The following is a 550761-nucleotide window of genomic DNA, read 5'->3' as shown; positions in this document are numbered from 1 at the left end:
TTATGTTTGAAGTTATAGTTTATAATTACAGGGTTCGATCTAAACGAAGATCAGCGAAACTTTGCGTCATTTGCTATTTTAAAGCAAAATTATAACAATTTTTATGTCACTCGAGGTTCTGCAAGATTGCACGATAGCAATTAAGCGTTAAATTGAAAATGCTTCTTACACAACTCCATTTGTATTTTATATGAGTCCATCGGGGGATAAACAATTCGCATAATAGAAGTTTACCGATTCTCTTCGCTAGCTATGGTTTTTTAGTGTTATAATAGAGGTTCGGATATATTCGGTAGGAGTTTATTTGATCGGGCACTAACTAAGATTTCTTTACACCAAATGGAAATTTATTGTGCTTCTATCGCAACACTAGAATGTTCTTTCAATTATTACGATGTTACGATTTCGTTTGATAGACGAACGTTATTTTCGTTCTATTTTTACTATCGTTGAGTAATCTCGGTTTATTTAGCCTCAGTTAGAAGTCTATGATATGGCTGCTTTGGAATATCGATGAACTGTTGTTGCGATACATAAAATACGAATCTCGTTTATTAATACGTAGAATGTAAATTTCAGTAATAGCGTATTAATAATTTTAATAACAGAATATTAATGGTATAGTTCCAATACTGGATAACATTTTACATTGTTTGACCTCGTCGATCTCTTATATCATCCACTGCTTTGTTTTCAAAAGAAGAATTATATATCTAATCAAACTAGTACATCAATTATTTTATCAGTTCAATGCCAAAGAATAAATTAAATTTACAAAAAGGAATAACGAGGCTGAAGCAAGTTGAAAGAACAAGAATTTCTTTTAACTATTCCTCTTTCCATTACATTAATTACTTACTATTTTATCAATTTGACAGCAAAGCACAAATTAAATTTGGAAAAATAAAGAACGAATGAATATTAAAGAAGCTACAGAAATAAAATAGCTTCGACTTACAAAGTAAATCGCATCCAATTACCCAGACATCTTGCAACCGAGATAACTGGAGAGAAAAAGAGAATTGCCCTATTGTAGGCACGTAGCACGACAGAAGGCTTGATACAAGCTTCTTCTATCTGTTTTATCTGTCGCTATTATTTCCGAAGGTCTTAGAGGAGCTGCTGAAGAAGCTGAAAATGGAACACGTTGTTTGGTGTAGGAACAAGAAAAACATGTATTACGAGGTAAGAGAATAATGCTAATTATTTCCATTTCCTACTCTGGCTTTATCTCTCTGGAAAGGTGATATTTCCTGTACCAGCTGGGGAACCATGCGAGAATTGCCTCCACTGGCTCACGGAAATGAGGATCGGCGTGAAAATGAACTCCATAGTAAGGTGAATTAATGTCTTCGGTATTTCCCCTCCAGGAAGCTTTTCCAAACGTCTTCGTTCACCTTCCAACAATTTCCAGCGTAATTCCAACTCAGTGCACGTATAGCGGTATGTATGGCGTTGGTGCTACACCCATCAAGGATGATTTAGCCAGAAGATTGTCGGATGTATCTTCTTAACGCTAAACTTACCGACACTTCGTGTATATCTGTTCCTACCGTGTGCGGTTAAAATGACCAATGATTAAAGAAGTAATAGTTTTTATGATTTAATTTAGATAACGGTTAATTCATAACTAAATGTATATAAAACGATGAACTTACATAAAATTTCGTCCAAATTTACTTTTGTTTAACCTTTTCGTTTCGGCAGTCCAGTCCGCCGAAGTACTGTCACTGAACGGAAGCGTGCGACAGAAATGCGCACAGTGTGCGTGGTTGCTGTATATACGTTTTCCTGAGTCTTAAATAACAATAATTCGTGTAAGAACTATATATGAAATATCGTTTCACTGTCAATGGATTTAACAGATGTTTTAGCACGAAACAGTATACGATCGTTTGGATGTTTGAAATATATTGCGTAAAACGTTTTGATGTTGTTTCAACAATGAGTAACTTTTAAGAAGTGATTAATCCAATATGTCAATAAAATCAACAGAAAATGTTCTGCCGATAACGAAAAAATATATTATTGACTACAGATGGCATTGGTGTATGCCCGATATTTAGGGCGGCGAACCCAGGATTCGTCGCGTGGTCGTCGCCTATATACGGCGCTCGTACCCACAGGTCACCCAAAGCGAAAAGGTTAATTTTAATTATAGTCTTAAATAGAATTATACTTTTATTTATGTAGAGATATATCTTATTCAACTTCGCTGCATTTTTTACAAACTATCTTATTATCAAATATACATTTGCCGCATAAATATTTCTCGCGTTTTGAACAAATTTTCATAATTTTATAACCTTTACAATTTTTTACTTGACAAGTTTTTTGTAGTAGTGAATCTGAACTTGTTGATAGTTTCATCGCATGGTTTTTTCCCCGCGATTCTTTATACAAAAGTAATGTATGCACCAAGTTTATAACAATTTTGTGAATTCTCTGTAAATTGGTCCATACTGTAGATTCTTAATGCATACCAAATGCAACAATAGTTAATAGTAATATTCTTCGTTAGACGAAAGGAATCTGAAGAGAGGAAGAATGCTTGGGAGGCGTTCGTGGAATCCATACGTTCGAAATTGACGTTAAAGCAAGTGGTCGATGGTGTTCGTAGAGACGGTGACCTTACGTTCGATTACGTGCTGCTGGTACTAACTGCATAGTAAGAATTATCGACATTCAATTATTTGGCTTGCGGATTTTTACACATTTCGTGAGAAACTCGACGATGCAGAAATACACAGAATGTACATAATATGCAAAAGTGATTACCATAACATGCAATGATGATTACCGCGCAAACAATTAAATAATAGGCAATTCTGAAGTTCAATAATCAATTTCATCTTATCAAATAGTTGATTTGTAATGTAACAATTGTTCGTTGTGTTATCGATTCTAATTGTTTCTACGTTAATTTCATAATTATACGCAGTTGCCTGGCAGCACTGCGAGCTGCCATGTGTAGCTGCCATGTCGTAGCTGCCATGTTAGTATCTCCCTTGATGGTAAGACTCGATCTCTCGATTTAACTATTAGACTGCGGATTTTTATGCGTTCGTGGGAAATTTAAAAGCGCAAAAATCCAAAAATATTGTATTGCTTCGTACAAATAAATATCCGCAGTTTTCTAATGATATATTTCCTAGATAAATACACCCATTGAATTTCTTATTAAGGAACCGGTGATTTTTCTTTCTTTTCTTTTTTATTTGGAAGAATTTTACGATCAATTCTCATTGAGAATTATAAGTCAATTATTCTAGTGTGGTACTATAACATGAATAATAAGTATTCATCGTATGTTTGATTCTAGCTGAATCTAATATTTAAATCTAGAGGGTAATATCTTTTTAGCCTGCGGATCTGATCCGTCATGTCAAGTAATTGAGTAACTAGCAGGTTTTGGCGGTTGTTAATTCTTATGTTATATCTATTACTGAATTTTGTATATTTCTTCTTTAACTGTAGATATCTTAAGGACACGATGTATCGTTTCGTTGGTAACATACCAATGTGCATCTATTAAGGATCTTAGAGTTTTTGATTGGAATCGTTCAAGAATTTCTATGTTGGAATTATTCGCTGTTCCCCATAAAGAGGACCGGTAATATCGTTAACTTTCGGAACCATTATTACCATTATTACTTGGTATATTTCTCCCCATATTTTTCGGCTTCATTTTCGGTCTCATTTTGGCTACCACTGAAATGCCTTGGGGTTACAATGATTGGCAAGTACATATGTGTTCAGACTAAAGAAAAAATATAAAGACTAAATACAGAGAAAAATAAGGAAAAAAAAGATTCACGAAAAGTAATACGCGTCTTCTTTTAGAGGAAATTACAGGTCCCTCTGGGTGGGTGCGTTATAGGCTTTACCATCAGACATAGGTGTAGCCGTGGCTTTATTACAAGGAAGCAACGGTCCCCTAATCGCAGTTGCCATATCAGCTTCGTTGCTACCACCAGTGGTAAACTGTATAAGTAACGAACGATAAACCCAGCGTAGATACCATAAATATAGGGTGGAATAAATATGTGTACGAGGACCACGCGAACAGAATATGATAAATCCATTTTTGTTGAGTTTCTCACTCTTATATTGCTTGGTGATTAATATGAAATTGCTATTTTAATGTAAGTCTACGATACTAGCCTATAATATTAATCATAATTATTAATAATAATTAATTCTAGATAGCTTCTAAATGTGTGAGAAGATAGTAAAAGACATATTTAATCCGAAAATCAAGTGGAAGGATAATTTTAACACTTTGACTGCCACAACGAAATCACATGTTTCTCTCAAGACGCCACAGTGTTTTAACACAGTATACCGTTAGATGCAGGATTTGTTCTGATTTTTTTTTTTTATTGATGTTCTACTAAAAATGTTTAATCGTTCAATGGGACACTTTTTATTACAAAGTATCTTCTATTTATCGGTTATATTCAAAATGCCCCAACTATCAATTTTCATTCAATTTTTACAATTGTAAGAAATTCAATAGCTCCGGTCACCAATGACCAGCGTGACGTCACAGGAGAGATATGACCAACGTGACAGTCAAAGTGTTAACGTAGAATTAGTGTCCATGATAATAAATTAAAAATTTCTCGTTTGTAAAAGAGATTCATTGTCTCGTATATCACCAGCTTTTTTCTATAAATAATTTAAAAAGCTTCTTAACGATCGAATCGAGAATTCACGTGTTTTTTCCGCTTATTTATTCACGATCCCGTAAATCGAAATACATATATCTCTATATCCGCGAAAGAGACATTGAAATTGGCTAGCTATCGACACGGACAGACGGAATAATTCGCGAGGGAAGATAGATACGGAAAGAGGTATCGGCAATCGTGCGGCGTTCTCATTCCATCAGGAGTGATTAATGAATGGCGGTTAATCTGACCGTGGCAATCGATGAAATTTATTCCCGCAGGGTTTATTCTAGGCTCTCGGATGTATATGGCTAATCTATCGAGCGATTAAAATGGCGCACATGAAAGGAGAATAGTACACAACACAGACTACAACACCTCGTACATTAATGTGTACACCGATTACCTGCCGGTCGAATTCTTCTGCAACGGGATAATCAGCGCGTGCTTGACCTTTGTTAACGTCATGTGCATCTTTATCACGGCCATCATCGTGTTGAAGGTGAGCAAGGTCACGAAACAGCTGATTTCTCAAAGATAAACCACGAGAAATCGCCTCTCGCACGTGATGTCATTTTCCTAATAATTTCTCGTATCACGATATCACTGTCACGTGATTACGTAACCAAATATAATGACGCTAGAGTGATATCTACAGAGTAGATCTGCCGATTAATTCGCTAAAAAAAAAATTTTGAGGGAATTAAGAAAAATTTGTTCCTATTATGGATAAGTTGTAAGGTAGAAAATATATATATTTTAAATACTAAAGTCTAAATACAACATTACCCTCTGACTGAAAACCCTCAAGCCATCGTCGCCTATCTACTGTTTATGGTTTGCCTTCGACGCAGTCTTTTATTGAATGTAAATAACTGCGGTTTGTGTATTTACATACTCGGATTGTTTATTTACATTTTCAATGTTTATTTACATACTTGGATTGTTTATTTACATTTTCAATGTTTACTTGCATACTCGGATTGTTTGTTTATATTTCTATGCTTGTTTATATTCTCGATTTGTTTGTTTACATTCTCGCGTTTGTTTGTTTACATTTTCAATGTTTATTTACATTCTGGGTTTGTTTGTTTACATTCTCGGTTTGTTTATTTACGTTTTCAATGTTTATTTACATTCTGGGTTTGTTTGTTTACATTCTCGGTTTGGTTGTTTACATTCTCGGTTTGTTTGTTTTCATTCTCGGTTTGTTTGTTTACATTCTCGGTTTGTTTGTTGTCATTCTCCGTTTGTGTGTTTACATTCTCGGTTTGTTTGTTTTCATTCTCGGTTTGTTTGTTTACATTCTCGGTTTGTTTGTTTTCATTCTCCGTTTGTTTGTTTACATTCTCGGTTTGTTTGTTTTCATTCTCGGTTTGTTTGTTTACATTCTCGGTTTGTTTGTTTTCATTCTCGGTATGTTTATTTACGTTTTCAATGTTTATTTACATTCTGGGTTTGTATGTTTACATTCTCGGTTTGTTTGTTTACATTCTCGGCTTGTTTGTTTTCATTCTCGGTTTGTTTGTTTACATTTTCAATGTTTATTTATATTTTAGGTTTGTTTGTTTACATTCTCGGTTTGTTTATTTACGTTTTCAATGTTTATTTACATTCTCGGTTTGTTTGTTTTCATTCTCGGTTTGATTGTTTACATTCTTGGTTTGTTTGTTGTCATTCTCCGTTTGTGTGTTTACATTCTCGGTTTGTTTGTTTACATTCTCGGTTTGTTTGTTTACATTCTCGGTTTGTTTGTTTACATTCTGGGTTTGTTTGTTTACATTCTCGGTTTGTTTGTTTACATTCTCGGTTTGTTTGTTGTCATTCTCCGTTTGTGTGTTTACATTCTCGGTTTGTTTGTTTACATTCTCGGTTTGTTTGTTTACATTCTGGGTTTGTTTGTTTACATTCTCGGTTTGTTTGTTTACATTCTCGGTTTGTTTGTTTACATTCTCGGTATGTTTATTTACATTCTCGGTTTGTTTGTTTACATTTTCAATGTTTATTTATATTTTTAGGTTTGTTTGTTTACGTTTTCAATGTTTATTTACATTCTGGGTTTGTATGTTTTCATTCTCGGTTTGTTTGTTTACATTCTCGGTTTGTTTGTTTTCATTCTCCGTTTGTTTGTTTACATTCTCGGTTTGTTTGTTTACATTCTCGGTTTGTTTGTTTTCATTCTCGGTATGTTTATTTACGTTTTCAATGTTTATTTACATTCTGGGTTTGTATGTTTACATTCTCGGTTTGTTTGTTTACATTCTCGGTTTGTTTGTTTTCATTCTCGGTTTGTTTGTTTACATTTTCAATGTTTATTTATATTTTAGGTTTGTTTGTTTACATTCTCGGTTTGTTTGTTTACGTTTTTAATGTTTATTTACATTCTGGGTTTGTTTGTTTTCATTCTCGGTTTGTTTGTTTACATTCTCGGTTTGTTTGTTGTCATTCTGGGTTTGTTTGTTTACATTCTCGGTTTGCTTGTTTACATTCTCGGTTTGTTTGTTTACATTCTGGGTTTGTTTGTTTACATTCTCGGTTTGTTTGTTTACATTCTCGGTTTGTTTGTTTACATTCTCGGTATGTTTATTTACATTCTGGGTTTGTATGTTTTCATTCTCGGTTTGTTTGTTTACATTCTCGGTTTGTTTGTTTTCATTCTCCGTTTGTTTGTTTACATTCTCGGTTTGTTTATTTACGTTTTCAATGTTTATTTACATTCTGGGTTTGTATGTTTACATTCTCGGTTTGTTTGTTTACATTCTCGGTTTGTTTGTTTTCATTCTCGGTTTGTTTGTTTACATTTTCAATGTTTATTTATATTTTAGGTTTGTTTGTTTACATTCTCGGTTTGTTTGTTTACGTTTTCAATGTTTATTTACATTCTGGGTTTGTTTGTTTACATTCTCGGTTTGTTTGTTTACGTTCTCGGTTTGTTTGTTTTCATTCTCGGTTTGTTTGTTTTCATTCTCGGTATGTTTATTTACGTTTTCAATGTTTATTTACATTCTGGGTTTGTATGTTTACATTCTCGGTTTGTTTGTTTACATTCTCGGTTTGTTTGTTTTCATTCTCGGTTTGTTTGTTTACATTTTCAATGTTTATTTATATTTTAGGTTTGTTTGTTTACATTCTCGGTATGTTTATTTACGTTTTCAATGTTTATTTACATTCTGGGTTTGTATGTTTACATTCTCGGTTTGTTTGTTTACATTCTCGGTTTGTTTGTTTTCATTCTCGGTTTGTTTGTTTACATTTTCAATGTTTATTTATATTTTAGGTTTGTTTGTTTACATTCTCGGTTTGTTTATTTACGTTTTCAATGTTTATTTACATTCTGGGTTTGTATGTTTACATTCTCGGTTTGTTTGTTTACATTCTCGGTTTGTTTGTTGTCATTCTCCGTTTGTGTGTTTACATTCTCGGTTTGTTTGTTTTCATTCTCGGTTTGTTTGTTTACATTCTCGGTTTGTTTGTTTACATTCTGGGTTTGTTTGTTTACATTCTCGGTTTGTTTGTTTACATTCTCGGTTTGTTTGTTTACATTCTGGGTTTGTTTGTTTACATTCTCGGTTTGTTTGTTTACATTCTCGGTTTGTTTGTTTACATTCTCGGTATGTTTATTTACATTCTCGGTTTGTTTGTTTACATTCTCGGTTTGTTTGTTGTCATTCTCCGTTTGTTTGTTTACATTCTCAGTTTGTTTGTTTTCATTCTCCGTTTGTTTGTTTACATTCTCGGTTTGTTTGTTTACATTCTCGGTTTGTTTGTTTACATTCTGGGTTTGTTTGTTTACATTCTCGGTTTGTTTGTTTACATTCTCGGTTTGTTTGTTTACATTCTCGGTATGTTTATTTACGTTTTCAATGTTTATTTACATTCTGGGTTTGTATGTTTACATTCTCGGTTTGTTTGTTTACATTCTCGGTTTGTTTGTTTTCATTCTCGGTTTGTTTGTTTACATTCTCGGTTTGTTTGTTTTCATTCTCGGTATGTTTATTTACGTTTTCAATGTTTATTTACATTCTGGGTTTGTATGTTTACATTCTCGGTTTGTTTGTTTACATTCTCGGTTTGTTTGTTTTCATTCTCGGTTTGTTTGTTTACATTTTCAATGTTTATTTATATTTTAGGTTTGTTTGTTTACATTCTCGGTTTGTTTATTTACGTTTTCAATGTTTATTTACATTCTGGGTTTGTTTGTTTTCATTCTCGGTTTGTTTGTTTACATTCTCGGTTTGTTTGTTGTCATTCTCCGTTTGTGTGTTTACATTCTCGGTTTGTTTGTTTACATTTTCAATGTTTATTTATATTTTAGGTTTGTTTGTTTACGATTTCAATGTTTGTTTACATTCTGGGTTTGTATGTTTTCATTCTCGGTTTGTTTGTTTACATTCTCGGTTTGTTTGTTTTCATTCTCCGTTTGTTTGTTTACATTCTCGGTTTGTTTGTTTTCAATCTCGGTTTGTTTGTTTACATTCTCGGTTTGTTTGTTTTCATTCTCGGTATGTTTATTTACGTTTTCAATGTTTATTTACATTCTGGGTTTGTATGTTTACATTCTCGGTTTGTTTGTTTACATTCTCGGTTTGTTTGTTTTCATTCTCGGTTTGTTTGTTTACATTTTCAATGTTTATTTATATTTTAGGTTTGTTTGTTTACATTCTCGGTTTGTTTATTTACGTTTTCAATGTTTATTTACATTCTGGGTTTGTTTGTTTTCATTCTCGGTTTGTTTGTTTACATTCTCGGTTTGTTTGTTGTCATTCTCCGTTTGTGTGTTTACATTCTCGGTTTGTTTGTTTACATTCTGGGTTTGTTTGTTTACATTCTCGGTTTGTTTGTTTACATTCTGGGTTTGTTTGTTTACATTCTCGGTTTGTTTGTTTACATTCTCGGTTTGTTTGTTTACATTCTCGGTTTGTTTGTTTACATTCTCGGTTTGTTTGTTTACATTCTCGGTATGTTTATTTACATTCTCGGTTTGTTTGTTTACATTTTCAATGTTTATTTATATTTTAGGTTTGTTTGTTTACGATTTCAATGTTTATTTACATTCTGGGTTTGTATGTTTTCATTCTCGGTTTGTTTGTTTACATTCTCGGTTTGTTTGTTTTCATTCTCGGTTTGTTTGTTTTCATTCTCGGTTTGTTTGTTTTCATTCTCGGTATGTTTATTTACGTTTTCAATGTTTATTTACATTCTGGGTTTGTATGTTTACATTCTCTTTGTTTGTTTACATTCTCGGTTTGTTTGTTTTCATTCTCGGTTTGTTTGTTTACATTTTCAATGTTTATTTATATTTTAGGTTTGTTTGTTTACATTCTCGGTTTGTTTATTTACGTTTTCAATGTTTATTTACATTCTGGGTTTGTTTGTTTTCATTCTCGGTTTGTTTGTTTACATTCTCGGTTTGTTTGTTGTCATTCTCCGTTTGTGTGTTTACATTCTCGGTTTGTTTGTTTACATTCTGGGTTTGTTTGTTTACATTCTCGGTTTGTTTGTTTACATTCTCGGTTTGTTTGTTTACATTCTCGGTATGTTTATTTACGTTTTCAATGTTTATTTACATTCTGGGTTTGTATGTTTACATTCTCGGTTTGTTTGTTTACATTCTCGGTTTGTTTGTTTACATTCTGGGTTTGTTTATTTCCTTCTTCAATGTTTATTTACATTCTCGGTTTGTTTGTTTATATTTTCAATGTTTATTTATATTTTAAGTTTGTTTGTTTACATTCTCGGTTTGTTTATTTACGTTTTCAATGTTTATTTACATTCTTAAATACAGGTAAATAAATAAACCGACGCAGTTTATTTACATTATCAATGCGCTGTCGATGGCTTCGGTGCTTGAGAAAACTAAAAACCAGATCTAGAGTTTTCTTAGAAGTGATGACCATCTCAACAAAATAATATCTTAATTGTGCATTGTTTCTTAAAATTTCCACCATTTAAAATTTTATTCAGTGCTCTCTTTCGTTATTCTAATTCTACGAGAATTATGAGTTTTAAAATTCGAAAATTCGTAAAACCATCATTATACAATCGATGCCACGAAATGACCGATCCCCTAATTCGTTTAGGATAATAGAGGTGGTTGAATTGATTATAACACTGATTTAACAGGTTACAATTTACCCTATATTCCAACAACTTGTAGATATAGACACGTTCGTTCGATGCGTATAGATATAGGTTAAACAAACGAGTGATCCAAAGTAAATATTGACAGTGAAGAGATGTTGACTGATGTGAAGATGATGAACCAATCCAGAGATGTTGACTGATCTGAAAATATTGAACCAGTCTAGAGATGATGACTGATCTGACGATGGTAAACCAGTGAAATTCAGTAACCATCCTGTCGCAGAGGAAAACTATTGCTGGGTGTTGGTTGCCCCACCACTGGTGGATGGAAATGACCGTTGAACATGGAAAAAACCCGACCTCCCGATCTTTTACCTAATTTAGCAATAACCATAAGGAACGTCTCGACTTGAATATATTTTATAACGACCTAACGCTAAAATACAAATGCTTAATTTTATTACAGTTCCCGACTAAGGCCCTAACAGTAAAATACAAATGCTTAGTTTTATTACAGTTCCTTAGGAGTATTGCGGTCCGACTAATTATATTTGCACAGCTAATGGCCGCCTCGAGGGATGGATTCTAGGTTACGTACAGAGTCACCGGACGTAACACGTGGAAAATGCAAAATTTTGGTCATGCTTTTGTTTAATAAAGAACACATTCGGTATTGTTTAATTAAATGGTAAAAAAGACTATAATATCTCTTCTAAAAATAGATTTGTGGTTTCCGGTTAGATTAAGGTAGCAGCCGCGCCGTACACATCGACGTCAGAACTACGTCGCTTCTGGGAACACGATATCCGCTTGGTCCATGATAAGAACATCTAATAAGATAACAGCTCCCTGGACTCGTAGTAACTACAATGTTTCTGTTATAAAATTTTTTGCTTCTGCTAGTTAAGTAGAAATAAGAAGAAAAGGTAACTGAGAAGAAAATTAAAAGTTTCTAAAATCCTTTCATTGACTTAAGAACATGATATATTTTATATTTAATGTCTTATGATATTTAACGCAAAATTAAAAAAAGAAATATTACCAGCTTTTACGATGGATTGAGCAAGACGAAACAGCGCGTGACGATATATAGATGACGAAACATTCCGTAAGGTGCAGAAATCGAGTTATTGTCAACACGATCCAGAAGAGATAATTAAAATAATAATAATAAGAGATAATTAAAAATAAATTTAAAAGCTATCCACCGTTTACGCAGTTTACACCAAAACTTGGACTCCCCGCTAGCAATGGAATACGTGGAATTAGAAATATTGAACAGAAGCCAAAGGCACCGCCCAGTGGCTTTATCCACCAGAAGGTTTGGGTAATTCTGGCAGCACAAGTGAAGATTTGGCCGCACTCGATCACGTATCTTTTAGAACAATCGAGTAACGTCAGCTCTGGCCATTTGGATTCTTGGACCCGTTCCCATAGGACAAATGCAATAGGAGATCACAAACAATTACATAGCGCGGGCATCACTGCGGAAGGAGGCGTCGTTGGCTCTAACATCGATACAACGTCTCTTTAACCGCGCAGTTACATAGATTGGTGTTGAAATTTGTATATTGTAGATAGAATGAATATAAACGATACATACATTCCCCAGCGTAACACAAATTTTATTAAAGATATATGAGATTACTGCATTTTCATTATAACAGATTAAATAGTTTCGACAATTGAAGTATGAGATCTTAAGTTGTATTAATCTTCGATGGTTGATGGCTCGGTTCCAAAGTATCGATCGCCAAAGTTACCGATACCAGGCAATACGTAGAACTTCTCATTTATCACAGGATCTAAGGCAGACGTCACAATTTTTACGCGTGGAAATGCGTAAGCTATCGAGTGTACTCCTGATTCTGCCATAAGTAGAGATACGAGCAACACGTTCTCCTCAGCAACATCATGATCCAATAAAACTCTGATAGCCATAATGGCTGCTGCACCCGTTGCTACTGTTGCATCCATTAATATCACTTTGTAGTCTTTGATATCTTTTGGTAATCGAAGGTAATAAAGCTGAGGAAAATATCGATAATTTTTATGTCAATATTTAAATGATCGTGGCAAATTAGAAAAGTAAATTACATCATTTACCTCTGGTTCTCCAGTCTGTTGGTTGGTTTGTATAAGTATCTTTCCTATTCTAATATCTTTGCATACGTCCCTAACAGCTTGTTCCATAGTTTCACCGGCACGCAAAATGGAAACACCGCATATTTTATCCGTAGCTGCGCGTTTTCCGTGATATAATACTCCTTGTGGTGTTTCTACTCTTACATCCTATAAACACGTGTTTGTAAGTGGCGATCAAAAGTCACGTTTGTCACATCTCACTAGCGCTGTGTATTAATATTTACCTCGAAAGGTAGAAGAGACAACGCGTACTCGATAACCAAACGTATTAGACGTTTGGAATAAAATATAAATTCATCTCTGTATGTTTCTTTGTTTCTTATAAATGTGTGGAGACCCTTTATCTGTGGTGTATCTGGAAGCAGGTAGAGAGAAGATGGCAATGGCTGACCAATATAAGAATGAGCTAATTTTTCTCTGAGTTTGAAACCCCTCTAGAACAAGAAATGAACTAAAGTAAACATAATAAGAGAGAGCAAGATTTACGAAACCGATAATTTTACCAGTTGAAGCTGAGTATGTACGTGCTGTACAATGAGTTCTATCGCGACTTCGTTATCTCCGCCACGAGGTACGATAATATCCGCGTGAACCATGAATGGAGCTATATAATAATAAAAAGCGGGTTGCACCATAGTACTATATTGCTTTAGCACACCCTCCAAGTCCCTGCCTCTTTGCGATATATCTCTACGTAATCTTCGAGCAAGCCTCACATCAGCATCAGTATCAACAAACACCTTCATGTCGCACATCTTGACCAATCGAATGAAGGAGATCAGTGGTAATTTGATTTCTACTTTCGTACCTTACTACTGTTATTCAAACCCACTCATTCTGTTTTCCTGACAATACATTGACTTACCTTCAGAACGTCGACATTGTAGAACGTCAATATTCCCTCAAATATAATCACATTGGCACCATACATTGTTTTCTTTAAAATAAAAGGCAAACATTATATGTACAAAGTATGTTTAACATTTATACGCTTATTAGTATCTACATACAGTTCTACTTTCTCTGCGATGTGTTACAAAATTATAGATAGGAACTTCCACCATTCTACCTTCCTTTAAACGCTGTAGCGTTGTTTTAAGTAACTCAAAATCGAACGCGTCGGGATGATCGAAATTGTACTCGTTCCGCGCAGCCATGTCGTGTTGTTTTTCATTTAAAACCTATAAGAAAAGTTGGATATACTATCTGCATTCTTCTCTATGCGATAATATTTATAAATTTCTCGTACTTTGTAAAATGAATCCATGCTAAGAAGTGTTACCCAAGGTACATCTAGAGATTCTATAATTTTTGTCGCAACTGTGGTTTTTCCAGACGCACTGCCCCCACAAATACCTAAAACAAGACTATTAATAGCATTGTACATTCATTCCCTTTAAAGTAATAAATATATTTTACGTTTCTATTACTAACCAATTACAAAAGGTTCTACTTGCTGCCCAGCTGAATTGTACCATGGTGGTCTACCAGCTGTGTATATTGTTCTTGTTTTACTTCTAAGGATAGACTCTGCAGAAGTTTTTTTGCTAGACTGAGATAGACTAGTAGTACGCTGCCTTCTTGATCTTGGTGATCTCTGAGAACCTGTCATATAAACATAAATAGTTTCTATTAATTCATTTGAAAAATTATGCGAGGTTGCATCGTACTATTAATTACATTTCCAAAAAAAAAATACATAAAAGTAAATAAAAATCAAAGAGAAAGGTTTTCTTTCAACTATTATGTAGGATAAAGGATAAAGGATAAAGGTACTTTTGTAGGCTTTAACTGTTTTCTTCAAATGACAAAAAGATTCTACTTCGGTAAACCAAGTACATCCTGTTTGCCAAACGCAAGTACTCCATATCAATGACTCTGTAAATAATTGGTACATCGCTTGTTTACTTCAAGAAATAAGTAAGAAGCAAGAAGTAAGAATACTCCGAAAAGTGATACATTGAGGAGAAAATGTATGAAATCTCACCCGTGGAAGGTGGCCTTGGAGATTGTGGAGTAGGTGTCCCAATATCAGAACGTCTACAACGCTCAGCATCCTCGCACAACTCGTCAGCAATTAAAATTTCCTTCTCGTCCAAACACACTTCGGTATCGTCGCTAAAGCACAGTAAATTCAATGCATATTCGACTGAACAGAAGAAACAGATGGTAAAATATTGTTGTTTACCTTTCAGAACTCGCTGAGCTGGGTGGATCAAAGTGTTGCATTTTAGCTGCCATATTCTTGATCACGCAGAAGAGAAATTACGTATTGTTACAATACGTTTTACCAAGCTTCTCTTCCACATGCATCTGAATTTGTACTGACAGAAACTACAAACTACAAGGCAAGTAACGATAATGAAATCGTAGATATATTGCCACCTATCGGTCATGTTCCGAAGCAATTTTTCTACACTTATTACCTAATAATGGGTATTTGAATATGGGTATTTTTATATGTACATATCCTTCTTAAATAATTTAATACAATAGTCTTTAAAATTTATAATTATATTTCTAATCCATCAATTAATTAAAGTAGTATTTATGAAGTTTTGGATGAATTTTAAATAACGTTTAATAAAGAAATAGAAACTCTTGTATGTATGTATATAGTAATATTGGTCCTGTTGAACCCATTACTACCCTTCATATACACAGCATTCATCAACATATTTTCCCGCCTGATCCAAATGTTGAAAACCACGCGATAAAATATCTTAGTCATTAACCATATACTTTGTTATTAACAATATTCATCGATTTTTCAAGCAAAAATCGCTTGAAAGTAACTGTAAAGCATGTTCATTAGATAAAAAATTATATCGCATCGCAGAATATTCATAATGTATGATGCGCATCGATACGAAACGAACAAAGTACAGATGTATAAGCGTTAATGTGAAATCGATAAAAGAAGTAATAACTAAACTGCAGATATTTATATAAAAATAGAAATTGTGAAAAACGCGCAGAATATTTATGATATGTAAAAATATACAAACTATCAAAAGTAAGCCAGTGTACTTAGAAAAAAGAGTGATATTTAGAAATCGAAATAAATTTCTAAGTTCCACTTCTCTGATTGCGTTCAGAGAAACGTGAATTTACATAAACATCCGCAGTCTAGTAATAACTTTGTGCGTATGTGTCCCGTTAGTATCCAGGTGATTTAAAATTATTCTTGCAGTGGTGGTGACCTCCCGTGGTAGATGAAATATTCGCAATTGAACCCGGCAGAGTTTCGCGATTACCGCTAATTACTATAAAGACACAGTTGTACATATTACGGATTGTTGGTCGGTTAATAAATCAGTAAGTTCTGTTCAGACTTGTGACTGAAAGCAAAGTGCAAAGTTACCCCGATGCTTCTGCGTGCTGGTCTGTTGTGTGACGTCGTACTGTCTTTTAATAGTCAGCCCCTGTGACCGGTTTTTCCGTCGTTAACAAGACACCGTTGTACGTTGAGACGCGCCCTCGTCCGACCTTGAAACCTATAATCGTTCATAACGTTCGATGTTCGAAACATTGTCTACAAAACTATTAATCGTGCTCCACAGGTTCGAATCTTTTTTGTTTTCTTCGGCGCCTCGTTAACAAGAAGCAACAGTGAAATGGCAAAAAAGACGTACGATCTGTTGTTCAAGTTGCTGCTGATCGGTGATTCCGGAGTTGGCAAAACTTGTATATTGTTTAGATTTTCGGACGATGCATTTTCGACGACATTTATTTCCACAATAGGTAAGGGAAATTGTCCAAATAATTATCATTCGTGGATTTCCTCGATCAAATTATCCATTATCGTGAATTTTTTTTCGGTATAGTAGGTTATGCTACTAAAATAATAATATTGTAAACTGAAGTTAATGAACAATAAATAATTGAATATTGAAGTGTGATTGTTTTATTACATTAAGTGCATAGAGAAATTTGCGTTTCTGAATTAATATTTTGACAACATTCTCATCAAAGTTGATTGTTTTATGTAAATAAATGCTATTATACTGTGGAGTATGTTAGATATATGAACAATATGCTTTTTGTCACTTAGGTATCGATTTTAAAATCAAGACAGTGGAATTAAGAGGAAAGAAAATCAAGTTACAGATATGGTAAGTTGTGAAATATCAAATTTTTCTAAACAGTCCTTAACCTGTATATTTACAGGGATACAGCCGGTCAAGAAAGATTTCATACTATTACTACATCATATTACAGAGGTGCAATGGGTATTATGCTTGTTTATGACATTACTAATGAAAAGACATTTGAAAATATTGTTAAATGGCTGAGAAATATCGACGAAGTAAGTATGATTGCAAACTTTTTTATCTATACATAAATATAGTCATTTACAATCATTATTTATCTTTCCTTTTTAATTAATTTTAGCACGCGAATGAAGATGTGGAGAAGATGATACTGGGAAACAAAAGCGATATGGAAGACAAACGTGTTGTTAGCACAGGAAGAGGGGAAGCGGTAAAGCAGTTACAATTTAAATTGTATGTAAGTAACGAAAATGTCACAAACTAATAAGTTAATATCCTCCTTTAGATAGCGCGAGAACATGGAATCAGATTTATGGAAACATCTGCGAAAGCAGATATTAATATTGACCGTGCATTTAATGAATTAACCGAAGCAATATTGGAGAAAACTCATGGAAAGGAACCGCAAGATGCTCCTGATAGAGTAACGGTTGATCGAAGGGTGGAAAGAAATTCTAATCGGTGCTGCTAATCTTATATTATTTATTTTAACAGCGCATAATATACTATATATCAGCTCGTGCCACTCAAAATAGATCTGTGGATAGATTTAGAGCATAATTTAAAAAAGCATAATAGTATAATTAAACTCTTCACAACACTGCCTAATCAAATTCAATTGAACTTATTTAATGAGATTTCTGATAAAGATATATCTAAATTTACTTCAAAAAATATAAAAGGAAATAACTCCAATTTGGAAGTGAAGTTTTTTAATTATACCTGGATTTCAAAGGGTGGGTTATAAATGCTATTTGTCACATATATGACTGTATACTTATAAATGTACTTATAAATGTGTCTATTGCATGTATACAAGCATTAAGCTCCATCACAGCTTTTATAAAGAACACTACAAATCAATAATATATACTGCTGATGGAGCTTTGTTTTCCATGTGAAACTTCATGCGTTGTTGCACGAACAAAGTCAACTAGGAACAATTTGTTTGTTATGAGGCTGCAATTTGTTACCATAATGAGACGAGTGAGAATGAATGAGGGCTTTTGATCTTAAAAAAATCTATGTGAACATTGAATGCTTTTTCATACAGACATTGCACTACATTGCTTATTTACATCTTAAGTTAAAATCTAAAAGCTTAAGTCCAAGAGCTTTTATCCTACTTGTGTAAGACTAATTTACTACAAATATAAATATTCACGATTTCGAAGTAATTGTTTCTGTTTCCCTTTGCAATATATTTAACTTATAATAATGGATACTTGATAAAAACTGGCTTTATACATAATATATCAATAGTAGTCTTACGAGTAATTATCACAATACATAAAGTTTCGATTTTATAATGTATTAGTAAAATGATTAATACTTGTGTTATTGATGTTAATACTGGTATCGGAATATGCATCGAATACATATATATATATATATAGAGGAACGAATATACGTGGATCGGAAGTGTTTTAATATGGCCAAGAGGGACAATCTATGACAGAAACGCACGCATATTACGGGGAAATTTAATCAAATACTTTACAGATAATATGCGATAGTGTTTACAATACCATTTAAGGAAAATAATCGAAATAAGTAGACCATACGTTGTCGAAGATACGTTTCCCCCAAATTATTTGTTCAAAGAAAAAGCAAAGAATTAAAAACGTTGTTTCTACTATCGATTAATACCAAACGGAGGGGAGGTACAGAAATTTAAATATTTTCGTATTACGTTCAAAACTTCACTGTAAGAAATATACAAAAACTTTGATATAGAGCGACGATGCTATAAACAAAACAAATAATATATAGATATGTATGTGATATATAATATCCTATAATCTATATTTGTATATATAGTAATCGTTGTATCATTATTTTTTAAAATTCGGAACTAGTATCAGTTTACTGGTACTTCTATCTATGATGAAAACGTATGAATGGTTCAATGTTTGTTAGGTTTGGATTATTCAGTTCTCACGTGCGTTTCCAAGGATTAGGATTCGAGTTATCTCGTCTGGAGGCCAAAAATTCCAAACGTAAACCAGCAGAATTTAGAAGCCGAAAAATCCAAACATAACCCATAAAAAAGCGTTTGGAAGGATTAGGATTGAATTTTTCCCAAAAGGGGAGTATGGAAATCGCCGATGCAGTGTTAAAAATGTCAGCCATAAAATGCACAATAAAACGAAGGCCCCCTAGCGACCAAAAACTGGACTATACGCACATTTCTTCTCAGATGCTGAGAAATAAGCATATTCGCGGCGGAACGGAAAATGTGCTTTCGTACCAGCAGAGGGTAAGTACAAAATGCTTGGAAGTTTCGTTAAATATTGGAAATAAATTGCTTTTTAAGTTTTGTTATGCATTTGAAAGTTGAAAACCTCAAAGATGGTCTCTTGAAAACGCACTTGATCTATAGAAGCAGACAGTAAATTATTAACTAATGGTTTAAAATGCTGAAGAAACAATAATTATTATAAATAGGAGAAAGTTCACAATTGACTAATACGTATAAATATGAGAATAAACGACATCGCGATGTGTACGCAGCTTGTAAATACATGGTTTCGATAAGGAAAACGATAGAAATACGAAAACGAAGTTTCTTTCGCTAAAGTACATATTTTTGAGCTGCCATTTAAAATCTGACCCTACATGAATAATTTACTAATTTTACGTAACATTTGGAAATACCGTGGAGATAAATTAATGATCCGATGGCTGTAGATAAATTATCGTTCAGCGGTAAAGCTGCGAAACTCCATTTTCACCCTCATTTTAATGCCGCAAGGTGTTTTAGTCAAGCTGCTAAGAACTTCTACGATCAAAACAATAGCAAATCGATCAAATTAAACGGGCGATATTAAGAAAAATCAAAGCAAAGTAGTTAACTTGTAAGGAAATAGGATATAAAGTAATTATCTTATTCGATATTCATATTGCATGTAACGCGTCTTTCCAGGCTTCTCGCGTCCTTCTCTCGACTCCTATTACCGATGGATTCTGTCGGATCGTCGATTCATCGATCAATTTCAGAAAACAAATTTTACAGTCTGACCGTACGCTTTCATGCAGCGTTGCCTTTCGACGCGATTACCCTAAATACCTTCAACCGCATGAAGCTAAAGGATTTAAGCGTAGTGTACGTGTATTTTGGATGATCGCGACTGTGATAGATATCGCGTGGGCCAAGGACAGTTTCACTCGTGTTCCATGACAAATTCAGAAGGTTAGCTAGCCTTTCGCGTAACGATGACACGGATCGAAACGTGTACGGGGCGCGCGACTGATACTGGGAATGGTGCGGGCTCGCGCGTCCGCTAGCTGGATTCGTTTCCCGGGACGGAACGTTCTCGTTACCTCGTGATAACGTCACTTCGGGCATGTGTAGAAGGGTGAAACTCGACTTAGTTCAATACCGGACGCCGAGGCGTTCGGTCCGTCTGAAACGTTTGCGATTTCTGCTCGGACGGAACGAATTACAGATTACATTTGACACACGCGTTTTATTCGTCTGTGCGCGACAGAAAGTCAAACCGAATTTTGAAATATAACAAAGTAACTTCGTTGTTGGTTGTTCGCGATATGCGTATTTTTAAAATATTTCTAGACTCGCGCATCCCCTTCTGGTATATACGCAAACAGAAAAAAAGAGAACTGTTTCACCGTTGTTCCTCGTCGCGGAAAGAGAAACGGTAAGATGAAATTCCGAACGATACACTTTGTATACTTAACCGAGCCTATCAACGTATCGACACATGCTTCCTCTTTTCAAATATCGACGATTTATCTATCGGCCATTTTAATTTCGTTAAAAAATCTAATTTTCCGTTAAGCTTGCTGCTTTACTTTCTTCGATAAATTTCACTCCCAATGGAAACGCGATTATTCTCTTTGATCGAATATACCAATTAATTCGATCGTTGATACTCGAATATTGTAATGCGATTGTTGTTTGTCGCTGAGAAAATAATACGTCAGGCTGTGCAATATATAAATATTCTATGAGGTAGAATTGGACGTTCGATTCCTTGAAATCATTGGTACGGATTAGAGTAGGATTGCTCCTCTTTCAAAGCTGCTGCACCCCTGCGATTATTATACATTGATAATTATAGGGAATGAGTGACAGCAACCATGGGCTATTGTTTGCAAATATTTTCAACGTCGTTAAGTATTAAATGTAGCGGAAAATGTGTTTACAGCAAATTGATCTACCGTGATTAAAGGATTCACCTTTTTTTTTTACGAAAAGATCGTGCACGCTCTAGTTGTCGCCGCTTACCACATTCGCTGTGGACGCTGGAGACACCGATATCGATATTTCCGCGCGTTTTCCGATAATTCGCCATAAATAAACGAATAAATAAAGTTATCCGTGTAATTTGAAGGAAATGAAGGAATTCCGTACCAATGATCGATGCACGTATTTTGCGTTTTCATCGCCAACGCGTCCCCATGACAAAAGAAAAATGTAAATGGAAAGAGGAAAAGGGGTAAAAGTGAAAGAGAATATATCGCTTATACGATTAGGAGGTTGTTGCAGTTGAAATTCAAAGGACATTGGCATTTTACCATGAGGCCAGTCGAGAAAAGAAAATTAGAAGAAAAGAAGAAAAATTGTCTCTTTCGGTCTCGATCTCTCTTTGTTAAAGTCTGTTAAACGTAGGGCTACGATAATAAGAGAGTATAACGGTACGTAGCTGACGATACGTCGTACGATCCGTTGGTGGGGCGGCTCCAGATATTTCGGTTTCCGGATCTAAACGATCGTTTTATCCCGTACACAGCGAAGATACGAAAAGAAGGCGAATACGGAGACAAATAGATACGGGTCAATAGGTTAGCTGCTGAGGAAAAAAGCGAGCAGCGAGTAAGCTACGGGGCGAAAACGGTAAACAGGGTGGTTACAGGCCCATGGCCGGGAACTCTTTTCGCCGGCTTTGGTCGTGGATCTCGATCATGATCCTGCCCGGATGTTTGTTTTCTTTGAATGGTGAACAAGTTCCATGCGTCCCTTATTTGTCGGATACGATCGACGAGAATTACAACGATAGCAAAGCGGAAGTAATGCTTTTCTTAAGAGAAGATTGCAACAGCGAGACGAATACCACCGATATGGCCACGGATATTCAAGACTATTTCGATCGATTTAATTTCGACGTGCAGATCACCGTTATACCCTTATCGCGTGAGTATCTCACTAATACACAGCATCCTTCTATTCGTAAATTCTTCGCCACGCTGTATCCGTCCTTGTCACACACACACACACACACACACACACACACACACACACACACACACACACACACACACACACACACACACACACACACACACACACACACACACACACACAAAAGTAATGCACCGCTACATTTCCGCGTCTATCGTAACGGAATCTAAGGGAACCAACATTTCACTCTGCTCCTTAGTGTCGTGCGAAACGAAAACTTGGGGTCTCGACGCTCTGTTACGTGTACTTGGCGAAAGAAGAGCAAAAGCTCTCGTAGCCGCTCTTGACTCACCTATGTGCGAAGTTACCGTTAAACTCGCGCATCTATGGAACATGCCGTTGTTCACATGGACTTGTCCTTTGGTAAGCGATTAAACACCAAACAGTAGCACACACGCCCTCTTCGTTCCGATTCTTTCGTTCCCAACGTTCTATGTACGTAAGCAAGTAACTTACTTAAACCTAATCGTAAGTACGTCGTACAAACGTTCCGACCGATATATACGTACGCAATCACGGTAATCGTTTCAGAAAGACCCGGAGGAAAGGCAAGTTTCATCGATCGTTAGGCTGTCGCCGTCGTTACCTATGATAGCGAAAGCCCTCGCAGAGATGCTGATACACTTACAATGGAAAACCGTAGCGATAATAGGAACAGGTAAATTTTCATTTCTGTCTTTCCTTTCGTCGGTAATATCGTGCAATCGTCGTAGCGTTACTTTACACTTCCGAATCGACGGAGATCTGCGAAAAAAGCAGCCGCGCGATCGACCTCGACGTTGAAGTTCGACATCAAATTATTTTTTATCGCGTCGCATTTCATTCGTCGCGAGAATAAAAAGTCTGGAAGAAGCCATGGCTTGCGACTCGATTGTTTTTCTTGTGAAATAGTTCATCGTTAAATCGTTCGCACGACGATTCTCGGAAGATACTTGAGGTATCCCGAGAATCTCGACTGCTGCTGATACTTTTCGATAGATCGAAGAACGATCGACGCAGACGATGCATATAGACGATACACTCAGGAAAGAACTAGGCTGTATATCTTATTTGCGCAAGTGTATCTCGTATCGTATACGTATCACGCGTATCGCGTTAGCGTTTTGGATAAATCGTCTACGGACGAGTACGAAATTACGGGCGAGTAAATATACGTACACGATGTTACAGATTACGAGCCATGGATGAGTCTCGAAAGAGCATTGTTGAACTCTTTGCAAAGTATCGGAGCTGTGGTACGACGACGCGCGGTATTACCACGGCGAGCTTCTTTCGAACAAATTCGAAAAATTCTTCGCACCGTTTACAAGGTTTCTCGCAGAGGTGAGGATCACTTTTGTACTCTTTTTTTTTTTTTTTTTTTTTCGTACGTTCCAACTTTCGATCGAATTGCTTTGACTTTTGTTGGTTCGTCCGATTTAAAACGCTTTTTCAAATGCTTATACGTACATGTATCGCTATCCGTGTGTACACCGTAACGTGTTAATGCGATTCAAATGCGATTCACGATTTCATTTTCGATTGCACGCAGTTACGGTGTTATGTCTACCCACATCCGACGAAGACGGATTAATAACTCGTGTCCTCTCCGAGATAGATAACGTACAGCAATCCTCTAATTCCATGTGGGACTCTATGACCGTGATTGTTCATACGGAAGACGATGACCTCTTTCTACCATCCGGAAACACTTCGATTTCTTATTTCGATTCAGCAACGTCCAACGTTTCGCTGGCAACCCTAACACCCTTGAATCTCTCTGACTCTGCCTTGAACGTGTCCTACGAAACGACATTCGACGACTACGACGACAGCGTAGCGGTAACGGACACGTTGGAGGAAGCGGAAGAGCAAGAAACCAGACAACGACCATGGAATAAATCAAAAACAAGTAACCGATTCCACCCGCCAAGAAACTTGAGCTCAACTTTTCTAGAAAGATTGATCACGATAACACCCCTCGATTACAGGTACGGTCAAGTTTTATTCAAACCGTTGCCACCTTCTACTTATGTAATTTATATAACGCGTGTACATGTATAACAACCTGTTGAAGATGGATGATAAACCGGAAGCGTATGCGTTCTTCTACAGATATGACGTAGAAAAAGTATTCGAGGGCGTAGAACGATATATGGTACCGACGTTGATGGACCGTTTGAACGAAACTCTTAATATCTTAATGAACGACAATTCTAGTATAAATGCATTCAATAACAAGATCTACACGTACGTTATGCTGGACTGGCGTGTTGACGCCTGGAAACCTATAATGATCACCGTGGAAGGACGTGAAAAATTGTTTGTTCGAAAGTTATCGACGAATGCGGTGGCTTTTCGTAATATGAATGACACTGATCTTCCGAGATGCAGCATCGATATCGACGGGATTCCCTTTATCGATTGTACAGGTAAGAAAGTAACAAAACGATAAATCAACTAATGCTATCTTCGTATCTATGTTCCTTCGTTGAAATTCAAAGAGATGTTCATAAAGCGGCGTGTAAAATTAGAATTTGACTCGACGTATCGTTAAATTTCGTTAAATCCAAGTATATCCATATCCAAGATACTTGGATCGGATTAGGCGAAATTTTTTCATGAATTTTCTAAAATATCCACCTTTACAGAGAGTACTTCCGACGAATCAGCATTGCGTATCGCACATATCGTGACTATCATCCTGGGGTCGCTCTTACTAACTGTGTTCGCAATATCGGTCGCAATCTTGATTAGGTAACGAATCGATCTATAATATACATCTAAAGTACTATTTTCCTTGGTATTTTCCGAGTAACCACGACTTATCTTGTGTAAATGTCATCAATGTGGTAATCGAAATATCCTTTGAACCTCAGAAAGAAGTTGCTTAAGAAGAGAATGTCCAAGGGTACGTACAAGATCATTTTAACCACGTCGGATTTCGTATTTCCTCAAGTGCCTCAAGTAGATTCCAGAAGGGTAAGTTGATGATCTACAATGCGAATTTCATGTATATAAAATTTCCCACGAGGAACAAAGTTGACGGTAAGGTGTGTAGGTGGATGAGGGTATCGAGAGAATGTTATGCTGTTGGTTGCAACAACTGCAAGAATTTGGTGGACCGGAAGTAGAAAAGCCAGATCTACTTCAACTAGGTAGCGTATCTTCCCTGAAACCATGTTTACGAACTAGCACAGGAAATCTGACGCGTCATAATTTCTTGAAGGATCCTCGTGCAAGATACAACGTGAGTATACGCGTATGAAATTAACGAATGAATACGTATTCGCATGGATAGAGATACCTGTAATTGTCTGTCCGGGACCATGCAAGCAATATACAATTTTCTGTTATGTCGCGTTCATGGCAGGGTGACTTTGTGCAACTGAAAGAACTGCCGACTCAGGGTACGTTTGAACTGAAAAGCAAAACTGTGGATGCATTGGCCATGGTAAGAATATTCTGCCATTCGACGATATCGTCGACTATTAACATCGAGATGAGATAACAAGCGTTTGACAATCGCGTTTTCCTCTATTATCGATCGTAGATTCATGGTCTGCGTCATGAGAATCTCAATCCTCTGATAGGATGTTTGAACGAACCGACAAGACCGTGCCTTGTTTACGAATATTGTTCAAGAGGATCGTTGGAAGACGTACTGGTGCAGGACGAGATCAAGCTCGATTGGTCCTTCAGATTATCGTTCCTCACCGATCTTGTGCGGGTAAATACAAAAATTGTTTGCAATTTTTTAACACATTACGTACGGCGCCCTGTTCGCTCAACATGCTTCCAATATCGGCACATTATTGAACGCTTCAAGGAACCTTTATACAATGCATGTATACAGTTTTTAAATTCACATTTACAAAATACCATAACAATAAATCTTTCTATGAGACATCTTGCTACTTTCTTAGAATTAGGATCTATTTTGTAAGATAATTAGGAAAATATTTATAAGAATAACAAAATATTGTACGACGATGAAACGCTTTATAATGTACGATGCACGTTCGACACAAACCTACCGATGTAACGGCGATATTCCACGTACATTTATTTCGCTAATCGTTTGTCATAAGAATATGCAAGGCTTCGTTATCTTGACGACGTAACGAAAAAATCAACTTATTTTTAATTTCTCGAGCCGTCGATACGCGCGTATGAAGAAAAATTAAAGCGAGATATACCGTAACCCGGTCACAAAGTTCGGTTTGCTATATACGAAATATCTCGTGACCCATACGCAATGTGTTAAATTATACCGATATATTTTCAAGTATATATCTAAAAAAAAAAAAAAAAAAGAATAAAGAAAGAATGTGTATGCAAATTTGTGAGTGTGACATATGAAATTTGTTGATCTCTGTTTAAAGGGTATGAGATATCTTCATGGTACACCAGTGCGTGTACACGGTTATCTTACTTCGCGAAATTGCGTCATCGATGCTCGCTGGGTTCTCAAGGTAACCGATTATGGACTGCCCGTTTTTTACGAAGCACAAAATATCGTTCCGCCGGCAAAAACCGCTAGGGGTATGACGATTCCCGTTAGTTTTTTTATACAAAAGAAATGCAAATTTCGAACGATGGAATAACGTTCTTTCTAACGCGTTCGCGTTTAGATCTCTTGTGGACGGCACCCGAACTACTAAGGCAGTCAAATCTTCGTAGGAAGGGAACGCAAGCCGGAGATGTTTACAGTTTCGGTATTATTATGCAGGAAGTGGTAGTCCGCGGAGAACCATTTTGCATGCTCGCTTTGTCCCCGGAAGGTAACCAACGAAATGGAAATCCTCTATACCGACCGTACAAGTTTCTCCGTAGAAATTTTTATGTATCTTCCTATATGCAGATATCATCGAAAAAGTGATGAGACCACCGCCACTGATTCGGCCGTCCGTAAGCAAAGGTGCCGCACCACCGGAAGCGATAAATATCATGCGTCAATGTTGGGCAGAAGCAGCGGACATGAGACCCGATTTTAACGATGTTCACGATCTCTTCAAGAAGCTTAATCATGGAAGGTAAATGGTTATTAGGTTTCTGTATACCTAGCCGTTCTTAGCGCTACTGTAGATCGTTGTTCGTTTCACACATCTAGTTAATCTGTATCTGTAGAAAAGTCAATATCGTCGATACGATGTTTCAAATGTTGGAAAAGTATTCGAACAATCTGGAAGAGCTGATACGCGAGCGCACCGAACAACTAGACATGGAAAAGAAGAAAACGGAACAGCTATTGAATCGAATGTTACCCAGGTAAATAGAGATATCTTTTGTGTTTCATCGCGCGTCATCTCGCCTCCACCCACCCTATTTCTCTCACTCCCCCCTCTACCTTTCTTCCTTTGGTATAGAATCGAACAATAGGTGTATGGATGTACCTATATTTACCTATTGATATTTTAAGATTGGCGGCGTATCAAACACGCAATGACCTTTTAGCTCTGTTGCTGAGAAATTGAAGCTGGGCATGCCCGTTGATCCCGAAGAATTCCGTGAAGTAACAATCTATTTCTCGGACATTGTTGGCTTCACGACCATCTCTGCACACTCCACCCCGTTCCAAGTAGTCGATCTTTTGAACGACTTGTATACCTGCTTCGATGCCACGATCAACGCATATACTGTATACAAGGTGATGAAATGCAAGGACGCGATAGACACAGTACATGGTCGATAAGTGAAAAAGCGTGATCGATTTTTATCGCGTTCAATAGAAAAGAAAATCATTCTTTTTCTTCGTCGTTACAGGTGGAAACTATAGGAGACGCTTACATGGTCGTAGGTGGCTGTCCTGTAAGAATACCAGACCATGCTTCTCAAATAGCTACCATGGCCCTCGATTTACTGCACCAAAGCGGAAAATTCAAGTTGAAACATCTGCCAAATACGCAACTGAGACTTCGAATTGGCCTTCATACCGGTAAAGTGTCGTATCGTCTACGTTATAGCATACGTCGTCCTATTGCGTTGATACGTATGTGTACGTTTTATGTTAACGGCGTATCTCGATTACGTAAACGTAGGCCCCTGTTGCGCCGGTGTTATCGGCCTGACTATGCCAAGATACTGCCTTTTCGGTGATACCGTTAACACCGCATCGAGGATGGAGTCTACCGGTGCACCATGGCGTATCCATCTCAGCCAAGTGACGAGAGATCGACTGATTCAGGCGGGTGGATATCAGATCGAATACCGTGGACGGACAGAAGTCAAAGGCAAGGGAAAGATGCCTACTTATTGGTTACTAGGGAAACAAGGCTTCGACAAGGAACTTCCAACACCACCCAAGCTCGGGTAAGCCTTTATACTCGTTCGGTTCTTTTGTTTCTTTTTTTAAAAGTCACCTCTATACATATATACAAAGCACGTGCATATATTTACGTCCATAATGTAAAAAAGGAAAATATTTTGTTCGTTTCCCTACCTATTTATCTCATTTACTTGTTTCTAGATACTTCTCGAAACGATCCGATCTCTATAAGTCGATCTGGCTCCCCCGTCTTCTCTTCACATTTTCCTTTCATCTTTCGATCGTCTCGTTCGTCGAACATCGTCGCATCTGAAACTATACGTACGACAAATTAGAAGATACGGTTGAACGTCAATTGTCCCTCGTCGATTCTCCTTTCCTCTTCTCCTTCGAATATTCAACGTCGTTAAGCGTGTGCTAACGCTCATTGCATCTGCATCGTATACTTTGATTTCGTAGATCTTCATTGGAGCCGTTTGCTTTTCAGATTTTTAATGCTTTTATCTGTTGCCATTCTGCCGCCATCTTCAGGGAAAACCATGGGTAAGTGAAAGATCGGTAAATACGATAATGCAACCGTAAGAAACGGTCAATTGCGTTTTACGTACACACGGTACACGCGCAAATGGAACGATCGCGTGGATACATGCGCGAACATACATATACGTATGATTTCTATGTAAAATATCGATGTTTAACGATAAACGCGCATGTATCCTCGAATACAAATAGCATAACGGACAAGCGATCCTTCCTCCGCCTCTAAATAAGCAACGACTAATTCGATGTTTGACGATTTTCAATTTCCCACGCCAAAGGCTGAACGAGAGTCTGATATTTGAGACCTCGATGAACGAAGAAAGCATCGTGTCGGCAGACGGCACGCCTGTGTCCGTGGCTTTGTCTTGCGAAGATACAAAGGAGGAGGACGAACGCAAGAGCCACAACGAATGTCGCAACGTAAACGTCGACGATGGCGATACAGCCAGAAATATCGATAAAAATGAAGAGACGTGTAAAGTTGCAGTGTCTGTGCACGATGAACAAGCTCAGGATTCGAGTTCTTCCTCGAAATCAGCGCCGGTTTTATCGTCGAAGATAAAACCGGACGAAAAAGAGAACGATGACGCGAATCCAGCTACCGTCATCAAAAGTACTACCAGCGATGCTCAAGCGTCTCTAGGAACGTCTGCTATATTTTGTACGGAACCGGCTGTTCTTGGCGCATCTACCACTTCCCTTACGTCGATTTCAAGCTCGGCTACGGTCCCTTATAGACCGGGACCGCCAAGACATCGAAGAATAGCTGGTTACATCGATGAGAACGACTTGAGCACGCCGTACAATCATTACAGATGTCTGTCTCCGAACGAACATTACGGCAAGTCTTGATATTTTTCAGCTTTCTCTATTTACTCTGAAATTATCGATTCAACTGACCGTCCATTCGATTCTCTTAGGAAGAAGTACAGGTTGTCGTTTCTTGAAGAGGCAGTTCAGTCTAGATCGGCCCGATGAAACCGCCTGCCTTGGTTTTACCGAACCAACCAATTATCAGCCGCAGCTTCAACACCATCATTATCATCAGCAACAGCAACAACAACAAAACACGAATACGGCGCCAACAAGACTGTACAAACAGAACAGCGCGGGCGCAGCGAATGACTTGGAACGCATCGAAGAGGTTCCATCTACTCCGGCACCTCTTCTTCAACACTACAGACAAGCCGCATCCGTTTCTCTTTCTGTCGAGTCTTTGACGCTCCGTTGATAAACGTTCCGTTTTAGCTGGTCAAAATGTCGATCGGTGAGCATCTGCGACTAAAACGTCACAAAAAAATATGACAATCGTCACGAATATTCGTGAGTCATCGGATATGCTGTATAAACGATATTACATTTCTAAAATGATAAAAGAACAGTCGCGTCGGTCACGGTGAAAATTAAAAATTGTATCGGTCCTCTTAGAATTCTTTCTTACAATTTTACGATACCGATGATAGATCGACGTTTGATCTCCGATTACGGTCGCCAAATATAGAGAAAAGTTTATACCCATTATCGCGGATGACAATCTCTGTTAACATAGACACGTATATGCGTATACGCAGGCTTCGCGTTATGTTCTTCGCATAGGAAACATGTACAAACTCTGTAATTCCGCGTTTCTTCCGATCCGTATTTCCTCGGTCGCTTCGCTTCCTAAGAACGAATACGAATCGCCGATAGCACACAGAACGTTCATAAAAAGCGAACGCCGATCACAGGATCGATTCTGTCGTGGATGAAAATTCATGCGTAAAAACGACGAGGCTTCTCTTCCAAGTTATAAATAATTTAATCTTGCGCTACGAATTGCGTTTGTACACGCGCAATCCACCTTATGCCAGTGCGAGTAAATACTTACTTGCACATTCGATCGAGCGACAGGGAACCGTATCACGATGTCACTTGCCAAGCAGGGCGTCTCGACGAAAAATATTCAAGGCACATAATCGTATCAGTTCGGATACGATTGACCGACGAAACGAAATTTTAATGCGATGCACGCGTAACGGTGCGTATATCGTTGTAAAAAAATTGAAGAAGACTCGCAATACCTTCTATTTTCTTATTCGAAGAAAGGTGAACGCGTACGAGTCGCATAGGTTTACGGTAATTCAGCGCTGTAAGGTAGCGTCTTATAACGCTCGGTTGAAAATCGTAAACGAATCGTTGCGTCACATTTGATCTGCCTACTTGCTGAAATCCACAGAATCGCAAATGAAAGCTCGCTCCATAGGATTTTCCATTACGATCGTTTGAATATTAATCGTTTAAATATAGTCGCAGATATGGAAAATTCTACGCGTACCACGAGCCTCTGCAAAAGCTACGCGACATATACTACACGCACCTGTTACCTACCTGCTGTCGCTTACATTTGCATACAGATTATTTGATAAAAATCTATTTGATGAAATTTTGTTCCTCAAGTTTTATTCCGCTGTACAAGTTTCGACCGTTCGGCTCGTTCATTTCGAACGAGGAAAGCGAGAAACATTAAGTGTACACCGGTGTAATTAATACGATATCAATGTCGTTCGAATTGCCCACTTTACGTTCATCGATAACCCGATGCAGTCAATCGCGACTTGGAACGAAACGTTGCGTGTTTCTGCACGAGGCGCATAACGCTCCAACGAACAATCCGACAAAGCAAAATCTTATCGTTAAGATCGTTCGTAAAAATCTTGCTGGAACGAGACAACTCGCGAGACAGATACTTTATCACCGTAATGGGATTGCATGGAATTTGGCAAGCAACCAAGAGTACTCGCAGCATTTCCGTACAGCAAGAGAAGTTCATTATTTTCTCACGAATGTGTGCGCGACATCGTCGTCCTCGAATCGTCGTCGACAATAATTGAAAAACCTACGATGTAAAGACGTAGGTAATTTTTTCTCTCTCCCTCTGTCTCTCCTTCTTCTTTTCTCTCCCTCTTTCCGATTTCCAATCGTGCAATTACCTATCGTAAAGATTAATTTCGCGAATTTTCCGAACGTAACGTGTACTTTGACATTAGGTATAAGAAAATTAATATAAACGGAACGATGCGACGTTAAAAGCGCCAATTAAAAATTGCGTCCGTGCGCCACCTCGCACGCAATTAATTACGATAAAACAGCACGTGCAAACGTGTTTTATGTGATCGTGCAATAATTTGTGTGTTAGATGTACGAATAAGTGTATATAGCGCACATAATGTATAGATGGACATTTTCTAATGTTGCAAGCGTTCGTGAGCGAAAAATTATTAGGAGATGGTCGACGAATTTTTCGCATCGCGAAGCTTATAACACGTATATATGTATATTGGAAAGAATTGTGATCGATAATAAGATGTAAAAATACGAGCGTTTATTTAACATTAAGTCGTTTAAATCAATCGTCTGACAAACGAACCACGTATCCGTAATTTGTTCTACGCAACGATGCGGCTAAGAACGGTGCGATAAATTAATGCAAAACGTGGAGCAGAACACACATACATGGAAAGTAAACTCTAATCGATGATACAAGATAACGAAACTCTTTTTCTATGTACTCCTTTTCTTTTCCCTTTAAGATAATTAAAGAGACAATGTTACTTTGTATTCGTCTTGATGCAATAATTCATTTTAAGCAATAAGACAGTACGATATCGCATCTATTTAAATTTTAGATCGCTAGTTACGAATACAACGTCGAGTATAGTATAAAATATTGTTTCCATCTATTGTACGATGAGTCTTGAACGTATGTATAAATACATAGGTGTGCGTGTGTACATGAAAATAAACCAATACGAAGACGTTTCGATAGAAATCTCCTGGTATTTTACAAACTTCTTCTTGTTGGTCTATGGCGGCTGTTGAATTATTATTTCTGTCTTATAATTATTATTTAATATTACGTGATTGCTTGCACCGATCGATAACTTCTGTCGATATTACCAAGGCCTGAATAAAAGAATGTAGGAAACAGGAAACTTTGATTAGCATATCACAGGCAGAAAAACCAGCGAATTTTTGCCACAAGTTACGCTTACCCATAAGGAGAAGATTCTCTGTATTCTACGTGTACCGGTTTAAAAACCGGAGTTGGCCTCTCGATTATTCTTTCCACGAAGACAGGTTTGTCAACGTATTCAACGTATTTTACGGATGCTGGAGGACTCGATACATAAACATGATGAACTTCTGGAGCCGTCTTATAACCAAGCTTATACCTGGAAGTGATAAATTTAAAAAAAGATATTAAACCAAGCATTTTCTTAGATATTCATGTAGATATTAAGACTGGCACATCCGTGCAATTTACGACGTAAGCGATAAAAATTGATACGAACGAGCTACAATTTGAGAAACGTTTTTAAGCAAAGGTTCGCTCTGTGGATGGAAATATCGTTCTTTTACCCTTTCACGGCACCTAAGCCGAAGCCCAAGAGTCCCGCACCGATAAGTTTTTTCTTCAACAGAAGCGTTCTTTTCTGCCTGTTCAACGTAGCACCCGAATATTCTTCATTTTCTAATTGACCAACAGATTGATCGAGAATCGAGGAACGGCTGTCTGTCGATGGCAAAGCGTCTTCTTTGGCTATTATACATGGTACGATGTAACAACAAACAACGGCAAGAACAACAATGCTAATTGGCTGCATCTGGCGAGAAGAAACGAAGAAAGATTACCATTATTACGAATAAAGTAATTACGTTGCTTATGGATTTCTCGTTGCCTTACCGTTGTATTTCTTTGTATTTCGTACGAGGGGCCTAGTAATAACGTTAAGCGTACAGAGAGTACGTTTTTAACTCGTATGGTACCTTTTCCATAGCCTCCTTTGATTTTATATAGAGCCTTGCCTACCTTCGAAGCAACGAATTCTCCCACCCACTCAAGCGATCCAACTTACGTTCGTGTTCCTCTTTAAATGTTACACTATTCCGTTGTCACCACGTTCGAACCACTTGCGACACAACGATGAGGTGAAAATATCGGTGAAAAGCTCCTAAAGCTCGTAGCGTCTCTCTGTTACGATATTTGTCCCTTTCGCTATTCTAAGCTACGTGTTTCTACAGACTTATAAGATGCTACTTGCTGCATAAAATGCGCAACGAATGTAAATTGCGATTCTTTTTATCGTCTATTCGTTCCTTTTATCGTCTATCGACGATGTACAAAAATTCACACGCGTACATTATAATACGCTAACGCGAGTTTCGCTTAAACGTATCGTTGCTAGCATCTCTAATTTCCGTGATTGATTCTAACGGCTGAGCGAAAAAAGAAAGAATTTAGTAAGACGGTTAATCTATAACGATTAAATTGATATAATTAATAATAGACATATATATATGTATAGGAGACGAGGAGAACAAAATCAATCGATCCGCATATCAAATAATGTATGTACGTTACGTTCGTTAACGTAACACCAGGTCGCACCTTTAATCGCAAGTGTCGCAAGTTTAACGAACAATCGCCGAATAGTAATGAATCCATTTCTATCATTTTCGATTTACTTACATTTCCAGATGTCAATCGTTCAATGAATTAGGTAACGGAATAGCGCGTGACAAGAATAACGAATACGGATCGCAAAAGAAAAAGGTTGCAAAAGTAAGAGAAAAGAGGGATAAGAAAGTGCTTGCTTTTACAATGCTTCGAGTCATTAGGTATTCGTCGATGGAAATCCATCTCGTAACATTTTTAACCGCGTGATTCACCTTGGTATATGAACCGATTGATCAATTCTTCTCGTACTCGAATTTTGCCGTACGATCGAATACTTAAATCTATCGCTGTACGTTACGAGTTACAAGATCGAAACGTTCAACTGGCGAATAGTTCGAACAAAACAAAAACTGAAAACGCGACGCTATGGATGAAAAGGTACATTTTAGGAATAACAAGGAAATGGTTTCTGTTCCATTCTTTTCTTTTTTTTCCTTCTTTCTCCTTTTTATTCCCCTATTAATCGTGTACGTACGTATTTAAATTGTAATAAATAACATTTTGTATTCCTTTATAACTAAATTGTATTAAAAACAAACTTAGAATATATTAAAAGATATTATTTTCTATTTTAAAACATAAAAGATAAATTTTGATACACCAATATCTTCTATAAATCGATTTTTTATCGTGTGCCAAAGTAATTGCGTGAACAATGATAAAATTATTTTCCAAAATTGTTATCCTTGTACCGATGAATATTAGAGGTTATTTCCAACTTGGTCCGTAAGGGTATGACGCATAGTGATAGCTCGAGTATCCACCTCCATAACCGCCGCTGTAACTGATACATATCCAAGGAATTTATCAAAATTATATATACACGTTAAACGAGAATCACGATTGACAGTAAAAGAAAACTACTAAAATAAATATATATATATAGAATAACCTGAAAATATACTCACTATTTAGCTTTGTACAAACCAGCACCAAGAGCTCCAGCACCAAGAGCTCCAGCACCAAGAGCTCCAGCACCAACAGCTCCAGCACCAAGAAGAGCCTTTGCTCCAACGGCGGCACCGCCCAATAAAAGTGCTTTTTTACCAACTAAAGCTGCTCCGGCGAACAAAGGCAAGTGATACACAGGAGCTCTTTTCACGCGAATCGCTTTTCCTTCCACAATCTGATCGTCGCGTATAATAGAGAGACGATTTTCTCCGTGCGCGATCGATAACGTACGAATCGGATCAACGAGCAATACCACCAGTATAAAAAGATAAAACGACTTCATCTAGAAAGCAAAGACGGCGAAATTAGAATTTTCCATGTGATTACGAAAAGAAGGAAAGAAGACAGAAAAGGGGAAAAAAAAGAATAAGGAAAAGAACGTGAAACCGAAAAGATATAGAAATTTGTAAGGAAGAAAATTGTAATAAAGAATCGTAAAAAATCGTTATGTGCGAGAATGAGACTTTTAGAGGAACAACGAGTACTAACCTCGTCAAGATTGACAGACTTGTGAGAAAGAAAATATTCCGATGCTTGAAACCGTGCGAATCGCTTTTATATATGGGAAGCGCAGATTTTATCCCTTCCATAACATTAACGTCTGTTTCTAGTTTTAAAACCGGAATTTAGTAAATCTCCTTCCTCCTCTTCGATTTATTAAGAGCTATCTTTACTTGGGTGTATCCCCCTTCCTTTAATCGGCACGACCAATTAAAATTACCGAATCTTTTTCATTGCGTTTTTCCTTAATTCGATGCCACGATCGCAGCGTTTATGCATTTTATTTGTAAGCGGGTTTAAATAGAGTTAAAACTGCGAATTGGATACCGAATATGAAAGACGACACTGACGGAGAATTCGAAAAAAAAGATACGGGACAGCATGCTAACTATCGGCTTTCACTGAACAGTGCAAACAGTAGATTCTCTAATTCTATGGCCTTGAAGATTCCAATAACGGTGTGCGAATCACGGAAGAAGGCAGAGCGAGATGACTGGAGTGAAACGCAACATCTTTGGAGAATCGTATATAAAAACGCTTACGTATATGATATTACGGTTACCGTTTCAGAGAATGACTAGACCAGGCATATTTCGATTACGCTATATTTTATTGTGTTGAAAACTACTTTACCAGCAATAAAATAGTAACCATTACGATAGATGATGATAAATATCGATAATATCGAAAGAGATATTCTCGATTGGTCGAAAAAGGGGAATCATACGTTTACAGATGAAAATCGAAACTTAAAGGATATAGGCTAATCTGTAGAAAAAAGATCGTAAGGGCGTGTCGGCGAAGGTTGACTTAAACGATGAAATGGCTCCTAAATCGAAACGAAAAACACGGAACAAAGGAAACGGTACAGAGCAAGATTTCAAACGAGAAACGCTTTTACGTGAACTTAAACTCAGCGCTTTGAATACGGAACGTAATCGACGTTACTGGAGAGAAATGCTTACGCGTATAAGAATGCCAGATATCTCGAAGAAGATAGACATAACTTGGCAAATTCTAGAACATGCCTTCGACTTCAAGGACTACAGGTACGATGCGATGTGACAAACAACCCATTGAAATACGTTATACGTATCCCCTGTATCTTTACAGCATCGGCTTATTATTGGACAGTCTGCAGGAAGCCGAAGATCAACGACGAAAGGCAAACGGTGCCCATGTAGAGATAATCGATCGATCGTTAGAAATACACGAAACTCGACTAACAGATGCCGACACGCTCTTCTATGGAAATGTGAAAACGGCGTTAGCCGATAAAACCTTTCAGTTTGAAAATATCAATTATTATCGAAATAAGAAAGAAACTGCTTTACGAAAAATTAACTTGCTCTTAAATCATCGAGGTGAAAATGCATCGACTGTCGCGAGAAGTACTGCCATTAGTAAGATATATTACCTACTAACGTTTTCCATGCTTGCAGAATCATATATCATTCTCACACGATTATCTCTCTCTTGATTACTAAAAGGATACCGTGTTGCTTTCGGGACGACGATTTCAGACATTTAATTATTTGATATATTTTCAAATTCTAAGGTAAAATCAACACATTCGTGGAAGATAGAGAAAACGAAAAAAGGATAGTTACAACGCAGCTTCAAAAAAGATTAGAGAATCTATGGAACGATTTGCGAAATGTTTTTTCTGATTATCGTAAAAGTATGTAGATATTATTCTCTCTCTCTCTCTCTCCCTCTCTCGTATATACATATACATATACATATTCCCTCCCTAATAGGTACAGAAGATCGACGAAAAGGTTACGAGATCGTCAGAAAAAAGGATCAGATCGATCAACGAATGATAAGTCGACAGAATATGCGTATCGCGATTCTTCTCGACGAGATCATGAAATTTCGTAGCAAGATTAATTCTTACAAGATAGAATCTATAATTGAACTACAAGAAATGACAAAAGAATCAAATTTCTTTTATAATGCCTATCGAGAGACGAATGAACGTTTTATCTTTGGTACATATGTTCGATACATCTCTCCCTTAACCACTTACGCCACCAATAAACTCACGGTCGCGCGTTGCGGTGGCGCAGGTGGTTAACCAAGTAGCGGTAGATTGTGACAGTGAGTGATTTATTAGGTTGCAAGAAAGATAAACATAAAACAATGATGATGTCTAAGGAATATAATCATAGTGTAAAATACATAAAAGATTTGATGATCAAAGCTGAACGTATACTCGCTTATATGCAAATGTGTCGAAAATACGAGACACAAGATGAAAAAGTACTTCCAACGATTGATGATCATCCTATGCAATTACCGACAATCGATAACAATATCCTTCCACTTCAAACAGTTAGGTCTTAGTTTACTATTATACGTATTTACTAATTCGCTTTCTAACCACTTTAATAACAATTTTTTTCAGACTATGAATGACTTTCAATATCTCACTAATTTTTGGCGTCGACTAAATTTTGCGCAAATAATCACAAAAGAATTACATACAGAAAAATGCCAGTTACTGATACAAGCGAACTATTTACGAAAATTGATGAAACGTTACCTTATCGATGAGACAAGTCCGATGTAGTTTGAGGCGTATATTTCGACAAATCAACGAATAGTACACATAACAAAGGTCTACTAAAAATCGGTTTATTATCATCAAGTACAAGTGTGATGGTACTCATATACCACTGAAAATGACGTGATTATATCAATTTCTTCTCAGAGGTATTCTCACGTATTTACATGAGATCATAAACGTTAGATCATAATAAAGAATAAAAAATGCAGTAGTATGAACAATTTGTATAAGAATTTCAAATTTCTTATGCATTCCTATAACAAGCATACAGTGTACCGATAAACATGAGACGTGTAGAGAATAGCTTGTTTTTAATAAATAGAATTGTTCATAGCTGCAATAATTCATTACAATCACAAATCTAACTTATTTCGCATATGATTACGATGAAAAATATATATGCATATTGCTTATCGGTAGTATCGACCGACCGTAGTTTACGCTACACAATAACGACGCGACGTTCTCATCATAAGATACCGGCAGCAACAAATTTGTTCGTGCGTTACTTCCGGTGATTTATTTCTAGTGAAGCCAGTCTTATGCTTTTGCCTGGTTTTCTCTTGTCCCCCTCCATGTCAAATAACTTAAGTTCCGGAAACGATTATAAAAAATAACATTGCGGTCTAACGAGTTAACGCAATTTATGTTTATGCGCTATACGTGACAACATTTTATTGCCTGCAAGGAATGTAACGATACCAAGGCCGAACAGATATCGAAGAGTAACGAACATGTTTAATTTTAACCAAAATATTCCGAAAAGTGTGAAAATACCTGAAAGCACACAAAAAGAGTAAATGAAACAGTTAAGAATTACAAATACGCGGTTATTTATGTGTCGTGAAAATCGGGCTACAACTATAATATGATAATTACACTTGCGAAAATTTCACTTTTCTTTTATGCCCGATGAGCTATCACAAATTAACTGAAAACTATAATTTGTCAGATATCGGGCACGCTATATTTGAATGATATTACGATGAATATTATATAATGTTACTTACTTCCCAATCCGAGATGAAACGTCACAGCACTAATCGAAAATGGAAAGTTTGATATATTCACTCCAAGTTTAACCCATAAAATAAGCAATAAGAGAATTGGTGCTAAGCACAATCCGGTGAATAAATTTGAAACAAAGGCGGGAGGCCTCTTCTCGGGTTTACGAAACATGTGCTGCAACATACCGATATGTTTATCAATCAACCCATTGATAACAAAGTTCAAAAAACAATTCGAATTGAAAGAAATGTCCGTCGAAATATGTGAATGTAAACATTCATTCTAAACAGAATTTGATCTAGAACAACGGAAAGATATCTCGACAGCGATAGTTCTTTTCCAATGTTAAGGAGGTGACAGAATCTTAAAACGATTACTATCACTAACGAGCATTGGTTTTATCAGGCACAGAATTACACATGGCCAAAGAATTGCTGCAAAATTCGATCTCTTTATCGTGTACGAAATTATCAACTGGTAACCAATGAATAAATGGTAAGACACACGGTTATACCTTTATTTCCGGCTTAGTCGTGTAAATGTTGGATTTATGTTTATAAAAAACATTTTTATCCGCTCGTTCAGTCGAAGATGGTTCAGGGAACTTCAGGCTAACTGTTGCCACTGTCCATTGAAAAGGATTACTCAGTACTGCATCACCGACAATCAATTCCACATTATAGTCCCCACTTTCATAGTCGAAGTTCGCTGCTGTTCCTCCCACTGGCTATAAAACGTTCTAATAGTGAGATGTTTAAACAATTTCAACAGAGGTCACTAGAACGATGAAAGAAGGAGTGTACAACTACCATATCGAACTTGTAAAGATGCGATGTATCTGTTTCAGCGACAAACAAAATTTCATGTCCTCTTTTATCGTCGTTCGAAATAGACGCGGAAGAAAGCCGTACGAATGCTTGATGTGTGCGCATAGGTTTTTTATTAGCAGCATCTTTTAGTAGAAATCGCATAACTAATTTTTGTTGAGAATCGGCCTCAATCTTTTGTGACAATTTTTCGGGGAAATGCACTCTGTAATCAATATTTATCGAATGAACATATGCGACTTATCGTTTTTAATTTATCACCTCGATTCAATTACCGCGTAAGCTTTGGTTGAGTAGTTTGATCGGCATCAACAGTACCAATTTCCATATGATCAACTACAACTTCGCAAAGAACTTTCACCGTAACGGTATTCGTTACCGATCCAGCAGTGACTGATATCTTATAAAATCCACGTTCTGGTTTCGTTTCCATGAAGTTCATCATAAATAAGGTCCTAAAATTAATCGATCATGTTAAAATACTTTGTACCTTCTATATCATGAAAAATTGTTTGTTGAACTTCTTGATCTTTACCGTGATTTTAATGAAAGATCAAAGGATAGCACCAACGTGAATACTTTACCCCAAGGTATAGCCGACTTGGAAAAGAAAATTCGAGTCGGTAAAGTATTGGGGGAAGGCGCAGAAAATTTAACACTTACCTATCCGTTGACGAAGATTGCAAATTTTGTTTGCTGAATATAACGACATCGTCACCGACTCTTGTTGCAGAATTTGCAATCACTTTAAACGTGTTGGTTAACGGATTGCCTAGTATATCGCAAACTTTTATTGTGACAAAGGGCTGTTGTGTAGAAATGCTGATTTCTTCATTGGCTAATATTACACAGGTTGGTTTCTCAAAATCATTGTTTGCCAAAGTCGTTAATGCTGAAAGCAAACTTGTAACGCCTCTTGGTGTTTGTACGGAACGTCGAGATAGAAGATAATTAGCCATTTTTACTATCTGCTGAGGCGTTAATGGCGGTTTCTTTTTCAACGTGTTGGATAGTTTAAAAATACCATTTACTAGGAGACCTAAGAAACAAACAAAATATGTTCTACTAACCACGGTCGAGATTGTACAGAATTCAATTCCATTTCTTGTAACGTATCGCAGGTCGTAGTATTAATCGCACAACACACTTAGTACTCACTGGTTACAGAGAGACCACCTTCGAATTGTAAATACTGTCCATCTACCTCATCCGCCTGAATAATAGCATCTTCGATACGATCAAAACCAAAGGTACTACCAAGATCTGAAGCGATGTGGAATGTATAACCCAAGCTGCTCATAATACAAATTAGAATTTTTTAGATAGTTAGCGACGAACCTCGTATAATTTTTAATGAAAACGGAACAAACTATAAGTTTAAAATATGAACAGAGTAAGCCATACTTCCATAAATTATCATCCTTCCGCAATGCATTTTGTATTGTCTTAATTACAGTATCGACATTTTCACGGGATAATTTTTCCGATAAAACAGTCAAGCCGCTTACTGCGTAATATAATTCCACCATACTCAAAGTCTCTTTCTCTATTGCACTCACAAGTACCTATTTAAACAAAACAATTTCCCTTTATATCTCTGATAAACGAAATTTTTGCTAATGCATATGTTGAATTCTTTTTTTTCAGTAAGCATAGCTTTCTCCAATATAAAAATCCAGTAGAACGAAAGTTTTTAAACATCATTAATCGTTTAAAAATTAATCAACAATTTATGCTTTAGTTTTACAAAGATGCAAACCTTTATAATATTAGACGGAGGATTAGTTTGACAATTCCCCAGATTTCGCCAGGTGGATGCAATGTAAAAAGCTGTTTCCGTTGTGATATTGTTATCATCTCGTATAACTTTTAGTAGAAAGTTACAAATATCCTAAAAATTATAAGAACCTTGTTAAAATATTGAAAAAGATCGGTGCGAAACATTCTGTATATAAATAATTTGATCAGTAAGACTAATCAAGAAATCATTATATTTCAATTATGGCTATGCATATCATCATATATCTGCATATTTTTATATATGCTAAGAAATAATATACGGTTAAATATATTGAAATACAATATAAGACTTTTTCATTAAAATGGTATTTCTAACCTGTTTGTTTGGCAAAACTTCTTTGAGAAATGTGTATCCATGAACTGCATAATATGTAAGTGCAACATCATTTGATGTTAAGCCTGGTTCAAGTATCTTCTTTAAATGAACCCTATCAGCCGTTGTTAAATAGGAGTTTGTCGATTGTAATATTTCGGTGGCCGAGAAGCAACTTGTTATACCGATAATGATGACTAATAGTGGCGTAACTGAAAAAAAGTTGTGTCACAGTTAGATGACAACTGAGATTCTATTTTGATTATTTTTATATTATTATATATTATATTTTATAATATTTGTGGTTGTACCTAAATTAAATATTAAAATTACGCAAATCTCTCGGAAGACTGATGCAAATGTAAACTGTACGTGTATCATGTACCGTACATTATTTGTTATTATGAAGCTAATATAAGAACGACTACTAAACTTAAAAGAGAAAATACGTATGAATATAATTTTCTTGAATAATAAAGTAACGAAATAAACTCTAGAATAAAAGCGATAAAAATAATATATGGAAAGTATAATTGATCGAAAGAGCCACGGATATAGCAGTTGAGCGCGAAGGACAGACTCGAGAATCAGTATTGTAGAAGAATAGAAATATCTATAAAGGCTCGTATTTAAATTCATCTAAAAAATATCTTAAAACAGTATAGCATTAAATAATACTCACGAATATTCATTGTGGGAAGAAGACCGGGAAGACCGGCTGCCACGTTGCTGCTCCGAACAAAATGGCTCTTTACCCATTGCGCGTGTACGAAAAAATGGACGACTCTCCGTTCCGGAAGTAGTTGGCAAAACAAAAGTATGTTTGGTAAAAAGCATGCGCACAAATTATATGGCAATATTCGATCAATTGTACGTGCATAGCTTACTAAAAATTCATTGGTATAATCACTATGGGATAACCAATTAAAATATATCAAAATGCTCGAATTCGAATCAGTGATTTTACTAATAATGAGAGTTAATTTCTTCAGATGTCTCCGTTTCAATGTCGTGCAATGGCCGAATATTATTAATCATGAATTTTTCTACTGAAAATGTCACATAAAAAAAAGCTACAAAATTTACTGTGATTATATTTATATTCACGTAGAATTTGGAGGATTTTTAATTAAAAAAGTGAAGAATTTTAATCCTGCTTTAAAATATCATATACAAATATGCGCCATTGAGGCCTTTATAGACGCGAAATCTGATTGGCTCTAGGAATCTTGGTTTAAAATAACGTATAACGAATAATCGAATTTCGTACTATTTTTTATAGTACCGATGGTTCGAGACGTTTGATTTTCTTCGATTTCGTTTCAAGAAAACTCAACAATGAATAATCTGCATATAATTGCATGTATAATTACGATCAGAATTAATTACGTTAATCATCGACTTTACCTTTATAACGTAGAATTACGGTAACGATAATTGTAATGATTAACTAACAAATAAGTGATGATTTTAATTACGCTATCAATACCAATGACGATAACGAAGCAATAAAGATGACAATATGCAATAGCAATCATATTAATCGTAATAAAAGATAGTAAAAACAATATTAACGAAAGCGATAATGATGTCGTTATACAATGGATTGTTATTGTGTCACACTATTCAAAAATGTGTACAAAACTTAAATTTAACGATAATTGATCTGTATAAAACGAATATAGCTAAACGTACACAGGATTTCGTTTATGAAAAGAGCGATATATTCGTGCAATGATTAAGATTTTGTGTAAGAATAATGAAAATTGCACGATCTCCCTTTTGATCAAAATGCTTGTCTCCTTTTGATACACATACATACATTGTTCATACAAGTGTGTGTCAATCAATATAAGTTTCCATTTCAATTGCATACTTTCAGCAATATGTTATTAAATCGAAACCGTATTTACATATAATTGTCATTGTAATATCTAATAGGTCTTCGATTTTCAAGCAATATTTCGTATTACTTGCAAGCGAATCAAAGATAGATTGTAGTTGAATGAATCGCACGGATGAGAGGAAGAAAATGGAACGAAGAGAATAAGGTGAATTTCAATGGGAGGGAGGGTAATGTAAGAATAATAGCACAGTAGTACTAGTGCATCAACACGCGTTAAACATGCGACGCAGCGAGACTATCAATGTGTACCTACGAACTTATAACGAACATCAAAAATAGGAAAAACGAGAGATCGCCGATTTTTGGTTAGTTTCTTCATAGATCTCAAATTGAAAATGGAAAAATAAAGACAACGTAGCCGTAGTAAATTTGAAGCATTTGAACCGTATGCATGTCAAAGAATCTACGATTACACCTTTGCATAAACGTTCAATTTCCCGAATAAAGCATTACAAACTTAAAAGTATCATATTATATTTATGAATTGTTAAAAAGATGCACGGCGTATAAATGAACCGTACAAACAAATGTACAAACGTGCTGATCGGAAAAATAAAGTCATTGGTCGGTCGTAGATCCTTATAATTAACTTATATATACATATATATAGTGTGTGTATATTTACGTGTACATATATATTTGTATATATACACATAGTGTACATGTGTATATATATATATATTTGTATATATACACATAGTGTATATGTGTATATATGTATATATAATATATTTTTATATATACACATAGTGTATATGTGTATATATTTATATATATATATATATATATATATATATACATATACATATATATACACTGACAGATAATGTAACACGTATGCATCGTATTACATGATCTTTCGAGTAAATTTAAACAATATATTACAGTATTTTTAGTGAGACTATATACATATAGCGAAGGACTTAATGAGCGAAAAAGAGCGTTCACTTTTGTCGCCTTGGTATTTACAAAATAACCTTATGTGCCAAAGCATTTTCGACAATATTTGATTTTTTTAATGTCCTTGCTTTCTGCCTTTTTTGTTGATTTTAATACTGCACACATCGCACTCATACGCACACGCACATAGCATCAACAGGCACACGTACACACACGCGGCGCACACATACACGCTACACAAAGATGGTTCCACACGATCAAGTATCGATATGAAACAGATCGATTTTTACCTATCGGATAATAATAAACGCCTTTGCGTCTATACCAAGATTATCGATTTGGTAGGAAAATATGACTAACTGCTGATGATACACAATAAAGATTTTCTCCGTCTTCTTTTCGTATTAATAGTCGCCAGCCAACGAGTTCTAGTCGAAGAACGATCCAATGACATGTCTTTGTACCAAATTTACTCAAATTTAGTTTAGGGTTAACCGAATATACAGTTACATTGTTCAACACAAAAGTTTGGAATACATAACAGACGTTCCACTTTCCAAATGAAATGTTCGATAATATTAACCTTTCATTGGGAAAAGCTTGTTCTCCTTGTATAATACAGTAGCTAATCGATTGATTCCGATGGACCCTGACCCCATCGAGATTTTACTCTTATTATTTTGTTCGAAGTGGGAGGAGAAGTAGGAGAAACGTCATCGTTAACTTTTCGTTTAACGCTTAACACAATACCACTCTTTGGAACGAACTTTGAATGAGAAGATGTCGTTTTAGATACATTGTTTTCCAAGTTTGGTGGCGTAGATGGAAACGGAGGGAAATCCTCGTCTTCGAGACCAGGGGGTTTCGGCTGTTCAGGGGCTATATTTCGTTTGAAAGGTTCTGGGAAGGGATTTTTGTAAGGAATCCCCTCGTGAGTAGGAGAATCCGTCGAAGTTAAACTTGACAGATTTGCAGATGCTTGAGAGATTAACGATGGAGACGTAGTGGTTCCCATGATCGATGGAAGAGCTGTTGTTGTTCCAGATAAACTCGATGGAACAGAATTTTCGGTGACCCTATTTCCTGGCACTGTCGCGGCAGATGCAGCTGCGACGGCCGCTAGTTCCTCTTCTGCTTTTCTAATTAAATCCAAATCGCTTAACGAGCTCAAAGTACCCTTACTTTCTTTCTCTTTTGAAATAGATTCTCGATGATTGGATGACGATTCCACTATAGGTTTCTCCGAATTGGATTTATTTAATCCGCTAATTGTAAGTTTTACACCAGGCGATGAGGGATATTTTTCCGAATTTTGGTAAATCGAAGAATTTGCAGTAGTTAAGAACGTAGCACTGGGTTTAGAAGGTAAATACGGGTCTACTTTAGAGCTTTCTTGTCGTTTGACGTTTGCTAAAATCTCTTGTAAATTTGGAGGTATCGTTATGTTCGAGACTTTCTCGAGAATCGGTTGAGTGAACTTTGAAATACCCGTGGGTGGTGGTGGTGTAAACGATCTCGTGTCCGAAGGGCTGTAAGCCTCCTCGCATTCATCGTTGGGCGGTGGGTCCAGCCCTAAACCCTGAAACATCCACAAAACGGCAACATTAGAAATGTTACACGGTCTGTAACTCTATTCTTATCTTTCTCTCAATTTCGACATCCTCTACGGACGTACCAACGAATCGCTGTATTCGGAGAATTAAACGCGTATAACACGATTAATTTCTTTGCAATAAACGAAATACAATCTCTTAACTTCATCCACCAATCTCCGTCGACATTGTTTTAGATTTAACCATACTAATTGTTATCAGTTGACAGAAGGAAGAATTGAGATGAAGACCAGAAATGAAAGGACCTAGAGCTACTGGCAGACTTCTACTACTTGTTTAATATCTGTCGCGTATTAATATATTTTTCCTTATTCTTTTGCCAGAAGATAACGACGAACATGAAAATTATAGAGAACGTACGCCATTTGTATTTGTAATCGTAATTACATGTAGGGATTCGAAACACGTGATCGTTTTAAATCGTAAATGAAATTTATACAATTGTACAAATAGATAAGTTTAGGTGGAAAAAAAAAAAGTAAAAAGAAAAGAAAAAATATATATCTCCTGCCCCTCCCTCCCTGGCAGAGGTAAACAAACCTCAGTGAAATACGTTGGCAAGAAGTAAAAATCTGAGCAGCTCGAGGATAGGAAGAGGATATCCGGGTAGAATTGAAATCAATTTTATTTACAATAGGACAAAAGGAAAAACAATAACATTCGATCTTATAAAAAGTAAATCTTGTTAAAATTCTCACCGGCAAAGTAGGCGTTGATTCACCGAGAAATGAGGAACTAATATTCTGTATTTGTTGCTTCTGTTCTTCTATTTGTCTATTTAGTTCTTCCATTTTTCGTTGGAGTTCGGTCGAATTTTTACTGGAAGAAATGATACCATTATCGAGTGTAGTAACATCGTGAATACCCAATGAACCAGATATCGGAGCTACTGTGGTTACTGATGTCGAAGTAGGACAATTTCGTAAGTCAAGATCAATATCTTCCTCGTCCATCTGGCCAGGACTATACGGTTCGTCACCGTCGTCCTCCAGAGGTACTTTACCAGGCGAAGAAGTAAGATCGATCTTTGACGACAATTCGGGAACTATTTTACATATTGTCGCAGTATCGAGTAACGTACTCCTCGACATTCCTATATGTGCTCTATTTAAATTGTCAAGAGTGGTTTGAGTAACGGGATGTTGTTTCTCTTTCGTAGACTCGGTCGTGCTGACCGTGGTAGCCGGTGTTTTATGATATGTACTCGTTGTGGTTGCCAACGAAGGTGATGATATCGGGATGGTTGGTGTCGCGGTAGAGGTAACAGAGGTAGATACGACGATCGTCGCGTTACTAACGTTGCTAGACTTATCTTTCGAGGCACCTATTAAAGGTGGCGTGTAACTTCGATCGGTATCCTTCTTCGATAATTTCATCGGTATGTTCGTAGATGATATGCCAGCGGGACGTTTTCTTTTGTTGCGAACGATAATTCCCAGAAGAAGATGCGGTCTGTGCTCTTCGAAGCCAGGCCCGTTCAAAGGTAATAGAACCTGAGGTATCGTGCTTTGATTTGAAAATGGCATTATATAAAAATCCTTTATATTCTTAGAAACATTTCCAACGACTCCAAGTCGACTTCTACTGTTCAAATAACTATACAGGGTTATGTACGGAATTTTTTCTTCATCATTCGCTGCGGTAAGTCGAATTACCAAAATCTCTTTCGAACCTGTCTTCTTCATCTTCGAGATATAATCCCAAACAGTTTCGTGACTTATTCGACCAACAACGTCGACTGTATCTGGTAGATCGTCCATCAAATCTTTCGCATGACCACTCACCTCTTGTGCGGTGATGAAGAATTTTGCAACATCCACCATGTTAACGAAACCCCTCCAAACCGTTTGCCATCCTCCTGCTTTCGGAGTTTCACCCTCGACAGTCGATGACGATTCTTGTTCCCTTTCTCTATCCACTTCTTCGTTAATGTCTGGTGTTTTGATATTAACCGTCGAAGAGGGTTCTCTGTCCGACACGTCGGAATCATTTCCATCGATGATGTTGGTAGTTGCTTCGTCTTCGATATGCCGCCAAAGCCGATCTTCGATAGATTTACCGGCCGATGTTCCCGTTAAGCCAGACAATTCCTCTTTCTTTTCCATCTCTCTTTTCTTCTCGTCTTCCCTCTTATCAACGTTTTTCAATTCGGAATAAGCAAAACCACTATTGCGACTTCTCAAAATATTCTCATTACTTCTGTGTCGTTCCCGTTCCTTCTCTTTCTCCCTGTCCTTCTCCTTTTGCTTAGCTTTATCTCTGCTACTTCTTTCACGGACCTTTAATTTCTCCCGATCTCTAGTTCTGGACCTCTCTCGATCTCGTTCACGATCCCGTTCCTTTTCCTTATCACGATCTTTTTCTCGTTCACGCTTCCCTTCTTTGTCTCGAGACCTTCGTTCTCTGCTTTTCTCTCTAGTTTTACTACGTTCCCTATCGTCTCTACCGTGTTTATGTCTACTTCTACTGATACTTCTACCACGCCGATCGCTCGCGCCCTTTGAACGGTTACTCTCCTTCTCCTTTCCCCTTTCTTTCTCCTTATCTCTTTCTTTCTCCCTGCTTCTATCTTTGTCCTTTTCCTTCCTTTTCTTATCATCCAAGTTCCTCAATTTCTTCGCATCTTCCTTGCCTTTTAATCTTTCCTCGTCGATCGCCTTCTCTAAATCTTTCTCCATATCATCCACGGTCGAACTTATGCTGTCAGCACTGTTCAACGCAGTCACGATATCTTGCACAGGGGTTTTTGGATCCACATGATCGATGCCGCCATCATTCTCGATTATTTGTTCACCTTTGTGCGTTTTAACGACGATAGATTTAGCCTGAGCCATTAAATCTAATTCGTTTTTCTTAATCATTTCTAACTGATGCTTCGTTTCTTTCTCTCTCCATTCAGCTAACTCTTGACTGGCCATTTCATCAGGACTTAACCGTACCACCGCATCCGGCGTCAACGACCTATCAGCTATCTTTCTAAACAATGTTAGATTCTTCGTATCTTTTATATTAAATACGAGACTTCTGTATTTAGCTTTGTACTTTGCACCGGTGTCTTTGAAATATTTATATAACTCTAATTCGATATTATAAGCTAAGTCCGCTATTTCCTCGTCTGTAAGTTTCAAATCTTCTGTTTCTTTTATACGGCTAGATAACAATTCTGTCAAAGTTTTTCGTATATTTAATCTTATAGGTTCTGTCTCGGGTTTTCTTGGTGGACTTGATTTGATCTGTTGTTGTTTCGATTGTACGACTGCCTGTTTCGATTCTTGTTTCTTTGCATTTGGTGTTTGCTTCGGCGACACAGCAACACCCAATTGCTTTATTTGTGGTTGAGTAATCAATTTTGTCGTTTTTAATAACAAAGGACTCTTGTTTGACGTTGGCAATAACGTTTGTTTCATTTGTATTGATTTCGTACTTGTCGGTTGAGCTTGCTGCTGTTGTTGTTGTTGCTGTTGTAGTTGTTGTTGCTGTAGTTGTAGCTGCTGCTGTTGTCCACCAGAGATAAGCGTAAATTTTTTATTTCCTGCTGTCAAAATCATTTGCTTAGAACCTGGTACTTTTGCGTACGTCATCTTCGGAAGATTCTGTCCTTTTGCGGGTGACAGTAGCGCAGACTTTGTCTTAAATCACATTTTATTAAACATTTAGCATGAAGATAAAAAGCATACTGATCATGAAAAGCAAACGATCCAAAAGAAAATCTCTATACTCACTGTTTTACCAGGTATTTGTGTTTGAATAGTCGTAATCGTTTTCCCTATTTGCAGTGCACCAAGATTATTCGTTCCAACCACTTCAAACGTAGGATGTTCCTTTAACCATGTACGCAAATTTGATCTTGTAGGAGCGTCTGAACCTTGAAGGAACAACGACAACGATGAATACAAATGACTCTTTTCCTTTACCGCGAATATATACGCCATGAATAGATATATTTAAGCTACCAGTTAATATTCTTCCACTTTTCCTCTCAAAAACGATAACTCGAGCATCGGGTTTCGACTTTGAAGCAGGATCGAACGGTGATGACCTTGTTCCTTTTGGACTAACCGTTGGTCCTGGTATTGGTTTGTCTTTGGTCAATGTTTCTTGGGCATGTGCAAGTATACATGCGTCGGAACAGTAAATGCTCGAGTTTCTTGCTTCTTTCTTACAAACGACACATTGCATACTACTAGAATATTGAACACCACCATAGTCACAATCAGATTGTATCAAAGGCGATGTTTCTCCAGTAGTTGAACTCTGATTAACTATAGGGACGCTTTTTGTATTCTCAAATACAGTGTCGGATTGAATCCGTTGCTTTCCAGAAGCATTCTGGGTACTCAATTTATTCGCTTTTGTCTCGTCGTCCTTCTTTTTAGCGCAATTCGGACAAACCCATTCTATTCCTTTCTCCTCCATTTGTTGACCTAGATAAAAGAGAGGAAACAAAATAGAAAATAGAACTAGCAACTCAATATATACTTATTTTATGCTTTATACAATCGCATTATTTATACAAAATAATTACAGTATTGCTCGTCTTACCCATTGCTTTGCTGACATGTACGCATTTTCCATGAAACCAGTCTTCGCATACATCACAACAAATCATGAAACGATTGTTATGCGGTCTTTTGCATATACACCAAAGTCTATCAGGATCATCTTCTGAATCTGAGTTATCCTCCTCTTCTTCTTCCTCTTCCTCTTCTTCTTCTTCTTCTTCTTCGTCTTCGTCTTCTTCACCGACCTGTTTCCGATCTTTCTCTTTTATATCTTCCTCCTCTTCATCCTCCTCTTCTTCGGCTTCCTCCTCTATATTTTCCTCTTCAGCCCGAATTGTGCATTCATTTTTCTCACCTTGATCTATATTCGCACGAATTTCGTGTTTGATAGACTGCGACGATGCCCTTTGTTGCATTGTTTGTACACTGTAACTTCTAGCAAATATCAAATATAATCTGAAAATTATATAATTTAATTTTATTTAGCTTGGTTACGTACCCGTGTTTCTCCATCCGTTTGGCAGGTTCAAATGATTTTTGAACAGGTTCAGTACTTTTGCTTTGTAATCGTTTGCTTCTGGTAGCTGGTGCTTCGATGGGAGGTAACGTAATTACTCGCCCACCACGAATAATTTGAATAGGTTCCTTATCCTCTTTGACAAACTTTTTCCCTGCCTCCTTAAGTTCATTTGTATTCGCGCTAGTTGTTGCCATCGTTGCAACTGTTGCTGTGCTTGTCATAGTTGTTGTTACGATTATTGTCGCAGGAGTATCCAGCGATTTAGCACCTTCTTGTTCGGATGTGATCAAGGAAGGAATAAGCATGTTATTTGAAGTTATTGACTCCGGTGCAACGCTTCCTCCTTGTTCTACAAGCGCAGCCTATACAGTTGAAGGATAAGGGAAAAGTTAAAAATGAAAAAAAAGAACCGATTCTATTTCCTAACGAAAATTAAGTTTGCCATACTATAGCCTCCGATTAAAACACTAATGCTATTAAAAACAACAAATCTTAATACATGTTCAGCCAAGTCGACTCCAAGCTCTTCTTGTAATAATAACGCTTCAGCCAGTAATTCCTCTTCGTGTTTACTAGCTTCCATTTCCAATGTAGCTAGTAGATGTTCCTCGCCTTCTATAGCGCCTACAAAAGATATTCGACATTAGAATAATAAGTACATATACGTGACAACTGTTTCGACACATCTTTTATTTAAGATTAGTATCTTACCCGACTTACCCGAATCCAGAGCTGGTTGTAATTCTTCTGATACGTTAGATTTTACATCCGGCTTAGACTCTGCTTCATGATTTTCTACCAAACAATCGTGGCCTTCTCGCTTTTCCGTAGAGATAGAAGTTTCAGAATGTGTAGTTCGGTCGGAAGACATAGAAATAATACCTTTAATCACAAAATTTTGAATAATTTTGAACGTATAACAATTTTTTCTCTATGTATACGAGTACAAACCTGGACGATTTGGTGTTATGGGTGATGTCGATGTCGGTGAATGTGTTACTTGCATAAGAGGATTTCCGGAAGAAACAACAGCTACAGACGGTGTTACTACGTTTTCTTGTACTTTCGAATCACCATTCGTACCAACACGACGAATAATATCTGGGGTTGAAAAAAGAGCAGGACCTAAAGTATCCACCATGTACGCTGGTGATTTACGATTCTCTTTCTTTGCGTGTTTTTTCATACCTGAAAGCAAGTTAAAATTTAAGTAAAATATTTCATATATAGCTAGTGTATCGAGCAAGATAATCAACGAGACAAATATATAGGGGAAATAAGGTATTACAGGTAAATAAACTATTCTTACTAACCATCAAAAACTTTCATCTCTGTTGTTTTATTGGTATCGATTTCTATTTTCGTAACACTTTCAAGACCCTCAGATTTTCGTTTCTCTTTCTTCGGATCGCAAGATTTAATTTTTGAAATAACAGCAGGCGTCGTCGCTTTAGCCAACTGTTGGGATTGCTGCTGTTGCACATTTGAAATCTGAGTTTGTACCATGGCAGGCTGTTGCGTTGACGACACTTGTGGTATCACTCCTTTCATTTGCGTTATCGATAAGTTTGACGTTATAGCTTTAGTAGTTACAGGTATTTGGACCAGTTTGCCATCTTTGGTCGTGAAAAATTTGGTTCCGGTTTGATTAAAAAATTTCCCTTTAGGAAGAATCACCTGCTTCTTCACGTCGATATTTTTAAGGTCATTCGTCGACTTCATAAGCACTTGCTTCTGTACAAAAGTGACTTTTTGATTAGCTCTTCCCTGTCCTGGTTTTGTAAGAATCATGTCGCCCTTAACCATATTAGCATTGATCAAATTCGCTTTAACTTGGTTCGTCGTCTGCAGCGGTTTTTCAAAATTAACCGACGCATCTTGATTCATTATCGAAGACGATTCGTTGCGTTGCGATTCCTCTTTCTTCCGACCAATAACGGTTTTAAGCTGTCTCCTGCCTTTAACGAAACCAAATCCTCCTATCGAAAGAAAAGATAAAACCGTCTTTAATCTACCGTTGGTTCACGCGCCTTATTGTCATTTTATGTAAATAATTATCATAGAACATATAGTCACGACTCGCGTTGCTACTCTCATACCCGATTTTTCATCCTTCTCTGGACTCTTCATGGCATTTACAGCAGCAGCCATTTCCATATCTAATCGACGAACTTGTTCCATATCCATTTGTTTGTTGGGCCCTCTTCTACGAGTAGCTACCATACTTCCTCCTCTGGTAGTAAGCCCTTTTCTACCACCTCTAGCTCTTATACCACCCCTTCTAGGACCTCGCGGACCAAAATCTGAATCATTATCGGATGGTGGTTCTGATTCGGATGATTCAGTGGACGACATTAATTCTTCCTCATCCCCGTCATTAGATCTTCCTTGATCTAACCAAAGAAAGAAGAGCAATAAGAGTTATTATGATATTAATAGCGTTTTTGATAAATTTGATGGATCAGCACAGTATGATTACGTTTTCCAATACCCTGCTGCAATAAATTCCTTGAAACCGGATGTCCAACGGATTTAGGCGTACTTGCTATACTGGCCGATGATCTCGTGTTACTATTACAGGTAGGAACAGAAGTCGGAGCGATATTTTTTCGCGGCCGACCAACTGGTTTGCCCTGAAATAAATATCGTGACAATCAACTAATTCGGTTCTCTCAGACTACCTAAATACACACAGTTTTGGTTGTAGCCTTTGGCTTGATCACGACAGTATTCTCAGCTTCGCGGACAGGCGACGATGTTTTGGATGTTCCAGGAGCAGGTGATTGTTGATGCGCGTATTGTAAACCATCTTCGGAAGTAGGTGAATCGATAACAGGCAATGGATCTCTTGGTTTTGGATCGGCAGGTGATGATCTACTTGTGTAGCAGTGATCCAACTTGACACTATACCTTATAGAGTTTTGTTGTTCCTCTACTGTTAACATATCTATAAAATGTAACGATTGCAATTTATATGAATGGAAAGGTGGTATGAATAATATAATTTTAACAATACAGTGTATTATAGAATACAAATAATAATAATAGTAATAGTAATAATAATAATAAAAATAGAAATACCAAGCATAGCTGTGACATTTTCTCCAAGAATTTGTTTCGCCTCTTCGCTTTGTAAAGCTGTCTCTAATCGTTCCAACTGTTCTGGATCCATTTCCATAAAAGGATCGACTAAACTGGTTGCATCAGTAGATGTACCACCAGAATTAATTGCAGCAGATGTAAACATTGGAGGATCTACAGTTAATGTAATATCTCCATTTTCTGTGTCTGTCTCTGCTTGTCCTACTCTAACAACGCTGACATTTGCATTAGATTGATTCACTGAAGATCAATATGAATATTCAATATTTAAAGTTGACAATCCAAGTTATCCAAATAATCTAACTTACTAATTAAAGTCTGCAAAGTTTCTTGGTCAACGGATATAGTACCATCATCATTGACAATGATAATTAACGTATCATCCTTCTTTCCTGATCCGCTCTCTTGTGGCTCGATAATGTACGAGCTAGACATTTTCTTCTAAGCTAAATTACCGTCGTAGTATTTACTGTTTTGATCAAGCCCTCTTGTCAAAAAGGACAATTGGAAGATGTCGCATCCGTTTTAGTAATAAGTCGTTGTATCCGAAAGAATGAAAGATTATATACACTTCTAAAATAGAAGAGCAAGCATCGATAGTAGAGGAGATAAACAAGAATACCAATTAATTCGCCACGTTCTTAGTTAAATGAAAATGAAATATCGTTGCTATGTAATTGAAGCTGCCGGGTAAGGCATCGAAATGGGTTGCGAATCTCACAGAATAAATTTTTTAAGATACATCAATATCAAAAATCAGAAGAACCGGAGAAAAAATAAAATAGCAAGTAATAAAAAAAACTATGGTATATACACACACACACACACACACACTCATAACCACATACATATGTAGTATTATCGTTTTATTCGTGTTTGTCGCGTTGTTACCTATTCTATTAATGCACGATTGCGAAAATGGTTTTGAAAATAATAAACAGCACAAGATTTTTTTTAAAATGTCAAATTAAAGTGATATTAATTAATAGCAGAATAGTTAAATACACAACACCTTTAATGTCACACTTTGTAAGGAACATAACGTTCACGGTCAAGTAAACAGTACCGCCAAGAAAAGGATAGTCGCCATTTTGTTTGATTCAGCCAAGTAACGTTCCCCGAAAATTTTCGGGCATCCGTCGTTGTTTCGTTGTTATTAAGTTATTCCTTAGGAGAATTACTTGTATGGAACTTCATCCACGAAACTTTGGTCAAAATAACGTAACTAGCAGAAAAATAAGACTTTTTCAACGATACATGATGTTACGAACGCACTTGTACCTTTCTGCACATACTGAGACGCTGCGCGCTTCTCGTTGCGCAACAACAAGAAGAGCAAACCACTAGCGCTATATGTACCGCGCTAAATACACCACATTTAATCGTGGCTGACGATATAAAAATTTCATTTTTCTTAGTTCCATAACTGTTTCTCATTTTTCTCATTTGCAGTACATCAGTTTCCAATTTATGCTATCGTCAGCTTTTACACTTTTCGCCGATATTATTTTCGTATTCCAAATTCTCTACCTAATTGTAAAAAACGATGTTTGATCATAATATAGAGAATTTTCAATCATAGTTATAAATTACATTGTATATACATATCCTGACCTATTTTTTCTCATTTTTCTTGTTAAATCTTAGGCGAAAACGAAAATTTATGTATAGTAGAAGACATATTCTAAAAGAGAACAACAGAGATATGTCTTATTTATCATCGTATATCGTACATATGAGTTAAATAATAAAAAATCAATTTTCGTCTCATTCGTTTCTAGCATATTTCATAGATCGTATCAAGCTTGATGCGAAACTTAGAATAACGATAAATTAGAAGTAGAGAACGGCTATCTAAAAATTGGATAGACGAAAGTATAGCAAAGCAAAAGGCAGAGAGTACCGAAGAATCGCGTTTGTGCGTTGCAGTGTCGCACGTGTCGTCTAAAGTTTATTATTCGCGCAAGATAACATTAGTTCTTACTCTTACTTACTCGTACTTACAAAATATGGATATGGAAGTGGAAAACATTGGAAATACAGAGGATGTAAAACTCGATAATACATCGGAAGTGAAAAGAAAAAAACGAGGAATTGTATATTTATCTAGTATACCTAAATACATGAATATCACGAAAATTCGTGAATTGTTTTCTATATACGGGAAAGTTGGAAGAATCTATTGCCAGTTAGAAGAAAATGGTTAGTCATTACGGATAAAACAACAAAGTAGTCTGATAAATGTCCTACTTATATATAGCATAACCTCTATTTAATAGTAGTCAAAAGTATGTTCGACTTTAAAAAAACATTCGCTTGATCTACTGATAATAATTATAAGACTTTTCTATATACGAATATGCATTATATTTTTTCCATACAGAACTGGGACAGGATTATAAGAAAAAGAAACGAAAGAAAGTTGCTGCAAGGTTTTTTACAGAAGGTTGGGTTGAATTTGAGAGTAAGAGAGTAGCAAAACATGTTGCGATTACATTGAACAATAAACAGATCTCATCTAGAAAAAGAAGCAGATTTTACGATGCTATTTGGAATATAAAGTATCTACCAAGGTAACAAATTGCTTTTTAAACTATGACTGTCTTTACATATGACTATGACTTTATTATGTAGGAATAATTTAATCTTATATTGCGTTTGTTAGATTCAAGTGGATTCACTTAAGCGAACGTTTAGCTTATGAACGAGCTGTACATAAACAAAGATTACGAACTGAAATTGCACAGGCAAAACGAGAAGCAAACTTCTATTCGCACAATGTCGATAGAAGTAGGAAGCTACAACAAGTACAAAAAGATGGACATAGTAGTTTTGTACCGCCTGAGATAAAACAGAGGGATACCGATGTTGAAATCAGAAGCAAAAAGGAAAATGAACCTGTAACAGATAGAACAGATTTCTTAAAATCCTTGTTCGGATGACATTCTTTTATCAGGAAAACAAGTACAACATTTACCTATAGGCATTCTTTATCTATATTTAAATAATAAATTTGTTGCAATTATTATTCGATCAACAATCGAACAAATGCTTAATTATCTTGTAATATGTTCTTTTATTTTTCGTATCTTCTGATATAAACAAAATAAGATACTACAATTGTTCTACGTAAATCAACGAATGGAATTTATAGAAATTAAATGCTTAATGTTCTATTCGACATTTAACAACATTTAACATATATCATGAAAATATACAAAATATACATTAAATTTATTCCGATAAAGTATTTTACTTATATTTAGTTGGTGTTTTTATCTAGAGAAATAGATCCTGCATAACGATATATACGCTATATCGAAACTTTTGAATTTCCTTAAGTAGCACATTATAAAATTGCATCAAGTTGATTTTAGTCTGTTGAAATCGATCGTCGAACGAATAAAGGCCTTGTTTTCTTCGATGTATTATATTTACTTTGTTTAACACAGTTTATATATTACATATTTGAGGTAAGAAAAGGAGCAAAATTCCAAGTGCTTGCAACTCTCTTATCATATTGGGTCAATCCTTCTAACGCTTTAGGATCTGAAAATTTCGCGATAACATTTCATTTGCCTTAGAATCAATGTAAAAGTGAAAGAAAAGAAAAGATTTTAGAGAATCAGCATGCATAGTACCAGCAGTTCGTAGATAATCATCCAGTGGTTTCTTAAAAACAGTAGTCGGTATTGCCATGCACAATCGTGGATATAAAACAGAATCGTTCGATAAAGCAACGCTGCAAACCACTATCCCCAACATTTTAAAATTGGCGCGTCGAACAATGGGTCCACCGCTAACGCCACCGTGTACGCAACAATCGGTTTGAAACATGTGTCGCCAGGTTTTTGATATTATTCCGCTGCTGATGGTGGCCCGTCCTTTCAAGGAGATTGGAAATCCTATAGAAAGTATTTCTTCCCCTACGAAAAAACCATATTATTCTATCGTAGCTTATGATTATCAACGTTCAATACGGTAGATATGTACATCTTTATATACACGTGTAGTCGTGTATGTGCGTAACAAATGTCCAAAGATATCCTTTTAATTTGGTTAGTATTTGTACCTAATTCGTAGTTAATAATAGAGGCTCATTAGACTCAATTGAAGGGAGTTTGAAAGACGAGCGGGAGAAAGAGAAAAGACAGACGGATAGTGGAATGAATAGCGAGAGAGCTTGGAAGAGGGATGGATGTTCGCAACGTTTGTTCGATATCAACGAAACGTCGATTCAGCCCTTCAACGATCAATTGGCTCAATTAAGACCTAGTTATTTTTCTGTCAATGAAAGAAGGTCAGTGTTGTCGTCCCTTGCAACGTACGGCGCCACAACGTCGCTTTCTATACCGTGATCTTCCTATATTCTTAATTCTTATTTTCATTACCGTTAACCAACCGGAATAACCTCCAACGGTGTGGATGCGTTACAAAAAAGTCTCGATCCTTGATATAACCGAACGTATAACTGTTAATACGAACTGCGCTAGCGATGACACCAATATGATTTTCTTTTTCCATTTCAGCTCACACCAGCATTATGTCCAACGAATTTCTTTCGTTTTTGTATTTTTGTTTTCATGTTACGATATTTAAACGCGAAGCTCGTAGAGCTGGCTGGAAGTTAGGAAAAAAGTATGCAATTTTTAAGCGCCTTACCCTTCTGCGCATCTGTATCAGCTAGTTCGATAGCCTTCATCGAAGGTTCTTTGAACTTTACATCGATCTTCAATACAGCAATATCATAAGGTCGTTCTGTAGGTGTTTTATATATCAAATTTGCTTCTGCAAACCATTCGAACTTATCCGTGCGCGACATAATGCAGGTTGCAAGTTTAATCCTTCTTTCTGGTGCCTAGAAACGATTCAATAAAAAGATTAAAATACTTTAAATAGATTCGTGATTGGCGATAAAAAGAAATCCTCAGCGACTTTTCCAATAACTTTAGAGAGGAAAAAGTGAAATAAGGAAAGAAAAAAGATAACTCGTATACCATTGTAACGACATGTGCGCACGTTATGAATGTTCCGCTTTGTTCGTCTACTAAAGTAGCGGTGCCCCAGTTCGGTCCACACTTTACGATCGCTATACTTTTTTCAAGGGTGTCTGAACAAAGGATGAACCAATGATTGTCCATAAAGTTACATGTAGAGACTCGTAGAGTTCCAGAGTGAACATCGCTAATGAGAAAGAAAGGAAAAGTACTTGCGTACCAATTTCGGGCAGACCGCGCCATGTGAAAGGTAAAATCTTGCATCGAGAATCGTCTTTCGAGATACGACTTTGGAGAATTCGTTTCAACAATGATAACAGGTTCACAGCGAAAGTACAATTTACCCATTCTCCGCGGTACCGGCTTAATGACGCAATTACCATGCCGCAAATATTTCTTCGACCACTTGAAGATCATACGAAATGTTAGCAAGCGCGATGAAAGAATAAATTCAAAGGGCAAACGGCTGAAAATATAATAAACGAATTACCAATCGTTGATTAAAAATACAGGACTACCTTCACATCCGGGGAAACTAGTCGCGTCGATTACGATAAGACACTGGTTGGTTCCAAGTAAGTTTCCAATAATTCCGCGACTCACGGAGTCGATAAAAAATGCATTTCCGAATGGCGTCGAGACTAATTCAACGATAGCTCCTTTTGTAATTTTGCCGACAGTAGCTTGTTTCGCGAGTTGAAGTAAAACTTGTTTAACTTTCGCTTCATCCGTTACTTCTGATTCTCCGCCCAGCTGCTTACTTTCTACGAACGTCGAGTCTTTTTCTCGTCCTATTGTTTCGTCGCTCGATTCCAACGATTTGCATTTGATCATCAAGAAGACAGGTAATAAAAGACGACCAAAGTCGTGTTGTTCCTCGAAGGTAAAATTTTTCAAAGACATCTCCAGCGTTTCCTCCAAAAGGGGACATTTCCAAACAGCTACTAACTTTCCTGATTCCTTTAACGAATGATTACGATGTATCTGAAACGTTAAATCATCGAACAACTGTTCCGATGCTTGAGCCATAGTTAAATCTCCGGAATTTAAAACTGTAAAGAAACGAAGGAAATCCCGGGATCGAGATAAAACTGGAGCCAGCATGGAACCGTGTGCTAGTACCCAATGTTCTGCGACTAAGACGCCAGAATAACCATGTAAAGCCGTTGTCCCTTCCGTCAAGGAAGCGTATGATACGAGAACATTTTCCGCCACGTACATCGTCGATATCTCCTTGTTCCACGCTTCTTCCGTAACTGTTTGTCCTTTAGCGAAGAGAAGGAATCCTGAAAAGAAAGAAAGAAAAAAAAAAGCTAGTGGAAGGTACAAGAAAAAGATTACTACGCGGGTAAAATCTGTCTTCTTTTATGGAAATAAGGAGAATAGGATCGTTGGGAATAGGATCACAGGTAAGTTGAAAAACATTTACTCTTTTCAAACGTCATCAAACGGAGCTATTTGTACAATGTGTTTGTTGGTTACAGTAGTCTGATCCGATGTGCTCCGCATCCCCGTGGCACCCTCGCGGCATTCTCGGTTTTAGCGAGCGACTCAATGACACGTGTACTCAAGGCAATTTCTTTGCCGTTCCACGTGTATCCCAAAATTATCGTTGATCAACTGTCTTTTATTCTCTCGTCAACGCCTACAGTATCATCCTTTGCCATCGTCAATTTTCGAAATATAGCTCGCAACATTGCGTCACGCGTCTACATTTAATCTTGAAAAAGTTAATTGAAACGATGGCAGATGACTCGAAAGAAAATAAAGAGGAAGAAAAGAGAGAAGGAGGAGAGGAAGAGAGAAAGAATCGTAGTAAACGAAGCGAAGGCGGGAGGAAGATGGGAACGGACAGGAAAGCTAGATAGGTGATGGAGGATAACAAGAAGGGAGGGTAACGGAAAGAAACGAAGACAAGGGAAAAAGGGAAAAGAGAAAGAAGAAATCAAAGGAAAGAGTGAGGGAGGGAGAGAGAGAGAAAGACAGACAGACAGAGAGAGAGAGAGCTCGCGACGAACAAGACGTAAGCTACTCGTTATTTGCAAGGAAGAAGATTGCAGGCTCTATTTCTGCCTGTTCGCAATTAGGCGGGCAGCTGGTGGTGCCGAGGGAGGTAACTCGAAGCTGAGCGATAACGCAGCGATTCTCTGGGCAAGTTGAAGGGGTGGCGAAGAAAGGGGTTCTCCCTGAAAGAGAAGGACGCGCGCACCGAACACCCGCCGAGAGGTGTATATTAGACGCGGAACGCCGCGACGCCTAGATCAGAAGGATTCAGTTCGTTGTGCTGTTACTGTCATTCAAGGAAGACCGTATCAAGGTACGTCTTTCGAGATACCGACTCAAAGATTCACTTTCTAGTTATTGTTATCTCGATCGACAGCAAAGTTCTGGTTTTGGAGAAAACTCTGTACCGTAACGTTGTCATTGTCTTTAAGGTCTGGATTCGTCCTCGGTATTCAGTGTCGAGTGTCGAGTGTCGCATGTCTAAGTGTCTCGAGTATCGCGTATCGTGTCGTGACTAGGGAATGGAGCAAGAAAATCGAACGCAACAGGACATAAAAGAACGCAAGTCGGGTCGAATTGAATCAAAACGAATTGTATATGGATTTGAGTCGAACTAGGGTCGGGTCAAATTGAATCGGATCGTTTCGAAAGTCGAAAGGATGTATCGCACGCCGCATAGTCTCTCTTTCTCTCAGGTTTTCTAAAACTTATATAGAAATCATGGATAAGACACACAAGATGAATAACTAAAACATGAAAGTTTCAATGGCTACTTTTTTCTTTTTTTTCTGGCTTGAATTAAATAGAGCTTGTTTAACCGTGTTTGACTGTTACAGTCACGTTCCATTTTCAAATACAGAAGCATGTCATCGAATAAATGGTCGTCCAAGACTTAAGAGACAAATAACTGAAACAAAATAACGTGTATATACGGCCAGCTGTCTACCCAATGAGATATATCGAGAAAAGAACGACGTTCTCTCACTTTCTCTAATTGTCCGCTTTAATTTATATCAATTGCATCTTGGCACGGTCGTTCGAGAGTGATATCGTAAACGTCATCAACGAATCATGTTGACGCACGCTTTCGAATGAACCGTAGCACATTTCAACTGCTGGATGTTTCAACCAGTCGAAATCGTTTGCCGAGTTTTTTCTTATTACTATACCAATGTATAATATATTACTATATCTATATATATACATATTTTTCTTTTATACGCTCGACATGACAAACATTATCCATTAATCGTTACACGATCTTCTCCCAACGACGAAGGTCGGTAGTCAAATCGTTAAAGAATAGGAGAATAAAATATAGAAAGTGTTGGAAATGTTCGAGGAAGGAAATATTGCAGTGGAAAATGAAAAGAAAGGAGCTTATAAGTGATTAAATACAGAAAAACAGGTATAAATATCTTTTACGTGTTATTATCTGTCTAACTGATACATATCGGGAGTGATGAAAATTAGGATAAACATAGGATATTTAAAATTAGATGCTATTTAACAGTTAGGTCATCTCTATATATAATAATACGGTAAAATCATAAAATCGTGTTTCGATTACTAACAATGAATTGTATTCATATTTCATATATATTGAAATTTTTAAATGTACAATTAACGTCTGTAAATAATATAGTACGTTGTTAAAATCTCTTTCGATAATAGGTTGGAAACCTGTGGTGTGCGATAATTATAATTCGTTGGTAATAGCCGGTAAGCATATTGATTATATCGATAAACTATATAATCCCTAATGATTTATGGATTACGTAATTACGAAATGTCGTATAGGTTAAATCGGTCGGCTGAAAACTGAAAAAAGGAAATATAGATACGTAGACGATCCAAAGGGATCGTTTAAATAGTTTCTTCGTTTATTTATTATTAAAAAAATGATACGAGAAAGCGATCGTGTAAGTGACGTTAGGAAAATAACCAACGTGATCACTTGTTATTTAACGTCATAATCGCACATGGTATACTAGCGACCGGCCAAGCGTCCGACCGACTGACCGACCGACCGACCGATCGACCGACCGAGCGACCGGGCAAACGAAAGAACGAACGAACGAACGAATGAACGGACGGACGAACAAACACCGATCCAGAAAGCTATTCTGGGAATTTGCTACGGAACTCGAAGGCGAGCTACTTTCCGTTTTCAGAGAAGTTGTCGAGTTATTTATAGCTCAACCCTATCGTGGTCCGTTCGTCGGAAAAGGACATTTCATCTTTCTCCCGTTTCTGTCTTTTCTTACTAACGTTAATTTTCTTCATAGAATCTTTGCTCGATATTCTTTGCTTCGCTAATTCTAAGTACTAGATACATAAAAATCGCTTTGACGTACATATTAATTTACGTTGATTCGATTCAATAGAATTCATCAAAGTAACAAACTAACCTATAAAAAGCCTGATGGTAAATATGGAATGGAGGAGGAGTCTAACGACCGTCCCAAACGTTGATCGATTATTTCAAAGCTTGCATGATAGAAGATGGATGATCACACGCGATTCGGAATTTCATTCTTCGACGATGGAGAGAAAGGTTGATTCGTATAGCCGTATTTGGAAGATCCAAGTTTGGAATTTCGTTGGAAGAAACGGCAAGAACGGAACGGCACGGTGTTAGGGAATCGGAATAGAAAAATTCGGATGAATTCTGTTTTCGGACCGCATGATACTTTACGTACGAGTAAATGGAGTATAACCATTCCGTTGTGACTCGCGATACGGTTCGCCGCGAGAGAACACGAGCACGCGCGTGCAGAGGTACAACTGAAAGACAGCGAAAGGGAGGAAAGGGGAAGGGAAGTGAAGTAGGATCAGAGGAGGGGGTTAGCAATGAACGGGTGCGCGTAAGAGGAACCTAGGCTGATCGTAGTTGTTTCGAGTGGCCGCTTGACTCGCACAGGAGGGTCTTTTAACCGTCCATTCGCGTTAAGTGGCAGTCGTACCTACAGAGGGGCTCGACCGCAATAGAAAAGGATGGCAAAGCGTGTGCGTGCTTCGCAGCCCTACACAACCAGTCCGATTCCGAGTCAGTATTCACTGTGATTGGCTACTCTATCACCGATGCTTTGCTCTTTGCTCTGAACCTGACAAATTGGTGCCGCGTGTCGTTACGTTTCGGACGTTATTGTATTTTCCCCTCTCTTTTACAGTGTTCCATTTATGCGAAATTTACCGTTAATTTTGCTTGTCATATTTCTTCTTCGTACTTGTTTGTTTTCGTCCATCGGTTATCAGTTTTCCCGTATAATTTCTACACGCCACACGCCAGAGAAAAAGATTTTACATCCGTTGCGTGATCTTGTCCTGTATTTCTGTATTTTCTACTGTTCCCCGAAAAGGGAAAGGAAAGAAAAAGAAAAACAGGAGAAGAAGAAAGCAAACTCGAGCTCTCGTCGATTAAACTTTCTGTACAGAATGAATTCTTAAGTACATGCACGATATGTAAAACAACGGGAAACAAAAGTAGAAAATTTATACGTGAAAAAAAAGTTGGTGTATTACGTTCGTTCCATGTTTTGCAAGAAAGTTGAAACGTTACTGTGAACTACTAATACTTGTTAGAATTCGAAAGGGAAAGAGAGGTAAGAAGAGAAAGGAAAAAAGGAAGACAAGGAGGAGGAAGAGGGTTACGAAGCAGAAGAGAAAACAGCAGGAGGAGGAGGAGGAGGAGGAGGAGGAAGAGGAGGAGGAATAGAACATAGAGCAGAAGAAGGAGGTGAAGGTGGAGGTGAAGGTACAGGTGGCGGTGGTAGTGGCAGCGGTGGTGGTGGTGGTGGTGGTGTGATGGTGGTGGTGGAAGTGAAGGTGCAAGTGGTGGTGGCGTTGGAAGGAGAGGCGAGAGTTGGACTAAAAAAAAGTAGGAGAAAGAGTTGAAAAATTAAAAAAAAGGAGCATACGTATAGTCGAAGATGAGAAAGTAATTACGCGTATAGGTTAAAGGAAGAGTTATCATACACAGTGGCGTATCAAAGACGTATTCGCTGTTTAATTCCATATTAAGATTATAAATTTGGTGAATGATCGAACGAAGCAACAACGGTTGTTGTTGGTACAAGGAGTAGCCGTCGACGTTGGAGCCAAACGCGTGAGAAAATTGGTCGGAGCGTATGCACCGACTGGCACGGATACAGACATTAAACCTATCAGCCCTCCTCATCGTTGACAGAGTTCTCTCTCAATCGTAATAAAGTTCAATGTTACGCAACTAAAACAATGACAAAATTATGAAAAAGAAAGAAAATACGTGATACGTGGAAGAGAATTCTCGTGCAAATATAGAGAAGAATACGATGTGTGAGAATGGAACAATTATAGGTAAAAACGAGCTACATATCGGGAAGAAGAAAAGCAAGCTAAAGCGAGGTTACGTTGTATTCGCGTTGTAAACGTTTCTTATCGGTGTACGGTATCCTTGTGGAAAGGAAAACTGTTAGTCGATAACGATGATTAAATTTTCTTAAATCTCGAACGTATCGGTAGGGCTGATTTCGATTTAATTCGGTGTTCTTCGAGGGAAATGAAGCTGCCGGCGCGTATAATCCACCATGGAGGACAACGACCGTCACCGCGCTACGAGGAGCCGTGTCAACTTAGCGATTCGCTACGTGAGTTTCGAGAGTGAATGTTTCTGTGAAACTACCTATTTTGTAAGCGAAACTTATAAAGTATAATTGTAGTAAAAAAAAAAGTGGAAGGGTATGTTGGAGCGTGCGTGATATTTAACGGAATATTTCGTCGAAAATAACGCTGTTACGCATATTAATTGGCATTGATCGTTGCTTCGTTTCGGACGTGTCAATTTTCTACATTTTTTTCTCTTTTATCCGTTATTCCCTTTCGTACATTTTTTTTTCTTCTCTCTTTGTATTTTCTTTCATAATTCTCAGGTTCGTTCGTTTCGTCTTTGTACTTTTACTTTGTTTCTCTGCTCTTCGTTGAAATTTCTCAAGTTAAACGCGCAGCCTGATAATCCGCATTCAAGGGAAACAATAAGGCGACGGAAAAATTATCCGTTCTTTTACGAGCTGAGTATTTTGAACAAGAGCAGGAAATTTTCAAAATCTCACACTATGTTGTACCTTTTCTTTGATTATACTTACACATGTCTAATCTAATCTGATTTTGGCCCATGGTTTGTGCTTTGCTGTTGTTCGATGGACGACATCCATCGTCGTGTAAACGTAACGAACAGTTGGTTGCTGAAAGACTACAGTTGTTTCTTGATAAAAAGCTGACGATGATTGTATACAACTTTTGTATTAGATGTTTGTTAAAAAATTGGGAAAGATTTATTACAACTGGCTTTGAATGGAGAAGATAAAATGACGCAATGAACTTAGTTCTGTTGTCGGTTGATGCAACCGTGACGCGAGTTTACGCGACCATGACGAGACAGTTTCTAAAGTAGCTCGGTTCTTTCCGAATAGGTTACGCACGGTGTTTGAGAAAATCGAAATGACACGGGGGAAATTTTCTAGGAAATTTTAAACGTACATTCTTCGAACATGAAATAATAAAATATTCGTCGTACATAGCCTGACTCGACAAAATATTTTGTATTGGACGAAAACAAGCAATGTTTATGTTGCATCTTTGATACTCGTCGGGGAACGTCGAACAAGTATTTTTCGAATATTTTATTCTAGGAGGAAAGCATCTGCACGAATGGGCGATAGAGTGTATGATGAGAGAAAGACAGAGGATGAAGCATTCTCGAGTAATGTATCGAACTATATTTAATTAGCAAAAATAATATACGTAGAAGAAGCCAAGTATGGCATCTAAAAAGAAGGAACGAGATCTAAAAAGACAATAAGATAGAGGTTGCAATTATATAAGAAGTAGATAGTGGTGATAGAAATAGATGTACATATGTATATATGCGATGGAAACGTAGATAGAACTGGTATTGCCAGTGATGATGTTGATGATGCTGGTAGATGTAATGTTAATAGCGTTGACGATGCTATACTAGTGATTCCAACGATTGCAACAGCGAGTAACGGTGACGATGACGGTGACGGTGACGGTGACTGTGACGATAACGATGACGATACCGGTAGCGACGTTAACGATGTCGATAATGTTAAAAACTATAGAAAAAGAGATAGTCCATAGAAACACGATATTGGTAAAAAATTCGAGTATCCTACGAAGGACGATAGCCAGCTGGAGGTAACGTCTTGTTGGAACTCTTTCTTTGCTTCGTCGAGCGTATTTTATCGTCGTTGCGTTCAAAGAGTTAGTAACTGTAAGAGAAAGGGCGAAATTACTTCGATGCGTATTAAGGAAAGAGAGTTAAAAAAAAAAAAAAGGGAAGAGAGCGGATTTATGTATAGACGATGGACGCGTGAACGAGCAGAGAAGAAAGGAAAGATTAGGAAAGAAAGCCGGATAGATAAGTAAAATAAAGGAACAAGTAGATGAATATACAAATAGGCCAATCCGATCGGTTCTTCGGATTGTCACGCACGGCCCACCTGTGCGCGGTGGATCGCGTCGGAGAACGGCTGTCCTTCGATATATCTCGCGTTGTTCGGCCCCGACGGACTCGGTGCTTGGAGCCGTAAGGGGGTGGGTGGCCGAGGAGGCGGGCGGGCATTCTGCCGCGCGCGCGCCTTTCTCGAGATCGCGATACCACAGTTCCGCGGTGGTACTTGTCTCGCATGTTTCCTTCCGCGACGTTTGAGGAACTACCTCGAAGAAGGAAGTGTTTCACAGGAGACAGAAATACGAAAGATTTCCGATTTCCCAAGAGAATCGAGTGGTCGTCGAGCGACTAAACGATCGTTAAGATAAACTACGGGAGGCGAGGTGGCGCGTACGAAATATCTAGTGAAGTGATCGTTGTTTTCGAGTCTTTTCACGCTAACGTTAGATTTAAACATCGGAAAGTAGAAACGAAGTAAAGAAGAAACAAACAAGGACCAGAGTCGAGACTAGCAGAGAGACGTTCTCGGTGAGATCGACGTACGATTTCTTTGATATCTTTCTTGATATCGTCGGCTATCGCGACGATATTAAGAAAAGAGAAGAGAGAGAGAGAGCGATTAATAGTGAATACGAAACTATTTAAAAGGGAGGGTGGGAGATAGGAGGGGGAAGAGGGAGAAAATAGGGGGTGGAAAGCAGGTGGGAGGGTGGGAGGAAGAAAAGAGGAGGAAGCAGGAGAAGAAGAAGAAGAAGGAGAAAAAGAAGAGGAAGAGGAAGAAAAAGGTTACCGTAGGAAGGGATTTACCATAACAAAACCAAATTGCATAAAAACGATCGTCTCGGCTGTAGGAAATAGTTTGTACAACTGGAAAACAAGCGAACAGGAGCGCAAAGCGTAAGAGAAGAGAGAAGAACGGAATCCATAGAAAGAAAGTTAGAAAGACTTAACAGCATAGCAGAGGATAAACAGTTAGAAAGCATAATAAACGGGAATACGGTGGAAGAAAGAGGGAGAAAGAGCATTTTAAATGTAAGTTTTGTATTTTTGTTATGTCTATCCTACGGATGCAACGCGATAATTTAATTTTAACGCGCTTATGATCGTCGTTTCCGTTAATCGAGTCGAATCAATAAGGCAAATCAAATAGTTTTTCGTTGTTCCTTCAATTATTTTCATCTCGTTGGATGCGTGATCAGGAAGACCCAAGGTTGGGCATATTTAACATTTGATAAAACAGAATAAAACTGCGGTACTCTTTCGATTCTTCGCTTCAGCCAACTATCAATTTTACGTATCGTTCGTTTCATAACGTTTCTCTATAAACTGTATTTTGCACTTTCACTTATTCACCTATTTATCCGTTTCGATGAATTTGCCGCAAAATGAGTTACGAGCTTCCGTATCTTTGAATCTTTCTTCGAAACTTTTTGTAAATGAATTTACACGACAAGCGTAAAGCTCTTACGGACAAGTACTCGAAAGCAGCTAATTTAAAAAGTTGGAACCACATGTTGTCGAACGAAATTCTACCATGCTGTCGAGAACATTAACGAAAAGGGAAGAGCACTGTTAGAGTGCTTGAGTGGAACACTGTTAGAAAAAGACGAAGAATAAAAAGAAAGAAGGAGGAGGAGGAGGAGGAGGAGGATAAGAAGAAGAAGAAGAAGAAGACGACGAAGAAGAAAAAGAAAGAGAAAGAGAACAAACGAAAAGGTGAAAAGAAGATAGAGGATGAAAGGATATAGAGGGTCTCTATCTTTAGAGTTCATTCAGAGAATCTTTCACTCAGGGCCGAGTGAGGACCAAACACGAGTTGAGTCATACTTGAAAGACCAACGTATGAAGAAGCGGGAAACAAGGAGATTCGGGCTTGTTCTTCGCTTAGGTACATCGATTTAATCCCAATTTCCGTACTAGTGACAAGAAAACGAAATTGTAAAAAATAGAAACGCACGAGAAACGCGAATAAGTAAAACGGAACGACGAACAAAAGAGTTAATATCGGTTTAGTCCTAAAGTGTGATATTTTTGATATACCGCTGTAGGAAGATGCGAACAGATCGTTCGAAGAAACATTATTAATTACATATAGCACATATATAATACGCGTGCTCATGTTCTAATTCGATAGTCGTTCCTTTTGTAACAGGCGAGTTTACACCCGGAGTGAAATATTCCTGCTACGCGTTAAAAGAGAAATAAAGGAGGAATAAAAGGAAAAGTTTGGTCGCAATATGGAGAAAGGAAAGGGAAAGCACTGTTTAAAAAACGGAATCGTGCGAAACAACATTTGACGATTAACAACATGTAAGTAAGAAAGAAAGTAACGCAGATATGCTCGTACCGGACGAAGTTCTAAAAGAGCGAAAGAAACGGACATTGCGTATGCGATATCATAGAGTATAAGTATAAAATAAAGAAATGACGACGAAGGAAATCGGGAAAGAGTAGGAGGAATGAGGTACAGCCACCTGTAGCTAGCAGCGACACGCCTCTCGAGAAACTCGCCCAGCGAGCGTGCGCATTTTCTGGCAAGCAGGTAGAAACGTAGCGTACGGTCTCGATTCTTTCGGTATTTCACTCGAGTTCTCGAAATTATTAGCTTAGAGGATGAACGAACTAATCGCGGTCGATCTCGCAATGTTTCGAAAGAAATCTTGTAAAACGATCGCGAAATGCAAGTAGGGAAATGCGCTGGATTTAGCTAAATTGCGACACACGATTCCAGCAAACTTAATATCGTTGCATCGTTTCTTCGTGATGCTTCAGATGTGAAATGTAGCGCGAATTCCGCTTCTCATAAATTTATAAACATCACTGACGTCCTTAATACGCGATTGCTTTTATACGATTGCTACATCGTCGATGCTATACGCTGCCACGAAATTTGATTTCAAGCGAACAGAATGAACTTACTACTGCGTACGGCTTACGACGGATCGTGTTACAAGCTAAGCCAGTATAGCGATTAATCGCGTTAGATCGTACTAGCTTCGTAACTCCCGTCTAAACGAGACGTGGCTTATGGTCGAAGAAAAACAAACGAAAATTGGCACATGTTCCTTATCAATTTTTTACACACGACTAATCTTGTACTATGTTCGTGCGAATATTTAAAGATCTGTCGATCGAACGGTCAGTTCGATTAGTTCAAATTGGAAGGAAGAATTATGCCTATTGTACTCTCGAATCGTATGCTTGTCTATCGCGAAACGTCATAGAGATCAGTTCCTTCTCAGTTTCCGTTTCCATCGCAATTTACTTTTATTCGCGTTTCTATGTAACTACAAACTCACGATAGCTACCCCTTGCTTCTTTCTGTTTCTTCCAAACATTTACCAATTGCCATCGTTTATCGCGTTTATATTCGATTCCTGATCGATGTTCGTCTCGCTCGCGTGTTTATCCGTTTGCGAACGATGTCGTAGCGTTCGTGTAAATTCGTTGGCATTTTGCAATTGCTAAGATAGAAAGAAAAGAGGAGAAAATAAAAGAAAGGAAGAGAAGAGGAGAGAAGAGATAAGAAAAGGAAAGCAAACTAATTGCAGAGATATTAAGGGAAGAGAAACTGAGAAAAGGATATGTTGGAATAACCGTAGAAAACACGTCGAAACATTAGCAATGTAAGATGCGGTGAAGCGAAACGAGAGAAGCGAAAGACAGAGAAAGGCTACAGCTTGTCGTAATGCGAACCATAGGACGCCAAGCTGTCTGCCGGAACGCTGCTTTGCCCCACTACAGTGTTCGACGCTAATGTCCAATCGCGACGTTGCTGCCAGCAGTGACTGCAACTCTCGTCTTGTTCTTCTTTCTGCATTTGTTTCTGCTTTTGCCCCTATTCCCGTCCTTGTTTCTGCTATTACTTGTACGCGTACTCGCGAGCACTACGTTGCTTTAGTACCGTTGCTTCAGCCCCAATTCAATTTCTATATTTACTTCTGTTTGGCCACCATCTTCGTTCTTCACGCTTATATTCGATACCTTGATCGTCGTTGTCGCCACTATTCGCTCATTACTCGCTTATTATCGACGATAGAGCGACCGTATTAAAATTACGATAACGCTCATTGACGTTGTCGCCATTATCGCTACTGCAAAAAAGAAAGAAAAAAAAAAAAAAAAATTTAATGGATAGAAACAACGACGAACGATACGGAACACTCGAAGACGTCCGATGGGTGAAATCCGCGACTAGACAGCAATGTTGATACGATGACCAGAACGACAGTAGAAGCGACCACCACAGTGCAGGCTTTGTCCTACATACGCGAAATGTGTGTATATATATACATACATATATGTATATATATATACATGTACTTTACACTTTTAAAATGTAACGGGCAGCCAGGCCAGATCGTGTAAATAAATCGTATACGATTCTCTCCTTATAGCTTCCTCTTAACCACCACTTAGCCGCGAGTTGGAGAATGATTCCAAGCATACTAAGAAAAAGACACGGCCACACTGAAGAAACAGTAACTTCTCTGTCGATGGCTGTGTACTGTGTATATATTCGTATACTTTCTCGTATCTCGACTCGGCGAGAAATAATTGGCTTCGACGTTCGATTTCAGCGACAATGTGACACCACGGTATTATTACATTAAATAACACAATTTACATGTGTACGTCGTTCGAAAATCATATTACGTCACGCTTTTCCAAGCTTTTTACTTATCGTTAAACGGATCGAACGGATCGGTATGGACGAAGCGAGGAACGTATAAAGTAGAAGCTGATATTTCTACGATTTATCTTGCCGGAAGTAGGGTTCGGAAGAGGCGCGATAATATCTCTTACTTTTGGGCTTATTTTTATTATCGCGATACTTTCTGTGTTATAATCGGCCTGTTCGATTATACGCTACGGTACTGTTGGCGTGCAAGATTCAACATATAGAAAAATGGGGATATACAGAAGGGAGAAAGAAAGAAGAAGGAAGGGCGAAAGGAAAGGCGTGTACGCGCGCATAAAGCTCAATCCGAGCGACACACCTGTTGAACATTCCTTCGCAAATACCCGCGCGTCGACTACGTACATTGCATACGAAGGTGCATGCGGACGCAGGACGCAGCTGTGCTTGGCTTGCTTTGCCTTGCTTTGCCTTACCTTGCCATGCTTTGCCTTGGCTTGCCTTGCCTTGCCTTGTCTTGTCTCGCCTTGTCTTGTCTTGATTTGCCTTGTTTTGCTCTGCTCCCGAGTATTCCACGAATTTCATGGAAATAAGTTTCACTATTCGTCTTTTAATGCAAATATCGACTAGCACGTTGATTTGTTTCTACGAAATTCCTTTGTGTTAGCGATTCCAGATGAAAAAGGAGTATGGAAAAACCTATGATTTCACGTGATTTTTGTTGAGTAACGTAACGCTAACGCAAACTACGTAACAGAGAATAAGACGATGCACGAAATATAATCATCTTTAACGAGAACTAGGATTTGAAGAAATCGATCTGCGCGCTATGGTACACGCGTAATTCTATCGCTATAAATTAATCAAGATGTTAAATTTGCTCTTGCCTAATTATACTCGTACGTTAACGATATACTTTGCTTTCGATTATTTATATACGTATGCTAAAATAACGACGAGATGACATGTATATACGTATATTTACGTGTCTACTACCTACGTGTATATATATATACACATACATATACGGGGCCAAATTAGACGACGCGACGTTCGACCGTACTATTTGATTGGAATGGTTAAACAGCTGGAAAGATAAAACGAGGCAGCAAAAAAAGACGTATGAAACGAGAATCGTCGTTCGATCGATAAATGGATTTAGAGATTTTATCGCGATCATTAACTCGTCACTAGCTGTCGGCATAGGTTAATAAGGACTGTCCTTATGTAATTAACGCAAACGATTGACGTCATCGGATCTTCTATTTATGTAGTATCTCTTCGAGAATCGGAGAACCACTAGTAGTATACGCGTGTTTCTGTTTTTTCATTCTGATTGTCGACGATTCGATGTATCGAGCTGTTTCTACGAAAGCGTATGACGTCAAAGGAACGTACCCTTTTTTGTGCTCTGCGTTCCCGGCATTTAATAGCTACAAGCTAGTATCCACCTTCCAATTGGAAATTATTTTTCGATATGTTATTTTCGATATGTTAAAATGCGAAGGCATAGCAGAGGTAGAGTCACGATGACGATCGTGATATTTCATATGACTGTGCGTTTCAAGCGTACGTTTGTTGGCCAGCAACGATCGAGTTTTTTTAGAAGATGTATCTATCGATCGGTCGTTGAAAAGTTTTCGAAATATTTCGCAAAAGTCTGCGCACGCGTCCACGTGTATATGTCATTTATATCGGTAGTGCAAAAAGAGAGAGAGAATACGGACACGAGAGAAAGAAATAAAGACCAACGTACGGGGGATGACGATGGGGATGGGAAAGGGGAAGAGAGAAAAAGAGGAGAGTGGGAGAGAGAGAGAGAGGGAGAGAGAGGGAGAGAGATCGTGCAAAAGGGGAAGAGCTCGTATTCGCATTTGGAATCCCATACGCCATACAGTATACAGATTCCCACTTCTGTCGACTCAGCCTTTTCCTTCTTGTCGAGGTTACAAACAGCATCTGTACACGTCAGAGCACACCTGGGTGGTGATCTCGTGTATTAAATTATCGTCGTGTTGATCTTGCAAGCGAACGGGAGATCGTTAGTTTTGCTCCAAGATCCCGCGATCGAGGACGCCGGACGCCTCGATCCTCCGTCGTCCGTTCAACCCGCCTATCTCTCCTTCTCCTTGAGTTCTTCGGCTTCTCCGCGTCCTTCTCCCCGCTCCGCTGACAACCCCCGCCCTCCCTTTTTCTTCTCTTTCCCTCCTCTTCCTATCCCACCTCTTTGATCTTCGATCGTGACCAGATAACCAGCACTTTCGCGGCACTTTCAAAGTATTACCTCTAACTACGTTCGACTCTACCGGAAAGTTCTCGAACTTGTTCAAGAACGATATAGATTCCTCGATGCCTTTTCGCTTTCTTGATATTTCTTTTAATACCTATAGTATATAGTACTTATTTAAGCACCAGTTTAGTTTATGCACCTCCCTCTGCGCTGTTACCGTTTACAAGCGAATAAATCTCTCAATTTCTTTCATCGTCGATTTTTATCGTCGATCGGTACATCTGTCGGTACCCTGCACCATAGCTGCATATGTTATTCTTATACGTGTTCTTTAAATAGAATCAATTTCTCGACACAGCGTGAACAGCCATGAGTTTTTTTTTTTATGTAGGAATGAAACAGAAAAAGAGAATAATAGATAAATATAATTTTAAGTATCCTGTTCAAATTCGTATATTAATTCGAAGGTGATCGATAATCCCTTTGCTGGTTGATCTTGTCACCTCGTTGTCTGTCGATTTACGATCTGCATCGACCTTTTCTTTTTCTTCCTTCTTCTTTTTCCCTTGAATCTGCTCGCTTACCGCTCAAACGGTTCCTTTTCTCTCCTCCTTCTCCTTCTTCTTCTTCTTCTCTTTTTTCAGCCATCTAATCTTTCTCCGCGTTTAATTTTTCTCCGTCCCTGCAAATACTTCGACTATCTTTTCTGCTTGCTTGCTCTATCAAATAGTGAATCCGTATCGCGTCGTCTCTCTTCTTGTTTCTAAGCTCCGTTCGTTTCGATTAATTTCCTCGCGAATGAACGCGTATGAATAAAAAGGGACGACGAGAAGATCGTTTTATTCGAAAGATCCACGTGTTTGACCAGAACGATCTGCATACACGTGTAAGTACGCACACCACTGTCACCAGCGTAGAAATATCGGGTAAGCTGGTTCACGAGGAAAGCCAAGGAGGTCGGGAAGGGACTGGACTGAATCGCGTATATGTACGTACATGAATACACGAATGTGGTAGGAGACGGGCAGACAAACTCAGACCAAGACACGAAGCACACACGGTTCTAGCGAGTCTTCTGGTGAGCTCGTCGAGCAACTCCTTCTCACGATTGAGTCATCCGGCACGGGAAGAGGACCACCTGGTGAGGAGAGCCCAACGATGTATCTAACGATATAGACCGTTTCGCCTCGTGGCTCCTTCCTCTTATCCCATTCGACCCAACTGGCTTTCGACTTCAGTGGGTTCGGCTCGAAACGATTCGATTCAACTTGTAACGTTACTATTCTCTCTCTTTCTCCTTTTTTTCCCCCCGTTTTGCTAGCGATCTTATATTCCTTATTTTCTTATTCGATGTTGATAATTCTGGGAACGTGTTACCGATTCTGGGTAGTGGCGTTACAACGCAACAGGATACGCTTCGAGATACTCTCTCTCTTCAAACAAACAAATTCGACTGATCTCTTCTTTTCGATAAGCTCTGGATTCCGAATTCTCGGAAGAGCTTGTATAATACTGGAGGAATGACGAACGTTCGTTCGATTATTACGTTCGTTCTGGCGTCGCGTTTTACATCCGAAATAAAAGTAGTCGAATGGACGCGAGTAAACGGGATACTTCGGAGGCCCGTCGATAATATTTCGGGTGCAAGGAGCATCTATATTTTAATGCATAGGATTCGAATGCAAGCGTTTAAGATGCGTGTCGATAAAGAAGTTGGATTCGGTCGTGTGTAAGCATCGAACGTGTATACGGTACGTAGGTACATAACTAGTGACTCGGATAACAGCGCGCGACAGAGCCGTGAAGCGGTGCCGAAGAGTGTATAGTTTTTTGCTAAGGGGGATTTACAGATTGCACACCTGTGCATGGCTCGACCGAGGAAAGACCTCACCTGTCGAGTAACCGGTCTCCATTGACTTTTTCTTCGTTTACGTACACTCACTTTGCTTTCTGCTCTCCACTCTACTCTCCACTATCTGCTCTTCACCCTTCGTATTCCACCCATCTCGCCATCCATTCTTCCTCGCCCCTCAGCCTCCATATTTAGTTATAGTTTTCCACCCTAAAATCTTTACCGCGAGCCTTTCGTCTTCTATTTTCGTCTCTAGTTGATCTGACTCTGATTGATCGCGTTCACCATCTGTAGTTGTTTATTCTTTGTTTATTTTCAGCACTCGAGACGAACCTAGAATTCCAATTTAGCAAAGTAGGAATTTATCTTCTTTCGCTCTGCGAAGAAGAGAAAGCTGTGGCTATAGCCGGAGACTTTTAATCGCAAATCAACCTTACTTTCGCAAATCTGGCTAAATACTATTGAAATACGTAATATCGGAAACTCGTTTATAGATAAATTGAACTATTGTAATTAAACCTGTTAAGTGGAGTTTTAATCGATCGATTACCGTTTATCGACGTCGATTATCGTTGCAAATTAATGCAAATTGTTAGGAAAACTAGATGTATTAGCGGCGCGATACGACGCAACGCAGCGAGACGGCCAATGATCGGCGATCAACAGTCGGCGGTCGGCGATCGATGATCGATGATGAACGATCATACTCGGTCTGAAAATCCGTGGGACGATGTTTAACGATCGAGACCGAGCGACTTTAGCGGCAAATTATCGGGCTGCAGGTAATTACCAGGTGGGGGTCCGATATAGAGTGGAGCGGTTTGAGAGTTCCAAGAATCGGTCGTGGCTAAAAATAAGATCCCACCCGGGAGCAGTGATTATGTTCCGAAAAAAGAGAACCGAGCGAAACGTTCTCCTCGGCGTGTACAGGTGCCGCCGCGCCGATGAGACGAAGGCAAAAGAACAAACAAGAAACCGTCGTGCGTTCGAGAATCTCGCATTGCCCCGCATCGCCGCGCATAAGAAGGCTCCCCTCGTCTCGCACATTGCTATGCAGTACCGTGCCGTGCTGTGCCGCTCTGCGCTTCAGCTCCGCTTAATGAAGTTGTCGGTTCGGGACGTTTACAGGTGGGGCCTACCTGCGTGTGGTCCATTCACAACGACTGCCGCGGGACTGGTTAGGAGCAGAGCTTTACATCTTTACTTTTACCTCACGAATCGCTTTGAGTTTGTCGAGCCTCGAAATGCCGTGTGCTCGGCTCGAACAGGGCCGCGGTCATTATTGTCCACGTTGTCATCGTCGTCGACCACGTTCTTCTCCTTCTCGTTATTGCTGTCGCCGCTGTTTGTTACTGTCACCACGGTAAAATGACAAGGAGAACGCGCACGGCCACTATTACGAGTGTCACGAAACAACCTGTACACTTTCGAGGGGTTAGGTTCGGGAAAGAAAAGAGTGCAGGGACACCGAAACGTACAAGTACGAAATCCATATGCATCTGGTAACAGTGTACGAACTGTACAAGCATACAAGTACTTGCACGAGTCTCCACGATGAATGGATTTGATACATCTTTGAATTTTTTCGTTTCTCGCACTCTCTTTCCCCCTCCCTTGCTCTTCCCCTCTTTCTCCTTTTCTTCCGCAATATTCGCTAGTCTTTCTTTTCTCTGGCGCAGTTTTATCCTAGATATATTATTTGCCTCTTAAACTTCGATAAATCTCGACCATGTGTTTCTAGTTCGAAGGATATAAAACGATCGTTTTCTTTTGACATCTTCGTTTCTATTCGATTTGCCAATCTATTTTGTACTTTGTTTCTTTTTCAGACTATGCATCGGCAACAGAGGCTTCGTTCCTCATCGTCATCTTTATCATCGTTAACCTTACCGCTCTCGATGTCTCGTTCATCTATCCCATCCACAACTACATCGATGTCGTCTGTAACGATGTCGTCTTCTACGACAACCTCAACGTCGCCATCGCCGACGCCATCGACGCCGTCGTCGTCGCTATCGTCGTCATCGCCGTTGTCATCGTCGTCCATCTTTCTACCATTGTCAACGACGTGGCCGACATCGAACCTGTCGTCGTATTCCTGGAGCGTACAACAAACCTCGTGTTCGAGGTTACCTTCGTTACCAAGCGAATCGTCGATCGTGTCAACTGTATCGATACCCTGCCCAAAACTCGTCTCTGTGTTAGCTTGGTCTGTGACACTGTTACTCGTTTCGTCGTGCATCGGTCTAACGGACGCTGGCATCTTGAATGGACATCCTTTGGGTAAAAGGTCTTTTATCGATATTCAATGTAAGGGTATATACGATAAAAGTATCTTTGCCCGGCTGGACCGTATCTGCGAGGATTGTTATAACCTGTTTCGGGAACCTCAATTACATCAACTATGCAGGTAATTATCCATAAAGATTCGAATACGTTCTATCGATCCTATATGCATCGTCTGTTCGTCTAGTTTATTGTAACGTTTATTGTAACGTATCGTGGATTTAGATAGCCATCGACGAACGAAACTTTTCGGTACCATCGTAAAGTAATGCACGCCACGCAATTCCTTTCTTTCGATATAAAACATAGGCAAGTATGTACTTACATTTTTATTTTTATCACGAATGCTTTTACCCGACATTATCGTCGACATCCTCCGTCCTTTCGATAGAAAACATTCGTTTTACTGCACGCGTTACATATACAGTAATTGCAATCGTCTTGTCTTTTTTACTCCGTCGATAATGCAACGCGTGTGCGATCAGATGTTTCAAAACGATACAAATTAGAGAAAATTTAGGAGAGCAAGAAAGATGTTCGATACTGTGCAGATATGAAATTGTTCAAACATTTTTTCTGTAGAACGTGCGCGTGACTTTTTTTACGCCTTACGTAAACTTTTTACGAGAGGAAGTGCGACAATCGAAAGGTCGATACGTAACTTCGATTATGTTTAGATACGTCGTATCGATACGACGTAGATACGTCGATGATACAGATGTCGAGAAATTGCAAATTGTATGTTCGAAGAAGGAAGGAATATTGGAAAAAGTGCATTGTTTTACCGTTCGTCGGTGAATTTGTGAGTCGAAGGTTGTCTAAAAATCCTTATCTTACACTAGCGAGAACGAATCTCGCTATTATTTCGCTTATTTTCAGATCTAGGACGAATTACTCGAGATAACGATATGTAGCGAATTCACCGGATTGTATTTAGTGTTTGTATTTTGAAATCTTTTCCAGGAAAAACTGCTTTACATCGGACTACTTCAAAGGATGCTTAGACGTACTGTTGTTACAAGACGAAGTAGAGAAGATCCAAACATGGATCAAGACGCTTCATGGTGCGGAACCCGGGGTTTAGGTAGCTTCTTTTTTTATGTTTATGATTTCTTATCCGCGTATTTTCATTTTATAGCTTTACATGTAGTACTCTATTCGCCGAACGCATTCGCTTCTCTCATTTTCCTCTCTTTTCGATCTACCTCGATCATCTTATCGTCCTTTTCTATTTTATCATTTTCTTTCGGCAATCATTCATCTTACTTACGTCTCGATCGACTACTTCTTTCTCCTCAAACTACTTTTACCTCTTTAAATTCTTCTTCTTCCTCTCCTTCTTACTTCCCTCTTTCTGTCTCTCTTTCTCCATCTCCATTCTCATCTTCTTGTCCTCTTATCTTTCGATTCTTGAATTTTCTCTACTTTTTGGTTGCACGTTTGTTTTCGTTGCTCGTTAACAAATTCTCGTTCCCGATAGTTACCAACATATACGATCGAACTAGTTATTTACCGATCGACGGAAACTATACGCCTTTGTCGTCATCTCAAGAATTTATGAACCACGACTCAACGATGATGCACACGATATACACGATGATACGCGACATATGCGCATGCTGTATGTGCCCTTAGGTAATTCTAAGTAAATTTCGCAATAATAAAATGACGTTGCTCGATATTTTAGTACATTTTATATGTACTTCGATAGACGCATTATGCGCATTTTCAGCAACAAGTAATTCCAATTAATTTCTTCTAACTCTTACATCTCGTAGATAAGTACATGTTTATTTGTATGCTTATTGATTTTTCAATATCGTACCTAACCATATTTGAGTATACATAAGATACGAAACGACACGTCGTTACATTCTTTTTCCGATGCGGCCGTAAATCATTTTCATTCGCTTTTTCCATTTTTCTCCCAACGATTTTTGAGATGAGCGACACACGTTTTTCGACATTTTTTCTAACTGTTTTTTGTCGCGCGTTATCGTGCCTTGTCGAAACAACATAGATTTTGTACTAACGTACATTTTTCAGACAACACGACGGGTACAGGATGCCAATGGAAATATATACTGCAAAGAGGAGAGAATAATAAAACAAGTTTTTGCGACGTTCAAATATTTTTGCAGGTTCCGTTGCTGGAAGCAGCTGTTATGTATTTTGTTGTTTTTGTCTCCTTGCAATTACGATTTTTGCGAACAAGATGTATCCATTGTAAATCATTTACTAGTCATTTCACGTTTTATAAGAAAAAAGAAATATGTACACCGTTTCGATCGGTACATTTTTCAATTTTTCGATTCTACGTTATTTACCAATCGTTACATCGAAATTGAAGGATTCGTTTGTGTGTGTTTATCGTACAAAAAGGCGTGGTCTATTCGCTGATATTTCACGTGTGGTAAAACGACAATTTCATGTGTGTCACCGATGCAAGTTTCAAGGCGTAAAAGAAGACCATATAAAACCAAACGAACGAATCCTCGATTTTTTCTTTTCATTTCTTCTTTCTTTTTCTTTTTTCCTTTTTTCTCTTCTTCTTTCTCAGTTTTACATTCGATTTACAAACAAAAAAATCCGATTTACACATATATCCGATCTAATTTATTTCTTTATATATTTAGGCAAAACTGTTTTGGTACGCAATACTTCAGCAGCTGCGTTCAAGCATTGCTGCTTGAAGATGAAAAGGAAAAGCTTTTGGAGATGGTCGAGTACCTAGGCGGCAAGAAGTAAGAAGAAAAGAACACAGAGGCGCTTTCATTACGAAGACTTTCATTTACACAACATCTACGATGAACGATTCTAACAAGACCAACGAGGAACTACGAGAAACGAGAAGCTATGAGAAACAATTTCGACAAAATGGTCATTGCGATTTTCCGCAGAATTTTGAGTAACTTATCAACATTCGTTCATGCTACTTCCTTCACAACGTCCGAAAGATCGAACACCCCTGAACTGGGAATTCGAGGCACGCTACGCGATCATACCTCTTCCTTTCATTTCCAGGATGCATCAAATGGATTAGCAGTAAAAGTAATTGATTACTACACGCATACACTCGTTCACACGGAGAGAGCGGGAAAATGGGAGAGAAAAAGAATGAGACGTACGAATATGCATCCGGGAAGAAACAAATCTTCACAGAAACAGATTGAATTTTAGATAGATTTAATGGACGAATAGTCGATGAATTATCAGTTAAATAAATCAGCAAAATTTCTGCTTTTTCTATAAGGCGATCACAGATCTACCGACAGATCGATGCGATCGTAGACGTAATAAAGTATTAGTTAAATTATTCGTTTTTTTTATCGTTGTCTCGACTTCGTCTCATTCGTTTTTCTCCTTTTTCAAAGCATTGCGTATCGAAGCATGAAAACGAAGTGGTATGAGCTAAGTTTGCGTGCTAATGAACCCATATACGAATCTAGTCGACAGAATATTTGCGTTTTATTCAATTAATCATTAATTATTTACTTTAAATACCGTCGTCCGTTATTACAACGATTATTATTTTTTATCCTTTTATATTGATATTATAATTCTTAGAAAACTAGCAATCGTACATGTTACTTATTCAGTATATGATTCCAATGGTTAAAGTAGATTGATAGATAGTTAAATAGTTAGATAGATAGAGCCTTTATGATGGTTTGTCGCAATTACCATTAAAAATCTCGCCCAAACCGCTTTGTATGCACTTGTGGATGAGGACAAGATTTTCGTTATAGATTTTAGTAGTAGACTTCGATTCGATCGTCGAAATGTTCAAATGATTGGCTAAAGCAGGGCATTCGATACAAAAACCGAGGAAGATTCATGGATCAAATTAACACTACGTCACCAATTATCTACAGTATTTCTATTATTAATGCTATAATGTTACTGCTGCTACCACTATTACTATTACAATCGCCGCTCTACAAAAACTACAAAAACAGTAAAAATAATTATACTGTTGTTGTGGTTGTTAAATCATTGCTATTGCTACCTCCAATAGTACTGCTATCGCTACTGTGACCGTTACTACTGCTATTGTCGTTGCAATTGTATATAAGTAAAATTACTTGCATCGTCACTCTCGTTGCTACTCTATTTCCACTTTCACCACAACTATTACATCTACTAATACTATTGTTTCAATTATTGCTACTATTAACTTCAACTACAACGGCAATGCAACGATATCGATATCATCATTGAATACTATTGCAGTTGCTATCGTTTTTATTACTGCTATTCTTATCGATTATTACTACAGCTGCTATTGCTACTTCTACTATTACAACCCCCTACTATTACTATCGCTACTATTATTATCATTAGTACCATTACTATTACTATTACTATTACTATTATTAACTTATTGCTATTGCTACGACTATGACTTCTATTACTGATATTGTGTTATACTATATTATATTATTTTATATTATATTGTTAGTTTATAGCATACTTATTGTTGTTTAATTGCTACGACAATGTGACAACTTCGAGTCCACCTTTGATGATTATTTGGAAAAATATAGGGAAGCGAACAAAATTGCGTGGTGTAGATAGCTAAAACAACGACCAATGCGAATACTCGGTTGTTCATGAGTCGAACGATAAACAGAGTTATGCGTATGTAGTAAATGTATAATATTTATTTATTTGTTTACTTTTTTAGTTTGAGAAAGGCGATCGTAAAGCGGTCACAAAACTTACGCAACAATATTCTTCGAAATAGTTATTGTATGAAAAATGTTACGATCGAAATTAATCATTTCCGCGTATAAGTTTACAGCCCGATAGATGATCTCTGATTATCAAGCAGGAACCGTTAAGTGGATACTATGAAAATTCCATTAACGTTACTAAATATTATTTATTGTTCTAACGCTCGTCCCGATCCTGGGAATTACGAACCATTCCAAAATCAGTATTGAACCCATTCCGATATCGTTCCGAAATCTCATCGCCGATATATATCCGTTTCTACCTCGTAACATATGTAACTGTTCCTCGAAATCACCTGCACACTTTTGTTACTGATTCTTGCGAATGTCGCCGTTACAACAGATAAAACGCCAATTATCGACTGTTCGTTTTACGATATACGATGTATTTTATGTATGTATATCGATGGTAACCCATTGCTCATGTCACCAGGTACGTAGGTAGAAACGAAAAAGACGCGGCGTGATGTGCGTATATTATTTGATTTAATTCGATTCTTTTATAATTTTCTCTCTCCCTCCCCCCCCTCTCTCTCATTCTGTCTCTCTCTATACATATATATGATGTATACTATATTACATCTTATATATAGTATATAATATATACTATCTGATATATAATATATAATGTATAATATATATTATATACTTTATATACATACATACATGTACATACTGTACATTATACGTATACTTTATATTCCATACCCATAAAGTGTAACGTATAAACACACATGTATATGCATCAAAAATTACGTACACGCGCTTCATGTACCTAAGCGACGTGTACGCACACATATGTGTACGCGTACGATTATTGACACGGATATTTAAATCTATTCTTGTTTTGCGTGAATAAAGATGATTCAAAAATGAACAGCCTTTCTGCCGTCTCTGTATCTCACCATTATCCCTTATAATGATTCTGATACAACCGTTCAATTTAGCATTACCTAGCCTATATTACGCGTAATTTCTATTTACAGTTAATAACCATTAACCGGAAGGATCAAAACTAATCAGTCAGAATGTAAATGAAACATCGTTTCACATTCAATATATCCGACGACGGTGATTTAGACACATAAACGTTGTCAAGCTCGGTTCGAATAGATTTTTATAGATTATAGATTAGGACCAGTGCAAACGACCGGTTTGCGTCAACATCGCCGTCGCGGCATTTTGTTGTTGCGCTTTGAAACAGTAAGCAGTTCACATGGAACGCAACTTTATAACGGCAACTAGATAGGCAGTAAGTTTGCGTCTATTAAAACAAACGCTCGTACTATTTGGTTGCGAACGGAATGCTGACACTCGGTGGACGTTACATCAAATTTTCATTAATTTTTACACTTAATGAACATGAAAACCTTCCCGACCATATGAACATAAATAATTTTGTCTCGTTTTCCCTCAAATTGATAAACATGGAACTTTGAAAAGTCTGGCAATAATGAAGGGATATATCCAATATCTCCTTCTTGTGGTAGATTAATATAGTCTTATTTAAGACTTTTATTAGTTATTTTATTATGTTAAGTTATATTATATTATATTAAGTTTTATTTAAAACTTAAAGAAATGCATTTTTTTATAATTTTGGTAATGAGTTACCGCATCCATGTTATTAAATTTTAACTGAATGAACAAATATGCGATATGAAAGCGAACGCAAAACGCTTCTGTGAATTGTAAGAAAAATCGGACGCATAAATGTGGTGGCAAATGGTTGCGGCGGTGACGCTGACGCATCGTTCGTTCGTCTACACCAGGCCTAAAGTGTCACATCGTACGATACATGTCTGTGTTACTACTACATAATTAGACCCTCATTCGTTATACATAAATTTTCTCAGTGTTTCTCACTACGTATTTTGTTGACTCATGGCTACAATTATTTTTAATTATTCATGATTAATATTTCTAGGTTAGGTTAAGAGGTTGCTAAGTAATAAATACTAAGTAGATGAGCGAACTACGCTAATATTCAGTTTTATAAACAATGAGAAATAATCGATGATCTAAGAGATCCAATTACAAGCAGGAAATTTTTTGGAATAATAAAAAATCGGCGAGGCGACCGTCAGTATTTCTTCGTGTTTGTTGTAGTTTACTAATTTTAATCGTATAATCGCTGATTATAACGATTATATTATAACATTCGTTCTTTGTAAAATCGTTCGTTATAACTTACGTCTAACATCTTGGTTTGTATAACCTGGTATAATGAATAAGAACTTACGGACAAACGATTTCTTGACAATATAATAATAGTTTCAACAATTCTATTCTAGTTATTTCACTTCATAGTTGTACATATAATGCACTTCTTTTGTATATAATTATATTTATATGTACTTACGTGTCACTGTGGCTTCCGAAGTACGTATTTTTCGAACACTCTACACCTTTGTTTACTGGAAATGACATTACGTGAAAAGCCAAGTAAAGGTAATAAAAAATAACAGTAAAAAAAATACTATCGTATCGTGTTCGATAAAGTAACCTCAACGAGAGGTGAAAAATAAAAGGAGAGATAATACGTATAAAAGTAGCCTCTTTTTTTCTTGTAAATTTAGTTTATAACTTGCAAAACAGTATAATTCTTGCTATTTTATACATGTACAATGTATATGTGCATATGTACACAACACGCGCACAGTGATTGCATATGCGCTAACCAAATATATTATCAAACATGTTATACTAGATTTCTATGAAACGCATTAGTATAATCAAAATTATTGTAGAAACACTGCATACTTATGTACCTGAAGTTAGGCAGAGCTTTTTTTCTTTACAATTTGTACTGTCGTGTGAATTTTACAACTGTACGATATCAGAAACATAATGATACTGAACTTTGAGTAATATTTAAAATGCTAAGCTTTTTCGTTTTTTATTCCTACCTAATTGGTTCTTCGAAAAACAGCTTGTGTGTTTTTGTACATTTCACTGAAAACAGTTGTTACATTTGTGCTTGATGATAAAACTTGAAGGAAAAAAAAGGATAAACACTCATACAAAAAAAGAAAATGATTAAATAATCGACTTCATGTACTTACGTATATTAGCATATGTATATATATATATATATATATACATATACATATACATATATACACTTAGGCTTGTATTGTCTACGTATGATAACGGTAACTTACGTTCGCTTTATTCACTTTGCGTATGTCTCTACGCGTTAAAGAATAATTCTCTCCTTAAATCATGATGGTTATTGTTATATCGAAGAGTAATTGAAGGCACAACATGCAATGGCTCTCCCTTCCGATCTTCTTCCCTCCCAACCCTTTCTCCACTGACACTCATTACTGACTCACGCGCACTCACCGACTCATTTACTTACTCCCTTTATTGACTGATATGAATCGAATTGCAAATCCACACCTGCTACAATTACAATATTCAAAAAAATTTTGCACTTGAATTTTCAGTAAAAGAAATTTAAACTGATTTTCCGTGTACACGAAATCTGTACAAACATGTATATTCAAGTTGTCCATGGTTACTGTGTATCCTTAATTCCACATATTCATATGGTGTCTTGATTGCTGTATTCTACATTGTAAAATATCAATTATATTAGAACGAGCTTTTAAGAAAACGCAAAAAAAAAAAAAAAAAAAAAAAAAGAAAAAGAAAAATTGGATCATCCTGAAGCTTCCTTGATAAAACATAAATAAGCACCATTGTAACGAATGTATTTTGGCGATATCCATAGACTTCTGTGATATGATCTTGTTGATTTTGATTTAACAGTTCTAAATAACACTTGCGAAATTGAGCCGTGAGAATACCCGATATGCTAAATATTATTATATAACGTTGGTAAAAATACGTAACATAATAGTGTTTATTTGAATTCAGGGATAATGAATTTTCGTGATGGTATACTCTTCCAAAACGAGAAATTCAAAGCCATCTTTACTTTCAGAATGATCTAATAAAATTACTGCGTTAAAGACATAACTTACTTCAACTGGGAAGTATTGTAGACTATCATCCGAAGCTGCAAATTCGTAATCACCAAACAATACAGGTTCAGAATCATTTTCATCGACAAAACCCTGTGTATCGAAATGAGAATGTAGAATTGAGCTGTATACCCCACTTATAAAAGAGTCGACTTACTTACCCAGACATTAAACTTTTTAGGAGCACTTCTCATTTCTTCATTGGGTAAAATCGATTTCGGTGCATGTTCAACTGTAAATCCAGTAACATAAATAGAACTTCGTAACTTAATTAACAAATATCCTGGAAAGCCTTGAAATGCCCAGCAAGCACCTGGTTGTATTGGATTTCCTTGTATCACTGTACGAGGATTATTATTTTCATGATATAGTGTAAAAGCCAACAGTTTGACTACTCTAGTTTTTATATCGTATTTTTGAGTACAACGTGTACTAATGATCTGACCACCTATTAACAAAAAAAATCTAATATGTTTTATCCAGTCGGAACAATATTGGGCCGAATCGATCAATTGAATTCGACAAACTCACCGGCAGATTCTAAAGCATAATCAACGCGTCCCGTTTTATCCGCATCATATATTTTTATCGCCTCCTTGACTATTTCGCGAACGCGATCATCCGTTATAACATCATTCGCAATCCAAGATTTGTCTCGTACTGTAAAAAGAATTATCTTTCACACATTTTGCATTCACTTCCGTTGTATTTGATACATAATTATGGGAACATGAATATTTCACTCGCTTTAAACGAGTACTGCGATTATTACGTATCGAGTACCTTTAACTTTTTCTGCGTTCGACATCAAGGTACCGAAATGATCAATTAAGACCATTTCGATACGTTTTTCTAAATCTTCGCTAGTAATATGATTTGTACGTGTGCTACAACACAATTTTAACTCCGAATAAAATTCTTTCAGTTTCTTCAACTGCGATTTAATAACATCAATTTCTTGAGAATAGATATCAGCTAATTTATATTCTTTCAGTCTCTCCTCCAACAATAATATTTCATTCTGAAAGAAACAAAATACAATGTCAAGTTCAGATAATATTACATCGAAAAGTATTATGAACAAATTGTTTAAACTTACATCGTATTTTGGCCAGATATATCCTCTTTCTTTAAGCCGCTCCAGCGCTTGAGTTATATTGAAAAGGCGGTCCTGTGTATATTAAATATATGACTAGTAGCTAATCCGTTAAAAAAAACTAATAAATTTTTCATATTGTGTAATTAAATGTCAACAAAGAGCCTTACAGATTGTTTGATAGTTCTATCCTCCAAGTTGTTGATTCTACTGTGTAATTTTTCGGTGATCGATTCAAAATTATCTTCTTTTCCAAACACTTCCCCCTTTAAAAATAATTGTTTTTCACTCGCAATTAACTCCTGTCCAGTTCCAAATTCTGGCGTAATAACTTTGGTTTGACGAAACAGAGCTGAAAGATGTGGTAAACACCAGCAACCTGAAATATAAAAATATAATCTTCTTCAAGTTTTGCTAATCTTGTAACTTGATACAAATACCGAGAGAAGGATAGACGAAGGGACTCACCATTCCGATGATATCAAGATATAGAGATTACATCCATATTCCTTGTGAAGCACGAATACTCCAATTCTAAATCGCCAGTGAAGTAATCCTACTCCCTCTATCCTTCTCCCATAGTTAAATTTAATCATTTGATTTCATTGGTTACAGTTTTTTTTTGTTTTACGTTGATAGCATTACGATGTTTACGAACATCAATTTCTCCGAACGCGTTGAACTGCATATGAACGTGTTTTTACAGATACCACAGCACCGGGCATATATAAGGATAAATTTTTGGTAACTATTGTTATTTAACTCATTTATATGCATGATAAAAATATATGACTAGTAATAAATAATAATGCATAAAATATATCGAAAACATAACATGATAATACCTTTCGGTATCAAATACAATCTATTACTTTTTATTTAAAAATTACGGGAGGTCAGTTACGCATCACAAGGCAAACATACATACACACATACATAAATTTATATATGTATGTATGTATGTATATATGTATGAATATAATATAAAGTAAGTTCAACCAAATCCCACGTCACTATAAACTACAAATAAAACAAATTATATAGACGGTAAATAAAAAAATTTTGAAGAAAAGATCAAATTCTAACCAATGCTAAGGCATCTCGGGTAAAGACACGTTCACACCGGGCAGAAAATGTACTGACAAATTTTTAATCGTTTTTATATATTCAATAAATAAATCGGTTTGAAAAGACGTTAAACTGATAATATTGTTAAAGATGCGATAGGTCGTCTCAGTGACATCATAGGGAATATTGTGCAGAGAATCCAGACAGATAAAGGACTGTTTTTGCACGATGTAAGTTCCTGAAACAAAAAGAAAAAGAAACGCCAGGATAGGTTTCACCGGTCTTCCCGAAGATGCCAAGGCAAAAACTCGATCTTGTGGGTGAAAATGGCAGATAATAAAAAGGAAAGAAAAAAAAAAGAAAAATAAAAGAATATCGATATGAAGTCACGGATTTCTTAATTGACGAACCGTTTACAGTGACTTAGTGGTTATAAAATTTACCAGTAAGAAGAAACAATGGCAATAAAGCAATCCAAAACAGTATTGGGCTTTTCTGATGCATCCATCTCCTAATAGTAGATACACGACTCAACAACCATGAGTCAAAGAAAAACACCCTGACCATAAAAAGATAAATATACTGCAAAGGACTGTCAATATATTTCCAAATCTTGGACCATCTAGATTCTGAAATTACATAAAATTAATATGTGTTAATAAATTATTCATTTTACGTTACATTATAAGAAAAGATGAAGAGATTATGAGAAGATTGCATTTATAGACATGTTAAATAATTGAAAAATACCATATCTTTGATATTCGTAAGTGGCATAATATTCTCTTCTTCTAACTGGCTTGAGCTTTAGAAATTCAAGAAATTTGCTAAACCATAAAGCAATAACCAGTATAAAACTCGTAAATTGATGTGTTATTTTGCTTCTTTGGCTATAGTTATTTGAAGCTGTTTCTTCTAATTCAGTATCTGAATCAACAGCAGATGTAACTCTACATTTTCGAGAATCAATACGTTTTAATGGTAAATCAGGGTTCAATGATTGCCTAAGAAATAAACATATTGTTTTTTAAATGGTTTGATATAACTTTAAGAATGATTTTAGTACATTTACTGCACATGAGGATTTGAAACACATAACAAACCTTGATTGTGAATTCGTTGAACTAGTAGGTTCTGCATAAATTACTTCCCTGTGACAACGGTACTGTTCTATATGTGTCTTTGTATATTGAGCTTTAGACATATCCGTACTTGATACATGTGCTCCATAATATTCATTAACAAGCTATAAAAGATAGTAACGAATAAGATACAAATTATATGTATGTATGTAGGATTCCAATAAATGAATACCAATAAGTAAATAAATAAGGATATATTTGTAGTTTACTGAAATATTTTGCATTAATCCTAACAATATTATGATGCCATGATAATTCTCGTACAAGTCTGATTCATTCTTACACACATTTCATTCACTACTTACACACATTTTTCTCCTTCCTCAATCGTACTGTGAGTTACGTATATGTACAACACATTTTTATCATATACAACTAAAAATTCCAAGTCATTCTTTACTCGTTATTGATATTCTAACGTAAACATCCGTTCGGTATTTAATCATGTATTATTTGCAATTCTGCATGTATAATATAATATTGGAATCAAATTGTTGTACTTACTATAGAATCTTCTGCTTTTGTTCCTCTCTCTTTTCCGATATTTGTTCTTTCATATACATCATTCTCAGACGGAACGTGCAAAGATCGATTAGAATCCTGCGTATTTGAATGGATGGATCGCCGTGACATATTAGGCATGGCTAGTATACCTGGCGCTATTTCATAACGACACGTAGACCTTTCAGAATAGGTGTAGTCCGTTTTAGGAAATACACTAACAGACATTAATAACTAATGTAAAATGGTTTCATATAATATAATATAAAAATAAAATTAATCGTTCGTAACAGCCGCTTGGCTTTAACTTCACTTTAGGGGACATAGAATTATTGAATTTTTTTTTTGTCATTTCATATTTTTTGAGGCATAGAATCAAAAGATGCAAATCTTAATTTTAAGAATCCAATTCAAAAGTTATGCGTATGTAAAATTTAACATTCTTAGCGTATTTTACAGGTTAGTATGATGCCATATTGCTTCTATCTATCATCTGATTGGTCCGCACATATGAGCATTGAACTGAATTTCGCTTCACGGCGGTTAAAGGGTAAAGTATAACCAAACCATAGTCAAATACTCACAATTCAAAATCCCGCCACAAAATGGCCACAACTCACGTGCATTTGTGTACAGCCAGCGACTCCACTCATTGGACAAATTACGAACAGAAGCCAACATGGCGTTAAAGTAAGGTATAAAATATGCTAAAAACGCTCAACTTTACATACGGATATATTTTGAATCATTAGATTCCAAAGTTAATATTTGTATTTGTGGATCTTACGCGTTGAAAGCTATCATGATATATAAAAAAAAGGAGCCAATAAGTTTATGTCCTCCGAAGTGAAATTCGGCCAACTTATTTATACGAAATTATAACTTTCAATGAACGCGTATAAATACACAATAATATAACATCATGACCTTGATTTCACAAATACATACTTCCACCAATCACCAGCTTGCTTATAGATTTCATGCGCAGAACATGATCTATCAGACATTTCTTCTTGTTCTGTTTCCTCTGAAGAATAATCACTAGTAATAGTTCTATGTGGAAAGATGTTTTTTTGGCTTTCTCCGCTTTTATGTTCAAATGAACCTTCCTTGTTATCAGTTTGACCATTTGCAAATATCTGTTTCTTTGCCTTTTGCCGTTCAGATCGACGTTCTCCTCTTTTTATATAGACAGAAGGATTTTCAATTCGCTTATTTTTATCCCCCAATGTTGTTTCAACAGTGAGAATTTCTTTTTTTCTTTCCACTATAGCCTCTACATTTTGATCATTTGTTTTACTGCTACTACCAGATCTATAATAATGTTTAAATTATAGTTGAGATTATGCGTAAACCATGTCTAAATTTGTAGTCTCCCAGCCGTATATTTTTAATACATACAATATTCTAGGACCAGATCTTTTAGTATTTGCAACTTCTCCAGGAGTATAAGATCTCTCCTGACTTAAACTTCTTAAATGATAATGATGTTCTAAAGTTTCTGGTTCAACCATGGTACCAGTTTGCACCAAAGGAGTTCTAGAACGTGATCTACTTCCACTTCGTAATTCATAATGTCGTTGTTCATTCTCCATAGTCTTGCTAAAAATAGAAATAATCTATTTTAAGAGATTACCAAAAAAAATTATACTTAGTAGAGATAGACGCAAAGTCACAAAAACTACAATCCAACAGGGTGCACCATATATAAGCTAAAAATAGTTTCCCTCCTGCTGAAGGATCTTTAAACAGAATCCTTCTCTGCTGGCTTTTATACCAAGCATACTCCCTCTCCCTCTCTCTCTCTCTCTCTCTCTCTCATTGATTTCAGTTTGTTTTTTTTTACTGGACCTCTTCTAGCGCGACATGCTGCACATGTCACACATTGCTATATCATATGCACAATCAAAAAATATCTATTTGTTTACCTATTTTTTACTTCACTAAAAGAAACCAATATTTAATATATGAGAGACACACATAGATGATCTAGGATCTGATCTTATTTATACACGTACGTTCATACACGTATAATGTATACACGTTTGATACGTAAGAAGAATTAATCTTAATAATACTTTCGTAACACAGGCACAATGCATTTTGAAACACTTTTAGATAAATATTTGTCAAAATCATAGATATATCTGACATTAAACGTTAAGTATATACACACACATATTAATATCAAAATTTAATTTCACCACTAACTTTCTCGAAAATCTTTCTATTTATAGAGAACTCACCGAAAATATATAAAAGAGATACGCGATTCTTCCTAAGTGATTCGATATGTCGTGCATTCAAGAAGATAAAAAAATATTCGCTTTATAATGTAAGTTATGCAAGATGATGATTTTCGTGGTAACTTTGAAATATCTGTCAACATTTATGTTCCTTCAAGATCTAACACGAACTTGCAAGTTGCAACGCGTAGAAAACGACGAATAGCCGTACCTATGTGCGCGCGCATCTTTCGATGATTCATTCTACACTCTCCCTAGTTTAATATACCTCAAAAAGCTACTAAAAAGAATTGAATTATGGTTGTTGATTTAAAATATATCGATAAGCTGTATGTAATCGTTATTAACAATGGTTATCATTATATATTGAAGATATGGACACAAACAACATAATGTACCTAAACTCGAATAATAAAAGTACTTTTCTATATTAAAAATAGCAAATAGCTGTTCACGAAAGTTAAAGTTTCGTGAGTAACAAGGCAGGAAAGAAAACAAAAGTTTAATTAAACCAATCGTCCGATTAATAACTTCAAAAATGAAGACTTATTTATGCAGTCAGAACATATCAAAATGGTAAAGGAACTAATCAGAATAATCTCAAACAATCTTTATTCATCCGTGAAATATATATCTGTATGTGAAGGTAAACAAATATTGTACAGATATAGAATTCTATATTTTATTTACGATTATAAAATACCTTATTCTCTCTATACCTTAGTTGCAATTTCATAAATAGACGTTTATATCAAAGATTTACTAATTATCAATGTTAAATGCATTGAATCATAGATCTATGTTATACCTTGTCTGTGAATTTACTTATGAGAGAAAAGTAACGGATGAAATGTATTACAGACGAAGTGCATAGATAGATTTCGTATTCCACAAGAAATTAACTGGGACCTATGAATAAGAATCTATGCTTTAGCTCGTTAGCCGAGAAAGACGAGTTAACCCGTCACTCCCTAATTGCCGACCTTCCTGATGTAATAATTTCTTTATTTATTACTTTATTGTAAAAAAAGTCCTCTACCTTTTTATGTGTTATTTTATTTCTGTTAAAAATAATCGATTAACTTTTAATTTCGTGATTATAGATATTTTGTAATTAATAGAGAACTCAGTTAATAGGTCAAAATGTGTACAGTCAAAACCTGGAAAAATGTTATCCAAAAACTAAAGGAAAAATTTGCAATCTTTCTATTTCATTTGTAACAATTAATATCGTTCATTTGGATCGTTTTAGGTTAATTTAAGTTTGAAATTGCTTAATGTTGTGACAACTCGAAATCCATATTCGATGCCAACGGAGCAGCTATTATCGCATGAACGTAACTTCAGATTTACAGGTATCGATATGTAAATTAGGAGCGAAGTTTGAAATCATATGTACCACGTCAATACTTGTATGCAGAAGACGCAAAACGCCACGTTAGTATTTACATTGATCAAGTATGTGAAAAATTGATACGAATTGCATGATAACGAAAAACTCAGAGTGCGAAAGGTAAAAAAATCCAATGTTTAATTATTAAAAACCATAGAGAATTAGCAAGTTAGTAGATCTTCCTCATTTTCTCCTTACCATTTCTGTATTTCCATACTGAATACTGCAAGTGTTGCGCGCTTAATTTATATATTATTGTTTATTTATATAAAGTCAAGTTCACATGATAACGTAACACTTCGTTCGCGTAATACCTACTTCTGCGTACACCTCTCTTTTGTATGCAACAGTAGCCTACGTTAGATATTAGATATAATCCACGGTGAACGATGCGGCAACAATGTTTTTACAAGCATTAAATCTTTTACTTTAATATTGCAGTTGAAGTGCAATACGTATGTACATACATATATATATGTGCTTGAACGGATTGTGATTAACGTTTTTCTATTGAAATTGATTCAAGATATACCCTTGATCCTTGTGATAATTATTGTATATTTAACTAATGTATAAATATCATAATATATTGTGTACTAAATATTATGATATATAAATCATGGAAGAGTTTGATGTATGATACATACATGTAAGTACTTGTATCTCAAGTATTTACAGTAGTTTTAAACACGACATGAGTATGAAACAAGTTAAAATCACCTTTGAATACAATTAAAGTTTCTAAAAATGGACAAAATGTGTCACATGTTAGCAAAGGTAAAGGTATAAAGAAGACGAGATGACTAACATTAAGCGAAAAAGGTTAAGTGCATTCATATATGTGAAAATCAGTGGCAAGAGAAATTGTCAGAAAATACTGCAGAAAAAATTATCTCTAAAACAGTAGTATAATTGTTGTAAATAAAGATGAGAATGGAAATTTTCATATTAGTATCTAAATAAAAAAAAGGTATGCTATATTTTCAGGATAAATGCTATGATACGTTACCATTACTGATGCAAGAATTTGTAATTTTGTATTGTTTAGAAAGAGAGAATTATTTGATTTTAAAATAATGTCAATTTTTCTTAAAACTGAGAACACAGTGATGCCATGGCACTGTTCATTTATTAGGTCCTATGATAAAAATCTATATAACACTACTGTATTTTACTATTGTAAAAAATAAAATAAAGGATACAAAATAAATATTTGAAAATTTTGACTTTAGATTCAACTAACTGCGTTACACATGTATATATTGATTATAAATCTAGGAAAGATCTGCGCTATGTATACATACATATGCTGTTATAGGTATACACTGTTATACATTTTATTGTATTGAACTATAATTGTCTCGTTGCATTAGTATTTAGTGTCATTTATCACAACAACATTTCATAACTCGCGCGAAACTTTTGGAGGCCATATTGACTAGGTTATGTTTACACCGAGGCGAGAGTTATAAACATTGTTGCCAAATTTATTTTCACCATGGCTTGCATCTAAAGTAGGCTGCGATGCTACTCTCGACTTGTCAACACGTGCGTTCGTGATTCTCTGTTTTTTCTCTTATAATCCTTTCTTTTTGCGTCTTCCTCTTGCAGTAAAGTGAATTCGCATGGCCGGCAGTATTTATTTAATCGAACACCGTTATTAACGAGTCTTTCGCGTTTCCCAGAACAGGACTCGAACGCGGTAATGGAGGAGGTAATCGATCAAACTATCGTTACGGAACAGACATCGGGAGAGTGCCTGAGTCATGAAGAAGAGGACATTAAAGTAATCATAGATGCTCCCATTAACGAAGAAATGTTAAAACACGAAAACGGGGATAACGATTGCCTTGAAAATATTTCAACGGTAGAACACGATTATATATTACAGCAAGAATGTATATTATCTAGCACGAATGAGCAGGAGCAGCAACAACAGCATCATGATCATCAACAACATCAACATCAACATCAACATCAATATCAACATCAACATCAACATCCCTCCGGAGAATCGTTCCAGCGGGAGGATTGTTCCGAGTACGTAGATCTATTGGTAAAAGCAGCTGATGCAACGACAAAACAAGAAGATGAGGAGGAAGATGAAGAAGAAGAAAAATCGGTTATTACGAACACGGTTGTTCAGCCAGATGCAGATTCTCAGTGTCAAAATGAAACGAGGAGAAGCAAACGTAAATTAGTTCGGCGAAATTTTGAAACGAGACGAGATTCCGATGAGGAAAACTATTTTGAAAATTTGAATTTGAGCTCGAGACTGAAAAAAGGTCAGTCCTCCGATCAATCGGAAAAAATTTTTCTATGTTATCTGTGCGACAAAGAGTTTTTGTCGAAGAATGTTTTGAAGGAGCATATGCATTCTCATGAAGAAGTTCGGAAGGTATTGTCTCTGAAAAAAACACCGGATATACCGCAAAAGAACGTTTATAATGTTACGAAGTCTCCTCCGTCGGGTAAGAGATCAAACAAGTGCCCGTATTGTGGCAAGCAATACATATATATAACTTCGTTTAGTAAACATTTGAAAAAACATGAAAGGGAGAAAGAAGAGGGCAAGGAAGAATCAATGCCCTTAGAAATATCATTCCACGAAGACGAACATAGTCTAGATTTTGATAATTATAAAGATGCACGTCGGCATTTGGATAACGAGTATCGGAAAAAAGTCAAACAAAAAGAGGCGGGTCCAGAAGAGCATAGAGAGGAAGAAAGAGGGAACGAGACGAAAAGAGGCAATAACGGTGGCGGTGATGGTGGTGGCAGTGGCGGCGGTGAAGGAGGAGGAGGAAATAACAACAATAACAACAATGATGATGACAACCACGACGACGACGACGACGATGATGACGATGACAACTACAATGACTACGACGATAAAAGACAAGTGGGTAATTTGATTAAAAAAGAGGAACAGGAGAATCGCAATGTCCGTACAGAAACGTTTGCATGCGACAAGTGCGCAGAGAAATTTTATACAAAACGTGGCTTACAAAAACATGCGATTTCGCATGTTGTTCTCAGTTGCAGCATATGCGAAGAAGAATTTGATTCACTGGAAAAATTAAGAAACCATCGCGCGAAGCACGTAGTTGAAGGTGTTCTAACAGAACAAGAACTTGAGATGGATACAGAATATCCAATTAATAAGGAAACGTGTGATTACGAGACAGAAAATAAAGATAGCATAGACAGGAATCACAGGATGGAGAACAAATCGATATCAGGATTGTTGGAGACAGAAAATAATTTATCGAAGAAAAATGACAGGTAGGTAAGAAGTAAAGATGTTGCAATGTATATTATGTTATTATACGAGAATTGTCTTGCACGTGTCTATCGTTCTGATGAAACATTTTATTGTTTAGAAACACGGAGACCCATCGTCATTCGGGGATTGACTATAGTTGCAAGGTGTGTTGCCAACGATTTGCAATGAAAGAAATGTTGCAAAAACACACGGAACAGCAACATGAACGTGTAAAAACTTACAAGTGCACACAATGTAATAAAACATTTGGTAACGAACTTACTTTACGCAATCATCTTATAGCTACTAATCATAAAACTTTTCTTCATGGGCAAGAATATGACCCTAATAAACGTATTAAAAGAGTTGCTGCGAGAGCTGCACAAAAAATTATCGATAAAATTAAAACCGAGGATGGTTTGGAAGATTTCGACGAGGAAGAGGAGAATATCGATAGAATTAATCGCGCTAATGTTACGGATAATAATTATAGTCGGAGTAAGCGAGAAATATCCTCGCATAAGAGACATAATCATAAGAAAGAATTGGAATGTGCAAGCTGCAATAAAAGATGCAGTTCAAAGCAATTGTTAACAAAACATATGGAGCAACATGTAAAAGACGAACAACAACGAGTAGTCAAGTCGGAAAAGCAAAAGCAATCGATGGATAAGAAAGATTGGCAAAGAGACTATCCTAACGACGAGATGTACCACAAGGAGAATAGAGATGACGATTATGATTCGGATTTCGAAAGTGGTTTGGATTGGCCAATGGATAATCACGAGTGCCCAAAGTGTAAAAAACGATACAGCACGAAAAAATCATTGCTCCGTCATCAATTGTTGCACGAAGAACCGAATTTCGAATGCGATATTTGTAATGTTAAGTTTTACCGCAAAGACAAACTAAAAGCCCATTATGATAAGTGTTCGGAGAAGAACCCCGATCAAGTGAGAAAGTGCAATATCTGCGGAGACACGTTTGAGAACAATGAGATTCTGCGAGAACATAGATCAAAACATGTCACCGAAGGCATTCTTACGGAAGAAGACCTGAGAGATATCGAACCGCGACCCGAGGAGAAAAAACCAGGTGAAAAGATTGGTAGAAAGAGAAGGACTGATATCGTAGGTTTAGAGTGCACGGAATGTAACAAGCAATATACATCGAGAAAAGGACTTTTACGACATATTCAAGTCCACGAAGGAAAAAAGTATCTGTGTGATATATGTCCAAAAAAATTTTATAGAAGGGAACATTTAAAGATACATGTAGCTAAACATAACATGATTAAGCCATATAAGTGCACACGATGCACAAAGCGTTTCATTAAAGAAGAACAGTTGACAAATCACTTGTCAAAGCATGACCGAACTTTCAAGAAGAATAAAGAAACGGACAGCTCGAAAAGATTCCTTTGCGAAATTTGCTCGAAAAGTTTTACGCAATCGACGACGTTGATTGCACACCTTCGAGCACATAATGGTATAAAACCATACGTTTGCGATGTTTGTTCGCGACCGTTCACGACTAACGCTTATTTGAAAATGCATATGAGAACGCATACGCAAGAACGACCGTATGTTTGTCAATATTGTTCACGGGCATTTGCTAGAGCCGATACGCTTGCTAATCATTTGACTTCGCATACAGGTGAGGCTAAATATCATTGTAAGTACTGTCCGAAAAACTTCCGTCGTCTCAAGTCGCTCAAAGAACACGTCTTCATTCATACTGGTCAAAGACCTTATGCCTGTCCAACCTGCGATAGACGGTTTAACAACAACGGAAGTCGATACGCTCACAGTAAAAGGTGTAAACAAACTTTCGTTCAGAATCAAAATCGTGCTCAAACACTAACCGCGCAAGTACAGGCTGCGCCTCAAAATCAACAAAGAGTGCTACAACAGACTACTCTTGAACAAGGACAAATAGTAAAGGCACAAAATATTAAAACCATTACTATCACTAAACCTGAATCAGTCGCCACTCAACAAACGGTTATGCAACTTCAAGAGATATTAATGCCCTTGATCCTTCCTCTTACAGTCACTCTTACGGATGTCGGTGAGGAAGTAATATTGCCAGAAGGAACTAAAATATTTACTACGTCATAAGTTGGGATAGAACTTTTCTATGTATTCATCAGATTGTTTCTTTAATTTCCATTCGTGAACGAAAACTTTCTTTCTCTCAGCATCACAACAAAGAAAGAGAGGGGAAGGGGAAATGTGATTGAAATATTGTCTTTGACTTTGTATTATATATTGTATATCTCTGTTTATATTTAAATATGAGTCGTAGTTATTGTAAAAATCTAGAACAAGGAGAAAGGAAACAAAAATGCAGTTGAATGAAAACTTATTTTACTTGTATGTAACGGAGTCGTTTTAAGCATAAAAGAAAACAAGAGATCCTGTATCACATAGTTTTGAATCAGTTTATTTAAACATTTGTTGATTTATGTGTGTATGTGTACGCCCATGCGTACAAGTCCTGATGTGTCTATGTGTGTCTCTTTTCTCGTCGATTATTGTTGATTAAAAAGCAATTATGATTGCGATCTGTAGGCACGCAAATATATATGTATATGCGTAAATATATACGCGTATACACGCACACACGTATATTTGAACTAAAGGTACAAAAGTCGTACAGAAATATTTTGTGAAATCCATTTTGTTGTCGTATTTCACTGGAAACCATCAAACGTTTCATCTAATTTCATATATGATGTCATTTTAAAATAATACAAATGTAAGATGATCTCGACGATTCTTTCTAAATTTACTCTGAGCGGATCAATCGTTGATATCGTCAAGGTGTTGTGATTTCGTGAAGCATAGCTTAGCCTTGAAAAATCATCATCTTGAACTTACAGAATTACAAACTAACGTACAAACGAATCTGTTGTTTTTTAATTGTATATCGAATACGTTATTATTATTTTATCATGACATAACAACGGTGTATATACCGATTGATTTTAAATGTACAGAGACCGTTATCCAAAGAATGTATTATAAATTGCACAAAAAGTGCAACATAATTTTATACGACATATGGATTTCCGATCGTTGGAATAAAACAAACTAGAAAAAATTAATTATGAGATTGTATAGAAAGTGGCGTTAATGCTAACGTTGAAAGTAAATGCATTCCTTGCGTGTGGCATGATATCGATGGAACACGAATAGGAGTGCAGATTCATTTACGATCCGTTAAGATGACGCATTTATTTGGTCATATGATGACAGTTTTAAGAATTCCGCGGAAAATTCTGCGGTAGTTGTTTTAATGTGTATGCATGAGTATGCACAATAAAATTTGTAAAATGACATCTAAGACGAGCGCAAAACAGCAATCATATGCTGTTCAACAATATATTAAAATTTTATTTTTAATGTATGCGGATCGTGATTTATGATTTATTTGTACATATACTTAAGTACTGTGAATAAAATATATTCGTAGTATCAAAACGATTATAATAAATTTCTGCTCCTTCTGTTGGTACACACATACGCGCGTAAAATATTTTTAATTTAAATAAGATAAATGTACAATAAAGGTACAAACAAACTGTTAAAAAGAAATATAATAAGAAAAAGAAAAAAAATGATATGTAGTCGAATATTCGCGGTGTAATTTTATCACTTGTTAGGGTATCAGATATTCAACCATCGATTACCCATAAAACGTTTATACCCGATGTACCCAAATTAACACGGCCTAACATACCGTGATCTCTTGTCTTAACAATGTATAAAAATAACAGGAGTGTATGAAATAAGTTGTTCCTACCCTAAAAATGAGAAAGGAGGAAAGAATTAGTCTCAACTCGCAAATATTACACTAAAGTAAGTGAACGTAATGATAAAGTAAATTTAATTGGATCTACTTACACGTTGTATTTCCTCATAATCGCTAGGCAATGAATCTCCAGTATGTGCCAAACTGTAATGCGGTGGATTTATAGATTGGCATACTATCACAGGACCTTTGCTACGTGGTAAAGTTATTCCTGATCTAGCCATATACCTCGATGTAAATGGTCGTGCATCGGGTTGATCTAAAGGGGCTTCCAATTGTGTATCCATATACGTTGATACCAAGTGCATAACTATCTGCAGAAATACAATAATATATACATATTGTTGATTGTATCTGGATAATATTTTACAAAAATTCAAAAAAATTAAATTACCGCTGAATCGGTTGGTAAGCTAGAATCCCATTCTTTACCATTATGAGATCCTCCACCATTCCACTTGAATTCACTCATTGAACCCCCTTTTGCAAGAATTTTAATTCTCTTAATTAAATATTCCTGATTGTTAGAAAGTTCTAGAAAAGGTACTAAAGTTGGTAAAGTAGGAATAGCAAATACTAAAAACGGTGCTTGGGCAAGTTTTCTTAATCTATGCAATCCAACACATCCTAATTGGGAATCGCTTAAACCATGACGGACCAATGCCAAACAAACATTATCAATTTCGGTTGCTACACGTTCAATAACTGTTTTGCTAATCCACTGAAATAGTTGAGACAATGTTCTTTTTATATATGTACGTATATTTGGAAATAATGAAATTTACTCAATATCTGATCGTTTTACTTACCATGCGAAGATTAGCTGTCCATTCGTTAACTTTAATTGGATCGATTCTATATTTTCTCCAAACATCCGGGGCGCCGAATATACCCCTAGGTGAATTGCCCTCTTCGCTCCCGGGACTAGCTGATTTATCTACGAGAGAAGGAAGCATCATAAATTTTATTTTATCAAAGGAAAGAAATATATTCTTTCCTACCAATAATGGGCGCTAATTGGTATGCACATCTTCTTAACAATGGAGAAACTTCCCCAGGGCTTCTAATCGCTGGATGCGACCAAAATGAGCTAAGCAAATTGGAAGGCTGATCAATATCCGTTGATAAAACGTGTTTTTTTTGGTGAGCTTCCTCCAAGTAATTCTTTAGTTCTCTCTCATTTTGTATCAAATCTTCACTTGTCAAATTTCCATTTGCCGAAATATTGAGAGATTTATTCAAAGATCCATTGGGACTAGATACTGACTTTTGTGATGTAGGGCTACCATACTTAAAAAACTGATTCGGCGATGAAAAGTCCTCTTAAAAACAAGTTTTATATATAGTAAACACAAATAGCTTCGAATAATATCAGAATGTAGAAAAGAAGTTTATCATACTAGATTCGCTTAATCCTGTGGACCCAAGTGAGGTCATTCTCCTATTGAGGCTAATGCATGATAAATTTAATGAGACCGGTGGCTCAGAAGTTTTTGGAGACGATGGTCTCTCATTTTTAAAAAGAGAGTCATCCTCTGATATACCTAATAGGTATCTTTGCTTAGGATTCAGCAGAATTGGCCGCAGAGAAAAATTTGCCCATATATATTTTGTTATATGATAAACAGCATTTAATGCAAATATCAAGGCCAAACACCACTCAGCCCAACAGAATGGTTCATATGTTGCACCTCCATATACTCTAAAAAGGTAACATACAAAACATGTATATTTCTTTCATTACTGATAGAGCGAACAATTGATTAATTAAGAAATATGAATAGTTTACATGTCAAAGACGAGGATTCCAAGTAAAGAACTGTTGATGAAAAACCAGGTAATACTATTTCTTGCTTTATTTTGAGTTTGTCTTATATCAAGCGTTTGTTCCACTTGAGGTTTGGCAGTCAAAACTCTAAAAATAAAATTATTCAACGTGATCATATATGCCGAAAATAAATAACTTTCTAACCTTCGTTCAATGCCTCTATCTATTTCTAGTTTATTGCATTACCTTGCATTAGGAGAAATGTATCGCATTGAAGATCGAAAATTACTCATTCTTTCTACAACTCTCTTTTCTCCTTGTTAATTTAGTCTAAGAATTATTTAAAAAGCACCTTATCATTCTTGAAATAATGTATCTACATAAACGAACAGTACAACACTGTTTTGGCGCGGATTTCGGCGGGAACACAACGGAAATACAGTCAGGCAGTTTGTATAGTTTGATTTGATACATTTGATTGTAATTTATATATTTTATGTATTGCGTATATCAATATACATTGTATACATATATATTCGCGCAATATATAATTCATAAAAGATTGAAATTAGTATTCATATATTGTACGTAAGTACGTATATGTAATTTAAATTTGATTTGCGTATAAAATACACGTATACGTTGGTCGAATAAGAATTTATTATTAAATATTATGAATCTTTTGTAACTGTAAGATAAAAAAGAATTGTTTCAGAGCGATTAAGTAAAATAAAAAATAAAAGAAGACAATAACAATGTATAATGTTTGTGTTTCAAGATACAGATTTAGTTAATTTAACCAGAATTTTATCCTTTGGCACATTGTCACCTATCGAACATAGCACGTCTTCGACCATTCCATTTACGGATGCTCTGATAATGTGCTGTAAGTAAATAATGAACTTTGAAACATAAACACATGTCTGAAGTTACAATAATTTTGAAACATAATATAAACATACTTCCATCTTCATGGCGTTAATTACAAGTAAAGCGTCTCCAATTTTTACAGTGTCTCCTTTCGCCACACATACCTTTTCTACAGAACCTGGTATAGGACTTAAAGCTTTGCATGGATCCACCTTATTTTGACACTTTGTAAGATTATGAAGAAATTTTTTAGGAGGTATGTTAAATTGCCATTCACGGTCCTATAAAAATTAAAGTTGAAGATAATCAGGTCTTAGGCGTTTTTGTTTTTGGAATTAAAGTCATCGATCAAAAATATATTAAAATGGAAAGATACTAGCTTTGGTGAATAAATGCAATTTGTTATGAATTTTAATAATTTTCGTTCTAGCAATTGTTTCGTCAATTTCGGTACATAATTCCAGCGTGTTTTCCTTTTTCTTTAATGTGCCTGTTACTCTCCTCCAAGGACCGATTTGATTGATTCTCATGGAATAGACCTCAGGTTCAATGTATCTTATTTCAACTTCGATATCATCATCGCAAACGTTGAAATACAAAGTTCGCGTTAAAGTGTGATTAAACCTTAAACCAATTTCGGTTGCAAAAGGGCTGAAAGGATCAACAGTTGTAAGAGATGATCGTAAAGAATGCGTATCTTCGTAAAGTATAGAAGCGAGAGCAGCCTGAGCTACAACTTCACATGGCACGTGTAATTCTCGAAATAATTCTCGACAATGTTCCTCTATGAATCCCGTGTGTACTTCACCTTGCAAAAAATTCAAATGGGAACATAAATCTTTGATGAATTCTATATTAGTATTTAGTCCTGCTATCTAAAAATATATACAGAAAACAATATAAATATCCAAGATTTTCGATAAAATAATACGTATGCATTTTCCATTTGAAAATTTACTTACGTTGTAATCGTTTAACTTTGATCTAAGTATAGCCAACGCTTCTTTTCGATCTTTTCCCCAGACGATTAATTTAGCGATCATGGGGTCATAATATACTGATACTTGGTCTTTTTCACGAACTCCGGTTTCGATTCTAATCGCTTCAGTTTTGATTTCTGGAACTCTCATGTATGACAATTTACCCGCCCCCGGTAGAAAATTTTTTCTTGGTTCCTGCAATTTGTTGCAGTTTATTTATACAATTTAGCTAGTTTGCTGCAAGAAGCAACTACAATTTCACGATTGGTTATCGAAATTAATCCGGTTAATGGAAATATCAAAGCCATTTTATCTCGTCGAAGATACAAGTTATATGTTTTATAAAGAAAGAAATTTGTCATTACTTCTGCATAAATTCTCGCTTCAAAGGCATGTCCTCGAAAATTAATTTGTGCCTGTTTTAATGGAAGTTCCTCTCCCGCTGCTATTCGTAACTGCCATTCAACCAAATCCAATCCCGTAATTGCTTCCGTTATGGGATGTTCTACTTGAAGACGTGTATTCATTTCCATAAAATAAAAATTATTTTGATCACGGTCCATTATAAATTCGACGGTACCAGCGCCAACATATCCTACCGCTTTTGCCGCTCGAACTGCTGTTGCGCCTAAGTCCGATCTCAAATTTGTTGAAATACCAGGCTACGAAACAGAACAGTCATTATATTATTATGATTTTCATAGTATTAAAAAGATGTCAAGTCTCTCACATTGCAAAGGTTTGAATATACGTACCGCAGGTGCTTCTTCGATAATCTTTTGATGTCTCCTTTGAATGGAACAATCCCTTTCAAACATGTGAACAATATTTCCATGTTTATCTGCGAAAATTTGTACTTCAATATGTCTTGGATTCCTGATATATTGTTCGAGTAAAATGGCAGAATCACCAAATGCTTTTTTGGATTCAGTCTTTGCAGATTCCAAAGCTTCAATAAACTCTGATTCTTTTAGAACTATTCTCATGCCTTTTCCTCCACCACCACATACAGCTTTTATCATTAAAGGAAAACCTATCTTCTTTGCCTCCAATAGTAAGGTTTCATTAGACTGGTTATCTCCATGATATCCTATTTTTGTCAATAGCATAATAATCAGATTTGAATATTTTATTTATATATGTTATGTGTGTTTGTATATCTGTGTACACACTCTTGTACAGTGACACAAATCGTACCTGCTATAACAGGAATTCCAGCTTTTATCATCATATCTTTTGAAGTACTTTTAATTCCCATATTTTTAATTGCATCTGCTGGAGGCCCAACAAATACAATATTTTCCTTCTGGCAGAGTTCCGCAAATTCTGCATTTTCTGAGAGAAAACCATAACCAGGATGTATAGCTTGACTCTTTGACTTTTTTGCTACAGAGATAATTTTGTCCTGTCTTAAGTAGCTCTGGCTAGATGGTGCAGGGCCGATACAATATGCTTCATCTGCTTGTTCTACATGCAAAGAATCTTTATCTATATCGCTATATACTGCAACAGTCTTTACTCCTAATTTTTTAGCAGTTCTTGCTACACGGCATGCAATTTCTCCTCTGTTTGCAATTAGAATCTATAATACAGTAAAGAACTGCATAAGCTCTGTTAATTTTCAAAATTGTGACTTGAAAAATTAATTCTTACTTTATTAAATCGGTCAGTTGTGATTTTTGAGATATGTAAATTACGACTATGTGAAATCAATGTACTGCATCTGAGCATTATTGATAATATATAATTATCCAATTTCATACAGAAAAATGGATTAACACACTTAACAATTTACTTACTGCAAAATTGATGTTTATATTTTTTCTATTAGACACATGATCTACTCCTAAAATGAATTGCTACCGTAATAGCTGTAAATGAACGCCCTTCCGATTCTTGCCTTCAAAACAAAGTTTATCATTCGTCCCATCTATATTGAGCATTAAAGCATTTTACGTAAGCAAACCACCAATCGCTAACCTTCACGGAGAGGTTATACCGATGGTTATACTCATACATACATATTTACGCATACTGTATGCATAGATAAGATAATAATATGAATGTATACGTAACTGTTTATAATTTAAACATGAAAATTTTTATTATTTTACAATTAGATACGAATTTAAGCATTTAATAGCTTTTTAAAGAAAAATTTCGTCCCATGAATGGACAGAATCCGCTACCGCAGCTTTGTTTACATAATTTGTTTATTTCACGCTCAAATTAGACATGGTGTGAATGTGCGTGGGATTAAACAAATTACGAAAATATTCTTTACATTTTGTGTGTTTGGTATCGATTTGTCAATCGTTTGGCTATTTTTGCTGCTATGATTTATGCGTAGGTTATGTTTGTTTGTAGGTGGTGAATGTATTGATTATAAAATGGACCTGTGTGATTTTTATGTCTATCTATGATAGGAATATTTTGGCTGAAAGAATAATAAAAGGAGAAATTTCCGAACTGGGTATAGTGATATGACAGATATGACGCTCTAACCAAGCTAATGGGCTGAAGTGAAATTAATTTCTTTTATAAAAAACGATAGAATCACACTAATATAATTCCAGAAATAAAATCCATTATACAATACAAATATAGTAAATCAACTTAACTACACAATCATATTAACTACACGAACATATAATATGGTAATCTCAATAGTAATAATATTCCATACAATAAAAAAATAAGAGATGGTCAAATGAAGCATTCTTTTATTTATTTATGCTATATTATTGTACAAAATAAACGTAATTATAGTTTTACTGTAATTTCGGTGGAGATTGTGCTAAACCAAGAAGAACGCAATCTGCTTCTAAGAGTGTTAAATCAGAAGATGCTCCTAAAAATCGCGAAGACAATTCTAAATTCTTTATTAACAATTTAACCTGCGAACCTCTGATATATTGACTGTAATAATAAAAATTAACATTATTACTTATTAAAGCATATATTCTACTTGTGACTTACATAGAATTTTTGTGAGGCCTTGGGCAAACACAATGAAATTTCCATCCAAAGTCAATGTATAAGTCATTATCAACAATGTGAAAAATTTCTCCCACAACTACTTTTTCTTCAGGATCTCCTAGCTGAAATACAATTAATATACATAAATGGTAAATTAGAAACTTGGATTTTGTTTAAAAAGAACAAAGAAGCAAGAAAAAAAAAAGGCATATATATAATAAATGCTACAAATGTTAGATTGTGTAATAGAATAAAACATTTAATATTTACGTCTATAAATTTCGAATGTCGAAGTAACCAAGTGAAAGTATTGCGTTTTGGAACCACTAAATTCTTCTCAATTTCAATATTATCAATCGATTGAGCAATTAATTTGGAATCAATAGTTTCTAAATCTTGGTCAGTATTGTCTTGTCCCTTCGCATTTGTTATAGTTTCGTCACTTTTTCCTTCTATACAATAATTTCGGACGAACAGTGAACTGATTCGAGGTGCGTAAGCGAGATATAATTGTTTAATTGCTCTTTGATGATATCGAACCTTATTCATTTTAGTAGGCGAGGAACGTGTTTCCTGTTAAAATTTCATATAGGTTATGTTCTGATGTTTCACTTGTTCCGAACATTGGTCATTCTTAAAGTTCGAAAGAAAACATTTTCAGTACTTCGGCAGTTTCAGATAAATTAAGTGAGTCGTGCTATTTTGGTGCTAAAATAAAAAGTTTCAAGATAAATAGTTCTACTTTCTGTTAACTGACGCATTAATTAAATTTTTTAATTGAATAAATGTAAATCTAGGAAATAAAATGTGAAAAAAGTCGTGTTGATAAACCAAATTTAAATTTTATAATTTCATTTCTTTTGCTGTACAAAGTTAATTGTTTTTATTGAAAAAATTAAACTATACTAAATAATAATATTGTTTACTATAATAATATAAACGTTTTTTATTACAGAAAATATTGCAATAATGCCTATACATGGTACGCTATGCAATATTGTATCCAGAAATGTTTCTACATCGACGATATGTAATCAAATAATAAAATTGACAAGATTAAGAGTTGTGGACAATAGTGAAATTGGAAAGCAGGCTATGATGGAAGGAAAACCACCACGTTGTATTCATGTTTATAATAAAACAGGAGTTGGTTATATAGGTTGGTTAAGCTAACAGATAAATTATTGAAATATATTCATAACAGATATATTATTTATCTTTATTTGTAATCAATGTAGGGGACAGAGTATTAGTTGCCATAAAAGGTGAGAAAAAGAAAGGTATATTGGTTGGTTTGAAACAACGTCAAAATCCCAAAATACCAAGATTTGACAGCAATAATATAGTTCTCATAGATGACAGTGGAACACCTTTAGGTACTAGGATCTATGTACCAATTCCTCATATCCTAAGAACAATCATGAAAAATAAAACACACAGCAAAGGTGCAGATTATACAAAATTGCTAGCTATTGCCACAAAATTTGTATAATACATACAAGCGTACATTTCTTTATATAGGTACTACCTTAAACAGTTAGAAACTGCATCTGCATAAATATGTATATATGTTAATATTATTATGTATATATACAGCAAATTATATATGCATAACAAAATAAAGTGTTACATTCATAATGTCAACTGTATTATTATATATTATAGATATTAACTGGGAACGCAAATCATGTTACTGGTCCAAATTTGAAACGAATAGTACGAAATGTGATTTATACGAATTTATTTGTTTATACATATATAAATGAAAGTTTGCGTTGATTTTGAAGAGAGGCGCTGGAATCGCCTAATCCTAGCATTTATCTTTGATAAAACCGCTCTCGTAAGCTGAAATCCGCTTTCCAACAGTGGAGTACATAGCATTACCAACATAAGGTAGCTTTCCTAGAGATTATAACTAGGATAACCTACTTTGGTCTACAAGCGGGGAAAGGTAAAGAAATACGAATTACACAAGTGGACGAAAAGTTCGTTTTTATATGTAGCAAGAATTATGAATATTATTTTATAGATAAAAAATTTATGTTAAATTGTTTTGAATATGTTCATATTTTACATTTAGATTGGAGAAAAAATAAATATATATATTGATAGTTGCAACGTGCAACCAATCAGAATAAGGAAATAGTACGCGTGACGCGTACTTCGATTTAAAAGTTGTTCGGTTGCCTGATGAGTTTTTACTTGTAATATATATCATGTTTTAATAGGGATATTTCGAGGAAAAGAGAATTTCCATGCTCTGAGCGGTAGTGGCTATCTTTTACAAATGGCGGCTTAGGTAGAAGCACGCTGTTTCGTTTAATCGGCAGATTTTTCATTAACGATTTTTGTGTATATATAGTAAATATTTAACGTTTTTGCGTAAGAATTGATACCGAATGAAACGTTAGAGTATTGTACAGAGAAACAAACAAAATTATTAAAATTCTTAGACATAAAATCCAGAAAAATGGGAAACGTACTGGCAGCCTCTGTACCTCCTCCACCTTCGCCGCCACCTCCAACCTCAGGTTTACTACCAAATTTAGAAAAACCAGATTCTTCCGAGTCACTGCAGTCGTCTGACAGATTTTCCGATGGTTTGAAAAATCCTGGTACAATCGAGGATCTTCATAAAAAATGTAAAGGTAGGGTATCCGTGTATCTATTCCATCCATTTTCACGTGATCGATGTATTAATCTTGTTTCTTTTGATTATTCTATTTTTTTTTTTATTATTCTTAGTCTTATTTTCACATTATTGTTACAGAAACGATTAAACATACATGTATTAAAATATTAATTTAATCGTAGATGTATTTCCCGCAAACTTTGAGGGTGCGAAGCTGATGTTTAATAAAGGTCTTAGTAATCATTTCCAAATATCACATACGATAAGCATGAGTTCCATTGCACAATCTGGATATAGGTATGGTTGAAATTATGAATAAAGTTGGGTACTAGTTGGAAATTGATGGTCAACAACTGATACTAATGGTCGAATATGTTCAGGTTCGGTGCAACGTATGTCGGTACTCAGCAACCAGTACCTTCGGAAGCTTATCCAGTGTTACTGGGTGATATCGATCCAACTGGAAATCTTAATGCTAATATTATTCATCAGTTTGGTGAAAGGTTAAGAGGAAAATTAGCTACTCAAGTGCACAAAAATAAATTTACTGCTGTTCAAATGACAACGGATTATCGCGGTGACGCGTATACAGTCTCTATGACTTTGGGTAATCCGGATATACTTAATGGTTCTGGTAAGCGCGCGAGGTAAAGATCGATTATGTAAACTTTTCGAAACGATTATGGTACGGAATGAATTGTTTTTCCAGGCGTTTTCGTAATGCATTATCTTCAAAGCATAACTCCATCTGTCGCGTTGGGTGCAGAACTCGCTTGTCAACGAGGCGCAGTCATACCAGGAGGTCATGTCGCTGTTCTTTCAGCCGCTGGAAGGTATACGAACGGAGACTCTACGATTAGTGGTAGTTTCGGTGCGTTAAAGGCGATACTCCCGATGAACCCAATAATCATAATATGGTCGTCTGCCCTATAATTGTGAAACAATTCATAGCTAATAACAAAATCGTTTTTCAATAGGTTTATCTGGGTTACATTTGTGTTTTCATCAAAAAGCTAGTCAGCAGCTGCAAGTTGGTGTAGAATTGGAAATTAATTCCCGAATTCAAGAATCTACCGGAGCTATTGCTTACCAAGTCGATTTACCCAAAGCTGATTTAATATTTAGAGGTACGATAGGGCACGTAGCTGCTAGTTCTAGATTGTTTATTCTATCGTTAATTCGTTTACATTCTTATACTATTTTGTTGCTCCATTCCTTTTTCATTCGTTTGTTTGTACGTTCATTTTCGAAGCATATTTTTATTATATTCATTGTATTTATTATATTATAGGAACTGTAGATTCGAATTGGACAGTGGGTGCTGTTTTGGAGAAAAAATTACAACCATTACCATTTACATTTGCGTTAAGTGGTATGATAAATCATAGTAAGCCACAATTTAGACTGGGTTGTGGATTGATAATTGGTTAAGAGTAGCACGTAAACGAGTGCGAATCACGTACATAATCTAGTTAAATGTCAGGAAGGAAAACAATGGAGTACCACAGCTTTTGAGGATACTACTCAAAAGAAACTTGTAACTAATAGCGACTATTAACGAATATCCAACCTGATTCCCTTTTATTTGTTGATTACCTCATCTGCTCGGCATCGTGTTTATATAAGATCGTTTTTGTTTATTTTTTATTAAAGAAATCGTATCAACAGGTTTTCCTAATTGTGTATGTTTCCTCACTTTAAGGCATGCTGTCTTCATTATTACCTTTATACACGATTGGTCGGGATCGATCAACGTCTTCAATCGTTCGTCGACCGACAGTCGTGGCTTGTAAATTTTCCGAAATAAGTGATATCCGATAAAAGACGTAAAGTATATGGTGATCTGATCGCGATCGTGTCTGTTCTCCGAATATAAAGGAACGCGCTTGTACAATAACGTGAACGGTACCGTCAACATTTTTTATCTTCGAAAATACACATGTATTCTGTTATACGCGTACGCAACAGCATTAATTCAGAGGTCATAGAAAGATATAATAGTTCATAACAGAAAAAGGTGTATTGAACGAAAAATTTCTTTGGAATCGAACAGAATTATATAAAAGTACAATAAATTTTACGTTACAGGAAGAAACTATTTTTAATATGTTATTTATTGTAATTTGTAGAACCCTTATTCGAGGAAAAATCTTTATATCTCGAGTAAATTCTACGCTCAGATATACGTGTATGTATTACAATTTATCGACTCGTTATTCAGTTTTCTTTGATTCAATAATTCTATCCATACCGGTAGAGAGCGTGTAAGTACAACGTAAACTAAAGCAAAAGAATAAATAGTATACAAGCATCGTTGTGGAACACGAGCTCCGTAGAAATATCGACTTAAATACCGAGCAGTATTATCAATTGGTTACGATACACTTTGTTCTTGCTTTGCCGTGCTTACGTATACTGATGCAAATACGTTTGGAAAAATAAAGCAGCGCGCATTCATATCGTTTAACGATGTTGACCTTTGACTCTCTAATCGCCCATCTTTATTTTAAGCTAATAACACGAGTTGTTCTCATATTGAACAAAAAATACAACCATAAAATGGTAGCCGTGTAGGGTAATATTTTGCTCGTTTACTCGACAGTTTGGGAAAAACAAATAGAAGAATGAGCGAGGGAGAGAGAGAAAGAGAGAGAGAGAAAGGACGAAGAAACATCTATGACTTGAAATGAAATTGTCATGTAACGTATCGTTTATCGAGACTTGGACGTAGAATTGTCGATGAAACGTACATTCTTGCGATAACCGATCAAGATTTTCTTACGCTAAAAATTTATATTTATCTGAGTAGTAGCATAAGTATAGTGTATATATATATATATATATACACACACACACACACTATACTAGCTTAAGAAAAAAATGTAGGCTAAACTTAAGAAAAACAATGAATTTCCGCTGTTGCGAATCGTCTTAGCCTATTTATTCGTGTCGCAAACTGGTTTGTATAAATGGAGTTAAGCTTGCGTGGAGATGTTGATTGTTTCTCGACGAATACAATAAGCGATCAGCAGAAAAGTTAAGAGAGGCTGGCAACACGAGCTTAGCCGTGTACAGCGCGGTATGGAGTTTAAGAGCACGACAAAACCAAGTGCATGCGTAACTTTCGTTCTTCCGTTCAGCGAATTCTTTTATTAACTATGAAATATCGAGCGTTATTCGCTACAAGTGCATCATTATCTGAATTCGTGTTTTCTGGTTGTCGCGTGTTATATGTATAGGAAGGATGAATTGGACTAGTATCCATTGATCCATATGATTGGTCTTGCCGAAGATGGATGAATGAACATGATTGTCCTTGAGTTTCGGTATACGTGCATAGCTTCCGGTAACGCGTTACCGGAACGTGACCGAGAAAAGCGATTTATTTACTCGATCAAAGAATACGATCAACATTCGCAGGAACAGACTGTACAAATATACGTATTTCACTGAGGGTAATGAGTATCGTGAGACCCACGAATGTATAGATTATAAGAGGACATGGGTCAATATGAATCACTTTTACAAACAACAAACACCGAAACTATTATAAGATGGCCGTTTCTTGTTCTATTTATATACAGTATTTATATATCTATATATATATTTTGTATTATGCAAACCTACTTAGTTACTCATATTGTCATTATCGGTCGTTTGTTGCTGACATTTTTAAAAGATTTGGAAAGATTTTTGAAAAGATATGAAAGGATTGTTGAAAAAATGTTCACGGTTATAGAACTACAACAATAGGTGATTTATGTTGGGTGCGTAGTCTGGGTTCAAGGAAAAGAGAAGCTCCATGAGTCATTAAAAAGATCCATATCGAAGGGGACACTTACGCCAATAAATAACCGACGTCGACTATTTTGTTCGAATCTTCGAAATAACCGAGGGACTTTATACGAGATTGTATCGTTGCGTTTAAAATGAAAATTGGATACGAATTGAACCGGATTAGGGGCGGAAAACGGAAATATGGACTGGGGAAAGATTTCCGAGTAACGTTGTCAGTACGCGTGAGTTACATATTCATGCACGTTGGTTAGACGCGCAACTCGTCTAGATATTTCATTGAAATATTAGTCGAAGGGCATTCGGGGAATATTAATTCGATTGCTGTGTATTATTTGTAGCACTACGAGATTAATAATCGAGGTTGGAAGGGCAGCAGCGTAAACTAATTAGACACACAAAGGCACAAAGGTAGATGGATGGGGTGGAGGTATCGTGGATCGAGAGAAGGAAAAGTAGGGGAAGGAAAAAAAGAGGGTAAGAGAGTAGGAGGGAAACCGGCAGGGATAATGATAAGGAGAACGAGGAGTTGACGAAGGGGCGAGGTAATGGAGGAGAGGCAGCGACTATATATGTTTATTGGTATATGTTTGCATATATGTACGTATGTACGCGTACGATTGATAAGAAAAACACGTTGGAAAAGAAAGGAAGCGGCGCATGCGCTTTTCGCGAGGATCGACGTGTGTCATGGAACGCGAACGTGCACGAGGCGCGTATACGAACAGCGTTGATCCAAATCGATCAACGACGATGCGATCGAGTCGATGGTGTGCAGTTTTCCTTGATGGTACTCGCGATATCCCCACCGTAGAACGCGAACAAGTTGTCGATCGCAGGGGAATCGGGACTTCCCCTGTCAGCTAACGTTAGGCCAAAACTTGGTCGTTTCGAGGTATTCGCCGTCAGCTTTCTTGCTCTTTTCGAAAATTTGTTCACCTTGATCGTCCCGTTTCCTTCGAAATTGAAGCGCAACGTATACGGGTTCGTGCCTGGCTGACACGCGCAATCCGATTCGACTCGAATCGATCAAGACTCGATTCGATTAGATCCAACTCGATACGATCCAATCCCATTGGATCGAACACCATTAGGCTGAATCGATTTAACTCCATCCGATTTGATTCGACCATCCACAGAGTTCTATTTCTCTCTCTCTCTCTCTCTCTCTCTCTCTCTCTCTCTCTCTTTCACACACACATACGCACACACATGTATATGCACATGCATACATACTTCGTTATGCATGCTCTCATTCTCACTCTATCGGTTCTTTCGCTCTTTCGCTTTCTCGCTCTGTCGTTCTTTTCGTCGAGTGCCCTCTTTGTTAGCTCCACTCTGCTCACTGGTCTCCTCTGTGTACATAATGCACACCAGCCTCGCTACCGATCTTAGAACAGTGGTCAACGCGTACACGATCCTAATCGGCAAACGGTGAAATTTGAAGGAATCTTTAAAGGAACTGCGAGTAATAAAATAATTTGTATATCGTTGGGATTTGCAGCGGTTAAACAAGTGTTGGCTGTGTTGTAAATTCCCGTTTATGTCACTTGTTCTGTGAAAGTACAAGCAATCGTGATAGCCAACGAGTTTCTAACCTCGACCGCAGTATTACGAGTATACAAGTGTGACACGAAAAAAGTAACGCGCGAAGGGACGTTCGATTCGAGATTCGAGCTCCGAAGAGTCGTCGAAGTTTCGAGAACGATTCGACCGAAGATTCGTTCAGCGGAGGAGTTTGGCTTCGCGCGGTACCAACATCAAGAAACGGGAGAGGGATGAAGAGTAGGAAATCCGATGATGAAATTCGTGAAGAAATGGCGAAACATCGACGACACATCAACGAATACGGTGAGCGTACTGATTCGGTGATTTCGCGATCCGTGTTTGATCGATTTAACGGGTCGGCAGACACTAACGGTTAGCGAGCGATTGGAAACGATTCGCGGTCCGTCGATCGAATGGAATGAAGGAATGTTTGGAAAATAGTTTTGGAGGGAAGGTGATAAAACGAGAATGGACAGGAAGACAGAAAAAAAAAAAAAAGAAAAAAGAACAAAACGAGACTGCACGAGTTTCGAGAGCGTCGGAAAGAATCGGTTAACAACGGGCCGCGGTGGTCCGCGAGTCACTGGAAACCTGGGGCCGATCGTGGGGGATGTATATACGTTGGATATCAGAGTGATAATTCTATTACTGGTGACGATAACGCGATGTACGCGTTAATAACTGTCGTCGTTGCGTTTGCCTTTGCGAATCGGCCTACGAGATTTTCGTGAATGGCCATAGATTCGATAAGTCGCGACGCGACACCAGTATGCCGGAACTATCCCTCGTCCGTGCTATTCTCCTGTTTTTCTTTCTTTTTTTCCCTACAAATTTCGAAATATTTTCGATACAGTTCGATACAGGAAATTGACACTCGACGAACCGCGTATCAGATATACCAATATCGTATATCCTAAACAAGACGACGTAACCCTACCAAGATTTTTTCGTGGAACATTGAAAATTGTTTTGGGGTTAGGTTTGGACATTTACCCAATTTGGACATTTACCCATTACATTTACCCAATGTATTTAGGTATAGTCATTCAGGTCGAAGGAACCCGAGTAAAGTAGGAAGAAAAAGGGAACGAGGTACGGTTAAGTTCGTAACGAGTACTATTAGCACGTTCGACCAAGTTTTTAAAGCCGGACTGAATATCGGGAAATTTTTATTTTCCTTTCGTTTTTATGGAAATGGAGTTTTCCAGCAAACTTTTCCTATTTTTAATCGACGTCGGCTGTTGGACGGATGTGATACGACGTTCAGAGATACGAGATACGAGATACGTGGCAAACATCGTATTAATAAAGTCGCAGTAGCAATTGAAATTGGTTGGTAAAGACGAGGATCGTCGTCGAGAGATGGAATTTTTCAAGCGTAAAAGCTATGAACGCGAAGTTCCAATGTTAGTTTACAGGGTCCAAGTCCAATCCTGTTATCAAAGTTTTTCTACCATACGATGGACGTGTTGCGTCGTCATGGGTCAACGTACGCAACAATAGCGCGATATTAGCGTGCTAGCGTTGAAAGTTACCCGTTAAATCAATTCGTTGCCGTACAGTTTGCTCGTGTATGTAGACGTTTTCATAAATTCGAAAAAAAAAAAAAATCCAATAGCCACTCGTGCTCGATAAACGATCCGCGGAAAGAATCAGTTTAGAAGGGACTACCGTGTGTCGCGATATCTCGATAACCGATACGTTATTCATAGATTATCGGTGCTGTTTAGCCGGTATCGGCGCGCAACAGGTAACGACGAGAGAAGAAAGAGGAGGAGAAAAAGGAGGAGGATGCGCTGTATCATGGATGTTCGAAAATGGCCGCTACGATGAAACGCTGCGAATGGTTAGTCGCTAACGCGGTTGAAAAGAATTCCTTTCTCTCGGCTCGCTCCGCCTTAATTCCACCCGTTGTTCGATCAAATCGCTCGTAGTAGCCCTTCGAAAACGGCGGGACCGGTCCGTCGAAAAGAATCGAAGAATCGAGTCCGGTTCTCGTTCCTTGGATTTTCGTTGCTTCGATCGACACGTCGGTATCCGTTTTTAGTTCTCAGCTTTCAACGATAGGTGGTCATAATTTGGCGAATGCGCGAGAGGACGCTGCATAAAGACGGTACGGTTGTCGATGCAACAACATGGCGCGAATTGCGTAATACGCAGAACCGAGCAACGATAGCAAGTTTCGGTGGAGGAGCGTCTCTTCGAAACTAACGATTCGTTTCTTATTCTATTCGATACGACCTGGCGCGATTATTTCGCTCGGTTTTGTATACGGGGACCGTCAGAAATTTGATAGACGCACGAGATAGACGGATAGACATATAGGTCTGGTGTGGCAAGTTTTCGTTCTGGTATCGCGATTAGATCGATCTCGTATCAAGATTCGTTGTCGTTAAAGGCAACCTTCCTCTTCTCGCGTTCGAGAGTCGGCCAAGTAGCGATTACATATCCCATACACCGTGTACCCTATACCCCATACCACGTATCCTATAGCTAGCGCATACCGCATACCGTGTTATTTACGATCCGTTTGGTTGCCTATTGTTTTCGAGTTTCTCGAAACGGTTCGCTCGGTTAGAAATCGTAACTCGCGAACGATCGCGAAATATTCCGAGCTACGTTGCTCGAGTTGCTCGCTTTAAACTCGTTACGTGTACGTATACGTACGTACTTACTTACTTACTTACTTACTTACTTACGTTTACTGCTTATTCGCTATTCGCCGCTTCCATCGGTATCGAACAGTCCAATTTAAATAGATTCGCTCGTTTATTTTCCATCGCGTATTTTTCACCAAGCATACCGTTACGTTCGCGAGCTGATTTTTACGTGCATACGTAGCGTGTTCAAGGTTACTTGGACTGCCATTAGTCGAAAGAATAAACTAACGCGCGTATATACGTATGCTCGCAACGATTACGAAGGCCGAAACATTAGAAGGCTAGCAGGCTAAAAAACGGACATACGTTTTATTTACTTTAATATCCGTGGCCGGTGACGTCATCTTTCGTAATAGACTTTGATACTATATATCTGCAAATCGGAAATAGTTTTTCCTCTAACGATAAGACGGAAAAACGAGCGAGCGTGTTCGTCTTCCTCTGTTCGAGGTCGTAAAAAAATTAAAAGAACGTGGAATCGATCGATCGATCGTAAACCAAAGGATATTCCGGATATCGGATTAGCATCTGACTTTGTTCCTTCGAGGCGTCTTAGAAATAATAATTTGTTTCATCGTACACAACGACTCGTGATCGACATGGAGCAACTTACGCTTACGTTAATCGTTTCCATCGCGTGCTAAATCGCGTCAAGTTTTCTCGTTCCACGATACGTCTATTCGTACGAACCTTAAAATGTTTGTTTTAATTTATTTCGTGCTTGTATCTACATCTTTAACTTATACATGCATATCCATACGTTAACGTTAACGCTCCTTTTATTTTTATTATTTTCTACGCCAAAGGGTACACTTTACTTCCAATTCAAACAAATAAATAAAGATAAAACGAAATAAACTTTCGCGTCGGTTAATTTCAATGCGACGCGATATCCGACGCGCGCGTTGTCTTCTATCTCGACTGCGTGCTAGGTGGAATAATGGTTGTTCCATCGAGCAGCATGTGTATTAGCTACGACATACCTACGAGTTATCTCGCGGTACACTGTTCTCTTCAATGAAGAAACGTTTGGCATCGTTGTATCGGTCCGCCCACTCTCTCTAATTTTGCCTAGTCCGGATCCAAATCCGTTGTCGGGTTTTAAAGCGGTTGAACGGTACGCGATCATCGCGAATCAATATTTGGATAAAGAGCGTTTGCTTTGCGAACATCTTTTTCGCGTTAGTCTACGTGGTTAGCCGTCTACGTCGAATGTTTCTCTTCTTTTTAATCGCAGACTCTGCTCTGTCTCTCCGGTCTACTTGCCCCCCGTCCTCCTTAGTTTCGTTTCGTATAGTCGCGACGATAATTTCGATCGAACGCATCAATTCCATGTAGCGTACCATTCTTTGCTTTGCTCTGTGACGAGAAGTAAAAATGAAAAAAAAAAGAAAAATGTAGTGGAATCACGATTCGAGTAAGTTGGGAGCCACTGTCGGTGTGCAACTACTCCAGATAAGGTATCGGCCGACCGCCGGTCTGCGATAACGCTTCGCAGCATGACCCAACGTAACGCGCATCGTCCTGCTTAGCCTCGTTTCCTCCTCCCTCGTTGGTCTTGGTCCGCGTTTACTTTCCGCTGCCGCTGCCACCATGACGGCCATCGTCATCGTCATCACCACGATTGCTACCACCACCACCATCACCACCACCACCACCACCAACAGCATCACCACACCACCAGCATTGCCACCGTCACCGTCACCACGGTTGCCACTCCTCGTACTTTCCCGCGACTCTCCTTCCCGCGTGCCGTACTTACGCCTGACTCGAAAAACGAATAGCGTAGCGTATCGTGTTTGCGTTCGAATTCTTGCCAATTCGTAGTCGCGCGTTAGAAATACGTTCTATTCGTTGCAAGATAAACGTCCATGACCGTCTCCTTCTTCCGAGCTTCGTTTCGCTTCACCGTCGAACCTTCTTCCTTCGTCCCCGCACTTTTCTTTTAACATTGCGCATCGAAAACCACACGTTCGCACGTGTTTCAGCCACGTTATACGTCGCGAGCGCGAACCATCCATAGAGAGAACGTCGATCGAGAAGCTAGAAATATTTCGTCGTACGGCCACCGATCGCGTCGTCGGGTTGTTCTCGAGCGCGAGCGCGTGTCCATCGCGATACATCGATATTCGGGTACCGTCTTTTAGTCGTGATAGCTGGCGTGTCGAACAGATTCGCCGAGTCGATGGACTGCGATCCGAGAAGGATCCGTCGAACGTTTGAGAAAGAGAATGGGAGGCGGAAGAAAGCTTTTATGGATAAGGGGTGGAGTATACTTTTGAAGCGCAGGAGGGAGAACCTCGAAATGATAGAGGCGATAGAGACGATGGAGGTGATAGAAACGCTTACGTATATCGAGCGTCGGAGACACAGCACAATTCCCGGTGATAGGGTAATCTTTCATGGACAGAGATTAGCCAAGGACGCGCAGATAAACCGCGACATTGTTGGCATTCTTTTCTTTCTCTTGCTCCTTTAACGTTCCTCCCTTCTCTCCTTCTTCTTCTTCCTCTTCTTTCTCTCGTTTGGCGCCAAGCCGTTCGCCCGACGCTTTCGTTAGCTCTGCGAAATGTTTTTGCTCGATCGGGCAATTCTAGCGGATCGTAAGAGAGTGCGGAAGAGAGAAACCGTCGAGGCACGTACACGACACGTTGCTCCGTCGAGAACGCGGTGTGGCCACCTGCGAGCACGTTTATAGGGGTGTGCCTCGCACACGAGTCCTTTGCAAACGCGGTTCTTTTATTGTCACGTTGAAAGAGGCAGCTGAACAATCCTCGCCGAGCGTAGGCGAACACGTTTGTTCGTAATCGAGAGACCGAAATCGTCGTGTTCGTTGCGATCGTCGTGATCGTCGTCGCGGCTGTTTTGCCCGATCGTCGAAACGACGATGGCACGCTCGGCAATGAGAGAGAGAAAGAGGTTATTTTCCCACGTAGGAAGCGAACAACGGAAACAGAAAGTTAGGGTCAAAGTTGGAAGCAGCGAACGGCGTTTCGTATGGTTGGCAGGTTTGCCGTTTCGTGCCGTTCGTGGATGCGGGTGTTATCGCGAGGACGCCGGACGAGTCGAACGCCGTGCGAGTAGGAATCGTTTTCGAACGAGCGGCGAACGGGTTCGGCGTGTTGTCGTCTCTGGTTTTCCCGCGGGGAAAACGTGCACCGAGTCGCGAGTCCCTTAGGAACGCCAACACCGCCCCGAAAACGCCCCCATCGAGTTGTACGGCCGGTTATCTACGCGTACCAGACGCGAGATCGGTTCGTCGGTTTCGTACGTTCGAACTTGCCAACCCTCCAACTGGAACCGGCTCGTCCTAATTCCACGAGTTTGTTTCCTCTTGCTTCTCTCCTTTCTTCTTCTTCCACGAACTGTCGTATATTTTCGCCGTTCTTCGTTCTACGATTTCTACGAGAGCGGTATCTCTCAACGATACATCGGCAGTCACCGCGTTGTACGAACGTGAACGATAGAATCGGCCCATCAGAAATCCGCCAACCGGATATCCGTAAACCGTCATTCGCGAGCCTTTTCTAGCGACGAATGTCGCGATACCAAAGTGCTCGACGAACTAATGCCATCTGTTACTCGCGGTTCGAACGATTTCAACTACTAGTTCGTAGCTGCGGTAAAATTATCGAAATCGGCACTCTTACGCCAACAGATTGCCGGATGACCATGCGTTTTCCGCGAATCACGCTGTTTTTCCCAAGCAGAGCCTTCCCCAGACACAGTGAAAGTCAGATAATTGACCGTAGATTATGGCGAATCACGGTGTTGGCGAGGCTGCCTTAACCTTTGCCTAGTTAAACCCTTGATAGTGCGCAACCTTGCTTCATCACGGACAGACTCATGCAGCAACGTCGTTGCGTCCCTTGCCTGTACCTTCGGTGTTTTGTAAACGTAGTGAAAACTCTAGCAGACGTTGACTCTCGTCACGTGGTTTTGCAAAAGATTTCCATAACCGTAACGAAAGCGCCTCTCAGAGAAGCGATCGTGTGAAACGAAAATTCGCTCCGTCGAACAGATTTTCTCCGTTACTAGGAGTTCGTCGGAGACGACAGCGTGTCGCGACGCCAAGTACGCACGATGTAACGCGTGTCAGGAACTTTTGCTCTCTCGAATTTTCGAAAGGAACGTGGGAAATGAATGATCGCAACGTGTAAACCGATGGTAATCCGATGGAGCAGGACAGTAAAATAATAAGGAGACAAATATTTGCGGTCGTCCTTTCGAAAAGCTTAGTCGGTCGTCTCGCTGGACGAAAAACTGTACGCGCGACCACGTTTCCGTAGTTTTCATCCGGCTTTGTTACCTAAACGTTACACCCTTTGTCGGAGAGAGAAAGAAACAAAGAGAGAGAGAGAGAGAGAGACCGAGTCTGCAGATCTTTGCCTGTGTCTCGCCGGAGTAAGAACACGGAAGCGAGGAAGGGTCGAGGAAAAACAAAGGACGTTTTCTGCCCATCGGCTAATCCCTGTAGGATTGCAAGCGGGGACGATCCGCGATTCTTCGGTGCGACAACTAACTTTCCTTCTCTCATCGCGCGTATCTACAACACGCTCGTACGTTTGGACAAGTAATTTTGCTAATTGCCAAGTCGGAATCGAGCGATTCAACGACGCGGCGTGACGCGATGTGACGAGACGCGATACGACGTCACGCGACGCCAAGTTTATCGTTGGAACGTTGATTCATTGTTCGCGCGGGAACAATCGACCATCGACGACCAAGGAACGAGGCGTTTTGTCTTTCGTCTTTTCGCGGAAAGAAACTCGCACATATCGAGCGGTGGTAAAACGATTTAAAGCTCGGCAAACTGAAAAGGATAACGGGAACTATTCGTTCTCCCCTGGTCTCGTCCCGGGCATCGAACGACCGCTCGCTCCTTCTCTACGTTTCTTTCTCTTCCCTTGACAAACGTAGATTTTGTTATCGCTCGGGGACAGGAGTCCGGCAGTGAAACCGGATGTCCGCCCGCGCGCAGGATGTGACGTCAAAACTGCTGCTCGATGGTAGACCGGCGAATACCGTAAACCTACCCACCCGTCCGCCTCTTGCCTGCTTGCCTGTTAGCCTGCTTGCCTGCCGCTTTGCTTGCTTGCTTTGCCTGTGCTTTGCCTGCCTGCCTGTTTGCCTGCTACGCAAACACTTTTTCGCCCACCCCGCACTCTCATTCGTTCACCTACGACGTCGGTTACGTACCGATCTTTTTTTTATTATTATCGTCGTTTATCCCTCTTCTCATCGTTGTATTTCTATTTCCATTTTTATGTAGTCGGTCGACTTTTTGTTCTTCTTTCTTATTCCGTTCGCATAATTGTCGTAATTGGTGTAATTGAAAGCTGTTGGAAAATATCAAGGGAGAAGAACGTGTTTCCATGACATTTAGAACGTAAACGTGCGTATGGACAGGCCGAGAAAACGCATTGCTTCAACCCTGATTTTTCGACTTGACCGTAAACACACGAGGTCCTCCGTGTGTACAAAGGCAAAGGAACGAGTTCCGTTTTCTAAACCGGCCCGTACGGACCCAGTTTCATCGTTCTCCCCAAGTAAGAAGACCGCGAAACCCGACTATTTGTTTATTTTGACGGCTCGTAACCATCCTTGGAAACGTAGATCGCGAAGGAAGCCGTTCGCGCGATAAGATCCTCGACGTCGCTTCGATATTCGTCGAGCTGATTTCGAGATACGATTTATCTTTGAGACGAGCACGTAATTGAGAAAAATCGGCGAGCGACGCTTGCTTCGAACGGCTAAGGCTAAACTAATCAACCGTTTCTTATTCACAGCTGCAGGCGAACGCTAGAAAATTAACTCGAAAATCCCCCCGTCTTAATACCCCATTACCGTCTCGATGTGAATATAGTGGAGCACTGCCGACGACCTCCGACCTTTCGACGACTGATTTATTAGCGCTGCGCTCCCTCTGCGTCTTCACGCACTTGTTTCTTTCTCGCTCTGCCTCCTTTTCTCTCTTTCTGCCTCGCTAACTCCCATTCTCTCGTTAGCTATGTGACTCGCCGGCTATATACATAACTCACTCGCCCCGAGCCTCTATGTATGTAACGTATAACGTATACGTTTCATCTTCTCTTCGAATGCTCGCTCCCATCGTTGCCGTGAACTCGATCCAACGAAATTATATTTAAACCGGGCAGATCAGTGGGTCGATACGCGTCCATCTCTCGACGCTTATTATGCACAATGTTTGCTGTAAATACGTAGTTTTGTAAATAAAGCGCTTTTGCAAGCGGAAATTACTCGTTCTCGTTTTACTTTATTCGCAAATATCTTTCAAGAAAATATTCCGCCGCGTCACATTTTTATCGATATCTTCGATCGATTTCCGAATGCAGAAGACGTCTTCAACGCGAACATTATACGCAATACGAATATTTCTACGATCGAGATACAACGCCGAGCGGACTTGGCGACTTACCGTCCGTCGACGAAGATTACTAAATTTCGCGTTGCTAAATTCAGCGGTCGCGAAATTTCCAAAATTTTGCTTCTTCAACCAATCGTTGATACAACGTCCGATGTACGACATAGCCTTTCGACTATGCCTTTCGACTCTCTTAACTACGTCTTAGCGCCAAGTAATTTTAAATCTTCCGGCATTCTTCAACGGAAGAAAACATGGTAGGTGTACATCCTAGCTCGCTGATTTACCGAATGTCCAGGTGTAGAAATTGTAAAGTATAAATAAAAAAAAAAAAAAAAAAAAAAAATTCCTACGTCGCTGAGAAATTACTCTCTTCTACACGGTAACACTTTACCACCTGAGGCTATTTTAGCCGAATCGAATTGCTTGCCTCGTTAACTCTGGGCATCGCTACTCTATCTACTTAGGTAATCTTTATTATCGTTAAAACATCTCTTAAAGCGTTCGTCGGTGGCGGACAGAAAGAGATTTATGTTCTAAGAGTAACGAAAAAATACGGTGATTTTAGAAAATCGATTTACACGATTCATTAAGACGAAAGAATAAATACAACGTGTTTATCGCGACAGAATTATTATATTACCACAGAATGGATGAGTGTTATCAACGTGGTAAACAGTCGTTAATATACAATTTACTAAGTTTCATAACATATCAATTTCAAAGTATTGTTTATCTTGACTTAGTTAAATATACTTTTAGATTTCATGTTTGTCGCAAATTTCAAATCTCCGTGTAATGTCTTTCTCTAGTTCTTTTTTTCGTCCCGTGTATATTTGCTCGTGTAATTTATCTCTCTCCGTATCGGATCTTTCACCTATCATGAACCAACTGGCTTAGCTCGTTAATAACAACGATAGTAGCAATTGTCATCGTGCCGGTGGTTACGATCGAAATCGGAAGGAACCAGCTCGCTTTCCGATCTACGTTGCTTTATCCGAAGAAAGGTAATAAGCGTGCGCTGACAAGTTCGTATGGAAGGTTACTTTTCTTACGTAACTGCGTGCGGTTGACCGTCACTGTGTCCGTTTCACCGTCGCATCGATAACGACTTACGTTAACGTTTACGTTGATGCGCTAAAAGTGGCGCTTAGCCACTTGGTTCGGAGTCGAAGAAAAAGAAGGAGGAAAAAATGTAAGAGGAAGAAAAATCGTAGGGCGAGCGTGCTTTAGTCAAGGGTAAAGGAGCGAAAGAGCAAGGGGAGGTAAGAGCATGTCCCATAACGCGATCGGTTCCCTTCTCGTGTTACGCCACGCAGTCTGCGTTTCGTTGTTTCGCGGCTCGTGACGGCTGACATGTATCACGAGAGCCGTACGAAAGAAACGAACTCGCGTAAAGTCTCGATGGACGCATCGGTGAAAAGCTTCTATCGAAAGAGAATTCCCGACGCCTGTATTTACGTCGTTATCGAATTTCGTCCCGTTTAGCTTTGTTTAGCTCGTGGAACGAGGCTGCGAACATTTCGCGTAAAATAGAAAACAAAGTTGAAATTTATTGTTTAGTTATTTAAATTTATTACGGCAGTATCACGTCGTTTACTAACGGACTGTAGCCCGATTATACGCGTACACGCGTAGGAATCAAATAAACATACGTTAAAGAAATACAAATGCAATCGCACGCAACAAGTCGGCGCAAGATACATTTAAACGAAGTATTTTTAGCAAAACAGACGAAGCGGTCAGCGTAGCAATTTGCATAATTAAGGATACGGTACAACGGGTCCAAACAACCGTACCTTGAACGTATATATCGCTGACATAAAAAAAGGTTATACGGGTAACAGCATTTGGTACAGAGGGAAATCGACGCACGTTAACGAACGAATGATTAACGATCGATAGAAAGTGACATATGGAACGGGTGTTGGAATTGCAATTACGACTTTTACAACGGTTCCTGACGCGTTTCTTAAAAGACGAGCAGCGTCGCGCGAGAGCTCGAGTAAAAGTAGACGAGCGAGTAAACCGCAAACGCGACCGATACAGCTACCGCAGGCACGGTTGATCTTGTACAGAGGCGCGCGGAACAATGGAACGTTTAATAATGGAATAATGGAAAAGCGGACGTAGAAAATTTCTGGGTAGTGTTTATGTAGTTGTTTACGACGTTACAGGCAAGCGTAACAACGTCGGCTATGAATGTACGTCGTTCGAACGTAAAAGATCCGAGGGACGTTGAGAAATAAAAATTGAAATCGATGCGAAATTCATGTGGCGATCCTCGTTTTTCTTCTCTTCTCTTCTCTTTTCTTATCGTAACGCGTGGACTTTACCGAGAGTCGCGAGTTGCACGCTCTTCTCCGAAACAAATATGTCATTTTTTATCAAGATGTACGAGCGTGGGGGTCGCGTGGACGAGTAGCAGTAAAGTCGCGCCGATCGCTGCGGTCGCGTTCTCGTGTCTCGCTAAAGTCTATTTTCTTAATTTATAGATACGCGGTCGTAATTGGCAGCTTTCAGGATTCATAAACGTTTTTTCCCTTTTCGAGACGTTGGCCCGATAGGCTGGTCGGAAAGTTAATGGGGCTAAACGAATACGAGACCGAGGATAGAACCGTGTTCGACCATATTTTGGTAAAAAACACGACAGAAACTCGACACCTAGCATTTTCGTAGCCGCGTCGCATTAGTTTCGAACGGATTCGACTTGGTCGCAACTCGACCATTCCCAACGATCGTGACGCTATATATCTGTATATAACCAAATAGATGCGCGCCAGTTTACTTTTTACGATCGCGTGTTCGTCAGGCGCGGAGAAACGCGAGGCACGTAGCTTCTTGCCTGTGTTTATACCCTACCAATGCTCGGATGATCGTCGATCGACGATTAGTTTTTACGTATCGTTGGTAGGTTCGTAGTTTGTAAGTTCGTATTCGTTTTATCGTCGTTCCCCCTTCCGTGAACTGGTTGCAAAGATGGTCGGCATTGTTTCCTTGTCGGAGACGCTGTTAACGATCCTAACTACGCTACGTTTCTCTGTTATTCTCCCTTACCTTTTTCGAAGGGCGAGCAGTCCGCTGCGATATTTGCTTTCCTTCCTCGCCTGCTTTTTCTTCGCCTTTCCTTGCATCGCGCACGGATCCTTCTCGGTACGGGTAGGTCGTGCGTGGACGCGCCTTCTTTTTACACCGTTCCAGGTACAGCGTTGGATACACGTTCGTCACCTCTACCATGGCAAAAGCTAATCGCGCGTCGCCGCATTCTCCCTCTTCCCGGTCCCACGAGCGGAACTCTGAATTATCGTAGATTTACAACTACGGATCTACGATCTTACAGGCTTATTTTTTAGCGACAGATACAGATGCACCAGTCGAGATACAGAAACGAAGAACCGCTGAGATAAACGAGGGTTACCGACCGCCACCGTTCCTCTACCACTGTCGTGCATGTACTTACTTACACATATTCGTGTACTCTAACCCTCTCTCCATCCCTTTGGCTCGTCGTGTCCGATGCCATATCTATCCACTGGTTCAATTGGAAAACTCCTACGGATCGACAATATCTCGATAATTGCTCGCAAATGGTCGTGTGCCGTGCTATTTTGTATTTCAGCCTCCGTTTTACTTCGAACGATATCCGCGTCGTCACGGGAGGACGAGGTAAACAAAGCGGTAATTTGAAGCGTAAGATTCTGTGTTCGGTTCGAAATCGAGGCAGCTAGCCGGTTTTCTGTCGAATAATGCCAAAAACGTATACCGGTGGATCGGCGTGGAACGTAAAGCTGGACTCGAGATCTGTCCGCGCAAGGAACGTTCGGTCTTTGTACAATGGCGTTGTTGTTCTATCGCGGAACGTGCCGTCGTTGCTCTTCTACTCGAAACGCGCCACCATTCCACGCTATTCTACTTTGTTCTATTCTGTTCCGCGTCGACCTTTCAGAAGGTTTCAGAAGGAAGGTGTACGCTAGCCTTAGATAGTTCGAGCGCAGAAGCAACGTTGTTCTGGTGTGTATCCATGCGTTCGCGTTGTAGACTGTACCGTATCGATGCTTACGTATATCATCCTCTTATTGTATATGCACTCGTAAAAAGGGATCGATGAGTTGAAACAAAGTTATTCTATCGCATCGTAAAGCGTATTCTCGGAGGAAGCGGCGAGATCATGGGATAGGGATAAAGAAAGGAAAGAAGGGAAAATAAGAGCAGAGAAGATGGGAGGAAAAGGATAGGATGAGAGGGAGGGAGCGAGAAACGGGGAGAGGATGGAGAAGGTCGAGATAAAGGGACTATTCAATCTCTGAAAATCTCGTCGTAAACCGCATCGATGTACGCCGTCTTGCTCGTCTACGTTGCGGATAACAGTGAACGTTTTTATGGGGCCAAGAAGATAAGAGCAACCTCTGCCCCCGTTGTACAAAACGTCTTCCGCTCGGCCAACGGAATCTCTTTCCTCGCTACCACTTCTATGGGGAACGTTAACCTCGTTTCTTTGGCTGAGAGCATTGTAAGAACCGCGCAGCGAAAGAACGATGAAATATTCGACGGCTCTCGGCTAAGATTTACGACGCGCCTATGTATAACGCAAGGGTGGTCTCTCGTAGTCATTTCGCGTACGCGTGTAACGACTCGCCAATACTCGCTCAGAGTAAACGATAAAAGGACGAGATGGATGGGAAACAACGCTTTTCGAGATACGCCTTCCTTGCTTTCGTCAAGGGCGACGTCGATTCCACGCAGCAACTCTATCAGCGATTAATGGAATAGGTGAGACAGGCAACGGGACGGCACAAGCGATAGGTTCGTGACCGATATGGTGCGATTTGGTTTCGCAACGCGAGCGAGAAAGAGGTTTCTCGGTGGTTTGCGCGACGTCGTATATTTTCTTCGTGCAGAGTGATTAATCGGGGTCGTGACTTTTGCGTCTTCGCAACTCCGCGCTCCTAACGCCGTCTCATTGACGCGACTAGACTCGATTCGATTCGATTCGATTCGATCCGATCCGATCGTAGCCGATTCGAACACGCAATAACGGAGTTTCGTTATCGACGCGTCAACTCCGTTATTCCAATCGCTTCGTCTTTGAACTCTTAGCGAAAAATACATAAACACTTTTTCGATAGAATTGGCGACTCGCGGTGGAACTGAGCAACGTCAGATAATCCAGCGAACCTGACCTTTCCAATTCGATTAACTAGCGTCAATAAGGTCGGTTGAATGTTAACCGACGACACAGGGCTTTCGAGAAAAGATACCGCACACAGATACGTTTACGAAGTTTCCGCGACTGTTTTGCATTTCCTCTCGAAACACACGTACGTATATTAGTACCTTTGCAGTTGCCTGTGTTTTATGCTTCCGTTACCGTATCTCTCCGCCCCCGGCCTCCGATACTTTTGTCACAGCCTCCGCCTCCGTGGATGTCTTCTCCTCCCAACTTCTTTCAGCTTTCCTTTACTTCTTTTCTCTCAATCCTCCAATCGCTGTTTCAACCCTCTCTGAACTTCCTCCTTTTGCCTCTGGTTCGAACGTAGCGTCCATAGCGATCGTCGAAACTTGTATCGTACACGTGTATCGCCCTCGATAAGGGCGATGCATCTCGATAAGACGAGGTTGTACGTACAGGGACAGCCGGTAAACGGTGTCTCCTGCGAAGCCGATCGAGAGAGAGAACGAAGACGAAGGAAAGTAGGAAAAAAAAGAAAAAAAGAGAAGAAAGCGATGGAAGAATATTTCGTCTATCCGCTGGCTATCGCACAGGGTAGTGTAGTATAGAACCGAGGATTTTCTTTTATTTTTCTCTTCTCCATTGGCACCTGGTCAGGCGCGTCGACTAGTTTTCTGTTTTGCAGCTGAAAAATATAAAGAACGATGCAAAGCGCAAACGCGTAAAATCATATACACGAGGAGAATGTGAGCGAGTTTGCACGATCGCTAACGAGCTACAGATAACGACGACGAATGGTTATTTTTGTACCGTAGCGGTTAGCAACAGTTTGTTGGCGTGTGTCATCGAAACGCCTCGAGCAGCACATTTTCCATCTAATCGATCGATCGCGTATCGGTTGGCCGATTTTCGTTATGTCGCGATTACCACGATACGTGGCAGCGGCGACGCTGTTACGCGATTCGCAAGATCGAAGGATGCTTTGGACGATCGGAGAAATCGTTTTGGTTTAGACGATCCTTTGCATTGGTGTTGACAGAGTTGACGGAATACGTGGACGAGACGGCGGCGGACTATGGGACGGAAAGGAAGGCAAGATGCGTGAAAGTGGTCGGGGAGAGCGTGGAAGGGTACGATGACCAAGCATCGATCAGGCTGATGCGAATCGAGAGCGGGAGATCGGTAGCGGCGCAACTTTTTCGACAACAGCAACAACTGGACGATCAGGAGAGGGAACGGCAAAGACAACGACAACGGCAACCGCAACGCCACCAACAGTTACCTTACGAAAAGCATGGAACCGAAGAAGGCGGGGACATTGTAGGCGGGCTGGAGGCGGGACAGCAGGAAATTGAAAATGGCGCGGTCGAAGAGGCGAATAACGCGGAACCGGTAGTTACGATTCTCGTCTCGACGGAACAGGAAAACGACATGGACGCCGCTTACGGCGTGCACACGCTCAACTTTGTCAACCAGGATTCCGACATCGGAGAAAGGTGAGCAGTTGCGCGTATCTAGGCGCGTTCGTCCGCGAATAGGGGCGCGGGTCTTGGGCGAATCGTTTGCACGCGTTACGTTACACGCTCGATCGAGTAATCGCGTTCAACGATCCGTCCTTGATCTCGAAGCGACGAAATCGAGCGATATAAGAGCAAGCGGCGTCGTTTTCGCTCGCCGAGCGAAACGATCACGGCACGTTCTTGCGTCGAGGCAAACACGAAATATTAACGAATTATCGTGTGTCGGTTGTCAAGGGGTTATCGCGAACAGGAATCGGGCGAGTACGGGGGCGGTGATACCTCGAAACAGGAGGAGCAGCAACAACAGCAACAGGTCTCCCAACCCTTTCATCAGCACCAACAACAGCAGCGTAGGCAGCCGCAGTCGCTGCAGGATCACCACCTTCACCCCCACTACGATTACGACCACGACCACCACCACCACCACCACCACCACCAACACCACCACCAACAACATCGGTCGGAGTACGTTCAACTAGGGGCGAGAGAAGTATCGGTTACCGAGGGTGGGGATAACGGACGTTCGGGCGAGGTCTGCGCGTTGTCGGCGGAAAATCGGGCCGGCAGTCACGCGCTTCGCTCTACCATGCATCGTTATGGTAGCGAGTCGCTCTCGCCGACCGCGACCGATCACCACCACCACCAGCACCATCACCACCACCACTCTCAGCGCCACCACCATCAACAGCACCATCATCACCAACAGCAGCAGCAGCAGCAGCAGCACTTACAATCGGACACGACCCAACAAAGTGTGGTGCTCTCTTCGGCAAGTCATCGTCATTTGGAGGAACAAGAGGCACAGTCGCACTCGCATTCGCTCTCGCACTCGCACACGCACTCGCAATCGTTGCCGCATCAAGAGACGGATGACGATACGGAGAGAACTAGTGGAATTACCGCAGCGATGAGAGGAGCTCGTGGAGATTTTACCCTTGGTATGTTGTTTCCGAATCTCAACACCACCGGTGCGACAAGTTCGGCCAGCGACGTCGGTGCGAACGACGGCGGCCATCCGCAACAGCACGGTCATCATCATCATCATCATCACCACTTGGAAGAGGTGTTACCGGATGCCGCGTACCTCCAACATCAGATACGGGTAAGTGGAGGTGGAGGAGGTACCGGTAACGGTAACAACGGCGGTGCAGATGGCGGGGGCGGAGGTGGCGGTAGCGCGGAGGGTAATGGTGGCGGTGGTACTGGCAGCGGCGGCGGACGTTCACCGACTCTCCGAACCGGCAGTTCACCGGGTTCCAGTCGAAGTCCTCACGACGATCAACAATTGTCGTCGCCTCATCGTCAAGGACAATCGGAGGGAGGAGGATACAGCCCGAGCGAGCACGGTAGGCAGTCCTATGCTCACTTGACCGCTATGCAGCCGCCGTCCTCGGTTCAGGCCAACCACGGTCTCGGCCAGGACACCAACGATCGCGTATCCGATCAGCTATACATGGACTCGATATACGCTCATCATACGGTAGGAACGCCTCATCATCATCAAGATCACGAGGCAGGCTCGTCGACGCCGCACTCGCCTACAGGCCCGCTTTCCAGGTTAGTAGCGGTACGCTCTCTGTTTTTCCGTCTGTTCGACCAACGACGACAACGCGGTACGAACGCCCTCCGTTCCATCCAAACATTACGCCGTTCGATCGTTGAATCGAGAAATCGCGCGGTCCCATCTGGCGATGCGTTGCTGCGCCGCAACACAGGCGCAAGAAACGCGCGTGGTCATAGGACGAGAATAGCCGTTCGAAGGTTTACCGTTCGCAAGAGTATTTACACGGCGGCTTATGGGATGCACGCTTCGTGTTTCCTCGAGTATTGTATACGTAGGCGATACAAAACCAAAAATAAAGCTGAACCGACCATGGAATACAGTGTGACGCCTCGCCGGCCCTATGCTAACAGTTTTGTGAAAATGAACACAACGTCCTTTGGTGTTTGCCGATGATTCGTCCAGGCACGAGCCGCCGTTGCCGTCACCGCTCGTCCTCCGAACGTTTTTTTCCATCGATAGTTTTACGTCCGCTTGAATTTTGCAACGCGCGCGACGCGACCGTTCGTTCCTCTTTTGTCTGCGGATCGGCGAAAAATTCGCACGCCTCGACGCGAGTCTCGCTAGTCGAGAGTACGGCATAGGATTTGTACCAGAACCGGAGCTCGGTCTCTTCACGCTGCCGCGATAAGAGTTTATTGACTCCGATAGAAACGATTCTTCGATCGCGCGCGTTGTCCCTGTCTCGCGCGTCGGCAGAACGAAACGTTATCGGCAACCGCGTCGATTACGCGCACTGCATTTTCCGATTCGTCGATGCTCGCCGATTCGTAAAACGGCCAACTCGAAACTCGTGGGCTCGGTTTTACAGCGTGTACGCATGCGTAGCAGGCGCGCCAGCTCCTTGGCCATTTTTCTGTTTGTCGATTTCCTCATGCTCTGTGCGCGTGCACAGGGGCCACGACCTTCGAATTTAGATATCTAAAGTTCGGGTGCAGAGGACAATCCGTGCTTTTCGTTTCTCTTTTTGCGGGATATATCTCGTTGCCGTGATTATACCGCTCTAATTGTAAGATCCAAGATTACGCAAAGTCTCCTCTGCGTTTACTGTCCACGATCTCGTAACCCCGTTGTTTCTTTTCTCCTCTTCTCGATCCTCTCTGCAGGCCACCCGACAAAGCACTGTACTAGTTCGTTCGTTGTTCGTTCGTTGTTCGTTCATTGTTCGTTCGTTGTTCGTTCGTTGCTCGTTCGTTGTTCGTTCGTTGCTCGTTCGTTGTTCGTTCGTTGTTCGTTCGTTGCTCGTTCGTTGTTCGTTCGTTGTTCGTTCGTTGCTCGTTCGTTGCTCGTTTGTCAGTCGTTCGTTGCTCGTTATATTCGTTCGTATTATAATTCGTTCGACGCGTTGCAGCATAAGTATTGCCGGGAAGGAGAGAAAAGACGCATACATAGTGTGTAAGCAGTCAGTAATCGTTGATCTTTGACGCAAAGTTCGTCATCGTGAATCATCGTGCAGGGTTTACAGTCCGACAGAGTCGTACCCATCGCGTTCCGAGAAACCTTTTGGTATCGTGTGACACGACGACGGCGACAGACTCGAGAAAGAACGCGTTCTTGCGTCCGAGGATCGAGAGGGTGGGGCAGACGTACGACGCGTGATATACGTCGTTCGTAAGTGGTAGTAGTTCTTGGTCGTTCGAACTCTCGTGGTAAACGGAATAGACTAGAAAAACGGGCAGATCGAAACGACGAAGGATGCGACGAAAGAGCGACGCGAAGCAACGGTGAATGTTTTTACTCGAGCGGTACGAACGCGATCGATCCTCGTGAATGAAAGTAACTCGAGACGGCTACTCGCGGCTCTTTCTTTATTTTTTTTTCAAGCTTTTCTTCGCGCAACGCGAGACGCGGTTCGTTGGCAGAATTATCGCGCTCGCGACGTCGCGTCGCTGACGATAGTTATCAATGGCACGATCGTTTCGTGCAAGTACCTGCACGTGCGGTTACTTACTACGCGTAGTAGCATAGGCAACTTCGTTATCCGTATCGTAGTTTTTCGTCGGCATGCCGCTTCTCCGACGTAAGCTGGCTCGTAGGGGAAGAGACTAGGAAGAAACGAGATCGGATATAAGAGACCAAGAGAAGCGGTCGACGGTCGACGTTCGGCGGTCGACGGTCGCAGGATCGGTGGTGGATCGGGAAGCGCGGAACGGTGGTGGGGAGTTGAAAAGAACGCGCGAGAGAGCGTTAATCGAGGGCGGGAGCGAGGTATCGCGAGAGGGGAGGCGAACGAACGTAGAAAAGAAACGAAGGAAGGGAGAGATTCACGGAAGGGGAAATCCTGACCACGTTCGAGGACCTGGAACGCCATTCGCCTCGTACGTTTCCCGTAAGTACGCGTTGTCCGTTTCTGTTCGGCGAAAGAATCGTCGAACGAGATTGCGTTCGGTTCTCGCGTCCGAGTTTCGTTGCCGGAGTATAGTATAGAAGCAAGAAGACGAAGATCAAGAAAGGCAGAAGAAGACTGGAACGAGTCACGAACGAGCAAAGGCTCTCTAGGTCCTTTCGGGCAATCACGCGAACGACGTTATGCAGTGAGTGTTTTCGATAAACGTTACCTCTTCCTTGAATCTCGTTTAGCTGTTCGTTGTTTCCTTTCGAGAGATCGCGGCGCCGACCAGACAAAATCACAGGACAAAAACGTTCGATGTCGGAATCGTGGCATATGTCGCTTTCCAGCCTATCGGCGAAGTTCGTCTCGCGGCTATTTTCCTTTTCCGTGTTCGCTCGGATTCTCGTGCTCGTCCTCTTCGTTCCCGTCCTCTTCGTCTTCGTCTCATCTCGTCCTTTCACCCGCGTGGTTCGTTATCCTAGCAAAAATAGTCCTGCCACGTTCCACGTTGCTTCTCGTTTTACCGCACTGCGATGTAACCCCTTCCCTCCTTCGGACTTGTATCGTTCGAGCGACGTTTCGTTTTTATCGGTGCTTCGTAGCGAACGCGAAACGAAAACAAAGTAAACGGGGAACCGATAACGGTTGCGAAAATATTGCTCGTAAATAAACGGCGAGTAGTCTCGACTTTGGGTGGAAGGTGGTCGTCGCGGGCCGAGCGCGCGGCACGGTACGACTACGCAGGGAAACGGGATTTTCTTTTGCTACTCGAACGTCGAAACGTTTTTCCAGACTGGCACGCTAGTCGTTACTAACGCAGCCGATTCGTCTCGAAGATTATCGCGTTTGCGATATATCGCCGTATCATGGTACACCGTAGTACGGTCCACGGCACGAAGCTCCCATCGGCGGAGTTTAGCGGACCTCGGATCTCTTCCCACCACGAGACGTGGCGCGCTATCGTGAGAAGCGGCAGGGCTTATCGGCTCGGTGGATTCAGATAGCGATCCGGTAACAGGGGCTATAACCCTGTCGCTACCGACCTTCTAGATTGAGTTTCGCGATATCTGCATTCTTCGCGACCCGACCGAAATATCTCCTTTCCTTTCGCTTTTCTCTCGCTTTGACGATGCGCTCGGAGAGAAAGAGCGGATCTATCGTGATCCGTTGGGACTTGGAGCGGCCGGAGAATCGCGGCAATCGGAGGAAAGAGCGCGGGGAGAGAGTCTCCGGAGATGGTACTTGGAAGAAATCCGATCGCCCGGTTATTAAAGGTTCCGGGGACGTGCCTCGGTACGCGTCGCCTCGCGGTTTCGATTTCCGATTAGGTTGCGTGTCGGGTCACCGTTGGTCAACTAAATAGAATTTTCTTCGAACTCGCGTTCCGAATCGACCGATCCGGTGATCTGTCAATCGATGCGCGTAACGTCGTATATAAATATACCGCGGAGATAAATTCGATCGATCCGTCTCGCGACAGAGGATCGACGTCGACGGCGATTCAAGTTGGAACGGATGACTCGCGAAACGAAGTTACTCGGAACCTCGGATACGGACGTGGACACGGCCGAGTGGATGTCGGTGTTGCACCGAGTCGTGTCGTGGAAGTTACGAGCGCGTAACACGTGCCACGGGCACGTATCCTTTCCTTTCTCGTTCACCCTTGTCCACGTCCGTCGACTCGAAGCGGCACGAGGAAGCTGGCAGACACCTGGTTAATGAGAGAAAAGTGCCGTGAACGACGACCAAGACGGGGAAGTGGAAGCGCGATTCCAGGTGAAACGTTCGAGACGCCAGCAACCGTGACGAATCGTTCTCTCTCTCTCTCTCTCTGCGTATTTTCATCGAACGCAGCTCGACCTTTCTCGTGTTTGTTCGCGCTCGCTTCGCGACTCGTCGTCGGATGATTTTCGTTTTCGCATTCGCAAACGGCAACGATATATTGGTTCGAAGGACGAGGTTGTTCGGTTATCGATGTTTCGTTTACCGCGAATACCGTTGTTCGAGTCAGTTTTGTTGGAAATCGTTCCGGGAGAATACGCGAATCGTCCGATGAGCACGTACCGATCGAGCGGTACGTGTCGGACGAGTCGCGAGAAAACGCCAAGGTCACGCGTTTCTCGGTTTGCTTTGTGTCGTTCGATCGACGACGTGTCCGTCGGCGTTCGACGCGTTGCCCCGATCCGCGATAAAAATACGCGATAAAGAACGCGATCGAGCGCGAAGATCGAGCTCGGACAGAGAGACGTACGTGTGTGACGTTGAATTGGACGTTATTGCTGGAAATCGTGACGGTACGAGCATCGCGAGACACGTGCCATTCGCGTTGCGCAACGGCTGTGCGAACCGGATCTCTTTCGCCAGGTCTGTTTCGCGAGTAGCCGAACTGCGTTTATCGTTCTTGCAGGGAAAGTAACAACGACAACGACAACAACGACGACGACAACGACTACGACGACGACGACGACGACGACAACGACGACGACGACGACGACGAGGATCTTCCGTAAGCGGCCTGGCATTTTGGAAATCCTTTGGAAGGCGCCTCGTGTCTCGCGTCGTACGGTCGTCAAAACTCAGGTAGACGTAGGGGGGTCGTGACGCTAATGGTAACGGTAGCGTTAATAGCCACCGTAATGGTAATGGTAATGGAGTAGTTGTGTTCCGGGTAGTGGTTGGTCGGAAAAGAACATGGAAAAACGTCCTGCCTTGGCACGCGCCCGCATTTACGGCCCGATGGATCGGAGAACGGTTCTTCGGTTTCCGGTCTCCTGCGAAACATTAGCGATCCCGTGTCGCCAAGCTTTCCTTTTTTGCTTTCCGTCGTCTATATGCCTTTCGTTCGCCCCGTTTCCTCTTTCGTATTTCCTCTTTGCCTCGACCCGATCGTAAATCAAATCGGATCGCATCAACTCCCAAGGGCAGGGGCGTGTGCATCATCCTCGCCTGGTTGCTGCTCTCCTCTCTAACATGCAGCCTGTACAATCGAGCGTGTTTCGTCGTTTTGTTTCAGTCCGTTGTATCGTTCGATGAGCAGCGTAACCGGTATGGCAGCGGCCAGCGCCACAGGAACCACTGGTGCTTACGGGCTTCCTTACATGACAGGCAGTCCCACGGAATTGACCGCCACGCCGCAGCAGTTATGGAACGCGCAAGGTATGTTTATTAGGATATTGGATGGCAAAGGAAGAGCGAGCGCAAGGATGATCGATCGATGACCGATCTTAACCGATCTTACGGACGATAGGCTTAGGGACGACAGGCCTTTCAGCAATTGCCGAGGATTACGGCAGTAGTGGAAAATCGTCGGGTACGGTGACTCATCAGGCCTTGCCAGCCTTTTCACAACCGTTCTGCGGCAGGCCGAGTTTTCGAGGATACAGCCCGTCTTATTCGACGCAGCAAAACACTACCGGAGTAGGAGCCACCGTCGAACCATCGACCTGGAGCTATGGTTCGCCTTCTAACGACACCCTGGCTACTCAATATGCCGCTCCTTCCAGGCGACAACCCGTTGTCAATTCTCCTTCGGCCCCGGCGCAACATCAGCTGACAGCCACCGCCAGCCTTAGCGCAAGTAAGTACGCTTTCTTCGTCTCTTGCGTTTTCTCTTCTCTCTACTTTTCGTCGCGTATTTTCTCTCCCCTTTGCGATCGCGCTTTCGTCTCATCCCGTTTTTCTTCCTTTCGCCCCTTTTCCTCTCTTCTACTTTTTCTCTCCCTTTCACTCCCGTTCCTTGCATTCCTTACGCGCCACTTGCCAAGCGCTCGTTCGCCAACACACTGCACGTCCGATTCCGCGCCAACAACGAACAAACGACGCGGCGTCAAACAGTATTTACGTTTACGCGTATCGTCGACTCGCTGGCCGTCCGTCTGACTCGAAAGACGAAAAGTATCGCGTTACGGCTGCTCGTGGACGAGTTTCGACAAAAACGATAAATCGTGGTGGATGACGACGATTAGGGAGGAGCGCGAAGGAACAGCGACACGCACCAGCTGCGTCGTGTTGCAGGCTCTCGTAAATTACGAGAAAAGGATTCGATCGGACCCGTTCGTTCCTCTCGCTGCTTACTAATTCGTCGAACGAACGTCGAGAGGCAAAGGGAAGAGAGATCGAGCGAGGGCAGAGCACGAGCACGCGAGTCGTGACAAATTTTTTCGTCCGCACGGCAACGTCGGTGGGCCGAAATCAAGTCCCTGCGCTAGAAAAAAGAATATCGCGTTACAGTTTCTCTCGTTTTCCGACTTCTCTCTCCTCCGTTTCCTTCTTTCCTCTCTCGTTTTCTTCCATTCTTTCCTCCCCCGCCTCCCCCTCATCGTTCCGTAGTCCAAGTATTTCGTTTATACGTCGATTAAAGCGGAGTTTCGCCTCCCTTCTCGCCTCTCCTCGCGCGCGTCTCGCGTTATCTCGCGCGCAAAATACGACGAGTGGAAACGTACTTGGCGTTCGCGCTAGCGTATACTCGCTCAACGAAGGGATAGGTACGGCCGATGGTACGAATTTTCGTGGTTATCTGCTCGAGACGAGACTTTTATCGGTTGCACGGGTCGCCGAGGCGTGACCGATGACACGGTGCTCGTTTCGTCTCTGAAAACGACGACCGTGTTTCTCGGTGGCGTGTTCGCGGAGAACGGAGAAGATCGACGGACGCGACGATTCCGCGACGCAACGACGGGGTGCGTCCGCCGCGTACGACGTTCGTCGAGATCCGCGAAGCGCGTGGTACGCGCGCTACGATGCTCGGTCGTGCTCGGTATCGAAAGAGGCGTTGATATACGACGACCGTGACCTAGACAACAGCCGCATTTTCAATCTAGTTTTGTCTATGCGCGATACAGAAGCAACGATAATAGAGTTTTATGTATCTAATCTTGTTCCGGGACCGCGAAATTTAGATAAGTTTGACGGCGAATCGCGATCGCGTTTTAGTCGGAGTCGAACTCTCTGCACGGATAGAACATGGAACGCGCGTCGTTTGCTCCGAGGAATGCCGCAACGCCTTTATCGAAGAGAGAAACGATTCTCTCGGGATCGCGCGGCTATTTCGCGGTGACAGCGAACACGCGTGCACGGTTAAGCGAGCGCGACCACCGAACGCAAAAGTCGTCGATCGTTTCGGTTCGTTTGCGTTCGCGCGATAAAGTGTCTTGTTTGCGATTCGAGATCGGTGTAAATCCGTGCTTTCGACGATCGTTATTTTTACGCCGCGTTATTGTAATAACGACGGTCGCCGCGATAACGTCCGCGTCGAGTGCATCACACGGCGCAATCTCGACGAAGGACTCGACCGGTTCAAAAGGTCGCGCGGATTGTTTTTTTTTCTCTTCCGATCGACGTCGTAGATGCTTCGAGTCTCGTAGAGACCAACGAGAGAAAAAACTAGCCACTCTTTCTCGCAGCTGCGTTTCGTCTCGTCGCGTCGGCTCGCGTTCGTTTCGGAGTTTCGATCAGGTTCGTCCGTGGATCGAACAAGCAACCGATCGACGACGACCGTAAGCGACGGTGGATGGCGGCGACGTGCGTGTGCTGCAGTGGATGCACGCGGCTTGCAGCTCGGAACGCAGCCAGGCTCTGTCTATGGAGAAGAAAGTCGAGTCGAAAGCTTTTTAAGTGGCGTGCGCGCGTGGTTCTTTTGGAAAGCGAGAGCCGGTGCGTCTGCGGTTGCGAGCGGAGCTCGTTACTTTAGCCGAAAGCCGAGGGGAACCAGGAATATGGCTTTTAACATACCGCGGATCTCGAGTGGTTTTGGAACGCGCGTCTGCGACGAGTCGAGTCGAGGCGAGGCTCGTCCACGCGAAGGAAGAACGACGGGGCGAATCTCTACGATCGACCACGCGCCTGCTCTCGGTTTAACTTTGACTCTGTTCGCCAGACCTCGTAGCCGTTCAGTCGCTTCGACGCGTCCTGTCCTGTTTCGTCTCTCTTTGCTCGCGCCCTCCGCCAACCTGCGCTGCACGCACGTGGCCTTTCTCGTTCGAGTACGCTTCTCTCTTTATCGTAACGATCTCGCGAGCTCGTGCGTTTCTCTTTTTCATCGTCTCGTTTTCAGCTTTCTCCCGTCTCTCCGCGTCTCCTCTATGCCGAACCGTACGCGCTCCTTTCTCAGCTATCCTATCTCGCTTCCCTTTTCGCATCGATTCTCCTCGTACCGCTTTTACGTATCTCGTGTATCGTAGCGTCGTCGCGTACCTTGGCTTTCCGCTCCTTCACCCTCTCGATAAAAGGAGGGCTCGCAGTTGCCTGTGCCCCTTACGGCACTGCTTCGTCGAGTAATTAGACTCTGCCATTCTCATTCCCCGTCGCTTCGTCATCTTCCCTCTGTGTGTGTGCGTGTGTGCGTGCGTGCGTGAGTGCGTGTATGGCGTCTTGGTCATCGTTGAATATTCGGTTACGACGAAGAATATCTAGCATTTCCGTGCGGACACACCGACGATGATCCGCTTCTTCGCTGTCTGTGACAACAACATCGGCCCTGCAAAGGGATAACGTTACCGACTGCTCCCGTACCTTTCGTTTTAAACGGAATTCGCCAGACGCGTACGTTATAATTCTCGTAAGCGTTGAAAAAGCGTCGGAAAGACGCGTCCGCGAATCGTTTTCCGCGTTTTTCCGTGTTTCCTCCGGCCTGCTCGGCTTCTTCGTTTCTTCGCGTCTCGGTATCGCGTCGTTGAGAGCGACCAGAGATCGTAAGATGATGGCAGCTGACGTCAGCTACATTTTGCTTACTAATATACGATATCCGATTGCTTCCCAGTCCCGTTTCTGCCGGATACGCGACTACCGGTACGCCGACCTTTTCGTCCTCTCCTCGTTTCGATGTCGCCGTCTCGCGGAGTAACGCGAGACCGAACCTCGCCGCGGCTACCTCTATCGTCGACGTTCGTCGGTTCGTCGATGGTATCTTGTCGTTTTTCTTTCTTTTCTTTTTGTTTTTTTGTTTTTTTTTTTCTTTGGTAATAGCAGCGACGATCGTGGAAACGCGTGCCAACGATACACCGTTCGTTGTCGTGACGTATTTAAATAGCTCGACGTAGCGGTACTCGTCGCGCGTACTCGCAACGACCGCTAGCTATTGTTATCGAGAAACACCGGAAGTTCTGATAACGCCATATCCCTCGACATCCTTTGTCGCGCGTTGCTACGCTTCCTGTATCCTTCTCCGGCGCGCGTTCCGCCTTTGTTTCTCGTTCTGCGTCTGTTTCCCGTTCGATCGACCAGACGAATTCGCGAGTTTCAGCAAATTTCAGCGAATCTCGACGAACCTCGGCGAGAGTTGCTTGGTAAAGTTCTCGCTCGTGGAAGTTGCGGTTGCGTTCACGTCTGTAATAAAAGCCAGAGGATCGCCTGCAAGCAATGGAAAAATACAAAAAGGAAATTTTTCGGTATCGATCACCGCCGCAGGTATTTTCCTCGAAATACCTTGGAAACGACGTGGCTGCGGGCGTTTCGCGTTTAATTAAGTACTTTCTCTGGCCAGCCGTTCGTCGTCGGACGTCGGATCGTTGGCTCGTGCACGACGGCAAGCAGCGTGCTTTCGCGCATCCCTGTCGTGTCCTTTTTCCTCCTGCTTTCCACGCGTTCAACCGTTTCGAAGTGAAATCACGTCGTTTCGAAATCGTCGGTGTTCGATGGGTAAATCTCACGGAGGGAAAAACCGAGCGAATACGGAAAACATTGGTGGCCGCTTACGCGCGGCACGACGAACGAAGATTCCATTTTGAAACTGTACAAATCGCACAGTGCACAACATCGAGGCGGAATACTTTACGGAGGGCCGCGAGTGTGTAAATTGCGGAGCAATTTCTACTCCGCTATGGCGACGAGATGGAACGGGCCACTACCTGTGCAACGCGTGCGGTCTCTACCACAAGATGAACGGAATGAATCGACCCTTGGTGAAGCAGCCACGGCGACTGGTAAGGAAGAAATGGAAGAGATACGACGGCCGGTTAAGCGGTCGCGGGAACGCTAGATCGGCGAGTTTCTCGTCGAAAGCGCGAACGCGCGCTTGGCGTCGGACTCGTTGCCGTTCGCCGCTCTCGCGCAACCATTTTCTCCGTTTCCATTGGAAAGGGGAGGAGAAAGTTCGTAGCTGGGAGAGCGGTGCCGCGTACATATAGAAAACAGGAGCCTGTGTGGAAATTCGCCCGAGTCCGAAATGGGCCTCTACGATCCATAGTTTTGCCATTCGCGTGGTAGCAAGTTGGGGAGCGGGCGGTATCCGCGATTCAAGAACGGTACGCGGATAGACGCGTGCCTACACAATGGTAACGCATCGAGGACCGATGCGATACATCGTGTGCTCTTTCGACTTTCCTCGTCTAAGAAAAGAACGAAAGGATTGGAGGCGCTTGCTTTAGGCGCGCACGCGTACGACTAGAAGCACCCCTAACGTTTGGCATCCTGTCTCTGTTTCAGTGGCGGACCAGGGCGATTTCTACAAAGGCTTCTATGGGTATAGTGGCGCCCGTCGCGCCGTCGAGGAGAAATCGACGAACCGGCGTTTGGTAGGTGTCATCCCCCTACACACACTCACTCACTCGCTCATCTCGTTCATCTCGTTCATCTCGCCGTGCATACGTGACATCCGGCGTATACTTTCCATTTCTCTCTCTCTCTCTTTTTCTTTTTCTGTTTCTCTGTCTCTCTCTGTCTCTCTCTCTCTCTCTGTCTCTCGCCTACCCTCTCTTTCGCTCTCTTTCTCTCTCTATCTTCTTTTCTGTTTCTGTCGCTCGCTCGGTCGCTGGCTATATTTATCTCTACTATTTTATTTCTCTCGTTTCGACCACCATAGTTCGCGCATACTTTTATCGTTCCGTTAATCATGCTTCATCGATAACCTTGTTTTGATCATTTTCATCGTCCGTTTCTTCTCTTCCCATTGCTCGCTTTACTTCCGACTTGACGCACTTCCCTCGAAGACTCGAGAGTAGAACAAACGACTTCTGTTTTGCAGCGTAGCTCGCAAGTAGCAACAACTACCGGTCGAACATTTGTCGTAGCTTCGAGGTGCCACTATACCCATGGTAGAATCGCGCTCCGTTTCGAAATCCTGCGTAGCCTGATCGGACGACGTGCGCCGATTTACATAGACGCGTGTACGCAGCGTGTCGTTCGTCGATGCGACCAAACTGCCAACAAATCACATTGTCGACTCTCGTCATCGCTCGGTTCTCGCTCGATCGAGGTCGTCGTAGCAGCAGGCTCGCTTGATTTCGTTCGCAGAGGGTATAGCCGATTACGCTGTCTCGCGCGCGATACCGATCGCGTGCAACGGTCGACGATCGCCGCGCGCGAGTCAGCGTTCGGGCTTGATCGATCATAAGTTAAATACGGTAGATGTAAGATTTCTTTCAACCTGATCGACCCGACACACCTTGCTTTCCCCTCCTTCTCCGTCTTGCTTCTTCTTTTATAAGTGTCTGTCCGCTCGCTCGTTCTTCTACTTGGACGAAAGAGAAGAGGCTCTTGCGATATCTTGTCACAGTCTCCCTGCCCCGCGATTTCTCTCGTCGTCGTTGTCGACGTCGACGTCGTCGTCGTTGCTCCACTCTCGCCCCTTCTCTTTCAAGTTTCTCTCTCTTCGTGTCCAAGTCGTGTGCAAGTTGCTTAGTTAGCACGCGTTTTAACGAGATTTCGTGTGTCCGCAGTCCGCTTCGAGACGAGTAGGCACGTCGTGCAGCAATTGCCAAACGACGATGACGTCGTTATGGCGCAGGAACACGTTAGGTGAGCCCGTTTGTAACGCATGCGGGCTCTATTTCAAATTGCACGGCGTGAACAGGCCTCACGCTATGAAAAAGGACAGCATTCAAACCAGGAAGAGGAAGCCCAAGATGAAATCGACCGATGCGACGGCGATTGCCGGCACCGTCGCGTCCTGTACAGGCAACGGTGAGGTGGTTCTCGAGGGGTACGTTATCGGATAAACGGATTTTTATACAACACATTTATCAACAATCGTCGAACGATTCGTTATCGTTAAACTCGATCCGAGTGCTACGACTATTCGGCTCTAAAGCCGAATCAACGCTGTTTCACCTTGGGCCATGAAAGAGCAGCGTAGATTCGGGTGCAGAGAGAGTCGCACTCGCGAACTCGAACGGCACCAGTCTCGCTGGTTAGCTGGTTAGCTGGGTACGTTTCGTAGCCCGGATCGACGCTTTCAACGATCGTCCGCCGTGATCTTCGTCGTTGTTTTGATACGTGGCCGTATTCGTGCTGTTAACAGAGATACGCGCGGCTTCGTCCCGGGGCCCGGTGATATCGTGCCTATGCCTGTTGGACGCGGACTTCGTATGATGGCACCGCGAGTCGAGTCCACGCGCTCGGGAACGTCTACCACGATAGAGTGCGTTTCCGCGAGCCACGGCTCGTCCGCTCGTCACAACGGCAATACTGGTATCGCTGCAGCTAACAGCAACAACAACAACAACACCAGCAACAACAACAACAATAACAACAACAACAACAACAACAACAACGTAAAATTGGAGCCAGGTACGTGTATCTCGTTCGTATCGTTGTAGTACGCCGCGCTATTCGCAGATTTTCTTTATCATGTTGCAACGTTTGCGCAGGCACGTACGGAGAATTGAGGATGAACCACACGGCAGTGCCTCAGGTGAGCTACGGCAGCAATCTGTACGGTAGTCCACAGTCGGCCAGTCGAATCGTCTCCTATCAATCGGAGATGTATTACGATATGATCGCCTCGCAGCAACAGCAGCCTCAACAACAGCAGCAACAACAGCATCAACATCAGCAACTGCTCGAGACGCACTCGCCGAAAGTCGAGTGCCCGTCACCTCCTTGCGCAAACCGATCGCCGGTTATGATATCCGCGAGTCATTCTCCCGATCATCATCAACTCGCCTCCCCGCATATCGTAACGCTTGGCAATTCGTCACCCAACACGGCGGCCACTAAAATTATCCTCGACAACGGTCACCTGGACAGACCGACCGTTGTCTCGATATCGTCGTAAAGCCCGTTCGTCGGCTAACGTTTGACGCTGACACATCTGCAGCGTGGCCGCGAGACACACGAGACGAGGACGTATCGTAATTTCGAAGCAGATGCGAAAAAAGAGGAAAGGAGGCTGACAACAATTGTTTAACGAATGGGAGAAACGAAAGTCTATTACTCCTATTCCTATTACTATTACTCGCGGTTCGCGATTCACGAATAGGAGGACGAAAGGAAACGGAAAATAAAAAGAAATTTTCTGTCGTCGTTTCTTTTCGTTCTTGTTGGTGTGTATGCACTGTCCGCGCAGCAACGAGAAGGAAAGTAGCGACAACGATAAAGTAGACGAAAGGACGTCGTTGACTAGCGCGGGACTAGTTATTTGTACTTTTCGTAAACCTTTTTGTAACTCTAAAATCAGCGAAAGGAGTGGAAAATAGGAGTACATTTCGAACGTTAAAGAACTATCTAGCAACGTTACGCATACCTGTAGGAAAGTATGAAACGATTTCGCCGAATGTATGTTGTTTGAAAAGATCGATTTGAGAGAATGGCAGTTGGAAACTTTTTGTGTAAATACATATTATTAGAAAGTAATAAGCGTAGATTCGAAGCGCGAGATGTGCGCATCGAATCGCGAAAGCATTGGAAAACTAAAAATAATCGTTATCTATCGCGATCTAATTGTAGCATCGCGTCACCTTGCGGCGTTCAACTCGTTCAACTGCACTACGACATATATATATATGTATATCACGATACGATACAGAAAATTGTAATTTTATAATGCGTTACGATAATGTAATTATGTGTGGGCAACTGAACATCGACGATCAAGGGTTGCATGTTATGTTCAAACATGTTGCTATATTTTAAAATTGTGCTGTATCGTATCGGTTATTTTTAAATAAAAAGGGATATTTAAATCGGAGAGACGAAAATTGCACGAGACGGTTGAGACCGTCGGTTCCCTGGAAATGTAGAACGCCTCCTGCATGCAGATGCTAGCGGAGTAAGGAAGAAGAAGCAGGCGCAGCAACGAGTACTCGAATGGCACCGTCGCGTCGACCAGCTGGCGAAGAGAAGTCGGTGAACGTGCAGGAAAAACTTCATCCCTGTGTATTTTCGGCGATAACGGCCGCGATATCTCGACTAATCTCGGTTAAAGGTTGGGACGAGAGAGCGAAAGCGAGCGAGAGAGGCAGCGGCGGCGGCGGTGGCGGCGGCGTGGCTCTGCCTCATTGGCGTAACCGGTGGGAAACGCAGCGTATTCCGGGTATTCCGCGTATTCCGGGTGAACGACGGGAGCCCGTGGTAGATGGCCGGTGAATGGGAATTATCGAGATAGGTGGACGAAGGGGATCGAGGCGTGCGATGTTTGCTCCCGAGGGGATAAGTTGGACGCGTTAGGTCGTTCGGATTTACACCGAGTCGCGCCCCACGGCACCAATCTTACGACCGTGTCTCACCTGAGCCAGTCCCTTATCGCAGGAATCCCGTGTGTGCTCTGCAAGTATGACGACACCCTCTGTTCTCGACTCGAGCTCTCGGTCTCTTCTCCCGCTGTTTTCAACGATAACGCGACGTATGAGTACTCTGTCTCTCTCTCTGTCTCTCTTAACGCACGGTGCGTTTTTTAGCTTCTCTCGTACGTTCACGTATCTCGTTGATCGGGAAGAGACGTGGACGATCCGGTGCGACCGGAGAAGTCTGTTGCCTGCGACGAAAGGAGCGACAAATTCCGCTTCTTTTCTCCCTGCCGTCAGCTGCCTTTCGTTTTTCCTGCGCGCTGCACCGTAGCCCGTTTCTCTCTCGTCGAGAAAGGATTTGGAAAGGAAGCGAAAGGACGGAGGGAGAAAGATGGAAATGCGAAAAGGGGAGGATCCGCTGCAGCGGGACCAAGATGGCGGCGAGCGAAAAGGGAGGCTAAAACGCGATCGATGCGACGAGTCGAGGGAAAGCGCGAGGGAACGAGCCGAGCTCTCGTCTAATCGTGTTCGGTCAATATTTAACGCGTTCGCGTTAACGTTGGCGGTCGCGCGTGCTTTCCCTCTCCAACGTTTGCTCGAATCGAAGCTTCGGTACGACGCTACCAGGCGGCAGCCGACCCGAATCGTCGTAGGCACACCTTGGCAGCGCACCTGTGTCAAGCCGCGCTTTCGCCACCTTCGCTGTCGAATCGTAGCCGCGTCTGTCCCGCGAGTCGACCATCGACCGTCGACGCGACACAAATCAGAGCTTCTTCGATATCGTTCGCCAAACCGACTACCTGTATCACGGAACCTCCTCGTTCACGCGAAACGTTTCTCTCCGTTCTCCTACCACGGTAAGTTCAAGTATTCGTCCTTTAATTTTCCCGCTTCGATGTCGGTCCGTTTCGTTCTCGCTTCCACTCGCAGCCGCCTTCTTTTCTTTTCTTTCTCTCGCCTGCTATTCTCTTTCTTTCGGTCGTTTTCTTGCGTACGCTGGTTCGTACGGAACTCGCGCGTTACCTCGTGCTAATAACCGCGACGGAAGGGAGCGCGCGCACGACCACGTAGAAAGGGAAAAGGAAAATCGCGAGAGAAAACGCGTGGAAACCGGTCGGTCGCGTGGCTCGGAATACCGTTTGACGATCGGGCGAACTGGAAATTTCGTGCCGAAAGTACCGCGGATGGAAACACGCCGCTGTAATACGCCGAGTATGGGACGTCGTTGGACGGAGCAGCGTGGCGCGGCGTGGTGAGACGAAGCGAGTCGTGGCAACTCGAGGCACAAGGCGGATAGAACGATATTTGGAAAGACGTAACTCGCGGTCTGTTTTGGTAGCGCGTGCACGATCCAGCCCGATCGGAACGAAACACTTGTGTTTTACGTTCCGAGTGGATCGACGACACTTGTGGCTCGACGGATCGTCCGATTCTTCGGCTAGCACGGGCACGGAGACTGGAAAAGATCGTCGGGTGGAATCCTTCTGTTCGATCGCGGGGGTCAACGAGACGCGAGAAAGCCGGCGGTCACGAGTGCCAGCCGTCTCGACGAAGTCTACCGCGAAACTATACGATATCGAGACGAGATACCCCTGTGCGCAGATATTTTATTAATCGTTAAGCACATAGCCGTCGTAAGATAATGGAATAATATCGGGCAACAGCCACGATAATGCTGTTTGTCGCTCGAGCGTTAATTATTGGTCTCGGGAGTCGCGTGGTCGTGGACGGAACGGCGCGCATCGTTCTCGGAAACGCGCGACCCGTTCCTTGTCGAAATTCGGGACGCGTTCGCGCTGCTTTTGCCGTTTACGCGGAAACGCGGCGACGCGAGCGGGGCACGGAGACGAGGCGAGCGCGAGGCGAGCGTTAGAGCGAGAGCGAGAGCGAGAAAGAACAGTGTTTATTCGTGGAAACCGACAGACACGGCTCGCTCGTTGTAAATTATTACGGTAATTGGCGTTGTAAAACGCGGGATCGCGCGCCACGGAACCGTTCCGATGGATCACGCGTTATCGCGCGGTCGCGCGAATCGCGTCGTAAAAAGATTTAGACGCTGCTCGCGTTCCGCGACGATTCGAGACGCGAAGGGACGAGAACACCGCGTCGCAACCGCCTAAATCCATCGTCAAACTCGGTTTCGTTAGAAGAGCGGAGAAGCGAGAGAAACGCGTCGCTCGAATCGAATTAGGAACTCGATGGCGAGATGGAAAGTTACGGGAACCGCGACGCTCGATTCGAGGAAACGCGATTGCGTAACGCGATCGGGACGAGTACGCGTCAACCCTCGGCGCGTGCGCCATCCGCTCTTGCTACTCGGACACCGTCGCATCGCGTTCCAACGAAATGACAAAAAAATTTCATTTCTTACGCGATCGTGTACGCCTTTTCGATATCGTTTCGTTCGCGCGAGCACGTACGCACCCACACCGGCTCACCTGGGATTTTCATTTACCGCCGATAAGAATTTCCTACTCGACTGATAAAGAAAATGGCCTCGTCGTGTTCGCGATTCCAGTCGTGACGCAACCCTGTGCGTCGTCTTTCGCAGCCACCGTATTCCCGAAAAACCGAAAGAAACAGCAAGGAGAACCGCGTGCACGTGACGCGCGATCAACGCGCGTATCATCCACCGACCGAGCTTACCCGGCTTTACGGTCACAGCAATTCGCCACCCCGTCCACATCCTCTTTCGTTCGCTTTCGTTTCTCACTCGTCTCCGCGTTCGTCTTCGGATACGGCGATTCCAGGATCGAGGACGCACGGCACGTCGATGTAACGATCCGCGCGTAACGATCGAACGACTCGGACTCTCGCACCGGAGATGCTAACTCCGGAAAAGGAGATGACGGCCGACGGTCGGTCAGTCTCGAGACGTCCTCGCGAAACTCGACCGCGGAACTAGAGACACGGCCCTACGCCTTCCTGGCGAACCCGACGACTGAAATTATCATTTTAGCTGATATACTAGCTAATGTAAGGATGCAGTTTTATCTCTTATTATCATGGGAAACGAGATAAATCGCGATAGTGTCGTTTATTTTGACAACGGCGTGCCTCTTGCCGATGGCTCGACATCCCCATCGGTGGCCGCCGCGCGGCCACATCCACGCGTCCGCGTCCTTCTACGCTTCGCGTCGCCCTGCCGTTCGTGCAGCCTGCGTTCGGTCTTTCGTCGTCGTCGTCGTCGTCGTCGTCGTCGACGTCGTCGTCGTCGTTGTCGTTGTCGTCGTCGACGTCGTTGTCGTCGTCGTCGTTCGCCCAACGAAACTCGCGTTTCGCCTTGCCGTTTCGCGTTTCGCCTCGCCGTTTCGCTTTTCGGACGAAACGCGCTCGATCGAAACGTCGTCGAAAACAGAGAGGATCGTGACTCGCTCGTTATTTCTTATCGTTCGTTATCAACGATATAACGCGAAGCGATCTCCTCGTTTCCTTCGTTCTCCGATAAACCACGAATTTTTCGATTTCGCTGGAGATACGCGACGAGGATGGATGGAAAGTTTCTCGCTAAGCCGGTGGCTGGTGTCCCTCGACCGACGTCATCGACCACCTTTCGCGGATCACGGAGAGAAAAAAGCAAAGGCGGAATAGAAGAGGCGCGACGAGTGATTTTTCAAGCGCCGTTATCGCGATCGAGCCGACCCGAGAACGTTTTTCGATTTTTATCTCGATCCTCCGATTAATCCGTATCTATGGCGAAACGCGAGACGTCGATCATCGCCGTCACGTATGCCTCGCTCATGAATTTTTTTCCTCCATGTCACGCGCCCAACGCTTCCTGCTCGCCGAGAAACTCGCCGATCCTCTCGCCCGGCGAATCGTTATACCTTGCCGATGACTCTGCTTTCTTTGCCAACGTGAATCAGTGTTCGAGGGTCGATGACGCGACAGCCGCCGTTGATTCGTCGTTTGCCATGGACGATGACGGTCGTACTTTCGGCGGATCGAACGTGAGACGCGGGGCGGAAAGGGGAAAGACGAAATGTCGGTGGACGGAGGACGGGAGAGAAAAAAAACACAGAGAGAGAGAGAGAGAGGGAGAGGGAGAGGGAGGAAGCAGCGATAAGCAGCGGGTGCGAATGATTCACCGTGAGCATCCTACCAATACCGGGTAGCGAGTACCGAGATCCGAGTACGTACCGATTCCGTGACAACAAAATGGCGTTGACAACGATGGCCGACGAGAAGGGCGAGGAGTGCCGGGGGAATCACGAACACCTCTCGCGATCCCCTCGTGCACCAGCTCCCTCCGCCCCAACCCCTCGTGACAAGGCGTTATCTCGCCCGTGAGCTAGCGAGCGGCCGCTCGTTATCGACGAACAAACAAACGGACCCCTCCGTTGCCTCTTTTCCACTCGATAGCCAGAGATTCTCGGCGCTCGTCTTTCTCCTCTCTTTCGCCAGTTTTCCGTGAAAAGAGAGAAAAGTAGAAACTTTGCTCGGCGGCGGCGCGACGGTTCGCTGTCGCTCGGTGAATTCGCCCGATCGTTTTTAGCGAAACGAGCGCAGCCGTCACGGGGGTGCGCCGCACAGTACACGCGTAACGTTTATCCAACGTCCACGCGTTTCGCGTTCGCGCGCGATTTCGATTTCTCTCGGAAGGTAGTGGAGTCGGCTGGTTAACGCGGCAGCCCGTGCAAACGGAAGGAGCACCGGCGGCGAGCGAGAACTCGCCGTCCAACAGACAGAGAGCAGAGAGAGAGAGAGAGGTACGGTCGCGTGCTCGGTCCGGAAGTCGAAAGTTTGACATCGTCGAAGGGAAGTGTGACGCGAGTCAGGGCAAACAGCCGTTCGCCGGTTTTTTCTCGAGACGGACGAGGCGCGCCGTCCGTCCCTTTCTTCTCCTGCCGCTCTTCTTCCTGTCGAAGCTCGTTCTCTCGCGTTGTTCTCGACGCGACCACGACGCGCCGACCGACCGAATTTCTCAGTTCTCGCGAGTCGTCTTCTCGAAACGCGAGCGAGTCGCGTGTCCGAAGAGTCGTGCCCCACCTCCGCGCTTCGGCCGACAGTGGTTGTTCGGCCGACGACGACGGCAACGGCGAACGACAGTCCTCCGCGCCTTGGTTCTGCGAGTTTCGTAGCGTAGTTTCGCTGGAAAGTTTCGGTGCGTTGGTGTTCGCAGGTCGCGATGAAGGAGACGTTGTCGAAGCAGGAGGTTAAACGCGAATGGGAGGACGGTCGAGCGGAAGAGGATTCGCCGCGAGTGGCAACGGCGGACGAGCGATCCGTCGAGAGTTCCAGGTCGGTGATCACCGCGAGAAGGCACGTGCGAACCATCACCACGGCCGGACACATCACCGAGACCGTGGCCGAACCCGAAGCAGACTCGCAGCACCATCGTCGATCGGTCGACGATCAAGCTCAGCAATGCAGATCGCGCTCGTATCAGGACGAGCAACAGCAACAACAACAGCAACAGGACCAAGGCTGCAAGCTGAGTATCCTGCAAATTGCTCATACCGAGGCGGAGATGCAACAACAACAGCAGCAGCAGCAGCAGCAACAGCACGCTCGTTCTCGCGAGCAGTCTCTCGTCTACATGACCAGCAACGGACAAGAGGTGCGGGTGCAGGTGTCGGAAACGGTGGATCCGTCCGTGCTGACGGTGAAGGACACGGTCAGGTAAGCGAAAACGCGTGATCGCGTCTGTAGATCGTTCAACGACTTTCAACGATTCGAAAGGTACGAGACGCCGGAGCCGGAGAGAACGGACGCGGATCGCATGTACGCTGGATACTCGGCGGACGGACAGCAGCAACAGATGCGAAGGGACAATCACGCGATCGCGATCCAGGCGGTGCAAGAGAGACGCGTGGTTCAGTCGGCCGGTGGCAATCAGAGGTACAGTCCGCGGGAGGGTGGCAGCCAGTCGAGCGGTGGAAACGGATCGACGTCGGTCGCAAGGTCGTATCATCAGGGTTCGTCGCCTGTATTGGTCGCGACCAGCGAGGAATACGAGGGCGGCGGCGGCATGGCCGAGACGAACGTCGGGGTGCAGCTCGATTCACCCGCGCCACCGTCTTACTCTCCGCCGATCGGCGGCGACGGCGGTCTCCGCGCGACCTCGGCTTCCGTAGGTCACCAGCAACCGGGCCAACAGCATCAAATGGTCACGGGATACGTGAACACCGGCGGGGTGAGCATCAAGTACGAGACCGAGGCGGCGAACGTGGCCGCGACGAACGCGGTGGTGGCAGCGGCGGCTGCGGCCGTCGGTGCCACGGTCCCGGTCGACGGTATCAAGGTGTCGAGCACGTACACCACGCTCGAGACGGTGCCGATTCCCCCGTCGCAAGCCGTTCAGTACCAGCAGTACATATCCGCCAGCGAGACGTTTCAACAGGCACCGACCTACAGCTACACGAAACCCGGCGATCAAGTGATCTTCGCGTATCCGTCTCAACTGTCGTCGCGAGTGCCCGGGGTAAGTAGGCTCGGCACGATACTTTTCTCCGTCGTCTATCGTACCGCCGATTTCTTCGTCTGTTTGTCCATTTACCTAGCGTTGCGATATCGTCGCGTGTTGTAACGCGATATTATTACGAAGAACGTATAAAAACAACGATAGACCACAACTACGAATGGTATTCGGTTGTTAATTGAGTGATTGCGGATTTTGTCATTAGGTGGTATTGAGAAAATCCGCAGTCGCTTAGTTGCCAACCCGATAGTCGCGATCGACGAGTTTTCGCGTTCGGTAACTCGGTGGAGTCGTACGTAGTCGTGATATTGCGAGAGAAAAAAAAAAGAAAAAGAACGGAGATCGGCGGAAAGACACGAAGGAGATCGAATCTAACGTATGTGCGAATGGTCGATACTTGCGTTAAATGACATTGGTAACGCGATCGGTAATCTAGGTGGAGTCCCCTGGAAGCGCGTACATGAAGGGCGACCCGACGCTGGCGTCCTCGCTGGGAGGATCGCGCGGCGTGCCGCCTCTTCACTACGAGCAGCCAGGCTCGCCGGGATCTCAGGTGACGCTGTACGGGACCGGGGCCGGATCGTACTCTTACACGAAGCCAAACACCGCCAGCGAGTACTGGTCGGCCGCCGGAACTCCATCTCCGCCCGCGTTCGATTGCGTGCCGAGCTATCAGAACGTGGCGGCGATCTCCGTCGGTGACGCGGCCAACATTCAGCTGTACTCGGGAGGAGCGTACAGCGTGTCGACCGGAAGCACCACGGCTCCATCCCCGTGGCCGAATCTGCCGTTGACCAACGAGGACGGTTTCGACGGAACCATCATGACCGCGGACCCGAAGGAGTGCTTCGGTTGCGGCAATCCATCGACCAGCTGGAAGAGAGACGAAACCGGCCGTTTCTACTGTCAGACTTGCATCTACAAGATGAACGGAATAAACAGGTCGTCCATGAGATGCGGCAAACCCAAACAAACCGTCGCCACGGTAAACTTCTCGCAACTATTCGTACGATTGCCCCTTTCGCCCGATCTTGCCTCTTCCCCTTCGTCGTCTCCTTCTTCATCTTCCTCTTCCTCTTCCTCTTCTTCTTCTTCTTCTTCTTCTTCTTGTTCTTCTTCTTGTTCTCCCTCTACTCCTCCTCCTCCTCCACCTTCTCCTCCTCCTCCTCCTTGTTCGTTCGTTGGCAAGCGTCGTCCGCGAAAAAAAGAATCGGCGTTATCTGTTACCGAGAGCAAACAATCGCGCCGAGGCTCACGCCGGTTGTTGTTTACTCTAGTTTCTACGTCTCGAACGTTCCCATTTTCGCGTTCTCGAGTCCAAGCGAATACTCCACCGCTCCGTCATTTCTCGTCCTCTGTTTTCTCGTTCTAGGCCGGTGTACGAAGGACGGGGGTTCAGTGCGCCAATTGCAGGACCAGCAATACGACCTTGTGGCGGCGGAACAACAACGGCGAGCCGGTGTGCAACGCTTGCGGCCTCTACTACAAGCTACACAACGTAAGTGTTCGAACAGTTGGCGCGCGTCCGCCCACTCGATGACGTTTTCGAAGGATTTCGTCGATCGGTGCTCCTTCTCTCCTCCGCTCTGCATCGCGAGCCACCGATTGCGAAACTCGACGACGATTCCTCGTCGGTCGACGAATTTCGTCTCCCAAGTCGAGCCTATTCTCTCTCTTTGTTTGTACAACTGCCGCGACCCAGCGCCGCGAATTACTTTCGAAGCAAAAGCGCGTCTTTGTCAGTGTGGCGCGAATACGAAGGAAAGCAACGGGGGAATAAGCCCAATTCCGCTGTAAAATCTCGCAGAGAGATGCCGATGCTCTTCGTTAATCCGGTGGCGCGTAACGATCGCGATTGTTCGACGATCAGCGACCAGCGTAAAACCGTCGACGGGGAACCATCGCTGTTACATCGATCTAACGACGCGAGTTAGCTCCGATTATCCAGCACACGTTACCCTTATTCCACGCGCCTATTCGCAAATCCAGATTCGCTAGTAGCGACGTCATCGATAGAATCTGTCGCTTCTTTTACGACCCACGGTCGATACGTAAGAAAATCGCATTTTTCGATCGGCATCGAGTTCCTTTCTCTTCTTTTTTTTTTCTTTGCTTTTCGTACGTCTAATCGATCTAATATCTCGTCACCTATATCGTTGAGAAAGTTGTTGCCAAGAGTGGTTCTTTGCTGCCGGATTCTCTACCAGGTAGTAAAGTTCGTTGTTATTACCTTGCGGGGCGGGAGGGGAGAGGGGCGAAGGAGAGCACACGCGCGCGATGTCGTCGATCCGTCGAAACTCGAAATCTTGGCCAAGAATCGAGAACGAAACGCGGTCACCGTTCGTGATCCCGGTGGCCCGGTGATTACTTTTCTTACGCAACGCGACGCTCCTCGCGTGGCCTTTATCTCGGCGTGCTCGCCGGCCGACTCGTCTTCCCCCGGTTCTCCGATAATCGTTCCGAAAACATCTCGAAAACGTCAAGATCTGAAATCGGTGCATCGATCGTACACGCGTGTTACATACGTGTACGCGATACGTCGTTACGAAATCACGAGTGCCGTGTTTCTTGCGTACCTCGAGTGGTCCCGCCTCGAGAACTTGTGTTCGCTCGGCTTTCCGCGTCTCCGAAACCTTGACTGTTATCCGCGATGCATCACCGATGGTGCGTCGCGGCGCGTCCTTAATCGACTTTGATCCCACGAGCCGATCGACCGCGCAACCGCCTTATCGGTGATTTTAACGAGATCGTAAACGCCGATACGACCGGCCGTTTATTATCACGTTTCGACGAATTCCAGTAATTTCGTGTTCGCTGTTCGTCGCGGAAAAGCTTGTTACGTCTTTTTTTTTTTTGTCCTTGCGCAGGTGAACAGGCCACTTAGCATGAAGAAGGAGGGCATACAGACGAGGAAAAGGAAGCCGAAGAATCATTCGGGAATGAGCGGAAACTTGGCGGGACCGAGCGGCATGCACAAGACCGAGATTAAGTCTAACTTACTCGGTGAGTCTTCGGTGAGCAAGTTTGTCATTAAATTCCTTTTCCGTTCGCTTTTCCCCCAACGCGTCTATTTGTCTATCTCGAGACGGGTATCGATCGTAGATCGATACGGCTGGTGTACCTACGGATCGGACGAATCGTCGTTTCTCGGATTTCGTCCGTTCCTTGTAACTCGCCCTTCTCTTCCTCTCTCTGTCTCTCTTCTCTCTCTATTTCTCGTTATATGTGTGTGTGTGTGTGTGTGTGTGTGTGTGTGTGTGTGTGTGTGTGTGTGTGTGTGTGTGTGTGTGTGTGTGTGTGTGTGTGTATAATAAATAGTGTCTCGTTGATGGAAGGAAAGTACGATTTGGAGGAAAAATGATAGGTACGCGCGAATCGCGAAAAGGTACGAGGATGATAAAACGCGTAGCATCGCGTAGTACGTAGTCTCATGGCGGACCTTGAACGACTCGAAATTCGAGTCCCGGATCGGGAGTAAAGTCCGACATAGAGCGACACCGCGTCGCGTTGCGAACAAACAAGTCGGATGACCGATCGAGATAAAAATTTCGCCGCTCGTTCTGAATGGAGGGAGGAGAGGGCGAAGGGAGCAGCGCGAATAGAGACAAGCGTGTAACCGAGCGGAGAGGAGCGAACGTGAAGGTAACGTTTCGAATCGTTGGTCTCTTTTCACGTTCCAGTGGACTCGCTGCAGTTGAACGTGTATGGGAGCGGTGGTAGTGGTAACGGGGGTGGGATTGTGGCCGATACGGAGGCGAAGCAAGAGGCCGAGAGCGAGGCAGCGACCGGGGCAGGTACAGATGGCGGTGGTGCCGGTACAGAAACCGGGGATCGGGCGGAGAACGAGAACGGAAGCGGTAACGCGTCGGGTGGGAACGGAGGATCCGACGAACGTCGTCCACCCCTAGGTACACCGACTACGGGGCGATCGAGGCACGCGAGCCACGCGCACTCGCCCCTCGCTTTACCTACCGCCGCAGTTCTCAATCGACAGACTACCCTTACGTAAGTGCGACGACGCGCCACTTTCATTTTCAGCGACGCTAACCTTTGACTCGTTTTTTATCTTTTAGCGTGCCACCGCTAGAGCCAATCGTTAGCCAAACCGGTGGCGATCTCCTCTCGGTTATAACTTCCACCACGGCTATCCACGCCGAAAGGTCGTAACGAGGACGAGAACGAGAAGTACGAGAAGAAGAAAAATAAGGCGGTAGAGAAGATCGCGTGGAAGGCGCCAACTAGTGCGACACGAGTGCCGCTTCTGCCAACGCGGTGACTGGAGAACGTCCGGGATGCAGCCAACCAACTTCTTTATCGACCAAAGGTTCTCGGGCGTGTCACGGAAACGTCGTCGGCTTTCTGGTTCTCGATCACGTTCTCGTCGACGAAATACGGAATGCTACGCGACTCGCCGTGTACCTGCGATTTTGGATTTCTTTTCTGTTTCCGAGTGAGAAACGATATCGTCTCGCTGTCTGCCACTCCCTCCCTCCCTCTCACTCACACTCTCTCTCTCTCACTCTCCCTCTCTCTCTCTCTCTCTCTCTCTATCTATCTATCTATCTATCTCTATCTCTCTAAAAATTCTTTCTATTTATTTTTATTTGTAAAACAATTATCAAAATCGAGCCGATCGCGCGTTCGACTCGACTCGACTCGATTCGACTCAAGTTGCGAACTTGGAACACACGCTCGAGATGCGCGCGATCTTACCGACGAATATTGATTTTACCGATCGTGCTCGACCGTACCGACGGATGCGTCGCCACTTCGTCGGACGATTTCGCCCTCTGTACGAGAAGGAGAGAAACACGAGACCGCCTGGGATGGCCGTCCTTTTCTCTCGCTTCTCGACCCTCCTGTTCGTCGGCTCCTTCGCCTCGGACGCCTTTGTTCTTGGTGTTGGCCGAGTCCGCGAACGCTGCGAAAATTTTGTCCGTGGCGCGTTCGATCCGACGCGTTCCTTTGTAAATGTAAATACACGGCGTACCGATCGCAGCTGCTTTCGTTCGCGTACACCTACGTACGCGCGCGATGCATATACGCGATACACCGGCGTGCCAGCGCGCGTACGTGTCTGGTACGTATAGTATACGACGCGTGCGTGTACTCGCGAGAGAAACGAGTACACGTAGGTGTGCAGCGAGGCGAATTCTCCCACAAAGGGTAATATACGCGTGTTCGGACGTTGACCAAAGCGTGGACGCGCGAGCCGAAAATTGCGAAGGAATAATGGAAGCGCGAAACGTAGAAAAAAGAAAAAGAGAAACGTATTTATTTGCTGGCACGTCGTGAAGCGCGCCACGACTCGTACGGCCGCGTAACGACAACAGTCGCGCGTGCCTTACGAAACCACCTTCGTTCGTTTTGTAAATTGTAAAGGTCTGTGTAAAAAGCTTGAATAAAAGAAAGTCGAACCGATCTTGGTCGGATGCGGGGATTTCGATGGAAACGCGTTGCGAAATGGTAGTAAATGGTTTAGAGCGGCGCGAAGCGGTAACGACTGGTGAAAACCTTGAAAGAAACGCACGAAAGAAGGATGCGAGACGAGGACGAGCGGTCCACGAAACGGCGAGGATCGGCATCGCAAGAGCAAGAGCAAAAGGAAAGAGCGCGCGCGCGCGATCGAGCGGCTGGCCGCTCGGGAAGGCGAAATGGAAGGCAGGCAAACGAGGAGGCCGCAGCCGGGGGGATCGGGGAATTCACGGGGCCGAGGGGGGAGGCGGGGGGCCGTGAGTCCATCAGCCTAAAGAGTGGCTATCGTGCCTGCTAAGGGCTATTCCATGTTAGCCGCTCTCGGCGAGTTCTTTTTTTTCTTTTTTCCTCCTTTTTATTCCCCTCCTGGACTTTTTCTGAGGCGCAAACGTGGCGCCGCCCTCGAGATCCCTTCTCGCGCGGGGAAATACCGCAAGCTTCGTCGTCATCGTCGCCAACTCCTAACGTTTCTCTTCTTTTTCCGTCGCGTCGGCTCGACGGAGTTGCCGAGTTTACTGGATTCTCCGATTTCTCTGTTCGATGCGACGATCGTCGAAGGAGAAACGACGCGCACGGAAATATAGCCGCGCGCGAACTCATTCTAAACAGAAGGGGGAAGGAGAAGTAGGTACGGGTTCTCGCGCGGTCGGATCGCTTGGAATTTAAGGGATGCGCCCGACGTTTCCCTATCGGCGCGGCGCCAACCGGTGTGCGTCTTATCGCGAGCCGTGCAGCACACCACCGTTACTTCGACTTTGAGACGCTGCGTTCGACTTTCGAGTTTTTGTCTGCAAGACATTCTTTCCACGCGGTAGGACGCGTCTCGACGAGGATCTGGAAGAGGACGGAACGGTGACGATCGTCGCTCGAATCCGTAGGAAGCAACCGAGCAGGCGCGAGAACAGACGCGTCGCCATAAATAAGCGCGAAGCGCAACAAATTAGATCGTTGGCGATGCCGCGTGGAACATCGCTTAGCCCGGTCGGCGCGTTCGCGATATTTCACGGCCGAGGCACGAGCACGTAAGTTAAGCGTCGTCTCGGCGTGTTCAGGCCTTTCTCCCTTCTCTCCGTTCTCGCCATATTTTCTCGCTTTCCGGTCCTCTCCTCGCGTCGTCGCTACTCTCGCGCGCCACGTCGTTACACGGTAGGTGGTGCGCGCTATACGCGATACGCTTCGATCGAGCGAGCGCGTTTTCCTCGTAACGCGCGACGACCAGGTCGCTCGTCCTCCGATTCGAATCGCCGGTCTCGCGGACGCGCGCCGTTTCTCTTTGGCCGCGTAGCGTGTCGGCGTTTCGCGCGCGGATAGCGCGGCGACGTTCGCCCAGCCGGCGGTCAGCCTGCGGCTTCGCTTCGATTCGCAGCGGACGCGATCGCGAGTGACCGCGCACCGAGAACCGGACGATACGTCGCGCGTTCCTCCTCGAATTTTCTTATTTTTCAGCGAGGCGACTCGTTCGCCCACAGGGCTATTACAGAACCTACGGCCGATCCTGAGCATCCACGAACGCGTGCGTGTACGTGCGTACACGTGTACCTACACGCGTGGAAACAACCGCGTACCAGCGACCCGGTTTCCAGGAAGACGGCGAAAGGGGGAGCGAGACGAGACGAGCCGAGCCGAGCCAAGACGGGCCAGGCCGGGACGGGGCGAGGAGAGGCGCGCGTTTCGAGACGGTCACAGGGAGAAGGAGCGGGAAACGCGGACCAACGACGATTAGATTAGAGAAGAGACCGCACCGCGTTCCCGGTCCTTCGCCGGCGACCAATTCACCCGGGTGATCGAGATTCCCGCAAAGTCGTTCTCTCTTCGACCGACCTCGTCCTCGTCCTTGCGGCTTTCGTCCGATCGTTTCGTCGACTCGCGCGGCTCGCGTTCGTCGGATCGCCTCGCGGTAACAGGCCCCGCGAGAACAGATAGGCGCGAGACGGTGCAACGCCGGCCCAGCCACGACTTATAATTCGTAGGATGCATTATTTTCAAATCCAGTGTGATTTAGTGCGCGGTGACGCGCGCTCGCGCACCAACGTCGATATGTAAATGCGTTAATGCTTAATGCGTGTCGGTTGATTTATTGTCGCGCGATCACGGCTACGCGAGTGAAAGGCGTTCTGCCTGCCACGGACGCTTTCGCTTCGTCGTCTCGAGAAACGCGAGTCGTTCGAACGCGCACGGAAAAGCTTTGCCAATCGGCCGAGATCGTTTTCCACGTCCAACGACCGACCAACGGACAGTGGTCGCGAGACGAACGACAGGGTGGCCACCCCGCAACGCTTCACGCCGTTACCGCCGCTGCTGTTGCTGCTGCTGTTGCTGCACCCTCCAATTTTCCGATCGGCGCCACACCTATCTATCTCCGCCGTTACTTAATGGCACGCTCTACCACTCGTATTTTATCCCTACGTCCCGACGAGATAATCGGGACCTTCCTTACGCCGGTTACGACCGATTCTCTACCGACTCTTCGACCCAACGCTCCAACAAATCGAACAGAGTACCGGCGATTAACGGCGCGACGCGGCCTCCGCCGAGTAGAAACGCATTTCGATCAGCATCCCGCCTTTCTTTTCATCCTTCGACGAATCCTATGGAATTTATCGGATCGAGAGGAGTCCCGTCCGGCGAGGCGGTTTCACGAATTTCCGAAATTCGAAAGTCCATCGAGAAGAGGCGACCGCGGACGAAGGGGCGCGACACGTTTTCGCAAGGTTGGTCGCAATTGGCGAAACGAAGGAGAGAAAAATTGAACGACCGCACCGAACCAGGCGACCGTTTTTCTCGGAAGAGGACGCTCGCTGCCACGGACGAGATAATTTTCGCCCGGAGCCGGCGGTCGCCATCGGACGTGGATCGCGCGTCGGTACCTCGATCGCCTCGCAGGAAATTCCGCGGGGTCGCGTCCACTTCGACCGAGCCGGAATCAAGACGGAAGAAACAGCGCGTCGAAACGAGTCGAACGGACGTTCGTCGAGTTGGCAGACCGCGCTAATGGCTGCGCGTTTTCTCCACGCGTCTTCGATTCGTAGGTCGAGCGGGGTTGCTTCGACCTTTGCGTGGCCGAGACAACGCACAGAGAGGACGACGACGGTGGAAAAACGTCGTAACGTTTGGCACGCACGTCGGACGGACGAGGCTCGGAACGAACGCGGAGAAAATGCGTGGACGCAGATGCCCGAAGATCGATACGGATCGAACGATCGGCTCGGATGACGTGCGCGACGGTGCGACTAATCCTGGAAATGGAAAAGTCGGGTAGCCGTGTTTCGGAGGGAAAACGCGGGTGCGTGCAAAAGGGCGCGATACGACGAGGTTAAGGAAGAGAGTAGGCGAGGGCGATGGAAGCGAGACATGGAAGTGGTGGACATTGGCCGACGACGGATATGGGATAGGGGTAGAAGATAGGGGCAAGGGGCGAGGTACGAGGGGTTTCGGCCGAGGGTCAGCCTGGATGCGAACTTCCGGTCTGGCGATAAGCATCGCGCTCGCAGGGGTTCCTACCTGACACGCTACGTCCGGTTTTCCGATAGGGGGATCGGTAAGTGGCGCAAAATAGGCGCGTGCTCCGTCGCATTCCGCTCTCGGACTCGCGTTCCCGTATTTTCTAGTGGACACGACGCGCCGAAAATCGCGATCGCTGTTGGAAAAACGCGACGCACCGTGGTGCCACGGATAGCCGATCGATACGCGTTTCTCGGACGATCGGACGACCGAGGAGAAACGACGGCGGAGACGGACGACGACGACGACGACGAAGGGTGGACGCGAAGGGGAGAGGTTGGCGCGTAGGACTCGTAAGCGAGTACCGCGCGGCGAAGCAACGCGGATTTCCGAAGATATGGGAGAAGTACGATCCGGTCGCGGACACGGCTTATCCTGGCTCGATCTGGTCGGACATTATAGGGCTGGAGAAGACCGGTGGTAGGGAGGCAGAGAGAAAGGGAGAAAGAGCGGAAGAGAGAGGTCGGAGCAGCCTGGAGTAAAAAGGATTTTATGAAAATTGCTCGGTGGCCGATGCGCCGCGGCGTGTCGGCTGGCCGATCGGTCGTTCGGTCGTTCGACGCCCTTCGTGCTCGTGGGCGTCGAGACTCCGCCTCCCAGGAGCCGGCACGATACGCCGCCTCGGACCGCCTCTCGTTCTGTCTGGGACGCGCGTTCCTCCGCCGTGGCTGCCGTGGTCGCGTGCGTTAGCTTCGCGATTTTCATCCCTACCACGCGCCTCCAACACCTCCGTCTCGTTCTCTTTCGTTTCGGAAGGCTCGCGCCGTTTCCTTCGCCTTTGCACAGTCTCGTGACTCTCGGCCAAGAGCCGGACAACCTGGACGAGCCGCCGTGGCGACGACCAGACGATTCCTCGCCGGTGATCCGTGGTCCGCGGTCGCGTTCGCCCTTCGACTCGGATCGCGCCTCCGCCTTCGCCCCCGCCCCCGCGTTAGACCACGCCGCGACTGCTTTCGCCTTCGCGTTCGCCTTCGCGACTCCGACCAAACCACCCCCTCCCCGTTACGCCAACGATCGCCGCGCCAAAGGTGACTGTCCAAGCGAGCGTCGAAGCCGCGCGCAGTCATCGCTTGCACCGCGTTCTGGAACTCTTTCGCTCCGCGTCCTTTCCACGCTCGTTCCGACGTTCGCTCGCGCTGCTGTCTCACAGTTTTCGACGAATGTGCGCGATTTCCAGACGCTTCGCGCTTCTTCTTCGTCCTCTCCCACCCGTCGTTTCGTCTTTCCCACCGCGACGTCGTCACGCACGTTACTCGATCGTCGATTGCGTCGTCGCGACGATCGGTGCGCGCCAGTGAAACGAATCGTTGTGCGGGCTCCCTTACGACGAGCCGAGCCACAGGGACACACAGAAAGAGAGAGAGAGAGCGCGTTTCGCGCGATTTCTCGAAATGACCGCGAGCGTCGACCAGGTACTCGCACGCGACGGTTCTCGTCGACGCTAGTCGCCGCCGTCGGTGACCGTTTCTCGATACATCGTGCGAGTCGCTCGCTATCGCGGTGCCGTGATTCGTCGACTCGATGATCCTGGTCGCGTGGAACGCGTCATCCTCCTCGGTGGAATTGCAAACGCGACTCGAGTTTCGCTTCGTCGGCGACGGAGTTTGCCGGTAGTGAGATCCAACGGACGATTGTCAGCTGACAGGCGGCCAACGACGACGACGACGACGACGACGATAAGAAGAAGCGGAAACGGAAGCGGAAACGGAGGACACGTGGAAACGTTTCATCGACGTCCGATTCGACCTTGCCCCGGTGCGCTAGGATGTCTAGTTTGGACGGCTGATTACGAGTAAGTAGCTGTGCGTATTACTGCGCGTACGACGGGACGACGACGTCTCCGTAGAGACGAGAGCGTTCGTTTTCGTTCACGGTGGCGATAATCGGTGCGTGGCTAAGAGGAAGCGTTCGTCGTAATGGAAGGATACGGGTGGTTATCTGTACGCTTTTGGTTATCGGCGTTAATTAGCGATAACGACGATGGAGGTAGATCGTGCGACGTTCGTGCGGTATCCTGCGCGATACGAGCGTATCGCTTTTCGTATTCCGTTCGATTCGGTCTGATTGCTCGGCGAATCCGTTCGATTCGTTCCAGTGGAAGATCCGCGCGCGTTCATCCGCGATACCGATTCGAAATCGGCGAAAGGAATTTTCCTGGTCGCGCGCACACCGATGGTGTAACGAAACGTAGGCGGCCGAAAATCTGGCGAATTTTCAACGTTCGAGAACAGCGTTTAACGGGTCGCTAGGCGTTAAACGACCGTACGATAAACTCGCTCGTTGCGTCTAAAGGTTGTCGCGCGTTTATCGCCATACATCGGACCATGCCGGCACCGCCATTCTTTCCCCGGCGGTTTTATCTGAACGGCCATTTCCCGTAGAAACGGCGGCAAGATACGTCGATCCGACCAGTTTCTAGCCCAGTGAAACGCGACTATGCTCGTGGAAAATTTAGGCGAGAAATATCGCGCGAAGAGGAGAATCACGCGGTACGTAGGCGCAGAGGCGGCAGCGTGTGACGCGATCGTCGAACGATTCGAACGGTCTGGAATCTTAAATTGGTCGCGTCGCACTCGAGAAGGAACGACGCGAGAGAAGATCGTGACGCAAAGGGACCGAAGCAGAGGTTGGAGTGGCTTTTCCAGGGATGTAACGGCGCCGGCGGCCGGCGGCCGGCGTCTCCCTACGAGAACACTCGTCCGGTTCTTAGGCCTAATTGGTTGTCGCCCGGCGCCTTGTCTTGTTCACGAAGAAAGCAGACCTTTCTCGGTTACCACGCCGTTCAGTCTTTTTTTCCTAGCCACCCTTTCGAGGCTGGCTATTAAGAGCGCGCCGCGTCGCGTCGAGTACCTGTGCCGCTCGTTCGCTTCCAACGTACGACCGAGACGACCAGCGATCCTACGTTTTCCGATAATCGAGTCCGCGCGTGAAACGTATCCACGACAACAGAGAGACAGGAGGAGGAGGAGAAGAAAAAGAAAGTGGAAGCTAAAATCGCGAGACGAGGAAAGATGAAAAGTTTGGGCTGCGAGTAGACGAAGGACGCGAGTAAACAGTACGTACAGCTGGGTTAGCGTATCGGGAAACGCGCGAAGCACGCTTAATTTACCGTAATAGCTATTCCGCGTATCGAATAGATATTTTTATTGGCGTTCGCTTTCGGTACGATACGCGTTTATCGAGTGTCGTGTTTATCGAGCATCGTAAAACGATCGTTAATGTTTTTACGAATCGATAACGATCGCCATGGGTTCTCGTAATAATGACGTTGCCACGCTGTCTGCCGTCGGATCGATAAGATCTCCAACGATCTCACGACTCGTTCGAGAATCACGAATAGGCAAAGTCCCCTAATTTATCAGCCGCGTTTTCGGTGATCGTACGGGACGCGCTGTTCGCCGTCTTCGCGATTTTCTCTCTCGTACGGAAAACGCAACGATCGCGCGTGGCGATGGCGCGCGTCGTCGAAATTCGTCGACGCTTTGCAAAGTCGGTCGCCGGTAGAGAAGAGGACGACCGGCACGGGGTAAAATCCGGTAAAATGGTATCGAGCGATCGAGGAGGCGAGCGAGGTTGCGCGCATCGGCCAAAGACCCGTTACGTCGGAGGACGAGGTAATTAATTTAAGCCGCGAACGGCTCGGCACTAGGCCAATGCAAACACCTTCTTCGCGCGATCGCACGCACAGCCGCGGCTTATAACGCCGGAGCGCCGCGACTCCCGGATAAACGATCCTTTGCCACCTTTTTCCTGTCTTTCTCGGTTCTCGTACTCGTCCTTCTCCGTTTCTTCTTCTTCTTCTTCTTATTCTTTTCCTTTTCCTTCGTCTCCTCTTCTTTCTTCCGAGTGGTTTGGCGCGCGCGCGCGCACGCACGCACACACACGCCAAGCTTTCGATCCTGGATCCGGGATATAACTGTACAACGAGGCTGTCGCGACTTTGAGCCAACTAGCTCGCGACGAGCAAAAGAAACACCGTCGCGAGGCGGAATTCTCGACGATCGAACGCATAGGCAGAGACCGGACGAATCGGCGTGTTTGGCGGAGCACGGACGGAGAAATTGCGGCGAAGAATCGTGCGCGAAACAACGACGATACGAGCCGCCGACGAAAAAGGAGAAGAAGCGAGCGATTTAACGAAGTCAACGGCGAATCGTGCGTATCGCGACGTTAATTACCATGCGTAATTAGCGGAGTGGCGATCGAGTTTGAATGGAATTCGCGTCGTCGATCGACGACGGCTGCTCGTGTCCGTGGCTTGGCGGCGGGATGCGTGACGGTGACGGGTGGCGTTCGTATCGAGAGGAAATCGCCGTGTAAACGAAAAATTCGAAAGCCGCACGAGGCTGTGCGAGGGTGGGGAAATCGAGACGGAGGGGAAGCGAGAAGAAAGAGAGAACCTGGTTTAACGAACCTCTCGACCGCGAGACAACAACAACGTCGACGAGGAAATGGAGGAAGGCGACGACGACGACGACGACGACGACGACGACATATCGCGAACGTTAATTACCACGGTGAGAGCTCGGACGAAATGCTCGCCACGGTTAGACAACGATCGCTCGCCGTCCCTCGCCTATCTCGGAAGGGTGGCGCGCGGCCCAAGCTCGTCGCCGCGCCGCGGCAGATGCATTAATCGAACCGGCTTAAATTATAGCCGGCCGCTAATTGCGCTCTTCTCTCGGTCTGTCCGACCGCGAAAGACACGCGGCATTTCTCCTAGCGATTGCGCGTGATTAAACCGTCCCGCTTCTCTCCTTCTTTTCCGACGATCTGGTTGGCGTGGTTGTGCACGATACGCAGCACGGAAAACCAGATCGAAACGAAATCGAAGCTGGCCGCGACGGACCGACTAGAACGAGGGATAGATAGCGAGACGGGCACGAGAAGGCACGAGGGGATCGGTGGGAACCGGAAGAACAGCGCAGCACCCACCAGTGCTCCCTCCGCGGGACACTCGCGATAGTTAAAACCGGCCGTAAGGAATTACGATGCGATAAAACGCGTATCGGTCGGCGTGCTGCCAGAGATACGGCGAGCACCCTCGCCGTTGGCAAGTTCGTCGTCGATCGGACGGACGGCTGCTCCGTCTTTCGACCGCTTCGGTCGAAACGCCAAGGACGAGAAACGACTTTCGCGGTTAGACGCGAAACGCGAGGAACGGCGTGGCGCGTGGTTCGCGTGCTTAGCTTCGATATATCGCGATTACGTAACTCGATTAACGGTAAAACGAAGCGTGGTCCGTGCAACGAACCAACGAGTCGCACACAGTTTGGTAAAAATCGACACGCGACGAGCCGCGCGCAGATCCGTGTTCCTCGGCGGTGAATCGAAAACGGGGAAAAAACGGCAATGGAACGAGACGCGCGGCGATCGCCGGTTCTCGCACGCTACCAACCGGCGGATTAACTCGATCGGGGAAGATCGTAGGAGAGAGCGCGATAAAATCGTAGCCGTAGCTGGTCCGGACAATAATCGTAACGTCTCGGTCTGGTAGAGGCAATTCCGGTCCGGTTGGAATAAACGCGACGAATCCTTATCGTTAATTGGACGATAAAGGTAAAAAGGTATCGTCGCGCCGTTTCTGCGCATCTTCTTACTCGCGCTGTACCGACCATGTATTCGGCCGGATCACGGTTATACCTTGGATCGATACCTATACAACGGCGGAATCCGGTGCTTGACCGGTTTCGACCACTCGAAAGATCATCGAAAGATATCGCTTTAAACGCGGTCGCGCCTTAAACTCCTCGCGGAAACGGTAAATACCGTGCGAACATCGCGACGTCTCTCTCGCGATGCATATCGACGGTGCGAGAGAGGCTGGACCTCGCGATCATCGGCTTCCACTTCCGCCGGCATCGCCGAAATATCACCGACGACGGCGATCGAAACACGCGGCCCGATGCCGCGAGTTCGGGCGTGTACGAGCGTACATACGGGGCGTACGTGGAACGCGGGCCACGCGCGATCGTCGTGCCAACCACGACGGACCACCGTTCTCAAAGTTAATTAGAAAACAAACAGAAAATTAACGCGAACCCGGCAGCGAATCTCTCCGGTCGGCGGCCGTTACTCACGATTTATCGTAACTCGTTCGAGTCCGGTCGGTGACCGGTTTATGCTCGAGATTGGTCGGCGATGCGTGCGCGCGCGCTAGAGCAGTCGCGGACGCGAACGCGTTTGCTCGATCGCCGCTCGAAAATCATCGATACCGGCGAATCCGTTGGCGTCGCGCGTCGGATCGACGCGAGCAGGAAGTCGGTCTTTTCCCGCGAGAGCGAAACCAGTTTACCCGATGCTGCGGCAAAAATCGTGAATTATCGCGTAATCGCGAATACGTTTAACCCGTTAACGCATCGACGTTGATCGCGATAGCTCTCTTTCTGCTCCGCTTTCCTCTCCTCCTCCTCCTCCTCCTCCTCCTCCTCCTCCTCTATCTTCTCCCTTTCTCCCTTGTTTTCCTAGTGACGCGACCGCTAGAAAGCCACGCGAACGTACCGACGAGACGCGATGTAACCGAACGGCACGCGGATATTCGGAGTTGAAAAATCGAAACTCACGACCGGTTGGGCGGCGAAAATCTTCCCGACCGTTAATCTTGATTTATGATAACCGCGACCGCGATCTGCTCTCGGAGACCGACCGGATAATTGGATCGCGCGTACGCGCGTCCCGCAGCGTCCGTTCCTGCTACCGGTCTCGGCCGGCAGCCGTCTGGCCGACCGATTCGCACGAAACCTCTCTTGCCCTTCGCTCTCCTCTGCGCTTCCACCATCTCGATTCCACGCGACGTTCCACGAGTCGCGAGAGGCGACCACGCGCGCCAGATCGCGTGCACGAAAAAGTCGAAAGGTGCTGGCTGGCTCGTTCGCCGGCCAAGCATGGTCCGGTGTGTCACGCATGGGAACGCGTCAGCGCGCCTTCGATCCGTTGGCGAATTTACGCCGGTGGACGTAAAACGACCGATCACGGAACGGCGCGGCCGTGCGACGAACCGAGAGCGAGAACGGGATCGGCAACGGGAGCAAAGTGTCTTCGTGCGATTCCATCGCAACGTTTACACGGAACTTCCCGGATACGCTCGAGAACGGTAGAACCGGTCCGAGACGGTGCATGCCAGCCGAATAATCGACTCGGTTAATTAGCGCGCGATCGATTCCTCTCCGTCGCGTTCAGACCCGATACGCGCGATCTTTTCAAAAGCTAGCCCGCCGCGTCCTTCCCCCCCCCCTCTCTCTCTCTCTCACTCTCTCTCTCTCCTTCCTTCTTCCACTTTCCTTCTTTTCGAAAACCGACCTCCACTCCACGTTTCACCTGCCGATCTCGAGACCACCGGAATCGCGGAAAATCGTCGCAACCGCGTTGCCGTTGACAGAACCAGCAAACGTACGTCGAACGCTGTAGCGGCGTTTTTCCGCAAACCGCTGACCCGCGCTGCGACTCGCTCCGAGCGAATCACGGCAGTCGAGGGGCGAGGGGGTGGGGGTACGGGGAAGCAGGCAGATCGTAGAGTTTTCAACCGCGTTTAACCGAGGTCTAATGCGACGCGCGCGTATTATGGCGCGTGTATTATGCGGCTGTTGGGCCGACTGGCTGGATGGCTGGTCGGATGGCTGGCTGGTCGGGCGGCTGGTCGACGACGTGCTCGTGTGCGTGCGTGCATCGGATCGGGGCTCGGCCGTGAAAGTGTTGGTGCGTTGATCGAGCGCCCTCGAGGAGTATAGAGACAACGGCCTGCCGATACACCGACCGTGCTTCTCAACCGGAGCCGAGATCGCCCCTCGACGCGATCGCTACGATTTCGCGGCACGCGACGCGATCTCGCGACTCGCGAGTCTCGCCACTTCGAGATCGTCCGCCGGCCGTGCCAACGGACGTCGATTCGACGCGAGATCGATCGATCGCCGGTGGCGAAGGACGCGCGTTCCAAGCGACCGTGACCGAACGCGACTTTCGGTTGGGAACGGCTGAGCCCGCGACGAACGGCGCAACCTTGTTCCCGAGGGAAACGGACAGGAAAAGGAATCGCGGAGGAACACGAAAGGCGACAAGGCGCGGCAAGTTTTATATTATAATTAGCCCGAATCCCCGAGTCGTCTACTCGCCGCCTCTGGCGACTACGCGGCGGCGAGCATTTCGGTATTTCGACGAAACGCTACTCGACAGCCGACTCGTGGCGAGATCGTTGGTATCGCGATCGAGGGAGAATATCGCGAACAGAGACGAGCCTAGTTCCCCGAAACGAAAAGCGCGAAAGGTACGGACGATGGCGTTGAGGTGGCTATAAACCGACGACCCCCTGCTATCGATGGGCTTTCTCGTTTGATGGGGGAACTAACGACAGGACGGCCGAACGTAATGGACTGCTACGGCCGGCCGGTCGCTCGGTCGTTTCTCCGTAAAATAGATTTGGGGATGAAACGAGGGCCAGAAAGAAAGAGAGAGAGAGAGAGAAAGAAACCGCGATGGTGGGTCCGAGTAAAATGGCGGTCGTACGTTCGATCCACACCCCCTGCGTCGCCACTTTGGCAAAATCGATACCGATGCTACCTACCGCGGCGATATGGCGGAACCGCTCGAATTTTCCCATCTGTCAGCCGGGTTCGTCGACGGTCAGCCGCCAGCCACCGGGCTGACGAAGAAGACACGACAACAGGCAGAGGCAAAGATATCGTAACGAAGATAGGGAACCGCAGGTTGCGTTTCGGTCGGAAACGTTCTCGTACCTGAACTCGGCCACCCGAAACGGTGGAAACATACCGAGGATCCGGGGACCGAAGATCGGCGACGACCTTATTGGAAAGTCGTGTTCTACGCTTAAACCGGAAGTCGAACCGACGATCCAGGTGTCCGCGCGGGGGACGAGGGATGTGCGGCGGCGCGTTTACGAGCTGGCCGGACCCAAATGTAAAAACTCGAGTGGAAATGGATCGCGCGACGACGTTTCGGCTCGCGACCGTCGCGTCTCTCGTTGGGTGTTTCGACTGGTTGCTGGAAACGCGCGAATGCCTGCGAGCGTGCTTTTCTCTCGACGCTCGAGGCTGCGCGCATAAATCTCCTTTAGAGTCGGCCAATGAATAGAGACGACGGCAGAGGAAGGGGAGAAGTTACTCGCTTCCCGGTTCAAAGTCGTTGACAAAAATTCGCCAACTACAAGGCGAGCCACTCTATAATTCATAAATATTTAAATCGCCGGGAAGAACCGCTCTTGTCTCTTATCAACGGTACCCGGGTAGTCCCGGTGGCCACAGTTATTAAACGTAGCTTTCCGTTTTTCCGCTGCTTTCTGTCGGATCTCGCTGCAACGCTAGCAATCCTCGGCCTCGGCAGAAGACGCAGTTTCGTCGCCACTCGCCGTCCGCCTAAACTTTAAAGTAGGCGTAAGTAGGCAAACCGGGTGTCGCGGATCGCGCGCTCGTTTTTCATTTCTCCCTTTCTCCTTTTTTCCTTTCCTTCTCGCTCTTTGTTTTCTCTTTCCCTCTTCCTATTCCTACGGCGGTTCTCCTGCGTGGAAAACCACGGGGAACGCGAAATATCGTTAAAACGTGGCCGTGATCGCGAACGCAACGGTGTTTTCCGAGTAGAAAGAAGAAGATAATTGCAACGAGTCTGCACGAGAAGCGAGAATCCTGGCGTGCGTAGCGTTCGCGCGAGTCGGAGAATCGAAGAGAGAAAGAGAGAGAGAGAGAGAGGAGAACCGAAACTCGATTCGGATTCTAATCGAGTCGAGTGGAGTGGAGTGGAGTGGAGTCGAGTCGCGTTCCACGGCTAGCGAACGAAAGAGCTTCGTTCTTTGGATTTGCGCGCGCACGGTCGTGTAGACGCATGGAAACGCGGGTGTACGGTCGTCGCTTCTGATATTTACGGGCTCGCCTCGATATTTCGTATGCGAGCGCGATCGCGATCTCGTTTACTTGCAACGCGTGGAAACTCAGAGGCGACGGTTGTACCGGTTGCCACGGTCGCTTTAAATTGCTCGCTTTTTTCGAGAAGCGATACGCGCATCCGCTTAAACGCGCTCTTCCGTTGCTAGAAAAAACCTTCTCGCTCGCGTTCGTGCCAATTCATTCGGCTTCCATGGCTAGCGAATCACGTTGATTCAAAAAATTGCTCGAAATCCTCTTTACGAAGGGACGAACTAACGAGAATAATAATAAGAATCGCTTTTCGCGTCAAGAGTCGAACCAAACTAAGAGCAATACCGCAGCAAAAGCCGACGCACACCGGATCGTATTACCGTCACTTTTCCAACGCCATCCCCTGATCTATACTGGTAACGCATTAGTAAATGAGAGGCGGCTTGGCACGAGATCAATTCTTTTCACTCACTGTACTATATCTCTGCGTCGCGTCTTGCGCCTACTGGAAATCACCTTATCTCTGCCCTCCGTCTTTCAACCCCTTGCACGTTGCAACACGGCCGCTTCGCTTTGGCCATCGCGGGCACCGTCGTTGATGAGTTACGCGCAATACGCCGTAATTTTCTTTGATTTTAACAGATCGATCGTATCGGTCGATGTACGAGCGAAAACCTGGCCTTTGTTTTTATCTATTTGTTCGTACGCGGATGAGCCCGCTAGAACAAATGCATCTACAACGACAGATAGTTACCGATACTTACGAAAACGGGAAACAAAGAGGGAAAGATATAAATTTGGCGCGATATAGATGGAAAAACACAGCTAAACGACAAATGTAGAGGATAAGGAAGATAAGATCGCTCGCTTCGCCGACGCATCGGCGACGACTGTTAGCCAGAGGCTAAATTAGCCGTCCGAGAAAACTGCCAGCCAGAGAGCAAGTTCGATTTCGCCTGTCAGAATGAAAATATTTAGATCCACAAGCGTTACGTCTGACGACACTCTACCGTGCCATTGATATAGCAACGATCTGCTTAACGACAGCTATTTATTTATCTAACGGGCATTGCGCCCTTTATCACCGCGTACAAGACTACCGAATGAACCGAAGGGCAAAAGTGACTTTGTGTTGTGATTTTTTCAGTTTCCTACGAGTTGACAAGAACGATTCGAAGGAGATTACGGATGCTTACGGAAAAGAGCGGCGATTTCGCCGTTGGTAGTTGAGCAAAGTCGATGTTGCTTAAACTAAGCCGATCCGAAGCGACACGAAGAAGTCGTCTTCTTCTAATGGATATCATAGGAGCGTGATTCGAAATGTGCAAGAATTTCTGGACACTCGACAAGCCGAGCCGGAATTTTAAGGTCGGGTGCGTTATGGTTCTACGCTGTGCGAAGTGAACGTGTTCAAAGTTTTAAGAATATTTTACGGCGAGCTTTGGTACATCGGTTCGTTGATCTCGAAAGCGACGGTATCTTAGAAATTTGTATTGCTCGCTCGCGAGCAATTTGACGTGATTCGATTACGTACTTCAAACGTATATTCCAGACGTGATATAGCTAGAAAGGAGTACAGTATTTTAAAAGCGAGAGCAATTTTTCAAATCCGTGGCGTGTCCGATAATGGGATCCAGTGATCTTTACAGCATCCTTTCTCGTATCATCGATACGAACCACGCTATCGTGTTGTTAGAAAGAATGTATAAAAACAGTGAAATAAGTGTAGTGGCTGGTACGAGTTAAAGTCAACGACGCGTACATCGAATGGAAGTTTCGATGGTTTGACAGATCCGGAAGAAAAAGTCACGTTGTGCGGAGAGGATCGTTGCAAAGTCAGTTAGTTCGGTGGCAACGTTGAGGGGGAAAAGTGGAAAGGAGCGAAAAGATGTGGAAAGGCCGTCGTCGAGTCGTATTAGACGTAGTATATAGAGATACTTAATCTTTTCGTTGAAAAGTATAAACAGAAGGATAATATCGTTGACGCGTGTTCGTTGTTGCAGAGAAGGTGGGTGAAGAGAGCTTTCAATAAGCCGGTAACTATGGTGGTTTTTTAACATAGGAATTTCCATCTTAAACGATAAAAAGGCTGAGAAACTCGCGTTGTACCGACTCAGTTTGTTTTATGTATATTTATCTCGGTGGGCGGTCCAGATTATGCATGCGTACTCTAACGTAGGCCCAACTATAACGTTTCTAAAGCTTTTGGCCTGTGAAAGATGGAGCGTGAAACGAGTTTCACAAAGCTCGGACATTCGTACGCCTTGTTAATCATGCGATCGATATACCTATACGAATTTACATGTAACTCTTAGATCACAAGCTTCTCCGATATAATCGGAAAAGGGACGTTGTCGATAGCACGGAGGAAATGGCACGTGTAACGTTTACGAGCAACCCGCGTTATATGGCATCGCGGTATATTTAGTTTTAGATCATTTAGACAACACGAGTTTGCTAATATAGTTAAATCGCGGATTTGCGAGTTATGCGAATGTTCGACTTTTAGATACAGCGTAAGGTCGCCAGCGTATAGTAACGCGTTATTAGCATGAGCAGATTCAACGGTTAGATCATTGATGTAGAATAATAAATACGTAATACGACAGAAGATAACGAGAAGGAGAGCGCAATGCCTAAATCGGTTGTTGTTTCTCGTTTATCCAACGGCGTATCGTTTATACGGAGTAGATGAAATCAAGTACTGCTTTTTTTCCGCGTGAAACGCGTAACATGACATTTCGAGATATTAAACGGCAACGTGTTTTCAACACTCCATTCATGAAGTCGAAACAGATCGCTTCGAATATATCAGGCAACGATTAAGGATTCCACGCTGTTGTAAACTTTTAAATCATCGGCGGATAATAAAAACCTGCCATGTCGGAAAAATTTTCACGCGTCGTTGATAAAGACGGCGAGAGAGAAGAGACGAGATCCTCGTGGAACGGCCGAAGCGAACCTTCGACGATTTAGAAAGACGATGGTCGAATTTCACGACAAGGTGACGATTTCGGAGGTAGCTGGCAGCTGCGTCCAGGCAACGACGCTTGCGTGGCTAGCTTTACGAATTAGAACAACACGATTTATCGAGTCGAGAGCCTCTCGCGAGTCTCTGTACACCGAGTTAACCCGGTGACCATCGTCGATGTTCCTGGGATAAATAGCGATGAAACATGGCGATACTTGCCACTATCGATCTTCGTCAAAGGAAACGATGCTGCTCGAACGTAACGTGGTTTTAAAATAACACATTGGTGTTATATAAATAAAGTTAATATATGTATTTACGTATAAAAGTAAACGTTGCGCTCGCAATTAAAGCTACAACGAGACACGATATAACGACTTTCTGATAGTAGAAAAAGATTCAAAGGATATATCGATCGCGGAGGGTACATTATTAATATTAATGGAGATACGATTTATGTCGGCGCGGCGAGCAACCTGGCAATCGGCGTTACGCGGTTGAACATAGAAAATTTCTCACTGGAACAATCGCTTTGAAACTCTCCGCGATATGGGAGCAGTCTACGAGATCGTTAAACGATCTACGTACAAATAGCCATGGAAATAGCCAATCGAAGCTTTCTTCTATTTTCTAATGCTGCAAAGTCGAGATCGGAATTATCTTAAAGGTACACGTTGTAGGTAAGAACCGTGTTGTACAAACGAAGATATCGTTGTTCGTCGTTCTCCGATGGCGATTAATCGGAAACAGGATGAAATGGATGACGCGCAATGTTTTCGGCTCGTGCGACGAAAATGCTTCTCGCGATACGCCTGTTCGAGGAGAACGTCGAGGAAAACGATCATGGACGCGTCAACGGGGAAAGTCGGGTGGATCGGATCGGCGTCGCGAATCGTTCTTCGTCCTTTGCCCCGATTCTATCCTCTTCGATGGCGATCGACGCGATCTTTCTTCGTAAGAAACGGCAGAGTCGATACTCGATGGACGATCGGGTGGAATCGATGTTCGCGGTGGAAGCGACGGCCGGTGCTCGAACCGGTCACGTTGGGAAACTATTCGAGGAATTTCCTACGGCCCCCCTCGGCTCGCTTATCAGGAATATGGCCGCGCGAACCTAGCGTTCGGAAGTGGTCTTCTCCGCTCGAGTTTTTATCGCGAACGGTGAAACGGTGGTGGAAAAATAGGTCGTCTCAACGACCCAGCTTCGGCGAGTCGGCTGGATGGTTGGCGCGTACGTCCGTGTCCCGGATGCACCTATCTTTCGGTTCGTTCGGTCGGTCGAGCGGCCGGCGTTGCTGACATTTCTTTTAACGCGTTTGTTTATAGGCGGATTCGTTCGAGCTCGCAACGTTACTCGATCGCCGGATATAGAAATCAAGAGTTATCCGCGTTATCGTAGGCAGTGCGTTGGTCGCCGCGTATCGAGTTTTACGTCGGTTTCTCCGCGGTGTACGCGTAGCGAATTTTTCCGTAAGACGGCGACGACGATGATACGACGAGTAGCAGAAATTCTCGCAGGTCAGGTAACGAATCCGTCCTCCTTTCTCTGCTCTTTCCTCGGTTCCCCCATAGCCCCGTTTGTCTCACCAGCCGTTCCCACTCACGCACGTACACAGGCACAGCCACATGCACGTTCTTTCCCTCTTTCTTCCTCCTTCCAACTCGCTCCTTTTTCCACCTATCTTTTTCCGTTCGCGCTGTTCACGCGGCCCGGTTTGGCGTCACGCTCGTCGAGGCACAAGCGCGAGTAAATGAAATTCGTCAAGGATTTATGCCAACGGCCGACGCGGCCAAACCGTACGCGATTCACCCGGCCGTGTAGGTAGCTACGTGAATTAGAGCTCTTAGCCGGGTATCCGAGAGTACTCGCGGTACTCGTTAATACCCGAACTCTCGTTCAAGAACCGGATACGAGTACCAGTACTCGAGTATCCGGATTCCCCTCTATTTCTCACGATTACTCAAGTACGTACGAAGCTTTCCTCTCGCCTGCGTCTGAACGCACACCGCAGAGACAAACTTTCATCGAATCTATCGATACGGCGGAATCTCGTTGACGAGCAAGTAGATTCCTGAAAGAAAAACGACTATACCGGGAATCTAAATGGCGCGAACGTGGTCCGAATATTCGGATCTCGATCGAGTGGCTATCCGAGTACTCGAGTTCGGCTCGAAGCTACAGATCCGAGCAACGGTAAGAGTTCCCAACCGCGAACCTACCTGCTTCTACGTCGTCGACTTGGCACGACAACGAGAAAGGAAGGGAAGAACGTGGACGAAACTAGTGACGGACGAAGAATAACGGACGGAAACGTAGTAGCGAATCTCGTAGAAATTCCGGAACGCTGCGAAGCTCGCGTGCCTGTCAATGAAACCATGCGGCAGGGAGGGCGGGCAGGCTGTGAGAGGCGCGTGCCGAAACTGGACCGGTGCGCAATTTCCGAGGAATCTTATCTCTCGTTTGCATCTTCGGTATCGGGTTACGGAAAGGGGCGTTCACACCGGAGCGCCGTTTCTTCCGTTCCCCGTCCCATTCTTCCATCGTTTCGCCTTTAGTTCTTAAAGATAGCAGATCGCCAGATCGACAGGAGAAAAGAATTTTAACACGCTTCCCGGCGTTTAGATGCTCTCGTCGTTCGGTATCTAGGTATCGTTCGTATCTAGGTGGATCGTCAGATAGAGAAAGATAGATAGATAGATAGATAGAGAGAGAGAGAGAGGGAAATTGCGGAAATCGTACGCGAATGGAAGGTAACGCGAGCCCGATCGAGCGAGAAGCGTTGCCGCGAATCGGAATCGGAAGGACAAAGTAGCCGACGACGAATGGATGGAAGGAGACGACGAAGAGCGCGGCGAGACAGAAGCGTGCGAGAGTGTGAGTCGCGTTGCTACGACGTGGTTACAAGGAAACCCTTCTACGCGGTCGGCGCCGTGGCGCCTTGGCACCAAACGATCGGCCCATCCGGCGACACTCAGCGACGGATCGGACTTTGACTTTGCTTCTCGATTCAAACTCGTCCGACTCTCGTCCCGTGAGAGTTACCTTTTCGCGTATCGAATCGGCTCGGCTCCGGCTCGGCTCCGTTCGGCCGCCGGCTTTCGTCTTCGAGAGCGAGAAAACCTTTCAACGTTTTTCGGTGCGCGTTGATTTCGTGAGAGGCGGAACGACGGCTCTCGTTCGAGTCAGGTCGAGAAACAGAGAACCGGTAGGCGTTCGAAGCGATTAATCGGGCTCGTAGAGAATCGATACGTGTACTTTCGTTTCGTTCGTCGTCTCTCGTCTCTCGTTCGGTGGCTGCCGCTAGAGAAACGGAGACGAAGCGAGGGGAGCAAGGGCTTGGACGGGGGGAATCGAGCTCGAGCCGAGTGGAGCTGAGTCGAGCCGAGACGAGACGACGAGTCGCGCGGTCCGACTGGAGGAAAAAAAAAAGAAAAAAAGAGGAAAAGGAAAGGAAAAAACCGAAAAGGTGGACGAAGAACGTTATTCCCATTAGCGTGTCGCATGGTATCGGCGAGTCGAGGTTCGGGGCCGGTCATCCGAACCGTCGCTCCAGTCTTTCACGCTCCTTTTAACGACTCGCTCGAGGACGCGCGGATCCGTGTCTATCGTTTGGACGCGCGACCGCGCGATAGTCTCGGTAGCTCGTGGTCGTTCCTCCCCGAGATCTCGCGCGGTCCCTTTCGCCTTGAAAACGCAAAGTTCGGCCTGGCGCCAGATGCCTGCTCGTTCCGGCGCCGTTCCACCGCCGCTCCACCGTCGAAACACGATTAGACTTCTAACCGGTTCTCATTAAAGCCCTTCGCCGCGAAGGCTTCCCGTCGCATCGGAACGGCCCGCGCCCGGAAAATCCACGGAAACGATAGCGAACGCTCGTGTTTAAAATTCTCTCGAGAAAACGGGATCGCGACGATTGCGCCGATACGGCGACGTATTCGCGCGCGTAACTCGCCTCGTCGAAGCGACCAAAGCGCGATACTTATCGGCGATGGGTCGTGCTGTCGATAAACCGGCGCATTTCGCGGCCGATAAGCGACGCTCGTAAATCCCCACGATCGGTACCACGAACCGGCGGCGGCTCGGCTTTTTCTCGGTTTCTTCGACGTGCGCGTTTTCTGGGACGACTAGAAAATCGCAAAACGAAAAGCAGACGAGACGAGAGAGAGAGAGAGAGACAAACTGGACGGTAGTAAAAAGATAGAATCGGATTTTCGTTCGACTCGACCGCCTACAGCGAATGCTCTCGTTGAATCGCTCGCAAGCGATTCGAATCGGTGCTTGACTCGACGCGATCCGACCGTGTCACGCTCGCTAGACCGAGTCGTCCCTTCGGATCGGATAGAATCGGCAGGGAAAGAAGCGCGTAAAAACAGGAAAACGAAAGAAATGGAAAAAACGGAGAAACAGTTTGGAGCGTGAGGTGGCGAGTCTGTTCGCGGAGACGAGAACGCGTTCGCGGAATCGCGTACGCGCGAAAGCGGCGGAGCTTTGGTCCCGCCTACACGGATCTTATTCGTGGCCGCGATGGCCGCTATCCCGTATCTCCGATTCTACGGTCGGAGCGGAGTCGCGCCTCGAAGGTGGAGACGCGGCTGCGCGCCGCTCTCCGTCTCGCTCTGCATCTCCATCCCCCTTCGTCTGTGTTTCGCGGCGTTTCTCTTGCTCTCTGCACACGGTCACGCACACGGGTCCGTTCGTCGGCGAGGGCTCCTAGGTCCGCGGCTGCCTTCCTCGCGCGCGCGCGCGCCTCCTTCTCGCACCCTCTGTCCTTCCCGCCCCCGAGACGTCCCCTGGCTCTTCTACCCCCTCTGCCCTTATCCCCTCGGACCCCTACCGCGCCCTGCGACCAGCCGGTCGTCCCACCCGGACGAACGAACGAACGAACGAACGAACGAACGAACGAGCAAACGAACGGACGAACGAACGAACGAACGGGCGAACGAACGAACTTTTCGTCGATCGAATCGCGCGATCTCTCTCCGTGGCCGCCACTATGGCGAACCCCCTCCGTTTTTCGTTCTCGTCGCTCCGCACGGGGTGCCAGATCGTACGTGCGCGCCACGAATCGTTCGACCTACCGAGTAATCGCCGGGCTTTCTTCTGTCGAACAGATGCCGTGGTGTTAGCTCTCGGGGAGGATGTTCCACGGGGGCGGAAGCAGCGGTTACGGCGCGAGTTCCGACTACCAACAGCAGTCTCAGCAACAACAACAGCAGCAACAGCAACACGGCCAGCAGCTTCAGGCGCCCGTCTACGTACCATCTTCCAGGCCGACGATCCCGTCGGCGGCGACAGCCGCGGCAGCCGCTGCGGCGGCGGCTCAGTATCACTCGTTCCCCGGTTCTGGCTCGCCAGCTTGGTAAGTGCCCGCTGGCGACCGATCGCCATCGTTCGATTCCTATCTATCCTGGCTAACGCACCACGACATTTCCTTGGATACGAAAGGGAGAAGACCGCGGCCTCGTGGCAGCATGGCGTGGAGACGTACGCCGCGCACCACGCGCTCGCTGGCCACGCGAGCGGATCCGCGGCCGCGGCTGCGGCTGCCGCCGTCGCCATGGGTCCGCATTCTGGCCACGCGCACCCTCATCCGCATCCGCACGCGGCCCATCCGCACACCGGACACCCTCATTCGAGCCTCGCCGCGGCCGCCCCCTTTTACGCCCAAAACGTCGCCATGATGTCCTCCTGGCGAGCCTACGATGGAGCTGGATTTCAACGGGCCTCTCCCTACGGTTCGTATCATTTCATCCCCCATCGATTCCTCCGTCATCCGCCCTCTCGTCGAACGTTCGCGATCCTCGGTTCCCTCGTCGTTGCATGTCGCTGCGTGCCGCCGATCCGATGCGCCAGATCGCCAAAAACGCTAGGAGACGCTGGACGTTAACCAGACCACGTAGATGGAGCGAAGGAAAAGCGGCGGAGTGCGACGCGACGGATGCGTGCACGATAAGAGGAAAAAAGCTTCTCTCTCCTGGTCGATGAACGCGCACCGCCACGCATCGACGACGACGACGACGACGGCAACGACTGCGACGGCAGCGACGACGTCGGTGGTGATGCCGGCGGTGGTGGGCCATCTGCGTCGAACGAGCGATAGCGGCTTCTTTCAAACGAATTCTCGCGGTCGAGTGTTCCACCGCCGATGCACACGGTGCGTGGCGTGTTCCTCTTCCGCGCCAGTACTTACATACTTACATACGTATATCGTTTTTTCGGCTACTCGACGGCGGCGCGGCGTCGCGCCGCTCCTCTTCCATATCCGATAAAAGTACGTATAAAAGTGGTGGAGCAATTTCTCGCCACATTTTCGGCAACGTCGACGACCTCCTGTGGGAGGGGGGTGGGACGATGGAGATAAAGCCGCGCGCGTTCACCCATCTGCGAAAAAACCGGCGTTCCTCGATTGTTTCAGACACCGCGATGGATTTTCAATTCGGCGAGGGTCGCGAGTGCGTTAATTGCGGAGCTATATCGACGCCACTTTGGAGGAGGGACGGCACCGGGCATTATCTGTGCAACGCGTGCGGACTCTATCACAAGATGAACGGAATGAACAGACCGTTGATAAAACCGTCCAAACGTCTGGTAAGTGGATGACGGAAAGCAACCCTGTCGTTGCGTCGATCGCGTTTTGGTTCGCCGTAGATTGCGGGCCGTCTACGAACCACGAACCCGTGCGGATGTCGCTCGTTGATTTCAGACAGCCACCAGGCGATTGGGTTTGTGCTGCACGAATTGCGGTACCCGCACCACCACTCTCTGGAGGCGCAACAACGAAGGCGAACCTGTTTGCAACGCTTGCGGTCTCTACTTTAAGCTACACGGCGTCAACAGACCTCTCGCGATGCGAAAAGACGGTATTCAGACGCGAAAACGAAAACCGAAGAAGACGCCCGAATCGAACGCCAGATCGTCCACGGTGGATCACGATACTACCGCCGTCTCGGCCGCTTCTTCTCCGTCCACGGGTAAGCACGGAATCCACTGTCCTCGCGATCCTTTCCGCCATTCGTTCGTTTTCCACACGGCGATCTTTCTGCCATCCACAGAATTGAAGGGTAGCCAACAGCAACAGCAGCAGCAGCAGCAACAACAACAACAACAGCAACAACAACAGCAGCAGCATCAAATCGAGGTGTCCAAGTCGACCGCCGGTGGCGCGTCCAGTTCGTCGGACAGACCGGTCTACCTCGGACACACGTCTCTATTGGCGACCGGAAGCGTAGCTACGGTGAAAACCGAACCGCGTAGTTGCGACGGCATTGTCGGTCAACCGTACTCCTCGTATTACCAGCATCCTCATCAACTGGGGGTGGCGACCAGCGAGCATCAACAGCAAACGTACTACGGGAGCCAGGAAGCGCCCTATCATCATCAACATCACGTTACCGCGGCTGCCAAATTGTTAGCCTCCACGTAATTTGATCTCAACGTCGAAGAATCGACGGGACGATTTCCGCGATACGCCAACCGCCGACGCGAAACGGACGACGAGCGCGTTCCTTCGTCGTTGTTCGTCGTCGTCGTGTGTATTTCGTTTTTCGTTTCTCGCTTGTCCGTTGTCGTTCATCGTTGTTACATTGCCGCGTACGTTCCGTGCAACGAACCGTACGCGACCGATAAGCGAACCAGCGGAATGGATAAGCGAGGTTTATGCTTTCGTCGATCGTTCGTCGACGATTCGCCGCCGTATATTTAGTTTTCTCGTCGTCTTCGTCCCTCGAAAAGAGAAAAAGGAAACGTCGTCGTCACCACGCTACGTGCTATCGACCGACTTTCATCGATTTCGGCGTCGACACCTCGCTGTCTCACGGTCGTCCTGACACGTTTACTGGCAGTCGTGCGACGCTTACGTTCGTCGAACGGTATACATGTATTCGCCAACGAAAGGTACTCGATTGTAAATAAAAATCGCGAGTCGATTCGTAAGCCAGATTTCTACGGTAGACTAGTTTTAGAGGCGTGTCGACGATTCGATCGACCGATAGAGCGCATGGAACGCGGCGAATCCAAGGCGCGCGAACGACCTATCCGCTTCGAAGAAATGTCAGCTTTTTTGTACAGTTCCTGTATGATTAGTTTTCCGACGCGCAATAAAGAGAATAGCTTTCGATCTCGTCTTGTCGTTTGTCGAAGGAGAGACGCGTCGTCCTCCAAAGCGTTGCGCTACACCTCCCGCTCTCGAACCTGTCGCCAACATGGATTTCTCCACGATGCTCGGTAAATATTGTCTTTTCGCGGTCTGACGACCCGGCTGACGTTCGCGCGCCCCTCGTACTCTCTCGATCTCTCGTGGTCTCGTTGCACTGTATGCGCGATCAGTCCAACCCTCGACGTCCACCTGGACGAACCCCGAGCTCTCCGACTCTTCTTCTCGCGTCTCTGCTTCTCTCTTCGCTTCCGAATATTCCACGTTGTGCACGATTCTCCGCGGGAGAAAGATGGGTAAGTGCTTGACATACGATTCGCCGATCGAGAAGATCGACTAATTCGATTCCTTATCGCGGATCACAGGAAGAACGCTGCCGACGCCGGTTGCTTGCAAGGTTTGCGGCGACCGATCTTACGGGAAACATTACGGGGTTTACTGTTGCGACGGTTGTTCGTGTTTCTTCAAGCGGTCGGTGCGTCGCGGCGCCCTATTCACCTGCATAGGTTCGCGATATTTCTCCTCTTTTCCTACCGTTCGAAATTCCAGCTGATCACGGAGACGAGATCTCGCGATTCCGCCCCTTTCTTTTTTCAGCCGGAACCGGAGCGTGCTTCGTGGACAAAGCGAGACGCAATTGGTGTCCGTATTGCCGCCTGAACAAGTGTTTTACCGTTGGCATGAACACGGCAGGTAAGCATAATCGAATCGACTTCGATCGCGAACGCAAGTACGCCGGCCACTGTACGACGTACGGGGCCAGCGAAACGAGATGCAAACAAAGCGAGTGTCGCGAGCCTCTTCTCGACGTGTCGACGCGACGCGACCATTATTTTTACCGCGATAATATCGTATAAACAGTCGATCCTTGGACAAAGAGAACGCCAGACGATAGCTCGTCGTTTTTGTCTTTTGTCCAGCCGTTCAGGAAGAGAGAGGACCGCGCGTTCGGAACAAGATCGCATCCGTCGCGCGTCATTTCTCTCGCGCATCGTCGTCGCCACCGCCGCCGCCGCCGCTGCCACCGCCACCGCCACCGCCGTTCGTATCTCTCTCATCTTCTTTGGACCCAGGAATCGTAGCACCGATTCTAATCGCAAAGGAGACGGCCGTCGCTGCAAACCCAACGATGCGATATCACGCGACCGACGTTAACGTCGATAACGGACTGTCTTTCTCGTCGATGAGACGGATCCTCTATTCTCCTCGAGTGCCTACGATTCTTGTCGCTGGTAAACGAAATCGCACGGTAGAACGGTCGCATGGTAGAAACGGTAGAAACAAAACGAAAGAGAAAAACGGAAGGTGATAGCGTCGTACGAGGGGGACGCGCGATGCTAACGAGGCGCAATTGCTTCCAGGAGACACGATACGATACGAAGTCGCGGCACGGATATTCTTCGCGACCGTGCGAGCCGCTCGCCAGCATCGAGAGTTTTCGATGCTCGCTTTCGACGAACAGAATAAGATTCTTCGAAGAGGATGGGCTGCGGCGTTCGTTCTGCGAGCTGCGATCTGGCCGGTCGATTTCACTAATTTTCCAAAAACGACCCTCTCGACGGCTGACAGACACGCTGACAACACCGAACGCCATCACCATCGCGCTGTGTCCGCGGCGAGAGCCACCATCTCCAATTTGCGTCCCGATCGAGTCGAGCTCTCGATTCTGGAAACCTTGATCCTCTGTCGACCCGGTAATCAATTATTTTTACGCACGAATACGCGCGCACCCCGCGCGTCTACGATCTTCGCCAACTACGAGCACCATTTTTTCCAACGTTCCGTGCCGACAGTGTTTTCTCCCCTTCTCTAAAGCTTCTTTTTTTTTTCTCCTGGAAATTCAGAGATCGCCGAGACGGCGAACGGCATACGTTTGACGTCGCGAGCAACGGACACCGCGGTGGACACTCTGGTTCGACATCTCGCTGGTAGAACCGAATCGTCGGCCAGGATGGTCAAACTTATGCTCGTCCTTCCCATCTTGACGGGATCCTGCCCCCGGGAACTAGCCAACGATCTTTTCGCACCTATCATCGGTGACGTCGACCTCGAAAAAGTGATCGCGTCTGTGCGCTGATTCGATCGTTCGTTCCACCGTGTTCGTGTATCTTCCTCCCTCCCAAAAAAATCTAGTCACCGCGCCGCAAAGTAATCTCCTATTTCCCTTCGTTCTTTCCTTCCATTTTCTTTCCCCTTTTTCCCCATCCTTCGCAAGCCAACGCGTAGAAAGCGTTTGCTACGTGAAACATTTACGTTTACTTTCTGCAAAAATTCGTCACGCAGACGCAACAAGGAACCAACACTGGATGAAAGAATTGCGATCGGCATTTGTTTTCTTTGGCACTTTATTGACACAAATGTAACGATCTTACATCGAGTAATATGTACAATCGCTTACAGTAATATGGCGCATCAAAGAGGATGGAAGAAAGGCGAAGTTGGCGAAACGGAACGCGTCAACGTTAGGCGAAAATCTGCGACGATTCGTTGCGCGCTTCCCTTTCGTTTCGTTCATTCGCTTCCAGCGATATTACGAAACGAGTAACGATAAATTATCGGTACGCGTTTATAAGTAAAAAGGAAAGATGACGGGAAGATGCGGTTAGAAAATAAACTAGATATTACCACATAGCTGTGCTATAAATTGCAAAATCTTCACACGCACACACGAACGCGCACGCACGCTATCGTTAGTAATAAATTACAATACTCACACACGGTACAACGCATATTTTCTTAAAGTCACGCTGTTGCGCGACATAGAAATCTGTAAATTTATTAATTATTCGTAGCTTCGTCCCAATTCGCGCTTTAACTAGTATTTCCGTTTAACCCGTAGCACCAGAGCGAATAACGCGGCTTTTCTAACACGCAGGCAAGTTCAACTTCGAAATGCTGTACGATCGATTGATCGGAGACGAAACTTTATCGCGGCAACGAGCTCTTCTCTCGCCGAATCGTATCTTCACCTCACGAACGTTACATTTGTTATTCTCACGCAAACATCTCCAAAGATGTTCTATAGAATCTCTTCCTATTGCACCTTGAAGCGCGTGAAAATCGGTAAAACTAATCGCATCTCGAACGAACGATCGGTTGCGAATTATCATCGCGTATAGAGATACGTTGAAAGTCGATCACCGACTAGCAAACTATGTAATTCGGTGCCATTGCGATGGCATTACGGGCCAAGGGTTGTGTCGTTCGGCTCTAAGAGTTCTAATGCGATTAAACAAACTGCCGGCAATGACCTCTCAGAAATCATTCATTCGTCGATTAACTTATTAAAGCGAAACGGACAAGCCCTCTTTTGTTATCTTATCCCCTTTTTTTCCCCCTCCTTCGAATCTTACAAACATCAATAAAACTTTTTTCTATACTTTCGATATCTTTCTTCCTCGGAATGTCTGTGTAACTGATTCAAAAGTTCGTTCGGTACGTACCACAGTTTGTTGCCGTTAACGAGAAGAACTTCGGTTACCTGACAGCATATGGCAGCCATATTAAGCTGAGCGGTCAAATCGGAACGATCACGCGGATGAATGTATCGCGGTGGAAACAAAGACGGTGCTACTATCATCGCTACGTTGTGGATCGACATTTTATTCGACGATTGATTTTCCACGATCAATTCGAAAAATTTAACCAACGCCTTCAAAGTACACCGATTCTCTATCGGCAGCAACAGTACGAGCAAGTTCAATGCGTGCGACAACTCCTGGTGATCCTTCACTCCTGCGCATACGAGAATAAAAACAAAAACTTTTATTTAACAAGATACATGGCAAAAAAAGAGAAAGTCACGCGTCGAAGTGTGTGTGTGTACGTTCTTGGAAATGTAGCGCATCGAACGAAACGAGAGCGCAACCGAAAGTAGAAAACATCTTAAGCTTAAGACGTTCGTAACTTACCGTGACTTTGGTAAAAAGCGTCGATAAGCTCTACGGTAAGCAGCGGTTGTGGCAGGTCACGCAACAACTTTTTCAAAACTGCCGACAAATCGTGGCACGACATGCATTTGAACAACTTGTCCATTTCTTTCGGCTTGCAATAAAAATCCATTTCCAACTGTCTGCACATCGATTCGACCTGAACGAAACAACGATAGTGTCATTTATTCCATACGTATGTATTTGGCATATCGATCTTCGTTGATAATTTCGATTTGTTGAAAATGTACTTTTTGCTTGTGTCCACCAACGCGAAGGATACCTTCCTCTTTTATCCCTCGTCTTGTTAATTCGTTAAGAAGCTTTTGAAATACCAGTGGAATATTACTCTCCTCGGACGATAATTGACTGTCTCGAAGTAAAAGAGTCGACAACGAAACCCCGAACAAGTTTCCAGCTACGAATATAACGGTGTTCGGTAATTATAACATCGAGTCTTACTTTTTGGTTAAGCAGTTTACTAGTATCGATGCGAACCTTTCGTCCGACGCTTATTCGGTTTCCGCTTTTTCAATGGCAGATTATATTTATCGAATACAGCGGTAAGTTCAAGCCACAGCAATGGTTGTAACCTGGTCAAATCACGCTGCGTAAGCGTTTCTACTCCCAGCCGATTCTGTACATCGTCGGCCAAAGCAAGAGCTTCCGACTTCCAGATTTCCGAGTTTACCTCGTTCGTTCTACACATTTCTTCGAAACTCAAGTGACCGTGAGAGGATGTTCGATTCAACGGATGAGCGATCAAACGTTCGTCCACTGGTCTCGTTAATCCGTACAGACTGCTGTGACTTCGGGTTACCGTTGCGTGATTCCCCGAATTTCTTCTAAAATTTCATACGTAATCCAAATCACGTTATCGATCGAGGCGATACGATGTTTCAATTAAAATTTTCCGACCTAAAAACCTAGAAACACACCTCAACGTAGTATCCGTTGGAGCGTTCTCGATAGCGTCGCCTATATCCGTCGCATTTGCCACTTCGCTAGGATCGCTTCCGCTTCGTCTTTGTATACTGGGTTTCGACACGTGTATCGTTCCTAATCTCTGGTAGCTCGTTAGCTGAATTCCTTCTATAAATGAACGTAACGTGCCCTTGTGATCCTATGATTATGTGAAAAAAGAATCAGGAAAAGTGTCGTTGCAACGTCGAATACCTGAATCGTTAGCAACGTCTCCTCGTAACGAGTATCCGGCCCATCCGCCTGAAGAGACATTTCCGAAAGGAAACACCGATCCCGATGTTATCGTCGTGTCTATCGCCGACGATGGCGCGCTCGGTGTTCTACGTACCGTTTCTTTGTATTTGCAATCGTTCGGTAATTGATGAAAAACCGATACAAAGTTTGGTACGGTGACAGTACTTAAAAAATAAAATACGATTAACACGTGTACGAGTGACTACGAGTATGGAAAAGCGTAACAAACGAGTCTTACCTTGTACGACGAGCATCGTCAATGGTAACTGTTGCCAGTGACGGAGGCGAAGCGTTCTCTGGCGTTACACCTGTCACGGAATCTAAAGAATCGGGCGTGGCACTGCGCGATCTCGTTCCAGTACTGGATGCCTAACGACGAACAGTTAACAAAAAATAATTGACCTTTCGACGTTCCCTTTTACAATGTATAAATTTCTATGTGATATACATTTTATAATTCGCACCTCTATATCTTTAAAGACATCTCTAATATCCGGTTTACGAACACGTTGTCGTTGATTAAAACGCTGCTTCACCGTATGATTGAGCGACTTAACGCGACGTCTCACTGCTTCAGCTTGTGCTCGCGATAACGGACGTAATGCTGCCCCCAATTCGTCTGGCAGTACTTCTCTTCCAGCCTTCCATGCTTCCGTCAACTGTCCTAAACCAGCTGTACGTAACCATTCAGCTTCCTCTTCGCCGTCTTTGAAAGTCAATTTAAATTCTTTGTCACGATAATCGTTATCATCAATTACAAAGACAAACAGTAAGAGAAAACTACGTACCGTCGTAGTTACGTGGATATTCCTCTTCGAGGTAATCATCCAATAGCTTGGTTTCCTCCATCATTTTTTGATACTCTTCCCAATACTCTAAAAGGTGGTTGTCACCTCCTATGTACGTAGTTGTCTGTGCTCTCTCCATTGTTTTCAAAGTTTTGTTACGTAAGCTTTGAAGAGTATCGACTTTTATTAATCTGCTATTTAAAAATTGTTCTCCCAGGTGTCTGCAAAAATAAAAAAACGTTCAGACTCTGATCATAGTACGATAATTTACAAAATTTCGAATAACAATAACCTTAAACGTAGATAAATTTTTAAAAACGATCGTTCAAAAACCTCGTACGTCGATACGATACGTAATTTCGTTTACAACAGTTCGGATCGTGACATTTTTTTAAGAAGTTTATAATCTGCTTTTCAAAGTAGGACACAAATCAAATTAACATACACATTGCCTCGAGGAAGTATCGCTGACACTTTCAAACAATCCATGTTGAAAGGAAATGGCACGAAATACGAATAAACAAAAATTCAAATAGATTCTTACGTTATGCAAAGTATACGTATTTGTCTATCGAGATCCAGATAAGGAAAGCGCGAACATACGTATGTTTCATGAAAAATGCAACTATGAACAAAGATTTCGAAAAATGTAAATGTTATTGTCTCTAACCTTTTTCTATGATGGAAAATTTTGCGCGGAAACACGCGTAGTAAGAGACTTGTGAATGAAATACGTACATTTGTTTGTAGATGTGATCCGTAAATGTCCTCTCGTCGCTTGCACGATCATCTTATTCCATAAATAAAGCCTAAATTGACAGTGGTCGATGTGGTTGCATGAATCCTCGAAAGAAAGCATACAAAGGAAGAAACAACTCATTAGCGTTTGATCGTGCTAAGAAATTTTTTTACAACTAAATAAATAGTTCATGCATGAAGAGATTATTTGCTACTTCCAAGAACAAATATATTCGATGTATGCCTTTGAATCACAACCATCTCATTAATAAAATCGTACTCGACTCGTCGCTCTGAACTCGACATAACGAGTCTATCTCGAAACTTTAACCAACAAATTTTCGCGCCTTCGCATAATTCCCGCTTTTCCGAATTTAACTTACGTTGAAAATAGAAAACGCGAAAACGTGTTCTCGCAACTTGACAACCTGTTGCTGACGCATACGATTCCCACTCGTATACTTACACACTGATTCACACCCACACCATTGCTGTTTTCGTGCTGACACCTGCGCCACCCATGCATCTAACCGTTCGCGCCATCTGGTTTTCCGATACTTTAAACCATCGACTAAGTACAAGATAGACCTAATATTCGATGTGGTTCGTTTAGTTTTACTTCCATTTTCATCTGTTTCTACTTCATGACATCAAACTTAAAATATTTATAATCCTAATCTTTTTACCATATACTTGTTTATAATCTTGTATACGATATTTATTATTACTTTTTTATATTTCCTTTTTATAATAACTCCTTACAGAAGTAACTCGGTTTGTTACTTGGAACTAGAAGGAACTTCGAATATAGAAGTAGATTGAAATCTCAAATTCAATTTACGCTTTGTAAAATCCAAAATGACTTCGTAAAAATCTAGAAACTGTAGATGCTAATCTATTGGGAGAATTGAGCATAAGAATCGCGAGCGAATTGTCTTCTCGTAACAGGCAATGGGTGAATCAGAATTATCGTCGAATCAGAAATAGAAAGTCGTGCGATATTGGCGACACCATACGGAGTTGGTCGAAAGCAGGCGTTTAGTGGCGATTCGAAAAACAGTGGCAAATCGCTACAGTGTAACGCACAGAAGAAATATTAGCTTCACTTGTCTTACAGCATAATAAATTAAATATAAGAGTACTGTAATTTTTTTAATAATATTCGTAAAAAATAAATTTATTTGGTGTTATTGAAAGTCTGAAATCGTTTAACGATCATCGTCTATTGAGAAGGGTTTACGAACCTTCATTCATGTCGTTTACAGTTAAAGGGAGTATAGGACATGAGCTCAGGGGCTAATTAGGATGATACGATCGCAAAAGGAGCGCTTAAAAGATGCAATTGATTTATATATTTGCCTATGTCACATGTTACTACGAGATACGCATCTGTCCTTGTTGCATACTACTGCCCTCTTTGTTAAGGACCGTTCATATAGTCTGTCCTTGCTGCATAATCTTGCGTTCTTTGTCTACGGACACACCATGTAGTGCCATCTATCCTCACATGCCCCAAGTCGCTGTTCCTTCCGCCTTTAGTAGATGGCAGCACATGGTTTGTCGCACAATCTTGTATTTTTGTCTACGGACACACCATGTAGTGCCATCTATCCTCACATGCCCCAAGTCGCTGTTCCTTCCGCCTTTAGTAGATGGCAGCACATGGTTTGTCGCACAATCTTGTATTTTTGTCTACGGACACACCATGTAGTGCCATCTATCCTCACATGCCCCAAGTCGCTGTTCCTTCCGCCTTTAGTAGATGGCAGCACATGGTTTGTCGCACAATCTTGTATTTTTGTCTACGGACACACCATGTACTGCCATCTATTCTCACATGCCCCAAGTCGCTGTTCCTTCCGCCTTCGACAGATGTCAGCACATGGTTTGTCGCACAATCTTGTATTTTTGTCTACGGACACATCATGTACTGCCATCTATCCTCACATGCCCCAAGTCGCTGTTCCTTTCACCTTCGACAGATGTCAGCACATGGTTTGTTCGTAGACAAAGAATCCCACAATTGTGGGATAAGGACACGAATATATACAAATATTAGACAAAGGAAGCGATAGTGTGCAATAAGGACAGATATATATCTATTGTTAAACGAAGATAGCGATAGTATATGGCAAAGATAAACAATACGAGCAATGCTAGACAAGAAGGTTTTTCAACGTGCGAATTTCATTAGCAAGAACTGTTGAATCAAACATGGCTGTTCTAAGAAATGACTTGTTGATGTTCTTTTAATTTTCTTCCAAACACAATTTCAAATACAACTTTTAAAATACAAAATTTGTAGCATGTGAATTAAGTAGAGATAAGTTTTCAATTGTTACGAATCTGGGCTTCCAGAATTCCTGCTTGGACGATTCAGCATACAACATAAATCTTAGACGACGCCAAGCCGTCCAACGCACCTAGTACTAGGCAATTCTCCATCCAACTATCATTTTTCTCCTGTCCCACTTATGTAAATATTTATATATACACATATATAGCTTTAAGATGGATTGTAAACGGATTTGTAAACGTAATTTATGAGAATTTTACGTATATACATTTAGACTATTGTATTTTTCCGCATATTAATTATTTTTAAGTAGAATTGAATAAATTATTACTGGATAAGAATATCATAAGATTATTATTAAGTTATATTAATATTCGTAATAGAATTTATGCAATTTATATAATTTGTACATTGTTCATTACTGAATTATTTCAATAAACGTTTAATTAAAGTTAATCGGCAGTTTAATCAGTTCATCGCCTGTCCAGCTATTGTAGTATGGCCAATCCTAATCCTTTAACGAGAAGTAAGGTGGCGGAACTTTAAAACAAAACTCTAAAATTCGAATCTCGAAAAATAGTCTTGTTCACCATTAAATTAGTTCGCGTCATTCGCGGTGAATGGGTCGTTTTCTAATATTCCCACTGTTATTGGAAATGATGTCATATTCCAGGAATTCGTCAAAGTTGATATTTTCGATCAAATTGTAGCACCGCTTATGCGATTTTGTATCAGGAGAATATGACGTACAGGAAGTATTACGAATCCGGAGATTTTTGGAAATAACGTCATATTTAAGGAATTCTGGTGATTCTTGGAAATGACGTCACATTTCAGGAATTTGCCGAAATTTAAATTTTTCGAGATTCGAACCAAGGTTTTCGACGGGTTTGTATCAGGAGAACATGACGTCACAGGAGGTGACACGAATCCAGCGATTCTGAGAAATGACGTCACATTCCAGGAATTTTCCAAAACTTAAATTTACGAGATTTCGATGAAGGTTTTCGACGATTCTGTATCAGGAGAACATGATATCACAAGAGGTGGAACGAATTCACCGATTCTGAGAAATGACGTCGTATTCCAGGAATTTTGGCGATTCTGAGAAATGACGTCACATTCTAAGAATTTGCTTAAATTTTACATAAATTTTTGAATTTTCGACTAAGGCTTTCGAAGATTTCTTGTCAGGAGATATAACATCATAGGAGTTGGCACAATTTTTACGATTCCTTGGAAATAACATCATATTCCTGGAATTTTTCGAAACCGTTTTGGGTGATCCTAATTATTTCCCAATTTAATATTTTGTTTTTTGCGGATTTCGGATAGTGTACAATATAAATAACAAGATTGTAAAATGCTGTTAAACTATTCTGATTTATTGAAACTCTTTTTAAATACATTTTTTATAATTATTCTACAATTAATAATCTCATTTTTGATTTGCATTATATAATGATTTCTAAGAAGATCATTGATTGTTTGTTGTTGCTGGCTGCTTATAGTATCTTGGATGTTGTTTCTGCTCCCAAAACAGCTTTTCTGTAATGAACATAGAAAAAGCGATTTATTCCTAATGTTCAATTAAAGTTTTAAACAGTTTTTATGTTTTTTCATAAAGAATATCACCAATGCTAGCGAGATTACAAGTTTTAAGAAATGTGGTAACTGAAAATCTCTATCTAGGAAAATCTTCTTTATTAATAGCTGAGGATTAAAATAATTTGTCATTGTCTTTATCGGACTCATTTTTTAAAGGCATTACATGAATTCTTAAATCGTAATAACTTTACATATATGGTATATTAACAGGAGTAATACTACAGATATAATACCATAGAAGCATTTTTATAAAAGTAGTTATGTATATGTGAATGAAAGAGATATCTCAAAAAAAAAAAACTACTTTGATAACTGTTAGAAAAAGATAATCATACAGAAGCTGGCACATTCTACAACTGCAAGATATTCTATAAAATTTACTTTGTAGCATGTCGTTTTTGCGAAAATATTAGAATATGAATTTCATCACAATGTAAATTAGTAAATGTAGAAATAAATAATCACGATTAGACACTAGATATTGATGTAAATTCACATTTTTGAGAATACAATTAAAAAAGTAGAATCTCAATAGGAAATTGTTTCATCTAAATATTATAGGAAACACTCTTACCATTTTCATGTCACTTGAGTGTTTATCCATGCCAGTATATATATATATATATATATATATATATATATATATATAATGTCACGCTCATATATTATCACGTCTATCTTGTCCTTAGTCAATGCTTCAAACATTCAAACCTTACTTTCGCTCTTGCCAATTCCCAATCACGATTAACCATTAACTTACTTGTCTGTAACATTGACTTTTTAATTATAACTAATTAAAGAATACTACTTTATGACAATCGCAAATTGACGTGAATCGTATCTACGAGGTGCGTGTGATTCTTGTTTAAGGAAAAAAAACAGAATGTCTAGCGAAGATACATGGAAAAATGAATGACAAAATAAAATAGCGATTTTTCTAAAAACGCATAATTCTTTTATTTTAAATTATTACGTAACTGATCGTAATATTACTTTAAACAGTATACCATCTTTATCATCTCTTAATGCAAATGGTACCAATATGATGTTACATAGAAGATCAAAGGAGAAACCTTATGTACTAGAGTACTCTTAATATATATATATATATATATTAAGAAATATATATATATTATATATTAAGAAATATATATATATTATATATATATATGTATACATACATATATATAATATAACAGAATTTTTTCATGTTCAACTCCTATTAGCACGGTTGCCCCATCCTCTTCTATGTGTATCTTTATATTCATCCATGGCACGTAATTGTCTCAAGGTTTCTGGATCATCAGCTTCAATCGTTTCTTCTTTTTTGATATCATCTTCTTCGTTATCCATTCCTTGTCTGTTTACTAAATCTTGCAAGCATTTCGAATTTGTTTGATGCTGTTGTGAAGGATCGGGCCAGCTAAGATAAAAATACGTTGAAATATTTGTTAAATCCTAATTAGTTAAAAGCATTGATCTACATCTGTACGACTCTCTACTTACTCTCCTTCTTTCACTCGTTGATCATAAAATTCTTGAACAGTAAGAACAGGTAAACTAGGATAACCAACTCCAAACACCTTTTTCTCCACTTCATCTCGAGTGATAATAATTGGTTGCAGTTTTGGAGCAGGTGGTTTACGTTTTTGCGAAATCTGGGTAGACATGGTTCCAGATTTTCCCATGTTTTTCATATGTTCCAAAATTGGCTTTTCGGCTGCTAACGAGTTCAGTTCCTCTATTGTCAAATTTACGTATAATTTGATAAGCATTACGAAATATTCTCTTTTAACTTCATCATCTATATTTGGATTGGACAGACTTTTCTTCAAAATTTCCAAACGCGATTCCAACTCTTTTTGCTCTTTGAATCTCTGTAGTTTCGTGTTTCGTCGATTTACCTACAAATATAATACATATGCATGTAGTAGATGTATTATTATGAAGAACATTTTTACAGTAATGATCTTCAGAGACCTGTAAACCATTTATATGAATAGACTTACCATTTCGGTAATTAATTCAGCATTCGTTCGAACTCTCTCGGATACGCTTCCTTTCTCACGCTCCGAATTAATATCGGGCACTTCGATGTTGGTCAAACCATAAGTCTTAACGCGTTTCAAAAAATCCACGAAATAAATTTCAGCTACGTTAACGATGTGCATTCGATCATCTGCGTTACAAATTTTTGTAGCGAGTGTACCGAGGAACGCTGGCAGTAAAAAATATTTGATGTTTTCCGTAGCCACTTCTTCGAAACTTTCATTTTGGCTAAACATATCGACTATAGAAACTAGTCTTGTAGCTTGTTCTAACATATTCATGGTACGTTTGATATCAGACTGACATATAGCAAAAAGAAATAAAAAACATGTATTACGTATGTATGTAGGAAAAATATAAATTGTTTATGCACATTTAAAAATTTGTGATATTTAATTCGAGTGCAGGATTTTTATGAACAACTGTATTTCCGATCAAAATTTGGAGAAACGCAATTTGGGGAGCAAAGAGAAGATCCCAAAAAGAATTATACATAATTGTTGACAATTAGTACCTGAACTTTGGAACTGTTGGTAGGTTCATCTGTTTTATTGATATTATTAAATAGCTCGAACGCTTTGTCAAATAATTCTGATAGCGTTGCAACATCTCTCCCGTCATTTTCAGAACTCGACAAATTTTCTTCCGACATAACTATCGTTTTGACAGCTGTCTTTGATACGTAACGAAGATTTAAAAGGTTATGTACGATTGTACGATCGTACAACGCAAAACAAACATAACATCCTGAAGTTGTAAGCATAGCGTAATCAACTTCGATAATAAAAACAAGATATATATCGATATGTTTGGCGGTTTGGTTCAAAATGTTTCAATCTGAAAACGATTTGATATCAGGATATAAATAAATTAAACACAAATCTCTTCTTTTAATTTATTCTTTTTTCTCTCCCATTTTAGTTTTATTTCCATATGTTTACATGATTATTCTTTTTTTACCAATTTCGAAGTGAGTTTAAATGTAAATACATTCTCTTTCATGATTATATGATTACATAAGTTGATTACGTCGTTAAAAGTCATGTTTAAAATAAATAGACATAATTTCTATATTAAGGATATAGAGAGAGGGAGAGAGAAAGAGAGAGAGACAGTAAATCATTGTTCCACTAATAGATGAATAAATCGTTGTATCGATTGCAATGTTTGTAAGTAATTGACATCCTTTGCGAGGTTAAAATATCTTCCCTATAGATTTTTTAATCGCGATAGAATGTATACTTGAAACAGCAGGTTGCTTCCGTTTTCAATACATTGAGCTATTTACAAATCGTGCGAATCTCTTATAGTCCAACTTCATGTGTATAAACACTGAAGGGTAGCTCAAAAGTATATGTAACTCAAAAAATTTACAACTATTGCGATAATGCCTTGCATTGTTTACAATTTTCCATTCGTTCATCAAATTCCTCTATTTGAAGCGTCATTTCGAAAAATTTGTACTTATCGTGGATATTTCTAGTAGCAGTACGCAGTATATTGTGAGGACTCGCACCTGGTTCTTCATTGGAAAAAATGAAAAAGAAAACAATTTGTTTAGACTGAAACAAAAGCTGAAACTGCTAATGAAACAAGAGCTCGAATGCGCTTACTTATCGCAAGATGCGCGGATAACGCGGTTTTATCCAGCGAAAGCGCCCAGATACGAAGATTGTGCACCTTCATCACACCTTCGATTTGCATAAATGTACTCTCCACTTGGGAATATTCAAATCCTTTTGGAATCCCTTCCATTAAAACGTTCATCACGTCTTTGATTATTGCAACCGTGGTTAATATCACCAACAGTGAAAAGAGGAAAGTGCAAATTGGATCGACTATGCTCCAGCTTGGCTGTAATTGTTACCAGTGTGTATTAATTTCGCGTTCATAAGAAAATATTGGAAAGAACTGTTGCGTACATATGCATATATAGTTATACCTTGAAATAAATAACCAATGCTGCAACAAAAACCCCTATACTTTGTATGAAGTCTCCTAAAACGTGAATAAAAGCAGCGCGAACGTTGATATTTTTCCTGTTGTGGGATATATTTTCCTCATCGAGTCTCTCGCTGTCTATATTTCGATTCGGCTTGTCTAAACCGTGTCCATGACTATGGCCGTGTTCATGTAGCGATAAACCCATTCTGCAATACAAAAATTGTATCGATGTTACTCAAAATGTGTTACATCGTGACTGCGATTGATTTAATTTATCAGTTCGAACGATCGATAGTTTCAATTGAATATAATATATCACTAACACTAGATTTACCGCAACGCCAACGCCAGAGGTAATCAACATGACGGTGGTATCTAGTTCGAAACTTTTGTGAATTATTCTCTCGACTGCCAGATAAAAAAGAATTCCAGTAACTACCCATATTAGTAAAACCGACGTCAAGGCTCCTATCACCTGCGAATAACGATGAACATATTATTGATGGTATGCGTACGTGCATGCATGCGTGTATACGTGCGTGTATATGCCGTCTGCTAGCAAGAAACGAAAGAACGAGGGAATAATAATCAATTTTGAAATAGCAAATCTTTTACACCTACTTCCGCTCGATACCATCCAAAAGGCATTTTTTTCGTGGCCGGTCTACTTGCTACCCATATCGAGAATAAAGAGATCATAAACGATGCAAAATCGGTTAATAGATGTGCAGCATCTGTTGCGATCGCCAAACTATTCGATAATACTCCGCCTGAAAAGCCGAGCGATCGTTCCATTTAAAAATAATCATTTGTTTCACTTTCTTATCTAATTTTTTTGAACATTTATCGTACAAGTATTTCGCTCTTACATCGACATGATGATTACCTACGATTTCTGCTATCATAAACATTACGCATAGCGTACTAGCAAGTAGTAATTTCTTCCTTGCCTTTTTATCGATCTCTTCGTCTCTTTCCCTATGACAATGGTCTTCTGGTACAGCTAGAAAAACATTTAACAGAAAAATGATAAAGATAAACTTTTTATCAGACATTGATCTGACAGAATTTTGGTCGAAAGATAAATGTCGGAACAATACAGTCGCTGTGATATACCAGGAAGACAAACACGTGAATATACTAAAACTACGCTAATGTTCCGCTTGAGTTAGCTATCAGCTTCATAAATCTTCTCTTTGAGACTGCTGAAGAGGTGAAAAACAAGTCGAGTTTGTTACATTAAACGTCGCTTGATCCACAAATACGAGCAATAATGTTTATATGGTCAAATTTGAAGGACGTAAGGTAAAATAAAGAGGGTAACTTGTAAAGGTAGGGTAATCTAGAAATTGATAACGCTAAGAAGCTGTGGATAATCGATAAATCCATTTAATATTTTAAATAAGAAGATAGCCTTTATCCAACCAATCGCCTGACTGGAAGTCGATAGGATCTAAATTTGGAAGAATCTTACTGGAAGGAGTTTGTTGAAAATCGGCTCCGCCGATGCCGGTACCGGTGATAGTAACTGCAGTTGCGGCTGTTTCGGTAGTTTCATCGACCGATGTAGCACCGCCCTTCACAACCGTACAACAGCCAGAAAGCTTGCCGTGCACGCAAAAGATCACCTTCCTCGACGAGGTCTCCTCGTTCTCATCCATCTCATTGTTATTCGGTGGAATGCTCGTCCCATATCCGTATACAGCCTTGTCTTCGAATCTAACCAATAAACAGAACAACCAATTGATTTCTGTCTTCTATCGTGCTCGTATGTTGTTGCAGCCACGTGCAATAAAACAGAGTCGATGAACGTGGTGATCATGTACGCGATCAATTCCGTGGAAATGGTTTCTGTCAAGTTATGGAACGCGGGACTCGTAATACATTCTGCTTTCTCTTCGTTTTCATGATATTCTATACCGTTATCGTTCATCTGCCTTCGTCACTACTATTTGCACATGATTACCAATTAGATAATCGAAACTAAACTATTCTTACGATCCTTTGGCCCGTAATGTTTTCCTTTCTCCTTGTTTTCGTTCACGCGAAAGATAACTGTAAACGAACGTTAACAATTACAACCGAATTTATTATCATACATAATCATTGCTTGATTTCTATTACACATAACCTAAATCGGGGATTTATCTCGCAAACAGATTAAGTCTAAAGTACGAAATAGAAGATGGTGCTCGGTTTTCGTTAGAAAATCGAGGAAGATAGAAGAAACAAAAGAAGAAGGAGAAAAAGAGAGGTAGAACATTCCAGACGCGCGTGAAGGGGACTTAAGACGGTGGAGCTCGATCGCTTAATCCCGCTTTGGCCCGATCTGTGTCGAGCGTCCCTGAACGTATTATCGTGAGAAAAAAAATTTCACTGTCGCGAATAACTTCAATGTAAATAGATCAAAGCAGAAATAGATAGATACGCATTTACACGTCCCTCTTATTTCGATCGTTTGCTGGAAAATCCAGCATTATATCCACGTTACACATACGTATAGATATTATACATACATAGACCGATAGAGAAATATCGTTGTTTACTATTGTTATCAATTGTTTATCGATTATGATATTTCTTATTGTTTCTTGACTTTTGCGTAATTAGAGTGGTTAAAGATTGCCGCCTAAAATTCAAAGGGGGAAAACTCGCGCGAGATAAGATCGAAAGTAGGATAGCGCAGCGCAAGCAATTCAGGAAGAAAAGTCGGTGATGAGGTGGAAACTGCCGCTTACGTGAGATCGCGCGTGATCCTCTTAACGATCGTTATCGTTTCTCACGTAGCTCGCTATCTAACAAGATATCATCGAGGATAACATGTGCAAATGCGCATTCGTTAAATCGTTATCCGTAAGAATGACTTCTTACGACAAAAATACTACGATTCCGGTTAACAGTAATGCCGTGTGCAAAATCATTCGAACCGGACGAATAATACATACATACACGGTATTCAGGTCGTGTTATACGCGACATATACTTTAATCACACTGATTGCTTCTACCAATTATATTTGATTGGATTGACTTCCGGTATTTCTTGTATTCTTGTCTGATAATAATAGTAAAAATACAAAATGTTAAAGATGAGTAAAATTTTTTGTAGCGACATGCGTCTATTTGCTCGCCAATTCGTTTTTCGAGTTATCTCAAAGTATTACCATTCCGAGATTTACAATTTACAACGAGATTTACTGCAAATGTAGCTAAACGTCAGGTGATAATGATCGACTGCGCATAAATAGCAAACGTACAGTCGCATCTCTGTCACGTTCAAATACCGTGAAAAATACCCAAATATTTTTTCTTCTTCTCTGCGATAGATATTGAACGAAATTCACTTCCTACTTTATAGTATAGCATACAGCATGGCTGTCAAGAAATGGACGCGCCTTCGAGTTTGATTTTATCGGTATCGAAGTTATGGTGAGTTGAGCATGTAGAAATGATGTAAGAGAAAAAGCAGAGAAAAAGTGATTTAAAAAAAACAAATAATTGCTCGAAAGTAAACGGAATAAGTGCTCGGAAGTCGTAGAATTTTTATGGGGGAATTTAGCATAAGCAGAGAGATCGAATGTTTCTGCTATGTAACAGAGTGGTCAAGAGACTAAATAATTAATAATATCGGTGTCCATTTCTTTAATGAAAGATGTATTTTTGATAAAAATCATTCGCCAGGATACTGCGACGATCTTTGTAAGAACGAACGTGTAATCATAGCGCGCGGTACGCTGCGCAAAGACGTGATGCGACGCGGTGAATTTACTAGGTGGGGAGTAGGTGGGAGAGGCGATTTGATCCGACCCGATCCGAATCGATCCGATCGAATTCGAAAGGGATGTTCGAACTCACAGCTTGATCCTTTCCTCGTCCATGATCCTCGTGGTGCGGAGGACTGCGTGTGTGTGTGTGTGTGTGCGTGTGTGCGTGCGCGCGCGCGCGCGCGTGTGCGTGCGAGCGTGCGGTAGACAGCAGCACTGATCGTGACGTGCAATGAACAACCAAATCAATTCACCGTTCGGTAGATCGATCAAAAATATGTTAAAGAAAAGCAAAAGGGACAGAAAACGAAGACGCGATGTCGCGACGCGGCGCAGCGCGGCGCGGTGGTCAAACCGAACCGATGGAAGCGATACGAGGCGATGCGACTCGTGGCGTAGCGAGGCCAGGTGAGCCGAGCCGGGGCAACGAAAAACGGACGCAACGCGAACATACAACCGAAAGTCGACAAGTGTATTAAGTCCTCGGCCGATCAGAGATACGTGAATAGTCCGAGCGCGCGTCACTAGTTGTATGAACAACGCAAACCGTTTGCCACTTCATCCCGTCTTTTAGTAGAAAACCCACTGTCCAGCCTCGTCCGTTTGTTTTACCAGATAGCTTAACTCTCGATCAGTTTCTCCTCGGCTCTTCCTCTCTTTTCCTCTTGCTCTTTTTCACGCTATCCTTCTCCATTCCCTCCCCCACTTTCTGCTTCAAGATCGCTCTCTACCGATTTCCTTCCTCCTCTTTCACCCCTTCTTGGCTCATCGGTTCCCCCACTTCTCGCTTCCTCTATCTGTTTCTGCCTTTCAAACTTCCTATCTATTCGCCGTTCATTCTATCTTTGTCGCGCTTTGCGTACGATAGCCTCGTGCCTTGATGTATCGCGCTTTCCTGTTTCTGTTATTTCCTGACGTAGCGTTTGTTACAATCATCATTTTAACAAACTATCGTGGTTCTCCGAAATGTCTGTCATTCACCGATCTGATCTATCGATTGTTCGGTGAGACGGATGGGATCGAAAACAATCGCGATTGGAACTTTATTCGATCGATCGATCGTATTCTGTCTTTCCGTCTTTATTCTCTCTTCCTTTTTCCTTGCCAATAAGATTTCGCTCCATTTAATTTCTTGTGCTCGATTTCGATTATAGAAACGAATCTATTGGTAAACGCGCGTAAAAAGTTCATGATAAAACAGTTTGTAGCCGCGGGTCGAGAAATTCGTATTCGCAATTCATTCAAGTTGCGACTTTCCTTCCGATGTTTGAAAACTAATGATCGTTTTACGAGTCAAGTGTACAGAAACAATCCAATTTTTTGAAACTCATATTTCGCCAATTATTTTCGAAATACAAAACCACTTTTACTTAAATTTGAATAAACAAAACTTGATCTTCAACAGAATCAGCCGTATTCTCGACAAGTGTACAATCTTTTTTTAAGCGATTAATTCGATTCCAGTTTGTAACGCGCAAGTGTTGTGCTCTATTTCTCGTTGTATTTAATCACATTGTAATTACTTACTTTTTGCAAAGAAAATCTCTTCGAGGTAAACGTGTGTTCGATGATATAACTTGAAAAAACGACAATGTAGCTTTGCGTATATGTGTGCTTACAGGATCCTTTCTTTCTCTCCTCTTTTTCATTCAGCTTGCGACTTTTGTCGTAAGCAAGATGAACTCGAAAATAAAAGTAAATCGTCATTAGGAAAAGTGCGAAAATTCGTTTCAAAAACCATTATACCAGGATTTTATCGAATGAACTTCGAAGAAGGAACTACGGAAAACTAAGAATAGGCTTTTGGAATGCAAACGAATGTTAAAAATCGTCAATGCCAAACATATTGTTAAAAATAAGGAAAATAAAAAAGATGAAATGAAGAGAGAATGTCTATCGAACCTCTGCGTTAAAAATTTATATGAAAACAATCGTGTCGTCGATGAACGTAAATATTAGTCCGATACATTACTGGTTAAATTATCGTTTCATCGATTGACTGCCTCTTATGTATATTTTCATTGTAAACAATTTATAGTTACAGAAATGTACGTACTTATAAACCTCAAATTCTTATAAATGTTAAAAGATAAAATGAAATTACGTACGATATATGATTACTTCGAATAGCTTTATCCATTCTTGTGGTTCTTTCTCTTAAGATATACAAGTCTTTCTTTCTTTCGATTTCACCAAATAATACGAATAATGTAAACAAGAAGACATTAACCGCTATACACGTCGTAAAACTTGGCTCAACCGCGCATCGCGCTCGATCTATCACACTTGTATGTTTTTCTATCGACGAAAGATGTCATTACTAGCCGAATAAGATGTATTCTTTCGGAAATATTTTCACTTTATAAATTAATCGATTGATCTTTTTTTCTCAGAGTGACGATCTTGATATACATGAACAAAAATTGCGAAAAATTTCGTATAAAGTCGAACGTTTTCTTATTCTATGTGCAAGAGAAATCATTCTTATTCGTCGAAGGAACGTGTATTTATAAAAGATACCTTACAAACGTTACAAGTTTATTTTTTACAACTATAAAGTAGACAATACAAAATCACAATTGTGTTAACGGCACGGTCATAGTTGCCCGGCTACAGTTAACTACTACGATATTACGATAACAACGATCCATTTTCAAATGGTTGAATGTTTCGCTGAATTTCATACAATCAGTTGCAGTAATCTATCTCGCCCTGCAGCGTTCGATATTCGCGTGTAAATGTATCGTGTTCTTCTTACTTTCTCGACATTCAAAAAAATCACGCGTCTCTGCAACAATGTGCTTGCATATATTGAAAACGAAATTTAACTAGTTCTGGAAAGTTATTCGTAAAACTCTCCCCTTTTCCTGATCGATTTCCGTACAATTCATGCCATTTCTGCTTATAATTCTTCGTGCTTGGTAAGATCTTCCACATCTTCGAATGTTTCTAAAATAAAGGACAAGAAAAATTGATAATAAGATTGGTATATATATATATATATATATATATATATATATATATATATATATATATATATATACTATTGATATGTATAATGTTGCGAGAAGCATTGGTAAAGTATTGGCTATTGTTGTTTAATCTATGCGTTTAATCAATACCATTTTCTTCCTTCTCCGTTTGTCTATTCTCATTCTCCAGCTTCATCTGTAAGGCCTTTATTTCTTCATCATAACCTATCCATTCCGGTAATATACGTACGGCAGCTTGTAATTTAGCTTCTTTAGTCATTGGATTATTACACTACGTGATGCGAAGATCGAACAATATGTTTAAGTTTACGTTAGAAATGTATTATCAACTAAATGTAACGAATTTATAATATAAACTTTATTTACCAAGTCTATAGTTTTGGCATATTTTTTGGATGCATCGTCGCACCAAGTCTCACACCATAACCACTCTTGCGGCAGTGATTTAATGCTCACTTGATGAATCATGTTATTGGGGAGATCCTAAAACGACGCGCTAATTTGTAATCGTCATATATTATTTAATCGAATCATTCCAGTATTACTGTTAGTATCGTACGGACTTGGTCCAAATTAGACAAACTATTAGGATCTTGGCTCAATGCTTGATATTGCCCCCTTAATCTGTCTCCGGCTGCAATACGTCGGAATCGCTTCAAATCTACCACATACAGAGCACTGATGTGATAAGCACGTCCCTGTAAATGATTTCGCCAATAACCTTGTTTCCAAAATCGAAATCCGTCCATTTCTTTCCTGCTGTCACAAAATGGCGTGTATGCATATGGCGCGCCGCCAAGGTCCATGGTCGCCAGTTCTTTTAAATCTGCCCTTACAACCTAACATAATACAATGTTATTACGATCGTACAGAGGTAACAATAGTAACAGCAAAGATAACAAAAATATTAATGATTTACAGTAATTGCTTGTACATAATTATTATACCTGATCAGCATCAACGAATATTATCTTTTTAACGTTTAAGGGGAACAGCACGTCCAAAAATAGTATTTTGTAACCCCATATGGTCCTTTGCTTTTCAGTTTGTTGATGGAGCCAGCGAGGCCATTTGTATTGTACCAATTCATATTCAAAACCATATTCCTTTGCCATATGTGGTAAAAAATCCTAAAATGAAGGAAGATTTGTTGAAATATGTCGTTTAATTTATTTATTAATTCCACTTCATGAACGTAATCGCTTACTTTTAACGTTGGTGATAGATAATTCTTCAGAAACCAGAATTTGACGGGACTTTTGGTATGCTTTATAACGCTTAACATCATAATTTTCAGAAATCTTTCATATAAGTGTCCAGAGGCTAAAGAGAAGATATTTAATTTTTCATCCTTATCGTCGCTATCGTCTGCTGTCGTAAATGTCCTAATTTTGAAGAGAGCGATAAAATTAGGAAATGGAAGAAATTCAACTGTTTTTTCGTTGAATTTCAGGAAGATATGTAACGTGATTGAATAAGCGCACAAGTGTTGTATTCGAATGTATAACGCACGTTTAAGATGCGAAACAATTGGTAAAATAATTATGTATCTTTACACATTACGAGCAATATACGTCATGCGCGATAATCTTTAAATAATTGTTGAAAGCTTACCAAAATTTGGAAAAGCTAAAAAGAGAGAGAAAATAAACAAAAATTAAAGTTTGAGGATCGCCTAACAGGAGGATGTGCTAAGAATATTTCATATCTTTATGTATGCTTGTGCCAACGCGAATTTAAAACTATTTTTAAAAAGGCGTAGTCGACATACACCTATACGAAAGCGAACAGTGCAAGTTTTATTTACCTAGAAATAGAGTTCCATAAGCCAGAACTTTCATCGTCTTCCGATAAAAGATCCATTCCCACCTTATCCGGCTTTTTCGATACTTTGACTTTCAACACGTGACTTCTGAGGGAACTTATAACAACTTTTACGTCATTGCCGTTTTGTAAAACATCTTGACCACCGATAGTAGTAAAATCATAGATTTCCGCCGACCGTCCTTGCCGCAAACGCAATATCCATTCCCCTGGGTTTGCTTTAAGCTGAAAATATCCTAAGTTTGCCATTACTATAGTGTCCACCATTAATGGTTGCTTTTCCGTTCCCAATGTGATTTGTAATCCACGAGGTGGATTTCCGATTACTGCTTCGAAACAATGACCTTCAAGAAGTAAATGCTCTAATTCAAATTCGCTGTAACAAAGAATTGTAGATATACGACAAACACATTTTAATTGTGGTCAATAGTTTCTTCCAACGCGATACACTTACCTGTGCACTCCAATCGCTACATTATCCAATTTAATATTGTCTAAATCGTACACGCTCCTAACTACTTCCACTAACCAATTTTCTGGTGCATGAATATACTGTGTCAAAAGAGATGAAGTTGGTAATTTTGTAAATTTTGCCATAGCCCCATTAACACGTCCGTCGGGGGAGAATTGTAACTGAGGTTCGAACACGAAACGATAAAAACTGAAGTAACATAAATAAAATGCATAAATATAAAAGGAACAGCTCAATGTAGTAACATAATTTCGTATAAAATTAAAAGAACAGTATACAATATACCTTTTCAACGGCATATCGCTATTTTTATCCAAACAGTTTAAAAACACTTTAACGTTACAGTTTAAAGATTGTTGAAGCGTTTTTAAAATCGGACCCAATTTTTGTGCGCCGCGAGATACTGGATCAACGATAGCAATCAAGGTAAATGCCACTTCATCCGAATTTGTTGCTGGAACCTTTATGGCGCTAGATATATTAACAATCAAAATGTTAAGGATCGTTTAATTGTTTAAGCTCGCTCATAAATATTATTTTTTTACCATTTCCATACTCACCTATATTCATCACCGTGAAATGGAACGTGAAATCGGCTCCGCGTTTGAGGGTGCGATGCTAACAACGATGTAATTTTCATTATCATATCATCGGTGATTTCGTTTTTTTCTGCACAAAAGATCGTTACAACATTATATCATTCAAATAACATAGATGTCACAGCTGTACATCATATGTATATGTTATCATAGATTAACTTCCGTACCATACTCATCATTTTCCAATAATTGTCCCTTTATTAATATTTTGAACAATTTATCGTCATAAGTACTTTGACTGAATTTTTCCAAAAGCGAAAAATCTTCGCTTGTAAATTCTTCGCCCTCATCTAACGGACCAATTAATCGTCCATTACACACGATCGCTCTGACTCCTTGTTGCAGGTTTAATACCGTTTTCACGTACTGGCGATGTACAAACAATTCATCGGCTTGGTTTTTCAACTGTTCTTTTACAGCCTCTTCCTAATTTTACAATTATTTGTTAATTTGTTATATTTATTGCCATTGCCAAATTTTTTCGTAAAAGAGAAATAATTACCTCTATGTCAATTTTGCCGTTAGCAACATCTTCTTTAATTATGTTACGAATAAAACGTATAGCCTTATCTACCGGCAGGCTACGTAACGTAGCTAGAACTATTCGATTAATATCAATTGTATTGTCATCATTAGTACCGTCGAACGGATTAACGATTACACTAATTCTGACATCTGCATTCGAATCCTGAATCATAATCACCGTACAATTATATTTAAATATTAATGGAAATAATTTATTTAGTTACTTTATTGTAAAACTCTGTGCATAAACAAGCACGAGAAATCACTTACTATGTATTCAAGTGCCTCGCGCAATAATTGTCTCCCTTCTGCATCATTTAAATTTGCTACAACCCAAAAGGTATATAAATGGTGTACACTTGTGCGTCGTGTTACGTATATATAACGCATTCTATCCATCAACCATGTTGATAAATCTTGAGGACTCCATTTACTATAATCTTTATCGTTGGGTATAGTGCCGATTAAGTTTAACCATGTGTGTTTCTCCGGTTTTAATATTCGCTCGTTCAAGCTATAACAAGTGAATAAAGATAATAAAGGAACTGAAATCGCAAGGATCATATTCGTGAATTTTTAAATAAAATTTCATACCGAGGCATAACATTTGGCTGATTCATAATATAATCGACTACATCATCTCCTTCGGTTATTTCTCCTCGATACACTGCTTTTTGTAATGCAGGCGTTTGTGACATGATCGTAGATAGAACAGCTTCTTCGAATGAGTTGGCGTTCAATTGTTCGGCTGACAAAGGTACACCATTTAGCAAAGCTTGCGGAAATTTTTTAAAACCAGATCGTTTTACGAAATCATTAGCAAAGTGACGTCCTACGTCATATTCAGATTCTTCACCGAGGATATAATTTACGTTAGCAGACGAATCTTGCACTTTTATTGCTTTCTTTACATCTTCTACGTCTAGACCTTCTGGTCCAATGTAATTTCCTAACTAAAATTATACATCATGAATTACAAATATCGTTCATTTCATATATATGATTAATGAGACTACACAACAATTGATCGAATACTGTAAGTACTTACATTTATCAGAAATTGCAAAGCATGTTCCGATCCTTTAGCTTCCGCAAAGTAATGATATGCATTATTAACGGCGACACTAGCATCAGTCAATCCAGTTATAGAAGTATCGTAACTCGTTACGAAAACAAAACCTACTCTTAATGGTGCGGAATGTAGATATAAAGATTGTGCCAAAGTTATCAAAGGGGTGGATTCTCCGCTTAAAGGGTCGATAATTAATACCTATTGAAATATACAATTTTTAAATGGATTTGTATCTTTACAATTGTCTAACATTACATTGTAATTATTCTAGATCATCAATGTTTACAAACCAAATTGTACAAATTTCTTCTAATATTTCTAAGCATGCCAGGAAAAGTTGGTCTTAATAATTCTGTTAACGACGACGACCATCTTCCGTAAGCTGAATCCTGTTCGATATCGTTTACCCAAATTATTGCCGAATCTCTTATATCCATTGCAAATTCTTGTTTATCCATGTTAGTGGATAAATCCAAAGCCAGCAATGTACTCATATCCTTGTTACTAAATCCTATAAATGAGATGTTCAGTGATGTTATAATTCATTTTGCATTTAACAAGTTATTCCTAACAATACAACATGTGCCGTACCGATTTTACGAAGAGATTCCATTACTCTTAATTCGCTTCTTAATGATTCTAAAAGACTAAGCACATCTACTGCTTCTAGATCAAAAAATAAACCATTAATAAAAAGTGCAGTATCTGTGGGTTGTATATTTAAACTTGTAGAAAACATTGCTTGATTGAGTTTCATTTCTTTCTTCATTTCATTATTCACTTTTGTTCTAATTAGAGATTTCGCCTTCAAACAAATTAGGATATTATCATTAATAGGAAATACTAAACAACATAAAATAGAAGCATAAAATGCCCGAAACAGGATCAATAATATGTATTGTAAAAAAATATTTACTTGCATTGGAAAATTTTGCGAAATATCCGTCAAAACGTTAATGGCTTCGTTTGTGGGAGAATTCATTATCCTTTCAGCTGCTTGATGACTTAATTCTTGAAACTGCCACACTTTTAGAGCACCAATTTCATGACTGGTTTCAAGTAAATGAGTTTGTAATTTATCCAGCTCTAATTGCTTATCAGGGTACAAATTTCTAAAATGATCAAGCAAAATTGTAGTAATAGAAAATGAACGGAAAAATAGATAAAACGGAATAAATGAAAAATTGAAAATATATATATATACTTCAAAATTAATACTAACGTGAAAATCAAATTTATATGCATATTAAGATATAACCACCTTACTTTAATGTTACAAAATTAATTCCATCTATTTCTTCTGCGCTATCATTTGTGGTCTCTGAGTCTTTTCCTGCATTATCTTTGATATCCGAATCATCTGTTGCTTTATATTCTGTAGACTTCATTTGCAATTCTACCCCATATCCCGATAAACGTACATTTTTGTCTATTCTGTCCTGCATAGACCATAATAAAAGACATTAAAAGTTTGTTATTACTGTTACTACGCCAGATATAATTACAATACCTTTAAATAATGTCGCAAAATATAATTAATTCCTCTATTTTCTGTAAGACTTTTTAATTTGTTATGAAAATCTGAGAATTTTGGTGTTCCAATCTGGCCATACAATATAATAATTTTTTCTGATTGCTGAGACGTATGATAACGATGATCTACACTATATGTATCTGGATGTAACCAAGTATTCTATACAATAAGTGATAAAATGCATAAATGAAATCAATTAAAATAGATACATGTATCAAATGTTTACGTGTCACCTACTTGACTAGCTAGTTCCTCTAATTCTTCTAAAGAACAAGTAAACACTCCACCGACATCCACTACGTTATAACAATCAAATATGGAAACATTTTTATTTTCTGCCATTTGTGTGAACATTTCCACTCGTGCCGAATAAATTCGTAAAGACAGACCCAACTTCATTAATGCTACCTCTGATTGAGATAAATATTTTTCAGCAAAAGCAATAACAGCATCGTAGTTCTCTTTTTCTGTAACTACAAAAAGGAAAACAACATGAAATTATATAGTTGCTAATTTAATGAAGATTAAGATAGATGAAAATTACCATTTCTTAAATCATAATTGGCAAAAGCATCTATGAATTTCCAAAAATAACTTGGATTTTCATCATTTAGATACTCAGCAGCTTCAAGAGCTAAGGGTGTTTCTTTCCATTTTGCATCTATTAGAGTGGTTACATATTTATTTACCCTTCTGTCTGCTTTAATGTATATCACACACAGTAGTAAAAAATAAAAAAATATAATTAACCGCATCTGCAAATAATATCAAGATTATTAATAGTGGGAAAGGTAGTAGTAAAAATGTAAGAGGTTCGACAAAGTTGAAAAATATGTTTCCGCTACAATACTGTTATATTTAGTATTTAAGAAGAATAAAAGTTATACTTTTGATTTGCTATACGATGAAATAGCCGAACTTCTAAACGTATCTATTATACATCAATATACATTGTTACGAAGATATGTTTCTATCATTATATTCAAATAACTGATAGATCAAAATGATACAACTTCCTATTCATATCGACGTTAGACTATCGAATAAAACGAAAAAAAATGTAAATAATAAAAATTATTAAAAATAAGAATAATATAATTAACAGATTTTTATGATGTCGTAGCATGGAAGAAAAGGATTCTTTTAATGAAATTTGCATACCTTTAAATTTACCATGAAACTCATATTACGGAAGAATTGGATAACGATAATAGCCAATCCATGCAGAGCACGTGCGGTAAATATCGTACTGGTGAAAGAGTTCGGCTACGTAAGCTACCTTTAAGTTTATACGTGGTAGTACGTAATATTAGTATGTATAGTAATGATTATTATACTCACAGCACACATTTACAGATTTTACAAACTAAATGTAACGATTTGTTAAAATATGCTATCAGATATCAGTAATATATTCCTTTTAAAGAGAATGAATCATTTTGAAAAATATATTACTTGCAAACTTTTAATCTAGGACTATCGACGTGCTTCTGAAAGAAATCTATAAATTTCCTAGATTCTTTTGTGCAACCTAAACCAAAAAATATTTTTTTTCTCTCTTATGATTTTGTGTAGTATTCAAATTGTACGAGAATAGGTCAAGAAGAACTTGTTTTATAGTTAGACGGTTTTAAATCTAATGCAAATGAAAGGTAATATTGTATGTTATGAAAAGCAGTTGAACGGTACCGATACTGATATCATAAGAAGGATTGGTACATATGAAGCAGTGTAATAGAAACAATTTAATACTTTTACTGCGTTTAAGAAAGAAACAAATAATTGCATTATGACGATAATAGATTACGTGCAAACTTTATCCGATAATCCATATTTCGGAGCTGGTTTTGGTTTATTTGGGTTAGGTGCCGGAGCAGCGATGTTACGAAAAGGAATGCAAGCAGGAATGATACTATTTAGGTATTATTTACATCCAAATTGTATTTTATCTGTCATTCAATAATATATGATGTTGAATTTTTTTCAAACGTAGGCGACATTATATGATCACTTTAGAAGTTCCATGCCGTGATAAAAGCTACCAATGGCTTTTACAATGGATTACACACAAAGGTGCAAAAGAAACACAACATCTGTCTGTTGAAACAAGTTTCGAGCAAAGAGAAACAGGTCACATAAAAACTAGATATGATTTCATACCAAGTATTGGAACACATTTTATTAGGTTAGAAATAACTGTACTTATCACTGCAATATTTCATTTTGCAATGACAAGTATGATACATTGTAATAATGGCTAAAATTACAGTAATAGTTAAATGTTTTCATAATTGTATTATTATGAAATATTATATTATTTGAATTAAATGTAAATTATTTGTTTAATGTTCAAATAAATAGATATGAAGGGAATTGGATAAGGGTAGATCGAACTAGAGAACAACAATCATTGGATATACAAATGGGTATACCATGGGAAACGGTACAACTTACAGCCTTAGGAAGAGATAAAAATATCTATTTTAATATTTTAGAAGAAGGTAAGAGGCTAGCTCATTATGCCAGGATTGCTAAAAAATTATTGAATAACAAATATTTATTTGTAGCCAGACAGATGGCATTAAGGGAGTATGAAGGCAAAACGATAATGTATACCGCAATGGGAAGTGAATGGAGACAATTTGGACATCCCAGAAAACGAAGACCACTAGATTCGGTTGTTTTAGATGTTGGGGTCGCAGAAAGGATAATAAATGATTGTCGCGAATTTATGACAAATCCTGCGTGGTATGGTGATCGTGGTATGTAAATAATAGTACGGGGAAACGTCGCAAAGTACAAAACACGTTTACCGATGGTGTAGGAATTCCGTATCGGCGAGGGTACTTATTATATGGCCCTCCGGGTTGCGGGAAATCGTCGTTTATTACTGCGTTAGCTGGTGAATTAGAACTGGGCATTTGTGTTTTAAACTTATCAGAGCGAGGTTTAACGGATGATAGATTAAATCATTTATTAGCGTTAGCCCCGCAACAAACTATTATTCTTTTGGAAGATATTGATGCCGCATTTGCTAGTCGAGAAGAAAGCAAAGAAAGTAGGTGGCAAATCTGAAGCAAATTCATAAAATTGTACATAGTCTTTTACATTAAAGCATTATAAACTTCCGCATATTTTGTTACAGTGAAAGCTGCGTATGATGGTTTGAATAGAGTTACATTTAGTGGTTTATTAAATTGTTTGGACGGCGTTGCTTCTACGGAAGCAAGAATTCTATTTATGACAACCAATTACTTAGAAAGATTGGATCCTGCGCTAATTAGGCCTGGTAGAGTAGATGTAAAAGAGTATATAGGTACTATATTTTTATACAATAAAACATGGATCGAATTTTTATGGTACTTAATCAGCGGTGCTCTCTGGTTTCAGGCTGGTGTAGCGCAAGGCAAGTGGAACAGATGTTTTTGAGATTTTATAAGAATATTGACGACAGAGCAAATAAACTTGCTAAGCAGTTCACAGAAACTGTAATATCGCAAAACAAACAAGTTAGTCCAGCACAAATTCAAGGATTCTTTATGTTTTATAAAAACAATCCTGATGATGTATTAAAAAATGTTTCACATATATGGGAACTTACGTGATAAATCGTATTATTAAGTAATGTAGAACGTCATTTTGCACGACAAATTCTTGCAGTGACACGTTGAATAGTCATAAGAAATATGCATGTAAGGATAAAAAAAGTATACAGTCTAAAACATTGTAGATTATCTGTTTTCATCCCTGAAACTTTCGTAAATATAAAACAATACCAATACCAATAATAATAATAGCAATAATAATAATAATAATAATAATAATAATAATAGTGATACAAATTTTCTACCTTTACAGTCATTTATTTCACGTATTTCATTACCACATTGTGAATGACGATTCAAAGATAAAATACATTGTATAGCAAAATAAACATTGTATAACTTTTCTTTTATTTTTATCAATATATCTGTTTAATTACGGTCATATGCGCAATATATATTTACACAATACTGACGTGTTTCTTCACGTTGACTTAAATTAATTCAATTAGTTTCATTCAACATGAAAATTCTTTAAATCGATGGAATTGATAGTGGTAATAATGATTGATAAGTAATAATTTCTAATACTTAATTTTTAATAATAAGTAATAACTTTAAATTTACGAAAAATATTTTATAAAAGTTTATACTTCGAGTAAAATAACATTGTTTTTTTCATATATGAATTTCATCAAAACTTATTTTCCGTGTAAAGGATGGATGTCGATTACATTGCTATGCGTTAAAAGTGAACATTTAAAGGTCTTCGTTTCACAATTTCGATTCGGCACAAAAAACTTTTTCATCGTTTTACGATATCGCATTTATAATCATATAAATGATACATCCAATCTTACAAGCAACACAAAGAAAATAATCTTTTTTCCATAAATCTTATATTCTGTTCGATATCTACTAACAATTAAGTTAATTACCTCTAACGAATTAACTCATATATTTATGAGGATATGTTAAAGATTAATTATAATCGATTAAAATTTTACATACTCTTTCAATTTTAACAGTCCGTTACTTACTCGATAATATTTATTTGAGGCTTTTATTCCAAATTTTAGCAATCGTAAAAATACTGAAATACTTCCACGAAAGCGACTTACGATTCACAAATTAGCTTCACGTTACCATCATAAATAATATAAATGTAAAGCTAACGTAATAATTTGAGTTTTCGAATCGAACGTTATACAATGTGATAAAAAGTTAAAAAATTTGGAACAATATGTTGTAAAAGTGATTTGGAAGTTCATGATTTAATGTTACTCGTGTAATCGATGATTAGAAACTCCAAATGTACGGTTCATAATTTAAAGGATCTGGTTGTTCCATGTGTCCTGTGTGACTGTTACTTCCAACCATACACGATGGATAGGCAACTCCGGTATTTCCTTGACCCGATACGGGTGTCACAATTGCTGGTGCTAATCGACAGTCAGGCCTTTGTTGCATCATAGAATTGATTGGTTGTATCGATTGAGATGCTGGCGGAGGACCTGCTGGCGGATGCGATTGAGATTGAACAATTGTAGAAGGAGGTGCGGAAATATTATGAATAGGTTGTATTATATTAGAACCTGAAACATAGTTTGCCACTAAAAAGTGGTTTTTCAAAATTATCAATTAGTTTTGATAACACGTACAAAAGTAATACATTATGATATTATGTTAAGATATGTAGATCTTACTTGTTCCAGGATTATGGAATGATAAAGTAGTAGTTTGTTCCGACATTATGTTTGCAGGTGGTGAAATCATCTTTACTGGAACCGCTTCGGGTTTTCTTTTTCTAGTAGATAATCGTTTCTGCGTGTTGTTTGATGCTTGATCGCGTTTTTTATTATTGCTTGACTTTTTCTTCTTCTCGCCCGGTAATTTTGGCTTATTCGGTCGATTTCCACTTGGTTGCCAAAGGTGTACAGTATGTACAGCATTTCCTTCTCTAAAATAGTTGACCATTGCTTGATACGGATAAATATGTATGTATATGTATGTATATGACGTGTGTACTAAAGGATAATCTTTTCTTTGTTTCTCTTTTCTTCTTCTTTTTTTTTTTTTACTTTCCTCTTTTTGGTTTCTTAATTAACATACTAACCCCTGTTTCTTCCCAAGCTTCCAACTGTGTATACCGGCTTTATGCAGCCTTTCCCTGATTGTATCAACGCTACATTTTAAACCCAGAGCAGGCGCAACATGTTTAGCTGCAGTCAGCGGTTGCTGAGTAGCCATAGCAACAATGGCTTCGTCCTGTTCTTTAGTAGTGATTCGTCGACGACCCTTTCTTTCTTTAGTTTGTACGTTACCTTCTTTATGCCAACGTTCTAACCATCTTTTAACGGTACGTTCCTATTTAATAACGAGCATTGCGTATACGGCTACCCTCGAGATGATTTTAATTATGTGAATCCATCAAGACGAACATGTTCCTTCTTACCGATCTGTCGATTGCAAGCGCAATAGATAACGTGGATAAACCAGCTTCGGACATGCCGATCATACGATTTCGAATTTCAACGCTGGTTTCCAATGTCCCTTTTGCTTTCCCGCCTTTTTTTTTCCTTTTCTGTAGTTGATTTCTCGTGCTACCTTCTTCCGATGAAACTTTATCCTGAATAGATTCTATGCTAGAAGACTGATTATTATCTTGAGAACCACGAGTATTAGAATTATCAGAAACTAAATTCGTACTGGTTTGTGGACTAGTTAACTGAGAATGTAAGTGATCACGATGCTGCTGTTGTTGCTGCTGAACTTCTGCTTGAAGTTGCCCTTGTTGTTGATCAAGATTATGAGTCTGATCCGTGATCGTTTGTTGTACTTGTTGGATATGGTGTTGCCGTTCCTGTTGTGCATGCAATTCTTGAAGCTGTTGAGAGGAAACTACTTGTTCGTGAGATATTGAATTTTGTTGACCCTAATGTTTGGAAAAAGAAATGATATATCGAACGAATGTTTATATAAGGACAAGCAGGTTGTACAAACCTGTGGATAATGATGACTTCCTTGTACTAAATCTAGAGGCCAATTCTGAGAGATATTCAGGCCAGGATGCTGATAAATAGGTTGCGTTTCCTGAGTTAAACTCAGAGTATTGCTAAAATCTGTCTGCGGGTGTAAAGGCTGAGGTGGTGCTTGTATTTCATTGGCTTCTGTCTGTGAAGCACTCTGTTGTTGATATATAAATGCCTGTTGTTCGTTAGAAGACTTTACGCTTTCTGTTGGTGCTCCATCTCCAACATAAACATCTTTGGCTCTAATTTTCCTTAGTGGATTTCTCTTTTTAGTTATACTAGCATTCTTTTCATTCTTATTAGGATCTCTGGAAGACTTTTTTTTCCCTAATTGCGTTCCAGTAGGTCTCCATACAGGTTGTTGTATAGCAACACCATCCGTATCGCTGCGAATGGAAAGGCACAATCGTATGGTGTAAACAGAATAGGGTATTAACGTTTAAAAAGTAGCGATAACATCCAAAAAAAACTAACCCGAGTGGGATTCTTTGCATGTATTTTCGCGAAGGACTCCAATTATGAATTCCAGCTTTATGTAACCTTTCGCGTATAGTATCGACAGAACAAGTAAGTCCTAAAGCAGGAAGTACAGCTTTTGCTGCCGTTATCGGTGTCTGTGTGGCTAGTCGAACAATTGCTTCGTCTTGTTCCGCTGTTGTTGCCCTCTTACGTCCGCATCGTTCTCGAGTTTCCACCGTGCCTTCTTTGTCGAATCTGTTTAACCATCTCTTTACTGTACGTTGCTAAAACGATAAAACACAATATACATAATATCGTATGTTTCATCGAAAGTAATATGCAGTCTTTGAGAACTACGTACCGAACAATTTACGGCGGCTGCGATTTCTCGCAGGCCTAAACCTGCTTCATACATTCCTACCATTCGATTTCTTAATTCCGGCGTTGTTTCATGCACTCCTCTCGTTTTTCCCATTTTGTTTCAAGTTACCGAATCGTTTCATCCAGAACAAGCGACAAGAGTGTCGCAAAAAATTTTAAATTTTACGCGAAAAGTGACGTAAGAATAGGATAGATCACGTGACAATGGCAGTGCTCGATCAGAAAGTTTTCCGAAATTTTAATTAGGCTCCTGCGATATCCTTTTCGTTTGTCGCGCGATCTTCAAATTTCGAAAACTTCCACATCGTATCATTCGTACTTTGTGATTGAAGTTCTGCTACGAACGTATTTTAAAAAGCATTGTTTCTTTCTTGTCTTCGACATGGTATCGTGCTAGAAACGGATCGAAATGTTGGCGTCGACGGAATGCAATTGGAACGTTCAACGAACTCGACTTCATTCGATAAATTTACCTTGATTATCTTCTTCCAATTGAGATCATTCATTCAGTGTTGCAGATCATCGACGACACTTTATATTTTCACTCTTGATATCCGTTGTATACTTCGTTTTGGCCGAAATGCAGTCGCTCGAAGAAAACGCTGTAGTCAATACAACTTCAGCTGTACAGTCTGTCGAGATTCGTTTGTCCTTGTTTTGTCTTTCACGATCCCAAATTCGTCGAAGCATCGCTGTTTAAAAACTTCTTCTCTTTGAGGAAATATTTGAAATGCGACACAGCAAAATCACGTAATGATCGCTATTTAGACTTTGAAATGTTTTCGATTTAGGAACTGAAACAAACGTGCGTTAGAATGCGTCAATATTAATTCGGTCAGACTGTACTGTGTATGTCATCGACCGCCAACAGCTTGTCGGAATCGTTTCATCCGTGGAAAATCGAGCAAATTTCATCCGCCTAAAAGATTTCCAAATAAACGAACGCCCGAAGGAAGATCTCTCGCAAATCTAATCGAATTTACCTGTTATTCTATCGAAAAAGAACGGCTTATATTCCGTCAATACTAAATCAGCTGACTGTATATCCGCGAGCAGCGGGAAAGATACAATCGTTAAAAAGGTTATGTTAAATGAGAAAATTGATCACGCGACAAACACGACATTTCGACGGACATTGAGTTAACGATCATTGTGCAAATTTCGTAGAATGACCTCGTTCTTTCGATGACTAATATATGTGTATATATATATATATATATATATATATATATATACATATGTATATGTATCAGTATTACTACGACTTGTGTTCGGCCAAGTCAATGGTCAATAATTTTAAAAGGCGACTGTACTCGAGACAACGTTACTGAGGATTCGTTCGGTTATATTCGCCTACCTTCGCCGGAATTGTATTGACCCACGAAATGCGTCCCTTGCTTATTTGACGCGTGATACGCGCGTTGAATGGATACGTTAGGTGTACGTTTATTTGTATTTTGGCGCGAATATTTTACAAAACATTTTTCGTTCTTTTTCTTTCTTTCTGCCGATGTTAAGGTAATTTGTCGAAAATAAGCGATTGCGAATCAAAAATCAGAACACGCGATTTTATAACTGCCTATCGATTGTGCAACTTCAATTTCGTTGTTGCGAGTGAGCTTAGAAATAAAATTAAAGACGAAAACTTTATCGGTGATCAACGAAGTTCTGGGGTAAAGAGCTAAGCGAACGACGCGTTTTCGTTTGTTGGTATTTGGTTCTCGTTCGACGGTAGTTGTGAATAAGCTTCGTTCTTTTGCAATTTGTAAACGACGAATGAATAGGAACGAAACGAGTCATTTGAATCGGTTGGATGTGTTAGAGATAAGAGGAATTACATAGGGTCAGATCGCAAAATGGTAATATCCGCCAATCAAATCTGCATTTATGCGTACACCCTGGCCTATATATGTAGAATCGAAAGGTTCGTTCACCCGTGTGCCTTTTGACTTTGAAGAGACGGTTTAATCGTGGGTTCGAAAAATAGTTTGACAAGATAATCGATGCGATGATCGAAGGCAAGTTAGCCAAAGACACGATCCGTTTTGTCATTTATCAACGGAACGAGGGATATAATCGAACGAGTGTACAGCGTGAACTAAATTTCGCAGCGAAGGTGGCGACATGAGATTTCGAGGTGGAGAGATCTCCCCCTTGTTCGGTCGATCCATCGCCGTCGACCGTAGACGTTCAGTCGCGCCCTCGCGCTCACCGACATCGCTAATCGTCATCGCTCTTTGTCGCCCTCCGAACGTAACGTCGGGTCGTCCAGACCACGTTATTTCATTCGCGATTAGCTTCGATTGGAAATCAGTCGTTCCGAGATTTCTTTCCAACTTATATCGTTCCGATATCAGATGCAAATCATGAATTACACGGTATTGTTGAGCTTGTTGATCGTCTGTTGGATTCGGTTGCCAGTAGTTCGTTGTGGGGTACGTAATACATCATACAGCGTTTAAAATATTCTCTTTTCATCTTGCTCTTCGCAATCGATCTGTTCGATCTATTCGATGTTTGTTTTTACTTGTGAAATTCGAAAGAAGTGGGAAGAGCGATGGTCGCGCGGTTGCAGCGGCGATCGCGCGCGCATCGAGCTTTGGCTAAGGATATGCATGCAAGGAAAGGGAAAAGAAACGGATAGATCTAAAGATAGACAGTAATTATTTCGATCTGACTCGAACTCGAGAGGATTAAAAATAAGAAAAATATGTTTCATAGACGCGACCGAGTTTCGTTTCGGACGAAATGATCGCAACAGCAGCTAGCGTGGTGAATGCTTGTCAAACACAAACAGGGGTGGCGACAGGTAGGAGGATCGTCGAGTAGCGATTGAACGACGTTTCGTTTAATTAATAAATTAATTAATCTAATTTGGTTGTTGTCTGTTTCAGTGGATATAGAGGCAGTGAGGAATGGTCAGTGGCCCGAAACACGTCAATTGAAGGTAATAATACATTGGTAAAGTTGGCAAGTCGGTGTATCGCGGCATGTCCGCGGTTTTGGGCAACTTATTCAACGGAAAAGAAAGAAGCGCTCTCTCTTTGGTTCGCAGTGTTACATGTACTGTTTGTGGGAACAATTCGGGCTAGTCGATGACAAGAGAGAACTCAGCTTGAACGGCATGCTCACGTTTTTCCAAAGAATACCAGCTTACAGGGCAGAGGTACAGAAAGCGATCAGCGAGTGCAAGGGGATCGGTAAATATTTGGGTATCTATATTCTATTTATTATATTTTTCGTCTTAACGATCGATCGAGCATTTTTTGAAACCTCTCCTTGTTCCTTCCTGTGCATCCATTTCCCAAACCCATCACTTGTGTGAAAGAACAACACTCGACCAGTCTTATCTCGATGTCATACGATTAATCGAATCGTGCACGATCATTTCGGTCGTTAATCGATCGTTCTTTTAGCTAAAGGTGACAATTGCGAGTACGCGTACAGGTTTAACAAATGTTACGCGGAATCATCACCGCGGGTGAGTACATAATTCTGATTCAACGAACGATAGTTTCGTTTATCGTTTTGATCTTGTCAGCGACATGTTCGCGCCTGTGTTTCAGACGTACTATCTGTTTTAACCGAGTTTCATTCGAATCGAGGAAGAGACGAGATCGGAAGGAAGCGATGCAACTATCTCATCGAACGAATCAAAACTGGGGTTGAATTGTGTTTCGCCTTATCACGTAACAGAATTGTTACGCATTCAAACAAGTAGACGGCTTTCTGTACGAAATGTTAATAAAAGAAAGAGACATTAGTCTTTCGCGTTACTTTTGTCTTACTGTTTCCACCATATCAACGTTTCCGACTCTATTCCCTATTCGTCCGCCTTGTGGTTATATATCGCTGAAAGGTGTCGAGACGATACGAAACTGGTGTGATCGTTCAAACTATCCAGTTGATCGCGACTTCCGATGCTCGGATGATCCAATTGCCAATTGAGGTCGCGATTAAATGTGCGCGATACAAATGAAAGGAATGGCCTGCGAGCGAAATAAGCTTCGTTCGAATAACGCGTATTGCCGTGACGCATTTTCTTTTTCGAATCGAAACAACGTTCGATAATAATCTTGCTATCCGTAAGATGTTGCCTAGACAACACACATCGTTTCCCTTATATAGAAAATGGTTCGTGCAATCTTGTGGTCTATTCGTTGGATAGCAGGAAGTAATTAAAGTAGCTAGGAACATGCTCGATTGCACGAAATTCGAACATTAATTGAACGTTTTGCGTTAGTCTGTATTTTACTGTCGGCTGGCTACGTGTTCGATAATTGTGCCTTTGTTGCAATTTACACGGCTGTATTTACGCTAAATGTCTATCGTTGTTGGGGCTTAACTTCTCCTTTAGCTTTTAGACGCTATCATTAGATAAACATCCGATGAAGAAGATGGCGTGTTTGTTTGCCGAGTAAAATGAAATAATTGTATGGCGTATGAATCTGAAATTACGCCAACCGATCCTTTTAGCCGGTTGAAGTGAAAAATGGACGCCTATAAATGGTACGAATTCGTAGCATCGGTATAGAGTCGACTCCGGTGTCTTCGACGTTGCTGACGTGCGTGATCGAATTCCTAATATTTTCATCGACGGCATCGAATTACCGGAGAAATGGGAGCCGCGGCAGTTTCGGTGTCTCTGATTTGTCTTTTAACGTTGCAATTCGTCTTCGTCCACGGAGGTGCCATATCCGTAAGTATTGTAATAGGTATCTCGATTCGCTATTCTTTTTTACATTCTTAATGGAAATGACCTGAATGTTCTACGAACAAGTCGGATCCCGATGACTTCAGGAGAATGACATCCATACATAGAAAGAGGTGTATCGCGGAAAGTAAAACGACTCTTGGTAAGTTGGCGAAATGCGTAGCGACACTTCCCACAGATTCTTCTTTCTCTATGTCGTTTCTTTGCGTCGTTTAAAATCTAACGACGATTTTCTTTTACAGAGGCCATCGAAGGTACGGAATACGGAGAATTTCCTGAAGATGAGAATCTGAAGTGTTACTTTAAATGCGTTCTGGAAAAGTTTAACATGGTAAAGTTCGATGTTGATGCGTTATATTTCCTAGCTAGACAATAATATCGCGTTTCCTATAAAAGAGCGTTGTCGTTTTGCATAGTACAGATGGACAAGAATGGTAAAATAAGATACAACATAATAAAACAAGTAATTCCAGATGTTTACAAAGAGATAGGTAATGAGATGATAGATAGTTGCAAGGACGTCGGTAAGTATTCCATCGATTGTATCGACCGCGAGTTTATCTGCTGTAAATCTATCGTTTTGATCATTATGTTTTTAGACGCGGAAGATAAATGCGAAAAAACTTACTTGTTTATGAAATGCATGTACAACGTCAATCCTATAGTAAGTACGCCAAGATAGCGCAAGTCGTTCTTATAAAAAAGCTTCTTATCTTCTGTTTTCTAGGCGTTTATTGCTCCGTGATCACCATAGAAGTATGACGTTACCATTTGAACAATCGTTATTGTACCGAAACGTAACAAAGTAAAATTATGTTTATTATATCAGCATAATAAAAATATAATTATCTACGAGAGTGACATATATACTTCAGAAACGCAGTAACGAACATTTCATCTTGAAAGTCGGCGTACACATTTACGGCGCCAAGTATTCCGATAAAATTCGGTATTCGCTAAATCGATTCACGTACATAATGTACACAGTACATATAACATGCAACGAGATCGATCATCGATCGACAAGAGATCGTATCGCGTTCGCGAGCGCATTAATCATCGTAACGCTACTGAAAATATCGCGAAACGATCAAAAAATCGATAATAATTACAATTTGCGTGGTTTGGTTTTCCTTTTGTTAATATTCATTATTTGTTCGACTATGATATCGTCCGCTCTCGGATCGACAGGAACAGCTGGTACCGGGGTTTTGGAAATCGGCGCCGATTTTGGCCACCTTTCGATTAAAGCGTTCAGCCATAACCATAATTTTTCCCGATTGAAAAACGCGATTGTGATAAGTATGATAAAAGGTAACGCGACTACGGACGTTTGATTCATATCGCTATGATCGGCCTTACGTTCCGCGTTGAATATTAATTTTACATACTTGAACGATGAATTCGCCTCGAAATAAAAGGGTATGGTTCTATACTTGTGTAACGTATGAGACAACGAAGATTCTAATTGCACAAAGTACTTTTTACCGTCTGCCTGCAACGGAGGCAAATGGACCAGGAAACCAGCATTGTAAGCGCTACCGACCTTACTCAACTGCTGAGTAGTTAATCTTGACGTGTGTATCGGAGAATCGGGTGTATCTTCTTTGCATAGTTTTATCTTCAATGTACGATAGTATTCTGGTTGCATAGACAGCACGTGTACCGAGACGTCGGTACGCGCTATAGGGTAGAACGTAATCAATCGAAGACCTCGAATGTCCGACGAAGTTTGTATGGACGTCGAGGTGGGACTAGTACGTTGAATGTGCGCGTTAACTTCGGCGTTCGGTTTCAGACGGAATGCGTAGGTACACTGTATGAAAGAAAGGACGACAAATTGCTTTCAAAGTTGTTGTTGAAACACTTTTGAGAGGACGAATCTCTTGATCGAGACGAAAACGTAAAAAACGAATAAATTTAAATTACAAGCAAAGATTTCGCTTACCGTTGGCTGAAGCCCCCGGATTCGAAAGCTACCGTTCTCCTCCGTGGTCGCTTCTTCTTGAAGGTTATCACAGTCTCCTTGTCCCTGAACTTCGACTAGCAACCCGGCTTCAGGTTCACCATTTAGCGATGTCACGGAACCGTACGCGCTAAACGCGACCTTTTTCCCGTATAGATCTATCTTTACAGTGGCACCTTCGACGACTTTGATCATTTTCGATGGAGGATCGAAACGGTATTCCTTCATCATGGGTCTCAAATAGTATTCGCCAGGGGACAAAGAATCGAAGATTAATTTCCCATTCTCACCGGTAATGCTGTTCTTTCGATAACTTTGTTCGCCGGACAATGACAGCAGGACACCCTATATATCGCAATAATCAAATCCAACTCCATAATTTATTATCGAGTTTAGTCGCCTCAGATTCGTACGTACCTGTAGAGAAACATTGTCAGCTTGGTCGGAAACCTGTACTACGATTTCAGCCAATTTGTGAGCTGCAAATACTCCGTTGGAATCAGGCCCGGTGATCACAAATTGATTTTTCTCCGCAGTAACGCTATTAACAAACAGCGAAGAATTATAAACGAATGAAATAGAGAAAAGATATAGAATGACGCGTGTGTACCTGTATTCTACTTTTCCATCCAAAGGACCGATATTGTACGTTCCATCTTCTTGTGTGTCCACCTTGTGTATAGGTACAGCTTTGTCATTACCAAATATTTTCACGGTAACTCCTCCCAATGGTGGATTGATTCTACCAGTAATTATCTGTACGATAGGCAGCAAGGTGTAAACGGTAACATGTACCCCAATCGTGACGAGGAATTTGAGCGAACGCGTTTAAGCACTTTGAGCGAACAATTACAGCACTCACCTTCCCTAAGTCGCCCACAAACGTAGCAATGTCGTCTTGGCAATCGTTCACACCTAATACCTTCAGCGATGTCGGAACGAATAGAAGGACATTTGATAACGGTGTTATTGTGTAAACGTTATCTGTTTTTGCCTTAAATTCGAATTTATATTTATACAAATCTTCGTGACGCGTTGATTTCAATGGACCAAGTCTATGTAATAGAAATGACGCAAACGTTAACGAATCGAGTCAGATGTGAAATGTGAAGATACAATAAAGTTGTATAAAAATACGGCACATGTTCACTTACATCATAACCTCACCCGCTGCATTCTCGATTTTTACTTTAATTTCATCTAACGCCGATCGACTTAAAATGTTTCCTATATGACTGTGCTCCGTCGAATGTAATAAAATAGGCGAAACAGTGTTCGTATCCCATGTGTGAGACAATTTCTCGTAAACGTGGCAACTCTTTGGCGTAAATATATACGTTCCGGGTTCCGATACGCAATGCTTCGTGCTTCCTTTGTTCAGAGCTAACGTTAATTTTTTCAATTCATCCGCTTTCGAATATTCAACCGTGGTGTCGTGAGAAGATATGAAAGTGACAGAAAATCCAGTTTGTTCAAAGGGCGGTAATTCGGATCGTTCTGAAGTTATAGAAATTCTGTAGCTGGGATTCGCCCAACAAAAAACATCATTGTCTATTAACACCTCGTAATGGCCGGGTAATACGTCCGTAAATTGGTATTGGCCAGCTGCATGATCAAAGGAAACTTTACAGACAAAACGGTAGTATCGAGTGGATTAATTGCTCGATATGACCACGACAATAAGAACGCGTTGTAATTAATTGTTCTATAGAGACCCGTATCATCGAAGTGTGAAATAAAATTTATTTTTTTATTTCAACGCATGCTTATTGTCGCAGAATTTCCAAAAGCGAGAGATCAATAACAATCAGATACGAAAGGTATAAGGTAAAACAAAATCTAACCTTTTGTTTGAATTGTTTTTATCGTGATACCGTCCAGTACCTTCAACGTTACGGATGCCTGACTGCAATCGATTTCTGGTAAACACTTTACCGTTCCTGTTAACGTAGCTTTTAATTGTAAGAAGTTAATGTCGCCCACCGGTCGGGACGACACGTAGATGGTTTCTTGCAGTGGGAAAAATCTGAAAACGTATCAATGTCAAGAGATATCGAGAAAATTGAATAAAAATGCAAAAAGCCAACGACAATGAACTTACTGTAGACCTTTAGCTCTCTCTTCCGCACTTACAATAACGCTTAATTGATACGTATCAGGAGTGAGATAGGTGGAAAATTCACCTGTTATCGCATCTATTCCAATTTCTTTGACAAACGTGGTAGCCGTGTTCTGGATGGAAACTTTTCGATGATCTGAACCTCTCTCCGCCGATAAACTAACTTTGCCACGAACTTTATACGCTGTTGGTATCAAAACGGGAAGTTCCGGAGAATTGGGAGAGATCTTGAGCGATTTGTCATTGAACAGTAAGTCCTCTGAGGGTTATAGAAAGTGAAACGCAAGATAAATAACTGAAATTCGTATTTTCCGCAGAAAGGCAATAATTGAGCTTGAACTTGGCGTACCGCTTTCAGCTTTCAGAATATATTGACCGGCTTTTACATTATCAAATACATATTTTCCGTGTTCATTCGTTATAGCGATTTGCTTCTGAGAAAGTAAAACTTTCGCTCCTGGTAAAGGATCTCCATTGATAGCGGTACGGACGACACCATTTACCGTAAAACCGGTAACTTTAAATCCTTGACGTAATAGGACGCTGCTGTGATTCACTTTGAACGACAATTCAGGCGGTTGAACGTCAAATTTAGTTTGAGCACCGACATAACACGGAACAAGTTTATATTCGCCAGGTGATAAACTTGGAAACATGAATTTACCACTTTTATCCGACGAAACGTGACAAAGTGGCTTTCTAGATTCGAGATCTTTACTTATAGGTGTCGTTGCGCAATTCCTAGCTACACCGTTCTAAGCAAACGCAAGACAAATAGATCAAATTTTGTTAATTTTGCAAGGTGCACAGGAGAAATATCAGAAAGAAAAATATAAGAAACTCTTACTCCAAACAATACAAATGTTACGCCGCTAACTGCTTCTTCTTCACTGGTAACTCGACCACTCACGTCGTATCCATAAATTACCAGACTATCGTTAGGAAGTTCTGTGTTGCCTTCTTGTACCGTTACTTTCACAGTATTTACTTTCAACATCCATCTAAAGAATAAAGTAATGCAACGTGACGTGTGTCGTAAGACAATTAAGTCAAACCTGATGAAACTCACGTGGGATGGGACGCAACGAGTACATATTGTCCAGGTTGTATGGGGGTAAAATAAAATATACCACCTTCCATGGTAACCGTTGTACCAACAGGAACTTGCTTGTTGCTTTCTTTATACAATGATACTGTAACACCTTTAGGACCAGAATCCGATCCTAAACTGGTAACCTAAATCGTATTATATTTCTTAACAATATTGCCAATAATTTGTAGAATAATTTTTATCGCTCCATATATATTAGATTTTGTATAAAACGTATTTCATGTGGATAGTTTACCCTGCCTGTGATACCAAAACCTTTGAAGGTAAAATTAATATCTTTGCCTTTGCTGCAGGCATCTGTAATTCCATCTACGACCAATAAAATTTCTGTAGGTTCGAAACTCCATCCCCTAGGTGGATCCACCTAAATATATATATATGAACAGAAATGAAAATGAACAGAAAACAGCAGGTTATTATGAAGTTTTCTTGTATTGTTTCTTATTACCTTCAAAACGTATTCCCCTTTATCGTACAAAGGAAGGAAATAATATCCATTGTTAGGGGCACACTCCGTAGAATCTTTGAGGCTACCAGATTTTGTATATCTAAATAGGTTGAAAGTTTAAATCGTTATCTATCGTAATTTGCGTTGTAATTTGATTTGGTCAGGAACTGCTCGATAAACTACTCACAACTTTATTTGTACTTTAGCAAAATCGATGTCGGCATGACTTTTTAAAAATCCACCACAACCTAAAATATCTTCTGCATTAGAATACGTGGTTAGAATATAAAAACAAACTGCAGAAAGAAAGGTTGTTTGTCTCATGCTTGTTTCTTTTGTCCGCTATTCGTAAATATTCAGGCTACGAACAACGCGATCACTGCAAGGATTTTGTACGAGACCTGATTAGACCATTGCCAAAGCACTGACTCGTGTAATACATGTACACTGACTGAATGTACGATTATAGATGAAAAACTAAATTGTAGAATATCTGTTAAATCATTTTCTACATTACCAACGGGTGTTCTACTCATGCGCACATACACGATTCAAATTCTACTTTAACTATTTACGATACGTTTATAATACTTTGTTTAAAAGTAGCTCTCGATTGATAGTATAGTATGCAAAGGAGACAATTTGTGCAGAAGCGTCCATGTGCTGTTACTTGTGCAATTAATTGTATGAAGAGAAATATCGTTTGTACGTTTACGAATCGTTCGTTTGTAACATAACCTCAATAAGGTTATATTATTTTAATAAATATACATATAATATAATAATAATATAGGACATACATATAATAATATAGGAAACATCAAGGCACGTGTGGAACTGTCGTAAAGGGAGAGAGCTAGATCTTATCAGAATGGTAAAGATAGCGTTTCAGATAAAAGCTACGTTAGAAAATATAGAGGAACTGAAACCATCGGGAACAGAATTTAGATGGTACCTCAAATTTACTTGTTGCAACTGTGGCGAAGTATCGGAAAAATGGAATTACGTATCCTTGAGCGAGTCCATTCCAAACCAAAGAGGAAACTCGGTGAATCATTTTGTGAGCAAATGCAAACTTTGTTCTCGCGAAAATTCCATGAGCATCTTGGAGGATTCCATCAAATCGTTCCTGGCGAACGATCAGGAGAAATTCCAAACGATAGCGATATTCGATTGTCGAGGCCTCGAACCTAGTGATTTCTCAGCAAGAGAAGGATGGACTGCTAAAGCCGTAAACGATGGAAAAGTATTTACAGATGTAGATTTAAGCGAAGGAGAGTGGGTTGATTATTGCGACAAGATTAAAGAACCTGTTGGAATTTATGAGATAGAACACAGATTTGAAAGAATGAAATAATAAGTTTTAAGCGCTATCACGTTGTTACTGCGATCGATTCACACCTAATGGGATATTCTACGAAAGATAGAAATACTTTGAATTCGATATAAATTTCACAAAAACAGAGGAGATAGGTTCTCTTTTAGCTTTGTGTCTCTTCCTTGTTTGCTCGTCTTTCCACTACTCGGCCGATACTCTACTTTAATGGTATTCTGTTGAACAATTTGTTCCAATGTACATACATGTGTAATGTGCATACATATATTTAAGTACTTATGTAAGCAGAGACATTCAAAGCTGCCTATATTGATTTGAAATTTGTAATTTTCTAAACTAGACAATAAAAAGCTATTTGTTTGTTGCCATTGAAAACGTAGAATATGATTTACACGTTCTTGCACATTCATGTATACACAAGTCTACTATAATATGATAAATACATATTTATAATACGAACAGGATAGATACTTGCTATTGCTACAACTAAGCTAGGCAAAGAAAAAGTAAGACGATCTACGGTAGTTAGCGACATCGTTAAATCGTGTAGGAAAGAAAACCAAGGTAAACGAATGCACATTTCCAACGACGTAATATAATTTATTCATAATCATATAAAAAAAGACCATTTAATCTCGTAAATGGTTTAGTACAGAGGAAATTTGCAACAATAATTTTATAACTCTTCCAAGTTGATTGAATATTGCCGATTATACCCTGCACCTGAATAACCGGGTGACTAGCATTGCGCGTTAGCAGGGGGGAGGTTGAAAATTTTATTCGTTAACCAATCAACAAGCCATAGAAGAGTTCGAACAAGACTAGTCAACTATGCGATTAGAACTCGTTCTTCAGTGCGTACTTACCTTCGGAATGTTTCGGTCTACTTAATTAGTTAAGGTAATGAAAACCATAAAGACGATGACGATGATACTGCTAAACAATAATAATAGTACTAGTAATAGTAACGATAATGATGATAATGATGACGATGATGATGGTGATAATAGCGATATAAAGTCGTCATACTGAACAACAATATTCAGTTAGGAAATTTTTGTAGTAACGTATCAGCATAACCTCGACGTATCACGTTTACGTTAATTCAGATCGGAACGAGTATCTCCGCGTAAGAAAATTATAGTCGCAATAATAATGACAATGATGATAATAACGATGACGACGATGTTGATGATGGCAATGACGATAACAATATTCGTTTACTTGTATAAAGTAAAAATAAAGTAGAAATTAAATCTTCTCGAAGGAAAAATTAAACATATATATATATATGTGTGTATATGTATACGAGTATATAGATACACACGTATCGGGTATAAAAGTTGCGAATGAATTGACCTGAGCCAACCGTGATTCACTGTGAAATTAATAGGTATTTCACGTGTTACGGCGTTAACTTTAAAACTGGCTAAGAAAGTTGCGATCACAGTTCCCAACGAAACGGGGCAAATAAATCACAAGAGAGGATCAAGAAAGAAAGAAAGAAAAAAAAAAAAAAAAAGAAACGATATTACGACATTGTATAGTCGATAACTGGCTAACTAGCTAGCGTACTAGTATTCGCTACCACTATTGTTCTCTAACATCTTTTACTATGGTCTCTAGCACATCTAACACAAACATAAATATCGTGTGCGTATTATGAATTGTCGTCTCTTACCGAGAGAGAACTCGAAACGTATATGTAAATCACAAAGAAATAATTGTCATCGAACACTTAAGTCTAAAGATATAATATGTCGATAACGCTATCAGTCTATTCTCAGAAAAATATCACCGTGACTGAAAGTATTTTTCGTCTATTAGACCGTCAGAGTTGAATATCATCGACGCCGAATCAGCGAGAGAGAATTATATTTTACGCAAGGAATCGAACGAAGGGAGAATCGAACTGATCGTCGACGGTAAGAATTCGATTCTGACGATCTTGGAAGATCTCTCGACGATTTCTCCACGCGAATCAATATCATTTTTCTACGAAACCCAGAAGAAAATATTCTAGTAGTAGCTTTCTAATATTACGAACGTCTATATAGCATATGATGCTATTATCAACTAAACGATTCTATACTACCGTGCTAGATTATTATCTTTGGTATACTAACGGGAAATGTTTGTTCCGACCGACCGACGGAATCGACGACAACTTTGCTCCTAGTCCGTTCTTACTTTGACAGTTTATCTTCGGAAGTAGCAAGTACGAAGTAGAAATAGGAACATTACGAGTTAATATATGTATGTGTATGAGAAAATTGGGATACCGGCGAATGCTGTCGACGCGAGAATTAATCTACGAATAGGCCCGTGAAAGTACGCGAATCGTTTGTGATCGTTAAGTTAAAAAACAAATTCCAAAAAAAAAAAAAAAAGAAAAAAGAAAAAATAAGAGGCGAAGAAAAAGAAATCGCGATAAGAGCATATTCCTCGTAAGAACAGTGAATCGAAAAAGACTTTGTTCCACCGGATGCGATTCTTCCTGAAACGACTCGAAGGTGATCGCGTACAGTCGCGGCGGCGTAATCTTTTTTAAACACGTCGAGCAAAAAGCGCGAGAACAATGCCCAGAAAATATTTCATATTCTTAATTTTGACATCCTTACCGTATAAACAGGCAGAAAAATAGATCGATTCCCTTCTAAACGAATAGATAGATAGAAATTCGGCTAGATCGCGTCGATCATCGTCGTTTCACGGTGACTCGACGCGTTTCGCGAGCATCGCACGTGACAATTCGGCGGGAATGTTACACGACGAAGAGCGTAACCGTGTGTCGCGCCTAAGTTGTTCGTCGCTCGATGATCTTCGATGCGCGAATCGTCGTCGCCGTCGTCGTTGTCGTCGTCGTGATTGTTCCACAGCGACACGACCGGCCGGATTCGCCGATCGCGAGCCAATTTTACGAGGAGATGTCGATTCTTTAGGATTTCGCGATCGGTTCAGGGCATTCGATCGGTCATTACCGGTTCCAAACACGTCTGCTTCAAAGTCGCCGACTGATCCTCGAGACTTCGCTTCAGGCCCTCAATCGTTTGCATCAGCATTTGTCTTCGCAGTCGGGACAATCGATGCTGGAAGATCTGCGAATCCTGAGCGCTTACGGACGCGTTTGCGGCCAACCGTTCTTGCCGAAGCCTGGCCACTTTTTCTTTCAGAGATCTCCTCGAATCATCTGTGAACGACAAGGACAGCGTAGATAGTTGCGTGTACTTGTCGCGACTCATCGTACGGCCTGCTTACCGGTATCGTCGGTGGCGGTATCCCCGTCCGAATTTCTCAACGTGACGTGCTCCCCTAAAGTCTTTTGTATCCTGCCGTAGGTAGCACTGCCTGCGTACACCTTCCTTTTGACCGGTTCGCTTTGCGGACAATAGGAGGATCCTTCCTTTATGGGACCCATATCGACTGACCTGCAAAGATGAAAAAGAGCGTTGTATGAAACTGGTGCCTCTAACAAGATCGGCGGATACGGGGGAACGTGGGTGTCAAGGATGTAGCGTTCGACGCGCTAACCTGAAAGTCATCAGAGGTGCTCGCCTCCTGACGTCGCATCTTTCCTCCGAGTCCGAGGAACTCGACGTTACTCCCTCCTCCTTGGTTACGGCGTTGAGCGACGATCTCGAGGTGCGAAGTTCTCTTCGACTTGCTCCGGGGAAAGAATCCGTGTGCGCTAGAAAGGTGCAACGAGGCCTGTTGACGAGATAAGGGGAAGTTTGAGAGCGCGTGGCGCACTGATCCGAACCGACGATACCGTTGCAATTGAACATCGTCGCTGCCGATGGCGAATTGGTCGTGGACGCAGTGGCCATTCTCGCGTTTACTCGCCGTCCGTCGTAATCGTCGGGATCCTGATTCTCGTAGACTCTCGGCCGAGAGCAACGAAGCATACTTTTATCGGGTGACTGGCGTTGGCTCACGGTCGTCGTCGCCTTTCTTCTCGAAGCGAGAGGAGAGTCGATGGAGCATTTGATCGAGCTCGATTGGAACGTGGCCGCTGTCGTACAGGGCACCGGTGGGGAAACGTTTCGCTCGACGAATCGTCGCATCGGGGAACATGGTTGAACGAATTGCTGCCTCTTGGGACTGGTATGCTCGAGATCCTTGATGCTGCCACTCTGCAATTCCGGCTGCGAGTTCCTACTCTTGGAGAGGGCAAGTTCGATGTTCAGCTCTGTATTTTTGATCAGTTCGACCCGTTTGTTGGTCAGTCCGTTGTGAAACTTTCGCGAGGGTGACGGTACGACGGGTAGGCTGGTTTGATTCTTTTGCATGTTCACCAAAATGTTTTCTGCCTCGAGGATCAATTCTCGATACTTTTTGTCCGCTTCCTTATCGGCCTCGATCAGAGCGATCTCGGAGGCGAACGTTGTCATATAGGTGTTGTTGTCGGTGGTAGTTAGCCGCCGCCTGACGAGGTTTCCGTTCACGTAGCTCACCTGTAGATCGAAAGAAAAAAAAAGAGGACCGATATATCGGTGTAATCGGTATACGTAGCATAGGCCGATATACGTAGATAAGTAGAAATTAGAGCGCGCGCGCGTACCGAGTTGGAACGTCTCTTGACGACATCAAGATCACCGGTGACGAGCCGGCCGGCAGACGATCGTTCGTCGGTCGTTCGCAGCGGTGACAAATTTTTGTTCACGTCGCAATTTTGTTTCTTGCGACGCAAACAAATCGGCGTACCACCGACGCTTCTACTACCCTGATTGAAGCCCGAGTTTTTAAGCAGCATTCTCTCGACCAGCACGCGGTTTAAGTTCGCCGCCGTTTCTTCTTCGTCGTCGTCGTCGTCGTCGTCGTTGTCGTCGTCGTTGTTGTCGTCGTCGTCACCGTTACGCTCGTTATTCCGACCAATGACTCCTATTACGGTGGTATTCGGATCGCGTTTGTCGACATTCGGTTTCCTGCGCTGAGAGCATCTCTTTTTCCGTTTTTCGCTCGACTGCTGCTTCTCGTCCGTTGGTTGCTTCTTGTGTCGCGACGTTTGCTTCTTCGCGGTATTCTTCGCGCTGATCGTTCTGCGAACAGAGTCGTGACGCGTTTCATCGCCGACAGGAAATAGAATTTGCGCATGCACGTACGCCTTACCTCTGAAGCATCGCCGCCGCGGCCGCCGTCGCCGCGTCGTCTCTGTTCCTCCGCTTCATCAACGACTCTCGCAGTCTGCTGCTGCGTCGAGCGAGTTCGCCGGCGAACGCGAAATAAGTACAGTGTCCGGTGTTGGTGAAACGTCCGGTGCAATCGAGATTGTCGAGATCGAGGAACGAACCGTTGTCGATATAGTCGAAGTCATCGTTGCCGAGAGGATCGTTTTCATCGGCGCCGTCTCTAACGGCGTCCAGATCCGACAGAGATTCGATGTAGTCCTCGCAATCGGTCGGATCGCTGTCCGACAAAATGTCCGTCTCCTTCTCGTAAACGTAACTTTCGTCGAATTTTCCCATCATCTCGTTCAAGGTGATATCGTCTTCGGATGATCTGGCGCTTCGCGTGATCGACGACGCGGACGAACCGTTTCTATTACCGTTTCCGTTTCCATTTTCCTTCTCGTTGCCGTTCCTATTTCCGTCCTCGTTGTCGTTGCTGCTACTACCGCCGGTACCGTTGCTACCGGCAACGCTGCTTACGTTGCTACCGCCGTCGCAGCTGCTGCTGTTGGTGCTACTGCCGCTACTGCTGCTGCTGCTACTGCTGCTGTTGCGTCTTTGCACGGACAAAGCTATCTTTGGCCGAATCTCCATGCCAGACGCTATTCTCCAATTTTGATTTATCCTACGAGAAAGATTTGGATTCGAATAAGGAAGGCGATCGTGTCGTTTCGATGGCGGAATTCGAGATGCAAAGAGAACTCTGATATACTAACGGACTCCTTCCGGCGCTCAGACTCTCCTGTTTCAGTTCTCTTCTGGCTCGTCCTACTCGCGCACTGCTCGCGTTTACGTCACTCGCGCTCCCTGACGATTCCGTGAGCTTCAGGCCGGAACCGCTGCTGGTATCGTCGATATTCGATCTCGATTTGAAGCCGCCGGTGGTGGTACTCGAGCCGGAAGAGTTGGCCGACAGCCACGGATTCGTTCGGATTCGCGAGCGTTCGCGCGGCGATTGTACGGTCGGTGAGAGTAATGGCGGCGGTATGGAGGAAGGAGGCGGTGGCTCGGTCAAGTTGCTCCTCGAAGATTCGGCCGAGAAGGATTCCTCGGTCCGCCTCTCCTTCGGTAACGCCGTTCGCTGTACCGAGAGATCCTCTTCCGGACGACGATCGCCGATCTGTTTGGCAAAGCGAATCGCGTCACTTTGCGACGTCCGTCGAGTCGATATCTAAAAGGACGAAGACGCGAGTCTGTTCCTCTCCGTTGAATCGGTGCTGCGTGACCAACGACAACGGATCCCGAACGGGATACGTACCTTACTCGTCCTGCCGTACTCGTTGGATCGAACGACGTCTTTCCCCGACTTGTCCATCGTCGTGGTTGCCGTAGAGAACATCGCGACACAGCCAGAGACGGAAGGTTCGACGTTGCCCTCGAACCTTCCATGTCTGCCGCGTCCCGAGACCAAAGAAGCGGAGGCGATCGGCAAATCCGACGAATCGCTCGGTTTCTTCGGTCTGCCGTTGTTGTTGTTGTTATTGTTTTTGCTGCTACTGTTGTTGTTGTTGTTGTTACCGTAGTTGCCTGTGGCTGTGCCGGCATTGGCGTTGGCGTTACTCTGAAAGTAATGGGTGCCTGTCCTGATGTTGATGTAATATTCCGGTGGATAACTGGTTCCGGGTGAGGTACCGTCCGTCGAGTATCCGGTACTGTAGGCGCTTTCCGGAGAAGAGAGGTTGACGCTACCGGTGCCCGCCGACGTACCAGAGGACGCGGTCACAGTACCGCATCGATTACCATCCTCTGCGTGCAATCGAATTTCGTCCACGTTCCTCGACGGCGAATCTACCGGATGAACCTGCGAATCCAGACGATCTAAAGTCGGCAACCGTTGTCACGATTCTTCCGAAATCGAGGAGAGACAGAAAGGCTGATACGGAAGAAAGTTGAAGCGGCCTGGTCGAAAGCGGAGGAGTCGACTGCCGTGTACGACCGGTATACGGTCTCTAATTGGATAGCTGCTAGAGGAAAGCGAGTCGATGGAAGCAAAAGGTGAGAGAAAGAGAGAGCGCGATGCCGTTGCACGTCTCTTCGCTCGTTTGCTCCGCGATTCTCGTTTTCACCTTTGAGAGAACAGAGGAGACCGTCGCGGCAAAAGAGCACCAAGAGGGAGTTTCGTACCGTCGACATGGAAACATACTCACTTGGTGCAACGCGGGAGACCTGTGAGACCCGTTTCGAGGAGAATTGGAATTGGAGTCGAAACCCTTTTCCCCCTTGCCCTTTCGGTCCTTCTTCTTTTTCGATCGCACGATATGTGCTTCCATCCATGTGCGCAGTTTCGTTCCAAACATGGTGCGCGACGGTGATCGGCCAACGGTGCGCGGGTCTTACTTCGAAAATCAGCTGTCCTCCTGCCGCGTTCGAGGTTGCAGATCTGTTCCAGGATCGTCCAATTCGACTCGCGTTCGATCACGGCGGTGGTGACATCGGCGCTGACGGCGACGACGCTGACGACGTCATCGACGGCGATGACGAGAATCGATCCATTTCGCGAGCAAGCCAGCCTAGAGCGATCAAGCCGATCAAAGTTTCCGCAAGCTCGCGAACGTTTCTTGTTGTCGCCAATTTCTAGCCTGTCGCCGTTCGTCCGATTAGCGTGGAAGGCCGACACGTTGCTCGTTCTCCTCGCACCTTGTCCATTCCTCGACGACGCGACCCAACAGATCTGAAACAAAACGCAAGAGAAGGATATACTTAGATCGTCCTGATTGTGTCCTGATCGGCCGCCACGGAAAAGCTCAATTTCAGAAGGAGAATCGAACCATGAGCATGCACGAGCAGCGGCATTGCAACGTTGCTCGTTTTGTCCGCCTCGATGCGCACACCGCACAAAGTTATCGTCTGTTTAGTTTCGTTCGAAACCCGAATCTACTTTATCGATCAACTACACCGTTCCTCTCGGTGACCTTGGAAGATTTCTCTCGATAAAGCGTTCGAGGAGAAAATTATGTCTATCTTTTACGGCTTATCATTATTATGGATATGACGCATCTGTCTTCGAGCAGCGGCGAAATTTTACGCGATGAGAAGAAAAGTCGAAGGAGAAGCTAAAGATGCGCGAATAAAAAAGAAAATAGGAAAGCAAAGAGAAAGGGAGGAGAGGAAAATGTGTTTCCGATCGGTGGCAAAAACGATCCGAGGGGAAAGAAGAAATTCGGGTCGCGGAAGGGGTGAAAACTCCCGCTTGTTTTCGACGCAGCGGCACAGCGCCACCTGCTGCCTAAGTTTAACCTTTCTCGGTTAGCGAAGAAAAAAGAACCAGTGGCTAGGTTCTGAGATACAGGGAATCGTAGTAAAAGAGGCAGAGAAAGAGGGGAAGTGGACTTCGGTTTACAATATTTCGCGAAAGAGAGCACAGCGACGAACGGAAGACGCGCGGGTTAAGGCGATTAAAAACTCGCAAAGTCGAGGTTCGTCATTTCGAAAAAATCGTCGACTCGGAGAAAACGCCGCGGCACGAAACGTGCGTCGTTCCATTGTGCTATCCTGGACGAAAGAGGAACACACGCCGAACGAGAAACGTAAGGAGAAAACAATCGACCAGGACAATGGCCGATCCGCTACGCTACGCTATATACAGTGGTTTCATCTTCATTGTCTAGTCATCGTAGGATACAAAGCCGGCGAGCTCGCGCGTTCGCGGTTACGATTTTCACTTGAATTTACAGTTGGAAATTATTTCTTTTTTTTTCTGGATTACGTTGTTAGTTGCAAGGGATGGCGTTCTCGAGAACTAGCAGCCTTTATTTTGCCCAAAGACTTGAATTTCGTTGGACGCACTCGCAAACTGATATCGTGTTTCCGACGGCGAAGAAAGATATCGAAAGTAGAGCGCGGTAGCGTGCAACGATGTTCCGAGAAGAGGAAGAAAAAAGTCGATGGAATCGATGCGAAGTTATCGTTGCGAGGCGCGTATAAAGAAAGAAGCGCGGTCCTTAACCCTTCGATCGCACGTCGAATAGCGAAGAGGTCGGAGTGCGATCACCGTACGCTTAACGAGGATGTGATTAATTGGATTAAGACGCAACGTCGCTCGCTAGGATAAAAATAATCGACCCATTATTGATTATAATTTTTTCGCGCGAGCGAGCTAACGCGTGAACGTACGACAATCCTCGGAATGTAGAGCCGCTTTCGGCAGACTGTCGCGACAGCGCGAAGCGAGTCGACGCGATACCGCGTCTTCTCGAGAAATCGAGAACGGGAGAAAAGGAACGAGATCGTCGAGAAAAAGTAGTCGTGGGCCCGGAGAGATCGCGACTGGTAGACGAGCGGAAGAGACGCGAAAAAGCGAGTACCGGCTAACGGCTAGCTAGAAAGACGGGATTCGGAAAGGGTTCGATCGAGCAGCCGCGTGGGTGGTTCGGAGCGCGGCGGAGGTAGCGACCACGACCGTGCCGGGGCAAACGTTGGTCGTCATGGCAACTCTCGCAGCTCTCGCCCCGGGCAACCCCCGGCGGATCTACGGGTCGATCCCATCGATCGATCGATCGGAGAGATCTCGAGCCAAGCAACGTTCGTTTTTCACGAGATCTGTTTTCTCGTCCGAACGACATGCCGCGGCTCGACCCTCGCTCATCACCACCCCCGCGTTTTCTCGAAACATTTCCCTTTCAGGCGTAAACTCGAACGAGGAACAAAACAAGTCGGTCGCCGCGATTTCACGGTTCGAGTCTCGATCGGTTTGCTCGTTGACCGCTCGGATCGATCCGGCGCGCCATCTTCTTTTCCCGGTTGTCGTCGCCGTTGCCATTACCATTGTATTCCTGATACTTCCGACGACTATGCTTCTTCACAGAAGCGTATCTCGCGTTTGTTTCGCGAGAAGTCGCACAACGCGATCGATCGAGTTGCGCTCGATCCATATCGTTTATATTATCTATGTCTAAATACGATTCCGAGTACGTAATAACGTTAACACTGTGAGTCATCGACGACGGTTCACGGGCACATACGCGATCGCAACCGCGCGTTTGTTTCTGACCCGAACGACTTGTTCCGCTCGAGTTGGACAATTGCCAAAATTATGTAACTCCATGATAACGCGGCCACAAGTGCGGTGACTCTGAGGTAATTATTTAGAAAGTTTACTGCCATCTTGAACGAATAATTCTTTTAATATACGTGACGTGTAATTTAACATATTTAATATAAGATTCCGAATGACATTTTCCTGTACATATAACCGTCGCTCGGTCTTAGTTTTCGATGAATTTACAAAAAATTGTCTCTACTACTACAGCGAAGTCTGCCTATGATAATTGTGCGTTCGTACAGCGTATGCGTGTTTCGCGGAGACTGGATAAAGTAACGCCTAAACCAAACCTAATTCTTATCTTTTGTTTATAGTTTTTATAGGCCCGGGTATCATTCTATCCGGTTGCCTCGCGGTAACCGGCAAACTAATACCAACGCATACGTTGTCACGGACGCACAATACAGACAAAATTCGCTGGAATGGTACCGGTAGGATTTTTTCAAATATCCGAGAACTAAAAATTTCCGGTAGTAACGTGCGAAGCAAAATGTTGTTCAGACTGTTGATTTCTACAACGCGTGTTAAAAGGTCGTCGAAATCCAAATTGACGACAGCTCTCTAAATTGTAATTACCGATCATGATCATCGTCTGTTTAGCGAATTTCGTTGCGAAATCGGTCGATGCGACACAGTGAGAAAGTTTGTTTTGTTAGGGAAGCGACTGGATCCGTGACTGGGGAAAAATATGAAGAGAAGAGGATATGACAAACGTCGGTCAGGGTCAAGGACACGAGGTAAAGCTTGGTTCGGTCCCAGGCAGAAAATCGGCCGAGAGTTCTCGCAGCGGTACAGCTATCGTTATGTAATCGCTCAATTTAGGATATTTTGCTGTATCGTGAATCAAGCTATAAAATAAAACATTACGTGTAACTTTGTTCTACATAAAAGATATAACTTAGAAAAAACGAAGCTGGCACCCCGCTGGGGGTAGCCACCCACATGCTATATTTATTTTTATTTTATTTTTTTTTTCTCCACCAATAAGATATAACACTTTACCAAATGTCCATACGGACAAATTGTAAAATAACCAAAAAAAAAAAAAAAAAAAAAAAAAAACTGTTCTCGAAGAAGGCGCGAACTTAAGAAGTCGTGTCCGCTGCTATTCGAATATCCGAATTGGGATCAGGAGGAATACAACGCGAAACGATTCGACCGTCGATGGTTCGCGCGTGTATGTAATACCGATTAACGTTGGTACCTCGATAAAATGAAAAGCTAATTTGTAGGTTCATTAGGTTCATTGGAATAAAGGATAACGGGTGTTCCCTTCCTAGAACACGGTTTTTTCCCCGAAGGATTCTCGTGACAATGGCGCGAGGTGAAAATATGCGCGTTAGAAAAATATACGAAACGATTGGCACGATTGACGGCCGGTTGGCGACTCGCCAGTGTGTAGATACTCGCCGTGCGTAGACGCCTGTATTCCAATACTCTGCGACCTTGCCCGGCTTTCTTCAAGAGCTTCGGTTCGGTTTATCGAAAGCCTAAAACGAGAAAACGATCCTCGATATACATACAGTATACGTACGTAGAGTGACTTTTCTTCCATTAATCGACGAGCTGAAACACAAACGATCGAGAGTCGCAAGAGCAATTTATTCGAAGTTTTATACGACTGGTTAGCAAATTTAAACGAAACGTTAATCGGGATAGAGGCCGAGAGAAATAGCAAAAGGCGTCCCCTTTGCTCTAGTTGTTGGCGCACCCTCTATTGGAACGGCTAATTCGAGCCAACTACCCTCCACGAGGATCTTCGTGACCAAAAATAATCCATCCATCCATTCGCTCGTCCGCGTCTATTGGTCGTGTGACGCGCGATGCGACGGCTCGCATTCATCAGACTCGCGTTACGAATAGATACTCGACAGGAGAATCTTAGTCTCGCCTTTCTCAGATCCGACGAATGCCAATCTTCGGAATAAAGCACACCGATGCACCGATGTCGATTACGCACCACTACCCCTACCGCGGACTAACTTATCTCGTTCGCACTTGTCTTCTCCCTTTTGCGTTTCCTCTTTGAGCGTTTCCTTCGCAAGCTGATTCCAGTGACAGTCATTTCCTGTCTGTCACCACTTTGCTTCGAGTAGACTTCTGTACGAAATTTTCAGATTGATAAACTCTTGGCGCGCCTTTCTTCGTTCAGCCTTTTTATTTCTCTGCCTTTCGAGAAACGCCACGCCTTAGCGCGCGATATTCCCGGGAATAAATGATATCGCACGTCGGCTCGCGTTTCCGGCCGCGAGAGCCGTGCCGTATCGCACGATAGGACGCGTTCATCGAGTATCTCGACCACGTATTATTCTCGAAGAAGAAGATATTCTACCCTTCGACACGACTCTCGGTAACGTTAATCGTTCCCCGAGTTGTCTTACTCGCGATAACGCGAACTCTCTCTCTCTCTCTCTCTCTCTGCCATTCCATGTTTCCATCCGCGAAAATATTTCCTGGAAATTCGACTCGTATCCAGAGGAGCGTAAACAATGAAACGATATCTAGCGAAAAGTTATGGTGGAGTTGCTGCTTGATAAAAAGAAAGAAAAGCAGAAAAGGAGGGAACAAGCATTTTTATAGTTTCCATGTTCCGTAGACGCGGTCGCTCTCCGAGAGACTGAAACTGATTGGTCCTTGGTTCTATGGAACGCGACGCGAGATCTATTTTCGTTTCTTTGTTCAAAATTCCTTCGAGACTGTAGATATTTACACCGCGTCCGATCAACCGTTTGAATAACTGGAAAATCGCGACGAACCTTTCGCTTCGCCCATATCGTCCCGTCCTAGGTGTTCTCCTCGTGTGGAATTGGTCCGCAATACGCGAACGTATATAGGTTATGTAACGATAATGGCTAGCGTGCGACGGACTCGAGCGCACTGGATTCGGAAAACCGCGCAAACGACGGTTACCACACTTGCCATGACCGAACTAAAGTTATTCGTCTACGTTCGTTTTGTCGGTACGAAACGACGTTTACGTGCTTTCTCTCTCGGACAAGAAAACGCATGCAACGACGACGGCAGCTTTTACGCGTCGACGCATCGTATTGCAACGACCCACCGTCTATTGTACAACCTTTAACCCGCGTTATTCTCCAAATATTACATCACAGTATCGTCGCTTTTATCGCCGCGTTAATAAGATTACGGCATTAAGATTCTTTTCTAGGAGGTAAGAGGCGACACAATCGCCAATAAGATCTCGTTTATTTAGTATGTAGTAGAGAGAAAGTTTTATGTTCAGATGCTAGGAGACAAATCTGATCCGAATCGCGGTCATTCGTCCATAAACGAGTAAAGCGTAGAGAGATGACTGACGATTGAGAAGCTTTCGGTGGAATAACGAACGTCGAGGAATTTGGATCTCGGAAGGAACGTATTCGAAGTAATGCTTTACCTTGCTTTCCATCGAACGTCATCCTCCATCAGTTACGATCTCTTCGTGCGCTTCGAAAATACCGAAATCCGCCGATCTCGATCAAGTTCTCCGTGAATCGAACGGTTACTCAACGATTCCACATTGTAGAAATTGAAACGCGTGAAAAGATGCGCGTCACTTCTTACGCGAGACGCGTTGTATGGACCGTTCGAGAAGAGCAAGAGGCACGGCCGCAGTGCGGCCGGCACGCGACACTCTGATACTACGAGAATAAAACCTCCTACCTCAGTGACCGTTCCGACGAGACTGAGCGCCGCCGACTACGCACCCTTATTGGGTGGGCACGTTGCAGGGCCGTACTCGAATGGGGTGCTCTCCCTCTATACTCTATGTACTCCCTTCCACCTGATACTGTCCGCTTCTGTCAAGCTCTTTCTCGTCGATACGAGCCATCCCACCGTCTCACTCGGAATATCGACACGAACTAGAGAGCACGAACCGTCTTTCGAATCCTACCTGATTTCGTGCTCCTCTCGCTCTCGCGACTGACGGAAACCCACTGATTCTTACCGCTCTGCCGTTCTCGACAGCTGACAAACCTAGACGACTCGATGGAGTTCGATGTCCGACAATTATTATGTACATTATTGTACATACATACATACGTAGCTGTGCCTTTTGCGTGTCCATGATATCCTCTACGAGAAAACGCACGATCTTAAATAAATCGATGTTACAGCGTTGACACGATTATGTAGTATATATATATATATATATATATATATATATATATATATATATATATATATAATGTATGCTATACGAGCACGACCAGTGAACGACGAGCGATACGTCCCTGTGCAAGAGTGGCTAAACGGGACGACACCCTTCGACAACGTAGGGTAGCCAGATCCAATCGAGGGGACTTTGGAGAATTCCCGCTCTCATTTCGTCGAGTATTACCGTAGAAACGATCTCTTTCGATTTTACGATGCATTTTCGTGAGATCGATGCTGCGCGATTCTCGGCATAGAATAACTGTTTCCTTCTTCTCATCTTCTTCGGTTTAACGAGAAGGAACCATTTAGTTTGAATTATCATTTAGCGACCTTTTCGACTTTGTGCCTCCCATTGTTTGTGGCTCTTCGTGGCTTTCGACAAAGCGACGTCGAACCGTCTCAAAGTATCGAAACCTTCGGCTTTTATACTGCCAAATGAATACCTTTCAGGGTTGCATCGCGAACAAAAAGGAAGATTATCGATTGCTCGGTCGAATGACTGCCCCTAGCTTTCTCGCATTTACATGCTCGACTTTCCCATTCGACTAAATCCGAATCCGTCTGCCTTCGACGCCAAACGTTGGAATGTTGCCTCGCGTCAATTTTACTCTACACCCTCGCTCCCAAATCTCCCTTTTTAATCTTTTGACAGCGAAAAAAAAAAAAACGAGAAAGGAAATTGGGGGCACAAACGTGAATTCGTCGAGACGATAATTACGTAGGTATCTCACCAGAGGGATGCGATATTATCCGTATACGAGTTGGCACTGTTTCGAGCCTGGATTTTTGCCAGGATAAATATTGATCTTGTCGCGTCCGAGGATCCTCTCGACTTCACTCGATTCGATTCGACGATTGACACGTGTTACGCGGCCGAGCTTCGAAACTGGTGCGCTACCTTCTTCGCTATCTCTTCCCGCTTGCACCACAGAGACAAAGGAGCGCAAGGAGTAGCAACGATTCGATTAAGCTCGAGCGTAACGTAATAATCGAACGCGATTCGAAATTCCATTTTGTACAATTACGTTTTGCCAGCGAAATTTTCAGCGAAAAATCTGGATAATTTATTTGATTGCGTGCATAATTAAAGGAGAAAGAAGAAGAAATAGAAATAGAAAAGGAAGAATGGGAAGGATAGTTTGAGGCGGAACCGCGGGAACGGTACAAAGAAAGACTGCCTACAGTTTACTGCATAAGATCGCGCGAACGACAATTCATGGCTCGTTGACAAGGCACGTTGACGAAGGGCTATCGTCGTCCTCCGCTCTCTCTCTCTCTCTCTCTCTCTCTCTCTCTCTTGCTTGAGCTTGGCTTCGCGATCGACTCTTTTCGCTTGATCCGTGTAGACGCGGCCCGCTAGCGAAACTAACGGGAAAGGATAACGAGCCCTTTACGAGAGTCCGCTCGTTGCGTTCCCAACGAACCTTCCGCAAACACCCTTCGTCGTTCTGGCAACACCCTCGAACTCGCTTCAAGGTTCCCGCTACGAAACACCCAGCCACAGCCTCCGTGATTGTTCTTTTCTCCATCGAGCAGTCACGCGCACAGCTTTCCTTTCGCGTGTCTTGCTTTCGGCTAAGCGGTGTGTATACGCAGCCCTTTCACCGACACACACGTTATTCGTTCAACCACTCAAATTCATTTAAACGAGCATCGCGCCGACCTAATTCACCGTGAGATTCTGCTGCTATCTCGAGCAGACTTAGATACGTACTTGCGTGTGCAGCCTTTAGATGCACGCGCGACCAAATTGCTCGCATTCTACTTCCGAGTATGTATCGTCTAATTGGGTGGAATACGAAAAGAAACGCGCGTTCCCGGCTTCGAATGTATCGACCTTTTCCACGATTAGATGTTTCTTTTACCCTATCCCATACATTGTATTATCGCATGGATGTAGATTACGCTACTATTTATCGTTGTCAGTTCCATTACTTGTAATTTGATACATTTAATAGAGCTACGATATGTTAAAACCGACGAAACAAGTTGCCTCCGTGGCGCAATCGGCTAGCGCGTTCGGCTGTTAACCGAAAGGTTGGTGGTTCGAGCCCACCCGGGGGCGAATTTCTCTTTTGTTACATCGACCCCTTTCGAGCGAGAACTTTATAAATGACCATGAATATTGTACGTATATGTTGCATCAAACAAGTATAATTTTTTTTTATGGTACTTCGTCCGAAAAGTTGCAAAGCTAAATCTATACCAATTTCAAACGGACGAAGCAAACGGAACTGAAAATCATCCCCTAGTATCGTCTTCTTTTCTTCCTCCTTGTTCCATTATTTTTGAACTTATTTGATATCAAAGCGAAAAAAATAGATCTACATAATTTAAAAAAAAAACAACGTATATTTTAATAAGCAAATCTTACCGATACAGCAACAAAAAATAATTTCGCCCAACGTGGGGCTCGAACCCACGACCCTGAGATTAAGAGTCTCATGCTCTACCGACTGAGCTAGCCGGGCTGTAATTTTTTGTCATCTTTGATATAACAAACTACGTGTATTACGTACTAATAAAACTGCCTAACTAACAAGTAAATTTTTTCGATACTATCGTCGACAATACTTTCAGTGCTCGATTCTTGCGAATGTTTCGTAATAGATGCAAAACGTGGGTTACGGAATAAGTTGCAAATTTTTGCTTAACGCCATCGTTTATTCGACGAGATCAAGTACCGATGATAACTTACTTCACGTTTTACACTAAAAAGGTTTTCGTAATTTCTCGATTTATGTATGGCGATAATGTGCTGTAACGTAAACGCCTGAAACTTTTAGAGCAATTTTCTTGTTTTACGAGGCTTTCTAAGGTTTTATCCGAGAGCAAACTAAAGTTGGCTATATCTCTGGTGTGTCTCTTAAGATCTTGTCGGTATATAGATAAATAATACATGTTTCTGGATATAGTTTTTCTGACACCATTCGAAAGTTAATGCTCGACGTAGAGCGACGTCTCTAGACCCTGAAACGCATCTGATATACGTCTTTCTAGACGCAACGCAACTTAGATCGAAAATCTTGTTTGACCAAACATACCATCCACTTTCAGGCAAGATCCTATCGAGAACATTAATGACGGACACGCATAATTTTCTACCATTTTGGTTATGATCTATGGTGTTCCACGCAACCACGTTAACCATATGGAATTCAAATCTAGGCGGAAACCATCAGAATCTCAACATTTATTTTTATACTTTACTTTTAAAGTTATTATATCCATATACGTATGTATGTATATCAACCTATCTTTCTCTCTTTGTGCAGCAAAGTTTTTATTCGATCTTTTCTTTCATATTAATTTTTAAACAAATTTAATTTTTTCCTCGATCGAAACATATTTATCGATGACAATGAAAAGTGGTAGATACTCGGATAATCGAAAAAAAATATTAGAAACAGGGAAAACAAAAAAGGAAAAAGGTACGAAAAAACCGACCGACGAGGATGGGATTCGAACCCACGCGTGCAGAGCACATTGGATTAGCAGTCCAACGCCTTAACCACTCGGCCACCTCGTCAACCGTTAACTTTTTATTTCAATACACAGAACATGATACATAAAAAATTTCTCAAACAATTTATTGTTATTAAATAAGCTAATCTTGAATCACAAAGGGTAATTGTGTTTCGACTGATAATTATAACGTCTCGATAATGTCATTTTCCTATGCGACCGATTTAATGCAACGTGGCTACGTAATCTACGATCTAAGATCTAAGATCTAGTATCTCGTTTAAGCTTAAACCATCGTATCGGCAAGAGAACTTCGACGATACCTGGTTCGGATGTAATACAACTGACTGACCGATTACACGAAACTTTTATCGGAAAGGTTTAAAGCTACTTGGATCGGAGTTGGGCGATGGAGGAATTCATCGGGATGGACTCGCTGTGGGAAAGCGAAAACGAAATGGCAAATTCCTGGAAAAGGTGTATCAAGAGACTAGTCGTAATTAGGATATAAATGTTGCTATAAAACGAATAATTATGGAACGGTGGACTGATCTCGAGTAGAAAACAGAAGAAAGAATAAAAATAGAAATCGTTATCATCTGCTGTTACAAAGAAACTGGTTTATTCGTATGAAAAATACGTATGTATCGTGGTGCACTGGTTTTTCACGTGTAGGAAAACAAAAGGTCTTGTTTCATTGGCTGGCTGCCAGAATTGACTTGTCTGCAATGCGACCTGTCTGCCATTCTCGCGAGCAAATTTGTCGAGGTTGTGTTTCGTTCGACCGGCAGCCGATGGTCCGCTGTTCTTCCCTGACCATTGGATACAAACACGCGCGTTAGTTTGGATCAAAGATGCGACCGGGTATGCAGCTTAACGGAGAGACAGGGAATGAATAGCGTAAACGAACGTAAAACATACGTGAGTGTTGGAGGAGAACAAACGAGGGAGAAACGGACGCCGGTGATCGATCGGTGATATTCAACGATCGCCCATTACTAAGAAGCAACGAGAAGATACTTTTTCCGTGAGACAAGTAGCTTCTTCCAAGGTGCCGAGATTAGCTCTCAAGAGGACCTCCGCGATTACTTTCTCGGCGATAATACTTTGACGAGGCATCGATTTCCTCAATTTGCCAGCCACATAACGACCAAACGTCTCGAAATGGTCGTCCGTTACAGAGCTGACAAACTGTCTCGGAGAGATTTCACACGTCGAGTCCTTCGGCTGACGATCTTGAAAGCTTTCCGGTTGTTGATGAGATTTCCTTCTGAGAGGATCGGCCGATGCGGAGGTGGAAATTCTTCTGGCGTACGAGCCCTCGGTTTCAAGGATGATCGGTTGAAACGCCGGAGCAGAGCTAGCTGCCGGGGACGGTACAGGTGACGGTGGCTCGATCTTGTCTACGTCCGTTTGCACAGACTAGAAAACAGTTACGTTGCCAACTGTAATTCAATGCTAGCGATATGGCTATGGTGTATCGATCAAAGTACGCGTATATGTATAACGATCAACGAACGAACGCGATACAAACAGAGTCCAACGTCCGAACGAACCATTCGATACGTCGTTGCACTGACTCGCGTTGTTACGTTCCGCCTTATCGTATCGCGTTGTTATGTTCTATCTTATCGTATCGCGTCGTATCGTGTCGTATGGTATCGGGTCGTATCACGTCGCGTTGAGTTTGCTTTCAATGAAATAAAAATGCTTTCCAACTTGCATAATCTTACACACCAAGTATTCGTGGAAGATTGTATCAAATATACGAATATATGGACGAACAAACCAACATTTCGAATTTCATTTTCATTAAAACGTAATTCTCGGCGCATCGTAGCGCTCGTCGAGTTTTCCGATCGATAAAGTCCCGTAAAGAGGAAGAGAAATAGATAGAGCGAAGGTTAAAAAGAAATTAAAAAGCGAGACTAAAAATGGCAGGAAAGAAAGGATAAAAAGAGGAAGAAACGAGCTTGTTGCTCGTATCGAAGAGACGTATTGCTCGCGAAATATTTATCTTCTCGTTCTCACCGTACTTACTACATTCGTGACGTACGACGACGTTACAGAACGAAACGCAACTTGACGCCTTTCGTTACTTGTTCGCCAACGGATAAATTTGATTTTTCAAAAAAATTAAAATACCAAAAGCTTGCGTGTTCGTTTAAGAATACAGAAGTAAAAGTAGAGTGCAAATGGGCATAGATAATAACGAATGGGAGGGGAAGAGAAGGGACGGTTTAAGGGGGGAGGGAGAGCGAAAGCGAGAGAGTGCGAGAGTCTCGATTTGCGCAGTCTCGGTAACTCGAGAAAAATTGCACGAGGTCGTACCATCATCTCCTCTTGAGAGAGATCCGTTGGGTTAACCAAAGCATTCTTAAAGTCTCTCTCTTCGTCCAGTGGACTCGTTTCGTTTTGTTCCGCTACAAACTTTAAAATATCATAGTACCATAACGAAGATCTGTATCGTAGTCGAGGATTCTGGACCATCTTTTGCGAATTTCGCACCTTTTTGTATTCCCTTCTGAACGCGGTTCTAAGCGTGTTGATTTTTCGTATGACAGTATCTTTGTCCGCGATCGGATTAACCTCCCTCAATTTTTCCACGAGAGCGTCATAAGCACGATTTCGAAGTATCCTGTCCTTGTATCCCCTATACCTGACCTGCCACAAGCAGCGGAAACTACGGTACAGGTGAATGAATTCCGCCAGGAAATCATGCGAGTATCCGACCAAATCCGACATGTTGCTTGGTTCGCGCGGATACGATTCCCAAGGAAGTCGATCAGAAATCGATCTTCGGCTTTTCGATCAATTCATGCACTTACGAAATTGCGTGTTTTTATATAGGTGTACGGTCTTTGGAAGAACGTAACGCGATCTTCTCGCCACGCGGTTCACTTACGATCGAACGACGAACGCGAGCACAAGTAAGATAAACGTAGCGTGGATGACCGCGCTCGACGTTCGACTGAGGGGCCACCAGTCCACACGAGTCCACAGGCCGCTTTTCAAACGGACGATCGTCAGATGGTAGTCAGATGTCGATCGTATGCCTGCCTTTGGAAACGCGTACCTACGCGTTTGCACAAACCACCTTGTTGCCGACCAGATCTTTCTCCCTCCAACAATCAGAGGTTTGTTCGTGCTTGTACAAGCGGCCCTACCACGACAAGCGCTCTACGCCACTCTTTCATAATTACTCACATTCGTTTTCAACGCAGCAGTTTTTTCTTTATACTCCTCTCCTTCTTCTTCTTTTTTTTTTTTCTTCTATTTCCCTTCGAATTACATCGATTAAATAATTATCCCTTCTTTAATTCTTTCTACTTTTGCGTCAAGTTCTTCTTTATAAACTGATTCTTCGGGAGAGAGAGAAAGAGAGAGAGAGAGAGAGAGACGAAGACAAGGTTTCGATCGAAGTGTACGATTCGACTGGAATCAGTGCACTGCACTCAACGCGTTCACACTAGAGAACGTTTGACAGTCGTTGCGCGTAATCACGTGGTATTCTCGCGATCGTGTAACCGTTCACGACGAATTTTCAAATCGTAGAATGCTTAAAATTCGCACGGATCCAGTTGTACTTGAAGCGCTTTGTGTTTTACCAGGTTCGAGAAGGTTTGCGCAAACGCGAAGCGTGACACGAGGAACCGTGGCGAGGTGTTGAGGAGCAGGGTGAAGGCGAACCGACTCGATGGGTCTCTGTCTGCGTCCAATGAAAGCTATTTCCTGCTAGTGTTGCCAACGTGACCGTGCAAACATGTTTCACGAGTTGGTCGAGTGCGACAGTTTATGCACCGCCACGCCTCGACGTGTACCACTCGCGTTCTTAGTGCTTCGTACGCGTTAATTGTTGACGAAAGGTTACCGTTCGACGCTTGCCTCCAGACATTCCCACTTAAATAAATCTCGTGACAAATCTATCTGTTTTATCGCGAAACTAGCGAGCGCGCACGTGCAAACCACGCTGCATAGTCTCGCGGAATTGGTTACAGTTTCGAGATCGCGGAAAGTATCTCTGGAAAATCGAAATTACGAAATCCGAGAAGCAAACACGGCCGAAGGCCGGTTTCGCCAGATCGGAGGACGATAGCGCTGCCGCTATGTGCGAACCTTCGCGCCTTATAAGGTACTAGTCGCCAATTCGTTCGTCGCTCGATTCCCCGTCATCTCGATTCTCGCGATAAGTCTCCTTCGTCGTTGTTTATTTGTTTGTTTGTTAGTTATGCAATATCGGCTTAATCAAGCTATAGATTATACTGAATAATTTCCATTTTGAGTTCGAACATTCTAGCTCGATACATTTTTTCGTGCGATTTGCAAAACGTGTTTTGAAAAATAGGCTGAGGTAAAAGATCGAGAGAAAACGAGCAAGGGACTCGTGAGTCGTAGGAGGAAAGAGAAGAGAGGAGGAATGAAGAGAACGGAGAGGTGGGGCGAAAGTAAGCGGATATTATAAAAGGAGAAAGGCAACGATGTTTAAACGCGAAAGACGTACTTTCGCTTACAGATAACACGAGAAAACAAAATCATTGATATACAAATCGTTGTGCGATTTCGAGAAAGGGAGATTTAGATGGGAGGTGTCGGTGATGAGAGCGTCAAGTCAGAACGCTGTCGCTAAATCAACGTTTCTCTCGAAATGTAACGCAGACCCGATATATTTACACCAAATATGTCGTGAGTTGACATCAGTTACAGTCCAGAAAGCGATACCTCGTTCGAACGCCACGCACGTTAGTACACCAGTGTCAAAACATTTAAGGGCTTGCCTTTTCCCTTCCTATTTTCGTATCTCTTAGAATAAATTTACCTGTTTCCCAGAGTATCTTTTTTTTTTTTTTTTTTTTTTTTTTTTTTAAGTACTACTAACACGCCATTCGCTGAAAATGTATACCACGTACTATGTTGAGACAAAAATAATTTGGGAATTAGTCGATAACTCTGAGAATTACAAAGAAAATCTCTTTCGAGACAGCAATTACATATTTCGATCGATCGATTAAACGTGCGATTGCCAATCATTGTAAGTACATAAGGCGACTTAATTCGTATTAGCTCGAGCGCTGTTCTTCTCGTAATCGTTGAGCGAATTCACATCGTGAATAACCCAAAATTACATGTACATATGTTTGTTCGGTACCACTTACTTCGAGTCATCGACGAGCTCGCTGTTTTCCCATTTCTTCAAAAGGTTGTGTTTTCACCACCGAACCGCGTATCACGCATCATTTACCGATACCAGACAAATTTCTTTAATCGCAACACGCTTGAATCTGTGTGTGGAGAGATTTTAGCGGAGACTGCGATCCCTAACTTTTCGCGCACGCGCGTCAACGTGTACTTTGTTATCTTCGTATACGAATTTTTCACCGGTACCCTTGTGCTGATTTATTCTTCGGACTGCTTGGTAGATAAAAATTGAACGCGGCAGCTGAAAATTGCGGCCAGCAGCGTGCGTGCAAGTAGAAATCGTACCGGTGGAATGCACCGGTGGTTCGGACGCTAGCTAAAGTCTCACTGGCGAGACTGGCACCGTTGCGTTGCGTTGGTTCGTTTCACTCATCGTAGTCTTCCACTCGCTCGCTTTCGCGCGTTTATTCCGAGTGTGGCGTATGTTGGGCCGGGTCAGGCCGAGTCGACCAGGCCAGGCCAGGCCAGGGCAGGGCAGGGCAGGGCAGGGCAGGGCAGGGCAGGGCAGGGCAGGGTAGGGCCAGGCCAGGCCAGGGCAGGACCAGGCCGGCAATCGCCGCCATGTACCCAAACTATAATAGATAGCAGCACTGAATACACTTTGTTTATGTAAGCTGTTATGACGGCGTCTAGTTCAAGATCAAAATAAATGGAACTCAGAGTTTCGACTGCCAGTTCCTTTCGAAATACGACGCAACAACCCTTTTTCATCGAATATTACCTTGACGTATCTTGCTTTTTAAAGGAAAAAAAATGAAAATTTAGCAGTCGTTCTTCGTCCGAACTTGCAATGTGTGCGGGCGTGCGCGCGTGCGTGTATGTATTCTATATGCATGTATATGTACATATGTATGTATATGTACATATGTATGTATACGTATTTCGTGTTTATAGCAGCTTTAGTATTTTGTTTCTTAAAACTCAGTATAGAGACGATATCGAATGCAAAGCGATTTCGATTATAGAAGACGAACGATTATACAAGAAAGAGAGCAGACGTCGAGATAGCGAAAAAGGGAAGCGATTGCGTTTTTCTTTGTGATCAAAGAGAACCTCTGTCGGTCACCGAATCTGTTACCGAGTCGCTTGCTTTTCGTTCTCTGCATCGTTTGTCAAGAATCGCTTCAACTCCAATGTAAACGTGCTTTTTATTCGAAATTTCAGTTAGACGATACGACGACACATTCTCGGAAGGAAGATACGCGCGAACGAATTCAAAATGTTTATCGGTTTGGCAATGGATATCGTTCGAGATGCAGATACGATAAACTCGTCTCGAACAAATCTTTACACCTTTCTTCTCACATTCGAAAATATTGCATAAAACGCGCGTTGTTATACATTTGATTTTTTATTATTGCAATGTATTCGTTAGGTTTCGTACGGTTGAAAATTTGATTGGTCGAGTGGTTGATACGATGTAGGAAACCCACATCGGAATATGTATATAGACAAGAAACAGGAGATAGATAGGTTATGATCGTGTGCGATATTGCAACTGTTCAGGAAAGCGGTTTTATGGTTTGTTGGGAAAGAAGAAGACGAAAGGGAAACACCGTGAAAAAAAAAAAAAACGAAACGATGAACACTGAGTATGAGAAAGAAAGCAAAAGACAAAGAGGACGATGCTAATCCTCTTTGTATGGAAAAACCGAGTGGTCCGCCGAGCAGACTACGAAGCAGAGCAGACTTTCGAATAAGCTATTCAACCAGTGCAATATACCGTACAAATATAGCGTATCCCGTCTAGACGACGTGACTTTTCTATACAAACGAAAAGTTACCTCGTTATTTCGCGAGATTCCCATGGAGAGCGCGGCGAACGGTACGGAAAGGCAATACCGAGATGTTGAAGTAAGCAATTGGTCTTCTTTATCCGATTGTTTTCGCTCGTTAAGCAGCGATCGGCAGATTCCTGACGCTTATCGGAACAGCTAAAAGCTTTTTATCCACGCGGTGCTGCTCTACCGATTGTTCGCGTATAAGCTAACATTCCTCTTTTTTCCTCATCGCGGCGCGACGTCGTTGTCTAATAAATTCTACTTGAACAAAGACTAAAACGTTTCAGACCATACTCTGCGAGCTGTATCTAATAACCTGGTTTAATTAAAGCTATATTCAAAACCGGCTCGTCTACGAGTCATTTCTTCGATGTCCAATAACACAACTGAACGGTGAACAACCGCGAGGAACTGGTGCAAACTCGATTCGAACGACTTTATCTCAACGTATGGGACGTCCAATACCATTCCCTGTGAAAGAACATATTCTATAATGTTTGTATGACATCGAGTGACAGTTTGTTCCGATTGAATCATATGGAAAACAGTATAAAACTAGTGTAGTTTTCCAAGCCAAGGATTAAGCGGAAAACATAATAGGGGATCGATCGACGATTAATTGACAAATGTAGCATGTCGTAATTTACAATGTCACAAAAATTCCAATTGGTTCTGAACAAAGAATACTACCGATGATTAACGAGAAAACTCGAAAAATGGGCTTTAAACTCGGTATCTCGGTGAAAAGCTTTGTGTCACGCATACATCGTAGCTACAGAGCGATACGAAGGCAGACAATAGAGGGTAAAGTTATGTCAGAGAGAAAAAAGATATTGTGTACTGAAAGCTCTACTATGTCTACGATACGTTCCATCAATGACGCAGATTCGTGAAATGTATAGAATATTTTTTTTGCTCGGATGTTATACGTAGGTGTTATACGTATGCTCGATGAGAAAGTGATAGAAAGAATTTCGTAGCAGTGGTTGCAGCGATTGAGAAATTTTTATTTTTTACTCGTTCGTAATTCTCGAATAGTCGCAAAACGTACTATATCGGGATCGCAATCGTACAACGAATCGCAAAACTACCAACGAGAGGTTGAATATTTCAGTTCGATCGAATATTCCATAGTCTGTGATGTGAGTACCTCGTTATCGAACCTTGTCTACCATTACTATCTCACATTCTCGTTAACGGTAGTGCTTTTTCTCTGCGTATAATATTATGCATACTGAAGCTACATTTAAGATCAGGGCTTTATCTCAAACAATTTGTCACACCCGATTTGGTTGAAATTTTACAGAGAGTCTCGTTTTCCATTCGAAGGTTAAGACCTAAAATTTTGCGAAAAATATTTTCCCTCTTCAGTGTCACTTCTTGTAATCTTGAAAACTTTCATGCTTCGATTTGGTTAAAATTTTGAAAATAACTTCTTTTTAGATAGAAACAACATTTGAGGGAATGATTTTTGGTAATTCGAAAATTAAAATTTAAAATTTTGCGGAAAACATTTTACTAGCGCAATGTCACTCCCTGCGTTATCGATATAGCGATGAATGCAAGATTGGACAATGAAAATTTGAAGAAGGATATTTGCGGTAAGGATCATGAATCCTTGGTATGATAGATATGTACTTAAAGATATCCCTAATACTATATATCGTATTTTATATAATTTTGTTTTAGATCTTTTTAACCGGCCACCAAAAAGCGACTGGCAATCCTTGTTGGTGAGATCGTCCCTATTTTGAATAATTACCTTCATTTTATTTTGTAATCTACTTTATACATTTCAATTGGAGTAATGTTTAATTTTTATTGTTCGATAGGTATGACAGAACGCGGAGGAGGTAAGTATCACTTGGTAATATGCCCTGACAATAAACGCGACGAAACTATACTACTGTCGTTAATCAAGAAACACACCTTAGCTTTCGAGTCAGTAAAAATGCTTCTCGCAAAAGTTATTTTTATCTAAAAGGAACCTGTTTTTGCGGAAGTTAAGTTATTCTTTTGTATGTTCGATCCATTCTTAAATCAATTAATGAAACAAAAAAGCCATAACTTCAAGGATGTTTCGTGGAAGAATGCACCGGTTGGTTAAGGAGCATAACCAATTTGACCTGTGTGTCATAACCGGTTCGATAAGAATGATGAGAATAATAATAATGGTAGTAGTAACAATAGTAGTGCAAAGTAATAGTGCGATAGCAGCAACAGTAGCTGTAGCAGTAACAGTAGCAGTAATAGTAGTAATTGTAGTAACAGTAGAAGTAGTGATAAGAGCAGTAGTGACTGTAGTAATAGTTATAGAGCAGTAATAAGCTATGGTAGTGATTACTTTGACTAGAAATAAAAAAGCACATCGACCGTGTTTCTTTTATTCCGCGGACTTCGCTAGACACTGTTTCTGAAATCAATCGACGAAGTCGACGAATTAGAAAAAAACTGTGACTTCGATATTAGCAGTGAAAATAATTGTTTGGGACAGGTACTGAAAAAATACCATTGTTTATTTTCTATTAATAAAATTACGATTCTTACATTTTAAAATGTAAATTATATTAACCGAAAAAGGCATTGTTGCTGGAGCCCTCTGTCGTGCAATTGTGAAGTAACGATGCAGGGTGGTTAGACATGTTAACGGTTTGTCCTCCCCCTAATTCACCTCCAACGGATCCAGCAGCAATATCGCCGTTACCAGCAGCACCACCACCACCACTACCAACACCACCACCACCACCACCAACACCACCACCAACACTACCACCACTGCTGCTATCATTTGTATCGGCAACTGCAACGGGTGCGGCGAGACCAACGTCGCCTCCTAGTCCGACTTCGATTCCAGCTGTTCCGCTAGTACTTCTTGTTCTCGGAGGCTTTACGTCTTGTGAAACTTCGTACGTTTGATTCTGTTGATTTTGCGAATTGATTTCATTGTAAACGAGTTCTTGAATCTTCAATCTAATAAACATTTGTCTATCGAGCGGTAGACTTTTGAGAGGATTTCGAACACTCATCAAAAAATGATAAGTATCGTCTCCTTCTTCTTCTTGCGAGAGCCTTAGTCTCTTTTGTAGAGATTCGAATCTTTTTCGGTCGACTTCCGAATAATTGTTCTCTATCGCTTCCATCAAACTTCTTTTCCTACCGATCTTACTCATCTTAGGCGGTGGCATAACTTGATGAAGACCATCGTCGTTAGAGAGTAAAGATTGACAAGAATCACCGTCTAAATCGTCAAATTGAGTTTCCTCGTGTCCTTCTAAAATATCGATCTGAGGTTCGATTTGCGTTTCTTCTGGCGACGATCGAAGGGCTGCCGAGCAATTTTGCGAAAGAGTGCACCCGATTACTCTTGAATTCATTTGATCTCGCAGGAAGAACAGGCTCTTGAACCAAACCCATTTTGAGTCATGTTCATTAGCGCCACCATCGCATTTTCCTCTATAAGTTTTCTTTAATTCGTTGCGGAAATTGTCTCGTAAGTGCTTCCACTTTGATTTTGCGACGTCCGCTGGAAATGAAGATTCTCCGTTAATTCTTTTGTTACGATAACAAATTTTTCGAAACTTTCCTACGTGAATAATGCGTATTCGCATGGCTTTGTTACGACAATTGATAAAATTAAAAATTTATGAAAAATAAATGGCCAAGAAAACATTGCTTCGTCGAGTATAAAATTTTGTAGCGCTCCAAACATTTAATCGTTTGCCCACGAATCCAATGGATTCGAATTACCGCGACCTCAGACGGAATATTGTGTAAACAGTAATTAAAATCATGCTTACTATTAATATTACCACAAATTGTAGGCGTCGACTGTAATTAAAAAATTATAGAAATGGCGATGCAATAACGATCGACCGTATGCGCTCTTAGAAAGTAGCCCGTTTTCCAGCAAATAAATTTAATATGCTCAGATTGTAATTGATCTCGACACGACTGTATCGTGTACACGTACGTATACACACAAGTTGATCGAGTCGTTCGTTCAGTTATTCGATAGCTTGATCGACGAATGAAAAGGACACACGCATACACAATACACAATCGTGGGAACGTGGTAGTGGGGAAGGGAATGGTACAAGTAGAAACGGTTGAAAATGTGACGGTAGAAGGGAAAGAAAAAGTGGAAGGGATGCGATCAAAAGAGGAAGAGAGAGAGAGAGAGAGATTGAGAGGGAGGAAGGGAAGAGAGAGAGAGATTGAGAGGGAGTAAGGGAAGAGAGAGAGAGAGATTGAGAGGGAGTAAGGGAAGAGAGAGAAAGAGAGAGATATTGAGAGGGAGTAAGGAAAGAGTGAGAGATTGAGAGGGAGTAAGGGAAGAGAGGGAGTAAGGGAAGAGAGAGAGAAAGATAGAGAGGCAGTAAGGGAGGCGTACAACGACGCAGGCGCAAATAGAAGAGGCAGAAAGAAGAGAGAAGAGGGAAATGGGAAGTGGAAAGAGGAGAGAGAAGAGCGAGGCGTATACTCACTGGAGACCTCGCAAGCCCTCGCGATCTCTCGCCACATCTTTAGAATGACATCGCGATTGTGATAGTTGACGTTCTTCTGGTCCCAGATCGCGGGCCTAGCGTGCACCTCAGTGATCAGTCTCTGGAGATCCATCGTCATCGCGTTCCTACGCGCGTTCGCGTTGCATCTCCTGGACGATCGCTTACTAGCAGCTCGACGGTTGAGAAGCGTGTTGCCGGAGCTGAGTGAGGATGCAGCCGCGCGCGAGCCGCTTCCTCCTCTAGTTACGTTTCGTTGAGATTCGTTGGTGTGCGAAAGCCGATTTTTCGGTTGCTTTGTTGTCGATTCCTCGCTGGAAATCACTTGTTCCCCTGGCTGGTGCTGTTCTTCCTTGATCGGTGGGATCGTGTCTACAGTTTCGTTGACGGTGTCTAGTACTTTGCCACCGCCACCGCCACCGCCACCACCACCGACGACGACGAGCTCGTCCTCGTCGTCGACGTTACTGTTTCGTCGCTGTTGTCGTCTCCTCTTCTTCCTTTTACGCCTGGCGATACGAGGACTGCCGGCCGAGGAGGAACTCGTGAAGCCGAGCCGAGCGGAGGATCGCAGGCGAGACGAATCCAGGGCTTTTTCCTCCTCGACTCGTGCACGCGTGCCGCCGTCCATACACGGCCGGTACACGCGCGCGTCCAGCCGGGAAGACGCGCACTCGCCTCAACAAACGAGTTCGATACGCGAGATGCTCTTCGGCGAAAGAAAGTCAATTACTGTACGCGCGCACGTTCTCGGCCGTACTCGCTCGCGATACGCCGCCGATCCGCCTGGTTGCTTATCCGCTCGCTAGCCAGCGCCGAGAACCCAAGTCCGAACCTTCCTTCGCTTTTGCCTACGATTTCAGCTTCGGCTTCGGTCTCGCTCGAGTTTTCGCTCGGCTCCGCTCGGTTCCGCTCGGTCCGACTCGGTTCCGCTTCGCGCGCCACCGCTCGTCACCGCTTGTCACCGCTTGCGATCTCTGCTCGACAACGCTGCTCGTCTATCTCCCAGAATTCTTTACAACTATTTTCCTACCAGACCTCTCCTCTCCTCTCCTTTCCGCTTCGCTCCTCTCCGCTTCTCTCCTCTCCTCGCCGCTCCAGTTTCTTTCCTTTTCTTTCCTTTGTTCCTTTATTTTCCTAACTACTATCGTCTCGTTTTCTATTATTACTCGATCTTTTAACTTCAGCCTCAAATCCTAATATGCATTTAGTACTCGAATTCGAACTTTGCCCTGTTCTGTCCTGTCTCCTTGGCACTCGCGAATTCACCGAGATTCCTGTTTCATCTATAAAATTTTCCGTACCAATTTCCCATCGGATCCTTCTTCCCTTCGCTGATTCGGAAATAATCATACGTTATACGAATGTGTTTCTGCGTTCGTTAACACGTTGCATTTCAATTGATTTTATCGTTTGCTCTTTAGATTATACATTCTCCTAATAAGATCATGTATCTAAGAAACCGAAGGAATTTTCGTTAATACATGGATCGTTATATTACAGCTATACAAGTATGATTCGTTTTCCGATTGATGTTAGTCCAAAAAGGTATTTGACAATTGTTTTAATGCGTGTGTTTGTCACCAAATAAGCGTCTTGCGCTCTCGGTTCGGTATTTGTCGGCACGGATCGTCCCGGCTCGGCTCGATTCGGCCCGACTCGGACTCACTGCGCCGCGATACAACGCGATACGATGCGATGCGACGTTCACGTTCGCCTTTTGGCCTCTTGCTCATCGGTAACGCCTGCCGCTTGCGACTCCTGCCATCGCCATGAACTCTGTCGTAATCGCATTGCACGGCATCGTTTGGCTCGGCGTTGCTCGTCGTTACTTGATTCGATTTATTTAATTCATTTGGCTCGACTCGACTTTATTCACTTTTAAAACGATGGAAAGTTGTGCTAACGCAAAAACAAATGAGAATTACTCGATTTTAACGATGTTGGCCATAGTGAGGAAAACTTTATAGTTGTTCATATCGAATGCAATGATTATTCGCATCTCCGTATCCCTGAGACGACCATGAACTTCTCCATTCTTCGTGATCAACAAGTCTTTAATAAGATACTCGTAATTGGCCTAAAAAGTTGAAGATGTTTTTGTTCTGTAACTTGCCAGAAAATATCGGGTTATGGTTGTGCCGTTTTGATCGGTATATTTCCTTACGTCAAGAACGTCAAACGCTAAAGTAGCATCCAAAGTGAGACTTTTATCTTGGTAAGATATAATAATATCGTTTGCCCGTCTTACGTTCGATAGTCCTTGAAGCCAGCCTTTCGATAAATTCAGAGTTCTGTCGTGAATTATTAATCCTGACTATAATAAGAGTAAAAGAATGATCCATGTTCAAATTCGAAGGATTTCGGTCAAGTTGATGGTATAAATACCAGTTTTTTTTTTCGACAAAGTTCACAAAGCTAGCAGTAAATAAAATAGACCAAGAATCGATGCAGTCGAATGACCAATTGTCAACAATCTGACTCCCAATCATCAATTTTATTGAGTTATCTAAAGATTTATCGAATTACATTAACATTACAACCTTCATTCAAAAATTTGATCGAGCAACGGTATAGATTATTGCAACGAATACGTTGATGAATTACACAGAATTTGGACTAAAAGGGATTTAAAATTGTCGTCGGCCGTATATCTTTTAAGTTTGAATTATCCTCGTGAAATTTCTTGCTTATCCTTGAGGTATTCTCGAATGTACGTCGCTGCTCGCTCGTTCTTCGATGTCTTCGACCAACTTATTTTTCGCAAAGTGCGTCACGGCGATGTTGATAGACGTCGTTAAACGATCCACCAAAGTACTCTTACTTTTCTCACGAAAAATTCTACTTGACCCGAAAGACGAAATTACTAGATATAGTATCCATCTTCGACGCTCGTGATAAATTCAAAACACGATCTTTTCGTCTTTTCCTTATCGGAAAAATAGCAGTTGATAACACGAAGATCAATGGCAATGTTAACGCTGACCGAATTTGTCTTTACAAATATCTGCCCACGCTGTTGAATAAAGAGTAGTTGCTGGAAATAATGGAATATTGCTTGAGACATCGTTGTTTTATCCGATCGAGAAGAATGTTGTTATTAACTATGATTATAAAAATGTCAAACGTAACGTTCGCATCGATACTGAACATTTCATCTTTGTATACGACGGTAATGGTAGCAGCACGTTCTATTTTTTATAAGTCGTGTAATATACCCGAAGAAAAGGAATAGGCTATGTCGATGTAGACGGTAAAGGGAAATAGAGAATACTTGGAAAGGAAGGACAAATCTTTTCAATTGATTTCGAATGTATTCCGTCCTTCTTTTTCTCCGTTTTCTCCATTCTTGTCCTCTTTTTAGGTTATAAATTCGATTATCGACAATTGTTTGTATAGATTCGCGAACGCTTCAAGACGAGAAGGAAGATCGTATTACTTTCAGTTTCGTAGAAGAAAGCGAATCGGTTGCCTGTTTCGAGAGCGAGTCAACCAGGAAGCGAGGTAGGTATATATGTACCTCGGATGACTTTCAGTTTCAGTGTTTGCTGCGTTCCTGTGCACAACGTATATTACAAAAAAATATTGCAGGTGTCACGTCCCGCGACCCGCGCGATCCGTGGCGCGAAAGTAAAATTCATAAATTCTTTTAAACCGAGATAATTAAAAAGTTTATTCGAAACCGTGTTTACAATATTTGAAGTGGAAGGCAGTTAAAACCGCTAAAAGCTATATCTTGCGAAAACTCAATTAACCACGTTTATATATTATGTTTTTATAACGATATTATGATGATTTAAATTGTAAACAATGTCAGCAGTTGACATTGTTGGGGATCTTCCCACATATTTTCAAAAGAAAGACTCTGACTTTCTTTCATCTCCGACGGATATAAATGTAGCGACTCAGAGAAGTCAGCAGTATTTTGAGTTTGAGTTTGAGTTTGAGAATATTTACCGTTTGGTTATCGAGCAAATTAATTAGCGTTCGTCTATCGAAGTGTCAGTTATCATTTATCTATGAAAGAATTAGTTATCATTTGTCTACTAAAGAATCATCACCTGTCAACCGAAGAATTTTATATCCGCCATTCAATTGTCAATATCGAAATTGAGTAAGATTTCAAAAAAACATTTCATATTGATAATCTACTCTCGAACAACTTTAATGCTCTCCCGTGGCAGTATTGCCGCACATAGCAGGTTAGCCGAAAGTGGAGCTTATCGCCAGTCGCATTAAACGTCAGTTGACGCTACCTTCTCGTCGGCTATTAAATAGAACGTTACAGCAGGCATAGTTGAAAAATAAAATTACGGATTGTGTTTGATTAAGATTGGTGTTAATAGACTGCCCGTCGTTGTGTCAACGTGATATCCGTTCTTCGATGCTTCGTATTTCAAAAATCTATGAAACCTATATAATCACGTTTACTTAATACGTCCTACGAGCGGCACATCTCTGACTATGAATCGAAAGAAGATTATCACAGAGCGTCTAACGAAGAAGATGGCATTACTCTTTCTTTATGATTAAAACTCTTTAACTGTCTGTCTCTGTCTGTCTTTCTTCCTGCCCCTCCCCTCGCGGTGTTAAAATATGGTGTCATTCCGATAACGTTCTTGTTACTTTCCAACATTGCAAATCGAATACTATTTACGAGTAAAGGAGACTCTTGAATGATCGATGAGATATGTAAATCGACGTTTGAAGAAATAAATAGGGAGCTAGTTGTTGATGACCAGTTCAACCGGTATAATGTTCGCCCGCTACCGGGCTCCAAGGCCGGGCATCTTTAGACAATGGGCATGTACATTCCAAAGAAATGGGCGTGATCAAGATAACATATGAGTCACAGTATCGAGACGTTTTGCCTGCTAACATACAGTATAACTTGAACGCTCGTACAAGGCAGTTTACATTTTGTTCTTTTTGCGCCAGTAAAGCCAGTTTTTCTTTCATTTCCACACACACACACACACATAATACACATTCTTGCTATCATCGCGATTTCTTCCTTTCCAAGTGTTTCCAACGATCGTTAGTACGAAGTACACGATTAGGATGAGTGTACCGCTCTTGGCGAATTTTTCAAACTTTTCTCTGCGATAATAGAATCATGGACTAGTTCTCCACCAGGTAAGCGAAGGTTTATCGCGCACGATGTCTACGAGCATGTACCTACTAAACTCGACATGATCTAAACTACAAATCGATATTCGACTATTTCATCGATTTTTCAGTCACCTAACTACAGTGCTGGACAAAAGTATTGGCACAGCAAGATTGTTATGATACAAATGCTTATAACTATTAAACAAATTGATTTAAACAAAAAACTTTTTGACGTATTTATTTATTATCTATCCTAGTTTATTACATAACAAGAGCAACAATATAAATAAAATAATACGCAAAATAATAACAAAAATATATTTTTTGAACATTTTATGGGTGGACAAAAGTATTGGCACAGTAGAATATTTACGCTTATAACTAATTACATAATAAACTTCTAATATTTTGTTGGCAGTCCTTTTCTTTTAAGGACTTCCTTTAATCTTCTTAATTATAACACTCGATCAGTGAAACTGGAGACTTCAGTTATTAAACAACAAAAAACCAAGAAAGAGTAATAATGTCTAGAAAAACGAAAGAAACCACAATTGAAGAAAGAAAAATAATATTAAATTTATATAAGATGAATAAATCTTACAACGAAATTGCACAAATCATAAACAGAAGTCGTTTTACTGTGCGTTCAGTCATAAAACGCTTTAAAAGTGAAGAAAATCTAGAGAATCAAATTAGGAGTGGTCGCCCTTCTAAGGTAACAATTCGAGAAAAAAGGAAAATCGTAAATATTGTAAAGAAGGATCCAAAAACTAATTCGACTGAAATTGCTTCGATGTTAAAAGCTGAGTGTGAAAAAGAAGTAAGTACCAAAACTGTACGTAGGGTATTGAAGGATGCCGGTTATTCTGCCCGTGCAGCACGAAGAAAGCCCTACATCAGTAAAATAAACCAAAAGAAAAGAGTGGAATTCGCGAAAGAGTTTGTTACGAAAGATACTGATTTTTGGGAAAAGATCATGTTTTCAGATGAAAGTAAGTTTAATATTTTTAAATCTGACGGCAGAATATTAGTATGGCGAAAACCCAACACAGAGATGGACGAACTGAATCTGCAAGCCACCATGAAACATGGGGGTGGTGGTTTAATGGTGTGGGGATGTATGGCATCATCGGGTGTAGGAGAACTTATATTCATTGATGAGATAATGGATAAATATGTATATTTAAATATACTCAAGCAAAATCTTTTGAAAAGTACTCAAAAATTAAACCTCCCCAGGGATTTCTATTTTCAGCAGGATCGAGATCCTAAACATATGGCGTATATTGTTCGTCAGTGGATAATATATAATACTGCCCACACATTAAACACACCACCTCAAAGTCCCGATATGAATCCCATTGAGCACGTGTGGAACGAATTGGAAAAAAGAATTAGGAAACATAATATCACAAGCAAGTCTGAACTGAAGAAAGTTCTTCTGCAGGAATGGAGCAATATTGTACCTGAATTCACTAAAAAATTAGTCCACTCGATGCCCAGAAGATTAAAGGAAGTCCTTAAAAGAAAAGGACTGCCAACAAAATATTAGAAGTTTATTATGTAATTAGTTATAAGCGTAAATATTCTACTGTGCCAATAGTTTTGTCCACCCATAAAATGTTCAAAAAATATATTTTTGTTATTATTTTGCGTATTATTTTATTTATATTGTTGCTCTTGTTATGTAATAAACTAGAATAGATAATAAATAAATACGTCAAAAAGTTTTTTGTTTAAATCAATTTGTTTAGTAGTTATAAGCATTTCTATCATAACAATCATGCTGTGCCAATACTTTTGTCCAGCACTGTATATTTAAAACATAATGGAACCTAATCGATAATTATTTACAGAGCTGCTGCTATTTTGGACTTCGATGACTTTTTCATGTATTGTATTCCCATGCTGTGTGTAATGTAAGTTTTAGTTTGGTTTTAGTTTGTCAGATAGTTGCAAAAATCTGTCTGTACCACACAGTGAATTCTGCCTACAGTCGTGCATCCGTGACAGCGTATGCGTTGATATTGGTTTGCAGCCGCCATATCGCAGCCTGATATTCAACTCGGATCTATTTCTTGTCTTTTGTTTATAGTTCATACAGATTCGATATGGCTGACAGTGATATTGGCAATTACAACGGAAAATGTTGACCTTTACAACATATTGAAAAATCATTGAAATCCAGGATGGCAGCTACTCTTTAAATATATAATTACTACCTTACTTAACAATGTAATGCAAAATAGCAAGTATATACGCGTTAAATTCACACATATATCACAAAGTTTAATCAAAGCTATAAGATGTTAGTTTTCCTCAAAACTTAATTCGCAAAGATTGTATCTAGGTATAATTAAATTAGCAAACGAGTGTTGCGTCCTTTTGTTTCCAGATCTAGCAAGAGCATTTAAAGGACGTGGAATTCTCGGGAGATACTGCTCTATTTTTTATTTATTCCTATATCATTAATATTTATTATTATTCTTATGGACAATGCAAGAACTGCCAAATGAGCCACATGAGCATAATACGGACCAAGCAAACCAGCAGCCACAGCCACAACTTTCTACACAAGTAGATAGCGATAGTATTCCTGTGGATCCTGTCAAAAAGGAGGCATATGATCGCCTAGAAGTATTTGTAAAGGCATTTGCCAAGGAATTTACAAATACATTATCGAACTACGAAAATGAGATAAGTGTATCATCAAAAACTAATGAAACACCGAAAAAAGAAATGGAGAAAACATCAGTACAACTTATAGGGCAGGTTAATCAATTGGCATCATATGTAGCAAGTTCATCCATTAGAGCTTCAAAATATTTTATTAAGAGATGTCATAAAAAAAAAGCCAAGAGAGTTGTTGACGTGTTTGAAGGTATGGGAAAAGACGAATTAGAAAATATGTTGGCAGAAGCTGCTGGTAAGATTTTTTACAAATATCAAATTTTGTTTATTATGATCACTGATACTGACGGCTATTGGACAAGAGGAATGCAAAAGGTAGCAGCAGAGGCCAGTAGAAGAGCAATAAATCATATTAATCAGTATAAAGAGAATAATCCAAATATGAATATCTCTGTTGACTTAATAACTAATGGTGCAATGATAGGTGAAGATATACAAAGTTTTATGATGAAAAATATTTCAAAAGCTTCTGAAAGTCTTAAAAGTGGACGTACAATTAAAATATCTGATCAAAAATGCAAAACTTCAGAAGTGTACAAAAATCGAGTAAAAACGGGTGTTGATACTGCTGGTAAATACTATAGTAAAAAAGGCAATGGTAGCAATTCAACGAAGTCAGAGGACACATCAGGATTGACAGAGATATTAAATGAGGACTGTCAAGAAGTAGTAGAACAACCTGAGGAAGAATCCATTTTATCATTAGAGGAGGTGAAAGAAAAAGTAAAAGAAATATTAAAGTCAATTAAGAATGAATGTTTACAAACAAGAATGATGGAAGCTATAGAACATGTTCGTGAAACGGTTGATATAATTGTTCATAGACCAGAAAATAGTCAGACAAAACAAGGAATTTATCACAAAATGATACATCCAGTAGCGTGGTTCACTGGAAGAGATAACGAGCTACATTATTTACATGATAAATTACAAAGTGAAGGTGGAAAAATGACTGCCGTTACTGGTTTGGGAGGAGTAGGCAAGACTGAACTAGTTAGAAAATATGCTAGGGAATATGCTCAACACTACGATAACAATGTTATATGGATAACATCTGAAACGCAACATGATTTAGCAGAATCGTTTACAACATTAGCAGATGAAAAGTTGAATATACAGATCAGCAAAAATAGAAATGGAAATAACCAAAAAAAACAAATTGATCATATTGTTGAAGAAGTTTATATGTACTTTAGCGAGATGAAAAGTCTTTTTATATTCGACAACGCTGAAGAGTACAAAGTTATTAAACACTTTTTACCAACCTCTTTACCTCCTCATGCTGCAATACCTTACATTTTAATCACTTCTCGTAATCGGAATTGGTATATAGGTGATGAAGGTCAAATACATGTAATGCCATTAAAAGTCTTTACTCAGGAAGAAGCTACAATGTTTATTAAAAATTCCATACAAATAGAAGATGGTTTACAAGAGGGAGACATAGAAGAGTTAACAGAAAGATTACAATACTTTCCACTAGCCTTGAGGCAAGCAGTTGGATATATCAATCAAGAGAACGAAGAGTTCAATGAAAGAGGGAGTGAAAAATTTAAGATAAGTGATTATTTGAAAAAACTTGATGAAAACACAATGGAATTATTTAACAAGGATAATTTCGATATTAGTAACAGATATACTGTAGCAATTGCAAAAACTTGGGTAACTACCTTAGAAAAGATAAAAGAAGATCTAAACCATGGCATGAAAGCTATAGATGTTTTAAATGTCATGGCCTATCTTGCTCCTGACCAGATTCATGCAAGCAAAATGTTTGATAGTGGTAGCGTTAAGCTATGCTATAAATATTCGATGATTGACTCAAAAAAAGGGGGAGTGGCATGTATTCACAGATTAGTACAGGAAGTAATAAGACTAATGTTAAAATACGAAGAAAGAGAAGAGAAAGTTATAAAGAATACTCTAACATTAATAGGAAATAATGGAAATATATCTAAGGAGAATATAAGTCACGTTACTTCTGTTTGGAGCTATGCAAGTGGATATAGCAATTTAATTCATGAATTTTATTTCAATTTTAACTCTATTCCTACTTACAATTATAATAACACTACCCTTTTGCACTTGCTCGCTGAAAATGGCTATGATAAAGCAATTAAGGCTATACTAGACGTGGTAAAACTAATGAAAGAAAGCTATTCAGAATTTAGTGAGATTATTGATGCTACGGATAACTATAACAGAACTCCTTTATATATGGCTGCTGAAAATGGTCACGCAAGTGTTGTTAAACTATTTGTAGATAAGGAAGCAACAATTAATATTCAGTCCACTATTGTTTACAATTCCCTAAGTACAAAAAGGGCTTCAGCCTGGACACCATTACATGTTGCTGCTTTTAACGGCTACTCAGATATCGTTGAAATTCTTATCAATAAGGACGAAGATCTGGTTGATATTGAAGATAGTATTGGCAGAACAGCAGCAGTTTTGGCTGCTTCCAGTGGCCAGATAAATGTTCTTGAAATTCTAGAGCCTAAGCCATATGATGTATATTTATTGCATGCTAAGTTACGTGCTGCTAGAAAAAGTGGCAACTTAGAAGATTTCGAGAAGTTTTTAGAAAGCCTTGAAGAACGTCGACTACGGAAAATAGTAAATAGGAAATTAGGAGAATGGACGCCTTTGCATTTGGCTGCATTTGCTAATTGGCTAGACATTACAAAAATTCTTATACAGCATGGTGCCAAAATTGAGGACGATAAACCTAGCTTCACACCCTTACACTCTGCCTCTTCCAATGGTCATTTAGATATAATAAAATATCTTATAGAAGAGAAAGCAGATCCTAAAGCTATTAACGACGATGGTTGGACATCATTGCATGCTGCTGCTCAAAATGGCCATCTGCATGTTGTAAAATATTTTATAGATGAACGTAAAATTGATGTAGATATTTTTGATAACGCGCGTGCTACACCTTTGCATACAGCTGCTTTTCATGGAAAACTTAATGTTGTCGAATTTCTTTTAACAAGAAACGCAAATATTAGAGCAGTTAATATATTTGGAGCAACACCTTTATTTCTAGCTGCTATAAACTACAACCGTGATGTTCAGGACTTCTTGCTAAGGCAAGATGTAACGTTGGTTAACAATAGCAATGATCAAACACTTATTGGCAGGCTTAACATTTCACTGTTACATGTTGCTGCCGCATATAATGATGAACAAATGATTGAAGATTTGATAAATAAAGGTGTAGACAAGGATATTGGCAAAGATACTTTCCTAACTCCATTATACTTGGCTACATTTTTTGATAGTTTGGAAGCTAGAGAGTATTTAATTACTAGAGGGGCTGCTACTGATACGTCTATAAAGATTTCTTCTATAAAAAAAGTCCTTGAAGAAACAATAGGAAATAGTACTTCGGAATCTTATAATATGCTTAATTATGTTAGCACGTTGTTTAATTTCCTTCCTGATATCGAAGGAATAGCAATAAATATGTTGGAGAGTTTTATTGAATCTAAACGTAAAGAAAATCCCATATTTGGACGGCTAATAGATAGCTTAAAGATATTTATAGAGGAAAGGAAAAATCCAGATTTAGATCTTCCCTTGCATGCAGTACCTTCTACATAAGAAGTTGGCATTAATTCTAAAGATGGTGATGGATAATAGGGGGATTTCGAGTCAGTGGAGTATTTAGCGTAGGTAAGAAGCCTCTTGAAACCTCCCCTGAGGAACCGTATCAGGCATCGGTGTTCGCGGCGGTCCGCCGTTTAATCTAAACACTTCCCCGACATCGAACCGTCGATGACTGGTTTTAATCAGTCGTCAGAAAAACCTCAAGAGGTTGAAATCCGAGATTTCGGTAGCTTTCGTCACATAAAACATTCAAGCAAACGAACTTGGCTGGTTTTTTGTAAGACCATCTATAGCCATCTTCCTACTCTAATAAGCCATAGATAAGAAAATAGATGTTAATATATACTTTTAATTTGCTGTTTTGTATAAGCAATATGTGAAATCGTTGAATAACTGTGTACGATAGTGCTTAGTAAGTTTTATGAGACACCTAAAATGCATACATTACTCATAAAGTTAACTGATAAAGAAACAGTTTTAAAAAATAAGCAAGATGAAATGAATAATGCAAGGCATGTAGGTGTTACGAAAACAGAGCATGAGAAACAAGTTCACAGTAATGTTTTCAATCATATTGTTACGTCCGGTCCAAAGTAAGCACAGAAAGCAAACTAAAAATATACAAAATAATCGTAAAACCAATCTGGACATACGGAATTCCACTATGGGGAACAGCAGCAATGTGCCATATAACCAAAATCGAAACAATGCAAGCCAGAATCCTTAGAACGATAGTAAACGCCCCGTGGTACGTTAGAAACGAGGACATACGGAAAGACCTGGGACTACCAACGGTCAAGGAGGAGATTACCAGACTCGCAAGAAGGTAAAGAGAAAGAATAGAAACACACCCGGACCAGCTGGCAGCGGAAACGAACAACACAACAAACATCGCAAGAAGACTAAAAAGGAAACACCCGATAGACCTCATAAACGATATAACCTTGCAAACCCGAAGATGGCACCCCGCTGGGGGTAGCCACCCACATGCTATATTTTATTTTTATATTTTTTTTTTTTTCCCAATAAATAGGATATAATACCTTACCAAATGTCCTTTAGGACAAATTGTAAAAAAGAAAGAAAAAGAAGAAAAAAAAGACTGTTACGTTCGGTGACTCATCTCACATCTCAATCCACACCAGGGACCAGGCCACTCACATCGCGGGCAAGATGGCAGCCAGATGTCTACACATTCTTACTGGGTACCCTCAATAGGATTTTCATAGTTAAGGTCCTTCAAACCAAAAAATTTCAAGTGTCCTTTACATTTATTGTTTACTACGAGAAGATACGGGTAAGTTGGTTTTTCTCACGTTCCGTATCTTCCGTTAGCAACTTTCTCTCGAGGGTGGCTAAGACCCTTAGCTCCACCAGACTTAGACTCCGCCAAGCTTCTTATTATCCAATCAAAAGCAATGTCTATCGCCCTCACTTTCCTAGCCAAAATTGTCCTTAACGAATCAGCTCATTTCGTGTCCTTAGACACACCCGTCACTAACTTTTCACCGCCGCATGATCGTCACTAAACTTCATTTATTCTCTATCTTTAGAATAGTCAACATCTCTTTATCGAGTTTCTACCCTTAGACCAGTCGCGTACTCAACTTATGCGTACGCACCAGTGTCACTGGCTTCTATACAAAGTCGTTATATTATACAATTGTAAACTTGTCATTTATACGTACTACTTCAGTGTATATTCAATTGTGATTATTACATTCATATTAAAGTTTGATAAAAAAAAAGTTAATAGTTGTGTTATTGCTCAACCTTCTTGTTTTTATAACGCAAGTCTCAAGTTTACGTGACACCCAACGTCGCAGGCAAGATGGCAGCCAGATGTCCACACTTATTGCGTATCCTCAATACTCTTAAAGGCCTACCATAAATCTTGGCATTTTCATAGTTAAGCATTTTCATTCAGATCAAACAAATATCTTTTATTTCAAGTGTTCCTTAAATTTAGCGTCTACTTCGGGACGATACGGGAAAGTTGGTTTTTCTCACATACGGTAACTCCCGCTAGGAACTTTCTCTCGGGGGCGGTTATGATCTTTCCTTGTCCACCAACCTTCTTCTTATCCAATCAGAAACAATGACTATTGTCCTCACTTTCCTAGCCCAAATTGTCATCAACAAATCCAATGGTCTCGTAAGCTAGATACACCCATCGCTAACTTTCCTCCGCCGCAGTGTCACGTAATTTTAAATGACAGAGGATTGGTTCAGCAAACGGTTGGGTTTATTAATAGCTCAGTTAGGTGTCTTTTCCGTGCAGCAGGATTAGAAGAACTGTCTGGACCCGTCTCGTACTATTTAGGAGGAAAGCTCGGTGTGGGTGTTCCCTTTTGAAATAAGAACGCGGATTCGTTGTTCACACTTTTCGGGAGAAAAGTGAGGCTAACGATCCGCGATGCCCATTGGTTATAGTCAATGTTAATGACTAAAATACGAGGAGAAAGTCTCCTGCAAATGTGGCTCACGGGTGTCCTTGTTCTTGGGAAAAACCAGCCGTTTCGCGGGGCACATCTGCTTTCTCCGTAATTAGCAAGAGCGTGCAATAAACCCAAGGACCGTTCAAAGGACCATCAATAAACCGAAAATACTTGTGTGAATAGAAGTTAAGCTGGAAAGATTCGGTTTATGGTGGTTCCTTGGGTTTCTTGCAGGTCGGTGTAACGAGGGGTAGGTCTTGACGCCCAGACCTCGAGGAACCTCGCAAGGATCGCGTATCTGGCGTAATACGTGCCAGGCAGAAATTCAATCCGTGACAGCAGCATCGTCACCGAACTTGACTGGATTCTTAGTTTTAGATCAGTCAACATCTCTGGACTGGTTTTACATCCTTAGATCAGTCAACTTCTCCGGACTGATCTTCTATCCTTAGTTCAGTCACATCTCTCGATCGGATTCTAACTGTAGTTCAATCTCTAGTTAACTTACATCTATACGCACCAACGGAAGTATCTGTGTGTGTAAAGTTGTTGGAATAAAGTGTGAATTGTAACCGATTAACTCAGTGTACATTCGAAATAGAAAAATTGGATGATTTTGTTGGAAATATAAGTTCCCGTTTAACTACTGTCTGGACGGAATGTATCGTTTCAAATTTGAAACTACGAGTGGATATATGCACTGTACTTCATTATGTACGATCGTGATAGCGTTATGATGCACATGTCGAAGAAAGATATAAAATCTCTTTATTATTTTGAATTTTTACATTTGAAGAAGAGAATCACCAAATAATCTTTCATCAAAGTTGTACCAGATGTTACACAATAAACTAGATAAAATCGTAAACTAGATAATTTCGTTTTCCAATAGTGGGTCCGGTTGCGGAATCTTCTCGTTGATTTTATCAACGTATTCTTGCATTACTTTCCAAAACTCTTTGTTCACCATATTTTTTATGCTTTTACGAAATATGGTAGTAATGACTTTGGCCGCAGCATTTACTATCGGATCATTTTGAAAAATGATGTTGAGTTTGCTGAAAACAAAATAAAGATTAATCGATTAGAACTAATTCAATATTCTCTAAAAACTGCGCACCACTTTCAAAACGATGGAAAGTTGTGCTAACGCAAAAACAAATGAGAATTACTCGATTTTAACGATGTTGGCCATAGTGAGGAAAACTTTATAGTTGTTCATATCGAATGCAATGATTATTCGCATCTCCGTATCCCTGAGACGACCATGAACTTCTCCATTCTTCGTGATCAACAAGTCTTTAATAAGATACTCGTAATTGGCCTAAAAAGTTGAAGATGTTTTTGTTCTGTAACTTGCCAGAAAATATCGGGTTATGGTTGTGCCGTTTTGATCGGTATATTCCCTTACGTCAAGAACGTCAAACGCTAAAGTAGCATCCAAAGTGAGACTTTTATCTTGGTAAGATATAATAATATCGTTTGCCCGTCTTACGTTCGATAGTCCTTGAAGCCAGCCTTTCGATAAATTCAGAGTTCTGTCGTGAATTATTAATCCTGACTATAATAAGAGTAAAAGAATGATCCATGTTCAAATTCGAAGGATTTCGGTCAAGTTGCTAGCATAAATACCAGTTTTTCAGATACATCCTCCAATTTCATAGGATCTAATCCTTGCCTCAAAATAAATTTCTGAATCGAGGGTAACATCGCGTCGAACAACTTATTAACCTTAGCCGATACCTTCTCAGACATGATGTCATTTTCCCTGTACCCCAAAAACGTATAAACGATATTTCACATTAAGTACATGTATTACCGAAACCGATATACATGTGTTTATTAACCATAAATATGTAATGGTAAAAACTTACCCGGCATCGAAAAGGTTCGCAAAGGCAGCGCTAAAAAAGATAGCGAGGAGAAATAGGAAACCTAGTCGGATTTGAAAATCCATGATGAATCGAGGCAGTCGACCGATCGATTGTCAACAATCTGACTACCGTTCATCAATTTTATCTATTTTTATTGAATTATCTAATGGCTTATCGAATTATATCGACATTATGACCTTCGTTCAAAAAGTGGATCGAGCAACGATATAGATTATTGCAACGAATACGTTGATAACGCGAGAATTGGATAGATACAATGGTCGGCTGCTTACCTTTTGAGTTTAAGTTATCATCATAAGGGTAAGATTTGCTTATCCATCAAGTATCCTCGAATGTACGTCGCTACTCTTTAATATTTTCGACCAACGTATCTTTCACAAAGATCATCACGATAACTTTGCTAATGGATGTCGTTAAACGGTCCATCAAAGCACTCTTACTCCCTCTACGAAAAATTCTGCTCGACCCGGCAGACCAATTTATCCGATGTAGCATTACGTTCGACATTATCATCGTGCTGATAAGTTCAAAAAATGATCTTTTCGTCTTTCGCTTATCAGAAAAGATCCGAAATCTGTATACTTGTTACCGATTATAACTGTAAAGTAAACTTTGAAGTAAACTCACATTCGATAATATGAAAATTAATGGCAATCTTCATGTAATAAAAGATATAACCTAGCAAATTTGAAGATGGCACCCCGCTGGGGGTAGCCACCCACATGTTATATTTATTTTTATTTTATTTTTTTTCACCAATAAGATATAACACTTTACCAAATGTCCTTCAGGACAAATTGTAAAAAAAACCAAAATGAACTAAAAAAAAAAAAAAAAAAAAAAATCTTCATGTAGACCGAATTTAATTTGTCTCTGCAAATATTTCCTCGCGCTGCTGAATAAGAAGTAGTTGATGGAAATAATGGAACATTGCTTAAGACATTGTAAAACACGTTCTTTTATCCGATCGAGAAGAACGTTATTATCAACTATGATTACAAACATGTTGTTACAAACTATGTTACAAACATTACATGTTGTCGAACGTAACATTTGTGTCAATTTTTATCTTTGTATACGGCGGTAATGGCACCAGCATGTTTCATTTTTGATAAGTTGTGCAATAAACCCGAAGAAAAGGAATAAACGATATCGATGTAGACATGTAGAGATAGAGAACGCTAGAAAGAAAATACAAATTTCTTTGATCGATTTCCCATGCGTTTTGTCTTTCTTTTCCTTTTTATTTTTTTTTTTTTTCTCCTTTCTTATCCTCTTTTCAGTTTGCAACTTCGATCATTCAAAATTGTTGTGTAGATTTATGAACGCTTTAAGATGAAAAGGAAGATTAAGTCGCTTTCAGTTTCGTTTCGAAAGCTGACCGACGTCACTAGATAGCCTATCTATTATGATAATGCGATACGTGATCTCCGATTCTTTGTACTTCTAAAATCATTGTAACTGAAATAATCATGTTTACTAAAAACTGTCCCACGATACGAAAGGCGTATCTCTGATTATGAATCAAAGAAAGATGGTCGCAGTGTATCTTACAAAGAACGTAGAATTTCCTTTTATTTGTCATTAAAAGACTCTCTTTCTCTGTTATTCAAAATATGATATTATTTCGATAACGTTGATATTTTCCAAACTGAAAATCGAGCTTTGTTTACGAGTAAAGCAGGCTCAGGTTCGATGATGAGCTATGTAAATCGATATTTGCATATGATCGGATCAATAACGTTACGATCTGTTTGCATTCGTCGTTGACTCGAATCGAGGAACGAAAAAGAATCGAGATGATAATCTTTACTCAATCGGATCAAACTTCGTTATCTGCTAGTTTCTTTTTATCACATTTTTTTTTTTTTTTTTTTTTCACCACAAAAAGACTATTCGATTTTCCGAAACAAGACAGAATCATACTCATTTAGAACTTTTAAGTCGATGCCACGCGAGATCGAATTCTCAGAATGAAACGAGGATGATCACGATTCCATCATGAAGCTATTTTCGATTTCCTTCGAGGCACAAAAGAAGTAGAAGAAGCATTCGCGAAATATCGTAAATATGTAGAAAGCTGAAAGAGGCATCATTTGGGAAGCAAATAAACTGTTGACCAAACTCTTCCTTCTTCGTTTAGTTTTCAAAGTGTAAATATGCAGGTATGTACTTATTTTGCTACCATCATAATGGCTGATCTTGGATCTTGACTTTGTCTTTAGAATCTAGCTTTCGCTTCTATTCGCAGCATAACGAAAAAATGATCAAAATTCTAAACTATATAATTTTAAATAGTAACGACTAATAACATAAATATACCTACGATCTGAAAAATTTGACGAACATCGGGATCGTCCATGAATCCATTCAGCTTTCAACAATATGTTTCGATACGAAAGGCAATAGTAGGCCAATCGAAAACAGTAAAATACTTCCGATATGTTTCTCTTCTCCGTAATTTTTTCTTTCTTTTCCTCTACACATACCTGCATTATTTTCTCCTGTCTGGCAAATAAAGCAAAAACAATTGGCACGCCATAGTAAAAGAACATTGCTTTAATTGAAAAAATTAATTCCTTTCTTACTTCGACATCGTTCACTTTCGAAAAATTATCGAAAGTCTGTTATTTCCCCGATTACGAATCGATATATTTCACAAGCGAACGTTTTGTAATCTCGAATAGCATTGTTATCTGCGAGTCACGAATTTCAAGAAAGTCGTTATCGAGTTGAATTCGACAAACAAAACCTATTCTCGAAGAATAGCATGGACTCGAACCTAGTCGAGACGTCGAGACGAATGCAACGATTCATCGATATTATCGACGCAAATAAATATCGTTTGGTATGTGGTGCCCTCACGAAATCAGTCAACATTTAGCATTTACATGACATATATTTGTATCGAACCAACTGCATCAACCGATTCGTGTTTCATCGATCTGCTTGATGTCTTTAAAACTTTAACTGTAATTATATACATTTAATAGTTTGATTAAGTATACCATGAGTCTGTACCGAGGTATTTTTATCTTCTGTTTGGAAGTGTTACCCTTTACTTTCTTTAAAATAAAGTTAAAAGTATAAGAGTTTTTACATTTCGTAGCGGTCTTTGTGACACAAAAGACAGACGATTAAAAAAGTGACGCGCAATGAATTGGAATCCAATTATTAAAATAATTAAATATTTGGTTTGTACATATTACGCTTTTATTTGTATTTTACAAACAAGTAAACGCTCAAGAACAAACGCGACTGATGATAGGCATGTTCGCAACAACAAAGCAGTATATGTATGTAACATTGACAAATGTAACATTTTCGACGGTTATCTTGACAGTGACTATTTCATGTAGAATCTAATTCAATAATGCTGAAACAGCTTTAAAGGATTTGTTCAAAAATCTGTTGCGATCACTTACCAAACGAAAAATTCATGATACACAAAGCGCTTGCGCCCACTGATTAAGCCAAGTTGAGATATCATGCAATAACTCGAAAGTTATCGATTCATAGCGTCTTCATTGCGAAGGAGAGATTACGAGGCGATGTTGTTGTTAAAAACAAGTAATCTTACAAAAGCGCTTTCATGCTGATTTTGTTCGATTCGTTTAGCCTATTTACAATGAACGTTATTTTCTTGGCGTTTTACATTATTAAGCTTTATTTGTCGTCATCGTCCAAACGATTGTTCTCTAACCTACTCCTTATGCGATACAATACATACAATATATAGTAGTTGCTATCAGGAATACTGGGTAAACCGATAGAGAAGTTCGGTTTAGTGAACGTTAGGCGTTATAATCGTTTGATGTATTGTCGTTTGATTGCGAAATTGATTTGTTTTTCAGTACAACTTTGCGCGATCACACACGTGTCGTGCATCGGGCCAACTATACCCGCGCTAGATGGTAAATAACCGAACGAACAACAATGTTGCGCAATATTACGTAAACAACCACAGCCCATTTTCTCTTTCGGAGGATTGCTATTTGCCAATCAAGGTTGTTTTTTGCGACCTTCGTACTAACGCGATATCTTCCTACTTGCTTTTTGTTTGTTGTCATTCATTCGCCGCTCGTTTCTTCGATAGTATGTAGCTACATACGTATATATATATATATATATATATACGTATGTAGCTATATATATATATATATATATACATACACATATATATACATATTCATATGGCACCATACGCATATTTAGTTTCTAGTATGATACCAGCGATTGATTTCGAACAAGGTTACTCACCTTAACGCGATCTCATCGACGCTGTAGGAATTATTGCCAGCAACATGCAGCGAGATGTGTAGATGTACATATGAATACATGTGAGAACGAAGTCTACTCGTACTTTTGAGAAAACAAATGATTTTTTATGTAAATTTCCGATGAATTCAGAAGAGATTAAGGGTGAGAAAAATTTTATCGGAGGCATCGATGAAAGACAAAAAAATGATCTTTCTATCGACGCATATAGTTCAGCATTGTTGCGAGGAAACGCATCGCGATGAGATGTGGTGTAGTTGATTACGTAAACGTAGGAGCACAGAAAATTTAGGTCAACAATCGAACGATGTGTTTTGTTTCCTTCCATTCTCTTACGAAGGCAAAAGAAGGCTCGACTGTTGATCCGAACATCGACGACCAATCAGAAGTTTTTCAATAGCGAAAACACGAGTCTCGCGTGTTTTCTCTGCCTTGACAAGGATTGTGTTTACGTTACCCACGTCTGCGTTCAGCATGCTATGGACACGTGTGTGCGTGTTTACAACATACATTTATACATGTGCATATGTATGTACGAGCGGCACGGTGTATATACATATATTTGCCAAGTGATCGCGCGTGGTCATGATAGAACGTAAGCGCAGTATCGAGAGTCAAGATTCTCCGGTCGCTGACTCAGTTTGACTCGAATACTCGCATGAAGTAGTTTACACTTTGTTTTTCTTAGGCGTCAGTAAAGCCAGTTTCCTTTATTTCTCCAATATTTTTTGAAAGTATACACGTGCTAATACGATAGGATACGTCCGAAGAAATCGAATACTACGTTGGGACTGTTATCAACGCGATTCTTCCTTACATAGACATTTTCCAAGTGTTTTCAACGTTTGCTAGTACAAAGTACACGATCACGACGAGTGTACCACACTTGGCGAATTTCTCAAGCTTTCTACCACTACAACGAAATCACGGACCGTATCTTCGAATAGGTAAGTGAAAGGAAAAGGACATACTGTCAACGAGATATGTTCCTATCTTAACGATTTCAACAAAAAATTATTATTTCCATTTAATTTGATACGATAGTTTCCTTTCTAATATTTTCCTGACCGTGAAATGGCCGTACGAAGGACTATACGTAGTAGAGTTTATACATATACATGTATATACCATATGTATGTGTGTAGTTATGTATGAATGAAACGAGGCGCTCGACTGTGTAGATCTATGCGTGGATACGCTATGTGATAAGAAATATAACGATACGAAGCATAATATGTAAAATTTTTGTCAACGTTTCAAGATTGTTGCTATTCTCGATCTATAAAACGAAAGCGAATGTCGGTTTACAAATGGCAGCTAAGGAGGAAGGAAAGCTAATTGCATAATTCAGTTGCCTATCTTCGCTTTTGTCATTTGGCACTGGTTTCCTCGAACTTGTCACACGTATTTTCTCAGGTTCGATCGTGCTTATTTTTGTCGAAAGCGGTAGAATGATCAAAGCTCAAGGTTTAAAACGTGTGCTTTTCGTCTCGCGAGACGCATTGTAGCCTTGCTGCAGTTTTCCTTCGAATCATTTTCCTTTAATTCTAATCGTTCTCCTCCGTACGAATTTTTCGGGAAGGAATTAGGGACATCGATAAGAAGACGCAAAAAGTATTTCGCCAATGATCGGCTTGAAAAGAAAAATTTTTCTTCCATACGTAAAGCATAGTGTGGAAGAATGGGCAATAAATTAGTCTGTAGATAGAGACCAAACATGGAGGTAGAAGATTCCGATATTTTATCTTCGAAATTTTGATCGTTTGTCGTAGCAATGCCAATCTACTGTTATTGTCTCTACCGCTGCCTGCATTCTATTGCTCCTTTGGTTTATTTAACGGGAAACAGGAAGAATAAAGAGGTGAGATCAAAGAGGAGAGGAAAGCAACGAATAGAAAACAAGCCGCTTCAAGTCCAAAATTAGATAGACGTGTCTATCGCGTGTATATCGATCACGACGTGACAATAACATAATTATAGTTCCGAGAAAACTGAAGACAAGGAGAGAGATTCGAAGTGAATCAACGCGCATTTCCGCAGCCTTAACGCGTGAAATCCATTAAAGTTGATTAAAGTTATTTCCGGTAAAAATCTTCAAGAACGAGCAAGTCATTCTCGAATCGACAACCTTCGATTAATCATTTCGAAAAGTCTTACCTGAGAAAGTAAAAACGTAAGAATCTATATGATAGATGGACAAACAGCGGTGAGTCATCTATTTTTCCCGAACAAAAAGTTCCACGATAATTACGAAATCTAAACGCTTCCATGTGTTTGGAACTTTTCGTTCCGAAGTCGGCGATTCTCCTTTTTTTGGAAATTTGAATCAGCGATCGGAATTGTGAAAGGGTTAAAATAATTACATTTGCCGACGCTATGCTTTCGCTCGTTATTTCTATACCATATTTAAAACAGCTGATATTGCGTAAATGTGTTTATCACCGTAGTGAGCAAAGATTGCGCGTATGTGTAGCATAGTGATCGTAAACCCTCACCCGTTGTTTTTTCTTGTTATATTTTTCTTTTAGCTTCTTTTCATGATTACTTTCGATGGAGCCACGCAGTTGCACAAGCCTGCCATTCAGATAAGTTCCGAACCAGAATAACTAGAACAGTATCATTCTTGAAAACGCAGCTTGAAAGTCACGCGATTATACACTGTAAAAAAAGAAACACAGAAAAATGAGAAAAGGATAAAAGAAAGAAAGTAAGAAAAAAATGTCGTAGGTAAAAAAAAGAAGAGAGGCTGACTAGTACAGCTCCACAGTAACGAACGAGTGAGAAATGATAAATACTCTGAAAGAATGTGTTCTGCTTTGGCTCGAACGTCTTTCCATTTTGGCGAGTCGCCGAATGCCAAGGAACTCGTAAATGTATCAGATGTAACGCGATTATGTAGCCACTAGCTCGTGATTCCCGACCGTGAACTTAACCAAGTTACAATGTACGTTCGAGAAAATTGTTCGTCAGAATGATTTACACAGAGAGCAAGATTATTTTGTGTTGGAAACAGTTGCTGCTGTTGCTTCTTTCTTTAACACTTTAGGCCCGATGCAAACGAGCGACATATCCACAGTTTTTAACCGTTTCCTCAGTTAAGAACAACGGAGACAGACATATGTTCGCAGCAATATCACGTAAATAAAAATAGTTCGTCTGCATCGGGTCATAACCGGACATATTCAAAGTACTGCATTCTGTTATACATTCTGCTTTAGTGTAATCTGTATGTAGTATTAACCGTTAACAATATTTATCTGCGGCATTTGAATGTCAACGAGACAGGAGATGAGAGAGACGTCACGCGGGGAAATCTCTAACGATTTCGGAAGGATATGTGTTATATTATTAGCATTCAGTAGAACATTGAATTTCTTGAAATTTGTCCAATTACGAATTGCTGATATTTAGCAAACGTTTTAAAATGATGGTGGCAAATGGAGATTTGATTACGCAAGAGATTATCATATATAGATCTGTAGCGATAAAAGCTGAACGATCAAAATACAAAGTTCTTACGAGCCATTTCTAAAACAAAACAGCATATGAAAGCAATCTAATTGCAAAAGTTCCTAGAAAGAAGAAGAACAACGACAAGAGAAAATTAGTAATTTTCCAAAAGATCGAATGATTGAATGGTTGGAGGATCTCGGCTAAACCGATGTTCGATTATTACATTCACTCTTCGAGATCACCTAACCACGTTTAAAACATAATGCAATCTTACTTAACAATGTTACGCAAAATGACCAGTATATATGCGTTAAAATGTTAAATTTACACGTGTATCGCAAATTTTTATTAGAGCAAAGTTCAACGTTTAAAATACTCTCATTGTTTAAGTGAAAACGTATAATCAATGCTTAAAAAAGCTTCGACGATCAATGTTTCAAGGGTAACGATAAACCAATTCGACAAAAATAAACGTAACGCTACGCTAGTTTCCTTCGAAACTTAATTCAAAGAGAATGTACCTAGATATAATTAAATTCGTAATTGTATGTTGTGTCTTTGTGCTTTCAGATCTAGTAAGAGTATTTAAAGGACGCGGTACATCGTGATTCCCAGGAGGTCACGTGACGTTGAGTCTTATTGACCGATGTGTATCGGAACCTGGATTGGCCAGGTCTGGACACGTGACCTGTTCTAACGTCAATTTGGGCTACCGTCTGCTGGTAGTCGGCTGAGTTTCTTACCGAAGTATTCTCAAGAACAAAGAATTCAAGTTTTAGCCGAATTACGGAAGCGTATTCTGTTGAATAGACGAACAATTTTCTAATTTTCAACGTGTATTCGTCCAATCGTTAATTTCGATGCGCAACTTTTACGATAAACTGGCCATAAATTTGTAATCGAAGTATTTGCCCGGCTACAAATTTTTGACAGTTCTCGTCTGTCTTGTAACTCGTAACAGTGACGGTTGTATTCTGTGAGTCGTTGAAAATTGTTTCATTTGATTGAAAGGCGATTCAGTTGCAGTTTTCGATTCGCTCGAGCAAGAAACAGCGAATTTTCTCAATTTTACGGTTGCTATTGAAAAACAATGTCTCGATGTGGTTAAGTCAATCCTCAAATCCGATATTTCCGGACACAATGTCTTTCTTCTCGGAAGACCTTTAAACAGATACGGGTGTTCAGTGTCGCGGCAACTTTCAAGTATCTCGTCACACACGCATCACTGCAACGCGGTGAAATATCCTAACGGAAATACATTTTTAGAGTGGTTTGAGACTATACGTTAGTGTACAATGTACAGTATGAACTACATTGGCAAGTTTATAAGTAACTTTCGCGTTTTCTACAATGAGATCAATGCAGCAACGCTGACCGGTGCTATCGATGTCATCGTTGTTGAACAACCGGACGGATCGTTTACTTGCTCACCTTTTCACGTTCGATTTGGAAAGCTCGGAGTACTTCGTTCCAGAGAAAAAATAGTAAGCTTCTCATAGTTTTTGTTCCATATTTATTTCGTATCTTTTATCGTTTTTATCTCATTTCTATTCAAATATTTTTCGAAGATAATTTTTTAGAAACTTCTGAAATCTTTGTTATAACATCGCGTCTCGTATTTTGTTTGTTATATATTCAAATCTTACCTTTGTAGTGTTTTAAATGATACTGAGTAGTTTTTATAAATTTTACTTGCCAATTCAAATGCTCAGGATATGTAAGAGCAAACACAGAGAAAAGATAATTTATTTTTCACATTCTCTTAACAGGTGGATATAGAAATAGATGGAGAACCTAGACAAATCCATATGAAATTAGGAGATTCTGGAGAAGCTTTTTTCGTTGAGGAAGTTAGTTCCCATGGTTCACCGACTGACGCTGAAATTCCACCTCATTTGGCTTGTTCCCCTATCCCTGAAGACAATTGTTTCCCATCATCTAGGTTTAATATTCTTTCTGATCTTCCTCCAGAGCAAACAGATAAAATCCTTATAGAATCTATCTTGTCCACTGAAAGAGAGAAATGGGAGCAAATGTTAGCTTTGCCCCCGGATGAAAGAGAAAAATTCTTAATCGAACAATTCTCTGATCTCCCATTGGAGCACCGTGCAAAATGGCTCCAAATTGCTGCTTTAACTTCAGAAGAGAGGGAAGAAATGCTCAAGGATAATTTTGGTGATATCTCTGCAGTCCAAAAGCAACAACTAATTTGCAAACAATATTCTGCTCTAAAAAACGAAGATAAAGAAAGATTGTTCAAAGAAAATTTTCCAGAACTCCCTATAGAACAGAGACAAAAGTTTGAGAAAGCTCTATTAAGCGACTGGAAAGAAGAAAAAGGAGAAACACGAGATTCCTTAAAAGGCGAGGAAGAAATTTTTAATATGGATGGTATTAACGATGACGAAACGTGTACAACTGCGTCCACTCCTAAATCTTTTGTAGCTGTAACTTCGTCTGAAAGAATTCGTAAAATTAGCGTTGTGAAGAATGATTTTAGACCAATTACGGAGGATGTGCAAAGTAGCGGTAGTAGAGAAAAATCGAGTGACGAGTCGAACATGTCCATGAGTAAAAAAAATTCAAAGGACGCGGGTGTCGAAGAAAACAAAAGCAATACCAATGCAAGTAAGAAGAAACGGAAGAGGAAAAGCATTTTGAAAAAAAAAGGATCTCAGAGAAAGACTAGCAATGGTAGTAGTAGCCAGACGGAAATAAGCGAGAATGACACGTCTATTCCGGATGAAATTCTTACCGAATCTGTAAGTTTAATACTTGCATTTAAAATTAATTATTCATCTATTGATTTAGTATTGCTTATTTTGATGTGTATTAGTTAAAGATATTGAAGGATTCAAATCCAGCTGTAGAATTAGAGAGAGAAGATGAACCTATAGTTTCATCTCAGGAAACAACAGATAAACGTCCTGAAACAGATTTCCATTTCTTCAGTGATACTGAAATTACAAAGTAAGTTTGCCATTGAATAGATTGTGTATTATTGTATTATTGTGCCTATGAGTGTGTATAAATGCTAAAGTAATATATGATTGTACATATATGTATATATAATTATATATAATATTATAGAAATTATGAGAAAGGTGTATGTATAATGACTATTTACATGTAAAATTAATTTGTTTACCCTTTTATTGTCATCATATTTAATAGGAATCAGGATTCCAGGCCATGTTCACCTGTTCAATCTGACACAGAGTTTGAAATGCGTAAAATAACGCAAGAAGGTGCTGAAAGAGAGGAAGATAAAAGTCATCAACAGAGTTGGAGATGGGGCGAATTGCCCAGTTTGCCTCCAGAATCCACACACGCACCTCACAGAAGTTCATTGAATTCATCAAATGCTGTTAATCAACCGAATAGTAGTTAGTACAATTAACAGAAAAAAGACAAAAAAATATCGAAACGTAAAGATAAAAATCGTAAAAATAAAAAGCATGAAATATTATATTTTGCTTGATCAGTTAATAGATTGATCTTATCATTTAAAACGTGTCTTTATATATAAATATAATTTTATACACTTTAGACTAATCAACCATTGTTTCAATAACAGTGGAAGCACACCGATCTATGCTCAGTGGTATGTTGTCGTTTATGCGGAAAACTTCTCGTGTAAGACGTAATCCAGAGTCAGAAGGGATTTATCTTAGTGATCTTAACGCTGACGAACTGGACCCGGAAGTTGCAGCTCTCTATTTTCCTTCCTCTCACAGAGCCCAAGCAGCAGTTAAAAGTAAACAATTTGTTTTGATAAATTGTATAAAATGTATAATTACTCTAATATCATGTTTGTAGATGGGAAAGGGGTAGACGAAGAAGATACAGAATCAGGCAATGGACCAAGCTTGCCACAAAGCCCTAACAGCGTTGAAGGAGCTATCGGTGGACCAAAGTCATTGGATAGTGACTTTGAGGAACCAAAACATTCTATATTTGACGGCAGTATGAATATTAGTTTATCCTTATGCGGTGGTTTAGATACTGAAACTGGCCCATCCAAAGAAGTTTTCCATCAAAATTTGCTCCATTTCGAAGATATCTGTTCAGATCCAAAATTATATGAAAATCCAAATTTAGTTGTAAAAATTAATGGAAAATTCTATAATTGGACGGCCGCTTGCCCGATCGTAATGACTTACGCTGTATTCCAAAGACATTTACCACAAAGTACAATAGAAAATTTATATGCTCAATGTATGTCGTTACCAATGCATGAAGAGAAAAAACAAGAAAGCAGTGACAAACCCGAAAGCCGTAGTGGTTATAGTTCGTGGTTTTCATGGAGACGTTCTGCACAACCAACCAAAAAGTCTCAAGACCTTAGTCAAAGTAAGATGGTTTCCCGTTTAATTTTATTCATCATTTTTCAAGTAATATGTAAAATAATCTAAATTATCTTGTCCTGCGTATTGTAGCTGATGGAGTCGTTGTACAATCGGAACAGATGGAAACCAAAGAAAATACTCCAGTTGATGAAACTGCAAGTAGGGAATTAAAGATTGACCAGAATGCAGATTCTATAACGATGGTGACGGAAACGGTAGAGCAATCTGCAAAATTAACGAAAGATATCCCCAATATTGAGAAAAATCGCGACAGAGAGGGTGAAGGTTATAGTGGTAGTGAAGATTCTGATAGTAATCAAAACCAATCACAAGGAGTCAAAATACCTAAAGAGAGAAGATCGTACTATGAATCTACTGAGAAATATCGTAAAACTTTGAGATTGTCATCAGCACAGATAGTATGTAAAAGCTCTTTACAACATTCTAACACAGACAAAATTTTCGAATTCTTATACTTTGTGTGTGTGTGTGCGTGTGTGTGTGTATATCTATCCTGAGTTTGTTATCTTGTTACAGGCAAGTCTTAATTTGAAAGATGGAGCTAACGAAGTAGTTTTTAGTGTAACTACAGCTTATCAGGGCACAACACGTTGTAAATGTCATATTTACAAGTGGAGATGGGATGATAAAATTGTTATCTCCGATATAGATGGAACTATTACAAAATCTGATGTACTAGGTCATATTCTGCCAATTGTTGGCAAAGATTGGGCTCAATCTGGTGTTGCTCAGTTATTTACAAAAATTAAAAATAATGGTTACAAATTGCTGTATCTTTCTGCAAGGGCCATCGGACAGGCTAAAGTTACGAGAGAATATTTGAAAAGCATTAGACAGGGAGATTTATCACTCCCTGAAGGGCCATTGCTTTTAAATCCAACGAGCTTAATTTCAGCATTCCATCGTGAAGTTATAGAGAGAAAACCTGAAGAATTTAAGATATCCTGTCTCAGTGATATTCAAGCTTTATTCCCAGAAGGTTCGAAACCATTTTATGCTGGTTACGGAAATCGAATTAATGTAAATATTTCTTTTAATTTACAATAGCTTTCCAACATATTCTACTGAATTATTACATAGTATATATCTTGTATTTTGATTGTTTCTTTCTTTTTTTTTTTTTCTAGGACGTTTGGGCGTATCGAGCTGTAGGAATTCCAACTATGCGTATATTTACTATAAACCATAGAGGTGAATTAAAACACGAATTGACGCAAACATTCCAATCTTCGTAAGTATTTGCCTTTTCTGCCAATTTATATCCTTTCATTATTGTATTAGTAGTTAAACAGACACGCTAATGTAGTGCTCAATGTAATCAATCCTTTAATCAGTTTATTAGCGTATTAGTATTTAATTAATATTTTTATGTTTTTTTATACAAAATTGCAAAATAATTTGAACGTGTTATTCTAAAGACAAATGCGTATATTATGTTGCATCTTCATACGTTGCTTTTAGGAATTGCGAATGTACGCTAAGCTTTTCCTAAATGAATAAAGATTAATTTGTTAAATAGCATTATTCATAATTTTGATATGAAAAAAATTTGGTATTTGTATTTCATCCAGTTAGTAAGAAAAAGAGAAGATATTTTACAGAAAAGGAAAATTTGTTATTGAGAAAGAGATATTGATAGGTCGGATATTTCTATGATTGCAGTTACGCATGTCAGTGCGATATCGTCAATGAGTTGTTCCCGCCACTGCCCATGTGAAACACCTACTGATGGCGGCACAACCGTAGCTGTTTTTTTCTATTAATCCCATTGATAATGTCTTGATAATGGTCTATACAAAACAATATATTTGTGCCATTGGTCCTTTTTTTAAATACATATAGATTCGCTACCTCGTAGTAGGAATATTATTCTATACTCGGGATTTCCTCAGAAAATATAGTGATATTTGCAGTCTCATAGAAATTTCATATTATGGTGAATCAAGATATATTTTACATATTATACAATATATCTCAATATAATAATTATATATATATACATATATATATCTTTCATAATGATGTATACCACAAATTGTTGAAGCGCAGTTAAATTTTTCCAATGGCAATTTCCTTTTTTTTTTTTTTTTTTTTTTTTTTATTTATTTTCTCTTAAAAGTAGAAATTTAACTCATTTCTTTAGTTTGACATTGCTAGTATGCTTTGAGGTATTTGGTTGTGCAAGAACTCCTACCTATCTTCTTATGATTCTTATAGGGTAAGCACTGGTTATTACATGATTGCTTCTTATCATTTCCATTTTCATTCATCCACAGCTGCCTTAATGTAGATTCATCACTTTAAATGTTACACAGATGAGATGAAACTTTCACTGAAATTAATAATTGTCTCTTGAATCATATACGATAATCATGTTTTATGCGCATAAAACTTTTACGAAATAAAAATTCTAGATGTATTATCAGTGTGTGTATGGTAAACTAGTTTTTACTTTCTTTTTGTTTATGCACGAATATTCAACCAAGTACTTCGAACATATTACTCATATGTACGACAAAGTTCTGTGTAGATACAACTGTGCGCGACAACTGTGTCGATACATTAGGCTTTTTTATTAACATTACAAACGAGTGATAAAGAAGAATTGTTTCTATATTGCTGGATTTAATCATATAGCTTCAAGCTTTTAAATTTCGAAAACTAAAACAAAAATATCCATAAGAGCTATTGTTTAAAAAGATCTTAGATCAAGTGATCAAGCAGTTCATACAAATACTTGCAAGCATACTACATACGTTCTTCCTTAACATCAAGCTTAAATTAATTTTCGATTTCTAAATATATCGCCATTCTAATATATATGTACATACACATATACATAAGTATATTTATGCTAAGATGAAACTATTATTAGGGTCACGACGAAATGGAATTGTTTCGGCAGAATTTTGTTCATTATATGCATATGTATAATAATGCGATACATATAGTAGCTTATTTTCTATAATGGAACGATGCATTTGACGTTTACCCCAGATTTTATGTTTCCCGATTTTTTTTTAGCAAACATGCAGAATAGTATTATAATAGTATTATGATAAACCCGATACATTTAATTTATTCATATTATTTTTTCAGATATTCAAACATGAGCTTTATTGTTGACCATCTTTTCCCAGCATGGCGAGAAGAGGCTGCAGATGAATTTAGTAATTTCGCGTATTGGCGAGACCCAATACCAGAAGTACCATCGCTTGAAGAACTTTACGCTCAAAAACAAATTACCTAAGTGAAAATATTTTACAAATTTACTCTGCAGAAGGAATGGATACATTTTATTTGTAATTCGATAATAATCAATTCTATTAATCATCTTTTATATTTCATATGGTATAGGACGTATTCAGACGTAGTGTTCTTGACTTTCAAATAGATGAGACTCGGAAGTAGATTTACACCGTGATGTAGGCTTAGTAGTCGCGTTTTGTTTGTCGAATGCAAGATTCTAAAGAACGCTAAATACATATAAAAGTAATTTATCATCATTTATAAATGATACGTGGATCAGTGTGTAAGAAGGGTAATCTGTCTTTTACAATTGAATTTAAACACATTCCAATTCTCATAGTGTAATAGGACTATGTTGTCAGTTATCAAAGACATTAAATTAATTTTCAATATAATTTATAGCAAAATTATCATTTAGAGAGCACGATACGACGAGTGCTTCAATATACACAATTAAAGGACTCATCACGTTATAATACGCTTCAGGAAGAGTTCAAAGCAGATCGCTTACACGCTGTGCTTCAGATAATCCGTAGATTATTCCACTAAATATATATTATGTTGCTGGTCGATAACTGAAAACATTTATGATACCGACGAGTAATTTCGATATGCTGATAAACATGTGTGAAAAATGATTTATTAATGCGTTTATATGAAATATGTCATGCTAGAAAGTTCCGTTTATTATTGACAGAAAACAGTATAACGTAATTCGTACCTCTGCTACCATTTTTTTCAATATACATCTCGTTTAATTTCATAAAAAATTTCTGGCTCTTAGAAACGTTTAACCGTAACTATTCTAGCATATAAAAATCTAGTGTATTATAATATTATTTAGATATTTATATATTATTTCAGCTAATATATTTATCGAACATTTTGTTAAATTAATTCTTATTTATTTTTATATGAGATCTCTGTTACATTAATGTGCTGTGAAATTGCCATATTCTAGAACGTAATCATTTGTGTATTGTGATATAATTCGAACAACTTACTAACGAGGTCAGGACGGTAACAGTGTATAAAAGTGAATTCGTTATTTGCACTAACAATGAGAAATGTTTCTATCTGATGTTTCTATATAGTTTCATATACGAAGTTACTGTTTTTTCAAACTATGTACAAGTTCTATTTTATAACGTAAATATGTCGTTGAAATTTTTTCTTTTTCTCCTTTTCTTGATAGTAACATATTCTATGCCTATGTCTTTCAAAATGTATCATCTAAAGATAGTTAAGTATAAAGGATGTTAGTAAAGTAGTATAGATTGCCGTTTTCTGTTAATGAAAGTACCATAATAACACGAGAGAAAGTGATGATCTTAATATTTCTTAACTATTGTCAGTAACATGCAAGGATATAATTGCGTTCCACCAAAGAAAATAGAACCGAAAATATTTTCAGTTTAGACTATATTTCGTATTTTAAATGTGTACTATTAAGAATATGACGTTAGAGGTATATCATTTGAAACAGTTATAGTAAAGAAGATTGATATCCTGACGCTAACCACACAATGATAGTGCTAGTAGATGCAAATTACTTGACGGTGCAGTATTGTATTTTAATGACATTTAGTTTAACGTAAAAACATTTCCTGGTTGGTTATGAACTATTCCTCAGAAAAAAAAAGGAAGGAAACACGAAAAAAGGAGAATGAACTATAAGAAAAAAGTAATACAGGAAATGACAATATTTTTTCTGTACGATTTACAAGTCTTTATCATAAGTTTGCTATCACTTTGTAATAGCAAAGCAGTGTGTATTGATTGTTATTAGGTTTATTATTATTACTATTTTATTACTATGTTATTATTTTGGTATGATATATATATGTATGAAGTCAAATGTATTTAATTTTTGGTATTATTTTATTGCTTCTCTTGAGCTCATTTTCTTTTAGAGTACAAATAAATTTAAATTTTATTTTAAATTTATGATTTTCCATCAATTTTATTTTTTTATTACTTGTGTGTATGCTTTTTGTAATAAATATACATAATATCAGTAATGTTTCATAGGTATTACATAATATTTATAATAAACATAAAAGAAGTTAGAAGTTATGTTTGAATTCGTACTCAATGAATATACATAAATTACTAGTTATTGAAAGCATTCCCTAGCAATAATTTAAATACAAAATTAAATTTCGAATGCTTATTCCTGCAACTAATATGAATATTGCTTAACTAGACGCGAATACTTATAAAATAAAAGCAATTTTACACTAGATCATGTTTCTACGTAATGAATAAAATTTTATAGGATACTGCTATTCATTGGATAAAATATCTCGTGTTTTATAATATATGCCATATTAATGTATGTCGCTATATATTTGTATATTACGTTATTTTTATCGTTATAGTTAATATAATGTCATCACATAATGATCTAATTCTTTCAAACAGATTATAAAATTCAGTAGATTTTTTGATGATGTTTTGTGATGTGTCTTGTATTATGTAATTTCAAAGTTCCCATGTAATTTATTTGATATTGCTCAGTATTCTGCAACTAAACATGAATACATATGTAACAATGATATATACCTTGTAGCTTTTAAAACAAATAAATAACAAAGTAATAAAAAACTAATCGTTTTGTTAAATAATTCAAGTTTTATAGGTTTATTGTTTTCACAGCCAAATTATATTAATGGAAGGATGTCGTCAATGATAGAAATTCTGCATGTCCATATTACATTTCATTTATCGAAGTTCTGCTTGGCCAACGCGTTTTAGTCTGTAATCAATAATGAAATAGGTAACGAAACAACGTAATTAGCCGTAATACTATAAATATCAGTGTATACATTTTTTTTAATTTAATAGTTGAATTTGTTGATATACACCTGATATTTTAATCCCTTTCTATTACGTTTCAAAAATTCATCATTGTCAGATGCATCCGAAGAATCGATCGATATCGTACTACTTCTAGTATCAGAATTTACATTAAAAGTCATCTTATGATTGTTATTACAAGGATTTTCAGAGCACCAATAATAAATCGTCTATATAAGTAGATAATAAAAAATAAATTAAATTCAGATTTTGTTGTTTGTGATATCTATGTCATAGGCTAACGATTTTATGATTTACCCATACAATTCCAACAATCCAAAATATAGAAAAATATAGAGGTAGCATCATCATTTTGTTTCATTAAATGATTTAAATAAACAGACAACAGTTAAAAGGAGATTTCATAATTTTGAGGTTTTAAAAATATGTTTATGTCTATTTTACATCAGTTGTTTCAAAAAATGTATATGTGTCTAATTGGTATGTTCATATGTTTCTTTTTTTCTTTTTTCTTTTAACAAAATGTGTAAGTTGAAAAGTTCAATTCTATATCGTTGTATGTACGTGTATGTGTGCATGCAAATGAGTAAATGTGTGGAAGGAAAGGAGGTAGAAGAAAGCACCTACATATAAAAATTTGTCTGTTGTATTTATCTTATGTATTATCAATATTCTCTGTTTCCTCTATGTCCATTTGTTCCTCCATATTTTCTTTAACATCATGTTGAGATATAAGTTGTTTATATCCATGTTTCTTGGAAAATATACCTAATGGTATCAATTTAAAGGTAGCCAATGGTTTATCAAGTAATTTCTGTAACAGGAACAAACGATTATTTCATTGTATTTAACATGTAACATGAAATATAGAAAAATATCTTTACCAAAATCCTTGCTTGTTCTGGATTTAACGTTTGACCCTCTTTACATACAATGTAGTCTTTGATTAATGTTACCACACCCTTCTGTAAAGCTGTGGGCATTCCTAATTGTCTTAAATGAGGTTCTATACTATGTGAAAACTCTGGCATTGGCCCTTCAGGTAACATTATAGTTTCTTGAGCAATAAATCCAGATCTAGCATAATCTATTTCTTCGTATTCTTCCATCCAATTCAATACCTTAACAAGATACAAACAAATAGATAGAAACTTAATATTTTATATTAATATTTTAATAGACAAATATATACCTCCTTCTTACTCCTGTTTGTAAATAGCAGACCGCATTGTCCTTTTAATGCTAATGATAATTTATGAAGACCTTCTGCAGCTTCGGTTTCCGGTAATTTACCGAAAGCTAGCGCTATCACCTTGTTTTTACCAAAAAAAAACCGACTGTCTTTCCATTCCGATCGTAGATCTTTAAGTTTGTTATTGCGCATATTATGTACGGATAGAAGAAATATCCTGTCATATTTCTCAACGCAACTTCTAACATCCTCCACAATTTGTTGTTTCAAAGCAAGGCCTTTCTTATTTGTTTTCGTAAGAGATACTGTGAAATACAAATTTATCAATTACTCGGAGACACGTGAGGGACTTTTAGGTTAGTCTGGGAAAATTATGCATTCGTAATAAAACAGTAAATAAAAGCTATCGAATAATATAGTGTAACGTTACTTTTCTTGTCTCTTTTCGACTTGGGCATCTTTTTGCAAGGATATTTTAAAAATCACTGATAACGATGGTCGATAGAACTACGAAACACTTTAGTGATCCAGGAACATTCTTTACGGTAAGTGCACATGTACTTGAAGAAAATGGCGCATAAATGTACGCGGTGCGAGTTCCAACAGAATTTTTAATATTATTCAAATTTTAAACAAATATGCCAAGCAAAAAGAAAAATTGTATAACTTTTAAATTAATTGAAACAACGATTGTAACCGATTGATTGAAATGTAAAGAAGAATGTCAAACTGTTTCTGATTCGGTAATATCATGGTAATGTAAATGCATGCAATTTAATCAATTGAAAATGTGTACCTACTTGTGTATATATTAGAACAGAATTTTAAAGGAAGCATAGGAATAGCAAAGATATTTAGAAAAATGTAAAATAATTGATTTTATCAAATGCACGCAAGCGAATTAATAGTTTGTCGATAGAGTTGAAAAAAGGCGGGAATGGTAAAGAAGTGTATTTCGAACGGACGGAAAGCGTCAAGTGAATGCAGTTCAAGATGGCGGCTTCCGCTCGTTGCGCCAGTGCACTCTGTGAGATCGTAGTGGACGGGAGCCGTTGAATACGCCGAAGCCTCGACTTTCTAGGCAGTTTGTAACACTCTAAAGGTGAGTCTTTTTTCAAACGTAATTATATGCGTGTGTACAAGTGAAGCAGAGGTCATTGCACGCAATGTCTTTTAAAATATCGCCTGTAAATAATACGAAGTGTAATTGAACGCGGATCGTGTAGACCCCGTAGCCATGCAGTCGCCTGATCTTTTTCACAAGTTGCTCGAAATAACTTATAACTTGGTCGTTTTATTACATTTTCGTAGTCGAAATCGTTCGTTTCGACTCGTTCTCCTTCGATGTACGTCATCATATCGTTTCGTTTATCGAACGAATTATCATTTTAATAAAGTTCGTTAGATTCCAGTACGATAAAAAGGTGGTCTGAAGGTAGTCACTTGCCGCTCACAGCGGATGCGACGCACGCGACGCGACAGCCCTAACGAACAAGATAATTGCCGCCATCTTAGTTGTATAGTTGGTGATGAAATTATACATTTTATGCTTAAAAAGAATCGAAAAAAATAATTAGTTTCAAATCTCGTTCTACTTTGTACCTAGACGATAGTTAACGTATTGGCAGTTGTTTTCATTGAACATAGGAATTTCTTGATATGACAACTAACCGCGTAAGTGCTGGATCGATGTTACAACTAATATTTGCTTGCAATATTTGATCCCTTATATGGTTCGGAGAAATCGGAGATACATTGCGTAGTAGATTTAGCTTGTTCTCTCGCGCACAATATGTATTTGGCCTGCTTCCGCTTGAAATCGTGTTAAAGCACGACACGCGCTTTCCTTCTTCGTAAAGGCGTTGTGCCGAGCACACGCCCTTTGACAGGTGAACCGATCATCGTGCTTTCGATATTGCGTCGACACATCTTACCTGATAAACACCCAAGTCAATATACATAATATAAGTATCCATCAATAGTAACATTCGATTTTAGTTTCCGTGCGTTAGGCTATGTATAAATTTATGTACTGTCTCATTATTGACCGATATAACACGCGCGCAGTTCATAATCGTCCATTTTTCTCAAAATATGTAGTACGTCATTCAATTCCGTAAAGTATTTCCACGAAAAAGATTGGACGCAATAATGCGCCATTCTCTACCTTCTCTCTTCAATTAGTTTATAGCAAATTATCGTTTATTTTCGACGACATATTAATTAGCGTTCTGTTTGATATGAAAAATATTAATGCTGCCGCTGTTCTCTTCACATTCGTTTGCCGACACACGCGTAATCGATCGATCATTGGCGAGAATAATGTATGTTAATCGGCAATTTTAGTAGAAGGTACTTAGACATTTGTTCATAGTGGAGGAAGACCGTGAATTCCCTTTCTCGCACCTTTCTTTTACTCTTTCTCGGTCATCGAACGACTCGAATTGAGATAAAGTTTACTGCTTTTGCCAAGGTCAACAATGACGATGGCGATGACGGTAATACCGACGATAGATTTTCGTTCCCGTAAGCTTACTTATTAAGGCTCGCTCGTTATCATATAAGTGATGTGTTCCATAAGTTTACCATTTTGTTATTACAAGGTGTTTTCCATTCCATTTCTAAATTTATTGGAATAAGTGTGAACACCGTTGGTACGGTAATTCTATTGATTCATGTCAATGTCCTATTCCTTCTTTTTTCCAGTCTGACCGTCGATCATTACTCCCACCTTTCTCTTATTTTTTTTCTTTTCATAATTCGGTAATTTGGCGTGCAACTATTATAAGTTCGAATTTGAAATGAAAAATTCCTAAATAACGCGAGAAAAGCTTCGAATGATAGTTGTCACGCTAAGTTTATAAGTAATAATAAATTGGTGAGTATGCGTGCGGTCTCGAGTTGTTGATCGATATGCTGAAGAATTTGACCGAGCAATAGCAGGGGGTTGTTCTTGCTGAACGCTAGTAAGTTATTCGCTACCCTTAGATACCATTGTTCGTTCTTTTAACGTGATACTATAAACTAAACAGCTAAAACCAGTTGGTTAAAAACAAACAAGTTCTTGCTTGTTAGAGGTTGAAGAAAGTCTCGGTGATCGTGTTGTTACATGTAGTGTTATATATCAAGGACAACTGACAATGAGAGAAAACGGTAATTAAACGCGTTATCGAACGTGTAGTCAGCTATCGATTTTATGGTTCCATGGACGGACCATAAGTATAACACTTTGTGGCCGCGATCGAAATTTGTGGAAGCGTGTATGGTATGAATATCGTGTACGGTACGGAAATTGAATTTTACCGGTTAATAAGGTATCTTGGATACGACAAGAACGTCGCGTGTCTCTTTAATCGTTGTTCACGATCGTATTGCCATTTTGACGAGTGATCGCATCTGAATTTTTCTATATTCTCTTTACTGCTAACGACTAAATCGAGCAGGTGTTATCTTTTGTTTAAAAAGAATGAACGAGACAGACTTTTCCTCTAACTATTTTGTCCTTGCTACTACTCCATTCGATGAAATTATTAGTTTTATTCGAGTGACACGCTTGTTTATTTATTCGGAAATATTTTTACGTAATTGTTTATGTTAAGCATCCTTCGGCAAAATATCGACGTTATTTGCGAGTTATTGACAATAAGAAGATATAATCGTAGAGCTTTTCCATTAGCTTAGGTGTGCTTGCACCAGTTCGTATTATTCGCTTTTTCGTATCGTTCCTACGTTACCATGTTTTCAAACGTCTCTAAATTCCTAAGTTCCCCGAGTCTAAGACGTTCGAGCAAGCGTCGCATATTATCTTTTGTTCCTATAGCCAATGTTTTAGTAACGTCGATATATCGATTCGAGTAGTCGGTATTATCGAATTTCGAAGTTTCGAAAGATCCTCTCGATTCAGCGAATATATCGCGATGTATCGTGTATTCGGCCAACTCGTGAACGAACGAGCTGAACCGAATCGAAGCAGCGAGCTTGACATCATTCGCTATTCCAAGACGGCTGACGCAGAAACTCACGCGAGTTCATCCTGTATAGCTGGCGCTGTGTTTCGTTTCTTTGAATGTACGCACGCCACCTCTAACGTAAATACCAATTGCGCACGATGTTTTTTGCTCGAGTTTTTCAAGAATAATCAGATATGATTTTTGCCGATAGTCCGAGATGAGTAACGTGTCCGGTTCGATAACTTTTCGTACGTTTGATAGGATCGTCGCATAAATCGAGCGATCGATTTGTCGAGACGGATCGTGTTGGTACGGAAACTATTCGGTTTGTATAAATCGTAATGCGGTAGGAGCGTTTGCGATTTTATCCCTTTTATCGACAACTTTTGCGTGCGGACGCGCGCGTGCGCGTGTACGTGTGTGTGTGTGTGTGTGTGGTCGAACGTGAAACTAGAAGAAGCGAGTAGTAGAGTAGCATGAAAGTCGAAAGAAGTCTGACCCGTTGCAGTCAACCTTTCCCCCACCTCGTTGGTGTGCTCGATGAACTCAAGTTGGCATAAGATTTCGTCGTAGGTGAATGAAAATATCGAGCGTAACGGAAGACGCGTGTATTAGAAGACGAGTGAATGGCAGCGGCACAAGCACGCACTTGCTACGTCGATTGCCCGAGTTAGCCATTCGAGTACCGGCAATAACAGCGTGTTAAACAAGCACGAGTTTTTCACATGATTCTCCCTTTTCTTCCTTCTTTTCATTTTCCCTTAATTGTAAAATGAAACATAAGTCGTGGGAATAACAGCAAGGTGGTTAAGGAAGAAGCAACGGAGAATGTAGATTTTTGTAGAATAGATGGTGAAAATCATCGAGTTGAACTCCTTCGAAGGGAGTAGAGATACACTTGGTTGGAGATGAGAGTCGAAAGAATATAGAAGCAGCTGCAATATCACGCCTACACGTTATCCGTACGCTCTCTACCACCTGTAGTACACGTTGTTGCTAGTTCGCAAAAGCTCGCCCTTTATACGTATTTCAATCGGAAACTGGTTGCCGATGTCTCGCGCGTTGACACGGCTCTCGACTACCATCGTTTTATTTGCATTGTGTCGTAAATACAAATGTTCCTTATGCTTTCTCACGTACCTATAACTCGCACTTTGCTCACTGATCGTTCCTATTCGTTGGTTTCTCGATATATTATCAAATCTTGTAGAACACAGCAATAAAAATAGCATGGTGCATATACTATTGAAAATCAATAACGAAATATCCTCGAGTCTGGCGACTACGCCCGGTGCTTCGACGACGCGACGAGGTTATGGAGAATTTCGTTGGGCACGACGTAGCTTGGAAAATACGAGGACAGTTTTAAGCCGGTCCACCTGTACAAGGTCAGTGATGTAACAGTTACGCTTCCTCGATTCTCGATGGTCTGGACTTCTCTCTTTTTTCTTCGTTTTATTCGATACCTTCGATTCGTTCGACACAATCGATTTATATCGATCATCTATTCTCGAAAAGGCATATTCAAGTTGGTTCTTCGCGTGAAACGAGAAACTCGTTCATGGCCGACCGACGATCAAACGAGCTCTTTTGCCTTATCGGTTGCTACCGACGTCCTACGACAAAAAACTGCTCGTTTCTGCGTCAAATATTTGCCCGTCTGCAAACGCGGAACAGAGAAAAAGCAGTGATATCGTTTAACCGTATCCCTCTTGCGAATTTCAGCCGAATTAAGTCTAAGAGAAGTCACTCGTGAATAAGCTGGTTTGTTATCTGGAAATCGAAAATTGCGTAGTTCTTGCAGCTACCGCGCTCGCATGACGCTCGTCGAACGACTTGCTGTCTTCGGTAATATCGCGCGCTCTTAAACGTTTGACACGCACTGTGCTTCACGCAACACCGTGCATCACTATACGCACCTTGATGCGCAGTCTGTCGCAACTTATTTCACCCGATCTTCCAACGGTTGTCAACCATACCCACGTTCGCTCGCTCTACTGCACAGTCTATGATGCAATTTATTTCACGCTTATCACATATCGTATTATTCTATAATGTCCTTTCGAATCTAACGTGTTTATCGGAATATTACATACTTCGGAATCGGAAGCGTGAAATCTAATCTCTTGTTGTTTCGTACTGTACGAAGAGTGATATCGATAGAGTCGTAATGACAATAACTAAACTACTTCGCTACTTCTCGATGTCTTATCGCTATGGATTCGAAATTAGAAGAATTCCTTCGTATTTGCTACCGAGTTTTTATTACGTGCAATAAGACGGTCGAATCGAGACGGCAAGTTCATGCGTTGCCCACCTGTTTCTCTCTCATGTCTGTATATACGTACTTACGTTGGTCGGTAGGAATATACGTGAGTCAGGTACATTCCATAATCGGCTGTGCATGCGGAGCTGCTACTTTACTTTATTGTTTGCCATCGAATTACCTGTCGTTTCGTATGAAATGTTCAAACGTTAAATTCAGTGGTATCGATACGCTACCACTAATAACAAGCAATGATAAATCGACGAAAGAATCAAACGAAAACGTAACGCTTGAACCTGTCTCTTATTTTCTTGATTACTATCGATCGACTCGTTGCGACTCGTTTGTTTGGCTATCGTCAATGTGTCAGAGCAAGCATGTCAAAGGCAACTCGTTTTAAGGATTGCCGAAGACAATTAGCTTGATGCTATTCTGCTTTCGATTGGTTTATGATAGGTATTTGGACTGCGTGTCATGGCCAGTGAAAGTGCGAACAACGAAATGTTAGATGCTAAACGACAGCTAGTGACGTCTAATCACATAGCTTTCAAATGTCGAAAGTTTGATTGTTTGAAAGAGAAGAGTTCAAAGGATTGCAAGAAGCTCAAGGTTACGTCGTCTTAATTAAGGGATAGGAAGATTGTTCTTACAAGTGTATGATGATCACGAAATGGAAGCCAGAGATTGCTTTGTTGCAAAAGAACTATGAAAAACGATATAACACTTAGGACAAAGAAGCATTACGATTTAATGCATGGTTGAATGATTCAGCCACGAACTATATTATCGGTTTATCTGTTTTTTCTACCAAAAAATTTCTCAGAAACAATTGATCGAAATAAATACGCTATTTCTACCAGATTCGGCAAAGAGTGGCAAAACGGCATTAGGGGAGTTGGGGGTGAGCAATGGAAAATGGTGGCCAAGGCAGAAGGGCGGGTCGGTTGCAGGGGTTGCGCGCGCCTCCGCAGATCAATATTTCATTTTAGCTTCGCCAACCAGCTAAAGAGTAAAGGAGACAAAAACTACCTACCTCTTCTTGTGCGCGTCTTCTCGATACAACCATTGTATTCTACATAATTACCACTTTTTCTATACTCGTATTCTCGTTGATACGAATCGTCCACATTTGTCTTTTTTTCCTTATCGAACCAAATGCATTCCCATTTTTAATTCGTCTTTTTTTCCTGCTTGCCTCCTCCTTCTCTCTTTCCCTCTTTTTTCACCTCATATATTGTAGATTTACCGAAAAAAAAAAAAAAAAAAAAAAAAGAAAAATCAAAATATATGCACCTGCGTTCGTGACGTGAATCTGTATGAAAATTCAGAAATTATTGAAAAGAACGAACCTCGAGGCCGTTTTACCGTTTAATACGTACTGCAATTGATTTTACGTTTGCGTACTTAGGCTACAAGTTGGCGAACCATAAGACGAAAAGTAGTTTCATTTAAAATGAAAATAGAAATCGATCCGTGTCTTTGGATGTTTATTTGATATATCGTATATTCTCAAAATGATTCGCCGGCAGCAACTGCGTATCACGTGATGATACACGTGTTTTCGCGTCACGTTGAGGATTTGATTTTACGCGCAAGTTTAATTTTCACTGTTCGTATACATTTTTATTAAAATGGAAAATGGTATCGTCATACAAATCTTTTCGAAGTCTCCAATTCTAAAAGTATCGTAATAATTATATAAATTCAATTAATTATGTATACAAATAAATGTGTGAAACGTTAATATATACACGAGAATATATATGTACATATATAACAAATAGCTAAAAAATTATCACGACATTCTACGATTTCAATTTTTCACTAATGTGAAACAACCATGGAAAATGACGTTTTGGTAACTTATACAGCGTAATTAACGAAAAATAAAAAGTATGAGAAAAGTGGACTTGGCGTAAAAAACGATGGAGAAAAGGATGTACCTATCCGATTGATTTAATTCGAGGAAACAAGTTTGAAGGGATATGAGGCAGGAAGAAAGAAAAGAAACGACAAGAGAAGAGAAGAGTGGAGAAGGGAAGGGAAGGGAAAGGAATGAAAAAAGAAAGAGCAATGATATAGAATGCACGCGAAAGAGATATTGAAAGTATATATGCAGAATATATAACGCGTAGCGCTGCGTAGCGCAGCGCAATACAACGCTACGCATCGTATTCCATGGCTGGCGTCCCGGGACAGGGACAACCGTGCGCCACTGCCCCACCCAACCTTTCAAGCCGGCCATGCTGGGCGAACCGATCAATACTTCGGCTCGGTCACGAAGGAAACCGAGGGGAACCGACCTAGGACGAGTAAAACCGAACGCGGACGAGTCCGGGCACGAGGCACGCCGAGTCCCCACCACGAGCAGCGTTGCCGGCTCAGTCGTGCGGGAGTGGTCACTGAGGGATGTGTGGTACCGTAACTGAGTGACTGAGGAAAAAGACCCGGCGTAGTTTCTCCGCGTAATACGCTCTCGCTCTTTACCCCCCTGAACAAAAAAGAACTAGCAGTACCGAGAGTCTAGTCAGTTTTCGGCCCCCCTCCCGATTTTACGCGAAACTACGGAATACGCTGATCGTATATTTATTTAAGTATTTATTGTACAAAAGACTTTAAATATAGGTAAGACTGCGACGATTCGTTGCTCTGCTTCTTTTCTATAAGTCTATGTCTCGCATTTACTTTTCTGCTCTATCTTTCGAGTTCATCTCTCGATTTACTTAAATCTCTAATTACTTTCTACCTATTTAGTTTTTCTTCATCTTTTTCGTTTGACTTCGTTCTTTGCCATGCATGCCAAGGCACAAGTGATTGCTTCCGTATCTCCTTTATTTGAGCCTCCTTTTCTCAGACCGTATTATTATTTCGAGAATGTGCTAGAAATTTCGATTTGTGTCGCGTTTTCCTACGATTAAACTAACAAGTCAAGGAGAGTGTGAATCGGTTATCGATCTCTGCGGTATAATACTGCGACGCAGTAGAATCGAAGTGAATCGGCGCGGTCTCCGTAATGACGCCAATTCGTTTTTCGCCGGAAGCAAGGTGTTCCCGTTGTTGGTTTCTTTGTCCTCGGCTTGTTCAAGTCCATATCGCGACATGAAGCGGTTGTGAACGCTTCGAGGACGGGGCGTGTTAGCTAAGGAGAGAGAGAGAGAGAGAGAAAGACAGAGGGAGAGAGCGTAGACAAGGAATTTCGCTCTCGCTTCGTGAAAGTAGCGCCGTGGCGCTCCGTTTGACTGCTCCCTCTTCGGCTGAGATACGCGACTACGTCGAGCATAACCTCAAATCATTCATGATAAATGTACACAATTTTTTTTATTCCAAAGCGTTTCGCGCGTTTGACCTTCGACCTGACAGCGTCAGTTTTGCTCCTCACCTCCCACGGAAGTTACCACTTTGCGTGTCTAAATTGAATGTCTTTTTCTACCTCTTAAAACGTGTTCGTGTGGAAACTGGTAAAATTTCATTAAAACTCCTCGTTTCCTCTTGTTTCTTTGGTTTATCAATTTCGGTTAATGTATTTAAATGCGAAAAATAACGATTTAAAGTAAGCGTAATGTACGTTAACAGAACTGTGATTTATCGTGCAGAATATAACGCGTAATATAACGAGATATAGATAGACATAGATAAATGAGAATCGGCCGATAAAATTCGTATTTTTATCAACGTGACAGAGATGTCACGTTTTTCGATCCGTGCGACATCTTTATCTTCGCTGGTATTCATCTCGGTGACTGAAATTATCGCTTTTTGGTGACCAATTCATGTAAGTTATTTCATTTTCGAGATTTTTAATGAAATGTGGGATCGGTCGTGGTAGACAATGGGGTCGGCGACCTATTTAGGAGCAAATGCGAAGTTAATACGAGATGAATTGTAAGAATCGTTATGGTATTTGAAAAAAGAAAGATAAGGGTACGAAGAAATTGTGAAAGAAGCACGAAATACGTATTTGGGGATGAGTAACGATTGCAGAGAATCGAACGCGTTAATCGCTCGTATCGTTTATCGAAGTAGGTTTGACCAAGAGAAGTAGACGGAGAATTTATATCGGTTAGTTCGAACAAACAGTTGTATGTATTTCGTCACGTTTCATTCGCGATCCGATTGAAAAATTTGCGCCGGAAATATTTCACTGGCAACGTGGGATTTCTCATTAGTTCTCTTGTAGATCCGGCAACAGTGTCGCCGAGTCTCTGCTAACCTAAAGCCAGGTGATTGCGCGCGATTAAATATAGGACGTCGAATACACCTACCGGTTTAATATTTCCGTCCGGGTTTCTTCGAGGAAGAATTTGGCTGCTTGACCTTCCGTCTATCTACCGTCACGCGGATCGTGCTACGTGTTGAATAATCCATCAATGATAACAACCATACGAAATGATACGAAATTTGGAAGAAATTAACTCGTTCGATTCGCAATTTGCCATTTTAGTACCTTTCAGTTTGTAATATCGATGCATAGATATATGTTTTCTCCGAGATGCTCGATCGAATCTCGATTTGATTACTGATCCAGCTTCTGATTACTTACGTCGCATATAATTTTATTGACTATTTGCGCATTAACGTGAAAAACGATGCTCGATGAATGGTATATCTTGTAATAAGATTTACGATTGATCGTTTTTCTTGAACGTCGTGTGAGCTACGTATTCTCGAACATCTTTCTGCATGGTGCAATGTTCCAATCCGATATATAACAGTTCATAGTAAATACCACGAACCGGAAACAAGTGAACGAGGAATTTTAATCTAATTTTCATTGCCGTATACACATTTTTACAGAAAAACTGTAGCTTTTTCCGACGATATAACGTCCTCGTGTCCCAACAGTTCTATTAGATGAACGTATGCGAACGGTGATCGCGACAATAACGATTCGCATACGCAGTTTCTACGTAACTTGCATCGTCGTTATATTTACCAACGTGATAAGGCGCACTAAAAGAAAACAAGTTTCGAAAAACTGCACATCTGTTTTTCAACGTTGAATCGCACTCTTAAATTGGGTATGCGCAAATTATAGAAAATACGCGCATGCGCAGCTTTGCGAATAATCGTTTGGAAGATTTTGCTTCATGGTTGCTTTATGACAATGATGTAAACGTTTACCGATTGATACGTAAAACACCGTTGTTCGTTACCCCTTCGAGTAACGCAGAATGCATTTCGCTCGAGGAATTAATAACAAAGACTCGCCATATATCGCACATACGCGAAATCGATCGTGTTGCAGCTTTTAAAATTACTTACTTTGAACATCAATGATCGATGTCGTAGTAGCGTTTCAGTTTACGATTAGATGTAGGGTAATAAGAAGAACGCGTTTTATTTTCTTGTAGCAAATTCTAAATTTTTTTATTGCTATTATCGTGATAAGCGATGAATTAATCCGTATTTATCGTATGTATAGGGATAGATCATAGTATTCGAAATTACTTTGCTAATTGATTTTTTTCGAGCTGTCTGAAATGTTGAAACGAGAATCGAACGGAGTTTGCGCGTTATTTGTGTGCAGGAGAAAGAAAGGAGGATGATCGATACGAATGGGAGTAGAAAACGACTCTACTTGAAGTCAAATGAAACGTCGTTAAGCATCGGTAGGGGAACGCTAGGAGAAATGGTAGTATCGTTTCCGGTATAATCCGCGATTCATTACTTTCATTCTTGGACGCAGTTGTAATCGACGCGTACGCGTGAGAAGTATATAGATTTGCTTGTTACGTCGCGTCGCAACGTGACTCATTGGAGGAGAATCAGGCGCCATATGCGATATAGCTGATATAAAAGCTCCGTGCCGATATTATGGATTCTCCTTAGTTAGCGTTGGTCGTGGTCGATGATTTTCGCTTATTCGACCTATGAATCGATGTTCTTAACGATCGTCGAGATCGAGAATGTAGGGTAAAACGCGTACAAATACGAACCGAAGATCTCGGGAGCGCATGCGCGCGCACGGTCGACGAACGGTCGTAGAACGTGTTAAAAGGAGTCGAGATGTTTAGATGTGTGCCTACTACGGTTTGGCGTTGTAACGCGGTCCGATGCAGTGACTCATCGTTACCATGCGATTATATCTACGTTAGTAAAGATGTCGTTGAAGTTTTATTCTTTCCATTTATGCGCGATCCTTGTCGATCGATCGTTTTATGAAAAATTTCACAATCGTTATACACGCTTCTATCCTCCTTAAAAATGTAACGGATAAAAATCGATCGAATGCATATAAAAGTCTATCGATATTAATAGAAACAGGAAAGGGAACGTTTGCAGTAGCTTGTGTCGTTTCGAACATAATCGGTAGGAATAATCACGCGATAACATCATTCCATTGCAAATAATACGTTGGTCGAGTGCACAATTTGTAGACACGAATCGTGATAAGAGAGTATTATAATTATCATGGATATTATTGGATAAAAATGGTTGGCGATAGGGAAAAATTAATTAAAAGTTCAAGTTTTCAACTTTATGCATTAAAGCGATTGAATTGTTCGTTGATCGCAAGAGAAACGTAGATTTTTATCGAACAGTGAAATCCGTTATATTCGATTCGATTCGATTTAGAAGGTAAAAATGTTTCGTTTAGAGCTAAAGGTGCACATGACGTTCATGGTCAAGGCTGAGAAAGGCCGAATTTCTCTTTCGGGTAAATCCCCATTGTCGTTGACCGTTACCAAACCGAATAAAAGGAAATGTAACTGCGTTTTCGAAACATCTGCTCACCCGTAGCTTTGAAAAAGAAATTGCCTGTTTCTTTTCGAAGAAGAAGGAAGAAAATACTCGCGACACTCGTGATCTATGTGCGAACGAGGCCAGTTAGGTTGAAGCACGCGCGCGCACAGACCGAGTACGTCATACTGTGTTCTAAACGCGTCGGTGAAATCTATTCTCACGCGCGTACCAGCGACTCCCGGATAGATGAGAGAAAGAACTCGGCGACATTGAAGCCGCGAGTTAATCCAACTGTGTTGTACCGTTACGTCTGTGTCGATGTACGTTATGTACACACCTCCTTCTCCTCTTCTCTTCTTTTTTCCTTTTCAGTAACGTGTTTTCTTCGTCCTTTCGCCTTTACGATGAATATATTACGATAATTACGCCTCGAATCGAATTGCCGAATCGTTGTCCGTTCGGCTCTGTATATCGGGATTTTTGTTTTCTAGCCGACACAATGTCCGTCGATAAGGAGGAATTGGTTCAGCGTGCAAAGCTCGCCGAGCAGGCAGAGAGGTACGATGATATGGCAGCCGCGATGAAGGCAGTCACCGAAACAGGAGTCGAGTTATCGAACGAGGAAAGGAACTTGTTGTCGGTAGCGTACAAGAATGTCGTTGGTGCAAGACGTAGCTCGTGGCGAGTCATCTCCTCCATTGAGCAGAAAACCGAAGGTTCCGAGCGCAAACAGCAGATGGCCAAGGAATATAGGGAAAAGGTTGAGAAGGAGCTGCGTGAAATCTGTTATGACGTATTGGTAAGAATTCTCTCCTTTTTCGCTTCTCTTTCACATTTTATTACCAATTATCCATGCAATTTCGATTCGACGAATAACGAAATTCAGAAAAATGGGAAATGTTCGCGTGTTTCCTTTTTAAGGGGACGAGACGCACACGATCGACCACGATACGTGCATTATTTTGGTCGGGACACTCGGATATGGTAGATTTAACACGTCCACCGAGCAGTAGCTGGCTTTTCATGTTTATAGATGGATCGTCTTACATCGGTGAACGATCCTTTCTGTCGCGTCTGCGTATTCCAATGGCTGGCAAAAGCAAAGATCACTCGTCGGTTTGGATTTCACGTGGCTTGATTACCACACCGGCTCGGCCCCTTGTCCAATAGTTCGTCTTGCGATCTTTTCTCGTCGTCCAACGAGCGTGTCAAAACTCGTTTGAATAATCGCGCGAACATCTTTCTTTATCGCGATTGAATTTGCTTCGATAGCGATTAGCGCACGATGCGACGCGTCTAAATATTCCAAACAAATTTACATAAACGCGTTTAATATTCGAAAGCGCTATTATAGCGACGAGCGTTTGGAAAACGGAAAGCGTGAAGTGTTTCCCAATACTCACTTGCATATTCGTCGTCGTATACTCGTATATATACGATGGAAACGGAGATTTTCATTTTTCTGCGACATTACGTGTAAATAGATAGACAAACCGATGTAAATATTTAAATAGAGGGGAAAATATGTAAAAATTGATCGCACTGTCAACATTGCAGGGACTCCTTGATAAGTACCTGATCCCTAAGGCTAGTAATGCCGAGAGTAAAGTATTCTACCTCAAGATGAAGGGCGACTACTACAGGTATCTCGCAGAAGTCGCTACCGGAGAAACCAGAAATGGTATGTATCTGGTAATGCGATAAATTACTAACAGCTATACAACTACAACTTTACCGATTCCGATTAATAATCACCGTTAGACGAACTTGATTTTTCATCGACGCTCTTCTAAGGCGTTAATACGATGTAAGATTTTTTTTTTCTTTTTTTTTTTTTCTTCTTCTTTCTCGCGTTACAAAGTTTCTTCGAGATACACGGTAATTTGAAAGTAATCGCACTATCGAAGATACACTTCTGTCTGTAATCTGACATTGAATTCGTACGAGAGAATCGATATACGTCTTTCTTCGAATAGAAAGGTGTCGCACAATGCTCTCGTACCTGTGACCGTCTTCGTAGTGGTACTTCAAAAAAAGAAAAAAAAAGGAAGCACAGCTGCAACGGCAGGTGTTCTTCGTTGAAACTACTCTCTGATATATTCTTAGATTTAAGTGGATTTGAAAAATTCCACGATACTCGTCGTATGTCGGAATATCTGTGTATAACATGTTATACTTGAACAGAGAAACGTTCCTAAAACGTTGGTGGAATTTAACGCCGTATATTTTTCTCGATAATGACAAAAACGTCTGTTACGTTTCATTTCACCCACGTACATTCCATGTTAAATTCACATAATAACATAGAGAAACACAAGAGAGAGAGGTGTCGTTTCTTTCGAAATTAGTTTGAAACGCGGACAAGTCGAATTACAAGTTTCGTAAATTGATGTCGGTTAGTGTTTATCAGATCGTTCTGTATCTATGTTGTTGTCATCATCGTTATTTATTATTAATATTATTATTATTGTTATTATTAATAGTAGTATCGTTATCATCGGCACTTTATCTGCGAAACGTTAAAGATGACTATGTATCGAGGTACCATCGGTGTTAAATTCGAAATATCGACGATTACGAAAAGGTTGAAATTTTGCTGATAATTTTGCACGTAATATATTCAGCCGTGGTAGACGACAGTCAGAGGGCATACCAGGATGCGTTCGAAATCAGCAAGTCAAAGATGCAGCCTACCCACCCGATCAGGCTAGGTCTCGCCCTGAACTTCTCCGTTTTCTATTACGAAATCCTCAACTCTCCAGACAAGGCCTGCCAGCTGGCCAAACAGGTATAATTCACAAAGGCGAGGGTTGATACGCATATCGATAAATAGAGTTTACAGCAATCGCGGAAAGATGCGAAAGGATGGTGGTGATGCAGTGGAGGAAAAAAAAAAAAAAAAAAAAAAGACACGATATTCCGCTTTATCGTTTATGGGGTGATGGAAGAGGCACTTTAACCTTTCCAACTTGTCGTGTACCTAAGCTCTGGTCGACTTCTTTTTGTTCGCACAACCGTATAGTACGCTCTCACGTACACCATAACGAATACTGTAAATGTTCGCGTAGAATTGACGCGAGCTGGATGCTCGTTTCTTTTCCCGTTTCCTCTTCGTTCTTCCTATCCCGAGAGGTCCCCTTACATATATATCGCGATAGAGGGAGGTCACGCTCTATGTATACGTTTGTAGAAATTGTAATATGGATTTCCCGGTTTGCATTACAGCGGTAGTCGAGGATTCACAGAAAGCGTACCAAGAAGCGTTTGACATAGCAAAGTCAAAAATGCAGCCTACGCATCCCATCAGGCTCGGTCTTGCTCTCAACTTCTCCGTTTTTTATTACGAGATCATCAACTCACCAGACAAGGCCTGCCAGCTGGCCAAACAGGTATAATTTATAAAAACGAGGATGATGTCGGTAGTGTTCACAGCGATCGTGGAAAGATGCAATAGGAAAAGACGACGGCGGTGGTGATGCAGTGGAGGCAAAAATATGATTTTACTTTATCTTTGGATGGGAAGACGCTTTTACTTTTACAACGTGTCGCCGTGTATTCTCTAAGCTTCGTGATCGAACTCGTGGATGAATATTTAACCCGAGAAACTTAGTTGCGCACAGGGGATGAATAGTCGCTCCATTCGTTCCTTCTCCCTATTTTTATTCCTTCCGATTCCGACGTACACACGCGCGCGCACACACACACACGCTCACACGAACATACACTTATACCTAAATTTACCTCGACAGAGGTTATGCGTTATCTGGAAATTTATGAAAGTCATAATTTAGATTTCTCGGTTTGCATTGCAGCGGTAGTCGAGGATTCACAGAAAGCGTATCAAGAAGCGTTTGACATAGCAAAATCAAAAATGCAGCCTACGCATCCCATCAGGCTCGGTCTTGCACTCAACTTCTCCGTTTTTTATTACGAAATTATTAATTCTCCGGCTAGAGCCTGTCATCTTGCCAAACAGGTTAGGGATAATCGACAGTTTGATGCTTGGTTGGATGACTATCTTAGGTTGAACAAATAAATGTACTTTGTATAATTTACAATTGACATCAGTGTGTCGTGGTACTGTGCGGTAAATGCTATGTTATCGAGTGCATACTAACCCATAAAAAAGCAACAGAAAGAAAGAAGCTCCTTCGATATTTGGTGTGATCATTGCTGTAATTAGTCTCCACTGTATCCGGTAACCATTCCGCATCATACGCATTTAATATGTATATGTTGGTAACATTTTCTATCTCTAATAGAAATTGGTTAACGCTTTGCACGAACGTGTGATCTCGCGTGATCGAAAGAATGCGGTTCCTGTAGTTTTGGCGCGATTGCTGAATAAAATCGTGTGTGTAAATTGAAACGAACGCGGAATGTACGTTTTTATCCAGTTTAACGTTTGCATAAATGTTTTAGGCGTTCGATGATGCGATCGCAGAATTGGACACACTTAACGAGGACAGCTACAAAGATTCCACGCTAATTATGCAGCTTTTACGCGACAACCTCACTCTTTGGACCAGTGACACGCAGGGCGATGCGGACGAAGCACAGGAGGGTGGAGATAACTAACCTTCCTAAGCTTAAGTCCTTTCTAAACTAATAAGAACATCCTATTCTCTATCGTCCCCCCGTCCCTTGAAGTGCTCACCCATCCATCCACCCGAGATCGATTTTTCATTCGCCTGACCTTTCGTCCTTCGCGTACCTCGCTACCTTCTCCCTCCTTCCCTATCACTTTTATTCTTTTCCCATTCCGTTTAACAATCTTCGTTATCTTATCCGTTTTACTATCCTATCACTCTTACTCCTCGTTTTGTTATTCCGTATTGTCCCTCTTCGGGTTTCCCCTCTGTCTCGTCCTCTCTGCCTTCCATCCTTTTTTTTTCATCTTTCCCGCCATCCTTCTTTACGTCCTTACTTCCTTCCACCTTTCTTCGGTTTCACACTCGCAAGGGCGACGTTGCCTTTTTCCCGCATCCATATTTTTTTAATCTCCTCCTCGAAAGTCACGACCTCTTTGTTCTAACGCGACCGCACACTGCTGCCAATGCCACCGCCACAGCTGTTACGCCCGATTCGAAAGCTCGAACACGAGAGAATCTCGTTCTCGACCGTATCCTTTCCTGAAGGATCGATTCACGTGCCGGTCGCCGAATACACTCGCTATTGTCACTCGTCAGAAATTTTGAATTTGAGTATTCAATTTCAAAAGGAGTGTCGATCTACGACAGGAGGGGGAGGGGGGATGGAGAGAAAGGGGAGAGAGAGAGAGAGAGAAACGAAGAGAAGATAACAAAAGGCCAAGGAAAAAAAATTAGCGAATTTATGCGAAATTAACGTAGGATATTGCGTAACCACGCCTCGCGCGGCCCTTAACGAAAGGAAGCGGTCGAGTCGTGAGAGTTACTCGATACAACAAGTTTATCCAAGGGAAGCGTTATTGACTCGTGTTTGTGTGGAAGAACGGGAGAAAACAAATTGTGGATGAACAGAGGAAAGGACAGAGAGAATTTCGCAAACGCTGTCTCGTCGTACAACGATAAGGTAGTAAAAGATAGTATCGAAGAGTATAGAAGAGGACAAAAACGTTATATGTAATGTTACGAAAGAGAAATGGGTAATCGCCAGTAGATTACGGGGGTGTAAACGATGCTGTCGAAACTGTGAACGATAGAGGAAAAATATCGAATAAACTAGTCTTTGACGGGTATGTAGAAACAGAAAAACATGTATCGATATCGCTGTTCGGATGAGACACGCGGGATGCGAAAAACAGCCACGAAACACTGTCACTACTCCCAAATCTGCTCACTATTTACCATCTAAAGCATCGCTAAACGAAACAGAGATTCGAGAAGAAACGAAGTGAAAGGAAAAAAGCACGCATGAATCTAATTACATTATATCCAGTTGTCATTAAATTAAATTTCACATTGTCTAGCAAGTACGATATTATTATACGAAGGGAAGAACGCAGGAGGAGAAAGGAGAGTAAAAATACATTAAGTTATTAAGTTCCAACACATCAGTGGTGACTTAATTTTTACATTTAATACTTTTTACATATTGCACGTTAGTAGTACACGAAAAAGTCTTATGCATACACACGCGTGCACGCAAGTACAGAATACTATATTTCGTGTGCATATTCGTTTCCTGTTTTCTATTTCATTTTCTTTTTTATATGTACGCGTACCCGTGTGTGTATGGTTTATAATTGACACGTTTAAAACGACTCTTGCTTTTACATATTTTTTTCAAAATACGAATTCGTGCCCTTGTCATAGTTGCTGTATTATCGAGGTGAGTGAAGCACATAACTTTAAGAATACGTTTTTATCCATCGTGCGCCATGACCGTCCGTTGCTAACGCGTGAATATCTGAGAAGGAAGGGGACGCTTGATTTTCATTTCTTAAACCGCCAATCGATACGTGACTATCTCTTAAGATACTTTCTCTCGATACTTCTTCTATCCTGATTTTTAACTACGATAATTCTCACGATCTGTGATTCTCTTTCTCTCGTTATTCTCCGCCTCCTCCATTTCCTCTCCTCTCTTCTATCTTTCTTTCTTCCCCTCTCTTCCGTATATATGTTATAATATATATACATATATTATACACAATAATATATATACAACAGATATTTACCGGAAACTCGATTACTAATGTCATGATAAACGAGAGGAAAAAAAAAAGAAAACGAGAACAAATTATGTGTACGCGTGTAAAAAAAAAAATCATATTCTCCTTAATTTTAACATACATACGCAAGTACGCAAGCATCTATACTCATTTGTATATATGTATGTGCGTGAGTGTATGCATGTATATATATTATATATATATAATCAGCTTTTTCGTCGGCATGATCGATCTCGTGAAATTTGTCAATAGAGTTCGAGGATAATTCGTTATATCCTGCTATTTTGCAAATTTATATTAATAACTTTACAGAATGTCTTCTAAACAGAGCATTATCTATAAATTCGGTTAATGCAAAAACAAACAAACAAACAAAAAAAAAAAATGCGAAGTTGGCGGAATGAACTTTTTTCCGTTTGTTCTTTAACGGATAAAAGCTCCGTTATAGATCTTGATCGATCACCTAATATAGTGACCTATACAACCATCGACCATCAAGACTTATCAAACAACATGTTTCTTTTGGCATCTCGGGGTGACGTATTCAAACGGCGGATCAAAGACGTGTAACGGTCTATGATCGGCTCGAACGAAACCTTGATGAAAGGGACGAACGTTGCCATTTTAAAAATGGAAAGAGTCAAACGATAACGATAACTCGATAAATCGATCGCGTCCAAATGCAACGGATACGTTCGGTCCAGGGGCGGATTAACATGTATATATGTATGAATCAAGTACTTCTAATTATTTGAGAATTATGGCAAGTCCGTTTTGTATCTTAGTTAAATTCTAAGTAACAATTCCTAATTTTCGCCGATCGAATAAACGAAATTCCATTTGTTTCTATGTTAAAACCAATCATTCTTTTTTACAATATTAAAAATAAATAAACGTTAAATATTCGCTTTCGTTTCTTTTTACTCTGTTTCTATTGTTACATAGTCGGTTGAAATCCTTAGAAATCCACCATCCGCCTCTGGTTCGGTCCATTCCATTAGGTCCTAATCTACCTGTCTCGGTAGAAATGAACTCGACATATTCTTCGTCTCGTATGCATGGATACTTTTAAGTGTATGTAAAATACGCGCGCTTACCCTAAACACACAGGCGTAGACTTACATATACAGCCACAAAACATATAATAATATACGTAAATGTTTACCATATGGAAACAAATAACGATTATCGGTATTACAGCGTGTGTTGCGTGGGTAAACGTTCCCCAAATATGTTGTACTTTTTAATGTGTCCATGTTTCTGTTGCATTGAACACACAATAGAGTATGAATGAACGAAGTCGGAGTACGAAAACGAGTCGATTTTGCAGAGGTATCCATAAAATCGATTCCGAATAGCAACCTGGGAAATCAACACTAATCCGTAGATTACGATTTCGTTCGAAAAGTACCGATTGAATCCGTCATTGATAATTTTATTCTTTTTAATGTGCGTTTCCTATCGGTTTACGCAAGTATCAGTTACCGATGCAAAAGAGACTGAGAACTAAGAATGGTACGATAAAATTATGCAGAATGATGGTTCCCGAGAGAGTCTTCTTAAAACCAACTACAAATGAACCAGTTAAGCGAGTTCGGGTAGATATTATAAAAGGAAATTGACACCATTCTTTGAAGGCAACTACGTATATTGTTATTTAATACCGGTCTCGCGCAGCGCATCTTTAGTAATATTCAATTCCTCTTTCTTTCTCCTTGGCCCTTTTTGGAATTCCTAAATCATCGGCGTTCCATCGATATTTGTCCTTGTATCCTTGTTACTGCAAGGAGCATCAATTCGTTGTAATCGACTTGTATCTCTTTTTCCTTCGATATTTTGATCTTCGAGTATGTATATATACATATATCTTTTTTTTTTTTTTTTATTAATGACATCGTCGTAAATTTACTTTGTAGATAAAGAGAGCGAAAGTCTCTTACGGGTTACGAAGGGGTGATGTACAATTTTTGTAATTTTCTTATTTGAATCCTTCCTGCGCTCATTTCCTTTATTCATTTTCTCGTTTCTATTTACTTTTTACTCGATCATTGTAAAAGTTTAGATTAGTAATTTGATTATCGAAATATTTATCACTATGTTATAACAACAAATGGTAAAACATTGTCCTTCACTTTAATAATTATATAATATCTCGATTCGTAAAATTTCTCTCTCTCTCTCTCTTTCTCTCTATCTCTCTCTCTCTCTCTCCCCATGGAGAAAGCTAGCCATCGCAAATTTCAAATATTCATCCGCTACATTTTCCTAGTTTCCTCGTCCCGAGTTATGTTGTTCTATTTGTATTTATCATCGATCATCGTAATTGTAAATTATAATTATTATAAACGTTTACACGAAATAATAAATTCTGATAAAATGTCTCAGAAAAGCCATAATCTCGATTGTCCTGCTTTCCAGTATTATCAAGTTCTGGAAGGACAGTATATTCTATATTGAGTCAATAAGTCCAAAAACATAATAACGCTTACATCCTTAACAGTATTTTAAATACAGATTTTGAAAACTTGATTTCGGAGGCTAGGCCAACGTAAGCACAATGTTCCTATACAGTAAGAATTCTTCGTTACAATTAATATTATTATTATTATCGTTTTCATGCTCGCTAGCTTCGTCATAATTTATCTTCGGTAACGTTGATTCGAGATCCATCTTATGTAGATACTGAAAAGAATTAGAAAATAGGTAAAAATAGGTTCGGTTGAAATGAAAATTGTTTGATATCATTTTCAATGCTGATTCGAGCGAACAAAAGCCTAGAAGTGGAGGGGATTGGTTTTTAATAAAACAGATTGTGTATTAACAATACTCACTTAAATTTAACCCTCTTGAAATAAAGGAAAAAGCAGTGTTGCAACATTTTGGTAATCTATATTGAAATTAAGAACTTAGCCATTGAATGGGTTCGCGATGTCTTTGTACATCTTGTTAACTTTCAAAGTTTATACGAAAATATGTATGTTTGTATATTCGACTACGAAAATATAGTAATTTAGTTGGCTTTTAATAAGTATCCGTATGTAGATCCTTACATTCTTGTGTCGCGTCATAATTTTTTATTTTTGCATACGTGCTTGCACACGTGTATTTTTTTCAAGAAAGGAATCCTACTGCGAAATAATTATACGAGCCTTTACACATGATCGACGTAGTTGATAAAAGAACTTTCTATTTTCTTCAAATATCTAGATTCTATTTATTTCTTTATCGTTCAGTTTTCTTTTTCTTTCTTTTCTCCAATGCAACCGATTATATAAGATCGAATCGGTCTAATAGTAGTTCACGATATTTCGACATAACATTTTTTGTTCCATCGTGCTCTGTACTAAAAATATGAAGTCATAGGGCAAGATAACGAAGTGCATATAACGAGTACTTGCAAAGTACTTGATTTAGTTGCGTACTATTTTTTGCTCATAGGGCTGTTATCCAAATCTTGACATAATCGCTGGAGATAAAAAACCAACGAAATTGGATTAAAGTAACAGCAGGTAATAAAATTTACGAAAGAAGTAAAACAAAAAACTGATTTGTTAATAATTTGTTTGATAATCCGATGGATCAATTACAGCTGATTTTTTAAAGAATGATCAATTTTGATGAAATTTACCGCTAAAATCCAAAGATATTCTTTTTATGTGTCGTATAAGGATATCTTATTACACCTTAAATTCGTGATAATAATATTGATATTGTCACGTGTAATTTTTTTCCGCACTGTTACTGATTTCCTTCTTCAGAGACAAAAATTCGTTACTTAATAATCTGATCATAAATCAATCTGTATACATGTATATATATATAAGACGACATAAAAGTTTTCTATAAGTAATTGATGAAATTTTGATTTGTTAAAGCAAAAGCAAATAGATAGTATTTTTTGACTTCTGTTCTTTTCAGTGACACGATTGAAAATAAAAATAACTAAATGTCAAACAACATTCGTAAAGGAGCCGTAAAAGTACATATTTATATATTGTTATTTATGACGTGCAAAGTTCATTTTATCTCAGATTATTATTAGAATGAATTACATTGTCTTTGAAAGGTCGTATGTCAATAACTATTTAGTGAAAATGATGATTGAATCCATAGGTTAAGTGGAGATGTTTTGCTGTTTTATGTGTGTGATCGAAATAATGAATACGTAGGAAGTTTTTTTGTAGAATTTATCGATCTTTGCATATAGCATATAGCAGAATAGATAGAAATTAGCTTTCTTCCAACAAAAAATAGAAGCAGGCAAAATTATATAAATTTTTAGTAAGCAGAATTTAAAATAGTTTTCGTAAAATAAATGCAGCGGCAAGAAAATATCGTACTGGCTGCCTATGTACCACTAGCACCATCTACGGCCACTTCCTAAATTTAATTTTACATAGACGGAGGGGTGAGAGCTGGATAGCAAATATTACTGGTGGGGGACTTCGTGCTGAAGCACACGTAAAGGTCACCTTCAGTTTTAGTTGGACTCAAGACGCGAAAGCGGTCTCTGCTGTTTAGTCAGAACATCGTAGGTCTACAAGTATAGGAAATTTTAAAATCAAGCAAGAATTGTCCACATTCTAATCTTTATTGGTAACTGGACGTATATTTGTTCGGTGAGTTGAAAATTATTGAATTTTCTTTACGTATACACATATAAAAGTACTTTTTATAGATAATAAATAACTAAATGACCAATTGTCAGTGACAAAGTGACGTTATCTTGTATACAATAGACTATCGTTCAATTTTTTAATAAATTTAGCTGCTCACCAATCTACACATTGTTTAAATTAGTTTTTATATATGAATTTTACCTCATATGCAAATGAAGTAATCCCAATGATCTATCCTATACTCAATACTAACATCATTATTCCGATGTTTTGATGCACAACAGATTGAGACTGTGCTAGATTCCATTGATTCTTGGAAAACATGCTATCTTATTTTAAAATACGAAGGACTGCCGAAGATGTTCCGTGTTGTAACGTTCTTTAACATTGTTCGTGTATTCGTTACACTTTTCATTCTTCGTCCTTGATTAATTACTATCTTATGTGAAATAAGTTGTTATTCGACGAAAATTCGATCTTGTTATTTTATATTATATTTATTATTTACTTTGTCATTGCGCGTTAATTCTTGTGCAATGTATGCTCATACAGAAAAGGCTATTACGGTATATTGTAATATGAAGAGTGTATTTCATACATGCATAAACAATGATTGTTACATGAATGTTTGTAACGAGTTCCTTAAAATGAATGAGATGCTACTATGTTCATGTTATAACAAAGAATAGAGTTGGTTTATAATGTAAATAGTGTTTATTATTTTAGGTTACATATATTATGCAGGGCATAAGAATTTATTTCTTAATGTCTGTTTAAATTTCTTGTATGTTCACTTGTATAATATAATGTCCATAAAATATGATGAAATATGTGTTTGCACAACAAAAGAGTCCAAGGAAGAAGTTACTTCTTCTCATGTTCCAATCCCAAAACAAAGTAATATGTATTAAGTATAGAATTTATTCTGTTATTAAAACATAAATAATAATAATTTTGAGAAATAATATAAATCTTTTTATCAGATGACAAAGAACTTAATTTCTTAAAAGATAAGATTAATTTTTGTATGGCATGTACCTCAGTTCCAAGCATAACAGAAAATAATATTGATAAAAGTTCAATATTATTTGATATTCGAAAGGAACCAAAAATTCCTCTACAAGTGAGTTAAAAACTTGGCGGATATAACACATTCCTCTTCCATATATTCTTTGTACTTTTGTACTGGATTGATACAAAATTGAAATGAGTGTTTACGAGAAAATATTTTGATTTGCTATTAAATATTCCTCTATATTTCTGTTGTGACAATGAGGAAGATCATGATCTGATTGTTAGAAAAAAATAATATCAATCTATAAAATAAATTATCATAAGCACTTATTATATTATTAGATAAAGGAATAAAGTGAATTTTTTATCTAAAGATAAGTAAATAGTTACAAAAAAGTTATATTACAGGGATATACTTGGTATCTCGCAGCAAAGATGGCAGAAGAGGCAGCAGCACAGAGGTTTATAAAACCTGGTAGTCATAAGGGTAAAGGCCTTGCAGTCTTTACTAGTGGAGGTGACTCTCAAGGTAAAAGATCAATTAACTGAAATAAGACAGGAATACATATTAATTGATATTTTATTACTTAAATTTTAATAATAAAACTTATCCATTAGGAATGAATGCGGCAGTTCGAGCAGTTGTCAGAATGGGTATTTACCTAGGTTGTAAAGTTTTTTTCATCAATGAAGGCTATCAGGGTATGGTGGATGGTGGAAATAATATTGTAGAAGCTAATTGGTCATCTGTCTCTTGTATCATTCATAAAGTATGTATTTTGTTTGTCATACTTTTATTGCAGCTTTATTCAAACTATTATAATTATGTATTTTAGGGCGGTACAGTAATAGGATCTGCTCGTTGCAAAGACTTTAGGGAACGAGCTGGTCGTAGAAAAGCTGCAAAAAATTTAGTAACTCGTGGAATAGCTAACTTGGTTGTAATAGGTGGTGATGGTTCGCTTACTGGTGCAAATTTATTTAAAGAGGAATGGTCAGATCTATTAAAAGAATTAGCTGAAGCAGGTAAATAAAAAACCGATATTTTTATTGTAATATTACATTTTTATGTATACTTTACTAAGATGCTGTTTCTTTAGGTGAAATTACTTCAGAACAAGCAGAAAAATACCAACATTTACATATTGCTGGTATGGTAGGTTCTATCGATAATGATTTTTGTGGGACAGACATGACTATTGGTACCGATTCAGCGTTACATCGTATTATTGAGAGTATCGATGCTATTGTTAGTACTGCATATTCTCATCAAAGAACATTCATAATGGAAGTTATGGGTCGACATTGCGGGTAAGTTGATCATTATGCTTTATTGGTGAAATGCTGAGAATTTTCGTTTCTTAAATAAATCAAAAAAATAATTGGTTATTTAGTATTTCGAAGGAATTTAGTATTTCAGCACTAAAAATACTCAATCACAATATTTTATGAATTGAAGGATATCTGTTTTCGTATTATTTCTTACAAATATGACAACCTTTTGGATAGGTATTTGGCAATCGTGGGTGCCTTAGCAGCAGAGGCAGACTTTGTTTTCTGCCCGGAATCACCACCTCCTGCTGACTGGCCTGATAAATTATGTAGAAAATTGGAGCAGGCACGTTGTTTAGGAATTTTCTAAATTTTTTGTTACAGTGTTATTTCCCCCCCTAATTTAGTTTAACAAATTCAATAATTTGTGTTTTCGTCTTCCATGTATTTTTAATTGCTTAATTCTGTTGTCAGTGTTACACATATTCCTTCTCACCTTCTTACAGTTAAGCAGAATATTAAAAGAACCAAAAACTTCGTTTGTAATAACTTTTTAATGTAAGGATAGGGACAAGTTTTAATAAAGCAATTCAAGGTAGTGTGAATATAATGAAAAAATAAAAGTCTTTCAGGTATCTGACGTTAGCTTCGAGTTTATCTTCTGAAGCATGCTATTGCTTTATACCTGAAGTACCGCCGTCAGGTGATTGGGTTGAGGAACTTTGCAAAGCTGTGCAACAGGCACGTCCTTGATCAATCATTATACTGTCTTTAACGAATCATGCTTCCCTATAATATTAAATTTATTAGCCAGATTATATTGTATTGAGTTCATTTTTATTCATATTAAACGTGTGTCTGCTCCTTTGTCAAAATAGTTAAGTTATCAAGAAGAATAGGAATATATTAGTTTTTGGTCATTTATATTATAAATTCCTCTCAGTTTTAAAAGTTCGTTACCAATACTAAACAAGAATTTAAACTTTCTGCAATATTGTATTTTTGTAATGTTTTACCAGTAACATTTTTCTTTATTTATCTTCACATTTTTTTCAATAGTTTAAATTGGACCTGGCCATTTTACTATACTATAGTTACTGTGTTATATGTGTAATGTAATATTTTTAGTTGGCTTTTATAACATACTATTACAGTTACCTGGCTCTAGTGGCAGCCATATGTTCCGAAGCTGATTATGTGTTCATCCCAGAGTGGCCACCTGAACAGGATTGGCCAAACAAGCTGTGCAAAAAGCTATTACAGGTCTGCACATCTTTTTTTTTTATTTTTTAAACAGTTCTATAAAACTATTTACTTTTCTCATTGCTTGTAATATCACAGAATGACTCCTTGCTTTAAATTTATGCTCTTGTTTGCTGTTTGCTGCTATGCTGTTTCATGAGTAAGAAGAGGAATATTATAGATATTTTAATCTTAGTTTAGTTTATTTGCTTTTAATGGTAAGCTTATTATAGTTACAATATGTTCTTTCAGAGAGTTCCATGTTCCATGTGTAACGTTTAATTATTTCTAAAATTAACTAATTAAATGTTTGGCATGTTTATAGGGGATAAATTGGAACATTAATGTCATTAATTTCTATATTATTACCTTTTCTTTCGCCTACGATTTAATTTCTTTCGAACTAAATTTTCTTTGTACACGATCTTTGCACTTATCTATGTAACTTTCAATTTATCTGTACGTATTGCGTAAGATTATAAAAATTTAAAATATATTTTTTAGGAAAGACTCACAGGACAACGACTTAACATTATTATTGTGGCAGAAGGCGCAATAGATAGAAACGGCCAACCAATTACTGCTGAGAAGGTTCATAAAGTTGTTGTAGACAAACTGCAGCAAGACACAAGGATTACAGTTCTTGGTCATGTTCAAAGAGGTGGTAATCCATCAGCTTTTGATAGAGTTCTGGTTAGTTATTGTATAAGTATACACAATACCATGATGTTCTTTTCCAATAACGTATTAAAGACAAAAGTATTACATTAATTTAGTAATAACTTATAGGGTTGTCGAATGGGAGCAGAAGCAGTAATGGCATTGATGGAAGCGAAACCAGACACTGAAGCATGTGTTGTTACACTGGATGGTAATCAAGCTGTTAGATTACCTCTTATGGAGTGCGTTCGTCGTACTAAAGCAGTAGCACAAGCTATGGCTGATAAAAATTGGGATCTTGCTGTTCAACTTCGCGGAAAGTATGTTATCCATACTACATACTGAAATAAAACATTAATTATATTTCATTTTGTAAATATTTTTAGGGGATTTGCTCGTAATTTGGATACATATAAAATGTTAACCCGTTTGAAAGCACCTGTAGATCACGACCCTAGTAAGGTAATGTTGCAATTTTGCATATAATATAAAGATTAATATGAACCTAAAGCCTTCTATCAAACTTTTTGAATATAAGATTATTAAAATAATAAATATGAAATCTGTTGAATAAATATACAGGTTGTTTCCGAAATCGTGGTACGATCGGAAAAGAGACGATTCCTGATATCCAAATAATTTAAAAGTATAGAATAAAGATTTTTCATATGGAGTTTTGTTTCGAAAATCAAGTCTGAATATTCATTACCGAACGTTTACTATTCATGAAAATTCGTTTCGAATTATTTTCTTTCTGTTGTATCACGACTGCGGAACATCTTACATAATGAATCATACAAAAAACATGTGAAGGTTTTTAGTTCTGGTATCTAGAATATATAAAAAGTGAAGATTTGCCTATATTATATTTTCTATTTAATGCTGCTTCAGGAAAGTAATGGCCCGATATTAAAAAAGGTAAATCTGTGTTGAGAGAAGAAAGTATAAGTGTATATATTTTTTGCTGAATATTAAATTTTAATGCATCATATAATAGCCTTTCTAACAGTCTCATCTATTCCTTCTAAATTAGCAATTCACTTTATGTGGACAAGTGAGTTAACTAACTTCTAAATCTTGATGTTATTTTCGTTCTCTTTTGTCTGTTTCTTTTCTTTTATTTCTTTTATTTCTTTTATTACTAAACAAATATAACATTGTTATAACCTGTAATAAGTGTTTCTGCTAGATTAAAAGAAACCACAAGCACACTAAAAGTCTTGATATCAAACATTATGTTAAATTGCAGAATGCATTTGTTTTTTATGTGCACGCTGCATGAATCAACATCAAATATGCCCACAATATTGACGCCAAATTTTATTACAGCAACACTATACGTTAGGTGTGATGCATATTGGTTCACCTTCTTGTGGTATGAATGCTGCGGTGCGTTCTTTCGTTCGGAACTGTATATATCGAGGTGATAAGGTACCGTCTTTAAAATGAGTACATCCTTATATAGTAATACAAGATCTCATGTTACAAACTTCCAGGTATATGGTATTTGTGACGGAATAATGGGCCTTATGGCTGGAAAATTTAAATTGATGGATTGGCCTTCTGTCACTGGTTGGGTAGCACAAGGTGGTGCTTATTTAGGAACTAAACGTGCCCCACCCAAAGAGGAGCAGTTGCCTCAAATTGCTCAGAGACTTAAAGAATACGGAATTCAAGCTTTGCTCATCATAGGAGGGTTTGAGGTAATGGTTCTTTAATTCTGTGAAGATCTCGGTTATAATAATTCCGTCATAGATCGCGGTGTATTTATGGTATTAATGATTTTAATCCGTGTTGCAGTGCCGATTTTTATATAAAAATTATTACAAATTTCATTTTATTAAAACAGATACTATTAATAATTATTAAACCTAGTATAGATATTAAACATTAATAGTAATAAGGATAAGAAAAGGAACAATTGTATAAGCTAATTAGAATTCTTCATTGATGGACGCGTAAGAATCGAAAAACATTCATCACGAATAATATTAGTACGTATGAAATATAGAAATTTCTCACAGAAATAATATATTCCTATGATACACATATACAGACTTTTTAACAAATTCTGTATGTATCTGTCAGATTAACCGCGATCTCTGCAGGGTTAAAGTAATTCGTACGCTGTCTTTCAGAATTTTGCTTACTATTATAATGTGATATTGTTACTGTTTTTCTAAAAGGGTTATCAAACAGGACTTACCTTTTTCAAAGCTAGGGACAAGTATGAAGAATTCCGAATTCCTATTGCTATGATTCCGGCGACTATTAGCAATAACGTTCCAGGAACCGAGTTTTCATTAGGTTGTGACACTGCTTTAAATGAAATTACAGAGGTAGAATTTTTTACGTTGTGTATATGTTTTTTCATAATAGAACTATTGGTATAATGTTTCATTTAGTCAACAAGTGTATCTGTGTTATTCTTAGATCTGTGATCGAATTCGTCAATCGGCGCAAGGTACAAAGCGTCGAGTATTTATTATTGAAACTATGGGTGGATATTGCGGTTATTTAGCTACGGTCGCTGGATTAGCCGGAGGTGCTGACGCAGCATATATTTTCGAAGAGAAGTTTAATATTAAAGACTTAAATCAGGATGTCATTGCGATGGCAGCAAAAATGTCCGAAGGTGTACAGAGAGGTCTTATTTTGAGAAATGAAAATGCTAACTTGAATTATAATACAGATTTTATGCAGAGACTTTTTAGCGAAGAAGGAAAGGGTCTATTCAGCTGTAGAATGAACATTATTGGTATATTTTTAACAATTGATACTATCTTATATTTCAAATAACAATAGATCTCAAGTTACAAAATTTTTTATAGGTCACATGCAACAAGGTGGTTCACCGACTCCATTTGATCGCAATTTGGGCACAAAAATGGGATCTAAGGCAGTTGAGTGGTTTACCGAACAATTAAAAAAATATAGCAACGATGGCAGTAAGATAACAACGATGGATGCTGATAGTGCAGTTATGATTGGTATTGTGCGAAGACAGTATAGATTTACGCCGTTTACAGAACTTATTGAAGTTACGGATTTCGAGTAAGTAACGGGAATGTATCGCAGTTGTTTTTCATCGGAAATGTGTACTTACGTTTCGTAAAATTTTTAGACACCGTATTCCGACATATCAGTGGTGGATGAAATTACGGCCATTACTCAAAGTTTTAGCAAAACACGAGTCTACATACGAGGAAGAAGGACTTTATATCACTGTAGAAGAAATGGATCTTGATAATGATCCTCTTGTATAAATTACATGTATGTGATGAAAGGTAATGTTCCATAAATATGCAGTGTTAATTGTAGATTTTGTTAAACAGTATTGTATGGCATTATAATAATTATTTTCCGTTGTTATTTGCGGGAGAAAAAAGAAAAGTGGAACTTCAGATATACAATCGTAAAATTTAATATTCTATGAGATTTAGTATAGATTAACTATTTTGGCAATCGGCATGAAATCGCAATGTGTACATGCACATATGTATACCTATCATTTATAGATTGGGTTACTCAATAGCGAAATGCGCTCTAATATAACTTAATCTCCTTAATGTGAATTGTCTTAATAAATAGTAAATTACTGCATATTATTGACATAATCAAGAGTATAGATTAATATTTTGTTTAAAAAATAGTGAATTTATATATTTTGATTGCGGCTTAAAATTCAGCAAGAAGTAGGAGGTACAAAGATAGTACCTGAAACATGAAGGTAAACTATATTTTAGTAATATAAAAGAATGAAACAGGTAGTAAGACATCGTAACGAGCATTTTCATTGATGAGAATAAAAAATTACATTCTTGTACTGAATGTACAAGTATATATTGTCATTGCCATCGGTACGCGTGTGCGCGCGTACACACATATACATAAACCTGAAAATAGAGCAAATGAAAATATAAATACCTATTAATGTAATGTAAAACAGCGTTTAAATATTATAACATAATCAAGGAACATACAAGATAATATAATTCTACACGAATATGACGATAAAAATTAATACAGTTAACGATTTTAATCTCTCAATACGACATTCGAGTACAATAGCTTCCAGTCTTAGATTTTATGAACATTTTTAACACATTTAGCATCAGATTTGTTATCCTTATCTATTTAAAATCTTGATACCACTCACAATAATTATATTGCAATTGTATTAATCTTAAAAATGCATGAAATTTTTGACACTTAATTTTTTCTTGTAGCTTTAACAGAAATTCATCAGTATGGCAACGCTTTTAGAGGGTATTATATTCTACCCTTTCTAATACTGTTGGTTGCAATGTGAACTAAGAATCGAATTACAGCTTTCATGGCTATTTTACGATCTTGCGAGTAAATTTAGGCTATATTTGTGGTCTATTAAGATATAAAATTAAACTTAATGTGGCATCTTTCTTAAATGAAAACTTATCATTTGATTTAGCTTTACCTATAGCTATGAAAAGCTATTTGAAGAATATACTTGTCTACCTCAAAATATAATTTGCAACGACAAGCGATACTTAGGACAAACTAAAGACCTAAGTCTTACTGGTTGCATATAACGTTAAAAGGTTTCGCTAAGATTTAAGGCTTGTGACCACAGGAATATTTAGATTTAATTCGTGTTATTATTATACTCGTGTATTATCATGTGTATTCATCTCGACAAGTCGTACAGATATTAAACTCGATATTGTTTTCTTGGATGTAGAAAAGAACAATTTCTACAAAATTTTAGAATCGTAAATTTTTTTAACATTAACGATCATGGTATTTATTGAATTTATCTCTCTTTTAAAAACTTGATAAGATGATGTTAATTAAAGTTCGGTGATACAATTAAGAAACACATAAAGAAGATTTTCAAGGAACTGACTGACACGTCCATTTAATATAAAATACTACAAGTCGTGCTTCGATTTACAATGTTGCAATATTAAAGAACGTCTACATTTCTCACTACCGTTTTTAGAATGTAAACACGTTCGTCTAAGTCAACAACAATCGGATCAGGATATGAAATATTTTTATTTGAGATACAGAACAACGTCTCACGAACATAACATAAAATAATCTAATTTATATTTGTCATTGAATCCTAAACTAGTTTAATACAGCAAAATTACGTGTATATTTTAGGGAGGATAATGCATGTTGTTTATTTAAAATTGTTGTTGTAAATGCAAATGATTTAGCAATATACTGAGACAATAGATGTTGTTGACAAGCATATGAAAGAAAAAATATTATTCGATATAAACGAAACTGTATCTGTGAAGATAACACTCTCAAAGGGTTATAATGATTCTCGAAGATATCCTCTTTACATTGCCTTCGCATATTACGTATGATTGTTAAAAATATAAACTTATTATGGCCTAATCAATGGAGGATCTGCACTTGAAATTTAAATAGTTATCAATACAAGAGTGGATGATAGAAAAAGTATCGGATATAAAGGAAATTGTAAAAATTTATAAGGATAAACAAAAGTAATATATTATAAAGCATGTGTAAATAAGTACACCGATCCGCTTTTGTGTATGAAAATAGAACTGTTACAACACACACAGACACAAGATGTATTTTATATAACTTTAAGTATAAATTCCGAATTTTGATCGTATATCATATGTGTTCATTTAAGTGCATCAGAGCAGACAGATTATCGTTCCACTGCTAAGCATGCTAATACAAACATATAATGTACAAATACACAAGCGTTAATATCATACCACTATGATTAACTAATAATATAATGAAAATATAACGTTGGAAGAGTATTATTTTTACGATTACAGAGGTATATTTTCGACTCATTGTTGATCAATGAATTTTACAGTTTATCTCTGGCATAATATATATGAAATTTAGAAATTATTTTGTTCCAATATTGAATTGTTAAATATGTATTTTCCCTTTACCGTCACATAACTATTAACATATTTATTTATAGATAAATATTTAAAGTGTCGCGAAATATTTGTGGTGATTGCATAGTTTTAACAATAAATGCATAGGAATATGTATAAGAATATTGTGACCACTAAAAATGTACCTAATACTATTAATAAAGTGTATCTTACAATGTTTCCTGTCGTATGATTTAATATTATTGTTATATTCGTTAATTTTATACACATGTGAATAATTTATTATGTATAGGAAATTGGATATTGTTTATAAATGATTTTTAATTATCTCTTCATCATTAGTCAATAACTTTTTTTCATAGAAGTTTTAGAAATACATATATAACTATTATTTTTGATCCCTGGATCAGGCTGATCATCGCACTTACAAACAATAGAACATCCGTATAATAATGCATAAAATATTGTTAACTGTGATAATTTTCATTATATGTTAGAAAAAATTAATTTTTCAATTAATATCACAAGAATATGAGAAATATATGCATACCGTATAATATTGACCGAGTTATATATTTCAAAATTTTCCTGACTTACGTGGTGCCAACAAGTAAAGACAGAAAGCGCCACATTGTTCGATGTTGGTCGCATGATTTAATCTATTGCTTTCCCGGTGCGACGTGTGTTGCGTTGTTGCCTATAGTATATGTATATATACTATAGGTTATTGGTATAATTGAGTACACGTTGGATTATTTGACGGTACTTCCAATAAGTCGTTGACGCGTGTGGTCACAAGAACGGTACTTTTAATCGCGGAAAATAATGGTTGCAGTAAAAGGTCGCAAAAGTTCAAATAAAAATCCTCCTATGTTCAGTCATGAATTCGTTATTCAAAATCATGGAGATATTGTTTCTTGTATGGCTATAATCATCCTACTTGGTTTACTGATGCAGGTCAGTATTCAGTTTCTTCAATTTCAATGATATTTTTATTTAACTCGTACATATTTTTCAAAGTTCGCTAGCGATGATTTTCTTCACCTTTATGTATTTTACTTTATGTTCGAAGAACAATTTATACCTAATATTAGTTCCAATTATCGTTAGTTCGATAACCATATGTTATTTGTCATTGCCATTATTTGTTAACCAATACGAATATATGTAATAAATCGAGCTTAAGTGAAGTTATATTAACGTAATATTTTTGATTAACACAATGTTCGCTTACTTATACACTGCTATAAGTTGTAAATTATTTTTTAGGTAACAACACCATGGACATATACATTTATTGCTATTCATCACAATATAACTTCAGATATTGAAGATCCGACTATGCCAATGAAATATACTACTGGTTGGAAAGATGCATGTGCTGTATTTTTCTCTATCTTGATAATAACTGTAATGCACGCCGTATTTCAAGATTATGTTTTTGATGTAAGATGCATTAATTTATATTTTCTTTATTCTAAATATTTTCAATAAAACCGTTACTAACATTTATATTTTTCTTTTTTTTTTATTTTTCAGAAAATTTCAAAACGTCTACATCTTAGTAAAGTAAAACTTGCTAAATTTAACGAATCCAGTCAACTTGTTTTATTTTATATACTGTCTCTTATATGGGGTATAGACATAATTATCAGGTTTGTTATATCAAATATAAATATAATCATTTTTTATATAATTAAATGTAATATAAATTTATGATTCCTTTAGAGAGGACTTGTTATTAAACATAACTTTATTGTGGAAGGAATATCCTATGCCAATGTCTTTTTCCTCAAAACTGTTCTTTATTTGCCAACTTGCATATTGGTTGCATTGTTATCCTGAATTATATTTTCAAAGAGTAAAGAAGGAAGATCTATCTTCTCGAGTTGTACAACCAACTATTGCATTCTTTTCCACTGTTGCAGCTTATATCTTTAAGTATGATATACATATTTTTCTATGTAGCATACAATATTAATTATATTATTTTCTAATACTTTCTTATTTTATACAGTTTCCAGCAAGTAGGAATATTATTATTAGTTTCACATTACATAGGAGATGTTATGCTTCATGGAGCTAGGCTTGTACATTTTGTCGGTAAAAAAGAGGAGGTGACAAAAAGTGGGTATAATTTCATTAGATATACTGTTTTATATAAAATTACTTCTTTCGTAATATTCTACAATTATTTTGTTATAGTGGCATTCCTCGTTGCTAACTCGATATATGTTTTCGTACGCATAGTAACGTTGACTATTGCAACGTTAGTATTTCTGTATGGTTTAGGCCAAGTTGAAAGTGTATTCAATTTCGCAACTGGAAATTTTAATATTCCAGTCATAAGATTTACAGCTTTGACCTATATCATTCTCTTCCAAACGTACCTTTCTTATGTATTTATTTCGAGGCAACTCAAGCGTGCCCGTGAAAATGTAGTTCCTGTACAAGCAACAGCGAAATCAAAACAAAAGCCAAGGAAAAAAGAAGGTAAACAAGATTTGAGGAATTTTCGTATCGTTAATGTACACTGAAAGTATTAATTTTAAGTACAAAACTGATTTTTGTTTAGGAAAAAAATCTGCCACGTCCGAGGATGACGATTTGCCAGAAGTTGACCAAGCGACTAAGAAAAATCTTAGATCCCGTTCATCTACGAAAGCTAAATAAATATGTACTAAAGCGAGAGATTTTTATCTAAGGCTGATCACACGAAAGTACCTATTTCATTTATCTATGTATGTATCATAAATAAGGTTTTCGATATTAGTATTTATGAAAATTTCCATTATGTTAATATCATTTTAAAATGCGAATTACCATGTGACCTTCACGTGTAGTGACGTACATATTTCACGTTTGTATTAAGCGTATATGAACTTTAGACTTTGTATGTAAATGTTTTATAATTTTACATGTTCAAGAGCATAATTTACACAAACTTTCCGTTTATGCTCCGAAATCAGTAACTGTGAATGCGATTGATTTAATAATCTTATATGTATGATATACTTATACTTCTATGATTATGTATGACTATGCTTAATAACAAAAAAGATATAATAATAAAGCTTAAAATAACATCGCATATTACATTTTGATTTTATTTACATATATTTTATTTTTCATTATATTTAGTGTATTTACTATAATCAGAGTTGAATAGGGGTATCGCTGATGATCATGGAAAAAATTTAGCCAAAAATACGCTCTACGAGTTGCCTTTAGCGGTCAAACGGCCGAACCACACACACGCACATTTTTTGTTTTGGTGATTTTGGCGGTAGAAACATGCGCGAGGAACAGAGCGCACATGTGAGGAAGAAACGTATACACGGAGGAATGTGCGTTCGTAGTTTCGTACTAATTGTATCAAACATATGTAATATACTAACTTATATTTAGAATGGTTAATCATTTTATTTTGCTATTTGGACTATACTTTTAGTTATCAGATATTAATAGCTTTATAAGAAGGAAGATATAAATAAGAATCATAGAACTTTAAGTGCTGTTATAACACGAAAAATTATAGTTTTTGTAAAAATGTCACATATTTAAAATATTATTGAAAATGGCTAAACGAAAAAGTTTAAACAAACGTCGGTCTAGATACAGTTCTGCTATATTAAATTCCGATACGGATATTTTTGGTGATGGTATGTATTCGTTTAATAACTTCGTTTAGGTTAGGTATTTATATTTTGAAACAGTATACATACTATAGTGTTTATATTTCAGAATATCCATACTGGTGGAAAAGGTTGGAAGACACCTCGTTAGCGCAACTATCAACTGACTCGAAAATTTTAAATGAAACTAGTCGTCATTTAGATTCTAATTCACAAATAGAAACAAGCCAGGTTACAGGTGAATGGTGGAAAATATTAGATGCTTCAAGTATTCCAAATTCTCCCAAAATAAACAAAGATATCGTAAAAAAAAGTATGTTCCTTTGATCTATGATGTATATGTTACAAAACTACTTTTTATTAATTATGATATTTTATTAGATTCAGCTAACAATGCACTGATGTCAGAATCTGAAGAAGAACTTGAAATTGCAAAAAGCAAACATCATTTGCGTTCAAAGACGAGAAAAAGCAAGGATAATATTTTTTTGAACGTTTTAAAGGATTCTGTAACAACCAAGTCAGACGTTAAAACGGAAAATAATAACGTAATAACGTCAGAATCCGAGGAAGAACCGGAAATTGCAAAAAAAAGATATCATCTGCTTTCAAAAGCGAAACAAAGCAAAGATAATATTTTTTTGAACGTTTTAGACGATTCTATGACAACTACGTCAGAAGTTACACAGAAAAATAATAATGTAGTAACGTCGGAATCTGAAGGAGAACCTGAAATTGTAAAAAGGAAATTTCCCTTGCGTTCTAAGGCAGTAGAAAGCAAACATAATGTTTCCTCGAATATTTTAAACGATTTTATAATAACTAAGTCAGATGTTAAAAAGAAAAATAATAATGTAGTCACGTCAGAATCCGAGGAAGGATCTAAAATTGCAAAAAAGAAAAATCGTTTGCATTTAAGGGAAAAAAGAAGCAAAGGTAATGTTTTCTTGCATGTCTTAAATGATTCTATGACAACTAGGTCAGAAGTTATGAAGAGAAATAGTAATATAGTAACGTCGGCATCTGAAGAAGAGCCTGAAATTGCAAAAAGCAAACACCATTTGCGTTCAAAGGCAAGAGAAAGTAAAGATAATATTTTTTTGAACGTTTTAAACGATTCTGCAACAACGAAGTCAGACGTTAAAAACAAAAGTAATGATATAATAATGTCGGAATCCGATGAAGAACCGAAAATTGCAAAAAAGAGATATCCTCTGCATTCAAAGGAAAAACAAAACAGAGATAATATTTTTTTGAATTTTTTGGACGATTCCATGACAACTACGTCAGAAGTTACACAGAAAAATAATAATGTAGTAACATCGGAATCTGAAGGAGAACCTGAAATTGCAAAAAGGAAATTTCCGTTGCGTTCTAAGGCAATAGAAAGCAAAGATAATATTTTTTCAAATCTATTAAACGATTCTGTAAGAAGTAAGTCAGGAACTATACATGAGACTAATAATGTACCAATTTTGGAATCCGAAGAATCGAAAAATGCAAAAGTAAACTATTCTTTGCGTTCTTTGGCCACAAAAAGCAAAGATAATATTGCCTCGAATATATTAAACGATTCTGTAACAACTACGTCAGGAATTGCACAAAAGACTAGCAATACACTAACGTTGGAATCCGAAGAACCTAAAAGTGCAAAAGGAAAACATCTTTCGCGTTCTAAGGTAACAGAAAGTAAAGATAATATTGCTTCGAATATATTAAACGACTCTGTAACAACTACGTCAGGAATTGCACAGAAGACTAACAATACACTAACGTTGGAATCCGAAGAACCTAAAAGTGTAAAAGGAAAACATCTTTCGCGTTCTAAGGTAACAGAAAGCAAAGATAATATTGCTTCGGATATATTAAACGACTCTGTAACAACTACGTCAGGAATTGCACAGAAGACTAGCAATACACTAACGTTGGAATCCGAAGAACGTAAAAGTGCAAAAGGAAAACATCTTTCGCGTTCTAAGGTAACAGAAAGCAAAGATAATATTGCTTCGAATATATTAAACGACTCTGTAACAACTACGTTAGGAATTGCACAGAAGACTAACAATATACTAACGTTGGAATCCGAAGAACCTAAAAGTGCAAAAAGAAAACATCTTTCGCGTTCTAAAGTAACAGAAAGCAAAGATAATATTTTTTCAAATGTTTTAGACGATTCTGCGACAGCTAAGTTAGAAGTTATGCAGAAAACTGGTGAAAAAAGTTCTAAGAGTAATTCTGCATCAAATAGTGGAACAGTTGCTAACGTCGAACAATTAAATAAAATACAAGGATATAGTTTGAATCACAGTCAAAAGACTGATGATATTTTAAAATCAAAGTCTAATATTTCAAAGAATAAAAATAATGAATTACAAATGACGACAAACTACTTAGTTCCTGCAATAACCGAAACATCAGTTTCCAGCGAAACAGAGTCGAATCGGTTCGTATTGAATTTTGAGGATGATTCTATACATTTTGCGATACCAAAAGCACAGAGTACAATACTCGAAGGTAATAATTTGTCTATACATAATAGCACTAAGGAAAGCGATAACAGTGACGCATGCCGTAAAACATTAAAGTGGAAATCAAAGTTGTTAACAAATCATAATAAGAATGCGAAGAAGAATTTATTTGAAACTGTACTTGAAGATCAAGAAAGTACTATTAAAATAGGAGGAAATGCAACAGCCGATGGAATAGCAGAACATTCACTGAAATCATCAAAGGTGTCTGAAGCACTACATCTTTCTCGATTGTCGTCTTCTCCTACCAAAAAAGCAATTTCGTCTCCTTCGCGACATTCAACGATGGTCAAAACGTGTACAAATGCACGTAGCGACGAGCCAAAAGGCCAGACAAGCATCAGGCACTTTCTGATGTCGGATAAAACATTGCCGACGTCGCAAAAGTTTTGGGATAAAGAGAAAGTAGATGGAATAAAACGAAAATTAGAGAGGGTGAAGGAACGAGAAATAGCTCGTATGAAAATGGATAGGAACAAGCAAGAAGTTCAAAAGAAGTTGCCTTCGCGGGAAGAAAAAATAAAGGAAATTGAAAAAAAGACAAAGTCGACATCGCAGAAGCAACGTCCTATTAAACAAGTCCATAAGGCTTTTTTGGTGAACGGGCGAGCGTACAGGGCCCCTCGGCTTCCCCGTCCTCAACACTGGATTACCGATCGTCTTTATAAATATTTGTGGAAGTGTATGGAACCGAGATACAAGTTGGAAACTAGAGTGGTTTCTGAAAAATTTATACATCAGTTGTCGAGTGTAACAACGTTGATCGCCAAACGTAAATCATACTCGAATTATAAAGCTGAATTGTACGCGTTAATGAAAGAAATGGCACGGCTCGATATTATTCGTACTCGAAACGATTTTTACAATTTTTGTCATGATTTCTTTCCCTATGAGCTTCGCGTTAAAACAGTGCCAATGTTATTACCTGGAAACAAGAGAAATATACCATACGACGCGGACAAACTGCACAAACCTCTTTTAGTCCCTTGAACCTTTGTTGTACATGACATCGACACTGTTACATTTAACGCGACTCATACCACCCAATATAAATAAATATATTTTCGTTATGTTCAAAGGAAGGAATCGATCCGATTTATTTCGTATCAGAACGTTACTTACATTTTATGCCCTAATTAAAGTGATCATTTTTCTCCATTGAATCTTTGTACGTAGAATGTGTAAAAAGTATTTATAAATAAGATGGAATAAAATGTAGATGTACATTTGGTTATTTATGTAATTTGAGCTGGTATTTTAGCATTGGTCAATCGATATTTGAGCGCGTAAATCAATGCGAAGCAAGGCGTGTGAGGATCGAATTGCGACGTTTCCCACGGAACGGACATTCAGTGTTCCAAAAGATCAAAGCTTCCCTTTTCCCTTTTTTTCCATTTTTCCTTTATCCACGCGTCCGCTATACAGTTGGACCTTGTAGGTATCTATGTTACCAGTACAGGTGTACATAAGTTCGCTTCTACCTTTCCACAGGTATACAAACTTTCTATTCCTCTTCGTATCGATAAGTATCGATAGATAGTTTATCGTTGTTTCGCTGACTTGTCGCTGAAAGAAATATTGTTTATTATCACGCTGAAAATGATTCGCTCGGATGTTAGCGACTATTTCTGTTTTCGGTTTATTACGGATCAACGCGTGACGAAAATCACAATTCTATAAATATTTGTGACAAGTGCGTTTGACGTAATGTAATTCCAACAATACGTGACATAGTGAAAAGAAGAGTAGCAGATTAAGAATGGTTCTCTCGGATATACGTAACATATTGAGGTTAGTAAAAGTAGTTAAAGAACGTCGATACTGCGACTTTTGACCCTCGTTGAACGAATAAACAGATTTCCCTATCGTCTCTCCTATCCTTGTCCTTTCCTATTGTCAGAGAGGCACGTTTGTTTGCGAAATTTCTCGAACTACGAGGAAATTTTGTTCGATCGATTATAACGCGATCGAACGACAATGGTATCATATTGATGATTTTCGGGAAGGCAGAAAGTAGGGCGGTAATCGTTGGATATACGATATCATCGGTTTTCTCCCCCCAAACGAAAGGAAGGGAATACAAAGACGGTGTTATACTTGGGAGAGCTGTCTTAATTAACCGAACGAATCTGACCGAGTCTCGTTTGAAGTTTAATCTCTAATGGAACAGCCGTCGCAATTAGGTGAGACTTATTTTGCGCACGCCATGTCGTGTATAATGTTTGAGCGAGCATCGGGGGACACGTGACACGGCACGCGTCGCTCGTTACTCTATCGATATCGGCGATTGTTTCCTTTAAAAATGATTACGCTTTTTTACGATCTTTTATTTCATCGATACCCTCTTTCTTCCCTTCCACGTTCTTTTCTTCGTTGAAAATATACAACTGCCGTTTCTTTTCCGAAAATTCGATTTTCCTCTTTTTTTTTTAAGAACGTTGATATGCTTTGACCGATTAAGTACGTATATAGCTCGTCGAATCACCGAACCACGTTCAAAGTATTACGTTTAACCAGGGTGAAAAAAGCGGGTGGTTAGACACCGCTGTCGGAAATATTTGGCACGTGCCACGATGATTTGGTTACTTTGCTTGTTCGAATATACGAAGATTAAAAACTGACAAGGCAAAGGGGATACGAGGATGCGTGACGCATCTTTGCGTAAAGCATCTTTTTCTCTTTTATTTTATCACGTTGTTACTTGTATCGAATTTCGTACATGCTTCCTACATATATTTATGTACATATGGTATGGTAGGTATACAGGATAGCGAACTAGTTTCAGGACAATTCAGGATGAAAGTAGTCTTGTTTGACGTCATCGATGCTATTGGAATGGTGCATCGTGACGTCGTCCGTATGACGTTACTTTAGGATCGTTTAACTCGTCCTTACAAAGAGCGAAAACGATTTCTCGAAGATGCGACACGAGTTAGCAACGACAAAGGTACCTTTTATTCGGTGATCGAAGGCGACGAACGGTCGCGGTGTTATAAAATCGTGGCTAGAAACATAAAGGAAATGTAGCCATTTATTCCGACGAACGTGTAGAGGGATTTTACAAAGAAGAGTACTTACTTTCGTAGATCGAGTAGCCGGTATTGGCGTTCCTTCGAGCGAGCACAGCTCGAATGTTATGACAATTATGAGTTTTCCGTGGGTGCATCGAGGTGGCACGTGGCGACGCGCATTGGGGAGATGGTGGCCGCGTGTCGCCGCGTGAGAACAGCTTCGCTCACACGCGTTACGTCGCGCACGTGCATATGTACTATGTATTGCATCTAGCTTTGCGTACACGCATGCGTACCCGCGATCGCGCCACGCGCCTCTACCACCCTCCAACTTTCCAATGAGCACTCCTCTTCTTCTCTTTCTTTCCTCTTCCCTTTTTCTTTGTTCTCCCAGCTTCGCCGGTATCCATCATCTTCGAACATGGATCGATACATATCGCGTTTGTATCGTCACGATGGTAAACGACGAAAAAATTATACATTCGCTATCGATAGGATCGCAAATGTCGAATCGATCGCGCTTTAATTCGATTCGATCTTTCACCCTCGTATCCTCTATGGATCAGCGAGTATGGATACTCGTTCTACTTCCGTTTTAGTATTTCGATGCACAGCGTTTCGAATGGGAAGGAAAAGAAGAAGTAATAGAAGATAAAGTAGGGAAAAGTGCTTTTCAAATATGTAACCGATGAGAGGATTGGCATACGTTTGGAAAAAGAAGGGAAGAGGTAAGTAACGAAGTACATATACATACTCGGTTACCCTTCCTCCATTCGTTCATGAAGTTCACTCTTCGTATAATAACGTAGAAACGCGATTCCACTCGGAAGTAGTACACAGCGAGTGTTTGAGTGGGGATAGGGAGGTTCGTACAGCGTGGTACGATAAGATCGGGCCAGCCGAGGTGATAAATAGGACCGTCTAGTGGCTCGGAGCGGTATTTGGTCGCGTGACGCTGAGGCGTGCGCATCGAACTGATTCGTTTGCACGGTGAGAGTTCGTATCGGTCAAAAATCAATCTTACAGCCGCCGCTACGTTCAGTTTTCCTGACAATCGAAAGGAAATTCGGATTATCGGACATGTTACGAAAATTGCTGAGCAAATCTGGTCGCAGACTCCTTAGGGTAAGGTGATGACAATTATCCCTTTCGACTGTGTTGCACGCACGCACGTATACCCGCACGTTTCTGTCGCATCGGCCGACCTGATTTCTTTAACCTCGCGTTTCGCATCGTTAACCTAGTCACCGGGTTGATGTTGCTATTTTGATTTTAGTTTAATTTCGTCTAATCTAAGCGACCCTTTCCTCGTTTGCCGTATACATTGCAAGATTTCTTTACACGCGTCTAACTAAACCTTGAATCAATTCTATATAGAACATTTTTCATACGACGCAGGGCTGTGTAATTTTCGTCAGCGTGATTTTAGCCTTGCTCGACATTGATTCGTTTAACTACAACCCAACTCGCACGAACATATGCTTTGCTCGTAAGGTGCATGTACTACGTGTATCTACGACCTAACCTACCGCTGCTATATAGTCGGTTCAAAATGTTTAATCGCTTTGAGCGAGTTGTCGATAGAGTTTGACGATGATGTTTCGTTTGTCCGCCGATTAATTCGAATCGATCGGACTAAAACGGATTAAAGAGAAAAGATAAAGGGTGACGAAGACTATATCATATTCCGCTGTTTCGATTTGCAGGCCATCAAGAAATTGTCAACGAGAAGCCGCAAAGTGAAAAAGTCACAAAACTTGACCTCTTGGCACTCGGCCATGCCGGAGTTGGAGACAGAGTCTCTTTCGTGGTCTTTACCATCTCTGGATACGAAGAGCATCGACACGTTCACGACGTACGTGGCCGACAATTCCGAGGATGGTGGCTCGATGTGTTGCTTCTGTGACGAATACGAGGAGAATCAACGAAACGAGAACATAGAGAACGAAATGATGATCTAACGCATGCGACGTTACGGTTGCCATGAGCATTTAATCCATACGGTTACTTCCATCTTTCTTTTCGTTGGCGAGACGAATCCGAATCTCGTCGTCGCTGTCGTCGCCTCGAGCGTACTAACGTAGCCACGATATCGACGAACGGGATGGAACATGGAAGAGTCGAGAGGATACGAAAAAAAAAAAAAAAACATAAATATTGGCGGGCATTCGGATATCCTTTGCGGTTCGCTTTATAAGATGGTTGTACGCTCGATCATCTTTCGAGCCGAATTTTTACGAAAATTGGACCACGCAGAATCCTACGATCTATCAAAGAGGATATATACGTTACCTACGTACATACGTACCTTTTTTCACGATGCAACGAACCGTCTAAAAATATAGCTATATATACTTCTTAAGAGCGTGTAATGTAAAAAGGGGATGTAACGTCGGGTGAAATCGAGCCTATTAGATATATTTTTGTTTATAACGTTTATAACGTATAAACACAGAGAAAGAAAGAAAGAATAGTCTAATTACGTACTTACATCGGTCTTCCGAAGAGCGACACGTTGGTAGATACCATGTTGATGGTTAGTCGATTCGCTTATTCGATATTTTGATCTCGCATCGACTCGATTGGATGATCGCATTTAATCGTTAATAGGGGGCAGTAGAGGAACCGAGGCGAAAAAAGATGGAGAAAAATACGTCGTTTCTTGGACGTAAAAAGATATCGATGTTACGATATACGGAAATAATCTACCTGAAATGCACGATGACGCGCGATTTAAACATTTTCGTTATCGAAAGTATTATTTCTAGGGATACGATATTTTGCTCACACGATATGCTCACAGAGATATCGAATCGTTTTATGGTACAAGTTAGTCCTGAAAATTGCACTCCTTACGTAAATATGACAGTGTGCTGGCTACACGTTCCACTGGTCGTAAGCTTAGATTCAAGCTTCCGGAAGAAGCGCGCGAGAGTTAAGGCCGCTCTTGTATTTTACTCGCAGTATTCTTTTCAAATTACCACATCGTACTATTTATGTTAAGATAACGTCGAACGTTGGTTCTCGTGCGACCATAGTTTTAGGTATAACGTTTGTACGCGTCGTGTACTTACTTGTATCGTATTTACATGTATAGGTATATGTACAGATGTGTGAAACTACGTGAATCTATATGTACATAGTTATAGGTTATGCGCGAATGTACATAGATACGATGATATACGATGATATACGATAACGAACGAGTGGCGATATATTATTGTAAGTATGTCCGACGAGGCTGTGACTTTTTAATGCATGCAAATATATCGTAAATAAAATAGTTTTGTCGACGATTATTCGACGTTTTTATGACCCTTGTCGTCGAAGCTTCGATCGAAGCTTCCGTTCGTTCGCGATAACGCGAAACACGTAACTCGTATCCATATGCAAGTACGCATAACGCGTTTACGCTTGCGATCAAAGAGATACATAGGTACTTGTACTTGTGTATAGGCGAAGGTAGAGGAGGTACGTTCGACGATCGATCGAGCGGCGGACGCTAACGATCGAGCGAGTTTCTTAAACGCACGAGCGACGAAATAGGTATGTATGTACGACTAACAGTTAGCGTTCCATGGTAACGTTTGGAAGGTTTGCGAGAAAAGGGAGGAGCACGAAGGGCAAAGAGAGGCGACGGTAATTCGGCGGCTCGGCGTCGAACAATAGCCACGTGCCCACGCGCCATTCTTCCTGTTTGACAATTAGCTCGGCTACTCCCTGTGGATTTTGAATATTCGTAAAAAAGAAAAAGAAGAAAAAAGAGAAAAAGAAGCAGCGGCGGCTAATTATTCTCATCGATTGTAACGAGCTGCGCGAATTTCCCGTTTTGCGAAGGTATTCTCTATGGAAGGTTTAACGAGTCGCAAAACTGGTTCGTATGCCGCTATTCGAGCGGAACCCTACTACGGACGCTTACTTTGTTTCTCGTTGCGACCAATAGTTGGCCTCGACAAGCTGCAAACCGAATCTTTGCATAAGAATAGTTGGCGGACTTTGTCGTTACGAGCACGATGCGTCAGCGGGCATAACGCGAATCCTGTTCCGGGGAAAAGCCGGGATGATAGAGGGATAAGGAGCGGGGGATAGAGACGAGGAGAGAATAAGTCGGTAGAAGAGATAAACGCTTGCGACGAGAAGACTCGTACCGTTTCGATGGTTTCGTGAATTTTACTCGATCGGCGGGAAACGTTGCAGCGGAAAGGAGAAGTGGGATATAACGTACGTGTATATATATATGTGCATAAGTAAATAAATATACGTTACAGTATGTTTCCTTATCGTCATTTTATTGCAAACATCATTGAGCGTTTCCTTCCATAGGACGTACGCAGCGCGATACGTTTAATGGCACTTGTTCGATCGATACATTTTCGACTCGATTATTATACAAACGAGCAGACTATGTTCGTTACAAGAGGAACGTGAAATATAAAGGAGTAAAAAATAGAAATAAGAGCGAGCGATTTCGATCGCGTTTCGTTATTTACAATAATCGCGATTATATCTATATACAAATTGTACAAGGTCGACGCTCGATCGGCAGGCATCGCGAATCGAGTCGAATCGAATAAATAGATTAGATGTTTATTAGGTACTCGCATGACTATCGTACGTAAAGTGCCGTCCCGTGTCGTAACGTAGAAAAGAGAATTCCCTGAGACGAATTGGGAAGAGGAACCGAAACGCGTAAACGCCAGGAGAGAACTACGTTCGTTGGAAAATGAGACGAGACGACGAGAAGACGCAGGAAGCGGCGAAACCTTCGTCTAAGGATAGGCCGCGTTTCAGTAGGCCAGTTCGGCACCCCACGGTCTATAAGGTTTACCGTGTTGCTGCTGGGGATACTGGCCGGGATACTGGCCCCATCCGAGCGCGGTACCACCCAGCAGAGGTGGCATAGTACCCGTTCCAGGTGGCATTCCAGGGGGAACCGAGGTCGCTGTCGGCTCGTAGCTGCTGCTCGTCGAGGACGACGTCAAACTCGTCACCGGGGGAACGGACGAGGGTACCGCGGACGGAGGATGATCACGATGAAAACTTTGCAGATGGGAGAGCAATCGTAACCTCAAAGGATCCCTCTCGTCGAGGCCTTCCATCGTGACCAAGTAGCGACCAACTTCGGCCGCGCATTCGCCCCAACCGACCGCGTGGTAATCCATCGCTAGCTTCGTGCTGTCGTATCCTTCCGGACCTGGAAAATTACAAGACGATGTGAAATACGCGCGGAACGGTATCGATCTTGATTCGAATCGGCGCGTATTCTTGATCCGCGCGAAAGGATATGGCAGCCGGAAGGATATGGTACGCGTAGCACGTAGAGGAGAAACGGGACAGGTAGCGTGGGAACCGTTTAGACCCCCGTAGATGCTGACAGATGCGCGTCATACGAGCCGCTACGCGCAGCCTGCGAAAATCCAGACTACGGTTTCACCACGATACGCTGATTTCTTCTTTTCTTTTTCTTTTCTTCTTCTTTTCCGTTGCTCGAACATCGCGTCGATTCTTCCTCTCGTCGAGAGAGTCGCGTGTTTCGCAAGAGGCGCCGGTTACGCAAAGACGAATAAAATACGCGATTCGCGTTTGGAAAAATGGCGAGAAATCGCGTTCGGAGCGTTTGAAAAAAAAGAAAGGGAAGGAGAGAGAGAGAGAGAGAGAGAGAGAGAGAGAGTGGAGAATCGCTATACGATAGGTAGGCGAGAAGGCAAGGGCGAAAACTACGCGTACGTGTGTGTGTACGCAGATATAAAACGGGAGTCGGTTTCCCACAGGGTTCGACATCTGCCCCGACCGTGAGCAACTCGGCGGTGCCTCCTTGACGAAGGGTGCCACGCGGGACACCCCACTACTACCTAACTCGCCACCAATCGTGGGAACACCACTTCGGAAGAGTCGTTGACTTCCTGTGCTTCCCACAGGATCTCCGATTCGGCTGCAGCTCCTCCCTGCCACCTGCTTCTCTCCAAGGATATCTCGTTCACCGACGCGACCACGCGCTTCCCTTTCAAATCGCCGGAATACCGTTCGATCTCGCGTCTTTCTTCTTTCTTTCTCTTTGTCCGCTAGATCCTCCTTAGCGTCGACACCACCGAGATCCTCTTTACGAACCAACGAACGTTGCCATTTTCCAGCGTCCTCGTGTCGTTTGGATCGTGAAACGCGAGAAATTGTTTAGCTGCCAACCAACGACGCGATCCCGTAAATGATCGCGACTCGTGTTTTCACGATTTTAACGCGCAGACGACAGATGGTTTTTCGGTTGCACGGTTTCCAGTCACACGCGATTACCACGATACGTGGCACGCCGCACGGTCAACAGGTGTCTTTCGGTAGGAAAAAGTATCGCTTCGTACCGATTTACGAGAGAAGGTTGCTCGTTTGGTCGTTTCGCTCGAACGTTCTTAACGCGTCGCACTCCGGTGTCGCGATAACCGGCGCCACGATATCGTGTTGTTTTCTTTCTCTATCTATGCGCGTCTTACGCGTCGCTGCGTATGCACTTGTCGTCGTTCGTTTCTTTCCGTGTTTGTTCTGCCTCGAGAAACAAAGTACGCGCGATGGTTTGCCAACGATCGGAACAAGAATCACTCTGCGAAAGTGTTTTCGCAAGTCGGTATCGGTATCCGTTTCGCGTGCCAACCGTTTCGATTAAAAAGTACGCGATAAGTCTTATAATTCCGTGCATATAATACGAGCGAGTTTACCGAATTTCTTTACGTGTCTATCCGACAGACGTTCGATATTTTCGATATTTTCTTTAACAGGCTTCCAGCGGCTGGTATTTAACCCCTTGCCGTGCCACTTAGCCGGACGAAATCGGACGAAACTCGGGGCCCAAGCGGTAGGTAGTGCGATGTTTACGTTTGGCCCTCGACTTTCCGTCCGCGAACCTGGCTGCTTGCGATACTCGCGTTCGGGCCAAAATCTTCATCGCGAGTCGGAGCTCGTTAACGCACGGGAAGGGGTTAACGCGGATGGTCGTCGTCGAGAGGCTTACCTTTGTTTCGTAGCGATCGCAAATGTTCAACGGTGAGCTGCAAGATCTCCGCTTTCTCTAATTTGCCGCTGTGAGGATCTCTCGCTGCTGCCGGCACTAATCTCCGCAGCTCGCCGAGCGACGCGTTTATTCTGTCGCGACGTTTCTTCTCTATCATTCCTCTTCTTCGCTTTCGCGACGCGTGCTGACAGGAATCGCCTCCCGGCGAATTACAACTGTATCGAACAAATAAGAGAATCAACAACGATCGAAACGAATTAGTCGGTGGAGAAAGCGTGAGCGCGCAACCTACGTAACCGACTACCACCGCTCGGACCAACCGATCCGGTACTATCGAATTTATCGTTAAACGTTACTGCCTATACGGGGGTTGCTCTTTCCAACGGTCACCCTCTTTCGCAAAACAATGAGATTTTAATTAGCGCGCCGTTGGAAAACATCTGGTCGATCGGATACGAAACACTCGCGTTGGACTCGGCATTGAAACTTACGGTTCTTTGCCGCTCTCTTCGGAAAACACGTCATCGCAATCCGAATCGCTCATAGTTCTTTTCAAGTTTCTCTGTTGCGATGTTTGTTGTTGTTGTTGTTGCTGCTGCTGCTGCTGTTGTTGTTGCTGTTGCTGCTGCCCGTTCTCCTGACTCCTTATGTCCACAACGTCGATCTTAAGATCGGGGAACTCGTGACTAGATCTCATCTCGCTACTCATGTCCGGCCTCATTCCCGACAAATCCTGATGATGTCGCACCATCTCGGGTCTGTGCAATTCCGCTGGCTGGTGTCGTTGTTGCATCTCCGATGCGGCGGAAGGATGCCTCGGATCCGATCTGTGCATCTCGTGTCTGAGATCGGCGGTGCTGGTGGTAGTGGCGGCCGGATGCCTGAGGTCGTGAGGTGGACGCGGATCATGATGATGGCGCGGTGCGTCGGAATGCTGCGGCTGATAAGAGGGATGTGGCGGCGGTGGATAGCCCCAGTGGTGATGATGATGAGTCGAAGGCGGACCGGGAAGACCGGAGATGTGATTGGGACCGACCGGGCCGACCGGACCGACCGGGCCAGAACCGATTTCCGATGACAGCAACGTGCTGTTTTCGTCCGATCGCGCCACCACGACCCTCCACATTTCTTTTCCTTTCTTCGCCAATTATCCCGCTCTCGAACCGCTATATTCCTCTGGATCGATCGGCGACGCTCTCTTCGCAGCCGAAATCGCGCACAGATCGCGAGAACAGATCGTCACTGATTCATCGTGAGCTATCGCGTCGTACACGTTGGTTCGGGGTTCGTAAGCGTGCGACGAAAGCCACTTGCGCGTTACACCGCACTAGACAAGAGGAAGACGAAGCCGACCGTCGCAAGATGCGATCGTTCTTGCGCGTAGCGTTGGCCGGAAGTCGATGGTGTCCACGTGTCGCGGCTTCCAGAGGAGGTTCGCGGTCGCGTGTACGCGCGCCAAGTAGACTCGCGATATATTAGACGACGGTGCGAAACGCGACGCACTCGCAGGCGTGTGCACTGGTCGCGTGGCGGACGACGTTTGTCATGTGCGGGCGGACTCGGGGACGGCACACGACCGCGTGCCCCGTTTCGTCCCTGGCTCTATTGGTGGGGACTAGGTGTGCCGCGCCTCCTTGGTACGGAGGGGGCAACTTCTCTGTTTCGCTTCTCGATCGTAAGGTGAAAACCCCTCTCCTCTCTCTCTCTCTCTCTCTCTCTCAACCCCTGCGCTCCCTTTAGAAGCACAGGGGTTTACGACTGGGGGAAGAAAGAGAGCGAGAGACCAAGGGGGAGTAAAGCGGCGATCGGACGGGGCGATTTTCGTGGGAACGCTCGTGGCGCTTAACTGGTCGCACGCCGCCTCTACCCTCTCGTTCGTGTCTGTACGAGATTTTGCGAAATCTGGGAACGTGGCGCCACTCGTTGCGTATGTCGACGAGCGTACGTTTGACGTTTACCGAATCGAACGAAGAAGAGGAAAGCGGTCGGATCTATCGGACAGAAAGCTGGATCTCGCGGATCGGTTCTTAAATTAGCGTGAAATCGCTTTGCTGGTTGAGCTATCTCTCGACGCGACTCCCACGGTTGCCAGGACTCGCGAACGCTCGCTTACCGAGCTACGAAGGGTGGCCGGTTACGAGGGAGGGTGCGATTACGATAGAACGTTCTCACGCAGCAATCGCACGCGGCACGCGCCCGTACGATTATCACTGGCTCTATGGGAACCAAGCCGACTAATCGTGCGTCGCGTCGTTGACTTTTTATCGAAGCCGAACGACCGCTACCAAACCGCCGAACCGCCGAAACCGAATCCGAAAATTCCTCGTCTTCTTCGGCTAGCGAGATCCGAGTATCCGAATTTTCGGTAATTCTGCGATGCTTTGTACGCGAACTAATCCGAAAGGCCGTCGTCGCGGTTGGTTCGCGATCGAGAAGCTCGATCGATAAAGTGGTAGGATATTCCGCGTCGCTCTATCGATAAAAGAAGGCTGCGGAAATCGAAGCGAGGTATTTCACCGTCGTTTCCGGGCCGCACGCGACTCGCGCACGTGAAGTCGCGTGTCGCGAATCTTGTCGCTCGTGTACGCTCGTGTTGCTGTGAACGGGCACCTCGCCGTGACTTGGCGCGTTAGCGGTCGCTCCTTCTTCGACTTACGCTGTCCGATTCTTTCATTTTTTCATTATTCTATCCACGCTTTTATCCACGACAGGCGAAACTAGTAGGGATAATTTTACAAGAGGAGCTTCGCTCGTTTCGGCCTACAAATATTTATATTCATAATTCCGGCCGGATCGACGAGTACGCGCGAAAGCGTCCAGTCGATTTGTCCGATGGCTTGCCCATCTCTTGCACAAACAACGAATGTTCGGTGTAAAGCAAACACGCATAAAATTAGTAGCGTTCGACACTTGTCCGGCGCGATCTTCCTTGCGAAAACAAAGGTTAGCAATTCGATCGGACGATGGACCGAAGGGTGATGGACCGCGTCCATCGATCGTGACCGATGGTCACACCCTCCCCGATCGACCGGTTGACCATCGACGTTGACAGTTGGCGCCGCGACACAATCGTCCGATAATTGGTTGATATTGTTCGGAATGCTCGAGTCCGAAGCAGTGCGCGCGCACGCATATGCCAGTCCGCGTATCTAAATGATCGTGTGCTCGATTGCTTTACGATTTGTTGGTGCAGTTTCTCCGATCAATCGGAAATATGAATTTATCGGCGATCGCGTTACAGTATCTCCACGCATCCGCGAGAATTTATCGGCGATAGTATTACGACGATCGAAATAGAATGATAAATATCAGCCCCTACGATTCTATGAACCGTACGTTCTACCCTTGTTTGTCCTCGCGATCTTTCTCCACCATCGAATTCTTCTTTTGTATCGTGTCATACGTCGGATTCCACGTACATGGAAATGCACACGTTTTACGAGGTTGGTCGCAATTTTACGTATCTGCAAATACGAGCAATTCGATCCTTACCTTTCCTCGCCTCTCTCTTTCCCGTTACTTCCTCCTCTATGAGCAGTTTCTGACCAATTCGAACGATAGCGAAACATTTTTCACGTTTCCGATCGAACGTCCGAAAATCCGACGAGTCACGGAACGTCTCGTCCCGTGCCATATGTGCACACCGTAGGCACATCGTAGCCTGCCCTTCGCCAATTAATCGACTTTCTGATTAACCGCTGTCCAACTCGAATTACAAGCCCATAGTGTTAAACACAAATCCGGGGAAAAGCGAAAAGTCGTCCTGCGATCGGTTTCTAGTGTCTTCGTTGTAATTCTGATTCAGTTAGTTCCCATATTCGTTGAAAATGTCGGGCTACGTACGGAAAAGGGACGTTGTATATTCTCGAGAGTAGTGGGGGTGGCCAGAAATTCATCGCACTTAAACGAATATATACATTTACAAAGTCGAATGGGAATGCTCACACCCTAAAATTATACTCCCATTTAAAAGTCACCCCAATCGTCGCAGCAATTCGCCGCGGTTCGGAGCGTCTCAATTGAAAACAAGTGTAAATCGTCGCGGATCCGCGCTCATATATTAAACAATTTTTTTAGCCGTGATTTTCAAAGGTGACAGCTGTCACGTGCCGATTCGGCGGACTGGAACAACCGCGGAACCACGTTCCTTCCTTTCCAATATGTCACTGCACGTCTATCTTCGAAATTTCATTTCATTCGTTTCTACTTTCATAGAATAGAACGACACTGCGTTCGGTTAACCGGCTCTTTGCCACCATGCCATGGAACGATCGATCATGCGTCCAAATTTTACAACATCACCGGCTATTGTACGAATTAAGATACCTTTGATCGATGACTTTTCGATCGAAGTCTACTATCGCTTGATCCCAGGGGAAAATGTTGCGGCCGCGTTAATGGTACATATTGTCCTAACGCGTTAACTCCCCCCGTTTTTGTTTCAAACAACTCTTTGCGTCCTTGATCAACCTTGTGCTTTCCGAACATTATACGAGATACAAACAAAATTTAATGTTACCTCTGATATTACGTATATAAGAACAAATAGTCGGTATACATAGTTAGAATAACTAGAATCATCTAGCGGTGAAAATATGAAATATTAACCGAAGAATACAGGAATAAATATTTTTTCTTCATGATAAATCTCTTTGATCGTTATATCGGATTCTTTATTAATTTCTAACTTGGAAATGTATTTTCTCGTTCTGTCTCGTATAATTCCATTTCCCATAAATTATAGTTTTCATAACATAACCTCCTTCTTGCAACGATCGCTCAAACGACGAACGTCTGCTCTCACAGACAACACGTGATAAACGTTTATAGGTCGTGACGTTTCTTGTATTCTAAATATTGTATTGCAAATTATGATACCTGCTTATCGTTGAAGTATCGAAATTATTTCAAATATTATACCGTCTCTATATGCAGAAATATGTGTATAAAATGTATCATGGATATGATATAACCTTAATGTTAAAGTGAAATATACACCGATATATACTAATCAGCGACTAGTAAGTTTTATAAAGAAATTGAAAATGTCGAATGAAACGGCGGACGTAATCGCTCATAAAACTCATAGACAGCGTAATGCCGGTCGTAAAGCGGAGAAAAAGAAAAGAAAGAAAAGCCATGTTCAAGAACTTACGGATAAACAGAGAAACCCAAAGGCATTTACATTTAATTCTGCGATTAGAGCAGAAAGACAATTTAGACGGAAACAGGACATAGAAACGAAGAAGCAACACATACCACTGGTTGATAGAACTCCTCTTGAACCTCCTCCGATTTTAGTTGCTGTTGTTGGCCCTCCGAAGGTGGGCAAATCTTTAGTCGTTCAATGTCTCATTAAGAGTTTCGTGAAACAACCATTAACTAATATAGTTGGCCCTGTTACTGTAGTTTCTGGGAAGAAAAGAAGAATTACCTTTATGGAATGTAACAATGATATAAATAGTATGATAGATATTGCTAAAGTAGCAGACCTAGTGTTGCTCTTGGTAGATGCATCTTTTGGCTTTGAGATGGAAATATTTGAATTTCTAAACATCTGTCAAGTTCATGGTATGCCTAGAATTATGGGTGTTTTAACTCACTTAGATTTAATAAAAAATGCGAAACAGTTAAAGAAAATCAAAAAGACGTTGAAACAAAGGTTTTGGACAGAAGTCTATGCCGGAGCAAAATTATTTTATCTATCTGGATTAATTCATGCAGAATATTTACGTACAGAAATAAAAAATTTAGCGAGATTTATTTCTGTCATGAAATTTAGACCATTGACCTGGCGTACCACGCATCCTTATATTCTAGCTGACAGAGTGGAAGATTTAACATCTCCGGAACTAATTAGACAAAATCCAAAAGTCGATAGGACAATAAGTTTATATGGGTATGTAAAGGATTATATATATATATGCAAATATTATATTTCTTTTAATTTATAATATTAATTTTTTGTTAATATCGACAGGTATGTGAGAGGAATTCCATTAAATAAAGAGACATCCGTACATATTCCGGGTTGTGGCGATCTAAAGATCAAAGATATTAGTTTTTTGCCAGATCCGTGTCCCTTGCCGGAAGAGTTAAAGAAACGTGCATTAGTAGAAAAGGAACGATTAATTTATGCACCTTTTTCCGGCGTTGGTGGTATAGTATATGACAAGGATGCTGTTTATGTCGAATTGGGTGGTAGTCATTCTCATCAAGTAGAAGAAGAAACAGGTTTGGTTGGAGCTTTAATGGACACACAGGAAACATTAGACCAAAAATTACAATACAGCGAGCTACAGTTATTCAGTGATGCTGCTCCAATAAAGGCACAGGATATAAGTGAAGATTTAGACAGTTATAAGGGAGAAACTATAATTGATAATGGCAGGGTCAGAAGAAAGGTTCTCTTTTCTGAATCTCAATCGCTGGAGAATTTCTCCGATGTATCTGATGATGATAGCGATCAGGAAGATATAGCAGACGATCAGATAAACAGCGATCAAGAGGAGGAAAGTGAGGAAAGTGAGGATGATATTGCGGAAGTAGATGAAGTAAAAGCAAAGGCTGAATGTTTGCAGACAGATAATGATGGTGAGAGAAGTGAAAACAAAATCAAAGAAACGTATAAAAAGAAAGGCCTTAAGAGAAAAAGTAAAGCCTATAAAGCAGAGAATGTTAAAAAGAGGAAAAGTTCGTCAGATAATTCAAATCTGGAAGACGACGACGTATCTATTACGAAAGAAAACTCTCTGAATTTGACAAAAGGTAGAATTTCAACTATATCGAATGACGTAGATGTTTATCGTTCTCTGAGCAAGGAATCGGATATCTTTGTAAAAAATAAGATTAAGGAAGCGCTCGACCAATTAAATTTAGATTCAAGTAAAACAAGAGAGAGAATAAATAGCGAGAGCGAAAGTTTTGACGAATTAAGCGATGGAGATTCACGAGGTGGATTAGAAATGGATGACTCGGAAGAGGAAATTGATTTTCGTGAAACTTCCGAGGAAGAAGAAGAAGAAGAAGAAGAAGGAGAAGAAGAAAATATCGAAGCTAATAATATGAAGAAAAAGAAGAGGGAAGAAGAAGTTGATGAAATCGAGGACGACGAAGAAGTTGAAGATGAATTAAAATGGAAATCAAACTTAGTCGAACAAGCCAAACAAGCTTTCGAAAAACGTCTGCGAACTAACAGAAATCTCATGAAAATCGTTTACGGAGTGTTCGATAGGAACCACACGAAAGAAAATGAGGAAGCGGAGAAGATCGAGCGCGAAAATGACGAAATAGGTGGTATCTTCCGTGTCGTTCAAGAACAACAGAAACAAAAAGTACAAGAAAAGGAGTTGCAAAATCAAGAAGAAAGTATATTTTTTCCGGAAACTCAGCGGGATTGGTTGAACGAAGAAAATAAGATACTTGTAGTAAATCGTTTCGTAACCGGAAAATGGAAAGAATCGGAAGATGCAGAAGAACTCTTAAAGTTAGATGATATAAATGACGAAGAATTGTACGGTGATTTCGAAGATATGGAAACTGGGGAAAAGCACGAAGCAAAAAGTAAAAAAGAATCAATAAAGAATGAAATGGAGGAAAGGGAAAAGCTCTTGGAAAAGAAGAAAAAGTTGAAGGAACAATTTGATTTAGAGTATGATAACGGCGAATCTAAAACATATTACGACGAATTGAAACTTGAAGTTGAAAAACAAGCAAATTTAAACAAATCGGAATTTGAGGGATTAGACGATAACATAAGGGTACAATTGGAAGGTTATCGCCCAGGTATGTACGTGCGTGTCGAAATTGAAACTGTGCCGTGTGAACTGATTACTAATTTAGATCCTACGTATCCATTGATTATTGGAGGATTGTTACATGGGGAAGAGAATATAGGATACGTACAAACAAGAATAAAAAAGCATCGATGGTATCCGAAAATCCTAAAGAGCAAAGATCCATTAATACTTTCCATAGGTTGGCGTCGATTCCAGACGTTACCAGTTTTCTCAAAATTAGAAGATAACTTGAAAAATAGAATGTTAAAATATACTCCAGAACATATTGCCTGTATGGTACACTTTTGGGGTCCTGTTACACCACAAAGTACAGGAGTCCTGGCAGTTCAAGATGTTGCCACTAGGGTACCAGGTTTTAGAATAGCGGCAACAGGTTCTATCGTAGAGATGGACAAAAGCACACAGATCATGAAAAAATTGAAACTTATTGGTGTTCCGATGAAAATTTATAAGAAAACAGCTTTTATAAAAGATATGTTTAACTCGGCACTCGAAGTTGCTAAATTTGAGGGTGCTAGAATAAAAACCGTATCCGGTATACGCGGTCAAATAAAGAAAGCTGTGTCAAAGCCAGAGGGATGTTTCCGTGCGACATTCGAAGACAAAATACTTTTGAGTGATATTGTTTTCTGTCGGACTTGGTATAAGATTGACGTTCCAAAATTTTATAATCCTGTTACATCGCTTTTGTTACCTGTCGAAGAAAAGAGTCAATGGCAAGGAATGAAATCAACTGGACAATTAAAGAGAGAAAAGAACATACATGCACTTGCTAACAAAGATTCTATGTATACAGCTATCGAGAGAATGACAAAAGTGTTCAGACCTTTGTCTATTCCTCGAAGTTTACAGAAAGAGCTCCCGTACCAAGACAAACCAAAATTAATGCCAAAATCGAAACACAAGCCAAACTTCAAGAAAGGCAGAATAGCAGTAATACGTGAACCACATGAAGCTAACGTTGCGAAGCTGATGAGAATGATTAAGACCAATTACGCTTATAAACAAAAACAACTTAAAGAAGCTACTAAACAAAGAATCGAGAGACATCAAGCTCAAATTGCTGCCATTGAAGCACGAAAACTTAAACGGCAGAAAGAATTGAAGAAACATGTGTTTAGAGAACTTGGTAAATTAGAAAAGAAAAAAAGGTTATAGTGTATACTTGTTTATAAAATGTATTGCATTGTAATAAATAGGCTGGCAGTTATCTTTTACCACATTTTACTTTTGTTCCGTACACGTTTTGATCGTGCGCATTCTTGTGTAAACAATAAACTGTATATAATAAAGCAGTTGTCAAAATATTTGTTTTACTGCATATATTTTAGATAAGTTACAGAATTGTTATATATTATGAAAATATATTATTAGTCCATATAAAATAATAACAACTTTATACGCAATGTATTTATAATATAGCTTGTGATCCACGCCATGAGGCAATAGTATGATGTCCTGTTGAATAATTATCTCCACTCTAAAACCAATGGAAAAAGGATAGTTTGGATATTTTTTTTGTTTTGAATATTTTCATCATTCTGATTACCTGCGTCAACATTAGCAATTCGTCTTGAGTGTCGACGATTTTAACGGGAAATGGAGAACCAGGTACAAGGACGCCTGCCCAACGAACTTCGACTCTATAATCACCTGGTTCCGTTGGATCATACCGACATAAGATTATCCGATCCTTCTGAGTCTCTCTCTGCATTTCTACTCTAAACGCTCCTTTAGGACCACGAACCCTCACCGTTAATTGACCGGCACCGGCTCCACGAGTGTCGCAAATAAAACGTGACTGAAATGTTGCTAATACTCCGTGTTCTATACCTGGCCCGTAAACTCGAACCTATTATTAAAAACATTTTTCGTCACTCATCTTTCTGGTTCATGGGTATCATTTCAAATAGAAATAAGAACATTCCGTATCAAAATGTAGATCCTACGGTACCTTTGAAGCATCTGGAGCACCGGAAACGCGTAACGTAAAAGGTGAGCCAGGGACATGTTCTCCGGCATATTTAATGGTTAATGCATGACGTCCAGCTTCTTGAGGTTTTACGTTCAATGTAAACGTTGCATCACCGTGATCGTATAATTCGCAATAAGCAACTTTATGAGGACCAACGCAATGAGCCGTTAATTCGCCTAAATATAAATAAATATTTAGATTTAGTCCACACAATTAAATAACAAAAATAATAAAGTACAATACATACCAGGCCCAGCACGTCTTGTATCGATAAAACTTCTTATTTCCTGACCGACTATACCATGTTTCAATCCATCTCCGGAACAAATAACTCGCGACGCGTCAGCTGCACTCGTTACATTTATTTGTAAAGGGCATCCTTTCAGCTGTCTTCCATTCCAAGACACGGTCATTAAAAGAGGATCAGGCGTTAATGGTATGTAACTTGCTCGATAAACGCTGTCACCTATACGTAAAAACATAATTTAGGCAACAAATTATGACGTAATACAAAAAGATCTTAGTTATAAAAAATAAAAGATATAATTACCTAAATGTTGTAACATTACATTAAGTTCGCTGGTTGGTGAAAATAACTGAACTTTTGGTGTGCCTGTGCCAGCTTGAGAACCATCTATCGTGAAACTAACTTCTTCTCCGCACTTTGCTGATGTTAAACCTCTTCCCCTTAACAAAACTCGACTTGTGTCTTGTATAGGCGGCTAAAGATAAGAGAGTAATAGTAATTTGCTACAGTTATAATAGTACAAACATAATTCTGAACAGTTAAATACCTCTACGTCTTGAACAATTGCTAATTTTGGAGCCCCTGGGAATGGTATTCCGTTAAATAATATTTCTAAACGATGTTCCCCACCATTTAATTCTGGCGGTATGAGTTTCAGTCTATTATTTGAAGTCATTTCAAAAGACAACATATGATCTCCTATTTTTCCAGTAAGTTCACCAGGTCCAGCTTCAGCAGTGTCGAAACTAATTTTATTTGATGGATGTAACTTTAATCGCCCAACATCATCGCATACAGCCGGCCAGCCACCTTAGAAAAATAAAGAAAATATTTATAAAAATTAATATGTTATTTTTATAATAGCAACAATAATAAAGGCTATTGTTATTTACCAATTACTCGTAGATTCCGTGTATCTATGATTTTTGGATGCCAGGGAGATCCTGGAAGTTGTTGACCAGCAGAAACAACTCTAATGTCAAATACCCCAACTTCAGTTGGGACATAGGACACATTCCAGGTACCTGGATTAGCTCCGGCTTCGATTATCGCTTTCGAAACGCTATCCGGGCCGTCTACCTAAAGAAGTATGGTAATAGATCGTAATAAAGCGCGATAAAAAGAGGAATAAAACTGTAAAATATAATAATACCCATGTAGAATGTGAGTTAAATGAAATATTACGCTTCTTGATAAGTACCTGAACTGCTGGAGGACTTCTGGTGCCAGTAACAATAAAATGTGCTGTTTTGTCGGCATGACCGCTTAATAAACCTTCTCCTTTTGCACGAGCTTGACCAGCTGCATCAACTGTACATATTAATGGGCTGTCTGGTATAGGACACCCACCTGAATAAAGAAACATAATTTTCTTTATCTCTCTAAAGTACTTTTTACATTAGTTATACGTTTTAATGTATACTTAAAGTGTATGTATATTGATCTTACCATATGTGATATTAATCATGTATGTACCAGGTACGCTAGGAGAAAATTCAACCATCTCCGCACCATCGTTGAGCGGAGTAACTTGTAACGGAAGTTCCTGACCTAGTGGACTTGTTGCTACTACATCCAAATCCGCCATTCCAGCATCTGTTTTTATTACTATAACAATTTATGATTACAATTATAATAAGAATGTTATTTTATTTTACGAAACAAAAAATATATGCATGTATTTATAATTGTATTATTATACTTTTGAAGGCGATGTGGTCATGTACAGATACTATCATTGGTCCTAGTTCTTGCAGTTTCACTTTGGAAATATCGAAAGCTTGGCAGAAAAAAGGTGAACCTAAAACTGGCTTTGTGCCTTGTAAGACATCAATCTTATACGTTCCTAGTAAAATGAGAATATTTCAACTATTAGGTATAATAATATTACTAGTATTATTACTTGCATTTTTAAATTACATACCGACAGTATTTGTAGTAAACTCGGCGAGTAAATTTCCATCTCGATGCTGATAACATCGAACTGGAACTGCATTACCTTGTGGTCCACTAATTACTACATCAAATTCTTTCCCAGGACTTCCTAAAGTTTCGATAGTAAATGAGGTCACTTTGCCAACGCATGATTGGTATAATCCTAATCCTGTCGCAGTTACTTCTCTTCCTCCAGTAGGACCACGAACTGTCACATCCAATGGGCTTCCTAACAAAAAATCACACAGTGAATAATGTAAATGAACTAAAATATTAACAGATAACTATAAAAATGGACAATAAATACTGTACCCAATATATGAACTTCGTTATATTTTATGTGGATTTTATGAGGAGCTGCTCGCGTAGGATGAAACATTATATCGTATTGGCCATTTTCTCCTTCTCTAACTACGCTATCGACATCAGCTCCAGCGGCGCGTACATTTACCGTCAACTTTCCGGGTCCGGCTTCTTTTGGTGCAACAACTAGAGAATTTTAAAGAATTATTTAGGATAGAAACATTTTATATCTATTTTAATATAAAATTATATTCATACCTATTATGGTTCCTGGTCGATGACAAACTACATCTGACACTTCCTTAATTGTTACTTTTCCAGGATCGAAAGCTTGAAGTGTCTGAGAACTAATTATCTTGTGACCATCACTGAATATTACGCTGTAGGTACCGACCTGTCGCGTACGAATTTCTACTCGATATAAATTGGATGATAATTTCGTCAATGTGCACGGAATAATTATACCATCGGGGCCTATATCAGACGCGCAGTTGAATAATAATGTTACAGGATGCATTATATAACAATATTATTATATGAAACATAAGTTTACCTGTAACCTCTGCAGATACAGGCCCCTCTAATCCTGGCATTTCTAAGTCCATATATGCTGTATTCCCAACACGAATCATAGATGGTCCATCTAACATTGTACTAATCACTGGACATTTGAACGGACTCCCTATCGGACGACATATAAAATTACTAATCTTTCAATAAATATTAATTAAAATCTGATGAAAAGAAAAAGATTTATTAACCTGGTACATTATCATCGTTGAAACTAATATTGACATAATGAGTACTAGTAGTTTGTGGAACGAATGTTACATCGTATAATCCACGAGCACAAGCAACTACTTCGGCCTTAACTGTGTTATTGTCCGTGCTCACTACTAATTCCAATGTCCCCTCACCAGCTTCTGCTGCATCAACAGTAAATGTCGTTGCTTGTCCTAATAATGCTTCAGAAAGACCTGATACGTGTACCTGCATGAATTTTTAGTGAGATAACTCGTCCAAATAAACGATATTTTGCGACAATTTAAATAGATTACCTTTGTAACATCATAAACATTGCAAGCAAATGGAGAGCTTTTCACGTGTTCACTGTCCACTAATATGCTGATATTATGTCTGCCCACTTCCATGGGCACGAAGCTGATATTATATTTTCCATCTATAGGTTCTATTGTAATAGGAAGCGATATGTTTGATGGTGGTGTTACAATTACATCACAATTTGTCGAAGGAGCTTGTGGATCTATAATAAAGGAAATTAATTGCTTTACAGCTCCCATTTTTAAATTGTGACCTGTAATTATGGCTTGGCCTGCACCAACTACTTTACAGCTGAATGGTGAGCCTAAACATAAAACATTAAATTTTAGTCTGATGCACCTAATACATAACTGTCATGTATTTGGATTCATTATATATACCTGGGACAGGTTCTCCATTAAAGCGAACACTAAGACTGTGTACAGCAGCTTCTTGTGGTTTGAAATTAACTCTGAACTTTGCATTTCCTTCGCTTTGCACGTAATTTGGCACATTCTTACCATTTACAGCAACAATAATTTCAAGATTGCCAGCACCAGCTTGACTAGCATTGACTAAAATTAAACATGCGTGTATAGATATAATTAATGTATGAAATATACGAAGTGAAATAAGAAGATATCACACTTACTGCTAAAGAAGACCGGTTTACCAACAACACCACTATTTATATCTGTTACTTTTACTTTATCAGCATTGTAAGCTTTTACTAAGAATGGACTACCTTCCACATGCAATCCATTTATTTTTACTTCAACGCTATGATCACCTATAAATTTTATGTACTTTCTTTTAGATATTCTTTCCACTACCATCATTTCATATTCGTTCACATACCAACATCTTTAGGTGTGAATCCTGCAGTATAACATCCGTGGCTACTTTGTTTGACATGAATTGGTAGACTTTCTCTAGTTGGTGAGAGAACTTCTACAGTAGGAGTTCCTAATGAGGAATCTGCCTCTATTGTAAACGTTGTTAAACGATTCACAGACACTTTTTCAAGTCCTTCAGTTATTATTACTTTCGCCGTGTCGCTTACCTGACATTTCGAAGAAGTTAATTATTTTTAATAATTATATTTAATAATTAGTTAATTATATTTAATAAACAACTATAATAAATAGAAATACGTAATAATATTACAAGAGCAAAAAAATGAAATAATTATTATACCTGGCAACTAAAGGGACTGCCAGGTACATCCTCTCCATTAAACCTTAAATCCACAGTATGTACAATTGGTTCCCGAGGTGTGAACGATATTGCATACGTATGAGGACCTTGAGCTTGAGCAGATGTAGGTACGCGACCACCGTTTACCGTCACTTCAAGGTTTCCTGGACCTGCCTGACTTGTTTCAACTAAAACGAGAAAGAAGAAAATCAACAAATAATTCTCGATATATGTAATATATAATAGATTTTAATATATTATTAACTATAGCAACAATACCTAAGAAAGTTACAGGCATTCCAATAACACCATGTTTAGAATCCTTCACTTTGATAGCAGTCACGTCATACACTTTGCAGCTAAATGGACTACCAATCACGGGAACATTCCGATGGCTTACTGAAATTCTATGTTCTCCGACTACTCTTGGCGTAAATGCTACGCTGCACGTTGTATCTTTGTTGTCAGTGACTTGAGCGGGTACAGCCTGTCCATTGGGTCCTATCAAGTCCGCCGGTTAGTTGTTTAATACAATTTAGTCAGCCAACTACTAGGGTGGATCACATGGATACCAAAAGTGAACAGTGGAGCGTTTATGCGAGTTTATCAAGTTCTTTTCTGATGTTAAGGTATTTAATTATGATAAGCATTGTCTAAAGAAAGCGATATATGTATATATACACAGACATGTTATCATGAAAGAACTAATTACTGGAACTTTTTAAATAAAAATTCAATAAGGTATTAGTTTGCTTGTATCGCTTGGTAATTGAATTCAAATTTATAGTTAGTTTATATTAGATACTGCAAAGTTATATAAAACAAGTAACTCAAGCAAAATGTATGAAAATTTAAGAAATAGATTAGAGATCGATTTTTGCATTGTTGATATTATACTTAATAGCTAAGTACTACTCAAATAAATGATCATGTTGGCACATTGGCTAAAGCAATACAGGTTTCACATTCAAAGTCTATGATAAAGATAAAATTAACAACATATATATAGCACCATGAAAATGGCTGTCACGCTTACTCTGATTTAGTAGTTAACAGTAAAATTGGGAAGTGTTAGTCACTGCTTTAACAATCGAATATTAAGGTAAAACCGACGCCTTTATAATATTCTAAAGTGGTAACTAGTGGCAAAGAACATGGAGACAAGATAATGAACTATCTCAATACAATATTTCTAGAGTATATGTTAAATAAAAAACCCACCACCAGTTATTTCATATAATCCATTACTAAAATAAAAATGAGATTAGTTGTGTTTGAGAAGTCTAGTAATGTCGTAGTCTGAAAGCTGGCCGACCTGCAACAGAGAGAGAATTGCTCTCAAGCTAGAGATTAACAAGATAGACAACACAGAGGCAGAACTTCGTGCAAGTTTCTACCATAATTAACAGACAAGATATTCATTATATGAATATTACTAACAAATGTAACAAACAGTCAAAAATTTATAATGAAAGTGATAAATACAACATGGAAGGTGCTTATATATATATATATATATATATACTTTCGGTTGTCGGCAAACCACTGTGCAACATTTGCAAAAATCTTATAATACTGAATTGAAACAATAAAGGAATATCGTAGGGTATGATGTTGCTGTGAAAATTGTGACATTTGTGTGATAACAGTAAAGATACAACTTTGAACTGAAAGATATACATGCAGGATACACGTATTAATATACATTTACAGTAGGAAATGTCAATGTCAATGACAATGAGAGAGAGATAGACATACCTTCAACGTTAACTTCTAAATCTTCTAAGCTACCGGCAACATTACTAACGGTAAGATAACTTTGTCGTCCTAGTCCAGCACTGCTTAATGCCTGCCCACTCACAGTTACATGACTATCACCACCTACCCGAGTTACAATCGGGCAGCCTGGTACTGTTCGTTTATTGAAGGCTATATTAATTATGTGTTCGCACGCCTCGAATGGTACGAAACTAACTGAAAACCGAGCATTTCCTTGTGGGGTGACTTGAGTAGGTATGTTCTGACTGCGAGCTGATATCGTAATTTCTAAATTTCCTTCACCAGCTTGACTTGCATCAACTATCAAAGCAATAAATATTTTGTAAAGAATTGTAACAAAAAATCGAAAATTGAACAGAAATAATTTTTAAATATCTTTTCTACATACCAGTGAAATGTGTAGGTTGACCAACACTACCCCTAGCTACTGGGCCAATTAATACTTTATCTGCATTAAATGCTTTAGCTAAAAATGGTGTGCCATTTACAGGATGACCGTTATATTCAACACTAATCGAATGAACACCAACGTCTCTTGGAATAAATTCTGCGGTAAAACCACTTTTTATATCTCCAGTTACTTTCACAGGCAATTCACTATTTGGTCCTAAAAAGAATACACTTTTCTAGTATCACATAAAATAGTACTGGGAAATTTATAACATGATATTCTTACTGACCTCTTACAGAAACTGCAAGCTCTGCACTGCCACTACCATCAACCCCCATATGAAAACTAGCAGGTTGATCTACTGGAATTAATTCCAGGTGATTTAAACTTAAAGTTACTCTACTGGTATCAGATACATTACAAATAAAAGGACATCCTTTCACTGCTTCTCCATTAAATTTTATATCAATGTAATGTGATTTAGCAATTTCTGGTGTAAAAGAAACAAGACAACGTCCTCCCCCTACTACTTGGACATGATTGGGTACTTCTCCTTCATTGATAGAAATTTCAAGTTGTCCTTCACCAGCCGCACTAGCATCAACTATAAAATTAACAAAGGATATAGATGATTGGCATGTATTATATTTTTTCTTCTATAATTCATTATCTTTAGTTACCTCTAAATTGACAGGCATGCCCAACAACAGCACTGGGTACATCGGTAACTTGTATCAAACTGCTGTTGTACACCTTAGCAACCAATGGTCCTGCCGGTAGCTTTTGTCCAGCGATGGTTACTTCTACAAGATGACTGCCTACTTCTATTGGAGTGAATTCAACGCGAAATTCTCCTGGTCTTCCTGACTCTTCATCAATTTTTGCTGGTACATGTCTCTTAGAAGGTGCTAGAAATAATTATTATATATTTATTATAAGAAGTAATTAATAAATATAATATCAAATCTATAATATACTTAATTTTAGATACGTACTTATAATTTGTACATCAATTTCATTACTATTAAAGCCAAGAGCAGAAAGTTCAAAAAGTGCTGGACTACCAGCAGGGACCAATCTTATGGAATCCCCAATCACTGACATTTTTGGGGCTGGCATAATGCCCACACGCCAGGGTGATCCTGTAAATTTATAATTTTATCAGATATTAATTGTATATATAAAATTGCAAAAATACACACACACACACACACACACACACGTATATAGTAACAATCTTTAATTGATTATTGTTTCAATATACAACATGAATTTGTTAGAAATAATAGAAGAATCTATACATGACACTGCATCACTTTGAGTAAAATTTTAATTTTCTGGCAACACTATGTAACTCCAATCACGTCCTTTCTAACCTTTATAGTTAGTATAAGAAGAATCGTAACGTAAAGCACAGAAGAAAATAGATTTCATAATTATCGCGGGAAAATCGTTAGGATTATATTTATTCGAATTTGACATGAGAAAATTTGACATTTACGGTAATTGTACGAAGATACAAGAAACCAAATTACCTTTACTACTTTTAATATTAAACTAAGAGACCTGAAAAATGCTGAAAAGCTTAAGGGAGAAAGGGTAGAATTGAATTACGTTATAAGGGTACTAAACGTCAAAATAGGAAATCGGAACACACAAATCGAATCTATCGGTCAATAATACGGTTCCATCATGGAATACACTTCGATCTCGGCCATAAGCACGAACAGATATTGAGTATTTTCACAATCGCTCGCGCACTAATTCGATTATGATCATTCCATCTTTGTTGAACACTAATTGCGAATGATTCCGTTGGAAATCCATTTTGATATCATTTGAAAACTACAAAGGCGAAAAATAGAAAAAAGATAGAATGATCGAGAAGTCAGAGAACTTTATAGCTTTAATTTCTTGATGAAGAAACGTCAGCAGGTCGCGACTCAGAATCGAGACAGACTCAGAGTCAAGCGACGAGACGGGTGTAGCTGCTGCTACTACTGGGTTGCTGCTTAGGCCCAAAACCAGGGCCGTGCTTTTCTTGGTATACATTCAACAATCCTCTTTCATACTTTTCCCCCTGTATCTATTTTATTCCACATTTACTTTCATTTCGGATTTTATAATCTTTTCCTCTTTATACGATGATTTTTTATTAAGAAAAAGAAACTATTTTAACTGAAAATTAACTTTGTGATATAAATCAGAGTAGGGTTTTTAATGAACACGATACGAGTATGTTCTCCCATCCGTTTCTTGCTCGTTCGACCGGCTACAGTATATTATGTATGTACTACAGTACACGTTCATAGGATACCTGATCTGCGTATTTCGATACTTTAAGGTCGGCCGCAAATAGAAATTTCACGATTTGCATTCAATACGAAATTACTTTAAAATAACTATGGAAAAAGTGTGACTGTATAATTAACGATTAGACGAGAGTAATGATTATCATTATTCGACACAAACGAAACAAATGTGTAATCTTCCATGTATCGCGATTCTATTTAATAATCACATTTTTTCTACTACATTAAACGAATATCACAACACAATACTTGGATGTATAAAGGAAATATAGCTTTCATGTATTGGAATTTCGTGACGATCGAGTTCGTTCGGTTTTTCCTTGAGAGAGAGTCGGAAAACCAGAGCTTTATCTTTATTAGCAATTTGGCGTTGCCATCTTTTATAACCAATCATGCGAGGAGATTCCAATTTGACATAATAAATTTGATATATCTTTTTAATAATAGGGCAGTTTGGAAGTGAATTCGCCAGTGTTTGTGACATTTTATGTTAAGTACGTCTTATACTTTTGAAGTCTGTTAATGTAAAAAGAATAAGACCAGTAATGTTTTTTTATATATATGAAAAGTAAAAAGGGCAATTAAAAAGCGTTCGATATGTACTACACGATTTCCTGCTTTCCTTTCGTTCCGAATTGTCTTGCGCTACATTCTTAATGCCAGGAGTTATGTCGAAGAGACTGTGGTTCATGATTCGCTGCATTCCCCGACATAACGGGTCATACGGAAGAAAACTCGTTTCAATATTTTCAAAAATATCTCTTAAATTGTTATCTATTGATTTAAATACAATTAACGAAAAAAAAATCTAGAAAAACAAATCTAGTTTGTAAATCTAATATCATAATGAATGTTACATCACTTATGCAATAATAATTTGGAATTAATTATACGTAATGTAAGAATACATAATTTGGCATGAAAGCAATGATGTTATATAAACACAGTATCGTAATTTCCATCCTATAAACGCAATAAATTCTTCTGTAGCGATGTAATTAATACATAATTGAAATTTTCATGGTTAGTACATATTCTAACCGAGCGTTACGGTAATTTGCGCATCACTTGCATTTAGAAATTGTACTTGTGTATATAGGTACGTTGCAAGTATGTATATATATTTTTTTAATATGTAGATATATCTAGATAAATTCTTAACACATACGTATTTCTAATTACAATCGATAGATATGTTTTTACAATATTTCGGAAATAACTAAGAAATAAATTCAAATTAGGGAAATCGAATTAAAATAGCACGAAACAGCGGGAAGAGAAAGCAATTGAAATAAAGAAATTGAAAAATATATGTAAGACGCATTCCACATGTCGTCAAACCATAAGTTATTCTGCGTGGTGCGTTAGAATAGAAACAACCGCAAACATTTCTTTCATGGTAAATAATAACGGCGCGGGACATATTTGGCTTTACAAATGGTCGCATAAGAACAGCTGTTCTTCATAGTTATATAGACTACTATTATTAGAAATATAACTAAAAAATACTCATTATTTAAACGTGTCAAGAAAGTAAAAAGATATCCAGGTCATTATCCAATACATTTTGTCTCAATAGTAGCTATATATTATGGCATATTGATATATTTACATATTAACATTGAACCTCGATAGAAAATCCTAAGTATCATCGTAATCATCATTATAGTATGTGCAGTTACACGAATTACGTTTACCTCTATGTAGGCAGAGATCGACTATCCTCGTTCGTAACCAAATACGTCTACAAGCATATAAAGACTTTAGTGACCACACCTACGATTTCCTTCTCTCCATGATATTCTTTTTCAATTAACGATATTATACAAGATTGAATATTACAAAAATATTATACAAACTTTATCTAATAAATGCTACTTGAAAAGCATTAGCGTTATATATATAAAAGAATTTGTTAAATGTAATTTATCGACAAATATTATACGACATAGACTGTACGATAAAATCTAGGCCATCGGAATATTTAATTTTTCCTGATTTTTTCATGTTAAACATATTTTCTCTAAAAAACCAGAAATGACATCTTTGAGTTATCTTAATGTTCGGAACAATTGGAAAACTGTACACCAACGAACTTCTTTACAGCGTTGTAGGTCACGTGCAATGTATAATTACCGTTGCAAAATGCATTTTTTTATATCGTTAATAATATCCTTCGTAGATGTGCAGTAGCGTAGCACAAATTCTTTCAAATTTTACTTTCATAATCTGTCATAGTAAATAATATTCTAAACTATTATAAGATCGTGCCAAAAAATAAGATAAATTCCTGAAATACCTAAACATTGTATAATCGTATGATATTGTACAAAAAAAGTAATATATTTTTATTTAAATAGGGATATTATTCATTTTGCTTAGTTAATAAATGAAAGGAAAAAATTGAAGAAAGAAAGGAAATGATGACGTTGTATATATGTCAGTGGAACATCACGTGGATGCGTGAAATCGCAAGTCAATGACCTGATCAATGACCTGTTGACTCGGACAGTATATATATGTATATGCATAAACGTACTCGAAAAAAGTGAAATAACGTAAGACATGCAGATTATTAAATGTAATTTTCGTACAAAATTTAAACATAATACCGCACATAAATATAGGAAATTTAATAAATAGTACTGATTATACTCTTACAATGTAAGAAAACATTTTCGTTAAATATTATGCATTGCACAACATTATTTGGTAACTCCTTTTACCGAATAGAGAGATTCAATTCTCAAGTAATACCATCTCTATTTAATTATTTTCTTTGTAGAAATATAGGAAGTTATGAATCACTTTTACTATTAGAAGATTGATACATTAAGGCAGTTTGAGAGGAAAATCGTTCACCCAGGAAATAGAAATAACATTATCATTGTCTAAAAGATCTTCTTAAAGTTAAATATTTTAAACTTGAAAATGTTTAAAATTTTATTTCCTACTACATTCAGTTTAATTTACTAAATTATTATATCGTAGGAATGCAACGGATTTTTATTGTATAAATATCGAATAAAAAGTGACTTACCAGGGACTACTTCTCCATTGAATGTCATCTCCACAAGGTGTACAACAGCTTCATGGGGTACAAATGATGCCAGGAATCGTTGACTACCTAATGCTCTGACAAAGCTAGTTACGTGACCACCATTCACGAGGATCTCTAGATTTCCAGATCCAGCATTAGATCCGTCAACTATAAATTTGAAATATACAGGACAATACACATAAATTTGCATTAATATCCTTTATTTTGTATAATATATGTTTTTAAATACATACTTTCAAATTCTACTGGCTGATTAACAATGCCATTCGGAATGTTCCCAATCTGAATACCACGTGCATTGTATGCTTGCGATCTGAGATAATGAAAGATTAAATTTTTTATGTGATTATATCTTTATTAGTAATTTCGGTAAATACAAACCTGAACGGTGAGCCTTGGATATGTTGGCCATTTACTAAAATTTGAATGATATGTTCTCCAACTTCTTCGGCGGTTATTGTATACGTTAAACCTCGGATAGTTGATTTCTGTACTGGGATTATTTTACCATTTGGGCCTAAAATCGGATAAATTATATTGAAAAATATACGATATGTTGTACTAGTAATATAATATAATAAAAATCTTACCAGAAACACTAACGGTAACTTTATCCGGATCTATACTTTGATCTATGATAAAAGTAGCCGGTCTATGGATCGGCAATGTTTCAAGCGCACTTCCACTTGCAAGTTCGTAATCCCTAGCTTGCGTTGACGAACTAGTAGAGATTCCACTATTAATATACCGTTCGGTAATTCCATCTGTGGTATCCGCACTTTTGTAATAATTATTATTTTTGTTTTTAAGAATTCCATGCGTTTGGGTGCGAGTATTATGACTTTCATTGTTATATTTTTGAGATATGTTGTACTCCGAAGTTGAAAGTTTCTGAGTGGACATAAAATTTGAGGAACTATTGTGAGTATGCGAAATATTCTTTGAATTATAACCTTGAGTATTCTTGTAATTGTTATTGAAGTAATTTGGGCTATTCGTATTTTCAGCTGTAGCAGAATTGTTGGTTAGATTAGCAAGAGATTCCAAACTACCGTAAGACAGCAAAGATTTTGTTTTCTCTATAGCATCCCACGAATCTCTTCTAGATGTTCCCCCTACCATCGATGATACTCTAACGTTGCTACTTGTATCAACCGTTCCATTATCTATAGAATCTTTCCTATTATAACCATTGTCTCTTTCGTTATTTCTTGGACTGAAACTTCTATTGATAGGACTCTGAGTCGCGCTACGATATGTCATTGGACTTCGGTTCGGTGACCGAGATCGCTTTAACGATCCTGAGCTGTAAATTTCTCGAGATTCTTTAATAACTGGCGAATATCTTGGATCGTGTAGAGTCGGACTTGGATTTGGAGAGCGTGATCTACTTATCGTATTGGATGTATAAACGTCTTTCGATTCTTTCATAAAACTAGGACTTTGTACAGTCGGAGATCTCGAATGATTGTATGTAGTAGTAGAGTAAATTTCTTTCGTATCTTTAACCATAGATGGACTATGAAGATTTCGTGAAACAGGACTATGATTTGGAGATCGAGTATGATTAAAAGAAGTTGACGTATGGTATGTCGAGCTAGAATTTTCCAACGAATAATTATTCGATGTCTTATAAGTGGAGGTAGTTTGCCGTACGGGAGAGTATTCGCGTACTCGTTGAGTCGGGCTGGGTAATTTGTACGTAGGCGAAGAATAAGTTTTCTGCTGTACAGGACTCGATCGATCAGTTCCAACCGAAACGTTCAAACCGTTCATTCGTCTTTCCAACGACGATAATTTAGATCTTTCGAGACTAGATTCTTTTGATCTTTTCGATCCTTTTTGAGTTCCCACTCGAATAGAAAATGGAGAACCTCGAACATCGGAACCATTGAAATATACGTAAACTCTGTACTTTCCAGATTCTGATGGGACGAATGAAACTTGGTATTGCATGTGTCCAAGATTTTCCACTCTGAAAGGAACGGACTGTTTATCATGGACTAAATCTATTATTACATCGCCAAGACCTCCGGTTCCTGTTGCATCGACGGTAAATGAAAATGGTTGTCTTGGCAAAGCACCTTCCGTATCCAGTAGCTAGAAATATTCACTGAATATCATCGATATTCGATAAAATGAATATGAAAATATACAATATAAAAACAGATGTACCTTTACTCCATTAGGATCAAATACAAAGCATGTAAATGGTCCACCTTGTATGTGATTTCCTTTGTGAGTTATCGCGATACTCCATTCTCCTGTCTCGTCAGGTTGGAATGTCGCAGTATGAACTCCGTCATTCTCTTTGACAGGACACGACAGAGATCTTCCAGTGGGGGACCACGCAGTCACATCAATGCCATCATGACTAGTTCCTGAAATTTATTTATTTTATAAATATAAGTAATTTAATATAATTTCTCGTTTATTTCATATGAAATATTTACCGTAACTGTTGACTAGAACTTCGACGATAGATCCTATCGCGCACGGATCCATACCAGGCGATTTAATTTTGGTTAAGGGAGGTAAAACTCTAAAGTAATAAGGACATCCATCTACTAATTCTCCATCGTTATATACCATTAACTGTAACGCAAACAATAATGAACTTGGGATATTAATTGCTCGTATAATATGCTCAACGTGTAATGTGTTTAGAATTATCGAGTCAAACCTTATGCATTCCGACTTCAGTAGGTACGAAGGTTCCTTTCCCATGAATTCCGTTCCACGTGAGTCTACATTCTATCCGTCCGCTCGGATTTATCACTTCACCGCGTACTTCTCTTGTATTTACTTCTTTGGTAAGAATCTCTAATTTGAAATGCGCCTAAAAGCAACGATTATAATCGCTGTTACATTTTCTCAATACATATAACGATATACTTGGAAGAACGAACGCAAATAAGTTCTTAGGTAATAATTAACGAACTAACCGGCTGTTGCACTCTAGCGGAAGTGCTATCAATGTGAACGACAATTTGTTTGCTCGCTTGAGGGCGAGGCTTTACCCATTGAAAGTTTGCCGCATACGCCATAACGCCTAAATGTTCTACGTTTTGATCTGCCATGTCTTTTGCCTTGAGAATAGGCTCCACGCCTAGTTTTTTGCCTCCGTCAATACCTTTTGAAGAATATATAAAGTAAACATAGTGCTTTGCACGATAAAGTGAAAAAGTACACATAACTACACATAAATGCTATTTACCCATCTGTATATTATGTTCCCAAGCAGAAGGATCGGTATCGATTTTATCGTAAACAGGAGCTGGTCCACCCAAGTTTCTAACAATGCTACATAAAGTTCTGCCGTCGTTCCAATCGGTCTGTAAGAAATGATTCGAAAATAGAAAAATGTTCGTAGCGTGATCTCACATCGATGTAACAAGTACTCACTCACCGTAAAATTTTGTACTGGATGATGAGATAATTGTGAGTTAACCCATCGTAATGTTGCATGAAAACCTGGCGAACCTTCCTTCATGAAGTATGATAAATAGGTCATTCCCGATAATTCGTCCAAATATGGAGACGCAAGATACTCTGGTTCCAACACCATAGGTATATCGAATTCACGTTTTGAAATCTCCATAGCTTTTCGACAGTTATACACGCTATAAGTATAACATTTCTTATGAAATTTCTAACTTGTAATTTGTAAAGTAATTATAAAAAAGTTAAGATTCTGCAATCGTATACCTGTCGTTAGGATCGAGCCGACGCCAATGAGGAAATAGACCTGGTTGACAATAATCAAGCAACGCACTCAGATATACGCCTGAATTCCAATCTGTAGTGAAGTTATTGACTCTACATTCTGGCAAGACCGTCTGTAAAATGTTTATATGTTGATAAAGAAAAACACCCTTTAGCTCGTAAGACTTACAAAGTTTTCCTATCAGTATGTAACTCAAAATATATAAGAGTAAATGTACGCAAAGTTACTGGTGTAATTACATATATGTACTGACCTTGAGCCATGCAAGCATAAGTTTCCTTGGTGGGAACTTGGACTTGCCTATTTGGTACCTTACAATGAGCGACCATATTAGACCAAGGATCAGTTTCAAATTTCCATTGACGATATCTACGTTACCTACAGAGAACAAGTGTAAGGTTAAAATTATTTAAGTTATTTAAATTTCTGTTAAAGAAACTATACAGATAAAGTTGATCGTTACCGTAACCGAGGTTCAATATTACTAACCCTGCCATCATTGAGTGTAAGTAAGTATTGTTAAAATATTATAAAAGTTTCTTCAGGCGTTAAATACACTTAACAAGGCACTTACGCGCTAGAAATTATATTAGCTGCTGGATACACACATGAAGCGTAATTGTAATGGTGCTAGACCATGATCTCGTAGGCGCCGATAGAACACCAGAAAGGCAATGACCTCGAAGTTTGATTTGCAAGCAACGTCGTCGCAATTGTATTTTTTATTTCGAAAGATAAGTTTAATTATGCACGAATGTTATCGTCGTAGCACTGTTAAAACATTAATTTCGAAAAATATTATTAAAAAATGTGATGTATGGATTTACATGTATATATAAGTTTATACAAAATACATTTGTGACGATGTTCCACATTTAACTATTACGCTTATCGTGATGTGACTCATAGCATAGCGCATACAAGCCATGGGTTTGTGCATTTTGCCACTGACCACCGAGAGAGCTTCTCTTTATATATATATGATTCCGAACATTTTAATTGCTTGATGTTTTATCGAAGAAAATAATCTGTAGTTTATGTAGCGCATTCGATGTTCCTCGGAACCAGTCAGCAAGAAAGAAATTACATAATTGATCGACCAAAAGCATATAATTATGTAAATCGAGCAAATCAAGGAATCATGTGTGTAATTATACATAAATCATCTAGGAGAAGTACTAGAATGGAAAAGCGATTATTAAATAATGTGACGCGTTCTTTGCTACAGTAATCGTATACATATATATAGTTGGTATAACATTTGTATCGTGTTCTATAAGTGAGGAATTAGTGTAACAGCGAATTTAACTCACCGATGTTGACGAGTTTCACACCGTCAGCCTCGATAGCTTGAAGAGCTGTTGAAACATTTTCTAAATGATGATGTTGATTAGCCGGTCTAGGATTCCATCGAGGCAAACGTCGTTTGGTAAGTACCTCGACAAGAGCGCAGAGTCGTGTACCATCGCGAAAATCTTCAACGAGATCGATCACAGGACCATTTGCAGCATCGACCGCGTGTTTTAAGTGTTCGTTCACCCAATTTCGGAAAGTGTTCGCTTGAATTTCCACCCAGAGATCTTCGTGTCCTTTGATAGGCATTCCTTTCGCTGCCGTACCCTCGGCAGACCGGGCTACGAGACCCACTAATTCTTCTGGTCGTAATTGTTCGGTCGATTCCATTTTTGTTCCTACTGTGTATTCAACAAATTATACCGTACAATTATTACTACTGATATAATACTGTTAATTAAAAAATAATATTTCGAGATAATTAAACGCGAATTATAAATCTAGTGATTTAATATATTCAGGGCGAGAGATTAATAGCAATATCGAAATTTCTTGAGTACGATATAATAATTTATTGACTTCCCAAAATCAGTAAAAGATTCGATTGATCGCGCGATACTGCTGCCCCGCGAGTTCGTTAAAATATATCTTATGGTGAAAGTAAGTGTCGGTACACTGCTATGTTTCTAATCATCGATGCATCTTATGTAGTTTATATCCGTTAAAATGAAAATCCAGCGCTCCGCTACTTCATTATTTGCATTCATTAAATCTCTTACGGTTACAGACAAGAGAAAGGAAACAAGAAAGCGTAGAAATAATATTGCAGTTCAGCCATTCTGTTCTCGTGTTCTTTATCTGAGAAAGACGTCTCATCAAAAATCAACCTATTACTGATCAAATTACTAATACGATACTTATAGTAATGTGACATCAATTGCACGTGCCGAAGGAATTGCTTCGTTACGCTACACTATGTTATGACATCACTGTTCTCTCAAAACCTTGTCCGACCGGTGAAGCTTGCGTAAGTACGTAAAAATTTTACGTTGAACCAAGTAAACTTCGACCAACGATGCTATCGAACATTACGTCCAAGATAGAATCGAATTCTCTCGTGGTATCGTCCGTTTATCGTGTAATGTTCGATTTCAAAATTCGATTTCGAGATATAACGTAAATAGCGAAAATAAATGTAAAACCAGCAAGAACAAAAATACACTTTTAATATTCGAAACAACTATGTATGATATTTTATACTAACGTTGTAAGAACGTATTACGAGAAATTAGTTAATCACAAGAATAAAAAAAACAAGTTCTTTCACTGTTTCGTGGGAAACTTTAATAGAGCACAGATAGATATCAACGTTACAGACTTGCACCTACAGAGCTGATGTATACGAAATTTACTTGCTTTCCTTGCAGCTTCACCAGATTTACCTTGCCGAATTTTTGTATTGTCGATCACTCGATCTTTGGCATATTCCACAATGTTAATTAAGATTTGACAGGCGCTAACAGACGTGGTTCTAAACGACTTAACAGGATAATTGCTTATGATCGATGGAAGTCGTTCTAACGTAAGATAATAGATAATTTAGTTTCTAGAATATGTGTACGTAAATCGTGTAGACTTTGCAAGAAGAGCATTCGTCGATTGGTCAATAGTCAATGAAGTGACCAATCGGAATCTTCGTTGAAAGAGCGCGATTTGGAGTAGGTTTATTCAAAGAATACGCAAAAGGATAATTCCGAAATTATGCACAAATTTTGATCGTTAGCAACGAAGGTCGCATCGTCGAAATAAATATTATAAATGTAAATTGTTTTATGCGTTCACTCGCACAACCGAAGACGTAAGAAAGTAAGAACGTTTGGTATGCGAACTGATATTTACGTCGTTATACTGCGAAGCAACTTCCTGAACACGAAATCTCATGGAACCGTTCCGAAGGAACGCTATTCCTTGATTTACACGACTTTCCTTTGAAACAGCTTGCTCCACTCGTTGATAAAATTAGGATGGACTTTAATGTGCCGATATACTATGCGAGAAACGCCATTTTTGGTTGTCGAAGATTTCCGGATCGTACCGTTGTCGACGATTGTTCTTCGACGCGCGTGAGCTCACTGAACTAACATGAAAAACCCCTTCTTTTCGCAGCTCGACACAAGCGCTTTCCGAGACCGTTGGAACTTGGAACACACGATTGTGATGGATATAAGCATGTATCTATCCATCCACGGGCCCCGCACTGCACAAATTCCTTTATAACCTAAATAATATATCTTAAACAAAATGAAAGACTACTAAACAAAAATATCTCGATCTTTCCGATAAATAAAGCAAATAAAAAATAATTTCGAATGAAATTATTCCAGCATAACAAGAGTTTTTGTGGAAAATATCCTACTTATTTCTGTTTGATGCATCACTAAAATTCAGTAACTAGAGTCACGCAAATTATTCCGCAAGGTGGTGGCACCTGTCGGAGTCACAATCGCAAGGTAGCATATCCACAGGTGTATGAACAAATTATGTTTTATTATACATTTTTATACGATACATTTTTATATATGTATGTTTATATTGTCGAATAAGAATTTTAAAGATCTGTTTTATATCTGGCTATTCTCAGCAAGCAACTCGGATGGGAGTAACTTCAATGACTGGGATTCATTGCTGTATTCGGATGTTTCTTTATCACGTATTGAAATCTCCAAACCACCAATCTACATAGAATATATCGTTTAATATATTAATTAGTTGTATTTAAAAATTTCACCACGCTTTATTATTTATACGGAATCATTAAGAATGAGAAAAATTTGATGTAATTGTCGATATCATTTCAAAATAATAATACATATTCTTATATAATTTATATCATTGATTTACGCATACATATTGAACTACATTTCATATTTCATCCAACTTTCATATACATATATATGTACGCATGTTTATACATATGTCATAACAATATACATACATATAGTATAAAATGTTTGTCCTTGCTTCTTATTACAATTATTCTTGTACGAATATATCATGCTATCAATTTTTTAAGCTGTACAGAATGAAATATAACATATAAGATAGAATGCCTACCTACCAATATCTTTTATAAATTAGTCACAATGTAGGTAGGGGTATTAACTAAATATGCAATATATGTATATATATAAATACAAGATATATTGTACATAGACTTCTATATGTGGGACCACAGACTAAGGACAGGATAGATGTGATATTAAATGGAACTTTGTATTTCAGGTTATGAAATACCGACCTGCCAGAAAATCAGTGTTTCTTACGTCCTCTGTGATTTTTCACGGCGAAAATAAGAATTATTACCGACATACAGAATAAACGTGATATTTGCGATGTCATCTTACCAACGGCTTGCTGTTTTACCGATATAATTATTAAGATATTTTGTATCTATTGTTGTTATATTTATCAAAGTTGCATCCCCACATAGGCCAGCATCTCCCCTACAGCGAGGGGAGATCATTGTATCACTGGACCTCGCGTCTTTATTTTTTGACGTTTCACTTAATCCAAGTTGGGAAAATGACAGAAAAGACAAAGGTGAGAGAGAGAGTTAAGCATAAATGATAAGACATTCGAATTCGCTTGAAAAAAACCTATTTATTGATTGAATTTAAAAAATTATACAATAATCTTTATAATTAAAGTTAATTCTATCTAAATTATTGCACAGCGATATTGGAGACTGATAGGATCCGTCGATGATTCGTCGGTAAAAGATCAAAGAAACGATTAGTTATACATAATCCAGTTAATCACTCACATTTGAATCGTAAACTATAATGTTTATAATTTACGAACGGAAATTTTTGAACGGAAAATTTAGTTTTATGAAAATATAATTTCAATTCAAACCACTACTATTCTGGATCGATAACATCGCATGCGATACAAAAATGCTATTAGTGATGATCGCGTCTACTCTGTACCTCGTCGATGGTAGGACTTCGTGTCTCACGTTCTGAAATACCGACCTAGGAAAAAATCAGAGTGTTTCTTACGCCCTCTATGATTTGTTAATCAATGATTTAGTCACAGACGTTATACTACACTGAATCGGTAATATCGGAAATGACGTTAAAATGGTAAGAGAACTCGGTATTCAAGACGTGAAGCAGAAAAACGTGTTCTGTATGTCCTGTATGTGTCTTGCTGTGTACTTACATATATATAGTTAATTTTGAATATAAGACTGTGTTAAGTATTTTACTTGTATCGAGATCACGTTAACGAGTAGAAGTCTAGAAGATTACTGTCTCGATGCTTGGTACGATACCCAGATTGAATAAAGTATTATAAGTAAGTTTGTTGTCAAAAATTCTATATAGGGTTTGGCAAGGCGCCGGCGCCGCTCTATAAATAGTGCGTACAACGCCAACCGCCGGTCGCGGCTCATGAACAAAGTAAAAGGACTGCCAGCCATCGTTTGTGCACGACGAGATAGTATTGTAGCTGATTGTAGTTAACGGTGGGTCATTTCTGCGTTTTGTGCCATCTACCCGCGAAGATAGATTTATTGGTTCGCTGCATCGTATACCAATCAATTCGATAAGTTTGCGCGTCAAATTTGTTAGGGGCAAACTATGTATCTCTGTACCATATCAAAGAGTTGCTAATATTGTCGTCAAAAATTATTGGCAAAAGTCGTTAAATTCGGCTGTATGTAGGGTGTTTTCTACTTTTTAAAGACGCTACGGTAGCACGAGTGTTGACTGGATGATATGCGGCATGTTCGTTGACGCAATGGCACACATTAAGATGTGACTTTATTCGTGATCGCGTCAGCTGATCGACAACCTATCGAGTAAATTAGGTGATTATGTAAATTCTAGTTTTGAATAGTCGTACTCGCGTCCTGCAGAACGTTATTAGGCACCTATGTACCTCTGTGTGACAATATTCGCGAATTGACCGGCTAGTTTTCCACCTGCCTACAAGAAAAACTAATTATACTATCCGTGACGAAAGATTACTAACTATACAACCCTTTCCACCAGGCACACGAGCACGTTTCGAATCTATATGGGGACCTTGATGGAGATTTATTTGCCTGTCCGTTGGATAAAACTGACTTATGCTTAACGAAAATCGTGGATCGAGTGTTTAATACTTTAATGTTTACAGTTTGAAATGAACCGGGAAAAGTGTCAGAGAGAGGTAATTTATTAAATGGCCTATATATACAATTAACGTTAATATGATTTTCGTACTATGAATTATCTTTTTTCTATAATAATTGATTGTAATATTGATATAATTATTTGTTTATATATTACTAAGCACAATGAGAATAATATCGATTAAAAGAACAATTTATTTGTGAAATTTGTATCGTAATGTAGAAGTTTTTACTTATCCTTTCGAATACGTGTATTTAAAAATTAATTGGAGGTTCCATTTTACAAGGAATACGACGTATATTTTTAAGCGAGGGACCAAGGATATCGAGTTACATGGCGCGTGAAACCTTGTTTCATTTTATAACCATGGAATATTTATTTTTACGCGACAATTCGCGCGTAAACGTACGTATGCCGTGTCGACGATTCGGTAGGCACATCGCGCTTGTTTTAAATTTACACTACTTGCTATTCTTTAAAAGAATACAATATGTATGCTCGCAAGTAATACACATAGTAGTGTGTGCTGTAGTAATACATTTACAATTAGACTAATAATAATTCGAGTAAAAAGATGTACGCATATGTATGTGTATATGTATGTATATGTATGTATATATATATACATATATATATATATTTGGGATTTGATTGAACTTTGATCGAAATAATTACGCGAAATTGTTGTAGGAACGAGATAAAAATATTATATAGTAAAATTTAGTAAAAAATTGATCTAGTCCATAATATAACTAGTACTCATTCTTAGCTTACATATCATCGCCCAATCATAGTCCAATTTCGCACTTATACATAGATAGTTTCAAATCGGTGAATCAGTGATCGTAGGCTAGCTATAAAAAAAGAATTTCTTTTGAAACTTTATATTTACTTTTCGCGTAACGTTATGCGGTAGCATGACTGCAAAGACGAGTACTACATATGTTAAGTCTTTTAACGTAAAGTACAATGTGGTTAGAAACACGATCGTAAACATACCGTAAATACATTATCGAAGCGACATCGTCTGGCTTACGACCGATTATTACCGATTATTTCTCTCACTCCTTTTCGACTTACATACTCGACGCGTCGTTGGACCGGATACCATGATATTTGATGTTTAGATCGGCGATTAGAATGGCTCTAGTAATGTTACCCTGTGACTTACCATGGTGGCCTGCCGTCGTAAAGCAACTGGATCGGGCGGCTGCTGCCAGGAATTCCGAAGATCTCGTGGAAGCGATGCAAAGACTACACGACATGTGCAAGTAAGTATGTCGTCACTACAGCTATTTAAATGAATATCACGCATACGCGAATTTCGATTAACCGGTAACGCGACTATATATATATATATATGTATGATGTGCATATCGAATCGATTTGATTGCTCCGTCTCGCGGAGATATTAACGAACTCGATTTTTTTGCTACATGCTGTTATAAAGATACGAGGAACAGTGCATACTGAAAAGGTATCTGATCAAAAATATTTCTAAATATCCATAAAAGATGTACCCAAATGCTCTTAAGTATACAACGCCTATCTGTACAAAAATCACCCATGTTTTAAATGTTTTTTTGTACTGTAATTGTTACGTGTTTTTATAAGTTTTCCAGCCAGCTTTAACGAGTTACTTTAAGCTATTTCGTTTTTATTTTACAGCATAAGTCTTGATCCTGAAGAGGACGTACAGGATCCTGAATTATTTTCCGGATTGGCAACGTTTCTTGATACCGATCTCGATTTCGCCGAACGGGATCAAATCTTTATAAACACGATACCACGAATAGTAGAAAGAGCAAAAGCTCTAAGATCTTGTAAACCTCCGCAAGGTTTACACTTTAGTCTTCAGCAGCAAGGTAATTTGAAATAAATTTCATTTGATTTAATGTCGAGCGGTTGACAATGATATAATAATATAATAAATATCCTGGATAAGACGAAACGTGATATATTTTGTCTACGTTGTAGGAGATTGCGTCGAGTACAGTTACGCCTTCATCTCATCTTTAATCGCGAACGCCTTCTTCTCCACGTACCCAAAAAGGACAGCAAAGACGCACCCAACCTTACGGGACTTCAATTTCACAAATTTCTTCAAACATCTTCATAAGTAAGGATCAAGGTCAAAACATCGAGTAAAAAATATTTAATGCTAAGGATGCTTTCAGCGAAACACGGGATAAAAGGTCAAAATGTAATTCTGTGTTATTTTCTTTAGTAACGGGCAAAAAGCAAAACTGAGAAGCATATTTCGCTACTACGACTACCTCGATACCGAAAACGCGTTAGATGGAAAATTAATAATTTCTAGACAGGTACTGTGTGTTTTAATTTCGATGCTGTGATCTCATCAAAATTCTCGTGACATCGAAATGAACATCAAATTTTTTAGGTAATGATATCAAAACAGTGGTTAACTATCGAGGACTGGTTAGAGAGCACTGTTCCTTTGTGTCCGCTGATGATACGCCACGAGGGTCGTTTAGACAGAGTGGAACCAGAAGCTAAAGTACTGCGAGTTTGCTTTGCGAGTGCGAAATTTGGTGGCGGTGTACTCGATGGTGATGTTACGCAAGAAACCGTACATGTAAATAATTAAAGGCGTGAGAAAAATAATTTCCATCTGGATTAATCGTAGCTTTCTAAAAGAAAAAAAGAGAGACCGAAAGATCTAAACAATAGAGATTGTTTCCGAAATAAAAAGCAACGATTATAGTTATTAATTTAATTCTTAGATAGCAACGCATCCCGAAATGCTCGTGGCAATATTGTCTGTCGAGGGTTTAGAAGACAACGAAGTTTTAATAGTCGAAGGAGTTAGACATTTATCTAGAATAAACGATCCTCGCAACAGAGCCATATTTGAAGCTCTGCCAAAACCAAATATCGTTAGTATACTATTATCATTTTTCTCAATTTTTCCTTTTACCATCGATATGTCCTCATTTACGCTATTTCTTTGTCATTTTTGCACAGGTAACGGTATGCTGTATCGACCCTGAAGATTATTCACGATTACCTCTATCACAATTCGAGGAAGATAATATATTACGAGAAATGAATAAATCTTTACTTGGATTCCGACAAAGACACGTTCCAAGTAGCCCAACCGATCCTGTAAAGTCAGAATCGGATATAGACGTTACAGTTGGATCTAGGAGATTATCACCGATCGGAGAAAGTTTTAGTAGCACTCCTCCAGAAATAGAAGGGGATGATAAAGTATTATCGACAAATAACGGTACCGAAGGAGATACGATAACAAAACCATTATCGAAGATAATTAACAATCACGCAGAGTTATAATTCGTATCTGTTTTTAGATAAATCTGTGTTATGTGAACGCAAGTATGATATTTTCACAGAAGTTCGTAGCAAACCAAATGGTAAATCCATAAGATCACCTAGTCCTCATAAAATGTACAATGATACTAGTTATACAAACAAAAGAAATCGGTTTATCGTTCTTGGATCCAGCGGCGAAGTTTTGCCAGTTACACGAAAGTCACTTGGTCAAATGTCGGTTTACAGTAGTTGTAATAGTCAAAGTACAGACAGCTTCCATAGCGCGAAAGATACTATAGATGAAGATTTGGGTATGTATGTAATATTTTTAATCAATCGTCTGTGTTACAAAACGCGAAATTTATATGTTATTATTTGTTGCAATAAAGAGGAAGAAGAACAGAAATTAAGTAAACGCTACAGCAGTCAATTGGATACCCCAGAGCGAAGAGGAACTTTCGCTCAACGATTAAGAGACGCATTAAAACGAGAAACTACAGCTACTGGAGCTGCTTCTTTGAATACTTCATTTGGAGAGAGTAGCTATGCAGTAGGAATAAGCGTATCTGGAAGTCACGTTTGCGATCAAGATATTAAGTAAGACAATTTATTTAAATACGCGTACTGTACCATATTTAAAAATTTATTTAATCTAATATAAAATCATATAGAGTAAAAAGAGGTGGTTCAAGGGGTTTTGTTTTACGAGACGAAACGGTGGATGAAGATTTTTTGAAGGAATCTTTGGAAGCTGAACAAAAGTGGTTAGGTAGATTTCGGCAAAACCAACCTATGCTACAAAGAAGAGACACAAGTGCAAGTAGTAGGTACAGTTTCAGCACCGAATACAATTCTGGCAAGTATCGCACTGAACATTTTATAGATAACATACTTTAATCAGTTTTTAAATATAATATAAGGAAACTGACTTATTTTCTTATATTAAGATTTTTGTTCGGAACTCGAAGAAGTTTACGAACAACTGGCGAAGTGGTTAGAGGACCCTATAACAGCAGACGAGTCTCGTGAATTAGACGCGAGAGATAGAGCAGTAGTTCAATTCGCAGGCTCGTTATTAAAAAGAGCTCTTAGTGAATCGTTTGCTGGTGTTCCAGTTCAAGAGGGCGAGCCGCAACCTTTCATTGATTCTACCGACGTAAATCAAAGCCATAAATTAGCTTTGGCTGTGAGAAGTTTGAGTTTAGAGCTAGCCCGTCAAAAAAATAGGAGGCAACAATCAGTAAGAAACAAGATGCTTTCCTTTCCTTCAGTCAAAATTACTTGATCTTTGAACGAAACAATAATATTGCGAACATACATCTGTTAAGATGGATTATTAATGATTCCATAGATTATACATTTTTTTATTTTAAATTATTGTATCGATGAAGAATGAGAGACAAACTGAAGACTATTGCTATGTTAAATAACGTTTTATACATAGCCAAATCTCATCAGTTCATTACGCTATACAGGTGTCTGTGTCCGAAGATGTAGAATATTATGAAGATGCTTTAAGTAATCATACTATGTCAAAAGAGGTAAAGGATATTCAACGTAAAAAGCTTAGAACGGTAACATTTACGTCTGAAGTTTTTCAAACTTTGGTTGATGACGAAACTACCGTGTATCTATCTAATCCTGTTTCTTTAAGTACATCTGGATCTGTGAAAGGGATAAACACAGCACAATCTTTCAATATCAGAAATGACAAAATTGCGCAACAATTCGAATCGAGTATAACATGTAACGTGAGCAAATTTATGTTAAAAATATATTAATATAAATATAATGCATGTAATGGTATCACCAATTAATTATCTTTTACTATGATAACGATAAATGCCTTTTAAACTTAGTTACTTATTGCATGATGAATTACAAGTATATACTTCTCTATCTGGCTTAAAATATTTTTTAATCGTATTCCCAATAACTAATGATTTGTCTCTCATTCTATCTGATAACGTCTTCAATGTCTCTTACTCGTAGATTAATACAGTATAACTTTTATATTAATATAAAATATGATATAACTTGTTGTGCATTTTATAATAACATTGTCCAAAATTTTATAGTTTTATGTGGTTTGAATTACGTTTATATAAAAGTGACAAATAATTTTGAATTTGTTAAAATAATCTTTTAGATACCAAGAGATGGTAGTCCACAAACAGGTGGATTATTACCTGTTGCTACAGGCAACTGGGGTTGTGGATCCCGTTTAAAGGGTGATCCACAATTGAAGCTTGTTATTCAATGGCTTGCTGCTTCCTTGGCAGGAGTACCGAAATTAATATATTATACTACAGGAAATCCCAGTTTGTCTAAGGTAACAAATACAACACTAATCGTATATAACATTTTCATACACAATTCCATTTGTTTTATCATTTTGGATTTGACGTTTCAGTTAGATACTGTGAGTAGAGTTCTTATGGACAGACATTGGTCAGTCGGCGATTTAGCCGCAGCAACATTAAGATTTGCGTTACACATTATTGATGACAGAACAGAAGGAAGAAATACTCTTTTTGAGGAGATAATTGGTATGGATAAACCAAGTCCTTAGCCCGATTTAATGCTGTCTGTTTTGGTAGACATACTTGCTACCATGATCGAAGACAGCTTATTAAATACTTGAAGGTAATATCAAAACAGTACAACAAACGAGTGTGTGTCTTTTGCAATTCGTGAAAGTAAAATGTACTTCAGAAATTATTTGTGAGAAATCTCGCAATCAAAAGAATTTTAGTTTTTTAACATTTGTATGAATCAGAAAGAAACATGGATTTTCGTGGTTAAAATGTTTCATATCAATATAATATCAAACAAATTCGCACAACTTAATGTACAAAAATAGCAGTTGTAAATTCTGTACTTTTTAGAGAATATATTATATATTGTACAGGTAACATCGAATATCGTTAGTGCAATATAAATTAAATATTATAAGTAACTAACACAGTTATTTGATGAAATCGTGAACAACAATTTGTCCTAATTCAATAGAGATCTAGTCATATAAAAAAGAAGTCAATTCTGTTTTATGTTAACATAAAGTATGTAACTGGATAACAGTTACCTGCAATAATTAACGAGGCACAATTTATTATACTATATATTTTGTACAGTATAATATTTATAAGTCGTTATATAATGTCAAGTAAAAATATATGTAATAATCATATAGATTTTTAGATAAAGACTTCTAGTCGTATTTTATAGGCCGCTTTTTTATATTGAATAGAATTTATACGAAACAAATTATATTAACGATACAAATTAAGTATATAAGGAGAGAGTAACGTGGCCTCTGAGAACATAAATCACGTATATATATAAACTTATGTACGTATGTATGTCTGTATATATATATACTACGAGATGTCTTCCACTACTACAAAAAAATGAGAACAAGAAAGAAAAAAAGCGCGCAACTATATCTGTATCAACCATTTGTACATTCTCGATGTACGTTTTGTTCTAAATAATATTATGTAGAATGTGTTTCAAAATTCTTTGTATGTATATTGTATATTAAAAAAGAAATACGAAGCATGTATTAAAAAATTTATATTACGAAAGTAACACAGAATTTGATTATCCTTGCGAACTCAAACCAAGTATTGCAATATTTATTTCACTTTTATGTTTATTTTTAAGAGGTACAATATCTACTACAGCGTTCAATTTACAAACCAATTAAATTTACTGTACTGAATTTCACAAATTTCAGGAATATTCATTATAATTTATGGAGTAAAAAAGATACAAGTATAAAAACAATGAATCCTATTCACTTATCACAAGAAAAGACTCCGCAATCGACGACCTACACCTTGTCTATCATACAAAATATTAAACTTATTAACAAATTGATTAATATTGTTGCAACCTTTTGTTATGATACCAAGATACGTCATTAGACCAAAGTCATTACATTGCTAAAAACACAAACAATATATTAAATATGTAGGCAAATTTTTTTCCTAATGACATTGTAACATATACTTACGTTATAAAAGTCAGCTTTGAATTTGGGATTATTTAAAACTGGTAATCTATGACCCAAAGAACAGGCTGCTCTTAAAACTTCATGATTCCCCTTTAATTCTCCATTTTGTACAGCTTGTACATATTTCAGAACTAGTTTTACCCTTGAATGTAACATTTTTATAGCACTGTGTTGTGCAGTAAGATGTTCTGCAACTGTTACAAACAAATTACAAATTTAAATATTATTTTATTTTCAGTTATTTACATAATTATAAATTAACTAAATAGGCCTGAAATTACCCAATGAACTTTCTCCTTGATCATTGCTACACATTCTTGCTACATGATCCACCCCAATTCGCTCTGCTTCCTCTGTTGCCAATGTGTAAGTCAATGGAACAAACAACATTGTAGCTTCTCCATTTACCAAATCAATCACAGATTCATACATGGACACAGAGAGTTGCTGCAAAACATATCGAATACTTATTAAATAATATGCACACACACATATAGCTAATAATAACAAATACATACATCAGTATTTTTTGGTCTTGGATCAAGTTTCAATAACACAGGGCTTTCATTAATTTCACAAAGTTGTTTATGTACTGTAATGTCTCTTTCATTGGGCATATCACCTGTAGTATACCACCCAAGAAAATCCATTTCACTAAATACTTGTTTAAATTGTTCTTCCTTAGTATTATAATAATCTCTATCAATTATAACATCATCTTTAATACATGTGAACATTAATTCAAAAGAATTCATAATTTCTATATTGCGTCCCTTTTGCTTGCCAATTAGTGCTCCATATACTAAAATATTAAATTATGAAAAATATGAACTAATGAAAGAACAATGAAAAATGATGCAAAATATATACCTAGTTGATCTGTCCCTTCTTGAGCACGAAGCCTAGTCCAATGCTCGCTAACATTCATTATGACAAGAGGATGAAGACTGATAGAAACAGAGCCAACAGTTCCAGAAGATGCCATTACTTTGATAGCACTAGGAGGATTTGTTGATGCGATATTGGTTTTTCCAGCATTATCCTCGTCAACTTCCATCGGTGTATCCGTTGAAGCCGCTGCGTTATTTTCCTCAACCTCCATAGCTTTTAATATCTATTTCTATTTGTCTCTATAATATATATGTTAAATAGAATTGTTAGTCAATATTTCATGAAATATACTACGCGCAGATTTTGTTACAATACCTAATTTCTTAATAAAACGGAGCGGTTCCTTGTAATATTCCAATAGATATTTTTAAATAATGTCCTTTATTTAAGTAATATCAGCCGTGTAATCAAAACGTCTAATTTGATCGTGTGTTCCTTCGCAATTATGTTTAACTATATATTCAACATTGTCAAATTTAGACGTGCATATATAACTAGATAATGCACGTAATACACTAGAAAATATATTGTTTTAATATAAATTGTAAATTATTATAAATCTATTACAAATCTGGAATTAGTAATCATGCTATCAAACTCTACCAGAAGTTGCATAAAAAATACACTAGGGTGACAAAGTTGACAAACCATCTAGTACCTAGCTATATATGTATACTACCGAATAGACTGGAACATTTTTGAAAGGAAATAATTAAGAATTATTAAAATAGTTAATTGTATTACTGATACAGGTATATATGTGCGTATGTGTGAAAATAACTACGAAATATATCGAAATGTTCAAACAAAATAGTACATAGAAGTAGCCAATGATTAAATCCAATGAAAAGACAGAACGGAAATTGGCGATTTCTAAACTAGCCAATATAAAACAGATAGTACTGTACTTCAAGCAGTCATGTTTTTGTGAATGCGATGCGTAGCACAGATGTTATATTGCATAATTTTGTCGTTTGTTTACTCTTGTTTATTTTAAATTAATTATATTATTGAGGTTAATGAATAGTAGTAAATCTTCGGTATAGGATATTCCCTCGACTTTAAGTAAGTATGTACACTAATTAAACAATTCATGAGACGAAATTTTAGGTTAGACGGAATGGATCTCGGTTGATAAAGGGCGCAGTTGATTACAAATGTCCAAAAATTTGCGATCTTTCTTGTTGAAACTGTAAGACGATTTGGGACCGAAAAATATTTATTTTACTTCAAGTGCCACTTCTTTTTTTCCTTTAATTACATCTATAATTTTGATAGTCACAAAACAAATCAACTGTACTCTAATTAAATTTATAGAAGAAAGAAAAGAGGAAACATCTGTAATGATTGCACTAAAATTTTTAGTTTAATATTTAAGGATAAAGAAGTATTATGCAGAATTAAAGCTATTGAGTGCTTTTATACAGAACTTGATTGTACTGTTAATATTTCTATATAATGGAAAAATTAGTAGGAGTTCATCAATTGAAAGACTTACTTAAAAATTTCCCAAGAAACATAAAGTTTTGCTTTGCATATGGATCTGCTGCATTCAAACAATTAAACAATCAGTCTAACAATATGGTGGATCTTATATTTGTTGTTCGTAATGTAAACCAATGGCATGCTGAAAATTTGAAACTTAATCCTAAACATTACGCTCAACCATTGAGATTTTTTGGGCATAAAGCAATTACTAATGTACAAGAAAACTGGGGTGCTAAAATGTATTATAATACATTAGTTCAAATGCCAGAAGGATATATTATCAAATATGGTGTAATTTCTGAAATTTCACTAATAGAAGATCTGTTAGATTGGACCGATATATATTTAGCAGGAAGGTTACATAAGCCAGTTAAAATACTCGTGGAACCAAATGAATATTCTCAATTACCTACAGCTCTTGTACAAAATTTACATTCAGCTGTACATGCAGCACTATTATTGCTTCCACAGCATTTTACGGAAGTTGACTTTTATAAAACTATTGCTGGTTTATCTTACAATGGTGATTTTCGAATGACTTTTGGTGAGAATAAAGAAAAAGTTAATAACATTGTTCTACCTCAGCTGACGCACTTCAGGCAATTATATAATCCAATTTTACAACATTTTGAAAATTATGTTGATATTCCAAAGTCTGAGAAAATGGCTGTTACCTGTCATCAAGATACATGTCCTACAGCAAAAATACATCATCTGAATCAGTTACCTAGAATACCACAACTTAAACTTGTCCGAGCATGGTTTCAAGGTCCTAGATCAAAGGATACTGAAGATTGTTTACGCGCAATTGCTTATGATCCTGATTGTGGTGAAATATTAGAGGAATGTTTGAAAGAAATTGTATGGAGATCCAGTGTTACTCAAAGTTTAAAAGGGATTATAACTGCTGGATTTATGAAATCTGTTCAGTACAGTGTAGCAAAAGTAATGAAGATGTTACAAACAAATTCACAGATAACATCCCTTCCAAAACTAGAGCCAAATCAAAGTAAAGTCAAAAGCATAGTGGAAGGTGTGAAGAACCAAGCACAATCAAAGGAAACAGACAAGCGCATGGAGTAGTAATTACATTTATTTTACTCATACTTTAATTCTGTCATATGTACTATGTTTCATACGAATGTATTTGAAATAAAGTTCTCATCTAGTTAAATTGTAATTATTTTTCCTAGGTATTATCGTTCACATAATGTATAGTCGTGTCTTGAAATATTTTTATGAAATACTGTGCTATTCTACTAGCTAGAATAATTAAGAGTTAAGAATTGAAATTAATCTCTGTTACATATATATGTATATGGCGTTATCTGTTTATATTAAAAATATATGTGTATTTCTTTTATGTACATGTAAAAAATCAAATTTCTGCTACTTTCAGCAAATAACTAATTATGACTACGATGGATTCTGACTCGGAGAGTCAGGACAGTGATGAAGGACGACGATTTCGTTTTGAAGCCACCCGTAAAGATAATGTCCAAGTAGATGTAAAATCAGGAAAGTCAGAACAGGAATTTTGCTATAGTGATATAGAATACAAAGATAAAAAAGACAAATCTAGACATGATTGTAATAGAGAACATAGATTTTCGAAAGAATTAAACATTGATAATAAAGACCCCAAATATTCTACTAAATATACAAAACATTCTGTTGAGTCAAGAAACTCAAGACGCGAAGATAATAAAGATTATAAAAGTGTAAGAGATGTCAGTTCGGATACTAAAAGTACTTCGTTATCCTCAAAGCATAAAACAAAAGACCCAAAACGACACAAAAATCGAGATCGAAGCGAACATCGAAGCGACAGATCTCAAGAACGATGTCGTGGCAGAAATGAAAATGATAGATCTCAAAATGACAAGCATAGGAATAAATCTAACGAAAAGTACAAGCATCATATTTGCGATAAAAGTCGTGATAAAAGTTATCAATCATATAAAGTAAGATCTGAAGATCACGGTAAGTTTCGAGGAGAGTCTGAAAGATATAATATGCATAAAAGGATGCAGGCAAAAGAAGATGAAGAGCAGCGCTTAGAAGAATACTCCTCACCCAAAAATATAGGACAGGGTCATAGCGGTAATGAATCACTAATGAAAAGAGATTTTTCAGTGGAGAGTCAAGGATATAAGGAGGAATTGAATTTATCTGAATTTGACATCCTGTCGGAAACGGATGAAAATTTGTCTGATAGTTCGGAAATAAGAAACAAGAACTCATTATCACGACAATATAACAAGAAGTCGAAAAAAAGAAATTTGAGCAATGAATATGATAATTCATCGAAAAAGCACGTGATACGAATCGAATCCATGGAAGGATCACCAAAGGTAAATGCAAGGAAGAATGATATGTTGTATGGTTCCAGCAATAATAATTCTGGTGCCATTTCAGATTCCTCATTAGGTACTACGTCGCCTATACTGACGGAATCAAGGAAAGATACAGTTGATTTAAATAGTAAGGAAGAAAATTTGAATTTTACTGAGCAAACTTCCTTGCATCTTAATAATTACGACTCTGTAAAAGTAACGGATGTCCATTCATCTCATATGTATGCTGAGAAATCTACGACATATGGACCGGCTTTGCCGCCGCAGTTAATAACTAATTCTCCCACTAGTATGGAATCAAATACAGATGTACATTTTATAGGACCTTGTTTACCAAAATATGATGCACAGAATATAAATGAAAGAATTGAAAAAGACACACTAAATAGTATTAATCAAGATAATATAATTCAAAACGATTCGGATGTTATCTTTGGTCCAGCATTACCACCACATTTATTAAAACAGAAATGTAATAACGAAACAAATACAAAATCCATAGGCCCTACTCTTCCAAATACTATAGAGTCGTTTAATAATAATGAAGTAGATCAAATAGAATCTGAAGACGAAGACGGCATAGGTCCATTGCCGGTTAATCATCCAGCGTTAGAGAGTAACTATGTACATAGACAATTGGAACAAAGAGCGCAGCTAATTAAAAGTGAACAAAAGAACGAGGTAAAATAAATCATATTTCGATATTTACAATATTCAAAGACTGCAATATAATGAATAACATTTTAGGATTATAGTATGGTGAATCAACGGGAAGAATGGATGATCGAGTTACCTCCGGCTCAGATCAATAATCTAGGGTTAACAGCACGAAAATTTCGAATGAGAGCAGGTCCAGATATGTCTGATAGGTCGTGCTGGACAGATACTCCAGCAAAGAAAGCTGAGAAACGGAAACAACGAGTAAATATGATATAGTATTTAGTAGAGCAGGGAATTATTTCTATACAGTAAAGTTGAAAATATTTTATTATTTTAGGAAGAAGAAAAACTGTACAATGTTCAAACATCAATTCGAGAGTTATTTGATGAAAGTGATGAAACTGAATATCGGAAAGATAAGAAATGTGAAAAGTCTCTTTTAGAAATACATCAAGACCAACTACAGAAGAAAAAGAAGGTATACGTTTATTGCATACTTTGTTTTCAGATATTTTGATCTTTCGATAAATGAAACTTTAGTAAATAAAATATAAATTTTAGAAAGAAGAGAAAAAGGCAAGATCAACTGAGCAGGCAATTAGAAGACCATTTGACAGAGATATTGACTTACAAGTTAATCGATTTGATCAAGCTCAGAAGAATGCTATCATTAATAAAGCACAACGTTTGGATGAAAGATTTTCTCGTGGAAAGTTTTAATGAAATCAGAGTAATGTTTCACTTCATTATTAAAATCTTGTAGAAAATAACGAACTTGGTGCAATGTATAAATTTGTAATTTGTTTCAGTATAAGCGATTTTGCTGATGAGTGCCTCCACCTTATATGTGTGTATATGTATGTATATATGTGTATATACATATATATATATATATATACACACATTTTCTTTTTAATATATTTAATATATTCAGTATACTACCATTGTAATAGTTAATCACTTTTTTTATAAATGATGATAATTATGTTGAAATAGTAAAAGTATAGTCTTCTCGAAGTCACTCAGGCAAAATAAGTTATATACTATGATGTAAATTCAATTAATTATTCCTTAAGTATTAAAAAACCAGATCAAATATAAATAATGTTTTTTTAATTGTCTTTATAAATAATAAATTGTATTGAGTTGAGTTTCGGTTGTGCTATGTATTACACTTGTTGAATCATATATTTTGTAAATGATCGTTCTTCACATTTGTGATGTGCACGTGTTCCAATAATTTTTTAACATAAAATATAAGTAACTTAGAAAAGTACGAGATTATAAATACATAGTAGACATAAATTTTACACCCGAAAACAGAAAAATATTTTTCCTTGATTGAGTTTACTGAGTAATCAGTCTTTTCTGTGATTATTTAAGGACACTGATGTTATACATGTTTTATCTAATGTAAACAGTTGTAATTGTACTAATTGTAAGTATGTATACTTTAAATATACTTTTTACAAAAATCGTGTCATATGTTTAATTTGTTTAATGAACTAAAATAAAAATAATATTAAAAATATTAACATCAGTTTTATAATTAATTATAAGAATAACAAACTTAATTAGAGTTACTAGATTAGAGTACTAGATACATACTTTAGATTAGATTAGAGAATAGAATATCTCAAATAAATATTAGCATTCCTTTAGTGACTGAGATATGAAAATGTCGAATCGGAAATTTAAATAAGTAAAGTTCAATCTGTAGGTTAGTTCTATAAAGAATATTAATCGTATGACATAAAAATCGATGGGTTATAAGCTGACATTTAATTGAATTTAAATTTAGCGCTTGCAACGCGTAGACGTATACACAAACAAACACAGCGATGAATATGTTCGTCATGGCTCTATCAGATAGTTCCACAAGAAAATAGAGGAAAAAGTATATGTATGTATCTGTATGACATCCGCGTGACTCCACTCCAGTGATCAAGTTACGTACAGTTTCTTTTTTTTTTAAATAGAGAAATTGTATAGATGGTTTTTGTGTTATGTACATACGACTGGTCGAATCGCTTTTATTGAAGTAATCATGAATAAGCACGAATGAGTAATTCGTTTACAGAGCTGGGCCTTTGACATTTGCTTACAAATTTTATTCAATAGATTAACCAACGTCGCAGTCGATCTAATGTCGTCATAAAGATTTTACGTTTTTATCAGTGAACAATATTCACGACGTTTTACGATATCCTTATAACCTCAAATTTGTGGAAGAGAGATTCAGGAAGGTGCAAGTGAAATGCGATGCATAAACGATATGTATCTTATTGCACACTCATAATATCTACAATATTACATCTGTGAATGGATGTGTTTGCATGTACGTGCACTTTATGAACCGATTGAACGTTCCCTGCGTGTCGTACATAACGCAGTTTCCTGGATGAAAAAAATAGAGGAATACTAGTATGTATCGAAATTATCTATATATTTATATTTGAGTGTTTCTATCAGCAAGGAAAATTATAGGGTTAAATTTTCATACATATGTATATGTATCTCACTGTTTGTCACGTATCCATTTATTTGTGTATATTGTTCTTATTCATATGAATTACTATATCTAGTATTTTATTGTATCCGGTATAACTTGGAGAAATTCAATTATCATATCCTATGATCATACTAACCGTTCCTCAATATATTACGTCGAAATTACGAATGTGCGTTGCACATTAAGTGCACAATCTTTTTTCTCAGACCAGCAAAAGAATAACATTTATATTTTCTGCTTACGGGTCGTTTATTTAGTAATTAATCAATAATTAATCGTTTACAACATACATATATCGTTAGAAGGGAACGTTATAACTCACACGATATTAGGTACTTTGTATGTGTCTGATTCCTTAATTTCGCTCATTAATTACGTAAAATAAATGGAAATTACTCCACGAAATACGAATTAATTTTTTTTTCTTGCACGGAAAGCTAATTATTACTTAATGATATAATATGATATTTAGTATATCTACTAGTAAATCTACTAATAATCAATCTTTTTAAAGATAAAAGGTCCTCATTACTATAAAATATGTGACTTATTGCCAAGAAATGTGTATTGGGAAAAAAGATTCACATTGAAAACTAATGTTGTTTTTAATCGAAATATTTGAATACAAGTTCACAAGCTTCACTGTAAAAATTATAAAATTGTATAATTTATTAATTGCAATTTTATGATGATATGTAAGATACGTAAATAAAACATAAACAACAATGTAAATAAACAGTCTGAAACTCTTATAATCATTTTGGCAGGCTAGCGTTATTTTGTTCATTGCGATGGATACATTAGTATCTTGGGATTAAATATAATATATAATGAAGTCCTTAATCAAATTCTTGATAGAGTATTAAAATTAACAAGATAGTGGATATACACTTCTGACACTTTAAAAGATGAAACAGTGTTGCTTAAGCCACAAACTTCAGTTGTGGCTTACATTTCTTGTCTTTTGTGTGATGTGCAGCAGAGCAGATATTTTAGTATTTTCTGCAGCTGCAAGGCATCAAATTGAAGAAGAATTTAGAGACATGCCTGCAAGATTTGGAGGTTTAATACCATCTGAAGGGATTAAGGTATTTTAACGTACAATTATGTATGATGTTTCTATGATCTTTTTTGTTATGTTATACACATTGCAAGAAATATTGCAGTATTTATACAAATATGTATAAAATATAAAATATTATTACCTATGGAATATCATTATGTTGATAGTTTTGATAGTTTATAAGAAAATAAAATAATAAACAAATACAAATTAGAAACGAAATAAATACTTTGATTTACGGGAAACTTTTTGTTAGGGGATGGTTGTGTATGCAGAACCACCTACAGCGTGTCATGAAATACAGGGCCCTCCCAATACTACTAATTATAATGGTAATTGGGTAATTTTAATAGCTCGCTATAATTGTAGTTTTGAAAGAAAAATACGAATGGCACAGAAAGCAGGATATGACGCTGTGATTATACATAATGTGAACAGCAACAAATTAGGTAATTATTTTTATTACAAAAATATACATATATAATAATTATTATTGGAAATATTTGTATAATACTATACTAGAGGGGGAAATTATAAATATATACTTTGTTACAGAACCAATGCAAGCTAGAGATCCTGTAGGAATATTAATACCATCTGTATTTGTTAGCGAGATCACAGGATTGATTATTAAGGAAAATTATTTATACGATGAATTGTATTTTGTACTAATTAATGATGATACTCCGTTTAATATAACACACTTGCTTTTACCTTTTGCTATTGTTGTTGGGATATGTTTTCTAGTCATGGTTATCTTTATGGTGAATATATATTAAGCATTATCTAAATTATTGTAGTAAGTGTTTTCAGCAAATAATTATATTTAAAACATTTTTTTGTAAATTACAGATCGTTAGATGTATTAAAGATAGAAGAAGGCAACGAAGGCATAGGTTACCTAATTCAAGTTTGAAAAAAATTCCTACGCATAAATATACGAAAGGTGATCCATATGAAACATGTGCCATCTGTTTAGATGATTACGCAGAAGGTGAAAAATTAAGAGTTTTGCCTTGTGCACATGGTTAGTATGTGTTTAGTGCATTTAAATACGTTGTTTAGTACATGAAATGTTTTATAGTTAATATTATTTGTATCTTGAATAATAACGTATCATTTATTTCCAGCTTATCATACAAAATGTATTGACCCTTGGCTGACAAAAAATCGTAGAGTTTGTCCCGTTTGTAAACGAAAAGTTTTTGCGGCGGATGAACAAGTTGTTACTGACGAAAGCGATTCGGATGCCGATGACACGACACCTTTGATTCGTGAAGGTCATCAAGGTATGAAAAATATCTTTATTGTTCCATATTAAAAAATTCAATTACAGAATTACTCGTATCATATGATAAATTATATTCTACTAAATCGGAAATATTTTATTAGGAACTCAAGGTGGAACATTTTCACGACAGAGGGAAAATCCTTTTAGTCGTGCTAGAAGGTCGGAAACAAGGCAGCGCGATATGATCCATTCAAGCAGTAGTTCTGATTCTGAAGAATTGTTTGATACACCAGATGATGAATCTAGTATAAGTGGTGGAGAACCATCTAGTGGAACGGTTTTCAGAGCATTTGATATTCATAGCATCAATGGTAAGAATTATTTTTATACATTGTTTAAATGTGGTTTTTATTAATCCTCCCATTGCAGTTAAACACGATTCGTTATTCATTAGTACCTACATAGTTTATTATATGGTTATAGATCCCTAGCACTGTGAGGGTTAATAATCAAAGTAGTAAAAAAAAGAAAATAGCAACTTTAATCATTTAATTAGGTGAGTTGCCGGATTTAGAGTGTTCCGTGAGCAGTACTAAACCACACACGGTGAATTTATATACGGATGCTGAAGGGTTGCCAGCCCCTGTTGCTCAAATAATAAATCGCAATAGACGACCGGTAGCGAATTCACAAATTTGTGAAATTGGATCTGTTGTACCGATTGAAAATGAAGCTACAAATATTATTGACACGGATTGTGAAGAGACCGATATTCACGTATAAAGTTCGATTGCATCTATTCTTTTATCACATGTCTATGTCTTGGATAAAATTGGTATGTTCTTTTAAGGTGTTACAAAATTTCATATAGATTACTAAAATAATCGTAACTATGAAAAAATGGAAAGTTTTAAATGCTTCAAGAACTTTACCTTTTATTTAAAAGAACTAAAATTATCACCACTTGTAACTCGGTCAACTAAATGGTTTGCATTAACGTGCATGTTCTGTAAACTTATTTCATTTGTTTAACATTGTCACCGTTCATCGACCATTTTTTCGACATCGTGTATCTTATATCAAGGTAAGCGAAAATTTCTTCTTCAAAATGATCTGCCATTGTTTTAATAGTAAGAATCACTGTTACCCTATTAACTTGTTTTAACTAAAACCCATTTTAAATATATGAAAATAGTTTAATAGCGTTAAGACTGCAAATTATTTTTTTAGGCATATGTCTATGTAATTTAATCTTTCAGATATATCTGTTAGTCGTTTAAAAAATATTCGTATAGAAACAGTTTATTCAAAATTATTATAATCAATTCATTTGAAATATTCACTTATTTTATTTAAAGTTTTGATCAACAATGCTAAACTTACTAATGTTTATTTACAGTTTTATATTTACAATTATGGCCTAGATATTTTATCTTTGCACTCAGCTATCGATTAATATATCTACATTTATCATTTTCTTCGTTAGTTACCATGGTATATATATATATATATATATAATTTTGTTTGATAGACGAATAGATATACTTTTAGTTATTTTATGAATGTTAAATGATGATTATTGGCGATATACATATATACATATAATGAGAGAAAAAATATTTTTTAATGACATGATGCGCAACATGAGTTTGTAAATATTATTTGTTATTGTATATACATACATATATATATATATAAGTTAGGTGACCAAAAATAGAATTTTCTTTAATGTGCAGGACATATAAGATATAACTAAATACAATAAAATTCTAGTAGGAAATATTTGGGACGTTAATTGCTACATTAATCAAATTGAATTTTGTTGAACGACTTTGATAGAGGATAATGGTACATCTTTAATATCTTTTTCTAAAAAGACATAATAAAATGTAATTGGATGTTTTTGACACGACGTTTTCTGTATAGGTTCTGTAAACTTTTTTACATATATATATAGATAGATAGATAGATAGATAGATAGAAAGGGGAGCTTTCAGCCATTTCCTAATAACGTGACAAAATTATCTGAAATTAGGCTGCGTACCTATATTAAAAAAGCATATTATCTAAGGAAAATAGGATTACGGAATTACGGAAATTAGGAAATGATTACTGTGATTCGATTGGTGTTTAAATAACGTCTTTCGGGAGAAAGGAAAGTTGTATAAAATTGTGTAAATAGCCGGTATGTGTGAACTTATTATCCGTGCGCGCGCTCGTATGTATGTATGTATGTATGTATGTATGTATGCATGTATGTACGTATGTATATGTATATGTATATTTTACAATATCAAAGAATGAATTTTTACTTGATCATTATGATGTCTAAATCGAAAGATTGGGCTTGCTATCGTCTTATTGTTTAATGCTAGATGTATTATTCGGATAAAAATAAAAAGATATTTATATTTTGTGTTTTACTGTATGTAGTTTTTCTATCGCCATCGAGATAAAGTAATTTATTTAAAGAAATAGAGAGAGGAATCGTGTTTCATAGTACATGCAAAATACATACTGGTTCATTGTGTTAATTGTTCGTATAGAAACATGTTATTGTTGTCCGATAAATTTTAGGTTCGACATAAAATAAGGAAAAGAGTAGCAAATTGCATATCGCGAAAAAAGGAAACAAAGTGTGTATAATTTCATGGAAGATTGTTTTGATACAAGAGAATAAAGAAGAGGTGGGAGACTAAAATGACTAGAATAGGAAGAGGATGGGGGTGGAGGAGTAAGAGGAGAAGAAGAAGGCAGGTACAGAGAAGTGATAATGTAGGAAAGTTTTGCGGTTGTACAGGGGGAAGAGGTTCTAACATCGTTCTGTTGAGAGAGAGCGAGTGGCCGCACGTGACGACACAATGCCATTTGAATTGGCCTCCTTGTTAGAAAATCGGCCAGAGACGGTCACGATGACGAGGAAAGATCGTGCTCTGTTCTTCGTAGCTTCGGCCTCTTCAACCTTCCGAATAGCTTCATCCTCTCCACCTTCGCTATCGCAGCAACCCCGATTTCTTCCTCCACCTCTGAATCTTTCTTATTCATCCTCTTGATCTTTCCTCTTCTGTTACCCATACCTTTTGACATCCCTTTTTCTACCTCTTGCTGCTTTTTCATATGCGGTGATCACAAAATCGAGCACGTCCGATGCTAATAACCAGTCAGATTCCGACACGTACACACGTAATTGTAATTTTTTTTTTTTCTTTTTTTCTAGTTATTTCAAAGCAGTTTCTCGACGATATGAATATATCACATTAGCGACTGAAAATTAAGTAATCAAACGTTTCTATCAATTTCCTTGTATCGCAACCATTGGTATATCATTCAGAACGTGTTACAAAAATTTGCATGTATTGTTAGATAACGTTTGCAACGCGACGCAATTTGTCGATGATTCATCGTTGTAATCGCATCCGCATATTCGAGGAAGATATTATAGCTGTTATATAATGCTTAACGCGATAAGTAAAAATTAATGATTTAATACGGACACAAAATTATTATGGAACAAGTAATTTTTGCCGAGTGTTATATCTTATCGCAATCGATGAATCTTCGTTCTCGAGGCGATTTATAAAAATAGAATTTTGCCGTTGCGCGAGGATCGAGCAAGATAAAGAAAACGAATCGTAACAACTTGTCCTTACGTTTACCTGCATCGTGTTTTTATACGTTCTATCTGTTAATAGCGTTTAATGTCCGGAACGTAACAACTGACAACGAATCGCCATGTTAAGTGTTGTCGAAGGAAGAAAAATGGTGGAAAAGCAATCGAAGATACAAATCTGAAGATTCGAAGAATATACATTTTAAAATTCAACTCACGATATTAGACAAAGGAAATGATATTGCGATAATTAGTGGACATGATGAGAACGGATCGAGATACAAGATCAACGATGATCGTACCGCGTGTATATTTAAGCGTGTACATACATATTCCTTGCTAATAATCAGATATCATTGCAGTCGAAGATAGCACGAAAGAATATAGATAACCGCACGTTTCGATGAGTACTAAAATGTCGGAGTCTATCGTGCGAGGTATTTATCAGCGTTGCGTGATCACGTTTTTGAAATTTTTATTTCCGATGGCTATCTGGCTATCGTAAACATTTGCAAGGATTTTCTATCCCGCTATCGTCAGGACACGAATGACAAGTAAAAATTTTCACGCGCGCAGAAAACGACGTACAATTTTTAGGATGTACTTGAACGAAAACGATCTTAAGATCGAGAATGCTCTTGGATACGACAATGTGTCACGATACACGTGCAAATTCTACAAGACCGATAAATTCTGTACCGTAGCCGGTGTGATTCTAAATTAAAGCGTAAAATAGCGACATCTTGACCGATTGATGTACCGATGGCAAACCATAAGCGAGTTGATACACTCGTGAGACTCTGACTAAGTAGTTCGGCTCTTATCTGTTCAACTTTCTGAAATTTCGTTCGTTCGTAACGGTGTCTCGATCGTATAGACTGTGACAGTTGACCTAACCTACGATCTTACTATATCGCAAAGGATATACAACAATGTATAATTTAGAGATTACCACCACAACGCGAATTGCTCCAGTAATAATCGAACGGGCTAGTCGTTCGCGTGACTAACCCGTTGCTGTTGCTGCAGCTGCTCGCGAATTATCGATTCGCGAATATTTCCCTTCGTCCGTGGTCATGCGCGGTAATACTGCCGACCTAACTTTCAAACAGGGAGAGCGAATAAGCACGAGAGAAAGAGAGAGACAGAGACAGAGTGGGAGGGAGAGGGAGAGAGAAGGATCTGCTGCGAAACGTCCTTGGTAGGATACGCCTTCTCGTGTATGCGTATATCCGTGCGCAAGAAAACGTGGTCGCTCTGGATGCTAACGCGGTACATGCGCTTTGCGCCTTCAATGCTGCATCGTCGACAGATATATTTCGAACATCACGGTTGCATCTACGGCGATACGTCCTTAGACGTTGACGATCTTCTCAATTCCATAAGAATCGATGTTAGTTTCTCCGACAAAGATAAGCACCAGACGGTCGTCGTTTGAACGTCGTTGGAAACGCAGCCATTTATCGAGATACGACTGTTTAAAACGATCATCGAAAACGGACGATCCTTCACGTTCGACAAACGAAGCGATCGAGCATCGTACGAGCAGGGGAAGGGGGGTGGGGGACAGGAGATACGAACGTTTTCCGCGAACACGATCCCAAGCAATTAGAATTACGTTTCTATCGGATCTCTTACGGCAGTAGGTCAACGAATAAAGGAGGCGCGACATCGAATCCGAGGATATCTTAATCCGACGCTTTTTTTAGACGTTCGACCTCGCGTCGGTCCCGACCAGTATCTCCGTTGTCCAGGAACGGCGGAATTTCGGATATAGCGTGAACGCGTACGATTACAGGAATCTATCGAACGTAGAAGAAGGAAGGAAAGAAACTCGGAAATGCCGAACGAGAAGCTAATTACGAAAAAAGAGAGAAAAATATCGAGCGGAAATAGGTGAACGGCGACGAGGAAAGGTAATTGTTGCTTTCTCTGAAAATGAAGGGGGATCTCGGTGGAAATTGTCCGAAGGCCGAGAGATCGAGTTAAAGTTCCGAGTGAGAATGAGAGAGAGAGAGAGAGAGAGAGAGGGATGGGGGAAAGAAGAGAAATAGAAGTCGCAGACGGTAGTGATAGACGTTGGTAGTAGAAACGATAGAAGCGACGCACTGCGTGGGGCAGAAGGCAACCGGCAACGTGTGTACCGTTGTTTTTAGTCGAGAGACGGAAAAATACGGGATAAAGGGGTGAAGAGGTGGAAAATCGGCGGTAGGGGATCGTGAAAACTGCGTAACGGGGTGGGAGGAAGCTGGAGGAGCCGAAAAGCGAGTTAGGGGAGTAACGAGAGAAGGGAAGGGGTACGAAAGAGAGAGAGACGGATAAACGCGAAGCTGATGGCAAGGGCATCGTGTTGGGTGGCCGAGGTAGGGGAATAGAACGAAGGGTAGAATCGAGGCGTAGGGAGAAACAGGCATCAGGGTGGAAATGGTTGGAGCTCCCCTGGACGAGAGCGATAAAAATAAAGATGGCGGACCACGGGACACTTTTCTATTCCGTAAACAGTATGCAGAACGCACGGCGTGCCGATCAACCGATGCCGATCTGTTTCGGTAAACGGTGATGATGTTTAAGCGATCGATGATTATTCGCAGGCTACCGATATCGATGGTTTTTCGACGACGTACCATCCCGTGGTTAATTTTCTTTCGCGAGTAATAGCCGTGGACGTGGACAGCGAGTGAGAGGCAACGTAGCTGATATTCCCAGAGGAATATATAGGAAAGGAGGATAGGGGTGAAAGGAGCCGAGATAGAGGCGCGCGCAGGAGATCCACCCGAGATTACAACTGGTAGGAATAGGTGTATAGAGGGGAGAGAGACGGAGACCGAAATAGACGGGGGTGGGTCGGTTGGAAAGGGAGGCTAACAGGGGAAAGAAGGAGAAGGAGCGAGTTAAATAGGGAGCGGGTGGTGCAGGGTAGGGCGGCGAAAAGAGGAAAATCGCGTGCGAACGAAAGCACGAAGGGGATGGAAAAAGTATGGGATAGAGGGAGGGGATGACCGGTAGCGGATAGAGAGAGGGGATAAACGGAAGGAGAAATTTCGACGTATGTGTGCGTGTGCGCGTGCGAATTGGAAAGACAGAGCAGCGAGAGACCGAAGGTGCACCGAAGTTTCCGTCGTCTCTCGAAGAGGGACTCTCGACACGTTCGTTATACGACCCGCGCGCAGTTGCTGGTGCGCGGCTACGGGGTCGGTGTTTCCGCGTCACGCGCACGACCCCAAAAAGTGTGTATGTGCGTGCGTACCTGCGTGCGTGGTTCGAGCGCCGTCCGCGTTGCAGGATTTCTCATTTACGCGACGATAAACGCGGGATCCTGCCTGTGGAACGTTCGCGTACGAGGGTGAACAGAGGAAATCGCAGGAGACGAAGGAGAAGAAAGAAGAAGGGAGGGGGAGGAGAGGTAGAGAAACGGAAGGAAGGAAGGAAGGAAGGAAAGAAAGAAAGAAGAAAGAAGGTTGGACGAGCGACGATCGTTATCGGTCGCGCCACCATCCTGTCGATAAAGCTTGCTCGCCCGAAACCGCGAAAAGTGGATTCGTCGGTTTTGCTGGAACACCGTATACTTGGCCCCGTTTCGCTTCTTTCCACGCCAGTAGCCACGGCCTCTAACGTTTCCTAGTTCTGAGAAACGAAAAGGAAAACGAAACGAACGCGCGAGAGCAAGAAAGAAGGAGAGGTTGGTCGGTCGCGCTGGTCGTGGCAAAAAACTTCCTTCGAACCTGTACACGATGCGTCGATAAGAGAAGTGGAGCGGAGTCGCGCGCGTATCGATATCCCGTCTGTAAATCTGTGCCGCCGAATCGTGTGTCGAATAAAAGCAGGCGCGTGCGACTCTTCCTTCGCCAGATTCGACCAAACGAGTCGACGCGATACGACGCGATTTCAAAGGTGCGCCACGGTCGAGACGCGAAGTACGGTGCCACGAGGAGCTTGGCGACAGGAGCTCGCTGAAATTTTTACCGAAACAAGTCGTCGTCCGTGTTCGAGCTACGATCGGATGTTGGTAGAGAGAGCAAGAGAAGCGTTTCGAAAGCCTGAGTGAACCGATCGGACGCGCGATCCGTCCGTTTTGTGCCTCGTCCAAGTGTCTCGCGTATCGAAACGGCTCGAGTGGAATCGTCGAGTTTGTAAGAAGGTGGTTGCCCGAGGACACGCAGCGAAACGACGAAACGATCGAACGAAGCGAACGTTCGCGCTAGGAAGTCGGCAAGGAATACGCACGGGAAGGAAAGAAGAAAGGAATCGGTGAATTTCTTGGAAGAAGGAAATATTCCACGATCTTATCGTCGTCTATCGTTTGGAATTTCCATCGTCACGGTGTAGAGGGCCGTGCGCGCGCCCCTCCGCGCGCGCGCGCGCGAGCTCTCACGCGCGGATCCTGGTGCGCGCTACCATATTTGTCAAGGGTAGTCCCTTAACCTCACTTTGCCACCGAGGAAGCAATCCTGTCTGTATCGTATACGAACGAGAAGCGAAGAAAGGCAGAAGAAGGTGTCTCTGCGGACCCGTGTCGAGCAAAGTTACAAAAGATAAGAGGAAGGGGATAAGAACTCGTACACGGTAGTGTTGTCGGGTAAGAAACGAGGTATACGTTGACAGTATCGGAAGAGCGAACGAGCAAGGAAGAGCAAGACAGCTAGATAGGGTTGAGGAGAGAGAGAGAGAGAGAGAGAGAGAGAGAGGGAGAGAAAAGCACAACGAGGTCAAGGAGGAAAGGTTAGGTAAGAGTACTCGCGCGGAAGGTGGATACTCGGCAGGCTACTGGCGAACCTGCTTGGGGTGTGTCCATGAAGCCGACGCAATGGCAACGAACAAAGAAAACGACGTCGGTGCCGTGTAGGTTGTCAACGTGGTGGCCGTTAAAGTTGTCGTTAACGCGGTGGGACGCGTTGCCGTGTAATCGGCAAGCGTGATCATCCGCGATAACCGAAGGGAGGCAGACAGAAAAGGGAGAATAGCCGGGCGTTTAGGATGCAGCATGAACCTCGGTGCCCCGTATCGGGAGCTGGTGAGCCTCGGAAGGGGGACTACGGTGTCCAGGTGCTTTCGCCGGTCGAGAGATCGCAGGTCTCCGTCGTCCTCGAAACGGGCAGTATCGCCGGCGTCGTCGTCGCCACTGCCGTCGTCACTGCCGTCGCCACTGCCGTCGTCGTCGCCGTCGCCGTCGCCGTCGTCGTCACCGTTACCGTCGCCGTTGCCGGCGCAACAACAGCAGCAACAACTACTACCACAACAACAACAACGACGTCGACGGTTGTCATCGTGTTTACGATCGTCACTGTCTCGCTGGTCAATCTGGTCGAGAGCTGCCGTTACCGGCGTGGTTGCAGTGCCGCAACGGCATCGGAAGTGGCGGCGGCCATCTGGCAAGAGAATCAGATTACGGGAAAGAGCGAACGGGATCGGGATTGGGATCGGGATCGAGATCAGCAGCAGATTCGCGAGTGGCAGGTGGAACGGGAGCGAGATCGGGAAGAGCGGCGGCGGCGACAGGAACAGCGGCAACAACAACAGCGACAGCAGCAACAACAGTTACAGGATCGTTCGAGCGAAAACGAGATCGAGAGCGAAGAAGAGAGCAGCAGCGGGATTGTACGACACGAGGAGTCGGTGGTGCAGGTGGCGCGGCAGAAAGAAGAGGCGAAAGCGGTGGATCATCGGGTGCAGCAGCAGCGGCGGCGGAGGCGGCGGCGGCGGAGGCGGCGGTGGCACGAGAATCCCGAGTGCGTGGAACGCGTGGTCACGCCATTGTTATTACCACTACTGTCATTGCCGCGCGAGTTGGCGTCCGGTGTTTTCACCACCGTGCAAGTTATCGTCGCGTTGGCGCGGTTCGAGTTGGCCGTTCGCTTCGCGGATCACCGTCGAGATCATCTTCGAGATCGCCGGGATCGTCGAGAAGGAGGCCGCCTGCTCCAGGGGGACTTCTAAGGGCCCCGCCGCCCCGGGCCGCTCGGACAGCTGTCATCCGGTTATCGGCTCCGGGATATCTACGAGCGGGGCTGACATCATTTACGAGTCGTCTCGAAAAGAAAATCGTCTCGATCAACCGCGGGCAGGAAACCGACTCGCCGAACAATCAACAACAATCCCTCTTTACGTGCAAATTCGATCCTCCGTGTATCGGTTATACGATAGACACCAGCAACTTAGTTACGACGAAAGATTCGCCTTGCTTCGATCGGCAATCACGGCCTGCTCTTCGATTTGCTCTTCGATTCCCCGAGACAGGCGGTGTTACTTGCCGCTGCAACCGAGAAGATCCGAGTCTCGACGATTCACCGACGGGAATCGCCGCGGCGACGCCAGCACGGAGGCCGCCGTCGATCGCATCGTCGTCGAACTGCGGAGAATCGAAGAACGAGGTAACGCGAGTCGTCTCGACGTTACCGACGACCCGTCGTCGTCCGTCGAGCGAACAACGAGCACAGAAGCGAGTAGGAGGAGGAGGAGGACGACGACGAGAAACGGCAGAATCGAGAGGCATACGCGGAGAGCGAACAAGAGCCCCGATCTTTGGTGGCAGCGATGCGGGGCCTTGTGCAGCCAGACGACGGGAACGTACGCGATCGCAACAGGGATCATCAGCGAAACAAATTCGATATCAGGATATATCGTCGGCGACGATATCATCGAAACGGATATCGTCGAGAACGGAAAGGCAACGTGGACAAACCGAAGGATATTGGACCGCGTCACGAGTCAGTGGCGTGGGCCGTCGACGGGGACGATCGTCGTCGGGACGGACCGGGGACGTTAACAACGTTCCCGAGCTTGTGTCCATGCGGCTCGATCCGCCCGAATTCACGGGACCACCATCCACGTCGTACGATTGGAACAACGGCAACGACCGCTGCTACTCGTCCTCGGGCTTGCCTCTTCATTTTCTTCCGCGCCGATCTACCACCGCGGGAATCTCTTTATTTCGTTTCCGACTCTCGGTCCCGTTCGTTCGTGGTTCCGAGATTTTCCAACGGCAACGACAATTCACCGCAGTTGTCGCGTACGCTGTCCATCATCGTCGATTCTCGTCGTCGGTTCGACGTTGCTGCTCGATCGAGCACGGGAACGCATCCGAAACCAGAAACGCCACTGCCTTTCGTGTCTCTTACGACTCGGTTTACCGCAGCGAAGTGCGCCCGCGCATTCGCACGCTCACCAATATTTTGCAGAAAAAAAGCGGTGATTGTCGCGTACAGCGAGGGAACGATCGGTTCGAGTTCGAAAGCGAGGAAAAGAAAAACGTCGATGACGATACCGACAACGGTTATGACGACAACAACAACAACGACGACGACGATGACGACGACAACGACGACAAAGATGCCGACGACGCCGAAAACAAAGATGAGGACGACAACGACAATGATGACGACGACACCGACAACAACGACGACGACGACAACAACGACGACGACGACGACGAAGACGAAGACAAAGATGACGAAGACGACGAAGACGAAGACAAAGATGACGAAGACGACGAAGACGAAGACGATGACGACGACAACGATGTCATCGACTACGTGTGTTACGTCAATGACCTTATTTTATCGACGTGCCAAGCATCGAGGTCACGGTCTTGTTATACCGGAAGCAGGAAACCGAGAACGAGATGGAAGAAAGATGACGATCGGGATCGCGCGATCACCGAGGAATCCGTCAATTTCTCTGGAATTCGTATCGCGAATGTTACGAACGTTCCTTCGGTCGATGTATTTCCTTACACTGCCTACAATGACGAGGACGATGATATCGAAAGCTATCGTGATATCGGGGAGTCGTCGCGTGTCGTCGCGTCGTCCCGCGAGATCAGGAACGTTCGTGTTCGTGAACAGGAAGAGTATCGAGAAGAGACGAAATTTTGTCGAGACGTTGGCAACCACACGGACAAACTCCGAGTGAGGAAAGTGGTGGACGATGGTATTTGTGACGACGGAGAACGTTTTCGTAAATTTCGAAGCCGTCGTAAGCGGAATGCCGATTCGGGACGTGGTACGTGCGGAAAGGTTCGCGTCGCGAACGAAAACAGCGGGAGACGCGAGAGCCACTACACTGCCCGGTTCCAGAAGCCGATCATCCCCAACGGAAGCAGCGAGAACGAAACGAAACTCTTGAGGAACGGACCAACGACGACGAAGGTATCCAACAACTGGCGCGGCCGAAAGTACGGATTGCTGTTCATCTTGTATTTATTGGCTTGGCCGCTGGTGAGTTCGACGAATCTCTCCGGACAGTTTATCTCCGGTTTTACCCGTAATCCATCCCTCGGCCCAGTCGAAAACCTTCCGCGGCACGATGCCACCCAAATTTCCTCCTTGTTGTTGTCGTCGAGCGTCGCGCACCAACGTCAAAAAAATCAGCAACGTCAACAATATCAGCAACATCAACAGCAGCAGCAACAACAACAACAGAAGCCACGCTATCGGCAACTGGAGGAAGAGCACGGAGTTCGAGAGCAATTGGTCCGGGACGCCGAGTACAGCAGTAACGGACATCACCGTCGCCGTCACGAAGATCAACAACAACAACAACAACAACTACAACAGCAGGAAGACCAAGGTCGCGAGCAACGAGAGGTGGAAGAATCGTCGTATCGAGATCACGGCGAAGCCGTTTTCGAATCCGAATCGACACATCCTTACAACGAATATAGCTGGGAGATGAACCAAATAAATCCTTGGTTATCGGCCTGCGATCTGGCGGGCCCAGCGCCGGCCGATCTTCAGGGTAGCTGCGGTCCACCAGAAGTACCGAAATATTGTCCGGTCGCCTGCGTGGCAAGCTCGAAGGGAAACGGCGGTAATGGAAACGATGCCGAGTTCGTCGAGGTGATCGAGAAGGTCAGGGTCACCGGAAGGAATTGTTATTGGTCGACCGGTGGAAAGAAGGAGGCAACGACAGAGACAGCAGTGGCGGAATCGGAACGGTTTGACTCGAGTTCGATAAAGTCGTCCGGGACGGATGGCGGTGAGGTGACGAGTGACAAAAAGGGAAGGACCGACCGAGAGAAAGCCGAGGGCGTACGGATGGATCCGGAACAGTGCCTTTTTTATCTCGAGGAGTCACATAAGAGGGACATCTGTCGGGATGATTTTGGCCGGACCAGTACGCGAAGTTTTTTAACCCCGAGGGAGAATCGATATTGGTTCATGAGCGGGTTGCGTCTGCGGCACTGCTGCGACCACGTGGTGGTCAACGCCCTGGCACCTGGCAAGGGTGGTCCGCTCGAGAATGTGCTAAACGGTGGCCAGAAGTGCGTCGATGCCCTGGACAAGCTGTTGCACGCCGATGTGTTAGCCGCAAGATTGCATTGTGAGTTCGAGGAAGTGCTCGCGCGATACGACTGTGCACAGTCCTATTCGGTCATCTTCAACTGCACCCATTGCAAGGTAACGACTCTTTACGCTCTCTTCTCTTTCCTCTCTGTTCTCTACTCTTCTCCTCTCCCTTTTCTCCCTCTCTTCTTCATTCGCCTCTTCGTTTCCTCCTTCTCCTCCTCCTTCTTCGCTATGTTATCGTCGAGCGTACTCGTTCGACCAGCCTTTAGCCGATAACCGACCAACTTGGAAAGTAATCGCAAAAGTTGGCAAACGAAGCGCCTCGTCTCGCCGATAACCGTCGTCCTCGTGAAATCTTTTCTCCCCTTCTTTTCCCGGAGACGAGGGAAAACGTGGAAACACGCTGTTTGGCAGACGAATCGGTGACACGCATCTTCGAACAACCGAACGATCTCCTCTTTCGCGCTAAGAAACGTCTGACACAGAAAGTTTGCCAATTAGCTACGAATCCCGTTTCCCTCTCTCCTTGTATATCCGTTATATTTCTCAAAGCGAGTATCTTACCTCGTGCAAATTCTTCGCATCGCGCGCAACTTGTTCTACCTCTTCGCGCTCGACAGCGAGAGTCTCGGGAACGTCGCCAAAAAATTGATCCGATTAATCGTGCGATGCTACCGACTATGAGAAATCGTTCGCCACGGTGAGCTCTCGGACCGCCGCTGTGTCAGTGGCGCCAAGCTTAGACGGCGTTAAACATTTTCGGCTGATCGCGCGGACAAAAGTCGCAAGAAGAGTAGCACGACCGCGATATCGATTCGAGCGATTAGCACGGCCATTCGTTTGCCCCATTTGCGGCTCGTGATTTAATGCCGGATTCAGATCCTGTCTTTTATCCGTTATATACATATGTATAAAGCGACGATTCGTTTCTTCGTTCGTTACCTCGATCTGCATCCGCGCTCGATGTATCCGACAGAGAATCGTCGTAAGCGTCTAAGTGTAATACCTCGTGTCGTTGCATCGTACGCCTCGCGGCCGCGACACGTTTGGAACGCGTGCCAGATTCTTCGTGGGATGAAATGTCTGATTCTCGAAAAAAGAAAAAAAGAAGGAAAGAAAAGGGACTAATTAATTAATTCTGCTCAACGTTCGATGAAAGTTGAAGGATCGTTGACCTACAAATTAGGAGAACGAAAGTGGATGAACGAACTTGGACGAGATGGCCAGGATCCCGGTTACGGTACGCGAGTCTGTTTTATGCAACGCGAGAACGCGTTAATTGGCGGCTGATTGCGAGCGAATCGGTTGGGTTCGTTTAAATTCATCGGCTTTTTTTTCCTCCTTTTTCTCGAACGAAACACGAACGAAAAGATGGCATCGTGGTGGCGCATCGACGAACGAAAATTCCTAGCAGAACGAATCGAAACACGTGTATCGGAATCCGACTAAGATCAACGTTAAGGACAACGTATCGGAGATATCAACGTGCCCCGCGTCTCGATCCCGATCCATCGGATCCTTTCCAGACAGCTAATTATCAAACGCGTTTCCTCCAAATTGATTTTCTACCTTCGGAAAGGAACGCGGACTTGTATCTGTATTATATTTATATTCCGCGTATTGGCGATATTCGGTGGATGGCGCAATTTCCAAAAGAAACCTTAATTACGCTATACTTGCTACTTGTTCGATCAGAACCGCTCGTCTCTCCTCGGCAGCTATCGATATTGTTTCAACATGCAACGAGTCGGTACGATCAAGTAGTAAACTAATTTGTACGACGCCCCCGACGATTATATCGGAAATCAATTTGCTGATATTCCAGTGCGTTGAACATCGTGGCAGCCGTTATCAGTCACGTGTCGGTCGGTGGTTATCGGTTTTTATCGTTGAAAGTTTTTCGGCCCGACCGATTTCCCGTGCGATCCAACGAAACTTTCTGCATAACGTGCGAGCATTTTGCGTTACGTCGTTACGTTGCTATAGGTGGATGATACCGGAGCCAGCAAGGGTTGAAAGGTCCCGAGTGCAGGTGTACCGGAGACTATGACCGGCGCAGTTGCAGTTGCAGTTAAAGTTTCAGGCAGGCGACGGGCAGCCGGTCATTGCTTTTCCGTGCTAGGAAATTGACGCTGGCGCCGGCGTCGGTGTCGGTGTCGGTGCTGGCGTCGGCGCGTTTACGCTGCTTGCAGGGTCTCTGTGTATATAGGTGCGCAAAGTATACACGCGGATCGTCCGAGACAGATATAGAGGGAAATCCTCGCGTAACCTTGTTAATGGCTCGTTGTCCCTTCTCGAAACCGCTGTCCGAGCGACGGATCGTTCGTTCGACGTAACGAACGATTAGCCTGCAAAGCGAACGTTGCGAGTCCAACTGTCCACGATTCCGCCTCCGAGTTTACGTTTCTTACTTGTCGTTTCGCCCGATGATGGAAAACCGCGTAATCGTGCGATTAGTGCGCTTGCTCCAGCCTCGCTCATCCCTTGGTACGTGGTACGTGGTACAAACATGTGCGTACTGTCCTTATACACGCGTACGAACACGTTGACGCGTACCAAGTGCTTTAACGATTAAACGTCAAGTATAGTCAACCGTGCGTCGGTGCGAAACTGTTGGTTGGCCGTGGCAGCTAGTTTGCTTACAACTTGTTCGTAATCATGCGCATGTCTCGGATAACCCACGATTTACTCGTAAACTACGCATCCTTAGCGAACGGGATTAGTTTAGGCGACGAGACATGAGAAAGAACTGGCCCGTGCCCGATCGTCGTAAATCAGGTAGCAAAATACCACCACTCGACACTTGCTAGCGTCGGTAGCGCAGTGGTTAGCGCCTTAGGTTACGAACGTTCGGGACCCGGGATCAAATCCCCGGCGACCCCGGAGTCCGATTTTTCTTTCACGGTCCAAGAAATATAAAGAAAATACAGGTTCCCGTAGCAGAACCTCACTCTACACACGAACAGTAGTAGTAGTGCATTAATTAATTAGGAGACTATCACAATGGCAAGTGGCTACAACAGAAGACTTACTCTACAACTAACTATTCACGACACTCATCGGTAAAGCGGTCTCGTATCGAGAAAAACTCGTTCCATTTTAGTATGCTTACCGTCGTAGATAGGAAAATCCGTGACGTTATAAGACGAATAGCAGAGAGGGACGGGGTCGCGCCAGGTTAAAGAAGCAGCGATCAGTAAGGAGCGAGGAAGGCCGGACAAATGAAAGGGGGGACGGTTTGCAAAACGGTAGAAACAGGGAGAAGAGAGAAAAGACGCGAAGAGAGAAAAGCGGACAAAATCGAGTTGGAGTGTCGCTCGAGGGGAAACTCGAAACAGCGAAAGATGGTGGGAAAAAGACGGAGAGATATGGTGTTACGGTACGAGGTAGCAAGATCACGTTGTTGCCTGTTGCCAAAGAAACACTTTTATTTGGCGCGACTCGTAACTCGTTCTCGTTGCCTTCGAGCGAAATCTCCAAGGTTGTAATTCCGATAAAATACGTCACGGAGCAACAAAAATGGCAAAGATTTTCAGTTGAGATGGCATGAACGGAACAGCGCAAAAAGCTGTTTATGCTTGGTTACATTTTCGGCGAACGGTTATTACCGATGTACAATATACGCAGTTGCAAGCTGTCCGATGCAGTGTGCGGCCACTCCTCTTCCTCGTTCGTTTCCTACGTGTGTACATTATCCATATACGTGTAGCTCTTCTACATATATACGCGCATAGCTATATGTCGGGTGTCCTATGCAAGTTATGCATACATGTTACTCAACGATACGACGTTGATGTCTCTCGACTCTCGTGCAGAATTCGATGTAGGTGGACACTTGGGGTAATTGGCAACAAACTATGCGGATGAATGCGACTCTGCCAGGGTATTCCTTATTATGTCGACTAGCTAGGTGTTTCCTTCCAGAGTATCTCTCGTTTCCGACGCGCCGCTCTATGTTATCTCTCTTTTGTTTGAAATTTTCCCTCATTTCCATCATCGACCGCGTCTCTACGTTTCTCGTCGCGTACGTAACGCGCGTCGGCCGATCGAACGAACGCGACCAGGCGAAACAACGTGCGGCTTTTCCCGTAATTTATCGTTTCGGTGTTTTAGCTAAGCATATCTCGAGCAGATAGACGGATTTGATAGATTTTCGCGCGGCTATACGCGACGCATGGCTTTCTGCATTAAATGAAAATGACTTTCGAACGAACGAATTCTCGCGTTTACCGCCGCGTACTTTTTCGAAGCGGAAAGTCGCGGAAAGCGTTACATTCGACGAATGTACGGCGAGCCGCGCGTGTAAACTCGAGGACGGAGGAAAAGCTACGATTTGCAAAGAGGGCGAACTGCAGCTCGAAATGAAAATATCGGTCTCTCGATACGATAACAAGTCGACGAGATAGGATGTCCCCGATAAATGTTTAAGCGGTTAAATCGAGTTTTCGCGGGTAGCGAGGTGGCTAACGCGTCTCGTTCGATCGATCGTTCTAACGAAGGCGAATTAATTAACAAAATTGACGTCAAGCTGGACCGTCGACGCGCGAGACGACGATATTGCCGGTAAAAATAAGTTGCTTTAATTTCGGCCGGCCGGAACATTGGTCGAATCGAGCGACCAAAGGTCGACGTTAGCAGTGCTGAATCAAGTTGCCGTTTTATTCGAACGCGGCCCTGTTCGCCTGTGACGTAGTCTCGACCTCGGATCTCCATCGTTTCTTTCAACTCGCTCGAATTAATTAAACAAAACTGACGTCAAAGCGCGACCGCCGCTTCTCAAACTATCGCTGACGATACTATTTCCCGATACATATTTATTTCCTTGCTTGTTCCTTTAACTCTTGCCATTCGGCTTCCAGTCGCTTCCAGCTATCGATCAGTCTTACGACCGTACGCGATCTTTGCCACGCAACCATACCATTTTACCATACAGACAGCGAATCGTAACGCGTACGTCGCGCTATCGCGCGTTTCTCCGTGTAATCGAGAAAAAGAATTAATCGGACAGAAACGGATCGCTCGTCGGTCTTGATAATCGGAAGCGTATGTCGTGTCGAAGGAAGGAAAGGAAAGGCGCGTGTGGAACGTCTGCCACGGAACAGATTCGAATCGAAAGAGTCTAGAGGCAAAGAGGATAGCAGAGTAGAGAAAAAGGGGAATCGGAGGGGATGCTTGGAAGGTTGGGGTGGACGAAGGATGGCGGAGGAGAGGGGAGCTGGTGTAGGAGAGTAAAAGGGGTGGGAGGATGCGAGGTGCAATCAATAGCGAGATTGCCCTCGCTCGGTAGCTACTCAACGCCAATAGAGCAACGTTATAGACACGAGCGTAGAGCTGTTAGCGCTGTTACGATTGTATTATAGATTCGCTGCTCTGTAGCGGATTCTACGTAGCCGAAACGCGTGCCCAAGGTATCGCCATCGGCGCTTTTCGATCCGTCTATCGGATACCGCTACCGTTCGCGCTTACAGTTCGATCGGCCACGATCCTCCGCAGCCGATAATAAGAGATAATTTGACCGTGACCCGATACGATCGATCGTTGCTCCAATCTCTAGACGCCGCTCTCTGTCGTAAAACGTCGGTAAGACGATGTTAGAAATATTACGTTTGTTTTCTTTTGTTGTCCCGCACGTGTTCGCCGTAATAACGTCGTGCAAATGGCTTTCGTTCGTGCAAAGAAATTCTCGAATAAAATCGGGCTTAGCTGCCATTTCGTACCGGCTACGAGTACCTATTATTCTAGCCTGCACTTGGGTGCTACGAGTACTCGAGAACTGTGTTGCACAGCTCCTTCTCACGTCAAGATTTCGCGCAACTTGAGCGAAACGCGCTTCCAGCCGCGAAATCCTTTAAATTTCTTACCCTCGTCGTGACTCAGCCTCCCTTCATCCTCTTCTCTCTTCGTCCCTCGACTCTCCTTCTCTCTGCAAGAAACTAGGCAAAATACCTGGCGGAGGAGAACGCCAGCAAGACGATCGTCGAAGAAACAAAGGGAAAAAGAAAAGAAAAAAAAAGACGCGCATCTCGGAGAATAAGCAGATCGTGCGGAGAAGTGTGGCCTTTTTTATAATTCGACGACACTGTAGCAGACGCGATAGCAGAAACCGGAAAAACACTCGAAGAAAACAAGCATCCTGACCCATATATCCGAGGGAATTGCAAGGCATCGTCGAATTCGGTTTACTCTCGCCAATGTTTTACCGTCGTTTCTCCACTTTTACACGCGTTATGTCCCTTCGCCTGACATTTCAACAGCTCGTTTTTACTTTCGTATAGCAAAAATACTAAGTTTACTCGTCGTCCATATTTTACTCTATAGCTGGTTGTTTTAATCGAAAAAATTGCTTGAAAATCGAACTGAAAAGAAACCGAAGGGTGACGTTGCTTCTCTTTCCGCGATACGTCGACTATCTGGCGAACGTCGCCTCGTGCGAGTGGCAAGCGTCATTTAAGGAATAGAATGGAGGAAATCGGAAGTCTGCTGGTCTATCAACTAGTTCACGGAGCTGCAACTATGCGATCGTGTAGTCACGTGTGCGCTGGTTCGCAAGTTACCGAATCGATATTCCAGGCAGCCTCGTAAAATATCGACGGCTGTGAAATACGTATACGTACGTACATTTACTGCGACCGCATGTTGTCGGATAATCAGCGAATAAGAATTCACGTTCGCTGTTTTATACGCGCGCACGAGACGTTTCTATTTTGTTTGCTTTTCTTTATAGTCGACAGCGAGTTCCCCAAGATGTAACGTTACCGAAAGATTCCCCTCGAAACTTTCTATTATCTTTGAGAAACTTTCTCTTTCCTTTAACGTATTATCCTTCAACGTTGCGAACGTGTCTTGCCGCAAAGTTGCACGGTTTCGCTTTCCTGTCGTTAGTCGATGAACATCGACCAAGAAATTGGCAACGGTTCGTCTAATTGGTAATCCTAGTAGCCGACGTAAGCCTCGTTGAGCGCCAGAGACGTACTCGATAACGACCATCGAGACGTACACGTGCACACGTCTCAACACGAGTGTACTTCTCTGTTTAACGCAGGTACCGAGCCAGGCGAGTACACGTGATACGATCGAAGCTGTCGAAACGCCACGAATTCGTCGTCTTTCGTTCGTTTTCGTCGTTTGCCCGTATCGAGGCTATTAGACGTATGTGAATACAAAGGAACGCGTGGATAAATCGTAAGGTAGAAAGTAGAAGAAGTTCGGAATATAACCTAGCTGATCCAGATCAGCAGGCTAGTGTTCCAGGTCAAATTCTACTTGCCATTACGTCGCGTGAGATGGTCCGTGCGACGTCCCTCACGGTCTGGCCGCCAAGACCTTACACGTCGTTACACTGACCCGCGATAAATCCAAGGAACCACCATAAACCGAATCTTTTTAGCTTAATCTCTATTCGTATAAGTATTTTCGGTTTATGGATGGTCCTTAAAACAGTCCTTATGTTTATTGCATTTACAAATTACGGAGAAAGTGGATGTTCGTCTAGCGAAATAGCAGGTTTTCCCATGAACAAGGACACCCACGAGCCACATCTGCGGGAGACTTTCTCCTCGTATTTTTATTTATTAACGTTGGCTATAACCAATGAGCATCGCGGATCGTTACCCTCGCTTTCCTACCGGAAAAGTGTGTTCCTCCTTAGTGGTAAGAGACGGGTCTACTACTGTTCTTTTAATCTTCGCGTAGTCAAGTCTTATCCTTGGAGTAGATACCGAAGTCAACTCCTGATCCAATAACAGGATATCGTCATCGCGACAATTTACGCGACACTAGCAGCGTTACCCTATGACTGAAAAACCCTGAAGCCAACGTTGCGTGTGTACCGTTTATGGTTTGCCTTCGACGCAGTCTTTTGCCTATGCGCTGTCGATGGCTTCGGTGCTGGAGAACACTAAAGGACTAGATGTGGAGTTTTCTTAGATGCGGCGACCGCCTCGACAGCCCGTATCGACGTTTTCTTCTCTTCTTTTTACGAACCTCTCGAATGCGAGCGAAGGATTCGGCATGCGAAACTAAGCGATTAGTATGGTGGGAAAGAGCGTACTATTTATCACGTGCATGGATGTAAACGCGTCTATTACGCGGTGATATTTTAACCACGGATTTAACCTGATTCCAACTTGCCACAACTTTCTATAATTTATAGGAAAGATTCGGCAAGACATTTATTTCGCTGGAAGAAGAAACGACTGATATCGAACATCGATAACTCGTTGGCAACGGGACCATCCTATCGCTAAATTTACACGATCGAATTCCTTGTGTTTCGTCCCTCAGATACGCCAGCTCCTCCCTCCCTGCTCTCTCGATTCTGCTCGTGAAAGTTTTCTTCTTTTCCTTTTCCTCGAAGCGAAAGACAGGAAAGTTGGCACGTGAGAAGGCTCGCCGTTCGATTCGAACGAGGAGGTTGAAAGGGTTTTTTTTCTTTTTCGTTTATTTTGGTTTTTTTACAATTGGTCCTGAAGGACATTTGGTAAGGTGTTTTATCTCATTGGTAAAAAAATAAAATAAAAATAAATATAACATGTGGGTGGCTACCCCCAGCGGGGTGCCATCTTCGTGTTTGCTAAGTTATATCTTTTATGAGGTCTATCGGGTGTTTCCTTTTTAGTCTTCTCGCGATGTTTGTTGTGCTGTTCGTTTCCGCTGCCAGCTGGTTCGGGTGTGTTTCTATTCCTTCTCTGTACCTTCTTGCGAGTCTGGTAATCTCCTCCTTGACCGTTGGTATTCCCAGGTCTTTCCGTAGTCCTCGTTTCTAACGTACCACGGGGCGTTTACTATCGTTCTAAGGATTTTGACTTGCATTGTTTCGATTTTGGTTATATGGCACATTGCTGCTGTTCCCCATAGCGGAATTCCGTATGTCCAGATTGGTTTTATGATTATTTTGTATATTTTTAGTTTGTTTTCTGTGCTTAGTTTGTATTTTCGGCTTGTTAACCAGTGCATCTGTCTCCTTGCTGTCTGTATTTTGTCTATTACTGATTTGATATGCCGTTTCCATGTGAAATGTGTATCTATGTGGGTCGAAAGGGTGTGCAGAAACAGCGACGAGAAGGGAACGAAGGTGAAATACGAACGACGGTACAGCGAAGCGGATAACGCAGAACCGGAGAGGCAATGCTGCGCGGATGAAACACGGATCGATGTCGCAAGGGGTCGACATCGAACATCTTTCCGTTAAGATTCCTTCGGTTTGGAACGAGGGAACCAGCAACTACGATGGAAGGGCCTTCTCTTTCGCGCGACCTCGTTTCTTCCGAGTTCTATCTTCTTCGACGTCTGTCTCCGTTCGCCTCGCACGGCCAACGATTCTCTGCTCGCGATACGTATCGCGATGGTCGTATCTAATTGCTTAAATTGCGAGCAAGTGTAAAACGTTGTTCCAAGTTTTCACGGGTGTAACGTCGGTGAATAGACTTTGTAAATAACAAGTATCGGTTCTCGTTCTGTGGCTGCACAGCCAGCAGACTTTTTCGATCGATACAACGAAACAGCATAGAATGGAAAGGACACACGAATCGTCCTCTTTTATGTCGGCGTGCGCGAGAAATACTTGGCTCTTCTCTTCGCTCCCCATCGAATTGCTATGCGTGAAAAACGACGGGACTACGAGCGGATATCGTATCGTTCGCTGAGGTTCCTTACGCGCGTATATTAGCGGACGCTTTCGTACGATGGGCATCGTACGATCGGCATAGAAACAAAAGGAGGTGCTTCGGCACGTTTTTTTTTTTTTAGTTTATTTTGGTTTTTTTACAATTTGTCCTTAAGGACATTTGGTAAAGCGTTATATCTCATTGGTAAAAAAAAAAAAATAAAAATAAATATAGCATGTGTTTGCTAGGTTATATCTTTTATGACTTTCGCACGTGGCTGCGGAGGTAAAACAGACCATTACGAAAATCTCAGCTATAGAACGAACGCTTTTGTTTCTCATCGAGAGGGAAATACGTATGTACGTGGACGAAAGCAACGCGCTCGACTTGCGCTAATCGCGAAGAAAAAAAATTGTTTGTATTCGTTGGGCCCGTGCGTCTTTCAGCCGTAAAACTTACTTGACCGAGACAGCGTTCTCTCTCTGTATTACCATCAATGTTGGTGGATCAAGTAGGTCAAAGCCAGAGGTCGCGCGTTGGAGGTGAAAACGATATCCGATCGTGCGAAATACGAACGAGCGACAAAGGAGTGGCAATTTTTTCTTTCTGTTTACCTCGTTAGAAACGTCGAGGAGAGGCGTAATAACGTCCCGGAGAGAACGTCGAAAGCGAAACTCGGAGATAACGCGGTTCGCTTTAACGCGATACGTAGCGCAGGTTGAGACTTTGCGAGCAACGTCCGGGGAATACCAGACCGTGTGTGGTCGCCACAGTTCCCTCGCGTCCATTTAAAAATTACAAACTTTCCACGGCTGACCGCTAGGAAATTGCCCGTGAGAAATTCCTGCTTGCCGCAAACCGCTTCCTCGTTTCCTCCTGCCTTTTCACAAATCAACTCTCGGCATCCGCGAGCTCCACGAATACAGATATCGCGTCGCGAAGCCCTCGCCACGAACGGCGGTCCGAGAAATTAGGAAAACGAAGCTCGATCGATAGAAGAGCGAAGCGAGTCCTGTGACAGCGAACGACGCGACGCGATGCGACGAGAGGATAAAGGAAGATCGAAGGGATCGTTGTTGTTCGCCATTGGTTCTTCGTACGCGTTGGTCACCGTCGTATCCTCCGCCTGATCGATAACAACGTACACGTGCAGGAAGATCTCCTCCAAGAGCGTTATTTTCCTCGGTTTAACATCGACGCTACGCCATACGTCTTCACGGGGACGTCCACTTTTCTCTCGTCGTCGTTTACGTTTCTCTTCTCCCTTTCCCTTCCCTCGACGCCCTACGTCCTATCGTTGGGCAAAATTAATTTTCAGCATAGCCCGTAGATCGCCGATACGTACCAGCGGATAGTGGTTCCCAAGCTGGAATCGATTTTCCGTGTTTCCGTGTTTGCAGCGAGAAGAAAAGCGACGTTAGTCGGAAGCTGATATATTTTCGATTCGCCTAGAAACGGCAGCGGTAGGAAATGACGAATTCCGTCTGTGTTCGCGCGAGCGCTGCACAGGTATATTTAGCTCGTCGTATCTGGCGATTTTTCTGCTTCTACTCCCGAGCGGTATAGACACCGATATAGACACGGTCGGCTGTTCGTAAATATTCGAAAACTTTTATCTGGAAATACCCAAGGGAACGCGATGCCGTTCTTTCGAATCGGAGCCCGTGAAACAGTCGTCATCGTCGTAATCTGATACGAATGAATTTAGGAAATAGGACGACCGCGTTTAGAAACTCGATCCTCGTTCCAAACTCGCGCAATTCGTCGAATTTGCAACGCATACCGAATGGAAGATAAAACTCCATCGACTAGCTAGCGAGCGAGCTGATAACTTTTTATTTTTTTTTTCTTTTTTATATTCCAGGATCGAATACGTCTATCGCGCGACCTTCGATCCACGTACGATCGCGTACGTCCTTAAATCCTCTCATCAGGTAAACGTATGTCACGTGGCGGCATCACGTTACCACCGCGTATTCGCCCTTCTTTCGATTATCGGTGTTCGTTTCACGTTCTGGCCTCTTCGACGCAAATAGCTGCAACGTAACTAGCTATTCAACGCCGTAGATCGATCTCCGAGTCCCGGATCCGTCGCTCTTTCTCCAACTTTTGCCACAAAAACGTTAAACAGATTTGATCCGATCGATTCGCGACCCTTCGTCTCTCCAGCCTCTCAAATCTTCGGCGCTGCTCGAACGTTCGACGCTGGCGCCGGCTCTGTTTAGGTTTAGACTCTCCAATACCATTCTTTTCGTTCATCGCGAACGGTAAGTTTTTCAAATTGGTATGAAAATGTGGGAGCTACGAAGCAACGCAACTGTGCAAGATATCTTAGTACCAAATGACAAATTGCTACTCAAATAATGAGAAAGATCGTCGGCGACAAAAAGTTGATTAATAAACTATCGGTCGATAAAATGTTAAAAAATTGCCTTGTTTCACGAACGGCCGACTAATTTCAGCGAGGGACACTTGGCGCTCGTCGCAATAACACGCAACGACCTCTGTATCGCGTTAATTACGAGCTCGCTGGTTCACGCACAACTCTGCGGTGCACGTCACGCTCGCGCTTTGCAACAATAATTTCTCATTCGCGGCGATTATTTATTCTCGTCACACGATCTTCTCGTTGTCTGGCTAAATGCCTATTGTCCGTTCAACGGAATCGTCGCTGCTTGATCGTTAGCGGTCTCGAGTGGGATACGAGCGACGCTCTCGGTGATTGCCAGCTCCGTCTTTGTCGTGGGTGGTTTTTACGACGATGGACTGCAGTGAGAAACCGTGTGGCGTTGCAGTCACTCGTAATAGGAGAACACGGTGATCTATTAACCTTTTGACGACCGACAGAAACGATAATTTTCAGTCGTATAAAGCATGGAATAAAAAAGAGAAGAAGAGAAGTGCAGAGTCTAACGAGTGACATTTCATCGCCCCTTTCCCCTTCCGATTCGCCGATATCATCGGAAAGGTCTAAGCGGTCAGAGTGGTCGATGCGAAACTATACGAACGGTAATTGTCGCGTTTAGCGCGAACCACGTAAGCGTCGTGAGGGAACGTTTTCAATTTTCGCTCGCGTAAGTCGGATATCGGAGATTCTCGGGTCCCTTTGTCGACCGTTGAAATTCATTACCGCTCGTATTTACAGCGCAATAGCCAAGTTTAATAAGCGGACGCGTTTACGGCCGACGTATGTACATACATCGTTCGACACGAACGAAGCTTCGCTCAACGACCGTGACACGCGTACGTATCGTTCTTTGTTCGTAATCGTCCGACCGAACGACATCGAATTCTACCAAACTCCGTGCCCACTGAACGCCAATTTCTCCGCGTTTTCTTCGTTTTCTTTTCTCTTGTCGACCGCGCACCGTCGTACAACTTGATTTATACGATTCGAGCCGTACGGCCACCGTTTCCTTTTCGAACGAAAATTTAGCGATTTAGTTGGACAAACGGTTCGTTGATCGAGCTTTGCTGGGAAGCAACGGCGTGGAAAAGGAGGAAACGTCGTGTACTCGAGGCACGTTTTGTCGTTCTTTGTTCTAAGTTGTTCGAGCCTTTGTGCGGCCGGAGAAGCGACACTTGCCAGCGGCTGTCGTCTTGCGAGCAATTGTCTCGGTAAGAAGTGGCGCCCCGTCGACGTATAAGAGCGTAACTGCATGTTTTTCCATTTGTTCGCGAAACTGCGCCTACCCGAAGAAAGTGAACAGCCCTCGGAAACCGCGTTCGTCCTAATTAAATCGGTTCGTCGTCGATCGAAAATTTCTTACTACTCCGAGGCAAAGGAGTAAACGACGAGACGGTTCGACTGATCGATACGTCCATCGTCCTCGTTCGCCTGTACAACGTCCCTCTGGTCGGCCCTCTGTCGCTGTCCGATCGAAGATGGGAAGATAGGAAAATTTTCATCCGCGTTCACTTCGTCGTCGTATCGCGTGTCAGAAGGACATATTCGTCTACTACCGTTTCTAGATCCTTCGCAATGGCGCTCAAGTAACGAGATGGCGAGAATATTTCATAGATTTCTCCATATGATTCCTTTTCTCTTCTCCGTTTCTCTGAAACAACAGGCTGAAAAACGCTCGAAATAATCGATATTTACTTGGCTGGGAATTTCGCCATTGGAAAATGTCGATCCGCGAGGTTCGCGCAGCTTTCATTTTCTGGGGCGAAACTAATTGGAATTCGGCACGCAGCGACCGAGTAACCAACAATATTGAAACTCGCTTGTTTGAAAGCGGTGCAGGTGTACCTATCCGTTAATGAAATCTACGCGAGAGCAAATCTATGCCCGGTGAAATTCCGAATATCGAACGTCGGAAGAGAAGGCGAGCGTGGTCGGACGAGGCAACATTTTCCCTTGTTTTCTCTCTGATCGCATATCGATAGAACGCATCGATAGAAAGAGGCACCCAGGATCGAGAAACGTCCATATCTGGACGGGAGGACGGGAGCGACGAATACGCTAAGGCAGGATCCAACAAGAGTAAGAGGAGGAGAGAACCACCGGGACGAGGCTGCAGAAGGTGCAGCAGGAGGCTGTGGAAGCTGGCTCGAGGAGGGGTAGGATTTGGGGTAGCATTGGTAGAACGGTGGCACGGATATGGGCCAGGTAACCAGGTCACCGCGACTAAGGGCATTGCTTTTGCAACCGCCAACCACCGTCGCGCGCCACCACCGACACCCCGTCACCCCGTTCGAGCTGCTCTAACCTTCCCTACCCCTTCCCCTCTGGCCCCTTTTCTTTTTTTCTCTCTTTTCATCGTTCCATCCTTTTCCATGTTTCCATCTATCTCTCTCCCTCTCCCTCTGCCTCTCTGTCTCTCTTCCTTCGTTGCTTCCTTCATCGTCACTCGATACACGACGTACGACACGACACGTCGAACAACAGTCGCATCTCTCTGTATCTGCGATAGGCATCTTTGTTCCTCGATGTTGTATCGCTCGACGCGTCTCGCGTTTCAGAGGTGCTCTTATTTCTCCTTTTCATTCTTCTCGCGTCTTTTCTGCTGGCGGTCTTTTCGTCGTTTCTCTGGAGAACGAAAAATACTTTCTTTCATTCCACCAAGCTATTCGACAGAGATCCGTCGAGGTTTCTACACGGCCGAGGAACTCGCTGCGGATCTCGCGATAGAATTTACCACGGCGTTGCAGCTCCATCGAGGGAAACTTTGACGGTTCGGAGGAAAGGAATCGCGTCGCGGACGTTTTCTTCTTTCCCCTTTGCTTCTCCATATTTCAGCTATCGCAACTACGAAAAATTGCAAACATCACGCACGGCCACTCTCCGTGCCGCGTGTTCTCCATTTGCCATTCGATCGAGTGCTCTGCCATCTGCTGGCGATTCTCGCCGCTGATTAATTTCGTTCAAAACGTGGAAGAACATTTCGCGCGTAACGTTGCACGAACAGCAGCGATGACAGCCGCCATAACTGGCAACTCTGGTCGTCGTGAGAATCGCCGGAATTTCGACGATCGAAAGGCAGACGACTCGTTGACGTTTCAGGTTTGCGTTCGCCCCCGCGTGATCCGTACGCTCGCCGTTTGCCTTTTCTTCTTCTCCGCTCGCTTTCGCAGGTAATTAATCCGGCGCACTCGTGGCACTCGTGGGCCGAAAAGCTCGTTCACGAAGCAAGTGCGGCGTAAACGAGAAACACCGGAACCGACGGTACGGTTTCCGGTTGCACGAGCATCGTTTGAAAATTTCCCAGCGGCGAAATTAGCACGTACGCCAGGTCAAGCCGAAGATACCTGGTCGTGTCACGGTCGTCGCGATCGAGGCTTCGTTCACGGCGAGACGCTGTCCGATCCTTAGGATCGGCGGACGAGCGTGAAATCGTTAGTTAAATTACCCAGTTACGTGAAACGAAACACAGGGCGGTGGCGTTTTTTCTAGAAAAAAGAAAAAAGAAAGAATCGTTGGCGCAAAGAGCATTACTAATTTCAAAGCCTCTCGTCTTTGATCTCGACGGCCTGACCGAGACAAAGGATCACTCCGGCGTATTCCGAAAGAGGGATAAAATTAATGTCACGGATCCGGGGTGAACAATGACAGGCGGAATTACGGGTCGTTGTATGCGCTGTACGTGCATACACGCGTACACAGCTGCGCGTCGGAGACTACGACCACACGGATACGCGTACCATATACACACACGTAGACCTCTGGCTGCGCGCTATCTGTCGTTCGTATCGAAGAGAAAGAAAAGTAGAGCGAGAAGAAAGCAGGTTCGGCGTCGATGTACGTTAGCGCGGGTGAGAAAAGAAACCAAGTACGCGATCCATAGCGACCGATGAAACGTATATGGTCGTGCGAACAAAACGCACCATTTCCACCGACTATATCCGATTTCCCATTTCTTTGCTCCTCTTTCTCTTCCCAGTCCCACCGTCGATCGGAAACGTTTATACGTCGTTGCTGTTTCGTTCGTTATTCGGGTTAAGAACCATCCGGTCGATCTGACGAAAAAGGAGAGATGAAAAAAAAGAGGGACAAAGAAAAGGAGAGAAATTTAGTCGCTGGGAAAAAGACGGAAGATGGGAAGATCGGATAGGAACGAGGCGGAACGTAGCCGCGCGGGTCGCGACTCGCGTCGTCGCGCCACGTAACCGCGAACGCATCGGCGTGGAAGAATTGCGGCGGAAGGAAATCGGAAAACGACGTATTGTTTGAAAGCTGCGCTTCGTTATAGCGATCTAATTGTAAGCGAAAGAAGGGTAGGGACGGCTGATCGAGGGGGATGAGTGAAGGGAGCACAAGGTGGGAGAAGACTGATCGGCGAGCGACGAGACACGAAGCGGGAAAAGGGACAGGGTGGACGAGACGGCTGAGATGGGAGACAGAGGGACGGGGTTGCGGGTGGAGCGAGTGGAAGACGAGCAGCACGAGCCGGGGTTGGCAGAGGGACGAAAGGAAGGACGTAGCCCGGAGGGGAGGGTACCGCATCTGCCTAGCTCGAACGTAGATACTCGACAGAGGCTGGAGAGAATTGGGTCAACCAACTTGGAGTGCGTACTTCAGGTGTAGCTACCTATCCGCCGATCCACCGTCCTAGTGTTCTCGGCTATTCCTTTCGCGTTTCTTGCCGAGCAATCTTTGCCCTTTCCTTTCTCGTTAATCGTGCGGCGAACCGCCGTCGATGTTGGCATTCGTCGAATCGAACAAGCTGGCGGCAGCCTCGCAGTCCTCGCCACAGCTTCGACGCTCATTCTAATTTCTATTCGTCTATTTTCCGATCCGACGAAAAGTCGGGTGTTTGGGTTTACGAACAGTCTTCTCTAAGACCAGACAGAAGGTAGAGCTCGTCGAGGGTCTTGGCGGATTACGTCCGCCACGTTTCCTAGTCGATTCTTTGCGATTCCTAAAACTCTTTAGAAGCACTGCCGTCCCGGTTAAGAGCGTCCCCTTCGAACGCGGTTATCGACGACTCGTTCGTTTTCCATAGGAAAAGGAAAAGGTGACATTCGCGCGAACAAAGTCCAACTCCGACGAGTTTCGATCGTATCGGGTCGGCAACTAAGCGATCACGGGTTTTGTCATTAGGTGGTATCGACAAAGCCCGCGATCACTTAGTCGCCAACCCGATAGTTTGTATTATATCGTATCGCGAACTTGATTCGGCAGCCGGGTCACGCGAGTCTCGACACGAGTGAAAAACCGCAAGACGCCACTGCTGCCTGTACGATGCAGTTGCGAATGAAAAACAATGCAACGACCGTTAAATCGCGTTAGCGCGTGTTCCGTGTGACCGCACGCTTTCACCACGGTGAAATTCATATCTTCGAGTTGCGTTGCTTTGCGACTAGAAATTGGCGGAAAAGCGATTTTATCGCGAACAGGGGTCGATCGTAAGATTCGGTCGATCGATCATCAACGAACCGATTTTGGCGAAAAGCGAGCGAATCTCCGAGGATTAATCTCGATTATTCGAAGATTCGGTAGAAACCAGGGCGGAGGCAGTTGCGCCGAGGTCGTTGCTTTTCGTAGATTTGTTCCGGGTCGCTCGTTTTCGCATGGCAGCGTCCGTACAGTTGGACTTGCCGGGCAAAGCACGAGCCAAGGTTACGGAAGAACGCGAAACGCGTAGCCAGTTTCACGCTCCTGTATCACCGGGATACCGAGCGACGCTTCTTTCGGCTGTGTACACGAAATACTTAATAAAGCGGAGCGACGAGACGAGAAGCAGGATAACGAACAGGGATAGAGAGAACAGCCGGGGATAAGTCGCCGTGGCGAATAAAAGGGTTTTCCTGCAACCGGAGCGTAATTATAACGCGCTCTTAGAGGATGCGCAGAAAGTGTAATATTTAAAGTAGGTCAGCCACTGACCCGTCTTATTGCCTGCTCTGACCTCCGATCGTCGCAAATAGAACTCCGAAAACGGAGCGTAGAAAAGAGAAGAGAGCGATAACGTATTTTTTGGTTGCGCATCGTGGAAACGTGTTTTCTCTTTCTAGCGGTTCGACGATCGATTCGTCGATCCGCCGTGTTCCAACGCAGACTAAACGGATCGTTTGTGATTGCAGGAAGCGTATAGGAAATGGGTGTGCAGCTCCCTGGTGCCTTACTTTGCTCATGGGGAACCACAGGACTTGAATAGCTCCAACAACTGGGCCGGAAGCAGACTTAGGCCCTGTCGGTCCTTTTGCCAATCCGTGGAGCAACGTTGTCCCTACTTACTTCCGGGTGATCGTGCTCCCGCGTATCCCACGCAATACGCCGGCGAACCCACTTTTCTTTGCAGAGGTAACTCTTTGCTGGTAGACGGCGATCTGCCTGTATTTTACCACCATCTTCTTACTGTTTGTCGTCCCTCGTCCTCTATCGAACCACGCACTGCATCGCACAAGGGTAATAGCATTTTTGGCACCCTGTTGAACCTCTTGAAAGTCGTCCGATTCGAATGGCCGATTTCGAAAGGCGGATGATCGTGCGACGAAACGCGTGGCAAGGTTCGAAGGAACGCTGGAGACGTGGCACTTGTAAACGGAAACGATTTCAGATCCGAATATCCCCGAGACCGGAGAACAAGCCGCGAGGGCATTGCACAGCAGCGAAGAGAACGAGTGCTGCTTTCATGCGTGTTCCGAGGAGTTGCCGGGATCGGGTATTTGCGCCAATTGCACGAACAAGGAACCACGGAGACGCGGGAACAACCACGATCCTCCAACGGCACCCCGTTGCGAGATTAATCCCATTCGACCGGCTTCCACAGGTACGTACGTTCTTTCGTCTTCCTTTACGCTGATTTCTTTACGACGGTCCGATTCTCCGCTTGAAAGAAAGAAGAACAACGATAGTTCGATCGCGATCCCTCACGCTACGAATAGCGACATCGTCGGACCTCCGGATGGCTCGAGCCTCGTCGCTTTCCTTCGTACGTTCGTTTCTCTCGAGGATATTAGATGTACGAACAAGGGAACGCGTGGATAGATCGTAAGGTAGAAAATATACTTTGATACAAAAGTGTAAATACAAATAGGAATATAATTCGAGCTGGTCCAGATGCGCGCACTAGCAGCGTTACCGAAGCCATCGTCTCTCGTCCATACGCCGTCGATGGCTTCGGTGCTTGAGAAAACTAAAAAAGACCAGACGTAGAGTTTGCTTGTAGAAGCGGTGATCGCTTGGACAGTTTCTTTACCGCGTAGAAACGTGGAAAGACGTCGCGTATCGTACGTTGGATCGGACGTAAGACAAAGGTTCTGCGTTTTTTGTTTCGACCAGGTGGAGGATACGAAGAATCGGGATTCACGGACAGCAGCCTGGAGCGCGAACAGAGACACGACTCGTCCACTTACTCCGCAGCTGCGTCGATTTCGAGTACGGGGCGGCAACAGGGGACGTTGGTGTGCGGAACCGGCGACGGTGTCGACTCGATCGCCAGCGTTTCCTCCTCCGATCGATCGGCAACCTCGATCCTTCCGCAACTCATCTGGCTATGCTCCGTTTTAACCAGCATCCTCGGCAACGTTCGAACGATTCCCGTCCTCTGGATCGCCAAGATACTTCTGTGGCCGATCGTGCCGCTCCATGGCAACGAGGGTAGCGACGGTCGCGATCACCGTGCTAATCTTTGGGATAGCGTATCAAAGTCGAAGAAAAGGAACGGCCTGATAGATATCGTCGTCTGGTTGCGCCGTTGCTTTCGCCGCGACTACGTCGGCGCGCGTGACGGTGCGAACCGGTTGCTGGAAAAGTGGCTGGTGATCGAACGCGAATGCCGAAGCCGGTGGTGTCGATGCTGGTACTGGTGGTGGTGGAGATGGCGAGGAATATCATCGGCGTGCGGTCGTGTCCAATGGAAATTTCGATCTCGACGACCGCGTGGAAAAAGTCGTTTCGGTCGATTCGTCGACACGCGTTATCCTTCGACTACCGGTGCTACGTTAACTCGTATCGTTGCAACCGCCACCGCCACCGCCACAACCATCGCCACAGCCATCGCCACTACCATCGTCGTCACCTTTCCAACCGCCGTCGTCACCATCATCCCCACCACCACCACCACCACCGTCGTGAAAAACGAATCCTTTTTCCATTTACGAAAGACGTATCGTGATTCGTTGTACGAGCGTTGGAGCCAGCGTTTCCTCGTCGATTCGTTCACGGTAAAGTGCCTATGGCGACGATGGTGCTGGCGATGGTGGTGGTTGCACCGATGGTGGCGATCGCGAGAAACGCATTACGGCGGATTCGTCGGAATGGGAATATCGCTCGAGAGAAAGGATCGTATTCGTGGTTTCCGGCGCGATCGAGACGAAGCGGCCAATCGAAAAAGGAAAAAAAGAAGAAGAGGAGTAAGAAGGAGAAGGAGGAGAAAGATGAGAAGACGGGGCAGAGAGGCTTTGGAAATTTCCGAACGGTGGACTCGATCTTCTTCGGCTGGAAGGCGACATTTGAAATTATTCTCGAGGAAAAAGGACCCACCATAGAGCAGTTCGTTTACGCAAAAGCGTAAAACACAGGTTTTTTCTATCGGTATATCCAGAGATCGGTATATCTGTCGGCAAGCACCTATTTGGCCGTACCTTTCTCGATTTTCAACTCTCGAGAGATCCAACGTCTTCGAGCGAAGCACGCATCGCGGAACGACTGGAATCCGAGAAACAGCGTACAAGCAAGGGTGGCAGACGAGCGTTAGGAAGCGGAGAGAAGGAGACGCGAAACGTTCAACGTACGTACGTACGGAGACGAAAAATACATGGAACAGAGCGTGAGAAGGATCGGGAGGAAAACTGGTGCGACGGAATTTTCCAAAATGTGTACACATGGAAGAATAGGCGAGAATCCGGGTATCGAAGAGCCAAGAAACACGTCGACGTCTAAAGTTCGGACGTGAGGACTAAAGGACGTGAAACAAAACGATGAAATCGTAACGTCTGTCGCTAATAATAATAATAATAATAATATAATATTAATAATTATAATAATAATCATAAGAATAATAATAATAGTAATAATAGTAATAATAATAATAGTAATAAAAACAACAATAACAACAAGAACAAGAAAAACAATACACAACAATAATTAATTAATTAAAATATTAACGAGGATATCGACGAGTATGACGGAGACGGTGACTGCGACGGTAATTGCAACGACGACTATGACGCCGACGTTTCGACGATAACGATGGAGACGGCGCCGACGATGACGACGACGACGACGACGACGACGACGACGACGACGACGATGATGATGAAAACGATGATACACAGACGATAACGATAATGATAATGATAAAATGGTGACAAAGGACAATGAATAAATAATAGTTTACGGATAATAAAGTAAATAATAACGATTAAATAACGAGATAACGATAAAAGGTGGGGATGATACAATGGAGTAACGTTAACGTTAACGATAGAATGATTACGATTACAGTTATTGTTACACGTTCGATGCGTCGTATGCATTCGAATTTAACGAAGAGAACACGCACATATACATTGAACACACGGAACTAGCACGTACACAAAGATAATTCGTTATTTCGGGAGGAGATAAAAAGCAAGAAGGAGCGTAGAGGGGAAGAACGCGCCGTAGTATAACGAAGCGAGAACAGCGTACGAAAGAGGCAGAACGAATACACGTGGAGACGCGAGAAAGATAGCGAATGCGAGAGAGCGTGAAAACGGTGAAAGTCTCGGGAACGCTAGAGGCGAGAAGATGCAAGCACACGCTTTCTCGTATAAGCCGCTAACGATTAACGAGACATTTAAAAAAACACACAAAAAAAAAAGACGTAGGTAGATAGTACTTCGGTCGTGAGACAGAAAATTGGAGAGCATGTACGAAACGCGCGAATCAAGATTCGAGCAACTCGACTGCCGAATCGATACGAGAAGAGAATTATACGACGGTAGAACCGGCAACAGTTAGCACACGGAGATAAATAAACACGACGTTATCGAGGTATAAATATGTGTTCGTTTAGACATTACGATAAATAAGTATTACATTAATATAGACGTGTAACGATATAAATTAAAAGAGAGAAAAAGAGAGAGGAAGGGCGCGAGTGTATATGCGTACGATTGCGAGGGGGGGAGAGGAAGAGTGAGAAGAGGTGCGAGGCGAGGAGAGGAATAAAACGATAGAGTAAACGAAAAGTAGAAAATAAGAAAAAAAATGCAAGAGAAGCTGGAGAACATACGTTGACTAGAAAAAGAAAAAAAAAATAAAACGTAGAAAACTGATGAATTTTTTATAGAGGAATATTCTAAAGAGATATTATGAAAATAGTGGTATAAAGGAATAAAAATTTTGTTTTTCACGTTCTTTCCTGCACAGTGTACGTGGCTTCGAATTTTTCTTTTACTCTTTTTTTTTTTCGAAAACGTTGAACGTCACACACAGGATATTTACACGTTACGAAATAGCACGTGTGTGAGAATTAAACGACACCTACCCGAAGAATAATTACTTTTTTCATTGTCCTTGGACTTTTAGCGGTAGATGGAGACACGAGAAAAAGATTATTCGCACGCTAGCGTTACCATCTTCTTCGAATCACGAAACTCGCTTGCACATACCGCGAAACGCCATGACAGAATTTCGGAGGGGACGCGTTTCGTTTCAGCGTGTGGATCGTTTAAAACAGGTGAAATCGACAAAGTATATTTGGAAAGAAAGAACGAAGGGTCGTTCGTCTAACGGGCGATTTCACGCTGAAATGTAAACATCTGAACGCGCGTTGAAAGCGTGGGATCTCGAAGACGCGAGGGTGATCGAACGAAGCCACGAGTGCCACTATGCGGAGAAAGAAAGCAAGAGCGAGACAAGCACGGAGCGAAGAGAATAATCGTCGTCATCGTTGTGTCGTAAAATTGTAGGAGATCGCGCACAAGAAAAGCATGTCTTATACACATACTTACACGCGTAATAGAGGTACACGCATATACATACGTGCAGCGTACACGGAAATAAGAAATGCATGCGCGGAGATTACGAGAACAGACACTGTGTCCCGCGTGTGCATTCATTACGTTGTTAAACATTGTCCAATACATAATTGTTACTAACGTACATTTATAAGATGAACGAAGAGAGTAGCGAAACAGAGAGAGAGAGAGAGAGAGAGAGAGTGAGAGAGGGAGAAAGAGGGAGGGAGAGCCTGTGTATGAGTGTTCAAGGAGAGACAGAGTGCGAAAGACAGCGCGAATGAGAAGAGGCACGAAGAAACGAGCGAAAGCGTGAGAGGAAGGAAACGACTGCAAGCCGAAATTAACAAAGGTATGGCCAATGTACGGGAAAAAAGACATATAAATATTATAAATATATAAATAGGTATTACGCGAAAGAATTGCCAATGGGGGAGAGTGAGAGTGAGAGTGAGAGTGAGAGAGAGAGAGAGAGAGAGAGAGAAAGAACAGAGAAAATAAAACCATGTAGATGAAACGGTCTTAAAAAACACGATTGCTCGACTATATGTAAATATATGTATTTACATGTATATGTATATATGTAAAGTTTACGTGTATACATATGTATGTACGTTGTGTGGGTGTGTAAACGCACATGCGAACGTCCATGTATGCGCACACATGTAAACATATATACACCTGTTCGCGTATGTATGGGAACTAGCGAGAGACAAAGAAAAATACTAGTAGTGATGCGACGTATGCGTGTGCCGAGAGCGAAAAATAACTAGTGAGAGTCTGGCTATCCGCGACTGCTTTCCGTGCAATTTTTGCGGTTGAACGAAACAGTCGAAAAGAAAAAAGAAAAAAGAAATGATATGTATAGCGGAGTATGCGAAAAGGGAAGCGTATGGCCCATAACGATCGAACATCGACGAAACGACGGTCAACGGAGAGGGGAAGGCTGCTACACTCGGTGTAGACTTTGAAACGCACAATACGCAAATGCAATTACACGAATTACATTTTTTCGCTTAAACGACAGACGAGTCCGTCAAACGGTAACCGGAGCAATAACTTGAAACGCGTTGAAATGGCAATTCTGTCGAATACGATCGCCGTGATGTTGTGCCTGAGCGAAAGACGGGAATAAGAAAAAAAATAAAAAAATAAAAGAAAGAAAAAGAAAAGAAGGAAAAAGAGAAGAAAGGAAACAACAAGGTGAAAAGTTCGTCCGTGTTGGATGGTTAAGAGACACGGGTGTACGCGCAGCCGTCTCCGTGCGTACACACTCCGTACGTACGAACGATGACGAGTGGAGAAGAAAAATTGAAACGGCCGAGAGGAACGCAAAGCGATAGCCAGCGCCATAAGTGATCTATTCTTTCTTCCTAGGCGACCGCCATCTTAGCCCAGATTAGTTTCGGCAAAGAGACACATTGATCGTAAGAATGGTTCAGCCTGACACGAACCACGAACCATTGAATCGTAAACGCGCGTGACTCGTCGGTGACGGTTGCGCGAGGTACGCGCAATTACGCTTTATCGATTCGTAAATACGCGCGCATCTACGCGTACGCGCTTGAACGTAAACATAACCAAGACGGATAAATCGATTTTAAAGAAAGACGCACGTATTACCGTTAACGCGTTAATCGTCAGACTGGCTGGCTTTTAATTCGCACAATGATCTATCTTACTTGGAAAGCGACGATCTCTGAAACTTACTAATCTAACGTAGGGTTTTAACGATAAACGTTTCAGAAATTTGCCGGAACTACGATTAACGCGTTAAAATTTATCCAACTCTCGTAGATCTACTCTCGCGAGCTTCGCTCTTTTCGTTATTTCGTCTCTTCTCTTTCTATCGGTTCGACTCGTCTCAATTTTCTTGTCGATCATGCCTCGTCGATCGACTTCCGGTCGATATTACTTCTCTCTATCGATCTATCAACCGCGTTTCGCATCTTCGAGAAACGATAAACCATAAATCGGTACCAACGCCGAAACATTTGCTCGCCAACTTTATCGTTCTCGTAGATGGCGTCTTGCTCGTTCGTTCGTTCGTTCGTTCGTTCGTTTAGAAAATGATAAGCAATGTTCTTGGACCATTAACGAAGGGAAAAATCGACGGAGTAATAAGAATATTTTCGCATCGTTGATTCCGATATAATTTTTTTATAGATTATACTAAGAAGCAGCGAAAGCAAGTGCGTGGCGTAAGGAAGCATCGTGGCAAGTACACGAAATCCTTTTCTAACAGCGTATATCCGCGTTCACTGACCAAAGCTCAGCTGCGTTTCGAACGTTCTTTCGATGTTCTCGTTTCTAAAGAGTCTTTAGAGACGCGGTCGCATTTACGTTCCGATCGATCCGAAACTCCGCTCGAATCCGAGGAGCTCTCTGCGGTGCTTCCTCTTTTGTCCATCTCCTCCCTCTTTTTTTCCGCTATTCGCGCTCGAAAAGAAGCAATCAATGAACGGCGATTCTGTCTCTTGTTTGCAATTCTCAATCGCGAATCGATAACAACCGTCACGCCCATTCGCGATATCGCCGTGCTAATGCGCCTAACGCGCTTCCTTACGAGAAACAGCTCGTTTCTCGAAGCCCGTGAACCTTCGTCGTCGAGCTCGTAAACGCGGATTTCTCAACGAATCCGTCATCTTTTGTTTCAAGGGGGAATTCGTTTCTCGCGAACGTCACGCGGACGCTGCACGCGAATATTGTTTTCACCTACAAAGGGAAAATAATAAGGTGCGAATGGGTGGAAGCACGATAATATCGTTATAGAGGTAAAAGGCCTGTACTCCAAGCTAGACCGTTCCTTTGATCTTCCACATTTTTACGACTGTTACTGAAAATTCATTCCGACCTTTTTCACTCCCGTTTTATCATTCTCCTCTTTCCTTCTTCTTTCACCTTCTTTTCGTTTCGTCCGCGTCACCTCGCGAGATCGACGACGAGATGCGACAACGAATCCGTACCCATCCGACTTCAGCAAGTTGTTCCTAAAAGAATTAAAAACATTTCCCTATCCCCGTGCGATTCTCGTAACAAATTCGTTGAAAATTTTCCTTGTCCTCTTTCAACTGTTTCTTATCGTATCCTATCGTTCGTCTTCTCCTTCGTTTCTCTCCGTCTGTCCATCTATCATCTGTCTTGGTAAAAAGAAAAAAAGCATATCGCACGACAAGATCAAAAAACGAACAAAGTACAGTCGGTAAATCGCACAATGCTGACCCATGGTATCAGGATCAAGGTAAAAACACTCGTTCGATCGTTGGACCGTCGATGAGAGACATTTAGCTAATACCGTCAATTCGCTAGTTTTACAGAAATGTTTCGATCATTCGCAGCGTTGCTTCTCTTCTTTTTCTTCTTCTTCTTCTTCTTCTTCAGCCTTCCACGCTGTTAACGCTTTAAATTAAAGAAATCGAGAATAACGTGACACGAAAGGGTAGGTGTACGGTGACGCTTCGCGTGTATCCGAATCATCGTGTAGAACACGAAGAAAAAGAAAAAGGAGATGGACAACAGCTGCCTATCAGCCGTCGAGAGAGAAGTTTTGGGTGAGGACTAGTTTGAGCGGTGCTCGAGTTTCGACGAGGAGGTTAACCATGGACACGGTGATAAGATGAAAAAAGGTGAGAGAGAGAGAGTGAGAAAGAGAGAGGGAGGGGGGAGAGAGACTGAGAGTACTGCCACATAAAATTAGCGAGAGAAAAAGTTGAAGCAAGAGAGTGTCGAAGAAATAGGGTTGGAACGGTGAAGGAATAGAACACGTGGGTGTGAGTACGTGTGCGTGTACGTGCATACAATGTGTGCGTGACGGAGGAAGAGAGGCAAGAGGTGCAGACTACGTATTGATTTCGCAAGTCTCCCAACATAGAGCGTTTGCATAAAACAGGCCAGCAGCCTGTCGACGTCGACGTTTACGTAGTCACAGTTGTGGTGGTTTCGTAACCGGCAACGTTTGCCCCTTTCTTCTTTTTTCCTGCTTCTTTTTCTTTCTCTTTCTTCGATTATCGTTTCTCTTGTTATCGCAACTTATACCTACGACCGTCTATGAAACAAAGTTTAACTTAGACGACCCACCGGTACGAAAGTACGACGAGGAATTAAACTACCGATTTGCTCGGAAAACATCTCGTTGCGCAACTTCCGATCTAGTCGACGTAAATTTCACGGGCGAAACAAGCACATCGGAAGCGTTCTTTCCTTTTTTTATTCCACAACTAATTCCATCTCGTATCGTCGAGAATCTTCCAATGAATTTTTTGGTAATTTTGTCATTCGCTGCTTTCCCCCCACCCCGTCCTCCCACCCCTCCCCTCCCCTGCCCTCTCTCTCTCTCTCTCTCTCTTGCTCGCTCGTTTGCCCACTCAACTGCTTTCTTCGCACGAAATAAGTTTGAAATGTAAGCGATTCACAATCCACGCTCTTTGCGGATAAATCCCCCACACGCCCTCCCCCTCCAAAAAAAAATCCGGCCTCAGGTTTCGGTCGTTTAGCCTGGCGTTTCTTTGAAAAGAACTCGATCGTTTGCACGACCTTCGATCGACCGGAAGTCTGTCACAATTTATTGCGAAACAAACGAATTATATAAAAAATCAAGTACGTGCGTATACAAGTGTGAATACGTGTATGCAAGAGCGAACGAAAAATATGAGAGAGAGAGAGAGAGAGAGAGAGAGGGAGAGAGAAAGTTAAAAGAGCCACTGCCTTAGCTATAGCAGGATTTATGCTAGAAACAAGGCCTTAGAAAGTAAATAAAACAGAAACATAACTAGAGTTAAGTAAGTCTGTTGTTGTTAACCAAAAAAGAAAAGAAAAAGATAACGGTACTTAGAGAAATCAGGAGGACAAAAATGTTGAACGTATTGTAAAACTAATTAGCAGTTGTATTTAAGCGCGTAACGTAAATATATACTTAACCCCCCGTGCCCGCAATTAAATAGGCGTATTAACGCATAGTTTTATGTAGGATTATTAAACGTCGCTTGTCGCATACAAAGATAGAGAATACGAAAGGGCGGGAAGCGAGATGGAAAACAGAGGAGATCGGTGATTAAAAAAAAAAAAAAAAAGAGAGAGAGAGAGAGGAAGGAGGAAAATGGAAAAGGAAGGGCGAACACGGAAAGGGAAAAGGAAAACGAGGAAACAGTGAGAAGAACGCGTCGCTTTTATTATACGAGTATCGGTACTCGCGAAATTCTTTGTCTTTCTCTTTGACTTTGTTTTCTGCTCTTGCCTTACGAAAACAACAAAATGAAACGAAACGAAATGAAATGAAACGAAGCGAAGGAAAGAGAGGAAAACAGGACGCGCGCCGATCGTAGATGCGCGTATCGGCCACGATACCAGAGGAGAGAATCGTCGAACGGACGACATGTTCGATGGAGGAAAATGAGATTTCCGATAGCGTGTCGCACTCAAAACTACCACTTTAAATCCGATGTTAGCGTAGCGTACGTATCGTAAGCTGTCGACATTTATACTATGAACTATGAGTAATTGTAGCGATCATTGTGAACATAGTTAATAGTATAGATTAGTTAACCGCACTAATTGTACCGAAAAGTGGATTACATTTAATTCCGAAAATAATTATCGAAGTCTACTTCAATAACGCGTACTTACGTTGTACGCGAATCAAGCCGAGTTAAACGAACAAAAGAGTGACTAACAGACAAAAGTGAAGAAGAATGAAAATGTGAGATAAATGTGTATGTGTGTGTGTGCGTGTGTATGAGAAAGTACGTTTGAGAGCGTGTGTATAAATGAAAAAGTGGAAAAAAGAAAAGAATTTGGTGAAGGGGAAAAGGAAGCAACGTGAAATTCAACGATGGATAAGAATCGAATGTATTCTCGAAGCGAAGGAAGAAATAGAAAGAATTAGACAAATTGCGGGCGCAAATGGCCGTGCATGCATGGACTTGTGCATGTATATTCGATCTGGCGTGTGTTTCTTCAAAATGCGTCGCGGAAATAAGACGAATCTACGAAATCGTGATAGTCGACATAACCTCTGAAACGACGACTCGGCGCAAACCAAGTAACAAGCATCTTTGAGTATATTTACTTATTTTCGGTATTCGCGATCATTGTGCGACCACCTACGTACGATGAAAATCACGTGCAAGTACACGTACACGTACACGTATACCACGTATGCGATACGATTTAATTATCAAAAAGTATGGTTGTTTCCAGCCCCTATACGATAATTTACCCCGAGATCTCAAGATATCGAATTGCAACGTACTTTTTCAAATATTTACCCCCATTGAAACGCGATCAATTATCCGTTAACTAATTAGGTTATTGATTTGATCTAGTTTCTAGAGCCTACTACCGGTAATTGCTTACCCGTACACGTGACCTACACACTGTACATTCGTGCACGCGAACACGTGCCACGTTGAACTATACCATTCAAAGACGCGCACAAAAATCGAGATTCGATCAACTTTCTTCCGTCAAGTCTAATGGAATTTTTCCCAAAACTCGATCTTCGTTTCTCCGATTATTTCACGACGAAATGTTAAAATGTATCGACGCCATTTTTCTCGCACGATAACAGCTCAAAGATCGTCGACTCATCGAATTCGGCGATACGATCAACGCGATATCTCTAACCTCTGATTTATCGACCAACTCTATTAAAGTCTGTTCTCTCGACGTAGAAAGAACTTTGTCGGCGAAACCTCGACGTTCGTTTACATTTGCTAGCGCAGCGTTGTTTTATACCGGTGAGAAAATCGTGCAGATTTTTATTCCTTTCGTGAAACGAAGACAAATCTTTATCTAGGAAGGACTTTCACTTTGGTGGTATAGCTCTTCCTTGGCGATAACGCACGATCTTGAGACGTACGTGCGGGTGAGCGTGCGTGCGTGCATGAAGAATAGAAAGAAAGGAAGTCGCATCGAAAGTACAAGTACAAAGTGCACAGGTAACGAGAAAATTAAAGCTACCGTCTTAGTCCATCACGAAGCTTCCTTTCGTAATCTTTATCGCCTTTTCTTTCTTTCTTCGATCTCTTCGTTTGCTACCTAGCAATTCTCGCAACAAATCACTGCTTGTTCGTCGGTTACTCAAACTTCCAGAATTCGACTTTCAAATGCGAAGCTACGTTTTTAACTCTAATCGAACGTCAATAGGAAACGGAGTAAGCAGCCAAATTGCTGCTTTGTAGATCACAGGAAAGAAGAAACCTGCGTTAAGAAACGTATCTTACGATACTTATGGTATATATATGTATATATATATATAGTATACTATATATATACTATATATATAGGAAAAGAACGCGTTATTCTGATAATAGCCGATCCTGGTAACGCTACGCATTTTGGAGACTTATTAACGTGGTCATAGAAATTTGCAAGTTTCTGATTCTTGTGCTGCACGGGGAATATACTACGAGACATATAAGCATTTATAAAATATACGAGAAATGCGCAAAACGAAGAACTAACAGCCCTATAAGATGAATAAATCTGTAATTTAAGAGCGAACGCGCGAACGAAGGAACAAAAAAAAAAAAAAAAAAGAAAAAATAGAAAAGAGAGGAAGATGAGGTAAATACGAATGTAAGTGAGAGAAGATCGTGCGCGTGGTATGCATATGCGTATGTATGGGCGTGCGAGCAACAAAGAGAAAGGAACTTTGCAAAAAGGAAACATTAGAGTTCCGTCTCTGAGTTTTGAAGAATGTTCGTTTGTAATTGTTTAAATCTAACGAGAAATGTACTGTAAAACTATAAGTACTATAGGCACTAAAAATATATCATTTGTTGACATGAAAAAATAAAAAAATAATCCCAGTAATGTAAATTATTCCTGGCACGATGCCGTGCGAACGATCGGCGTGAGTACAAATACACATACGCGCGCATTGCAGTGATGTAAACGTCTTTAGCAACGACGAAAGTTATAAGCGAAAAGAGAACGATACGTTGTGCCGTGTTAAGGATTATTAGGTAAGAAACGCGATTCTCTACTTTCTAGACGAATCGGTCTGCGATTCGATGGAAAAGAAAAAATACGTCAATTAGATACCTCGTCGAGTCTTCGTCTCATCAAGGTTCAGGCTCGGCCATATTAAACTCCTTTCTCGACACTTGTCCCTACCAAAGAACATACCTCGAGGGATAAATGTTCGAAACGAGTAAATTGTTGGTGTTCAGAGTAACGCTTGTGCATATTTTTTTAACGAATTCTCCCCATTCGATCGTATTACCGGTCGATATATCGTTTCTTTCATTTTTTACTTTCTTTTAATTTCCTTTATCACATTTTGCCGGCCAGTAAGTAACGATGAAACTTTATGCGCGGTAAGTAGGATATCGTTGTTTGTACGATAAATCGTAGCTAATGTATACGATGGTTTTAGTTTAATGTATAGAAAACAAGAGTGGCAGGGATCGGTACAGCTGAATGCACAATCAGAAGCAATTATTAGGAAACAAGTTTGCATGAAAAATTTTTATTTACGACGTATAATGGATGTATTATGTACAACGATTGGAATTATAAAATTCATCTCATCGTCATTTTTCTGCCATAACGTTCAAGTTTTACATTTCTTGTTACGAAACGTACTTCTAAATACAAACGATCGTTTGAACAGATACGATGGATGGCTTTGCTTTCGCTGCAAATAACTTTTTCAAACTATTAACGATTATACGCGTTACGATGAATTACAATTAACATGATCGCAGACGTAATGACGGCAAATAAATAAGCGTGAATTAAGTAGAAATAGGAAATAATCAAAATTTCGGATTATCGCCTAATTGCTTCGATGACGTCGGTGTGGTCGTCGTTATTGATGTTGATGGTGCTGTTGCTGATGCGTTGTCTTGGCAAGAGCTTCCATCTTGGATTGATTCTCCGGGGGAGGCGGAGATTGCTTCGTCCTCTTCTTTTCTTCCTCGTTCTCCTTTACCGATGGAGGTGGCAGTGCGTTCAATAAACCTTGTCGAAAAAACTATTTGTTACATATTTGTTGTGTGTACACAAGGATGACGATATATAGAATATACTTTCGTTTTAAGAGATACACGCTAGTTTATACCTCAAGAGTTCGTACTTCCGAGCAAATTGAACGATAAAGAAGGTGCAAATGAATGGCTTACCGACTGTTTCTCCTTTAAGGGAGGCGCCTGCAACGATAAAAAAAAAAGATAGGAACGATATTTTCATGCTTTAAACGTTTATGATTCTGCTAAAGAGCGAGTCGAGAACACACCGTTTCCACGATATTTGTTTAATTGCTGATAGACTTGCTTCATTCTCTCGATGTTGATCCTGGAGCTCTTGCTGTGATTCACCATAGGCAATGAATAGTCCTTGCCAATAATACATTTGGCTGCACGTTGCACGCTAAGCGGCGCGTTCCACGGTTCGTGAATATATCTCGTAGGAAAATTTTTCAATATCGGCAAGTATCGCCTGTATCAAAATACAATACAAAAGAAAACAAATCACGACACGAAGTCATCCGGTATCGCGTAGTATAGATCACGAGATGTCAAAAGTGAAAATCGCATTTGACGCTCTAACGCCGAAGAAAGCTCGTCGAGGAGCGAATTAAAGTTACCTGATGTAATCGCCATTCGGATCGGCTTTTCTGCCGAATCTCACCGGGCAATAACAGTGGAAGAATTGTTGGAAGAAAGAACTGCACGATAACCACATCCACATTCCCGCGTTCACCGACCAATCGGCATCCAGCAACAACTCGTCGAACACCTTTGACAAAAATTTCGATTAACTTTGTACCTCGCTGAACAAACTGCCAACCGATATGGCGAGAAAGATGATGGACAGAGATGAAACTAATGGGACGAACGTCGAACGAAACGGACTCGAGTAGGTTCGTGATATCTCGAGACAGCAAAGTACGCTATAGTCGATCCTCTCGAATGCTAGTCGAAATGTCAATGTACAACGAGTGACATTTTACCTTCATTCCTTCTTCCCAGGAGATCCAAAGGTCGCCTCTGGTTAAGAAACAGGCGACCGCGTGTCTAGCCAAGTGATGTATCCAACCTTCTTCTCTTAGTTGTGTCATGATCGCATCGATCCAGGGAAATCCCGTTTGGCCCTGTTCGACAAACGTCTTTTACGATTTTTTATGAAAACTCGACGAATAACGGACGATTTGTCTTTAAACGAATTCACTCACGTTCGCCCACTTGGCAAGTGCTTCGACGTTCTTGTCCCAAGGGATTTGCACGCAAATTGGATTACCCTGCATCCGATCGAAATTTGGGTTCTTCGTAGCAGCGCAGTAAAAAAATTCGCGCCATAAGAGTTGGCCGTGCAACGAAAGCGGTGGTACAGCTTTCTTTATCTATGAAACATCAATACCAATCGAACTCGTACAATCTATCGATCGAATGCCGATAATTCGTGACTAATTTCTAATTTATAATCGCGGCAGTTGCGATCCACGTCGATCAAATAGACCATGTTACCTTACCTTCTTATAGAGATCAGTGAGCTGATAATAAAATAGCCGGGTACTCAAGCATCCGAATCGTAAATAAGGCGAAAGACCGGTTTGACTGGGCAGCAACGATTGCGGAGTCATTTTTGGTCTTCCGAAACTAGCCACCCAGGCTTTCCTCTCCAGATGACGCTCCAACCGTGCCAGAGCCTCGCTTTCGCCTCCAACCCATACAGGCGGAAGAAGACCCTCCGTGTCGAAGCCTGTTGATCATTAGGATAACTGACTCCTTACGACGAAACTCTTGATCCAGTTGCCTGGTACGTGGCCGACTCGGGAGAACGACGTCGCCGTCGAATAACTCGAAACAAATACGCGATAAACGAACGCGTAAACTTACCAAGTTCTTCGAGCGTTGGAACACCGTAATGATCATCGTGATCCTCTTTCAGAGGGGTGTAGGCCGAACCTATGCAAGCGGAAGTAACAGTCGGCACCGACGGTTCTGGAGGATCCATACTGGCAACCACATTTTGAAATTGATGATAAGTCAACGGTGGCTTCCCGCCGTTCCTCTCGATGATCCTGAAACGCAAAAGGCATCGTCGATGCTTGCTTACATCGTGACACACACGGGGAAAGAATATTATCAGCAAGTTTATAAATATTATTGGAACAGAAGAAACATTATTATTTAAGAATGGAAGGTTGATGGAATAAAAGTATCTCGACTTACTCGTCCAACTTGTAAAGAGTATGCGAGACCTTTTGGACCACCGAGATACCAAGCTCCTTACAGAGTGCCGAGATGTTGTGATCTCTGACGCGTCCGAATGGCTCTGGATCTTCCTCGAAGGTGAGATTCGTGGTACCCCATTCCTTGAACAATTTCGGCAGAGCGTCCGCCGGCTGTCCTCTTATTACGAACAGTCTGGAGTTCAATTTTCTCAAGGAGCAGTCGAGATCTTCCAAACACTGTAGCAAGAACCTGTGGAAAAACCGAATTGTAAGGGAAATTGTATTTGTTAAACGTTAACTCGAGTACTCACCTCCACTTATTGATGCCAACGTTGGTACTTCCGGCGAACCATGGATCCAAAACGAATACGCAACGAAACGTAGTGGCTCCGGTAAGACCTTCCCTCAGCGAAGGATTATCGTGAAGCCTGAGACCTTTGCGAAACCAATGAACCGTATGCTTTCCACCCTCGCCACGCACCGTCACATCCGGATTTATTTCGCTACTACGACTACCCGTCATTTTCCCTCCTCCTGCTACGTCGATTCCTTCCTCAAATTCTTCTTTTCGCCTCTCGATCTTTTCAAATTTTCGGTAATAACAGCGGTGTTCTATCAAACAAGCAGCACATTTTTAAACAACTAAATAGCTCTGCCTCTGATCCTCGTATCTGCCCCTGTGTGTTCTTGTCACTGTTTCACAGGCACAGAGTGCACACACACTCGCGCGTACATACAGATGCGAGCGCGCGCACACGCACATACATATACGCATACGAACACAGACGCAACATTCTTTAACTTTTTGTTTTTTATTTTCTTGCCCTCCCTTCGTTCCTTTTCCCTCTCTATGTTTTTTCCTTTTTTTTTTCGTCGTTCCTCTCCTAGGAGAGATATAATCCGAAGGATGCACTTCTTTGTCAATTTTTAAGTTAACCTCCTCGATGGAACAGTATCTTCAGTCTTCGAGTATCATCGTCCTGACAAATCGATCCCGCCTCGTTTTTACGTCATCAAGGTCGAGAGCAAGATCGATTGATTTACTGTTCTCTCGATTGAGATTTTCTATCGTCTATAGAAAGGAAGAATTCCCGTCGCTCAAACGTGATCGATTTATATCGCGCGCCACTATCTATTCTCTTCGTAGTTTCTAAGGTTTGGCTTTTTCTTATCTTCTCCAATTGGTCCTTTCTTTTATTTTTTTGCTACGTCTCTTATTTGTCTTTCAGCATGATTCGATCATTTGGTAGTAGCTAGAAGCAGCTATTACGTAGAAGTTCTTTAAACAGTGCGATCCCAGGAGATAAGGTAGAGTAAGAAAGCAGGGTAGGCGATATCGGGGTATATTGTCTGGAAATTTTTGTTACTTTGCATTATAATCCTACAAAACACTCCTGTAGCAGTGGGTCTCGATCGTTCCGATTTAGTCCAATACGAGCTTCGCATACACAATGAAAGAACAATTTCCAAAAGTGGAAAGAACAATCAAAGAACGATGAAAGAGAAAGAGAGAGCAGTGAATCAACGAACCCGTGCATCGGTATATCATGCGTCGCCTAATTTCTACGTCTGACATATTTCCGACGTTTCTACTGTGGTGCACATTACGCGCTAACTGACGTACGACATATCACGGTCGACTCTACTGTAGTACGCAGGGAGGGGAATCGATAGTAACAGGCGTTCGGTTTATCGTTGCCGTGTTATTATGTCAGACTCGTAACATTTAGAAATGTCTGCGCGAACGTAAATACCCTCTGTTAAGTTCCGTTCACCCGTGTCGATCGTCTTCTTAAACCTTCGTACCAAAAAAGAAGAGTGACGATTAACGCGCACGTAAACACTAACGAGTTACGTGTTATTCTGATGGATGGCGACAGGTATCAAGATACAAATTGGAAATTTATCGCACTGTGGCTAGCTACTGCAACTTTTATCGATTACGATTGGTACGATCAACCAGAACCCGAACAGTCAAAATCACAGAAGTATTATATCCCTCTATTAGTTATTCCTATTTGTAAACAAATTCGTAAAAACATTAGAACTAAATATGGATAAAAATTGTGAAATAAAATCTATCAACGATACGTATAACGAATAACGTATAACAAATAATATATGTATCGTAGTACTAGGTTTTTCTTTCTGTGAATTAATTCCAGGTCGATTCACGTAACTAGCACTCCCCGTCATGCCCGAATATAGACGAGTATTATATAATTATATGATTGTAATACCTGTTTCTCGGAACGTGAAGTTTCGCGGACAGAGCTTAGCCTCTTTCGCAGCCACTGTCTATTCTCCTTGAAATTGATTTCGGTGATCGATCGATTACCGGCATCCTTCGTTTAACGTGCGAATTGTCACAGCACACACCTTCAACGATAGGTCTTCAACTTGATCTACTACGATAAGAACCAACAACATCAGCAATATCGAATGGCATATCTACGAGGCGATCGAGCTTTCTGACTTCAAAATTACTCTCTTAAATCCAAAGTTATAACTCTTCTAAGAATAACGTTTAATTTTCTAAAGTCTTTTTATAAGGTCCCTTTATAAAATCCTTGTACAATTAAAATCGATAATATTTTGCAATTTATATTTTTCTCTATATGCTGTTGCTATAATCGCTCTCTTTCTATGGCTTGTGAAATGTGACGCAAATATTATAAATCTCTGCACATAGTCGTAAAGTCGAGGTTCTGTCGATAAAAAAGGACGCGGCATAACGATACTTGCTTCTCAGTATGTACTGTTTCGTTTAATGTTAAGCGATTGGATCGAAGAGAAAATTTTACATTCGATAGTGGTTGTACGCGTTACGTATATCCATAAAACAAAAGCGAAGCAAATGCAAATAAACAGGTACAACAATTTGATAAATCGTTGCAGCAAAGATTGATTGGATAACACAAAAGCTGCATGTGCTTATCTGCGATTGATGTTTCCTTGTAAATATCGATCATCCAATTATAGAATGAATATTGTATCGATCGACGAGAAATCGTTAGATGATCGATGAAAAACAGGAAAGACACGCTTTAAAACTTTAAGATGATACAAGATAAAGATGGTTGGTTAAGAATGTCACTACTAGCAACAGAAGATTGCGTTGCGATAATCGGAATTAGCAAGGGAGCGAAGGAGAAATACATTGGGAAACAAAACGTCTAACGTGCATTTACGAACGAACACTTACAATCGTGTGGATACGCGGACATTTTAATGTATCCGAATTCGCGATATTGCTGAACGTTGGTTGAACGACGCACTGGACAAACTTATCAAAACTAGAAAAAACGGCATACACATTCGGTTTAATGTTCCACGCGTTTAGATGATTGAATGATCATGCAAAGATAACAGTAACTCGTTGGCAAGATCGGCGGCGATTGTTGCGACCGGTGAAATTCGATACTTGTTTCGGATAATGGAATTTTTCCAGCTTTCCGGGAGAACGGACGTAAAAGTAATTTACAACGAACGAACGAACGAACGAACGAACATGGATGCGAAACGCGCACAAGAAACAGTTGCTCGCATATGCCAACGTACAACGTACAACTTGTCCAGTAGACATAGAGAAGGAGAGATATGCTGTAAGAGCAAGGGGACGCGGAGCCACGCCGAATGCAACGTGACAGCGTCCCCGCGTACCTTGCAATTGGCCAACTCGATCACGTGGTCCATCGGTCACGTTGCACCCGCCGTGGTTCTATACGCCTCTTCTATGTATGTATATATCGCTTATCATTTCCTTTTTCCTTTCCTCTTACTGTTTCTTTTCTTCTTTTATTTTAGCATTCGTACATTCTGCTCATCATTCGTTTTGTCATGCTCTGAATAGGTAGATAACGCTTTTTTTCCATTTAATCAGTCGATATTGTTGCACTCGATTAACACTTTTCGCGGAGAAAGTGGATCGTCTTGTTATTTTCTTATTTCGTACAACCGATGCAAGGATTGATTGAAGGTACTGAAAGATGCTGCAATTGTTCTTTTTTACTCCACTCTGTATTGACTATTATCGACTGATTTCATGCGAAAATTTCATAAACTTTAATATCAAACCTAATGAAAAATTCTTACTCTGGTCTGTAAACGCATTTACAAAATGATCTCTACTTTACAAAAAACTATTGTAAAATTTTTCTTGCTAGCCCATAGAAATCTCATGAAAGCTCATTATATAAATCTCGTACGTTAGGATATTTACCTCTAAGATACCCTTGACCGAATTGTCACGCGCATACGCATTACCATTTTTTTTCAGTACATATTACACTATAGATATACACCAGTGATGTAACGCGATGCAGCTGACTCGGCGTTGATACATCGATCACACACTGGATTCCATAAACAAATATACTCTTTAATTCGTTTAACTGTAAATTTCAATATCGACCGGCGCGTTTAACTTAATTGTGATTTTACGGTATTGATAATTTTATTGGTTGATACAAATCTATTCAAGAAACTTAACTATACAGACAAGTACAAGTATACGTATAAAAAGAAATGTTTCGTAGAATAATTACATCTGTTTATTTGTATTGATACATAAAAGGTATCAGGAAGAACAATAGTACAACAAGGTACTCGATGATTGATTCCTTCCCATTACTTTCGATACATTATTTCTATCCGCAAGTCGTGCAATGTATATAAAAATGACTTTTCAAAAATCCATGTTATTTACCGTTGTTACATTATTCTTGTATTCGTTTTTCTGTTTTCAAATCTGGATTATACATATCTCGCCATTCCTTATTTACCGATACATATTGTTCGACGATATCATGTAATTAATCTATATGTAAATATTTTCTTTATACATTCGTAAATCTTATAGTTTAGTTAGTTTATTCCCTTTGAATCTTCATCAATACGCACTTTTAGTACATTTGCGCGATAAGTTGTATTCGAAGCTACAATGTATTAATCTTGATTAATTTACTTCCTTCGAAATCGTACACTAGTGTATACGATATTTAGTTATATCTACTAATCATATATATACATATATGATTTATGTATTGTATGAATGCATGTATGTATCTACGTAAATTGAAAGACTATCACTATTGACGGAGTAAGAAATAAATCTAACGAGATGTCTGACGCATATTACTCTATTATTGTGTAACAACATGTTACAACGCTGCTATGCAACTAGCGTTGAAGCACCTCGATATCATACTTATGCGTTCGTAAAATTATTTTTCACTTTCTCCCTATTTTACTTCTTCCGCTGCCGCCCCCCCCCCCCCCACTCCGTTCACATTCCCACAAATTCCCGTCGTTCATCGCTCATCGGAAATAACTTGTACTCTGTCGATACTATTAATTCGTGTACAACTATAAACGCATGACGTAAATAACAATTAGTAAATCATACGTTTGAGGTCTTCTGGTCAAAACATAGTTTATGTGTGTAATATTTTGTTCTGTGTAACATGTATGAAGTTAAAAAGATACACATTTCGATCGAATTAATCATTATTTCGTCGAAGATTTAATACCTTAGAGTGCGGTAAAGATAAGAAAGAAAGAAAGAAAACGAAAAAGGAAAACCTGTGTGGAAATGAAAAGAAAAAGATCGGAAGAGGGACAAAAGACTGTTGATACGCGCAACAATTACAAATATTCCAAAATATTGTATGTAACAATATGACATTAGCAATATGATTTCGAAGCGTACGAAATCAAATTTCTTTCCACTGAAAGATTTCCCGGTTAGAAATCGAAAATGCTACAAATTTCTATGAGATTAATAATAATAATAAGATTACGGTTATATGATTTGCTACCAATCGTTAAGTGCGATGTTTTACCATTATTAATTCAGTGAAATTCGTTAGATTTATTCGTTAGGACATTAATCAAGGTCGCTGTGGTAAATGATAAGACACGAAAAAAAAAAATGCTCTATAAAACAGGAGAGAAACGAGATCTTAATTTTGCTTGGCCTACAATTGCATTTAGCAGAAAACTAGAGCTCTATATTCTCTTATTTTTATATAAAAGAAGATAATACTATTTCAGATATAAATGTGATACTAACTTTTAATGATTACCTTCATTTTTATAAAATGAATACTTAACTGTATAATAGTACCACTACATATTCTGTGTGTATTGTTTTTAAACGTAGTAACTCTTTTTAAAGCTATAATTTTAATCTCAAGAATCTCATTTTTTATGCGTCAGTCGAATTGTGTCTCCTATTAATTATTATATAATTTGAAGACAACAAAGAATAAAAATGCTTGAGAAAAAGCTTAGCTTTTGTTTCTTTAGGATTAGTTGTTTTTAAAAATACCTTATCGTCTTGCGATTTAATACAGTATTTTTCCATTTTTAACATCAAATGTAAATAAAATATGTTACAAAACACGATTATATACGTTCATTAAACATTTTCCTGAACGCATTGTGACTTTTTGTCTCTTTTTACGGTCATAATAATATATCCAGGTACGCACATCAAGCCACGCAAATAATTCGATTAAGATAGATAAATTATTGTACAATGTGTCATTCAAACCTTTCTTTTATACTTTATAGGAACATCCATGTGGAAGGTTCGCGATTTGCCGACATAATGATCAATGTTGATAGATTATTTTATACGCTTCGGAGGTCTACCACGTTTCTTAGCCTCGGTGTTTACAGTGTGATTGATAATCGATGATTTGGCAGTATGTGAATTCATTGCTTTTTGTACATTTCTTCCGGCATCGATTTTATACAAGTCTAACTCAATCGTTTCACTCTCAATCGCCCTCCTAGATCTTCTGGTTCGACCAGCTATTCCTTCCATTTCGTCGAACTTTGCCTGCAATCTCTGGGCCAATTCAAAATCTTCCTTTTCTTGAATAACTAATCTTTCCATTCGTTCCTGCTCTTTGATAATTTCTTCATCTGAAAGAACATTTTTCTCTACAATTATACTTGTTTCAGTAGTATTATTATTCTCTGATATACATGTTTGCATCTCGATACAAGATTCAGACAAATTACAATTGTCCATATCCTCATATGTTATATTTGTGTCATTATTTATGGAACTGTTCGTGTGTCGTATCTTTCGAGTTGTTCTTTTTAAGCCAGAATTGCTAATCTGGCAATTTAATCTTATAGAAGGATCTCCTTTTTCAGAATTTTCTGTACTAGACTGTTTTTCTGGGCATACCCTTCGCTGTTTCGATTTCGATAAAGTAGCTCTAGTAAACTTAGTTCTATTTCTGTTCTGTACCGTAACAGGAACATCGTCTGTCATCTTATATTGAATCTCCTCTTTCCTACATAGTCTCTTTCTTGTGTCTCTTTTCATGATTGTTTCTAAACCTGAAGAGGATACTCTATTGGAATTCTTTTTATCCGTGTTTATTTTTCTTTTCTTTATTCTTTCCGCAATATTTTCAATTGTTATTTCATTCTCGCCTCGTATTTCGGATTTCTCATTGTAAGGTGAATTTAGCTTTATAGATTCAGATGGAGAACTCAGATTTCTCGTTTCGATGTCAGTCATATATTTCATATTTGTTGCAGCCTTAATATCTTGTTTAATCCATAAAGATTTTTGTCGTTTAGATTTACATACCATGCCGTTTCTAATATGAGATTTCCACGATTTTTGTACCTTTCTAATATCTCTATGCTCTTCTAATATTAAGTTTTTACTGATTTTAGTGCCATTAATTATGTTATTCACATTCTTAGCATAATTCTTATTAGAATCAAATGATACCTCTGAAATATATTCAAGTTTATGGATACTATCGTTGGTTTGAAATTTTGTTTGTGGTTGATCACAAGATGTTGATGGTTTCTGTTCAATCTCTTCTTTACACACATCTTTCTCCTTAGAGCTCTGTTTAGTTTTCCCTACGATATTCAAAAGTATGATTGTTTCTACTTGTGTGACATTATATCCTGTAAAAACTGCATTGCACTGTAAAATTAACCTACCTCGAAATGCACTCCAGGAACATCCAATGATTCGTTTCAAATGTGCCTGAGATGGTGGTTTAGGTACAACGTTAGATATTCTTTTAAGTATAGGAACAACTCTAATTAATTTTGGATCTATTTGTCTTCCATCTGCAATGCAATATTATACAAATTATTTAAAAAAGAGTTGAAATTTGGGCGTAAGTGTATACAATAAAAATAAAATTCAACCTGTAGACATTTTTAATGGTGTTCTTGGCATGGCCTTGATAGGTTTAAAATGATGAATTTCTTGGTTAATGCTATCATGACTACCAGCACTTTCAGCACTTCCCGTTCTTTCGTCGTCGTCTCCTGAAGACACACACACTTCCACACTTAAACTTTTCTTTTTACTGTTTACAATATCATTTGGTACATGCAACTCTTCTTTGCTCTGAGTACCATATATTTTCGAAGTAGATGTTCTAGGTTCTAAGGAACATTTTGAGATACAAGGTTCAATTATTTTAGACACTGTTTGATGCTTTAAAGTTCTTGAAATAACATTATGTACAGTTGGTTTCTGACAACAAAATTTACTTGTAGGATCATTACATGTTCTAGGCAAGTTTGCATTGTTTTTTATACTAGACGCATATCTTTCTGCACGGATTTTGGATATTAATGCAATATTTGACCTTCTTAATCCAGGATTATCTTGAGAATCTAAAAGAGGTGGTTTTTCATACTTTGAACTTTGCGCTTCTACTTTATATGAATTTACTTCAGTCATAGTGGCAACATTCAATCTTGAAGCATGAAAACAACTATTAGATACATTAAGAGAGTCCTTATATTTAGAAACTTCTTTGTGTTTGCCCACAAGCTGTTTCTTTACTAAAGATTTAGCAAGTAACTGATCTTGAGTTAATTGAGCTAGTTGTTGTTGCTGTTCTTCTTCCCGTATTTTGCGAATTAAAGCCTCGCTGGCTATCTGCTCAGCTTTCCTTTGACATCGTATTTCTTCCTCTGCCATTTGAAGTTGCACTTCATATTCCTGCCGAATTTCTCCAGCTGCACTAAGTATTTTTTTAGCACCAGTATAGTCTGTAAGAGAAAAATAGTTTATTACACGTCTGTTATATATCACGATCACATAATTTCAAATAACATTTAAATCGTACTTTGTCTTCAATAACAACAAATAGGAATGATAAGTAGCACAAAATAATTCCTACTATTACGAAATTGTATTTTCTTATTTTTAAGAAGACTCATTTTATACTTTCAATCATACATCCGTATTTATACATGCGTATATTTCCATACATATTAATGTTATGATTATATATAACTAAAGAGGTTATGTTACATTTGTTTATCTTGTCTTATAGAAAACTTACCAGCATCCAAATCGATACTTCTGTCGTCACCGCTATATTTGCTTTCAACTTCTTTGGAAAATTTAGTTCGAATTAATTCCCAAAGGCCGTTATTAACTAATGTTTCGGTCTTCGTTGCTGTACGTAGCCAAGAACCGACTCGTATTCTACAGAGAGGGCAACTCAAACTATTGTGTTCGAAAGTACCTTTCAAACATTTTAAGCAAAGATTGTGTGTGCACGGCAATGTTACTGGTTCAATCAGGATGCTGCGGCATACTGGGCATATTAAATCTCGTAGACTAATATCCACCGATGGTCGTGTCAAAGAAATATCAAATAATTTTGACGTTCGCTTCAAATATGTCGCCATCTTGCCATATTCTTTAAAGAAACATAACAACCACTACGATCATTTCGAGAACCATGGTTCTCTTACTGAATGGAACATTCGCAAACAGCTTAATCGAAATTGCAGATCTTTTATAATTAACTGCCAGTTCGGTATCCAAAATATAAATTTTTTAAATTAGAACCTATTTTGATTTTCGTGGAAATTTACCTGTCTTTAATATCTTTTTCGAACAAGTTTTCTACTATATACTTTTGTCACTATTCTAATTATTTTTGTAATTGTGTAATGCATATTTTCTAAACATGCACGACAATAACAATATTTATAATTCTATTATTTAACAGTTAAACAATGATTAATATAATATACCATTTCAATAATGAAAAATTAGATACTAACTAAGAAAATAAAAAAATCGTATTCTGATTCTTTAAACTGATTTACTTTAAAATATCATATAGGTGAAAGAAGATATCAATGTATTTTGAACGATATTTATATTGTTTCACGATTTATAAATCAGATTTGCTAGGGAATTTTACCACTTTATGCCGATAGGTACAACAATTAATGAAAATATCTTCCATTTAACGTATTGTACATTCTCACAAATACATTACATGCATTAACATAGAAAATTGTTAAATAATTTTAAACAATTTTTTGAGGTCCTCTGCAGGTCCTTAACATAAATTATATACCATTAAAAATAATTTTATTTTGCACTTTAATCCTTTTGCCTGTTTTTGTATTTAATTATAACATTTATAGGTAACAAGTTGGTAAGCCTTATAATCGATATAAGACTATGTCGTAGGTTTTTCCCAATTCAGACAGAAAGTAACAAAGGTCAAGGACATACTTCTTGTATATAAGGAAATACGTCAATTCCTAATCTGACGCAAGTGAAACAAAATTTGTTTTTGAAGTATTTCAAATCAATAACTTGTTTTTTGGAAGAGTTGTGAAAATGCCGCGGAGTAAGTTGCATGAATATTATAATATTATAGGATGCGTCCGAAAGCGTACATAAAATGTTCAAGCGTACATAAAGTAATCTCTCATAAAAAGATAAAAAATGAAATAGAATAAAATTTGGTCATTTGAAACTTAGTTTTCGAGAATATCGAATTTGAAAATCTATTTCATAACCGTAACGTATACAGTTGATGTGGCATTACAAATAAAAATCTGGTCAAGGAACATCGTGTAACAACAAGTTCTTATGTAAAAAATGTAAATAGTGATTTCCTAGTTAAAGTATTCGGTAAAAAATATGGTCATGTTATATGGTTACAGACTATTCAAGTCGCGCAATTGTATACGAACGATATACGTTACACATTGTTCGATTTCAAATTTAATTTTCTGATATGTTGAACCTTGAATAAATATATTTGTTATTTTATGCGTTTTTCTTATTTTGTCTTGAGGAATTATTTCGTGCCCACTTTTCTGTAACTTTACGTGCACCCTATATATTACAGTAATAATATATTAAGTCAGAAAGCAAATATATTTACAAATATTACACAGAGAAAAAGAACAAATGTGTCCTAGCAGATGACATTGACATACATATAATACATTTTTCACAACAACAAACTGATGATCTATGAAATAGTATTACATATTACATATTACATTAATAAGAATATGTTTCCAAGCAAAATCGTTAATTTTGAACGTCTCAGAAATTATTCAGTTTAGAAAATAATTTAATCATAAAAATTGTAAAAATTCTAACAGTTTGTGATCTCCTACATTAGCATAATATGCCGTATTGCATTAGTTCTTTGATTAATCAAAATTAGTAGCTCAACCATAGTGATCTTATAAATGAGAACTAGTAATGGGCGGTATGAAAGATTTATGACTTCTATCAAAAGATAAATATATATATATATATATATATATATATCGCACAGAAAGTAAAAGACGACAGAAAAAAGCCAAATTAATTGATGCACAACAAGAGACAACTGATACACAACAAGAGACAACTGATACAGAAGAGCAAGGGCCAATTGATACAGAAGAGCAAGGGCCAATTGATACACAACAGCAAGGGCCAAGTGGTACATCACATAAAAGGTCAAGTGGTAAACCACAGCAAGAGCCAAGTGGTAAACCACAGCAAGGGCCAAATGATGGACAACAGCAAGGGCCAAGTGGTATACCACAGCAAAGGCCAAGTGCTAGACAACAGCAAGGGCCAAGTGCTAGGCAACAGCAAATGCCGATTGGTACACCACAGCCAGGACCAAGTGGTACACCACAGCCAGGGCCAAGTGGTATACAAAAACAACAAAAATCGGAACATGTTGAACGAAAGCAGGCACCTGTTTTAAAACAGGTATCTGAACAGGTACAGCAGGTATTGTTTGTACTTTAGTGAAGTCAAAATGAAATTGTACGTAGAAATATTAAATGGTAATTTATATTTTACATTTGTATATTTACATTTAGCCAACTGGTACAGTTTCCAAATCAAAAGTGTTCCCAAAACATTTGCAACAAATATACCTGAATCAGATGCCAATAAAAAATAGCGTAGGTACAATGGGCAGAAAAATTATGGTAGAAACAAACATGTTTAGACTCATCTTTCCTAGCAATTTTGAAACACGTGTTATTCATTATGATGTAGTCATTACACCAGACAAACCAAAATGTTTCTTAAGAAAAGTTTTCGAAGAATTTAGAAAAGTACAGTGTCCAAAGAGATATCCTGCATTTGATGGCAGAAAAAATGCATATAGTGCAAATGATCTTCCCTTTGGTGATCAAAGTGTAAGTAAATAGATAATGTGCTTTTATGATTATACATATACACAATTTCTTAGTATCTTATATATTTCTGTTATATATATGTATGTATATATTATAGAAAGAAGAAGAATTAACTATTCTTGATAAAGAATTGCAAAAACAAAGAACTTTCAAGATATATTTAAAAAAAGTTGCAGTTCTTGATTTGTCATGGATCAAAAATTTAAAGTATGATGCATTTGAGTCTGACACAAAACAGCAATGTATCCAGGCATTGGATATCATTTTGCGCCATGGACCTGCATCGCAATACATAACGGTGACTTTTTTAAATAATTCAAATTTTATTTATGCAAATATTTGATTTATATACTATCATATTAATTGCATATGGTAATGATATATAGTATGTTATATTCAATAAATTTAATATTATTAATACATTATACTTAACATGTTGATAGGTTGGTAGATCACTTTTTCAACCACCGGAACCAGGTAGAGTTATTTCATTGACGAATGGTTTAAATTTATGGTTTGGTGTATTCCAATCTGCTATAGTTGGATCTAGAGCATATTTGAATGTAGATGGTAATATATTAACATAATAATATTATTACCTATTGCTAATTATGTATATAAATTGTAATATGTTTTGTGAATAGTTGCACATAAGGGATTTCCTAAAGAGCAATCAGTTATTGATTTGATGAAAGAATTATGTCAGAATCCTAGAGGTGGTCCAGTGCCGGAGCACCTAACTGCAAGGGACATTAGATATAATCAAGATAAAATAGAGAAATTTTTAAAGGGATTAAAAGTTCATTATGAATTGCAAGGTCAACCTACCAGTAAAAGAATTTATCCCGTAAATGGATTAGTCGATAGTGCAAGAGGAAGCAAATTTATTGTAAAAGATGGAACTGTTACTACAGTTGAAGAATATTTTTTACAAACGAAAAAATATAAAATAAAATACCCTGACCTGCCTTGTCTTTGGGTAGGATCTAAAAATAGCAAAATTTACGTACCTGCTGAGGTAAATATAAATGAAAAAGACATATGTCTATATGATTAAAGTTATCACACCTAAATAATAATTAACGATAACTGTATTCACATTTTACAGTTATGTACAGTTATAGCTGGACAAGTTCTACGGAAAAAACTGGATGAAGCTCAGACTGCAAAAATGATTCGCGAAACCGCAACTAGTGCCGATACACGTAAACAAAAAATTTTGAGTAGCGTAAGAGGCTTTTTAAATAATTTTTATAATTGAAACCTGTCAAATCAATTTGTTATTATTAACAAAGTAAACTAAAATATAAATATGTCCACAGTTTGCTAATATGAAATTGAACGATCAACCAAGTTTACTAAATGAATTTCATTTCTCTGTACATGGACAATTTGAAAAAGTGCCAGCAAGAGTTCTTGAAGCTCCCAAGTTACAATACAATGCCAGACAAGTTAACGTATTCAAGGGAACCTGGAGAGCAGACAAATTTTTAATACCATGTAATTTGCCAGAAAATTCATGGACTATGTTAAATTTAAACGCAAATGTACGTGATACTGATTTACATATGTTACACGACAGACTACGACAATTTGGTTAGTACGTTAAAAATAAATTTTCATAATATTTTCAAAACATAATATTTAAAATATTCTTTCATAGCAACATAAAATTTTGCTGCTATATTACATTTTAGGTTCATCTTTGAACATGACGATCAATAGGGCACTAACTCCATTCACAATGTTAACTTTAAAACATAATATTTCGAACATTATTGCATATTTTGAGGAAAAAAAGCAACAAGATATAAAATTAGTACTAGTAATACTTCCGAATGTAGACAGTAGTGCTTACAGTAAGTATGGTATTATTTTATACATATACGAAAGGAAAATTTTTAATGAAATGTTTTGTTGACTGTAGGTGTTGTAAAACAAATTTCCGAACTTAAAATACCCGGAGGTATTGTAACTCAATGTATAAAACATCAAACTTTAAGAAAATTAAATGATTCAACGGTTGGAAATATTTTGTTAAAAATTAATTCAAAGCTTAATGGTGTTAATCACACCTTTGTTCTTTCTTATTGGTAATATTATCTCTTATGTCTTTTATAATATACAGTATCTCACGAAAGTATTTGGATACTCCTAGAAACTTTATATGTATATTATACAAAACATTTTGAAATTTCATTAGCATTATAACGAAATACGACTATAGTGATTATATTGTTAAAATTTGATACGGATCTGAAAATGTATATAGGAGTTACAAAATATGTATTGAAAGCATACACTTCACAAAGATGACCAAAGTATTTGAACATTCAATTATTCATTATATTAATAGATCACAATACATAAATAATAAGACCATCTTTAGCGCTAATTGTCTACTATTTATGCTGCATACTAATTTTTCATGTTTGCAATAAATGTCTTGTACATTTTCGTATTGGTTTCAATGCTATTATGATTACAATAATATCTCATTACAGAGTTAATGAAATTTCAAAGAGTTCCGTACAATGAACATTATATATTTATAAGAACTTTTTGTGATAAATGTTTTCGTGGGCTGCTACATGTATATTGTGCATTAGCATATATTTGCGTTTTATGTACATAAAGTATTATTTTCTTCAGTCCGCCTTGTTTAAGGGAACCATGCATGATCGTTGGTGCCGATGTGACTCATCCATCCCCTGATGCGTCGACCATACCTTCGATTGCGGCTGTAAGAATCTTCTCTTCATCATCAAATCATCGAATCATGCAAAAACAATGTATATATATCTAATAATACCTTAACTTAGGTTGCAGCAAGTCATGATCTCTATGCTTTTCAATATAACGTTGAAATAAGACTTCAGCCGCCGAGAGAAGAAATGATACGCGACATGGAAGAAATTATGATAATTCAGTTGAAGTACTTTTATGCGAAAACAGGACATAAGCCTAAAAGAATAATCGTCTATCGGTAAATGGATTAAAATATTAAGCGATATGTAGGGTTAATGGGTAAATTCAATTATATAGAATATTCTTAACAAATGCTTATTTACGCGTGTGTAGGGATGGTGTAAGTGATGGCCAACTTTTATTCGTGATGCATTATGAATTGGAGGCAATAAAAAGAGCTATAAATCGTTTAAACCGTAATCAAGAGCGTGACATTGCGATCACATTTTTTGTAGTTCAAAAAAGGCATCACATACGTCTTTTTCCGACTGACAAAAGGAATTCGGATGATAGAAACTTTAATGTACAAGCAGGCACTATCGTTGATACAGAAATTACACATCCAACTTATATAGATTTTTATCTTGTATCTCATGCTAGCATACAAGTAAGTCCTATACCTCACATTATATTATATGCCGTTAAATGTAGTCACACAAATAATTAATAGAAAAAAAAAAAAAAACACTTATAGGGTACTGCCAGACCAACGAAATACAGATGCGTATGTAATGAAAGTCATATGCGGGAAGATGAAATTGAGCAACTTACGTATTATCTTTGTCATATGTTTGCACGATGTACACGATCTGTTAGTTATCCTGCACCTACATACTATGCCCATTTAGCTGCTTTTAGAGCAAGAGCATTAATACACAAGTAAGTTTGTTATATGCATATGTATTAATGCCTCTTATAATATTTATTATAAAATTAATTATATGTGTTTGCAGTGTCAACGTAGATGTTGAGAGGCTCGCAGAGGAACAGAGAAAGAAAATGACTTTACAAATAAATAAAAGTTCACCTATGTTTTTTGTATAAGAGTTACATAAAACATGTAATAGAATGAGATAAGAAAATGGTTAGACATTATTTTAACTTATCTTAAGCTCTTAAATTAAAAATGTATTAACTTTGCATGCAACGTGTGTTCTACATGAAATGTCAGTTAATTTTTTTCACGGTTGCTTCGTTCATTAGCTACAATACATAAATTACGTATATAATATTTATCACCACATTATTAAATAATTATGCTTATAATATAAAAATGTTATATATTCATCGTGATAATTAATTTTGTGTGAATGTAAAGGACAACTAATATGGCGTATGATGCTTTCATGCCGATATCGTGGGCTTGATAGTCATATCATAAATCATAATAAAGCTTAAAAAGAAATATTGTATTTATTTATATATTTGTGTGAATCTGTTTATATTGTTTAATAGTGCAAGCGTAAATCTTATCAATCGATAAAAGGTTCATTTACTACAATTTCTGCATTCTGATAATACGTTCAGTCTTGGTAATGGAGTTTTGGATACATTGCCATTCAACATTCGTGTGGCATTTTACAAATTTCGAAGATAACGATTATTGTCCCTGTAGAACATAGAATATGTAGCCTTTAGAAAGGTATGTTAATTTTGATTTATTTAAATATTTCACTTTAGTATATGTAATATTGAAAGTAACACATATATAAATTACTATACATTTATTTACTAGTAATTATAAAATAGAAACAAATAAATAGTCAAATATATGTCAAATGTTAAATAAAGTAATAAATTAAATAAAGTATATTCGAAACAAAAAGAAAGTATATATTTACCCTTTTCTATGATATTAATCACAATTGTTTGAAATGGAAGAACAATTAGGATGTATCGAAAATAGTTATCCTATAGTCTAGTAGTAAACAAACGCACATAGCTACAAAAGGTCATCGTATATATTTCTATTTCCGTTGATATAGTAGAAATCGATTGAAATGTATCACTTTATCATCATCATTGTCATTATCATCGATGTATCATTATCATTAATTTTGTGAATTTAAAAATATTATGCACGTATGTTGTTTAGATGTATAAGATAAAGAAAATGCTTAGGACAAAGTTTAAGTATTAGAATTAGTTCTTTCAGAACATATAAATCCTATTAAATAAATATGTATATAACAATATATATATTATATAACAGTACTTTTCATAGTATCATGTAAGAAGTCCAATTACTATTCACTAACAGAGGTATAAATATGGATAATAAGAGATATTACATTCATAGGACTTGTTGACCGAATAAAGCTTTGAAAACACGTAGGGTAAATTGCAGTCGTAGTGTAGGGAGAGATCTAAAATTAGAAATCGGTTATTACCGTTACAGTTTTCAAAGTTATCACACATGAGACAAAAATTTATAACTTACACAAATCAGTTAAAAGCGGTGTAAAAATTTTATGTAGTTTCATTGTTATCTTATAAAATAAATTTAACAAGCTTCCATTTCTACAAGAATTTATTAATTGAAATTTTCAAATGAATTAATTATTTGCGTCCTCCTCTGCCCTTGTTCCACTTTAATCAATCTTAGTTCTTGTTCATATCTTATTCTTTCACAGTTTCTCACCTTGTTTCTCTTTACCTCGCTTTATTCATTTTGTTACCTTTTCTTTCGTCCACCCTTTATCCTCTGTCCTTTTTATTTTCTGTCTTTTCTCTCCCTTTCTCTTTCTGGTGCTTCTCCCACTATTCTCTTCCCTTTTTTGTATATAATTTTGCCTCCGTCTAATGTAGGTCTCTGTTCTCACGGATGTTTCACGTGATCAGAACTCCTGTTGCTTCTTGGTGGTGAGGTAGTGCATGCGGCATCGTGTTAGCAATATCTGCTGCCAAGGGGGTATGTGATACGCTGAAAACGCTGCTCGAGTTCCGTTCGACAACAGAAGAGACGTAAAGGGGCTATCGTTATATATAGAGACGAAAGGGTGAACGAGAGAAAAGACAGAAAAGGGGAGCCACACGGTCGTAAAATCTCAGTATCGCTTCGTGGGGCGCTCGTGCACAATTCGCTGTAATCGCTGTGATTACCATAGCTTTCACGAGGTATGTTTATTCCTGTCTCTCTTCACTTGAAAATCTTTGTTGTAGTTAGACAGCTTTTTTCAATAATTTTTTCATGGTTTGTGATTACATATAAAAATTCTTCGGAAAGCTCGATATTACTGTTTACTAACGGAAACCGCTGCGATAGAATATTACTTGTTGTATACGTGTCTTCGATTCTTTTATTTATTTCCTTGGTGTTATAGAGATGCTTTTCATTGCACGACGGTCGATCATGTGACGTTCTGCGTGTGTTAAAAATGTGAAAAAGCAAGTTAACGGATGGTGTAAAAACCAACGTTTGTCTAAATAAACGCGTGTTATCGTAATCTGAATTCTTGATCAAGATGTACGACAAGATTTGATGATGTGTTAGCCAATTGCTATTGTTTTACTGCAGGTTCTAATGCGAAAGTAAAGGGCCAAGTGGTAGACAACAGCAAGGGCCAAGTGCTAGACAAGAGCAAAGGCCAAGTGGTACACCACAGCAAGGGCCAAGTGCTAGACAACAGCAAGGGCCAAGTGTTAGACAACAGCAAGGGCCAAGTGTTAGACAACTGCAAGGGCCAAGTGGTACGCCACAGAAATGCCAAGGGGTACATCACAGCGAGGGCCAAGTGGTAAACCACAGCAAATGCGAAGTGGTAAACCACAGCAAGGGCCAAATGATAGACAACAGCAAGGGCCAAGTGCTAGACAACAGCAGGGGCCAAGTGCTAGACAACAGCAAGGGCCAAGTGCTAGACAACAGCAAGGGCCAAGTGCTGGACAACAGCAAATGCCGAGTGGTATACCACAGCAAGGGCCAAGTGCTAGACAACAGCAAGAACCAAGTGGTACGCCACAGCAAATGCCAAGTGACATACAACAGCAAGGACCAAGTGCTAGACAACAGCAAATGCCGAGTGGTACACCACAGCAAGGGCCAAGTGCTAGAAAACAGCAAGGGCCAAGTGTTAGACAACAGCAAGGGCCAAGTGCTAGACAACAGCAGGGGCCAAGTGCTAGACAACAGCAAATGCCGAGTGGTACACCACAGCAAGGGCCAAGTGGTACACCACAGCAAGGGCCAAGTGATATACAACAACAACAACAATCGGGATGTGTTGTACAAAGCCAGGCAATTGTTTCACCAGAGGCATGTGAACAGCTACTGCAGGTATTGTTTGTACTTTAGTGAAGTCAAAATGAAATTGTACGTAGAAATATTAAATGGTAATTTATATTTTACATTTGTATATTTACATTTAGCCAACTGGTGCAGTTTCCAAATCAAAAGTGTTTCCAAAACATTTGCAACAAATATACCTGAATCAGATGCCAATAAAAAATAGCGTAGGTACAATGGGCAGAAAAATTATGGTAGAAACAAACATGTTTAGACTCATCTTTCCTAGAAATTTTGAAACACATGTTATTCATTATGATGTAGTCATTACACCAGACAAACCAAAATGTTTCTTAAGAAAAGTTTTCGAAGAATTTAGAAAAGTACAGTGTCCAAAGAGATATCCTGCATTTGATGGCAGAAAAAATGCATATAGTGCAAATGATCTTCCCTTTGGTGATCAAAGTGTAAGTAAATAGATAATGTGCTTTTATGATTATACATGTACACAATTTCTTAGTATCTTATATATTTTTGTTATATATATATGTATGTATATATTATAGAAAGAAGAAGCAATAACTCTTCTTGATAATGAATTGCAAAAACCAAGAACTTTCAAGATATATTTAAAAAAAGTTGCAGTTCTTGATTTGTCATGGATCAAAAATTTAACGTATGATGCATTTGAGTCTGACACAAAACAGCAATGTATCCAGGCATTGGATATCATTTTGCGCCATGGACCTGCATCGCAATACATAACGGTGACTTTTTTAAATAATTCAAATTTTATTTATGCAAATATTTGATTTATATACTATCATATTAATTGCATATGGTAATGATATATAGTATGTTATATTCAATAAATTTAATATTATTAATACATTATACTTAACATGTTGATAGGTTGGTAGATCACTTTTTCAACCACCGGAACCAGGTAGAGTTATTTCATTGACGAATGGTTTAAATTTATGGTTTGGTGTATTCCAATCTGCTATAGTTGGATCTAGAGCATATTTGAATGTAGATGGTAATATATTAACATAATAATATTATTACCTATTGCTAATTATGTGTATAAATTTTAATATGTTTTGTGAATAGTTGCACATAAGGGATTTCCTAAAGAGCAGTCAGTTATTGATTTGATGAAAGAATTATGTCAGAATCCTAAAACTGGTGCAGTGCCGGAGCACCTAACTGCAAGGGACATTAGATATAATCGAGATAAAATAGCTAAATTTTTAAAGGGATTAAAAGTTCAGTATGAATTGCCAGATCAACCTACCAGTAAAAGAATTTATGTTGTAAATGGATTAGTCAATAGTGCAAAAGAAAACAAATTTACTTTAGCAGATAGAACTGTTGCTACGGTTGAAGAATATTTTTTAGAAACGAAAAAATATAAAATAAAATACCCTGACTTGCCTTGTCTTTGGGTAGGATCTAAAAATAGCAAAATTCACATACCTGCTGAGGTAAATATAAATGAAAAAGACATATGTCTATATGATTAAAGTTATCACACCTAAATAATAATTAACGATAACTGTATTCATATTTTACAGTTATCACAAAAGATATAACAAAAAAAAAAAAAAACGAAGCTGGCACCCCGCGGGTGTTAGCCACCCACATGCTATATTTATTTTTGTTTTTTTTTTTTTTTTTTTTTTTTTTTTTTTTCAACAATAAGATATAACACTTTACCAAATGTCCATAAGGACAAATTGTAAAAAACCAAAATAAAATAAAAAAAAAAAAAAAAAATATTTTACAGTTATGTACAATTATAGCTGGACAAGCTATACGGAGAAAACTGGATGAAGCTCAGACTGCAAAAATGATTCGCGAAACCGCAACTAGTGCCGATACACGTAAAAACAAAATTATGAGTAGCGTAAGAGGCCTTTTAAATAATTTTTATAATTGAAAACTGTCAAATCAATTTGTTATCATTAACAAAGTAAACTAAAATATAAATATGTCCACAGTTTGCTAATATGAATTTGAACGATCAACCAAGTTTACTAAATGAATTTCATTTCTCTGTACATGGACAATTTGAAAAAGTGCCAGCAAGAGTTCTTGAAGCTCCCAAGTTACAATACAATGACAGACAAGTTAACATATTCAAGGGAACCTGGAGAGCAGACAAATTTTTAATACCATGTAATTTGCCAGAAAATTCATGGACTGTGTTAAATTTAAACGCACTTGTACGTGATACTGATTTACATATTTTACACGATAGACTACGACAATCTGGTTAGTACGTTAAAAATAAATTTTCCAACGTAATATTTAAAATATTCTTTTATTGCAACATAAAATTTTGCTGCTAAATTACATTTTAGGTTCATCTTTGAACATGACGATCAATAGGGCACTAACTCCATTCACAAAGTTAACATTAGAAAATGATATTTCCAACATTACTGCATATTTTGAGGAAAAAAAGGGACAAGATATAAAACTAGTACTAGTAATACTTCCGCATATAAACAGTGGTGCTTACAGTAAGTATGGTATTATTTTATACATATATGAAAGGAAAATTTTTAATGAAATGTTTTATTGACTGTAGGTGTTGTAAAACAAATTTCCGAACTTAAAATACCCGGAGGTATTGTAACTCAATGTATAAAACATCAAACTATAAAAAAATTAAACGATTCAACGGTTGGAAATATTTTGTTAAAAATTAATTCAAAGCTTAATGGTGTTAATCACACCTTTGTTCGTTCTTATTGGTAATATTATCTCTTATGTCTTTTATAATATACAGTATCTCACGAAAGTATTTGGATACTCCTAGAAACTTTATATGTATATTATACAAAACATTTTGAAATTTCATTAGCATTATAACGAAATACGACTATAGTGATTATATTGTTAAAATTTGATACGGATCTGAAAATGTATATAGGAGTTACAAAATATGTATTGAAAGCATACACTTCACAAAGATGACCAAAGTATTTGAACATTCAATTATTCATTATATTAATAGATCACAATATATAAATAATAAGACCATCTTTAGCGCTAATTGTCTACTATTTATGCTGCATACTAATTTTTCATGTTTGCAATAAATGTCTTGTACATTTTCGTATTGGTTTCAATGCTATTATGATTACAATAATATCTCATTACAGAGTTAATGAAATTTCAAAGAGTTCCGTACAATGAACATTATATATTTATAAGAACTTTTTGTGATAAATGTTTTCGTGGGCTGCTACATGTATATTGTGCATTAGCATATATTTGCGTTTTATGTACATAAAGTATTATTTTCTTCAGTCCGCCTTGTTTAAGGGAACCATGCATGATCGTTGGTGCCGATGTGACTCATCCATCCCCTGATGCGTCGACCATACCTTCGATTGCGGCTGTAAGAATCTTCTCTTCATCATCAAATCATCGAATCATGCAAAAACAATGTATATATATCTAATAATACCTTAACTTAGGTTGCAGCAAGTCATGATCCCAACGCTTTCCAATATAACATTGAAATAAGACTTCAGCCGCCGAGAGAAGAAATGATACGCGAAATGGAAGAAATTATGATAATTCAGTTGAAGTACTTTTATGCGAAAACAGGATATAAGCCTAAAAGAATAATCGTCTATCGGTAAATGGATTAAAATATTAAGCGATATGTAGGGTTAATAGGTAAATTCAATTATATAGAATATTCTTAACAAATGCTTATTTACGCGTGTGTAGAGATGGTGTAAGTGATGGGCAGCTTTTAATGGTGATGCATTATGAATTGGAGGCAATAAAAAGAGCTATAAATCGTTTAAACCGTAATCAAGAGCGTGACATTGCGATCACATTTTTTGTAGTTCAAAAAAGGCATCACATACGTCTTTTTCCGACTGACAAAAAAAATTCGGATGATAGAAACTTTAATGTACAAGCAGGCACTATCGTTGATACAGAAATTACACATCCAACTTATATAGATTTTTATCTTGTATCTCATGCTAGCATACAAGTAAGTCCTATACCTCACATTATATTATATGCCGTTAAATGTAGTCACACAAATAATTAATAGAAAAAAAAAAAAAACACTTATAGGGTACTGCCAGACCAACGAAATACAGATGCGTATGTAATGAAAGTCATATGCAGGAAGATGAAATTGAGCAACTTACGTATTATCTTTGTCATATGTTTGCACGATGTACACGATCTGTTAGTTATCCTGCACCTACATACTATGCCCATTTAGCTGCTTTTAGAGCAAGAGCATTAATACACAAGTAAGTTTGTTATATGCATATGTATTAATGCCTCTTATAATATTTATTAAAAAATTAATTATATGTGTTTGCAGTGTCGACGTAGATGTTCAGAAGCTCGCAGAGGAACAGAGAAAGAAAATGACTTTACAAATAAATAAAAGTTCACCTATGTTTTTTGTATGAGAGTTTTATAAAACATGTAATAAAATGAGATATGAAAATGGTTAGACATTATTTTAACTTATCCTAAGCTCTTAAATTAAAAATGTATTAACTTCGCATGCAACGTGTGTTCTACACGAAATGTCAGTTAATTTTTTTCACGGTTGCTTTGTTAATTAGCTGCAATACATAAATTACGTATATAATATTTATCACCACATTATTAAATAATTATGCTTATAATATAAAAATGTTATATATTCATCGTGATAATTAATTCTGTGTGAATGTAAAGGACAACTAATATGGCGTATGATGCTTTCATGCCGATATCGTGGGCTTGATAGTCATATCATAAATCATAATAAAGCTTAAAAAGAAATATTGTATTTATTTATATATTTTGTGTGAATCTGTTTATATTGTTTAATAGTGCAAACGTAAATCTTATCAATCGATAAAAGGTTCATTTACTACAATTTCTGCATTCTGATAATACGTTCAGTCTTGGTAATGGAGTTTTGGATACATTGCCATTCAACATTCGTGTGGCATTTTACAAATTTCGAAGATAACGATTATTGTCCCTGTAGAACATAGAATATGTAGCCTTTAGAAGGTATGTTAATTTTGATTTATTTAAATATTTCACTTTAGTATATGTAATATTGAAAGTAACACATATATAAATTACTATACATTTATTTACTAGTAATTATAAAATAGAAACAAATAAATAGTCAAATATATGTCAAATGTTAAATAAAGTAATAAATTAAATAAAGTATATTCGATACAAAAAGGAAGTATATATTTACCCTTTTCTAGGATATTAATCACAATTGTTTGAAATGGAAGAACAATTAGTAGGGTGCATCGAAAATAGTTATCTTATAGTCTAGTAGTAAACAAACGCACATAGCTACAAAAGGTCATCGTACATACTTCTATTCCCGTTGATATAGTAGAAATCGATTGAAATGTATCACTTTATCATCATCATTGTCATTATCATCGATGTATCATTATCATTAATTTTGTGAATTTAAAAATATTATGCACGTATGTTGTTTAGATGTATAAGATAAAGAAAATGCTTAGGACAAAGTTTAAGTATTAGAATTAGTTCTTTCAGAACATATAAATCCTATTAAATAAATATGTATATAACAATATATATATTATATAACAGTACTTTTCATAGTATCATGTAAGAAGTCCAATTACTATTCACTAACAGAGGTATAAATATGGATAATAAGAGATATTACATTCATAGGACTTGTTGACCGAATAAAGCTTTGAAAACACGTAGGGTAAATTGCAGTCATAGTGTAGGGAGAGATCTAAAATTAGAAATCGGTTATTACCGTTACAGTTTTCAAAGTTATCACACATGAGACAAAAATTTATAACTTACACAAATCAGTTAAAAGCGGTGTAAAAATTTTATGTAGTTTCATTGTTATCTTATAAAATAAATTTAACAAGCTTCCATTTCTACAAGAATTTATTAATTGAAATTTTCAAATGAATTAATTATTTGCGTCCTCCTCTGCCCTTGTTCCACTTTAATCAATCTTAGTTCTTGTTCATATCTTATTCTTTCACAGTTTCTCACCTTGTTTCTCTTTACCTCGCTTTATTCATTTTGTTACCTTTTCTTTCGTCCACCCTTTATCCTCTGTCCTTTTTATTTTCTGTCTTTTCTCTCCCTTTCTCTTTCTGGTGCTTCCTCCACTATTCTCTTCCCTTTTCTGTATATAATTTTGCCTCCGTCTAAGGTAGGTCTCTGTTCTCGCGGATGCTTCACGTGACCAGAACGTCTATTGATTCTTGGAGGTGAGGTAGTGCATGCGCCCTCGTGTTAGCAATATCTGCTGCCAAGGGGGTATGTGATACACTGAAAACGCTGCTCGAGTTCCGTTCGACAACAGAAGAGACGTAAAGGGGCTATCGTTATATATAGAGACGAAAGGGTGAACGAGAGAAAAGACAGAAAAGGGGAGCCACACAGTTGTAAAATCTCAGTATCGCTTCGTGGGGCGCTCGTGCACAATTCGCTGTAATCGCTATGATTACCATAGTTTTCATGAGGTATGTTTATATCTGTCTCTCTTCACTTGAAAATCATTGGTGTAGTTAAACAGCTTTTTTCAATAATTTTTTCATGGTTTGTGATTACATGTAAAAATTCTTCGGAAAGCTCGACATTACTATTTACTAACGGAAACCGCTGCGATAGAATATTACTTGTTGTATACGTGTCTTCGATTCTTTTATTTATTTCCTTGGTGTTATAGAGATGCTTTTCATTGCACGACGGTCGATCATGTGACGTTCTGCGTGTGTTAAAAATGTGAAAAAGCAAGTTAACGGATGGTGTAAAAACCAACGTTTGTCTAAATAAACGCGTGTTATCGTAATCTGAATTCTTGATCAAGATATACGACAAGATTTGATGATGTGTTAGCCAGTTGCTATTGTTTCACTGCAGGTTCTAATGCGAAAGTAAACAATTTTTCGATGACGTGTCACATTAAACGTTCTCCTTTTATGAGTTGTATCATTTCACAGTGAATCTTTCGAACATCAGAGTTATTCTTATATTCCGTTAATTAAAATTTGTTCCTTTTCCCCCTCTATCTCTTTCGTACCAAATTATTACACCATTTTCTATCCTCCTTTATATGTTTTAACGAATATTTAGTTGTTCATATTTAGAATTGAACGTATTGTAATCTTCTATTTTTTGAGCAATGATTGTTCCCCTTGTAAGTGAGCGTCGCAGAATGTTTCAAGCTCATAAATGAATTAACATTTTTTGTTCGAATACCTATTCACGTAATATATCGTCGTGGAGTAAGAAAAGGTCGTGTTTATAGTTATCTAATAACAAGGAGAATTATTGTTCAAATCAACTAGACTCTACAAAACTTTCGGTTGAAAATATTTTTTACGAACCTCATGATCATCGCTATCTATTTACGTGTAATGATTCAGTTTCAACGGCAATGAATGGAATTGACGATTTCTGCTTGATCGTACATCAATGTAAAATTGGCGTAACGTAAGAAAATGAACGAGATGATTGAAAGATTCTCTATTTTGATTTCAGAAGGCAACTACGATAAAAGTTTAAGGAGACACGTGGACCATGCCAGGTTAAGGGGCAAAGTGGTGACCTAAAACTCATCCTTGGTTCTGACCCTCGATGCTTACGCTACGGCTGGTGTCGACTCATTTCTTGAAGCAGCCATAGGCAGTGCCCTTCGCCTTAGAGAAAGGGCTCGATGCGATGTGCCGTGATAGGGACATGAACCCAAAACTAGTCAAATTAAACGATCTCTTTTTAACATCATATTGGTTGCCAACATCGATTTAAAGTTGCTCGAAGGTTTCGTGCGCGTGTCGACGAAGGACTTTTCTTCGCCGGTCCCTTCTCCTTCGAAAGTTTTCATATTCACCCGTCCTTCTAATTTTCATTATTCGCTTACCCCACACATTGTTCCTTACCCTCTGTTTAACGAATCTCTTCCGTGCGGAACTGAAAATTCGTGACTTGCTGTAAACGTCAACGTCATTATCAACATCGGTATCAACATCACTATCAACGTCAACGCCACTGTCAACGTTCACGCCATCGTCAACATCGAAAAATCAAGCTTTCACGGAGAATAAACATAAAATACATCGAACAAAAAGATTTAATAACGAAATAAACAAGGTGATACGCAAAGTTTATCGAAGAAAGCTTCGTCGAATAAAATACTTTGCTCTTCCGCTAGCTATCATTTCGCACTCGAAAGAATAATATGCAAGATAATTTCCAAGGTACTTTCTTACCAGGTATAACATATCTACTCGGGAAATCCACTGCGAAGGAGAGCAAATAACCAAAAAGCGTAACTCGAAGTAGTATCCAGGCTGAACTCCATTTACTTCAACCTGTGGAGGGTCGCGAGGGAGTGTATTGTGAGTTTGCAGTATTTTTAACAATTTCTATAGTAAATTTCGGTAAACGTTCAACCACAGACGATTCGTCGTTGATACTATCCGATACACGATCTCAGATAGAGCAATCGTTGTCGTCCTGATGTACATTAAAGAAGCGCATAGCATAAAAAGTTTATCGATCAACCTACTCTTTAGAGATTGAATATCGCAAATTCCATTGTTCGATCGGTATCGAATTCTCATCGATAGAGGCATATTGTCTTCTGTTAGATTTATCGTGAAACGCAACTTTGCAGTAGATGGTAAAGAGTTAAAAATTACACAGTTGCTAGTTCAACGACATAAAAGTATACTTTATTCGTTTGATATTGGTAAACTAGCTTAATAGAGACAAAAAAAAAAAAAAATTGTCAATTTAATCAGTGCGGCGGCGGTGGCGGCGGCTCGCGTTGTAGACAAAGTGGGATGAGACGTCCTCAGCAAGATCATCACCATCTCCACAGCAACCACCACCACCATCATCATCATCATCATCATCATCAATACTATCATCAACAACAACACCACCATCATCATGGATCTTCGTCGAGTCCTACACGATCTCGACAAGTTCACGACAAGGTAATTTCCTTTAAGTACGATTCACCTTTTTTCAAATGTCAATAATTTACGATGAAATTCAATTATTTCCAAGGACGAATCCCGTTTAGCGAAAGTGAAACGCGTTCTGACAGTATCGTTATTAAGACGTAACACAGGATCTACGAGGGTCTTTGGTACTCGGCTAGATTCGATCGAGCCATACCTCGACACCGGTGTGCCTTTTGTGGTGCACCGATTGTGTAATTATATCGAAACTCATGGATTCCAAAGCGCCGCGGTTTTCCGTCTGTCCGGTGGAAGCCCAAGACTGGCAGAAAGATTGAGGGCCGCGTTTGAGAGAAGAGGAGACGCTGACTTAGAAACAGCAGCCTGTCCCCCGACTGCGGCAACGCTTCTTCGCCAGTACCTAAAAGAATTACCACAACCTGTTGTACCATCAACCCTTGTAGCTAGGCTATTGTCCATTCATGCCCGTAAGCATCCGTTACTTTAATTACCCTAGCACGCTGCCCTTTTTCTTTTCCACTTCTTTTTACGTGACATGCTCGTTTGAAAAGAAAAAATCATAAACCATTTGTTCACAGAGAATTATGCTAACGAACATGACTGTTGGATTAATTTAACGAAAGAGCTACTGTCGACTCTGCCAACCTCCCACTATCGTTTGCTTGGTTACTTGGCTCTTTATCTAAGCAAGTACGAAGCTAAACATGGACGTAGTGCCGGCGTTTGCGGAGTATTCGCCCCTGTAATTCTACCTCATGTTCCACCTGCTACCACCCTTCTTCGTGATATCTTAGCCGAAGCATCTGTGCTTTTTCCAGATTGGTAAGTCGCATATATATACCTTTTTACTTACCTTTTTTAAGTGCATGCATTTGCTGTAAGATGTAGACATGTTAAATTGATCAAACGAAAACCTGTTAAACCTGTTAAATAAATATCGCGATAATCAACTTTGCGACCCAATGCCAGATTTCGACTATATAGGCAATATGATTATCGACCATAAATACGCATAAACCGCATTGTCGTGATTCAACAGTTATATTTTTTATTAATTCTGACCAATAAAAAGGAAGATAAAGACAAGATAAGTTTAAAATACACGTAAGTTTAATTATAAGAGAATGTAATTCCGAAGCAATTATAAATCGCGTTATTATCAGTGTTATCTCATAAAGAAATCCAATCGATCGGCTTGCAATTACACGTTAGCACGTCTTAAAACTCTTGGCTCGTATTCGCTCACGCGTATAGTTCAATTTCCTACGGTTCTACGTACAAATAGGTATGATATTTACATTAGGTCACTTTAAGTTCTCAAAATAACATTAAGTTCCTTGTATTTTGTAAACTTATTTTTATTACATACATTCGATATCATCGTTATCGTAAATTATGCTCGCTTCCTATTAAAGCATACGTATCGATCCTTGATCTTGTTGGAATAATTCAATACCGACGAACGTTCTTGAAAACGCAGTCAATACTTCCTTCTGTCTTATACTTATTTTTCGATTAACGTTCAAGGTATATGCCACGTGCTCTTGCATATCAATATCACAGGCATGCGTTTTAGATCGATTTTAGCGTTTTCAGCTGTAACCATAAAAAGAGGAAACGTCGCAACAATTTTTTTCGGCTAGCATTTTTCTTTTCTCACGTTAAATATGTAACAAAATATCGGGTGTTTTCGATCTATATGACTGCATTATTTCAGTAATGCCTCCTCGTATTAATACCTTCGTATGATAGATACGTATAATGCAACGTATCGTCTCTGTTTTCTTATGGTTTGGTCAATGATATCGTTGATACATATCGTATGACAAAGAGATAAAGTACGATTAAAATTCGAAATTATATATATATATTGTATTATATTTAATAATGAGTAATTTATTAATGCAAGTATTTTCATCTTTTACGCAAAAAAAAGAAAAAAAATAAAACAGTAACAAAGTGTTTTTTTTTTATGTTTATTTACATACATATAACGACGAGTTTGTTACATGTACATACAAGTTAAAAGAAATATTTTTATTTCAGACTCGAAAACTTAAAAATTTCTTTAACCTTTTGTCTCTTTCTCATCAAATTCAAACATTAATTGCAAATATATACATAAATTTTGCCTTATTTTATATGTACAAAATATCCTTAACATTGGATTTAGTGTATTCTATGTCATTTCATAGCGTGGAAACTCTACCCAGATATTTTAGCTAAAATTATTTTAACTTTACCACTAAAGTGCGTAGTTCCTCAATTTAGCCTGAAGAGATCATCCAGTCACGCGGTTCATGTTATTCAACTGTACAATGTACTGTTTAGTACGACAAAAAATACGGAGAAAAACCTGTTTTTTTATGCTTATCGAAATAAACGCTTAAACTCGTTAACAGTCATCGATTCGTATGAAACTGCGACAAATAACGTTTTTGCTGATTTTTCGTAATGTTGTAGAGCATGATTTTGCATAAGTTATCAAATCAAAGGACAGGTTACGATAAAAAATTCTTAACTGTTATCTTCGATAATTGCTAAAAATTATAGGCAGAGGAGAAATCATCAAGTTTTCTCTTGCTCCTGATTTTTCATGTTAGGGTTACAATAAATCCTATATTAATTTTTATCAACCTTGAAATCCAAGATTCGTCGGCTACTCTCATTCGTCCTGAAGGAACATAAATTTCATCGATAAACGAAAATTAGGGAAAAAGAAGAAAATAGTGTTCACTTTTATCGTTTGCTACTTTACAAAGAATTGAATTTTCACATAGAAGAATCGAAAATATGCTTTTCGTTTAAGATACTACGGACACCTATAGTTTTGTCTATCTCAAGTAAAAATTATTATTAACCGATTCAGAGATGCCTGAATCAATCATAAGCGTTTATAAGTTTTAAAGTAATCATGAATCACGAGTCATTGTGTTTTATAATCGATGCGATTGCAACATATGTATATCATGCAGTCTAGTCGTTCGAGGCACTGATCCAACAATGACGTAATCCTCCTTAATAAGTTTCGTCCATCTTAAACACAACCATAATCATGCACAAATACATATATAGAATCGTTACGTATTACGTGTTATGTATCCGTAGTTGAAGGAAGAGTCGTTTGGCACAAGCCGGTTTCAGCAAGAAACACGCCTACCAACGAAAATAGTTCAGGAATCGAGATCTCTCTACACGAAAGTTGGCAAAGTATATATGTATTTAGCATACAAATGGAATCGTTCGTACACATGCAGTTTGGCTTTACCTTCGATCTTTCGGCTATTTTTGTAGATAAGTAAACGACAAGTTTTCAAAAGAGAATGTTCACTGACAAACGATATCGAACGAGTTTACCTAAAAATCATAGGTATTCTATTACTAGTGATTTTACGATGTAGTTCCGTGCTAAATGTATATACATCGTCGACCAAAAATAATGTTTTGTTGACGTCAAGGTGTCAAACATGCGGTCGTGGATATCCATGTTACATTTGTTATAGATCGTCATTTAATACAATTTCATACTAACGAAGAAAATGATTTTAATCTTATTTCATATCGATAGAGGCGGTTATATTATTGCACGTATGGAAGAAAGAATTGGAACTAATTCATGAATTATCTGTCATAAATTATAAATCATCGTAGGGATCGACGAAGTCATCGTTAGGGGCATCGTTGGAATCACTGGGTATCGAGCTATTATCGCTGCCATGTAAATTACAATACATTTATTAGATAAAAGTATTTTATATTGTCTTAAAAGAGTAGGATTCGTATCGGAACTATACTCGTAAGTTAATCACGATATTGCTAGTGACAAGCTCGAAACCGGTTTCGAAGGGTTTGTTTCTTCCGGTGCAGCATAGGAAAGCAGCCACTGTAGTGGTTTCTGTGTAGTTCAGCATGTGAAGCATTGCAACACAGCTATGGAGTTTGGGTGAAATTCCTATGTTAATTATGGTCAATTTTACGAACGCGTAACCAGTGCCGACAAACATGAGTCAACGGGAATATGGATAGAGAAAGAGTTTCCATTCGATCGATTCTCGAGGCTGTCACGTGTATTGCATGTATACTCGCTGTATATACACTCACGGTTGATAGACAGTAAGTAGTAACGCTCGGGAAGTCGCGTGCGTCACGCTCGTCACGCGCAAAGACGAACTATACAAGATCGGTGTCAGTCGAAGGAACAGAATATAGAGAGAAGAGTGGATCGGCAACAGTCGCAATCTAATTTCTGACCTGTTCGAAACTTCCATTCGATCAACGCGTACCATCGAATCGGAAGCAACGTGCAACGCACGCGTTTGTGAACGTGAAATCGACCGTGAATCCAACTAATTTCTTCCTCGAAAATTCTAGGTTCTGTGTTTAGACTCACGACTTCTAAACGTGTACTTTCATACGAATCAGCAGACATATATCTTGACTAATTATGCGGGAATTAAGTGTTGTCTGTTCGTTGTGAACGACAGTAGTTCTTTGGAACTTTCGATCGAAAAGTGTTCGCATTTCTTGCGTACGAGTCGACTGAGAACGCTCTCTCGTCTAGTTCTACAAGCAGACGACTATAAATGTTCCATCGAATCGCTGAGAGACTTGTGTTCGCGCCGGTGGTCCGCCATTGGAAAAGAAAGTTGGTGTTCGTGATTACATGAATAACTTCTACTGCAAAAGGGATACGCGTACAGTAAGTTTGTTGCACGCATAACCAACATAACAAATGCAAATAAAGGGTCGATTCCTTTCCCGTTTTCCGTATTTATCGACGATTCCTCTTCTTATATTTTCATGTTCATACTTCTTTCCGATGGAAATTCTTTTCTAAAAATACAGATAGACGGGTCGCAATTGGTCAATTCCAAGTATTGAAAAAATACAACAAGGCTAAGAAGTTGATACATTTAATGTGACAAATTATACAACTTAATCCTGCATGATATTAACGTAAGAGGTAATTCGATTTACAGAAAGAAGTCTGAAAATAGGAATATACGATGTGTTGTTATGTAATGTCAGCGCGATACGAGATCTCGCGGTTTTATTAAAATCTGCTAAAAAAGCATCCATAAAAATGCAACTTTTCTTTGCTTTCATGCTAAACATGTACTACGAAGGATATTAATTATTTCTGAGGACACGAAGCAGTATTTCTTACGTACTTCGTTGCTATATAATCCGTGCATTACTGGAAGTTTTTTAATCGATTCCTTTTAACGGATATGCCGACAATTTGTTACTTACGATTAATCGATAAAACAGTTCATTCTGATTTAAAATACGTAGCTTAAGAGGAAGCAGTTCCTTACATTAGAATTCTAGTAAAAATATTTTCTCTTTTTAATTTAATTGTTAGCTTGTTCTCACTTTTTATCTTGTTTATCTTTATTCGTTCGCCACTAGGATATGTGCATACAATATAAAATATCATTTGGGACGATTATAAACTTCGATGTAACCTTGAATGTGATTTTCTGTACCTGTGGCAAAAATAACGTCGTTACATTGTCGAATCTGAATGTGTTTCCATGGGACAGCGAGAAAAATCTCACCAGGAAAGCACAATAAAATGCATACTGACGTGACCTACCTCGTGGTTGGCGTTCTCAAAGGCATTTCTCTCTAACGCTGATCGATCACAGTCCACCGTACTTTTTTTCTCTTGTTGAAAGAACGACTCGACTCACTCAAGTATGTAACTTTTCAATTTCCCAACGATGCATTGGGTGCTGCCAGACAAGTTGTATCTAAACAAAAATATGAAATTTCGTAGCATGGTACTGTTTTATTTACATCTTAATATTTTAGAATTAAAATAAAAAAAAAATATGTTTCATTTGATTTTTAAAACTTTTGTAGATCTATTCTTACTATAGTTTCTAATACCACTTATTTAGTATCTACATATTAATTTTTCAAATGTTATGTAAAGGTATTATGAACTTCTCTCTTACTCTTTCTTTCGATACACTTTTATTTTTAATTATCTTACGTTTCCATTATTTCGTTCAACATGGTTAATTTTTTGTACATTCTGATCGAAGCGGTCCTCATTGGCGTGCCAATGGAATTTTCCAATCCCTCGCGTATAACGAAGGATAAAGTAGCGTGTGTAAAAATAGGAATGTTACAATATGTATAACAAGATTGAGGACTTTGATTTCGTAAAGCACATTTTACTTCTCACTACATTAGGTCTATCTTTATTTCTAATATAAGTTTTGGTTTAGTAGTATTGTTCTCGTGAAAAAGAAATACATTAGCGCAAGAACCGGTGACTCAGTTGTAATTTCCTCATCTTTTATTATTATTATTATTACTATTATTACTACTACTACTACTACTACTCCTACTACTACTACTATTACTACTACTGCTGCTGCTACTACTATTACTACTATTACTGCTGCTACCACTGCTGCTACCACTGCTGCTACTACTACTATTACTACTATTGTTATATAAAATATCTTTCATAATAACATAAAATTTTGTCTTAGTCCTTTTATTTATTGCATTTATTGAATTCTGATTTACATAGAGTATTTTTCGAATTCCTTTATCAATCATACTTCAGCGGAATAGAAGGAATAGCACTTTAATAGGAGCATTTAACTCTACTAATGGTTTTGTTTTCAGCATCCGAGATAACGTGGTGAACGGCGTGATCTCTGCAAGTGATTGTAAGATTTGCAAGGATACAAAGGACGAATCAAAAGATTTTGAAGGAGCGTCGTTGCTTTGCGCGCTGAAACCGCGTAAGCGTAAAGAACGTCACGAATCCTGTTGTCAAGAACGAAAATTGATAAGGTACGATAAACAAATGGAGAAAGAAAATGCTTTAACGAAGTTATAAAGATTATATATAAGACTAGTTTGACTTGTCCTATTCTCTCTCACGAATCGAACATTTTTAGAAGTAGTAGCGAGGAGCGTGTTCTTGAAAGTCCCGCTGAAGCCACGGACACGATTAGACGTGTGAGCAGTCACGAAGATTTTAACAGTGAAAAACATTTGCATATTTTATCTCAGCTCGGACAAGACATGGGTCATGGTGTGGTGAGTTTCCTTCAATATGCAAGCAATGTTTATTACTTATAAATTGAGCTTTACACATGTAAGGTACTTTATTTACAGAGATGCGGAAGTCTTCCCTTACATGAAAGAACAAATGTTTCACCTGTATCCAAGAAAACTCCACCAACTTCGTCACCGTGCGAGACAGCTTTAGAAACAGAAAAATTTGAATGCGATGCTGAGAAATTGAGAAGCAGCGAACGTTTCAGTCGAAGTATTACTCCGAGAGGACGAAGGCAGGCTCGACGAAGGAGGGTGCATAAAGTTACAGACGCAGAAAATTCTAGTAAGGTAAAATTTCTATTTGTTCTTTACATGTGACATGTAACGAAAAAGAATCTATAGAATTTCTATTAAATTGAAACAAAAATTCTTTCGTTAGGAAAACGAAGAGGAAACCGATAATATTTATGTATCATCGAATCCTAATAGCTGCAATGGATCTCCAGCACAAAGTTTTTTGGAAATGTTGAGCAGTGGACCGAGCCGATCGCCATCACCGGCTCGTCCTCCAACAGTTAGTCATGAAGATCTAAATAATCCCAGCGTAACTAACTGGACTTTTCAACGACAAGAAAATGTAAACAAAAATAGGATATTAAGGTCAATTATATTTAATAACGACATTACGTATTAATCTAATTTTCGTAGGACGAAGCTGCTGATGCACGAGTAGAAGCTATGCTTTCTCCAAGAAATTCTTTATTACTACCTAGACGTTTTTATTCTGAAAATGAAATGCAACCTAATGCTCCGAATATCGCTGAACTTGGTTTAAAAAATTTAACCAAGTATATAAATGGCTTGAAAAAAAAGATAAAGAAATACGAGGACGAATTTGAAGAAAATTTTGGTTATCGTCCAAGTCATTCTGATAAGATGAGTAACAAGGATATCAAACGATTATGTACAGAATTAAGTAAATTGCGGAAGGAGCATAAGTTATTAAAGGACGATCCGGTGAGCGCATTATTAGCTAATGCAAATAACAAAACAAGAGCAACAACTAACGGTAGTCCGACAAACAACAATAACAGCCAAGAAAAATCTAGAACAGTTTCGATGGAAGAGATGATAAAAGAAATAGAAAAAAAATTAAGCGAAAAGAGATTGAAATATAATAGACCCGAAAATATGGAAGAACTAACCTATGAACAATTAATAGATGAAAAAACTGCTGTTCAAAAAGCTTTGCTCCATATTGAGAATACTTTTGGGAGGCCAGTTTCTAAAGAAGATAGAGCTGTCGTGCGATCTTTATATGATAAATACAGAACTTTAAAAAGATTACTTATTAGAGCAGGCGTGGTGAGCGACATATTTCATAAATCTAATAATAATCTTAATTATATATATATATATAATTGTATGTATGTATATATAAATTATCTTTAAACTTTCTTTGTGTTTTTCTTGCAGAACAAAAATAAAGATAGCATTTCAGAGTTGGCTACTATTTTGGAACATGAAGCAATGGATTTTACATCATCTAATTTACCTAACAATTCATCTGATACAGAGAGGAGAGCTAGTGAACCTGATATGTCACATAGAGGTATTTTGGATTGTATAGATTCGGTAGATCAATTACCAACTGATAGTGATAGTCAGCACAGCAGTAGCGAAGGAAGTCGTAGTAACAACGAAAGTCTTCACGCGCTTCCACAGTAAGTTTTTAGTATGTACAATTCACTTCCTAGAAAGGTATTAACACCTACTTAATTCGATTTTAGAGAGGAATTATTGGTACAACAGAAATTAACCAGAGAAGAGAAAAAGCGTCTGCGACGTGCTTTAAAAGAATTAGAAGCACAATTCGAAGCTCGTGCCGGCCGTAGAATGCAAAGAGAAGATCGTGGCCCGCAAGTCACAACCGTTTACGAATCATATAAGCAGGTTAAAGCAAAGCTTCGACTGATCGATGCTCTAGTAGCTAAAAATGCTTGACGCAGTATTTAATGAATATCTTGAAATTTACATACATCTAACAACAAAGAAAACTTCAAACATTATAAAACATCCGAAATATATGCAGTGGTTATTATGAAACCGAAATTTCATACAACATTAATAAAAAATGCTATTGTGCAACAGGAGGCAACAAAAAACATCTATCCAAAATGAAGGATATTAAAACGAGACACCAGTATATATGTCTGATAATTTGAATTTATCCAAAAATCAAAATATTTTAAGAGAAGAATGGAGAGGCTGTCTCTGGCTGTAATACTTTGACTTCGTATGTATTAATTATAATTGGCCAACGATCTATTTTAAATCAAAATATCAAACCGATATAAGAACATGTACGCAAAACTCTATTCTCAACTACTCTTATACTGAAATCTCAGTTACTGAAATCAGTACATTGATAAATTAATTTACCTTTAATTCTGATAAAAATGTTTGTTGCGTGTAATATTATATTTGTACGAAATATTTTCAACGACAATTTCAATTATTGTAATTAACTAGATTGTTTTGATAAGACTCTTGTTATTTTAATGACTCAGTGAAGTGCATATTATAAAATGATATCATACGATAATAAATAATAAAATTAGTACCAGGTTAGTATTCTGAACTCTAAACACTAATAGTTAGAAAGTAACAGTGGCTACCGCGTTATAAACAATCTGTCGATTTGCATTCAATTTCCTTCAAATACTCAACGTCAGATTCAATAAAGTAAGGAAATGCTTATTGCATGGTTATTGTAAACTGCCAATTTATACGAATAAGTACATCACATAAAAAAAAATATTAAAGAAAAACATGCCACTGACCTGCTCCATTTTACATATTTTTACCAGTGTTATTTAAAATTTTGTCACATTTTAATAGAAATTAAAAAAAATTTACTTCTTCCTATTTTATATTATTTGCATATACATGTATATTGCATCATATTTTACCATGTCTGTGCATTTCTTTATGTTTGATTAAATGTTGAGTATGTAAAAAAACAAAGACATAAAGAAATGAATTATTGCTTGAAAAATTATTATATGTACGTATCTTGCTATAAATCAATGGATTCTAACATGCAAAAGTAAACTACAAAAGAAGTATTAAAGACAAACAGTGACAAATTATGAAAATAATTTCATAATTGAAACGAATCTAACGAATACATTGTATATCGATTTCTTTTTTTTAGTAGGCATTATATATTTACATACGTCTTTGTACTCTATCGATTAATAATATTATTGCCATTTTCAAATTACTATTTTTAACAAATTTATATCTTTTTTTATATTACATGACATAGGATATCATTTTCTTTAAAAGCTAATACATAAATTGAATGAAAATAGAAAGAACAGATATCTAGATTATAGATTATACATTATTTAAACTAAAATTGATATTTGTTTCATTAGTCGAAGATTATCATCATATTGAATGTTGAGAGTAAAGAACGGATCTGTGGGGTTATTTGTAATGTAAGTACCTTGTAAGAAATATCACATGTTATAATTGTAGAGTACTATAAACTGTTACAGTCTTATAGCTGTATTAAACATATTCATTAAAACCTCGTTAATTTTTCCGTTTTATATTTGTGCAAGTAAAATTTTAAGGCAATTATTCTGAAATATAATGCAGGTGTGACGTATATAAACAGTAGCCTTAAAATTCAACTTGATAAAGCGTCTTAAACGAAGGTGCTAAAGTTTCAGTTCTAATCTTATCAAACGAAAGAAATGCTTTGCGAATTTTAGCAACATGGAAGTGCGCCGAAGGGGTTCGCGTTTTTAATATTATGATTTTGCAGCAAACAAGAACTACAGAGCTTAACTAGTACTTATGTATTAAGAACTATAAAGTAAAACAATGTAGGAAATATTCTATAAATTAATATATATTTATACATATACGTATATGATTTTAAATCTTGACTAAAATCAATCGATGTTCAAATTTTTAAATTGATTATAAAAAATTTCTGGAATATTATATGCGTAGTTTCAATTGGTTCCTTGCAACATATTTTGGTTTAATCTATGCTTTTTTTGTTACAAATAAAATTATGGCGGCCCCAATTCTTTAGCGCTAATCCATTTCGCACACTCGTATGAAAAATCTGATTTCTTTGAATATTTTAATATTGCATTGATCCAATCGACATTTGTTATAAAATTCACCCGCTGAATTAAAATATGCGGAATTAATGGAACAGAAAAAGATTTTTTAGACCAAAGCATTTTTTAGTCTGTGATATAATATGAGAGATATATTATTTATGTTAATATGGGAGAGTGTGTGTGAGAAGGATTTCATTTTTTTTGTGGAAACGATTTCTTGACGTGAGGAAATGTTTTCGGTCATCTCCTTCGTAGAAGGTAATCGAGATTGATGATCTGTTTAAAAGATCGTAAAATAAAAGTAGTAATTTAAGTAACGTTACATTCTTTTATACGAAAAAAAAGAAAAGAAAGAGAAAGAGCGACTGAAGTAGAAAAATCAAAAGTAACAAATCCGAGTAATTTAATTTAATTTAATAAAACTTACAATTTTTTGTAGTTTTTAATAATCCAACAAAACTATATTTTAACGATTAATTTCCTTTCACACGATTTTCAAATTCATTATTGTATTTACGAATATATTTGCAGAAATAGACGCATTATATTTTATTAGTCTTTTAAAAAGACTAATTTTATATTAAACATCATAGATATCATAAGATATTCAATCAATTTTGGATGTGTATTAATTTTTATGATAAAAGTAAAAAAAAAAGATACTGCTTCAGAAGTAAAATAACATTTTCTATTAACGTTTTCTGAAATAGACCTCGTACATAAAGTACAAGAGACATATTTGTTGATATGTGATTTTGTATAATCGCTTACAAGATAAATATTTTTGCCACTATTAGATTGAAATTTCGTTTACGAAAAGTATAAATTGCTTTTTTATTTCGTAAAAATAATTCGCTCTTAACGATGTATTTAAATATTAAAGGTAAAAATAAAAAATAAATAAACAACAATTTTAATTATTCTGCAGCGTTTGAAAATATGAAATTGTGTATATACGTATAAACGGTATGTATAGATGAAAAGCAAGGGCGTATATCAATATACGAAACTAAACAAATCTATTAGTCGTTATAACAAGTAGCATGTAGAATTGAATAAAAGAAAAATATGATCTGCTAAAAATATCGTTTCTGTTATATTGAATAACCTTAACAAAGTCCTTGATATTTCTTTTATAGTGCATATTTTATATTTTAAATATTTAAATTAATAATCTTCTAAGCATTATAGTGATAAGAAACAAATCTCTTATTGGGACCACACAATTGCTTACTTAAGAAAAAATATTACAAATTTTTTTTGCATTATACTTTATATGTGTTTATCATGTTTTATCAAATTTCAAACCACTTTTTATGACAATACTACATAAAAAATAGTTTCGATTAATATCATGTAACAAATTTGTTAATAATTTCAGCTTACGTGATAAATATGATCCACAATGTATTGTTACCATGATGTTAGTTTCAATTGCTTCTGAAATGTTTGAATTTGCCGTAAGAGACCAGCTAGACGAAGAGAAATAGGTTCCCTTGTGACAGCACTATTTCCCCTTTTGTGAAAAAGTTTTTGCTGAAAATTTGATCCATTTGATCCATTAGATTTAGTTGATGTAAATGGCATAGCTGCATACAATTTATCTGATCCCAGCGGAATTTCAGTTGATATACAAACGTAACTGTTCTTTTTTTGTAATAATTTCATTTGATGTTTTAATGACATCACCTAGGATCAAAAACATCAAAACATTTTTTATAAACATTGGTATTGTGTATAAGCTGTAAAATATCACGATTTAGTCTAAATAAAAATAAAAAATCTGCAAAATAATCTTACCTCTTTATACAAGTTAACAACAGCATTTATCTCATCTTCTTTAATGCTTAATTCTTTTTCTAAATGTAGTATTTCTTCTTCTAAATCTTTATCACTGTATTTTTTTGCTTTTGCTTGTAATCTTTCATATTTTCTATAGTGTGTGTACATATGTTAAGAAATATTAGATTAATATAGATTACTGAGTGTTACTTTATCATTAGTTGACTTAACTTACGTGTTCATTTCCTCGAACTGATCATGAAGGTTAATGAGAACTTCTCTTATTCCTTTAGAATCTTGAGAATGATTAACTGTTGAGGTATTAGAAATGTGTTTATCACAAATATTGCCCTGTAATGTGTTCTAGATTAATATTTTTAAACAATCTATTCATCTAGATAACTTTACCTGATATATTTTGGATTGCATTTCTGGGTTTTTCATCTTCGTGTTTACATTTTGTTGGGAAGCAAACAATTTCAACATTTTATTGTCTGTTACATGTAGTATTGTATTCAGTGTATTCAATTGATTCTCTGATCTAGTATCCTGTAAATAACAAGAAATATTTTTGTGTTCTGAAATGAAAGATGAACATTTCCAACGATATTACATTTAATATTGTCTACTAAGCAAACCTTTTTCTTATGAAAATTCCCATATTTATTTACACTGCCATTAATTCCTTTTTGTAAACTCTGATATTGCTCAATATTTGATTTTAAATTTACGTTTAAATTACTTACTCCTTTCCTATCATATTTTAAAAACATATTTTCATTTTCTAATAAATGATCACCTTTACTCATAAACAAATTTTCTTTCTGTATATGTATATTATTCATTTGGGAATCTATATGAGACAGTTTACTCTGTTGATTGTTTATCTGTTCTATGAGAACAGATGCAGGCTTCATACCTCTGCTAATTTTACGAATAAGAAGAGGTGTCACTCCTGTTGCAGCAATTTGCCTTGTTTTCATAATGCTCAAAACCTTTTGAATAAAGAAAGGTTGTAACAATAAGCATAGTTTACTTTTATATTTAATAACATACTTGCTGTATATTTAAACCTAAATTATGACTTGGGGTTACAGAAGTACCCACTACAAAGGGTATATTTTGAAAGTTGAATCTACCGAAATATGAACGATTGGCTCTCTTCAATTTAGAAGCTAAAGTTGGCATTTCATAATTATGAGTAACTATTGGGTCACAATATGATGCTTGTATAATTGCATGTTCACACTGATGCGAATTGTACTTTTCCATGGTACATGCAGGACTGGTTGAAATTTTCAACTTATTACTTAGATCATTATTAATTGTAATCCTTCCTCTGAAAATAGAAGTTAATATTATATTTGATATTATATAATATCATTGCTATAACCACTATCATGAGTCCTTACACTGTTTTCTGATCAGTTTGATGTTGCTTTTGAGAATAATTTTGGCGACAATCTACATTAACATCACTAACATTTTGATAATTATTATCTTCATATTTTGGTTTTATGGATATGTTTTGTTGTTTATTCATAGCTGAAGATGTTAATATGTTAATATAGTTCATGTGATGTTCAAGTTTTGAATGTTTACTAGGAATAGCAGATGTGCTACCACTCTTTGCTGCTGCATTATGATAAATTTCCACTACATCATTAGATGTTTGTTGAGATTTGAATGTATGACGATTATTTACACTATCTAAAATATACATAAAAATCAATATGAAGTTCTCAAATGAACATCTTTATATGATACTTTTTTGTTTCCGTTTTTTCGTATCCTTTTTTCCTAAAAAAATTGTATCTCTTGTAGTTACAGTACTCCGTGAATTAGAACAGTGTATTTTTCTTCTTCGCCTTTTAATCTTCAATGGAACAATGTCATCTAGCTTACATAAGGAACCTTTCTTGCTTGATAATGCTGAAGAAATAGCTTTCTCTTTTTTTTCGTTTTTTGTAGAGACTTTACTTTTATCCACGGATCCATCTTTAACATTACCAGAAATATTTAGTTTAATATCATCTTTTGCAGAAAATGATTCTTGAAGTAAATAGCTATTTTGATTATCCAGAGTTAATTGTTCAAAAGATTTGGTTAAAGTTTCATTATTTCCTATTAATTCTGTAGAATATTCTGTTAGATGCTTTTGATATGGGAATTGCCAATTGTAATTGTGTTCTTCACACTGCTAATAAGATTTTTATGAATATAGTTATGAAGAACAACTTCTTTTAGAATGCATATCAAATATATTCATAACTTAAACACAATATACATACTGCCATGTTATTTTTCTGAGTTTGTAGTAACAATCTTGATTGTGTGTTCTGTGGAATAGCATAAGTTTGTAGTGTAATCGAAGATAATTCAGTTTCTGTTCCTTTCTGTTTATTTAAGTTCTTTTGTTTCTCTTTTTCTTCTTCTTTTTTCTGCAGATTATTTTCTGATAAAATATTGGCTAAATTTGAAGTTATGAAAGGTTTATCCTTGTGGATCTTATCATCTGTAACATGGAGAATGCATTTGAATTTACTTTTTATAATGCACAATAATAAAAGTATATACAGTGAAAAAAAAATGTTTTATTGTATTTTATTGCATCATTTTCATTTACAAACATACATAGTGTATCAGAATACTTTTCCAAGGAATTATTACAATTCACTTGTCTGGAAACTATAGTTTCATCATTATTAGAAGTCTTTATTTTACAATTTTGCCAATTTGGATCACACAAAGTCTTTTTAGTTTCTTGTATTTTTGGCATATCATGATATAACATTTTCATATATTTCATATGAGATTTTAATGAATCACATCTTTCTTTTGTAGAATAGAACCATTGTTTTACATTTTTCACATCTAAATGAATAAAACTCAACATAATTAAATTAAATTATTTCTATTACTGTAGTGTAAATATAATATATAGATTAATATAAGTTATTTTGATATATTTAAATCACGTATGCAAAATATATAATTACCAGTGTAATATTTTTTCTTGTAATTAACATCCATATTCTGTTTTTAGTTAATTAATATACATAGTTTAACTATCAAACAACCATCATTAGTAAGATTAATAATAAAAGTTTTTGATGGATAAAAGAAATTTGTAATAATATAAAACTAAAAGAAATCTATAAAAAATTCAAAGAATAAGAATTCACAGGTTACGTTTTTATTGTTTATCGATTACATTTTTACTTATATATCTTTTGTTTCCAACACGTTCTTCTTTCATTAAAAGAAAATCGTTTAAGGGAAAATTTTAGTTTTTAGTCAGCTTCTTACAAAAGCTCGTAAAATATTTAAATATGTATTACCCGTTCTAATATTGACTTTCATTTAACTTTTCAAACATTTTAAAAATTACATTTATTATTCTAATGTTATTATTAACTAAAGCATTTGATTTCTATTAAATGTGTGAAATTGTAAAAGTATTAAATTGTTTTAAAAGTTACCTATAGATTTCTTAATATTAAACGACAATCAAATTTATTTCTAGACAAATAGAATGCAAAAATGTTTGTAATAAATATAAATAAAAATTATACTTTTTAATTATAAGACTATGTAAGTGCTACAACAATCTAAAAATACTCAGAGATAATTAAATTCAAAGATAAGTTTAAAATGAAAAAGAAAAATCTAGAATAGGGAAATCTCTGGTAAATTTTTAAATTGAATTACTGTAATACTGGTTTATAATATTTAGCCGTTAGGTGCGCTGAAGTCTGTTTCTTGCTTATAGGTATGTTGTACTTTAAGAAGACGTAGTTCGGTCTAATCCTGAGTTGTAAATGGTGGATGGCCTGTCATCGTTGTCGCACTAACATCAGGTACGTAGATTTGTATCTCATTTATGTTTGATTTTTAATTATGACATTAACGAAAAATAATTATGATTTCTACGAAGAATTGTTGATCGCTTTATAAAGAACATCAGTTCTAATAGTAAATATTATTCTTCCTTGAAATCTTGTTTCATGACACCTTTGATTACGTAAAATTATTGCACCAGACGAAAATAGTCACCTGACTTAGGAGATATAGTTATTTCTTTCGTATTTTTTTTTAGAAAAGATCTTTTAACATTTAATAATAACTTTTAACATTTATTTTACATTTTCATATTAACCCATCAATAATAAAATATTTTTAATGATTGAATTAAGTAACCTACAATATGATTGTGTTCAAATGAAAAATATTATCTTTCATGCATGTAGATATAAATGTAATTGTGTAGTTGCAATAAGTATTTAGAAATCTATCGTAAATTCTGCACATTTTTTTGTAGTTTCACTTTTAATAAGATTCTTAGATTCATTTGTTCTTGCTAATCCCTATCGGTATGCCAAAAAATTGACGTTTGACCACGTTTTTCGGACAAATGTCATATGTTTCTGACATCGTCTAATTGATAAAGGATAGCTTCTTATTTGCATAACTATTCTAAAAATTAGAAATATATTTTAATAATCCTTTGCTATTTATTTTTTACTAAAACTACTATATGAAGTAATTGTAAGTACGTATTGATATATATACCGATTACTGATGTTGTAATAATAGATAATTCGTTATCGTCTATATATCGTAATTAATATGGATAGTTTTTGTTAACTTCAATATGAGTTACACAATATAATATCATAATTAGTGACACATTGAATTTTGATATTATAAATTATAATCTAACCTAATATCTTTGTTTTAAGTGTATATCTACTTATGTTTTGTAATATGTCAATAAAGTTGAATATAAAAAGTTTATTATGAATCTCCTTGATGTGTTTTGATTTTCTTGTTAGCTTATCTGTCTTACATCAGTCATTCATTATGATAGACTATGTCATTTGTGCAGATCAGTCTGCGTTATAATGCATATACATGTATGTTCCCTGTTTTACCGTTAATATATATAAATTCATATCCATATGTATTAATATCTTAGCTTCAGCTTATGCAAAATCTTTGTACATTTTCTTAACAACATCTGTTACACAAAAGTTATTTTAATGTTATTAAACTATGAAAATGTTAAATATATATATTTTATGTTTTATACACAATATAATATTAGCATCTTTTGGATATTTATTATTTCTCAAGTATACCTCTAACATGCTAATATTCAGGAGCATAAAAAGAAGGTATATTTTATACATGAAAAATATATAAGTATGTATGTACATATCTAACCAAGATAATTTGGATAGATATACAGATTTAGATATGCTGATTTAGATACGCTATATCAGCAGATTATCGCTTATATTATTTCAAAGATATATTTATCAACAACAATATCTTAATTACTACTTTCAAAAATGTGTATCTTTCATAATTGTAAGTGGTATATATATACTTAGAGTTATTGATTTCATCATGTGCTAAGTTTTAAAGTTGGCACATCATACATGGTTGTGCAACTGAAATCTACAATTAAAATTAAAGGGAAATTTAAAAATATTTTTTTATAAATAGATTAAAGTCTTGCAAAAGACTTTATTACAAAATATTTTTACAAAGCAATAGGACATATTTGTTCTTATTACACGAACATATCCTATGGTTTTGTAACAAAAGGATTGTTTAAGGAAATATGCTGTTTCCTTTAGATGCAAAATGTATTATTGATAATTATCTACCTTTTCCAATCTTTATATGAAGTTAAGTTGATAAAATTTGATAAAAACACTAAAGGTGTACTAGTAACTTTAAATAAAAACTATTAATTTTCTGAGTAATTACAGATAGAGATCTTTGTACAATATAATCTCAAAGATGATAACGTACTTACTTATTTACTTATAGCTTTAATCATATGAATTATATATAAATAATTCAGTTATGGTATAAAATAATGTATAAATATATGATTTATAAGTTTTGGATACCTAGTGAACATATATATTGATACTAATATTTGTTGCAGGTAAAAATGTATAAGGCAAGGACCCTATTTAGTACATTGGCGCCTTTAGCGCCACGAATGTGCAGGCCTGAAAGGTTTGCATCATGGTTGGTTCGAAGCCATCCTCTGACAAGGACCACACAGGTGATAGTTACCGAACCAATTAGAAAGTATAGCAAGGTAGCCACAGAACCTTTTCTCAATGGCAGTTCCAGCACTTATGTAGAAGAAATGTATAATGCATGGCTACAAGATCCTCATAGTGTACATGTGGTTAGTAGTAAATTCATGGAATATATCCTTGTTATTGAAGTAAACATTAACTGTAATTTTTTATGAATTTATTACTTTTATTTTTTATAGTCTTGGGACTCATTTTTTCGCAGTAGTACTGCTGGAGCTGCACCAGGTCTTGCATATCAGGCGCCTCCTTCTCTTGCTCCAAGTCATAACCAAGTTCCATTAGGAGCATTATTACCACTTGGTGGAGGTACACAATTGAGCCAAATACCTGTTAATGAAAAGATCATTGATGATCACCTGGCTGTTCAAGCTATTATTCGTTCTTATCAGGTATGTTAATTTTATATTGTGTATTTAAAAAAAACTGGGGTAACAACAACTATGTTTCAACAAAATATTATGTTTCCAAGCACCAAATTTTTTATATATGTGTATTATTATTAAATACATTAAAAAATTTAATTATATTTTTTATTTTACACAAGATATTCAATTTAAGTGAAATTATATAATGTTTTATGGCTTCATGTTAAAGCTTTTAGATGTTCTATCTTATCTTTTTGATTATTAGAAAAAGTGTCTTAATATTTTGACTATAATTCAGTCATTATTTGATTTTGAAACATTATAGCATGTGTTCTAGAAACATTGTATGTATGTCTTATGTTGAAGGGAAATTTCTACTATCATATTGCATGTGACATCAAATAAGAGTTTTGTTTCAATTTCCACATGTCCTAATCTTTATTTTTCTTCTTAATACCATATTTATGTTCACTAATCTAGTTGATATATTAGTTCTGCAATTGATAAAAAGAAAAAAAAAGCAAACTTATGAAACATATAGGACATAAGAAATTGATACTGAAACTATTTCATTAAGGGCTATCATGTATTTCATGAAATAATCCATCATTGCGTCCTATCATTGAAAAAATATTTCAAGCACTGATTAAGAATGTCAGATTATATTCAAGTATTGCATAATAGCCTTATTTTATTAGATGCTTATTGCATCTATCACCTCTAGCATGTTTTACAATTAAATATTTCCCACAAATTATGTGTTAGATTTGTGATGTAAATTATAGCTCTAAATTATAACTTATTAATACATATCTAAGAAAGAGGGAAACCAATAGAGAATTAATAAAAGCATAAAATGATATTAAAAGGCAATTGATCTTCAGAAAGTAAATTAAATTAAGTAAACTAAAGTTACATTTTTATATTATTTTATATTATGTAAAATTATAATTGTGCAAATATATAAAATGAAGTTAAAATTTTATTCAAAGGTTACGATAGTTTTAATTTTAAGAAATATTACAGATTTCGTTTAGAAAATTATAATGCATATTTTTATATGGGTTTAGAATTAAAGGTTAATTTAAAGCGGTTAATTTAAAGGTCTAAATTGAAAGTTTTAATGTGCTATAGCAATAATTAGTGAATAGTTAAGGGGTGATCACACTTTTAATAGCAATATTGTATTTCTATAATGTAGTAATGTATGGTAGTTAAAAAAATAGAAAAACTGATATACATTGGGGTCCTTTTGGAATTATTCATTGGCATATAGGCTCGAGGTCACTTAGTTGCTGATCTGGACCCACTGGGTATCATGCAAACAGACCTGATACATACACATTATGCAGCCCGCAAGGGATCTCCTGAACAGGTTCTGCGACAATATATGCTTGGTAAGGCTTTTACCCAAACCAATTCCTTAAATTATTACTTTAGTTTTTATATGTATAAAGTAAAGGTGTGTTTATAAATGCTATATTACAATCCTGGTTTTAGATTATATCTGTTTAGTGAATTTTGTCAAAATTTATGTGATTATTGTGACTTTTAAAGTACCAGAGCTTTTTAAAACACCTTGACCAAATGTATGTCATATTTCACATCATAAAAACAAACATCATGGTTTCTATCATATGCATTAACTCCTTCTTAACCATTATCATACCATCCTTCTTCTAAATCTAATATCTTGTATGTGATATAATAAGCATAATTTTTATTTTCAATAATTTAAAAAATTAAACGTTTTTGTTCTTTATATTTTCGGAAAAAAGTAAAATATATAAATGATAGGAGTAATTTATGTGTATGTATTTCAAGAAAGAAAATATAAAATACATGAAATTTATAAAATATTAGTAAAATACAAGAAAAAAGTTGTTGGATTGTATATATCGAGAAGGTGTTATGTGAATGTAGATCCATGATAAGTTTTACTGATACTGAAAATGTTCTTGTCCCTCTTAAGAGTGGGATGTTTATCGGTTTATATTTTGCAATTTGTATCGATAGTATGTTACATATGTCAAACAAAATCTGTGAATAGTGTTCTTAAGTTGCTATCTTATGATAAGTGTATTAGTATTTATGACGTATTTTCAAATATCATGCACAAGTAAACTGTCTAAGGTAAGAAACTGTATTGGAAATCATTGCTATGCATGCTTGCAGATGATGTTAGTAGCTTTGCTTTTATATGTTTGCAATTATAATTTGGAATGTTTGTTTCTGGAACAAGTTATTATATAATTTAATTATCTATACCATATTACAACCATTGGTTTCTGTTTTGTGGAAGGATTTTTGAGTTATGTTTGCTTAATTTAATCCTTAAAAAATAATAAAATAACAAATAATAAAGTATTCTCGTTCTAAATACATAAACTAGGTTTAGTTATAGAAAGCATGTATATAACATGCTTTAGCTGTTAACATATCAATATTAACGAATATTTATTTTATCAATAGGTATGTTTGCTTTTAATTACTGTGATATGATGTTTTTAAAAGATAATTTTTCTCTCTTTGTTCCTTGAAAACATGTGAGTCAATATTTTAAGACACATTTAAGTGAACATTAGTCACAGTAATTTATTTTAATGTTTGTAATGAATTAAGAAGTTTGAAGAACTAAAAACTACTTGGTTCGTATGAATGTGGCGTTAAATTGACAGATTCGTGGCCATCATATCGCTAAATTGGATCCACTTGGCATCAACAGCGCTGATCTTGATGATAGACACCCACAAGAGTTGCTCTATAATCATTACTCATTCGGTAAGCCTAAATGAATGTGTTTCTGCATAAATCAAAGGAATGAAGGTCCAGAGTGCACTTTATGTGAGGTATTACTATGTATTAAAAAGACTGTCAACAATTTAACTGCTTGAAGTAAGCAATATTTTGCTTCATTATTTCTTTAACATTCTCCTAACTTGAAGATGTTTGTGTAATAATTTACTTATTTCGCCACAATATGATACTTGTTATTATTGGAAATATCATTTTTATTATTATGATTCATATTTCATCTTATTTTCTTCCTGGACACAAAGTACAGCATAATAAACAGAAAAGATACCTTAAATCTAAACAATATTGCACAGTTAGTGACAGTAAAAATCAATAAAATGATATTAATATTGTGTTTAGATAAATATATTTAATGGTGAAACCTTATTGTAATACATATAAAAAGAGTTTTGCTCAATAATTTAATTATTCAGTTTAAGCATAATGTCCGCAGGGAACAGAGCACGTTCTACTACTTACTCACAGGAACTACAGTACAGAATAGCTGCACTTATGAAAAGTATGTAAGAATTACAATTAAAATGAGAGTTCAATTTAAAGCTTTTGTAAAATATTAGTATTTTTGGGATGCGATGGTTTGCTATGGAATTACATAAAAATTGGCATTAAAGGTAAATGGTAAAGGTGCTTGGGTCCTTTATATGAACATTGATCTAAAGATTGCTATATTTTGCTGTAAAGGTATTTGTGCCAGGAATAAGTTTTGAATATTTTTTTTTGGAAGAATTGGAGGAAGTCTAGGATAATAAATAATATTATTACCACACCTGACAGTTTATCTATGATGTAATAAAAGATGTATGTATAAGTATTTTTGTAGAGCATACCTTTTGCAAATACTTCCTCCTCAAATTCCAATTTATTTATTAAATGATTTTTGTATAATTTATATGTTTTAATATCATTTTTCAAATTTCTACACTTTCCTATATCTTATTTTATTTTATAAATTGTGTGGCCAATATGTAAAAATTTTGTCATATTATTGTACTGTTATCATTTTAGTATTTTTGGTGATTGCTTTTATTAATAATGCTTCATTGAGTTTTACAGCTTTGTATTTGAATACTTTTTTCAGTTTTCCATTTATTTCTCTTCTTACAAATATTGTGAAGAAGGTTTGTTATAATCTTAACTATTTGTTTTTTCTTTTTTAAGAAATGATGCATGTATATATCATGTGCCAAACATTTTGTATACATATATTCACATATGATATTAAAAGAACTATTTGCATATATATATAATGCAAATATAGAAAATACTGCATTTGAGTTTTATGCCATATAAAGTTCTTTTTTTTAGCTTCATAAATAGTTTACATTTTCAGTATCAGTTACAAAATTATATACATTATATTTTAATAAAAAGAAATGCGTACTATATATAATAAGTAGTTATAACAAAAAAGATGTTTTTTTTAGATATATTTGGAATTAATTATCCTATATAAATTCTATTATAAATACATATGTGGCGTGGTGTTGCGTTTACCTTTTATTATGTTCGTGTTTTTTTAAAATAAGCAAATATTTTATTGTTCGATTTCTACAGAGGAATCCGATATGGATCGTATTTTCAAGTTGCCATCCACCACTTTTATTGGTGGCAAAGAAAAATCATTGCCCCTTCGTGAAATCTTAAAAAGACTAGAAGCTGCTTACTGCGGCCACATCGGTGTGGAATTCATGTTTATCAATTCTTTGGAACAATGCAATTGGATTCGACAAAAAATGGAGACTCCTGGTATTATGGAGATGACGAATGATGAAAGAAGACTTATTTTGGCTAGATTAACTCGCGCAACTGGGTATATAAAATATCAAAATGTAAACATTTTTACGTTTACACCAACAATAAAATGTTTATTGTTATATTTTGTATTCTCGCTGTAGATTTGAAGCATTCCTTGCACGTAAGTGGTCATCTGAGAAAAGATTTGGATTGGAAGGATGTGAAATTCTGATTCCTGCTATGAAGCAGGTAATTGATAAATCAACTGAGTTAGGAGTTGAATCTATTGTCATGGGTATGCCTCATCGTGGCCGTTTAAATGTCCTTGCTAACGTTTGTCGTAAGCCCTTGAGTCAAATATTCACTCAATTTGCGGCTCTCGAAGCAGCTGACGATGTAAGTGTATATAATATTTACAATATGAAATTTGATCTTGTCATTTATATGGATATGTCTCACTAATTCTTAATAATTTAGGGTTCTGGTGATGTTAAATATCATTTGGGAACATACATTGAACGTTTGAATCGAGTAACAAACAAAAACATTCGTTTAGCTGTTGTGGCGAATCCATCTCATTTAGAAGCTGTTGATCCAGTAGTACAAGGAAAGACTCGTGCAGAACAATTTTATCGCGGTGATGGCGAAGGCAAGAAGGTACACTATATGGAGTAATTTACATTGATAACAAAATTTTATTACTTCTCTGGAATCTTCATAATTGAATTGATATTAACAGGTCATGTCTATTCTTCTGCATGGTGATGCTGCATTCTGTGGGCAGGGTATTGTTTTTGAAACAATGCACTTGTCAGACTTGCCAGATTATACAACTCATGGTACTATTCATATTGTGGTGAATAATCAAATTGGATTTACTACAGATCCAAGACATTCACGATCCTCTCCATATTGTACTGGTAAGTATCTCATCGTACACATAAAAGATAATCTCTTTGTGTTCTAAGGTTACTCTAATCATTAATGGTTTTATGAAAGATGTTGCAAGAGTAGTGAACGCACCCATTTTCCATGTAAATTCGGATGATCCTGAGGCAGTAATGCATGTTTGTAAAGTTGCTGCAGAATGGAGAGCAACTTTCCATAAAGATGTTGTTATTGATATTGTATCATACAGACGAAATGGTCACAATGAGATTGACGAACCTATGTTTACACAGCCTTTGATGTATCGCAAAATTAGAAATACTCCACCAGTTCTAGACATATATGCCAAAAGTCTTATTGATGATAGTGTCGTTTCTCCCGAAGAAGTTAAGGTACCGAAATAAGAAATATTTTAGTTATTTGAGTATATGTGACTAAGTTTTTTTAATGATATTACAGGATGTTAAAGATAAATATGAGAAAATTTGTGAAGAAGCATATGTCAATGCTAGACAAGAAACACATATTAAGTACAAAGATTGGTTGGATTCTCCATGGTCCGGTTTCTTTGAAGGGAAAGATCCTTTAAAAGTATCTCCTACCGGTATTAAAGAAGACACACTCATTCATATTGGAAAAAAATTCTCTTCACCACCACCCAACGCGGCTGAATTTGTGGTTCATAAAGGTAAATGTCTTTCTAATTATGGATGAATTAATTAGACAAGGTTCATATTAGACATATATTAATTTGAAACATATAAACATACAGGTATCGAACGTATTTTGAAATCTCGTATGGAAATGATAGAAGCGCGAACAGTTGATTGGGCTCTTGGAGAAGCTATGGCCTTTGGTTCTCTACTTAAAGAGGGTATTCATGTTAGATTATCAGGTCAAGATGTAGAAAGAGGAACTTTTTCACACAGACATCATGTTCTCCATCATCAAACTGTGGATAAAGCTACTTACAGACCACTGTGTTATCTTTACCCAGATCAAGCTCCATATACTGTATGCAATAGTTCTTTATCAGAGTTTGGTGTACTTGGTAATGTTATGATATTACTTAAATTGGCTTTATATATATGTTTTAATGATATTACGAATAAAAATATTTTCTTTCGTTAAACTTTTAGGATTTGAATTAGGTTATTCTATGACTAATCCTAATGCGCTAGTGTGCTGGGAAGCACAATTTGGTGATTTCAATAACACAGCACAGTGCATAATTGATCAATTTATCAGCAGTGGTCAAGCTAAATGGGTACGTCAGTCTGGTCTTGTAATGTTACAACCTCACGGGCTTGAGGGAATGGTAAGTTCTTAAACATGTGTTTAAAAGATTTTTTTATATGACAGTATATAATTATCTACGTGATTGTCCGCCTATTCCAGGGACCTGAACATTCCAGTGCCCGTTTGGAACGTTTCTTGCAAATGTCTGCTGATGACCCAGATTATTTCCCTCCTGAAAGCGAAGAATTCGCTGTGCGTCAGTTACACGATAGCAATTGGATTGTAGCCAATTGTAGTACACCAGCAAATTATTTCCATATTCTAAGAAGACAGATTGCATTGCCATTTAGGAAACCTTTGATTTTAATGACACCAAAATCATTGCTTCGTCATCCAGAAGCAAAGTCTAGTTTCGATTTGATGCTGGAAAATACAGAATTTCTTAGAGTGATACCAGAAGAAGGTGTAGCCTCTCAAAATCCCAGTAATGTTAAAAGGATAATTTTCTGCTCTGGTAAAGTTTATTACGATTTAAAGAAAGCACGCGCGGAGAAGAAATTGGACGATAAAGTCGCTATTGTGAGAGTCGAACAGGTAAATATTAGTTGCTATCAAATTCCAAAACCTTTTTGTTTATTTTCGTTCTATTAATTAAATTTACTCGTATTCTTTTATTTTTATAGATTTCACCTTTCCCATACGATTTAGTTAAGAAAGAAGCCGCTAAATATGCTAATGCAGAATTAGTATGGGCTCAAGAAGAACACAAAAATCAGGGTGCATGGACATACATTCAACCTAGATTTCATACAGCTTTGAATGGAACCCGTCCTGTATTGTGAGTATCGAAATTCAAACAAATATTAAGATCTGTCTTTTGCAATATGTATGTATAGTTTTACCTTACAAAAATACGTATAAATTGCTCGTGTTTTCATTATAATGAATTTGTGTTGCAAAATCACCTAATTGATACTTGTAACATAAATTATAAAATTACGATATTTTGGCCGTCCAATTTAGCTGTTCACGTGGCCCAAATTTTTTACTTTATCACAGTCTCGTTCTCGATGTAATTTATAAAATTTTGATGTGTGTAAATATGTCACAAATAAGCTATGTACTTAAGCACAAAATTTATCAATAATTTGTCTTGTACGCGTGCTTTCTAAGCAAAGCAAAAAATTGGGCCATGTTACAGCAGCGGAAATACGTCATACGACAGTAGGGGTAGCGGAGGGTGGTTTAGTGGTTGGTTCTCATCAACTAAACCAACGAATGTGTCCGAGTCGCAGTCAATAGAATCTAATAAACCCAAACAGAGAACATTAAGGTAATGTTAGTTATAGTATTTGAATAGGATATTTATTATAACTTTATTTATCATACTTTAATGTGAATATATGATAAGGTATAGCTGTAGAAGGGTATAAATGTATATTTTGTGATTAACTTTGATCCGTAAATCTAAATTTTTGTTTCAGGTACGTTGGTCGCCCAACAGGTGCTTCACCCGCAACAGGAAGCAAAATGCAGCACCTCAAAGAACTAAAACAATTACTTGATGACTCCTTCGATGTTTAATTATCCTTCGTAGCACTATGTAGAACACATTTTATTTATTTTCTCTTATCATATTTGTTATATTCCCTTTGCCCAAGAGGAGATTAACATAATTTGAAATAGTTTCTTCATTACTGATTTACTTAGATAAATTAACGTACGCACGAATACTTTCTTGATAGTGATAAACCTAGTTAAAAACTTTTTATCTAGATTCAAGTCATCGACTTTCTTCCTATTTGATTCCTATTTTACGATGCTCTGTGGTCCAATAGAAATCATTTTGAAACATTTCTTTGGTTTTATTAAAAGAATAATTGATTAAAATATGAACTTTACAAGAAATTTAATTTAATACAAACAAACGTATATACGCAATGAGTAATCCATGTAAATATGTGCATTTCATTCTTATTTAATGCTTGAATGCGATTCTGTATATTTTTTCTTTTTAATAGGTGACATATATTTATGCTAGTATGTGAGTTGAGTGCTGAGCCCGGTGTATGATTGAGTTAGCAGGAACATTTTATTTTATTATGTAAATATATCACAAGAACAAAAATTACATTAGCAAGAAACTTCCTAACATGACTTACTCATTGTCTAAATCTTGAAAACTGTCGTTACTGTAATCGAAAATATTCGTGCGTTGACGTTTGTATTTTATTCGTTTGTTAATACATAACTTTATGAAACGGATAAGATTAAAAAGAAAGTATTATTTTTAATTTATACAACAATTTGCGCAGAGCGTAAATATATCGATTGTTACGACTGTGGAGATTTAAATGAAACTTTTTGGAGTTTGATAATGTTTATTTACGGCAATTTTTTTATTCATTTATTTATGCCGTAGCGAAAGACAGCCAATTGATTTAATTCTTTATCGTTGCTTTATTTTTATAAAGAATTAAATAATTGGTAGGTTAGTAGAAATATATAAAGGGATATGTTGTAGCATTCGACTCGATTACGTAATGTATTGTGAAAATGTGTAGATTATGTGAACTTAATAGGAAAGAAAAAATGTTTACGAGATCGAGTCGTAATGTTGCTCTTCAAAAAGTTTCAAAAATTTCTCCCCTCTAAAAAGTTGGGAATAGAAGACAATTTGATAATGTTAGCTGGAATATTTAAAGAAAACTATTTTATTATTATTTTATCTTAGCCAATGATATACGTTGGTTGCTCCATAGTCTGCGAAGGCACAGTATTTATATTCTACATAAGAATCATTTGAAGAATGGATTTTATGAATGGAATATCTGTTGTATCATGTCATTGATTGGGAAGTATTGTATCAAATTTGAGTTATACGTAACAATAGTACACGATATTTTGTAATCCGCTAGAATACGATAGATGCAATGTGGTCCAATATAAACTGCGGTACTGTTATTCCACTCATCATTTCTTGTTATTACATGCATAATAACGACGATATATATGTATGCTCTGATATTAAAGTTTAATAGGTCAAAGTTACTAATGAGAATAAATTGAAGTTTACTTACGTTAGTACACATATGTCGGTATATCGTGGTAAATATTGTAGCATCTTCTTAAATTAAATTATATTAGCCATTATCAGGTATTTTTAAACAACCTTCCCCCTTTTAATAAAATCTAGTACCTTTTTCTCTTCAATGTAATACTAACTATTATTTAACGTCATTAAAGACTGAAAAAGGACATTAACAGAATTGTCATTTTGTCATACATAATTCACACTGAATGTTTATTTAATTGCATAATTTTTTATCAGAATGTGGTTTAAGGAAAGATTTGACATGTTTTGCAGCATATAAAATTCGCACCACCTTATAGAATTTGTAGAAGAAGAACTACAAGTTTTATGTTTTAAATATAATTAAATATAATATCATGTTATTTTAACAATTTTTTATCGCGATTAATTCTTAATCAGTTTTAATTTAACATTTGTTGCAATGAACAATAAATAAAATATATATTTATATTTTATATTATATAAAGTACATTTATAACGTCAGTTCGCAAATTAATAATCAGTTTGTCCCAAAACACTATACATGATCCTCTTGAAGCTGTTACTCTGGTGGATTTTTTCACCGTCGTCATCAAGGATATTTACCTAGAAAAAAATTATAATTTCCATTGTAGTTGAATAAAATGATATCGTTAACAAATTTTATAAACGCTTGGCATTCATAGTAATACAATAATAACTGCGCGGTCACTTTACATTTTGAATTTGAATCATTTGAATGAATTATAATTTTTGAATTGGTTTTAAATATTTAAGGAGAACATTTTTTCTGTTATCATAAAATATCTTATTAAGTATTTATAAACAAACGTATACGTGCAAATATGCAAGTGACATATACGAATCGACATAAAATTTATGTAAATAATCGTTTGTGATTATAATGTGTTTATAAAAGGGAAAAGAATTTCTATATTCATTCAATTCATATAATTACAAAGACTGCCGTGAGTCTACGAAAATTAAAATGTTACAGTTAAACGGTGACACCGAATGATCTAGCCGCACTCAGCCAGTAAATATTCCCGTCGCTAGAGTTACCAGGAAGTTCTTTACACCGGCCACCTAACTGCCCTACTTGAAAAAAAGAACTAATTCCGTGTTAACATCGTACAGCCCCGAACAAGACTCAAGTCCTAAAGACTCTCCTAAATTGTTTCAACTTTCAACTTAAGTATGTATGTAATCTGCTGTGATGTATGGCTTCAACATGTAGACTTTAACGTCGACCGATTTTACAACCTCACTATATCGTTTCTACCGACTTTACATACATGTGCACGTACGTATATTCTATACATGTATGTCCACATAACGCGGTCAAATGACATTGATATAAAATCCGAATATGTATTTAAAGTTTTACTTACGTATGGTCCGGCTGGACTTTTTGGTCGAGCGTGGTATATCTGAAAATATTTATTGATCAGACAAGAGTAACGTTTAGATGATAAGTAGAATTTAACTATTCTATATGCATACCCTATTTTGGTTAACCTTTTGCGGAGAGAAAACACCGGTGCGCGCCGGTTGTCTTACTTCCTGCACTACGTCACCGAGAGCCTCCTCTTGCAGAGCCTTGTAAGCCTCGCTCTTACTCGGGTCGTACTTCACCGGTTTCTTCGAGCTGTACCATTGTATCGCATGTGTACACACGGACTATTTTTAATTCATTTGCCTCGATTTTGTCAGATCGGTTAGCAGCAGCCAGGGTTATATCGCCAATTGTTTGTTCGAGAGCGACTTTCGGACCGCTTCCATGCCCTTTTCATTAATCGAGTCACAAATATGTCTCAACTAAATCTTTGATGCTTTTCTCGAGAATTACATGTGGCGTCGATTCTTACATTTAAGATACTATATTTCACTAATAAGATACAAATAGCTGCTTTTAGTGATACTGATTTGTAATTTTCGAGAATTGCTTCTTGATTGTATGAGTATCAAAATTAGTAAGGCTACTAATTTGCATGAACATTTACTCTGATTAATTATTGATTACTTTCAATGGTACAGCATGCAGAAAAATATATAGTATGGTTATTTTAAGAACTTCCTTTGAAACTTGTTTTTTTTCTAGCTTTTCTGTCGATTTTATCGATTTACTTGAAGTCACAACAACAAATTGCAATATGTATGTATCTATGTAGTTATATGCATCACGACCCTATAATTACGATTTATAGATATTAAACTGTAAAGCAAAAGAGTTTGAATCAATAAATACTTTATCGAACGATTATCAAGAGCTTAATCACGGATCAGTGGTCACGCTCATTTGCCTTATTAAAAAAAGAAAGAAAGAAGGACGATAAACGATTTTAAGAGAAAGAAACGATTATGAGACAAGGAATGTGACCAATGATTCTCGTGAAAACAATAGAATTTGAAACTATGGATATACTACGACGTGCGAGAAGCATCGAAAAACGTCTCGAACTGGATATTAATTTGGTCTATTGAATTGCGGCCACACATTCTTCGAGGCGGCGGCTATGGCCTGCTCTTTCAAGATTCTCGCTTGCTCCTGTATTTCCTGTTTCTGTTTCACGAAGGAAAAGTCTATGAAAATGCTGGAAAACAAACAAACTGCACGTGAGTGTTATCCATTGTGAAAAGGAAACAACAGTGTAAAGACTGACAGCTGCGTTTTCTGTTCTACGTCCATACTCCCGTTCTGATCACGTGCCCGACAGTCTATCACCAATGAATCGATAAATCCTCGATTTGCAACTTCCGATTAATGTCCCTCGCACGTAAACTATGGGTCATTTTTTCGATGCATTATTATTCAAGTTATAATTTAAAAATATCCGTTAGTTAATGGCGCCAAGATCATAACTGCTCAGAGTTAATAGTTTGATAAGTATCAGCATCCAGCAAAAATTCAATAGTATTAATGCTAGTAACTTTATTACGCTACTGCAAGCTGTACGGCGTATTAATCTTTGTGTTATGTATATCTATTTATTACTTACGGTATAGCGGTTGTTTGGCTCTTTATAGTGTCGGCAATATTTTGTTCGGAATAGAGTCCAATTGGTGAGTTAAATTGCTTGTGGACAACCTAAGAATAAAATAGCACGAGATAAAAAATAACTGCAATAACTGCAAATTTATTACAATGATATTGTTCGTTTAAATCTTTTCTTAAGTCATAAATTTACCACTAAACAAATTGAAAATACGTATTAGTTGGAATTTCATAATTTATCATAATAATGCGTGTATCAGTTACTTAATAACGTTTTAACATGTATTCAATTAGTTATTCGAAGCTTAATAATAATTTCAGTTACATTATAAGATAGACTTAAAGTTTGGTTAGAAAAAAAGTACCTTGTAGTGATGATATATAAATTTAAATTTAAAAAATCGCTTGATAGGAACGATATACAATTTTAAACAAAAATGTAGATTACATGCCACATAATGATTGTTTCTACTAAAAGCAAAAGCATATTGTATTGCACGGAAGCAAAAGCGATTTGAGTATAAAGTAATCCAAACCTTTGGAACTTCATTCGGTCCCAAGACACGTTGAAGTACCGTTTCTGCCACCTAATCGGATGTTGTACAAAATATATATACAAATTAATATAAAAGTTTGTCCTTTGTTTCAAGCAAATCGGAATATAGGACAGTTTTTCACAAATGAAGCATTTTTCAACGCAGGATCGAATAAAGCGTACCTTTTGTTTCATAGCAACTTCAGGATGAGCTTGTTCGTAATGATGCGGTGCCGCTCTGATCATCGGATTGGGATGATGGCGCAAGTAGCATTCTCCAAGCGGAGCATCCTTTTTTATCTTTGCACCTGGCAAGACCAGAGGAGTTGTGCGATATGGCTAAAAATCAACGTTATCAATAGTATTCAGATCATGTAATATACTCCTTTATGTTTACAGATTATAAGTGTAACTATTTCAACTGTACCTTAAAATAATGATACAAATAATGATACGAATGGTAAAAATAAGGCACGAGTAAAGCTGTAATTAATCGATAAAAATAATTAACCAATTATGTGTAACGAAAAAAGTGTTTAATAAGCTAAGTAGGCGTGAGATATTCTGCCAGAACGGTGTCAATTACCAACCAACGAAAGCTAAAATAAGCTATTATTAAGAGGCCATGATGACCGATGACACCTCGTTAATCTTCGACACTGTTGCAATAACAACGTATGTCTTTTATCTTCAAACGTGATTAAAAATATATTTATCGATCGTTTCCTCGATATCGATGTGTTATTTTTCCGTAGGTTCTCTATTTACGTTTAATTAATTACGATGACGATTCGTTAAAAGACCAAATATCATTACAACGAAGATAATATTTTTGGCAAACTATAGCAACCGGAAATGAAGACGCACTGTGAAATATAATGCTCGACCACCATTAGTTTCAAACGAAAGGTATAAAAAGTATTTAAAATTTTTGCTACTTGGCTCGTGTCTGTACAATGAGAAAATTGCATAAAGCCGTGGTGTTACGAACAAAGCGTTTGCCAAGTATTTCCTGCGATTACGTTATCTATCGTTCTACACGGAGTTTTACGCGGAATTACGAAATTATTAAAAATACAATTGTTACATTTCCACGAATATCAAAGGAAAAACACGAGAAGAGTCGAGAAGATCGAAGAACAGAAACCGTGGGCTATAAAGATGTAAGAAGATTATGCTTGCTTGATGTTGTTTGATCGGCTGTCGTCATTGCTAAAAAATGACGAAAATGAGAATGTCAAGTGGAACGATGTAGAAAGAGAGTGAACAGCAGGATAAAGTTACGCGTCGTATTTATAAGACGCGCTTGCAAGAATAGAAGATCGAATTTGAATACAGTCACTATCGACTTTGTTTCGTACGGACGACGATTCAACGACCGATGCAACCGATCGATGCAATCGTGGCTTTCGCGAGATCATTAATTATATCAAATAACGATTATTTCATTATAAATGGGTCAGAAACATTACCTTAGAGGGTGAGTAACGGTCTCTCTCTCTCTCTCTCTCTCTCTCTCTCTCTCTCTCTCTCGAAATAGATGAAGGACCCTAGCCGGCAAAAATAACGTGTACCCCGTCTGCTGCGAAATTTTTCTCCGCCACGATCAATGCTTGTCAAATCTTGATTAATTTTTATTATTGATCTTTTTAATTAAAAAGTTGAAAGCAATAGATTAAAATACTTCCATCGAGTATCTATTTATGTCATATACTTATATCGTTATTAACTATCCGTCGAAAATATGTCATTTCGGAGAAGGAAGTTGTTTTTACGTCGTTTTATAGAATGTCCCCGAACTAAATTCGGACACACCGAAACAGTTGTTTCGAAAATTGTTTATCGTTTGGCTCGGTAGCGATGCACTGAAACTTGAACTCCAACAATGAAAAAACTTTCTAGATTTTGCTGGCAAGGTACACAGAAAAGACAACAAGTGTTTCGATATTTTGTAAATTGAATCACAGTATCCGATAGACTAAAGGTCAACATAATCGACAACGATTCTTTTCCTATGTATTTCTTTCGTGTTCATTCCCTTAGTCTGTGATAACGTTTTTGAACGTTGCCAAAATAATTTTTTAACGAGGCAAGTTCTTTGGAAAGTCAAGAGGACAAGCTGTAAGAGTGTCGTTGTATGACCCTCTTGTGTTTGAGTAACCCAGATCTCATTTACGAAAATAGATTAAGATTCCAATGAATAGTCGGTAACATGCTTACATTCGTTTTATTGCATCGCGTTATTAGTCAGTCATACCCCTGTAGTCTTTTTTCGATCGAATCGTTTTTCCTTTCGTTGCATTCGTTCTTACAGCCTGTACCGTTTCATGATAAGCCGTATGCAAGTTTGTTTCCTTGTCTTTTTCAGTGTCATTAGGGTAGAATCAAGACCTAGCCCTACTTTTACGGAGGGTGTCAAGGTTGGCACTCGACGACGTAATTCAAAATTTAGATCATCTTGTGTTACGTGTTCGTTTCTAACGAGTAATAGTCGATTTCGATCGCTAATCCATATCTTTAAATTCTTTATGGAAAAAATGATTGCTGTTAAAATATCCGTTCTAAATCAGTGTGGACGGATACGAGAAAAAAATAATATGAGACGGATGAGAGGGAAAACGTTGCGTTAAGAACAACACGATCTTCTTTCTCGATACTGTGTTGTTTTATTTTCAACAACGATAAGATATTTTATCTTATTAACCGATGCAAAATGTCAACGAGACGATAAAAATTATTTTTTCGAATTAAGATTATTCCTGTCCGGCAAGGATCGATAATTCAACAAAAGATGAAAAGAAATTACACCGCCGTAGTAACGAAGATCGGATAGATCGGCATAGAGGCGAAACGAACGAGGACATTGCGATATCGTATTTAATCGTCAAGTTCCGATTAATTAAATACTTTAATGATATTATAACGATGGTGAATTATCGATATTCGACGAAACATGGAATAGGTTTCCTTTACTTTTAATGACTGATAACTGTTTCGTACCCAAAACACGGCAGCCTCCTCCTCTTTCGGCTGGTGTTCGATGTTGTGACGATAAATGGTCGTGTAAGCCGGCATCGTTTCCTTAATCGAACCGATGTTCGTATTCCTGCAACTGCGGTAGCACTCTTAATCGAGAATCGCTTTCTTCTTTCCCTCTTTCCTTCCGCTTTCACCGAGAAGTTACTTCACTTTTTTCCTCTGGATCTCTCCCTTACGAATATTCGCTAACGCACTGCCTCGTTGCGCGGGCGGCACTAACTCTGGTCTTTTCCACGCGACTCCTCTCGCGCTCTTTCTTCTCCTCTCCACGTATTACCGACGTATCTCGATCGTTCCTACGTTTTATCCTCTTGATCGCCGATACAATTTTCTTGTCAATCTCTATCAGCTACCACAGTCCTTTCTGTTGCTGGTAGCATTTCCTCTCCGATATAAAAAATGCTTACCGAAACGATCCTTTCGACGGAATAATTGCAACTCGTTAAACGATCAATTTCTATTTCGATTGCCATTTGTATGTATTTTTGATCGATTGTGTCACATCTGGATTCGAACCAAATCCCGAGAAAACTAGAAAATAGGTATTCTTAATCGTTTCAAATGTGAATTATTCTTCGAATCGATCGTTCTCGGATTCGTTTCTTCTTCTTTTCTACTTTTTATTTGTACGTTCTGCTTGTTACATACGTCCATTAACCAGGCGATGTTTTCTTCGATATAACGATTGGTATATCTTCCGACCTTGGACGAATATCCGAAACATCGTGGAAAATGTTTTCCTTGGCTCGACGTGCCTTTTCATCGCCAGTTTAGTTACTTATCATAAGCAAATACAAATGTTTTGTACCGAGTTTCGCTATTGTATTTCTCTTAAAGTAGTCTTTAGGACTACTTTAGAGGAAATCTAATACTCGATGAATCGTTTATTGCATGAAACAGCGAAGAGAGTATAACGGTTAGCATGTGCCATTCTCTTGGAATTTCTCTAAGTTGACATTTTGTTGTTGCAATCGACAGAACAATAAGAATATGTATTTTCAAGCGGAGACTAGGATCGAAATAGTGTTCCGAAATCGTTCTGGATCGCGTAGTATTGGATCGGAGAGGTGGTTTCGATGCAAAAGCGATATTTATAGCGTGGCAACTGCCTCTACGTGGACTTTCCGGCATCGTGGCGGGCCAACAAAAATATATTCACGCTTCGGACGTCTCGCGAATAAAGGCGTCTTCGTATCACGAAACTACGTACATATATAGCTATTGATTTCTCAAATCTTCCGAGACCGTGATTCTATCTGACGAAGTCAGCGGTAATCGTGTCCTCGTCGAAATTGTAAACTTAACGAAGAGTGTAAGAGAATAATCCGGTACTTAGAGCTAAGAAGACAGAGCGATACGCGGGGAATGGTAGCCGTATAAATGGATGGATTAACAACCGGACTAAAAGCTCGACTAAAAGCCAAAGACGAATGAGTAAATACTCTTACCGTTTCGACCAAGTGGTTCAAATTGACCTATGTTTAACGATCATGTATGGATAGCTTACCCTAAATTCGGTATTAAACGACTGTAAGGTCATTTTTCTACTTGAACTGAAATCGAATACATCGTACAGCTTGTTGACATCTTGAGACAGAATGCGGAAATAGCGAATTATATTCGACGGATATTCTGTCATTCCACAACTACTCGGTGATCCAACTATGAGTTATTGAGTTTCAAAGCGTTCGAATGACATATTTCGAAACGGTATGTAACTTGCCAAATGCAATATACCGTGTACTTTGAAATACAATAATTTATATTCTAGTCGTACGATATACATATAAATTCATTACGAAGAACGATATTATGCGGAGCATGCAGAAGACGATGTCACTTTTTAACAATTATCAAAGTTTAATCCAGTTGCTCTATTTATTTCTTATTTCTTTATTTCTCTCGAGTCTTTGACGGCATGGAAACCATAGAAAAAAATATCTAATTTCATAGATCAACGATCACTGTTCTACTTGGCGAACGATTTTGACGTTACGGCAGGTGGGTTTGTTATTTGCTTGTCAATCTTTTTATAGAGTCTTTTAAACGATCGATTTTCGAATTTTATTTATCTTTGAATCTCGAGCAATTTATCGGACATTGAAGATCTACAGCGACGACGAAACGTCGTCGAAAAAAGTTACAGGGTGTTGGAAAAGAATTATAAATATATCCAACAATCGTGAAGACGTATCATTCGCTTCGTCTTCGTAGCATTGTATTTACGGACCAATGAACTATGAACTGGAAGTATGAACTAACCAGGCGACGTTTACATTGTCAAATTTAGGAAGCGCTATAGAAAACAATTTTCTTTTTCCTTTCAAGAATCGATGTTGCAATGAAATGCTCCGAGTGAATGGCAATCCGTTCTTACTATTGTCTCCGACTTGCCATACTGTGTTACGTGGATTCTATTGTTCGTTTAAAATACACTTGCTAAAATTAATTGTCGATAAAATAGAAGCGAGCAAATACTTACATTCGCTTGATCGTTGTTCAAATTCTCGGTCAGAACGTTGAACATAATATATATCGAATGAGTTTATTACAACAGGACGAATAGCGATGTAGATTGCTTGCTCCTGCGTGTGAATTCGTGTTTCAAAGTGTATCTGCTCAAAGTACCTGAGACAAATTGGCTCTCTCTTCGCGAACCTCGTCGAGATGTTCGTGCGGTAAGTTAAGGTGTTCCGGTGAAGATGCAGGCGGCCTGTATTCGTCGATTAAAGGCGGCGGTACGGGGCTCTTCGGTAATTCCGACGGTATTTTCCGTTGTTTAGCTCTATAGCGGAATGGGAAAGTATCTTACTAACGAATCAATATGAAAAAAATTCCTCTCACGAGAGCTTCGATGATTCTTTCGACGATCACTTTCAAACATCTGAATTTACTACACGCAAAATAGATTTTGTTTTGGTATCGTGTAGCGCAACGATAATGCTTCAACGTTAGAAATTTCAAGAAAACTTGCTTTATCGATCCCTGAAGTTATCAGTGGCCTTCCTTGGCCCTTCTTAATATAACACATCGATCAAAGGATCTAAAGACGCGCATTTTTCTCCTTCGCTTTAATTTTGAAAGATCTTCTATGAAACGAAGGATTCGAAAAATTCTATTCTAATTGCAACGAAGAAAGTGATCGTCGAGCTAACGATGATGTTTCTTGATGCGATGAGCTGTCAATCAGGCGCTGCGATTAAAGTATGTATAAAAAAAGGTAGGGAGAAGTTTAATACGAAGCGTTAATAGTCGTGTTACGTAGCAGTAGTAGCGTGCCGATAGTAATGCGATAAATCGAACGCATAATAATAAAGGTGGAATTGCTTTCTGACAGACTAGTGACCGCAGCCCTGTCGCCAGTGTTCAACTGGATAATCGGAGATGACGTGGTAATGTTGATACGAGATGCATTCGACGGCTCAGACCTTTCGACCACGAGCCTTATTGATTCAGAGTTTTGAAGAAGATTCTGCGCGTCTACATGCCTCACATCTCGCGTGTCGTAATCGTCGATTTTCTTGATCACATCACCCCTCTGGAGCGTCTCGTTCTCCGACTGCAAATACAAATTCTATCGTAAGATAACCACGCATCGCTGATTTTCAAAGGCTTGCTATTTGTTAACTAACGTAACTAACATCGAGGCATCGTATTTTAATAATTGAAATAACGTTAGTTTGACTCTCTCTCTCTCTCTCTCCGACTGTAACAATTAAAATAACAGGCATGACATCGGACATTGTAAAGCTGTATTAGTTACATTATCAACAAAATGTTGCTATCGAGCGAATACCAGAGACATAAATACTGCGAATATCAGTCTTTTTATATTTTAACTTATCGCGCGAAAGATGTAAAGACTTGTCGTTTAATTAGAATACGTAAAGTAATATGCAACGATGATTAAACGATAGAAGCATTTGGATAGCGTTCAGATGTGTTTACTATTTCTCTGTGCTGCATTTAATAATCGTGTTGGATAAAATGCAGTTGAGGCGATGAAAAAGACGCACAAGATTAGGTCACAAGTGTCAGCTAGACATGATTATGATTTAACGTATACAGTATAATCTACAGGCATCTTGTACTTGTTTAAAAGCGTGACGATATTAGGCGGTAGTTAATTGCTTTGCGAATAACATAAAAATCCGTTTGTAATAAATATTCGTGTATTTTAAATTGGATAGATATCGCTGTATGTAAGCAGCAACAGCAGCAGCTTATGTACATTAGAAAATGATCTCCATTCCTTGCTGTTCTCTGTTATAGATAGATAAATAGATTTGCCGCAGATCCAATAATAACCATAAGCTGTATTCGTCTAATAGTAACAGTAGACATGAAAGAAGAACTCACGCGGGTGACGACGATCGGTGTACCCAAATCAGCGCCTCCAGCGATACGTATTCCCCAAGGTTTGCCGGTGCTGGATCTCTTAAGCTTCACGATCACCGTTTGTTTCCTCGTCATGCTCTACTCTGTCTATCAGAACAACGCAATCGCGTGTTTATAACGAACGCAAATCGCAGAGACCGATCGCTAAGTTGAGAATTAAGAGCAAGACGATAGTGAAAGAGCACGGAAAAAGGTCAAAGAAACGAAAAGCTTTTCCAATGAAATGAGAAAATTGATAAACTGCGATATCGTTGAGATATCTACGACGACTCGAGGCAATATCGAACCCGTGCTTACGCTCCTTACTGGCTAACGAGGACTACTGACTGCACCGCCACTATATTTTGACAGGCTTTACTTTTGTGAGCTTAGTTACCCAACTACCGGCTCGCCGCTTCTGCTATTCTGGCCCCATTTCGAATTGGCATACCGTGTGTATTGTTCTGGTCCGACCTGCACTCATTTCTCTGGCATTTGCGGCCTCCCTACCTTTGCTATGCCTACCGATAGGATCAATGACAGTGCATGAAATTCAATATCACAATATTATAAATTCTTAGTAATTTTAACCCGCAAACGTTATTCTTTCAAAATGATCTTCTCTTTATAAAGTATGCTTTAAACGATGAATGAAAGTAAATATATACTTGTAAAAATACTTGCAAAAACTATGCTTGTGTAAAAATACTTCAATTATATGATTAATTATATGACACGTCTATAAGGTATCAGAAAAATGTTGCCGGATATTGAATGAATGTACAGAATTAAACACTGCACGTAAATCATTTATTAAACACAATCATAAATTACAGTGGGTGCTTTTCTTCAAAGTTACAAAGGAAAAATATGCCTGTGGATTGCACAATATAATCTTTAAAAAAAAAAACGATGCAGGATGAAACATAGTCCATCAGATTACATCATCGTAAATTACAGAGGAGAGAAAATGAAGAAAAATGTAGGATTTGATCAGGCTACTACATATGTACTCACATAGGTTTCGTAAAAGTTGCCTACGGAAAATTTAAGAGACATCTTCGCCTCAAGCTCTCGAAACTCTCAACCGCACTTTCTTCTCTTTTCCACTAATCGTAAGCGATGTCTACGAATACTTGAAAGGGTCTCTTCCTTATGTTGTTTCGATCTAATTGACTGCACCGTGATTAATGAGACTACATCAAGAAAGGAAGAGAAATAGTAAAAGAGAGTACATCAAATAAACCGAGAGGAAGAGATTGTACGTAAGTTTGACTTAAATTAGCAACCTATAGCGCGAAAGGTTAGTCAATCACACTTTTAAGAGTGTACCGTTCTAGTGACTCATTTATCTCGATTTACACGATACTAAGAAAGTATATACATAACCGCCGCATCCATCGGAATGATATCGCATCTAAATTAGTAATATTAATTGCCTGTTATTTGTTAATACCCCGGTAATATTGCTAACTGTTAAAAGCGAATGCCGATAAGAATGGAGGTAATTGTATAAAGGAAGAAACCTTAAAAATGTTAAATAACTCCACTGTTGACGTAGATAGATTGATGATACACAGATAGATGTTAATGTTACAAAGTGATATAAAAATTTAATATAGAATATACATTATTTTATACAAATTATTTGGTACAATTCTTTCGAGAGATTCAAAGGAACGTCGTATTTTTGTCTATGAATATTCTTCGCTAATCGCTCTACTAATTACCATTCGACGAATTTCACTAGTACCAGCGCCAATTTCATATAATTTGGCGTCTCTTAAAAATCTTCCAGTCGGATAATCATTTATGTAGCCATTTCCACCTAGAAGAATTCTATGCATTTCAGGAAACATCTTAAATTAATAAATTTTTATCGGAAATTAACATTATGAATAATTTACCAAGTATCTGAATTGCATTCAATGCAGCATTAGTAGCACACTCGGCTATGTAAAGTATCACCGCGGCACAATCTTTTCGGTTTATATGTCCTGCATCGCAAGATCTAGCTACAGAATACAAATAACTTCTGCAAACGCTTAAACTTGTATACATATTTGCTATTTTTTCCTGAAATATTAATATCAATTTGAACTTTTAGAAATTTCGAGTATAGAACTTGTGAACAAGAAGAAAAACTAATTTTATACTTGGATCATTTGAAATTCTGCTATTCGTTTTCCAAATTGTGTCCTCGTATGTGCGTAATCAAATGCCACATCGCAACTAGCCTGAATAAGTCTAAAATTTAACATATCAAAATATAATAACTTTGTAAAATTTAATACATTATCTTAATCTAAAATAAAAGATCTTACCCTAAAGGCCCCGCTGATAACGTTAGCCGTTCCAAATCTAGACCGCTGAATAGTACGTAAACGCCTTTGTTTACTTCTCCGAGTATATTTGTAACTGTAATTATTCATTTATGAACAGAATATATCAAAATCATATAAGTTATTATTATATATAATTATTATATTATTTTATTATATATAAATTACCAGGAACTTTACAATCTTCGAATACAAGTTCAGCAGTGTTGGAACCTCGCATACCTAATTTATCTAATTTTTGAGCAGTACTAAAACCTTCAAAACCTCGTTCTATGATAAATGCCGTAACACCGTGTTGCGGTTTAGCCGCATTTGGATCCGTTTTCGCATAAACGACAAAAGTATCAGCATCGGGACCATTTGTGATCCAAAATTTATGACCGTTTAAAATGTAGTAGTCACCCTGTTTTTTAGCTTGCAATTTCATAGAAATTACGTCAGATCCAGATGTCGATTCTGACATCGCAAGTGCTCCGATATGCTCTCCGCTACATAACTATAAAAGGTATATACGTAACAAGATTACACATTAGATATAAATTCGAACATTACCTTTGGTAAATATTTGTACTTCTGCTCTTCCGTCCCATTTCTGTGAATTTGATTAATGCACAGGTTTGAATGAACGCCATAACTAAGACCTATAGCACCTGATGCCCTGCTCAATTCCTCTATAACGATAATATTATCTAAATACGTACCACCTGTACCACCGTATTCGGGTTTTGCCGTTATTCCTAATAAACCTAATTTGCCAAGTTTCTTCCAAAATTCCTGGGAATAATTTCCAAATAATTAATATAGCTGAAACAATATTTCGTGCTTCCTTTAATGTTCTCTCACTTACACGGAGGTCGTCGAAATTATTTTTTTTATCGATCTCAGCCGCCTTTGGAGCAAGCTCTTTTTGTGCAAAACTAAATATTAATTGTCGAAGCTACAAGAAAAATACAAGCATGTTTTACTTTATTAATATTAGTATCTGTGTTAATTGAATTCACTAAACGATGTAAATGGAGAAAATCAGACTTCGGTTATGAGATTAACGTAAATTATTAAAAAATGATTTGTTCCAAACATCATTTTAACAATGTTAGTATGTACGTATAATCACTCCATTCGAATTCTATTCTAATTTTACTAACCTCTTTCTGTTCTTTGTTTAGTCCAAAGATATTGTCATCTATTGTATAATATTTTGAAGAATATCTCACATTAAATTTATTATTTGACTTTAAGAACTTCCATAAGAGGGGTCTCATAAATTTATTAGTATAAAATTTCATGTTTCTAAAAATCTACTATGGATTTCAGAATTGTGTATATATAAAACTAAAAGGCAGCTTCAGCGGTACATATACGTATGTATTTCTTATCTACTATTTTCTTATCTACTATTTTACATTTAATCAGTAGTACTACTAAATATGTATTAGTTAATGTATTGAAACACATATCTGACATTTTTTTCCCAAAATTATATATACTTGTATGTATTTACATAAATATAATTGTTATCATATTTCCGTTTTAATATTTTATGAAATATTAACATAAATTTGTTAACGATGTATCTAAAAATTAACATAAATTTTACATGCAAAGTAATATGTATATACTTAGAATCCAACATGGTTCGCACATAGCGCATGTTAAGGTGCATTAAATTCGAGTGTCCTTTAGACATAGTTTATATCTAACGTCAACATCATATCAAAATATTACAGTTCACAAATCAGTTTTTTTCGTATTTTATTTTACTACATACAATTAATAATTTTCATAGATTTCTATTACGTTACAATATCGCAACAATCAAATGAAGATGATTCGATGAAGTATAGGTTAGGAAAGTGTAGCAGCGAAATTATTTCTTCATCAAGGTGTTTTAATTCTTACGCTATAATTTATACTTTTCATAAACAGAAAGATGGGAGAAATGAAAATTAATATTAAGTCGGAAACAAAATATAATAAAGTAGTAAAACAAATTCAGGTATGGACAACATGTAAAACATATTAAGGAGGTTATGTGGAGGACTGGAAGGACTGTGGTTTATTTAATTTAAAATTTATTATAAGCAATTAATTATAAAATTACTTTTTTATAGGATAAGTGGAAACTTGTGCCTGCCTTTCTCAAGGGAAAAGGTTTAGTTAAGCAACATATTGATTCTTTTAACTACTTCATAAATGTGGAGATAAAAAAAATTATAAAAGCAAATGAGAAAGTACTTAGCGATGCGGATCCTTTATTTTATGTGAAGTAAGCGATATTACTTTGCATATTAACTATGCGATATTATATTGCACCATTTAATACATTATTTTCTTTTGTAGATATTTGAACGTTCATGTAGGTCTACCAGATGTCGAGGAAGGTTTTAATGTAACACGTTCTACTACTCCACATGAATGTCGTTTAAGGGATTTAAATTATTCGGCTCCAATTACAGTTGATATTGAATATATAAGAGGTCACCAACCAATAATCAAAAATAATTTACTGATTGGCAGGTATAAACTAATAAATATCTAGTAACTATTAATAATTAAACAATATGAACTGAATTAATTGTTACTTTCCTAGAATGCCTATTATGTTAAGAAGTTCAAATTGTGTATTAACTGGTAAATCGCATTTTGAATTGTCAAAGATGAATGAATGTCCACATGATCCTGGTGGTTATTTTATAGTGAATGGTCAAGAAAAAGTAATTTTGATACAAGAACAAATGCTTAGAAATAGAATTATTTTAGAGGAAGATAATAAGGGATGTATTGTAGCATCTTGTAATAGTTCCACTCATGAAAGAAAAACCAAGACTAACATAGTAGGAAGAGGTGGAAGATATTACATGAGGCATAACATTTTTCAAGATGTACGTACATTGTAGTTATGTAGTAAAACTTGTGTGAATAACGTTTAATCAAATATAAATATATTGTTATATATAGGATATACCTGTGACAATAATATTCAAAGCAATGGGGATTGTGAGTGATCAAGAAATTATGCAACTCATTGGTACAGAAGAAGAATTTATGAAAAAGTTTGCACCTACTTTAGAAGAATGTCACGTTTTAAATGTATTTGCTCAAAATCAAGCGTTAAGGTATTTCATTAAAAAGTATAAGAAGTATAAATATATCTTATGAACATTGATTACAAGCATTGTTTCAGGTTTCTTAGCAATAAAAGAAAGCAAAAAAGGTATTCACTCATAAAAACTAGTGTTACGAATGAAATGAAGGATATATTGGCAACCAATATTTTGTCGCATGTTCCTGTTAGTAATCTAGTAATTATAATCATAATATAATATCTAAAATGGTATTACTACGATATTTGGTGTTACAGGTTATAGATTTTAATTTTAAAATGAAGGCAACCTACATTGCTTTAATGATTCGTAAAGTTATGAAAGCACAATCTGATGGAAAACTTATAGATGATAGAGATTATTACGGAAATAAACGATTAGAACTGGCTGGTTCTTTGTTATCTTTGATGTTTGAAGATTTATTTAAAAGATTTAATTGGGAGGTATGATATATGATAATATTAAATAAGGATCATAATTCAAATTATGATACTTAATATTGTATTGTATTGTATTATATTTATTATGATATTTAATGTTTGCAGTTAAAACAAATAGCTGATAAAAACATACCAAAGATTAAGGCTGCACAATTTGATATAGTAAAGCACATGAGACAGGACCAGATTACCAATGGATTGGCTTTTGCTATATCATCTGTGAGTAAATAACTAAATTCAATATGTAAATGAAAGTATGTTAATATCAGATTACACACAAAAAATATATTAACCAGGGTAATTGGACGATTAAACGATTTAAAATGGAACGGCATGGAGTTACGCAAGTGTTGTCTAGACTTTCTTATATTTCTGCACTTGGTATGATGACACGTGTTAATTCTCAATTTGAAAAAACCAGGAAAGTATCTGGTCCTCGATCTTTGCAACCATCTCAATGGGGAATGCTCTGTCCTAGTGATACTCCTGAAGGGGAAGTGAGTGTTACTTCCATATATATACTTCAATCAAGATTATTAATTGTGATATATAAAATTATTTATACAATACTTTTTATAGGGTTGTGGTTTAGTTAAAAATCTAGCTCTTATGACACATATCACAACAGAAATTGATGAGGAACCAATTGTTAGATTGGCTTTTAACTTAGGAGTTGAAAACGTTAATATACTTGGTGGAGAAGAAATCAATAATAAAAAAGTTTACATGGTATTTTTAAATGGCAATATCCTGGGTATAGTGAAGAATTATCAGAGACTAGTAAATGTTTTTAGATTATTACGAAGGAAAGGTCTAATTAATGGTTTCGTTTCTATACATACACAGCACCAGCATAGGTAATATTTATCTAAAATTTATATAATAATATATGACATTACAATTTTATATAATTGTTACAATGTTCATAGGTGTATCCAAATCAGTTCTGATGGAGGACGATTATGTAGACCATACATTATTGTACAGAATGGCAATCCACTAATACAAGAAAAACATATAAAACTACTTGAACAAGGAATACGAAGTTTCGAAGATTTTTTACAAGAAGGTTAGTAAAAAGATATAAGAAACAAAATTCTGTCCTATTTTTAATAATATTATGACATTATTATTAGGTTTAATTGAATATTTGGATGTGAACGAAGAAAATGATAGTTCTATTGCATTCAATGAATCACACATTAATGAGAAAACAACACATTTAGAAATTGAGCCATTTACATTACTTGGTGTTTGCGCTGGTCTAGTACCATATCCACATCACAATCAAAGTCCAAGAAATACTTATCAATGTGCTATGGGAAAACAAGCAATGGGAACTATTGGTTATAATCAACGTAATCGCATCGATACATTGATGTATAATTTAGTTTATCCTCAAAAACCTATGGTTAAGTCCCGAACAATAGAACTAATAAACTTTGATAAACTACCTGCTGGTCAAAATGCAACAGTAGCTGTTATGTCTTATAGTGGCTATGATATTGAAGATGCTCTTATTTTAAACAAGGCTTCAATTGATAGAGGATTTGGCAGATGTTTAATATATCGGAATGCAAAATGTACATTAAAAAGGTACGCAAATCAGACATACGATCGAATAATGGGTCCATTGATTGATTCCACTACAAAGAAACCTGTTTGGAAACATGACATAATCGATAGTGATGGAATTGCTGCACCTGGAGAGATGGTGGAAAATAGAAAGGTATAGTTTTAAACATTGATAGTAACAAGCAAGCTGAATTGCATATATTTACATAATTAGCAAGTTCATATATTTTTTCTTTTTGTAGGTAATGGTAAATAAATCATCACCGGCCGCAAATATAGGTCCAGTGAATGCTGGTAATGTTCAAACGCAAACAGAATACAAAGATGTCCCAGTTGTTTTTAAAGGACCTGTTCCTGCTTATGTTGAGAAGGTTATGATTTCCAGTAATGCAGAAGATGCATTTTTAATTAAATTATTATTGCGACAAACTCGACGACCTGAGATAGGTGACAAATTTAGTAGTCGACATGGACAGAAGGGTGTAACCGGTATGTATTTACACATACTTTATCATTTAATTTTGCAAGTACATTAATATTACTATCGACCTTTATACACAGGATTAATTGTGGAACAGGAGGATATGCCATTTAATGATTATGGTATATGTCCTGATATGATAATGAATCCACATGGTTTTCCTTCGCGTATGACAGTTGGGAAATTGATAGAATTGCTTGCTGGTAAAGCTGGTGTTATAAAAGGAGAATTTCATTATGGCACAGGTACAACAATAATAAATTATTGTATTGATAATTTTTTAAAACACTAATTTATAACAATTCTCGTTTTTATTTAGCATTTGGAGGTTCAAAAGTTAAAGATGTTTGTAACGAATTGGTAAAGCATGGTTATAATTACTTGGGAAAAGATATTTTCTACTCTGGTATTACAGGAGAACCATTACAAGCGTATATTTATTCTGGACCAGTAAGTCGATAATATCTTAATTTTTTATTTCAATTTAATATTGATCATGTACATTATTATAAGGATATAACTTAAAACATAGGTGTATTATCAAAAATTGAAACATATGGTACAAGATAAAATGCATGCTCGAGCGCGAGGACCAAGAGCTGTGTTAACGCGTCAACCAACGGAAGGTCGGGCCAAAGAAGGCGGTTTAAGATTAGGTGAAATGGAACGGGATTGCTTAATCGGATATGGTGCAAGTATGATGTTAATAGAGAGACTCATGATATCCAGTGATGCATTTGATGTTGATGTATGTAACAAATGTGGTTTGATGGCATATAGTGGTTGGTGTCACAGTTGTCGTTCTAGTTCATGCGTTTCTACGATTTCTATGCCCTATGCTTGCAAGTTACTTTTCCAAGAACTTCAATCTATGAACATTGTACCTCGTTTAACATTAAAAAATTATTGTGAGTAGTTTGAATCAAACTTACTGATGTTCATATGTAAATACAGGGTAACCCAGTTAAATGCGATCGCCTAAATATCTGCCTAAATAATTCAATATTACATCATGTTGCATTATGTTCTTATTAATTAAATATTACATATTTGCTACAATAATTCTATCTAAAAGTTCTGATGACTTTGAAATCCTGTAAAAAGGTGATCATGAAAAAAAGTCACTTTCACTGTTGTGGAAATGTGATCCTTGAAATAGCTTAAGATATTTAGGTGATCCCATTTAACTGGGCCATTCTATGATTCGCAGTATCTGTGTGTGTAGTTTAATTTCGTTGAAATATTGATGAAAGTATTTTTTATTCGTTAAGTTATTTATAAAAATGTATAAAGTAATTTTTTTTACTGGAAGACATTGAAATATAGATTTCTTTGAATCAATTAAATCATGACGTTTGTAGTGTACTATATATGTAACATATATATATATACACACATATATATATCTATATATATATATATATAACAAATGTAATCAACAAGTTATTTTATAATTTTAACTACTGGAAAGCTTATTACATATATGTATAATATATTAGCAAATTGGTTTTGACCATTTAATTTGTTGATACAATTGTTTCAGCAAACAAACAAATTTCTGGAGTTTCAATATAATTCTTGCTTTGTATTAATTTTAATTCAATTTTTCTTGCAAGTTGGGATTCTTTATCTTGACATGCTAGTAAAAATTTTGAAAAAAGTTATTACCAATTTTTTTATATCTTTATATAAGGAAACGATGAAGAACAAATACCTTCAGAATATTCATAAGTTTTTAGTAGGACACTGTATAAAGAATTTACAGTTTTTTCAATGGCAGTTTTCATATCATTTTGCAAATATGTGTGAGCTAAAAATAGAGCAGCAAAAAGATCTCCAGAACCTGTGAAACTAGCTGGTATTTTTGGAATATTGATTTTTATTAATTTATTCTCTGAAATTAAAATAAATTTTATATTGATTTGATATTTTCAACAATTTTATTTAGTCGAAGTGTCAATTTTAATTACTTCATTACCTTTATTTGTACTAATTATTGCTGTTAGTTTATCATTAATTTCTGTTGATGAGACAGCTACTGTTTGGGGGCCAATTTTATGTAATACAGTTACAGCATCTTGTAATTCAGACATTGTATTGATTTTTATGTTACTTAATAATCTATAATAATTAAAATGATATTATACATTTAATTTATATTAGATTTATCAATGTCTATAACTTACTCCAATTCAAATTGATTTGGTACTATAATATCAGCCAATGGTATTATTTCTTCTCTATAAATTTCTTTCAATGCTTCAGGAACATACATTTTTCCATTATCTCCCATAACAGGATCACATACTTTTATTAAGAAGTGTATGATTAATAAAATAATATTTTTAACAAATATTACTTATTTATGTAAATTATTTACCATATATAAGATTTGGATTCTTATGTTTTAATATACGAACTACTTCTGCTATTTTTTTTAAAAATGAAGCAGAACCAACATATCCAGTAAGTAAATGAGTATAATTATCTAAATTATTTTGTACTAAACCATTTATTAACTCCTCTGTAAAATAACTATAGGTAACTTACAAATTTAAGGAATATTTAAACTATTTTTTATTGATTACATTCTTTAAACAAATTTTATCTTACCTAAATCTTTGTCATTTAGTACTTGGCCTTTGAAGACCTTGTAGCCAGTATGATTGGAAAGCTGAACAGAATTAATTGCATCCACTTCAAAGCCCAGCAGCTAAATAGAACAGATTATGATTTCATATTTTTTATTCTGTGTCCAAACGATTGCAACTTTATTGTTAAAAATATTATTCATGTAATTATTAAATAAACATGCAATGGAGCATGAAAATCATTCTTAAAGTACGAAGGAATGAATTTACCGATAAAATACTTATGATAAGACGGTGATAAAAATATGGTTTCTATAATAAAGAACATATTGTTTACCTGTAAAGGAAATACTGCACTTTTATTACCAACATAACCAGATACTACATGACTTTGTATCGAAAGAATTCGTGGTGTTTTTTTAAAACACATGCTTGATCAGCTGATATATAATTACAATTCACAAAACGTAATAAAACTACCTATTCAATACTTTTTCTTTGGTATAATTTGTTTGCACCTCACTCCCATCTAATCCAGAGAGATATAAAGATACGCGAAAGTATACGCGAGTCATATATTACCGTGCTAGTGGATGCGATATGAGAATAGAAAGAGAACGCTAGATAGAGGCGTCTTCTATTCCTGTCTAATCAGGCACGACACTAACGTCGCTCGTTGGTGAGTGTACTATACTTATAGATTTACTATACGAATGTGCATGTGTTATTAGACAAGGACGCAAGAAGTCTCTATGCAGTGCTCTTCTTCTATTCCTATATCGCTTTTTCACTTCTTTCTCTACCTCTATCTTTATATCTCTATGGTTTAGTGTCACTAAATACTTTATTATACATATGTATATTTGTATATTGTTTCAAAAGTACATCATATTTTTTGTTATCTTTCAGTATTTCATTATTATTGATGCATTGAATCCTTTATCGAGGCTGTTTTTATGTGACAAATCTTTTTTTAGATGTAATATGTAGCAAGTGCACGTAATATCTCGTAATTTTAGCATACACAAAATATATAAAATATATAAGACCTAGCATCCAATGTATTTCTCTGTTACACATTCTGCAAGTTTTAGAGCCCTCTGCGCTGATGGCATTCTGACTATTTTTGTGTCAATTTCAACGTTACCGATTCGATTCCATCAGAGAGGAAATATTTGATACAAAATCAGATTATAATATGTATCGCCATAGTAATTATATTTAAAATTGAATGCAATGCGAGTTACAGTATTTTATACATCTTAGTGTATTTTTATATAACATATAAATATTACATTTTAATAATTATTGAAAGAGTAAATTTCTTTAGAATAAATATATATTATATGGCTGATGGTAAAGAAAAAATTTAATGTAACGATTGAGTAATTTAAAAAAGTTGTAGTATTTCTAATAACGCATCTATTTTAATTTTATTTCATGATTTGTTTGTACAGCTAAGAAAAGTATGGCGGCGTGGGAAGGCGAAAAATTTCAAGAAATCGGGAATGCCGATGATATCGAAGAGAACTTTAATAACATTCTCGTGACACATGATCTTCAAGATTGTCTGGATGATAGTCTAGATTTAACCAGTTTTGGGAAAGTGTATGAAGAAAGTGGTGTGTTTGATTACGAGAAGTATTCCGATGACGATGCTCCTATAGACGAAAAACTATCAAATAATAATGTTACCGAGTAAGATCACATAAACTTTCAATATTTATTACTTTGTTTATGATACAAACTTCCTTTACATGGGCTAGATACAAATATTAGAAGATCAGTGAGTAAGATATAAATTATTAACCTCTTAATTTGTAACAGCAAACAGTGTTTTGTATGACATCCTTATAAGGATATAAGATATATAACGTATTTTGAAATTAGATTTTTGCTTTTCAACATAAAATTTTGTACTTATACAGTGAACGAAGGTCCTTTATACATTATTGGATATATTTAATTATACAAAATTTAATTAATTTCATCTTCTTTCAATTATAGTTCAGAATATATTTTTTCAGTTTTAGGTATTAAGTGTATTTTATATTTAATAACTATTGTGTTACTATTTTAATAATTTCATATACTTTTGTATTACTGTGTGGCAATTAATATTTTATCATTCAAAGTATTTTTATTAATAATATAAATACAATTATAGGAATGACATATATTTATATAAATATATATTAATATAGGTCAATACATTCAATCAATCCCCATGAAATTTATATGCGTATCCATTCTGGTCGAGATGATATTTCAACAAGTAAATCTTCACATACAACCACTGCAATTCAAAGCATAGTTCCAGATGTAAATCAGAAGCATATTGGTCGATATACCTGTGAATATGAAGGTTGTCATAGGACATATAGTACAGTTGGTAATCTACGTACCCATATGAAAACACATAAAGGTAAAAGTTTTATATATGCATATATCTTAATTTATGAATAAAACATAGATTTTTCATAAAAGGTTAATTTTTACTAAGTTTGTGTAAATAAGGAATAAAAAGATCTTTTATATTATCAATATCTAATGTGCTTTATATGTAGCAGCATGTCATGATTATTTTATTTTACACTTCTCAGTTATTTAAAATATCAATAGTAATGTTTTCTTATCTTATTTGTGTAATAAAATAAAATTATTATATGCTTTGCATGTTATGCTTGTAGTATAATGTATTATATTAATTTGTCTTTCCTTCTTTTTGCTCGCTAAGCCTAAGGAAAATAAGGTAAGCTTATGAATTGTTATCAATTGGTGTGGTACTTGTTATTAATGGATAAAAAGGTATAAAGTCTGCTCATGTTTTACAAACTTTTCATGTATACTTTTTATTGGTTATAAAGTCATCAATGCTGGTATAAAGGGAACGCTTCGACCTGCATGGCTTTCAGATACTGCAAGCAATAGGTAGCCCAGCAAACTTTTTATGTGGAAGGAATTCTCAAAACTTTCAGGCGAGTATCGATTTAAATGTGCAGAACCAAGTTGTGGCAAGGCATTTCTTACGTCGTACAGCCTTAAGATTCATATTAGGGTACACACAAAAGTGAAACCATTTGAATGCAACCACAAAGGCTGTGAAAAAGCATTCAATACCCTTTACAGACTGAGAGCTCACCAAAGACTTCACAGTGGCAACACATTTAATTGCGAAGAGACTGGATGTGTTAAATTTTTCACTACTCTAAGTGATCTCAAGAAACATATACGTACTCATACTCAAGAAAGACCTTACAAGTATGTTTTTTGGTACTTTTCAACTGATTTTCATCTTCAGCTATATGCTGAACATAAACACACATTACTGAAATTTTAATATACAATTGCAACTGAAACACTAAAACTATGGATTTGGTTTTGCACTATTCAATTTGTATAATCTCTTCTATTTTATATCAAATGTGAATTACATAAAGCAGACTACATATGCATGTAATATGTATAATGGATAAAAACATTACCTTTTAGATGTAGGGAAAAAGGATGTGGTAAGGCTTTTACAGCATCACATCATTTGAAAACGCACAGAAGAACACATACGGGAGAACGACCGTATGTATGTACTGTAGGCAGTTGTAAACGATCCTTCACCACACCTCATAGTTTAAAGAGTCACTTGAAGACTCATAAGAGAACGACTGATATCGGCGAAACGGTACGTAAAAAATTTTGCAGGGTTACTATGCAGTTTTTAATATTTCTACCCTATTTGTGTTACTTTATTACAGAAACATGAAGTCAATAAAGATGATTACAGAAACCAAAGAAACAATGAGATATTGAAAACCGAAATCGATGTTGATGAAATAACGTCGAGAAATACAAATGTGCCATGTTATGCCATTATACCGTTATCTTCTAGCAATACACAAAATAAGGAAAGTATTACTTATTTATCTATTGAAAATCCAAATGATCAGTCATCTTCTACAAATGATATGATAGATATGTTAAATCAAAACAGACTAACCAAAGAACTTGATTATAACATCACTAACAAAGATGCGGAAAATTTAAATAAATCAACAAATGTCACTGTTCTTGCGTCGGAAAATATTGTCATAGATAATTTTACCGAGCATACAATTGATAATTTTAATAATAATGTAACTTATGACAAATTTAAAATATTCAACGAAGTAAATAATTCGAATTTACAACGGGATCAAAATCAACAATATAGTTCTAATCCTTCAACGAAAGTGCAAGATAGCAAGGCAAATAATACAAGTAAGTCCAATTCAATAAATTTGGAGCAAAAAATTATACAAGACGGCCTACAAAATACTATTGTTCACATCTCAGAAGGAACGAATTTTACAAGTGATGTGCAACAATATGTAAATGATAATGCTATTGCTAAGAAAGTTTATGATGATAAAACAAATGTAAGTGCGGTTGCTGATAACAATAATGCGACTTTGTACAACACAAATTCTGTTACTAGTCATGTATCAAATATAATTAGTTCCTCTAGTGAGACTCAACTCTTTGATAGTGAGATAGGAAATTTACCATTTATTAATGATAGTTTACGAACTGGATCTCTTAATGAAGTTGAACATGTATTGAATTGTAATGTTATTACAACTACGCAGTCGGAAGCTATTGAATTAGCCATAGCATCCGAGGAGGAAATACCTTCTCCCTGGATAGATGTCATGGCATTGGCAACCCCATCTGCTTTAAGGCGGCAGTCCTGGTCGGAATTGAACGCTTTTCCAACAGCGGTTCACTCATTAGTCGACTTAGTTGAACCGGAACCGTATCCTCTACAGATAGAAAATGACTTGCAACCATTACAAGTAAATAATGTAAATTTAGTAGACGTGGAAAACATTAATTCCGAATGTACCGAAGTCACATCTTGTAAAGAGAACGATAAAGATAAAGAAAGCGAAAATAGAATAAAAATAAAAAAAAGTAGAAATATTCTACAGGAGATTACAGCCGAAGCAGATATATGCAAATGTATTGATTGTAAATGTGATCATCTACAAAATTGTCAAAATTGCTCAAACAATACAATTCCTGAAATTAATAAAAAGCACGTTTCATCGAAAATAGTAGATGATTTAGTGTCTTGTTTACAAAGCGAATGTGTTTGCGACAATGAGCCCGGTGGTTGTGGGTCTTGTTGTGTTGTGATTTGTTTAAAAACATTGCAGCAATTGCAAAAAGTATTCAGTCGTAATTGCTGTAAAAGTACTAACAGTATAACATGTTGTAGAGAAAAATTGTTATCCCCGTTAATGAAGTGCCAGTTAACAAAAAACCAATGAGGCAAATACTTTAGTGTGTAACTAGTCATGTTGAAAGAAATATTTTTACATAAATATTGAATAAGAATCTGTTATTTATCGTAATATATAGGCTAGTTTTTCTTATAAATGTCAATGTTTAAACATTTTGTCTAGAACAATCGAGAGTAATGGGACTGTGTGTATATATTTGTATTATGTTTCAAGATTTTGTTATATAGATGCAATATGTAAATGTTATATATTTTTAAAGTATGTCAATTTATTTGTAGATTTTTTACTGAAAAGTTTTTAAATGTACACCGCTGTTGAATAGTTTTGAATAGTTTATAGGAAAGGAGAAATTGCATTGCGTGCTGTAAAAAATAGCAAAATGTCATTGTAAGAAACGAAAATGCCAAATTTGATATTTGTATATTAAGACGAGGGTATAACATATTTTAATGTGCAATTACTATGTACATACAATTCTTATACATAATGATTGTTGTAAGATATTTAAATTCATATAATATTGGGAATCAACAATATTTATGAATTTATGTAGTATTTAGAAAAAATAAATTATCTGTGACCATGCGCGTGTATGATGTACTAAACATATTAATAGTTAAAAAAATAAAATATTTATTGTTTAGCAACCGTTTTCTAACGTACAACGCTTAGAAGAGAGGTGGCTCATCAACTTAAGGAGGCTAATTATAAAAAAGTGTGACGAAATATGACAATAATGTTAATGTTGTTAAATATATGAATTTTTGAATCGCTTACAAAATAAATTACAGAAATTTTTTAATCTTTGTAGTATTAAAAGTACTTGTTAAATGTAACAAAAAATCAAAACGTACTTTAAAGTATGTCTTATGGGAAAAAAATTGTTTGATTAAATAAAATTTTACTAACATGTAATAAATTATTACATAAAAGTACTTATTGTTATTTTCTTTCTGTAATAAGGTTGATTACATGTATGCATACATATACATATATATATATACACACGCACAAGCGGGCGCGCGCTCGTGTATATATAATGTAGCTGTATAGCTTTAATATTACTGTATTTTCATGTAGGAGTACGACAGAAACATGGAAAATATGTTGCCTAAGGATTTAATGTTATACAGAATGATATTTTAATATATACACAATGGGTGCACAATGTTTACTGCAAAGCTTGCACTAAAGCTTCTGCAACTTCAACTGCAATTGCTGCTTCAGCTTTATCTTGTTCCGACGATGCAGATGAAAGCTGTTGCTGAGCTTTACTAAGAAGTTCTCTAGCTGCAGTCCCATCAAGATTTTCCAGGGGGTGAGCTTCTTCCGCTAAAATCTATCAATATTTTTTAATTTGCAATATTTTAGGATAGAATAACATTAAAAACTATTTAACGGTTTGCTGCTCTTATTTAAATAATATAATATATCGAACATATACCTGTACGCTGTTGTTTTCATTTATAGTGACTGTCCCTGAAGAAACAAAAACTTTTTTGACTGCCCCATCTTCTTCATATACTGTGACTACGCCTGGTTTCAATACAGCCAAGGTAGGAACATGTTTTGGTAAAATACCAAAAGAACCAGAAAATGATGGTACATCTACTTGTTTAACCACACTTTCATCATAAAATACCTATAACACAATTTCATTAGAAATTCATAAAATTGAAATCTAAAAGAATATGTACATGAAAAAACCATGTATTCATTTATACCTGATTAGCCCCAGCCAATGTAAACTTCATTTCATTGCTAACGGGTGCATCGGCGTAAGTTCTTTTTTGATTACGAATATATTTTAAATAAGGGCGTAGATTGCGTGCGATAGTGGCCATTTTAATATACTGTAACAAAAACTTATTCGTGAAATTTTATGTAAAATTGTATAAAAATGATAACTGGAACTGGTTACATCACAATTCGATCTACATGTATTGTCCATCTCTTAGATTTAAACGAGTTAAAGAGACAAGATATATGGAAGGAAATTAAATTTGACTGCAAGTACAGTACACTCATCTTCTAGATTTATTTAAATATCCTCCATATTGTAAATACTTACGTTATGGCAATTATTGAAGATGTAAGTGGAAATTGGTATCAGTCACTGCAAGCAGGCAGACGAAATCCAAACCAATTAACACATATACATAGTACCAAGTAGTACAGATGACAAGGTTTTTATTATGCTCAAACGATGGCGTTACTATCGAAATGTTTCAGTAGCGTCCTCTTTATTGCCTACTGTAGATTTAAATAAAGCTGCGCGAATTCAAGTTCTCTTAACGAAAATAATTAACGTGATTGAAATAAAAATGTTCAAGAAATTCAGTCTGTGTCTCTGACCTGCAAAATTAACAAAACTTACATTTAGAGAAAAACTTCACACGTGAGTTACTTGTAATATGCAGATGCTGGTATCATGTACTTTTGATAATTATGATTTTTTATTTTTTGATCAAATAAATAAATGTGACATACGTTTTAGGTAGATACATCGGTGTCATATATTATGTAATACATTCAGTTTGTATATACACAAAAACTGTAACATCACGACACATAATATAGCATGACTACGTCGTACCGTCGCGTATCGGTACTTTTGCCTAACACACTTTACTCCAATTCATTGTTTATTGTGAATTTAAAAAATGTAACAAAAAAAAAAAAAAACAAATCGGCAAAATAAACGATTTAAAAAAATAAAAAACATTCAGTTTGTATAATACATCTTATATCTGGACTAGAACGATCGATTTTTAGATATTTTACGTACGGTTATAATTTCTTGTTAGCTATTTAAAAAAAAAGCATCAAAGAAATTACTTTAAAAGTCAAAGATTTTATAGTCTTTTTAGCTATGGGCCGGGGTGTCGCCTCAGCGGTTCCCGGGCACACCTTGTCGGTTGGAGTGCGATACTACCACGCCTTTCTTACCCCTAGAAGCGGCGGGTGTCCGTGCGGATTTTCTTCACGGGGGAAAAAAAGAAAAAAAAGAAAAAATAAAAGTATATTTCGCTATAAAGGTATAGTGATCCGATATGACAGACATTTATCGATCAATAAATATAAAATAACAATTTCATTATAATATTTCTAAAATTTTTAAATGCAAAGACTCGTACATTAACCAGAGTCTTCGTGTATTATAACGAATAATTATCAGAATCAATGAAACACGTTGAAGCTCAACTGTAACATTGTTTCATTTGTTCTTTTCGTGCATAATGCATGATTTCCTGAAAATATTTTATGATGTGTATTTAAATATTTTTTTTACATTGAACATTCTGCATTCATAAAATTTTCTTATTCTAATTAAATATATACATACTAAAATATTTACAGTTATTTCAAGTATTAAAAAAATAATTAACTTCATAAAATTTATCACAAGGAAACCAGCTCGCTTATTAGACGACGATATATAAAATAAATTACGTTTATGGATAATTACGTTTATAATTACATATGAGCAAATTCTCTCTGACATCGAAGATGATCAGAGTTCTATAAGCTCATTGCAACGCGTAATAACTTTCTTTTTTTTCTACTCAAGTGTCGGTACCATCAGACGAGGTATCTGTACTATCGTTTATAGCTTCTTGGTGTCTTGATTTTAAATGCCTCTCAAGATCCCTCCTTCTGACCAAAACTTTTCCACATAAGTCACATCTATATGGTGTTTCGCCATCGGCGTGTAGCCGTACGTGTTTATTCAAATTGCTAGGATCTCCGAATGGTCGCAGACAATATTTGCATTTTAAGGGTTTGTAACCGGTATGAGTTCTGTGAATAAAAAGAACGTAAAATTCGTTAATATTTTCCGCGAATATTTTTCACGATAAACTTTTCGATAGGAAATTTGTCAAAAATAGAGAATAATTTCTTTGAGAAGAAAATCGAAACTTTAAGGCGCGTAAGTTAGATACTAGATAAAACGAAACTCTGAAAGGTATACCGACCTGATGTGGATTTTTAAACCATATTTTCTCGAGTAAACTTTTCCACAATAAATGCAGAGGTGTCCTTGCTTCGATTTACCGAGATTGCTGACTATCGTTTCCACTTGCGCTGCATGGACGTCAGTCGCGATCGGTGGGGTGGTCGTTTGAACATTGTAGGGCGTTAAAACATTCTCGTTCCTTGTTAGTGGATAGATCTTCTTAAAGACATTGCTTCTATTTAAGTATGGCTGGAAAGCAGACTGTCGATGAAGAGTGTCTTTCGTTGTAGATGACATTCGTGTCGACATGTTTGGTGGAATTTCCGTGGATGAAGGATTGAGAGACGGCGGATTGGAAGAGGATGGAGAGGCATGATCGGAAGACTCCGATGAGTTTCTAGTTGCAAGAGGAACGGTATTATTCGTGGTTTTCAATGATATCGGTGATATCCTGGTAGGCGGAGCTGTCGGCAATGTGGTCAGTTCGAATTTGAAAGTCGGATTGGGGAACAGGTTGAGAGACAAGGTGCTTGGCCTCGGTAACGAGCTAAACTCTTTGGTTAGCATGGACCAAAGATGATCACTGTCCAGTCGATTACACTTTAGGGCTAAATGTATCTTCAAAGGATTTGGGAACTCAAACAAGTTGTTGCATATGTGACAAATGTAGCGATTCTGATCTGAAATCAATATACATGTGTTTAGGTACAATTTTACAAAACTGCGAACGAAACTATAAAACCCTAATTCGCTGATTGCGCAATTCCATCGTTGCACTTTTATTCTATGCTATTTGGTGATATATGATTTACCTTGTATGTTAGATGGTGTCAGGAATGGTATATTCAATATAGCGAGAATATTTTCGGTAAACCACATCAGTAGTGGTTCACCGGGAATTATGTCCCTTATCGTTTTCAGTACTACACCCTCGGCGGTAGTCATCAAAAGCACGTTGCAGGCCTGACAGTCGTTTGCAAGTTCGACGACTTTTAACCAGCGAGGAGTGCTCACGAGTTTGTCTATGCAAGTTAAGCGACCTTCCATTTCGACGATTTCAACCTATGATCAATCGACGCAATTGAAATAATTTATACGAATTCGCTTTTCTATTTCGACAGCTTATTTCGATATTACAAACCGTATTTTTAATACATACATACTGTATTCCCGATATAATAACCTGAGACAATTTTTTTACATCAACAATTTCCGTTGAACAATCCTTTCCAATGAGTCCAGCAGCTCTGACGATAGGTTTGATTAAATATCTTTGGGATAAGGCGATTTTCTTGTACGCTTCAGTGTTCATTATCAGATAGTTTTCACTGCACTAGATACTTTACTTCACGATATGGCGAACGTTGATCGCAGTTGGACTTAAAGTTTCTCGATGATCCTAACGCGATGCCAATGTGTCGACTAAGTTCTAACTGCATTCCGCACGTGGCTTAAATATATATGGGCTCGTGCCCCAAATTGAGTATTAGGGGGTGAGACACTCGCTCCCCTCCACTGTTACGTCCCACACCACTATTGGATACGTGTAATTGTATTTAAAGAACTGGCTAAGGGTAAACCGACCCTGTGCTTACGATTTGCGAATCCTGATGCTTTACAAAACATTAGGGGTGTAGACGTAGACACGGATATGGTTAACACTAGTGAACGAGGCAAACTATTTTAAAGGTCTCGAGTAAACGCAAGGTGTACTTAGAAGTATTGAAAATTATCTTCGAACGTTACTTTAGGGATACGTTAAAATATTCAGCGATTTTCGTTTGATAAGTTGATTGATATCTTGCGCACTAATCCGCCTATGTAAATAGATATAATCATCGTACTGTTTATATGATGATTCGAATGTTTCATTGTTTCAGGTAATATTATCTGATGATAGGTTATAAACTGCTCTTCCGAAACAGCAGTTAGAAAGAATAATTCTACCAAATAACCGTCTGTAGTACCATTAATTTCGAGATGCTTAACACGAGTTTAAGTAGTTGCTATAGGTATAAGGAAAATCGCCTTATCCTAAAGATATTTAATCAAACCTATCGTCAGAGCTGCTGGACTCATTGGAAAGGATTGTTCAACGGAAATTGTTGATGTAAAAAAATTGTCTCAGGTTATTATATCGGGAATACAGTATGTATGTATTAAAAATACGGTTTGTAATATCGAAATAAGCTGTCGAAATAGAAAAGCGAATTCGTATAAATTATTTCAATTGCGTCGATTGATCATAGGTTGAAATATAGGAGGTATAAGGAATTACATCCTTAACCGTGCAAAGTAATGGTTAAGCAATGGTTACAACAGTTCCACGGTTGTAACCCTTTCTGTTATTCAAAGCTAATTGCAAGTAAAATTAGTGCCGGATGATTTAAATCACTAAAATCGACTACCGTCTATGAATTACCTATTCTCCATAGTCTCTGGCATGATCTTGTTGGAAGATTGTAGAAAAATGTAAGTGCAAGTATCGTGCCTACAACTTAGAAGGTAAGAACGATTTTTATAACTTTTTAGTTATCGCCCTATCATTTCATTATTTTCTTATAGTTTCAAAGGACTCCTGCGTGTTCGATAGTTCAACACGGTTAACGCTATAAATTTATAGTTGGTCTAAATATATATTGATATTCGACGCTGGATCTCCTACAACTATTCTTTCGAACTATATACTTCATCTCTGGATCATCGTCGATCTTGGTTCGCGTTTGGTTGTGATCACGGAGCACGTGACACGTACAGGTTATACAGCCGTCACCAGGAGTCGGCCCTGACTGAGTGTTTCATGGGGCTATAAAAGCCTCATGTGAAAGGACATTGTTTGGCTCAGCTGCAAACCAACATAGCTTCCATGCCGAGGATGGGGGATGCTGCCGAAAGGTGCATCTGAATCAACTGTTGATTAGGAAATTAAGTGGCTCATTCTTCTCGCACGCGTGCGTAGATCGCGATCGAACGATATCGCTTGGATTTACCTAATCGTTCTTCAATCTTTACGTTCTCCTCGCGAGCTAATTTATTGCAATTTGGATTTTGACTTATCTCCGATGATCGATTCTCTTCTTTTCGCATACGTATTTTTTTTGCTTATAATGCACTTATGCATACGTGTACACACTTCGACGGACGTAATAAATTACGAATATGTGTCTATATGTGTGCGTAACTTGACGAGAACTAACTCGGCGAACGGTAACTCGTCTTAACAAAGTGTACCTCGAATTTGTACTTGGGTCAGTCAAGGAAACTGGAAAATGCCTTAAAAGCTTAACGAGTCTTGATCTTGATATGATTTGTTCGCAGTTGCATAGTTACAGGTATCTCCAATACTAATTCCCGTTACCGACTAAGGTTTCCTTATCTAAATCTACTAGAGAGACTTCCGACGTTATTATAGCAATTTAGTTTGAGATAAGGAATAGATCGTCATTCGTGATAAATGTCCGGTATTACTGCTTAAACCTTCTTCAATTGCTGCATTTAAGGTAGGTACATTAACAAGGTAGGAACAAACGTATCTACTAGAAAACTGATTAAAGGAACATCTAATTCGCATTTTCGTTTCGATCTTATGGTATTGGTTGGTGCAGTCGAAGTAAATACTATAATAATGATAACATATTCGTTAGTCCGAAGAAAAAACAACCAAAGGAAGGGCATGACATTTCCTCGGTGGATTTCGTCCGCGGGTGAAGTGATTCATCTCGGATGAATGGTGCCGGACCAGGGAATGACACGAGTGTTCACAAGCTGCACCATCCCTTGTACCAACCCTTGTCCTGGTCCCTCGAAACTCGAGTACAAGTGGTCTACCGTCCTTTACCATCAACCACATAATATCGCGTACCTAGGTAGGTCGTGGCAAACGTTCTCCGAATCTTTTATACTTTTTGTTTCGAGTCGACGTAAGCGCAGAAACTTTCTCTCGAACTTATTCTTCGTAATTTATCAATTATTATAGATTGTTTTACAAATCAGATCAATGTAAAGGGTTGACACACGACAACGATTGTCTTCTGTTGTATCCGTTGTTGTAAGGTTGTATCCTTTTTCAAAGGAAGAACGATTCCTTATCGCGAGATGCATCGAATTTAAAAGGTAAAAATATTTTTTGCGTTTTGTTGATAATATTTCCACGATGGCTTAGTTCGTCTCTTAGATAGTTTTTGCCATCGTTCGAACTTGGAGTTCCACCCTCTCGTTGTCTCTTTCTAAAATCAGGGTGCATTGAAAGAACCGCAAGCCAGTCAGCGAACAAGTGTTCCTCCGTGACCAATGGACCCTTGCACGCATGTGCGCGCTTCCCAATGCGATATTAATATCGCGATTATCATCTACGTATTATTGCCTGCCCCTCGTGCGACGCTCAGAACAAGTCTGTAAGAAACACCCTGTTCAGTTTGCGCGTCCATGCTCCGTTACTTGCTGTCGAAACGCATACTGCGACAGTAGCACATACCGTTTACAAAGGCACTTGCAACGTTAAACATTTCCGCTTTCTGCTGTTTTACGTCTCGATAGATTTTCAACGACGACTTTTCCGTACATTCCTTTTTCAAGGAATTTTTCGTCCATACGCTCTGTCCTAATTTTACTTAGAAGCTTCTTTATATCGTTCGATCGTTAGACGACCAGCATGAATTTCAATACTCCATAGGGAAACTTAAGTGCGAGTCTTTGATTGCGAGCTTTAGGTGGTATCGAAAATCCAAGCGCGATCCCTTCGATACACAGAGACGTAACAAATCTTATTGTTCAGCGCCCTTTTACGAGATTCTATAGATATAATTCAAGTTGTATGTTACAGGGTAAAGGCTGAGTTATGGTTGGCTTTACGGGGAGGTGACTATAAAGATGATTCGTTTTGGTTCTGCAAGTGTCGAAAATATGCTTCTGATAGCTCTTCCAATGAGACGCTGGTTCGCGTGTTGTTAATATTTGCTAAGAATCTTTGCAAATACTGGTCGTTTGCTAGTCGTGGATTTAATATAAAGATAATGTTTCGTTAACAACGGGCACATGTAAAGGCACGTTGAGATTTGTCGCAGTTAAAATTTCGTTGCTTCGGTCACGTGTCGTTGACATATTGCTCGCGTCTCTCGACGTCGAGTGTTCTGTAACGCGACACGTGCCGATCGAATACCCTATAACACCATTACTGAGAATGCTTCACCCTGCGTTCAGGTTCCTATTTAATCATTATACACCATTAGGTATTGTTTACTTGATTTTAAGGGAGTCACTTCATTCGATGAGTTAACGCAGCAAATATGCGAAGTCCGACCAAGTTAACATTACCACTTGCTTATCAAATTTTTATCAAAATTACCAAACTTTTCAATTATCAGCTAACTTTTGTTCGAAAAATATTTCCCTCTGGTATGCTTATTCATAGACGTTAACGATATTTCGTTTTAGTATTTAGTTCTTACTTTAATGACGTTCTTTAAGTCAACCGTTGAGCAGCAGTTGCGTAAATTGTGGAAAAAGAGATTATTTTGAGAGGAATGTTCGCAAGGAACAAGTCCTGTTTTGCGGCCAAGTTTCAGGACAAAAATACAACACAAACAAGAATACACAAAAGCCCCGCTCCCCTGCGACTTAAATCCAAAAGACAAAAATAAACACAAAAACCGTAAAACCACAACATATAATATAGCATGGTTACGTCGTACCGACGTGTATGGGTACTTTTGCCTAACACACTATACTCAAATTCATTGTTTATTGTGAATCTCAAAAATGTATTAAAAAAAAAAATCTTGGCAAAATAAACGATTTAAAAGAAAAAAAAAGTTCGCAACGAACAAGCGTCCTGTTTTGCGGTCAAGTTTCAGGACAAACATAACAACATAAACATAAAAGATATAACTTAGAAGAAACGAAGCTGGCACCCCGCTGGGGGTATCCACCCACATGCTATATTTATTTTTATTTTATTTTTTTTCTTCACCTATAAGATATAACACTTTACCAAATGTCCATAAGGACAATTTGTAAAATAACCAAAATAAAATAAAAAAAAAAGCACCGCTCCCCAGCGGCTTAAATCCAAAAAAAAAACCAACACAAGAACGAAAACACAAAAATTGTAAAAACCACGACACTCAATACAGTATGACTACGTCGTACCGTCGCGTATCGGTACCTTTGCCTAACACACCTTATTCTAATTCATAGTTTAAGTGAATTACTTCAATGTATTAAAAATGTTAAGGTTATTCGGTGTATGTGGAATTAAAGAAACGCGTGGGTAAATTGTAAGGTATTGTAAGTATATATATTGTGAATATTAAAGTACAAAGTGTGGAATACAATGTAAGCTGGTTCAGATCCTCACGCTAGCAATGTTACCCTGAGACTAAAAGAACCCCGAATCCAACGTCGCACGTGTACCGCTTATGGTCTGTCATCGACGCATTCTTTTGTCTATGCGCTATCGATGACCTTAGCGCTTGAGAAAACCTTAGACCAGATGTAGAGTTTTCTCAGAAGTGACGATCACTTTAACAAAAAAAAAAAAAAAAAAAAAAAAAAAAAAAAAAAAAAAAATCTTGGCATAAATAAACACTTAAAAAAAAAAAAATTTCGCAACGAAGGTCTCCCGCGTATTGATAGATAAAAGAAACGCGCTGAAATACAGGTGGCATGGATCACATGGTGGAACAGCGTAGAAACCCCCTATGACCGATTAGACTCTATCACGGTACTCCCTTCCTGCATCTCCCTAAAAACACGACTCACTTGGCACACGAGTTTTGTGCATATAATGCAAGGTATCGGGACAATTCCTCCCTCTCCTTACTCCGCTTAATTTAATCCAATACGATATGGCTCCCCTCACCTTGTCGCGTTCATCGCCGGAAGGGGTGCGTGGTTTAAGAGGGTGGGTGGCTTTTTAAAACTGTGCCGATCTCAATTCACCATGAAACCTCATCCTATTATCGTCTATTTAATCCTGATTGAGCCTGACAGGTTTTTTTTTTACTTTCACGGTGTACCGACGAATCTTATCTCATTTCGAAAGAACACGATTGAATCTTCTCTTTTTAATTCTCGCATTCTGTTTCCTTCCTCTCCTTTCCGGATACGAATACGAATAAATTTCATCGAGGAAAGCAGCGGCGTATAATGACACGACATAACGTAAAAAAAAAGAATTTGCAAGTGTATGTGTATGTTGGTAAATACATAATGTCAGCGGTATAATCTGTGCACTTGTAACTCTTTCTTTGAACAAATGGAAGGACAGTTTTGGTGATTCAACCTTTGATTTAATCTTTCCGAAAGGTAGACACAGGTATACCTGATAGCGAGAGACAGGAGAAGAGATACCGATGACGCCAGGCATACCTATCTCTAGTATAATTTACTGCTGTCATTTTTCGAAGCTATGAACCTTACTTTCCCTTTAAATTCAAGGATTGATCTTTTTTATTTACATATCTCTCTTAGAAGCAATGTATAATTATACGAGAGAAAAATAGGATTGCACGTTGCGTTCGAGTTTCTTTTCAAGTATGCATAGTTTAGCTTTGTAATCCGAAATAACAGACGAGCTGACAAGTAAAATTACGCCTGACGGTTTTAGCGTCGTTCGTATTTTCGACTTAACGATCGCCTCCACAGCTGCATTTCCGTGTACAATGAAAGATAAAAAGATAAATCGACGACAAATATATGGAGCTCGATTTTTTCTAAATTATACGATGGAAAAGTTTGTCGGACAGAAGTTACGCTGAAAGAATAGAGGAAAATAAAAGGAACGTAAGTAATATACAGTGATAAACATAATATAAGTAATATAAGTAATAAATATTTCGTTTATTTGCATTAATTGAAATATCTTTCGTGAAACTAATTATCATTGTGAATCTTTTGTTCTCTTATGAATCTCGATCGATCGACTCGTCCGTTGTTCTTCCTCGATTCGAGACGAACCTGAAAAGAGTAACTAATAAATTGTTATTCTTGCAAGTGTGAAAATTAATAGGAGAAGATGGAATTGTTTTTAGCAGCACGGACAGATATATTAGAAAACGGATAATTAATTTCTGATGGATTTCGTGGAATACGGCTGTGGTAGTTGGTGTTTGCTATGGGGATCGAAAACGCGGCGGTGACCTGTCACGGAGCGCAACCGGACGAGATGGATTTGTCTCGCAGCTGTGTACACTGCTTAATGTAGAAGCCAGTGAGATGGGGATTGCTCCGGTGCTGGTGGAGGTGTCCCTAAATCCGAAAGCTAACTATGATATGCTCGTTTTTCAGTCGCAAGATCAACGAGTATTAAAGCATTGGCAAAGGACCATCCGAAAAGCAAAAAATTCACCGACTTTGTCGATAGCTCGATGACAGTTTGTTACGTATTAGTATACGAGCTTATTTTTCTAACTTTACGTACAAGAATGTTCGGTCGAATCGGTTGATCAAACGGCGTCTGAATTTTCGATAATGGGTGGTTCGTAATTTACGAAATTTGGGTCATCCCCACCATCCTCGATATGATCCATCGACGGTTTCCTTCTCCTGGAGACATCGTACTCTTCGCCAAGCTTTTTGTACGCCTCTGCACGATTTTCTAGAATTTCTCTGACGATCTCTGAAAGATTACAAGAGGACAGAAAAATTTGTTATGAATGTAGGTTGAATCGTTGGAGATTTATTATTTATTATTTATTATTTATTATTTATGGTTTATTTGAAGCGGCGCAACGTTGTTACATCAGAATTTTGTTGTTAATTAAATTTGATGTTTATCATTATTAGTTTCGACTTCAATTCTTTATACTTTCTAAACGGTAATAAGAGCAAAATGGATCGCATTCTTCTACACAATTGTGCACTGCCTTTGTGGATGAAACCGTTATTAGGGGTATACGTACAAAGGTAAGACGACATTATCCCAGTGTTATCGATACTTCTGTCTAAACCTTGAATAAACTTTCGGTAAGGTGAAAACTGTGTTTACCAAGGGTATGCTAGCAATTTTCACGGTCTTTGAACCGTTCGTCTTAGAAAAACGAGAAAACAGACGATATTGACGTAACAATACGTATATCAACGTCGGGATTTTCAATTATATAATTTAAATTGAAAGCGAAGTTATCTAGAACCACGGGAATTTTCAGTATGGTGGAGCAAGTTAGTAATAAACTAACGATATTTACCCATGAGTAATTCCCTGCTCTCGATCATGTAGCCCATTTCTTTTTTAACCTCCTTCATCAACCACGGCATGAAACCTTCTTCGACATCTGTGAAAACGAATATTGGAGTATTTTATTATGAACGAGTTGTTGCTGATCTAGTTGAAAAAAAAAGGAAGTAGGAAGAACCGGCGAACGCTTCTTTCGTTATCGAATTATCGGATAAAGATTATAAATAAAGAAAAATTAATAAACCTTTCTGAACGAACTAATTCACAAAAAGTAGCAGTGTTCTTGAGTGTTCACGAACCAGCCTTGATTTCGTCCAACAGGAACCCGGACATCTTCAAACCTTCCAGAACCGCTGGTAGAAGTTCGGCTATATATCCTGTTAAAAGAGTAGCCGCTGCGATTCGTTCTTCCGTTTCCTTTCGAGCTATCATCGCGTCTTCGTGTTGCCTTAATCGTTGATCCTATCGAACGAATTGGAACAGCGACGCTTAAGAACGAAATTTTTCAAACGAGTAATCGACGATGTACGAACCTTCTCTTCTCTCAGCCTCCTTTCTTGTTCCTCCAGTCTTCGCGCCTCAGCTCTTTCCGCAGCGCGTAGTTCCAAGAACTTTCTCTGTTGCTCCCTCAAAGCGGCAATCTCCTCCTCTTCGAGAACTTCCATCAATGCCTGTTCTATCGTTTTACCAACAAGCATCTCGAGAATCGGTTGCACCTCGAAGTCGAAATCGAACAGCTGAAAGTAAGGTTGTTTGCTCGAACGATCGACAGCCGATCAAACGTGTCAAATTTCCAAGAAGAAGAATCGCCTGGATTTTTTCCAACTTACGTCACCAGGCTCGATTTGAGTACTAGCATCTTGGCCAACTTTATCCGGGCAATATCTCGGTGTTGGCGGTCTATCCAAAAAGTAGTCCGTCTGTGTCGCGACATCGGTTTCGTCTGGTTTGTCGAATAGCTGTCAAATATAACGTACAATGTTCGATTACGAGTTGTTGCAAGATACTCGAGAGGAGAGTTCGACGAATCGTGGAGGATAGGGCGACGTTGCTTACCTCTTCGAGGTAAACTTCCGTTTGCACCGGCTCGTGCTTGCGACCAGGAACCGGCGGTGGCGAACCTGCTCTAGCGACCAGAGCTTTGGTAGCTTGCGCTTGAGCTCGTTTCCTCGCCAAATTCCTCCTTCTGGCTTCCGCTTGCCTTGCCGCTATCGACTGTTCTCCATCGATCTAAGCCAAATGCGTAATTATGTATTTTTCCATATACGTGCACGGGTTGCGGATAGTTCGTTCAATTCGTTACTTACAAGGATAGGAGGAGTGGCAAACGTGCTTCCCCGGACGACGCGACGGTCAAACATAATATTCCCAAAAGGAATCGGTTGATCGCTGTAAAGGGAGGAAACGAAGGTACCTTACATATTTCGCGAGCTAAGTTGGAAATCTTGGGCAAGCGTCGATGAATTACATATCGGGGTGTATTTTAAATTGTACACACGTGTACGTTACAATACTATCAGTACGTATATATGTATACAAACGTAATTACGATCCAAGTGCACGCAACCGCACTCGATAATCTTCAGCGTCTCCTCCTTACACGCAACGAAACTATTTACGACCTTCTCGTTTCTACCGTTCCTGACACGCTTTGTTAAACGCTTTACAAGCAAATTTTAAGTACCCTCTCTCTCTCTCTCTCTCTCTCTGGTACGTAAGATAAAACGCAGCGAATAAGTTTCCCAAAATGTTGGCAAACTTACGTCGCGTCGTTTCTTTTCGCGCTCTTCGCTCGGTCGTCCAAGGTCGAGGCAGCCATGGTCGTCGCGTTCATCATTCCGAGGGTAAAGTCGACGGTGGCCTTGAGAGCAACCGGACACCTGGCAATATGGCTGCTATGACGTACTTCCGGCTTTTTGGTTAACGACGCGAGTGATTTGAACTTGGAACGCAGCGGACAATTATCGGAGTCCTCGGTGTCGTTGGAGTTTGATGCGATGCCGAGAAGAGACGCAACTTCCGGCGGCGGCATCAGAAATTCGCCTGTCTTGACGGTCGTGATGAATGGTTTTCTACGGAAAATTTGATTCTTCTTTGCACTTTTACGCTGTTCTTCCTTCTCTTGCTCCTGTTCCTGAAGTTTCTTCAGCTTCGCGTTTAGAACTTCGTTGAAGTCTTCCGTAGACAAGGTCATACTAGGTTTTATCGCCGGTATTTTGTCCACCGAACGCGAGCTTTCCTGGCTTCTGCTTCGTGCTTCTCTTCTTAATGGATTCACTTGGTTCGATTGCAAATTCGCTTGGACCAAATGATCGTTCGATCTGCTGATGCGTTTTCGATCAAACAGGTTGTTTTTCATGTTTTCGAGACAGTCATCGACTACCGATCGATCCGTCTCGGTGCAATCGTTCACGCGAAGAAGAGGCAGATTGGTGTCCAAGCCATCTTTCTGAAGAATGGTAAATGCTGGAGAATTTTTTCGCTCGAGATCAAAGGGATCTCCGTTGGCTGTGGGCGCCAACGCGGAAATTCCAGCTGGCATGTTGTCGGCGTTTTCAAGAACTTTTACAGTAACTTGTACCGCGCATTTTCGAACCACAAAGTACACTGATCAGGTTGCCGTTGATTTTTTTCAGGTCTCTACGTACGTACGTTTCATCTGTCTTGCTTTTTCTATTTTTAAAGAGGCGAGATGAATCGAGATCAGTGATTTGGATCCAGGACGATAGATGGAGGAAATCGAGACGACGTGAGCGCTTGTACGATGACCACTAACGGGCTCGCAATCGTGCGAGCGTGTTCACGGACTGGACAATGTCCTTAGAATCGACCGATATGTACCGCAGACATGCTACACGTATATTTTTACCCAGCGGCCACTCAATAACGCTGACCATCGCGAACTTTGCGCATGCCTAAGTCATGCTAAAGGGGCTCGAAATCGGTGGTAACTATGACCACGTATGTCCGTTGGTGTTTTGCAAAGCACCGCGACCAGAATTTCTCCTCGACTATCCGACCTCCTCCGTCGACCTCTTCCAGATGAAACGTTCGCGTTACGTTTCTACTTACTTTATCGCTGTATTTATATCCCAACGAAGATCAACGACTTTGTTTTAACTGCGTGATTGCGTGTAATCGTCAATTTAGTTCTTCGCCTACGCTTCTTCCCTTTTAATAACGCTGCTGTGTATATCGATCATAGACGTTATCGCGTTATTTCCGCTTATGATATCGCAAAAATATTTGAACATTTGTCGTACGATCAACGGGAAGTCGTCACATCTCTCTCTTGGAGAGTATACTACGGTTATTCTTGAAGAAAAACCTACCCATTGTGTTCAACGTTGTTCACGCGTTTCTTCCTTTCTATCGTGATAAAAATTTGCAATATTTTTTTACTACAAATTAACCTTTCGTTTCTCTTGTATTATATGTATAAATCGCAGTGTCACGTTTGTCCTAAGTAAGAAACCGTGCGTGGCGATGTTTGAAATTGATTAGCAAAACGTAAGAACAGGTAGCTATAATAACGAAGAACATAGGCGATCGTAGTAGCAGTTTTCCATGTCAGAAGACTGTGTAAAGATTTCATGAGTTGATATATGTACGTGGAATACGTTGAAAGTTTCAGGCGATTGAGAAAGTTTTCATGAGAATATAAGAAGAAGTTTGAAAATTGGCAAATATGATAGAAAAAGGTGCGAGGAAGGTAGAAATAGATGGAAGAATAGAAGCAATTTATTTCGTTGATGCTTGCCCATGATCTTTTAAACAACTTCGTAACCAAATGCTGTGATTTTTCTACAATTTTTTAAAACGTTTCGAAAACTTACGTGGGTGGATTTCTATATTTCTTCTGAACATGTAAAATTGCCCTTGGACTCTTGACAAAAGTATAGGTTTCTTTTTTATCTGCTTCTCTGGCCGGTATATTGTAAGAGTGAAGCCCACGATTACACGTTCGGCACATATCCGTTCTGGTAGCCATCTCTTTTCCTCAATATAGTTATAAATATAAATATCAATAGATAGCTTTACTTCAGCCAATTGTTATTGTGTATTAATCGCTCTTTTTGCAAAAAATTCTATGAAGTGCCTGCTGTAAGGTTGACCACAAATTCGTAATGGTTTCAAAGACCATCTACTTGTGTACTTCGGTTGTCAAGGGAACGCAAAGAGAAAGAGTTTTCCTTATGTGTATATCGATATAACTTTTACAATAGTCAACTAAGATTCTGTATTAATTAACTAAATATAAAACTTCAAACAATTTTTAGTAGCAAAATTATTAACTACCGTTATTTTGCACTTATCTATTTTCCTGTAAAAGAAAGGAGAGTTTAAACATTTTTAAAAAATTGGTTGAGAGTGATAATCATTATGATTAGTTTTAACATTTTGTTTAAGAGCGTATAAAAAGATACATTTATAGTTAATACAGCTGAGAACTATTTCATCGATACTATTTTTTAGGCTGAAACCACAGTCGGTATAGATGGTACTTATCAATATCTACCGTACGATATAACGATGATACATCGATCGAAACTTTGATTGTACCGTTGTTTAACTCTTTCGCTTCGAATGCCGCTTATAGGCGGCATCCACGAGATGGTCTGTGGGTACCGAGCGCCACATATAGGCGGTGACACGTAACGACCCCTGGATCCGGCAACCCATCCGGCATCCAAATGATGTATATACAAGTGCTATCTGTAGTTAATAACATATTTTTTCGTTATCGGGAGAACATCTTCTGTTGATTTTATTGATATATTGGATTAACCGCTTCTTAAAGTTTCTCATTGTTGAAAAAACATCAAAACGTTTCACGCAATATGTTTTAAACATTCGAACGGTCGTATACTGTTTCGTGCTAGAAAATCTATTAAATCCATTGACGGTGAAACGATATTTCATATACGGTTCTTACAAGAATTATTGTTATTTAAGCTTAGGAAAACGTATATACAGCAAGCACTCACACTGTGCGTGTTTCTGGTCCGCGTTTCCCTTCAGTGACAGTACTTCGACGGATTGGACTGCCGAAGCGAAAGGGTTAACAACCATTTTTTAAATATACATATGGATCTAATATATTCGGCCAAGGTTGTTTTAGTTCTAATGTAAGATTATGCTAAAGCATTACTTTAATTCGTTCAGTATTTCATAAAACTTTCTTGTAATATTATATTGTGTATGTTGGACGCAATACAGGGAATTAAATAGGTTAACCAATACAGAATTAACTTTAATTGTAAATATTATTGCATAATTTCCTAAATTTAATTCATGAATAGATTTTTAAAATGTCTTATCATTTATTCTCCTTATCATCCTTAATTCTATCCGCCTCTCATTGCATGCACCGAAACTTCAACACGTCAACAAAATCACCATTACGCCAACAAAATCGATTGTAGTTGATGGTAAATGATTGTAATTACTTATAATTCACTATTTTCCGAGTTTTATAACTATGCTTAAGATTTTCCAATGTATTAAGACTGTAACATGTTATATGTTATTAACTGTAAATTATTTTAGCTAATTCCTTAAATATTCTATGTTGTAAAGTTGTTGAAGTGCACGAATCGCAATTGAGTACAAATGTAAATATCATTATATAACTCCTTAAATTTAATAAATAAATAGCTTTTTTAAAGGGAATTTGAATATCTTTATATTTATCCCGAAATCTGTCTACCTTCATCCGCCTGCCTTGTTATTTTCACAAACTAGAATTAGTGAAACTCAAAAATTCATGAAATATGACGTCATTTCCCAGAACCGTCGGATTCGTGCCACCTCCTGTGACGTCATGTTCTCCCGATACAAAATCGTCGAAAACCTTGGTCGAAATCTCGAAAACTTAAATAAATTAAATTATTATAATATTCTTATAAATTAATAATTTGTACAGTCGTATTTAAAAATAATTGATGTATGCAAAAATACAGTACTTTCTAATTTATATACGTAATAGCGCAAGTTTCACTATATTATTATAAAAAAATACTTACGAATTATATCTAGAAATTATTTATAATCTATATTTATAATCAGTTTTAAAATTGTATATATGTATACATATGTAGATATTTGCAAGAGTGTAACGAGGCAAACGTGAGGGTTGGATTGAAGGTTTGAAAGAAAAGGGTATTGAGATATAGATCTCTATATTACCAACGAGATGCAGACTACCATACAAGGTAGTGTACTGGGTTGATAATATCGTATGCTACGCAAAAGGGTCAGATTCGTGGTTCACGAATGGCTTTTAACAGTATGCAGATGTTCACACTGCATCGCAGTGCTGCTTCGCAATAAAATTGCGAGCAATGGTCCTTGTAACTCATATTGGCGAGTACCAAATCTATAATTTCGACTTTTCTATCTCTTATTGCTCGATGCGAAAGAGAAATGGGATTAAGAAATGAATAAAATATTTAACTATTAATAAGAATTTATATGAGAATTTTATAACGAGAGATTTTATAACGATAAAGTAAAGGTGCGAGTTCGGCTGATACAGACCTTTTTATACCCTTTGTCGTAGGAGATAGGCTTAACCTACGTGGAGACGGCGATTTCCACATTGATGGTTGTTGATATCGGATGCAAGCGTCGGATATCAAATATGCAGCAACCTTTTGTAGATAGAAGAGTTCTTAGCAATCATATCGGTAAAACGGCGAACAGTCGGTAAGCACAAATGTCATGCCTATTCTGTATCCGGTCGATATAAGCGCTGAAGAGTTGCTGTGATAATTCGTATGTTGTGTCGTAGGAAATCTTAGATAATGGCTGTACTGAAACATTGAATGGTCGCTGCACAGCCGACTGCTGGTTATGACCACTGCCATGGCTATACTAGACACTATGAGAGGCGTGGCAAGTTTACCGTAAACAGTCGAGTAAGAAATATAATTTTTTGATTTACATTGTGTGAAAAACGTAAATGTACATGAATAATCTCTATTAATTGTCCATTATATGCTTTTTTTAGACGCGGTGATACTTGGTGGGGTAATTACATATATTGCAGGTCTATTGTTAATTATAAATAAATAATTTTCAATCTTTAAATTTTCAATACTAATTAATTAAAATATTAATTTTTATACAAGGAAGTGGATGTCTTTAGTACTATTTAATATATGATAGAATATTTTTAACAAGCATAAGTTAATTTATAAATATTTTGACTGTTAAATTAATTTAATTTCAGTCCTTATTAGATTAAATCTTACCAGGAGAATTTCAGTACTTTTAAACATATAGGGCTTTGGGAATATTATTTTGAATAGTTTAGATATCCATATTATCAGTTTGACAAAGAATTTGATGGATGTCGCCACTTTTTCTCAGAAGAATATTATGCGATTATAGAATGGTTATTGCAAGGTGGTTAATGATTGTACAAACATTTGTTACACTTCCTCTCCTACTCTAGTTTTTTACACAAGCTGTGATTGCATTGACATTAGTCTGTTAGCCTTTAAAATTTGTATTGAATTATGAGTAGTTGCTTTCAGCCACTGCTTTTGTGTGTTGTGTCATAGCAGGTAAATAAAAATTTTCAATATTGTATCATCACAATATAACAAAAAATGTTTATGACATTCAAATAACTTTTAAATTTTAGGTACCTTATTGTTTCTAGCAGTATCAATATTTGGAGGGCAATATTGGCGTAGAGACTAGTTAATGTCTCCAAACTTTAACCATTTATCGTGGTCATATGGTTTGGCAGTTGTTTCATTCGTGTTACGTTGGTTAACTACATGTTTGTTGTATCTGGGTGCGAAAACTGGTTATAGACTGCGTAACCCAATCTACACATTCATCAAGGATCATCAAGGGAAGGATATATATAATCTTTTGTTATATCGATAATATCACGTCAATTTTTGGTTATAAAATGAGCTTCAACTCTGTTTGACAACATTAGTTATAAATGAAAACTTATAGATCTGCTTTCAAAGTTTTCCGTGTTATGTGACGTAGTTCTGTAATTCAGTTTTCAGTGTTCTCATCGATAGTATTTAATTCCGTGCACCCTTTATAAAAACCTGTATCCCTAGATTAAGAGAACTATTTTTACATTTCTATATCGTTGTTCTATTTATTGTAAGTATTTTAAATATATATCTAATTCTAAAATATTGTAGAAATTACGAATGTCTAGTAATTACGACATAAATAATTGAAATTAAAAAATCACAAAAAATAACGTACTTTTGTAATCATTTTTTACTCCACAGTTTTACATAATAAACGTTGATATCATACAGTATACTTGGAAAGTAAGCTAAATATCTTACGAGAGTAAGGTACTAATAAAAACTATATCAAAATGAAATAAAAACCTACGGAAGTATCTACAAAGATACTATTACCTATACTATATATATATATATAGATATATATAGATATATAGATATATATAGTATAGTATTATATATAATAGCTACATATATTAATAGTAATATAATAAAATATATTAATAATAAGTGGTTTTTCTCGTTATCAAATCAAATTTGAAATTGAAAAAGATGATTTTGAGATACGTTTTAGATAAAATTTCAGACGGAATACACGGAACTGCTTTGAAAGTGAAAGCGGGTATCGAGTTACTGGTCACATCGGTACGATAGATACCAATTTTGTTAGTGATAGTTACATTGGAAACGTATCTTACCGATTCATGCCAAAGCTGCTTGAAAATGCAGTCAGAACCGGCAATTTCGCGCATTCGTCTGATTAACGTATTGTTAACGTATTGTAATTGAATCGAATGCAGAGGTTAGAACGTTAGAAAAAACACAGTTTTACGAAAGATATAATTTTCGTAACTTTGAAACATGGTTGCATCGTAGAGATCTTCGCTATCGGAGAAGACGGAAATTATCGAATTATACCAAGATAAATTTAATTTTTTCTTTATATCTCTTGTTGTTACGCAGACGTATTTTACGTTCCTTACGCTATGTGACCACTCGTGGGAATCTATCCTCGTAAATTAATAATAATAATAATGAAAACGCTGGTATAGATAATTTTTGGTGTTTTTTAGAATGTTCGTGATCTTCGTCGAACCATTATGACGAAATATTTTAAAGGCTTGGAAACTAGATGCCGAGGGAATCCCAAAATCGACATTAACGTTCGTG

General features: G+C 39.2%; 67 protein-coding genes, 10 long non-coding RNA genes, 3 other non-coding genes and 1 pseudogene across 197 annotated transcripts; 42 read left to right on the top strand and 39 right to left on the bottom strand.

The window, feature by feature from the left end:
- Positions 1 to 12360: 12360 nt before the first annotated feature.
- On the bottom strand, positions 12361 to 15243 carry LOC132908653 (uridine-cytidine kinase-like 1). Of its 2 annotated transcripts, XM_060962857.1 has the most exons (10): positions 15091 to 15243; positions 14890 to 15020; positions 14337 to 14507; positions 14152 to 14258; positions 13913 to 14083; positions 13768 to 13839; positions 13406 to 13657; positions 13127 to 13336; positions 12864 to 13049; positions 12361 to 12785 (listed from the first exon to the last, which is right to left on the bottom strand). In XM_060962857.1, exons 1-10 carry the CDS (start codon positions 15141 to 15143, stop codon positions 12468 to 12470), a joined length of 1671 nt encoding a protein of 556 aa, XP_060818840.1. In that variant the 5' UTR covers positions 15144 to 15243; the 3' UTR covers positions 12361 to 12467. The 2 variants fall into 2 exon arrangements, with proteins under 2 accessions (XP_060818840.1, XP_060818841.1); XM_060962858.1 differs by lacking the exon at positions 15091 to 15243 and having other exon boundaries at positions 14152 to 14269.
- A 760-nt stretch (positions 15244 to 16003) lies between these two features.
- Positions 16004 to 18350, top strand: LOC132908673 (ras-related protein Rab-10). 3 transcript variants are annotated; one of them, XM_060962890.1, is made up of 6 exons: positions 16004 to 16220; positions 16466 to 16646; positions 16957 to 17017; positions 17073 to 17211; positions 17298 to 17387; positions 17463 to 18350. In XM_060962890.1, exons 2-6 carry the CDS (start codon positions 16520 to 16522, stop codon positions 17646 to 17648), a joined length of 603 nt encoding a protein of 200 aa, XP_060818873.1. In that variant the 5' UTR covers positions 16004 to 16220; positions 16466 to 16519; the 3' UTR covers positions 17649 to 18350. The 3 variants fall into 3 exon arrangements, with proteins under 3 accessions (XP_060818873.1, XP_060818872.1, XP_060818871.1); XM_060962889.1 differs by having other exon boundaries at positions 16005 to 16364; XM_060962888.1 differs by having other exon boundaries at positions 16005 to 16646.
- Positions 18351 to 20537: 2187 nt separating this feature from the next.
- LOC132908632 (retinal guanylyl cyclase 2) lies at positions 20538 to 32808 on the top strand. 7 transcript variants are annotated; one of them, XM_060962791.1, is made up of 23 exons: positions 20539 to 20835; positions 21687 to 21835; positions 21931 to 22331; positions 22579 to 22742; positions 22911 to 23037; positions 23550 to 23702; positions 23911 to 24349; positions 24474 to 24790; positions 25010 to 25115; positions 25238 to 25340; positions 25420 to 25608; positions 25732 to 25812; positions 25912 to 26088; positions 26744 to 26903; positions 26993 to 27142; positions 27223 to 27394; positions 27489 to 27629; positions 27816 to 28008; positions 28125 to 28296; positions 28400 to 28670; positions 29158 to 29169; positions 29445 to 30011; positions 30091 to 32808. In XM_060962791.1, exons 3-23 carry the CDS (start codon positions 22058 to 22060, stop codon positions 30395 to 30397), a joined length of 4275 nt encoding a protein of 1424 aa, XP_060818774.1. In that variant the 5' UTR covers positions 20539 to 20835; positions 21687 to 21835; positions 21931 to 22057; the 3' UTR covers positions 30398 to 32808. The 7 variants fall into 7 exon arrangements, with proteins under 7 accessions (XP_060818777.1, XP_060818776.1, XP_060818779.1 ...); XM_060962792.1 differs by having other exon boundaries at positions 21674 to 21835; XM_060962794.1 differs by lacking the exon at positions 21687 to 21835 and having other exon boundaries at positions 20538 to 20835; positions 24040 to 24349.
- Positions 32506 to 34403, bottom strand: LOC132908678 (uncharacterized). Its single transcript, XM_060962895.1, has 4 exons — positions 33890 to 34403; positions 33565 to 33809; positions 33198 to 33377; positions 32506 to 33108 (listed from the first exon to the last, which is right to left on the bottom strand). The coding sequence occupies exons 2-4, from the start codon at positions 33807 to 33809 to the stop codon at positions 33099 to 33101; spliced, it is 435 nt and encodes a 144-aa protein (XP_060818878.1). The 5' UTR covers positions 33890 to 34403; the 3' UTR covers positions 32506 to 33098.
- Positions 34404 to 35210: 807 nt separating this feature from the next.
- On the bottom strand, positions 35211 to 36597 carry LOC132908679 (ctenidin-1-like). The gene is made up of 3 exons (XM_060962897.1): positions 36104 to 36597; positions 35572 to 35897; positions 35211 to 35447 (listed from the first exon to the last, which is right to left on the bottom strand). Exons 2-3 carry the CDS (start codon positions 35895 to 35897, stop codon positions 35372 to 35374), a joined length of 402 nt encoding a protein of 133 aa, XP_060818880.1. The 5' UTR covers positions 36104 to 36597; the 3' UTR covers positions 35211 to 35371.
- A 493-nt stretch (positions 36598 to 37090) lies between these two features.
- Positions 37091 to 38690, top strand: LOC132909122 (dynein regulatory complex subunit 2-like). Its single transcript, XM_060963712.1, has 6 exons — positions 37091 to 37164; positions 37229 to 37518; positions 37674 to 37796; positions 37876 to 38117; positions 38243 to 38452; positions 38526 to 38690. The coding sequence occupies exons 1-6, from the start codon at positions 37091 to 37093 to the stop codon at positions 38688 to 38690; spliced, it is 1104 nt and encodes a 367-aa protein (XP_060819695.1).
- A 44-nt stretch (positions 38691 to 38734) lies between these two features.
- Positions 38735 to 43660, bottom strand: LOC132909121 (dolichyl-diphosphooligosaccharide--protein glycosyltransferase subunit 2; the record flags this gene model as incomplete). The annotated part of the gene is made up of 11 exons (XM_060963711.1): positions 38735 to 39464; positions 39698 to 39869; positions 40210 to 40422; positions 40505 to 40727; positions 40798 to 40977; positions 41186 to 41561; positions 41681 to 41814; positions 41927 to 42087; positions 42282 to 42413; positions 42639 to 42847; positions 43318 to 43660. Coding segments are annotated over 11 exons (2286 nt in total), but the record flags the coding sequence as incomplete, so codon positions are not given.
- Positions 43661 to 44224: 564 nt separating this feature from the next.
- LOC132908631 (uncharacterized) lies at positions 44225 to 56488 on the bottom strand. Of its 7 annotated transcripts, none has more exons than XM_060962782.1 (16): positions 56027 to 56488; positions 55487 to 55751; positions 55158 to 55418; positions 54770 to 55023; positions 54556 to 54709; positions 54176 to 54469; positions 53390 to 54055; positions 53028 to 53264; positions 52788 to 52958; positions 52576 to 52700; positions 52056 to 52438; positions 51597 to 51991; positions 51008 to 51478; positions 50777 to 50919; positions 47753 to 50683; positions 44225 to 47020 (listed from the first exon to the last, which is right to left on the bottom strand). In XM_060962782.1, exons 2-16 carry the CDS (start codon positions 55611 to 55613, stop codon positions 46067 to 46069), a joined length of 7566 nt encoding a protein of 2521 aa, XP_060818765.1. In that variant the 5' UTR covers positions 55614 to 55751; positions 56027 to 56488; the 3' UTR covers positions 44225 to 46066. The 7 variants fall into 7 exon arrangements, with proteins under 7 accessions (XP_060818765.1, XP_060818766.1, XP_060818767.1 ...); XM_060962783.1 differs by having other exon boundaries at positions 56070 to 56488; XM_060962784.1 differs by having other exon boundaries at positions 56191 to 56488.
- A 646-nt stretch (positions 56489 to 57134) lies between these two features.
- On the top strand, positions 57135 to 58602 carry LOC132908672 (activator of basal transcription 1-like). The gene is made up of 3 exons (XM_060962887.1): positions 57135 to 57380; positions 57562 to 57751; positions 57844 to 58602. Exons 1-3 carry the CDS (start codon positions 57188 to 57190, stop codon positions 58118 to 58120), a joined length of 660 nt encoding a protein of 219 aa, XP_060818870.1. The 5' UTR covers positions 57135 to 57187; the 3' UTR covers positions 58121 to 58602.
- Positions 58235 to 86837, bottom strand: LOC132908651 (peroxisomal leader peptide-processing protease). 9 transcript variants are annotated; one of them, XM_060962849.1, is made up of 8 exons: positions 64882 to 65971; positions 61605 to 61895; positions 60666 to 61461; positions 60396 to 60580; positions 60176 to 60288; positions 59841 to 60036; positions 58820 to 59104; positions 58235 to 58727 (listed from the first exon to the last, which is right to left on the bottom strand). In XM_060962849.1, the coding sequence occupies exons 2-8, from the start codon at positions 61618 to 61620 to the stop codon at positions 58639 to 58641; spliced, it is 1680 nt and encodes a 559-aa protein (XP_060818832.1). In that variant the 5' UTR covers positions 61621 to 61895; positions 64882 to 65971; the 3' UTR covers positions 58235 to 58638. The 9 variants fall into 9 exon arrangements, with proteins under 9 accessions (XP_060818832.1, XP_060818833.1, XP_060818834.1 ...); XM_060962850.1 differs by having other exon boundaries at positions 61605 to 61820; XM_060962851.1 differs by lacking the exons at positions 61605 to 61895; positions 64882 to 65971 and adding an exon at positions 86739 to 86837.
- LOC132908669 (ion transport peptide-like) lies at positions 62360 to 85253 on the top strand. 4 transcript variants are annotated; one of them, XM_060962884.1, is made up of 4 exons: positions 62360 to 62492; positions 79184 to 79764; positions 80604 to 80724; positions 82277 to 85253. In XM_060962884.1, exons 2-3 carry the CDS (start codon positions 79187 to 79189, stop codon positions 80722 to 80724), a joined length of 699 nt encoding a protein of 232 aa, XP_060818867.1. In that variant the 5' UTR covers positions 62360 to 62492; positions 79184 to 79186; the 3' UTR covers positions 82277 to 85253. The 4 variants fall into 4 exon arrangements, with proteins under 4 accessions (XP_060818867.1, XP_060818866.1, XP_060818865.1 ...); XM_060962882.1 differs by lacking the exon at positions 62360 to 62492 and adding an exon at positions 66009 to 66807; XM_060962885.1 differs by lacking the exon at positions 62360 to 62492 and adding an exon at positions 69371 to 69665.
- LOC132908639 (klaroid protein-like) lies at positions 86344 to 94647 on the bottom strand. 4 transcript variants are annotated; one of them, XR_009658388.1, is made up of 16 exons: positions 94422 to 94647; positions 93577 to 93777; positions 93124 to 93489; positions 92179 to 92392; positions 91636 to 91778; positions 91283 to 91536; positions 90976 to 91161; positions 89635 to 89843; positions 89468 to 89539; positions 89152 to 89389; positions 88900 to 89028; positions 88530 to 88816; positions 88369 to 88461; positions 87877 to 87952; positions 87541 to 87784; positions 86344 to 87331 (listed from the first exon to the last, which is right to left on the bottom strand). XR_009658388.1 is itself a non-coding variant. In XM_060962813.1 (15 exons), exons 2-15 carry the CDS (start codon positions 93768 to 93770, stop codon positions 87729 to 87731), a joined length of 2517 nt encoding a protein of 838 aa, XP_060818796.1. In that variant the 5' UTR covers positions 93771 to 93777; positions 94422 to 94647; the 3' UTR covers positions 86344 to 87728. The 4 variants fall into 4 exon arrangements, 3 of the variants coding, with proteins under 3 accessions (XP_060818796.1, XP_060818798.1, XP_060818799.1); XM_060962813.1 differs by having other exon boundaries at positions 86344 to 87784; XM_060962815.1 differs by having other exon boundaries at positions 86344 to 87781.
- Positions 94648 to 96194: 1547 nt separating this feature from the next.
- LOC132908634 (zinc finger protein 26-like) lies at positions 96195 to 102564 on the top strand. 4 transcript variants are annotated; one of them, XM_060962801.1, is made up of 3 exons: positions 96195 to 96463; positions 97505 to 99099; positions 99198 to 102564. In XM_060962801.1, the coding sequence occupies exons 2-3, from the start codon at positions 97520 to 97522 to the stop codon at positions 101197 to 101199; spliced, it is 3582 nt and encodes a 1193-aa protein (XP_060818784.1). In that variant the 5' UTR covers positions 96195 to 96463; positions 97505 to 97519; the 3' UTR covers positions 101200 to 102564. The 4 variants fall into 4 exon arrangements, with proteins under 4 accessions (XP_060818784.1, XP_060818781.1, XP_060818782.1 ...); XM_060962798.1 differs by having other exon boundaries at positions 97500 to 99099; XM_060962799.1 differs by having other exon boundaries at positions 96195 to 97424.
- On the bottom strand, positions 102457 to 105097 carry LOC132908655 (transmembrane protein 209). The gene is made up of 8 exons (XM_060962860.1): positions 104910 to 105097; positions 104685 to 104810; positions 104296 to 104597; positions 103897 to 104217; positions 103705 to 103832; positions 103290 to 103616; positions 102988 to 103209; positions 102457 to 102887 (listed from the first exon to the last, which is right to left on the bottom strand). The coding sequence occupies exons 1-8, from the start codon at positions 104954 to 104956 to the stop codon at positions 102759 to 102761; spliced, it is 1602 nt and encodes a 533-aa protein (XP_060818843.1). The 5' UTR covers positions 104957 to 105097; the 3' UTR covers positions 102457 to 102758.
- Positions 105098 to 105305: 208 nt separating this feature from the next.
- On the bottom strand, positions 105306 to 108659 carry LOC132908646 (methylcrotonoyl-CoA carboxylase subunit alpha, mitochondrial). Its single transcript, XM_060962832.1, is given in 9 exon segments — positions 105306 to 105547; positions 105626 to 105814; positions 105914 to 106408; positions 106496 to 106708; positions 106879 to 107175; positions 107269 to 107603; positions 107711 to 108095; positions 108167 to 108236; positions 108313 to 108659. Coding segments are annotated over 9 exon segments (2133 nt in total). The 5' UTR covers positions 108351 to 108659; the 3' UTR covers positions 105306 to 105436.
- A 560-nt stretch (positions 108660 to 109219) lies between these two features.
- Positions 109220 to 110050, bottom strand: LOC132908675 (small ribosomal subunit protein bS1m). The gene is made up of 3 exons (XM_060962892.1): positions 109763 to 110050; positions 109493 to 109614; positions 109220 to 109432 (listed from the first exon to the last, which is right to left on the bottom strand). The coding sequence occupies exons 1-3, from the start codon at positions 110039 to 110041 to the stop codon at positions 109285 to 109287; spliced, it is 549 nt and encodes a 182-aa protein (XP_060818875.1). The 5' UTR covers positions 110042 to 110050; the 3' UTR covers positions 109220 to 109284.
- On the top strand, positions 109860 to 111130 carry LOC132908677 (large ribosomal subunit protein uL14m). Of its 2 annotated transcripts, none has more exons than XM_060962894.1 (3): positions 109860 to 109983; positions 110448 to 110651; positions 110731 to 111130. In XM_060962894.1, the coding sequence occupies exons 2-3, from the start codon at positions 110462 to 110464 to the stop codon at positions 110982 to 110984; spliced, it is 444 nt and encodes a 147-aa protein (XP_060818877.1). In that variant the 5' UTR covers positions 109860 to 109983; positions 110448 to 110461; the 3' UTR covers positions 110985 to 111130. The 2 variants fall into 2 exon arrangements, with proteins under 2 accessions (XP_060818877.1, XP_060818876.1); XM_060962893.1 differs by lacking the exon at positions 109860 to 109983 and adding an exon at positions 110048 to 110179.
- Positions 111131 to 111744: 614 nt separating this feature from the next.
- Positions 111745 to 114001, top strand: LOC132908664 (mitochondrial import receptor subunit TOM40 homolog 1). The gene is made up of 6 exons (XM_060962875.1): positions 111745 to 112140; positions 112307 to 112421; positions 112505 to 112758; positions 112834 to 112995; positions 113102 to 113251; positions 113416 to 114001. Exons 1-6 carry the CDS (start codon positions 111963 to 111965, stop codon positions 113553 to 113555), a joined length of 999 nt encoding a protein of 332 aa, XP_060818858.1. The 5' UTR covers positions 111745 to 111962; the 3' UTR covers positions 113556 to 114001.
- Positions 114002 to 116579: 2578 nt separating this feature from the next.
- On the top strand, positions 116580 to 148997 carry LOC132908635 (box A-binding factor-like). Of its 3 annotated transcripts, none has more exons than XM_060962803.1 (9): positions 116580 to 117770; positions 132722 to 133178; positions 133437 to 134759; positions 140109 to 140251; positions 140343 to 140672; positions 145517 to 145605; positions 146749 to 147011; positions 147330 to 147598; positions 147679 to 148997. In XM_060962803.1, exons 1-9 carry the CDS (start codon positions 117698 to 117700, stop codon positions 148083 to 148085), a joined length of 3354 nt encoding a protein of 1117 aa, XP_060818786.1. In that variant the 5' UTR covers positions 116580 to 117697; the 3' UTR covers positions 148086 to 148997. The 3 variants fall into 3 exon arrangements, with proteins under 3 accessions (XP_060818786.1, XP_060818785.1, XP_060818787.1); XM_060962802.1 differs by lacking the exon at positions 145517 to 145605 and adding an exon at positions 144839 to 145014; XM_060962804.1 differs by lacking the exons at positions 116580 to 117770; positions 145517 to 145605 and adding exons at positions 127527 to 127707; positions 144839 to 145014.
- Positions 148998 to 150060: 1063 nt separating this feature from the next.
- Positions 150061 to 161377, top strand: LOC132908640 (transcription factor GATA-6-like). Of its 7 annotated transcripts, none has more exons than XM_060962817.1 (8): positions 150063 to 150392; positions 154658 to 155157; positions 155218 to 155959; positions 156393 to 156941; positions 157329 to 157454; positions 158824 to 158959; positions 159637 to 159961; positions 160030 to 161377. In XM_060962817.1, the coding sequence occupies exons 2-8, from the start codon at positions 154664 to 154666 to the stop codon at positions 160121 to 160123; spliced, it is 2466 nt and encodes an 821-aa protein (XP_060818800.1). In that variant the 5' UTR covers positions 150063 to 150392; positions 154658 to 154663; the 3' UTR covers positions 160124 to 161377. The 7 variants fall into 7 exon arrangements, with proteins under 7 accessions (XP_060818806.1, XP_060818803.1, XP_060818805.1 ...); XM_060962819.1 differs by having other exon boundaries at positions 158824 to 158970; positions 159651 to 159961; XM_060962818.1 differs by lacking the exon at positions 150063 to 150392 and adding an exon at positions 153577 to 154244.
- Positions 161378 to 166288: 4911 nt separating this feature from the next.
- On the top strand, positions 166289 to 185575 carry LOC132908887 (GATA-binding factor A-like). Of its 3 annotated transcripts, none has more exons than XM_060963300.1 (6): positions 166289 to 166724; positions 182873 to 183120; positions 183207 to 183496; positions 184177 to 184349; positions 184465 to 184732; positions 184814 to 185575. In XM_060963300.1, the coding sequence occupies exons 2-6, from the start codon at positions 182900 to 182902 to the stop codon at positions 185182 to 185184; spliced, it is 1323 nt and encodes a 440-aa protein (XP_060819283.1). In that variant the 5' UTR covers positions 166289 to 166724; positions 182873 to 182899; the 3' UTR covers positions 185185 to 185575. The 3 variants fall into 3 exon arrangements, with proteins under 3 accessions (XP_060819283.1, XP_060819285.1, XP_060819286.1); XM_060963302.1 differs by lacking the exon at positions 166289 to 166724 and adding an exon at positions 176026 to 176160; XM_060963303.1 differs by lacking the exon at positions 166289 to 166724 and adding an exon at positions 180439 to 180638.
- A 27-nt stretch (positions 185576 to 185602) lies between these two features.
- LOC132908890 (nuclear receptor subfamily 2 group E member 1) lies at positions 185603 to 188542 on the top strand. Of its 2 annotated transcripts, none has more exons than XM_060963307.1 (6): positions 185603 to 186209; positions 186279 to 186419; positions 186511 to 186606; positions 186834 to 187145; positions 187275 to 187607; positions 187758 to 188542. In XM_060963307.1, exons 1-6 carry the CDS (start codon positions 186206 to 186208, stop codon positions 187988 to 187990), a joined length of 1119 nt encoding a protein of 372 aa, XP_060819290.1. In that variant the 5' UTR covers positions 185603 to 186205; the 3' UTR covers positions 187991 to 188542. The 2 variants fall into 2 exon arrangements, with proteins under 2 accessions (XP_060819290.1, XP_060819289.1); XM_060963306.1 differs by having other exon boundaries at positions 186834 to 187187.
- Positions 188241 to 193140, bottom strand: LOC132908884 (rho GTPase-activating protein conundrum). 2 transcript variants are annotated; one of them, XM_060963294.1, is made up of 11 exons: positions 193053 to 193140; positions 192587 to 192657; positions 191849 to 192069; positions 191525 to 191766; positions 191299 to 191429; positions 191019 to 191224; positions 190781 to 190934; positions 190341 to 190687; positions 190094 to 190260; positions 189825 to 190002; positions 188241 to 189648 (listed from the first exon to the last, which is right to left on the bottom strand). In XM_060963294.1, exons 3-11 carry the CDS (start codon positions 191985 to 191987, stop codon positions 189272 to 189274), a joined length of 1941 nt encoding a protein of 646 aa, XP_060819277.1. In that variant the 5' UTR covers positions 191988 to 192069; positions 192587 to 192657; positions 193053 to 193140; the 3' UTR covers positions 188241 to 189271. The 2 variants fall into 2 exon arrangements, with proteins under 2 accessions (XP_060819277.1, XP_060819276.1); XM_060963293.1 differs by having other exon boundaries at positions 192970 to 193078.
- A 3106-nt stretch (positions 193141 to 196246) lies between these two features.
- On the bottom strand, positions 196247 to 199289 carry LOC132908889 (immunoglobulin-binding protein 1). Of its 2 annotated transcripts, XR_009658449.1 has the most exons (6): positions 199054 to 199289; positions 198500 to 198838; positions 197997 to 198394; positions 197672 to 197913; positions 197065 to 197254; positions 196247 to 196430 (listed from the first exon to the last, which is right to left on the bottom strand). XR_009658449.1 is itself a non-coding variant. In XM_060963305.1 (5 exons), the coding sequence occupies exons 1-4, from the start codon at positions 199189 to 199191 to the stop codon at positions 197703 to 197705; spliced, it is 1086 nt and encodes a 361-aa protein (XP_060819288.1). In that variant the 5' UTR covers positions 199192 to 199289; the 3' UTR covers positions 196247 to 196430; positions 197672 to 197702. The 2 variants fall into 2 exon arrangements, 1 of the variants encoding a protein (XP_060819288.1); XM_060963305.1 differs by lacking the exon at positions 197065 to 197254.
- A 388-nt stretch (positions 199290 to 199677) lies between these two features.
- LOC132908886 (proton-coupled zinc antiporter SLC30A2-like) lies at positions 199678 to 206618 on the bottom strand. 4 transcript variants are annotated; one of them, XM_060963298.1, is made up of 9 exons: positions 205774 to 205877; positions 202310 to 202538; positions 201958 to 202202; positions 201370 to 201486; positions 201105 to 201253; positions 200807 to 200958; positions 200482 to 200689; positions 200153 to 200393; positions 199678 to 200061 (listed from the first exon to the last, which is right to left on the bottom strand). In XM_060963298.1, the coding sequence occupies exons 2-9, from the start codon at positions 202414 to 202416 to the stop codon at positions 199916 to 199918; spliced, it is 1365 nt and encodes a 454-aa protein (XP_060819281.1). In that variant the 5' UTR covers positions 202417 to 202538; positions 205774 to 205877; the 3' UTR covers positions 199678 to 199915. The 4 variants fall into 4 exon arrangements, with proteins under 4 accessions (XP_060819281.1, XP_060819280.1, XP_060819282.1 ...); XM_060963297.1 differs by lacking the exon at positions 205774 to 205877 and adding an exon at positions 204338 to 204471; XM_060963299.1 differs by lacking the exons at positions 202310 to 202538; positions 205774 to 205877 and adding an exon at positions 206355 to 206618.
- Positions 206619 to 206767: 149 nt separating this feature from the next.
- Positions 206768 to 214584, bottom strand: LOC132908882 (UDP-glucose:glycoprotein glucosyltransferase). 4 transcript variants are annotated; one of them, XM_060963281.1, is made up of 24 exons: positions 214427 to 214584; positions 213810 to 214020; positions 213503 to 213738; positions 213242 to 213424; positions 212998 to 213170; positions 212648 to 212843; positions 212323 to 212536; positions 212022 to 212242; positions 211708 to 211929; positions 211254 to 211612; positions 210930 to 211173; positions 210637 to 210822; positions 210302 to 210560; positions 210096 to 210204; positions 209821 to 210006; positions 209518 to 209724; positions 209047 to 209439; positions 208854 to 208868; positions 208447 to 208624; positions 208187 to 208369; positions 207803 to 208078; positions 207606 to 207722; positions 207369 to 207510; positions 206768 to 207195 (listed from the first exon to the last, which is right to left on the bottom strand). In XM_060963281.1, exons 1-24 carry the CDS (start codon positions 214448 to 214450, stop codon positions 207149 to 207151), a joined length of 4581 nt encoding a protein of 1526 aa, XP_060819264.1. In that variant the 5' UTR covers positions 214451 to 214584; the 3' UTR covers positions 206768 to 207148. The 4 variants fall into 4 exon arrangements, with proteins under 4 accessions (XP_060819264.1, XP_060819268.1, XP_060819266.1 ...); XM_060963285.1 differs by lacking the exon at positions 214427 to 214584 and adding an exon at positions 214153 to 214295; XM_060963283.1 differs by lacking the exon at positions 214427 to 214584 and adding an exon at positions 214206 to 214232.
- Positions 214585 to 214787: 203 nt separating this feature from the next.
- On the top strand, positions 214788 to 217213 carry LOC132908888 (mitochondrial chaperone BCS1). Its single transcript, XM_060963304.1, has 7 exons — positions 214788 to 215185; positions 215259 to 215450; positions 215627 to 215766; positions 215833 to 216027; positions 216090 to 216323; positions 216411 to 216581; positions 216656 to 217213. The coding sequence occupies exons 1-7, from the start codon at positions 215055 to 215057 to the stop codon at positions 216868 to 216870; spliced, it is 1278 nt and encodes a 425-aa protein (XP_060819287.1). The 5' UTR covers positions 214788 to 215054; the 3' UTR covers positions 216871 to 217213.
- Positions 217108 to 221997, bottom strand: LOC132908883 (probable basic-leucine zipper transcription factor Q). 6 transcript variants are annotated; one of them, XM_060963290.1, is made up of 9 exons: positions 221153 to 221997; positions 220660 to 221072; positions 220314 to 220582; positions 219811 to 220225; positions 219263 to 219742; positions 218924 to 219174; positions 218514 to 218767; positions 218403 to 218420; positions 217108 to 218321 (listed from the first exon to the last, which is right to left on the bottom strand). In XM_060963290.1, exons 2-9 carry the CDS (start codon positions 220771 to 220773, stop codon positions 218107 to 218109), a joined length of 2016 nt encoding a protein of 671 aa, XP_060819273.1. In that variant the 5' UTR covers positions 220774 to 221072; positions 221153 to 221997; the 3' UTR covers positions 217108 to 218106. The 6 variants fall into 6 exon arrangements, with proteins under 6 accessions (XP_060819273.1, XP_060819270.1, XP_060819269.1 ...); XM_060963287.1 differs by having other exon boundaries at positions 217108 to 218420; positions 221153 to 221598; positions 221663 to 221997; XM_060963286.1 differs by having other exon boundaries at positions 217108 to 218420.
- Positions 221998 to 222842: 845 nt separating this feature from the next.
- On the top strand, positions 222843 to 224442 carry LOC132908894 (general odorant-binding protein 69a-like). Of its 2 annotated transcripts, XM_060963314.1 has the most exons (6): positions 222852 to 223114; positions 223401 to 223488; positions 223574 to 223626; positions 223735 to 223891; positions 224096 to 224160; positions 224246 to 224442. In XM_060963314.1, exons 1-6 carry the CDS (start codon positions 223037 to 223039, stop codon positions 224261 to 224263), a joined length of 459 nt encoding a protein of 152 aa, XP_060819297.1. In that variant the 5' UTR covers positions 222852 to 223036; the 3' UTR covers positions 224264 to 224442. The 2 variants fall into 2 exon arrangements, with proteins under 2 accessions (XP_060819298.1, XP_060819297.1); XM_060963315.1 differs by lacking the exon at positions 224246 to 224442 and having other exon boundaries at positions 222843 to 223114; positions 224024 to 224129.
- A 142-nt stretch (positions 224443 to 224584) lies between these two features.
- LOC132908892 (general odorant-binding protein 83a-like) lies at positions 224585 to 226250 on the top strand. Of its 3 annotated transcripts, XM_060963311.1 has the most exons (6): positions 224585 to 225378; positions 225460 to 225535; positions 225636 to 225724; positions 225815 to 225917; positions 225993 to 226057; positions 226121 to 226250. In XM_060963311.1, the coding sequence occupies exons 1-6, from the start codon at positions 225298 to 225300 to the stop codon at positions 226136 to 226138; spliced, it is 432 nt and encodes a 143-aa protein (XP_060819294.1). In that variant the 5' UTR covers positions 224585 to 225297; the 3' UTR covers positions 226139 to 226250. The 3 variants fall into 3 exon arrangements, with proteins under 3 accessions (XP_060819294.1, XP_060819295.1, XP_060819293.1); XM_060963312.1 differs by lacking the exon at positions 225993 to 226057; XM_060963310.1 differs by having other exon boundaries at positions 225815 to 226057.
- Positions 225589 to 255733, bottom strand: LOC132908881 (uncharacterized). 4 transcript variants are annotated; one of them, XM_060963278.1, is made up of 23 exons: positions 255359 to 255733; positions 239689 to 240212; positions 238800 to 239342; positions 238258 to 238712; positions 237483 to 238166; positions 236935 to 237412; positions 235905 to 236827; positions 235632 to 235801; positions 235355 to 235563; positions 234500 to 234576; positions 231038 to 231137; positions 230825 to 230953; positions 230548 to 230714; positions 230326 to 230479; positions 229828 to 230233; positions 229461 to 229737; positions 229204 to 229385; positions 228514 to 228982; positions 228222 to 228414; positions 227970 to 228115; positions 227777 to 227900; positions 227342 to 227704; positions 225589 to 227209 (listed from the first exon to the last, which is right to left on the bottom strand). In XM_060963278.1, exons 2-23 carry the CDS (start codon positions 239836 to 239838, stop codon positions 226502 to 226504), a joined length of 7107 nt encoding a protein of 2368 aa, XP_060819261.1. In that variant the 5' UTR covers positions 239839 to 240212; positions 255359 to 255733; the 3' UTR covers positions 225589 to 226501. The 4 variants fall into 4 exon arrangements, with proteins under 4 accessions (XP_060819261.1, XP_060819260.1, XP_060819263.1 ...); XM_060963277.1 differs by lacking the exon at positions 255359 to 255733 and adding an exon at positions 245980 to 246284; XM_060963280.1 differs by lacking the exon at positions 255359 to 255733 and adding an exon at positions 245980 to 246284 and having other exon boundaries at positions 238258 to 238661.
- Positions 231468 to 232832, top strand: LOC132908893 (CXXC motif containing zinc binding protein). Its single transcript, XM_060963313.1, has one exon. It carries the CDS (start codon positions 231909 to 231911, stop codon positions 232392 to 232394), a length of 486 nt encoding a protein of 161 aa, XP_060819296.1. The 5' UTR covers positions 231468 to 231908; the 3' UTR covers positions 232395 to 232832.
- Positions 242309 to 259032, top strand: LOC132908896 (uncharacterized). The gene is made up of 2 exons (XR_009658451.1): positions 242309 to 242632; positions 258705 to 259032. It is a non-coding gene; the product is annotated as an uncharacterized LOC132908896 (long non-coding RNA).
- Trnan-guu (transfer RNA asparagine (anticodon GUU)) lies at positions 248732 to 248805 on the top strand. The gene has a single exon. It is a non-coding gene; the product is annotated as a tRNA-Asn (tRNA).
- Trnak-cuu (transfer RNA lysine (anticodon CUU)) lies at positions 249139 to 249211 on the bottom strand. The gene has a single exon. It is a non-coding gene; the product is annotated as a tRNA-Lys (tRNA).
- On the bottom strand, positions 250188 to 250269 carry Trnas-gcu (transfer RNA serine (anticodon GCU)). Its single transcript has one exon. It is a non-coding gene; the product is annotated as a tRNA-Ser (tRNA).
- LOC132908891 (uncharacterized) lies at positions 250268 to 253406 on the bottom strand. Its single transcript, XM_060963308.1, has 2 exons — positions 252537 to 253406; positions 250268 to 251627 (listed from the first exon to the last, which is right to left on the bottom strand). Exons 1-2 carry the CDS (start codon positions 252948 to 252950, stop codon positions 251187 to 251189), a joined length of 855 nt encoding a protein of 284 aa, XP_060819291.1. The 5' UTR covers positions 252951 to 253406; the 3' UTR covers positions 250268 to 251186.
- LOC132908897 (uncharacterized) lies at positions 254016 to 255973 on the top strand. Its single transcript, XR_009658452.1, has 2 exons — positions 254016 to 254337; positions 254432 to 255973. It is a non-coding gene; the product is annotated as an uncharacterized LOC132908897 (long non-coding RNA).
- A 645-nt stretch (positions 259033 to 259677) lies between the features above and the next one.
- On the bottom strand, positions 259678 to 263548 carry LOC132908885 (keratin, type II cytoskeletal 1-like). Its single transcript, XM_060963295.1, has 2 exons — positions 261667 to 263548; positions 259678 to 260705 (listed from the first exon to the last, which is right to left on the bottom strand). The coding sequence occupies exons 1-2, from the start codon at positions 262313 to 262315 to the stop codon at positions 259750 to 259752; spliced, it is 1605 nt and encodes a 534-aa protein (XP_060819278.1). The 5' UTR covers positions 262316 to 263548; the 3' UTR covers positions 259678 to 259749.
- Positions 263549 to 263612: 64 nt separating this feature from the next.
- On the bottom strand, positions 263613 to 264074 carry LOC132908895 (uncharacterized). Its single transcript, XR_009658450.1, has 2 exons — positions 263852 to 264074; positions 263613 to 263764 (listed from the first exon to the last, which is right to left on the bottom strand). It is a non-coding gene; the product is annotated as an uncharacterized LOC132908895 (long non-coding RNA).
- Positions 264075 to 266082: 2008 nt separating this feature from the next.
- Positions 266083 to 274818, top strand: LOC132908492 (uncharacterized). 4 transcript variants are annotated; one of them, XM_060962509.1, is made up of 3 exons: positions 266083 to 266820; positions 268892 to 269031; positions 269192 to 274818. In XM_060962509.1, exon 3 carries the CDS (start codon positions 269293 to 269295, stop codon positions 273094 to 273096), a length of 3804 nt encoding a protein of 1267 aa, XP_060818492.1. In that variant the 5' UTR covers positions 266083 to 266820; positions 268892 to 269031; positions 269192 to 269292; the 3' UTR covers positions 273097 to 274818. The 4 variants fall into 4 exon arrangements, with proteins under 4 accessions (XP_060818492.1, XP_060818493.1, XP_060818494.1 ...); XM_060962510.1 differs by lacking the exon at positions 268892 to 269031; XM_060962511.1 differs by lacking the exon at positions 266083 to 266820 and having other exon boundaries at positions 267551 to 269031.
- Positions 274819 to 276285: 1467 nt separating this feature from the next.
- LOC132908798 (uncharacterized) lies at positions 276286 to 277762 on the bottom strand. The gene is made up of 5 exons (XM_060963133.1): positions 277415 to 277762; positions 277173 to 277308; positions 276952 to 277101; positions 276713 to 276864; positions 276286 to 276598 (listed from the first exon to the last, which is right to left on the bottom strand). Exons 1-5 carry the CDS (start codon positions 277495 to 277497, stop codon positions 276409 to 276411), a joined length of 711 nt encoding a protein of 236 aa, XP_060819116.1. The 5' UTR covers positions 277498 to 277762; the 3' UTR covers positions 276286 to 276408.
- A 4489-nt stretch (positions 277763 to 282251) lies between these two features.
- LOC132908837 (phosphatidate phosphatase LPIN3) lies at positions 282252 to 295396 on the top strand. Of its 3 annotated transcripts, none has more exons than XM_060963197.1 (11): positions 282252 to 282660; positions 285737 to 286650; positions 286936 to 287928; positions 288003 to 288136; positions 288356 to 288552; positions 288744 to 288923; positions 288986 to 289519; positions 289606 to 289934; positions 290053 to 290556; positions 290664 to 290767; positions 292636 to 295396. In XM_060963197.1, exons 2-11 carry the CDS (start codon positions 286462 to 286464, stop codon positions 292784 to 292786), a joined length of 3315 nt encoding a protein of 1104 aa, XP_060819180.1. In that variant the 5' UTR covers positions 282252 to 282660; positions 285737 to 286461; the 3' UTR covers positions 292787 to 295396. The 3 variants fall into 3 exon arrangements, with proteins under 3 accessions (XP_060819180.1, XP_060819181.1, XP_060819179.1); XM_060963198.1 differs by lacking the exon at positions 292636 to 295396 and adding an exon at positions 291199 to 291393 and having other exon boundaries at positions 288341 to 288552; XM_060963196.1 differs by having other exon boundaries at positions 282253 to 282660; positions 288341 to 288552.
- Positions 295397 to 296098: 702 nt separating this feature from the next.
- LOC132908843 (mRNA turnover protein 4 homolog) lies at positions 296099 to 297501 on the bottom strand. The gene is made up of 4 exons (XM_060963212.1): positions 297228 to 297501; positions 296798 to 297102; positions 296490 to 296726; positions 296099 to 296419 (listed from the first exon to the last, which is right to left on the bottom strand). The coding sequence occupies exons 1-4, from the start codon at positions 297253 to 297255 to the stop codon at positions 296261 to 296263; spliced, it is 729 nt and encodes a 242-aa protein (XP_060819195.1). The 5' UTR covers positions 297256 to 297501; the 3' UTR covers positions 296099 to 296260.
- Positions 297502 to 297739: 238 nt separating this feature from the next.
- On the top strand, positions 297740 to 315729 carry LOC132908842 (14-3-3 protein zeta). Of its 5 annotated transcripts, none has more exons than XM_060963209.1 (5): positions 297740 to 297899; positions 310189 to 310496; positions 311255 to 311378; positions 312322 to 312485; positions 314120 to 315729. In XM_060963209.1, exons 2-5 carry the CDS (start codon positions 310197 to 310199, stop codon positions 314273 to 314275), a joined length of 744 nt encoding a protein of 247 aa, XP_060819192.1. In that variant the 5' UTR covers positions 297740 to 297899; positions 310189 to 310196; the 3' UTR covers positions 314276 to 315729. The 5 variants fall into 5 exon arrangements, with proteins under 5 accessions (XP_060819192.1, XP_060819194.1, XP_060819193.1 ...); XM_060963211.1 differs by lacking the exon at positions 297740 to 297899 and adding an exon at positions 298344 to 298471; XM_060963210.1 differs by lacking the exons at positions 297740 to 297899; positions 312322 to 312485 and adding exons at positions 305368 to 305638; positions 313510 to 313673.
- A 4528-nt stretch (positions 315730 to 320257) lies between these two features.
- LOC132908838 (ATP-dependent 6-phosphofructokinase) lies at positions 320258 to 331260 on the top strand. Of its 5 annotated transcripts, XM_060963200.1 has the most exons (18): positions 320279 to 320971; positions 322394 to 322514; positions 322604 to 322755; positions 322822 to 323011; positions 323086 to 323296; positions 324412 to 324520; positions 325004 to 325192; positions 325289 to 325479; positions 325546 to 325621; positions 326051 to 326077; positions 326193 to 326213; positions 326489 to 326590; positions 326656 to 326862; positions 327346 to 327498; positions 327593 to 327917; positions 327991 to 328213; positions 328284 to 328446; positions 329389 to 331260. In XM_060963200.1, exons 2-17 carry the CDS (start codon positions 322421 to 322423, stop codon positions 328423 to 328425), a joined length of 2412 nt encoding a protein of 803 aa, XP_060819183.1. In that variant the 5' UTR covers positions 320279 to 320971; positions 322394 to 322420; the 3' UTR covers positions 328426 to 328446; positions 329389 to 331260. The 5 variants fall into 5 exon arrangements, with proteins under 5 accessions (XP_060819182.1, XP_060819186.1, XP_060819183.1 ...); XM_060963199.1 differs by lacking the exons at positions 324412 to 324520; positions 329389 to 331260 and adding an exon at positions 323495 to 323603 and having other exon boundaries at positions 320258 to 320971; positions 328284 to 328975; XM_060963201.1 differs by lacking the exons at positions 326193 to 326213; positions 329389 to 331260 and having other exon boundaries at positions 320280 to 320971; positions 328284 to 328975.
- A 451-nt stretch (positions 331261 to 331711) lies between these two features.
- Positions 331712 to 333727, top strand: LOC132908841 (translocating chain-associated membrane protein 1). The gene is made up of 7 exons (XM_060963206.1): positions 331712 to 331998; positions 332311 to 332487; positions 332581 to 332696; positions 332770 to 332982; positions 333059 to 333168; positions 333247 to 333534; positions 333617 to 333727. The coding sequence occupies exons 1-7, from the start codon at positions 331867 to 331869 to the stop codon at positions 333712 to 333714; spliced, it is 1134 nt and encodes a 377-aa protein (XP_060819189.1). The 5' UTR covers positions 331712 to 331866; the 3' UTR covers positions 333715 to 333727.
- Positions 333728 to 334171: 444 nt separating this feature from the next.
- Positions 334172 to 338286, top strand: LOC132908836 (putative uncharacterized protein DDB_G0282499). The gene is made up of 3 exons (XM_060963195.1): positions 334172 to 334703; positions 334786 to 334989; positions 335058 to 338286. Exons 1-3 carry the CDS (start codon positions 334619 to 334621, stop codon positions 338192 to 338194), a joined length of 3426 nt encoding a protein of 1141 aa, XP_060819178.1. The 5' UTR covers positions 334172 to 334618; the 3' UTR covers positions 338195 to 338286.
- A 2849-nt stretch (positions 338287 to 341135) lies between these two features.
- On the top strand, positions 341136 to 343511 carry LOC132908844 (uncharacterized). The gene is made up of 2 exons (XM_060963214.1): positions 341136 to 341340; positions 341922 to 343511. Exons 1-2 carry the CDS (start codon positions 341296 to 341298, stop codon positions 342174 to 342176), a joined length of 300 nt encoding a protein of 99 aa, XP_060819197.1. The 5' UTR covers positions 341136 to 341295; the 3' UTR covers positions 342177 to 343511.
- A 972-nt stretch (positions 343512 to 344483) lies between these two features.
- On the bottom strand, positions 344484 to 348424 carry LOC132908840 (hairy/enhancer-of-split related with YRPW motif protein-like). The gene is made up of 3 exons (XM_060963205.1): positions 347704 to 348424; positions 347213 to 347427; positions 344484 to 345409 (listed from the first exon to the last, which is right to left on the bottom strand). Exons 1-3 carry the CDS (start codon positions 348336 to 348338, stop codon positions 345003 to 345005), a joined length of 1257 nt encoding a protein of 418 aa, XP_060819188.1. The 5' UTR covers positions 348339 to 348424; the 3' UTR covers positions 344484 to 345002.
- Positions 348425 to 351826: 3402 nt separating this feature from the next.
- On the top strand, positions 351827 to 356228 carry LOC132908835 (ribosome biogenesis protein BMS1 homolog). 2 transcript variants are annotated; one of them, XM_060963194.1, is made up of 3 exons: positions 352394 to 352536; positions 352622 to 353111; positions 353193 to 356228. In XM_060963194.1, the coding sequence occupies exons 2-3, from the start codon at positions 352651 to 352653 to the stop codon at positions 356167 to 356169; spliced, it is 3438 nt and encodes a 1145-aa protein (XP_060819177.1). In that variant the 5' UTR covers positions 352394 to 352536; positions 352622 to 352650; the 3' UTR covers positions 356170 to 356228. The 2 variants fall into 2 exon arrangements, with proteins under 2 accessions (XP_060819176.1, XP_060819177.1); XM_060963193.1 differs by having other exon boundaries at positions 351827 to 353111.
- A 90-nt stretch (positions 356229 to 356318) lies between these two features.
- Positions 356319 to 376424, bottom strand: LOC132908834 (filamin-A). 5 transcript variants are annotated; one of them, XM_060963187.1, is made up of 40 exons: positions 376172 to 376407; positions 374293 to 374670; positions 373233 to 373357; positions 372961 to 373091; positions 372662 to 372875; positions 372470 to 372587; positions 372198 to 372385; positions 371936 to 372091; positions 371706 to 371847; positions 371428 to 371633; positions 369843 to 371352; positions 369634 to 369769; positions 369486 to 369565; positions 369232 to 369399; positions 364875 to 365021; positions 364560 to 364787; positions 364169 to 364483; positions 363877 to 364095; positions 363468 to 363788; positions 361989 to 362210; positions 361710 to 361897; positions 361371 to 361575; positions 361165 to 361302; positions 360914 to 361087; positions 360530 to 360837; positions 360233 to 360461; positions 360025 to 360153; positions 359730 to 359945; positions 359481 to 359657; positions 359158 to 359397; positions 358936 to 359079; positions 358683 to 358841; positions 358435 to 358583; positions 358127 to 358313; positions 357781 to 358043; positions 357537 to 357708; positions 357234 to 357452; positions 356966 to 357162; positions 356561 to 356863; positions 356319 to 356491 (listed from the first exon to the last, which is right to left on the bottom strand). In XM_060963187.1, exons 2-40 carry the CDS (start codon positions 374660 to 374662, stop codon positions 356423 to 356425), a joined length of 8862 nt encoding a protein of 2953 aa, XP_060819170.1. In that variant the 5' UTR covers positions 374663 to 374670; positions 376172 to 376407; the 3' UTR covers positions 356319 to 356422. The 5 variants fall into 5 exon arrangements, 4 of the variants coding, with proteins under 4 accessions (XP_060819170.1, XP_060819172.1, XP_060819171.1 ...); XM_060963189.1 differs by having other exon boundaries at positions 369843 to 370143; positions 376172 to 376405; XM_060963188.1 differs by lacking the exon at positions 376172 to 376407 and adding an exon at positions 375715 to 375820.
- On the top strand, positions 367567 to 369601 carry LOC132908846 (uncharacterized). 2 transcript variants are annotated; one of them, XR_009658430.1, is made up of 3 exons: positions 367567 to 367740; positions 368552 to 368749; positions 368977 to 369601. It is a non-coding gene; the product is annotated as an uncharacterized LOC132908846 (long non-coding RNA). The 2 variants fall into 2 exon arrangements; XR_009658429.1 differs by lacking the exon at positions 367567 to 367740 and having other exon boundaries at positions 368286 to 368749.
- On the top strand, positions 374808 to 376647 carry LOC132908845 (uncharacterized). 2 transcript variants are annotated; one of them, XR_009658428.1, is made up of 4 exons: positions 374808 to 374932; positions 375196 to 375303; positions 375700 to 375854; positions 376439 to 376647. It is a non-coding gene; the product is annotated as an uncharacterized LOC132908845 (long non-coding RNA). The 2 variants fall into 2 exon arrangements; XR_009658427.1 differs by lacking the exon at positions 374808 to 374932 and having other exon boundaries at positions 374968 to 375303.
- Positions 376648 to 377917: 1270 nt separating this feature from the next.
- LOC132908630 (uncharacterized) lies at positions 377918 to 378608 on the bottom strand. The gene is made up of 2 exons (XR_009658387.1): positions 378497 to 378608; positions 377918 to 378306 (listed from the first exon to the last, which is right to left on the bottom strand). It is a non-coding gene; the product is annotated as an uncharacterized LOC132908630 (long non-coding RNA).
- LOC132908621 (uncharacterized) lies at positions 378490 to 386333 on the top strand. Of its 6 annotated transcripts, XM_060962766.1 has the most exons (18): positions 378756 to 379145; positions 379330 to 379489; positions 379739 to 379857; positions 380580 to 380723; positions 380903 to 380929; positions 381121 to 381317; positions 381430 to 381571; positions 381680 to 381776; positions 381854 to 382048; positions 382197 to 382349; positions 382438 to 382702; positions 382785 to 383057; positions 383136 to 383343; positions 383418 to 383602; positions 383694 to 383986; positions 384222 to 384497; positions 384896 to 385078; positions 385160 to 386333. In XM_060962766.1, the coding sequence occupies exons 4-18, from the start codon at positions 380593 to 380595 to the stop codon at positions 385316 to 385318; spliced, it is 2784 nt and encodes a 927-aa protein (XP_060818749.1). In that variant the 5' UTR covers positions 378756 to 379145; positions 379330 to 379489; positions 379739 to 379857; positions 380580 to 380592; the 3' UTR covers positions 385319 to 386333. The 6 variants fall into 6 exon arrangements, with proteins under 6 accessions (XP_060818750.1, XP_060818751.1, XP_060818749.1 ...); XM_060962767.1 differs by lacking the exons at positions 378756 to 379145; positions 379739 to 379857 and adding an exon at positions 378490 to 378631; XM_060962768.1 differs by lacking the exon at positions 379739 to 379857 and having other exon boundaries at positions 378683 to 378800.
- A 50-nt stretch (positions 386334 to 386383) lies between these two features.
- On the bottom strand, positions 386384 to 388376 carry LOC132908628 (COP9 signalosome complex subunit 6). The gene is made up of 6 exons (XM_060962781.1): positions 387971 to 388376; positions 387635 to 387892; positions 387283 to 387566; positions 387046 to 387211; positions 386765 to 386958; positions 386384 to 386693 (listed from the first exon to the last, which is right to left on the bottom strand). Exons 2-6 carry the CDS (start codon positions 387864 to 387866, stop codon positions 386553 to 386555), a joined length of 1017 nt encoding a protein of 338 aa, XP_060818764.1. The 5' UTR covers positions 387867 to 387892; positions 387971 to 388376; the 3' UTR covers positions 386384 to 386552.
- A 39-nt stretch (positions 388377 to 388415) lies between these two features.
- On the top strand, positions 388416 to 393637 carry LOC132908623 (uncharacterized protein DDB_G0283697). 4 transcript variants are annotated; one of them, XM_060962773.1, is made up of 6 exons: positions 388416 to 388720; positions 390543 to 392181; positions 392248 to 392421; positions 392498 to 392638; positions 392722 to 392890; positions 392970 to 393637. In XM_060962773.1, the coding sequence occupies exons 2-5, from the start codon at positions 390556 to 390558 to the stop codon at positions 392878 to 392880; spliced, it is 2100 nt and encodes a 699-aa protein (XP_060818756.1). In that variant the 5' UTR covers positions 388416 to 388720; positions 390543 to 390555; the 3' UTR covers positions 392881 to 392890; positions 392970 to 393637. The 4 variants fall into 4 exon arrangements, with proteins under 4 accessions (XP_060818756.1, XP_060818755.1, XP_060818757.1 ...); XM_060962772.1 differs by having other exon boundaries at positions 392722 to 393637; XM_060962774.1 differs by lacking the exon at positions 388416 to 388720 and adding an exon at positions 390087 to 390222 and having other exon boundaries at positions 392722 to 393637.
- LOC132908627 (phosphatidate cytidylyltransferase, mitochondrial) lies at positions 388720 to 390317 on the top strand. Its single transcript, XM_060962780.1, has one exon. The coding sequence runs from the start codon at positions 389114 to 389116 to the stop codon at positions 390224 to 390226; it is 1113 nt and encodes a 370-aa protein (XP_060818763.1). The 5' UTR covers positions 388720 to 389113; the 3' UTR covers positions 390227 to 390317.
- A 360-nt stretch (positions 393638 to 393997) lies between the features above and the next one.
- Positions 393998 to 399389, top strand: LOC132908626 (E3 ubiquitin-protein ligase RNF13-like). Of its 2 annotated transcripts, none has more exons than XM_060962779.1 (8): positions 393998 to 394584; positions 395531 to 395760; positions 395992 to 396184; positions 396291 to 396499; positions 396588 to 396762; positions 396866 to 397024; positions 397128 to 397337; positions 397523 to 399389. In XM_060962779.1, exons 2-8 carry the CDS (start codon positions 395581 to 395583, stop codon positions 397747 to 397749), a joined length of 1353 nt encoding a protein of 450 aa, XP_060818762.1. In that variant the 5' UTR covers positions 393998 to 394584; positions 395531 to 395580; the 3' UTR covers positions 397750 to 399389. The 2 variants fall into 2 exon arrangements, with proteins under 2 accessions (XP_060818762.1, XP_060818761.1); XM_060962778.1 differs by having other exon boundaries at positions 393999 to 394584; positions 395440 to 395760.
- Positions 399390 to 407361: 7972 nt separating this feature from the next.
- On the top strand, positions 407362 to 431153 carry LOC132908617 (uncharacterized). The gene is made up of 4 exons (XM_060962758.1): positions 407362 to 409971; positions 427992 to 428211; positions 428468 to 428680; positions 429193 to 431153. Exons 1-4 carry the CDS (start codon positions 407362 to 407364, stop codon positions 430398 to 430400), a joined length of 4251 nt encoding a protein of 1416 aa, XP_060818741.1. The 3' UTR covers positions 430401 to 431153.
- Positions 431154 to 441311: 10158 nt separating this feature from the next.
- Positions 441312 to 447661, bottom strand: LOC132908625 (cryptochrome-1-like). The gene is made up of 12 exons (XM_060962776.1): positions 447242 to 447661; positions 446277 to 446444; positions 444348 to 445386; positions 444035 to 444286; positions 443699 to 443883; positions 443332 to 443561; positions 443035 to 443202; positions 442813 to 442953; positions 442447 to 442598; positions 442096 to 442298; positions 441983 to 442009; positions 441312 to 441821 (listed from the first exon to the last, which is right to left on the bottom strand). Exons 3-12 carry the CDS (start codon positions 444557 to 444559, stop codon positions 441670 to 441672), a joined length of 1722 nt encoding a protein of 573 aa, XP_060818759.1. The 5' UTR covers positions 444560 to 445386; positions 446277 to 446444; positions 447242 to 447661; the 3' UTR covers positions 441312 to 441669.
- A 905-nt stretch (positions 447662 to 448566) lies between these two features.
- Positions 448567 to 453907, bottom strand: LOC132908622 (uncharacterized). Its single transcript, XM_060962771.1, has 4 exons — positions 453387 to 453907; positions 452233 to 453090; positions 452020 to 452151; positions 448567 to 451935 (listed from the first exon to the last, which is right to left on the bottom strand). The coding sequence occupies exons 1-4, from the start codon at positions 453736 to 453738 to the stop codon at positions 450668 to 450670; spliced, it is 2610 nt and encodes an 869-aa protein (XP_060818754.1). The 5' UTR covers positions 453739 to 453907; the 3' UTR covers positions 448567 to 450667.
- A 662-nt stretch (positions 453908 to 454569) lies between these two features.
- On the top strand, positions 454570 to 461028 carry LOC132908620 (protein argonaute-2-like). Of its 3 annotated transcripts, none has more exons than XM_060962762.1 (16): positions 454570 to 454700; positions 455649 to 456076; positions 456190 to 456513; positions 456611 to 456811; positions 456957 to 457083; positions 457158 to 457531; positions 457622 to 457741; positions 457836 to 458109; positions 458211 to 458372; positions 458441 to 458606; positions 459166 to 459256; positions 459336 to 459499; positions 459595 to 459868; positions 459956 to 460140; positions 460215 to 460345; positions 460717 to 461028. In XM_060962762.1, the coding sequence occupies exons 1-15, from the start codon at positions 454691 to 454693 to the stop codon at positions 460303 to 460305; spliced, it is 2991 nt and encodes a 996-aa protein (XP_060818745.1). In that variant the 5' UTR covers positions 454570 to 454690; the 3' UTR covers positions 460306 to 460345; positions 460717 to 461028. The 3 variants fall into 3 exon arrangements, with proteins under 3 accessions (XP_060818745.1, XP_060818744.1, XP_060818743.1); XM_060962761.1 differs by having other exon boundaries at positions 455649 to 456088; XM_060962760.1 differs by having other exon boundaries at positions 455649 to 456097.
- LOC132908629 (uncharacterized) lies at positions 460658 to 462059 on the bottom strand. The gene is made up of 3 exons (XR_009658386.1): positions 461702 to 462059; positions 461103 to 461627; positions 460658 to 460870 (listed from the first exon to the last, which is right to left on the bottom strand). It is a non-coding gene; the product is annotated as an uncharacterized LOC132908629 (long non-coding RNA).
- Positions 462060 to 462949: 890 nt separating this feature from the next.
- On the top strand, positions 462950 to 467971 carry LOC132908619 (protein argonaute-2-like). Its single transcript, XM_060962759.1, has 14 exons — positions 462950 to 463537; positions 463630 to 463953; positions 464053 to 464253; positions 464399 to 464525; positions 464600 to 464973; positions 465276 to 465395; positions 465490 to 465763; positions 465853 to 466014; positions 466083 to 466248; positions 466808 to 466898; positions 466978 to 467141; positions 467237 to 467510; positions 467597 to 467781; positions 467856 to 467971. The coding sequence occupies exons 1-14, from the start codon at positions 462965 to 462967 to the stop codon at positions 467944 to 467946; spliced, it is 3126 nt and encodes a 1041-aa protein (XP_060818742.1). The 5' UTR covers positions 462950 to 462964; the 3' UTR covers positions 467947 to 467971.
- A 327-nt stretch (positions 467972 to 468298) lies between these two features.
- Positions 468299 to 469734, bottom strand: LOC132908614 (uncharacterized). Its single transcript, XR_009658383.1, has 3 exons — positions 469346 to 469734; positions 468744 to 469271; positions 468299 to 468512 (listed from the first exon to the last, which is right to left on the bottom strand). It is a non-coding gene; the product is annotated as an uncharacterized LOC132908614 (long non-coding RNA).
- Positions 469735 to 469879: 145 nt separating this feature from the next.
- Positions 469880 to 484751, top strand: LOC132908606 (protein FAM13B). Its single transcript, XM_060962735.1, has 13 exons — positions 469880 to 470022; positions 471044 to 471652; positions 471775 to 471900; positions 472306 to 472503; positions 472577 to 472958; positions 473070 to 473313; positions 479140 to 479310; positions 479418 to 479559; positions 479638 to 479868; positions 479960 to 480157; positions 480229 to 480885; positions 480997 to 481244; positions 481311 to 484751. The coding sequence occupies exons 4-13, from the start codon at positions 472348 to 472350 to the stop codon at positions 481522 to 481524; spliced, it is 2643 nt and encodes an 880-aa protein (XP_060818718.1). The 5' UTR covers positions 469880 to 470022; positions 471044 to 471652; positions 471775 to 471900; positions 472306 to 472347; the 3' UTR covers positions 481525 to 484751.
- On the bottom strand, positions 473815 to 476805 carry LOC132908615 (uncharacterized). Its single transcript, XR_009658384.1, has 2 exons — positions 475129 to 476805; positions 473815 to 474087 (listed from the first exon to the last, which is right to left on the bottom strand). It is a non-coding gene; the product is annotated as an uncharacterized LOC132908615 (long non-coding RNA).
- On the bottom strand, positions 476814 to 488940 carry LOC132908607 (uncharacterized). 4 transcript variants are annotated; one of them, XM_060962736.1, is made up of 13 exons: positions 488636 to 488940; positions 488450 to 488486; positions 488085 to 488324; positions 487742 to 487965; positions 487218 to 487650; positions 486863 to 487160; positions 486507 to 486789; positions 486089 to 486445; positions 485859 to 485999; positions 485686 to 485813; positions 485469 to 485601; positions 485055 to 485357; positions 476814 to 478247 (listed from the first exon to the last, which is right to left on the bottom strand). In XM_060962736.1, the coding sequence occupies exons 2-12, from the start codon at positions 488481 to 488483 to the stop codon at positions 485082 to 485084; spliced, it is 2547 nt and encodes an 848-aa protein (XP_060818719.1). In that variant the 5' UTR covers positions 488484 to 488486; positions 488636 to 488940; the 3' UTR covers positions 476814 to 478247; positions 485055 to 485081. The 4 variants fall into 4 exon arrangements, with proteins under 4 accessions (XP_060818719.1, XP_060818720.1, XP_060818722.1 ...); XM_060962737.1 differs by having other exon boundaries at positions 487218 to 487647; positions 488450 to 488940; XM_060962739.1 differs by lacking the exon at positions 488450 to 488486 and having other exon boundaries at positions 488636 to 488938.
- A 267-nt stretch (positions 488941 to 489207) lies between these two features.
- LOC132908605 (2-oxoglutarate dehydrogenase complex component E1) lies at positions 489208 to 501771 on the top strand. Of its 8 annotated transcripts, XM_060962726.1 has the most exons (17): positions 489208 to 489310; positions 491413 to 491664; positions 491755 to 491964; positions 494619 to 494721; positions 495191 to 495256; positions 496312 to 496567; positions 496653 to 496887; positions 496969 to 497148; positions 497231 to 497411; positions 497491 to 497771; positions 497839 to 498067; positions 498152 to 498430; positions 498519 to 498697; positions 498778 to 499212; positions 499302 to 499456; positions 499820 to 499951; positions 500103 to 501771. In XM_060962726.1, exons 2-17 carry the CDS (start codon positions 491419 to 491421, stop codon positions 500200 to 500202), a joined length of 3267 nt encoding a protein of 1088 aa, XP_060818709.1. In that variant the 5' UTR covers positions 489208 to 489310; positions 491413 to 491418; the 3' UTR covers positions 500203 to 501771. The 8 variants fall into 8 exon arrangements, with proteins under 8 accessions (XP_060818709.1, XP_060818712.1, XP_060818713.1 ...); XM_060962729.1 differs by lacking the exon at positions 495191 to 495256 and having other exon boundaries at positions 489223 to 489310; XM_060962730.1 differs by lacking the exon at positions 499820 to 499951 and having other exon boundaries at positions 489223 to 489310.
- A 134-nt stretch (positions 501772 to 501905) lies between these two features.
- Positions 501906 to 513795, bottom strand: LOC132908611 (PDZ and LIM domain protein 3). 11 transcript variants are annotated; one of them, XM_060962747.1, is made up of 9 exons: positions 513655 to 513795; positions 511596 to 511819; positions 510889 to 511045; positions 505405 to 505560; positions 505223 to 505273; positions 504691 to 504779; positions 503195 to 503339; positions 503083 to 503121; positions 501906 to 502297 (listed from the first exon to the last, which is right to left on the bottom strand). In XM_060962747.1, exons 1-9 carry the CDS (start codon positions 513694 to 513696, stop codon positions 502205 to 502207), a joined length of 996 nt encoding a protein of 331 aa, XP_060818730.1. In that variant the 5' UTR covers positions 513697 to 513795; the 3' UTR covers positions 501906 to 502204. The 11 variants fall into 11 exon arrangements, 10 of the variants coding, with proteins under 10 accessions (XP_060818730.1, XP_060818738.1, XP_060818728.1 ...); XM_060962755.1 differs by having other exon boundaries at positions 511749 to 511819; XM_060962745.1 differs by lacking the exon at positions 513655 to 513795 and adding an exon at positions 512620 to 512745.
- On the top strand, positions 506596 to 512824 carry LOC132908616 (uncharacterized). Its single transcript, XR_009658385.1, has 2 exons — positions 506596 to 506701; positions 512533 to 512824. It is a non-coding gene; the product is annotated as an uncharacterized LOC132908616 (long non-coding RNA).
- A 429-nt stretch (positions 513796 to 514224) lies between the features above and the next one.
- Positions 514225 to 516358, bottom strand: LOC132908610 (isovaleryl-CoA dehydrogenase, mitochondrial). Its single transcript, XM_060962744.1, has 8 exons — positions 516125 to 516358; positions 515827 to 515916; positions 515532 to 515753; positions 515148 to 515475; positions 514962 to 515055; positions 514794 to 514884; positions 514545 to 514713; positions 514225 to 514465 (listed from the first exon to the last, which is right to left on the bottom strand). The coding sequence occupies exons 1-8, from the start codon at positions 516263 to 516265 to the stop codon at positions 514332 to 514334; spliced, it is 1269 nt and encodes a 422-aa protein (XP_060818727.1). The 5' UTR covers positions 516266 to 516358; the 3' UTR covers positions 514225 to 514331.
- Positions 516359 to 516638: 280 nt separating this feature from the next.
- On the top strand, positions 516639 to 521988 carry LOC132908604 (DNA-directed RNA polymerase III subunit RPC2). The gene is made up of 16 exons (XM_060962725.1): positions 516639 to 516975; positions 517091 to 517245; positions 517320 to 517496; positions 517570 to 517861; positions 517938 to 518095; positions 518164 to 518269; positions 518341 to 518526; positions 518629 to 518742; positions 518820 to 519020; positions 519103 to 519380; positions 519453 to 519592; positions 519660 to 520252; positions 520341 to 520587; positions 520660 to 520824; positions 520899 to 521029; positions 521112 to 521988. The coding sequence occupies exons 1-16, from the start codon at positions 516910 to 516912 to the stop codon at positions 521493 to 521495; spliced, it is 3393 nt and encodes a 1130-aa protein (XP_060818708.1). The 5' UTR covers positions 516639 to 516909; the 3' UTR covers positions 521496 to 521988.
- Positions 521989 to 522095: 107 nt separating this feature from the next.
- LOC132908612 (pyridoxal kinase) lies at positions 522096 to 523848 on the bottom strand. Its single transcript, XM_060962756.1, has 7 exons — positions 523508 to 523848; positions 523193 to 523292; positions 522960 to 523103; positions 522766 to 522886; positions 522558 to 522700; positions 522294 to 522473; positions 522096 to 522218 (listed from the first exon to the last, which is right to left on the bottom strand). Exons 1-7 carry the CDS (start codon positions 523598 to 523600, stop codon positions 522097 to 522099), a joined length of 903 nt encoding a protein of 300 aa, XP_060818739.1. The 5' UTR covers positions 523601 to 523848; the 3' UTR covers position 522096.
- Positions 523849 to 524564: 716 nt separating this feature from the next.
- Positions 524565 to 529384, top strand: LOC132908609 (zinc finger protein 148-like). 3 transcript variants are annotated; one of them, XM_060962740.1, is made up of 5 exons: positions 524565 to 524868; positions 525375 to 525595; positions 526149 to 526431; positions 526663 to 526849; positions 526923 to 529384. In XM_060962740.1, exons 1-5 carry the CDS (start codon positions 524639 to 524641, stop codon positions 528474 to 528476), a joined length of 2475 nt encoding a protein of 824 aa, XP_060818723.1. In that variant the 5' UTR covers positions 524565 to 524638; the 3' UTR covers positions 528477 to 529384. The 3 variants fall into 3 exon arrangements, with proteins under 3 accessions (XP_060818723.1, XP_060818725.1, XP_060818724.1); XM_060962742.1 differs by lacking the exon at positions 524565 to 524868 and having other exon boundaries at positions 525467 to 525595; positions 526086 to 526431; XM_060962741.1 differs by lacking the exon at positions 524565 to 524868 and having other exon boundaries at positions 525490 to 525595; positions 525908 to 526431.
- A 168-nt stretch (positions 529385 to 529552) lies between these two features.
- Positions 529553 to 530679, bottom strand: LOC132908613 (ATP synthase subunit delta, mitochondrial). Its single transcript, XM_060962757.1, has 4 exons — positions 530521 to 530679; positions 530174 to 530302; positions 529894 to 530091; positions 529553 to 529788 (listed from the first exon to the last, which is right to left on the bottom strand). The coding sequence occupies exons 2-4, from the start codon at positions 530291 to 530293 to the stop codon at positions 529621 to 529623; spliced, it is 486 nt and encodes a 161-aa protein (XP_060818740.1). The 5' UTR covers positions 530294 to 530302; positions 530521 to 530679; the 3' UTR covers positions 529553 to 529620.
- Positions 530680 to 532015: 1336 nt separating this feature from the next.
- On the bottom strand, positions 532016 to 533719 carry LOC132909120 (PR domain zinc finger protein 13). The gene is made up of 4 exons (XM_060963710.1): positions 533567 to 533719; positions 533220 to 533469; positions 532427 to 533087; positions 532016 to 532250 (listed from the first exon to the last, which is right to left on the bottom strand). Exons 1-4 carry the CDS (start codon positions 533717 to 533719, stop codon positions 532016 to 532018), a joined length of 1299 nt encoding a protein of 432 aa, XP_060819693.1.
- A 7070-nt stretch (positions 533720 to 540789) lies between these two features.
- LOC132909399 (radial spoke head protein 3 homolog) lies at positions 540790 to 544465 on the bottom strand. Of its 2 annotated transcripts, XM_060964200.1 has the most exons (8): positions 543346 to 544465; positions 542890 to 542971; positions 542639 to 542812; positions 542413 to 542541; positions 542116 to 542319; positions 541882 to 542044; positions 541593 to 541679; positions 540790 to 541024 (listed from the first exon to the last, which is right to left on the bottom strand). In XM_060964200.1, the coding sequence occupies exons 1-8, from the start codon at positions 544122 to 544124 to the stop codon at positions 540852 to 540854; spliced, it is 1791 nt and encodes a 596-aa protein (XP_060820183.1). In that variant the 5' UTR covers positions 544125 to 544465; the 3' UTR covers positions 540790 to 540851. The 2 variants fall into 2 exon arrangements, with proteins under 2 accessions (XP_060820183.1, XP_060820184.1); XM_060964201.1 differs by lacking the exon at positions 540790 to 541024 and having other exon boundaries at positions 541827 to 542044; positions 543346 to 544449.
- A 3760-nt stretch (positions 544466 to 548225) lies between these two features.
- LOC132909119 (uncharacterized) lies at positions 548226 to 549484 on the top strand (annotated as a pseudogene).
- Positions 549485 to 550761: the final 1277 nt, after the last annotated feature.

This window comes from Bombus pascuorum, chromosome 7 (genome assembly GCF_905332965.1).
Source record: "Bombus pascuorum chromosome 7, iyBomPasc1.1, whole genome shotgun sequence".
Lineage (NCBI taxonomy): Eukaryota > Metazoa > Arthropoda > Insecta > Hymenoptera > Apidae > Bombus > Bombus pascuorum.
The sequence above is the reverse complement of the archived record's forward strand: the minus strand, read 5'-3'. Positions and strand labels throughout refer to the sequence as shown.

Excerpts from the sequence above, each read along its gene's own strand:
- LOC132908653 (XM_060962857.1), bottom strand. The coding sequence starts at position 15,143 with ATGGCAGCTAAAATGCAACACTTTGATCCACCCAGCTCAGCGAGTTCT. Across the intron at positions 14,084-14,151 it reads GCATGGATTCATTTTACAAA|GTTTTAAATGAAAAACAACA; the intron begins GTACGAGAAATT and ends CTTTTCTTATAG. Across the intron at positions 13,658-13,767 it reads ACAATGTCGACGTTCTGAAG|ATGTGCGACATGAAGGTGTT; the intron begins GTAAGTCAATGT and ends CGATTGGTCAAG.
- LOC132908673 (XM_060962890.1), top strand. The coding sequence starts at position 16,520 with ATGGCAAAAAAGACGTACGATCTGTTGTTCAAGTTGCTGCTGATCGGT. Across the intron at positions 16,647-16,956 it reads GACATTTATTTCCACAATAG|GTATCGATTTTAAAATCAAG; the intron begins GTAAGGGAAATT and ends TTTGTCACTTAG. Across the intron at positions 17,212-17,297 it reads GGCTGAGAAATATCGACGAA|CACGCGAATGAAGATGTGGA; the intron begins GTAAGTATGATT and ends AATTAATTTTAG.
- LOC132908632 (XM_060962790.1), top strand. The coding sequence starts at position 22,058 with ATGGCCGGGAACTCTTTTCGCCGGCTTTGGTCGTGGATCTCGATCATG. Across the intron at positions 25,609-25,731 it reads ATCCTCGTGCAAGATACAAC|GGTGACTTTGTGCAACTGAA; the intron begins GTGAGTATACGC and ends CGTTCATGGCAG. Across the intron at positions 28,297-28,399 it reads TCGAATTGGCCTTCATACCG|GCCCCTGTTGCGCCGGTGTT; the intron begins GTAAAGTGTCGT and ends ACGTAAACGTAG.
- LOC132908678 (XM_060962895.1), bottom strand. The coding sequence starts at position 33,809 with ATGCAGCCAATTAGCATTGTTGTTCTTGCCGTTGTTTGTTGTTACATC. Across the intron at positions 33,378-33,564 it reads GGCTTAGGTGCCGTGAAAGG|GTATAAGCTTGGTTATAAGA; the intron begins GTAAAAGAACGA and ends TATCACTTCCAG.
- LOC132908679 (XM_060962897.1), bottom strand. The coding sequence starts at position 35,897 with ATGAAGTCGTTTTATCTTTTTATACTGGTGGTATTGCTCGTTGATCCG. Across the intron at positions 35,448-35,571 it reads GGTTTGTACAAAGCTAAATA|TTACAGCGGCGGTTATGGAG; the intron begins GTGAGTATATTT and ends GATATGTATCAG.
- LOC132909122 (XM_060963712.1), top strand. The coding sequence starts at position 37,091 with ATGCCAGATATCTCGAAGAAGATAGACATAACTTGGCAAATTCTAGAA. Across the intron at positions 37,797-37,875 it reads TTTTTCTGATTATCGTAAAA|GTACAGAAGATCGACGAAAA; the intron begins GTATGTAGATAT and ends CCTCCCTAATAG. Across the intron at positions 38,118-38,242 it reads GTTTTATCTTTGGTACATAT|AAAGATAAACATAAAACAAT; the intron begins GTTCGATACATC and ends TTAGGTTGCAAG.
- LOC132908631 (XM_060962782.1), bottom strand. The coding sequence starts at position 55,613 with ATGTCTAGCTCGTACATTATCGAGCCACAAGAGAGCGGATCAGGAAAG. Across the intron at positions 52,701-52,787 it reads TCTGGATTCGGGTAAGTCGG|GCGCTATAGAAGGCGAGGAA; the intron begins GTAAGATACTAA and ends TATCTTTTGTAG. Across the intron at positions 51,479-51,596 it reads ACATGTCAGCAAAGCAATGG|GTCAACAAATGGAGGAGAAA; the intron begins GTAAGACGAGCA and ends TCTTTTATCTAG.
- LOC132908672 (XM_060962887.1), top strand. The coding sequence starts at position 57,188 with ATGGATATGGAAGTGGAAAACATTGGAAATACAGAGGATGTAAAACTC. Across the intron at positions 57,381-57,561 it reads TTGCCAGTTAGAAGAAAATG|AACTGGGACAGGATTATAAG; the intron begins GTTAGTCATTAC and ends TTTTCCATACAG. Across the intron at positions 57,752-57,843 it reads AATATAAAGTATCTACCAAG|ATTCAAGTGGATTCACTTAA; the intron begins GTAACAAATTGC and ends TGCGTTTGTTAG.
- LOC132908669 (XM_060962882.1), top strand. The coding sequence starts at position 66,748 with ATGGAGGACAACGACCGTCACCGCGCTACGAGGAGCCGTGTCAACTTA. Across the intron at positions 66,808-79,183 it reads TCAACTTAGCGATTCGCTAC|ACTATGCATCGGCAACAGAG; the intron begins GTGAGTTTCGAG and ends TTTCTTTTTCAG. Across the intron at positions 79,765-80,603 it reads CAATTACATCAACTATGCAG|GAAAAACTGCTTTACATCGG; the intron begins GTAATTATCCAT and ends AATCTTTTCCAG.
- LOC132908651 (XM_060962847.1), bottom strand. The coding sequence starts at position 76,150 with ATGGCTGAAAAAAGAGAAGAAGAAGAAGAAGGAGAAGGAGGAGAGAAA. Across the intron at positions 60,289-60,395 it reads GCGCGGTCTGCCCGAAATTG|ACACCCTTGAAAAAAGTATA; the intron begins GTACGCAAGTAC and ends TCCTTTGTTCAG. Across the intron at positions 58,728-58,819 it reads TGATTATCTACGAACTGCTG|ATCCTAAAGCGTTAGAAGGA; the intron begins GTACTATGCATG and ends CGAAATTTTCAG.
- LOC132908639 (XM_060962813.1), bottom strand. The coding sequence starts at position 93,770 with ATGGAGAATGAACAACGACATTATGAATTACGAAGTGGAAGTAGATCA. Across the intron at positions 89,390-89,467 it reads ATATCTGGCCAAAATACGAT|AATGAAATATTATTGTTGGA; the intron begins GTAAGTTTAAAC and ends TGTTTCTTTCAG. Across the intron at positions 88,817-88,899 it reads TTATGCTTTAGAATCTGCCG|GTGGTCAGATCATTAGTACA; the intron begins GTGAGTTTGTCG and ends TTTTGTTAATAG.
- LOC132908634 (XM_060962801.1), top strand. The coding sequence starts at position 97,520 with ATGGAGGAGGTAATCGATCAAACTATCGTTACGGAACAGACATCGGGA. Across the intron at positions 99,100-99,197 it reads TTATCGAAGAAAAATGACAG|AAACACGGAGACCCATCGTC; the intron begins GTAGGTAAGAAG and ends TTTATTGTTTAG.
- LOC132908655 (XM_060962860.1), bottom strand. The coding sequence starts at position 104,956 with ATGAGTAATTTTCGATCTTCAATGCGATACATTTCTCCTAATGCAAG. Across the intron at positions 104,218-104,295 it reads CACAGGATTAAGCGAATCTA|AGGACTTTTCATCGCCGAAT; the intron begins GTATGATAAACT and ends CTTGTTTTTAAG. Across the intron at positions 102,888-102,987 it reads ATTATGAGGAAATACAACGT|GGTAGGAACAACTTATTTCA; the intron begins GTAAGTAGATCC and ends TCTCATTTTTAG.
- LOC132908675 (XM_060962892.1), bottom strand. The coding sequence starts at position 110,041 with ATGAATAAGGTTCGATATCATCAAAGAGCAATTAAACAATTATATCTC. Across the intron at positions 109,615-109,762 it reads GACATTCGAAATTTATAGAC|CTAGGAGATCCTGAAGAAAA; the intron begins GTAAATATTAAA and ends ATTGTATTTCAG. Across the intron at positions 109,433-109,492 it reads AGGCCTCACAAAAATTCTAT|TCAATATATCAGAGGTTCGC; the intron begins GTAAGTCACAAG and ends TTATTATTACAG.
- LOC132908677 (XM_060962894.1), top strand. The coding sequence starts at position 110,462 with ATGCCTATACATGGTACGCTATGCAATATTGTATCCAGAAATGTTTCT. Across the intron at positions 110,652-110,730 it reads AACAGGAGTTGGTTATATAG|GGGACAGAGTATTAGTTGCC; the intron begins GTTGGTTAAGCT and ends TAATCAATGTAG.
- LOC132908664 (XM_060962875.1), top strand. The coding sequence starts at position 111,963 with ATGGGAAACGTACTGGCAGCCTCTGTACCTCCTCCACCTTCGCCGCCA. Across the intron at positions 112,141-112,306 it reads TCTTCATAAAAAATGTAAAG|ATGTATTTCCCGCAAACTTT; the intron begins GTAGGGTATCCG and ends ATTTAATCGTAG. Across the intron at positions 112,996-113,101 it reads TACGATTAGTGGTAGTTTCG|GTTTATCTGGGTTACATTTG; the intron begins GTGCGTTAAAGG and ends GTTTTTCAATAG.
- LOC132908635 (XM_060962802.1), top strand. The coding sequence starts at position 117,698 with ATGAAGAGTAGGAAATCCGATGATGAAATTCGTGAAGAAATGGCGAAA. Across the intron at positions 145,015-146,748 it reads TGAAGCAGCCACGGCGACTG|TCCGCTTCGAGACGAGTAGG; the intron begins GTAAGGAAGAAA and ends GTGTGTCCGCAG. Across the intron at positions 147,012-147,329 it reads GGTGAGGTGGTTCTCGAGGG|AGATACGCGCGGCTTCGTCC; the intron begins GTACGTTATCGG and ends TGCTGTTAACAG.
- LOC132908640 (XM_060962817.1), top strand. The coding sequence starts at position 154,664 with ATGAAGGAGACGTTGTCGAAGCAGGAGGTTAAACGCGAATGGGAGGAC. Across the intron at positions 155,158-155,217 it reads ACGGTGAAGGACACGGTCAG|GTACGAGACGCCGGAGCCGG; the intron begins GTAAGCGAAAAC and ends ACGATTCGAAAG. Across the intron at positions 159,962-160,029 it reads AATCGACAGACTACCCTTAC|CGTGCCACCGCTAGAGCCAA; the intron begins GTAAGTGCGACG and ends TTTATCTTTTAG.
- LOC132908887 (XM_060963300.1), top strand. The coding sequence starts at position 182,900 with ATGTTCCACGGGGGCGGAAGCAGCGGTTACGGCGCGAGTTCCGACTAC. Across the intron at positions 183,497-184,176 it reads TCAACGGGCCTCTCCCTACG|ACACCGCGATGGATTTTCAA; the intron begins GTTCGTATCATT and ends CGATTGTTTCAG. Across the intron at positions 184,733-184,813 it reads CGCTTCTTCTCCGTCCACGG|AATTGAAGGGTAGCCAACAG; the intron begins GTAAGCACGGAA and ends TGCCATCCACAG.
- LOC132908890 (XM_060963306.1), top strand. Across the intron at positions 186,607-186,833 it reads CGTTGGCATGAACACGGCAG|CCGTTCAGGAAGAGAGAGGA; the intron begins GTAAGCATAATC and ends TCTTTTGTCCAG. Across the intron at positions 187,188-187,274 it reads ACGGTCGCATGGTAGAAACG|GAGACACGATACGATACGAA; the intron begins GTAGAAACAAAA and ends AATTGCTTCCAG.
- LOC132908884 (XM_060963294.1), bottom strand. The coding sequence starts at position 191,987 with ATGGAGAGAGCACAGACAACTACGTACATAGGAGGTGACAACCACCTT. Across the intron at positions 190,688-190,780 it reads CCAACGGATACTACGTTGAG|AAGAAATTCGGGGAATCACG; the intron begins GTGTGTTTCTAG and ends ATGAAATTTTAG. Across the intron at positions 189,649-189,824 it reads CGCTTTTTACCAAAGTCACG|GAGTGAAGGATCACCAGGAG; the intron begins GTAAGTTACGAA and ends TCGTATGCGCAG.
- LOC132908889 (XM_060963305.1), bottom strand. The coding sequence starts at position 199,191 with ATGTCGGAAGAAAATTTGTCGAGTTCTGAAAATGACGGGAGAGATGTT. Across the intron at positions 198,839-199,053 it reads CCAACAGTTCCAAAGTTCAG|TCTGATATCAAACGTACCAT; the intron begins GTACTAATTGTC and ends GCTATATGTCAG. Across the intron at positions 198,395-198,499 it reads CTGAATTAATTACCGAAATG|GTAAATCGACGAAACACGAA; the intron begins GTAAGTCTATTC and ends TTATATTTGTAG.
- LOC132908886 (XM_060963296.1), bottom strand. The coding sequence starts at position 205,895 with ATGAAAAAGAGGAGAGAAAGAAAGGATCCTGTAAGCACACATATACGC. Across the intron at positions 201,254-201,369 it reads TATGATAGCAGAAATCGTAG|GCGGAGTATTATCGAATAGT; the intron begins GTAATCATCATG and ends TCGGCTTTTCAG. Across the intron at positions 200,062-200,152 it reads ATCCGCGCATCTTGCGATAA|AACCAGGTGCGAGTCCTCAC; the intron begins GTAAGCGCATTC and ends TTTCCAATGAAG.
- LOC132908882 (XM_060963281.1), bottom strand. The coding sequence starts at position 214,450 with ATGAGTTTCATGGTAAATTTAAAG. Across the intron at positions 212,537-212,647 it reads CGCAAAATTTTCCAATGCAA|GCGAAATCTCTAATTAGAAC; the intron begins GTAAATATTTTT and ends ATTTGTTTGAAG. Across the intron at positions 211,930-212,021 it reads GAAGAAATTTGTACAATTTG|GTATTAATTATCGACCCTTT; the intron begins GTTTGTAAACAT and ends ATATTTCAATAG.
- LOC132908888 (XM_060963304.1), top strand. The coding sequence starts at position 215,055 with ATGACGATAATAGATTACGTGCAAACTTTATCCGATAATCCATATTTC. Across the intron at positions 216,028-216,089 it reads TGCGTGGTATGGTGATCGTG|GAATTCCGTATCGGCGAGGG; the intron begins GTATGTAAATAA and ends CCGATGGTGTAG. Across the intron at positions 216,582-216,655 it reads AGATGTAAAAGAGTATATAG|GCTGGTGTAGCGCAAGGCAA; the intron begins GTACTATATTTT and ends CTCTGGTTTCAG.
- LOC132908883 (XM_060963288.1), bottom strand. The coding sequence starts at position 220,773 with ATGGGAAAAACGAGAGGAGTGCATGAAACAACGCCGGAATTAAGAAAT. Across the intron at positions 220,583-220,659 it reads CAGCCGCCGTAAATTGTTCG|CAACGTACAGTAAAGAGATG; the intron begins GTACGTAGTTCT and ends TTATCGTTTTAG. Across the intron at positions 219,743-219,810 it reads GAAGTCATCATTATCCACAG|GGTCAACAAAATTCAATATC; the intron begins GTTTGTACAACC and ends TCCAAACATTAG.
- LOC132908894 (XM_060963314.1), top strand. The coding sequence starts at position 223,037 with ATGCAAATCATGAATTACACGGTATTGTTGAGCTTGTTGATCGTCTGT. Across the intron at positions 223,489-223,573 it reads ACAAACAGGGGTGGCGACAG|TGGATATAGAGGCAGTGAGG; the intron begins GTAGGAGGATCG and ends TGTCTGTTTCAG. Across the intron at positions 223,627-223,734 it reads CCGAAACACGTCAATTGAAG|TGTTACATGTACTGTTTGTG; the intron begins GTAATAATACAT and ends TTTGGTTCGCAG.
- LOC132908892 (XM_060963310.1), top strand. The coding sequence starts at position 225,298 with ATGGGAGCCGCGGCAGTTTCGGTGTCTCTGATTTGTCTTTTAACGTTG. Across the intron at positions 225,379-225,459 it reads TCCACGGAGGTGCCATATCC|TCGGATCCCGATGACTTCAG; the intron begins GTAAGTATTGTA and ends TCTACGAACAAG. Across the intron at positions 225,725-225,814 it reads TTCTGGAAAAGTTTAACATG|ATGGACAAGAATGGTAAAAT; the intron begins GTAAAGTTCGAT and ends TGCATAGTACAG.
- LOC132908893 (XM_060963313.1), top strand. The coding sequence starts at position 231,909 with ATGGTAAAGATAGCGTTTCAGATAAAAGCTACGTTAGAAAATATAGAG.
- LOC132908881 (XM_060963278.1), bottom strand. The coding sequence starts at position 239,838 with ATGTTTGGAACGAAACTGCGCACATGGATGGAAGCACATATCGTGCGA. Across the intron at positions 235,802-235,904 it reads GCACCTCTGATGACTTTCAG|GTCAGTCGATATGGGTCCCA; the intron begins GTTAGCGCGTCG and ends TCATCTTTGCAG. Across the intron at positions 228,116-228,221 it reads TTGTGGGCGACTTAGGGAAG|ATAATTACTGGTAGAATCAA; the intron begins GTGAGTGCTGTA and ends CCTATCGTACAG.
- LOC132908891 (XM_060963308.1), bottom strand. The coding sequence starts at position 252,950 with ATGTCGGATTTGGTCGGATACTCGCATGATTTCCTGGCGGAATTCATT. Across the intron at positions 251,628-252,536 it reads TCTCTCAAGAGGAGATGATG|TCTGTGCAAACGGACGTAGA; the intron begins GTACGACCTCGT and ends ACTGTTTTCTAG.
- LOC132908885 (XM_060963295.1), bottom strand. The coding sequence starts at position 262,315 with ATGGACGGCGGCACGCGTGCACGAGTCGAGGAGGAAAAAGCCCTGGAT. Across the intron at positions 260,706-261,666 it reads GAGGGCTTGCGAGGTCTCCA|CGGACGTCGCAAAATCAAAG; the intron begins GTGAGTATACGC and ends CTTCATTTCCAG.
- LOC132908492 (XM_060962510.1), top strand. The coding sequence starts at position 269,293 with ATGCAAGAACTGCCAAATGAGCCACATGAGCATAATACGGACCAAGCA.
- LOC132908798 (XM_060963133.1), bottom strand. The coding sequence starts at position 277,497 with ATGGATTTTCAAATCCGACTAGGTTTCCTATTTCTCCTCGCTATCTTT. Across the intron at positions 276,865-276,951 it reads TAGCGTTTGACGTTCTTGAC|GCCAATTACGAGTATCTTAT; the intron begins GTAAGGGAATAT and ends TCAACTTTTTAG. Across the intron at positions 276,599-276,712 it reads GCCAACATCGTTAAAATCGA|CAAACTCAACATCATTTTTC; the intron begins GTAATTCTCATT and ends TTTTGTTTTCAG.
- LOC132908837 (XM_060963196.1), top strand. The coding sequence starts at position 286,462 with ATGTACAGTATGAACTACATTGGCAAGTTTATAAGTAACTTTCGCGTT. Across the intron at positions 288,924-288,985 it reads AGCCCAAGCAGCAGTTAAAA|ATGGGAAAGGGGTAGACGAA; the intron begins GTAAACAATTTG and ends TCATGTTTGTAG. Across the intron at positions 290,557-290,663 it reads GTTACGGAAATCGAATTAAT|GACGTTTGGGCGTATCGAGC; the intron begins GTAAATATTTCT and ends TTTTTTTTCTAG.
- LOC132908843 (XM_060963212.1), bottom strand. The coding sequence starts at position 297,255 with ATGCCCAAGTCGAAAAGAGACAAGAAAA. Across the intron at positions 296,727-296,797 it reads CAAACAGGAGTAAGAAGGAG|GTATTGAATTGGATGGAAGA; the intron begins GTATATATTTGT and ends TATCTTGTTAAG. Across the intron at positions 296,420-296,489 it reads CAGAACAAGCAAGGATTTTG|AAATTACTTGATAAACCATT; the intron begins GTAAAGATATTT and ends TTCCTGTTACAG.
- LOC132908842 (XM_060963209.1), top strand. The coding sequence starts at position 310,197 with ATGTCCGTCGATAAGGAGGAATTGGTTCAGCGTGCAAAGCTCGCCGAG. Across the intron at positions 310,497-311,254 it reads AAATCTGTTATGACGTATTG|GGACTCCTTGATAAGTACCT; the intron begins GTAAGAATTCTC and ends TCAACATTGCAG. Across the intron at positions 312,486-314,119 it reads CCTGCCAGCTGGCCAAACAG|GCGTTCGATGATGCGATCGC; the intron begins GTATAATTCACA and ends TAAATGTTTTAG.
- LOC132908838 (XM_060963200.1), top strand. The coding sequence starts at position 322,421 with ATGGCAGAAGAGGCAGCAGCACAGAGGTTTATAAAACCTGGTAGTCAT. Across the intron at positions 325,480-325,545 it reads GCTGTTCAACTTCGCGGAAA|GGGATTTGCTCGTAATTTGG; the intron begins GTATGTTATCCA and ends AAATATTTTTAG. Across the intron at positions 326,214-326,488 it reads AATTCACTTTATGTGGACAA|CAACACTATACGTTAGGTGT; the intron begins GTGAGTTAACTA and ends ATTTTATTACAG.
- LOC132908841 (XM_060963206.1), top strand. The coding sequence starts at position 331,867 with ATGGTTGCAGTAAAAGGTCGCAAAAGTTCAAATAAAAATCCTCCTATG. Across the intron at positions 331,999-332,310 it reads TACTTGGTTTACTGATGCAG|GTAACAACACCATGGACATA; the intron begins GTCAGTATTCAG and ends ATTATTTTTTAG. Across the intron at positions 332,697-332,769 it reads GGTATAGACATAATTATCAG|AGAGGACTTGTTATTAAACA; the intron begins GTTTGTTATATC and ends TGATTCCTTTAG.
- LOC132908836 (XM_060963195.1), top strand. The coding sequence starts at position 334,619 with ATGGCTAAACGAAAAAGTTTAAACAAACGTCGGTCTAGATACAGTTCT. Across the intron at positions 334,704-334,785 it reads TACGGATATTTTTGGTGATG|AATATCCATACTGGTGGAAA; the intron begins GTATGTATTCGT and ends TTTATATTTCAG. Across the intron at positions 334,990-335,057 it reads CAAAGATATCGTAAAAAAAA|ATTCAGCTAACAATGCACTG; the intron begins GTATGTTCCTTT and ends ATATTTTATTAG.
- LOC132908844 (XM_060963214.1), top strand. The coding sequence starts at position 341,296 with ATGTTACGAAAATTGCTGAGCAAATCTGGTCGCAGACTCCTTAGG. Across the intron at positions 341,341-341,921 it reads CTGGTCGCAGACTCCTTAGG|GCCATCAAGAAATTGTCAAC; the intron begins GTAAGGTGATGA and ends TTCGATTTGCAG.
- LOC132908840 (XM_060963205.1), bottom strand. The coding sequence starts at position 348,338 with ATGTGGAGGGTCGTGGTGGCGCGATCGGACGAAAACAGCACGTTGCTG. Across the intron at positions 347,428-347,703 it reads GAAGAGAGCGGCAAAGAACC|TTGTAATTCGCCGGGAGGCG; the intron begins GTAAGTTTCAAT and ends TGTTCGATACAG. Across the intron at positions 345,410-347,212 it reads GCGATCGCTACGAAACAAAG|GTCCGGAAGGATACGACAGC; the intron begins GTAAGCCTCTCG and ends GTAATTTTCCAG.
- LOC132908835 (XM_060963193.1), top strand. The coding sequence starts at position 352,258 with ATGTCGAATGAAACGGCGGACGTAATCGCTCATAAAACTCATAGACAG. Across the intron at positions 353,112-353,192 it reads AGGACAATAAGTTTATATGG|GTATGTGAGAGGAATTCCAT; the intron begins GTATGTAAAGGA and ends TAATATCGACAG.
- LOC132908834 (XM_060963187.1), bottom strand. The coding sequence starts at position 374,662 with ATGGAATCGACCGAACAATTACGACCAGAAGAATTAGTGGGTCTCGTA. Across the intron at positions 372,386-372,469 it reads GGAACATAATATACAGATGG|GTATTGACGGAGGCAAAAAA; the intron begins GTAAATAGCATT and ends ATTCTTCAAAAG. Across the intron at positions 359,080-359,157 it reads GTTTACTACAAATACTGTCG|GAACGTATAAGATTGATGTC; the intron begins GTATGTAATTTA and ends TCATTTTACTAG.
- LOC132908621 (XM_060962767.1), top strand. The coding sequence starts at position 380,593 with ATGGCTCTAGTAATGTTACCCTGTGACTTACCATGGTGGCCTGCCGTC. Across the intron at positions 383,987-384,221 it reads AAAATAGGAGGCAACAATCA|GTGTCTGTGTCCGAAGATGT; the intron begins GTAAGAAACAAG and ends TACGCTATACAG. Across the intron at positions 385,079-385,159 it reads GAAATCCCAGTTTGTCTAAG|TTAGATACTGTGAGTAGAGT; the intron begins GTAACAAATACA and ends TTGACGTTTCAG.
- LOC132908628 (XM_060962781.1), bottom strand. The coding sequence starts at position 387,866 with ATGGAGGTTGAGGAAAATAACGCAGCGGCTTCAACGGATACACCGATG. Across the intron at positions 387,212-387,282 it reads CAAGACCAAAAAATACTGAT|CAACTCTCTGTGTCCATGTA; the intron begins GTATGTATTTGT and ends TATGTTTTGCAG. Across the intron at positions 386,959-387,045 it reads TCAAGGAGAAAGTTCATTGG|TTGCAGAACATCTTACTGCA; the intron begins GTAATTTCAGGC and ends TGTTTGTAACAG.
- LOC132908627 (XM_060962780.1), top strand. The coding sequence starts at position 389,114 with ATGGAAAAATTAGTAGGAGTTCATCAATTGAAAGACTTACTTAAAAAT.
- LOC132908623 (XM_060962773.1), top strand. The coding sequence starts at position 390,556 with ATGACTACGATGGATTCTGACTCGGAGAGTCAGGACAGTGATGAAGGA. Across the intron at positions 392,182-392,247 it reads AAAGTGAACAAAAGAACGAG|GATTATAGTATGGTGAATCA; the intron begins GTAAAATAAATC and ends ATAACATTTTAG. Across the intron at positions 392,422-392,497 it reads CTGAGAAACGGAAACAACGA|GAAGAAGAAAAACTGTACAA; the intron begins GTAAATATGATA and ends TTATTATTTTAG.
- LOC132908626 (XM_060962779.1), top strand. The coding sequence starts at position 395,581 with ATGAAACAGTGTTGCTTAAGCCACAAACTTCAGTTGTGGCTTACATTT. Across the intron at positions 395,761-395,991 it reads TACCATCTGAAGGGATTAAG|GGGATGGTTGTGTATGCAGA; the intron begins GTATTTTAACGT and ends ACTTTTTGTTAG. Across the intron at positions 396,500-396,587 it reads TAGTCATGGTTATCTTTATG|ATCGTTAGATGTATTAAAGA; the intron begins GTGAATATATAT and ends TGTAAATTACAG.
- LOC132908617 (XM_060962758.1), top strand. The coding sequence starts at position 407,362 with ATGCGGCTCGATCCGCCCGAATTCACGGGACCACCATCCACGTCGTAC. Across the intron at positions 409,972-427,991 it reads TCAACTGCACCCATTGCAAG|GAAGCGTATAGGAAATGGGT; the intron begins GTAACGACTCTT and ends TTGTGATTGCAG. Across the intron at positions 428,681-429,192 it reads CATTCGACCGGCTTCCACAG|GTGGAGGATACGAAGAATCG; the intron begins GTACGTACGTTC and ends TGTTTCGACCAG.
- LOC132908625 (XM_060962776.1), bottom strand. The coding sequence starts at position 444,559 with ATGACGGGTAGTCGTAGTAGCGAAATAAATCCGGATGTGACGGTGCGT. Across the intron at positions 443,884-444,034 it reads ACTCTTTACAAGTTGGACGA|GATCATCGAGAGGAACGGCG; the intron begins GTAAGTCGAGAT and ends TTTGCGTTTCAG. Across the intron at positions 441,822-441,982 it reads CCTTAAAGGAGAAACAGTCG|GTTTATTGAACGCACTGCCA; the intron begins GTAAGCCATTCA and ends TTTTTCGACAAG.
- LOC132908622 (XM_060962771.1), bottom strand. The coding sequence starts at position 453,738 with ATGGCGACATATTTGAAGCGAACGTCAAAATTATTTGATATTTCTTTG. Across the intron at positions 453,091-453,386 it reads AAGTATCGATTTGGATGCTG|ACTATACTGGTGCTAAAAAA; the intron begins GTAAGTTTTCTA and ends TTTCTCTTACAG. Across the intron at positions 452,152-452,232 it reads ACCATTAAAAATGTCTACAG|ATGGAAGACAAATAGATCCA; the intron begins GTTGAATTTTAT and ends ATTGCATTGCAG.
- LOC132908620 (XM_060962760.1), top strand. Across the intron at positions 456,514-456,610 it reads TTCCCTTTGGTGATCAAAGT|AAAGAAGAAGAATTAACTAT; the intron begins GTAAGTAAATAG and ends TATATATTATAG. Across the intron at positions 459,869-459,955 it reads TATCTCATGCTAGCATACAA|GGTACTGCCAGACCAACGAA; the intron begins GTAAGTCCTATA and ends AAACACTTATAG.
- LOC132908619 (XM_060962759.1), top strand. The coding sequence starts at position 462,965 with ATGCCAAGGGGTACATCACAGCGAGGGCCAAGTGGTAAACCACAGCAA. Across the intron at positions 466,899-466,977 it reads CCATACCTTCGATTGCGGCT|GTTGCAGCAAGTCATGATCC; the intron begins GTAAGAATCTTC and ends ACCTTAACTTAG. Across the intron at positions 467,782-467,855 it reads GCAAGAGCATTAATACACAA|TGTCGACGTAGATGTTCAGA; the intron begins GTAAGTTTGTTA and ends ATGTGTTTGCAG.
- LOC132908606 (XM_060962735.1), top strand. The coding sequence starts at position 472,348 with ATGAGACGTCCTCAGCAAGATCATCACCATCTCCACAGCAACCACCAC. Across the intron at positions 472,504-472,576 it reads CTCGACAAGTTCACGACAAG|GACGAATCCCGTTTAGCGAA; the intron begins GTAATTTCCTTT and ends ATTATTTCCAAG. Across the intron at positions 480,886-480,996 it reads TACTTATTAGAGCAGGCGTG|AACAAAAATAAAGATAGCAT; the intron begins GTGAGCGACATA and ends TTTTTCTTGCAG.
- LOC132908607 (XM_060962736.1), bottom strand. The coding sequence starts at position 488,483 with ATGGATGTTAATTACAAGAAAAAATATTACACTG. Across the intron at positions 487,161-487,217 it reads GAAAAAACGGAAACAAAAAA|ATAGTGTAAATAATCGTCAT; the intron begins GTATCATATAAA and ends TGTATATTTTAG. Across the intron at positions 485,358-485,468 it reads TTGTTAACTTGTATAAAGAG|GTGATGTCATTAAAACATCA; the intron begins GTAAGATTATTT and ends TTTTGATCCTAG.
- LOC132908605 (XM_060962726.1), top strand. The coding sequence starts at position 491,419 with ATGTATAAGGCAAGGACCCTATTTAGTACATTGGCGCCTTTAGCGCCA. Across the intron at positions 491,665-491,754 it reads ATCCTCATAGTGTACATGTG|TCTTGGGACTCATTTTTTCG; the intron begins GTTAGTAGTAAA and ends TATTTTTTATAG. Across the intron at positions 498,698-498,777 it reads CTCACGGGCTTGAGGGAATG|GGACCTGAACATTCCAGTGC; the intron begins GTAAGTTCTTAA and ends CGCCTATTCCAG.
- LOC132908611 (XM_060962745.1), bottom strand. The coding sequence starts at position 512,733 with ATGACGAGGAAACAAACGGTGATCGTGAAGCTTAAGAGATCCAGCACC. Across the intron at positions 511,046-511,595 it reads AGGGCTGCGGTCACTAGTCT|AGCTAAACAACGGAAAATAC; the intron begins GTCAGAAAGCAA and ends ATTCCGCTATAG. Across the intron at positions 503,122-503,194 it reads AAAAGGTTAACCAAAATAGG|ATATACCACGCTCGACCAAA; the intron begins GTATGCATATAG and ends AAATATTTTCAG.
- LOC132908610 (XM_060962744.1), bottom strand. The coding sequence starts at position 516,265 with ATGAAATTTTATACTAATAAATTTATGAGACCCCTCTTATGGAAGTTC. Across the intron at positions 515,917-516,124 it reads TAAACAAAGAACAGAAAGAG|CTTCGACAATTAATATTTAG; the intron begins GTTAGTAAAATT and ends TTTTTCTTGTAG. Across the intron at positions 515,476-515,531 it reads AGTACAAATATTTACCAAAG|TTATGTAGCGGAGAGCATAT; the intron begins GTAATGTTCGAA and ends TACCTTTTATAG.
- LOC132908604 (XM_060962725.1), top strand. The coding sequence starts at position 516,910 with ATGGGAGAAATGAAAATTAATATTAAGTCGGAAACAAAATATAATAAA. Across the intron at positions 520,253-520,340 it reads AGATGGTGGAAAATAGAAAG|GTAATGGTAAATAAATCATC; the intron begins GTATAGTTTTAA and ends TTCTTTTTGTAG. Across the intron at positions 520,588-520,659 it reads TGGACAGAAGGGTGTAACCG|GATTAATTGTGGAACAGGAG; the intron begins GTATGTATTTAC and ends CTTTATACACAG.
- LOC132908612 (XM_060962756.1), bottom strand. The coding sequence starts at position 523,600 with ATGTGTTTTAAAAAAACACCACGAATTCTTTCGATACAAAGTCATGTA. Across the intron at positions 523,293-523,507 it reads GTGCAGTATTTCCTTTACAG|CTGCTGGGCTTTGAAGTGGA; the intron begins GTAAACAATATG and ends TGTTCTATTTAG. Across the intron at positions 523,104-523,192 it reads ACTAAATGACAAAGATTTAG|AGGAGTTAATAAATGGTTTA; the intron begins GTAAGATAAAAT and ends GTTATTTTACAG.
- LOC132908609 (XM_060962740.1), top strand. The coding sequence starts at position 524,639 with ATGGCGGCGTGGGAAGGCGAAAAATTTCAAGAAATCGGGAATGCCGAT. Across the intron at positions 524,869-525,374 it reads TCAAATAATAATGTTACCGA|GTCAATACATTCAATCAATC; the intron begins GTAAGATCACAT and ends ATATTAATATAG. Across the intron at positions 526,850-526,922 it reads CGACTGATATCGGCGAAACG|AAACATGAAGTCAATAAAGA; the intron begins GTACGTAAAAAA and ends ACTTTATTACAG.
- LOC132908613 (XM_060962757.1), bottom strand. The coding sequence starts at position 530,293 with ATGGCCACTATCGCACGCAATCTACGCCCTTATTTAAAATATATTCGT. Across the intron at positions 530,092-530,173 it reads CATTGGCTGGGGCTAATCAG|GTATTTTATGATGAAAGTGT; the intron begins GTATAAATGAAT and ends ATTGTGTTATAG. Across the intron at positions 529,789-529,893 it reads ATGAAAACAACAGCGTACAG|ATTTTAGCGGAAGAAGCTCA; the intron begins GTATATGTTCGA and ends AAATATTGATAG.
- LOC132909120 (XM_060963710.1), bottom strand. The coding sequence starts at position 533,719 with ATGAACACTGAAGCGTACAAGAAAATCGCCTTATCCCAAAGATATTTA. Across the intron at positions 533,470-533,566 it reads TTATATCGGGAATACAGTAT|GTTGAAATCGTCGAAATGGA; the intron begins GTATGTATTAAA and ends GATTGATCATAG. Across the intron at positions 532,251-532,426 it reads GGTTTAAAAATCCACATCAG|AACTCATACCGGTTACAAAC; the intron begins GTCGGTATACCT and ends TTTTATTCACAG.
- LOC132909399 (XM_060964200.1), bottom strand. The coding sequence starts at position 544,124 with ATGCCAGCTGGAATTTCCGCGTTGGCGCCCACAGCCAACGGAGATCCC. Across the intron at positions 542,542-542,638 it reads CGGAAGTTTACCTCGAAGAG|CTATTCGACAAACCAGACGA; the intron begins GTAAGCAACGTC and ends TATATTTGACAG. Across the intron at positions 541,680-541,881 it reads GTTGGACGAAATCAAGGCTG|ATGTCGAAGAAGGTTTCATG; the intron begins GTTCGTGAACAC and ends TCGTTTTCACAG.